The 442,005-nt window shown below is 38.2% G+C and overlaps 2 protein-coding genes and 1 pseudogene across 3 annotated transcripts; 2 read left to right on the plus strand and 1 right to left on the minus strand.

Annotated features, from left to right (window-relative positions):
- Nucleotides 1-11,780: 11,780 nt before the first annotated feature.
- On the minus strand, nt 11,781-22,507 carry YIPF5 (Yip1 domain family member 5). The gene is made up of 6 exons (XM_080919869.1): nt 22,383-22,507; nt 21,887-22,006; nt 18,015-18,187; nt 16,710-16,855; nt 13,491-13,672; nt 11,781-12,719 (listed from the first exon to the last, which is right to left on the minus strand). Exons 2-6 carry the CDS (start codon nt 21,994-21,996, stop codon nt 12,557-12,559), a joined length of 774 nt encoding a protein of 257 aa, XP_080775995.1. The 5' UTR covers nt 21,997-22,006; nt 22,383-22,507; the 3' UTR covers nt 11,781-12,556.
- A 34,746-nt stretch (nt 22,508-57,253) lies between these two features.
- On the plus strand, nt 57,254-315,206 carry KCTD16 (potassium channel tetramerization domain containing 16; the record flags this gene model as incomplete). The annotated part of the gene is made up of 2 exons (XM_080919988.1): nt 57,254-58,085; nt 314,755-315,206. 2 exons carry the CDS (start codon nt 57,254-57,256, stop codon nt 315,204-315,206), a joined length of 1,284 nt encoding a protein of 427 aa, XP_080776114.1.
- Nucleotides 137,838-139,059, plus strand: LOC308423280 (SWI/SNF-related matrix-associated actin-dependent regulator of chromatin subfamily E member 1-like; annotated as a pseudogene). The gene has a single exon. The product of its transcript is annotated as an SWI/SNF-related matrix-associated actin-dependent regulator of chromatin subfamily E member 1-like (transcript).
- Nucleotides 315,207-442,005: the final 126,799 nt, after the last annotated feature.

The following is a 442,005-nucleotide window of genomic DNA, read 5'->3' on the forward strand; positions in this document are numbered from 1 at the left end:
CTTTGAGCATAACTACTAACAACCTACAACAACCATTCTGAATGAGACCAACAACTACCAACCGCACCTATCGACACTTCTAGCAATTATTTATGCTCTGAAAAGTTCCCAAAATTCCAAAGTGCCCCAACTGTAGAAACTATCTGCAGCTGACAAAACCATGTCTCTGCTTGACATGAGACAAATAATAATCAGTTGCTACAAAGAAGCCTCATGTCTCCACACCTAGGATTAAAGTGAAAACATATTTTAAACTATTTCCATGTTTTTGTTAAGAAATAAAAATTCCAGAATTCCCATACATATCTCCCTTACTGTTCTAAGCTATTAAGTATGCTGTGTGTAGCAGGAAATTATAAACAGAGATATTTTCTTTTTTCACTAATTTTTATTTATTTAGTTTACAACTGAATATCAGCCCCCTTTCCTTCCAGTTCCCCATCACACAGATCCTTACCCTCCTGTTCCTTCCTCCCCTTCTCCACTGAGAATGGAGAACTCCTTCCTAGGCATCACTCCCTTCACCCTTCATCCCAACCTCCAGCACACCAAGTCACTGTAGGATTAGGCTTTTACAGTGACAAGGTGGTCCAGTTAGGGGAATAGGATCAACAGGCAGGGAACAGATTCGGGGATAGCCCCTGCTCCAGTTGTCGAGGGAACCCCATGAAGACCGAGCTGCAAGGGGCCTAGATCCAGCCTGTGTATGTTCTTTGGTTGGTGATTCACTCTCTGGGAGCCCCCAAGCATCCAGGTTAGTTGTCTCAAACAGAGGCATTTTTCAATAAACTAAGCACTTTTCATGTCAGTGGCCAAGCTTTACAGATCTTGCTTGCTCTATTTTAATCTTTATAAGTTTTGATGGCATCAACACCTTTTAATCTCCTGTGGAAATATATACAAATCCAATGGCTTCTATTCTGATGTCAATACATCCTTATAGTATATAGGTTGATTTAATTCCACAGTTGTTTTATACAATCCGGTGTCTCCTTTTTGCTGTGGGGCCCAAATCAGGCCACAAGGTCTTTTCCTGACTAATGGACTACCTTGAATACCTCTTTTAGACATACATTCAGTGATAACCCTTGCCACATTGCCTGTACACCCCTGGAAGCCTAGATCTTCTTTCTGGTTTATATTTAGAAAAACTATTCACAATTGTTGCAAATGACAATATTCTCCACAATTAAAGCGTCCGACATTTTGAGATCTGAAGCCCTTAGCAGCTTGGTCAGTTTCTTTCTAAATGATGTATTTCCTGCAATCGAAGCACCAGGCATTTTGAGATGAAAGAGCTCTGGCTATATTGTCATTGTTCATATCAGAACCAATATCAGCAAAGTCCCTTATCCACCATGTCTATAGGTGTTGCTCACACCTTTAATAGTCTAATAACATTTTTATATTCAGCATTTGTATTTTCACAATCGAGGTCTCTTTCAACACCTGTGTTGAGCCATGCTCTAATATGTCTTTGTTCACAGCTTAAGACTAATCTTTGTAAAACCATCAGTGAAGTCTACTCCAGAGCCTTATATAATCTTTGTAAATGAGGTAGACCTTTTTTGAGTACACCTGAACCTCATCCTAAGCTCTTAAAGCTACCAAGTGAAGTGATCTTGTTTTATAGAAGTGCCGTGCAATTGAATCCATTCTTGCATGTAGAGAGTAGGGTAGGGACAAAGTATTTTTAGGATGGGAGAGAGGAGAAAGGAAAGAAGAATCAAGATGGAGATGGTAGAGAAAAATGGTTCAGATCAAGGTGAACTAGATCGATTTTATCTTGTCTAGGCTGGCGGTTTATATAGGTTTATATCTTTATTAACTGGCAGTGAATTTATTGTTTGGGTGTGTTGTGGATTGAGAATTCAACATATAAATCTGTTTGATAAATTATTGATTGTTGAGTCATGATTTTACCAGACTGTGGAGGTCAGTGCGTGAAAGCAATGGCTGAGAGGCAGCTGGAACATGCGGATCTGGGTCTTTTGCCCTCTCAGAGTAAGATGTATGTGTGCCAGGCATGGTAACTACACGCCTGGGGGACCTCATGGAGAAGGCAGATAAAAGAAAGACGACCTGGGCGACCAGTTCCAGCTCAATGTCCTGTGGCTCCCCACTGGAGCAGCTCCTGAGGATCCTCATGAAGTGAGAACTAGCAGGACCAGTAGCCTCCTGATCATTTTTAATTATCGAAACATGAGTAGCTTTACTTGCAAATGTTCATTGCGATGAGTCACTGGTCTGTTAGAAGCCTCTGTGGCAGCATAGGGAGGGCATCACCACATCACCGCAGGTGGGAGTGCAGTCTACTCACATCAGACTGATTCTACCTTTGGGTCTCTAGTCCTCCCTCTCTTCATAGTGCACAAACCGATGTGTTTCTCTTTTTCATCTCTCCACCACATACTTTCACATTGTAGCAGTGCCTGCCCACCTATACCATGTGGTGGCAGGCTTCCTTATACCAGGAATCAAGGTTTTGTATAAAACATTGTGTGTGTGTGTGTGTGTGTGTGTGTGTGTGTGTGTGTGTGTGATATGTGAGTTTCCTAAGAGGCTAGAAGAGGGCCTCAGATTCCTTGGAGCTGAAATTGGGAGTGATTACAAGGTGCACCATGTGGATACTAGAAACTGAACCTGGGTCCTCTGGAAAAATAAGTACTCTTAACCACGGATCCATTTCTCCAACCCCCTATGCTTTGCTTTCATATAACAAAATTTTTATGGGATTATGTAGCTTAGTCTAAATGCTAAGATAAGCTCCCTAGCACAGTTTGGCATTGTTTCTCCCAACTTTCCTTGTCTCCCAAAAGGCTCTATTGAGATGGCCATTGCCTTCATTTCAGGCTTAACTTTTTCACCCTTAACTTAGCTCCTATTCTGCTTGTAGATGGCTTCTGGTTAGGACAGTTTGCATTGCTACTCACAAAACATTTAACTTGTGGATCATGTAAAACATTAAATTCTAATGTTGGTTTAAAATAAATGATCAAATATGAACTCATCAAAACACCTGCACATCAGTGGAGATGCAGTTCAACCTTTGATTTGGAGCAAGAGAAATGCTTGAACCTTTTATAGGCAAAACCAAAACTGACTTATCCTTCCAGTATTGTGATCTCCAGTAGAGTTAGAATAGAATATTATTTAATGACATGGTAAAAACTGAGCATGGCTTAGGTAATCCCTTGTGACAGAGCCAGATATGGGGCTTAATTTACCGAGAGGCATAGTTAAGTGTAACACACAACACATAAGTAAACTGTCATGTGGGTGTTTAGGCTTACATAGAAGCTGGCTGTGGAAGTGGGAAGACTCCCCATTTCATTTCACATCCAAGGCTCCTTATCCATGGACAGCCCAGCCCTCCTAAACCTGTGATAGGGACAAAGAAAAATAGCAAAATATCCCAGGAGTGAAAAACATTGTTTTCTTGAGAGCACCTAGGAGGAGAACGTGGTTTCAGCAGACATGATTATGGATGACCCCATGATGTGAAAATGGCTGGAGTGGAAAGGAGAAGCTGGGAAGCTCAGTGATGAGACTCTAGCACAACTATGTCTTTTCAAGGGATTTCTGTGTGTGTTTCATGGGTGTGAGTTGAGGTGACTCTTGTTTATTCTTTCAGTCAGGTTACTCCAGTTGTTTCTGTTGTGTGTTGTGTCTGAGTTAATGCTTTGCTATCTATCTGTGTGTTTTAATTATCTGCTTTGTGCAATTAACTTTTTGGTTTGGCTTGCTACATTCTTAATAAATTTACTTTTTCGAAATTAAAAGTTTAGCTATTCTCTGGACCCCAGAAAGGAATGCTGTTCAAAGAATTGCATTTTAATTTAAAAAATAAGTTTTTCCTCAAAATATATTAAGTAATAAATTTATTTAGATACCACAACACAACAGAACAGTAAGCACCTTCCAAACATTCTCACTAAAATGAAAAACAAAAAAAGCAGGAGAAATGCACTTGACAGTATTCTATTAAGAAACTCAATTATTTTTAGAACTCAATACAATAATGAAATAAATGAATTAGTATAGATATCTGAGGAGTTCTTACTAGGTATATTTTAATCCTTGGAAATTTAGGAACTAATTGACTAATGAAGTCAAGTTTGAGTAAGGTCACTGCCATATCATGCTATACTTTTATTTCAAACACTGATTGTTAATACAGTTCAGTTTGACACTACTAAATTCAATTGTGTGTAGATCCTATAAGGGTAAAATGTAAAATTAGCATGGGCCAAAACTTCTACAAATGCTAGGGGGAGACAGTGACTTAAAAGTGACTGTCATGATATCTCTAACAAATATTCAAGGAGCTCTCTTTGAAGCCTTCCCTTCTGATGTGGCAGTAGCTGCAGGTGTGGAGGAGACCTTGTACCTTTGTCAGAATTTCATTGATTAAGATCAGAATAACAAGGGTGAGACCATTGAGACCCACAGCAGTGCTTTGTTTAGTCACAGCTGAGGCGTGCATGCTTCAACAGATAAAAGCCTCACAGTAAACCACTGAGAAGTGAAATTCTTAACATTTTTTAAAATTTAAATTCTTAGTTTACAGTAATGACTCATTTGAGCATTATTATGAATAAATGTTGTATTCTGGAAACAAAAAATGTTAGGGCTAACACACCACCATTTTGTCTTGTTAAGAAAAAGCAAAGATCCCAACTTTGGCCATGTAAAGACTAACATAATGAAGTGGCATGTCATTTTAAAAGGTTAAGTAAATGTACCACACTTTCTATATCCATTCCTTTGTTGAAGAACATCTGGGTTCTTTCCAGCTTCTGGTTATTATAAATAAGGCTGCTATGAACATGGTAGAGCATGTGTCCTTGTTATATGTTATATGTTGAAGCATTTTGGGGGCATATGCCCAGGAGTGGAATAACTGGGTCTTCAGGTAGGACTATGTACAATTTTCTGAGGAACTGCCAAACTGATTTCCAGAGTGATTGTACCAGCTTACAACTCCACCATCAGTGGAGGGGTGTTCCTCTTTCTCTACATCCTCACCATCATCTGCTGTCACCTGAGAGTTAGGTCTTAGCAATTTTGTGCCTGTGTGTTCTAAGTTCTTCCCCACTTTCTCTTCTAATAGTTTCAGTGTACCTGGTTTTATGTGGAGGTCTTTGATTCACTTGCACTTGAGCTTTGTACAAGGAGATACAAAAGTATCAATTTGCATTCTTCTGCATTCGGACTGCCAGTTGAACCAATACCATTTGTTGAAGAGTCTGTCCTTTTTCCATTGAATGTGTTTAGCTCCTTTGTCAAAGATCAAGTGACCATAGGTGTGTGGGTTAATTTCTGGGTCTTCAATTCTGTTCCATTGATTTACCTGCCTATCTCTGTACCAATACCATGTTTTTTTTTTTAATCATAATTGCTTTGTAATATAGCTTGAGGTCAGTGATGGTGATTCCCCTGGAAATTCTTTTATTGTTGAGAAAAGATTTCACCATTCTATTTTTTTTTTTGTTATTCCAGATGAATTTGCACATTGCTCTTTCCAACTCTATGAATAATTGAGTTAAATTTTTGATGGGGATTGCATTGAATCTGTAGATTACTTTTGGCAAGATGGCCATTTTTACAATGTTGATTCTTCCAATCCATGAGCATGGGAGATCTTTCCATCTTCTGAAATCTTCTTCAATTTTCTTCTTCAGAGATTTGAAGTTCTTATCATACAGATCCTTCACTTGCTTGGTTAGGGTCACCCCCAAGGTATTTTATATTCTTTGTGACTATTGTCCCAAAGGGTGTTGATTCTCTAATTTCTTTCTGAGCCTGTTTATCGGAGTACTACTCAGCTATTAGAAACTATGGCTACATGAAATTCCTAGGCAAATGGATGGACCTAGAAAATATCATCCTGGGTGAGGTAACCCAGTCACAAAAGAATACACATGGTATGCACTCACTGATAAGCAGATACCAGCCCCAAAATCTCTGAGTACCCAAAAAACAATTCACAGAATTTATGAAGCTCAACAAGAAGGTCAAAATGTGGATGTCTCAGTCCTTCTTAGAAGGGAGAACAACACACCCACAGGAGGAAATACAAGGTCAAATAGAGGAGCAGGGATTGAAGAAAAGATCATTCAGAGTCTGCTTCACCCAAGGAACCACCACAAATGCAGCCACCAAAACCAAGTAGTATTGCTGATGTCAAGAAGTACTTACTGTCAGCAATCAGATAGAGATGCCTCCTCAGGGGCTCTACCAGAGTCATACAGATACAGCTGAGCAACTGTATCTGCTTGCAACTAACCATTAGACCGAACATGGAGACCCCAATGAAGGTGCTAAAGAAAGGACTGAAGGAGCTGAAAGGGGTTGCAACTTCATGGGAAGAACAACATTATCAACCAACCAAACCCACCAAAACTCCCATGGACTAAAACACTAACCACTGAGAACACATTGAGAGACCTATTGATCTAGGTGCATATGTAGCTGAAGATACCAATGTCTGGCATCAATGTGAGAAGAGGCCTTTGATCCAGGGAGGGCACATTTTCCCAATGTAGGGGAATGCCAAGGCACTGGGGTAGAAAGGGTGATTAGGAGGGAGTGCACCTTCATGAAAGTAAGTGGAGGGAGAGGGGGATGGGAGCAGGGCGGTGGGGTTATAACATCTCAAATGTAAATACAGAATATCTAATAATAATAAAAAAAGGTTAAGTAAAATGAAGTTTTGAAACCATTATGTTAAACAAAAACAGTCAGAATACCAGGTCAGATGTATAATTTCTAACAATATGAAATATTCAATATGAGTAGTATGGTACTGTTGGGAGGGACAGGGTTTCTTTTGATGCTTGTCCTAGTCTACTTTCTACTGCTGTGATAAACACTATGACCAAAAGTAACTTGAGGAGAAAAGGATTTATTTCATGTTACAGTTTACAGTCCAGCAGGAAAAAAAGCCAAGGCAGAAAATCATGGCAGGAATCTGGAAACGGGAACTGAATCAGACCACGGAGAACACTGTTCTCCTGGCTCAGACTGCTTTTTTATACAGTGTAGGGTGGCATTACTACAGTGGGCAGGTCAATCCAAGACCCTCCCACATCAACCACCAATCAAGAAAATGGTCCAGGCTTGCCTCTAGAAAATCTGATGAAAGCATTTTCTCAATTCTGGTCCTCTCTTCTCAGGAAGACTCCTGCTTGTGTCGTTGACAAAAAAAAAAAAAAAAAAAAAAAGAGGAAAAAGCGCAAAGGGGTGATGGAGATCCTCTGGGGATGGATGTGTAACAGGTGAAATGATTAAATACCATCCTGGCTCCCTCCGCTGCCTACCTGTACCTGCCACCCCATGACATCCACTGATACGGCTTTGAAGACCGCCCCTTCCAAAAGTGCACATTAGTGAAATATATCTATATCTGGATTTTGTTAGTAAATTTTCAGGCTTTTATATATGCCCAAATAGTTGATAGTGAGTCTTTACAAATGCTGTATTTACATGCTATTTGTTTACATGATGGCTGAACTGAAAAGTGAAATAAAGGTGTGCCAATTTTAAAATTTTAGAACAGTAAAATAAAATTTTGATCACTAATGGTCTAAAATAAAGACCATCAAGTCTTAAATACTATCAAGGACCAGAAAAACAAAACTACAAACATCGTTTTAGTTTATCCCAGGATTTTAACTCAGAAAATGCATTGATGCCATTTTCTCTACTTTTAGGAGAAACAGAAAAATTCAAGTAGATAAAAAGAAAAACATCTAGGCAACTTAAATATTTCAGCAAATACTTCAAGTTTCTTTGTTCTGTATGCAACAAGTTTGAAAAAAAGACTTTGATAGATATTTTTTCATTCCGAAAGCTTTCTGCAGATCCAGTTTAAATTTCAGAAATAGATCAAATTTATTTACCAAAGGTAAGCCTAATTAGTTAAGCTCACAAAAATGCAATACATGATTTTGAGAACCTAATGTGCTTAAGAAAGTGCACTTTTAAATTAGAACAGCTCTGTGTTTAATGAGTTCTCATTTGAGTAAATAATCATTTAAATGTATTTGCACAAACATAGGACATTGTGCTCCATCAGCAGATGATGTTCTCATTAATTACAGGGAGACTTGATGCACAGGGCCAGGAGAATTATCTCTACCTGAGATGCAAATGCCACCCTTCTGCCAGCAGAGATCAGCAGAAAAACTTCTCAGCCCTCTGAGACATTTGTTAATTATACTTTTGGCTACGGACTGTGTCAACCCTTAGAAATCAATAATTTAATAATTAAAATTTCAAGTTCCCCACTGCTAGTTCTATTGATTATTTCTGGTATCATTAATGAGTAAAACAGCCTAAAATCCAAGTAATAGAAAGCAGTTCACTTCCAACTCCTGTATGTGGTTTGATGCTGAAGAGTAAAAACAATCCTTTATGATAGTAGAAAGGAGGTACATGCCTTGATGTGAGATTTAGCTCTATTTAGGCTCCTTGAAAATAAACAGTACATGTTGAGGGAAAACACTAGTGACAGACCATTCTCAGGTGCCCCTGGCAAGCACTCCCAAGCCAACATATGTTTACAGCACAGCTAACAATATCTTGCTATTCTTACTCCATCACAAGCACAATTATAAACTAAATATACTTTAGAAAAAAATGTTAAACTTGCCTAACAGATACTTATGAGAATTTACTTTTGGTTTTTTCTTGATATTAAATAGTCTGTTTCTAAAGATTAGGTTTCAAAACAAACATGCACTGAGATAAATTGTGTAATGACTTATATTTGCTCGGCCCAGGGAGTGGCACTATTAGAAAGTGTGGCCCTGTTGGAATAGGTGTGTCACTGTGGATGTGGGCTTTAAGACCCTCATCCTAGCTCTGGAAGTCAGTATTCTGCTAGCAGCCTTCATATGAAGGTGAGAACTCTCCGCTCCTCTTGTACCATGCCTGCCTGGATGCTGCCATGTTCCTGCCTTGATGATACTGGACTAAACCTCTGAACCTGAGCCAGCCCCAATTAAATGTTGGCCTTTATAAGACTTCCCATGGTCATGGTGTCTGTTCACAGCAGTAAAACCCTGAGACAAACTGTTTGAGAAATTAAGCTTTTATTTCAAAACACAAATAAAAGATCCTAACAAAAAGCCCTTGATGTTTAAAAAATGGAGACAATGTTGTAGTTCACAGCTGGGATTTGAAAGGAAATCTAGTGAACACCAGGCAAGAGAAGGCAGAATAGGGCACTGCTATGGTCTGCCTGCTGTATTTGACATGGCAGGAGAAACCTCCAAACATGTTCTCAATCCTTGTCACTTTGTTGTTGAGTCATTATCTTTGAGAATACATAACTTCTGTAATTCCTTTTGCTCAAAGGTCGAATTGTTTTATGAGTAAAACTGCCCTTCTGAGTAGGCACTACACTGAAAACATAACTGAATATTGTTAATGGTAATAGATGGGGCGATATAACTAGCAATGGCGACTATAAGCTCTTATATTGAATGCTTGGTCCCAGCGGTGGAACTGTTTAGGAAGGATTAGCAAATGTAGATGTGTTTAGCATGTGCCACTAGGGTTATGCTTTGAGGTTCCAAAAGCCCAACAATTCCTAGTTTTGCTCATGACTCTCCCAGTCCTGAATAAGGACTCAGTTACAGTTAAGTGTCATGTGTATCTGCTTGGTGCCATGTTCCTGCTGTAATGGTGATGGACTCTAACACTCTGGAACTTTAAGGCCCCAATAAACTTTTCTATAACTTGCTTTGGTCATGGTACTTTGTCGCAATAGAACTGTAAGACACTTACTTAGCTTTGGAGCATATTTCAGTAGAACCCTAAGATTAAGAATACATACATGAAATTTCAATTATGTATTATTAAGTCTGTGCAAACTCTCATCATTATAAAGGTTTTCCAAAAAATCTTCCACCACACACACACACACACACACACACACACACACATCAGTATTCAATTCAAGATTTATGAATTTTTCATCAGGAGTGGTGGTGTAGGCCTGTAATCAGTTATAAGATCTAACCAAAAAGGAAAAGAAAAAAGAAATAAACTTTAAAGGTTCCCCCCCATCCACTGACATCACACCTAGCCATTCACCCTTTCCCACTGGTCTCTCTGTTCCCTAACAACATTCTACCTGAAACATGATAGTTTTCTTTCTGAATATCGGTATTTTCACCTAACATAATGATTTCTAGTACTACCATTTATCCACAAATGACATGATTTCATTCATATTAAAATTTCTTATATTAATGTATAAAAATGTCATTATGAAACCCATCATTTTGTAGATTTTTCTGATTTTAAATGATGAACAGAACTCTATGTCTGCATATAAAGAATGTCTAGAAATCCAGTACAGCTCTGGAAAACAGTAGGCAACAGAATTATAGCAAAGATATAAAGTATGCATTTAGGCTGTAGGCCCAATTAACCAACTATATGTAAAATAAACACATAGGTATACACAAATCACTCACTAGTAAGCAGACTTATTACTTCATTTACTGAATCCAAGACCAAGAGTGAGCTGTGAAATGTGCTTATGTGTTGCCTTCACAGTGGCTTTCAATTACTCAATAGGTAAACTTTAAGCTATGCTGAGCACTCAAAAAAGACTGTCCAAAAATACTTTTGAGATATACTGTATCAGACTTGACTGTCTACATAAACATGATTATGCTGATATTTATCTAAAGAGAATTATAAAAGAAAATGCTATACATGGTTCAGGTAGTCAAGCAAATTCTTAAACTATATATTAGATGCAATTCCACTATGTAGCCATTTTTATAGAAAAATCATTAGTTAAATTGCTTCATATCTTAATATGCTAGTAACTTTTGTTGAGCATGGGGATAATAAATTATAGGCCAGTACCATATAAGTACATTTAAATAAAACATAGCCAACATCACCACTACAAAACCATACAACAATAAATCAAATAAAAAAGATGTTGTAAGGGGAAGCAAAAAATAATAAGAAAATAGGATGTATCTGGGGAACTGGGTAGCAATGGGTTAAATATAACTAAATATGAAATAGCTTCTCAAGTATGTCTTCCCTATTCACTATGAACAATAGTATATTAAAAGACGGCACTTGCATACTTGCCTCAGTAAGTACATAAAATGACTTGAAAATGACTGTTAGGAGTTCAGGGCCAGCCTGGCACTGACAGCATGAGATCCAGTATCCGAAACCAGAGAAGGGGGAAGGTACTAGCAAAAAGTAGAGATATGCTTCAAATGCAATCTGTTAGTTGTCAAAGTATAGTCTGAACTCTCCATTAGTATAAAACCCAGAATACAAGAATAAAGAAATAGCGTGTGACACTCCTTTTCTATGTAAAAATTTACTCTAAAAATTAGTCTGCATTATTAATTTAGCATTTTTCTTTTGGTTTCTGGTCTTCTCTCATAAAAAGGTCAGACTTTATTTTTCATCCCATCCTTGCCTTTACTATTACTAAGAATTGTCCAAAATCTGAGGTTTAAAAGCCAGGAGTTCACACACAAGATATATAACACTTTCCTAAAGATTCTGTCACCAGATGGCATGACACAAACCAAGTGAATTTAAAGTCAGGAAGAAACACTGTCATTCATAATAATTGCGTTCTAACTTCGTATCTGCCTGACTGGACACTAGATTACTTCTACTTTCAAAGCTGGCTTTATATCAGGAGTGAAAATCAAACCTAATGAAAAGACAGAGAACAGAAGTTTAGAGAAAGTACACTCCACAGCAAAATTAATTGGGAAAAATTTAATAAGCATCAAATTCACTATACATTGATAATGCAATACTGAAATTGTGAAATTTTAAATATTGTTTTCTCAAAAAAATTTAGTAATTTCTTTTTTCTGGGACATGTGGAGACAGAACTAAGCGGTCATGTGGCCAGTCCAGATTAGGTTGACACTAGTGTCCAAACAGTTGTTCACACTTCTCTAGTCAGGTAGATTGTGAACGATTACCTCTGAATCTCAGCACAGATTTCATGAGACGATTTATGGAAATGTCAAATATTTGATGTGCAAACTCAAAAAGCTCTCCACTGGGATTTTGTTTTGCTCAGCTTTATTTCAGTGCACTTATCTTGAGGATACAGCAAGTATTTTCTTTCCTAATTCCTTTGAAAAATATTTCTGCAGTAAATTTTGTTTCTTTAACTCTAACTGGGTTGTTTCTGAGAAAGATTATCAGCTTTGTAGTTCGTTTTCCACTTGGTAAAAATCTATCAAAAACATCCTATTATAATTTATAAGGAAAAAGAGTTGTTTGTTAAAGGCTGTAGGGTCAGGAAAGAAATCGTACTACTCAGCTGTTTAAGCACAAACACTCAGATAGCCGACTCAGTTGATGCCACTGTGTTCAACTGTCCTGTACAAATGAACAAGACTTGTCTACTTCTGTTGCTTCCAGGCTACTGGGAAGCGGAATGAGCTGCACTGCAGTAGTTTGCTGGTCCAATTTTAAGAGTCCAAGGTCCTTTATGTGAATTCGGCCCACTGATATCCATGTCCCAGACAAAATCAGTTCAAAAGACGGAAATCAGCGCAAAGACTCCATACAATAAAGCGCAGGGATATGCCACTAAAAGTTGTTGTCCATCCATAGCTAATGCAGAAATAAAAATTTTGGAAGCAGAAAAACTACACCATCCAATAATTGTGGCAGTGAGAAGAATTCCTACCATTCCTCTGCAACGGGGGGGGGAAAAAAAGGAAAATTAGAAAGATTAGATATTAAAAACCAAACCTATACACTATTCTAAGGCAACAACTTTTTAATGCATGGTTTTGCAGATGAGAGCAGATTGCAGGGCTTAAGACATTTTTAATCCATATACAGACATACATAAAAACAAGACTATTTTATCAAATGCCTAATGACTTGAAGAGTGCTCAATGATTTAATGTAAGTAGTATAATTATTTTGCTCCTTTAAGCTGTTTCCCAGCTTTGGCATTACTGGCTCTTGGCCTGGCTACCTTTGCTTTGACTGTTAGGATACTCAACAGTTTTCAGGACCTCTCTCCAGTTATACACACCAGCACTCCCATTCCCCATAACCACTTACTATTTACTAGTCATGTTTTCAGCAAGCCTGACTGCTTCGAGATTGATATAGCCAGACTATCAAAGAGGTTAAGCATACATCTCCTGGCTGCAGTTGGTTCATGATGTAGAACTCTCAGCTCCTTCTCAAAACCATGTCTACAGGGATGCACCCATGGTTCCTGCCATGAAAATGAACTGAACCTCTGAACCTGGAAGCCAGCCCCAAATTAAATGTTGTCCTATAAGAGTTGCCTTGGTCATGGTGTCTCTTCATAATAATGGAAATCCTAACTAAGACAATGAGATACAACAAATGTTTGCTAAATCAGGGCTTTATCTCAACGTGAAGGTGAAGTCCATCCTATTACACAGAACTCGTCAACTAAATCTGAGTTTAAGATTAGTACTTACTGTAAAGAAAATACCACTGCAAAGCTGGACAGCAGGATCATGGGAAGAAGACAGTATCCCAGGACACTTGCCACACAACCAAATGAGACACCTGTCATACTCATTAAGTTTAACAAACAAAACATTCCTAAACACCCAATTGCACTGATCCCGTATACATAGCCAAATTGGATTTTGCCAGCCTGTAGGAAAAGAGAAGAAAATAGGTTAAAGACAGGAAAGTGTCATCTGGGCCTTATTTCACACAAAATACCACATGCATAAAATACTCAATTCATAAGCATCAAAATCAACAGAGGTGCAGTGGAAGAAGACAAAGCACTCAGTTTATACCCTTCTGTTTTAGTTAAAATTCTGGTCACACTTTTTCTCTCCCTTAATTAAAATCTATTCTGATTACACGTTTTCTCTGTTCCAATCCTTGAACATCCTCCCCATCTTCCTATCCACAAGACTCCATTTCCTTTTTTTGTAAATTTCTTTAAAACAAAAACACACAAACACATAAAACAACAATAAAAACCCCAAGCAAAGCTGTATAAGATAACAAGTCTCCAAATATCTACAAATTACCACTGCGTTCCTTTTGTGTTAGCCATCTACTCTTGGGTGTGGGCAAGCCCTGAAGCGTGGTTAATATCCACAGTGAGGCTCTATTGGAAAAGACTAAATTGTCCCTTTGCATCAATTGCAGACAGCTCTTGGTCAGGAGTGGCATCTGTGTCCACTTTCCCCCTCAGCACTGGGAGTCTGCTATGCTTGAACCTGTGCAGACCCTGATTTCAAACTCTTCTTAACTTTGACACATCACTTCCCAAAACAGATATCTACTGTAATTCTTGTTAGCATCTGAGCTTGCTATACATCTGAATAGGGAGAGAAAAAAAAAATCCAGAAAAAAAAAGGGAAGCCAGAACCCAAGAAGGACGGTGAAAAAGCCAGGTAAATGTGATGGAAAGAAACTCTTTTCTCATTGTTTTTTCAAATCCTATGATGGATGCTACAGTCCTACCTATGATTAAAAACAAAAGCATGAACATTGAAAGTTCTGTTCTTATAAAAATACTTAGCTAGGTGTGGTGGCAAAAAACAAAACAAAACAAAAAACAAACAAACAAAAAAACTTTAATCCAAAGATTCTAGGCATATCTCTGAGTTCAAGGTCAATCTGACCTACATAACTGAGTTCCAGACCAGGCAAGGCTACACAAGTGAGACCTGTCCTTAAAAACAAAACACTCATGAAAACAAGTCTACAGAAAAATCCCAAAAAGGAACTGCAAAAGACGAGACCTTTATTACACAAGACTAAACCTTGAAAATGCCTCTATAAATTGTGGTAGAATTGAGGCATTTGCTGGACTTAACGTTTACTTGTAAATACCTGATATGGGCTGTGGCCATTTGAAGAAGCTAAACTCACTGAGAAGTGAATTAACTGGGCAATAAATGATGAATTCTACTTTGCACAGTGCTCTTAGTTTTACAACTCTCAGAGTATGTCCTAGTTTTTCTTTTGTTTTTAGACAAAGGTCTCATTCTAACCCAGACTGGTTTTAAAGTCAGGGTAATCCTCCGGATTCATCTTCACAAATGCTGAGATTATAGGTCTAAGACTCCAAGCCCAGTCTTTTGTCTAGGTGTGGTAGCACAAAACAATTCTGCTTGGCTAGTTGGGCAGCCCAGGCTATTATCCTGCAGAGGGAACTGAAGGGCTGACTGAAGTGTCAGGTCAAGGCCAAGTGGGAGTGTGTGTGGAAGCTCAGGTCTACTGGCTACAGACAGCATTTTCTATCAAGTACATTATCTTTTGTAATTCAGACTAAGGGACGTGACAACAAATAGCAACTTTTTCTTTCAATATCTTCTTGAGGAACTGAGAGGTAGAGACAAAAACTTGTCATTCTTTAATATTTGAATTCATTAGAAGTTGAACTGTACAGGAAAGCTATACAATGAAAGGGTTAACCATTTGAAATAGTTCATTTTAAATCTGACACAACCTGGACTCACCTGGGAAGAGTCTCAATGAGCTAATTCTAGATTAGGAATTTGAACACATTTGTGAGTACATTTGTGAGGGAAGGTCTAGATCAGGCTAACCTGTGGACACTTTTGTGGAGAAATATCTAAATAATGCTAGCCTGTGGACTTGTTTGTGGGGAACTGTCTAGATGAAGCTAGCCTATAGACTTGTTTGTGAGGGACTATCTAGATCAGGCTAACCCATGGACATACTTATGTGGCCTGTCTATCAACCTGTTTGTAGGGGACTGTCTAGATGAGGCTAGCCTATTGACTTGTTTGTGGGGGACTGTCTAGATGAAGCTAGCCTATAGACTTGTTTGTGGGGGACTATCTAGATGAAGTTAGCATGTGGACTTGTTTGTGGGGGACTGTCTAGATGAAGCTAGCCTGTAAACTTGTTTGTGGGGAACTGTCTAGATGAGGCTAGCCCATGGACTTGCTTATGGGGGATTGTTCTTGAATACACTGATGTGGAAGAAGACTATTTAAAGGAGGTTCTGGGTTTATGTCCTGAACATGACTGCATTCATTTCTGTCTGCTCTTGACTGTGGATGTAATAGAGTATTTAAAGTTCCTGACGTCTTTACATCTAGGCAGTGATGGGTGGTTTATAATTGGGAATTGTGCTAAAATAACCATTTCTTCTTGAGGGCTTCTCAACCCTATTTCCTCTGGGTATTTTATCACAGCAACATAAACAAAAATAGGACAAGACTAAATAAATAAGAGCAAAATCTCTAATTTTTAAGCGTATAAGACAATAACAAAATATTGTCAATTTTCTAAAATTAAGAAATTCTGATGTTCATTTTTTTCGTATTTTTCACTATTACACACACACACACACACACACACACACACACACACACACACACACACACACACACAAACACACGAGCACAGCATCTCAATATACAGTCCAGACTGGCCTGGCACTCACTCTTCCTGCTTCAGTCTCAGGCTCTGATTACAGCTGTGATTTGTGGTTGTTACTTACCATTGTTTTGTCTCCTACACCTGGTTCAAGAAATTAGTTTTTACATATGTTGCCCAATACTTACTACTAATGGAGAAATGAGGAATACATACACATTTAAGAAACCAATACACCCTAAAATCTATCAAAGAGATGAGGTTCCAAATGTCTTCTGATTTAAAATCCTGCTCTTATTTTACAGCTGATACCTTACCAGTAACAGTGTGGCCCCAAAAGCAAGGCAGAACACCACTGGCCCTGCCAAGTCCGTCTCATTCATGATGCTGCCATCCGCTGCCCTCAGGGGGTGTAGCACCGTTAGTGTTTTTTGCCAAATGTGGTCAAAATTGATCCCCAACTCTAAAACAGTAAAAAATAAGGAAGTTATATTTTGTGACATGCCTTTAGCAGTTTATGTAAATTTACTTAAAATTTTTACATTACTCCACAGAATAAGAGACCAATTCCTTCTATTTCAAAATAGTTTTCAGCAATGGACACTCTTGTTACAACTTTTCGGATCTGTGGTGATTTCCAGAATTAATGCCTAAACAGACACAAAGCTAAACACAAAGGAAGAATCAGGTTCAGTAACAGTCAGTGATGCTTTACTGGGTGCTCATGACCATTTTATAGGCTGGGCTTCTGCTGATGCCTAACCTCTGGGTTAGAAGGGATATGGAGATGAACAAGACCCACCTCTAGCTCACAGTCAAGTAAAACAACACCTGGGCATGGCTAACAAAAGCATGACTCTACCAGGGGCTTTAGGAACACCCTGTACCCATAAAACTACATGTGATTATTGCATGCATCTGGGCTCAGATTTCTGGAATATTCTTTAAGAGCCATCTTGTTTTTTTATATAATCAATGGAGTTTATTTTCACACAGATCTATATATACCATGCTATTTGCTTTCACATCTCCCATAGGCAGAATTTAATTAGTAATCTGGAATAAAAGTAGATGTTCTCACTGTCATGTTTGAACATTATGTGCACAAATAAATGGTCTCTTCTGCCCCAGAATTAACTCTCTTTTAAATTAGTTACTGACCAAACGCTACCTACTCATATTTTAAGATCAGTAAGAAAAGACAACATCTCTTAGGATTTGTTTTTGCTAAGCAACTGGAGACCAGAGCATATGCTGGGCACCTCCAGTATCAAAAGACAATTTTGATATTGTCTGAAATTCAATGCTTTTAACACCAATTTAATATTCAAAACATTTTAAGCTAAGCATAACGTCTCGCACCTACAATCTTAGCATTTGTAAGGCTATGGCAAAAGGAAACGAATGCTCCAAGTTTGAGGCCGCCTTGGGTTTCAAAGCAAGATGCTATCTCAGGGGAAAAACAAAGGGGGTGGGTTGCATTTCAGACTTTCCAACTAAAGATGCCAAATTAGCGAAGTCTATAAGATATTGGAAAATTCAAACTACTTTAAAATTGAAAATATTTCTCGCCTTATGCTTTTCAGACATGGTCTTCGTCAACCAATACCCTTCCATCCTACCTTCTAACAAAGGAGGCTCCTCCTCAAAGCTGTCTCCATAGAATGTCTGAGGTGTAGTTGGAGGATAGGCCTGAGTTGGCTGGTAAATTTGCCCAGTATATGTCTGCTGTGGCTGCATCATGTCTGGAGGGACATATCGGCCTTGCTGAGAGTAGTCACAGCCAGCATACTGCCTGTAAATCAAAGACATTTTAAGTTGTATTTTCCTGATTTCAACCAATTAACAAGTAGTTATTCCTGGATGCCTTTTTTTCCCTCTCTCAGCAGCCACAGAGTACTTAATCCCTTCCAAACCTCTTTATAGAGTATCCACAAAGAAAAGGTCCTAATGCCCTGCTGACAGGCCAACAGTCTACAGTGAGATGGATGTTCTGTAGCGCTACCCATGGAATCATCATTCTTTCACACATCAGAGTTTAGTAGTTTGCAAATGACAAGACCTTGGTAAGAAACATCAATCTGGGGGGGTGAGGGTGGGGGAAGGGTACAGTCGAGTTTGTCCTTTGTGACAGCTTTCTGAATATACAATGTGCTTAGACCATCTTGTGTCTGAATTGTGCTGTAAAGTGGTCTAAGGGACTGTATACTTATTGCCTCATTGGGTTTATCCCAAATCCTGTCTTCAGGAAGAACACTTTACTGTGAGCTGTCCAAGTGACTGAGAGGGAATAGACTGCGCTGAAGTACTGGGCATAAGTGCTGGTCTCCCCATATATCTAGTACTTCAGTGGGCTACTTTTATTACACAGTGAGCAATATGAAATTAAAACAATTATTTTAAAGATATTTTAAAATGACAGCCTATGTATTTTTGATTACTTCTGGTTTCTGTTTGAAAAATGCAAAAATGTAGTGAGAGCCATTAATGCTGAGAATTTAAAAATAAAACTAATTCTAAATTAATTACACAATTAAAAGATGAAGCAATGCTAAATGTTCAGCTATCTAAAGTCCTTCCTGTGATTTTAATAGTACAACTAGTACTATTAACTAGCCAAATAACACTACATCAATCTCCCATGATTTGAGGCTCAAAGACTTTCACAGAAGTGGGGACAGGAAGAATGTAAAGGAGGGAATGGGGTTGAGCTGCACAATGCTGACTTCTGGATGTGACCTGGCTGCTGCACACATACACTGACAGTATCTGTGCTTACCTTAACAAGCCTGCACAAGATCAAGACAGTCAAAATTATACCACGGCTTGAGAATGGGCCAAGGGCCCATCCTCATAGGAAAGCTACTGGAGATGACAGTGCTGAGGGAAGTTTCTTCTTTCAGGACACAGCGAGCAGGTAAACTGTTCGTGACCCAGTACATGGCCACAGACTCATGTACATAAGGCAGTACTAATTAGACTCAGGACGTTATTAATAACCATAAAAAAGAGGACATGAAGTTGGGAGGAAGATAGCCAGAAGGCACAAGAAGGTGGAAAGAGGTACTGAATAGATATAAGTAATACATGTATAAATGTAACAAAACTTTCAAAGAACAAAAATATTAAAATTTAAAAATCAATTGGCTAACTCTAAAATGAGTTATTGCAATATGTATGGAGGTATATCTTAACTACTTCAAATGTCTCAAACACTCCCTTTGAATGTCATTATGTGCAAAGCACTGTTTTGTAAGAGTTTAATGTGAACTGTCTATTACTAACTACAACCCCATGAAATGAGTTTACTATTGCCCTCATTGTAAGGATACATAAACTTAAATTTGACTTAAAATAATTTGCCACTGTGGTACCAGTATTCAAAACTAAGCTATTTAACTCCAGTGATCATCAACTTTTAATAATTAATAAGCATTGTTTCAAAACCCTTCTTTACACAGATGGCTTCAAAATTATATTCTGTATCTGCAGGGTCCTAGTTTCTCTGGAATACAGACATACTAATTTCGTGTGTGAATACCCACTTACACAAGAACAACCGTCATCAGCATTAGCTAGCTGAGCAAGGATAATTAAACTATATGAATCTAGGTTTCCTCTAACAACTAAAGTTATCACTCATTTTTGATAACAAGTTAACAAAGCCAATCAAACACAAGCTGGCCAGTTGAGATAATATTTAAAATATAATTAGATAGCAGATCTACTTGCAGGCACATATAGAAGCAAATGAATCTAATTTTTTTATAAATAAAACTTGGGAATCTCATAAGTATTATAGTTACTGCATGGCTTTTGCTTTCTCAAGAATAATTCACAAGCCTGCACGAATGCCAGCTGATAACTATGAATATGTAAAATGTCTCCACCAGTATGAAGCAATGCTTACTGACATAGGGCTGGGTAAAATAGAAGCGGGTGAATACCAAGCACCAGGGTTTGTGCCTAACAGCTACATGGGAAAAACATAGTCACTTAATTGTTGGGTATAAGGAGGGGAAAAGTCACACATTTAAATCACAAAAATATGGTCAGGATACAAAACTAGAAAGAGTAGCCTGGGAAATTGCATTCTAAATAGAACAGTTCTATTGAGAGTAAAGAGAAGAGATCATTTGATCAAAAGAAGTCATACTGTGTCAGACTCTTCAAAAATTCTGTTGTTTAGGGATTTTCCAGATGGAATCAGATCACAGGATTATTTGCTTCCAAGTACACAAAACTCTCACTAAAATATTTATTTTGATAAGTGAAAGGGACACTCTATGTATGGTTTGAAATCCTGCCAAACTGACTAATTAGAGTCAACTGTCACTGCTTTGTAGTTGAGAACAGAAAAAGAAAATCTAATTCATAGAAGATATTTCTATATACTCCATTCATCAACAGGTTAAATTAGAAGATTTATCTGTCTATGCCTCAAATTAAATAGATTTAAATAATCTATGGGTTATAAAAATTAGCCTGAGTTTTCTTTATGCTTAGAAAAGCTCTGGCACGGTCATTTCCAATGCTAACGTAAGAACGCATATTCTAGTGGTGCCTGTGCCTCACTGAATAACTGGACTCACAGCATCCCCCCCCCCCACTCTCATCCCGGAAGAGCCTCTGTGAAACCCAAATTCAAGATCTATAGATGTACACACATATCTAAACTGTATCAAGTTACGTGTCTGTTAATGTAGGTACGTATGAGTGTTTCCGTGTATTTCTGGAAAATAGGCCCATCGTTTCTGTAAGAGTCTCAGAAAGATTAAAGACCACCAGGAAAGGGATATGCACGCGAAACTCCTTCATTCACGGGAGCAACCACTATGATTTATACCTTTATTCTAAGAGGCTAAAGACATGACGTCCAAAACAGACTGACTGAAAACTTTCAAAGTATCCCAAACACCAGATATTACAGATGACCTTATTACTTTAAACAGTTCAGACCCTAAGGATTTTGAATTCTCTTCTTCAACCAGAAAATGATCTTCTCTAGTACTCACCATAGTGTTTCAGTATGTGAGTAAGAAAAATTACCAATGGCCATACCAGTCACCAGATGACGCATAATGGGGAGCATCCACTGCTCACCCTTGTCACTAAGCTCTTTAAATATGCTGTTGAAGTTTGAAGGTCAGACTTACTTATCAAATAATTTTTCATTTTTAGTGAATAAATAGCCTTATACTCTAGGTAGCTGAACCACCCATCCAGACTATTTGTAAATATTATTTCAACAAGGTACTCGTCCTTTCTTGGCACACTAGAAGATTTTTTTACTTTTCAGGAAATCAATCATCAACAGGGTAACCCTTTCAAACTCAAACCAAATGTCTCTAGACCAAGAAAAAAAAAATGACACTAAATCACATTTCTGAATAGGAATAGGTTCACATTTTTTTTTAACGCAGAAAAGGGCATCCTGAAAACATTCTTTCATGAATTATATAGACTAAGTAGGTGGTCAAAGTTGCAAAGTTACTTGCTGTAGGGTCCTCCACTTCCTCCATAGTCGTAGGACTGCTGAGATTGTTCGTCGATGCTGTAACTTGTCTGGTAGAAACCGCTGTTTAAGTTATCAAAGCCTGACATTGCAAACGATCTGCAACAGGAGAGAGATGGCAAACACTGTTTACTCTCAAGGTCCTACTTGATTCGTTTGATTAAGCAAACACCCTCAGAGGGAACGCATTTCTGTAACCGCAGTCCGCATCTGGAGGTGGTCTTGAGGTGGGGGTGAGGAACTGAGGTCTGAGAAGACCTTTGGACATTGGGGAGCTGACAGGCCCGAGGTAGAGGCGAGGTCGTGAGTAGACGCCGCTGCACTTAGATATAAACTAGAGGACAGGCAGTGCAGGGTCTTGAGAGGGAGTGGGGGGTTTGAGGGAAAGACCACAGCCCGCGCAGACAGACCAGACAGCCGACCCGTACAACTGCTGCCACAAGCTGAAAGGGCAACATGGGACTCGGACACTCACCAAACGCTTCGGCGGCGGTGGCGGCTGCAGCTCCAGCGGCCCTTAGTAACCCCCCAAACTCAGTTCCAGACCCGGCAGTAGCCCTGTTGCTACGTGTCACAGACCGAGAAACTGCTTCCGGGGCCCCCGCGCCCGCGCAGGCGTGTTAGCTGGTTTTCTTGCGCAGTCGGGTTTGGTTGAACTTCCTAGGGGTGTGCGTGTGTGACGGGCGGGGGCGGGACTTACAGGTGGGCAGTCTTGACTGACTCGTCCTATGACGAGCCAATAGGGAACAGAAAAACTGCTTCCGGCCACCGGGTCGCGGAGGAGGCGAGGGCGCCTAAGCGCTTCAGTGGCCGGTTGCTAGTTAGGAGTGGACTTTTCTTATAGGTATTGGGCAAAAGGAAGGACAGAAATACTGGGCGACTTGGGAGGCGCCTCCGCCTTTTCTGGACTCGTTGATTCAGGCGCCACAGGATTTTATATTTATTAGCTAGTCGTTATAGCCTAATGACTTTGTTTTTGTAAATGAGTCTGAGTTCATTCTCTGTTAGCAGCAGAAAACCTAATATTGTCTGTCTCCAGAAAATACTAAGTGATACTTGTTAGCAACTATTACTGTGAATATTTTAATGAGACAAATGTAGGAGAATGGCCGTATACCAAGTTTTCATACTGTGGGAACTGTATAAAGCTTGTTACATTATCTCATTCAATGTCTTTACCATTTATTTGCGTACAGAGGGCATTATACAAAATTGCCAATAGTTAATCTAAAAACCGGGTCAGTCTTATTTATTTGGCCTAAGAAGTAATATTTATTATTTGATCGATGAGTGAGCTGATTTACAATATTTAATTAGCTAAGGTATTGTAGCAGTCGTATTAATATTTCTATATATGTGTTAAAGTTCACCTCAGATGTCCTATCTCTTATACAAAACTGACCCCAAGTCCTCAAAGATATGTTTAAAACAATTAAAAAGGCCATCTGAAGATGTGTTTTTAAAGTATGCCGACACATGAGCTAAGGAAACTGTGATACCAGCATAGCCAGCTTTTGTTGTAATGTGTATAGAAAAGATGAGTAAACAGAAATACTTAATGCAAATTTTTATTTCCTGGGTGTTGGGATTCTGTAAACCCTGTCCCTCAGTTACTTAGCAACAGCCAGGTATACCCCACCCTTAAGTTACCTGGCAGTAGCCAGGTATGCTCTGCCCCAGTGACCTGACACTATAAAAGGGGCTGCTTGTCCCCTCCTCTCTCTCTTGATCTCTTGGTCTCTCTCTTGCTCTCCCGCCCTTACCCCTCCTCTCCTCCCCCACATACTCATGGCAGGCCTCTACTCCTCTATTCCCCCCCACTCCCTCTATCTCCCTCCCCCACTACCCTCTTAAGTCTCAGATGAATAGCATCCTGTGGCTAGTTCCTTAGGGGGAAGGGATTGCCAACACAGATCCCCCAGAGACATCTCCCCCACCTTCAGGCCTCACCGCCCCTCCATGGGCCATATTAACCCCCTCCCCATCCTTTTCCTAACATTGGTGCTGAAACCTGGGACGTCATCTTTTAACAACACTGGTGTTTGATGAAATAAGAATACACTGATAGTTTGAAGTAAATGTATTTTGTCTGTACTAATTTTCTAGTCTGCTCTAAAGTCCTTACATTCAAAATCAAGGTTTACAGGCTTGGTTCCCTTTGAGGGCTATAGGGGAGAATCTGTACTTACCTGTCTTCCAGGTTCTGGTGGATACTGCAGACTTCAGCATCACTTGCTTTACAAAGAGATCTCTCATCATCTTCACATAGGATCTTCCCTGTTGGTTCTCACCGATCTCACTCACTGCAGTTCTATTTGTCTCTGTCTCAATTTGCCTTTCTTAAGGCCAACTGTTTCTATTAGGTGAAGGCATAAATAACATCACTTTAACTAGATTGCCTCTGCAAAGGCTCTTCCTGGAGTTACCTTCTCATCACAAGGGTATAGACTTTAATATGTCACTTCTTAGCCCACACATAGACCAAGCCTCTTCCTTTACACATTCTTAGATGAACAATGACTTGTCTTGTTTTTGTTTTTTTGTTTTTGTTTTTCATTTTGACTGTACATCCATGCCCCTGTCTGTTGTCAGGATTGCCAAGAGTTTTATCCTGTTGAGGAAATACCATAGAAGTGTAGTCCCCACGCTGCATGTTGACAGTCTCATCTGTTACAGAGCAAATTCCACAACTGGGTTCAAAGAAGGTCTAACGCACACCGAAGGCAAATGTTGAAATAAGATTTTTTTCAGATTCTGAAATAAAAATAAGACAATTGAACTATGAACGAGCATAGGAAATGAAATGAAATGCGGATGGCTGAGAATACACATTTTTAAGTAGAGATAGTTTGTGTATTTTTTCCCATTTATGCTCATTTCACCTTTAATTTTCTCTCTTGGTTAAGGTCATTTAACCCATAATGCTTTTCATGTATGTGGATTGTTCGATTATTAAGACCACCTATTATAAAGCCAGTTAAACTCTTTCTTAAATGAAAATTTATTAAAGCAATTGGAGGCATGTGAAATTAAAATTGGGATTTTCGTTAAAGTGCGCATTTGGTTCTGGAAGTGACAGGCAAATGTGTTGTGTGTGTGTGTGTGTGTGTGTGTGTTTACATTAAGTAGCAATGGTGCTTTTTCTTCTTCTGTATTCCTAATTTTTAACAATGTAATGAAGATCATAAATCTCTTACCTATATGATAGTAAATTTTTCCCATTCAAAAGGAATATAAATAGTTCTTCAACCTTACTGAGATTTGATTTTAGAAAATTTATTTAATTTGAAAGAGTATTTTCTTTAAGGTTTATAAAATAGCATTTCTTAGCTCCTGAGATGGCTCAGTGGTGTAAGTTGCTGCCAAGTCAGATTAGCCTTCCTTGCCTCTGCTTCTTTCTAAATATCCTTTCTTTTAATTTCCAATTTGCTTCTGCACTAAATGTAACCACTGTTCTTGTGACTGCCTAAAATTAAATGTCTCGATATCATGCTCAAATTTTGAGAAAGTCCTCAGAGATTAGCCTGAATTCACTGAGCTATCTCTACCACCAACAACAAACGAGAAAAAAAAAAAAAAAAGAAAGAAAGAAAGGACCTCTCTTTAGAGAAAATCGGGACAGCAAGTGTCTCTGAAAATGACCAAGCACTCCAATTTTGTCAGGCTTCACAAACGGGAATTAAAATGGTCAGGAGAGCATCCATGTCTACTCTGATTTTACAGGTGAGTATCTAAAGAAGCAAAGGGATGTATTGTAAAGAACCAAGAGGTCAAGTATAATCTTGCCATTTTTGATCCTCTCCGAACCTCAAGGTTTTAGCTATCAGTTCCCATGTTCTTGCTAAATGCACCCACCATTCAGAGGAAAAGCTCCCCTCTGGGTAGCTTCCTCTGCTTCTGTGACAAACAGTTGCACCTACCCTAGTCTCCAGCCTATGGGGTTTTCTCTCCATATGAGGTAAAAATAGGCCATTCCATCCACTTATAGGGACTGGATATCACCTCCTCCTCTAGATTTTAAAAGTGTCAGCCCATATTAGTGTATTCTACTCCTGAGAGCCACCACAGTGTGGCCCACCTGGCAAACAAGGCCCTCAATAAGCTGTGTGTGGATAAGATTCATAAACTGTTGCCAGTCTCATATCCAGTGTCAGGTTTAGTGTGTGTTCTGTCACCTGGTTTATTTAGGGAGTAGTTAGGCTTTTATTTCACCAAGAGAACGAGCAGAAGATGATTTTATATTCTAAGCCTGAAGAAGGTCTATGCTTACATCACCCTGTAGGCTGTCTGCAATCCAGTTATTTTCTGTCATTTGCCTGGAAATAACTTCCTCAAGAAATGTAACTGGGTAAGATCACTACATACTTTTCCTAAAGCCAGACTCACCATTTTGTGTTTGTGAACTAGAATGTCCAGGACATAAAAGGCTCACGTCTGCAGGCTTGCTGTCGAGGAGAATGTTTATAGATATCTGCCAATGGATTTCCTTTCTGTCAGTGGTAATAGCACCAGTAGATAAGAAGCCTTCATCTGCTTCCAAGACATGGTCTTAACCACTGGCGTTCATGGTCCATGGGTTTAGGGACTGGGACATACTATAGCTTGAAAATCCTTTGATCTGTGTTAGAATGGGGTTAGTGGATCCATGACTAAAAGAATCTACAGAAGCATTAATTCAATTTATCTCTAAGTCCCTATACTGTATCCTGAATACCATTATCCCATATTTGAGTTATCTAGTGTTTACAAAACATAAAAACGTAAAAAAAAAAAACATCAAAATATTATGGCTTAAAATATCATCACATTTATCTCTCACAAACCCGAGGTCTGGCAGGGGCTTGCCAGGAATATCTGGCATATGTCCCACAGAGCTTGAAGGAATGGTGTTAGCATCTGAAAGTTCACTTCTATGAGACTGATGGGAAGGGATTATCTAGAGCTCTTGATCAGAAAATCCATATGTGGCTTCTTCGAGTGACTTGATTCATGTCCAAATGCATTGTCAAGATGTCAGGGGCATCTTGTGAGTCAGTCAAATGCTGCACTTCCATTTCTACACCAACCTTTAATGTGACACTCCATATGCACTCATTGAGAGGAACATGTCTCTAATACCGGCCCTGATTCAAGGAAGGTCAAATTAGCCTCTAACCGTTAATAGGAAGATTGTCAGATTTTTTTTTTACATGTTTTAAAACTACCACCTTCCAACAGGATGAAAGTGGGAAAGAACAGCATATATTTTATAACCAGGGAGGCTGTTATACATTAGTAGAATGTCTACCCAGAAGTCTGTCTTCTGACAGTGTTTCTAAAGGATATGAAAGTAACCCCTTGCAAAGACAGTAATACTGTTTATTGAAGTTATATTCTCAAGAACCTAGAAATAGAAACATCTATATCAGGTCACTGAATAAAGAAATTGTACACATGCATACAGACAGACAGACACATGAGTACATATATTGATCAGCCAGAGGGACATATTATTCAAGTTATTTGAGCTTTATTTGTAACAATGTGGATGAAACTGAAGGCCAGTAGAGAAAAACCCTGCATAATATTCCTTACATGTAAAATATAAAAGCCCAAGCAACTTGAATATACAGAAAATAGGTGGGTAGATATCAGAGGCAGGAGAAGAGGAATATTGCAATATGTAAATCATCAAATAAGCACAAATAATAGGTACATTGTTTTTGATAATTTTATATATGATTACAATATTTTCACCATCCATTTCCCACCATCTCTTTTCAATACTTCCCATGTCTATCCTCTATTCCCTTTCAAATTCATGACCTCTTCCCAACTAGTACTGCATATTTGGCCACTGGGTTCATCCCTGGAGAATACTGATTGCCCCTCTTTGCAACCCTTAATTGCACATACTGTGCGATCCCTCATTCACATGGGCATACCAACTGGTGGTGTTACTTTTCACTTGAGTACTTTATAAGGTACTGTCACTGCAAAAGAATGGTGTCTGGCATAATAGACATTTTTCATTGCTTAACTGTCTTGCCATTACATATATGATATAAAGCTTCACATGATATGACTTAAAGAAGCAGAAGAAAGCCTAAGAACAAGCAGAAGAGCTGTACAGGGCCCAGCCCATCTTTAAAGGAGAGCATTATAATTTGTATAGGTCCCTGACCTATGAGTGACGGATGACTTTAGTGTTAACAATATTGACAGTTCTCTTTCCCTTCTGGAATCAGAGCCCTACAATAGGTATGTACAAGTAGGTAACATTCCATTGTTGCTGAATTATTCTAATTTTTTCACAGTGATTCCTCATAAACCCATTACCTCTACATCAGACACTGTCATAGAACCAAGCACTAAGGATAGCTAGTCTGTTGCATGTGCCTCTGCATCAGGTTACTCTGAGCATTTGCTGTTTACTTAGGTTTCCATAATACAAATTAATACTATGCCATTTTCTAAAATTGCACGTCAGCACAGTATTTATCCTATTCAACTTCTGCCCCCTACTGGTCCTATGTCGTCTTTCCATCCTATTTGTATATCAATTTAAAACCTTTTGAAATATAAGAAGGAACATTATTTTGTTCCTTCAGCACATGTGCTTCATTATACAAATGAAAAGAAGACTCAGGAAATGTGAGGCTTTTCCCATGTCACACATCCAGCGAGAACTATAAACTATGTGCTGCTGCTCCCTCACATGGCTTTAAAATATGGCCCAGAAACATGAGACAATGTTATTTAATAGTGACCAGGAACCATTTCTAGAAAGCGGAGAATGCTCAAAAAATATTTGCTAAATTATATATACAAGTGTATGTTTTATTTTGTTGATATAATCATCTGCTGATGGACACTCGGATCACTTCCTCTGTAACTCTTGTGAGTAATTCTGTTATGAACATGGGTGTACAAATATCTGACACACTGATTTCAATTCTGTTCTATATGTAATCGGATGAGCTCAGGTACATGCAAGAGTGGCACAGCTGGAGACAATCAGAAGTGCAGGAACAGGACGTAATTCTGTTTAAGCTGATGAGCAGCTACTATATTATCTTCCAAAGTGACAGTAGTATTTCACACTCTGAACAACAGTGTACATAGATTTCAGTTTCTCAGTAAGCTGATCCACCCTTGTTCATCTTCTCTCCATAGCAGCTACCTTCGATGGGATGACATGATTTGAGATTGTAGTTTGATTTGTATTTCCCTAAATAATGATGACATTAAGCATATTATACATCTTTGGAGAAATGTGTGACCAAACCATCCGATAAAAGGAGACATTTAAGTGTATCAATTTTCTTCAAATACCAAAAAATTGCTAACAAAAGATAAAATTTGTTCTTGAGATTTGATGCACTATGTTACTGTTTACCTTGGATTTAAGTATAGTGATAAAGTACATCTCAGTGAGGTAGATACTGTCTTTAGTCACCGGTGACACAAGAGTACAGATAAATAAGTGACTTCTTCAGAGTCATACGGCTTTTAAACAGAATCACAGTTGGAAGGTAGACATGCCTTAGAATCTATATACTTACCTGAAGCATGGTGCTGCCTTTCTTACACCACTCAATATTTCCCAAGTATCCTCCATGTCTTTCTTTGCTGTTGTCCTTGGGGTCTCTTCTGCGTGAGATTATATTACAGATTACTGAGTATCAAATGCAAATTACTCACGTTATAACAAGGAGCTCATTTCCTGAGTTGATCTCCATTAATTATGTCAATATCTGAGGTTCCACTTTTAGGAAAGACCTTCAGAAACATAAACAGTAAATTATTCCCACTAGCAGTCAGAACTATTCATCATCCTGAACATCTGTTCTTTGCTGTGTTAAACTTCTGAGTGATACTATAGTTCTAAGAAATAGTTATAAGGTCTTGTTTGTATTTCTTTCACCTGCTAAACAAAGTAGGAGGTCTGAGCCAGTTTGCTTAAAGCAAACACTATAGTCTCCTTGTTCTGCCTTTAGCATACTCTGAATTATCAGGCAGAGCATCAAAGGCATCTCACAAGTGTGTTGTAGAGTTGCCATGAATTGTAAAAACAATCTAAACAGGAACTTTTTATTTGCATTTTTCATTTAGAGGTGTCATACTTTATCTTAGTGACGGAAGCTGTACTAATAGTTCTGATAGAGAATAGGAAGAAAAACTAGAGGAGAAAAGCTGTGTTCTAACCACTTATATTAAATATCACCCAGTTTCCTCACCATAAAAATGGTGTATACACACACACACACACACACACACACACACACACACACACAGAGAGAGAGAGAGAGAGGAGGGGGCAGAGAGAGACAGAGATACAGTGACACAGAGTGAGTTTGAGAGAAAGGTTAGAGATTAGAATGTATAATTCACCTATCCATTTATTGACTTGTCATTTTCTCATTGAATAGCTATTGTTGAATAGCTATTGTGATAGGCACTGTGCCAGAAGTTAGTGACCAAATGTGAAGATAAGAGTAAAAATGATTTTTTCCCTTGCAGAGGTGTTTTGTGACTTTTCCTGAGAGGATGGGAACAAACACCTAGTCATCCTAGAAAGGGCACAGACAACAGACCCAAGAAACAATTGTATCCAAAAGTAGCTTAGTGTAATAAGTTAGTGTATAAGAACCTGGAGGACTGAAAAGCAGCTACATTGTGGAAGAGCCCACTCCAGCATAGGACATACCTCTGCAAAGTAGCCTTCCTGGGGCTCCCAACAGATAGCTTGGCTAGCAGGAGAGTTCCCTGTCCCCAGAAATTGCAGGCTTAAAACCTTGTTGGTTGGGGTTTGAGAAAATTACAAATCACTGAACTGATGACAAGGAACCCAGCAAGTTGCACAAGCTTCTCTCCCCAGAAAAGCTTTAACTCGGGGTAAATACACATGAATGGAGAGACTAAACTACCACTGGTGGGGACAGATATGATAAATATAAACATTCTTTCAGTATTCATAACACTCATTAAGATGCTTCCTAAATTCCATATAAACAGAAACTTAATGCTGCCAAGGACAAGCCTGGGCTTGGAGAGAGGTTCTGACGGAAGGGCTGTTTGAGAACAGCAAAACAAATGACTCACGGTCCATGCTGACAACCTGTGTTCTGCTCGAGACAGCTTTCCAGATTGCTCTATGTTCTGCTTTCTCTGAAGATCACAAGACTATCTATTTTCTCTGAGCAGTTCTCTCTTGCTATTCTGAAAAAAAAATCTTTTATTTTATGTATTTATCCAGCCATTTAATCTCAGTTCCCTTTTGATTATTCTATAAATCATCATTCTAGTGACCCCAGCCCCTTAGGAGACAACAAGAACACTTCTTTCCCCCCTTAACATTGTAAAAGAACTCAGAGATCCCTCTACCCCTGTTAAGTATAGACCATAAACTAGCTGGGGACCTAATCCTGACATTACCATTTCTACCATATCTGGGCCTGTACCTGGTCTCTATCTATACCCAGACTGATCTTGAACTCGGGAATCTGCTTGCCTTTATAAGGATAAACAAACAAACAAACAAACAACAAAAAACAAAAAAAAACCCACAGCTGGGTGTGATCTCCTGTGATCACCACTCCCTAAAGCTCTTTATCTCCTTCCTTAGAATGTTTCTGACACATTGGCTCACAGTGCAGCTGGCTCGGTTCTTTTAGATTCCTTAAGCACCTCACATAATTCATATTGAATTGTTTGGATAGTTGAGAAATTATATGTTTTTTGGATTTTTTTCCCACAGCCTTCAGGGCTGTCCTGAAGGTCCTGGCGTTTACTAATTTTGCTGAGACACTAGCCCCACCTTTACCTCCTGGATGTGTGCTGTCTCTGATAATCATGGAGTCATTAACAAGGCCATGATAGATCTGGTTTTGGAAAGGGTGGAATGACAGGTTTGCTGCTCTGGACAGGGCCAGTAGGCATGAGCCTCTATTAGTGTTGATGGCTGCTGTGGGCATAAGGTTTGTTTGTATAATAATGTATGCAATTTGTTTTAGAATTATACACACACACACACATCAAAAGAGGGCATCAGATCCCATTACACACTGTTGTAAGTCACCATGTGGTTGCTGAGAATTGAACTCAGGACCAATGAAAGAGAAGTCAGTGCTCTTAACCACTAAGCCATGTCCCCAGCCCTCATAATGTACATATTCTTACATTCCTCCTTCAAGAAATGTCCTCCCAGTTAATGTAAATGACTGCTCTCAGTTGCAGATCATTTATATAAATTCACTGTCAGTGACATAATTCTTGTTCTTTCATTGTTCTAATAATTACCAGCTTATTGAGTACATATATTCATGTAGTATTTTAATTTTCAATTGTCTTTTATTCTTTGACCTTTCATTGTTTTTACTTAAACATGGCGCGGGGGGGGGGGTGGTGGTGGTGAAAAGTAATAGGGCTTAATAGGGCTTTATCCTAAACTCTAAAATATCCATTATGATATTTGTACCCTCTTTAAACTTATGGAATGATGATAAGAGAGAGAAACAACTTCTTTTCATAGCTTCAGGTTGAAATCTCATTGACTGATCATATATGAGGATGTTGGGGAAAGACACAAACGGCTCAAGGTTATCAAGAAGTGGACTTTTAATTGCTTCTTTATTAAATAATCTCAGGCATGCCTAAGCTGTGTTTAAGAGGAGGCTGATTAGTGAGAGTCAGCTTGGAGCTCGATAGACTATGGCCACCATTAGTAGCGTTCTCTCTAAGGCTGAGAGTGTGTGGGAAGATATTGGTCCACATCATTGCTTCCACAGCCACCTCTTCTCACCCACAACCTCCTAGAAGAGAATATGGCTGGTTTAGGATGCAGAACTTTTCTGAGTGTAGATCTTACACTGTGTTAAACTTGAGCATTACATATCTGATTTTGTTATCTACTTTATCGATTCTTGGGACAATTGAAGGGTTTCTTTGGCATAAAAGTGACTGAGCAAATATTTTGATTTGTAACAAACCTGTCCAAGTCTTAGATTTCATTGTTTTATGACTGATTTTATTTGTTTATTTTATGTTTATGTTTTATTATGGATATATAATCCTCCTTTTCCTAAATATTCTTTGCTAGCACTTATGCAAAACCAGTATTTACCATGTATCTCTCTCTGGAAGTTCATTTGGGTGCAGGATGCAATCATCAAGGTCAAAATATGTTATAGCTTTTCCTTTATCTCTTTGTAGAGAGAAATCGTTTCAGCAGTTGTTGCCCAGTGGAGTTTAGAGTTATATATCTGGATGTGGGCCTTTTAATTTTAAATCCTTTCTTTGAACCTCTTAAGAATATTTAAGCAAATGTGGTCAACCTGGTGAGTAGGAGACAGGGTATTTCAATCTCTGGCAAATGCAGAGATTTATTAGGAGGCTTAATAAAGAATAAGAAGGTATTTTACTGTCTCCCATATCTCATTGTCTACAGGACAAATTTAGAAAGGCACTGACTAACCAAATTGTCATTGTGCCTAAGAGGACACAAAGATACACACAAGGAGAAAATGCCAATTAATGAAGGAATAAATTGTGACTGATAAGGGCTAGGAAGTGGGGGCTGGGCAGAAGTTGAAATGCCATCAGAATGATATAATGTCACCTTTCCCAAAGAAGTGCCTAGTGGCGGCAGCATCACAGCTTACAAGAGTTGAGAACCAACACCAACACGATCTTTCCTTAAACAGTACAGAAGTGTCAAGGAGAAGAGAGAAGGCTGCCTACGTACAGTTAGAGGTCCTCACACCATGCTGTGTTCATATATGGTGACGCAGTATGTGCATCACCGATTTGCATATGTTTTGATACCAATTATGAATAAATACTGAATTATATTAAAGTACTCATCTAGAATTTTGAGACCTTCATAAAGATCCCAGATACCTTACCAAAAGTACTGAAGAATAAATGGTCTATAATCTATTTTCAGAACATGGCACTATTTTGAAATTTGGATGAACTTATAATCTCTTTGGGGGGGAATGCAAAAGGTACAAAGGACCTTTTAGTACAATTCCAGGGAATCTGTGACGTTTATAATGTTCCCACATGGGCCAGAGTTAGGAACTGAGAAGTTTAAAATGAACTGTGCTAGGTAATGAGGGTGTTTATGGAAGACTGCCTTCCTTTCCAAGTGACTGTGTGGTCAGCAGTCTTACCATGCATATGGCTTTGTGATAATCTGCTGAATTTTAGGGGTGGTCCTGTCATCTTCTTTCTCCTTGTATTGTACAATTATACAGTCATATCATCTTAAGTGACAGGGTTGCCATCTTCCTTACCCATCTTTGAGGGTAAAGACAGCTGCTATCTTGTTCTTCTTCTTTCCTTTTCCTAAGTGACTCCAATGACTTCATGGAGCTCCCACATCAGGACTACCATTTTCAGGCTGGCAGACCACAGCTGCGGAAACCCACCAGAAAGCAACCCTCAGAGACACAGGTTAGATGTAGGAAACCAGAACCAGAGAGAGCAATGAATCACAGAAACACAGGAACATGTCTGCTCTCTGATGAATCCTCACCCCTTAGTCACTGTTTCCTTCCTGTCTCCTTTATTATTACCTGAATTATAGTTCTGAGGACCACACTGAAACTATTTGTTTACTAGTTTCCCTTTTACTAGACTATGAAAAATAGAAAGCAGAGTTCTTGACTTATTTATCTCTGAACCCAGATTCTGTGTCTGGGTTAAGAGTGATGGTTTTGCAGTCTGGTTGTCTACACTCAAACTGATGCACGTGTACTCACTCCAGCAAAAACTTGTCTCATCTCTCCCTCTCCTCTCCTCCCCTCCCCTCCCCTCCCCTCCCCTCCCCTCCCCTCCCCTCCCCTCCCCTCCCCTCCCCTCCCCTCCCCTCCCCTCCCCTCCCCTCCCCTCCCCTCCCCTCTCCTCTCCTCTCCTCTCCTCTCTTCTCCTCTCTGCCTTGTCTTCCTTGGTTTTTTTCTTTTCTAGTGAGGTGTGTGTGTGTGTGTGAGTGTGTGTGTGTGTGTGTGTGTGTGTGTGTGTGTGTGTGTGTGTGTGTGTATGTTCATGCCATGTGTAAACCCCTCTGTGTTGATGCCTCTGTTTTCTTACATTAAAACCTCACTGAGTAAGGTTTATTGTTTATTTGAAGAATGAATGAAATACAGGGTAGTAAAGGATGGTCACCTCACAGTGATTCAGTAGTAGACATATCATACACAGTGGGAACGGTGCTGACAGTATTAATGTGTTCTTGGTACCTGCTTGTATGAAACCTTTCTGAGCAAAACGAGCACATTTCCCCCATCTCCTTCCTTATTTCTCTGTCCCCTTGCTGTTAGTGTTTCTTCCCTTCAGCACGGTAATTGGTGACACCCTCACCTATTTTTTCCCCTATTAATACTTGTCATTTGGCATTTAACATATTTCTTTATTTCTTATCTAGGATGTTAACTCTACAAAGACAATGGGATTTTTTTGAATGTGTATTTATTTCTGTCTTTTCAACATCACAGCAATGTCCAACACATGAGACCTTCTCAACAAACATTTTTTTAAAATAAATGAATAGAAATATTCAGATCAAGAGGTGCATAAATCCTTGCACACGGTCATTTGTATTAAACATTTAATGCATGTAAACCTCACTATTATTACATATTAAATACATATAACTCTAATTAGTGTTATGCATTAAACACATGTGACCTTCACTAGTGCTATGGATTAAATGCATGTGAGACTTGCTAATGGTATTCATTAAGCACATGTGACCCTCACTAGTGTTATGCATTAAATACCTGTGACTCTAAATAATCTTATGCATTAAATGCATATAATCCTCACTAGAGTTAACCATTAAGAGCATGTAACCTTCACTAGTGTTCTACATTAAATGCATACACTCCCCACTAGTGTTATGCATCAAGAGTGAAATAGCCCTCACTAGTGTTATTCATTAAACACTTATAACCCTCAGTTCACCAAAGGGACATAGATGTTCATGTCTGCCAGGTTCTCATGGGGAACCTGTTACAGAGACCTGCCTCCTCAGCACTTCACAACCTCACCCCCACCTCAAGACACACACAGACATGCACCTACCCTAAAGCTTTCCAACCAGTGAGCTTCCTTTTTTCTAGCTTGTTGTTTTCTTATATAACCTCAGCCACTTTGGATGCATGCTTTCTTGTCTCTTGGTTTCTTCTGTTTTCCTCACCTCTTGGTTCTTCTCTCTCTCTCTCTCTCTCTCTCTCTCTCTCTCTCTCTCTCTCTCTCTCTATATATATATATATATATATATATATATATATATATATATATTATATATATATATATATATAATAAAATGCCTCAAGAGTCAGGCATTTTATTAGAGCCTTGGTATCTTCCTGCACATGATTTGACCATGATATAGTTCAATCAATGAGCAAAACTTGACATGCTTCATTTACTGATTTTCTCACTAATAGGGTAGCAATCTCTGCCACCACATACATCTAAACCTCCTCTGTCCTACACTTCCAAAAGTCTCTTATCTGTAAGGTTTTTCTACTTTTCTGCTCTTAAAATCTTTTATCTCTACAATTTCTTTGCTGTCTGCTCTCATAAAATGTCTTAAGTGTATGCTTTCTCAATGTCTTACTTAGGGTTTTACTGCTGTGAACAGACATCATGAATGCAAGCCTTAAAAAGGACATTTAACTGAGGCTGGCCTCAGGTTCAGAGGTTCAGTCCATCATCATCAAGGTGAGAACATGGCAGCATCCAGGCAGGCATGGTGCAGAAGGAGAAGAGAGTTCTACTTCTTCATCTGAAGGCTGCTAGCAGAATACTGACTTCCAAGCAACTAGAATGAGGGTTTTAAAGCCCATGCTCACAGTGACACCCCTACTCCAATGAGGCCACACCTATTTCAACAAGGCCACAACTTCTAATGCCACTTTCTGGGCTGAGCATATACAAAGCATCACAATCAGTATTTGTAAGTTCATTGGATGTAATTAAAAATATGTAACAAAATGTGTCTTAAAGCATTTATCAAAAGGCTTATAACTAAAAACTATATATAGGTGACTTTAATCTGCTAAGCACACTATATATGTGATTCAGCTCTTATTTAGGATATATTTTAAAGGTAACTTGGATTTAATTCTAACTTTAAAAATAGATTACTAGAAAATAGGTAATTTAAATAGTAACTGTGTGGCTAGGAGACATCTTTACTGAGGTTAAAGGTGAGTACCACCAACTTGAATAAAATGACTATGTAATGTAAATCAGTGAATGCAATAATCATGGAACTTCTTAGTCCTGCAGAGCTGTCTGCTTTTTAGTGTGTCTCCTGTTAGACTAAGGAGGTCGTAGCAGGTCTTTAAAATACTTTGGATTAGGATGGCATTTCACATGATAAGATCCTAAGATGAGAAAGACACACTCAGGTTGACAGAAACTGACTTAGAGATGTATAGCTAATTAAATATGTTTTTGCCAACTGTGTTCAAGATCAGGCTTCCAGATATTTTAGATAAGAGACAATATATGTTTGATAAGTATCTAAGTTCTGCTCAGGTTAACAGTAGCTGACTTGAAGATATAAGTCTAGACTCTTTATCTTTGCCAATTTTGTTAAACTTTAGATATTTAGATAAACTGAGTCATACGAGAAACTGTGTTACTCTGTAATGATGTACTATAAAGGGCTCAGAAAAATAGTTTTCAGTCTCTATATGAACTTTATATACGATCTAATAAAGTTCCCAGTTTCTTTGTGAACTTCATTTGTGGCTTAAAGTTTTATTTTGATTCAAAAGGCTCTTAAATCTTCAACTCCAATGTTAAAATCTCAAAGTTAACAGGGATAAAGCTGTAAAATCCTAATCTTATGAAAGCTACTGCATGTTGTAAACTGGTAAAGATAATTAAGACATGAAAATTAATGCTCAGTCACAATATAAATGATCAAATTCTTTTTTTGGATAAATTTCTTTATTAAAGATAATAGTACCAGTTTATATTACAATTGTTATTTTATTTTTTTAACTTTATTTTAAAAAACTAAGATAAATGTACAGATTTATAAGCATTTTTGCATAAAAGTATACAAACACATTATTTATAAGGTTGTAATTAAGTATTTGTTGGTACCTATACATACACATATGTATATATGTAACCATAATATAAGAAAAGAGGCTATTAATTTGAGGAGATAGGAGAGAAACTGGGAGGAGCTTTAGGAAAAAAGGGGGATGTGATACAGTTCTATTTTAATTAAAATATATTCTTTTTTTCTTTTTTTCTTGATCTCCACAGTCTGTGGGTTGTTTCTGGGGTGTTCAGGGCTTTCTGAGGTGAGTATCCCATTATCAGTGACTGCATGTTATGTCTGTTCTTTTGTGACTGTGTTACCTCACTCAGGATGATATTCTCTAGATGCATCCATTTTCTTGAGAATTTTGTTAGGCCATTGTTTCTGATAGCTGAGTAGTACTCCATTGTGTAAATGTACCACAATTTCTGTATCCATTTATCTACTGAAGGACATCTGGGTTCTTTCCAGCTTCTGGCTACTATAAATAGAGCTGCAATGAACATTGTGGTGCATGTATCTTTGTTGTATGTTGGAGTATCTCTGGGGTAAATGCCCAGAAGTGGAATAGCTAGGTCTTCTGGTAGTACTATGTTCATTTTTCTGAGGAACCGCCAGACTGATTTCCAGAGTGGTTGTATCAGTTTACAACCCCACCAGCAGTGGAGAAGTATTCCTCTTTCTTCACATTCTTGCCAGCATCTATTGTCATCTGAGTTTTGGATCTTGGTCAATCTGACTGGTGTAAGGTGGAATCTCAGGGTTGTTTTGATTTGCATTTCCCTCATGGCTAAGGATATTGAGCACTTTCTTAAAGGTTTCTCGGCCATTCGATATTCCTCAATTGAGAATTTTTTGTTTAAGTCTGTAGCCCATTTTTCATAGGGTTGTTTGATTCTCTGGTATCTTGCTTTTTGAGTTCTTTGTATACCTTGGATATTAGGCCTCTATCTGATGTGGGGTTGGTAAAGATCTTTTCCCACTCTGTTGGCTGCCGTTTTGTTTTCATGATAGTGTCTTTAGCCTTACAGAAACTTTTGCAGTCTCATTAAGTACCATTTGTCAATCTTTGACCTTAGAGCTGGAGATATTGGTGTTCTGTTTAGGAAATTTTCTCCTGTGCCTATGAGTTCTAAGGTTTTCCCAACTTTCTCATCTAATAGTTTCCATGTACCTGGTTTAATGTGGAGATATTTGATCCACTTGCACTTGAGCTTTGTACAAGGAGATAAGAAAGGGTCTATTTTCATTCTTTTGCATGCTGAGTGCCAGTTGGACCAACACCATTTATTGAATAGGCTGTCCTTTTTCCAATGAATGTTTACAGATCCTTTGTCAAAAATCAGGTGACCATATATGTGAGGGCTCATTTCTGGATCTTCTATTCTATTCCATTGATCCACGTGCCTATTTCTGTACCAGTACCATGCAGTTTGTAGCACAGTTGCCTTGTAATATAGCTTGAGGTCAGGGATAGTGATTCCCGCAGATGTTTTCTTGTTGAGGATGGATTTCGCTATTCTAGATCTTTTGTTATTCCAAATAAAATTGCACATTGCTCTTTCCAACTCAGTGAAGAACTGGGTTGGAATTTTGATGGGGATTGCATTGAATCTGTAGATTGCTTTTGGTAGGATGGCCATTTTTAAAATGTTGATCCTTCCAATCCATGAGCATGGGAGATCTTTCCATTTTCTGAGATCTTCCTTGATTTCCCTCTTTAGAGGTTTGAAGTTCTTGTCTTACAGGTCCTTCACTTGCTTATTTAGAGTCACACCAAGGTATTTCATAGTTTTTGTGGTGATTGTGAAGGGTACCTTTTCCCTAATTTCTTTCTCCATATGTTTGTCCTTTGAGTATAGGAAGGCTACTGATTTGTATAAGTTAATTTTATATCCAGCCACTTTGCTAAACTTGTTTATCAGCTGTAGGAGTTCTCTGGTGGAATTTGTGGGGTCGCTTAAGTACACTATCATGTCATCTGCAAATAGTGATATTTTTACTTCTTCCTTTCCAATTTGTAGTCCCTTTGATTTTCTTTTGCTGTCTAATTGCTCCAGCCAGGACTTCCAGTACTATGTTGAATAGGTAGGGGGAGAGTGGGCAGCCTTGTCGAGTCCCTGATTTTAGTGGAATTGCTTCAAGTTTCCCACTGTTAAGTTTGATGTTGGCTGCTGGTTTGCTGTATATTGCTTTTATTAAGTTTAGGTATGGGCCTTGGATTCCTGTTCTTTCAAAGACCTTTAACATGAAGGGGTGTTGAATTTTGTCAAATGCTTTCTCAGCATCTAGTGAGATAACCATATGGTTTTTTTCTTTGAGTTTGTTTATATGGTGGAGTACATTGATGGATTTCCTTATGTTAAACCATTCCGGCATGCCAGGGATGAAGACTACTTGATCATGGTGAATGATCGTTTTGATGTGTTCTTGGATTCGGTTTGCAAGGATTTTGTTGAGTATTTTTGCATCAATGTTCATAAGTGATATTGGTATGAGGTTCTCTTTACTTGTAGGGTCTCTGTGTGGTTTAGGAATGAGGGTTATTGTAGCCTCAAAAATGAGTTGGGTAGTTTTCCATCTGATTCTATCTTTTGGAATAGTTTGGAGAGTATTGGTGTTATATCCGCAATAAATGTCTGATAAAATTCTGCACTGAACCCGTCTGGACATGGGCTTTTATTGGTTGGGAGGCTTTTGATGACTTCTTGTATTTCTTTAGGTGTTATAGGGATATTTAGATGGTTTACTTGGTCCTGGTTTAACTTTAGTACCTTGTATCTGTTTAGGAATTCATCCATTTCCTCCAGATTTTCTAGCTTTGTTGAGTATAGGCTTTTGTAGTGTGATCTGATGATTTCTTGAATTTCCTGTTTCGGTTGTTATTTCTCCACTTTCCTTTCTGATTTTGTTAATTTGTATACTCTTTCTTTGCCCTCTAGTTAGTCTGGCTAGGGGTTTATCAATCTTGTTGATTTTCTCAGAGAATCAGCTCTTGGTTTTGTTGATTCTTTCAATGGTTCTTTTTGTTTCTATTTTGTCGATTTCTGCCCTAAGTTTGATTATTTCTTGCTGTCTACTCCTCTTGGGTGTATCTGCTTCCTTTTGTTCTAGAGCTTTCAACTGTGCTGTCAAGTTGCTGATGTATGCTTTCTCCAGTTTCTTTTTGGAAGCACTCAGAGCTATGAGTTTTCCTCTCAGTACTGCTTTCATTTCATCCCATAGGTTTGGGTATTTTGTGTTTTCATTTTCATTGAATTCTACAAAATCCTTTATTTCTTTATTCCTTCCTTGACCCTGCTATTGTTTAACAGAGTATTGTTTAGTTTCCATGGGTATGTGGGATTTTTGTTGTCTTTGTTGTTGTTAAAGACCAGCCTTAGACCATGGTGGTCTGAGAGGATGCATGGGAGTATTTCAATCTTCTTATATCTATTGAGGCTCGTTTTTTGACAAATTATGTGGTCAATTTTTGAGAAGGTGCCATGAGGTGCTGAGAAAAAGGTGTATTCTTTTTTTTTTTTTTGGATGATATGTTCTGTAGATATCTCTTAATACCAGTTGGTTTATAACCTCTGCTAGTTTTACAGTATCCTTGTTCAGTTTTTGTTTCCCTGATCTGTCCATTGGTGAGAGTGGGGTATTGAGGTCTCCCACTATTATTGTGTGGGGCACAATGTATTTTTTTGAGCTTTAGTAGGGTTTCTTTTATGAATATCAGTGCTTTTGTATTTGGAGGATATATGTTTAAGGATTGAGAGTTCCTCCTGACAAATTTCCCCTGTAATGAGTAAAAAGTGTCCTTCCTTATTTTTTTTGATAACTTTTTGTTGAAAATCTACTTTATTCGATATTAGAATGGCGACTCCAGCTTGCTTCTTGTGGCCATTTGCTTGGAAGGTTTTTTCCCACCCTTTTACTCTGAGATAGTGTCTGTCTTTGTCTCTGAGATGAGTATCTTGTATGCAACAAATTGCTGGGCTTTGTTTATATATCCAGTCTGATAGCCTATGTCTTTTTATTGGGGTATTGAGTCCATTTATGTTAACAGATATCAAGGAATAGTAGTTGCTGTTTCCTGCTATTTTTGCTTTTGGAGGTTTAATTGTGCCTGTATGTCTTTCTTCTTTTGGTTTTCTTGCTGAGAAGTTTTCTTGTTTTTATTGGGATGTAGTTCCCCTTGTTGTAATCGGGTTTCCACCTATAATTCGTTGTAGTGTTGGGTTTGTTGTCAGATATTGTGTAAATTTAGTTTTGTCTTGGAATATTTTAGTTTTTCCATCTATGGTGATTGAGAGTTTTGCTGGGTATAGCAGCTTTGGCTGGCACCTGTGCTCTCTTAGGGTCTGCATGATATCTGACCATGTTCTTCTAGCTTTCATAGTCTCTGTTGAGAAATCGGGTGTGATTCTGATTGGTCTGCCTTTATAAGTTACATGGCCTTTTTCCCTTACTGCTTTTAATAGTTTTTCTTTACTTTGGGCACTTGGCGTTTTGACTATTATGTGTTGTGAGGAGTTTCTTTTCTGATCCAATCTATTTGGAGTTCGGTAGGCTTGTTTTATGCTCATGGTCATCTAATTCTTAAGGGTAGGGAAGTATTCTTCTATGATTTTGTTGAAGATATTTACTGTGCCTCTTAGTTGATATTCTTCTTCTTCTTCTATTCCTATTATCCTTAGGTTTGGTCTTCTCATTGTGTCCTGGATCTCCTGGACATTTTGGGTTAGGAGCTTTTTGGTTTTTGCATCTTCTCTGACTATTTTGTCTGTTTTCAATGTTGTCTTCAGCCCCCGAGATTCTCTCTTCCATCTCTTATAGTCTATTGGAAATGCTTGCATCTGTGACTCCTGATTTCTTTTTTAGGTGTTCTACCTCTAGGGCTATCTCTTTTAGTGTTTTCTTTATTGTGTCAATTTCCTTTATTGTGTCAATTTGAAATTCCTTCCTCCATTCCTTCATCTCTTTGGTTCTGTTTTCCTCTAGTTCTTTGAGTTCTTTGAGTGTTTTTCTTGTTTCCTCTTTAAAAGCTTCTGATTCTTTTTGCTTTTGTCCTCCTGTTCTTGTTTAAAGATCTTTATCATTGTCTTGAGGTATGATTTTAGGTCTGCGTCTTCTTTTTTTGGTGTGTTTGGCATTCTGCTGTTTACTGTGATGAGAGTTCTGGGTACTGGTGTTACCAGGTTGTCTTGGTTTCCCTGGGGTACATTCTTTCCCTTTCCTCTTGCCATCTTGTTGTCAGTCTTGTGTCCCTTGATCACTGCTGGATCACCACTGGCTCACAGTTGGCTCTCTGCTGTTTTTCTGGCTCACTGCTGGTGGCGGGTGGTCTGAATACAGTTCCTCACTCCTTGTTGTTCAGCTGGGAATAGCCCGGATGCAGGGTTACTGGTTCCCTGGAGCAAGCTGGGGTGAGGAGGGGGAATGGGGGACTGCAGGCTGGCTCACTCAGTGATCAATGTGAATTTGAAGTCACAACTATGCTCACAGCCATACTAAGTACAAATGCAATTCATTTAGAGACGAACTTTATTTAACCTCCTGTAATTGGTTTTCAAGGTTAAGCATAAAGCAAGCAATGAAAAACAAGTAAATCAGGTATACTTAATAGACAGTGGTCCTTAAAATCTTCAGATATCTGATGAATATGGCATTTAAATATTTAATAAAAAATTTCCCTTGATAAACAAAAATGCCAGACTCTAGCAGTGACCTTATTGCCTCCAAGGAAGACAATGGGGCACAAATGACTCCACCTTGATTGTAGTAACATGTACCACTTGCGAAACGACTCAATGCTTCACCTGCCTGCAGGGGCTTGCACACACAGTGGACACCACTGAGGTGACTGCTTTACTCTGCCTTGCCAAAGTAAGTCAGATTCTTAAAGTTCCTCCTCCACAGAAAAGTCTGAGACCTTCAGCATCTGGTAGCTGATGCCATCCTGTGCAGCCAGTGTAATTCTGTTCTGTGTGACAGCCAAAGACCTCTGCTTCTGAACAAAACCATAGAGACCACAGGGACCTCGGGTATCTGTCCACAAACATTGCCAAGAGCAGAAGGGAAGGAAGATACTCACTGAAAGTGTTGCATAAGCTTATGTTATGGTGTTTATGTGCTCTGCCCAGGGAGTGGCAGAATTAGAAGGTATGTCCTTGTTGGAGTAGGTGTGACACTGTAGGCATGGGCTTAAGACCCTCATTCTAGCTGCCTGGAAGTCAGCCTTACACCAGCAGCCTTCCTATGAAGATGTAGAACTCTCAGCTCCTCCTATACCATGCCTGCCTTGGTGCTGCCATGCTCCTGCCTTGATGATAATGGACTGAACCTCTGAACCCATAACCCATCCCCAAATATATGTTGTCCTTTATAAGACTTGCCTCGGCCATGGTGTCTCTTCACAGCAGTAAAACCCTAACCAAGGCAGCTTAAATGATTGGAACTTCAGTATCTAAACCTCTACCCTCAGCAGGCTATTGATTTACACCTTTGGTGGATGTCTTCTCTGAGCAGGGACGGTAGACTGAGGGAGATGAAGTGTGTATTGAGTTTTGTATTATGTCATGGAAGTGGCTTTACTGAGCAACTTACTTCTGTAATGTGCATAGAACCTTTTCTTCTGTTCTTCAGATTTCTCCTTCCTTACCAGGCACAACTGTACCCCCGCTGGCTGTGCTCTTTCTATACTTCAGCACAATCACTCCTTAAACCTTGAAAACAGCCAGCTTTGGTCCGACTGGGATCCTTAAGGACAATTTACCTGTCATTTGTTGGGATGGGTCTACTTGCCTTCTCCCTCCATAGATGGACCTGTTTCTTGACTTGTGTTTGTAGTGATCCCAAGGACCTGGGCTCATTTTCCTCTGTGCCATTCTGTAGGATCAGGTTGCCAGTTACTGTTCCTTATTGATTCAGAGTAAATGCTTGGATTAGCACTTATGTGTGTGCTTATAAGCTTATTAGCAGAAAGAAAATTTAGGACCTGCTTAGGACAACATGATAAAGTTATTTAGGATTTCTTTTCACACGGTCAGACAAGGGAATGTCCTCCTTTTTCCTTTTGTGAAGGACCGAACAATGAATTAGCACATGTGTGGAGCTGAGGAGGGATGAGTTTCACACAAAGTTTGGAGGGGTACTTCAGGATAACGTGCTGAGGGGCTTTCAGTGCTGGCTCTGTTTGGGGGTGTCTTGGAACTTAGGGAGTATGGAGACACAAACAATTCAAAGCAAGCTTCTCTTCAGGATCTCAGGTGGATGGGCAGTGCCTCTCAGGTCATCGTCCTTGCACCTTGTGCAGGAAACTGTTCTCATACTGTCCCCTTCTGTCACTGTGTGCTGCTAGTGCCAGTGACTCCCCAGGTTGGCGTGGTGGGATTTTCAGTTTGAAGAAATGGTTGTTAGGAGCAGATAGGAAGGACCACATGGTCTCCATGATGCGCATTTTATTCCTTCAGCTTCTCTCCACATAGAACTGGACCATTACATCTCAGAGTGAGGTATTACTTCAATTACATTCTACCCTAACGCTGTACACATGATAAGAGATGACATTAAGAGCTATAGCTAGGCTAATTACAGACATGTATTTGTGTTCAGTGGGGGCTTCTTGACTTCATTTTCTGAGCTTTGAGATTTCTTGCCTTAGATGTTAGAGCACAGACACTGTACACTGCCCTGCGGATCTTTCATTAGTGATAGATATTTTTGGTTTTAAGAGAAGCATAAAAGCAGTGAATGCTGGTCCCTCATATATCAAAAGCAGCACCACTCGTGTGACTATCCCTGAATGTAAAGGTTCCTCTCAGGACTTTTCTTTAGTTCTCCATCTTTTTTCTTTTCCTCGTGAGCTTATTTGAATAAGCTCTCAAAGAAGTAAGGTTAGGTAGCAGAGGGCTTTGGACCTGTACTAAGGACTTTGGACTATAGTCTATGAGCAGTGGCAGCCAACTGAGGTATATGAACAATTGATATCTGCTGAGGCATCGTTATAAAAGTAGCAGTGTCGTCTTGTGTTTTGTGAACAGGGATGATATGGTTTGGAATCAGAGAGAACATCATTAAGTTCATGCTGTGCTATGGCTCCCTGCACCCCTCCAGTACACCTGACATCCCAGCCAGCTTTCCTTTGCCTATTTACCTTCACCCTGCACTGAGCAAGTTCTGCTGCATCACTGGATCCTTGAAAATTCATCTCCTTCATGTCCCTACAGCCAGTGTTGCTATTATGACAACCTACCACCACAGTACCCCAAGTCATCTTTTGAAAAGCAAGCTAATATAAGACATAGATTGCATTTTACTTAATGAGATCTGTACTCCTAGTATGTGGTAGATGAGACCTCATGTAGCTTGACCCCTGTCTTCTTCTCAGACCACCCCTCCACCTTTTCTTTCTCTCTATGGCCAGTGATTCTCTAGCTGTCTCAGTTCCAACAACAAACCCAGCTTAGCCTCACCTTAGACCTCGGCACACCATTCCTTGTTTTTATCTCTTCCCACAAAACAGTTTCCAGAAAAGCACATGGTCATCTCCTTGTCTCACAGAGTACAATACACCCTGAAGTGTTAATCCACTTCCTGGCCTTATCATTTCATGAGCACCATTACTATGTAGGGAACTTACAATAAAATTTTTGGGGATTATTTTGATTATGTTTTCTGACTTGATTAGTATCAATGTTTTTGGTCTATAATGGAAGTTCCATAAAGGCAAAGACCTATCTAGTTTATTCATATCTGGATTTCAAGATTGAACAGATAGTATAGAACTTCACCTGAATCATGGTGAGTTATCAATAATTATTTGTTGAGTGAAGAAAGTTAAAAAACAAAAGACAAGATAAACAAACAAATGAAGAGAACAGATATTAAATTTTTTTTGAAGTGAGAACAAAGTGGCTTGATTCGGTTACTGGGCACTGAGGACCAGTGGAGAGATATTGTGTGGCCCTGTAAAGATCCGTGTGTTAAGTGTTTGTTCCCCTGTTACTGGGAGGCAATGGTCTTCTGAGAAGTGGAGCAATGGGTTTTCAAGCCATTGGTGATCACCTCTTAAGGGGCTTATGAGATCCTGGCCTCTTCCTCCTCCTTTCATTGTTTTGACTTATGGTATAAGGTATTTTGTTTTAAAATATACTCCTACAATTTTGTGCTGGTTTTCTATAGTCCCAAAGCAATGGGGAGGGGGGGCGGTCAATTGACTATGGAGTAGATACTACAAAACTGTGAGCTAAACCAATCATTTGCTGTTTAGTTTGAACCCCTGCACTAGCTGGGAAACCCCATCCCTCCTTTCTCTAACTTTACCTGCTCATAAAGTCTCTAAACAAAGAAAAAGGGCCAAAAATCCCAGTTTCATTTTCCTTGCTGATATTGCCAGTCCCCCAAATTCCTGCCTAAGAGCTCAGCTCTTTACCATACTTGGGCAGAAACTCAGCTTGTGGCTGGCATGTTATTAATTACTATTCACCTACAATCTATAAAACTTCTCACCCAAGTGCATGCATAGGACTTCCCTGGCCTCATTCCTTTGAACTGGTGAACCCACCCAGGAGCAGCACCTAATAAACCTGAATTTATCTGCTTTTATTCTGGTCTGATCTGGCCCATATTTGTACCAACGAAAGAGGAAAAGTCTATTATTTACTATGTAACTCAATTGTCTCAGGTATGCTGCTATAGCAATAGAAAGTTGGATAGGGGGATCAGTAATGCTCACTTAGGTAGTGGAGAGAGGCCAGCAATGACATCAACAGAGTGAAGAACTTAATGGGATAAAATGAATATAATGGTAAGGAGATTGGTCTTTGGTTCTGTAGATCATGTGAAACTGGAAAAAGATTGAGGCTAATTATGTAAACTTTTGAGTAATTTTATAATGATGACACTTATTCTCTCATTAGATATTCTATGTTACTCAACTGCATTGAAGAACTGCTAAGGCTTATTCAAAGTCAACTTCCTTAAATCATGAACTAGTCTTAATTATAGGATCTTCTGAGCAGCTGAAAGGGGAAGAGTATTTGGGATTCTCTTACATCCAATTTCTTGCCTACAAGCATTCTATTGCTAGAAAGCTCACATGGACCATATGGTGCTGTGAGTGTTTTACAGTTCCTTAGGGACATGGTAATGTCAGTCTTTGAAAATTACTCTTCTTTCTCTAAAAGTATCCTGATAAAACATGCCATAGATTTCTTCTATTTATTTTCCTGATCTTTCCATGTGACAGGGAATTTATGTTGCCCCATATGAGTCACAGGGTTTCTCCCAGGCAATAATTATTTGCTGATCTGGATTTTTTGACTGCGTCCTTAGGGAAATTAGGAGACGTTACAGTGAAGCCTGCCTGTTACTATCTAGCATCTTACTTGGCATTTTGTAAAATCACCAGCATTTTGGCTCATACACCTTTAGCTCTCTTGAACTAGAGGCTCCTGGTGTGCAGTAATAATGAGAAGGAGACCTGGTGGGTATGCAGACAGGGTAAGAAGGGCCACTTCAGTGGATCTTAGCCCATAATGGCTAGAAACAAAATATGCATGCTGCAGTAATGGACTAACATTTATATATACATATGAAATATTCCTGAGGTCCTCAGTCCCCTAGGAAATCAGACCAGCTTGGAGCAGTTCTAAATAAAGTCAAGAAGAGTGCTCTCCTGACTTCAAATCCAGGAAATGAATGGGGGAGCAAGATGTCACATTCTTCAATTTGTCAATATCTGCTAATGGACACTTCAAACTAAGCAAGATGCTCTTTATAATTTTAATAAATACCTGTGTCTTCAGTTAGCTATCTATTTTCTGTAGAATTTCTGCTTCTTTGTACATAAACCATTCTTATTATTTCCACGTATCAGACATTCCCCAAATGATTTCCTTTGTTAGTACATCCTGTGTGACCAAAAGCAACTTGGGAAGGAAAGCGTTTGTTTTGCTCACAGTTTATCATCAAAACCAATGAGGGCAGGTACAGTTCAGAACAGCATCCCAGTGATGACTGCCTCCAAAGAGCTTTCTTCGGGCCAGTTCTAGTCCAAAGCATGATGGAACACAAACTTCGATATTTTTGTTTGTATTCTGAGACTAGACTTCAAGGATGTTTTCAGGAAGAATTGCCTCATACTCTGTTACTGTGAGTTCGGATCTGAGGCTGGAGTAGATGGCCTCAGAGGTCCATCTAAACTTTTTAGTATGATGCTCTATACTAACAGTAAATACTGTTGTTTTATTTTTCAATTTTATTGGATATTCTCTGTGTTTATATTTCAAATGTTATAACCACCCCCACTTCCCTCCCTCTTCCTTCTCAACTTGTTTCCATGAAGGTGCTCTCTCTCCCAATCACCCTCCCCACCTCAGTGCCTTGGTTGATGATGATGTTGTTCTTCCCATGAGGTTGCAAACCTATCAGCTATTTCAGTCCTTTCTCTAGCTCTTTCATTGGGGTCCCCGTGTTCAGTCTGATGTTTAGCTGCAAGCATCCTCATCTGTATCTGTAGGACTCGGGGAGAGCCTCTGAGGAGACATCCGTGTCTGGTTTCTGCCAATACTGCTGCTCTTTTTACTGTCATGCTTTGCTTCTGATATAGCAAATCATTTGCTGGGTTGCATTTTAAGGCTTGGCAGCTATGTTTTAGTCTCGTTTTCCCATCAGTCATCAGCTTCCTTTAGGCGAGAAATGGTAGCAAAGAAGGTAAAGGCCATCCGAGGTCAAATTCTTCCTTCCCATCCTACATGAACAGTTTAGAACCAAAGGCTGCATATAGCACTGGGAATGTTCAGGGAAGTAAGAGGCAGCTCTCAGGATCCTAAGACATTTAGTCATTTTTTTCACCTGGCACAATCTTTCTTTGGCTTTGAGAATTCAGTCACATTCAGCTTTGTGTGTCAACTACCGCCTGCTGTACTGAATGCAATGTTGATACTTGAGAGCTACATGTGTAATGTGACCTGTTCTGGTGACGCTAGTGCTTGTTTCGATTTCTGCCACTGAGATTTGGATTATTTTTTCTGTTTCTAGGTCTCTCTCACAAAAACCCAAATTTTCCTGCAAACTGAAAAATTGCTAAAATGAACCTTAGGCATTACCTGGCATTTCATGCTAGCAAGAGTGAAGGTTTGGAACATAGAATTGCACTTGAGGTTTGAGCCCCTTTTCTAATTTCTTTCGGCCCCCACTGGAGTCTGAGAATGAACTCAGCTGAATGAATACTGATGGCAGGTATCAGACATTTACCGAGGGCTGCAGAATGTGCCTGAGGACCCTCTATGCATTGTGATATTTAACTTGCACAACACACCACCGAAGCAGGCTCTCTTATTGCCATTTTACTCTAACTAGGAAACGAAGTCCCTGCTGTAAGACATGATTCCAGTTTAGCAGGGCATAAGGAGAACTAATGATTGTAGAGATGCCTTCATAAAAGACAGCCATAGCAGTGATGCTGATAGTGACAGAGGACTTGGGATGCATAACACCACGAGTACACGGCACCCTAGCATGAGTGGGTTCGAAGGTCAGTGTTTTTCCAGAGAGCAAAGGCCGCATAAAAGCTCTCTCTGCTGGATGGGAGAGCAAACTTAATGTGTGAGAAGTGATTACGTTATCCCCACATAAGAACTGTCCCTTGTCAAATACACCTTCAACAGTTCAGCTACAGGGGGTGCAGAAATGTAGAGAACAGGATACAGACTAAGATGTATTTTTAAGAATTTGCATAATGAGTACTTTGCTGTCCTACCCACTTGAATATCACAAAGAACAGGAAGAAACAGTCTCCACTGCTCTTCTCCTAAGAGAAACTGGTGGCTGTCTGCTGTTTGGCCTTTGGGCTGCACGTCCCATCCCGCAGTGTTTCAGTGGAGATCTGCCAGAGAGAAGAATGACACCAGCAGTGTGGTGCTGACACGAAGGACAGGGATACACTTGCAGCCTATGCTTGGCTTCTTGCCTTTTGTTGAGGCACCAAAGAGCTGGCCTTACTGACAGCAGAAACTCACTTACTTTAGCATTACTTAAATCTGTTCATATTCTGTGCTTCCGTCAAGCCTTTCATCATTTACATCTTAGCTCTCTCTTCTGATGTCCTTAAGACGGAGGGAATAAGACCTACCAAATATGGAGGATTAGCTTTAGGTCTACCAATCTCTACGAGAATAGGTTTTAGGCCAGTCTCAAACCAAACTTCTGGTCACTCCTGTGGCAACAGAGGCTAAGATTATCCCGATTTCTTGAGGTTCAAGGTAGATTAGTGTGGGACTGTGTGGGCCAGAGGCCCCATCCGGAGGTCTCTGGTCAGGGAGGGGGAATGGTTTCTGATGCCTGTTCCAGCTAGGTGTGTGGATTCAGGCAAAGGGGAGAGAGCTCAGGGTAGGGGCAGGGATTTCAGTGGAAGGTTCAGGGTCACTTCAGGAAAGGAGAGCTCTTCCCAAGTGACAGTGTTACAGCTCTTATGATGGAAGCTCTCAGACAATAGAGTAATTCCTATATACCTTTAATTTCAGACAGGCCTCATATATACAGTTTTGAGATGGGTCAGAGTCTGAAAACAGGTGCTTCCTATTGGCTTGCCCTAAAGGCTTGGGAAAACCTCATATACATATTTGGGGATATGGGTACTGCTTCTGTCTAAGCCTGCATGATGTGTGGTCACATCTTTACCTGTGGAGGAAGGTCTTGGGGCATAACTGTTCTATCCTGAGCCTATGTCACATCCTCACCTGCAGAGGAGGCACTTGGGACATGGCTGATCTGGCTCAAACCCTGATACTGGGGACTGTAGGGGGCTGTAGCTGTGTAAGTGGGGCCCGATCTAGGCAGCTCCTCCCATCACCCCTTAGGGTTCCGAGGCTTCTACTTATCTCGACCGAGAATCAGGGTACCCTTCAATGCACCGATTGCCCCACATATTAGAATATAGATTTTACTAAAGAGAGCTAACAAAGCAGCTGACAATTATGAGCCATTTTCTATAGTAATGGAATTCATCCAGCACAGAACTATAATGAAATAGTGTAAACACAGAACGTTGTCATATTCAAAATTGACACTGTTTTTCATGTGGTAGAGACAAATCATAGGTCCAAAGACTAGCTGCACTGGTGAATGTTTTGTCTTTCAGTCCTCAGTACGTGTTTCTGAGGGCTAGAAGTATAATTTTATTTGAAAATGGACAGTAGCAATAAAAACTGTGGCGTGTTAGGTCATGTGAATCACTGCCTCCCATTTCTCATTTTCCCCAACCCTTCCTGAGAGCTCTGTCCAGATGTCAAAAGCAAATTTTTACATTGTGTTAATTTGCTAGGCATTATCAGTCCACTCTCCAACATCTGTTAGGAACTCCTTGTTCCTGCTTAAAGGATGTGAGAAAAATCTCTGATAGCTATTTATCTGGCAGATGACTACTCTGAATAATATAGAAAGAACTTAAAGCCCCTAGCAACAAAAGAACAAGTGATCCAATCAAGAAATGAGCACATTGTCTGAACATACACTTCTCAAGAGAAAAGCACACTTGGCCAACAAATGGCCAAAACTAATGACCCTGATAGTCCTCACGCCAGTCAGATGGTTATGACTGACAGAGAAACAATACATGCTGGCCAGGATGTAGATAGAAAGGAACAGTTACATAGTATTGGTGGGAATGGGAATCAATTTAGTCATTGCAGAAAACATGATGACTTCCCATGGAAGTAAAAATAGAACTGTAATTTGATACAACTATACCAAGCCTGGGTATATAAAACATGGAATCTAATCCACACTCAATAAAGACACCAAAAGATCCATTTCCATTATCCTGCTATTCATAGCAGCTAGGTTATGGAATCAGCCCCGCTGTCTATCAACAAATGAATGGGTTAAACAACTTAACACACACGGGCACATACACACACACCAACACACACGCATGCTCCACTGGAGTTTTGTGTAGCCATAAAGATGAATAATGTGTTATCTGCTAGACAATGTATGGAACTAGAGGTCACTATATTAAGTGAAATAAGCCATACTTAGAAATGTACCATGTTTTCTGTTATATGTGGAATCTTGAGTAAAAAAAAATATTTTTAACAGATGACCTGTAAATAGAAGATCTATTGTTAGAAAGCACATTATTATTATAATACAAAACTATTATAAGCAGACTCAGGGAAGGGGAGGAAGAGGAAGTGTTAGGAAGAGGTTGGGAATGTAGAGACAAGCAAAGTGCAGTCTGCACAAATAGAAACAGCCCTAAAACTGTCAATATGTATAATTAATAATATTTATCACTTTCAAATGAATGATTGGCACCAAAATATCATAACCTATGAAACAAAGATGAATGAGCAGATCTCTCTCCTTCCTCTCCCCTTCTTCTCTCCTCTCCTGACACCCCTCCCTCTCCCTTTCCATTTCCCAGCCTGTCTCCTCTCTCCTCTTTCTCTCTCTCTTCTCTTTGGCTTTCTGAGACAATGTCTCACTATGTTGCTCTGACTATCCTGGAATTCAATGTTTGGATCATTCTAGCCTCAAACTCATAGAGATCCACCTGATTATGTCTCCCAATTGCAGAGATTAAAGGTATGTACCACTACACCAAGCCAGAACTGTCATTTTTAAATTTAGAAGATTTTTTTTCTTTGAAATTGTAGAATCTTTTAGATTTGTAATTTAAGTTAATATTAGAAACCCTGTAAAATGATTTGGTCATTAAAATTTATAACTTTAAAATTCTTATTTTTTTATCAGCTATCCTCTTTTCTCCCAGTCTAGAATACATAATGAACTAAATAGTTTAACAACTGAGCTCTGAAGCAATGGTCATAATACATTGATCCTTTTTTAAAAAAAATTAAAGCACATAGGCTCAGAATGGGGATGTATCTCAAAGGTAGAATTTTTCCTGTCCACATGTGAGGGTCCATCAACACTACCATGTACATGAGCATTTACATAAGCCCCCCCCCAACACACACAAACAGGTTAGGTGTTATGGTGGCTGTAATCTCAGTTTCTGCAAGAAAAGAAAGAAAAATCAGGAAGTCAAAGCCAATTTTGGATACTTAACAAGTTTGGGGTCCTCCTGTCTCAACATGAACAGTAGAAACAAAAGTCAAGCATACATTTACTTTCTTATTCACCCCAATGAATGCTTAATGAAGTCTGCACAAGAGTCAGAGCCACTCTTATCTTTGACCTGGTGGAAATGAAATGTTTACTTTATCATTATGGTGAATAATGAATATATAAAGTACCTTCAATTCACTATAAAAACTCAAAAATAGTTAACTTTCTTTTCTTTAACATTTTCTTTCAGAAAGAAGACTCCACACTTCAACCTAAGGAAAATACTTTGCAGTCTGGGTCCTTAATTTAATTAAATTAATTAACTAATTAATTAATTAATTTCACATTAGACCATGAATTCATATGGAACAGGCTTCAGCAGCTCAGGTTCCTTCCCCTTAGTCCTTATAAAGTGGGCTTCTCTGGGTGGTGCAGGCTGGTTCTTTAGCTCAACCCAGGAGACCTTCTCTGGCTTCCTTTTCTAACTCAGCTAAATTTCCAATAACGAACTGTTCTGATAGTTGTGGACACTAGATGGCGATATAAGCGCATCAAATAATAAATATTTCCTTAATTGGTCCAGCTTTAAAATCAAGGCTGTAGGAGGCTAGAGAGCAGGTTAATGCATTAGTTTAAGCAGCAAATTCAAATGTAATCAGGTGTTCGAGCGTGAGCTAATATTCCAAATCTGTTCAGTAACACAATGGTTGTTGAAAGAAAAGATTGCAACACACACACACACACACACACACACACACACACACACACACACACATACACACACATGCACACAATTCAGTCTGCTAATTCCATGGGGCAAAAGTTGTCAATGAATACAAGAATCTTCTCTATCCCCCCTCCTTTTTGATATTAAGCTTTTAAATTATCAGTTGTTTTGGATGATGTTGTGTGCCTCACCTGTATTATACATTGATGAATAAGTGCGTTCTTACCAGAGATGTGAGCCCAGGACGTTGGCAATTTTTAGGGGAAATGGCAGAGTTACTGTAAGCGGTTGGCTGGGCCATTATTGACTGGCAGGCTCAACTGGAAGCACTTCGTTAGTGTATTAGGTTGCCCTGGAAATGCCTTCTTGAAACTCTAATGATGCACTTAACGGAACCCGCTGGGACAGGAGTAAAACCTCTCTTAGCAGGCGTGTCTTCCACTGGAGTACTCTTGGGATGGGTTGGGATGGGCAGGCACATTCAAGAGAGTCTCAGTAAGGAGGCAGCCTCAGAACAGGTTGCAGGTGGCAGTTTCTTTCAGGTGAGTCAAGATAGGGACTTTCTGCTAAAACTCCTAGTTTTTTATGGATAGTTGAATTTTGAGAGAGCATCCTCAATCCTGTTCTCGTGTGTGTGTGTGTGTGTGTGTGTGTGTGTGTGTGTGTGTGTGTGTGTGTGTGTGTGAATGGATGGAAGGGAAAGAAGGGGAAAGGGCATTTGAGAATGACTGTAATCAAACGATTAAAAAAAAATACAAACACTTGTAAGTTGAACATTCCATAGGATTAAAGGGAAAATGGCTTAAAAGGAGAAGTGCGCCCTTTTGCAGAGTCACGCGTTTGAAGAGTTCCTCCGGAGGTTTTTCAAATGAAAATCACTGCCAGGATGGAGGGTAATTGATGGGGGGAGGGGGGGCCTGCGGTTGAGGTACAACCAAGAAAGACAGAACAGAGAGGCTGCCTGTGCAAACCCCAGACCACAGGCTGGGGACCCCTGTGCAGTGCAGCGCCCTGTTCTGTGTGTCTGCAGCCGGTGCCTCTGCTCTGTGCCCACCGCGAGCGCATGTCCCCGTCAGTGCTGGCAACCTGTCACCGCCGAGGACGTGACTCTGAGCTGCCTCCGCTCTCTCCAAGCCCTATTCCTTTAAGATGATGTAATAGTCATTTCCCTGGATGGTTTCTTGCCTGCACTGCTCACACAACAGCATCCGAACTGCTCCTGGCACCGTGGGACCTCCCAGCTTCCGAGCCCAAGCCCCGCAGGCGTCTCCTAGCTGCCCGGCTGCTTTTCTTTCCCACCTGGAGGGGACATGGGCGTCCCTTTGCCCTTGCCGGCAGGTGGGGTGGCTGCTGCGACCCTGGGGGGCGCATCTGTCTGTCTCCCTGCCTCTGGGCTCTCTGAATGCCTCTAAGTCCAGGTACCTCTTGCAACAATCCCAGGTGCAAAGGGTCTGTTCTATAAGGTTTGGATTTTGGTTTTTCTTTTTCTTTTTTCCCTACGGAAGCTTTGGTTGAATTGCTTTTTTCCTCAGCGCCACTTCTTCGGCTCAGCATCCTTCTCTCGGCTCAACTTTTTTCTCCCCCCCCGATGCGTTTTAACTAGAGATTGGAAGTGAATCCTTACACACATCCATACACATAGAAACGTACACCTACTAGCGCTTAAGTGTGGAATCCTTGTTTTCCGAGAGCACATCTCTCTTGACACTTTTCATCGATACCTCTGTTTGGAATTTGACAAGACGTCCAGGCTCAGTGTGGCTGTGGTTTCTGATTGCTCTGGAAAAGGTTATTTCTTCGCAAGAACTGAGTCTTCAGCACTTGCTAAGGTAAGTGCAGAGACTCATTGCTTTCTCTGTCCTGCTGAAAAACGGGTCTCTTCGAAGTTGAAAATTGTATCTGCCTTTCGCATCCGATTTGCAAACAGGATCGATTTGAACAGCAGTTGCTGGAGACAGAGGCATATGGATAAACTTAAAGACGCAATACACCCCTAGGGAAGAACCCACTCAGTTAAGGAGTGATTAAAGTCAGTAGGTGCAGGCTGCTTATGTAAAAATAATCTCTCTTCCCTGTCATTTTGCACGCCCCCCCCCCCCAGAGGTCTCTCTTTTTCTGACTCATTCTGGGTCTGAGGAAATAATTTTTCTCTTTTTCCTTAGATAGACCTCTGAGTAACTGGGCATTTGGCCTTCTCGCCTCCGAGCCTACTGGAAGATGGAAGGTAGACAAGCTGATTGCGTTCTGTGAAGAGCTCATTCCCTGCTAGCTTTAGACTACCTCCAGCTTCACCTCACCTGTGGACGCTCCTAAAATTTGTTTTGTTGGGAAAATAAAAAAACAAAACAAAACCGGGGCAAGAGGAGGTAACTAATAAAGAAGAAAAAAGAAAAGAAAGAAAAGTTAGCACCTTTTCCTTGCCTTACCAGTGGATGCAAAGTCTAGGGCTGTAACTCTGTTGGATTGCACCTTGAATTCCAGGAAGCTGCAGAAGAAAGGGACAATGGCTCTGAGTGGGAACTGTAGCCGTTATTATCCTCGGGACCAAGGGGCTGCTGTTCCCAACTCGTTCCCTGAAGTCATAGAACTGAATGTTGGGGGCCAGGTTTACTTTACTCGCCATTCCACGTTAATAAGCACCCCCCATTCTCTTCTGTGGAAAATGTTTTCCCCAAAGAGAGACACTGCTAACGATCTGGCCAAGGACTCCAAGGGAAGGTTTTTCATTGACAGAGATGGCTTCCTGTTCCGTTATATTCTGGACTATCTCAGGGACAGGCAGGTAGTCCTGCCTGATCACTTTCCAGAAAGGGGAAGGCTGAAAAGAGAAGCTGAGTATTTCCAGCTCCCTGACCTCGTCAAACTCCTAGCCCCCGAGGAAGTCAAGCAAAGCCCGGATGAGTTCTGCCACAGTGACTTTGAAGATGCCTCCCAAGGAAGCGACACGAGAATCTGCCCTCCCTCTTCACTTCTCCCTCATGACCGCAAGTGGGGTTTCATTACTGTGGGATACAGGGGATCCTGTACCTTGGGCAGAGAGGGGCAAGCAGATGCCAAGTTTCGGAGAGTTCCCCGGATTTTGGTTTGCGGAAGGATTTCCTTAGCAAAGGAAGTCTTTGGAGAAACTTTGAATGAAAGTAGAGACCCCGACCGAGCTCCGGAAAGATACACCTCCAGATTTTATCTCAAGTTCAAACATCTGGAAAGAGCTTTTGATATGTTGTCAGAGTGTGGATTCCACATGGTGGCCTGTAACTCCTCAGTTACAGCATCTTTTGTCAACCAGTATACAGAGGACAAGATCTGGTCGAGCTATACTGAATATGTCTTCTATCGTAAGTAAAAAGGCTTCTGTTTACTTTTGTGTGTACTAGTTCTCTTCATAGATGTGTATGGTCAGTTATGCTAAACTATAGATTGAATACTAGATATTACAATTCAGTTCTTTCAGAGCTTTACTGGGAGATTCTTTTATCCTGGGGGGGGAATCTTCTGTTTGTTTGTTTTCCAGTGAGGTCACAGGATAGTCAGAGATTTTAAAAACCAGAAGGGACCCGTGATGTTGGAATAGTTTATAGAAGCAAGCATATGTGACTTTTTCCTACATAGTGATTTGTGAAAGTGGGGTTGCTGTTGGTTCACAGGAATTGGGGCTTTTGCAGTCAGAAGGGATGAAGGACTACTGCCAATCCTTTCAGCTAAACTCTTGGGGTCTGTTAAGCTGATTGCTGCAGGCTTGCTTTCATTAGTGGCTTTCAGAACACAAATGGACTTTGTACAGAGTGATGTGGTCTTGGCTAGATGGCAGTGCAGACTGCTGAAAAACACCCTGTTTCCTCCAGGTCTGAAATTTACTTTTATGGGCCCTGCAAATCTGTTGTTTGGTTCTTTAACATTTTCTACTGAGACTAGAGTTGCATTGCAGGCTTAATTAAGCTGAACTTTGTTTAAAATCCATCTAAAAGGAACTAGATCCCAGAGAATTGCCAATCACATACAAACACCTCAGATGCTGAGGTGATAGAATTCCTGTGTATATATATTGCATATATATGCATAATCAATGTGTATATGGGAAGGATTACTGGAGCCCTTGAGTAGGTCTCTCCAAGTCTATTCTTTGGCTTAAATGGAGAATTAGGGTGTGGACAGCTTTGTTTTATGGAACGGCATTTTAAAATACAAGCCATTGGGCTAAAGAAGAAGAAGACGATGACAACGACAATGACGACGACGACGACGAAGAAGAAGAAGAAGAAGAAGAAGAAGAAGAAGAAGAAGAAGAAGAAGAAGAAGAAGAAGAAGAAGAAGAAGAAGAAGAAGAAGAAGAAGAAGAAGAAGAGTAAATCGGATTTTGGCCTGGGTATTGAGTTCATATGACAAGGACTGTGTTCTTGGGTTTTCCATTCCATTTCCTTCCAAGGGTGTTAAAGCAACTTTAGAACTTAGGATTAAGATGTCTACGTTTGTTTCAACATAAGGAGACTGGATTTCTTGGGTCAGGATTTTGCCTATAGTTATGTTTCTCCATTTTGAGTTGGTACAGGTAGAGAAGCCAATAGGAGGCAGAGTTTCTCCAAACCGGGTTATTACATATCTACTCAGAGGAGAGGATGTGTATGTGTTGAATAGACAAGATGGAAAAAGTTAAATCTATTTCAAGACCTTACTGATGTGTATATACTAGCGAACATTATTTAGTCTAATTGTGGTCATTGTAATGAATATCTTCCTTTAGGCTTAATCAACAAATACTGCTTATTTCTGCTGACTTCTGCAAAGTCCCCATGCATACAAAGAAAATATACTAGATTTTAAATCCTCTGTGAAGGAGCTGGTGATTTCTGTGATCTGGTAGAACCTATACCTTCTTCAAAGTTTTAGGGGAACTATGCTTTAGTTCAACTGTAGGTTTGTAGACTTTTAATCAATTACCCAACTAATTGAGGCATTTAATGTCTAGGTCAATGGGGATTCTGTGTTCATCAAGGGCTTATCTGTCTGCCACTGTGCCCTCTTTAGAATGCTCTGGAAATGTCCTAATCACCTGGTCCTATAATTGCTGCTTTTTTTGTTGGGCTGCTTTGGAGTAGTTTGCTGTCAATATCTCTATGGATAGACCAGCACAAAATCTACACAGAGGAGCTTCATACTAATCATATACATTGCAAATCATGGACTTCCCTTTTGTACCCAAAATCCAGAGCTACATATGTATTAACTCTTCCTCTGTCGTAGGACCAATAAAACTGACAGCTGGCTTTCTAGGGTGCATAACAGCTTCTGTGCAGCTGCTTAGCCATAATTATTTAATTAGAAGCTGCCAACTGTGCCTATATAAGCATTAATTCATCAAGCTGTTGTGCTTCGTTTAATGGGCCGAAACCATGGGAAGTGCTCTAGAGTAGGGAGTTGACTGCATGCAAAAATGCTATTCTCAGAAGAACTCAATTTCTTCCAGAACTTAGTACTTAGTGGCAGTAAGCTCACACACACACACACACACGAGGAACATCCCTTAGATGCAAAGAATTCACTCTAAGTAACCAAATTTTTAATACGTATGGAATCATGCAAAATCATGTCATCTGGATCTACATCATATTATAAGATGAACATAAAGAACAAAGGCATTGCTCTCTATAGTTGTCAGCCATGGGGTGTGAAGCCTACTTCCTTTCCATTTCCTTTTTTACCTATTTTTTACTCATATCTTATAAGAGGAAAATTCCATCCACCAGCACATTAAATGAGTTACATTCTTGTCTCCTTTAACCTTTCATATGGGTCTGGAATGAACGAATGGTTAGCATCAGTTAATACTGAGTGTTTTATTAGTATACAGTGTCACCTAATATCTGCAAGTGTTTAAGAGGGACAGAAGAAATGAAGGCTGTCTTGCTCATTCAGTAAAGCCCGAGTACAACTGGGACATAAAAAAGAAGTGTCTATGCTAGAATTGACTCACAAAATATTTTAAACATGTTCTTTGCTTTACTGCAAACAATGAAAAGGTGTCTTGTTACCCATCAGCTAAGTCCCACCTCTTTGTTCTCTCAAGCATCCCATAAAACCCAGTGCCATAAACAGCTGGCAGCCCCCTTGGATCACCTTTAAATAAAGTGTCAATTAAGTAATTTGAAAACCAGGAGCCCTAATCTAATAACCTCAGCGATGCACTGGAAGGAAGGAGCACTGGTTATCTAAGCCTTTTCTTTCAAGGGAGGGTGGGAAGACGTCAGACATGTTTTCTCAAAGGTAACTTCAGGTGAATGTCTGAAAGCATGGTGGTTTTTGAAAGCACTTGCTTCTGGTTATGAAACGTAAAGCAGCATGCCCACAAGTACAGAATTTAGTTCATGATAGAGTGTTTTGAGAACATATATTTTGAACTCTTTGAATTGTACACATGGTTACCAATTCATCTCTTGCACAAATGATTGCACATGGGGGTGTGTTTTAACCTTTATTCTTTCCCCTTTATTTCCTTACATTTAAAGGATTACAGCCACAAAACTCAAATTTCTGGAATACATATACATACACACACACATACATACATGCATACATATATACATACATTAAGCTTGTTGCTTTAAAAAAGTTCTTGTCCAAAAGTAGATCATAACACTATTTCCCACTTAGAATTCAATTTGGACCATGGACCATGTACTGAGAAGTGATTGTAGCTGCTGTGGATAGTTTCTGCAATGCTGACTACAAAGCTTTCAATAAAGGGCAGGATTACACAGGCAAACAAGAGGAAGTGTGTCTGTTTCTAAATGATAGCAGCACCTTTATCTTGCTTACTTACCAGGCACCAGCGATAACTTAAGTTTTTATTCACATAGACATAGTGTTGGCACATTCAAATGAACTAGAGCAAAGCAGGCTTCCTCTCTCCATCTCTTCTTTCTGTAACTGTGTTTGTTTTTTCTGCTCTTGCAGCATAGGTGTTTTTTTTGTCTTCTTGTTGAAGCATCTCCAGGTGTTGCTGTTTGTCTCTGCACGATAGAACTAGGATTTCTTGTCTGTCAGGAAAACTTCTGTACTGTCATTGCATAAATACAATGTTCTCAAGGTATGATATACTTTTCCTACAAGTATCTGAACATGACAGAACTTTCAATAGTTATATATTAGACAGCCCTCTACCCTGAAAGTAATGTTCTTAAGACTCCAGGTTACTTAACTTCTCATTAAAAGCAAATCACAATTTATTCACATCCTAGGGTTTGTGATGAAGTCAGTGTAGATCCAATCACTGCCGGGCAGATGTTGGAGGGCAAAGTATATTTTATTTATTCCTTTAAGATGGTGTGTGCTGAGCACTGGGCTCCCTATGACAGTGAAATAATTGTGTTACTAACATGCTTTTATACAGTTTCACCTCTACATCAAATAAGATCTGCTACCCAAATTCACTCCCTTGTGGGAGGTGATTAAAATAGATTATTCCTGGGGCTATGACATTACTGAATGCATTCAGCAGCATGAAAAATGTCAATGTATGAGAAAAAAGGGCAGAGACATGTCTCTAACATTGTTTCCAAGTGTTCTGAAGAGTTAAAAGTACATGTCCCGTTGGAAAGCACACATTACTGATGGTCTGATGAGATTTGGGCCCTATCAAATGAACTAGAAATTCAGAGAGCTGAGAGAGTACAAAAATGCAGAGCACCAAAACAGAAAAGAGGGAGAAGATGGCTCCTCAGTCATTGTACGCCCAGATTTCTGAAAACTTTTCTCTTAAAACTGAGACAAACCTGCTTCATCACTTACAGTTGCTTTACTTCTTTGGTCTTCACTCTAGCTTTTCTTAAATCTCATAGTTTGTGAGTAGCTTTTAAAGCTTTTGGTGTAGAAATAATCCCAGTGCAAACAAATGGGGAAGCCCTGTATAACAAACTTCAGTCCAACCAACACCCTTCTCTTGATGGTTGCAACTATTCTCATGGATAAGCATCCTTCATCTTCGTTCTTGTTTACCTTACCTTCTGTCCGTTCAAGATAGCTTTGGGATAAATGCCAGGTATTAGTCTTGTGATTCACCCATAGGTACTATAGCCAACATTTAGATAACTTAGTGAATATTTTAAGAAATCCACAATAGGATTGTGTGCACAGCATCAGTATTTTTGTTGTCAAATATCTAGCCAGTGTTCAAGTTTTCCTCCCACATTATCTTAGCTTGCTTTGTGTGAATGGGCATCTATATGAGAAATACCCATTATGTTTGGTGAGTGCACTTTTTTATACTCTTTCATAATTTAATAACACTTCATTAGCTTCTGTGCAATCAATTGATTAGGCACTGCTAACTTGGAGTTGTTCAGTTCAGGTTCAGTGCTTCTGGCTAGTCTTCTTCATTATTTATGGCAAGTTCTGTTTTCATTTGTATAGGAGGACTAAAAAGTTACATGTTAATGGAGGCAATGTAAGGGTGCCTTTTTATTGTTAACTTTTGTCTTCATTCTATGAATGAATAGCAATGGAGGCTACTCTCTCCATTTTTCAAGTCAACTGCTACAATGAATTCATCATTCCAAGAGACAACACACTTTTCCTTCCAGTCATTCAGGAGACATCTAGCAGTCCATGGTTTTGGTCATTGTTCGACAGAGATGCCTTTAGAGGTGCACTGTGTTTCCCAAGATGTGCACTGGGTCTTGCTGACAGTGAGTAGGAGTCATCTGAAGTGGGCGATGTCACCTTCTACCCACGCTAAATTTACATTTGAGTGTCCATGAATTCTTCCAGCTGTGCTATAGCTCTACTGAATTCACCATCTTTTCCCAAGATTCTTCTTCCTATGTGTTTCTCAGTCTAAGTAAATGGTATCTTCAGTTCATCTATGTCTTGAGAAGCAATAATCACAGAACACATCCCAACCCTTCATTCTCCCCAGCAAACCATGCTAAACTATTGAAAGTCCTTCTCCTTTTAACAAATTCCCTTCAATTGATGCTGAAAACCATAGATGCTTCTGCTGTTTGGGTCACCAGTGTTGCCTTTCTAGACAACCACCAAGACAGTTCAATGGTCCTCCCTATGATAGTCTCTTTGGATGAAGTGTCAGTGCTGCAGACATGATGAGGTTTTAAAAATGTGAGTCTGACCACTGTTAGGTAAGCTCTTAAAAGAAAAGCAGGAGGTCGGCAGTGGTGTGATTAATGCTTCAGTAACTAGTAAGGGCATTTCCCTATGTTTCCTGAGTACTGTTTTTACATACAGAATGGAAGTATCACAGAAAGAGGCTCTACTCTTAGCGCCTGCCCAAAGAGTTCAGCCCTAGGGAAATTTGAAGAACACTTACCAGCAGCAAAGTCTCCTGTGCTCCTTTTAGTGGCTCCATCCAAGCAGGAGAAAATTGGTACTGGGTGGAGCTGGTGTTTAAGGAAGAGCCCAGAGGGGAATCACAGTTCAGGAAAGTATACATAATTGGTAAAGTATTTGAAATAGGAAAATAAATCAACTGAATACAAAGCATGTTATAAGACCTATCTTCTTTACTTTCTTTCTTCTCAAATGCTCCATTTATTTCTTTTGACTCTTATCAGTGATCATATTCCTTAATGCCAGGGATAGCCGTCCACTGTGCTTAATAGCCTTGCTATTAGGATGCAGGAGAAAAGAGCACCTTTAAAATAGTCATCAAGTATAAATCCCTGTTTGTTCCCTGATGGTGATACAACCACTTGGAGATTACATTCTTTTCAAGCTTTCGTTTCCTCACCTAGAAAGAGGAGTTGAGAACAGTTGTAGTTGAATCATGGGGTTCTGAGGCTCAAACTGTTGAAGAATAAGGATCAGGAGAAGATGCCTGGTACCAGACAGTGCTGAGGACAGGAACTTCCAGTCCTCTGTTAATCCCATGGTAATTCTGGCACGGAATAGTCATAGGGCTTCATCTAAGTACCCTGTCTGCTTAGTTTTGATACTCTATTGTCTAGTTTATTGATCTAAGCTTGTACAAATAAATCTTAAATAGATGTGTACTTGATAGAAGGAAATTCTGGCTTTTGGTTTTATTGAATTAGCATAAACATAAAGGTCAACCCTATAAAATAGTTCATGTTAAATGGCACAGTGTATCCTATGAATATGAAAAGTTAATTAAAATATATGTAAATAAGATTATGTACTTATTGTAAAAGAGACAAAGGAAAAGGGTCTGAAAATATTGCAAAGATCTTTTTTAAATATTCCTCACTAGGAATAGTTAACAGTGTCCTTTCATTTCCACCTTTGGCTTTCAAAGACTATGGGACTGAAAATTAAGAGTACAACTTAAATTTTAGATTTAGTCTCTACAGAATTAAAATTCCCCTTTACCAATCTCAGCCTGGAAAGTATTCTTTGTGGTGACAGAAGAAATGGTTATTGAGTTAGCTACTGACAATGGGGTCATCAAAATTGTTTCAGAAGTGCAAAGAAGACATTTCAGTCCACATATTACATAGCTGGGCGTTCTGACATGACAGGGAAATGAAATTGCTGATCAGGGTGTGCTACCATGTGACCTATTCAGAACCTGCTTTTGTGATGTAATTCATCCTTTTCTATTTTTAATCCAGCCCTATTTGGAGGCAGAAACTTATAATCATTTCCCTGCCCAATGCACAGCAACTTTTTATTCTGAGTGAATGTGATCTAGTGTGATTACAAACTGGCTGCACTCAGGGAAACAGAAGGCAAACCTAAGACCTTAAGGCTTCTGTATGCATATTGTGTTTTAGAGAACCATGAACAACCCAGGCCAGCATGGCGTCTCAACTAAACAAAGCAAAGGGGGAAATAAGTCCAAATAACAGTAATGATTATTTTATAGGGACCCTAGGAGAACATAGAAATTCCAGTGGTCAGTATAGTAGAATAATGGAGTGTTGCAGAGGCAGGGGAAATATTTGTGTAGTTCTGAAAATACACCAAGGATAAAAAGAGCTGATCTTACACACAAAGTACATTGAGCACTAGACAGATCATGGGTCACTTCCTTATAAAGTGGATGTGCAGTGGCTCCTGAACATTAACATGGCAACACAGTTGAAAATAGGACTCAGTTTTCATTGAACTGATTTCCAGTTAACTCGTTGAAATCTTCCTTTTAGACAAGAAGTACCTGTGTAGAGTTCAACTTTATTGGACTGCAATAGAATGGAAAGGTATTAATTTTTACTTTTCCAAGAAAAACATACCCTATAGACTAGAAACTGTTCCTTTCTCGATAGACATTCATGTGGAATAAGGACACAGGGACTGGCTTTCTGAAGTCCTTTCCACGGCCTTAAACACGTTTTTCAAGGGACACCGTCCGGAGCAGGGAGGCGATGACTGCATTCTGTAGTGCTCTCCACAGCTTTAGTCCTGCTTTTATAGTTTAAAGTAATACAACATTTACTGTGCATGTTTGTAAGGCCCTTATTGATTTCTATTTTGTAAGCATCCATCTTGTATAACGTGTCACTTCATAGTGTTGTCTGGTAGAGGATGGGAAATCGGTATGCAGATCGTCTAGACTCTGAGTCATGGACTCTTCATGCTAATGAGTTTCTAGTACTTCACAATCTGCTGAGGAAGTGATTAGCAGTGTCCACAGATTCCATTGATTGGAATCCACAGGCACTTTAAACTCCCTTCATCTTAACTGGAAGCACGCATCAGAAATATGTGGTGAAGTGCTTCCTGAAGTATCTCGACACAGACCTTTCCTTACAATGCCCTTCTTCATTAGGCAGACTCAAGTCTCACCTCAGTTATCTGTGGAGAGTTCTATTCATTTCCTTCTGACCAGGAGTACCTACTGATTATGTTCTGTCCATGGTGGTTCAGATATTTTTGCTTGTCAGCTTGAATGCTGAGAGGTTTCGTGAAGAGAATCACATACAGTTATGATTTGTGGAGAGATTTGATTAGAAAGGAGGAAATTACAGTTTTCTGTGAAAGGGAAAAAACATACAAGAGAATAGAGAAACTCTTAATCTGAATTTAATGGTGTCAAGACTTTAGACTAGCTTTAATATTAATGTTTAGGGAAGAGAAAATGTTTAAGTCTTTAATGCATTTGTTGATATTAAGATATCAACACTCATGAAATCAGAGACATTCCATCCTAACAAGGCTTACAAGAACTTTGACGTCATTTCTCATTTTATTGGGTTTTTCCCAATGATAATAGCTGTGTCATGATTTTACTCATGCCAGGCACAAATATCATTCCTTTTAACTCTTTGTTTCTGTCTTCTGTTGAAAACTATGCTTGTAAAACTATACATACAAAACTTTAGTCCAAATGTTATACTATGGAAGCAGTTATTGGTTTGTAAGTATTGTATTTTTATATCTCTAGTCTCTATTTTATGCAGGCTCTCAAAATGGGGTGTATTATTATTATCAATTTAATTTTTAAGGGCTACTGGTTTGCCTTGTGAATCGGATCCAGAACTCTGTTGTAATGAGTTCCACAGTGGTGAGGACACAGGAAGTGCTCAATTAGCATGTGTTTAATGAATAAATTAGCAATGCTGCATTTTAATGAAAGAAGATGTGAATGGAATTTGCTGCCTGTTTTACTCAGTAGTTTCCTTTAGTCACAGATGTATCCTGCAAGCCATAGCAATGGTATTATAGATAAAAATCCTAACAGCATTCAACCCATGCACAAGAAACCTTAGTCTAATTCAACCCATTGACAAGAAAACCTTAGTCTAACACCTTTTGTTAGGATGGGTCAGAACAATTATCAGCTAAAAGGAGGCAAGAAAACATCCCTCAAGGCAGAGGTGTGAGACTGAAGACACACCCAAGCCATCAGACTAGCTAGAAGCCCCACATTTTCTTTATAGGTTTTGCTGGTTTGTATGATAGATTCACAAAGAGAATGGAAAATGAACCCATTAGAGAGAACCTTGCCCATGATCATCGAATAGAAGCCAAGCTGAAAGCCACTGAGTCTTACTCTGGACTAATTGGCACACACTTCATGCTTCAAAGAAAGAACAAGCTCAATCGCATAGCCCATTCCTCTAGCTCCCTTGGCATGCTTGCCATCCCCATCTCTTCTAAAAGCATTTGGCCATCTGCACTGTTCCCTACTCTGGGGCTTTCCATAGTTCATAGATCTGGCCAGTATCCTTTATTGTACTTGTGCCTCCTCTTCCCTAAACTCTCTCCTACCTCTCATCACTCTGAATCTTACATTTCTTTCAATGTTAGAATTTTGGAATTTCATAGAAAGGCCTTCTGTTCTACCACAGCAGAACTACACAAGCTCTTCATAATTGCTATCTACATAACACACACCCCTACCACATTACCATGATGGTGCTGCTTGTACATTTTCTCATCTCTATGATCTTTTTCTCTCTCTGTCTTTCTCCATCTCTCATTTATAAAAGCTTTAGTAAGACAACAGTTTAATTTGTCCCTCTTTTCTGTATCCTTAGTAACTAATGTAATACTTAATTCACAGCAGGTAGTTTCTCTTCATCCTTCACACTCCACTATGTAAAATTATCATTGATAATTATCTATTTAATAAGTTATCATAGGTAAACTTTTCATATAAAGTCACTGATATAAGCACACAAATGCACACACACACACACACACACACACACACACACACACACACACAAACTCCACAGGCATAGATCTGGTTAGCATCACACAAACAATGAGAAAAAAAAAAGTAAAAGGTAACTTAAACTCAGAGAGTGGGGGGAGGGGGGTTAGGACTTAATATGTATACAGGATGCAGAAGTGGGGATAGTTACATTGAAAGGTTATTTAACCTCTCTAACATTGAGAGACTCTAAATATATGACATGAACAGTGGCCCATTTTAGTTGCTTCATAAATAAAGTGAGCAACAATTTGGCATGTGTTAAATTATTATGTTGCATAATTACATATTTGTCATTAAAGCAGATTTTATTGTAGCTTGACTAAACATATAAACCAGTCTCAAAGGCAGGAAACTACAACCAAGAAGAGACTAAATCTGTTATTTTTGAAAGCAAAGAAGAATTTAAACATCAGTTGTCAGAAATAGGCAAATAGGCTTTTATAGAACCATAATACTAGTGCTTTTATTATTTGAACTTTAGTAACATATACCAAATATGTACAGAGTATCCTTTGTTTCTTTCATTATTTGTGTAATGTTCATAGGTGTATAGAAAGGATATGAGTATGGGCCTTTGTCAACTCCTGTAAGCCATAATATTGGGTGCAAACATGAAGGTATCTGTTATACTCGAGGAATGTGCTGGTTAATTTTTAACACCTGACACAAGAACTTGAGCTGGAAGTAGAAGCCTCAGCTGTGAAAATACTTCTATCTCACTGGTCTTTATGCAAGTCTCTTGGCCGTTTTCTTGATTTATGATTGATGTAGAAGTGCTCATCCCAGTATAGGTGATATTACTCTGAGGCAAATGAACCAGCCATCTGTTCCTTCGTGGCCTGTGTCCCTGCCTCTAAGTTCCTGCTTAGAGTTCCTGCTTTGGTGTCCCTTCATGATGGACAACAACTTGTAAGCCTTCCCTTTTTTTCAAGTTTTGATCAATGTTTTATCAGAGCAACAAAAAGCAAACTAGGACAGTAGGGGACCAACTGGATTTACAGAGTTTCCTGGCTGGGTAGAGAGGGATATCATAATTTTATGACTCAGTTTCCTCTGAGTCATCAGACTTTAAATGAAGTCCTGGGCAAAAGCCAACATGCATAAGCTTTTTAGTGGTGCTATTTTGATTGAAGTGAGAAATGAATGTAAGTGATCACACCCGTTCTTTCCTTGTTCCTTTTTCTGCCCTTGGGAAAATTCCAGGAAACCTACAAACAGCAGTATTTGGCTTGAAGAAACATGATCTGTTACTCCAAACAAATGATGGGATTTCCTCTTTTAAAACATTTTCATATTTTTTATTAGTTTCATCTTATTTCATGTTCATTTGACACACACAGCCTTTGTTGTTAGACAGAATCTATAGTAAATCCTTGAGAAAAGTTGAAGAATTAAGAAAAAGTTAATTTGCTTCTGTCTTTGACACTTGCCAAAGAAAGCTTACTTGTTCACCTTAAATGCATATTTACAGCAACATGGGCAATGGTGATTACTTCTAGTCAAGGGAAGCCATGGAGATAGCTCCTAGGCCTGACTTCATGTGCTACTAATTTGGAATTCTTTTCTGTATGGTAAATGGAAACCAGAATTTATATTGTTCTGTAAGACTAATATACTATGTAGTTCCTGCAAAGAGTTCAAGGAACTATGGTAAAATCTCTGGTTAAAGTGGTACTGCTTTCTGTCTTTATATTCAGAACTGATTATGTCTGTTGGGGAAGGTATTTGAACACAATCCCCCTTACCAGCCAAATTGCAAAAGAACACTTTCTTGCCACCACAAATTTGCCTTGGTAATTTGTTTATTTGTATTGGGAAAAAAGTATTCTTGAAAACAAACAAACAGATGGAGTCTAGTTTACCTTGCTATTGAAGTCTTCGCAAGTTCAGAAAGAAATAAAGTTTACACACTAGCACACATTCACACTCTTGGATGTTAACAATAGTCATAAATACTTTTTATTGAACTCTATGTCATATCTTACATAAAATATTTCTCATTTGATCCTACCAAAAATCTGTGCAATGAGACCCTGAGGCTCAGAGAAGTTCCATTTATCATAGATTGTATTTTTGGTAGGCATTTCCTCCTGCACTGAAGTGTTTCTGCATATACAGATTACATAGCATTTATCTGGCTTTATGTGTGAGCAAAGTTCATTAGTTTATAACATCAATGAGTTAAGGATTGACTAGGAGACTTGGGACAGGGATTGGGCAGCACTACTAATGCAGATCATTGCCATTCCATCTGATAACTGGTATAAACATAATTCAAATTTTAATTACCTTGACTACCACTCTTCTGGTATTTGTAAGTCATCCCATAATCATCACAGAAATACCAGATGGAGTGTTGCATTTTCAGGGCTGACGAACAGCTATTCAAGAGAACCACCTTTCAAAATTTAGTGAGAACACCACATAAAGCCTGCAGCAGGGGGATGTAGATGATAGAAGGTGTTGAAAGCCGATGATTTCCTTTGCTCTTCCCGTTCAAATTTCAAGTATATGAACATGACTTCCCCATGTTCTAGCTTCAGAAAAGTTAAACCAGATTGAGCCCAAGTCTGTGAATCTGTCCTCAGTTACCCACACAGAGCTTCTGGGATGCAGTCCCCTCTTCCAGAGACTCCCACATAGCATTATTTTTATGAATTTGATTTTCTAGGTGCCACAGATGCAAAAAAGGCACAAGATTTCAGAGTCCAAAAAAGAAGTCAGAAAACATCTGAAATGGAGCATGGCAAATTTATGGTATTTTCCCTAACTCCATCAAATATCTAAGTAAAAATATCAGACACAACACACAAGCAAAAATGCAATAGGTCAAAGCCAGTGTAGAGGAATTCTGTCTTAGTATAAACACATACATATACATCAAAATAGCATATTAGTAAGCTTTAGTTGTAGATCTAGTATCAAGAGAGGAAGCAGATGAACCATGATATAGAACATAGCAGCACTGACGACTTCCTGGAGAAAGGGATTACTTAACTATCTTGAAAGTGTATATCACAGACTATACAGCAAAATGAACTTATTTACTAGCTTGCTTAGTTTGTGCTTGGGGAGTTAACAGGGAGCTTGCTTCTCTCTCTGTGACGTTTATATTAGTTGTCACTACTTTAGAGGCCAGTGCATTACTACAACCATGCTGCAATCAAACACTAGAGAGAAAACTTGATTCTTACGTGTGAAATCAGTTGCATATTTTTAACCATTTCATTCCCGAGTCTTGGTGAGCATCCTAAAATCGCAGAGAAAACATCAGTATCACTTTGTTTGTCCTCATTTCATATGGATTTGTGTTTCATATACAACTGTTTACCTTTCCCTAAAATGAGTTATTGATGCCATTGAATGCATGCAAATCAAAAGTGCTTGTGGACAGGACAATGTCCTTTCTCTTTAGTCTACCAGTGTTTATCATGACAACAGCTGGGGGGAATGGTTTTTCTCATTTTACAGACAAGAAAAAACTGAGACCTGGGAGGATTATTTCTTAAGGTCACAGACTGCAAATAAGAAAATCAGAATTCAGACTCTCTGTCAAGTCTGCCTGACTCTAAAGACTACCACTACTTTGGAGCTGCTAACTTACAGTGGGCTGCAGATCTTCCTTACCCATGAGTTAGTATTTTTAAAAGCACATATAGTAATGACTGGAGTGTAAGATTTCATGATAAAATGGGTCTGTTTCTTTGTCCACCATGAGATTGAGTGTGGAATTATTATGAAGTTGATTCTGTGGAAACAATCTGCATTTGTATACTTTCATAATAATAACCAATATATTTTAGGGGTAGTTTGTTTTTACAAGGGTTTATACAAAGGGATCAGCAAAAGCCATTTATCTAACATTTTATTTAAACAGTCCTTCAATATCAAACAGAATTCAGTGTTGGATCAAATGAATGTGATTTCCTGCAAGAACTTATATTTTAGGGTGTGTGCATGCACGTGAGCGTGCACATATTGGTATCTGTCTATCATCTGTCTTTCTATCAGGTATTTAGCAGCATAGATAAGAAAAATGTGATATATAAATATAAAAATGAGAATAAAGTATGGTGTGTTGGTGGTTGCCATAGTTAGCTTTAGCTGTCCAATTGATACAAACCTGTAGTCACCTGGGAAGAGGACACCTAAATTGAGAAATTGCCTTTCTTAGAATGGACTTTAAGTATGTCTATGAGAGAAAATTGATGGAAGAAGGGCCAGACTAATCAGAAAGTTTGGCCCTGCTAAGCAGATAATTCTAGGTTATAAAAAAGGGGTAGCTGATCATGAGCCTCAAGTGAGCCAGCAAGCAGAGTTCCTACATGGTCACTGCCTCATTTCTTGCCTCCAGGTTCATGGATGAGATTCCTTCAGTGACAAATGGATTATGACATGGAAGCATAAGCCACACTGGTTTTTGTTAGTGTTTTATCCCAGCAACAGAAAAGCAAACTAGAGCAGTGGTATACCGTTGATTTCAGAGAGAAGACTGAGAAGTCATCATTGTGTGCTGGTGATGGTTACAAACAATGTACAAGGGATACATCTTTAAGTTGTGGAACATTCAGCAGTCCAAAGAAAAACCATGTACTGAGTTGCAGAGGTGAGAAAGCACTGGGTCTATTAGAGAAAGAGCTCATAGTGGTGGGATAGCTGGAACAGGTAAGGTAGACAGATCCATGAAGAAAACCAAAGCAAAGAGGTACCTGGGGGCTAGACTATGGACCTCTGTTAGAACTTTAGCTCTAACCTCTGAGTCCTACAGGTACCTACTATGGAGCTGTGAGCAAATAGGTGGACCACGTGGCCTACTTTTCAAAGCTGTTTGCTGTGTGATACAGGAAATTTGGCTTACATTTTCTCCACTTGGGTTGCAACTTTCAAAGGATGGCACTACAGAAAGGAAGACTCTCAAAACGATGCCCACAAGAATGGAGAGTAATCCAGTTCTGAGTTGATAGTGGCTTCATGTGGTTAAGAGGGTTGTAGAGATGAGCCTGGACTCTGAATTTATGGCATGGCTGTGCTCTAAGGTCAAAAGATGACACCAAGCATTTTGTGTTAAGCTACTTGACTAACTGGAGTCACTACCAATGGAGAAGAGAAAGACGGAGGAAAAAGCAAGGATTGGAAGTCGTAATAGGAACTCAGACTATAGACTTAATTAGACATTTGTATTGATATATCAAGTTAGATCTATGTGCTTATGACTGGGAAGGGTGAAGCTGAGCTTAGCATAAGAATCTGGTTTCCATCTATACAAATATGAAGATACCGGATGAAAGTAGCAAGAATACAGCAGGAGCCCAGAAAGCATGCCTAGCAAGACAAGAGGAGAGTCAACCACGCAGAGATAAAACACAGGAGGGAATGATTAACTGGGAGAGTTTGATTAATTAAGTCACACACTAATGATGGTGACTTACTTGAGTGATGGCCTTTAGACCTGCCAATACGGAAGTCAGCACTGAGTTTGATTTCAGTCATTCTGGTCAATCGGTGAGAATGAAAGCTTCTTAGGAATGCTTTAACAGGAGAACAAGAATAGTGAAACTTGGAAAAATGAATGCCAATCATACTAGGAGATAAAATAGAGAACTTAGATGGGACAAGAGAAAGTAAGAATAAAAGAGGACATTCTTTCAGATGGAAGATGATGCAGGGCATGCTGAAGGGAATAAGAGCAGAGCTGGGGAAAGCAGTGCAGAGTAGGTGACAATCATACAAGAGAGGAAGCGTAGCTAAAGTGAGGCCTTTGGAGAAGTCGGCAAGGCAATGGAGGGCATTCAGCTTACTATTAGTTTATGATATTTATATTCAGTATATACATACATGTATACACACAGACACACATAGCACACATGTATGCACATGCACACACAAACACACACACACACACACACACACACACACACACACACACACACATCTTTCCATAACCTGAGAGCTCAGTGCAGGTACCAATCCAACCTCTCTACCCTTAATGAGCAGTGTAGATATTTTCTCCAGTAATAGAACTCTGATGTCAATTTAAGAGAGCAACCTTCTGTCCTAGCATCATTGGTCTAGGTTGTTTAGGGATCTTTGTGGGACTCCCCTCAGTCAACAATTCAAATAAATGCAACAAAGTTTCACCACTGGATACCTTGCCTGGCTACAAAAGATGGGCAGTTCAGACTTCATTGTTTCCTAGGACTTCTCCCTAGGGTTGCCTTAATAGATTCCAGGAAGCTTCACTGCATTAGGTTTTCACCACACTCATGCCCAATTCTAGTGCTCTCTCTCTCTCTCTCTCTCTCTCTCTCTCTCTCTCTCTCTCTCCTTGCATTCTCTTCCTCCCTCCCCTACCTGATCCTCTCCAATTCTGTCCCCACCTGTTCTCAGTCTACCCATAAGACTTATTGTATTTCCCTTGCCCAAATAGTTTTAAGTGTTCCCTGCCTTCTACCCCTACACCCCAGAACCTGCCTACCTCTTCACCTAACCTCTCTAGATCTGTGGATTGAAGCTTGATTATTATTTACTTAACGGCTAATATCTCATTATAAGTGAATAATACTATATTTGCTTTTTTGGTGAAGCCATATTTGAAAGTGACCTAGTTCAGTATGATTGTTCGGTTTCTTTGACACTCTCCATGTGAATGCATGCAGCCAATATATGGATTCAGATAAATCTAGGACCACTGTCTAGGATTATCATAGAACTGAGGAGAAGAGTTAATGGTATACATGAGACTTGTTAACATTTTTGACCACTGAGTTTAAGCTGTGAAAGAAAGATAGTATGTGAAAGAAATGAGTCAATGAGAAGGTGTAGGATCAATAGAATAGAAACTTTCACGGGCTCAAAGACTCCTATAGAACTGAGTGCTGGAGAAAATGAGCTGGAAACGGAAGCAGGAGAGGGCACAGTGTTGGCACTTACACTTATGCATAGCCAAGGCATTAATTTAGCACAGGTATGGCTATGAAAGTGCATGACTAAAGGACTGAAGAGAAGAGCTGGCTCACCTATGTGTGCACTGTAAGCACCCAAAATGCTTCCTTCTCATAATGACTCTACTCCTCATTTTAGGGAGTAAAAATAGAAGGCCAGAGTGTGTTTGGAACAAGTTCCCCACACTAGTATTTGGATCTGCCTTTTGGAATGCATCTTTTGTCTACTGCACATGGTGGTGGTAGACTGGTGTGCTTTCTTGTCCCTATGCCATGAACAGTTAAAGGAGTTGGGGGGATTAAAATATTTTGTTTTGTTGTTGTTGTTTACTCAATTTTTCATTTACCAACAGAGTTTTATTTGTGTCTTGTGGATTTATTATTTATTTGTTTAGATCCTAGGTACTGACACCACTCTCTCACACATTCTCGTCACACCCTTCTTTTCTAATTTGCACCACGAGAGCCCAGAAGTTGATTTACTTAAATACCTTCCCAAAAATATTTTATACACTGGTTTGTGCTTCAGAGACAGAAAGATAAACATCTGCGTGGAATTCAGTCTTGGCTATCATTACCTGTGCCAACACTAAAGTGTTTGAAGAACCATTTCAATATTTTATGGCATTTCTCCTTATTATGTTATGGAAATGAGTAGAGAGTTAAGAATGGATGTGCAGATATTGGTGATGCAAACCTTATATCTCATGAATTTAATATAATTGAGACAAAGATGGAAATCTTCATACATGGAGAACAGGGAAAATCCTTAGCTTTAAGTGGATATCATTGAATTTTTACCAGTTGAGTGAACTTTCAATTAGGAAGAATAGAAAACCATAGTTTAAAAATGTACAAATTGTGGGAAGTATATTTCAAAAATGCAATCTAGAAAAGGAAATGTAATTAGGCATGATGTTATTTGTTTCTCATTAGGTAATGCCAGTGATAAACAGTATAAAGCTACAGGTTAGATTTATGCAACTACATCTTTTGTATGATTTTTGGAATTTATTATGAATGACTATATGGAACATATATAAAATGTATCAATGGTGCAGGCATTAAGAAAATGAGTGAACATATTTAGTTACAATGTGGAATGATCAGAGAAGTTGAAGTCTTTTCGAAGGTAGCAACTGTTTAGCAAACTCATATAGAATAGAATGAGCCTGTAAAATCTATAAGAAACATGTGTTGGGGCACAGGGACAATTGAGGACCATAGCAATGGAATCTGGCAGAGCACAGCATGTTTTTTGAACCTCATAAGTTGAATGCAAGGGCAGAGAACAGAAAGAGAGCTGGTGGTGAAGACTCTCCTCAGCATGCTAAGCTGCCAGCCTTTATTCTAGACGGTAGAGGTCCTGGTAGAGACTCGTATCTTCAAAACACTCTTATCTGTGCCTTCTGCTAATTGAGTGTCAACTAGATGACATCAGTATTGTTTGGTGCTTTTATAACATTTTAAAATGTATATGGTTCTGGACACATTTCTTAGACATGTTCTCATAAATTTTCTCGTTTTAGCTGCAAGCCTTACTGAGTCCTTACCTTTGTTCATTTATTTGATGAACATTTACTGAGTGCTCATTCTCTCTCTCAGCAGGAACAAAGTTTCTCTGTCTCATGTAGCTTATATTCGTGAGATATACAGAGCATTGGAGAAGTGAATATAGATATATTATGTTAAGTGGATTTTTTTCATAGTGCTTTTCAATGTTTTTACATATCATTTGAAAATTTTAAGTAATATATTTTATTGTATTTTCTTTTCCTCTAAGTCCTCTCAGATCTTCCCCTAACATTATCATTTCTTGTTTAATGCTCATGTTTTCTACAAGTCTTTGATCTAGTATAGAGTGTATTATGTACATGCACGTGTATACACACACACACACACATACACACACATACACACACACATACACACACATACACACACACATACACACACATACACATACACACACATACACACACATACACACACACATACACACACATACACACACACATACACACACATACACACACATACACACACACACACATACACACACACACACACACACACACACACACACACCAAGTTTAATGAGTTACAAATGTTAGCTTAAATCATTGCCTATGGATGTATCCAACAGCATTTTCATTTGTTTAAACATGGTGATGATAGTTGTTCTGCATTCTCTACTGCCCCTTAAGTCCTGTTTGACATTGAGTTTCTAGATACTGAAGCAGTACATACAGAAACGACCGAGAGTTCTGATCGCACTAGCAGTTCTCCAATTAAAATGAGGAGTTACACTCTGCTGATAACTTGCTGAAAGATAGGATATTCTTTGCACAAGTTTATGAATAGGAGACAAGATATCACAATTTTGCTTAAACAGGTTTTTGTAATTTTTCATATGTTTTCAACAATGTTCAAAGGACGTCTAAAGAGAAGGAAAAGCGACAGCACATGTCTTTGAGCTCTTAGCTGCTGTTTAGCTTAGAGCCTCCACTAGAGCATGAAAAGTTAAGTGTTCAGTGCACTAAAACAAAGTGTCCATGGTCACAGAGCCAGCGAAAGGTGGAGCTAGAATTTATATTCTGACATTCTCAAGCCTGGTCATGGCATTATATACCCTGACCTCCCAATCTCTGTGCATATATATAATTTTATATTTTATAGTAACTACAAGAAAGGAAGGAAAATATATACTAAACTTAATTGTAAGAAAAATATTTAACCCAATACAGCAAAAAACCAAATTAACATAGTTTCAATACTCAATTCCTTCATTTTTTTATTAACCTTGCTGATATTCCTTTTTATTTTTATTTTTAAATTATTTTATTTATTTACATTTCAGCCATTGGCCCTGGCCTTCAGTGCTTCTCCCACAGTTTCTTACCTCATTTCTCCACCCCACCAGTCCTCCCGCTTCCCTGGGGCCTCAAGTCTCTCTTTAGGATTAAGTGTGTCTTCTTCCACTGAAGCCAGACCAGGCTGACCTCTTCTATATATGTGCACTGTCCTTGACCAGTCTCTGGGAGCTCCCTAGGGTCTGGGTTAGTCTAGACTGCTGGTTTTCCTAAGGAGTTGCTCTCCCTTCAGCTTCCTCAATTCTCCCTCAACTCAAACATAGGAGTCCCCAACTTCAGTCCAATGATAGGGTGTAAATAAGTGTCTGTGTCTGTCTTAGTCATCTGCTGGTAGGCCCTCTCAGAGGAGAACTATGCTAGGGTCATCATAGCATCAGTAATAGTGTCAGGCTTTGGTGTCCCACCATGAGATGGATCCCTAGTTGGGCTGGTCATTGTACCACCTTTCATTCAGTCTCTTGTTTATTTTTTGCTCTGCAGTTCTTTTAAATAGAAACATTTCTATGTCAGAAATTTTGACTGTGGGTTAGGAGCCCTGCCCCTCCACTTGAGGTTCTGTCTATCTACTGGAGGTAGTGGCTCTGAGTTCCCTCTCCCCAGTGTTGGGCATTTAGGCTGTGATCACCCCTATTGAGTTCTGAGAGTCTCTTACTCCAGAGTTTCTGGTACTTTCTAGAGTGCTTCCCTACCTCCCACTCCCTGATGCTGCTTAGTTCCATTTATTATCTTGGTCCTCTGGGCTTCTCTCCTGCCCCCTCCCCCATACCTGATCCTGTTTCCCTTTTCTTTCCTTCTCCCCTCTTCCACCCAGATCCCTCCCTCCCATTGCCTCCTATTATTATTTCCTTTCCTTTCCCAAGTAGGATTGAAGCATCCTCACTTGGGTCTTTCTGCTTGTTATGGTTAGTGGGCTGTATCCTAGGTATTCTGTACTTTTCTGATAATATCCTCTTATAAGTGAATTCATATTATGCATATCCTTTAGGGAGTGAGTAAGTTACCTCACTTAGGATAATATTTTCCAGTTGCACCCATTTGCCTGAAAAATTTATAATGTCCTCATTTAAGTAGCTGAATAGTATTCCATTGTGTATATGAACCACATTTTTTTTTTTGTATCCGTTCTTCCATTGTGGGGCATCTGGGTTGTTTCTAGCTTTTGATTATTACAAATAAGGCATCTGTGAACATGGTGGAACACATGTTCTTTTGGGATGATGAGTCATCTTTTAGGAATATGCCCAAGAGTAGTATAGCTGGGTCTTCAGGTAGAACTATTTTTAGTTTTCTGAGAACCCAACAGATTGATTTTGGAAGTGGTTTTACCAGTTTTCAATCCCAACAGCAATGGAGGAGTGTTCCTCTTTTTCTACATCCTCACAGCACCTGATGCCACCTGCATTTTTTAAAATCTTACTTATTCTTATTGGTATGAGGTGGACTTCAAAGGTCATTTTTATTAGAGCTTCTGACAAATCTCGCTTATGAACATAGATGTGAAAATGCTCAATTTTTGCAAACTGAATTCAAGGACACATCAAAACCATCACCATGATCAAGTAGATGTTTTCCCAGGGATGCAGGGATGGTTTAATATACAAAAATCTATCAATATAATACACTATATAAACAAACTCCAAGAAAAACGCCACATAATCATCTCATTAGATGCTGAATAGGCCTTCAACAAAATGCAACACTCCTTCATGTTAAAACACTTGGAGAGATCATGAACTCATGACACATACATAAACATAATAAAAGCAATATATATCAAACCAACAGTCAACATCAAATTCAATGGAGAGAAACTAGAAGCAATCCCACTAAAACCCAGGACAAGGCAAATTTGCCCACTCTCTCTCCTTATCCATTTATTTTTGTTTGTTTGAGACAGAGGTTTTCTGTATAATAGCCCTGGTTGTCTTGGAACTTGCTCTGTAGACCAAGATGTTCTTGAGCTCACAAAGGTTTGCCTGACTCTGCCTTCTGAGTGCTGGGATTAAAGACGTGCACTGCATTGCCTGGCAAGTGCTTCAGTTTTTAAGTTAAAGTCATTGTAATTAAGCAAAGCATAATTACCCCATTCTTGAAACAGCATGCATTATTTCATGTACTTAATAGTTACATGTGGCTAATGGCTGTGGTCTTGGAGAGGATGTGTATGCATGGTCACATTTCAAGGAGTCTCAAGTTGCCCATGTCAGAGTAACCTACAAATCTATCAGCAGACCTGACATTATGGTGGAAAAATAGGGAATTTTTGTTTCAGTAAGGGTAATTGTCTCTTATTGTTTCTCAATCATATACCTGTCTTCTAGAGTTTGGTTAAGTGTTTGGTAGATACCTAACTTGAATGGGTTCTATAAATGGACTTACCTAAAGGACACCTATCAGCTGTTAAGTAATGACCCCAATCTCAAGCTATGCCTTTTGTTGTCCTTGTAGACATAGGGACACAGGCTGAAGTGAAAGTTGTGATTCTTGACTGACTTTTTCCTTTAATCAGAATGGAAATTCTGGTTCTATTGTTTTCAAACCATTGCTTTAATATGGTGAAATCAACACCCTAAACCCTTGATCCCAATGCACTCATTTCTTCCCATTTGAGCTTTGCAGTGTGCAGGAAGTCTTACTTCCAGAGCTTACTCAGTAAGCTTGATTTAAAAAAAAAAAGAAAGAAAGAAAGAAAAAAAGAAAGAAAGAAAGGAAGGAAGGAAGGAAGAAGAAAGAAAAGAGATGTCCGAGGCTTACCTGTCAGCTCTTCTCACAGCACCCTGCCCCCCTCCTTCTCCATTCCTCTCTTCATTTAATCATAAAAGATAAAGAATTTTGTGATAAAGACTACAGGTTCCGTACACCAGAGTTTGGTCCCCAAAGGGCCTTGCTATTACATTATTTGTACCTAAGCGGAATCTATTGTACACCAGGCTTTGCCTTGTTCTAGACCCTTTAGATCTTCTATAAACAGAGATAATGAACATAAAAGACCCCAGCTTACCTAGGAAGATAAGGCAGACTTGTCCAGGGGTTTGAATTGTGCTGTCTGGTTTTATCTGGTTAAGTAAATCCCTTCTTGCCTTAGCAGTCAATTCCAGGGAAGGGGAGGAATAAAAAGGCACAGATTAGCGTTCGCATTTATTTTGTACAATATCTTCTTTGTACCTAGGAAACCATATTATTTACCAGACAAAAGTCTCCCAGGATTAAAACACAATGGCAATATTTTCTGCTTGGGGAAAAAAATGACAGCAGAAATGAAAAATCCACTGTAAAGAATAGAATCGTCAATTATTGAAGTTTGCTTTGGACAAGAATGTTTGTGTCCCAGTCATCTAATGCCAAACGTGCTGTGTCAGCAGCCAAGTCTCAGTGATGGGGACAAAGTGAGATGCTTTACTTTTGATGTGGCTTTGGAGGCTCCAGCTTCAAAGTCAAGATGGGTCGTTCAAACCTCCTTACTTGGAAGAGACTCAGGTCCTCAGTCTCAATCACCTGGTTTTATTCCATAAGGGACAGTTTATATTCCAGTTTTTGTTTGTTCTCTCTTTGTAAGATGTGTGGTGTAGAATAGCTTCATTTTAAAAAACAAACAAGTTGGTTTTGTTAAGTCATACCATCTTTACCACCCATAACAGCCCTATCCCAGCTATTACAAGTTATTTAGGTAGCATCACTAATATTGTGCTAATAAAAGTTATTTATAAGCAGATAGCTTACCTTCTCAATTCTGAAGACAAGTGAGTACAGTAGCATAGGGAGAAGAGTCAGAAGGTTCAATAATTCAGTATAGTTGTGACTTCTACTAGCATTATGAACCTTAGCAAGGTATAGGGCAGTGGTGTGTTAAATCTTGAGGTGGCAGTGAGAGAGAGAGAGAGAGAGAGAGAGAGAGAGAGAGAGAGAGAGAGAGAGAGAGAGAGAGAGAGAGAGAGAGAGAACAGAGACAGAGAACAATTTCAGATACCTACCTTGCTGGGTTGTTATATTACAAAAGATGCTGTTATAGGAAAATATTTGCAACACTATAAAGCACCATGTGGAGGGTTATATGGGTGGGTGTAAGCTTACACACTGCAATCTCCTCATTTTGCATATAAAAGTTAGCATGGTTTGAAAATGAATTGCTTCCATAGAATAGAAACCAATCTATACTCAAAGGGACCTTGGCCTTTTCCTATCTCTCTCTTAGTTGAAAAAGAAATACATCACTAAGTCTGTCTTGTAGATGAAAGCTAAAAGCCTCCCAAAAAGCAATAAATAAATGATTGCCTGGAAATACACTCACTAGAGTCACTAAGGCTGAATTCAATTTCTAGTCTGTGAAAACAGACAAGCATGCCCACTGATGGAATAAAGTGCTCTCTGTGTATGCTTTTAGAAATAACCATTTGCATAAATGATAATCATGTTCCTGTGTGTGAAGTAGGATGAAATGATTTTGTGATTTCTACCTTTCAAATCAATGCATTCCTCAGAACTGGTGCTCTTTAAGGTTTCACACTTCTTGCTTCTTCGGAGGTTCTACTTTCTTCCCCCAAAGGTATGGCTTCCCCATCCATGGTGCAGGGGAAGTTGGTGCCTTCTCTCTTCAGTTAACTTTCCTTCCCTGAGACTGTTTGGACTTTTTACTTTCCCAGTTTAACTTGAGTAGGGCAGGGATTCAGCCAACTGGGTTCAAATCGTCAGTCTCCTACGCATGTGTCTGCTCATGTGTAGGTATGTTGCTTAGACTCCTGGTTCAGTTTCTTCATCTATAGACAGTCATGGCAGTACCCATTTATGGGGATAGTACAAATATTAGGTGAAGTGATGATTGCATAACAGTGAACTAAGCTCACATCACACTTACACTTCATGGGCGCATGGCTCCTGTCGTGTAGACATGTGGAATGTGTACCTATCCATCACTACGATATAACTGAGATTTTCAAATGGCTCTGGAGATAGGAAGTTATATTAAAATGTCCTTTAGAGAGTATCAACCTTCTGATCTTCTTTGAGATTTCTTATTGAAAAATCTATTCCTATCTGAATACGACTCCTTCCCTCTGAAGGCATTTTAAATATCCAATTCCCCTTTAAAAGAGAAAAATCAGTCCACCATAGGAATTTAAATAATGTGAGAACTCTAATGCCCTTCACCCTTCTTTTCTGTTCTCTGTTTCATTGTTTTTTGTTTTAGGGGTATTGGCCCAATACTCACTACAATAATTTTTATACCACAGTTGCCATCAGTGTATGAAATGTGGAAATTAGAAAAAAAAGTGGAGCAGATCTTGGCAATGCTTTTGTTGTGTTTGATGCCATTGGCCAACAAAGCCTTTACCAAGGCCTCCTGCATGTGAGGCACTGTTAGATGCTGAAGACACAGAGAACTGTAAATATCAAAGCCTTGATAGTACTTGTAGACTTCTGATAGAAAAAATCACAAATACATGTAATTTTCAGATATTGATTAGTGTTATATCTGAGAGCAAAATTAAAATGTAGATAATAAAATCCAATTTGTTCAGTGAGCAGACTTAGGGAAATCACTGGAGTAGAGACAGTATGTAGCTGGGCTTCCAAAGGTGAAAAGCAGTTGTCCTGGTGAATGGGTGTTTGGGATTAGGCGGGAGTCATCCTGATTGAAGGACTGGCATGCACAGAGATATAGATAGACCTTGGAGATCACCTCGTAAAATATTGAGGAACTGGTGGATAATCTGGCATGTCTGAAATAGAGTCATGTCATATCATGAAGTGACATGTCATTCTCAGGAGGAGATGGTTATGGCAGATGCATTTAACTTTGGTGTGGAAAGCATGAATGGAGAAACATTCGTCCTGGAGAAAGAAGATTTCTATTAATTGGATAAGTTAATTAGGAAGTATTAACTAGTCATGTGGGCCTCAGTTTCTTTACTTGTAAAGTAAGACCACTAAATTACATAAGATGATGTTGAAAATCTCAAAATTTAAGGATTTATTACATAGGCATAAGGTGTCTGAGCACTAGACTATGGATTTCTGAGCGGGGTGTGTGTAAGTGTGCAGATGTACATATGTGTACAGTTATATTTATGTGTGCAAAGATGTAAGGAATTTATATGCATGTGTATGGTATGTATTGTATGCATATATATATATATATATATATATATGTGAATGAAGGTATGTTTGTGTGTGCTTCTATATAAGAGCAAGTATGTATGTGTGCATAAGCATGTGTGAAGTGTTTGTGTATGTGTATATGGGTACAGAAATGTGCATGCATGCATTTATAGTTTTGTGAGTTAGGAAGTGCAAATGTGTTTGGCCTGTATGTGTTTGTTCATAGATGCATGTGTGCGGACATCTGAGGTCAACTTCAGGCACTGTCTACCTTGTTTTTTTGAGGAAAGGTCTCCCACTGCCCTAGAGCCTATCAATTAGGTTAAGCTGGGATTCTCTTATTTTCACCTCCTCACTGCTGAACTTACAAGTGCATACCACAACACTCAGCTTTTGTACATGGGATCTGAGGATCAAACTTGGATCCTCATCTACTCATAGACAATTTCTTTATTGACTATCTATTTCCCTTTCATCTTGAGCATGTATTTCAATGGCTTATCTGATTTCAAGATGAAAAGTCCTATGGCATACCAGTTAGGTACCAATGATTAGCTCTACACTGAGAACATGCAATCACTTTTGATGTCATATTTTCATTGCTTGTCCCATATATCCAAGGTTTTTTGGCATCCTATTTTTTGACCCTTCTTTTAGTCCAAAAGTCTGGTTGATTATGGATCTGCCAATTACATGGTTCTATTTTGTTTCAATGGAGTGAACATCAACTTCTGAAGTAGTTTCTAATGAAGACAGCTTAACTCAGGTTTCTAAACCCAATAAAGAGTGGTCACTGTTTATATCCTGAGCCATGAGCCTGCTGTCCCTACTACTTTAATTGTGATTTGGCATATTGATACAGTATTAAACTCCAGTTGAGCAGATGGTGCCAGGATTTAAATTTTCACTCATCAGATACAGATGGCCCAAAAACCAAACTTACTGGTTATTTTTATTTAAGCAGGTTAAACATTAACGACTTTGTGTCATTGTTCCTTTGAGATGTTTCCCTCCAGTGATTATGAATGATCTCCTCTAATCCTCCTCCTTTGTAGGCAGTCTCCTATTTTATTTAATGTATATTTCCCCTCTTTCTGACCCAGATTGTCTTTTGTCATCAGGTTGTATTTGATTGCCAGGTATTTCTTTGCTGGTTGGTTGGTTTGCTTGTTTGTTTTTGTTTTGTTTTGTTTTTATTTTTTAATAATACAGAAAAGTCAGTCCATGTTGACGATTATTTAAAAAAAAATTGTGATTATCTAGTATGCCTTTCTCCCCATTCCCACCTCAATGTACATTGCCAAATTTAGAGCAAAAATTTAGAATCTGGAAGGTTTATGCTCACTTTAAAGAAGAGAAAAGACAGCACCAGATAAACCATGTGACTTGTCCAAGGAAGACTGCGGATGAGTCAGGGCTAGTACTCTATTCAAGTTGCAGTTTGGTGCTCTTTCTAGACTAGTAAGTCTCTGATATGACTCTGGTTGCTTAGCATCGGGCATTGTTGCAAAAAGCCTGGCCTTTTTCCCAATGAAGAAATTGATGGTCTCATCATGGAGAACAAACCCTCTGCCAGCTTTCTAAAAAACCATAAATTCTGTGGTTCTGGTTTTAAAGGTGAAATTTATGCATCCAGATGGCCATAGACCTAAAAAAGGAGGTGCTGCTGTACTGAAAGAGTCAGGAACAAACAACAGGATGTTGGTTTTCCACTCATGATAGTAAGATTATATCACAGCTAAAAGCAAAGGGAATATTTCCTGTTGGATTTCTATTGCCTTCTTGAAAATCTCCAGGGTTGTACAAACCAATAGATTTTTATTAAATATGTCGTAATGCTGAGTATCAGTAAGTCCTAAGTAATTTTATTTATAAGCTTTTGCTCTGTTTTATATGGTTACTTCAGGCCAGCATCTATCATTTCTATACTTCTTAGGAGCGTAGAATAGTGTTGAGCTTGAAAGTGGTCCATCAAGAAAGACTGAAGCTTTCTTCGTGTTTCTTTCTTTTCTATTAGTTCGTTTTGTCATCTTGGAGATAGCTTTGCCCCTTCCCATAATTTGTCATAATAATATCAGAGCTATGAAAGGACCAAGCCCAAGAGGCTGAACAGACACACCAAGGAAACCGTTGTGAAAAACTCAATCATTTTGTCTGAAAACTGGGGGAAATAATACTTTGCACATAGCTTCTCTGAGTTTTTATGAGAATCAATTGAAATAATACTCTTAACAACACTTAAGAAACCATATGCTATGTAAGAAAATCATAAGTAGTATATTCTTTCTGGTTTTGTGTGTACCCAACGCTTATTTATTAAAATTTAGAATTTATTATAACCTTTCAGTTTGTTTCCAGGGAGAACGTATTTCAGCCAAATAGGTATGTCTATAGCAGGTCTGGAAAACTTTATTTTAAATTATCTTCCATACAAGACAAAAACATATAACATAGGTCCCAGAGATGGTGGCAAAAATTTAATTTAGTTTGCACTTAAAGCAAAGAGGATTCTGAAAGACTTATTTTTCCTTTAAAGTGCTTTTAATTATATATTTATCTCTTTAATTCCTGTTTTGACAAGTCTTCAAATCCCCACTGACTTAATCTATGTGTTGCAAGATTCCCCCAGAAACACTGAAAATGTCATAATCATAAACAATCAAGACTTTTTGAATGCCTGTGATGAGCACTGCATTGAATAAAATAGACGAAATGAGGCTGTCCCCAACATCAAAATTTTATAGTATGATTAATGAAAATGACTGCTCTTCACAATAATACTTAATGAGACCATATTAAAAACTGGGGGTTAAAGGACTTGTTATTGGTTCATGGGATCAGTGAGAGTCCATTGACACTTAAAGGATGAGTAGTATTTGGATAAGACTGAATGTAATGGGAAACTGTTAATTCGTTCTAGTGAAAGGGAGGCATAATCATTTAAAGCCAGCAGAATGAATGCAGTTTCTGGGATAACATTGTTTCCATGTATTAATACTTTGAAATAGGAAACGTGCTAAGAGCACATGGATTGCTTCGTTTAGTCCTAAGGACCTTAAGAACTCGGTTCTGTTGATATATTCATTTTACACATTTAGAAAGCTCAGGGAAAAAAAGGCATTAGACCCACACAGCTAGTGAACACTAAGACCAGGTTTTGAACTCAGCTGTCTGTGCCTATGGGCCATGTTAGTTAGCACAGTCTGTCACTCTCATATTCTGTCTACCCCACAAACATTTCAATGAGTACTCAGATCGACTGAAGAGTTAGCATTTAGGAAACCTCTTCCTTGTCTCCTGAAATTCAAATCTTCCTTCCTCCTTTCTTTTATCATAATATGCGGAGATCTTTACTTTCTATTAGTAAGTTATGAAGTTTAGATTTAATGTTAGTCTAATGGAAGAGTTGGAACAAAGAGCAGAGATCCTGTACGTTCTTTTGCTAGCCTCTCCTTAGGTTCACATTTGAGATAATCATAGTATAGATGTCAAAACTCAGACGTTAACCCGACTATTAGCTAAAGTAAAGAACGCACACGAAGTTTACCTCATTTAATTTTCTCTAATGTTTTTTCCATGTTAGATGATAGTTCGTTTTCCCACACCACTTAACTGTCAAATATCCATAGTCTTCAATCTGTGTCAGGTTCCTGACATCTGTCAAGTGTATCCTTCAGTTAGTGATTTCCGTTTTCTAATGAGGCTTGTATGGTCCACTGTTATGATTAGGTTGGGGTTAAATATTATTGGAAAAGATGCTAGGGAGGGAATATGCCTCTCCATGTCACACAGTACTTGATGATAACACACAGTCTGAAGAGGCAGTAAACACTCTTAGGTTGTTAAAGGTCTTGAACAAATATAAGAAGAGGCATAATCTTATTTTGAGGAAGAGAGGGGTTGTAAGAACGGAACTGGAGGGGGAGGTAGCAAGACCTCTTCCCTGTGTCTTATCTCTACACCTTGAAACTGCTACAGCACAGAGAAAGACCAAACCTCCCTGCCCAGTTGTGCGTTCTGTCTGAGGTCCCCTTAACCCTGAAATTTACTCCACAGGGTCTTGAGCTTTTGTTCAAATCTGATTTTCTGCTTTGATAGCCTGGGGATTGTGAGGCAGGAAAGGGCACCAAATGAGTAAAAATCATTGCAAATAAATAACAGTTCCTCTCTGCCCTTGCTCCGGCTTTCAACGTGTTTTTCAGAAGCATTGAAAGACAAGGTTGGAGACCTGACACACAGCTTTCATTATGTCTGAGGTAGAAAGTTTATATGGGAGGCAGTCTTCATGTTGGGAAATGACAGGATGTTACACAAGACTTCTTCACAGAAGGGTTTTTGCTTATTTTAGAGACAGGAAATTGCAATCAGCTCAATTAAAGGTACAGTAGTGTCACGTAAATCCCTTAGTAACCACGTTTGGTGAAAATGTTTTATTAAAGAAGCCAAATCAGATGTTTGTGAATAAAAACAATTGTACATTTTATTGCTATCACTCCTCTTTTGAATACAGCAATTTTATGGTTTCATGATTTGAAATGAATCATAAGTCAGTGACAGAAGAGAGCACAGCATAATGGTCCACTGTCCCATGTTGTGCCTATGAAACACAGCTGCTCTAGCATTTTCCTTGCCATTTTTGGGTGAGTGGATTAAGCAGCTATTAAGAATTAACTCCTGCTTTCTCAGGTATGACCTTGCTATTACAATTCAACCCTCTCCCCTCCCCTAGGAAATCTCCACAATTCCTCATGGTCTGTGAAATGTACAAAGGATCTAATTTCAATGTCTTGCTTCATTTAACTGATGTCACATCTGTGATGGGGTATGGTAGCCACGCTGTAGCTGAGAAACAGCACCATTCCATTCTCTAGAAAATCAGTGCACAAGGGGACCTTCTCTACCCTCTCCCTGTGACAATCATTTGTAACTCAAAATTTATAAATTTAGGAGGAAAGCTGACAACCTAAAGAGATTATTTTCAAAAAGAAACCTATCTCAGCAATGGGCTTAGACTGTTGTAAACTTATTCTTTTCACAATGAAGCTGTGCTAAAACAAGGCACATTGCATGCACCTTGCTAAGCCTTGGCAGTCTTTAGTTATCTAGGGACGAAGTATCTATACCTTGGTTTACAGAGAAGGGAAGGGACATGCCACTCTAGTTCATAAAAATATATTAATTATTAGTTGATGGGTTTTTTGTAGTAAAGGATACATATTTTGCCATGTAAATTATTATTATTATTATTATTATTATTATTATTATTATTGGACAATTAAAACACACTACATACTGTTATATAATTGTTCATCTTAATAACATTTGCTAGCTTCCCAATTAATAGTACTGTTGTTAAACTATTTTGTTTGCATATGTCCCACTGACTGTTATAAATAATTTATGTAACTGATATTCATCAATAAAACATTATTGATACATTATTAGCCAAAATCTGAAATCCACACTGAGTTTACCTATTATTTTTATTTCTGTGTAGATTTCTTTACAAAATACCATGTTCCATGTCTCCTGTCCCCTTAGTCTCTTCTTCAGGCACTTACTATTTTTTGTTTTGTTTTGTTTTGTGTTTTGTTTTTTTTCCCAGTGATTAGATGGAGGATGGGACTAGGGAAAAGGCCACATAGGCAGAATGTGATTTTATTGCATCCTGTCAAGGGTATACATTATCAGCATGACTTGATGTTTATCAAACTAGATATAGACCTCAGTCATTCAGCTAAGGTAGCTGTCAGGTTTCTCCAGTATAGACTTATTATTTCTTCCTTTCCCACTTTGTTATTTTTGGTCTCTAGTCACTATGTCTAGGCCACACTTGAGCCACACTTGAATAATGACAAGAATGCCATCTCACTGGCAGATGCCCACATAGATTATTTGAATTTTTTTCTTGTAAGGAATAATTTAACATCTTCTCCACTACTCATATATTTACACAGTAACTAATTTGTTGTGAGCATTTGCCTTGTATTTTGAGGAAATAACGAGATACTATTGAATTTTGTAACTCAGGTTGCTCCAGTTTTGGACATCAGTAGCTCTTTCTGTTGGTGGTTTTGTTCATTTTACATATAATTATCCTTGTCTTCTGTTGTTTGGTATTTCAGAAGAAAACACTTAATTTTGATCTACAAAGTCTTGCTTATATTTTTATAACTATTAATGTGTATGTATTATATAACTATATTAAGGTATATTATAACTATATTAAGGTATAATATAGTTTATTATGCTTTATACCAGCTGTATACTCAACCATTGCCAAGAGTAACCCTGGATACTGGATAACAGTATTATAAATCAAGACCGGATGCTGAATATGACTATTACTGGTATGGTATTGCTACTTTCTAGATCGTTTTAGGTGCTAAATGCTTGGGCAAACTAACTCATGTGTGTATACATGTTTACAAACACTATACAGTTCCTGAATTAATAGAGCACGACAATGGAGTAATTTGTATCTACATTAAGCAAAGTATAAAGTGATACCTCTAACTCATGATTCATTAGCGTGTGAACCCACCCAGCCCCTTGCAGCTGGTTTTCAGTAAATTCATTCTTTAAAAGTAAGAAATTTGCTTCTCCTGGACATTCATGTGTTACCATCTCTAGCATTCCCAAGTGACACAATTTTTGGGACCTGCTCCCACTGGACTAGAATGTGTTTCTGTGCAGTTTATTTAGCTCTTAGTCTTACAACCTCATTCTTCAGAATTTCATTTCTCTACCCTCTTTATTTAGGTTCTTTTATACACTTAATCCATTTAGATTATGTTATACATGTAGTCCACTTAGAATGTTTTTGTCCCACAACAATCTTAGTTGTTTTAGTTTTGATTTTTAAAGCCTTTGACTCCAGCACATGCTATGTTAGGTATTTTCTTATCACTAATATGTTCTGGTCTACTAACTTCTTCGACCAATTTTGATATGTTTTTAAAATCACCCCTTTGATTCTTAATTTTTATTGGCATATTTTATAGAAGTATAATATTAAATTTAGTTGTTTTTTTAAGAGCTTCTAGTTCTCTGTAAATTATTTTTCAACTATGTCTATCCACACTTTTGAATATTTTAAAAATAATCTGTCCAATGACCTTAATATGTGGTCTTTATTTAGGACTTTGTTAATATAGTCTCTAAAAAGTCTTTTTTTAATCTTTTGTCTTTTCTTTTCTTTTGGATTTTTAAAAATTGGATTATACATTAACTAGAAGAAAACATTACCATAAAATGATATCTTATATGGTTTTCCCCTGACTTGGTTTATTTTTGTTCTTAGCACAGAGCCTAGGACACTAAGCTATCCTAAGTAACCTTAACCCAAATTCAAGTGTTATCTTAGCCCAAATTCAAGATTAAGAGGAAGATTGAGGTCTTCCAATCAAAGCACAGAAAGTCTGCAATGATTTTTACTTTGGTGGACTCAGTATTCCAATCCTGGCACATAAAATCTTTCAACTCCTCATTAACTTCTTTTGGGGAGTGAAAGACATCCAGTGCTTTTAGTTAAATAAGAGGATAGAGGACAAGTGATTTGTATAATTCTTAAGTGTGGTTACAGTGTTGGGTTAAAGTATTGCATCGATAGACATGTTTCAGTGGTGAGAAGAGAGGTGTACACTGGACACACTGAGAGCAGGTTTGAGCCTTGCAAGTTGATGCAAAGCTTTAATCCCAGCCCGCAGGAGGGAGGCACAGGTACCTATGAGTTCAAGATCATCCCGACTTACAGGATGTGTCCCGTTGAGCTTGGATAATAGAAGAATAAGTGAAGAACAGGAACATAGAGACTAGTGAAGGTTGTGGAGTCAGTTATATAGAATTGGACTACTTGTCCTTCCAATATTACAGACATAAAAAATTATGTCTGTGTAGTGTAGTATAGTGTAGAGTAGTGTATACATGTGTGCATGTGTGTGTGAATGTTTGTGTGTGTCGCCATACCTGCACATGTAGAGGCTAGATGTTAAAGTCAAGGATCAGCCTGCCTTTACCGTTCTCCTCCTTATTTTTTGAAAGTTTCTCACTGAACTTAAAGCTTGCTCTCTGGTTCTCTAAACTAGATGGCCAGGGATCCAGGAATATGCTCATCTCTGTCCTCTGCCCAGCACCGAGTTATCGATATGATCAACTTGGATGTGTGTGCTCGAGATCTGAGTTCACTGTCTTGCTTGCTTCCTCCAGGGCATCACACCCGTCTATCCCATTTACAATGCTTTGTTAAATACTTTTTAGGTGCATTGATGTGTGGTCATTATCTGTCAGTCCTTTACCTATCACAATTTTAACAAAGCAAAGTCTTTAAATACATCAAATAAAAATGAAATAAATGTGTTTCCTCTTTTTTTATAAATTGAACAACTTTATTTTAAAGAAACAAAGATAAATGTACAGATTTTAAGCATTTTTGCATAAAAGTATATGAATACATTTTTGTCAGTACTTGATTTTTTTAAAGGTTTGATAGTATGCATTAAAATCTTACTAGTTACAATGAGCATAAAGTACATGTAAAACAAGATGTAACACGAAATTAGTCAAGGTTTTCTTGGTGTGTAAAGATTAAGCATAATGGCTTTTCATTTTCTTTTCTTTTTTTTTTTTTTGGCCTTTGTTTTTCTTGAACTTCATATAGTCTGTGAGTTGTTTCTGGGGTGTTCAGAGCTTTTTGGGGTAACTATCCAATTATCAGTGACTGCATATTATGTCTGTTCTTTTGTGACTGGGTTATCTCTCTCAGGATGATATTCTCTAGATGCATCCATTTTCTTAAGAATTTCATAAAGTCATTGTTTCTGATAGCTGAGTAGTATTCCATTGTGTAAATATACCACAATTTTTGTATCCATTCATCTACTGAAGGACATCTGTGTTCTTTCCAACTTCTGGCTATTATAAATAGGGCTGCTAAGAACATTGTGGTGCATGTGTCTTTGTTTTATGTTGGAGCTTCTCTGGGGTATATGCCCAGAAATGGAATAACTGGGTCTTCAGGTAGTACTATGTCCGATTTTCTGAGGAATCGCCAGACTGATTTCCAGAGTAGTTGTTCCAGTTTACAGCCCCACCAACAGTGGAGAAGTGTTCCTCTTTCTCCGCAGCCTCACCAGCATCTGCTGTCATCTGAGTTTTGGATCTTGGCCAATCTGACTGGTGTGAGGTGGAATCTCAGGATTGTTTTGATTTGCATTTCCCTGATGGCTAATGATGTCGAGCACTTCCTTAGGTGCTTCTCAGCCATTTGATATTCTTCAATTGAGAACTTTTTGTTTAGCTCTGTACCCCAGTTTTTAATAGGGTTGTTTGATTCTCTGGTGTCTAATTTCTTGAGTTCTTTGTATACCTTGGATATTAGGCCTCTATCAGATGTGGGGTTTGGTAAAGATAATTTCCCAATCTGTTGGCTGCCATTTTGTTTTCTTGAGACTGGAAAGGAACATTGTTTTTATCTGTCTTTCCCACGTGTCCTCAGCCAATGACCCAGCATCCAGTTGTTCACCTTCCCAGACAGATTTGCCTGAAGCTCTTGGGTGATGAGAAACCTTCCTTTAAGTTTCTATCAGTTTGAGTTTAGGTTCTTTATTAAGAAATATGAAACTAACATCAAATTTCCTTGTAGAGTGGTCTTAAAGATGAAATGAACTCTGGTAGTGACAATAAAGCTTTCTGGAGGCTGAAAATTACATATGTATTTGTTAAATTATTAATATTAATTTTACATGTTATCAGATTAGAAACCTCAATTATAATTAAGATGAGAAAGCCTTGGATGTCTACAGACAATGATAAATATCCTATAACATGCTGATTAAGACACTCATAAACCTGAACCATGGCCTTAAAATTCATTATTATGTTCATGTACTCATTTATTATTTAATATGCAGCTGAATGTGGACTTGTCACTATGATGGGTGCTGAGATTGCAAAGAATGTATGAACAGTCACTGTCCTCAAAAAACTTATCATCCAGCAGAGAGATTAAAGATTCTCAGTACTTACTATAAATGTATATAATAAGGGGATGGAGAAATCTGTGGTTACTATGAGGTTAAAATACAGATTTCAATATGAATTAGCGTTCTGCAAAGAGGAAAGATCCTACATCTGTAAAGGTATTTCGGTAGAAGTATGACATGTTCAATACCAGATGTGGCATACATCTATAATTAGGGCATTTGGGAGGCTGAGGTTGAAGGCTTATGAGGTGAAGACAGATCTGAGCTACATAGTGAGACCTGGGATTCCTGACTTGAAGGCAGAAGTACAAAGGAATGGTCTGCAGGATGGGATTGAGAACCATGTAGAGTGTGAAACCTCTTAGGTCTCTATGGGCCATGGTCAGGATTCTGATCTTCAACTCAAATACAGGCTCATCGCTTGCCATGCAGAGGGTTCCAAGTGATGAGGCTATACAATAGAGCTCACGCAATGCATATTTGTTCTTCATCAAGCTTCATGCCTACTAGTCCATGCCTCCATTTCCTACCAGTTTGTTAGTGGTCTGATATAGTATGAGTTCTTCCAGGCAGGATAGAACTTGTGACTTACGGCCCATGAGTGGATCATTGAAGGGCACTGAATATATTCCCAAGAATTATTTTAAACAAAATGATGCCATTTTATGAATCAATAAATGGTGGCTATTTAGGACAAAAGTAGCAGTAAATATAGTTTGAATTAACAGATAATTCATTTTAAGGAATAAAATCATTGGATTTCTCCTTTTAAATCTTAAAGTAGAATGCACAATAAATAAATAACATTCTGTGTATTTGTATTAATATTTTAAATCTTTGTTTTTTGTTGGCACAAGAGAAATGATGTACAGTATGTTGTCTATCATTTCTGCACCCCTCAGATGACACAAACTGCAGAGGTACACAAACACTGGCAGTAATTTTTATGATGTTGACTTCTGTCATTTATTTTTATTTTTTATCCATTCCTCCCTTTCAGGCCTGTGGTTGCTAGAATATTCTTCCATGTCCACATCATATGGTTTATTAAGCTTGCTTAGTATTTTGTCCTTGGGCCCTGGGGATGATTTATTTTGAAAAGCATGCCCTCTGGAGTCAGTTCCATATTAGTTTGGCCCACAGCAGCAGTAAATGTCAACAGTGTGCACATGAGCAAATCATTTATTTTTTCCTGCAATTTATTATGTTTTTATTCCACGTGTGAGATTATGCCTTCTTATAGGGATATTATGGGAGTTGAACTATGTTATTAATTATTATCCTACTTTCTCTGATATTATAATTTTTAAATGTCTATAAAAATTTGTCCTCCCAATCTCAATGTTCTTAATTTTTTTCTCAACTGAGAGCAGCTACCCTGCTATGAAGAGTAGGGCTTATTTCTCCTTTGTGACTTGTGGCTGCTCTGGCCATGGTGCATGGCAAATGGACACATGGATTTCAACACCAGGTCTCAAAGGCACATTTTCTTCTACATGCTTCTATTTGGAACCCTGGACTTCCATGAACAAGCCTAATCCTTCTGAGAAAACTTAGTCACAGTGAAGTCACATTAGCTGGCTCAGGTGTCAGATTATAGCCAGTATTGGCTGTCAGTCCTATAGGCAGACAGACCTCTGAATGATTTTAGCTCCCAGGAATCAAGTCTTTCCAGCATAGGCTTTGGATATCATGGAACACTGAAAAGTTATTGCATCCTGATACTTGTACATTTAAACATATAGTCCCCCTCTCTTCCTCCTTCTATTCTTCCCTCCCTCTCTCCCTCCCTCCCTCCCTCCTTCTTTTTCTCCCTCCCTCCACCACCTTTCTCTTGAATGCATGTTTAAGTTGGAGGTGAAATGGTTAGAATCAAACAGGCACACTTTCCAATAAACTCTAGATGTTTTTCCTCATTTGCTTTCTGTTAGAAAACAACTTGGGGAGGAAAGGGGTTGATTTATCTTGCAGCTTGTAGTCCACCATGAAAGAAGTCATGCCAGGAAATCAAAGCAGGAATCTAGAGGTGGGAACTGAAGTAGAGGCCATGGAGAAATCCTGCCTACTGCCTTACTTTCTATGGCTGGCTCAGGTCGATTTCTTATAGAACACAAGACCACCTGTTTATGGGGTTACATTGCCCACAGTAGTCTGGGCCTCTCACATCATTCACTAAGCAAGAACATTCCCCATAAACCTGCTTACAGGACAAATAGATGAATTTTTCTTAATAGAGTTTCTCTCTTCCTAGATGATTCTAGCTTATGTTAATTTGGCAAAAAACCAATAATGATCACAGTTGACCCCTTCTCAACTTGACAAATAGACACCTCATTATTCAAGTCTAATCTTTCATTTCTTGTTTATCCCCAAGATATCTATCATAAAGTAAAACATAATATAGCTTTTAAAGTGTTACAGCCATTAAAATTCAATCACTTTCGGTCTTTTTAAAATACTCAATGTCTCTTTGTGAAATCCAAAGTATCTCAACTGTTGGTTCCTGTGAAATAAAAAAGAAGTCACTCCATCATTACAACAATTATTCTAACCTACCCTCTGTGGCAGTGATTCTCAACCTGTGGGTCACAACACCTTGGACAAATTATTTTTAAAAATATTTAAAATTTTAAAAATATTTAATATTTAAAAATATTTTAAAAATATTAATATGTTACAATTTGTAACAGTAGCAGCATCACAGTTATGGAGTAGCAACAAAATAATTTTATGGTTAAGGGTCACTGTAACATAAGGAGCTATATTAAAGAGTCACAATATTAGGAAGGTTGAAAACTGCAGCTCTAAGGTAATTTATATGTATAAGTATACATATATATATATCAGTATTGGAGTCATAAAATGTATAAAATCAAGCCAATTTGACAGTAAACATAAATGAGTTCTTTATTTTCTCCATTTTTCTACCAAGTTACTGTTGCTATCAGTGTGCACCCTAGCATATCTTTTCCTGTAAAACTTCTTTGCAATTCTCACTTTAATTTTCTTGCCATGTTTTCTTCACTATTTCTCCTTCCAATCCAAACTCTATCAGCAGGATTGAACAATTTCTGTGTTCAGGAGCTTGGCTCTTAGGAACTGCCTGGGATCTTCAATGCCTTGTTTACGCCATAAGTAATTCTATGGCCCTTGGAGCACAGCAGTGAATGAGACAGACAGCCTTGCCCTTAGGAAGCTTACATTCTAACCTGGGGAATTTGTAACTTGGGAGACATAAATAAAAAGGGTGGAGAAGCCTTGAGTAGAAACTTCAGAAAGAGACTATTGGGAGCTACTGTCAAGGTATGGAGGGTGACCAAGGTGAACCCTAGTGAGGGAATGAAACATCAGAAATATTTGAAAGAGACATGAAGAGAGAGGGTTATATGACATCTACATAATGCATTTACTATAGAAGAATCTGGAAAAGTGAAGGATGAATATATGAACTAAGACTGTTGAAGGAACACAAGTGAGACAGAAAAAGATAAGTGAGTAGATGTGGACCGAGAGGAACGTGCTAAATAGTGTTTCTCTTGCAGGACACTTTAGATAGAAGAGCAATGGAGGATTTGGGAGCAAAGAGTAACACTGTCTGACTTTCATTCAACAGGCTCCACAGGTGCTGTATCCTATACAGACCGGAGAGGTTAAAAGCAAAGTGAACAGTTAAAAGCCATTACAAATTCATCTGGGAATGAGTCGATAGGGTTAGGTCATCCCAATGACAGAAGAGAGAGATGATGACAAAAGACACTTAGGTTTTGCTGGTGAATCAGACAAGTGCGCCCTCATAGTGTGAATGTCTGTGTGCAAGAGGCAAAGAAAAAAAAAATGGTGGTTGCATTCAAGCACAGGGATCTGTGTTTGGGGCTGCCAGTGTCTTCACTAGGACCAGCTTTGTTTATCTTTTGAAGGATTATTTTCAACTTTATTTATTTTTTACATGTATCTGTGTGTCTCTCTGAGTATATACAGCATGGGTGCATGTACCTGTGGAGGCCAGAAGAGGGCACTGAAGACACTGGAACTGGAGTGACAGCTAGTTGTGATCTGTCTAACATGGGTGCTGGGAACCAAATTCAGATCCTCTGGAAGAATAGTAGGTGCTCTTAAACATCTTTTCAGACCCCAGGAGGAACTTTTCTTAAAGCTGATATTACCCTCCTTTTGTAACAGAAAAACCAACCAATCAACAGGTAAAATCCAGCACTGAAAGCTGTTTTCCTGGGCTTTAATCCAGATCCTCACCTGGACAAGTATGGGTTGAGTCCCTGGTTTGAGAACTACTGAGCTTCTCCTCCCTTACAGCTTAGAGTTCATCTAGATTCCTTACCATAGCCCAAGACTTCCCATCCTACTTTGTCCCTCCCACGTGAAACAGTACCTTTCCTTTATTTTGATACCATCCTGGGTATACTGTCTCTTGCTCTTGGATGTACCAAAATCAGTTTGGTCTGAGAATTTCTTGTTATAGGATTTTTTCTGGAATATTTCTTTTTTATTATTTCTTCTGGACTAAAGACTGCTTATGAATATAATAATCCTACCCCATGCAGTCTATCAGAAATGAATTGTTTCGATGTAGGTTTCATAATGATGTTTCCGTCTCTGTGTGTGTTTGTGTGTGTGTGTTTGTGTGTGTGTGTGTGTGTGTGATTGTTCTTTGCTCAGAAATCTCCTTTATGTTCCTTATGTCAATAGCACTCCTCATCCTGTGACACATTACATTTATAACTTGCATATCGTTTGACTACTTTTGTTTATCCCTCCTCTCACAGGTCTGACTTGTTTGCTGCTAGATTTGTGGCAGTCTTACACAGTTAGATACTCCTGAAATATTTGTCAAATAAATGAAATGGAATTAAGATAAAAGGCAAATAGACAAAGAACTGTTCTGTTTTATAATAATAGTTTTTTTTTTAATCAAATATTGTTGTCAACTTGGTTACAATTTTACTCCGACATAAGCTAATGGTTTCATGGTTCAGATTTGAAAAACACTGTCAGTATTTCAAGTGGGCTTATATCAACAGTTTGAGATAGTAGCCTTGTCTGTCCCTGTTGTGTGTCTGAAAACAAGCCTCATAGGGAACAGTTAACTCCCTCAGGCTCAGCATGACCTTGAACTTAGGTCTTTGACCTTGATCCTCTATTCTTTGTGTTCTTCCTGGATACAGCACTAGGTCTTTATGATGCCATAGGCACAGACACTGTCAGATGCAGCAGCATAAAACCAAATGGGTCAGATAAAATTAGAAGTAGTCTCAAATTTTGCTGACTGCGGTCTTTGGTCATTTTTAGACTCCAAATCAGATTTACTAATGTTTCTGGCTCTCCTGTGTTTGAATACTCTCTTTAATTTAGGTACAAAATTCTCAGTCTGGCTACAAGCAGTGTAACACAGAATCTGAGAAATCTCCCAGGAACATTCTCCTTTCAAACACTGGACCCATTTCACAGTTTCCTGGGGGCTTTCTAGTCTTTGAGGAAACTGCAAATGGCTGGTTTCAGTGTGTTCCACAAACCACAGCCCTTTCCAGTCCTTACTACAAGGTGAGGGAGTCAAGGCAGTGCCACCTTGAGTTATTTTTGGGAGTTGTGCAGGAGATGGCTCATGCCTTTGACAATGTCTAACTCTGTGTTAACCTACCTGCTGGCAAGAATACCTCATGCTTTAGTATACCGGTGCTCGGAGGGGGGTGCAGGAAGGACGCAAAGAGCTCCTGGGGAGCCATCTAGAGCTGTGAGTCCTAAAATTGGCACCGATTTTGGAATCCTTTACCTTTCTTAACACACTTCCATAAATAAATGCTGGCTAGAGTCCGCAGTTCATAGACTGCCCCTTGGAGTCAAGAGTCAGAGTCGAATATAAGGTTGTTTGCTTTGCTTAACCTCCCAATGATTCCTGTATATCGTAATACATAGTTATACTCATGCTATAGTCACATAACAAGAGAAACACAGTTTTTACTACATAATAACTGGTTAATAAATGTTAGCCTTTGCAATTAACACATGCTTATATGTGTGCTTTAAAATGTATCTAACGCTTCTATAAGTAACTTCATTTTATGTCGAGGAAATTCCATTTGTAGGGCTTTAAAAGATCAGAATTTGGGGTAGGGGGATGGCTCAGCAGGCAAACTGCTTTTCATGCAAGCATGGGCTTGAAACCATAGGCTTTGTGTACAGCGCACCTCATCAGAGCATGTCTGAAAATTCTAGTGCTTCTACAGAGAGAAGGAAGGCTGAGGCAGGAGAGTCCCTGGAGACTCTCAGGCAGCTGCTCTGCTTTATCCAGTAGAAAAGCCACCCCACCATACCATCACCATCGCCACACTGCACAAGTACCACCACACCAGCAACACCACTGCCACCCTTAGCATCATCACCACTACCAGCACTGCTACCATTTCCACTACCACCTCCAGTACCACTAAACAGGACCAGCACACCACTACCAGCACCAAAAACAACAAAAGACCCTTTCTCAAGGCAGAAGGAAAAGTCCTATACTTCAGATTGTCCTCAGATTTTTACATGCGTACTATAGCAGCCATTTGCCCATATTCACACACAAATGTGCACATATGTATATACAGATGGAGATAAAATAATGATGATGATGATGATGATGATAATGATGATAATGATAATGATGATGATGATGATAATAATAATGATGATAATAATAATAATAGGATTTTAAGAAGTCATGTGTAGATTGGTCAGAGTTTGGAGTCTTGTAATATAAGTGACAAGAAATCTGGAAGTTCTTAAAGGGAAAGCTTGAAGTGTGTGTTGAACTGAACTATGTGAGCAGATGATGAAGAAATCACTTTATACTTCCATTGTTTATTAACCACACAGCCTTGGGCAAGAATGTAACCCTGCCCCCTTTCTTCAGTCGTAATGTCATAGTCACACTGAGTTTCCTAAGTATTAGAGGGAAGCCTGACCACGCCCCCCATCAGTAACTGGTACCCATTACTATCATCTGAACAGATCTGAGTAATTGGCTTACAAGTGTAGAAAGAGTATATCCATTTCAGTGCTCTTTGATAACTAGAATGGGAGCACTAAGAAAAACTTCGAGAAAGTTAAGCAAAATGTGGCATTTAAACCTCTCTAGCAGTCCTCCAGAACTTGCTGATTCTCTACATCTCCTGGATATTTACAGTCCTCCTCTTTTCCTGTTCCCTTTTCCTCCCTCCCTCTTCTTTTCCTCCTTTCTTGTCTTTCCTCTCCATCCTTCCCTCTTTCTACCTCCTTCCTATCCTCTCTCCCTCTTTCCTTTTTTCCCCACGAGGATATCCCCTTCCCACTTCCCACCGTACTAGGCCTCCCCACTCCCTGGGACTTCCAGGCTCTTGAGAGCTAGATGCACCTTCTCTGACTGAACCCTTTCATTCTTTGTTTTCTCTCTCTTGGAGAGGTTCTCGCTATGCAGTCTACACTTGCTTGCAAAGTGTGCCACTCCTGTCTCAGCCTTATGAATGCAGGAATTACAAACTTGTGCTCCCATGCCTGGCTAAGTGCCTTAAGAAAAGCTACACCAAGTGGCCTGTTCAGATGTAATTTTTTATAACACAGCATGGTAACTATTGTCATGATAACTGTATTGCTTGTGTGACTAATCTGTTTTCAAGATAAATGTACCCTAGTTTTTGTAAACCATTTTTAAGCTCACAGAGGAATTTTTCTTAAGACTGTACCATTACTGATTAATTTGTGAAATGAGAAAGCTATAACTATACAATTTATCATCATTTTTTCTCTCTCTTTATTAAAGTACAGCTAATAAATAAAGTTAGAGATATTCATGGCATACAATGTGATATTTAGTATTAAATATTAATGCTAAATTAATACTAAATATATACTATTGTTATGATTATCACAATCAAGCTAATAAACATGTCCATGTCCCCACATAACTGCACTGTGTGTATTTGTTACATTTACTACCTACCTGCTCTTACTTGGGTTTGGAGAAATGATACAATGTGTCAGTAATCCTAGTACTTGGGAAGCTAAGGCAAAAGGATCTCCAAAAGTTCAAGGCTATCCTGGGTTTTGTGTTGGAAAAAGGATATGGTATTAAATTATTTAATGGAGACAACATGCTGTCTCACTAAGTCTCCAGAATTCATTTGCCCTTCATAACCTTTTATCTTGACCAACAATAACATATAACTACTCATTTATTGAAGTTGGCCCCTGGCTGAATAAATAATATCTACAAAACAGTCCTTGGATAGGGCTCTCTAGTGCTCCGTCAGAGGTCAACTCGGTGTTTCTTCTTCCTTTCTCTTGTTTTAGCAGCTTTATAAATATTCCACATTACCGCCATGATCTTTCCTAACCTCAGTTTTCTTCAGATGCAAATGTCTGACAAATGGCTCTAGCCCTTCCCTAGAACTATCCATAGGAATGCCACTTCTCTAGAAAAACTCAAGGAGTCCAAATGTTCCACCTGAGATTATTAACACAGCTAGGACAGTTGGTTTCCCTTTGAGAAGTTCAGACATTCCTATGATTCGTGCTGATGGAGCCACACCCTACAACATCTCTCCCATTTCCCTGCTGCTTTGCCCTTTGACTTCATGTGCTTTGTTTTGAATCCACAGAGTTCATTAGTGTTACCTCTATGGGCACCAGTGTAGAACCACCCACCAGACATGAGTAGCTTCTCCTGGAAGACATCTCTGAAAAAAAAAAAAAAAAACTGTCTCCCACTCTGCCACCAGCCATCAGCTGCCAATAGTTTCTCAGCTAGGGGCCATTTTCCATGAGTACTTTCTCATTTTATGTTGGGAATTTGGCTGATATGATCCTGTGTAGGTTTGAGCATGCTGTCACAACCCCTATGCCTGTGTGTCCTGTAATGTTCATTTACTGGGTGTGTATTTAACTAGACCACGACTAAGAGACTAGGAGACTACCAGGCAAGTCTCCTAGTGGAAATGGACCAGGGACATTTCATTCTCTCTTACTGCCTGCATCTTGGTTATTAGGGATTTGCTTACTCTCTGTAATCTAATTATGTTATAGCTCAGAGCATATTCTTTTCCCTTAATTTCCATTCCTGTTACCTCTTTCTTTTCCTATTATCAGCTGATGTCTCTAAAATCAGGAACCCATTTGAACATCTATGAACTAATTTTTAAGAGTCAGACCCACTTCTAATTATCTTAAGAATGTAAATGCTATTTAGAGTCCTATAATTTAGATGTGTCTATGTGCAAAAGGAATACTTGGTACTTCTAGGGTATTTCCTTCCTGCCCTAAGTTGATCCCCTTTTCTTCTCAAGCCAGCATGTTATCTTTTCCTACACCACCATGAGTAGATTATGAGAAGATTCTGTATCACACCTACATAATACCTAGTTATATATTTGTGGTTGATAACAGTAACCACTTTTCTTCTTGTCATGAAACATTGAAGTCTGTGTATCACTAATTGTTTTATCTTACAAACTATTTGAAACACATAACAATAGAGGTGTAGAGGTACATACAAACTTCATATACTTATCAGGTACTATGAAGCATGTATGCTCCTGAGTCTTTTTGAGCCAGGATGGTGCAGAGGAAAAAGCAGGTGCACATTTGCTTATCAAGCTGATTGCTTGTTTATTAAATATATTCCCTTTCCAAAACCAGAGATTAATTTCCCATAATTTCACTAACTGAATCTGCCTCTCCCGTTTTTTTGTTCTTGAATAAGCTTGTTGCAAATATATGGCATCAGATTATAATATAATTCTTTTTACAAAAAAAGAAAATGGAAGGGAAGAAATAATGAAATTATATTTTAATTTCAAAATATTTAAAAAATATGTCTTTCTAAATATGTACTTATTTAATGAAAAGAAAGTTACAAAGGTATTTTCTGCTCTAATAAAATACATCTCTCTTTTTTTGTGGTATTGAGGGTCTTAAGTACACTTTGTAAGTGCTCTACCACTGAGCTTTGCCCTCAACTGACTGAGCCATTTATCAGAGACTGACACTGTGGTTATGAAGGCTACTGACCAACTTGTCTGAAGGTGTAGCTCTGTGATAGATAATCTGCCCACCATGAGCTAGACCCTAGGTTCAACCCCAGTGCTACAATCAGTGAATCAAGGAATCAAAGAACAAGCAAATAGATAAATGCCTCTAGGAATAAATACATATTAAATTCTAAATGCTAGTGAAATTTGGGAGCATTTTACATGAGCGTTTTAGAAGACAGTCTCCTTTTCATTGAAAAGCTTTGGAACTTCCTGTTTTTGGTTCATAGGAAGAGAATGTTGTTGTCTGCTCTGTTTTAGCAAATCATCATCACACTGACTCTCAGAGGACCTGAGGAAGGACTTCAGAAGCTGATTCTAGGCCTCTCTAGGGTAACAACTGTTGTCTACTGACCTGTGTATCTATGGCCTGGTAAGCCTCCAGAGGATGGCATTGTCGTTTGGAAATACATGTGCTAACTCTCACTGCCTTACCTGGGAAACACCCTCCCTGCATTTGAGAATTAAGTGACAACCCAGTCAGATGGCCTTCTATACCATTCAAAATTATGTTATATTGTACTGACTTTCTGTAGTGCTTTATGGTCATTAGTCAGCAATTCCTCAACCACTCGTGCCCTGCTCCTGGTAACTACCATTCCATCCTCTCTTCTATGGCTTTGACTATTTAAACTAATTTATATGAGTAGACACATGCAGTATTTGTTCTCTGATTTGCTTCTTTTACTTAGTATGGTGCCTCTAAGTTAATGTGTTAAATGTCACTGGATTTGGAGATGTTCCTTCTTTTGAAAAGATGAATAGTTCCATGCCTGTATATATACCAGGCTTTCCATACTTGTTTATGTGGAATTGAACATTTGTATTAGTCCCATACTTTGGCTATTTTTAATTGTGTGGTGGTGAATCTAAGAGTAGAAATATAAAAAGAGTAGAAATAGTCCTTTGAGATTTTAGGTTTGAACTGATTTTTGATTTTGATGAATGTCCTGGACTAGGCTTGCTGGTTTGTATTTTTATTTCTCAATGAGCCTTCTTGAGCCTGGCACAGCAGTGGTACTGTGTTGCTTCTTGCTAACAGAGTGCCAAGATTCTTGTTGTTGTTGTTATCATTAATTTTTTTCTCCTTTGAATTGTGTGTTTGTGTGAGTATACATGGGTGTGCTGCCTACATGTTGAGTACAGGCCATAGTATACATGTAAAGACTAGTGGACAATTTCTTGTGTTACACTTTGCCTCCCGTTAGAGGCAGGGTGGACTGTCTACTGATGACCCATTGGCCTTCATGATTCCTGATACTGAGCCCAGCATACTTTTGACTGAAAAGGCAGCAATGAGAAATGAATTTGGTTCTAGAATCATTTTGCTTCTACACTATGAGGGTTATGCTATAAAACTATTAGCATTTGGCAAAGAAGGGACTCCAAATCAATCATATCATATAATAAATAGTAAGCTGTAGAGAATGGCAAATTCTTTTTATGACAAATGATTGGCGTTATGAAGAGAACAAATGAATTGGCTGAGGCTAGTCAACCATTTACTGGCAGAAGTAGATGTCGAACTAGCCACTCACTTCTTACTAAAACACACACAGAGAGATAATTAATTCTCTGACTACAGGTCAATGCTGTGTCTATTTTTTGCTTTTCCATTTTATGCCAGGGTGTTTTTGTGTTTTTATATTCTATTGATAATGATTGAATGAAATTGTGGCTGTTATGTTGCTACTATCTAATTTGAATTCAGAAATTTCGGTTCTAAATGCCTCTTAATTAAGCTCAACTCTATTCAGTGGGCATCTCCTATGGCAACAGATATAGAATTATTTAGATGAAACAAAAAAAAAAAAAGCAAAAAAAAAAAAAAAAAAACAAAGAAAAAGAAACAAATGAAAGGTATAGTGATGATTCATTATAAGAACCCAAACACCTCATTCTACTTATTATTTTATTATTATTATTTGGAGCCCAAACCAATGGATAGTTCCATCTATTGTAAACATCATGACTTTAGCCAAAACAACAGACTTCTCTGTGCCTCTTTTTTTTCTTAATGAAATAAAATTGCAATGACTAGTTGTAAGAGAAACACTGTCAGAACACCTGTTTGGCAAGAATCTGTTAGGGGTTCATCAAACCAAGTCACCCATAGTCTAGCACATCCCACACGAATCATTATTTCTTGAAATAGGAAGAAGCGAATGAGGGAAGACTAGCAACAGAGCCTTTTAAATTATCCCTAAGTAGTCTTTTAATAGTGACAATCTGTTTGGCTTTCCCTGGGGCTTGCCTGCAAGGAGTACCTTCTGAACAACATTGTCAAAGCATCAAATCATTGTTTATTGTAAATTCAAGATAAACAGAATGGGAATAAGCTTTGCCTTTTTGAAAGTAGTATCAATGTCTCTTTTACAGATGTCATACATGTGTGGGAGGGTACATCTTCATATGGATAAATGTACATATGGAGGCCTGGGACAGTTTGGTCATCATTTTCAACCTCTCTTTGATTTACTTGCCAAGGCAGTAGCTCTCAATTGAAACTAGAGCTAGTCTAGCTAGTTACTGGACTATTGTGATCTCCTGGTCTCCACCGTCAGAGCTCTGGAATTACAGGAGAACAGCTGTGTCCAACATGCATTTTTGTGGGTATTGGGGATCTAAACTCTATTATTGCTGCTGTCAGATTCTTTCCCTTCTAAACCATTTCTTTAGTCCCTATAGATCCAAACTGCCAATTACAAGTATCTAGCTTATCATTCTATTGCCTAGACAAGATATTTACACATCTGTACTCCGAAGAGATCCCGAGTTTATAAGTAGTACTTCCCTACATATCTTTCTAAACAAATATCTTTGGGCATAGTGGGTGACTGCAGAATAATTTTTTTTCTAAAGCACCACTGTCACCACTATAATAGAGGAGCCCCAACTTGATAGCATTGCAAGAAAATTATATTGTAAATGTGATAAATTGTAATTTCTTTCTGTAGAAGCAGGGCTAAACTGAGACCTCCTGAAGTTAGTGAATCAACAAGAAAGGTTTCACTCATGTTTGCAAATTCTAAAATAACGTCAAACAATAATGCATGTTCTTCCTATCCTGAGGAGCAATGAGAGATTTTAGGTACTATTTATTGTTAGATTCTAAGGCACAAGCCTGCCACATTGAGAAGTGCAGTACTTGCAATTGCCCTGAACAATGAAGCATTACCCATAAACCCCACCACCCTTGAGGAGCTAACAGACTAAGCTTGATGGCTGCTGTTCAGATAACCTTTAACCACAGTTGCCTCTTGACTAGAGCAACTTCATTCATAGAACTGCACCCCAAAAGTCAAATTTGCCAGTATTTATGTTGGTTAATATTTTATATATAGAATTTTATCCCTGTTCAAGACAACTCCCCAAGTTCTTGTCATTCTTAAATGAGTATTAGCAACACTTTAGTGGGGAATGAGGCTGAAGGAACTTTGGGATAGAGCCTGGCCTGCATCCTCTGAGTCTCTAGGGAGTATCTGCATGCTATTGTCTCTTCTCTTAAAGGCTAAAATCAAAAGATGTACAAACTGAATCTTTCAGTGCATAGTGTCATGGTTTGATCATTTACTACTTACGATGTTATTCAAATTAATAATTAAAAAGATATAAACCCAAAATTAAATATACCTTAAAACGTGACTATATAAAGGGCACCAACAAATACTCAAGGCCACAGCTGAGGATCAATGACTATTTTAGCAGGTTTAAATGTATAATTAGTGTGTACTGTGGTGAAAACATTAAATAACACAACTTCATGCATAATTTTATGCTTCATATGTGATTAAATAGACCATAAGGGTAATGTGTAGATGTTCACAGGAAGAGAGAGCAAGAACAATTACTAAAAGTCCTCGCTCCATCACTGACTAACATACACTTTGATTCAAATGAGTGGAATTAGAAAAACACGGTTCCTTTCTTCTTCTTTTCTTCAATGCTTGGGTGTTTCTTCTCAAATGCTTACTATGTTGGAAGACATTGTTTGCTATGCTTTAATAAAAATTTGACCTCACTTCCTTTTCACAGCTATTTTTTAAAAAGTATTATAAACTTTAATATTATAAAACCATGCAAAAAAGCATCATAAGATGAGTTTTGGTGCGTGTCTCCTCCTTTTGTCAACGTGTACAAGCTGGATTCATCTGTGAAGAGGAAACTTTAACTGAGAGATTAACTGATTAGATTTCCTGTAGGCAAGACTGTGGGGGCATTTTATTAATTACTGATTGATGGGTGAAGGCCCAGCCCACTGGGAGTGATACCACCTTTGATTCTGAGTAATAGAAGAAAGCCAACTGAGCAAGCCATGAAGAGAAAGCCAGTAAATTAAGTTCCTCCACGGCTTCTGTTATGGTTCTTGAATTTGTTTCTACTTGGGTTCCTACTGTGACTCCTTTTCCCGATGGACTACAATTTGTACAATGAAATAGAATTCTTATTCCTCAAATTGATCTAGTCATAGTATGTGTCACAGCAATAGAAAGGATAATAGGACAGTGTCCCTCTTTTCCAGTTTCATGCCATCAGAGAATTATATATGTATCAAGGAGGAAAATACTAAGCATACTCTTTTGAGAAAATTCAATGTGTTAGGAGATGAGACATGAGTCCAGATACTTCTCCATTTTGATGTTCTTCTGCACAAGTGATGTGTCCTATTTTTTCCATAGTCCTTGCATTATTTGGGTGCCATTTCTATAGGATTCTGAGATAATTAAAGAGCCAGTACCCGATTTCAAAGCTATGTTATTTGAAGATTTTGTAGATAGCCTTCTTTGTGCCCACTAAACCTGTCAATCTATGTTGAACCAAGATGAGTGGGTTACAAATGAGTATTCAGTTGGATTCATTTGTTGAGGAGTACTTTGACAGACAAAGACATGTTGTCTCGAAGTATCACATACTTCGTGATTAATACTTGTCCAATAAATATTTGATGTTGGGTGAGTAGATTATGTTGATGGTATCCTGAGTTCATTTCCTCAGACTCATGACTATTAAGCTCTTTACCAGTCAAAGATATTAAACATGAGTGACCCATAATTTAATTTTAGGATGAAAATCCTGTAGTCATCAAGAAGCCACTTGTTTTGAACTCTCAAACCTTTACTTATAATTTCTTAGCTTCTGTTCAGGATTGTTTATCTGCAGGAATTTAATGGCTCGACTATCTTCTATTCTGTCATAAAGTTTAGTGCTATGTTGTCAAGGTAATGGACCAGAAAATAGGACGAAAGTTTACAAATCAGCCCCAAGAATTTTGCATTTCATTTTTCCAGCCAATATGAAATGGGAGGCACACTTAGCAACAGCTTGTTCAAAATTGAAGGCTCGTGTGCACAGTGGAAATATGAGTTGTAATATCTAGAGGCCTAGGGGAAGACAATGTCTGCTCTCTTCATGTGTGAGTAGATTAGAAAAAATTCTGAGGGCTATGTCTGTTTGCACAGTCCATGTTCTGTGTTTCATGTGAAGCTCTCCAATGCTCCCATGGCTGAGTTTTCAGGATACAGTAACACACAGTGATGCTAATGGCGATGAGGGTGGACTTGAGTGAGAGAGAACTCATCTGTGAATAACTTCTGAGCAGAAGAAAGGATTTCAGTGGTGATGCTGTTAATACCTCTGAAATCACCAAAACTCTTCTGAAGGAAGAGGGTCCCAACTGTCTTGTTTAGATCTATTAAAAACAAGGTCCCCAGTACGTTGTCATAAGGAAAAGACACAATAAGGTAAAAAACTTACTCTTTGCAACAGTGAGTAATACAATATATACCATTCTTACGCCATAAAAAAAAAAAAAAACAAAATTAAAAGGTCAAGCACAGCATAAAGGACATTTACAAATGTACAATTCCTATAGTGTGTTGAAAAAAAAGGCGTGATTGCTTTTTTTATTTCTTCATGTAAGCTTGGTATTTACTTGAGACCTTGATTCTGCATTTATCTTGTTGGAAGAGATCATTATCCAAGGGGGGAGGGACTGTATTGTATTACTATTATCTCTTAGGTAATTATTAATAGAATTTTAAATAAATGGATATAATTAACTCACAGACAGGCAGCTTTCTTTAGAATTTTTTCTTTTCTGCTTCCCGAGCCTTCTTCATTACCTGACTTCAATGTATAAACATCTGTCAAGAATTGGTGCAGTGACCCCAGTCAGGTCTTAGTTAACTCAGCAATGAAGACTGTCAGGCTGGGCCTGAACCTAGTGACACAAGGTAAAAATTAACTAACCGAGGAAAGGAATGTAGAGAATAAACCACACAGGCGAATCCCCTAATGATCCCCTTTACACAAAGCTAGGATGTTAAGGGAGAAATATGCTAAAGAAAAATTATTACTAGATTAATAACTTATACATGTGATTAAAAATTCTATGTACTGAGAGTAGGGGGTTTTCTTAGAAGATTAATTTGAAAAAATAATGTGCCAGAGGCGTCCCTCAAGTGTCCTCAAATCTGGCTGTTCTCTTTCTATTTCTATAAAGGATGGAATTTGACTCAACACATTACCTTGCCCTGAGTACCTCTCTGCAGCAATTCTTTCATCTATGGATTTCAAAGTGTTTTTAAATATGTAAATTAACAAGCCTCCCCACATTTCTCTATAGAGATGGCTCATGTAAGTAGCACAGAAACTTACCTAAATGGCTTTTTCAGGGTCACGAGAGAAGTCTTTTGTGTGATCTGGATATGGATATTCAAAGTGTAAAAATACCTTGCAGACTCAGTGCAGATCCAGAGATCCAGGCTCTTTGAATCCCTTGGCAAGTGAAACCAAGGGAACAATTAGTTTCCTTCGTTAATCTTTACCAAGAGGCTCCTACCAGCTGCCCCCCCCCCCCCCCCGCCAACCTCAGGCAGCAGCCACATAGTCAGACACATCTGTCCTCTTTGTCTGTCTGTCTGTCTGTTTCTCTCTCTCTCTCTGTGTGTGTGTGTGTGTGTATGTGTGTGTGTGTGTGTGTGTGTGTGTGTGTGTGTGTGTGTGCTGTGTTTCAACACAGGATCTCACTATAGACCTAGACTGACCTACAGTTAATGATTCTCTTACATCCCCAACTGCATCCCTCTGTGCTGCTTGTGGAGGGAAGACCATGACTGAGAGGCCAGGAAGAAAACTTACACAACTCTGGTCCAGAAAGCGTCTCCAAACAGATAACCACAGTCAGCTCTCAGCTCAACAAATCAGAAATGATAACAATATTATCTCATAGAGCTGCCACCCCTCAGACTGAGACTTAGCTGTGGTGCAAGGAAGACCACTCTGGACTGCTCTCATTTGCCTGGTATGAACTGTGTGATAAGAAATTTTATACAGAGAGGTTTATCCCAACCTAATGGCAACTGCTTCAAATGTGAGGCTGCCACAGCCCACCAACATACACAGGCCATTTCTCCATTACTGCTATGCTTGTTTTCATTGCAGCATGGAAAATGAGCTTGTGTTTATAACTGCTCTGCTCTGAAGGAGCACATTCTTCCAGTAATGTGCCAAGTACTCATTCCACTGGGATTGTAGACATGTGTTCACTAACCTGAATAATAGCAATCACTTATTTAAGACTTAATTCATTTATTGTCTCTCAACCCTCCTAGTGACAAACTTTTGCTGAGTACTCATTTTTGTTACCCAACATTGTGCTGGACTACTATGCTGCAGTCTTGCTCCTTCTCTCTCACGAGGAAGACGGACAACACACAGAAATTTTGTGGTCAACAGGGAGAGACAAATCCTGTGAGATGGGTGCAGAATAGATGCATCATCGGAGGATTGTCTTCTGAAAAGATGGTATTGCCACTGAGCCCCGAAATATTGTAATATATCTGATTTAAAAAACACAGAGGGGAGAATATCCTTATGGATGGAACCACAAAAGTATAGACCAAAGATCAAGTAGGAAAGAGTTGGAACATTAGAGCCCAGCCTAAGAGTAATGAGCCAGTGTGAGATTAGTAGAAAGCAAAGCTACAGAAAAAATTAACCAGTACAGGAACCATTAAAATAATACACATCAAAATGTTCAGACTTAAGTTTTCAAACTAGTTAATTATAAGATGATATCCTTGCTTGCAAATACTTCTGGTTTCCTCTACATATTCAGCACAGGAAACAGGTTTTTTTTTTTTTTTTTCATCTTTCAGTCACTGAAGAAACAGGAGTAGAAAATAGTGTTTGTTCTCATTTTAATCCTTTAAATGCTTTATAAATTTTGCACATGTTTATGTAGGTATGCACACATGTGTGTCTTTATAGATGTGTGCATGTATGTGGAAGAATGTGAGTGTGTGTTATTATGCAAGTGTGCATGTGTCTGTATGTGTCCTTGGAGACCAGAAAAGGGCATTGTATCCTCTAGAGCTGCAGTTACAAGCAGCTACAAAACCAAGAGATGGAGATACTGTGCTGGGAAGCTAACCAGGATCCTTTGCTTCCATTGTACAGCCAGTAGTACTCTTAACCACGGAGCCATCTTTTCAGCCCATCATTTTAATCTTTACCATACCCAAAATCAGAGAATGAAATGTTGTTTTGAGGGAAAAAACTTGCTCGGCACCGTCAGTCTCTACATCAGTCATGGCTGGCATTCTTGCCTTCCTAAATCAGGAACCCCATATGTCTTAGGACACTTGTCTTCCTTCTCTGTGTTCCCAGTCACATGCTACATGGATGCCCCATGTTTAGAGTCTTATCTCCCCTCTTTTTGGTCAGTAAGATGTTCATACCATTCTCCACCATATCTTCTGCTGCTGAGATCTGAGGGCTGGAATGCTCCTATTTCTCTCTTTCTGTTTCAAGTTACTATCAAGGAGCTAGTGAGTGCACTGGGTATTCAGAACCAAAGGGCTAAAGACACAGACTGTCCCAAGTCAGAATACATCCGAGTATAGGAAAAGGGCACTGCTAATGAGTTGGACATGTATAAAGTTGTTCTTGGCACACTGGGCTAGGATGTGTGACTTCTGTAGTAATTACTATAATAAATTACCAGTAGAGCTGTGAAGTGTATAGTCTGAAAGTTCTTTAGAGGCAAAGAGTAGTCCTAGTGACTCAGTCAGTTTAGTGCAGTGAGTCCCAAAGCATGGAGGCATCTTGCATAGTCCATGACTACAAGTGACTGGGTCTCAGGATCAAACAAGGCAGATAGCACTCCTGTGATTCTCCCTTTGGTTCTTCATTAATCCTGCTAATAATTATAAAGAGAAATCCTCAGTTTGATGCCTGGTTATCTTTATCCCCTCTAGCCCTTCCTAATCACCTTCCTTTGTTAATGAACCAACAATAGACTTAGAATTTTTAAATAGGAAATGGTATCTGTCTGGGGTTTGATAGTATGGTGTTAATTAGATTCATGACTCGTTTCTTCTTTTCATAATTTATGGTACTTCCTAGGTAAGAATAAGATATAAAGTTCAATTCTTAATGAACGTTTTGAAATATAAAGTGTAAAATTTAAAATGCTTAGGTTTAAGAATTGTGAGATTTGAGGAAAATACCATTTCTATATAAACTTGATGATACACTTGTTGGTGAATCTCAGTTTTTAATTCGAATAAATCCATGAGTAAGGATATTACTAAGAAACATACCTGGGGGTTCTGGGAATGTCTGTGACTGCGTTTCCGGGAAGAATTAGGTGAGAGCAGAATCCTTTCTCCTAGGGCGAGTAGCACTGTTCTGAACTGGTCTAGAAAAGTGGGTGAATATGCCTATCTCAAGATCATTATTGCTCCATCCCCCTAGTTTTCTAGGAATCCCCTTGGCCCTCTATTAGCCCTAACTGGGGCTGTGAGACATCTAGCCTTGTGAATAGAGTAATTGTTCTCAGACACTCCAAGTGCAGATGGCTGTTATTGGATTACCAACCCCTATCATATCAGAAAATCTAACCATACTATCTATATTGACTGATATACCAAAATACCTGGTACCAAAGGCTTCTGGGAGTTGGGAGCTGTTGTGGGTTGTTATTTGTATCCTGATGTTCATTCTACTTCCTCAAGAGGGGCTTCCTGGTCAAGGAGTGGATCACGTACTCAGGTGATTTCATGCGAACTTTCTCCCCATTTTAACTGGTTAAATAAAGGCTAGAGTGTGTGATTGAGCAGTAGAAGGGAAAGGTGGAGCTGGAGGTTTTGAAGAGTAGGGGAGAATGGAGGAAAATGGAGAAGAGGAGGTAGAAGGAAGATGGAACAGAACCACATGGTCCAGAGAAGCCACAAGTAGTATGGAGTCTCATAGCTGAGATATAGAGTAGTGTAACAGTAAATATGCCCAATCTAGGTGTGCAGCTTATAAATACTGTAACTGAGTTTTGTGCTTTTGCATGGGCTTATGGAGGCTAGAGATGTACAATAGTGGTGGTCTGTACAGGAGGGGAAAGACTCAGCTCTGTCCAAGGAGCACAGCACTAAGAGTTTGACCACAATCTAGTAAGTGTATAAATAAGGCAAATTGGACTTCCTTTTACAATATTTTTAATTAACCTTTTACTTAAAAAGAAAAACACAAAGTTTTGCAGCTTGAGTCTCCTATTAGGGCTTTCCTGTTTTATGTACATAACCACCATCTTGCAATCTTCTCACATAGTAGGGAGAGATAATTTAAGTCTCTTCCTGTTCTTGAAAGAATATTGATCTCATCTAGATGTCTGTACTATCACAATCTTTCTAGACTTGGTTGCTTCATAAGAGCCCTCTTCCCCAAAGTAGCACATGCTGGATTTGTGTATTTATGCACTCTTTGCATAAGTTATATTATCTGTTAGTAGGCATGCAGTTTGATTCCAGATCTTACCCACTGTGAATAATGCTGCAGTAAGTAAGGTGTGTGCTCATGTCTATTGCAATCTGACTGAGATTCCTAAAAGTGTACAATCAAGAGAAGTGTAACTGCACCTTATGGTACTTCTGTGTTTTTGAGGAGCCTGGTTAACATACACCATCATCTTCTTTCTCCACAATAGTTATCTGGACAACAGGATGAGATGGAATCTCAGTTGTGGCTTAGTTTGCTGTTTCCTAATGGCTAAAGATTAAACTTTGGTTGTTGTTTGAACAACTACATGGCAAACACATATTTCCCCTCTCATAGCAACTTCACCTTCCTGCTACAGAAAAATAGACGTATAGCACATTCAGTTTTATTCTTGTTCTAACCTAGAAGAAACCTGTTTGGCACATATGAAGCCATGCAGGTGTGGGTACATAAATACATATGCAAAAGAACCAGTACAGGTGTCACACATGTCTATTTACGTTTTGGAAAGCGTAGGATGTTAGCATGCCGTAATGTTATTGCCTTAATCCCCAGCAGGTGAGATGCCAAGAGTAGCAATGACAAACAACGGTAGCAAACAGAACACATCAATAAAACAAAACAAAAAACTCAAAACAACCCACCCCTTAAAACAAAAAAACTCAATCTTTGCTTACAGTTTTTTCTCTTGTCTCTAAGGATTTCTCTGTTCAGAAAGCTCCTTACATCATTTCTTGACTTTAGTACTATATAGTGGTACAGGTGGAAACAGTATGAGCTCTGCGCTCTTTTTTTAAGAAACACGATCAAGCTAAGTGAATGACCAGTAAACAAACTCATGACCATGCTCCCTTGTCATAGTCAGCGTAAATATTAGTAGCTTTAAAGACTAGTACCCAGAGGCCTAGAGACCTGTGATCTTCACTGCATTCTCTATACCGGAGACAGTGCTTGCTTCTTAGAACACTAAATAGACATAGCTTACTCATTAAACAGCCAAGACAAATTTGTACGGTTTTTTTGTACCCAATCTCAATGTTTGCTGTCATATACCAAGTTCACACAGGAATAACAGTAGAATTCAAAGCTAGATATGCCTGACATTTATGCTTTGGTATTTTTCTTACATAGTTGTATGGCTTCAAAAATAGCTGTATATATATATATATATATATATATATATATATATATATATATGAAAACCTCTCCCTGTGTGTGTATTCCAACATCTTCTCTTATTGCACAGCTTTTTGTTTTGTTTTGTTTTTTAACTAGGGTGAGGACACTGAAGGACTCAGAGGGAGACCATGGCAACATTTCTTTACACTCCATCTCTTTTTGGCACCAGAGCTGTTGTTTGAACTGAATAGACAGTCACAACTTGAGAAATTTGTGGCCAGAATGTCTTCTGAAGGGAGCAGAGAGTAACACCAAGTAGCTTTTCAGGAGATGACGGCATCAAACATATTCATTCACTAGAGTTTGCAGATTCCTTTAGCCTTATAAATAATTCACTTTGGTAATGCCTCATCAACTACAGCAGAATCACCTCAAAAGCCAGAGAAGCCATGGTATAAAATCTAAAGAAAAGCATATCAAGACTTTGGCTGGCCCTCTTTCTCCACATATTATCTTATTCATTTTGTTACCCAAGGAGAAGATTGTGTGAATTTTCTATACTTTCCCACCTTGAGTGGGAGGGTCCAGCTTCTGTGTCATGCTCATCAGGGCGACCGGTACTGAGGGCGGGGGTCCAATAAGCTTTCCACTTGCTGGTTTCCTTTAAGGACTCTGGGTTGGAAACTCTGCTTGTCTCTGGGAAGAATCCAGTGAACTGGTTCTTTTTTTATCCTCTTTGCTGACTCACATTCCCAGCTCTATGACAAAACATTTTGTTCATCTGGCTCTTAACTATGAATTTCACCCAACGTATTTAAATCGGATGATTTGTGTTTCTTGGTATACATGACTTAGATACACTGAGTGTAAAACGTGTTTCTCCAATGACATGATGAACTAACTGGGAAACGTGAGTGATATAGGAAACTTTATCAGGATTCCCACAGAGTGTTCTAAGTATGTTCCGCAGAGGTGAAGGCTGGAAGAGGACAGGCAGGGCTAGTTCAATGTAACCAAGAGAGGTAAGCTACACTGTCTGAGCCTAGTAACCTCAGGGATGCCTTTCAGAACTCAAAATCACTCTTTTTGTCTGTTGGTTGTGGGTAGTAATCATTCTGGCCTTAGTGCTTTCTTTTGAGGATTGTTAATCAGTGGAAGGCATTTGGGGGAAAGGTGAAACTCAGGGCAGGACACTTTATAATCTAATGACAATCAGTTCTGCTTTGCCTTGCCTTGGTACCCTAGTTCGGCAAAGTTCTTCCCCTGGGCGTGTGGACCACATGCAGAAGATGTTGACTTAATAAATGAGTGAGTGAGTACTTGAATTTTCACTTCAAAATGTTTCTATGCTTTTCATCTGGTGGATTATATTTAATGTATCACCAGAATACAATCCCAGCTTGCCTACAACTTGGAGCATCAGCCCTCCTGACAGCCTTTGCTCATTTGGCCTTCAGGCATCAAATACCAGGAAAGGCAAAGACAAGTATACGGTGAGCTATGAAATGAAAACCAAGATATCAACAAATACAAATCAAACAAAAGAAATCTAAAACAACAACAACAAAACCCAAAAAACTACAGTTACTCCTTGGGAAGAGAATTAATCTGGTTTCCTGGGTTTACTACATTATACATTCTAATGTTTAGCCCTTGAGAATCAGGAATCTATGGTACATTAAAATTAAAAAAAAAAAAACAGCAGCAATAATGGATGATCTCAGGAAAAGATTTATTAGACATAGGCTTTAAAACTATTTCGTCAGAGATGCTAAAAGATAAAGTTGTTGAGAAAACAAAAAGTGTGAAAAAAATGGAAATACTAATAAAGAGATAGAATACCCCAAAAAGAAAATAAAGAAGATGATTTTAAACTGAAAAGTGCCAATACTAGAAATAGAAAAATTTCACTAGAGGATTCTCAAAGTAGACCTGACTATGCAGGTATGTGAATTAAGGATGGAACATTGAAAACTTAGAACTCTGAGGAAAAGATTGAAAAAGGTGAGCAATCATACTTTATGACATAAACTGGCTAGAGTATTGCAATATAAGGCCTGCCAAGGCCCTTTCAAGAGACTCTGTCCAGAGAGAGATGTAGGGAAAAGGGAGAAAAGGGTGAAAAGGGAGAAGGACAGAGGGAGAGACAGACAAGAACAGGGGAGAATGAAGAGAAGAAAGAAAAAATGAAAAGAATGGGGGCTGGCAATGCGGTGTCTTGTGGAGTATTTGCTTAGCTGGCATGAGGTCTTCTTGGTTCAATCTCTATTCCAAGACATATGGAAGGAAGGTAGGAAGGGAGGGAGGGAGGGAGGGAGGGAGGGAGTCAGGGAGGGAGGAAGAAAGAAAGAAAGAGAGTACTTATAGCATGTCGGACATTATTAAGTAGATCAACATGAAATGCAAAAATCTTTGTAGAAGATAAGAAGGGAGAGATGGCAATTCAAGGTTAAGGTTTCCAAGTTTGATCTAAGATATGCATTTAAACATCCAGTATATCTAGGGATCTTGAAGTAAAATGAGTCAAAAGGACAAGATATATTGTAACCAAACTTCAAACCATTGTTGAAGAAGTTTGTCACTCACAGGTCTTCACTAAAAGAAAACACCTTGAACAGTAACTCAAACTTGCATGAAGAAAGACCTCAAGAGGTAAATACTCAGATAAGAACAAAAAGTCAGTATTTTTCTAATAGTTTATAATTATGCTTTTTGTTTTATATATGGTTTTAGAAACTGTGAAGGAAAACATTAGTCTGAGGTAGTATTATTATTATAAGTTTTGTTTGTCTATTAGGGGAGCTAAAGATTTATGGAAGAGTTGGGGGAAGGATTGAGGTACCTGCAGGGGACAGGGACTCCACAAGAAGACCAAAAGAGAACAATCTGGACCCGTGGGGGCTCCCAGAGATCAAAACCACCAACCGAAGAGCATGCTTTGGCTGACCTAGGCCCCACACACATATGTAGCAATTATGCAGCTTGGTCTTCATGTGAGTCCCCTAACAATTGAATCTGGGGTTGTCTTTGACTTCTTTCCTGTCTTTGGATCCCCTTTTCCTAGCTGAGTTGCCTAGTCTTGTCTCAGTAGGAGAAAATGCAATTAGTCAAGCAATGGCATTATGTGTGTGTGGGTGTGTTGGGGGTGGTGGATTGGTACCCAGAGGGGCCTCCCCCTTCTCAGATAAAAAGGAGATGGGGGTTGGGGGATTTCTGTGTGAGGGGAGACTGGGAGGGGAGGGGGAGCTGTGATTGGGAAGTAAAGTGAATACATAAATAAATTAACGAAATAAAGAGAAGCAAAACAGCAGTGTTTTTGAAAGCTTTTGTAGGTATCTGTCATGTGCTACCCTCTTTGTGCATTTGTTATTAAAAATAAAATGTATATTTCCTAGAAAAAATAAAATTTGTCAACCCTACATTTTGGTTTCTATACAATCTAAGTGATTAATCTATTTTAATGTATTATTAGTTTATGTTTTTGAGATCTAGTGTATAATCATGTAATTTTTTTATACCAACACAAAAAGGAGATGAGCCAGTGTGGTAAAGAAACGGAGTTTTGTGTTACTGAATTTAGACAGGAATAGAATTATGTTAGCATTTCCATGCTTTAGGAAATCAGATTTGATTCCCTTGGTGACCATAAATAAAATAGCCATAGAACATATATAGAATGACTGGTAAAGGAATTCACTACAGATAGTAATAAATTACAAATGTTATTAATAATCTAGAGGATACTGGACATGATTTACAAGGAAAAGAGGGCACAGGTCCCAAAATGGCAGGGGCAACCCTACCTTTTCAGCTATTCTTTTATATAAAAATGGATTATCTACCCCAAAGAAAGATGATTAGAAAGTGACAAAATGTATAGGCCAGCTATAAGATTCCTGCAAAGCCTCCTCTTAGGTTTAATGATGTAAACAAGCCGAGAGTGATGTGTAAAGATGAATGCAAGGCACAAAAGAAGGAGATCAAGAGAGCTATACCAGTATTCAGATAATCTGTGGGAAGACTTAAGTATACACGTAGATGAGAGAAAGAATGCTTTATGCTTGGTGCAGTAAGATTATCTGATAGTGCTACACACCTACTGAGACAGCATGACATGTATGCATCCCAACTTGGCAGAGCAGAGGGAAGCTATAGTCTTCAGCCATAGAAATTTCAGTATGCCACCTTTAACAATGTCCAGGACAAGCCGACCCATGGAAATAGAGGTGTCAGACAACACAAAGGACCAATTAGAGTCCACTATCACATGCAGAATGGTCAACCCAGAAACAACAGCATTCGTAGAATTCTCAAGGACACATGTTGCATTTTCCAGGATTATCATGCACTAGGCCGCTAAGGAAGTCTCAACGGATTCTCTTTAAAAAAACGAATATTCCATGAAGTATCTTTCCTGGCTGAAGCAGGTGGAATTAAAAACCTAGCAGAAGTGAACCAGGAAGTTCATACGTTTGTGGCAGTTTAACTTATGCTTAGACAACAGAACACAGAAGTCATAAGGAGAGAAAAAATGGGTAGAGACGTGTAAACAAAGAGACAAAGGAGACAAGATTAGAAAGGTGGGTGGGGAGGAAAAAGACCTATACCATTAGAAACCAAATGGCAATTATTAGATTATCATTTCTGATTCTTCAGAAATAGAAATATTATAGACAAATACCGATCTAATAAGAAAGATTAAGTGGTTGAATTCCTAAAAATATGAAGCCTACCAAGTCTAAGTGATGAACAACTTTAAAAAAATTGAACAGATCTATACTTAGTATACTAATTTAATCAGTAATTATAAAAGTACCCCATGACAGAGAATACTGGACCTCTACATTGAGTTTACCAATGTATTACATACAAATAACATCAATTATTATTAAATTTTTCCAAAAATTGGAAACTTTTCTAATTTATTTTGTAATGCTAGTAATATTTTGGTTCTTAAATCAGATAAAAACACAAGGACACAGATACATACCCTCATGAAAATGTATGCAAATGTTCTTAATAAAATACCAGAAAAAAATTTTTACAAGCATAGTAAAATGATTATATACTATAGCCTCAGGGGGCTCATTTCAAGAACACAAGGTCACAGCATTTCAAAAATGGGCAGTACATCAATATAGCGATGGAGGGACAAAGAAGTATCTCAATCAGAAAAAATAAAAATTTGTTGAAAGTCAATGTTTGCTCCTGCTAAGAAGAGGCAGGTGGCTGTTGCTAGGGAGACAATGAGGTGGGAAGTTAAACAACGGACATTGGCTTTTAGTTTTACCAATTAAAAAGTTATGGAGATAGAATGGGGTATGTAAAATTATGTTTGCTAAAAATGTCAAGATGTTACACTTTTATGTCATGTATATTTCAGCACTGTACAAACCCTGCAAACCCCACATGAATGTTTTAGATAAAAGATCAAAATATTTTTAAGAATTTTTATAAATTCCTTCTTCCCTCTCTCCTCTTTCTCTTTGCCTATATTTTCTTCAGCCTCATTTTGTTTTTGCTGTTTCTACCTCAGTGTAGTTCAGGATCTGTGGCGTTCATAGCAGGATCTTGGCAGAGGGAGGTTCTGTGGAAGTAATAGTTGGTTACAGTCAAGGCTCCTGTGGAGTTGGGTCATGAATACTGAGACTGTGGGCGGGGCATAGATTTGGGGATGCTTGCACTACCTCACTTAGCTATGAAATTGGTAACCCAGAGTAGTTGACATTGAAGAGACCCGGGGAGTGAAATATATAGCATCTCTTATTAATTTAAATGTGACCCTACCTTTCCAGTCTTTCTTCAGAATTCACAGAAACAGAAATACTCATTAAAGGTTATGTTAACCCTTGGGCAATATTTAAATATGGTACACAGTCCTGCCAATCTACATAAGGACTCTCTGTCTCAGCATCTAGCTTTCCTATTTTAACACACACCAAAAAAATGGAGTATAACCAGAAATAGCAAAATATCTTGGCTTCCTGTGTCCTACAGAAACCTTTATTATCACCCACTGTTCTAAGCCTCTGCTCTGCTGTCATTTCTACCTTCCAGACCTCTTGAATCACACGTTTCCCTTTTTCCTTTAGATTTTCTGCTTTACAAGGCACATCAAACACACTCCAACAGAGTCACGGTGTTTCTCAAAGCTAACTGTTTAAAATTGGGCCCAGGTAATTGTAAGCTCTGTAATGGCGGCCATTCCTCTGGTAACGTGAAGTCACATTAAAAAAAGATATTTTGAAATTCTTTAACAGCATATTAAAATGCAAATCGGTCTTCCTATTAAAGACTTCTGGAAGTTCTCTGACAACACATTTAAATGCAAATTGCTGAAGGGTAGATGCTAAAATTAAAGTGGGGGGAACATAATACACCTTCATTGGGCTGGAAGCTTCTACCAGGCAGAGCAGAAGGCAAGGGGCTAGGCCCCCTGAGCTCTAATCTCCCTGGGTCAGTGACCAGGTCTTGAGCAGAATCCTCCAAACAGCTTTAAACAGTTCCTCCTTCCCTGCAGCAAAGAAGCAGCACAGACCTGAGGAGACTAGACACCAGGATCCTTTTTCCATCTCCCTTATTGTGACACTCGAACAGGGACAGGCAAAGCTCTGCCCACTCGGCACTATTTACTTTTTGGTCTTAGCTGCCCTGTCATATTGCAGCCTGTTGGAAGATTTCTCCCCTCTCCTGCTGTCTCCAAAGTGGATTATCATAGGAGGCAGGTCCCCATGGCAACAGCATAAGCGAATGCCTTCCCACTCCTGGTTTTGTGACTCCACGGGGTCTTTCTAATTATTCCAAAGAGTGTCACAGGATTCTCAAAACAAAGTTTGTTTTAATTCACTCTAAGTTTAAAAATAAATGTGCACTGTTCTCGTTTGGGACTGCTCAGCGGTGGTGCGGGTTGTGGGCAATGAGTTACATAAAGATGTTGGTAGGCGTTAAATAATGAAATGAAGAACTGCTCACCAGACTTGAGAGAGTAGAGATTGTTTCACAACTCAGTGATTAGCTGGAATGGACCCCCATCTCTACCACATGGTTCCAAGATCAATATTCTCTCTTCCCATGAAAAGAACTTTCCTTGGCAAAGCTAGGCATTCCATCCGTGACGCTGGTTGGCTAGCTAGCTTGCTAGCTTATGAGCTTCTGTGTGGCTCCTGGAAAGTTACCTGACAAAATAAATGGCAACTTCACTAAAAATTAATTTTCAAAACTATACTAATAATGTATAACTCTATTTTCACTTTAAAGGGCTTGTAGGTTAAATGTACTCCTCTATTCTTTCTCAGAGACAACCCTAGTTATGGCTTTGTTAGAATCCTTTCATGACTTCCAGGATGCATCTACAGACTATGTAAATAACAATCGCATGTGTTGTTTTAAAAGCATTGTAATTCTATGGTATTTTTAAAGTCTTGATGATATTTTTAGGAAAGGTAGTTTGGTTTGGTAACCTTTATTCATTTTCCCAGCTCTGGTATCATGCAATACTACTATACCATAGGTTATTTTAGTCAGTTCCTTAAAGGAAGACAGATTCTTAATATTGTACAGCATTAAATAGTACTGCAAGAAATGATTCTGCATGGAGCTCATAGCAGGGTAACAGAGTAGGAACATGCTGCTGTTCCTCACCCATCACAGTGGTCCTGACCAACATTACTGAAATGAAAATATGGTAGCAAGCTGAAAATATGCATTCATTCAATCAAAATTTGTGTAACACTAAAGACTTAAGAAATTAGAACTTAGTGATCAAGAAAGTTGTGTGTGTGTATGTGTGTATGTGTGTGTGTGTGTGTGTGTGTGTGAGAGAGAGAGAGAGAGAGAGAGAGAGAGAGAGAGAGAGAGAGAGAGAGAGAGAGAGAGAGAGAGAGAACTGCACATCAGGTGTGATCTAAAGTAACAGATTGATTCTGGAAACTTAGTAAGGCCTATTCACATGTGGGACATGCCCTCACCTCTGGTAGGAGGCAGAATCCATATGCAGTGGAGGATATCTTCCCATGCTGTATGGCTTTTTTGGTATGAGAAGGGTTAGACTCCATGGTGTGTCTTCTATAAGGGGATATATGGTTGCTGTAAGTGGGCGTTCCATGTACTGGTATTATTTGTTCAGTCATCACTACTTTGCATCCTTTCCAGTGGCCTTGGGGAAATTGGAGAAAGAGAGACAAAGAATGGGGCATGGGAGAAAGTCCATAGACCTTGTTCCACAGAGTTTCCTGTCCTCTTTTAACTTCAAAGCATTTAATATGGCGAGTCATTAATTCTTAACCTATTGTATTCTGAGAATACATTGAAATAAAATGACTATGATTTTAATTTTTCCAATGATCTGCCAGGTTCTCCGAGCCTGGTCTTACTGGCATCGACTTAGAAGTACATATGTCTGTTATACCTAGGTCAGTACACTACAACTGACTAGAGTCTGGTTTCCTAGAAAGAGAGATTTGACTCATTATAACTATAGTCTATATCGATGAGATTAAAAACAGGACAGACTGTAAGAAGGGTAATAATATCCTGTGTAATGACAGGGTGTAAAATAGGATTCTGAGGTTTAGTGGATATCATTATTTTTTCTAAAAAGTATATTTAGGTCTGTATGGGTTCTATATTCTCCCATGGGGGTACAAATCGCACTATGAATTTTCTTTGTTTTATTTCCTTTCTTATTTTTTTTTTCAGGAAACAGTTTACATTTGTCGACTTCATTGTCTTATTTGATGGGTTTTGTACTCCAGAAAGCTGAGTATCTGGTAGCTGTAGGCATTGCGAGCAGTTCAGCTTTCATAACAGATGGATGGAGGTACCCCACTGGGCCAATCAGTACCTCATGACCTGCTGAGAAACAGTCAGAGGAGGAGCCCAGGAATGCAGGGAAGAGAAAGAAACCACATGCTTCACTTTCAATTACTTGACTGCAGAACCTGAGATGGACGTTAGACTCATGTCACCTTATGGTGACCGAGAACCCTGACTACCAAGGGATGATGTATCTTGTTCAAAAGCTCTGAGCAAGTCAGCAAACAGGGCCAGGATGATCAACCAGACTCTGAAAACGGAGTTTGAAGAACTTATCTAAAGTTAACTTTTTGGTATCCAGGTGCACGAATTTTGAAGAATTGTACAATACAGGAGGAGCCCACACAAAATGACCTGTAGCTCCTTTGCTTTCAAATCCTACTCCCAGTTCCTCACTCCTTACACCTGTTGACCTCTGACACTGCAGTTTCCAAGGTCTCAAACAAGTGCGTGCAGTAGCATTTAGCATTTGAACCTAGTTGTATTCACTACCATAATGTGTTTAAAGTTAACCCATCTCAGTGACTGCATTAGATATTTGATATAATTTCTGACAGTCCTTTGCATGGCTTCCAGCTTAACTTGTTCATCCATGTATTGAAGGCCATTTAGATTATTCCCACCTTTTGGTAATTATGAATCATGCTGCTGGAAATATTTGTGTATATGTGTTTTGTGGAAGATTATTTTTCTACAGGGTATATAGCAATGTGGAATCTAGTAAATATATATTTAGCATAATAAGAAATTGCCATGTTCTTGAACAGCATGATTGAGTCATTTTGCAATCAACTAGGATAAGAGAGCCAGTCATCTACAATTATATCAGCACTCTGTGTTGTAATTGTTGGAGTTTAATCCATTTATTCCGTTTGTGGTCCTATATTTTTGTGCTCATTTGTCATTTGTGCATCTTTTGAAGAAAAACTATCTGTTAAAGGATTTCATGGAACATTAAATCAGATTGTTACCATTCTGTTGGAATTTGAGATTTGAACACTTGTCTTCAGATGTAAGTCCTTTGTTGGATGTGTGGTTTCTGGCTATTTGTTCAAAGTAGGAGCTGGCTTCTACATTTATCATTTTAGAGGGAAAACATTTCATTTCACCTTTATCAGCATCTTAGTTTTTAGTGTTTAAAAAATGGATAGAGATGAAGGGCGGTTTAGCTGTTGTTGCTTTCATTTGTTTAAGATGATGGTACTGTTTTCTAGCCTGGAATTGCTCTGAACTCATCTTTCTGCATCAGCCTTCTGAGTGGATTATAGGCCTGTGTTTGCATACCTGAGTAAATTAAACCATTTTGCTTGGCTTCTGTTTCCCTTCTAGAATCAAGTAGCTCTCAGAACCAGGGTAGGTTGAGAGAGCTGTGGGACTGTGTGATTTGAAAGCATTTAAGGACAGAAAATTCAAATGAGGTGCAGAAGGCAAAGTGAGGTAGAGAAGTAGGATTGCTGGCATCCCTGTCTTCACTTAAAGCCATCCCGTTTTACTTTAGCAAATAGGCTGTGAACTATAGCACCCCGTTACTTATTCAAGTTTGCCTATTCTCATTGGCTGGGGCCCAGCTCTGTGTTGCTCTAAAGTATGGCTGTCAGTTAATTTAGTACTAAATTAGGTTGCAGTTCATTGCATAACGGCTCATGTATGCAGGCTCCCTCAAGACAAATTTAGCTTGATTTAGAAGTTGTGTGCTTTCCTAGAGTCTAAGAACTCTGCCTAACTAAAGACCTCCAACATCCTGTGGGATGACGTCATCTACAAATGCCACCCTTCTGTGTTTTCCATTCAAGTTGAGTATCCATGTTGAGTTCATTTTATTTACTGAGCAAAGTATACATGTGTTTGAGTAAGTTTTGTCTTGTGTTTCTTTTGCATAAATGTTAACATATGTACCTTTGTTTGTTAAAATGGCCTTTCTATCTCCAGTGATCTGTTTGTGCAAGATTGTCACAGGTTCTAGTTCTTGTGTGTCTATTTCTGCAATGTTTGTTTTTTTTTTTTTTTTTTTTTTTCCACAGTTCCATATAAATACCTAGGCTTTCATGGCATTATATTTAGTTTAGACTTATCTTCTCTAGTTGATTGAATTCAGGGTCTTGCTCACAATAGGCAAATAAATATTCACTGAGCTACATCTCCAGGTAACACTGTAATCTAACTGGAAATTTATTAAAATATTTAGGGAGTTCCAGGGTTTTTGTTTGTTTGTTTGTTTGTTTTCTTTTCTTTTTTTTTTTTTGAGACAGGGTTTCTCTGTGTAGCCCTGTCTGTTCTAGAAATTGCTCTGTAGACCAGCCTCAAACTCAGAGATTCATCTAGCTCTGCCTCCCAAATGCTGAGATTCAAGGCAAGGACTGCCATCATCACCTGTTTTCAAATTCTGTCAAATATTTTATTTCTTTTATTTCCTTTTGCTTTTCACTATACATTAGGGTTTTTGTTTTTGTTTTTGTCTTACCTTCCAAATAATCAGTCTGGAATTTTGACTGGGATAGTATTATGTCTATGTCTCATTTAGATGAAATTTGAAAAAAATTAAATGTTGAATATTCTAAACCTTGATCATATAACATTTACTCAAGTTATATTTTTATATTTTCTTTGACATTCTGTGTATTTTAACAGTGGATCACTAACTCATTTTATTAGGTTTATTCCCAAGTCAGGTGGTTTTTCATCTTCCTTTCCTTCTTTCCTCCTTCCCCCTCTCTCTTCTTCCTTCCTTTCTGTTTTCTTCCTTTTTCCTTTCTTTCTTTTAAGATATCTTGAAAACATAGATTGCATTAAAATTTTGATCCTTAAAACATTGTTTAAAGTAAGGAAATATTACTGTTTTTGTTTATCAGTCTCAGATCCTCTATGTTGAATTATTAATTCCTCAAGTCAAGACATATTTTTTTTTCTAGATAGTTTTAGAGGTTTCTTTGCAGATAAGTATTTGGCCTGTCAGTAGAGTTCTGTTGATTCATTTCCAATGTGAATACATTTTATTTCTTGTCTTATGCCTTTGCAGTAACTAGGGCTTTAATTATTTCCAACAGAAGTGATGGAATGGATGTGTCTCTATCCCATTGATCCATTCACTGTTAATCATGATGTTAGCTGTGTATTTTTATAGTGCTGCTCAATCAAATTAAGGGGTATTTCTTTTATTTCTAATGTCTGTAGACTTGGGATTTTTTCTTTGTTTAAATATTGAATGAATGTTTAATTTTTAAACTTTTTTTTCTGGATGAATCGATACAAATTTCTCCTTTGTTCTTCTAATAGTAACGACTAATTTTCATGTAGGGAAGTAGCCTTGCTTTCCTAAGATAAATGCCCCTTTTTCCCAGGGCATGCTTCATTTTACTTCTGTCCTGAATTGACATATCATGATTACATGGAGGGATTTGGTGTCTACCATGTTCACAAGAGACAGTTGCTCTAGAGTTCTCGTTCCGTGCTCCCTTCATCTCATTTTGGCATCAGGGTAATGTTGTCATTCACAGAGTTAAGGTGAGGAGTGCTCCCTCCTGGAAGGTATCATGAAGACTGAGCATTATTTGGGTTTCAAACTGATTGAAGATCTTAGTTGCGAATCTATCTAGGCCTATATTTGTTTTTATTTTTGTAGGCCTTTTGATATTTCTCAATTATGATTTAAACAGAAATGTTCACATCATTGATCATCTCCTCCTGCCACACCCCAAAGAGCTTTGATGATGTGTCTTTCACTTGCTTTATTTCATCCGATTTGTTGACATGTCCATGCTGTCTGAAGAGGATGTTTTCATATTGACATATATAAAAAATAAACATTTTCATTTTCCATTTTATTCCACTCCTATGTCTGGCTCAGCATTCATTCTTGTTTTTTCAAAAATGTTGCTTTTATTTTCATTAATGGTTTTACGTTCTAGATTTTCACATCTCTATGTTAGTACTACCATTACTACTACTATTATTAAACTTTTGCCTAACTTAAGCTCCCTGTCTATTTCTCTTTTTCTGTTTTTTTTTCTCTTTTGCATTTTTTTAGACTAGAAACTTGAGTTACAGAGTTTTTTCATTTTGAATATAGTATCCAGTACTAGTTTTTCATCAAAACATTGCTTTGGATGCACCCCCTATAGTTTGATATATGTTCAATTTCCTTCCATTCTGAATAATATATACCATATTTTCAAACTTTTCCTTTTACTCGAAGTTTATTTAGGAGTGGTTTTTTTTTTTTTTTTTTTTTTTTTAACTTTCAGCTGCTTTCAGATTTTTTTTTTCAGATGGTTTCTTAACAATTTTTGGTTCCATTTTTTCATAAACAAAGAATAATACCTTGAATTATCTCAACTGATATATTTCTAAGCTTTTTTTTTATGTAGCCTGTGACCTTGTTCACTGTGTGTCACATGTGCACTCAAGAAGAAACAGGTGTGATATTACTGTTGAGTGGAGTGCTTTGTAGATGTTAATTAGGTCAAGTTTGCCGATGGTGCAGTGAAGGGCTCATATATCCTGTTGCCTATCTCTACTCGATCTCTTGATTACTGGAAGATGAGTCTGCATGTATAATTATGAATTTGCCTAGCTCTCCATGTTGTTACATCCACTTTCTTTCTGCATGTATCTTGAAAAGCTGACATTAGGCAAAGAGACATTTAACGGATTGGTGATTTCTTCACAAACTGATCCTTTTTCTCAATTTGTGATGTTCCTCTCTAGCTCTGGTATGATACTGTGAGTTGTATGCTTTCTTTCCCTCTCATTTCCTAGAAAATAGCTCCTAAAACCTCAGAATCTAAGGCATAATGAAGATCTTTTCTATACTGTTAACATCACTGCCATAGAGGTTGCTTTCGGCTTCCTGGTGGGGAGGACTGACATAGTATCATCAGCACCAGCAGGAGAGGATTCAAACTCTAGTCTCAGCCTAAAGTGAGTGGCAGGGGTGGCAAAGACAAGCTGCAGGTTGAACTGGTCACAGATGGCAAGTGGTTTGATCAATCACATCCACACATGTATTCATAAAAACACAGAGGCTAAGTTCAGAGAGTTCCCACATAACTGAGCATGTAAAAGTACGTGGGGGCTAGCTCAGAGAGGGTTGGAGATTCAGTGCTCCTCCCACATGCCTTGCTGTAGCTGTTTGTTATCTGATAGTTTATATTCTTTATGTGATCAATTATTAATAAACCATTATCTATATGAAAGATTTCTATGAGTTATGGGAGTTGCTGTAGTGAGCTGATCAAATTTAAGGAAGGGAGTGTGATTTGTGACCATTTTGTCAGGAGTGTAGGTGCCAGCCTACTATTTGAGACTTTGTACAGAAATGACAGGGAATTTTATGGGGCTTGTGTCATATTTACTGTGTGGGGTACTTTTACTAAAAGGCATTAACTGCCAAATAACTCAAAGCAGGATTAAAGCCTGACATCTCTGCCTTCATTTTGTATCTGTGTCTTTAAGTGTGGGTCAGATACCTTCTTACTTCTTCCTGTAGAAATACAAGGGGTGTCAATCTAAAATATTGATAAAACATGATAGGCTGGCTCTAAATTTACCCAACCCATTTTTTTTTTTTTTTTTTTTTTTTTTTTTTTTTTTTTTTTTTTGTACTTTAAGGCTGAAGGACTAGAGATAAATGTAAGATGTTTTACTTTCAACTTCCAGAATCTGTTGTCATTATTTCAAACCTGCAGTGAACTTAGAATTTAGAAGCAGTGGGGCCTCCAAGGCAGATCTTCTACTAATTAAGAGTAATTACCACACAGTGAAAATGGAGACTGTAGACTAGATTAACTCCTGAGAAGCAGGTGGCCTTCTCAAGTTACCGGTAAGTTCTTCTCTGAAACCAGCTTATAGAACTCAGAATGAGATCACAATCAACTGGGCCACAGTTAGACCAGAGCTGACTCACATGCTTACATACTCTATGCCCCCATTTTCCTTTATTTAAAGTTAGGTTTTATATAACCCACAAAATGTGCTGGGATATTTCATCTGCCTCCCTAATTATAGTCTTACTAATTAATATCATTTTCTGTCTTCTCCATACTTCAGTTTGATTTTTTTCAGATGTATAACTAGCCTGGCCTTTTAGAATTCTCTGAGCTGAACCCTAGGCTAGGAGTCTGGCTAGCAGAAGAAAGACATTTGTTTTTCCATCTTTTATTTAATAAGTTAGTGTGCCCCTTATCTGGACTTTTGTGCCCATTTCCATGACTGAGTATAATCTGGTAGCAAAGGATTCAGAGAGACAGAATCAGATTCCTGAAAACACTGGGGCCTCTTCTCCAGCTTTTTTAGTATTATAGAAATGTATTATCTGAGCTTTTCTAAAAAAACCAGACAAAACAAAAAAACAAAAAAACAAACAAACAAAAAAAAAGCAACTCTATACAGACTCAGCCACATGACTGAGGCATGCTCATAAAGCTAGAGTTTAAGCACTAGTGCTGTTAGGAGTAGAAAGTATAGGGGAAATATAGGAATGTTTTTTTTATCATTTTGCCCATGCTTCTGGTTCTACTACTTATATATTTTTAAAAATTTCTCTTTATTTTTGATTTGTGTGGAAGTATATGTACTTGTGTACTTGCCTTAGTTGATGTGCACCACATACATACAATCAGGAAGTAGAGGTGATTAGAGGCCATTGTAAGCACCTGACATGAATACTGGGAACTGAATTTAGTTTCTCTGCAAGTAAGTGCTGAGCCATATAGCCAGCCTATTATTTATTTTTAATACAATCAAATAGTTACCTCATAAGATCCATCCAGAGGCTGTAGCTGTAACAAATATGAGAAAAATCATGAACTAATTCCACTCTGTATTAGTTTGTAACATTACCTATTAAGCCAGGTTTTATCTTTATTCCACACAATGGAAAAAAATAAACAAAAATAAAAACAAAAACAGAAAAGCAAAACCAAACAAAAAACTAAAACAAACAAACAAACAAATCCCAACCAACCAACCAACCAACCAACCAACCAACCAACCAACCAACTTTTCCTTATTGTCTGTCATTTTGGTTGAAAATTTCTTTTTAAATGAATGCTTAGTCATTAGGGAGTAGCTCTATTTGAGAAGGATTATGGGGTGTGGTCTTGTTGTAGGAAGTGTATCACAGGGAGTGTGATTTCAGGTATCAAAATCCCAAGCCAGACTCTCTCTTCCTATTACCTGTGGATCCCAACATAGAATTCTCAGCTCCTTCAACATTATGGTTGAGCAACTGTGATGCTCCCTGCCAGGATGGTAATGGAGAAAACCTCTGAAACTGTAAACTAGTGCCAATTAAATGTTTTCCTTTTTAACAGTTGCCTCAGTCATGGTGTCTTCTCACTTCAAAAGAGTTATGACCAAGACAGTATTGCTTGCATAGATTCTGGCCCAAAACAAACCCAAATCTTTTTTGGTATGAATGCGAACTGAATCTTAGAAACTTAGTTTCTGAAGACCACATTGTTGGCATAAAGATCATGAAAAAAAAAAGTAGGCAAATAAGAGCTTGACTTACCAAGGTTAGGCAAGTTTACATCAGTGACCCCTTAGTTTGTGTTTGTTAACAGTGATCTACATTTGGTTTAGATAAAAAGGAGACAATATTTAGGACTAGAGGGGAAATATTGCTTCTGAAGTGGTTGGATCCAGTTACAGGAAAGAACCTGAAGTCGGCCTTCTGTTGTATATTTCATGTAGTTGGCATAATACTTAAAAAAATTTTCCTTCACAGGATGGTCAAATTATAATAATCTTCCTTTTAGAGCACCTTCAGCAAATAAAATATCTTTCTTGAATTTGTAACTGAAAGTAGGAGGCTCATATGGACTCACGTGGGTCAGGTTGTTCTCCTTGTCCAGGCCCAGGGACAAAAGCAGAGGTGTGCTCTGTGTGTTGTCTTTGCAAACAGCTCAGATGCCTGTGAGGAAAGAGCAAGTTCTCTGACTGAAATGAGGCTCTGGGATCCATAGGATGGTGCAGAGTGTGAAAGGCAAAATGAGCTCTCTCTACTGCAGAGTCTGTGAGAAAGGAACCTAGTTTTCTGTGAGAACAGAAGCTCGCAGGCTGAGTTTCTAAAACCAACAGAAACAATTCTCTTGCATCTAGGGAGTAAGTAAATATGCTGAGCTTTGTAGTCACTGGTTTTTGGGTTGACATGTATAGTAAATGCCACTCTTAGGTAATGGTGAATGGCCCACACAGAAGACAATCTACGCCCTTTCTTGCAATAATTGCTACCTGCTATATTTTGTTACTTACAGAAAATTATAAGGAACAGATTTCAAATTTAAAAAGATTGCCTTTCAAGTTAAAAAGTCAGATATGCTTTTTGTGTCAAAATGTTCAGAGCTGTGGAAAGCTCACTAAGAATGCAAACAGAATTGGTGGAGAAGACATTTCTAAACGTGTGACTCTCTCATCATGAACAGCTTTGGTCAGGATTCACAGTTCTCTGAGCTACGAGCCAGATCCCTTAATTGGTTATCACAAATACACCTTGGCAAAAGCACCATAGGTCCGCCCCCACTGGTCAGCTGCCAGCAGAGCGGTGGAAAGGAGAAACCTGGAGACAGAGTAGTTTCACCAAATGCCAAGCAGGTTTCTGAGAGAAAGGTATGTATAGTTGTGGTGTGAGGAATACCGTGGCTGCTGTTGAGGCAGCTACATTGCAAAGACTTTCCTAGGAACCAATAAAGAGGCAGGAGATTGAAGGGGATTTCCTGTTTAAATGCCAAGGTGACCATTTAAAATTTAAAGAAAATTTATCCTCTGAACCTTTAAAACAAAACCAAAAAAGGAAGACAATAAAGAAGCACGTGCTTTAACTTCTTTTTTCAAAGAATGTGGAAACAGTTTTACTGTTAAATGCTCCCCAGCCTCAGGTGACTCAACACTGTCTGACTGGCTGCTGGCTGCAGAACCTGTAGAAAGCATGGTTTAACTAGTGGGTGCAGGTCTGTGATGGGTTTTATAACCCACATGTAGCTCTGCTAGCCTCTCACACGACCCCATGGAGATGTGAACCTGAGCTTCAACAAGCTTCTGTGTCTCTGTTCTGGAGCACTCCTCTTGCTACGTACCTTCTTGTCAACAGTGGAGATCACTCCTTTGCCTCTGTATCCTCTCAGAATGAAATGGTGAGCCTTTTGTCTTCTCTAGTATATCAGTTCTATCGGGTACTTTGTCATGGTCATGAGCAGGTGACTCAGAAGATGCAATTTATGTGTTCTCCCTCTCAGGCTCCTGTTCCACTCCTGTGCCCATCTCCGCCATACATGGAGTCCGTGTCTTCTGTTTTATTTGTCGGCTATGGACTTCCAATTTTGAAACCAGTAACTCCGAGATGCCATTTTGTTTTGTTTTGCTTTTCCCCTCAAAGCAGAACCAGCTCACTGTGGACCTTCCCCTGGCTTTTTCTCGTAAACTCTTGAATGATGTCCACATACCACTTCGCCACTCCAGTATAAAATTGATAAGCAATGGCAGAAGCATTCGTGTTTTAATTCCAAGCCTGCACTCTGCATTTCTGCTGGCACTGTTAGGGCCACGGTCTGGAATGGTGATGACTTGTGGTTGTGGTTGGCAATGGAACATTCTGGTGAGCTGTCCCGAGACCACAGATGCAGGAAAACCATTTGTATTCACGTTCCTCTTTAAAACAGAAAACAAAATTGGAGAACTTTGCTTCGGCCATAGGTTCCAGCCTTTGGCGAACACACGATGGTAGTTATGAGAGTCGTTAAGAAAGGGCCGTCAGTAATGTAGGATCTGTTGAGGAGGGGGTTGTTCGTTTGATTCTGTTGTTTCCTTTTTAAACAAAGATCATTCTGGCTAGCTGCCAGGGAGGGTTCATTTGTCATGAAGACTCGAGAGTTGGGCTTGATACATTTTGCATTGCGTGTCTCATGTTTTTCATAGGTGTCATGCTTCTAGACAATTTATTTCGAATAGATATATCCCAAGAGTACAAGAGAATGTATCTTTTCCTTTTTAAAACTGCCTTTGTTTTACATTTTCCTTATATTCCCGAGTTAGAAGTATAGACTTACATATATGTGTGTGTGTGTGTATGTAATATATATATATATATATATATATATATATATATATATCTGCTGTTCTTTTAGCACTAATTAATTAATTAAATACCTGACTGTGTTTATTTAACTAAAAACTCATAATTATTTGTACATTTCCAAAGGGCTCTCAGATTCATGAAAAATAGCTCATTTTAATAAGGAATATACCTTTTACATCTTGTATGGTGCATTTTAGACTAGCTTCATAATTTTACTCCGTTTAAAATGTGGTTATGAATCCCAGCATGATTAGCTACCATCAAAGATGCGGGCTCTGTGCTGATGAATAAGACTTTGTCTTCCTGCATGGGGGTTGGAAGCAGGAAGCAGATGCCCTCGCTTATTGACATTCTGTGCTTCAGAGCTGTCATTTAATTTTCCACTCAGATACAGCTTTATAAGGAAGAATTATATCTCCGTCTTTAGTGCTAATTTTAGGATTATTTGCAAATGTCCTTTCTATATATCCTGCTACCTTGAGCTGCTTTAACGATGTGATAGTGAATTCCTTAGTGTGGCTGGGGAGAAACCATCCATTTTCTATGATAATTGTGGTGAGAGCAGGAGCAAAAGCAATGAGACTGTGTCAAACAATAATTAAGCATTTACTATGTACCGGGTATGCCTATAAATGTATTTTATGATTTATCTCTCCTCATCTTTATGTGTTTCCAGAAATAGGTACAAAGACAGGATTGAATGTGAAAGCATTTTGCTAAGGAAAATGTCTTCAGTGGCAAAATGAGGGGAAACTTCAGGAGGCTGGAGGTCCCTAAGGTCATTGGGATGGCTATTCTTGGTTGTTAGCTTGCCTATACCTGGAATAAACTAAAACCTAAGTTGCTGGGTGGACCTGTGAGGGATTATTTATTTTATTTAAATAAATACTTGCAAGTGGAAAGGTCCACCTGATGCTGTTTTTAAGTTCTTCTCTCATACATTATATCCTGATCACAGTTTCTCTCCTTCCGCTCCTTCTAGCCCCCCCCCATCCCCACCCCAATGTTTCCTCTCCTCAATATCTACTCCTCCTCTATTTTCCTTAAAAGAAGAGCAGGTTGAAGACTCACTTTTACTCCAGAGCTTATAAGATAAGAAGATACACATTCAATCCAGATCTTTTGAGTTGGGAAGACCCATCTTTAATCTGGGTACACCTACTACTGGAAGCCTTTGTAAAGGTCATGGATGAAGGAAGATTGATGTCTTTGCCTGCTTACTCTAGCTCTCTGGCAAGTCTATTCTTTCACTGATCTTAAATGCTACTATTTTGGGATTTTAGTATAGATTGGTGACCTGCTGAGATATTCTGCCTCCTGCACTTAACAAGCACTCGATTCTTGAGCCTCCCATTAGTTAGACAGCTGTTGTTGGACTTGGATCATGGCCTATAAGCCAGTTTTAATAAATTCCTTTAAGTATATAGAGAACCCTGATTAGTACAGTTATGATCCCTGTTTCTCCTGAAGTGAGAGTGGGAAGGGAGGTTAGGCAGAAGCATTTTAGACTGTCATCAGTCAGTGGAACATTTGGTAAGGGGTTTGCAGAGTTTTGAATGAGAAAGGCTCCCATTAGCTTATATATTTCAGTTCTTGGTTCCCAGTTGGTGGAACTGTTTGGAAAGGATTAGCCTTGCTGGAGATGATGTGTCACTGGTATTAGGCTTTGAGCATTCCAAACCCCATACCAAGTCTAGTCTCACTCTCTAACCCCCTTCCTTCTTCTGAATCAGGATTTAAGGTTTTTCTACTACTTTTCATCTCATGCCTGCCTGCATGTTGCCACACTTCCTGCCATGATGATCACGAAACTGTTATCAAGTTCCCAACTCATGGTTTTCCTTCCATTCATTGCCTTGGTCATGGTATCTCTTTATACAATAGAACAGGAAACAAGATTAAGACTATCCAAGGAGTCTTTTAATGGAAATTGGTTGTCAAAGCAGCTTCAGATCTCTCAGAAATAGGCCTATCTGAATACTCTTCCTGTATTCTATCAAAAACAGAAGACTTCTGTGTAAGGGGTGTGTGTGTGCAGAGTTGATTGCAGCACCGGTGTGAATGTTGGAGCAGCCAATGTCTTAGTAAACTCATCATTGGTATAGATCATAGTTGAAAGTCAATAGATGCATTCAAAACTATTCCACTTTGCAGGTGAGAAAATTTAGGCTATACAGAGAGTAGGCAACTGACAGCCAGGGTGTTAGTCAAAGCTGTCTGTTTCTCATTCAGTGCTTTTGACCAGATGATCAATTGTCAAGGTTATATTTGGACAGTTTTATGGAAGATTAGAGTTTTTGATACCAGACAAACTTTTATAAGCACTTACAGTTCCCCATGGGTCTTATTGAAGAGTTAGTTAAATATTTCCTCACCCAATTGGTTCCAGCTCAGTTGGCCAGGGATAGAACATCAAAATTTATTTGTTAAAGGCCATACTTGGTGAGTTTTTACTTTTGAATCAGACTTTTATATATGTGTCTATGAAAAACAAAACTTCAGTTGGATGTTGAAAAGATAGTAGCCGATATTCTGATTGTCCCAATTTTTAGTTTTAAGGTCTTGAATGATTTACCTAAGTTCAATTAACCCAGTTTTTAACTTTGTAAACTGGGGTGGTAATAATATTGCCAAATGAAAAGGGAAAGGAAGCAGGAGCTAAGGGCGACTTCTCGGCCCGTGGTGTGTCAGATTCATTCTTAAGGAACTGAGAACTTAATCTTCCAAAATGTCAGAAAGTCCATTTTATGCCCCACCTCCCACCTCAGCTCCTGCAACACAAAAGCCCAGCACCCCAGGGTTTGTGGGATACAATCCATACAGTCATCTTGTCTACAGCAACTACAGTCTGGTGGTGGTGGGGGGAACCTGGGCACCAACAGCCGGGTCACAGCATTCTCTAGTATTACATTTTCAAAGCCTCCAAAGCCACCAGATAAGCCGTGGATGCCCTACATGAGGTACAGCAGAAAGGTCTGGGACCAAGTAAAGGCTTCCAACCCTGAGCTAAAGTTGTTGGAGACTGGCAAGATTATTGGTGACATGTGGTGAGATCTCACTGATGAAGAGAAACAAGAACATTTAAATGAACACAAAGCAGAAAAGATTGAGTACAAGTGAGTCTATGAAGGCCTATCACAATTCCCCTGCCTACCTTGCATACATTAATGCAAAGTGCAGAAGCTGCATTAGAGGATGAAAGTCGACAGAGACAGTCTCGCAAGGAGAAAGGAGAACCTTACGTAAACATTCAGCTGAGAATCCAGATGATTATAATAACAGCTTTTCAATGAAGCATATAGCCACCGCCTGTTTCCAGAGAAACCACCGCCTCATCAGTGAGATCCTCAGTGAGAGTGTGGTACCTGATGTGTGGTCGGTTGTTACAACAGCTAGAATGCAGGTCCTCCAGTGACAGGTGCAGTCTTTAATGGTTCATCAGTGGAAATTAGAAGCCAAGCTTTTTCATATAGAGGAATGGCACCAGGAAAAAGAAGAAGAAATTTCTGGAAAGCACAGACTCCTTTAACAATGAACTTTAAAGGCTGTGTGGTCTGAGGGTGGAAATAGACACGGAGAAGATTGCAGCTGAGATCCCAAAGGCGGAGGAACAGGCTCGCAAAAGGCAGGAGGAGGAGGAGAAGAAGGAAGCTGAGCAAGCTGAGTGCAGTCAAGGCAGCATTGCCACCCAGGAAGAGCAAGTCATGAACAAAGCTGAGGAGAAGGATGAGGAGACAGAGGAGACACACCTTAAAAACACGGCAGAGAGCAAGCAGATGGTGAAGGGGACACATCTATCTACTCCTGAGGACAAGGAGAGTGGGCAGGAGGGGGTTCACAACTCAGAGGTGCAAGGGACCAGTGACAGTAACATCGGGTCAGAGAGCAACAGCGCCTCAGTGGAGGAGCCACCCACAGACCCACGGCCAGAGGATGAGAAGAAGGAGTAAACGTTGCCTTGTTTGATGCGACCTAAAACTTTTTTAAATGAAAAAAAAAAAAAGTGCTTCTTTGTTTGTTTTAATGGTGAAAAAAAATCACATTGCCAGTTAATTACAAAGAACTCACATCGGGTTGATGTGAGTCCCCACAGCAAAAGATACTTCTTTGAATATATCTGCCACCAGTAATTAGTAGAAGCTGATTATTTGTCAAGTGTCATGTATTTCAAATTCGTCTGTCTATCTCTATGAGGCAAAGAGGGCTGTCATTTTCTAAGACAATAAATCAAAGAAGGAATTTACCTCTATGTCTGCGGTAAGACACATTAGGTCTTCAGGGCACATCCTGGTCTTGTGATAGGCTTGGAGGGAGGGATGGAATCATTTCAGTGGCTTTTTACTGGCGCCCTTGGATTCTGTCTTCTCCACAAGGCTGTTGATATCTTTAACAAATCATCAATAAGAGTAAGTCAAGTTGCTGCAGCATGATGGGAAATGTATTGGTTTCATGTATTGGTTGTTCTTTTTCTCTAGCTTATTGTAGGGACCAGAATGTACCAAGTGCCTGCAGCCTAATACATTTTACCCTTGGGTGCCTAATGTACCAGATGCTCATGGGAAATAGCCATGGCCTTGTCTTCCAAGGACTTAAGAGAGTAGAGGTTTAAAATAGTGATGTACCTGCCATTTATTCTGTATCTACCTATAGATATATGCCTCCTAGCATGGGTCATGCAGTACTTTGCTTCTTTGGTCTGCCTAGGACACCGTATGGTTGTAGAGGGATATTGAGAGGGGACTTGCTGCCTGGCCAGACTCTTTTGTGTTGAAGAGCCAATATTTTGAGCAAACCAGAAGTTACCTAACCTTCCCTAGTTTTACTTCTACCATGAGAGGCAATCTACATTGTAGCGAGAATGATCCATAGGTAGACAAATTCTTTTCCTTGGCAAATTTCTTCCCTAAGATCTAGCTGGCCTTTAGACTGTTGTTATATATTAACTTGTCTTCTATATTAAATAATGTTTCTAATGAATAAAATAGTACAAATTAAACTTTCATTTCTGGAAATTCATTTGATAGAATGTCATTAAGAAATTGAGAGCTTTCAAAATAAATAAAATGGCCATTCAACTGGTAACTTTTGAAAATCAATTTTACTGGATATTTTATGTTTTTACATTTCAAATGTTATCCCTTACCCCTTCCCTTTCCCCTCCCCCTGCTTCCATGAAAGTGCTCCCACTCCCAACCAACCACTCCTACCTTGTTGCCTTGGCATTCCCCTACACTGGGAAAACGAACCTTCACTGGACCAAAGACCTCTCTTTCTATTGATGCCAGATCCTCTGCTACAGATGCAACTGGAGCCATGAGTTTCTTCATCTGAACTCGCTGGTTAGTGTTTTAGGCTCTGGGAGCTCTGGGGGATTTGGTTGGTTGATATTGTAGTTCTTCCCATGGGGTTGCAAACCCTTTGAGTTCCTTCATTCCTTTCTCTAGCTCCTCCACTGGGGTCCCCATGCTCAGGCCCAAGGTTAGCTGCAAGCATCCTCATCTGTATCAATATAACTCTGGCAGAGGCTCTGAGGAGGCTCTTGCCAGTAAGCACTTCTTGGCATCAGTAATAGTGACTGAGTTTTGTGGCTGCATATGGGATAGATCCCCAGGTGAAGGAGTCTTCATATCTTTTTTGATAACTTTTGGTTGAAGTTTAATTTTATTTGATTTTAGAATGGCTACTTCACTTTGTTTCTTGGGACTATTTGCTTGGAAAAATTTTCCCATCCTTTTACTCTGAGGTAGTGTCTGTCTTTGTCTCTGAGATGAGTTTCCTGTATGCAGCAAAACTCTGGGTACTTTTTATGTAATCAGTCTGTTAGTTTATGTCTTTTTATTAGGTAATTGAATCCACTGATGTTAGAAAATATTAAGAAATAGTAATTGTTGTTTCCCAGTTATTTTTGTTTTTATAGGTAGAATTATGTTTGTGTGGCTGTCTTCTTTTGGGTTTGTTGCAAGATTATTTTCTTGCTTTTCCTAGGGCTTAGTTTCTCTCCTTGTATTGGAGTTTTTCATATATTATCTTTGGATTTATGGGAAGGCATTGTGTAAATTTGTTTTTGTAATGAAATATCTTGGTTTCTCCATCTATGGTAATTGAGAGTTTTGCTGGATATAGTAACATTTGCTGGCATTTGTGTCTCTTTGGGTCTGTATATGACATCTGTCAGACACCTTCTAGCTTTCCTAGTCTTTGTTTAGATGTCTTGTATGATTCTGATATGTCTGCCTTTAAGTGTTACTTGACCTTTTTCCTTTACTGTTTTTAATATTCATTCTTTATTTTGTGTATTTGGTGTTTTGAATACTATGTGATGGGAAAATTTTCTTTTCTGGTTCAATCTATTTAGAGTACTGTGGGCTTCTTATATGTTATTGAACATCTCTTTCTTTAGGTTAGGGATTTTTAAAATAATTTTGTTGAAGATACTTACTGGTCCTTTAACTTGGAAATCTGTGCTCTTTTCTACTCCTATGATCCTTAGGTTTGGTCTTCTCATTTTGTCCTGTATTTCCTGGATGTTTTGGGTTAACATCTTTTTCTATTTTGCATTTTCTTTGACTATGGTATCTTCTGCACCTAAGATTCTTTCTTTTATCTTGTGTCCTGTTGGTGATGCTTGCATCTATGACTCCTGATTTTTTTCCTAGGTTTTCTACCTCCAGGTTTGTCTTTTTGTGATGTCTTTATTGTTTCTATTTTTAGATCATGGATGGTTTTGTTCAATTCCTTTACCTGTTTGGTTGTGTTTTCCTGTAGTTCTTTAAGGGATTTTTTTTTTTTTTTGTGCTTCCTCTTTAAGCACTTCTACTTGTTTACCTGTGTTCTCCTGTATTTCTTTAACGGCATTATTTATGTCCTTCTGAACGTCCTCTATTATAATCATGATGTTTGATTTTAAATCCAAATATTTCTTTTCCGGTATGTTGGGACATCCACTATTTGCTGTACTAGTAGAACTAGGTTTTGATGTTTACAGGTTTTCTTGATTTCTTTGACTTAGGTTTTTGCACTTGCCTCTTGCCGTCTTGTTATCTGTGATGCTAGTTGATCTTGATGTCTCTGACTGGAGCTTGTCCCTCCTGTGAGCCTGTGAGCCTGTGGGCTTAGGGGGTAAGAGTGCTTCTGGATGATCAGCTCTCTGCAGGCAGGTTTTAGGTCCTGATGGCAGTGGGACAGTCCTAGCTCCATGTTCAGATGGAGACTGGAAGTGTCTAGTCTCAGGCACACCTGTCCCCCAACTCCAATATCTGTGTGCTGTGAGCTCCTGGCGGTTTCACCATTGGACAGTCAGTGGAGAGAAAGTGGGGTCTCAGCTGTGGGCTTAGGAATGAGAGCACTCCTGGGAGATCAGTTCTCTGTGGGCAGGTTTTGTGTCCCCCTGGCAGTGGGATGGCCCTGGTGCTAACTGGTACCTTCTTAAAAACAGTCTCATTCTGTAGTCTAGTGTAATGGTTTGAATGTGAATGGCTATCATAAGCACATATGTTTAGATACTTGGGTCACAATTTGTGGAACTATAAGGAAAGTATTAGGAGGAGAGGCCTTGTTGGAGGAGGTATAATACTAGGGCTAGGCTTTGAGCTTTCGAAAAATTTATGCCATCATCCCTAGTCAGCTCTCTCTGCCTTACATGTGGATCAAGATTAAAGCTCAACTACTGCTCCGGTGCTATGGTCGCCTCCCTGTTACCAAGCTCCCTGCCATGGTGGTCATGAGCTTACCTGTAGCTGGACTTTTGTCTATTTTGTTGGTTGTTCATTCTTTCCAAACTCTCTTCTTCTACTGTTTTAACTCCCATCATTAGATAGGAGAGAAAAAAGAAGGATAGAGGAGAAAAAGGGTGACAATATGGTTAGCCTACTTCTGTTGATTAGGGACAAGTTCTTTGAAGGCAAGTTTGAGCTTTGCCATCAGGCAGGACATCTAACTTCTTGTTTCTTTATTGTGCATGACTACTCAACAAAACACAATCAACAGCAACGAGCAACCCCACATCTAAGGTGCTAGCAGTAATATACCTTCTGAAGAGTTTTTAGAATTCCAAACATCACACACTCAGGAAAACTATCTGCAGCTGGAAAATCTCACCTCTGCTAGGGCATGAGGCAAATCAGCCACTGTAGACATTCTGAAGCAGCGCCATATCCTGGAAATAAAATTAAAATCCATTTCTATAATTTTTCTGTGTTTTTAAAGAAGACAATATACTCACTACCTTTACCCACTGAAGTTGTAAGGCCCAGATAATCTCATTCTCTTATAAGCTGCAATAGAAAACTGAGGCACCCAGTCTTTCCTAGAACTTAGGTTATACTTCTATAGTCCAGATGATCCTTCAGCTTGTAATCTGCCACCTCAGCCTCCCAGTGGTATGTTAATCACACACCTGGTCCCAAGGGGAAGCTTTTAATAAATATTTATTAAATGTATAAAACATAAAACAATGGTCTATATCTTAGGTAATTTTCAAAAGCATAATTATGAATGGACTAGATTGTAATAAATAAAAGTATTTTGTGACAGAGATCTTCCTTTCCTGTGGTTTATTCATTTTAAAGATGCTAATGACTGAGTCCCTGCACTTCCCGGTTATTGAAATAGTGAATGTGCAGGAAGAGGAAGTTTTCATTATGACTTCCTTTTTAATGATTCTGTGTCATCTGTCAATGCACTTAAACTTGTTCATACTGAGTATCTGTCATCCACATGCCATATAGACAGATGTCATCATTTCTCATTTGGCAATATGGCATTCCCAAGGCATTTATTTCCAAAAAAAGCACTGTTTTATTTTTCTTGAATGCTTGTCAAGAAATATACTTTTTGTGTTTAGAAAGCTCAGGTAATATCTTTGGAAGTTATCTTTGAATGTTTGAACCATTCTTTCAGTTTTCTATGAACTCTATCCTCCTGGTAGGCAATTACCTTACTATTCAGAAAGCCACATGGGTTTTCAAAGGAATTGTGTGCTACAAAGAAGGAGGAGAGGAAGAGAGGGAGAGGGAGAGAGAGAGAGAGAGAGAGAGAGAGAGAGAGAGAGAGAGAGAGAGAGAGAGAGAGAGAGAGAGAGAGAGAGCCTACAAAGGTAGCCAGTGAAGAGTTCCAGACCAGAGAGATATTGGGTCTAAATGAAGAAAGAACTCATCTGTGTTTAAGCGACAGAGATTGGGGGTCTAAGCTGATGGAACAAAAACAAAGACATGGAATTTGCCATAGTGTGCCTTTGTGTTATAAATTCTGGGCTAAAGTCTTATTTACCCAAGGAAGCCCAGATCCCCTCTCCTCCCCTGTCATTCCTTTTGGTGTTAAACCTCTGCCTGCCTAGAGCAGTAACTTCCAGCATTCCACTCTCCTACACATCCTGATCTTTCATTTTGATCTGATCATATGTTTCTTGTCATATTTGCTTTGCTCCTTTCAGGCAAATTTTATAATTAATTTCTCTGTGTTAGAACACAGCATATACTATTAACTTGATGTAGCATATTGGCTGACTTAGTCATCTGTTACCCTCAGTTAAACTGTGTACTTTAAAGACTGACATTGAGAAGTAGTTGTTTATTTATTTATTTTTTTTCATTTGATTTGTGCTGGGTACATCCTGCTTGAAATTTTAGAAAGAAATGTTCTGTCGAAAACTTTAGTGAGGCATAATCCCCAAATCATAAAACCAAGAATTATTAATCTGAGATTATAGCAAACCTGAATACAAGGTAAGAAAAAGATTTATCTTCATTTATGTTCACCAGCATCTTGAATTTCACATCGTTTTAGCTACACAGAGTAACTACCAGTTCAGTATTTGTGTCTCTGACTTTTTCATCAATAGACATGAGACCTTTTCTTCCTTCCTGCCTTCCTTCCTTCCTTCCTGCCTTCCTTCCTTCCTTCCTTCCTTCCTTGTCTTCTTCCTCCTCTTCCTCCTTCTTCTTTTCCCCCATCAGTTTGTGTTAGTTCCTCTGTCTGGTGCTGTGACATTATGTTTAGCTAACCTCCTGCTGATAAGAGGCATTAAGTTCCTTGGGGCAAGTTTGATTTTTGCCATTAGGCAGGGTATTTAATTTCTACTTGATTCTTCTTTGTGCAAAACTATTTAACAAACCACAATCAACAGCAACCAACAATCCCAACTCTCTGTAAGGCCATAGCATTTACATACCTCCTGATGTGTTACCACAATTACCAAACCTCACACACTCCCAGAAACTATCTGCAGCTGGAAAAATCACACTCCTGCTAGAACGTGAGGTCAATCATAGTTAGTCAGTTGCTGTGGATATTCTGAAGCAGCCCCATATCCTAAAAATAAAATGAAAACGTATTGCCTCACCTGGATAAAAAAAAAAAAAATAACCAGAAAAAAGCAACTGAGGGGAGGAGTTCAGGGCACAATCAAGTCAGGCGATGAGGACTCAGGGCTGGTCATGTAAGTCACAGTCAGGAAGCAAAGGGTGAGGGATACTTGTGCTCAGCCAGCTCTATCCTTTCTACAGGACTCTTCCCTGAAATCATGCCACTTCCTTTTCTGGAGGGAGGTTCTTCCCACCTAAATGAAAGTAGTAAGCATAATCCCACCCAGGTGTGCCCAGAGGCTAAATAATCTCTCACAGTATTTCTGGAGTCTTGTCTCCTGGGCGATGCCGGAATTTGCTGAGTTGTAATTTATACTGAGTATCACACCTTCACACATTTATTTTAGATTCAAAGAAAATTGTTTAAGAAAATGTTTCCAAAGTCAAAATAATTGTTATACTTTGGATAGATCTTGCCTTTGGCTAATTAATGAAGTAACTCATAATTCTATGTGGATTTTATAGTATTTTAACGATGTTTCAACAAACTGTTTGCACTTAAAACCATTTTTATGGGGAAGGGTCAGAGGCCCTTTTTGAGATTTCTGCAAGCTTTAGATGTGTGGCACATGCCCTGTGTCTGTAAGCACCGTTACTCCACTCCCCATTCCAGGAAAGCTACTTTGGCCTGTCATTCTTGTCACTACCTCCTTCACTGTTCTTCCCTCCCTCTCCTGTGTTCTCTCTTCCATGAATGAAGGGTCCTTTCCACTTTTATACTACGGACCTAAATGTGTCAAACTTTACAACGCTGTCATCTGAAATAATGAGACTGCTGCAAACCTACCAAACCTAGGTGAACCCTAGGAAACCCTAGAGACGTGTACCATTTAGCATATACTATTTACAAAGCAATGTTCTTTGTTAATATGATATTTAAAACATGTGTGCCTGTTTCAGAAACATTAATGCTTATTTACAAAGGGTTTTGTTTACAAAGATGTTCTGCAAGTCAGGTACTGGTGTGTACACACAATGGTACTGGTGTTTGCCTATGGTCCTCACTGAGAGAGAGAGGATGAGCTAGAAAGGTTGCTTGAGCAATGGAGTTTGAAGTCAGCATGGCAAGGTTCTATATGAAAAAGAACAGTGATGAACTGAGTATATTTTAATTATATTCCTTCATTTAGTTAGCGGGTGGGTCCAAGCTGTATGTTGTGTAATGGATTGGGAAGTCATAGGATAATTTTGTGTTATGTGTTCTAGGGACCATATGTGAGATTCAGGCTTGGTGATAAGCCTTTCGGTGGCTCTGGAATTTTATTTTTATCCACTACCACTGTCTATGACCCTATTCACTGCTGAGCTTTTATTTAGAAGTATCTTTTAATTTTAACTGAACCTTTATCCATCTACAGAGACATCTCAGAATACTCATATTAAGCAGGAAGGATGGTAACCCATTTAGAAGCTTGCATCTGGAATTCCAAAACCCTGTAGGTCCATGCCAATTACAGCAATGAATTAACCATAAAAGCATAGCTTAATAAAACACAGTATCCATTTCACTTCATTAGTTAGTCTTTTTATGTAATTAAACAAGCAGCCAATTTCATTTTACATATAATGTTGGATGTTTTAGGAGATTATCAAGTGCTTTAACTAGATTATAAACCCCGCATCTTGCTAAATGAAAACTGCAGTTTATTTTTGAATGAATGCCGATGAGTCATATCTTATTTTGCTTTTGCTGACTCTAAATGAAAATAATGACAGAATAATCAAAATGGAATGTAATGAATTTTTAAACAGCTATTGACTTACTTTCACTTGGTTCTCATAAAAAATATGCTGATAACCATATTCAGTGCAGCTTACTTTGTAACTAGATGTCTATGATGTGTGTTTTCTAAGATGCAGGAGATGTTTCATCGTGTCCTTGATACCAAACTCTCTGGGTACTTGTGGACATGTTTACATATAGACTTTATTTTGTAAGAGTTATTTCTTTGATTTATGAGCCCATTGCTATTTCACTCATATTTTGTGTATACATAGCAATTCACTTTTACATGGCTGTGATTTTTCTGTCTGAGTCTTAGGGACAGTGAGTTATAGGACCTATGGGGGGATGCTTTTCTGAGCACTTTCATTTCATAGAAGGGATTTGGGAGGCGAGGATGAAGCTTCCTTCTTTCAAGCCAGAATCTTTATTGCAATGTCCTATCTGAATTGACCAACCACATTTTGACTGTGAAATGACACAAATTGTGTATTTGGAATTGACGGTACTGTTTCAATATTGAAAGCATGCATATAGCAACTTACCCTTTTCCAAACACCAGTAGTTCTATCTGTTAGTCATTTCTTCATTCCCCTACCATGTACTAAAAGTTTACTAGTTGAAAGGCAATATGTTAAAGATCAAAATTAACTCACAAAACTTACCCATTTCTCTCTCTCTCTCTCTCTCTCTCTCTCTCTCTCTCTCTCTCTCTCTCTCTGTGTGTGTGTGTGTGTGTGTGTGTGTGTGTGTGCTTGTGTGCATGTGTCTATATTTATTTGTCTGTGTGATTGCATGGGGGTGTGTCCATTTGCATATACATATGTTGAGGTCAGAAGTTGAATTCAGATTTATTACATTATAGTCTCTACTTATTTTTTGAGTCAGAGTCTCTCACTCTTCATTTCTGATGGACTGCTTGGCCAGCAAGCCCTCAGGGTCCACCTGTCTCTGGCCTCTTTATTGCTGGGCACTTAAGCATGTCTCATTATGTCCAAACTATTTGGATGCTTAGGATGGAACCCATTTCCCCTTGCTCTTATGCCACTTTACCCACTAAACCACATATCATGTACAGGAATAACTCCCTCATTGATGGAAGATAATAACTGTAAATTCATGTAAATTAACCACTGTTAGTTAAGCATAGTAAATTAGCAAATTGCTAGATCTTTACAAAGGGCCCAGTAGAACATACATTATTATTATTATTATTATTGCTATTGTTATTATTATCTATATCTATAGTTGGCTATTCTTGGTTAGCTCCAATACCTCAATACTGTCTCATACTCATCAGACTCTTGGGTAATCTTGGGTAGCAAAGACTTTCATTAATCATTTCAGAAGTTCTCCCAGTAGAGACTAGTAAGGAGCACAGAGAGAGAGCAGTACCAGACACCAGGTGATGGAGGGACTGATACATGCCAGTGGGGGCAACCTGATTCTTCAGGACACCCTGGATGGCAAAATGCCCCTCAGAGCAGTCTTGAGGATACAAAGACATTTGTTCATACCTTGGTCCGTGTCAGCCAGGGACTAAGGCTACTATGGGTGACTACGGTAGGCAGAGTAGTGCTCTCCCAGATATTCATGCCTTAGTCTTAAAACCTGTGTATATCTTACATGGCAACGGAAACTGTGCAGATGTTGCTAGGAGTATGGATCATTAGGCCAGGAAATACCTTGGCTGATCTAGATTGTCTAACAGCCATAGAAGTAATTGGAGGTGGAAGAATTTTTCCTGAGCTCAGAAGGATGCTATTCCTTAAAGGGGAGGGAGAACTATTTCCAATGGCTCCAATAGGCAAGAAGAGACCAAAAGGCCATGGAGAATCTGAGAAAAGGCAAGGGAGTGGCACATTTCTTATCACTTCCAAAAGTGAAAATTGTCTAGAAACAACTCGTGAGATTTGTGCCAAGTTTCTGATCTAAACAATGTTTAATTAAAACATTTTCATTATTTCCAGCTATTAACTCAAGCCATTGTGATAATGTTATGTTAACAGCTGAAAACAAACACATAACTCATAAACTTCTAGAAATTCATAGTCTTCCAGACTCTGCCCCTTCATTTTTACAGCTCTTAGACATGTCTCCAAGGAGTAGTGGTGGGGTGGATTTCAGAGCTGGAGGGAAAATACACCAAAGTAAAAAAGAAATTGTTTTCAGAAAACTTCAGAAGAGGTCAAGGATCCATCAGTGGCATCCATCACAGAGGGCAGAGTTGTTCAGCTGAGCAAATGAGCAAATGAACTTGGGATCTGTGAGTGTAGAGAGGCTGTGTCAGAATCCATCCAGCATTATGGCATTTCCCCCCACTGTTTAACAACATTTTCTTCTTCATATTCAGTTGTTCACTGCTTATCTTAAGGTTCTTGAAAGGTCAATGGATTAAAAACATAGGGATGTTCTTTAGAACTAATAAAAAAAAAAAAAGCCAACTTTAAAAATCTGCCTGCACTGTAGAAGTCTTTCAGAAAGGCAATGATTCTTTGGAGAATTTCATTCTGCTCTATGTACCTGACTTGTAAACTGCTGAAACTAACCAGCTGGAGAATTCTTTGTCCTCTGGAGCATTTGGCTTGCTTGGAAGCAAAACAAAACACAAGTACTCGGGAATGGAAAAGGAGCATTCTTTAGAATGTTTTGAGAAGTAACTTAAGGTTGAGACAGAATAAGCTAAAGGAATGCTTCTCACCTTTTGATATTTACTTTTCTCCAGACTTTCTCATCTCTCACCATTTGTTTCTGTACAAGAATCCCAGTGAGTTTCTTTCTTCTGAATAATGTAGAATAAAGTGTGTGTATATTGTGTGAGTGTATGTGTATGTGTGTATATGTATGTTTATTTGTGTGTGTCTTTGTGTGTGTATGTGTGTGAGAGAGTGTATATATATATATGTATGTGTGTATGTGTGTATATGTGTGTGTGTTTGTGTATGTATGTGTGTGTATATGTGTGTGTGTATGTGTGTTTGTGTGTGTGTGTGTGTGTGTGTGTGTGTGTGTGTGTGATGCTCTCCACATTCTTTCATTCAAGTGTCAGTGAAAGACAGACAAACTGGACAGCAATATAACTGACATGAATTGGTGCATGCTTATTGACATATAATTTCTGTAACTTAAGTGGTTTCGTGTTGCCCATCCACAGAAGATGCTTTAAATCCATTAAAATAGAAATAAGCTCATAGACAGCAGCCTGGGCTGTGATGTTATCATCAAGTTCAATATTCCTACTGACTCTTGTTCTGTCATTTACTAACTTATTTCTCTTCCATAAAAACTGTTGGTAGTATTCTATTGCTGCACAAAGAACAACATCATATATTTTATATTTAAATATCACAACAGTGAGAGTGTCTCCATCACAAGGATGAGAAGTCCTGATCCAAATATGTTTAAACAATAGGTATTTGTTAGTTCTACGAAGCTGAGAGACAGTCCCAACCCATGTTTTCTATCTTTTTAGATTCCTGGCTCAAAGTTGTCTGCAGAAGTTTGGACATTATATCCAGGCATACAGAGCATAAAATGGAGACGCTTTCCTCAGTGACATTCATTTTTCTTTGGACAGAGCTCTATGAAAGGCTTGTATATAGATTACTTCCTCTGGTGTCATGCAGCAGGTCCAGAAGGCAGACAGATGCAGATGGCACTCAGACAGGGACTGAGTGACTGTAAAAGGCATTTCCTGTCTTTAAGTTGAGAGATGGCCTCTACCTGCAATGAGCAAGAAATTCGCTATGAGACACAGCCCTAGAAACAGAGTTCCCCACTGTCAGGACAGTACAATGTGATAGTGTTAGTAAGTGCTTTGCACAGTGCACGAAAGCTTGGGTAGAATTTTAAACAGGAGGGTACTAACAGAGACCCTGACCCTTTCCCAGTGATGTTGAGAAGGGAAATAAGGCTAATTTTCTGTTCATAAGGACCTAGTCTGCTTTTCGAACAGCATTGTTCACCAGAACAACACCTAAGCTAACAATCTAGGTAAAAATGTTTGTGAAACTTTCAGGAAAAAAAAAGGTCACACCAATTTTTAACACATTCCATTGTTTTTTGCCTTTTTTCCAAAGAAGTTTAACTTCTCCCTGCCCATGGGAAATTATGACCACATGGCTCTAAATCTCCATTTGTACTTTGTGTTAATGCTATGAATATGAGTGCTTGCCCCACTTGGATTCCAGTTTTCTTTCTACAGATTCCTAATTGAAAGATGTCCTCCAGCTTTGAAAGGATAACTAGCTCTATCCACCATTAATTTTTATCACTTCAGGTCTTTGTGTATCGTCTGAAGAAAAGTACTCAAATATTTAATTGCAGAAACAAGTCAGTCAGTGCTCTCTACTTAGGGAACGATATTTCTGATTGTGCCTTTGTGGGCTATTTCTACTCCCTCTATATCACTGACATGACTATCATTACTATAATTCTCAGGTTATTGCTAAGGTAAGGCTTTTAAAAGGTTATATAATTTGATTGAAGTCATAGAGTGGATGGTAACCATTATACCACTGGGTCTTCCTAGGTTGATTTTAGAGTATGTCAACATCCTTATGGCTAGTGGTATTGGAAAAATTGTTATTAAACAGGAATGTATGTCAGTATGACCCTTGTCCAGGAGCAAAGCATTTATATATTATCAGGTTTTTTGAATTAATAGATTTTTGTACTGAAAGTTAGAACGTGTCCTACTTTGCCTCAACTTTACAAATATTGGAAAACAGGTGCTCTTGTTTCATTTTTTTTTAGAGTCCAACTCAATGATCTACTATTTTAGGTAATACACAGATGAGGCAGATTAAAATATTCTAAAGTAATTAAAGCATGTAGAAAGAGAAAACTAAGCAAGAAGAGAACATGTTTATAATGAAACATACAAAATTAAAATGGCATCATGTAAAATGTTTATTAATATGTGTTACAAGAAAAATGTAAGGGTATATAATAATATTATAGGAACAAAATTAAGTTTTGTTTGCTATACAATAAGAAATGAAGGCACTCTAGCCCAGAAATTTCATCAGTAATCATTTATGGTTGGCTAACTTAGAAATCAATGCAGATTGTTTCATGATCAATGCAGCTTTTAAACCAGTCGAATGTGCTGACTAAGGTTGTCTGTAATGGAGTCATTTTGCCTCACTCAGATGACTCAATCAGAAGCTATGGTAGTTCTCCATATCTCAATGGGAAAGGGATCAAATCATAAAACATATAGACATCTTCAGGAAAGCACCACAAGTCAGTCTCTTGGGTTTCTGATCTAGCTAGTTAAATTTTTGCAAATGCAGATACAAATGTTTAGTATTTGGTACCAAAAATATGTTTTCTTATCACCTTTCAAGTCTTCATTATCTTTCCCTCCATCCATTAATATTTTTATTTATTTAGTTTACAACCTGATCACCCCCCCAGCACTCCTCTCCTCCCATTTCTACCCTTATAAATTCCTCTCCCATTACCCCTTCCCTTTTCCTCAGAGAAGTAGGAGGTCACCTTGGATACCACACTACTCTGGGATATACAGTCACAGTAGACCCAACTAGGCATTTCAGTCATGGAGGGAAAGAGGATCCAATGGCAGGCAACTGAGTCAGAGTCAGCCTCTGCTCCAACTGTTAGGGAACCCACATAAAGACAAAGCTGCCCATCTGACACAAATCTGTAGGGGGCCTAAGTCCAGCCCCTGTGTGCTCTTTAACTAGTAGTTCAGTTTTTCTGAGCCCCCATGAGCCCTGGTTAGTTTTCTGCCCCATTTTTATAACCTGCCCTGAATGTTAGTGATAATTAGAGCACCCAGGTTTTAGAGTGTGTCACTTGTAATATTAAATGAGCATGATTTACTTTCTCCTATTTCACTGAGATAAATGTATCAGGAAGCACTCTGTAATCCACAGGACATTTTGCAATGTAATATATAAGCTATAATTGACTTTGTACATTAAAGTCTGCAATAAATACTTACTGATCATCTAACTCACCACTGATGATAGGATGGTAATTTCAGAGGATGTAAGGTAAAGGAGAGACATCCTGTTAGTGAAGACCTGACACTGGGGGTTGATGCAGCCATAAAACACCAAGACTCAGTGAAACAGAAGAAACAAGCCTAAGGACTTTACAATAGGAAGTGCCTATCCTAGGCGCTAAGCAGAGGTGAGTCAGAATAATGAGAGAAGACCACACTCTCACAAGGGGTGACTAGCATAAAATCAAGGCAGATTCAGGAAATGATAAACAGTTTATAAGTGCATTATAGGAGGATTTGAGAAGAAGATCCGGGAAGATAGAACCTGTAAGACTATAGAAGCCTTGAATTAAATTCTATAGACATTGGACATCTATTTTCTCTGAAGACAGTAAGAAAGATTATAAGTAGGAAAATAATTTATTAGATGCCCCATGGAGTTGGACTCCAAAGTGACTAAACATAAAAAAGTTAAAAAGAAACAAACACACCTCAGATGTCATTTTCGATAGGCACAGTGGTTAGGAAATTAGTTACAGGTACATGGTGAAGGTGTTCTTAAGATAAAGGAGATAGAACGCAGTAATACAAATTCAGGGGACAATAATAAAACAGGAGGGCTTAAACTGGAATTGGAGGTACAGAAGAAAATACAAAAGAAAAAGAATAAATACTTTTTAAAAACTCATATAAAACCTATTTTTGATGTTTTCATCTATCACCTATCTGTCTATTATCTGTTGTAAGGGGCCGCAGCCAGCGCCCCACTAAGATGGTGCCGGTTTCCGGGCCGTGAGTCAGCTCTAAGCTGACAAACAACTCATGAGCACATGCACGAGAGATGATTCAGCCTAAAGCCACGGCCCATCCCGGGGCGTAGTTGTCAGACCACCGGCGAACAGCCAATCAGGCAGAGACATGCTTCCCCTGGGGGTATAAAGTTGGGTGCCTTGCTTCCTTCGGGGTCTTCCTCCATCACTTGCAATAAAGCTTTGCTGCAGAAGGATCCTTGTGTACCGCGTCTGTTCTTGCTGGAGAGACGGTGGCGCGGGACAATCTGTCATCTATCTGTCTATTTATTTACCATCTATGGAGTCTATCTATCCACATGTATATATTGCAAAATGTTAAAATGAAGTTAGCCAATAATGGGAAAAACAATGCCCCTTTTAGATATTACATGCCAATACATTTTTTAAAATCTCAGTGCCATGAACTGGTAACTTTGAAACATTGTTAATGGTATGGGTTACCATTCAGAACTTAAAGATAGAAGCCCACTGCTGAATACACAACATAATTGATTCAGAGATTATTTGGAAATCAAGCTGGTATTCCCCTGGACGCTTCATCCCTATTGGCTAGCTTAAGTATACTAGAAGGTGCTAGGAATGAGGAGCATGGTCGTCATCAATCATAATCATCTGTAGACCTTCCCAGGACAATAACATCTGGCCTGGAAAGCCACACCTACTGATACAATAGTGGCAAGAATGTCATGGGACCACCCGACCATTTTATTATTGAATTTAAGCTCCACTCTTCAAATGAAAACTATTTTTGGCTCTGTTATCTGATGAGGAATCTATGGCTAGACAAGTGAGAAGCACTGGAGGGAATATACCACTATTATTCCACTAAATGGATATTTCAGCTGACTGCTAATGGGTTACTGTTATATCCATAAATTAATGCATCTTTCAACTCTTATTAGAGACGTTTCTGTATTCAGTAGACGGTGATTGGCAAAGAATTCCACAGCATACCAAGGTTCAGAGAATGAAGCTGTAGAGTTCAGCCCTAAAGTGGGTATCACACCCAGTCTTCCCTGGCCTCGGGGATCACTGTAGATTACAAAAGAACAGACATAATATGCAGTCACTGATAATTGGAAATCCAGAAAGCTCTGAACACCCCAGAAACAACTCACAGACTATATGAAGTTCAAAAAAAAAAAAAAACAAAAAAAAAAAAACAAAGCCCCCCAAAAGAAACTGAAAAACCATTATGCTTAACCTTTACACACCAAGAAAACTTTGACTATTTCCAGGTTACATCTTGTTTTACATGTACTTTATGCTCATTGTAACTAGTAAGATTTTAAGGCATACTATCAAACCTTTAAAAAAAACCAAGTACTGACAAAAATGTATTCACATACTTTTATACAAAAATGCTTAAAATCTGTACATTTATTTTTGTTTTTTAAAATAAGGTTGTTCAATTTAAAAAAAATAAAAAAATGAGTAGAGGGCATAGGGACTGTAAAACTCAGAGGCAGTGAATGATTGAAAGGAAATGGTATCTTCAATGTACAGAGTGACAGTGACACATATGAACTAATAGACATTGTAACCACATGCAGAAGACCTATGTAAGCTCAAGCTGGACAAAAAAAATCCCAACAAAGAAAGGGGAAGTGAGCATGGAGTTCAATATCAATCTAAGAAGTTATAGGTAATATAGTGGTGATAAATTTTGTGCAAGTAGAGTTGGCTTTTAAGAGTGTAGCCCCTGCAAAGTCAACCACACTCCACTGGAAGGCTATAGATTCAAGAATTAGAACAGCACAAAATTAGACTAGATGGGTTTGTAAAAGAAGAACAGAAAGCTGGGTGGTGAGGAAAGGCGGGAATATAGATGACCAGGACACACTGTGTTAGGGGCCTGGAGGGCGAAGAGATGGCTCAGCAGTTAAAACCACTTATTGTTCTTGCAGGAGACATGGTCAGCTGCCTAGTATCCATCTGCGTGGTAGCTCCATTCCCAGGGAATCTAATGTTGTCTTATGTCTTTGGGCAGCAGGTATTTGCATAGTGAACGTATACATTATGGGCATACTCGTGCATATAAAACTAAATAAACTTACCTTCCACCATACAAAATCCTCAAACAAATTTCAATAAAAGCATTTTATAAAATATATTTTAAGCAGTATATGCAGATAAGAAGAGTAATGCTGATTTCAATACTAAGGATTAAACTTAGAGCTTCATCCACGCTAAGACAGTAACCTATATATGTCAGCCTGCTTTTTATTTGTTTAATTTTGATACACAGCTGGCTTGAAGTAGTGATCCCCCCCATTTCAGCCTCCAAAATGCTAGGATTAAGGCATGTACTATACCCGGTAAGATGGTAAATTTTTAAAGGCATATATTCTGGGTCCTCAAAAAATTGTTAAGCTATGTGTGGAGTGTTAAACATCATTTAGGTTTTGCTTGTAACTTTTTCTTTGCTTTTTGAAGAAGTATACATGCATAATAGATGCTCAGAAATTTTTGTGCAATGTGGTCTTGACACTGTGAACAGGGAATCGTTGATAAACTACTGTCATTTTTAACACACTTTGGAAATCACCACTTTGAGTATCACTCTATGAAGAAATCTAACTTGATGCTTCTTTTAGCAGTTAACACACCAGAAAGCTTATTTTGTTGTGGAATCTTCAATATACTAGTTGGAGCTTTAGATATTTTTAGGGTTCATGTGGTTGGGAATGAGAAATCTCAAAAGCACCATTAAATGTGATTTTCTGTTTTGTTTAATTCTATATTGTTTCTGTTGGTCATATTTCACTTATTCAATTATTCTGTGACAGTGTGTTTTCAGTTAGCTTTTACACTAATGCCCAGAGCAGGTTTCATCAGTATCCAATCATATAGATAGTACAGCTCGGGCAATAGTAGTCTGTTTAAGTGTAAAGGATGTGAATCAGGGAAACTTCAGTCCTTATATTTTGCTCCCAAAGATCACTGGTAAGTGGTCAGTTTAAAAAGTGCAGAGACACATAGGAATGATACGGTACAGCATGGTTTGAAACTGGCTATGGTAGCATGTTCTGAAGGACCCTGGAGAGTTTCAGAGAAAATAAATAAGCCAAAGGAAGAAAGGCAGTAAAAGAGAAAAACAGAGTGCAGAGTTGAAAAGAACAGTGTGAACAATTATAAATGTATCCGAATAAAATGGAATGTGAATGACAGAATTACAGGAATTTTATGGTTGGATGCAAAAGAGACCTTTGTCCATGTGCTCTGTTGTATGCTTGGTGTAGAAGAACTTTGTGTGCACTTCCTGCACGGCTGTGTTTGTGGGTTGCAGCCTCACTTATCCCCAGGCTATTTCTAGACTTGTTAACAAATTCACAATCTTCACCCACTGATTTTTTTTTTTCTGGATAAAAACAGCTTAACTGACTTCTAGCTTTCTGAATATTTATTACTGAATTTTAAATACAGTATCAAAGAAAAGATAACTATTCAAAAGCCCATGTTTTTATGTCTTGGTTTGTAATTCATATCTCAGTAATATCAATTGCTCTGATCTATGAGATATTTTTTAAAGTAATGTAAAGGTCAGCTCCATGGTTGTATATGAAGGATATAAAGCTTTGTATAAATTTATACAGACATATTATTAAAAGGCCAACCATTAATTATGTTTTCATTCTTTTGTCCTTCTCTCTCTCTCTCTCTCTCCCTCTCTCTCTCTCTCTTTTTCTTTCTTCCTTTCTTCCTTTATTATTATTGATTTGGCTGTCTTTGGGTTAGCTATTCAAGGGAGGGAAATGCAGTCTGTAGAATGGGTATCAGGATGCTGTGGAATATGGAAATTGTTTTTATACTGTAGGAGAAATATGATAACCTATATTAATCATTCATTCAGTTTTTCCTCTCTTATGTCATGAATCTTATTTGGTTATTTAATTGGTATCAATAGAACCCTAGAGACTACCTTCAGAAGACATGTGGTATGGTCACTGACAAATTTATAAAGGTCAAGATCAACAGAGCTCAGCACACACTCCATCTATCTGAGTAGCTGGCCTTCTACGGTTAACTTAGTTTTCCCCCACAAATGTCATTGGATTTATACTAATTCCCATGCAAGTTCTATGAGTGTAAAATTACTGTCAGTAAACTAATCCTTGGAAGTCATTTTTTTTTTCTCTTGTATGATAGAAAGGATGAGAAGCTTTGTAGGCCAATTGTATAGGCTGTGCTAAATCTCCTAAGGTTGAAAAAGGAAGAAGGAAGGAAGGAAAGAGAGAGAAAGAACAAAAGAAAGAAAGAAAGAGGAGAAGAGAAGAGAAAAGAAAAGAAATCAGTTCTGCCACTTTTAAATTTTCTGAGACTACCAGATAGTGAGAAATCATTCAGGGGTAGAAATGGAAGTCTGGGCTCTCATGTTGAAAGAGAAGTTGCAATTCTAACAACTTTCTAAAGGTTTCAAACACAAGCAAGTTCATGACCATGTAGTATCTTATGCTTTATTCTGTGGTCATCAAAAATATCACTTATAATATATACAAGCATCTTTATCCACCCTATAGACAGAATGATATAAACCCCACTAGGGCATATGATGAGGCTCAGGTTGGGTATTGGTTCTTTGACTTTGAAGAAACCATGTCTCTCAAGGTAATATCCTTTATTTTATATGAGTTGGTTAAATACAGGAGTTTAAACTTAAATGCCCTTAGTAGCCTAGAAGAAGAATGCAAGGAGCAGTCTGGAGTTAAGTCTGTGGCAAATGGAGAATGTATGACAACTCAGACCAGCATACACGGCCATTGAAGCTCACTTAAAAATACTGTCTCACAGTAAATAGAAGGGTTTCTTAGGGCGTACTAGAAGCAGAAACTTTGAAGACACTGAACATATCAAATTCTTTTTTTTTTCTTTCTCTGATCTTTATTGCCCTGGCTCATTGCCCTCATTTTTGTCTATTGCTTTGATCTGTCTGAGTTATCAGACATGTAGAAAACTTCCATTTAGACTTTCTTAGAACAAAAGATTAAAATTTTGGGCTATCTCTTTTGATTCTATCCCAATTTTTCAGGAAAGATTCTGTGATGTCTGAATTGGGTCAAGGCTTCAAGCACATCTAGCCAACCATTCATTGAATAAGTGTGAAGTACTTGGGGTGAGGATGGTTGGAAGATCTACAAAACAATGTGGCCATGTGAGCTGGATGTGTTCCTAAAGGGTTTGTACACTGGGGCTCTATCACTCACTGACACAGAATATGACTTTATTTGCAGATGACCTTTGATGAAATGATGTAAAATGTGGTATCAGAATGGGCTCTAATTAAAGTGGACTGGTGTCTTCCTAAGAAGACATTTGAACACAAAGAAATCAGAGATCCATAACTACTGCATAGATAAAAACAAACAAACAAACAAACAAAACAAAAAACAAAATACAAGTTTCTGTAGGCCAGGTAGAAATCTCAGAAGAAACTAACCTTTAAAATTGAATTTGTGCAAAAATATGTTTGTTTAAGGCATATGGTATATGGTGTTGGCCTATTGTAGGCTAAGAGATGAATAAGGACAGTCAGGGTAGCTCTGAGAACAATAGGATTTACTATAAACTTATCATTTATGCAAAGATGCTACCGTCACCACCACCGTCACCATCATCACAATCGTTTACAGCAATCATAGGTGATAATTGTACAGACTACTGTAGCTCTTGTCTTTTCTTTTAGGAGTTTGTCATTGGATGTGTTATGATTTACATTGCAGCAGCTTAGCAGTGTTTAGAAACTTAGAGTAGAAACTTCAGGCAAGACACACGGTGATTATGACATTCTGCCTGTTGATAGAAGAATCTAGCAAAAACCATCAACATTTCTTCCTTTTCCACTCCCCACCAACCATAGGCACTGTGAATCTTTTCCTCATTCTATTGCAAGAGCTGTGTTCTAACTCAGCCTTCTTTATGCCATGAAAGCCAGTGGAAATGGTATTTCTGTTGGCTTTGCAGTACTTAAACAGATATAAACCTGTAAGGGCCCTTTGCCCTCAGTAGTGCACATTGCCTCTTCAATTTTCTGATTGACCTGGGTTTGGACAGCTTATGCTGGGATTGCCGGTGATTAAAAAGCCAGCTGTTAACATCAAGGGTCTCACCTAACCCCACTAACACACGGGACTGTGGCCATTGCTATGGCCTGGAAACAACACTTCACCATTCCATCTGAGATTGGTGTCTTCTTTTGGGAATGTCTTTGATGTGTTGCAAGTAAACCAATTCATTTCAACACTATTTCTACCATACCAGAACCAAAGAAAGCTTTTCTCCTTCTTGATCTTTTTCGGATAAATAATTCTAGTATCCTGAAATGATTGACAATTTTTACTAAGCATAGCATACTTTATCTGAAACTCCCAGGTTCAGGCATATACTTGGCCTTTGTATTTGGTGTGAGAGTGAGAGATACAATATTTGAATGTACATAATGAGATAATTCACTTATATTTCATATACACATGTTACTATGGCCTGGAGACATTCCATCCTGTATTTTAAATAATCTTATACAAAGTAAGTTTTTATACCAAGGAACTTTTTACTTGTGATATTCTGTCAGCATTATAAAAAGTCCTGTAAATTTTAACATTTTGGATTTCAGATTTTTAGGTGGAGGATCTTCAATCTGCATGTTGAAACAAAACCTTGGAATTTTCTTTATTCTTCCTCCCTTATAATCATTCTTGCCATCCTACTCTGTGCACATGTGCGTGGTGCACTTGTGTGTGTCCTGGATATTGAATCTAGGCCCTTATGCATCCTAGAGAAGTATATCACTAAGCTACCCCTTCAGGGCACATCATTTCTGTTAATAGTCCAGTGAATATTTTTTAAGTGAAGTATGTAAAACTTTAAGTTTAAATTTCCCTCCATATTTACAGTTTGTGAATAGTACAAGCTGACTCTAACTCAAAGGCTGCCAGTTTAGATTGTCATTTCTAGCACCACAATAAAGCAATGCTGAATTGACTGGCTTAAGTAGCCCTTCTACTATAGAGACTTAACACACTCTGAGGCTATTCATGCAATAGACCTTGTCATAAATGTTGCTACTACTGCAGCTGCTACCAGATTCTCCCAATTCCTTGCCAAGATGGTTACAGAACAGAGCTTCAGGGAGGTTCAAAGCCCACAAGTGTCATTAAGGATTAAGGTCTATAACTGATCTTGGCCCAGCCATGCAGTAGCTTTAAAAGATGATGTGTTGGATGCCTTTGCCATACTAAGGAAAGAACAGCTGAATGTTAACCAGAATATAAATCATGTTGAGAGATGGTCTGGCTGGCTTGGTCTCCTAAACAGTGTCATCCTATCTTACCAGCTCATTGTTATATATCTGTTAGTTTAAAGAGGATACTAAGAGATAGTGTGGTCTTAGGTGGGAATCAGGGCAAGCCATCTAATATCTAGAAGGGAAGGTTAGGCTCCACAATTACAATTGCCTTTGCTCTGTCTGCCCTTCTATCAAAGCAGCCCACCCCATCAGGACACTTAAAATATATGCTCAAATGCTGCCTGGCAACCAGGACACCTCACAGTCACAGCCTCACACAAAGCGCTGGAAATGGTTACCACCAACCAGCCAGGTACGTGTTGACTCTGAGGGTAGCTGCTTTCTCTTGACTTTACTTTTCTTGGCTCAGTGGGGTGATTCTATTTTGGACTATGCAAAATTTAGCTTGTCTGAGGCTGGTGGGCAGGTGTTGATTTCTGTGACTGAGCTTTTTGAATTCTTGGGATATCTAGATTTTCTAGGCTGCCGTCATGTTACCAGGAAACACTCATTTTGTAGCAATGTGCTGTCTTGGCAAATCTCTTCCTGTAATGGTTTGATTGACAATGTCTTTGTGTGTGTGTGTGTGTGTGTGTGTGTGTGTGTAAGTTAATCTCACAAAGATAGGAAAAAGCAGACCTATCATGAAGGTAAGGAAGCAGAAGAAAAGAAACTGATGATAAATTGGGTGAGCAAAAGAGGACAGTGCATTACAATTCTTTCCTTCTTCATGTGCATCTACTGAACACTGAGCTGTCATTACACATCTCACTGAATCCTTAAAACAGAATTTGTGGTTAGTTTCATAGCTGCTGTCTGGAGGTCATGGATGACAAGACAGAGCCCAAGTCAAACTGGCTGTAAATGGGCCTGGGAACTAATGTAGGCTAATCACACCTCAGTGTTCATCTCTGTTTTCTATGATGAACTGTCACATTTTAAAACACATTTTACTTTGCTTTTTCTGAGGTAAAAAAGCAACAAACTAATTAGTAGTGAGAGGAGGTAAAATGCTAGAAGCAATCAATACTTTTTCCTTTACTGCTGGGTTTAATGGACAGTTCTATGCCAAACCGCCCAAAGCACATTATGTACTTTTAGAATATCCAAATACTTAATTGATACATCCTACAGCTCCAAGAAGGAAGTTATCCACTCAGAGTTGCATCCCCTGTCTGGAGACCTAGAGTTCTCTAATTTCACTGGGAAAGAGGTACAATGAGAGGGAGTGGGAAGGAGGGATGTGGGGAGAGGGGGAGAGAGAGAAAGGGAGAGAGTGAATGGATATGTTGGTTCAAGGTCAAGCTAATTGCTTATAGAATGCAAGAGGTGGAATGTGGTAACACATTTTTGGCGTGCTTTGAATGAAGTCTTTATAGACTGTTAATATTTTAGTCTTCCAATCCTTACAAGAAAGGGAAGTGGGCCAAGACAGTTTGTAATTATGATGACAGGAGTCCTGAGACTAGACTAAATTCTGTAACTGTTTTGGGCTCAAATATTAGTACCCAGTCCCCTGAAGGTCCAGATAAAGATGTCAGAATAGACCCAAAGGATATAATCTAGATATTATGCATTTATTTAGCCAATATGTAACACAATAGGTTCTTTAAAAACTCATATGCCAGCTTCATGTTCAAGAGACTCCCCCAAAAGTAACCTGAAAGAGATGAGGCATTTGAAAAAATGGTTATCAAAAGGCTGAGAGATAACTTTGCTTGGGAGAATTTCTATCTCTGTTGTTTAACAGAAAAGTGTGGAAGCAGAAAAAGAGTGGGAGGAGAGTGGAAGGAGGAAAATCTGTACACAGGACAGTTTATTTGGGGTTTTTATGATGTCATTGTGTATGTTTTAAGCATAATTTATGAAATGTTTTTATAGTTAATGAAAACAATTTCATTTTCTAATCTAACTGTGGTTTGTTTAAAGTGAGAAACATTATTTGTCCGAACAGTAAAAGTAGATATCAAAGTTTAGCTCATGATTGGCTTATCTGATACACAAAAGAATCCCTCTTTGAGCCAAGCTCATTGATTTCGCTATATATTTTTCTACTTCTACAAGTAGCTGTAGGAGACCAAGTTAGTTGACGAGAACTAAGTCTCTAAACTGCAGTAGGTTGACAGCCCTAGGGTAGTATTTATTTCTTCCTTATTTTGTTCCTGTCTCTCTGCAGTTCTCACTACCACTGGGCAGCTCCAGCAAGTTGCAAGTACATCCTCCACATTGAAAATGCATGCATCTTCTCACGTTACTGCTATAGCCTGGCTTTTTTTTTTTTTTTTTTTTTTTTTTTTTTTTTTTACAGAGCACTAGAGGGTATATTTTCCAGTGCCATTGCAGGTGGTCTACTCCTGAGGCCTAAAGTGGCAATTCTGTTTCAGCTGCTAGAAAGGTATAGGCAAGGTTAGACTATTTTCTCGTCTTGGGGTTTGTGGGAAACTCTTGAGAAGCTGTTATCTCTCAGAGTTGCCATTTTTTAATACAATAATGGGGTCTAACATTTATTGTTAAGGTCATGTGAGTTATTGTTTGGCAAATAATTGACATCTACAAGAGTCTTGGTAACGGGTCTGATGTTCTTTGAATTATAATCAAGTTTTGATCCAATTCTAATTCTGGGATGTAGTCTGGAAGCACAATTTCACATGTAGGAAGAGATGCTTAGAAAGAGATATAAGTTCATCACAGTATAGCTTCTAATCCAAGGCAAATAAATCCTTTCTTTCCCTAAATTCCTTTTGGGTTAGAATATTTTATTACTGAAGCAGAAACAAAACAAGGAAACAGTTGTATTGTAAGTTAATTATAGTATTTCAGTAATTTAAACAGTTTAGTATTTAAAAAAGAAAGTGGTTTGATATATTTTATGTAATAGAAAATAAGTTGTTGTCCAAAGATAGCATTATCTACAACTACAGAGAATAATTCTAGTGTTTTGAGTCAGGCAGGATATTCAGCCAAAGTCACTGAAATGTATTTATTAAAACACAGACAATTGACAAACTGCACAAGTATTATATATCTTGCTTTATTTTCTAATCCAGAAAATATAGATAGTAGAAAATTATCCCTATTTTGTTGATAGAGCAACTAATGAAAACATTAGAGGAAAAAAAAACACAACATTTTACTTTCTTAAGACAGGGTCTCTAATTCAGGATGGTCTGGAACTTAGATAACCTAGGCTAGCCTAGAATTCATAATCCTCCTGCTTTAGCTTCTTGTGTGTTGGTATTTTCATTGTAGGCTCACCTCAAAGAATATTTGGCGAATCTCATAGACCTGTTTTAATGTAAGGAAGTAGACAATCAAGACTAACAGTCATCCTTCTTACACAACATAGTCCAGGCCAAACCAAACCTAGCGTTTTGTTTTGTAGTGCTGGGGATTGATTCCAGGGCTGTATGTAGCTCAGTAAGCATTCTAATCCTGGTCCCATGAAGCTTACAAATCTTGGAAAGTTGGTTTCTGTTTTTGTTTTTTTTACTAAGCACTTCCCCACGAATGTGTATTGCTTTGAATAACTTATAAAACCCCTAAACGTGCATTATCAAAGTCATTTGCTACAAATCATTCAGCACCAATTTATAAAGAGTTTCCCTGATGCCAGTTGCAAAGTACATTTGGTTGTCTCTCTGGACAGGGATGAGAACTGAGGCTTGTTCCTCCAACATCCCCGTGTCACTGTATCCTGTGAACAGCAGTTGAGCTAAATACTTTAGGACAGATGCTTACTTCCTTTGGGCATGTTCACAAGCCCTTCCTCCTTAGTACCTATCTCTCTGAACAAACACGTACTTGAATTAAAAATAAATTTTCATTTTAATACACCTTTAAGGTAGTCTCCTCACTTCTGCTCCCAATCACATTACTGGTTCTAAACCTTCCCCATGGGGAAATTTTGGAGCTGTCCGTATGTATGGGTGGAATTCGGGTTGTGCTAATTAATTTTAACTGTCAACTAGACACAGCCATGAATCATCTGAGAATGATGTCTTAATAAATAATTATCTAGGTCAGGTATGTGGATGATTGTCTTGATTGCTTATTGAGATAAGAAAACCTAGTCCATGGTGAGTGGCACCATTCCCTAGGCAGGTGGTCGTACACAGTGTGAGAAGAGATAGGTGACAGAAAGCAGTACTCTTCCCATTTCAATGTGAATGGGATGATTTTAGCTCTTGCCATGGCTTTCCCAGTGTAGTAAGCTGAACCTTAATTGTAAGTCAAATAAAACCTTTCATCTTTAAGTTCATTTTGGGCTCGTAATTTAATAAGTATACTAATTAAGTCATTTAAGTAGTTTAGTATTTATTTAGTTTGTTGCACTGGTGTAGTCTAATAACTGAGTAGTTTATTGTCTCATACACAGAAAAAATTCTTGAATTTGTTCACATTAGTACATTTTGTTGTATTTTGTTATTAAGATTGTTTGCTGTATATTTGCCATAACAATATTCTTGAGCAAAATAAATTCAGGGAGGAAAGATTTGTTTTTGATCAGTTTCTGATGTTTTGCTCCATCCCTCTCGGGAAGGTGGCCGAGCAGGCAGGATGGCATACAGGAAGCTGAAACTTCTGACGGGAGGAAACTTTCTGATGGGTTTCTAGTTTTTTTTTTTTAACTTCCTCTATTTTATCCAGGGCTCCAGTCTATTAGATGGTGCTACAGATTATGATATATTCCCTTAAGTAATCCACTCTGGCAATGTCTTCATAGATTCGCACAGAAGAGCACTGGAGAAATCTCACAGGGGGATGCTTCAGTGTAATCAAGTTGACAGTCACAATTTACCATTATACTCTTTTGAAAGAAGGAGCTGTCTACTACAAAGCATAACGGAGGATAATGCATCGTTAGCAAAGCTCTCCGAGGAGGTCCAAAACGCTGAGAGTGGCCCCGTCTTTTCATGTTTTCTAGTGTATCTCACAGCATTTGGAGTGTTCCACAAGTGCACTAGGAAACACAGTGTCAAGAGTATGCAAGGGTTATTGACAAGGCAAGAGAAAGTTGTTTTGTTTCTTAAGAACCGTCAGGTGCATCTTTCTTAAGCAGTTTTTAAATGCAGTTTAAAAAAAACTGTGCTTGTGCTCATGAACTCAGAGAAGGAAGTCCTGATGAGACTGTGGTGGAGGAGCGTGAAATGAGTTAAGGGGAAATACAACAAGCTCTGAGTGCAGTCACAGCCCCTGTTGGGGCCATATTTATGGTGTGGAGATGTACATTGAAAATATGTCGATTTACGTTAAATCAGTGTATGTTAAAAAAAAAGAGAGAACAGAAATGCTGAGTACCCCAACATAACAGGGCACACTAGCTTTAAAAAGTAAGATTCTTGTAGCATTTCTCTGTTGCTGCAAGACAGAACCAGCCACTCACACAAAATATCAACTTTCACCTGCATAAATCTGTCAAATGAAGCCTGTCTGTAGCATCTTAAGCAATAGTTGAGCAGTTTTATGGCAATGGTCTTGGGGCTTTAATTATCACCAATCATAAGAAATGAAACACACATTAAGTTTTTGTTATCATAGAATAGATAAAATATTTTTAAGTGAGAAGTGATAATTCATTAAAACTATAACAGGAACCACTGATTCTTTATGAGTACTTTCACTGTAGCTTAATGATTTCAATAATGTATTTAAATTGTATAAAGAGATCACACACTTTTCTTTGGAAACAAGGGGGTGATGTTCACTTTTTCTTTTATAATTATGACCACCTCATAGTCATGAACTGGAAATCTGTATGTTGAAGTTGATCTACATGGTAGACAATGCAGAATATTCAATCTCCAAAATTATTTTTGCTCTCAGTAGCTATCACAGTACAAGTACTTGCATCACTAATAGAAATAATAGTATTACACATACTTATTTAGCCCACATTATTCCTGGCATTGTTTCAATGAAAAGTCCAAGGACTAATACTATGTATACATTATATTATTTTGTTATCATTCACTGAGGTAGTGCCATGGTCATATCTGTTCTTTCCAGCCCAAAAGCTGATACTTAAACAGGCCATTTAATTTAGGACCACACAGATAGTAATAATGAATATGACTACAAAATCTCATATTAGATTCTAAACTTTCTATTTTGAGACACACATGAAAGAATGAAATTATATGAATAATGTCACACATTTTTATTTTATTTGGGAGCAAAAGAGATTTTATTTTTTTACAACTTTATTTGAAAAAACAGAGATACATGTATAGATTTTTAAAATCATTTTGGCATAAAACTATATAAATATATTTTTGTCAGTACTTGGTTTTTTTAAAGGTTTGATAGTATGCATTGAAATCTTACTAATTACAATGAGCATAAAGCACATGTAAAACAAAACATAAAGTGGAAATAGTCAAAGTTTTCTTGGTGTGTAAAGATTAAACACAATGATTCTTAGCTCTTGCATTATTAATGATTTAAGGTGTAGGTGTAGCCCAATCTGAGAGGGTGTTATACATTTCTTGGTTTTTTTCTAAGAAGGACTGAGGCTTCCACTCTTTGGCCTTTCTCTTTTTTTGAGCTTCATATGGTCTGTGAGTTGTTTCGTGGGTATTCAGAGCTTTCTGGGGCTGGTATCCCACTATCAGTGACTGCATATTATGTCTGTTCTTTTGTGATTGGGTTACCTCACTCAGGATGATATTCTCTAGATACATCCATTGTTAATTATCAGATTCATTACATGATGTTGGGCACTAGTATAGCTACTGGGCAAATCCAACATATTTGTATGGGGTAGAAGTACTTCGCTCTTCATGCAGTTTATATTTGGTGAATCAGAAACTTATCTTTGGAATATCAGGCAGGGTATGTTCAGCTGCAGTGAATTGAGATAAAGCATCCCTGTCTTGGGAGTAATGAAAGCTCCAGAAAGGGCAATTTCTCACAAAATGTGGATTTAGGTTGTCTCACCTGCTGTTCTTGTTGTAGTCTGCATGCTTGGACAAGAAGCTGAAGCCTGAGACTCAGATGTGGAGCATGGCCTGCATCCATGACTCTTTATTGCTAAGCTGACATGATGTTAACTTAGTTACGGAAAGGTGGGGTCGGGTAGAGGGTAGATGATGGACTACATGACAGAGGAATCTGTTTGTTTTCCTCTCTTGGTTATTCAGTTGCCCCACTACATTCATTGGGACTACAATTGCAGTTTCAATCAATAGTGTCTTAAGAATATTTGAAAAATGTATCTTTTTTTTTAAACGACTTTATTTTGCAAAACAAAGATAAATGTAAAGATTTTAAACATTTTTTGCTTAAAATTATACATTTTTGTCAGTACTGTTTTTTCAGACATTAAAATAAATTTTACATAAAACCATGTGAATATGTTTTTTAGTCAGTACTTGATTTTTTTCAAGGGCTTGACAGTATGCATTGAAAACATACTAGTTGCAATAAGCGTAAAGTACATGCAAAACAAAACGCAACATGGAAATAGTCAAAGTCTTCTTGTTTTGTGAATATATGTATAGTTTTTGTTTTCTTTATTTCTTGGACTTCATACAGTCTGTGAGTTGTTTCTGGGGGAGTGCAAGCCTCTGGGGTTAGCATCCCACTATCAGTGACTGCATATTATGTCTGTTCTTTTGTGACTGGGTTATCTCACTCAGGATGATCTTCTCTAGATGCAGCCATTTTCTTAAGAATTTGGCTAAGTCATTGTTTCTGGTGGCTGAGTAGTATTCCATTGTGTATATGTACCACAATTTTTGTATCCATTCGTCTTCTGAAGGACATCTGGGATCCTTTCAGCTTCTGGCTATTATAAATAGAGCCGCTATGAACATTGTGGTGCATATATCTTTGTTGTGTATTAAAGTGTCTCTGGGGTATATGCCCAGAAGTGGAATAGCTGGGTCTTCAGGTAGTACTATATCCAATTTTCTGAGGTATCGCCAGACAGATTTCCAGAGTGGTTGTATTAGCTTGCAACCCCACCAACAGTGGAGAAGTGTTCCTCTTTCTCCGCAGCCTCGCCAGCATCTGCTGTCATCTGAGTTTTGGATCTTGGCCAATCTGACTGGTGTGAGGTGGAATCTTAGGGTTGTTTTGATTTGCATTTCCCTGATGGCTAAGGATGTGGAGCACTTCCTCAGATGTTTCTTGGCCATTCGGTGTTCCTCAACTGAAAATGATTTGTTTAGATCTGTACCCCATTTTTTAATAGGGTTATTTGATTCTCTGGTGTCTAGGTTTTTGAGTTCCTTGTACACCTTGGATATTAGGCCTCTATCTGATGTGGTGTTGGTAAAGATCTTTTCCCATTCTGTTGGTTGCCGTTTTGTTTTCTTGACGATGTCCTTAGCCTTACAGAAACTTTGCAATCTCATTAAGTCCCATTTGTTAATCTTTGACCTTAGAGCTTGAGCCATTGGTGTTTTGTTCAGGAAATTTTCTCCTGTGCCTATGTGTTCTAAGGTTTTCCCTACTTTCTCATCTAATAGTTTCAGTGTATCTGGTTTAATGTGGAGATCTTTAATCCACTTACACTTTAGCTTTGTACAAGGAGATAAGAACGGGTCTATTTTCATTCTTTTGCATGTTGAGTGCCAGTTGGACCAGCACCATTTGTTGAATAGGCTGTCCTTTTTCCATTGAATGTTTACTGCTCCTTTGTCAAAAATCAGGTGACCATATACATGAGGGCTCATTTCTGGATCTTCTATTCTATTCCATTGATCCACATGCCTATTTCTGTACCAGTACCATGCAGTTTTCAGCACAATTGCCTTGTAATATAGCTTGAGGTCAGGGATATGAAAAATGTATCTTTACTGGGCTTGTGCAGACATTTTTTTTATCAGCATTGCCTAACCAACACAGGAGGGCAACTATTCTTAGAGGACCATTAAATTTACAATACACTTGGTATTGCAAGTAGCCTAGAGATGATTCAGAAGACTGTGTCTAGGATATGTGCAAATGCTACTCTATCTTTACAGGACTTGAGCGTTCATGGGTTTTCAAATCTAGAGTGGGGAATGTTGAGGCTGGAACCAACACATGGTAGACACTGTGACTTGTGCTTTACTTAGGAATATTTGTAAATAGGCATTTCCTTATGTTAGTTGATTAACTGCTTTTTTATTCATTTTACATTATTTATTATTATTATTATTATTATTATTATTATTATTATTATTATTATTGTGTGTACTAGCATGCACATGCATGTGCATGGGCATACACATGTATGAATACATGTGCATGTTATATTTATGGAGCATGTGTGCTACGGCCTGTGTATGGTGATCAGAGGAGAATTTTATGGACTTGGCTCTCTCCTTCCACCCATATATGGGTTATAAGGAAGAAATGCAGGTTACCGGGCATGCATGATAAGGACCTTTACCTCCTGAACCATATTGCTAGCTTCATGAACTCTTCTTAATTTACTTGTACAAGCCCAGATGTGCACAGTGAGAACAGGAAGTTCAGTTAAACGTTAAGTATTTCATGCCACAGGCCTGGTGGGTTAATCACATCACAGTTTTGACTACATTCATGTCTTACCTTCTTATCCCTTTTTGACTGCTGGTTTTCCATTCAGCTGAGACTTATAAAAGGGAAAGTTGTTTAATGCCAGATTTGCTCTAGACAACATGGCAGCCTAAAGGGTCATTTAAAAGTTCAACTCTTGGTGTTTATTACTCATTGTTCATTGTTTCGGGTTGTCTTTCTGAGTTTCCGATGGACCATGATATTTTAAAGGCACAAATAATCTCCAGTGTGAGCAGCTGAGAGGGGAAAGTGTGTGCTCTGAAGAGCACAGCTGTCTCTAGCACCAGGTGGTGGGTAGCGAACACTGGCATTTTGAATGTTACTAAAGCATTGTCTTCTCAACCTTTCTTTGGAGAAACCCCACCATTGACAACTATCACTGAGCAGATCTGGGTGTGCATAAAAAGAAAACCTATCCTATCTCCCTAATTCTTCTATCTCTGAAGCTTTTTCCTAAGTTTTTCTGAAAGATTTTTTTTAAATGTATTCAGTTAGCCCAGTATGTTAGCATGTATTTGTAGTCCTAGCACTTGGGAGGCTGTTACACAAGAATTATTGTGAATTTGCTTACTTAGAAAGACTCTATCCTAAGAACACCAAAGAACAATGGGCATTTACACAGGAATTCTTTAGTCATTATTTAATAGTAGTTCCACATAGAAAATAGATTAAATTATATTTTGATAGCAAGACAATCACAAAGGCAGCAGTTTTCTTTATGTTTGATGACTTATTTGTTGGTGAAAGTTGAGAATAAAATTATGACAGGAACAGAGGTGGCTTTTTACCAGTATGGGAGAATAAACCTTTAACCCCAGGAATGGTAAAGGCGAAATTGTCTGGGCTCACTAGCTCTGGACCCTGTGTGTTATTAACCTGTATGAAGTCAAGGTAACTTGTGAGGTCAGTTTCAGAGGAGAACGGTATAACCCTGTTATCTAGGGTGCTTGGAGTCACCTTGAAGAATTTATTTACCATAGGGACCCCAGACCTGTTCTCTCCTTATATAATATCTAAAAATGAATGTTTACCAAAACCAGTTTACCTGATTTTTTTTTTCATTCCATACTGTATATCACTTGTATATAAGTTTATCTTTCTAGTTTCAGCTTTTAAAACATGTAAAGGGGTTAGGGTATACTGCAGTAAGAAAGCCTGAACTTGGGCTCAGTCCTTAGCATTTGCCATTCTCAGCCATAAATAATAGACAGACAGACAGATAGGCAGGCAGGCAGGCAGACAGGCAGAGAGACACAGACAGAGAGACAAATGAAACAAAGCAAGTCTTCAAAGATGAATTAAAGTCATGCAGTGAGTTTTTTCAAAGGATAAATTCTGACCTGGATGGCTGGGGTGGTGGGCAGGTGGGTTGTAGAGTTGTTAGGCTGTGAAGTTGAGCGGCAGATGGGCTGTGGGGACATGGGGCTAGTGGGCTGTGGGTTGGGGGGGCTGCTAGGCTGGTGTGCTGGTGGCTGACAAGGGAAAAGAACTAAGACCCACTTTTCAGAAAAAAGGCTAATTTAGTTTCCATGGCGTCAATGTGGTGTACATGGGACAAAATGTGACATATGTGGACCATGTGTTGTCAGAATCTACCTTAGCTACTTGCAGCTCAGGGTTTGGCACTCTGTAAGCTTTAGGGCTGGGTCCTGGAATCATTAAGCTCGTAGGACCATAGCAAACATTGAGAAAGTGCTGCCATGACTGTCAGATCTTCTATGTTCTAATTCTACTCACTGTTTATCCACATACATGATACAGAGTGCTTTGGACCTGCTTTATGGATTCCAGCTTAAATTCTACTGTCCTTAGTCCTGATTCTCGGAATGTGCACCCTCCCTTTTCCCTGTATCCCTTCTAGCTCTGCTTTCTCAACTCTCCCTTCCCCCCAAATATTGTACTTTAGAATGTGCACTACCCAGGGATTGCAATTACCTTTTCACCTGTGTGCATCTCAGGAACAAAGAGGAAGATTCTGTCCATCTGTATTTCCTCAGCTGCAATGCCCATGCTTTCAATTACCACTCAACAAACATTGGCTGATTGAGTGAACGAATATCCCAGGGAACAGCCTTTCCATCCACTCGCCCACCAAGCTCAGACTGCAGGCAGCAATGCCTTAGCTCTCTCCTGGGTGTTCGATGCTTTCTTTTAGTCTGGGGTAGGGTAGATGGAGAAGAGGCTTCCCTCCCTAGCCACCCTTGCAAACCTTTTCCAGACTTGAAAGAAGGATCAAAGGCAGAGCCCTGAGTTGCCAGCTCTGGCCTTTGTCATTACTTTTCCTTTACAGATGAGGAGTGAGGAGGATTTTATGTGTGTCTCACAAGACTTTGATGTCATTTGGTTGATGTGAATGATACCTTGTCCACTGTACATTGCTCGGGACCATATGAAGCAATAAAGAGACATCTGTGTGACAGCCAAATAGTGCTGAGGACAGGCACTGGCTTTATTTTGTTAGGTGTACTATATTCTCAGCAGGGAGTGGGTGGGTTGCCTGCATAATGGGATTCTTGAAGCTCCCCAGCGGATACTGGGTTACATTAAGGTAATTGCATTATTTTGCCACTTTCAGACTTATTAAAGGGAAGCCTGAGCTCTCCTATTTGATTTGTGAGTCCTGCTCACATTCAGCACATCTCCCTGAGGTCACCTTTATCTGGACATGTATCTCATTGGCTCTGACTAGCAGCCTGACCGAAAATGCTGTGTAACAAGTGCCTGAGCATTTTGTGTAATCTTTATGGTTACAGAGACTGCAGGGAAAAGCAAGGCAAAGCCCTCGAGAACAGAGAATCTGATTTTATATCCCCTGTTGACAGGTTTTCTAAGAAAGCAGGGGACGGGGTATCCACATTGGTGATGGAGCTAGGCAATCAAATATGGATGCTTACGTTATGGTTAAACACTTAGTTTACTAGAAAAAAATTAAAAATGTACAAGAGACAGGATTTGATTGATGCGATGTTCAAAGAGAAGAGCTCCAGTTTAAAGGTGAGATAACTCATTTTCTACCTCTGGAGGTCAACCAAGGACAAGAACAATAGTCTCCATTAGTATTCTCAACATGTGAGCTCTAATCCCACTGGAGGCTTCTTATCAGATATTTACATTATGATGCACCACAGTGGCAAAGTTGCAGTTATGAGGTAGTAATGAAATAATTTCATGGTACTGGTTGGGGTGGGTCACCACAACATTAGAACTGTATTAAAGGGCTGCGCTGCTGCACCAGGAAGATTGAAAACCACTGGCCTATGTGTTCTAGCAGCCTCTTAGACACCGCAAAAAAAATGCTTTTCATTTCTGGTGCTGGGCTTTTGTTAGGTGGTCTTTGGGTCAGTCCAGATGGGAAATTTTCATTTAAACTGTATTTACAGATGGCCTTATATATGTAACAGGTAGTTTTACATACATGGCTTTACTGTTATTTTACCCTCTTCCCTTCTATATTTTTGACATCCCCCCTCCTTCCATAAAGTACCACCCCCTTTTTATTTCCCTGATCAAATCAATATTGATCTACCAGATCACTATTCCCCTTTCTATTGCTTCCTCATTCCTCCATCCCTGACAAGTTGTGAGCTCATATCCGAAAATTTACAGCTAGAAGCCTCATTAAAAGCGAACATCCATTTTTTTTGTCTTTCTGATTCTGAGTTACCTCATTCAATATAAAACTTTTTAGTTCATTCCCACTTTACCTACAAATTTCATTTTTGCTTTGCAGCTGAATAGTATTCTATGGTGTGTATGCACCACATTTTCATTATCTGTTACTCAGTTGAAGAACATTTAGGTTGTTTCCACTTTCTGTGAATAGTGTGAATAGTTAATGTGGGGAAAGCTCAGGAGGCTCCCACCTTACAAAAAAAAAAAAAAAAAAAAAAAAAAAAAAAAAAAAAAAAAAAACAAAGCAGCAGCAACCACAACAACAATCTGCAGGCTGAGAGCAGGAGAAACTGTCTTCCTCAGGGAAAGCACATCAGTTTGTTATCCAATAATGACGGTCAGCCCTGAAAACTGACCTTATATGAAAACATACTACACACATAACATTATTCACATATACGAATTGTGAGGGTTATATACATATTTAAAACAACGGACAAAAGAGGCCATGACACTGAAAAACAGCAGGCCGGGGAGGGGGGATATGAGAAGATTTGGAGGGAGGTAAGGGGAGGAGAAAATGATGTAATTATGAAAGTAGCACTAGAAGTCATATAGGAAAACGGTCATGCTGAACCAGGTGATAGACCAGGAACAAATGTGTGGGGGACAGATCCAGAATTTCCCTTGGTATGCACTTAAGCGATATTTGCTAAGAAATGGGGAAAAGAATCTAAAATGATGATAATAGCTCCAATGTCCCCATTACTATTTTATGTCTAGTTACTCTGTGGGAATTATATATATAGTATGTATTTTGATTCTGAATATTTGTTTTCATCTTATAAATAAAGGAACAAAAGAATCTTCTGCCTGACTGCAGTTACTGGTATTAGACCTAATATCTGCTACCTAAGCCCATTCGTTCAAGTAACTTCTCTGCTTAAATGCTGAAGAGTTGTGGGTTTTTGATTTCCATATGCGTGGGTTCTCAGTGGTATGATAATGCTGTGAGTTTATCTCAGTCGACCCTTCTGATGAGTATACTGCAAATATTGTTCATTGATTAGGTTATGTTGGAGGTTGCAAGGCTAAATTACAGGCATTTGGGGAAGTTTCCCGAATCTCTGAACAAGACTGTGGTCACTTCTGTCACCTTCCTCTGCATTTTTATAAAAATATGTGACAACCTAGGGTAAGACTTCTAGGTCTGGCCATAGGCCTGCTCCCCCCACCCCAACCCCAGTCCCTGATAGCAGCTAATCTCTAACAGGACTAACAGCAATGATGAGATTTCACTGGACAGAAGTTTTGTTTGATTAAAAAATGGTTCTGTTGATTCATCATGAGCGTGCAAGGTGCTTGTGAGATTTCTACCACAGCGATAATGTTTTCCTACTTACTGTATGAATCGGGTCTACACATGAGTGTAGTGAATGTGTGAATACACTAGTGTATATGACTTGTATTTCCCAATGTTATGCCTTTACAATGACCAAAAGCCTCCTTCCTCTCTTTTTAAATGTTTCCTTTATAGACACAGTGTATCTTTTCAGTGCCAGGCATAATGATCTAGTTGCTAGGACAATAGGAATGGACTACATATTGATTAAGTTTCACAACCTGATAAATAAAACCTGGTAATGTCTCAGAAGCCCTTCCTAAGATCTTTGGGGAAATCTCAGAATACCAGGAGCCTCCAGTCTCCCAGCTGTAATCTTTCTAAATTTAACACAGCCAGCATTCTCTGTGAGGAGTCTTGTTCTCTGAAACCTGAGGGCACGAGGGGGAAAGGCATTTGGAAGAATGCATTAGACTCTTCAAAGCTCCAGTCAAGTTTAATGTTTTTCCTTATATTTGTTTTTTGGTGCAGCTTGTGCACTGCTAATGATAGCGTGTGGCTTGGACCAATTTCAGAGCTGAATGACCTTAAATACTGAAAACGATGGCTTTTCTCTTCATTTATTTCTGTTTCACACTACCTTTGGTGAAGAGATAGGTCAGGTCATATAGGTAAGTGGTTAGAAGTATGCACATTTCAAACGTATTTGTTTGTGTGCACATGCATACATGTTAATGTATGTACATATATGTGGGTAGGTATATATGAGGGCAGAAGTGGGTATCAGATCACTGGGATCTGGAGCTACAGGCATTTGTGGGTACCCAGCTTGCTATATTGGGTGCTACCTTCTGCACTCTGGTTGTCATGGTTACACAGCAAGCATTTTTACCACTCAGCCATCTTTTCAGCCCCAATTATGCACATTTCATACATGACACACATTTCAATCCTGAGAAAAATTTCTGTACCATGTCAATAAAAATTAATAGTTTCATTACTGGAGATTAAGATTGAAGAGACATTCAAAAATTCTTTCTGTTAGAAATTCTCAAAAATCAGTCATGAATTACCTGCTTCATAATATCTGGGGTTGTTTTATTTATTTATTTATTTATTTATTTATTTATTTATTTATTTATTTATTTTTTAAGATTCCTGCTCTTCGATGTACTAGACAGTATCTGCAGGGGACCAGAAAATGCAAACTTATAAGCCACTCAGGGAATTGGTACAAATACTAGAGTTGAGCAATAGTGTTAATCTCTACAGGGTTCAAAAGAGTGGGCCAACGTAGACCAAGGAGACTTCCCAGTGGACAGCCAGGCAATAAGTACAAGACTACAGTGCTCAGTCGCTCAGCACCACCTTGATGAACTGAAGCTCTGTCATTCATTGGAAATGCATCTTTCTGCCTCAGCAATGCAGTTATGTACCTTAATTAGTTTGCTTTGACGGCCTTATTCTATTAGATAAGATGTGTTAATTACCTTGACGGCATTTTGTAGCAATAATGGCTCAGTGTTACATTAATAACTTCAAGATCATGAATAATATGCAGCACCTCTGTGTCTGAGCCATTATTAATTTGTTTCCTCCGTGCTGAAGTGTTTAAAATGCAGTTTCAAGCACGTCTTCTGAAAGGAAAAAGCAGAATACATTGTATGGAGGAAACTCTCCTTTGCTCTTAACTCTGTCAGCACTATCACAGTCAGTGATACCTTGTTCCCAATTAGTGAGGTAAAAATCCAATTTTATTTTCTTCCTAAGAATGCAAGTAAATCAAAACAGAGTCTTTGCAGATGAATGAACACAAAAAGAAGAGCAATATAAATTTTGTGAAATTGTTGTTTTAATGAAGCTCAGGGGATATAATTTTATAGCAGGATCTTTTAATGCCCAAGTTTCTTCAGAATACCATATTTTTTTCCCTAAAACTATATTTTGTTCCTTACCCATATGTTAATTGAGCAGTAGGCGTGGCTCTGTCTACCTGTCCAGTATCCATTGCTATCAGTGAGAAGTGCCTTTAGCATGAATTGTTGGACAGCCATTTCTGACTGACAATTCAGCACGTTCTATTATACTGGGATCTGGGGCTGTCTCAAGGATGGAATATGATATAAACCAGTCCATCAGTCTTTATCTGAGGATTTCTAGAGCGACTAGGAAGGATGTGTACTAAGAACAAGCATCATAAATTTTAAGTGACTGACAATAATCTTGTCACAGTGAAAGGGAAGTTTATTACTACAGGTGAGAAAACAGTAGTGCTGAGAGAAGGTATCTGAGATGAATCCATGTTGGTAAAATTTAATTCCCTAAATGCAATCAGGCTTGTGGGCAACTGCTCCTTTCTTTTTATCATTGTACACTCACATATTTTAAGTATGTTTAGTTTAAATCATGTTCATAGAACTTACAGCTGACCAAAATATTAGAACTCCAATTGTCTTAAGAACTCATGCATCTCCGAAGACAGGAGTGAGCTTTCGGTGTCTTTGTGCACCCTCTTCAGCATCTCCACCATAACGGGTGGGACATATTAGTGGCTGCATTAATAGTATGTATTACAGGAAGGGCGACCATATAATCGATTTAAGGTAAAATGAAAAGTAAATGAAAGGGTGTTAGTGTCTCCCAAGAGCCAACCTGCTATGGCATCTATACTCTCCCCAGTTTCCAGCATGGAGCAGTATAGAGAGGCCTCATTGCCAAGACACACAGTGCACTTCAGAGTGCCAAGACCCAGGCCTTGTTCCGTGCTGCTCCCTGTCCTTGAAGGTATTTTCGCGGCACGCACATGTGCTAAGGATTTTTTCAAAGTGTTGTCAGGTTAGCGTTACACAGGAGTTAGAAGCATGGGTTTGCAAATTAGAAAAGCATTATTAAGAGTAACAGCCACTTCGCTGTGTGACTGTGCAAGTCACTTCATTTCAAAGAAGCTCACATGTGACATGAGGATATCAGTAGCATTCACCCCATGGTGGTTGTGAAAATTCAGTGACATAAACTATAAACACTACACAGCAGAGTGCCTGGTCTCTCCTAAGTGCTTAATAATTGTTTCTGGTGGTTGTAATGATGACAGTGACAAAACATGTGAATCCTTTTGAATGTGGTAATTTGTAGGTCTTTAACCATATACCTCTTTGAAGCGGTGTTTGAATAATATATTAGAAATGGCTGATTTTGCATTGTTAGGGAATGCTGAACCAGTCTCCTAGGTTTCTCTCAGCCACTTTCAGAATCTCATGGTCATTCTCTTCTTCCTGTTCTTTCCTGTTCTCTATCTTTTATGAATTAATCTCCAGCTTGTCTTTTCTTCCGTCTGTTCCTTCCTCTCCCTCTGCTTTCAGTTTTAGAATAGTTTAATCAGTCAACACTACCTCATTGCTATGCACTAGAGATTTATTATTACTTATTATTGTTGTTTTGCTATTATTTCCCCCACTCACCACATAAATACGACTATTTGAAAACCACAGTTTCTGCTCATTGAAATACTTACCTCTGTATTTAATGAGCACACAACTTTATATTAATCCCTTAATAATAAGGAAGATTATCAAGTGGTGCTTTATTATTATTTGAAACAAATACTAGACTTCAGTTAAAAGTCATGGCCAGGTTCTCAAAAGCCCACATAGACATCAGGAAGCTCTGAGAGACAGTGACTACAGCGCGGACTGCGCAGCTCAGCATGCACACCATTGCTCGGCACTGTGGCTTATATAGGTCGATACCTCAATACAGGGACAGAACGTGTTGGAAAGTTTCCAATTGCTGCAATTGCAAACACAGAAGGACTAACAGTGCATCTTCTTGCTGGTGTGATTAAAGTTGGCTTTTATAGGGCTAGGGAGCAGAAATGGTGAGAAAGATGATGGAGAAACCATATTGACAAAACATCTTCATATAGGAAGATTAGGTCTGAATGCTCTGCATCATGATGGGCTGACTATACTTCATAGTAATTTGTTCTTTATCTTGTTAGAACTAGAATTCTTAGTGCTCGGCATCACTAAGGAACTATGCCGGTTTGGAGAGAAGCATTAGCTTGCCCATGTTGTACACACTGGAAATACATATCCATTGAATTATTGCACTTCCTCCATTGATATATGAAATGATCATGCCTGGATTTAAAAAGAAAAAGGAAAATGTGCCAATCCCAGCTCTTTGTAACTATGTATGCACAACAAAAGATTTATAATTTGTGGTGTAATTTGCAGCCCATAGACTTTAAATACTAATGCTAGGTTAATTTATCATTATTATTTTAATTATTAGTCTGTAATTATTTCCTATAGTTGATTATTAGTAAGTAATGCTTAGTTATATGAAAAGTAATTTGCTCATCAGCTGAGTGACTAATCGGCAGTGTTGAACTATTGTTGAGTTTCTGTTTTGAGAAGCATTGATCTAAGGAGGTGTTCATCAATGTAGTAAATCTGAGCTACAAGGTGAATTTTTGCCTCCTGTAATCATTACTAGACCAAGACCCTTCCTTCTGTATTGTCTCAGGCTCTGTCCTTGAAAAATTAGTTATTTGGTGGTTTTGTATACTGTCATTTCATCACTTTTTTTTTTTTTTTTTGGCCTACAACTTTTTGGTTTCTTCTTCTTTATATGACTAAACTAATACTTTGCTTCATAGTATATCTCTCTCTTTGTGTGTGTGTCTGTGTGTCTATGTCTCTCTGTCTCTCTATCTCTGTCTCTGTCTCTCTCTTTCTCTCTCTCTCTCTCTCTCTGTCTCTTTCTCTCTCTTTCTTTCCAAGGTATTATGCATCCCAGGAGGTCTGAGTTAGACATATGTCTAAGGATAATCTTGAACTCATGATCTTTCTGCCTCCATATTCCAAGAGCTATTCATAAATGTTCTTCCACACCTGGCTGCCTAATTCTTTTAAAGAACAACTAAACACTTGTATTTAACTTTCCAGGTCCTCTTAATGAGAACTGTGGGCAGAGGTTTAACATGTATTCATCTTGCCTATTTCTTTTTATTCCATTTTAGAATTTCATATGAGTACTGGATTTAAATCATTCTCTCTCTCTCCTCTCCAGTTTCTCTTATATCCCTCCCACTCTTTCTCAAATTTATTAATTCTTATTTCTTAACTGGAATTGTTACATATATATATATATATATATATATATATATATATATATATATATATATATGTTTATAAATACAATCTGCTGAGGTAATTTATTGTTTTATGTATGTATCTAGGGCTGGCCTGTTGAGTTGGGATAACCTATTATCCTACAGAAAAATGGTTCTTGGTATCCCAGCAACCATTAGTTGCCTATAGTTGTTCTTTTTAAAAGAGAAGCCCCATGAGGTTTACCTGGCATGTAATTCTTTAAGTTGTGTTGAGGTAACCATTTGTGTGTGATTTCCTGTATGTAGCTTCCCTTTCTTTTTTTTTTAAATTGAACAACTTTATTTAAAAAAAAACAAAGATAAATGTACAGATTTTAAGCATTTTTGCATAAAAGTATATGAATACATTTTTTTCAGTACTTGATTTTTTAAAGGTTTGATAGTATGCATTAAAATCTTACTAGTTACAATGAGCATAAAGTACATGTAAAACAAGATGTAACCTGAAAATACTCAAGGTTTTCTTAGTGTGTAAAGATTAAGCATAATGGCTTTTCATTTTCTGGTTTTTTTTTTTTTTTTGGCCTTTGTTTTTCTTGAACTTCATATATTCTATGAGTTGTTTCTGGGGTGTTCAGAGCTTTCTGGGGTTAGTATCCCATTATCATTATGGGATATTATGTATATTATGTCTGTATATTATGTCTGTTCTTTTGTGACTGGGTTACCTCACTCAGGATGCTTTTCTCTAGATGCATCCATTTTCTTAATAATTCCATAAAGTCATTGTTTCTGATAGCTGAGTAGTACTCCATTATGTAAATATACCACAATTTTTGTATCCATTCATCATCTGAAGGAAATCTGGGTTCTTTCCAGCTTCTGGCTATTATAAATAGGGCTGCTATGAACATTGTGGTGCATATTTGTTGTATATTTGTTGTATATTGGAGCTTCTCTGAGGTATATGCCCAGAAGTGGAATAACTGGGTCTTCAGGTAGTACTATATCCAGTTTTCTGAGGTATCGCCAGACTGATTTCCAGAGTGGTTGTACCAGTTTACAACCCCACTAATAGTGGAGAAGTGTTCCTCTTTCTCAGCATACTCGCCAGCATCTGCTGTCATCTGAATTTTTGATCTTAGCCATTCTGGTTGGTGTGAGGTGGAATCTCAGGGTTGTTTTGATTTGCATTTCCCTGATGGCTAATGATGTCAGTACCTTCCCTTTCACATATAAAAGAAACCATCATGTAACAGATGTCCCATCTCGATCCTCTGGTTCTTAACACTCTTTCACTGCTCTCTGCTGCATTTTTTCCTGATTGTTGGATGAAGAGGATGGATTGTAGATGTATAGGGTGGGTCTGGGAAGCCCACTGTAGCTGCTTCTCTGTATTTTAATTAGGCATGGCTATCTACACTCTGTTATTAACTGATTCTCTTTTCTTCTCAATTTAGTTCTACTGCTAGCTCCACCCAAAGGTCTTTAATGTCTTATTTTCATCCCCCCTTTCTTCTGCACATTTCTGTTCTTCCCCTCTACTTCCTAGATTCTATACTCACTCACTGAGTTGTATGTCCTATATTCTCCCATCCCTGGACTTTTGAACAAGTGTTTCCCGTCACAGAAACTCTCTTTCCTCCTCTTCCTCCTCCTTCTCCTTCTCTCTCTATCTCTGTCTCTATCTCTCTGGCTCTCTCTGTCTTTCTGTCTCTCCCTGTCTCTCTGTTCTCTATCTATCTCCCCTTTTGTCTTTTTCTCCCCTTTTGTCTTTATTTTTTCATCCCTCTTCTTTTCTTCCCCCCTTTCTTTCTTTCTTTCTTTCTTTCTTTCTTTCTTTCTTTCTTTCTTTCTTTCTTTCTTCTTTATTCCTCCCTCTCTCTCTTACTTCTCCCTCTTTCCCTGCATTCCTTTCCTTCTTTCTTTCTTTCTTTCATCTTAGCTACTTATTGCCTAATTACCAACTTTCAGGTTGAGATGACAGACTTCTGAAAACATCTGCAGCAGTTCACTTTGGAGAAACACTCTGCCCACCAGCTTCCAAATCTCCAAGTACCTTTCTAAATCAAAGTCTCATCACATTTCCCCATATCTGCTCATGGACAAGCCTGTTACCATCTCCCTTTAACTCTGCAAACCATGAACTAAGGAGCTATGCCCTGTTCATTGTCCAATACCCCATATCTAAAAAAAAGTTTGGTGTACAGTCAGCATTTAGTGAATATTTGTTCCCCCAATAAGGTATCTTCTGTAGAAATTCTATTATGTGTGAATGTTGTAATGTATATTTGATTTCATTTTAAGAAAGAAGCTAATCAGGAGAAGACTAGTAATTATAAAAGTGCCCCAATCAAAGTTGTTTCTTATGCATGCTTTTTATGTGATAAAAAGGTCTTGCTCATTCACTGGACTGAGGTTACCCATGGAGGTATAGTATCTTATAAAATGTTTTCACAGTTGTTAAAAGAAGACATGAAATAGTTTTTCCCCATCAGTTGGCTGTGCAGCTCCTTCTTCACAGCAGCCCCTTTTCTAAGATAGCCATTTAAGACACTGACAATAAAGTCAAAAAGTAAATCGACTTTGAAAGAGTGATAGTAAATATGGAATATCCGTGTGATCAGAGATGATAAATGCCATAGGGTATTAGGACCAACTAGAAATCAATTATTTTGGTAGAAGCACAAAGAGACCTATCTATCTATCTATCTATCTATCTATCTATCTATCTATCTATCTATCTATCTATCTATCTATATCCCTTTCCATCAAGTGCAGCAATTTATGGTATGTTGGAATGTTTTCCCATCCACTTGATATATGTAACCCAGGACAGTAAAACTGAGATGGAAACACTTGCAGATGAGTTAGAACTTACAACTAATTCTGCTTTGAGTTTCAGTGCCTACCACTCTTGTCATGCCTGAAGATAGCTGTTCAAAGGTTCTGTGGGGTCTCATGAGACAAATATTAGCATCTTATAAGACCAGTTTATTTTCATTGAGAGAGGGGGTGCAGGTGTGGTTTATGCACATGTAGGAGTAGAAGTCAGTCCACATTCATGCAGACAGAAGCCAGAGGACATGGGTGGCCTATTCCATTAGTCTCCCTCTATTCTCTTAAGACAAGGTCACTTGGTGAATCTGAAGCGAGGATGGAGATCAACAAGCCCCAATGCCCTTTCATCTCTACCTTCCCTACACATGACAGCATTGCAGGGCTATGGTCCCCTCTCTCCACATAGTGGGATTAAAGGGCTGTGGTCCCCTCCCTGAACAGAGTGGGGCTGAAGGGCAGTATTCCGCACCTAGTTTTTTAACATAGGTTTTGGGGATAAGAACTAAAAACTTTATGTTTGCTCAGTGTTTTTACTAACTCAGCTATTTTCCAGTCCCTCTTCTTAAATGCTAATTATCATATATTCATGTTCAAGCTGATGTGTTTCATTATGCCATTTCATGCATGTTGTATGTTTCATTCACGTTAACTCACATTCTCCCATATTTACTGACTCCTTAATTTTTTTCCTGCCCGATAGTCCAATTTCTATCTGTGTGTCTTATGTGAGTGCATTTGCGTGTGTGTGCTTGAGTCTGTGCAGATGGGCGGAGGTGGCCTCGGTGGATGTGGGTGTATGTTCTCCATTCTGCATATGAGAAAAACTGATTCCTTTTGTTTTTTTCTGAATGTGGCTTTTTTTCTTTAACATGTTATAATGTTCTATTTTCCTAAAAGTGACATAATATCTTTATTTAAAGCTAAGTATAATTCTACTGTGTGCATGTGCTTCTGGGTTTGAATTATTTTTCTTTTGTGGAAATAACATAGCCCAAGAAAAACTTTCAGAAAGCAAGCATTTCTTTTTCTTTTTTTTTTTTTTTTTGGAAATGGCCTTAGCTTCATAAAAGCACTCTATAGAACATACACTTTGTGATTACAATTTAAAGGCTTTCTGTTCCTATAGTATGATGGTGTGGTCATCTTCCCACGTGGTTGAAGGTTTGAGGATATAATTCTGGACATATGGAGAATTCTGGAGTCTGTTGAACAATGAGTATTCAAAAGTGACGAGGACTTAGATACTCAATTCCAGCTTGGAGGGGAGAGGAAGACCAGGAAGTGATGGTGGTGACTGAACTTCTTGAGTAAAACACAGCAATTTTTTTTTTTTCAGAAAGAAATTCACACTTCTTTCTCTGGAGGCCTACAGCTCCTAGTAATATAGAATTTGGAAGTTCTTTGTTTCAAAATGAGTGCACTGTCTTCTAATAGTGATGTGTACCTGCTTGATTTGATGGTTTATAATTCCTCATGGAACAGACTGGGTATATATTGCCATTACATATGGGATTAAATATAAGCATGGATTTGAAAGATCAATTTAAATATATTTTTGGTATTGTTTAAAACCCAGAATTGCATTTACTATATGTATATATATGTGCTGGCTAGTCCTTTGTTAACTTAATATACAAACTATCTGAAAGGAGGGAACCTCAACTGAGGACAATGTGTCCATATGATCTGGCTGTAGGGCACTTTATTACTTAGTGATTTATCGGGGGAGGGTCTAACCTAACCTATTGTGGGTGGTGCCATGGTGGGTTTGTGGTCCTACATTCAACTGGGAGAAGTGGACCGGATGGAGAGGAGGGATTGGGGAGCTGCGATCTGGATGTAAACTGGACAGAAAGAAGAGGTCTGGGCAAGCCATGGGGACAATTCAATAATCTTCATGGCATCTGCACCAGACCCTGCCTCCAGGCTCTTGTCTGGTTTGAGTTCCCGTTCTGACTTCTTTTGAGGACAAATAACCACTTGGACATATAAGCCAGGTAAACCCTCTCCTCCCCAATTTGCTTCTGTCCCTGGCTTTTTAGCGTATCAATAGCAACCCTAACAAAGACACTTTATGTTGAATATATTTCTACCTGCTTGTACAGGTCTGCCTCATTCTGCAAAGCAGTACTGTACCTCGGTTACTCATCATGGCTGCTTGGTTATGATAACTTTCTGTTTTTATTAGCACTTTTATTGGCTCACCTTTGCAGGTAATACATCAGGGTCCATGCCAAATTTCAGCATTTCAGTGTTTCAGCGTTGAGGCCACATGCTTATTGAATTTTGGTAGGTAAGCACTACAAAACTTCATATCAATTAGTTTGCAAAGAACATCATAGCACTAAATGCAAAGAATGATTTACTTTTCTCTCTCTGCCACCTAGCAGGTAAGAAAATGGAGTGCACAGCAGTGCTTTTTATCTCTTAGTTCCTGCCGCAGCTAACAGGGGGCTCAATAAATATTTGCAGAAGGAAGAAGTGAAGAATGAAAAAAGTGTGCTCATATTTCAGTCTATGTGATATTATCAGAGTTATGTCAGAAGCAATATTAAAATCACATGTTAATTTGACGCCCATACAAATTTTGATAATTCATGGGAAGGTGCCCATGTGATTGTGAATAAACCTGGCAATTATGTAATCTTCTCATTTATCTTCTACAGAGGCTCAGCAAGAAGAAGAAATATTTTTATACTCAGTCTCTATTTCCTTTCTTTCAGACTGGGTTATCCCGAGGCTACCGGAGTCTGCCTTGTGCTTTTAGTCCATAGGAAGGGGAAGGAAGAAGGCATATTGTCTTCTTTTTCCAAAGCAAGACATGCATACCGCTGACAGATTATTTGGGGGCAATGTTGGCTTTGTCATGCCATTGTTCAAAGGTATCAGCTCATCAATGTGAACTCAGATTATGGTTTCTAGGCTGTCACTCGGTACCCACTGAAAGTCTAGCCTCAGTGTGTATCCTATGACCCTCGGTTACTCCAGGTACTCCTGACAGCTAGAGATCCATCCTTGCTTTTGAATGACAGTTTCTGGGACACATCCCACCCTACTTCACTGCGAAAAGCTTTTAACTTTTCAAGTCTTAAGTCTTCTATCTTATGCTAAGGCTTTTCCAAACTCACCAATATATTAGTTACACTTCTGTCACTATGACAGAGCAAATGTAAATTTATCGAGGAAAGAGTTAATTTTGGCTTTTTCTGCTGAAGAGCCTTAGAGTCCATAATGACAAGAAATGCATAGAGAGCCACATGTGTCATAATCAAGAAGCTTGGTAAATCACATTTTCATACATACATAGGATACAGAGGGGTGGGGGAGAGAATGAGAGAGAGGAAGGAGGAGCAGGAAGAGAGGAAAGACAATGAAATCCTAGTGACATACTTCCTTCAGCAAGGCAACAGCTCTTTAAGATGGCATAACGTTCCTGAAACAAAGGACCATGTATTCAAATCTGTGGTCCTATACAAAACACTTCTGATTTCTTATCTAAGTCATGGACGTCAATTATTTGCAGTTCATGTGGCTACCATGGTGATTTGTTTTAAATCTATCCCTGGATTTTTGGTGAATAAGCTATAAATATGCTGCTTATCTGATTTAATCTCAGAAACACGGTGTAAGGTTTTTGTTTTTGTTTTTTTTAATTAATTAAGACCTCCAGTACTTCCAAAACCATGCTTATTTGAAATTTTATCTACAGCCCACCACACTTGATTCCTCTGAGAGAGTCAAGGTGCATATTAGAGGTATTTACTTCCTCTTGTGTCCTTACTAGTCTGATGCCTGTCTGGTTAATCAGTCCTGACTCTTTCAGTGAGTGTGTAATGACTGTCCTAGATTACGAGGCGACTTTGAACTTTAATTTTTATTAGGCAGGCTCACATAAAGAGCACATTTGTGACCCTGTAATCGTTAGGATGTTCCTTCTCTAGAGGCTTATGAGATTTATAACCTCAGGTTGGAAAAACATAAAGTGTCCCGTGAGAGATCTGTCTCTTCAGGTTAGTGTTAATGTGGAAGCATTATTTACCCACTAGGTCCCAGGACCATAAAAAGGAAATCCACCACAGAGTTCTTCTAGAAGACGGCTCTGGTTCAGAGCCATTAGAGCATCTAAAATTGACACTGCAATCAATGAAAAATTTTTATTGGCCCACTCCGGTTCTACTACAGGCAAGTACAAAGCTCTGTTTTGTACCACAAAGCAACAGATTTTGTTAATGGCCATGAATCAGTCTGTTAAATATATTTGAAGGAATGTGGTTATTATTGAAGTTGGATCGGAATTTTCAGGTAGTACCAAAAAAAATGAGCCTCTACAAACAACCAAGCAAGTGAACAAGCAGGATCAATTGCATAGGTCTCACAAGATGGCAAAAAGACAGGAATGTCATGGGCAAATATAATTTTTATCTTTTCTGTTTTAGGTATGAGTGCATATGTGAGGTTTGGAGGCCTTGAGCAATGAAAGATTGACATTCTCTTGAGTGGCTTTGGTGTCTTGTGTGTGGGTGTGTGTGTGTGACTGCAAATGACCAAGAAAGATGTAGATGCTCCATTTCTAAATACACCAAGTCCTCAGAAATGAACAGTTGAATCATTATTTGTAAAGTTTAATCCCTCTCAGAATTGTATAGGGAATTTACATGGGCAGTTCACTTACTGAACACATTTAGGGCTCAGCCCCATTGTAAAACTCTTCTGACTCTTACTGGGTTACTCATTTATCTTCTTATTGACACAAGTTACCAGATGTTTTCTGTGTTTTTGACACTATACATAAGAAGAATGGCATATGATCTATGCTTCTAAGTTTAACATCCTTAGTCATCAGGAAAATGAAAATCAAAACAACCCTGAGATTCCACCTCACACCAGTGAGAAAGGCTAAGATCAAAAACTCAGGTGACAGCAGATGCTGACAAGGATGTGGAAGAAGAGGAACACTCCTCCACTGTTGGTGGGATTTCAACCTGGTACAACGACACTGGAAATTCCCCAGAATTTATGCTTTTATACTTTATGCTTTTCCAACCTGAGGTTATAAATCTCATAAGCCTCTAGAGAATGAACATCCTAAAGATTACAGGGTCACAAATGTGCTCTTTGAGTAAAACCTAGCTAATAAAAATTAAAGTTCAAATTGCCTCGTAATCTAGGACAGTCATTATACCCTCGGTGAAAGAATCAGGACTGAGGAGCCAGTCTGGCAGTTCCTCAGAAAATTGGAAATAGTACCACAACTACCTGAGGACCTAGGTATACCACTCCTGGGCATATACCGAAAAGACAGTCTAACATATAATAAGGACACATGCTCCATTATGTTCATAGCAGCCTTATTTATAATAGTCAGAAGCTAGAAAGAACACAGATGTCTTTCAAAAGAAGAATGGATACAGAAAATGTAATACATTTACACAATGGAGTACTACTCAGCTATTAGAAACAATGACTTTATGAAATTCCTAGGCAAAAGGATGCAACTAGAAGCTATCATTCTGAGTGAGGTAACCCAGTCACAAAAGAAAACTCACAGCATGTCCTCACTGATAAGTAGATACTAGCCCCCAAAAGCTCTGAATATGCAAGAAACAATTTACAGACCTTAAGAAGCTCAAAACAAAGAAAGGCCAGAATGTGGATGCCTCAGTCCTTCTTAGAAGAAAGAACAAAACACTCATGGGAGGAAATAATGAGACAAATAGTGGAGCAGGAATTGAAGAAAAGATCATTTAGAGACTGAGGTTCTACCCCATATACAGCACCAAACCCAAGCACTATTGCTGATGCCAACAAGTGCTTACTGGCAGGAGCCTAATATGGATGCCTCATTAGAGGCTCTGCCAGAGTCATACAGAAAAAGATGAGGATGCTTGCAGCTAACTATCAGACTGAACATGGGGATACCAATGAAAGAGCTGGCGAAAGGACTGAAGGAGCTGAAAGTGTTTGAAACCCCATGGATAGAAGAACACTATCAACCAACCAAACCCTCCAGTACTCCCAGGGACTAAAACACCAGTGAATTAATACATATGGAGGTACCCAGGGTCCCAGTTGCATGTGTAACAGAGGATAGCATTGTCTGTAATCAATGAGTGAAGAGACCTTTTGTCCAGTGAATGCTTGATTTTCCAGTGGAGGGGAATCCCAAGTGCTGAGGTGGGAGAGGGAGCACCTTCATGGAAACAAGGGGAAGGAGAAGAGGGATGGGAATAGGGGGAAAGGGGATAACATTTAAAATGTTAATACAGAGAATATCCAATAAAAATAAATAAAAAAGAACAGTAGTAGCATATATAATATTATGGTAATTTGTGACATGCAATACACAATTAGTAGGTTATACAATATTCTGATTACTTAAAGCAAATTATAACATTTTTAATCCTTTGTATCTTATTATTTCTCCTTTCTATGGTGGCACGGAAGACATTTATTTATTATTGACTATTATTGAGCCTCATAGTTCATGGTACAGAATCAGTTGCATTCTGGCTGTGGATTGACATGGTACATTCCTTAAATTTGTTTGAAGCAATAAAGGGCTTCACTCACTTTTACAATAATCCAACCTCAAGCAGAGCACCATTGCTGGACTGTGAGATTAGTTTCCCAGGAACTATAAGACTATCCCAAGCTAATGAATTTCATTGTACCGGTCTTCAGGTCTCCATAATAGGATGATTGCTGCTTACATATTCTGAAAGACTTCTCGTTTGCACAGAGACAGAAGCATTGGTTGAAAAGCGGGAGTCTATAATTACCCAGAGCAGGAAAAGGGAGCACTGTCAGCTGTCAAGCAATGCATGCTTTTAGCTGTGGAGCACAGTTATGGTGGGAGACTGTCTGTCCATTTCTCTACAGATTTAAAGGCTTTAAAGTTTTTAAATTAAAGATAGGTTGCCAGTGTCGTTCATCAATATTGGTATCATATCATTAAGAGCCTGAAAAATCAGAAGTTCCTTGGAATGCTCTGTCCTTAAGAAGCAGTAGCAAAGTCCCTGAGCTGTCTGGGGAAATAAGTGGAAAGCACTGGATGTAATTATCCAGAGAATTCTTTGGAGTAGTTGAGTCATACTCTTATTTTCAAGTTGGAATGTTTCTGACTTGAAGTTCTTTGCAGGAAGTTCTTCTACACCCTTAAAATAATTCCTATAATTAGAATTCATGACCTTCTGACTCCTAGGAAGATGCCAAGAACTCATAGATGACTTATTAAAAACAAGGGGGAGGGAAGCTTTCCATAAAATAAAATATATTAAGTATATACATTTTCTTTCTCCTATACTCCTATTCCTATTAAATACCCAGAAAATAATACAAGGGTGGTAAAAAGCAGAAACTATAAGGCCAAATAGAACAGTATGAAGGAGATATCGGAGGAGATACGTCAGTATTTTAGAAGTGAGAAAGTGCATGCACAAGTGACAGCTAGTCTAGGAGAGAGGGAAAGCTGAACTGAAGTAGAGACAAAGAGTGAAAATGAATTGAGTCTTTCACCAGCCCAGAGGGCCTAGGAAGTTCTAGTTACTTACGTGTTAGAAGGGGAAGGAGTAGGAAAAGAAGGGCGCTGCTTAGTTTTGGTCAAGTTAATGCAAACTAGAGTCACCTCAGAAGAATGAACCTCAGTGAAGAATTACCTTCATGAGACTGACCTAGAGGCCCAGTCCACTGTGGGCAGTGCCATGAGTCCCTCCAAGCAGATCGTTCTGGGTTACAGAAGACACCAAGCTGACCAAGCCATGGAATTCAGGCAAGTAAGCAGCTTTCTTCTGTGGTTGTGCTTTAGTTCCTGTCTCCAGGTTTCTTCCTTGAGTTTCTGCTGTGATTGCCCTAATGATGGACTACTACAGTGTGACAAAGGAAAGAAACCCTTTCCCTTCTCAAGTAATTTTTGGCCATGATGTTTATCACAGCAACAGAGAGTGAACAAGGACATCTAGAAAGCTAAGGAGAGGTAGGCAGGGCAAGAATGCATCTATCTTGCACAGCCCTAGCAGGAGCAGGATCAGTTTTCTTCAGAGAACTGAGAGGGGAGGCTTTGTTCATAAGGACAGCAAGCACAGTGGAAGGCAACTTTGAGATGCTGTAACGAAAACTGAAGGTTTGAATTAACCTCTGCATTGACCAACAAGCCCCTCAACTCCCATCCCTTGTATTTCTCACAGAACAGTAAATGGCTCAACATGAAACTGCAAGATTCCTCTTTTGTAACAGTTATCTACCCAGAAGGAGGTAAGGAGGAGATGGTCAGGTTTAGTGTCACCCCAAAGAATCAGTCCCTAAACACATCAGTCATTTATCACGATGCTGTCTGTTTTTGCCCTACTATCCAACATAGTTTTCAAAGCAATTTTATTGTGAGCTTTAGGCCTTCCGGCATGAGATAATAATATAAGAACATTTCTGTTCTCTGCTCTGTACGACTGAAATCACTAAGTAATTGTGCAGGAGCTAAATGGAGTTCTTCAGTTAAAAGCGCTTCTAAGGTAATATTTATTGCTGCAGAATATAGCCTTTCTTCTGCTCTTGTAGCTTGGCCACAACAATGAAGGAGAAAAAACCTACCTCAAATTTCACTGACTTAGAACAATATGCCTTTATTTAGCTAATTTGTTGGGGCCAGCTGGGTAGAAGCTTTGGTGCTGGCTGGCCTCACTTAGCTCAAGTGTAGTTGGGTAGCAGCAGGAGACTTGGCGAAGGTGGTGATTCTTTTTCTGCTCTCCTAGTTAGTCTATTTGAAGGGTGGCAGTGGAGGCAATCAGGTGTTGGCTGCTCTAAAATTGTCCAAGCTAGGGAAGCTGGAAACAACCCCATGCTGCTTCTTGTGTCTCTCCAGCCGTCTACCCTAGGCATGTTCATAGCAGATGGTACCCTACTTCCATTATGGGAACTAAATCCCAGTGGCAAAGCATGCCACAGGACTGAGAATAAAATTATGAACCCAAGGATAATCAGATCCTTCAGTGCTATTGGTCTACCATACCTAGATCTGCCAATTCTCTATATGGACCCCCCACCAGCAAAGTAGAGAAAGTTGTTATTTTGGGGTCAGCTTTACCCAACAATTAGCTCTCAGCTGGGAAGATTCTCCACTGCTTGCTTAAATCACTATACTGAAGTACATGTTTCTATATGAACTCACAGGACATTTGCCTTAGCAATGAAGTAATATAAAAAGGAATCCTGCCAAGGTTGGTGAGAACCAGTTTATACAGAAGATGACCTGTTCTAAGAAGTATGATTGTGGAAGGGTTTACCAACAGGAGGCTAAATTCACAAATCCTCTTCCAGAGTTGAAGTGATACAGTGCTTTTGTGTGTCCTCTGACTCATATTCAAATATTGTACTCATGTTCCACATAGGAGGTAGTGTCTACCTGGTGGAGTTAACATCTTGCTCAGTTTGTTCTTTAGGGCTCAACATGGGTGACCTGGAGAAATCTTTGACTTCCTCTTTTATTCTGAGTAAAAGGCTATTTTTAAAAGAGAGTTTTATAGACTCCATGACACAATGAGAAAGATGGATGATGTTACTAATCTAAGTGTATAAAATTCTAGACAAAATAATAGTTTTATAATATCATAATTGTGGCAGATGGTTGTACTTATCTAACAATAACACTGCTAATAAGAGGTTTAATTGGGTAAATGTATACAGTGTCCTAGGCAATATGTTAAGCAGTTCCATAATTTTATTTAATATTCACAGTGTTGCATGAAGTTAATATTATCACTATTTTTGAAAGGGCAAACAACTTAATTTTGCATGGCATTGCAGGGGTCTATGAAATGATCCAGATGGCTACCAGAACATGTATTATTTGTGACAATCTTTTGCAGTTTGAGCCTTTTGCACTCTTCAGAGTGGTCACCCATAAGGAATCCCCAAATGTAATAGTTTGCATTAAGCCGAAGACTTATTGCTAATTATTAAACACTTACTGTGTATAGAATGCTGCTAAAAGTGAGGCAGGACGACTAAAAGACATGAATGTCTTACAAGTCACGTGAGCCACACCAAAGAAGGCAATGAAGCAAACAGTTTCTAGCCAGGATGGGCTGAGGTCAGGGGTCAGGTAAAGCTGAGATCAGACTGAAAGGCTATTTATGTGTAAATGACTTCTATTTCTTTCTCCAAGAGTCATGCATTTGTTCAATAGTTATATATTATGAGGTGGATGCTATGGGCTGAGGCATGAACAAGGCAGTTCTTGGACCAAAGGAGTTCAAATTCTAATGAAAATCACATACAGAGAAGCTATTTCTCCAGTACCATGGTGACACACAGTGAATGGGTTAATAATAATTTTCATATTAGTTGTATGTTATCATATAACAACAATTACTACTATTAATATTGAGAATAGTTAACAATGCCTTTGCAATGCTGTTGAGGACAGGGACCAGGTATGGTGAACACAGTAGGAATAGGTAACAGGGGAACTGAGACAAAAGACTGGGGAGCAGAAGGAGAAGGAATGAGCAGCACAGAAGTGTGTTCAGTGGAAAATTCAAGCAGCCTTCCGGTGAATGCTGAATGCAAAACACTAAGTGATGAGCCAGAAATTGAAGTCATGGTTAGAAAGGGCAGGAGTCAGGAACGGACCAGGCTGTGAAAGGCCATGCTGACAAAGTGGGAGCTGTGAATTTTCAAATCTTGGGAATCATCAGTAAGAAAATATCAAAATGGTTGTCTCAGGTGTAGGAGTTGTCTTTGTTCTAAAGAACTAGTAATGGCAGATTTGTGAAGTCACATGTCCATGTTGTGGGTCCAGAAGACAGAACCTTCCTATGAGTCCCAAGGCTTCCTTCCGTTGTCAGAATCCATGCAGACAGGTTCACTTGTGCACCGACCCATACAAACTCAGAAGTGCCACATAGTGTCTCTGAGAAGTTGAAGGCTGCTGGAGGAGCCAGGTCCCCAAAAGAACACATTCCCAGCATGTCTACTGACGTCATGTTGGTGTCTGTATCTGCAGAAGGGGCTGGGAACAAGCATGGAGAGAATGTGCAGGCCTCAGTCGTAGGCAACAATTGGGCAGAAGTCTGTTACTCTAAGATAGGAACAGGTTGTGCAAGAAGGAGGCTACTTGGAAGCTGGGGGAAGCATCTGCATTTGCATGTTGTGAGTTAGTAAGTCCCTGTAATGCCTTTTGCCTTGATCAGCCCTAAATTCATTCAGAAACCATGTTGCCCCCTGCCCCTTGCCTAGCACACCTATTGGTGTGCTCTGTGTACACCCAAGGCATTTTAAGACCCCACGTGTCTCTTGCCTTTTTAAATGAAACAAGTTGCCCTGTTTCCGTAGCAGACGCTTTGTGAGCTTGTTTCCATGATTTCTTTTAGTTGAAAATGACAAACTGTTCCAGGAAAGTAGTTCCAGGAAAGCGTTCTTTTCTCATGATACAAACCTGCTTTCGCCCAGATGTCCTCTCCTTCCTTTGCAAGTCACCTCATTTGTTCTGTCATCCACAGAGAAGCCACGCTCACACCCCAACGCAAACTAGCGGCCATGTGCCACATAAACTCAAAACCTGAGATCTGCGGAATTTCAGACGACATAGAATTCAAGGGAAAGGAGGTGTCTGCTTGAGTGGGTGTCAGCAAAGAATAGTATTAGGGAATATTTTTTTTCTTTTCCTTTATTCACAAAATGTTGATTTCACAAGGCTCAGTAGCTTATACAGAACATTGCACTGACTAGAAGTATTATTATGACTTTCTTTGGATTCTAATTCGGGACATGTCAATTTCAAATATTTGTGATGATAACCGAGGCTAAAATGAAATTCTTTGCATATGTTTTTTACTTATGGAATAATTTCAGCATCCTAGTGTGCTTTGAAGGGGGTATAATGGGAAACTTTATAGCTCTCAATTTTCATTTTCATGTTGATTTGGCAAACAAGTGAAAACTGGTGTCAGTGGAGTGTGACTGTGCCAATCTCTGAGTTTTTTGAATAGTAATCTGTGGCATTAAGGTACCATTTTTTATCAGATGGCTAGGTACATTGGGTAGAGCACGCTTGCTTTGGTTTGAAATTTTGTGATAGTAAAAAGAATGAATTTTTCCAAGCACTTACGTACTTTTTCTCACATACATTATGTGCTTGTATCTTTTATGTATTTAATTTATGTGTTTCTTTTATAAAGCTTAATGGGTTTTATAAGTGGTGTAGATATTAACCACACGAATGTAATAGTAGACATTTGTAAACTGTAATAGTGGTATTCTGAGATATTCTTTTGCAATCTATAAGTGAGGTTTGTTCCTTTTTGACAGCACCCTGCTTCACTGAGAGAACAGCCCTGACCTGTCTGTGGAGTTGGGATTGGGAGAACCCGAGACAGACTTAACTGGATCTTAGTTCTACCATCTATTATGAAGCAATAGAGGAAAAGGAGAATGTTTATTAAAATATACGTACTCCACACTATTGTTGTGAATATTAAAAAATTAGTATAAATATCATACAAGCCAAACATTAAATAACAATATGGTACAGTGGGCAGAACAAGAACTCTGGAGACTGGTGGGCCTGAGATGCAAATCCTGCCTCCAGCTCCTGGCTGTGCAAACTTGAGCAAGTTTCTTGACTATTCTGGGTGTCACTTCAGGCTTTAGTGGTTCCTTAGAGAATGAATGGAATGGAAGTGTCTCTGTAACAATGCATCAACATAATAGATAATAACAACACTGGTATTGAAAGTATATATAAGGTTTATTATTAGTTTTTGACAAAGAATTCTGCTAGTGCCTGCTGGGGTCCTATCAGTTCAGAGAACACAAAGGTGAGAGCTGACTTTAGATGATAGATTACAATGTCAGAAAATCCTTCAGCTGGAGTAACATGACACAAGCCAACATGTCTACAGGAATCTGCATAAGAAATGCATCCTTGGTTTCAGACCTAAGAGAACATATGCATTGGACTAGCTAAAGGACCTCGCAGTAAGTGCTTGATAGATAGCAAATGCTTCTGCAGATCAAACACGATGCTAGTCTGGGGGAATGAAGTGGATGATAGGAGTCAAGGAAAATGAGACCAAGTCAGCTCTGGGTTCTGATGGTAGAAGGCCAGAAGGTTTCTCTCTCAGATGCACTGAGATGATTGTGAAACAGAGCGAAGAGACACTTACAAAGTCTAGGACAGTTTGATGGTGCTTAACAAGAGATGCTATCGTATGCTCTGTGAGGCACTGAAGAGAAATCAGCTTCATTTATTCATCTCCCTGGGCTTGAGTCATTTTTTTTTTCCAGATAAATGTGTTGACACATCCATGGAACCATCTGGCTGGGCCATCTAGAGTCGCATCTGATTTGATCTGTAGCCGTGTTTCCCGTTTATCAAGCCTTTAGTCAGCACAGAGATAGCTTAGCTTCGGATGTACACCACAGCATTTAACCCTCCAGTAACCCTGAAGCAAGTGCAACTCTGAATTTCATCTTAAGGCTGAGGAAACTGAAGCTTGAAGAGTTGATACAGTCAGAAGTCACTAAGACGGGATTAGAACATGGACGTGTCTCTTCTATGCTCAGCACTATTCCATAGCTTCATACTGTCTCTGTTCAACTGTCCAGCTACAGTCTTCTCTTCTTTCTTGCCGTCTCCTCAAGCACACTGTAGTGTTGCCTCCTTCCCTGATTTGCTTTCTCCAGATTTACCATATGATCAGTTGTTGGGGTTTTATGGCACCTTGCCATATGCACATCACATGAGAAAGGCACTCAGTGCACGTCTGAGTTTGGTCTAGGGCTGTCCACGAGGTCGATTACATTAAGGCTGTTTTGACTGAAGGTGGCAGAGGTAGGGGCACTCTTGATTGCTTGTTCCTTTCCTTTCTCTGTTCTATGCTCTTTTCTCTTATTTACCATAGACGGTTGCCATGGGAATGCCCTATACTAAACATCATGTCAAGTGCAAGGGGTAAAATGGATTTTCAAGGAGAGATGAATAAGCAGAATGAAGCATGGACTTGATGCAGTGCAGGATGACACCATGTACATCTGAAGGCTGCTGGTCAATCTTAGTCCTCATTTAATAGTAGTGTCATGCTTAGTACTCCTGACCTTTGCATAAACCCCAAACAGAAATAAGCTCGGGCAAGGAGGAAATCACCAATGATTAAAGAGAGAGGGCTACTAGAGTATTTCTTATTTATTTATTTATTTATTTATTTATTTATTTATTTATTTATTCATTCATTCATTCATTCATCCATCCATCCATCCATCCATCCATCCATCCATCCATCCATCCATCCATCCATCTATCTATCTATCTATCTATCTATCTATCTATCTATCTATCTATCTATCTATCTATGGATCTGGGCTTTGAAAAGACTACAGAATTTGAAGCATGAGGTGAACAGGGTTCCATAGTTGTGGTCTCAACTCAAAACTAGAGAGGCAGAGTTGGAGCAGTTGAGCTCTTGAGAACCTGTGAGTTAGGCAGTATAAGTAACTATTTCTGTGAAGTGGTGTCTGGGTGTGTCTAAAAGTCATGGCTGGACTTCTGTGCCCCATGACTAATGAGTTTTTTAAATATTGTGTGCATGAGTGTGTGTGTCTGGAGTGTAAATATGTCATTCCATGTGTGCAGTATATTTCCATGTATGTTGAGTACAGAGGTCAATAATAGGTACCTTATTGACATAGTGTCTCTTATTGGTACTAGAACTCACAAATCTGATTAAGTCTAGCTTCACAGCAGCCCCTACCCCCAGGGGTGTTTTTTCCTTCATTTCCTCTGTGTTATGGTTACAGAATTATTCTACCTAACCTTTTTTTTTTTTAACTTGGCAGTCGAGAATCCAAACTTAAAACTTTGTGCTTCAATAGTAAGCACTTAAGTGAGTGAGCCATCTCCCCATTTCTCCCCATGTCCTACTGTTTAATATGCAGATGTCTTTGCCCCTAAAGCAATCACATTAGGTGGTTAGGCATTAGGTTTAGATGAGGACATGAGACAGGGTCCCTGAAGTAGAAATAATACCTTTTAAGGGGAGAAGAGACACTGGATCTTCTCTTCTTGGGTATCAGGTTAAAGAAAAAGGTAGCAGTCTCTAGTACTAAGAACTGGGCCAGCAGGAAGTTTTATAATGGACGTCTTAGCCCTAGAAACTATGAAAACCATATCTATGTTCTTTAAACCATAAGGTCTAATTGGTCCATTTTATATCTTGAGCCAATCAAAACACCAAGTTTCTCTTACACTAGGATGTAGTTTTTTCATGAACAACTGAAAGGCTCAGACAGCACCTTTGTCTCTCATGGGTGGATGACAGAGAAGCAGCAGGGCACCATTCTTTCTAGTCATTTGCAGAGAAAGTATGTTTCCAAGCAACACATAGGAGGAGAAACAGTTAACACAGAGAGAAGCGAATACATTCTGACAAGCTGGACCTCTTAGGGACTGACCTGAGCCCATCATACAGACACTGATCCATTGTGAATCAGATAGTAGAGTAAAACACCTTCTTTCTCCTCAACAGAGAGCTAAACATCTGCAATCAATAGGGCTCTTAGCTCAACAGGGAAGGGGGTTAATTTCATCATAAGCCAGATCACCTTTGAAAGAATGTTCACAGTGTTGATCTCTTCTTACAAAGAGCTAAGCACCTGCAGATGCTCACCTGCTATCAACTCATACAGTGTAAGAGGGGACAACAGCTACCATGAATTCATAGTTCTTAAATTCAAGGGGACATAATAACATTGGAATTTGGGGACCAGGGTGTTCACAGTTTCTTGTGGTAAATACTCATATATTTATAAAATTAACTTGCTGAGTATACCTAGCCCCACAGGAAATATAAATGTTAATTTTTCATTAATTTCATACACTCCTAGCATGCATTTGTATAGCAGTGGAATCCTGTGAGTTAGTTTCATAAATTTCTTTTTGTGAGTAACCTTGTGGGGAGTTTTTGGTATATTATTGCCTTTGCCTTCGTCTCAGAGATCTCCTGAGAATGTTTGACAAATGGGCCTGGCCACAGAGGTACAAGATGTTAGAAAGTTTAATTACCAGAAAGTGCATATATAACATATAATTTCTTCATTTGTCTAACAGTTATTTCCTGAACATGTACTCATTAATGCTGAGGATTGTGTTAGACTGTGGTGTATAAGAGTAGATAATATGGATAAAGTCTTTGCTCTTACAGAACTCATGGTATCTTCCATCTAGCAGGGCTGATAAACTGATGGAACTGTTACAATATAACTCAGTTTGACCAGAAAATGACTTCCCACCTACTGTGTTATAGCCAACCACTCCAAGAGGCTGCCGAGTACTTATTATATGGCTAATATTTAGGAAGGATAAAAAGATGCCTCCATGTTCTGGTGGTTCCAGACAGTCTTCTGAGTGCCCCATACTCTAGGTTTCTACTGTCAGCACCGAAGTATTTCTTGCTAAGACCACTTTCTGCATATAATTTCATTTCTGATTTCTCTGGAGATAGAATGCAATTTCTTCCTTGGACTCACTTTCCTATCTGCACTGTAACACCTATAACTTTTCTCTCTGCCACCAACTTGAGTTCATCTATTTGTCCTATTCACCAGCTCACTGTTTTTCTGTCTGTCATCTCCAATAAGCCGTTTCCATGGTTCTGATTATTATCCTGCCCTTTCGTGGTTATACAAATCTTTTGCATATACTGGAAAATCTGATATTTAAGGTATGGCTGGTATTATTGTTATCATTATCACAATTAAGCTGTCATACATGTGTTGTTGCCATTGTTAAAGTTTTGGGGCCAAGGGGGAGCTTAGAGAAGGCGCTTAGACACTTGTCCATGGAAAGTTGGGCCTTCATGGTCCTGACTTGCTTCTCCTGCCATTTCTACGGGTTGCTAATAAGCTCCCAGTTTGCTGGAGGACCTTTGCTCTTTCAATAAGGCTAATGCTGTCGCCTCTGCTGGATGCTGTAGACTGCATTGATGATGCTCTGCTCTCTGTCTGCTCCTTCTGTTTATCAGCTAATTGATATTGGTTCTTTTTTTGGTTTGCTGTTGGTTAATAAGCTCATTCGTTAAAAATTTAAAGTAAGACAATCTTAGTTCATTCTCAAAGCTGTACAAAATACTCACACAGACTAGCTGGGCTTCCACGAGATATCCATCCATGCTTTCGCTGACCAACACTCCAGTGAAGCAATCGTTTTGCACTGAGCTTCTCCGACTTATAGTGACACAGTTGCCTACTACCACAAGCCGGGATGCACACATTTAACATATCTTGAAGCACGTTTAGAAACATATCTAAACGACAGCAATGTTGATGTCTATTTTTACCTCTCAAATTACAAAAATTAAATTCTGTTCTAGGCAGTGAATGCAGAGTGCCAGATACGCAGAACTGGTTGTTCCTTTTATATCAGAGAAAGATGAAAATTATTTTGATTGCAGGGTGTCACCCACCGTAAGGAGATTTGAAAAAAGTTGTATTTTATGAGAGAATTTTGATTCTAGATTATAAAACAACTGGACACTTCATGGTTTTTTTTTGAAAAATATTAAATTGATTGAAAAATTCTGTGAGCATGAGTATTTTGCCCCCACATATGTATGTGTACTACATGCATGCCCACAGAATTCAGAGGTCAGAAGAGGACATGTGATCCCCTAGAACTAGAGTTGTAGATGGTTCTAATCTACTGTAGAGAGGATGGAACAAGTGCCCATAACTGCTGAGATGTTTCTCCAGCCACTATATCAGTTTTTAATACGTGTGTCTCAGTTGCATGAAATTAGTGACTTTACATGAATACCTAGGTGGATAGGATGGGATTTTTATTTCAAAATCCCCATTGTGCTGCAGCAAGTCCTCAGAGGGGTGAAGTTCCCATGGATAACAGACACAGCACGGCTGGCTGTTAGAATCCTCATGCTCTGGATGTTTAATGTGCATGTCCAGGCAAGAAAATGGGGCCTACACTACTAGTTAATTAATGAAAGAACAGTTTTTCTCTTTTACAATACATTCGCATGTATTTGTTCTCTTTCTCTTTCCTGGAATTTACATTTTGAGACACACACACACACACACACACACACACACACTTGTGTGTGTGTGATACATATCTGTGTCTATATGTGAATGCAGATAGGTATATACAAATATATAGTTTTGAGACTTATTTTCTGCTAGAGAATTCTCTAATTTTCACATTGAATCATTGAATTTTTCAACTCCCAATTTCAGAAATATAAAAAGATATTTGTAAGAAGCAAGAGAATTGCAATTGTGTGTGTGTGTATGTATGTGTGTGTGTGTGTGTGTGTGTGTGTGTGTGTGTGTGTATGTATGTATGTATGTATGTATGTATGTATGTGTGTGTGTATGTATAGTCAGAGATCAAAGCCACAGCCTTCTATATGTTTATTAAGTACTCTACCACTGAGTTAAATCTCTGACTAGAGTTTATATTTAGTTTAAAATTTCGGGCTCGTGCTCGCTTTGGCAGCACATATATTAAAAATTTAGGGCTCAATACCACCCAAAGTAAAATAATGCTTTAAAATGGGTTTCAAAGTCAAACAGAATCTGTGTACTGGGTGAGCCGTCAGGTAAGCAAACTGTCTCAGAATGCTGACTTGCTTTGCTCAAATTTTCTTATGGAGATTTTCTATAATTTGTTCCTTGTTCTCAGCCTGGGTCCTCAGTTATCTTTCAGTCATTCCATCCTGTATCCTGTTCATATTGTGGTGAAAACAATCCCCATGTGGATGGGATAGAAGCCGTAAAAACAGATAAAATAGCTGATATGATTCATGTCATTTAGACAACTTTCCCTTTGGCACCTTTACTTAAAAAAATAAATCCTACCCCTGAAGAGACTTGAGGCCCCAGGGACTGGGGAGAACTGGCTTGATGGGGATATGGGGGTGGGGACATTCTCTTTAAGGAGGAGAAGGAATGGAATGAGGAACTGTGGGAGGGTGGACCAGGAGGGGAACTGACTGGACTGTACAAAAGAATAAAAGCAATAAAAAACACTCAAAATGTTCTAATTTAATATGCACTTTAAGGGCTTGATCAGACTTAACTTAAAAAATAAAACAAAATAACACTATAGGTCAAGATCTACAGTCCTCTACAGACATTAAGAGAAGAACAAACCATCTAAAGTAAAAAATAAAAAGACTGTACATAGAGAGAGTCTGGACAGCTCAGGTCAGTGCTCTTGACATGAGACTGACTTTGAATAAGTTTCTTGTGGATACTTCTTAAAAGCTGTGGATTTTCCCCCAGAGCTTAGCAAAATGAGTGTTCAAAGAACTATCAATGTTGGGTTCTCTTAGCAGGCTCTGGATAGAGAGCATTTTGGACCTGGTATCATACAGAGCAGACCACTTATTTCTGGTGACATCCAGTCAGATGTTACCATTACAATGATATCAGATCTGAGGAGTTTCACTGTGGGTGCATTTTAGCAGGTTGGCACTGGGGAACTCTCGAGAGTTTAAACCCTTGGATCTTCACATATTGTGACAGATGCTCTATGCCTGGTCCCTATCTAATTGGAAAGTTGACTGATTCAGGAGAGCAAAAATTGTTTTCTCACCTATATCATGATAGTTGTCAGCTCCTGTTGTAGCCTTTGCCCAGCATGCCTAGGGTGGCTTCCCAGCAGGCTTAGCTACTCAGCATACAGCGGTGGTAGATAGCTTTCCATTGAGGAAGACCATCTTGGAAGCAGTGGTCAATGGATTGCAATGTGGAGAAGACCTCTGTAACTCTGTTCAATTCTTTTTTAGAAAGCTTCTTAAGTATTCGACATTGAACCTGGGCTAGAACAATGGGTTTTCATCACAGCAGGAATAACAATAAAAGAGACCTCCAGACATAGAGAGTAACATGGACAATTATAGACTCTGGGAAGGGAGGACAGGACTTTGCGAGGGATTTATTAAGCTGCATTCATGATTTAAATGTGACTCTGCAGGTAATAGAGAAATTTAGGGAAGCAGGATCAGACATCATCATTCATCATCAGAGAAATGCACATTGAGAAAACAATGACCTATAAAGAGAAAGGAAGCAACTACGTGTGAGGGTGTGGTAGAGGGGACACTTACATACTGTAGATGGGAATTTAAACAAGAGCCAACATTGTGGGAAACGAGATAGACATTCCTCATGATATTAAAAGCAACCATCCTATGATCCAGCAATTCTATTATTAGTTATATATCTAAATGTGAAATCAATAAATCAAGAGACAAGTAGAACCTTGTGTTCATCGAACCTTTGTTCAATATATCTGTGATTATGAAATCAGCATAAAAGTTCATCAGCATATATGTGCCTAAAGAAAATGTGGTATACATTTACAGTTGAATACTGTTTAGCCTTAATAAAGAAGCAAATGCTGTCATTTATGATATGGACAAACTGATATAAGCAACACATTGAAAAGACAAATAGTGAATGGTTTTATTGTTGGACAAGTTGACTTTCTAGAATGATTAATTGGTAGTTATCAGAGGCTTTGGCATGGGGAGTTTAGGGAAACTGGCAAAGGTTACTCTGGTAAAGGAATAACTATAGGTATCTGTTATAAAATGTGTTTGCTGTAGCTAGTTATACTGTAATGTGCATATGAAAGTCAATAAGGACTTCAAGTACTTTTTCTGTGAGAAGTAAGTGTGTCAGTTAATACATTTGTTATATTGCTGGATGTAGCCATTGGTCATGGTAAATACATGTAAAACATGCAGCATATGTTATTAACATATTACTATTGCCCAAGAATTAAAATAAAAGCACAAGAAAGAACATGGGGGCAAAATATGATCATATCTAATACTTAGATCCATGGCAAGAAACCTAAGAGGCTGGGAGATTTTATTGTTTGAGACTGAGCAGTGGTACCAAGGATGAGAGAAGGAGCTCAAGGAAAGGACTGTAGGCAGCATAAAACTGACAGAATCCTACTGGGAACCAAGACAAGTGTTGTCTGATAGTTCTCCCCCGGGCACCTGAGATCCCTACTCTCTCCTGCTTCCTTTTCTGAATTTAGGGCATTGTCGCAAATTCTCTGAATGATTTTTCATACTTGTAGTTCAATTGATTTTTTTGATATTGTTGGTGGAAAAATTAAGCAAATTGAGTGCAGCCCCTACAGAGCACTCAATCACGGAAGCTAAAACTCACCCTGTTTCTGAGAGTTTTTCATTTGCTTTAGTGATAGTGCTAGCTATCATTTAAGATCAAAGAGGAATATAAATTTGTTTTTTAGTTATTCTCATATGTAAAACTGTGACTGGTGATTTATGGAGACAACTCATATGACTTGGTGCTAACAGGTTTTTGATTCTCTTTTCCCAGCCATGTGTTTTTAACCTTCAAATACCCACTGCTCACTGGTACCAACACTCACTTCAGAAGCCAGTAATCTGCCTACTTAGAAATTCTGAATCAGCCCGTAATTCACTTTTAATTAGACTTTTCTCACATATTCGGATTCTGAAGGTAACATGCTTTTTAAGTTGCACAAATTTAGGTAACTAAATGGAAACAGTCCAAGTGGAATTTTAATTAGATGTGTGCCAGGTCTAATTTCTAGTATTTGTCTCACCCATAGGAAGCCAAGGACCTGATGTTGTCCATACAAGGCCCATCAGATCTTGGAGCACTATAAAAGGAAATCTGCTGAGCTCAACAGTCTTAGAAGCCACTCTGCCCAATGGCTGATCTGCCCTGAACTGCTGGTTACTAGCCATTTGTCTGCTGGTTCACAAACACAGGGGAACACTGAATGTAATTTCCAACTGCTTTTCTAATAGCTTTGCAGCCAAAGCAGTGGAATTACAACACATAGAGAGGGAAAGGTGCAATGAATAGTGTGGTGGTTTATATATGCTTGGTCCAGGGAAGGGCACTATTAGGAGTTACAGCCTTATAGTAGTAGGTGTAGCCTTTTTGGAGTAGATGTGTCACTGTGTGCATGGGCTTTAAGACCCTTGTCCTGGCTGCCTGGAAGATGGTCTTCTAGTTGCCTTCAGAAGAAGAGATGAAATTCTCAGCTCCTCCAGTCCCACATCTGCCTAGGCTTTGCCTGCTTTTGCCTTGAAGATAATGTACAGAAACCCTGAGCCTGTAAGCCAGCCTCAATTAAATGCTCTCCATATAATAGTTGCTTTGGTCATGGTGTCTGTTCACAGCAGTAAAACCTTTACTAAGATAGGAATGCAGCTAGAGGTGCTGCAGAGATGGCTCAGCTGTTAAGAGTACATAGTACTCCCACAGAGGACCCATGTTTTATTCCTAACACACGTATCAAGCAACTCACAACTAGCTGTATCAGGGCATCAAAAAAATCCTCTGGTTTCCATGGATACCTGCCCAGATATGGTACACATAAAGCGACACATGAACATTAATAAAAGTAATAAACAACATCTTTAAAAAAATAAATAAAGAGATAGTTAGAAAAGACTTGTGTTCCTGTCACTGTTTTTACAGAAGCCTTGGTGCTTAGAATAATTTTCACTCTCTAAACCTGTTTCTTTATTTATAAATTGGCATAATTCGCTGAATTAATTTTACTCCATTATTGTGAAAATGGAGATAATATGTATAAAGTGCTCTCATCACTGGCTCATTTTAATAACTATAATGATGTATGTGCTATGTGTTCACGTGAAAGGTATTCCAAAATGTTCTCAAAGACCTGAATTTTTTGTGGGGCTATTTTATCAAGCTGATGGGACTTCCTAAAGAGTCGCTAGCATTTAATAACACTGGGTGGTACGGAAAATATGCAAATAGCAGAACTATGTAGGCAGATGCTCATTCTTATGACCTATTTTATTAGAATATAACATAAAAGGAATAAGGGATTTAGCATTTACCTATGATGGCAGTTGGCTTATGAAAACCATTAAAATACTTAGAACATAGTTTAAGTAAGTGATATATTAAAATATATAATATAGTTTTTGGCTTGACCTCACCCTCAATTATAAACATATCAATCAGATACTTTTAGGAGGGGAGCAAAAAAAAAAAAAAAAAAAAAACATATCATTGAATACAAACCTTAAATTTAAAGTGATTCAATGAATGTTAAAATGTGGAGATAAAGAAGTCTAACTTGAAAAACATGGTAGCTTAAAAGGACTATCTAGCTGGGACTAATTTGGTACAAGTTTGTAATCAATTCCAGCGAGCTTCTTTAGAAGCTGAGGCAGGAGGATCACACATTTCAAGGCTTGTCTAGCATATAGAATGAAGCAAAAATAACTTATTGAGACCCTGTCTTAAAGCAACAAATAATGGGACATTATATTAGCACGCAGGTAGGATGTCTAAGAAAGAGACAGAGACAGAGAGAGAGAACTTAAGAGAAAGGACAATTGAAGAGGGGTGAACCCAGAGCTCCTGTATCGCAGGAGGGGTTTTCCCAGGTAATAGGCTAGTCTGGGGGCTTGGTAATGGACTGATAACAGAATTGAGATGCAGGGTAGTTGGGTGAGATGATCAGTTCCGGTGTCCAAGTACTTCCTCTTAGTTACAGCTCCACAGTCACGTGGAGCATGTAGGCAGAGTGCATATTTAGGAGACCAAAGACACAGGGAACAGAGCTCTCTTCTGGCATCCTGCCCTCAGCAGAGACGAGCTCAAAAGTGCTGCCGAGGGGTTTCTATTCTCTGGCCAGTTCTCTCTCCTGTTCTCACCGGAAAGAAGAAAATGTGTAACTGTTAACATCAGTGTTACTGTGTATGGCTAATTGTTATTAGCCATTGAAATTTGTTTTCTGGGTTCTTCAAAATAGGTTTCTCGCTCATTTTCTGACACGTATACTTATTTTTATACATGCTTACATTTTATAATGATATGCACCATTCATGCAACAGTACCTACATTTGGCATATATTATAAATATCATCCTGCAACTTACAAAACAGACCTATCCAGTTGTAAGAACTGATACTGAAAAGCTGCTGTCTATGTGTGGCTTGAACTTTCTAACTATTGTTCTTCCACAGATGTCCCCATATCATTTAAGAACCTGACGAAGGCCACAGATACCTCCGCAGGAGCATTTTCAAGATTCCAGTATTTACAAATATTTTCAAAGAAAAACCTGGCACCAAAGAAATTGAGTTCAGACTCCCTAACCCTACCTATAGCCAATTTAAATGTAAAGCTTCCAAAGTTTGCAGTGGTGGCCTTTCATATGTAATCACATCTTAAAAAGTATAATAAATTGTCATATTGGTTTGAATTTAAATTAGCACTTTCAAATATTCTGCTTTCAAAATTCTGAACAATCTCATTTGATGGAATATGGTTTCTGTCACTTGTGGGGGCTTCTTCTTCTAGGCTAAGGCATGTGTGCAGTTTATGGCTGACATCAAAATGATTTACATGTTAATCATAAAAGAGTGAAATTCTAAATTTTAAATAAGATGTAGAACTCATCACAGGCCCTGTTATTCTAAGATGTTACCTTGAAAATTCTTCTAGAGTACAATGTAACTGAAGATTTGTAACAGACAAGGGCTTATGTTTATTTGAAAGTCTAATAACTAATTATAGTTATTGAGAACTGAACAAGATGGGCAGCTCTATTAATTTTTTTACATGTGTTTTCTTACCTAGTCCCCAAAACATCCCAAAGGTAAGTAATTTAGTCAACTTCATTGAACAGTTAGTGAAAATGAATTTTACAGAAATTAAATGATTGCCCAAAGTCACACTTGGAGAACTCTCTATAGTCAGGGATTGTTCTGTTACATTCATATTCCTGTCCTTCCCTGTGCATTCTGTAGTAAGCAGTTCTCTTCCCTCCTTCCTTTCTCCTTTCCTTCCTCCCTCCCACCCTCCTTTCCTTTCTTTCCTTCCTTCCTTCCTTCCTTCCTTCCTTCCTTCCTTCCTTTCTTCCTTCTTTCCTTCCTTCTTTTCTCCCTGCCTTCTAATCTGTTGTCTGGCTAGCTGCTTTTATGTTACCTTAATTTTGCAGAATAAAACAAATGCATAAGCAGCATTATGAGTAATGACAAATAATTCTCTAATTTTCTGTTCTCACCTCAGCCCAAGGCTTGTAGAAAGAGTCAGAAGATAGGCATCTTCATTTTAAAGGCCAGTTTCTCATCAATTGCCAAACTCCTATAGCAGAGGCTGCTGCTGGGGAGTGAGCTAAGGTGTGGCTGTCAGTGGGAGAGACTGTGGTACACACAAGGAGCACAAGCAGGACACTCAGTCAGGGAGTGACTGTCATTCCTGTGGGCCTTAGAATCCTGCAAATAGCAAATAAGGATGCCATCCCAAATCCAACTGCAGTTCCCACATCCTCATGTCTACTCCCCTTCCCTTCCCTTCCCTTCCCTCCCCTCCCTTTCCTTCACTTCCCTTCCCTTCCCTTCCCTTCCCTTCCCTTCCCTTCCCTTCCCTTCCCTTCCCTTCCCTTCCCTTCCCTTCCCTTCCCTTCCCTTCCCTTTCCTTCCCTTCCCTTCCCTTTTCTTCCCTTCCCTTCCCTTCCCTTCCCTTCCCTTCCCTTCCCTTCCCTTTCCTTCCCTTCCCTTCCCTTTTCTTCCCTTCTCTTCCCTTCCCTTCCCTACCCTTCCCTTCCCTTTTCTTCCCTTCCCTTCCCTTCCCTTCCCTTCCCTTCCCTTCCCTTCCCTTCCCTTCCCTTCTCTTCTCTTCTCTTTCCTTCCCTTCTTTTCCCTTCCCTTCCCTTCCCCTCCCTTCCCTTCCCTTCTCTTCCCCTCCTTTTTCTTCCTTTCCCTGCCCTTCATTTCACTTTCCTTTATTTCTTTTCTTTTGTCCTTTCTGCTTTGTTTTTGTTTCATGTGTCCAGTTCTTTCTATAGTCCCTGAGAATCTCTCCTTGTCTTCATTCTTCACTTAGCTTCTCCTTTTCTTTTGTATTTCTTCAGTCCACTCTCAGGTGTGCGATATGAATACCAATCCAGTTTCTGCCTTCTTGCCTCTTTTTCTTTCTTTCTTACATAACCCTGCCCCACCTTCAGCTATTCCCCTTGCCACAGAATGACCTTCTTGTTCTTATTTCTCTATAAAATTCCCAAATTCTAAAATGGCTTCTGGCTAGTGTGGTCAACCTATTTGGGAGAAATGTCTTTATACATTCTGAGGCATTAGGAGGGAAAATTTTATCTCTGTTGACCTCTTTCTTGGGAGCTCATTGAACACAATTAAGCTCTAACTTCCTGACACAATTAGAACCAATACATACAGACTCACTTGATGGATAATTGAATAACAGATTTGACTATTTGCCTTTTACATCGTTCAGTTTTAGTTCTTACCCTTTGCTCACAGAATCCCTCTAAACATGAAGTTCTGAGAGTCTTAAGGAATATGTTTTCCTTTGAGTATGTCAATCGAGAATATATGTAAGTTTGTATAGGGAGAACAAACAGCCATATGAGTACAATTTCTTTTGAATATTTGGGTCTGAACAAATTGTTTCTGTTTCTTTCTTGAGCTGTATCGACTCTCAGTCTATAAGGAGAGATAAGAGAAAAGGAAGTTCTAGGGAAGCAGTGTTCCAAAATTCTTATCTAGAAGGTATTTTTATGCCCCTCTTTTCGAAGGAATCTCTTATATAACATATGGTTCTCTTTAGGAAAAATACAAACCTTAAACTTCCTTAACATAAAAAAAGATGGAAAACCTTAAGAATAATGTTCTTCACAATGAGAAGACTCTTCACAAAGGCAACCAATTTTATTAACTTAAGAAATCATTTACTCAAGCATTCATTAAGCAATATTTACTAATGTTTTACTGTGAGTAGCATCCTTCTGGCCACTTAGAATTTTGAGTTAGAGCAACTAGAGAAATATATGTTTCTATGCATAGCAATGATTTACTCTGCAGAGGCCCACAGTGCCACAGCAGCATAGAGGTGGAGACCAACAAGGGCTATCTGCGAGCTGAGGCATATCTGTAGAAAGTTGGTAAGAGTTCATGTCAAAAGAGTACTATCAAGAATAAACTGTGGGTCCTTCCTTGAAAAGACAACTCTCTGATTTCCACTGGGCAAGGCTCTGTAGCCTGACCTAATGGCTGAAGAACCTACTATCTCCAGGTATCATTTAATGCTATGTTAATAGAAGAGTTAATTCCCTAGAAGAATCTTTGCAGTTATCACTAAGGCAAGTGAATGATCACCTGGACCCATTTGATTGATAGTAGAACAAAAAAAAAAAAAAATCATACTTTCTTTTGAATGACAGAACTTGACCGTTTTCCCTATTGAAATAAGGCTTTTGTTTCCGAATGTCCTAATTTGTCTGTATCTTCTTTTTAATTTATTTACTGAGGAGGCTGATTTCTTTAAAAATGCTGATTCATTTAGCTCAGTCCTATCATCCAGGTACTGGATATCAAGTTAGAATGTAGATTTCCTCTTTTATTCCTTTTCACTTGGGAAAAGGCCTGGGAAACAACATATTTTCTTTCCTACACTTAGGGTATTGAAAGTAATCATGAGGAAAATAAGCTCCTTAACATCCTTTCTTTCATGTTATTCTTTACATTTTCCCCATTCCATTACCCCTCTTTCCCCCTCATTCCCCCTCATTCCCCCTCTGACTTCCCTTTCCCCTGTCAGGTATTTATCTATCTTCCTTCCTTCCTATTTTTTCTTTCTTCTTTTCTCCTTTTCCTCCTCTTCCTCTTACTTATTCACTTCACATCCCACTCACTGGCCCCCCTTCTGATTACTCTCTCCTACATTCCTTCCCCAACCTTGGTACATCAAGTCTCTGTGAGGCTGGGCATATCCTCTCCCACTGACACCAGACAAGGCAGCCCAGCTAGAAGAACATATCCCACAGACAGGCAACACCTTTCAGATAGCCCTGCCCCAAGTTGTTAGGGACCCATGTGAAGGCCAAGCTACATATCTGCCACATATGAGCAGGAATGCCTAGGTCCTGCCCTTGTATGTTCTTTAATTGGTGCTTCAGTCTCTGAGAGCTCCAAGGGTCCAGGTTATTTGACTTTGTTGGTCTTCCTGTGGAATTCCTACCCCCTTTGAGACCTACAATTCTTCCTCCTATTCTTTTATAAGAGTCTCCAAAATATATCCACTATTTGGCTGTGGGGTCTGCATCTGTTTGAGTCAGATGCTCTGTGGAGCCTCTGCTAGCCAATGCTGGACTCCTATTTGTGGGCATAAAAAAGTATCATTAAAGTTGGGCCAGTTATTGATTGGCCATCTCTTCAGTCTTTGCTCCATGCCTGTCCCTGCATTTCTAATAGGCTGGATAAATTTTTGTGGGTGGTTTGGTGGCCTTATGGTTCCACTGGGGTCCCTGGCTAGATATTGGCAGGGTGGCCTCTGCCGGTTCCATTTCCCCAATGCTGTGAGTCACATCTAAGGACACCCTCATTGATTCTTGGGTGCCTCCTTTATCCCAGGTCAGGGTATCCTTCTGGATATCACCCTTACCTCCCCACACCCATCTGTTGCAGATTTCCTTACATTTCCATTCATTCTCAGAATACATAGCACAGGCCAAAGTGTTTGGGTAACAACAGTTAACACCTGATTCAAGCTTGCAATAGCTCTCTCCTTCAAGGAAATGGTAACTTAAAATTTTGCTGCATTTTTAATGGTCCTTTATTCCTTGTACCAAAAGCCTGTGACACTAAGATTAAGGGATGGGTTCCCCTTACATGTGGCCTTTTGCTACTGCTGCCTGACATTAGAATTAGTAAATTTATTTTGTGACATAGCACTCAGCCTTTCCAAGGTTGTACATGAAGTTATCTTAGTTTTCTTTCCAGTCTGTGCCAAAAAAAAAAAAACTACCTGGAAAAAGGGTTCATCATTGTTGTGGTAAATATTTAAAAAGTGACGTGACCGATTTCTGTGCTTACCACTCTGTGCTTTTCCTGGCTCTCTCCGACCTGGGTGGTCACTCTGACACTAATTCCAGCACCATAAGACCATAGGAGCTAGTGCTAATTTATCTCAGCGGCTCCATGCTGGCCCGCAGAGTACTCTGTGACCTGGGTGGTCCTCAAGTCATTCTAGTGTAGCACCTTGCCATGTTGCTTTCACTTACAATTCCCTTGGTGGGTTGTCACCATGCCAGTTCCGCACAGCCCAATTCTGTGGTGGGCTTGCTGCTTCCCACCATTGTACCTTCCCTTGAACTCAATTAATTGGCCACATGAAAGGAAACACCTCACATAGAGCTCAGGGTTTCTTGCCTAAGGAGTAGTGCTGCCCACAGTGGGTGAGTCTTCCTACCACAATTAATATAATCAAGATAATTGCCTGCAGATATTACCAGGGCTCAATGCGATCTAAACAATCTTTCACTGAGGTGATATCCCTCTTCTCAGGTGATTGTATAATGTGTCAACTTGAAAATTAAAACTAACCATCGAAGAAGTCAAAGAAAAAAAATCTGTCTATTCAGACTACAAAGAAAGTACAGACAATTAAATTTCATTGTTATGACTTACATGAACATTATTTTTATGGGAGTCTACTATATAGATGAAACAATCTACGATTAGTTCTTCAGAGTAAGGGTTTTTGTTGTTAACCAGTTGCATCATGGAAATTTCTACTTATTCTGAGTGTGAAGGAACGCTTTGACTTGTGAAAATGACATTTCCATGTGGATGATTAATTAGGTAGATCAAATGAGGCTTTGTCCAGTTGCTAACTCACTCATTTATGACCTTGAAAAAACTATTTAAACATTAAAATTTTCTCATTTATAAAATAGACAAGAAATTAGAAAATTTTAAATCACATCAACCGTCCAAATAACTGAGAGGATTATATGTGATAAGTCATCTAAGGGCTAGATGTAACCACTGACATATATTAAGTACAGTAATTTTCACTTCTTAGAAGTACTGGTATAATTGGTATTATAAAATATCATCTTTACCTCTACCTCAGCAATACCAATAATAGTAACCTATTGCTAGGAGTTTTTAAAAAATGAAGTAGTGAGATTTTTCACCTTTATAATTTGTGAGGTAATAAACTTTGTATCATTTGCATCACTAGATTGTCAAGTTAGAAATGCTGATGCCAGCATATCTGAATAAGAAAAAAGGCATCTCAAGTAGTTGGCCAGTTCTAGGTCTGCAGGATGCTACTTGTTTAATGGAATTCAGGTAGAGGTTAAAAATAAAGGAAACAGCCTAATGTTCTAGCCTACTGTTCTACCTGCAGTTTTCTTCCAGCAGGCAAAGACATGGAGTCACTGGCAGCTAAGGAAGAGGTGGAGTAGTTTCTACCTCCTCAGAGAACTGAAGCATTCCTTCTCTCTGAACTACCCACAGAACATTATCTTAGGAGATGTGGGAACAGAACGTCCTTTGATGGAAAGTTCCAACCTTTAGGGACAAATTTAACAGGGAAGAGAAGTACAATACAAGTCACTTGGTCATCAAAAGTATTGAATATGTCTGGTGCCAGGGACTATTAACAAACTTGGGGCAGACATTTCCCAGATGTGATTAAGCTATGCTATATCTTTCCAAATGCTCACAGGTCAGTGGATGTTAGGACAAGTGACAGAACAGGTTACAGAGGGCCAAGTTTGGAGTTATACCTTTAACAAATAAAGGTTTGCTAGGTGAAGACTGAGGTAAAGAATGTGTTAATGTTAACCTCACAAGTCACTCACAATTCACTGTACTCTCTTTGTCTCAGATGCTGGGAAAGATACACTTTCCCCATCTTCTATGCTTAATTAAAACTCTAGTACTAGAGTTTACTCCCCTCATACTAGCTCAAAATCACCTAGATTCCTGTAAAATTATAGTTTTAGAGGGCTAGAGAGATAGTTCAGCAGTTAAGAGCACTGACTGATCTTCCAGGGGTCCTGAATTCAATTCCCAACAACCACATGTTGACTCATAACCATCTGTAATGAGATCTCATGCCCTCTTCTGGTGTGTCTGAAGACAGCTACAGAGTACACATATGGTAAAACAAACAAACAAAAGTAGTTTTAGGCTCTCCTTACTGAAATAGAATCCACTGATTTTTGGCACAGGTGTTTATTTTCATATTAACTAGGGCCTTGCAAAATGTGAGAGATTTAGCTAATTTTCGTTTTGGTGCTTGTGGGCACAATAAGATTACTTGAAACTATGATGTAGTGTGCTTGCATTTAGTAACTTCATTCTCTCAATACATATACAACATAGAAGTGTATCTCATTTTAATTGGAAGTGTTAACTTTTGAAGGCTTTTGGAAACCATTGCCTTTGGGCCAGATGGCCTGAATATCCCCACTTTGAATCTGTCTTAAAACAAATATCGTGACCTAGGAGGCCCATAAGCCACCAAAAGTTTTTCCTTATTGTTTTGAGCCTCAAAGTTGAAGACCAAAGTGTGTAGCAGATTTGGCACCTATGTGAAGACCTGCTTTCTGATTTATAGATGATATTCTGGTTGTAACCTTAGAGGCTAGAAGTAACTAATGAGCTCCCTTGTGTCCCATTTCTTTTAAAGGTTTTAAAATTCTATTCCTAAGAACTCCACTCCCAAAGGACTCCGATCTTAATCCTATCACCTTGAACACTCAGTGTTCAAGATGAAAATTTGGGGACAGAATAAACGTTCAGCTCCCCGCAACCATCTTCTGTAAATTATCAAGTGCTCATCTGCAGATTCACACTGTAGATTGCTGTCTGCTTGCCCAACACACAGCACACAGACAGCTAAGGCTCAGGTTTAAAGAGTGACCGCTTCCACATTTTAAAAATGAGCAGAGGCTAAGGCAGTCATGCACAGTAAATACTCATTGGATTGAAAACTACGATCCAGGTGTCTAAGATGCCCTAGCTCCGCAGGACTTATTATAAATGGAACACCTTCCTGGAGTGTTTCTCACAGTTTAGGTTACACGCTCCTTTCATTTACAGACACCTCATAGTGTTTTCTTCAGAATCATTTCCTCTCAGCACCTGTCAGGGGGTGGCTCTAGGAGACAGAAGCTCTTCAATAGAAGCAGATTGTCTTAAGTAGGTCTTCATTAACCCACTTCTGTGAAAAGAATAGTCACGTCTGTCAGGAATTAAGAGCACAGATCGAGCGAAAGGGGAACTTTGAAGATATTCTATTCTTCCGCACTTGCTATCCATCAACTTCCAGCTTGCTCTTGTTATATGATAACAGTTATATCTGTTGGTTTTCTCCCGTATATGAGATTTTTATGCCCTTGTCCTCTGAGATAGTGAACTCAAATGGGAGCGATATTTTCAGGGGAGATATATAAATGTACGTGTGCTTTTAACATCTAGTGAGCAAAGACAAGTATGCTGATGGGCTTGGCACAGTGTAGAAGACATTTCTCCATGACAAAACCTCATTTGACCAAAAAGATTAGTAGTGCCCAGGTTGACTCATCCTGCTCTATAGCGGGATTTTAAACAAATACTCTTGTCAAGGAGTAGATAAATGGACCATAAGAAATTTGTGGACCTCTCCAAAATTTGGGATAAAAACTTGCCTGTATGCATATTGTCTAGTAGGAAAGTGTTGTGTTTTTCCTCATATTATGAATTCTTAGATAGAAGATCACAGAATTTTATTCCATGCTTTGCTAAGTAAATTCTCCCCAACCCATTGTTCTACAAGTCATGTTTCTTACCTTTATCAGAAATGTGTTTAATGTGTTCTGTAAATATAGATAGATAAACAGGCTGATGCTTAGAACATGCTATCCCTAATTAGTAAAAACATTCTTGTAAATATCAAATGATCCTGGCCCTGGCTTGAATGAAAAGCTTCCAGATAACTGTTCTGATATATTGAGTCCCTTCCAGTTCTCTCCCTGCGTTCAGGCATTTCTCGTGGCAGAGGCATAAATTGTGTATTTCTCAAAGAAATGCACGAAAAGCCCACAAATGCACACACAGAACCCACCCCCCCCCCCATTGCTGACTACCACCTCAGTCAGGGTACGGAAGGAGGAGGGATGGTATAACAAGAGCCACAATGTATTAAATATTTTGCTCAGGGCGCACTAATCCTTGTGCACTAAACACAGATAGCATTTAGAAAGTCTCATTACAGACACAAAACACTTGGTAAATTAGGGCATATTCTCAAGTCTATGGCCTATATAGCTTAAAAAAAACCTTGCAAAAAAAGTCAACCTCTATAAATTTTGGTCTCAAGAGAGGCATATTTCCTATTTTGCTCTATTGTGAGGCTGGTATTATTAGTGCGGAGAGAGGATGCATTTTTCTTGCCATTGCTTCTAAGTAAATCCTTAAGACTTAAGGAAAGAGTTCTGTAGAGTGAAGACATAAGAATTAACTTTCTTTCAAGTCTTTCACAGTGTGGAAACATGAGTGAGCTCACTCATTCGTTCACTCACATATTTGTTCATGAGTGTCCCCAAAGACACTGAACGTTTCCTCTTAGACACTAGAGTACAAAAAGAATAGCTATTTTAGATCCCAAGAGCCTCAGGCCCTCATAGGCAAAGACAGCAGCCAGAGGACATGCTTAAGTGGGTCTCTCAGTATAGCCACGAGCAAGAGAGGAGAATGATGATGGCGTTTACTCAATGATAATTTCCTTCAAATGAGAAATCACACATTTCTTTGAGCTATCTAATATGATAGGAGAAATGGGCACCAAGGGCAGAAGATCTGCTACTCAGTCTGGTCAGATGGTCAGCTCTGAGGTCTTGTTGGATGTGAGTGTCCCAAAAAGTGCAGAGCTGAAAGAGCAAATCTAAGTACAAACGCAATCCCTGACCACTGACGGTAAGGAATCCACCAATCCCTACCCCATCGTCCTGTGTTAAGCAGAAATAATGATACACACTCCACAGAACTGTCATAGCTCAAGAGCATGTGTCAAACAATTAGTGGATAGACATAGGTATTGAGCAGTCTCTTCTCCTTTCTTAAATCCTTTCAATATTTTAGAAAACATGTATTTTGTGTTAATCTGAACCCAAAACTCAAGGCCAGTTTTCATGCTGAGTAATTGGAGATGTCAATAATAATTGAGCTGAAGTACCTCCCACTTTTCCACAGGAATGCAAAAATTCTCACGTCTTTGCATGAGAATGCTGGCACCAGTGGCTCCCTCCTGCTCTGTCCTTCTTCCTGCTAATTTGTGGCAGCCTGTCTGCTATACTGAGATGCTTAGGAAGTCACCTTGATCTCTGCTCCAGGAACATCAGAGCCAAACAGTGAAGGACCAAACAGAGGTCAACTGTCTCTTGAAAGGGTGTGTGTACTAGGGCAGGGAGCATGTTGCTGAACTGTCTGCTTTCATTGAATTCCCATCTCATCTGTGCATGTCAGAATCTGTTCCCAGTGTGACATCTCTGAGACTGACAGCTGGAGAGCTGCTTTCTTGGCCTTCATCTTCTGACTTCTGTCTCTTTGAAGCCCTTTCTTGCCAAACATTTTTTGCAACTATGCAACTCCATAGACGGTGCCATTTATTGCTTTTCGGTTTACAGAGTAGCCCAGGTATCATGCAATTTTATAGGCTTTACTTGGCAGGGTAATGACATAATTAATTTTGTGTAACTCCGAACTTGTGAAATGTACCTGCAGACTTAAAGAGAGTTTTAAAAGGCTGATAATGGCAAGTTGCTTTGTTAAATCTTTAGTTCTCAGCGATTTGATTCCCTATGGTCATTTTTGGGAACAGCATTATATCCTAAAATCCGAGAGCAGCAAAGTCAGGTTCAAAGCCCGGTTCAGGACCTTCCCTGCCTTTGAATGCAGGCATCTTGTATGCAATGATTGAGTGAAGGTAAGTCCACCAGCTACTGCCAAGCTTCTTTCTGCACCTGCAATTCTTGACTCTGAGCCAAAGCTGGGAGTTTTCAACAAAAGGACATGCTAGAAAGGAGAATTAGCAGAGTGATTTTTACTTTCCACTTTTGGTTTTCTCTCTGCCCTGATGAATGTACCTGGAGGAAATCAAGAGCTGGTGGGCAGTGCTGAACACACATTGGTTGTACTCTGTTGCCTTTCCAGAAAGCCAAAGGGAACAGTAAGCTTGTCTCCACAGGTTAACCACATGGAAGTAATCAAGGGCCTTTTACAGCACTGGCCTCGGAAAAGGAAAGAAGGGCTTATTAATATGTAACTACACAGTCATTACATATTTATGCTCTATAGAATACATAATTAGAGCCACGGTGACTATAATGTATTGTCAGTAGGCACAGTTAAGACTGTTCAGATAACCATGCACTGTAATTATGTAGTAATTGCTATTCTTTGAGTAAAAGTAGTAACCAATAAAGGGGAAACTGGCGAGTAATTGCTTTATAATTATTTTGGGAAAGGAATTGTTCCAAGTTAAAGACTGGAGATAAACAGATGAATATTTCATCTGATAGGTAGTGCTCAGTAGCCGTGGCAAGAGCTCCACAGTTATAGCTACACAATTCTGTGCCTTTTGCCTTTCCTGTGTTTTTTGAAGCAGTTTTGGGCAGTAGCTTAGTGTATACAAATTAAATCCTACTTTAGACCCTTGGAATAGTTATAGCCAGTGAGTGCTTTCAAAGTGGGGCCCAGCTCAATCAGGACAGAACAATGAATGTTTAAAAACATTTAGGTTTTTAAAAAAATTTTCAGTTTTTTTTTTTTTTGAATGATAAAGTTGTTTATTTCCCAAACCTAGTAGCCAGGCGATCAATCCTAGAAGCCATTCTATTTATGGTTTTTAATAATTATTATGACAGCTCTTCTCATGTTCCTTGTGAGATATTCTTTCTAATAAGGATTATAGAGGTTTCCCTAGGAGACACTTTGATTTGCCATAGCTCCTGGTTTATTTGGTACGAGATACAAGGATTAGAGAAAGAGAATTCACACACATACACATAGAGAGAAAAAACAAAGACCCAAAACAAAAACAAAAAACAAAACAACAACAAAAAAAAAAAAACCACCAACAACAATAACAACAAAACAGGCCTACTAAATTGTCTTAAGTTACATATCTGTAAAATTTATTTACTTATGGTTATTCATTTTACCACTAGTTATAATTAGATCAACAGGGAGAAGTTTTGTAATTGTTGTTCTCAGTTTTGTTTAAAAAACAAAAAAAAAAAAAAACCACAGTTGTAAACTAATTTAGCTCATTGTATTTATTTCCCATTCTCATTTGAAAATCAAGTAACATAATTGCTTGGATCTTTCTGAACAAAATCAACTAGAATCGATATTTTTATTAGCTTGAGGATACTGTAGTCTATTACTTTTTGAAAAATCCTTGTGTTGCTGGGAGGTGTGAATAGCAATTACACAGGAAGCCAAAGTTTCTGAGGATACAGATAAATGTGTTTATCTGTACAAGTTATAATTACTGGACAATCCATTGATGGGATGCATGGAGTAAGTGAAGGAATAATATTTATTTATTACTATGAAAATATCTACAGTTAGTTGAAATCTTTTTCAGAATTCTGAATAAGCAAAAAAAAAGGTGTGAATATTATGTTGCCACTGAAAACATTGAGCTATGATCTATCATTTGTATAAATATAGTATTATTACTATAGAGATATGGCAAGACACTGGTTGCAAAATGTATTCTTGGCATGGATTCAGGGAATTGTCATGGAAATGCATACTTTTGAGTGCTTTCTTTCTGTTTATATATATATATATATGTTTTACCTAGAGTCTACATAACAACTTTTATATTTATTTGTATAGGTTGGAATGTTACGACACTAATGAGTGATCTGTGAAAATTAACCACTATTTATTCATTTAAAGCTAATGCACAGCAGAAAGTATTACCTCTGCACTGTCCAGGGGCTTGCCAATAATTTGCATGCCTGAAATCACTTGTGTGTGGAAATCTCAACTCCAGACCCTCAAAAAGTTGCAAATCCAAAACGGATATCGGATAGAGTAAACACTTGTTTTGTGCCAGAAATCCCTGGAGCAAATGTCTAGACAGAGGCAGAACCTGTACCTGTGAGATGTTCCCATACACTTCATTGAATTTTCGGGTGTAGTGAGTGAGAAATTTCAATGCCTGCCATTGAGACCCAGCTTGTCTCATTACTATCTCCAGTTCCTGAGAAATCTATAATATTTCAGCTTGTTCCGGAGCCTGTGTTATCTTTCTAAAATGAATTGTGAAGGCCTTTTGGCTTTAACTGTAGGGTTTGCACTTGGAACAAGAAGGGTTAATCCTATTACTGAAGTGACTGAGGAATGAACACATGAACTGCCTAAGACAGTCCCGGCCACCTCTAAGAATTATCAGCACACATCTTGCATAGTAGGTCACCCTGATGAGTGGTTATGATTAGAACCAGTCAACTCCTTACTAGAAGGACCTATAGCTTCTTACTTGTACACAGAGAGCTTAGGTTCTGAGAGCTCTTGCTATTTTGAGAGGAATTCTGGGAAAACCCATTTGGCAATGGCCATGTAGTTGCAGGCATTTTCACCTTATACATAAAGATTCCTGAGCCCGTGCTTGTGACTGGCCTTTCCCCTCATAGCTTTTTAGGAAAGAAAACACTGAGTAATTTTATTTCTCCCCCTTAGGATTTAGAGCACTGGATTATTAATCACTTGAACTTCACACAGATAACCACTGGCTTCAGGTGAAGGATAAGGCTTGTGGAGGAAGGCTGGTGCTTCAAAAGGGAAGCAGGCATGCAAAGATGTGTGGTTGTAGATGAGAAGCTACATGCGGTCTTGACGGTTACCTAACATGGGAATAGGCTGGGAGATAATTCTTTGTTTTTTTAGCATTAATATTTCTTTTGTTTTCATTTTGTTTGTTTGAAGGGAGTAACTAAGAAAACCCCTGTTTTATACAGTATTTTACTTATTTATTATATATGTATATAGTGTATTTCTCAATGAGTAATTTTATTTGAAAATTTTATGCATGTATATGATGTAGTCTTACTACTCTCTGCTTTACCCCTCTTTCATCTCCTTCCCATCCCTATCAACCCCATAACACCTCTTAGAAGTTTGAAAGCCAGTCCCCAGGGAGGAAGCTTCCAACCTAGTTTTAGCTTGATTTCTCTACATCAGTGGTTCTCATCCTTCCTAATGCTGAAACTCTTTAATAGAATTCCTCATGATTTGGTGACCACCAGCTATAACATCTCTTTTGTTTCTACTTCACAACTAATTTTGCTACTGTTATGAATTGTCATGTGGACATTGGTGTTTGTCAATGGTCTTAGGTGATCCCTGTGGAATCACAGGGTTGTTCTGATTTGCATTTCCCTGAGGCTTAAGATGTTGAATATTTCTTTAGGTGCTTCTCAGCCATTTGATATTCCCCAGTGGAAAATTCTTTGTTTAGGTAGATCCCCCATTTTTAAATAGGATTATTTGATTCTCTGGAGTCTTAACTTTTTAAGTTCTTTGTGCATGTTGGATATTAGCCCTCTATTGAATAAATATAGAATTGTCAAAGATCTTTTCCCATTATGTTGGTTGCTGTTTTGTCCTAATGACTGTGTCCTTTGCTTTCCAGAAGCTTTGCAATTTATGGGGTCCCATTTGTCAATTCTTGATCTTAGAGCATAAGCCACTGATATTCTGTTCAGAAATTTTTCCCAATGCCCATGTGTTCAAGGCTATTCCCCACTTTTTCTTCTATTAGTTTTAGTATATCTGGTCTTATGTGAAGGTCTTTGAACCACTTGGACTTGAGCTTTGTACAGAGAGATAAGAATGGATCAATTTGTATTCTTATACATGCTCACCACCATTTGTTGAAAATGCTGTTCTTTTCTATTGGATGGTTTTAGATCCTTTGTGAAAGATCAAGTGACCACAGTTATGTGAGTTTATTTTTGGGTCGTCAAGTCTATTCCGTTGATCTACCTTCTTGTCTCTGTACCAATACCGTAGAGTTTCTTTCACGATTGCTCTGTGATATAGCTTGTGGTCAGGGATGGTGATTCCCCCTGGAGTTCTTTTATTTTTGAGAATAGGTTTTGCTATCCTGGATTTTTTGTTTTTCCAACTGAATTTGCAAATTGCTATTCCCAACTCTATGAAGAATTGAGTTGGAACTTTGATGGGGATTGTGTTGAATCTATAGATTGCTTTTGGCAAGATGGCCATTTTTACTACATTAATCCTGCCAATCCATGAGCAAAGGAGATCTTTATATCTTCTGAGATCTTCTTCAATTTCTTTCTTTAGAGACTTGAAGTTTTAGTCATACAGGTCACTCACTAGCTTACTTAGAGTCACACATAGGTATTTTATATTATTTGTGACTGTTGTGATGAGTGTCATTTCCCTGATTTCTTTCTTAGCCTGTTTCTTTGAGTAGAGGAAGGCTACTGATATTTTGAGTTAATTTTACATCTAGCTGCTTTGCTGAAGTTGATTACAGTTGTAAAAATTTTCTGGTGGAATTTTTGTGGTCACTTAATTATACTGTCATATTATCTGCAAAAGTGATATTTTGACTTCTTTCATTCCAATTTCTATCTCTTTGGCCTTCTTTGGTTGTCTAATTGCTCTGGCTAGGCCTTCTAGTACTATGTTTAACAGGTAGGGAAAGAGTGTGCATCCTTGTCTAGTCTCTGCTTTTAGTGGGATTACTTTCTCACCATTTAGTTTCTCACCACTTAGTTTGGAGTTTGATACTGACTACTGGTTTGTTGTATATTGCTTTTACTATGTTTAGGTATGGGCATTGAATTCCTGACCTTTCCAAGACTTTTGACATGAAAGGGTATTGATTTTTATCAAATGCTTTCTCAGCATCTAATGAGATGATCATGTGTTTTGTTTTTTTTATTTTAAGTTTGTTTATATAGTAAATTACATTAATGGATTTCTGTGTATTGAATCATCCCTGCATCACTGGGATGAAGTCTACTTGATCATAGTGAATGGTATTTTTGATGTGTTCTTTGATTCAGTTTGCGAGAATTTTATTGAGTATTTTTGCATTGATGGTCATGAGAAAAATTGGTTTGAAGTACTCTTTTTTTTGTAGGGTCTTTGTTTGTTTTAAGTTTGATTGTAATTGTGGCTTTGAAGAATGAGTTGGGTAGTGCTTCTTCTGTTTCTATTATGTGGAATAGTTTGGAGAGTATTGGTATTAGGTCTTCTATGAAAGTCTGATAGAATTCTGCACTGAACCCATCTGTTCCTGGGCTTGTTTTGTTTTGCTTTTTGGTTAGGAGGCTTTTGATGACTGCTTTTATTTCTTTAGAGGCTATGGGACTGTTTAGATAGTTTATGTGATCCTGATTTAACTTTGGTACCTGGTATCTGTCTAGAAAGTTGTCTATTTTCTCTAGATTTCTCAATTTTGTTGAACCCTCTAGAACTTCCATGGACTAAAACATCAACCATTGAGCACAGATGGAGAGACCCATGGCTCCATTTGCATATGAGCAGAGAATAGTATTGTCTGGCATCAATGGGAGATGAGGCCTTTATCCAATGAGGGCTCTTTTTCCCAGTATAGGGGAATGCTAAGGCATTGAGGTAGAGAGAGTGATTGGAAGAAGGAGCACCTTCATGGAAGCACGTGCAGGGGGAGGTAGAATGGGAACATGAAAAATGGGATGACATTTGAAATGTAAATACTAATAATAGCCAATAAAATAATTATACAAACAAGCAAAAAAACCCATTCTTTATATGGTTAAAAACATTATCATGAAACTGCATTGGATTGACATTTTTCTTTAAATATTTTTTAATCTTATTTTTAAAGTGTATGGGAGTTTTGTTGACATTTCTATCTGTGCACTATGTGAAACACTAAATAGCATCTGTATGTTTTATCATTTGCAAAGGTAATGATGTGCCCTATTCTACTCAGGAGCTTAAAGATACTTTAAACTCAGATTGAAAGATACAAGCAAGACATTATTAATGTCTTCATATCCTTATGAATACTGGAGCTTTACAGTAAATAATATGCACTCCTATAGCACTGACCTATGAGTGATAATCAATAGGTTTGCTTTGTTTGTATATAATAGGCAAAATTTTGGTTTTATGTAACCTTCATACCTAGTGCTAATGCTTATAAATCACCTTACATTATATTTATCAATTGCATGACTTTAAAGTGGGAAGAGAACACTGGAATATCCAGATAGATGCAATAATACAATCTATTAAAAGCAGAAGGGAAAGGCACTATGTTAGAGAGTGGGTGAGAGGAGAGACTCATCTTGGTATTGTTGGTTTCAAGATGGTAAGGATTAATAGAAAATAAATTTGTGTCAGCCAAAGGAGCAGAGAGCAGGTGTCCCTAGGAGAAAGCTAAAAAGATAAGAAATTCACCATTTATCTGGATGAGTTTAAAAACATTATATCTCAGAATCTTTAGAGAAGAGCCTAGCCTAGCATATGGCTTCGTTTTGGCCTTGTGAAACCAAGTAGAGAACCCAGCCAAGCTCCTCTGTGCCTGGATTACTGACCCATGCATACTGAGTGATAGGAAATGATTGTCTAAATCACTAAGCCTTATAATTAGTTATAGGATAGATATGGGCCTAACACACATGCGTCCTAGGCATGGTGCCAATTCTTGCATTCACTCCAATAATGATCATCCTGAGAAGCAGCAATGCCTGCTTTTCTGTTAGAAAAGAGGCTCAAAGAGTCTAATTTATGTAGCAAAAATAATGAAGTTTTGTGAATAATAATAAATATAATAAATAAAAATATAAATAAAAATGATAAAGTTCAGTTTGGTGGCTCCATGACTTGAACCCGGCATATTGGCAGAGGCCCTAATAAGATGTCAGACACTTGCTAACTGAAAATTGGGTCGGCCCTGCTTCATTAATAAAGGGAACTTCTTGAAATATTCTTTAGTTAAAGAACTCACCGTATCTCCTTTCTGCTCGCTTTATGCTGGACTGGAAAGGAGCGGGCCCGTAGCTCTGCACCTGCACAGAGTGGTCGTGCTGCCCCACAGGCCAATTTAGCCCCAGTCAGCCCGTGGTGGCGGCTCATCTGGGGTCTGGCTCACTCCCGGTTTGGCAACCTGTGCTCAGCATCATTGTACAGGCTCCGAAGCATGAAATGGGGTTTTACACTGAAGCCTGAGAGACGCAGTGCGTCGAGTTTGGTTTGTCTATCCCACCCCGCCCCCCGCTGTTCATTTATAAAGATGAAATAAGAGCAGGCATGAAAACGGTCTCCCAGGTCCTCTGCGTGAGATGGTAGCTACCATAGCAGACAGGAATATAAATGAGCAGAGACAGGTCAGCTCTCTGAACCGCAATATACAGTCAATGCTTAGTGTGTGGTGGTTATTTTGATTATTACTTCAGCTATTATTATATGGTTATTTCAGGGCCGTGCACAAAGCCTCCAAAATGACTCCTCTGACTCATAATTCAAGGACCTTTCCAATCTCTTAGTTTTAGATTAATGTCCTATAAAATGTGTTTTTGCTTCTTTTTTCTTTTTTTATATTTCCCACTGCTCCCCTGATACCTCTGAAATATGGATTGTTATAAGAAAATATTGAGTACTATGAAGAGTGTTAAGTATTTTATTCAATCTGAATCGAGTTTTGATCGTAAGAAGTATTTGTCATTTAGTTCTAGCACAAAATTTTATGGGTGTCAAATGCATTCCATAAGTAGATTCATATGAGATGATTATAGGTGATTAGCATATAATATAATTGTTCTGTGCTTTTAATATGTATTATAAGGAAGCATGGGAAATATGTTAATAATTTGGGGCTAACATTGGTAAGTTCTAAAATAGTGTCATTGGAGGGAAAATATTAACTGGATAATATAGAAGGAGCTTAAAGTTAGAAAGACAGTTAGGGGACTCCAGGGACTCTTGACTTTAGTATGATTTCAGCTTATTGGATTACTTGCAAAGAGTATAGAAGAATAAGAACAAACTAAATGGCTCCCAATCCTCTGAAGAAACTGTGAAGACCACTGGACATGAATGCCAAGACAGCTGTGAGGTCAGGTAGGTCTAAGTCCTGATGGAGGAGTCTGACATCCCTGTGTCAATTGGGACTGACTTATATCCTTTTTCCTAGCTCTACTCAAACAGAAGTGTAAAAAATGTGATTCCTTTTGGCCTTTAGATGTTGGCTTAAAAATTTATCTCACCTGCAAGCAGATGGGGCACGAAATGATTTATTCATTTATTTTGTGGTGGCAGACTTAGGGTTACCCTAGGAAGAGCAGCAGTCACAGAAGTAGGTACTAGTAGGGAACAAGTTTTGTACTGTACTGACAAGAAATTTGGAATGTAAAGAAGTTATACTACATCTCCAAGGTCTCCAAGAGAGCCAGTGGGAAACTTGCACTGTTGACTAAATTGTGTGACTCTTCACTGGAGGATGTAAGAATTTAATCTAGTCAAGTAATGTGTTGTAACCCATGTTTTATACTGACACAGAGAGGGAAGTCTAGTAAGCACTAGACTTTCTTGTGTCTACTTTATGCTATTTCCTTTGAATGTGAAGTGGGGTGAAGGCATGTGTATACATGTATCTGCTTGTGCCCACAGGTTTATGTACCTTGTGGTATCCTGATCATTTACTGTCTACCTTCTGTTTTGAGACATTCTTATTTAACTGTAACTCACTTATTTAGGTAGACTGACTTGCCAGCCAGCAAGCTCCTGGGATTGTCTCATCTCTGGCTTTTCACCGTGCCTAGATTATTACATGTGTGTGTGGGCTCCGACACATGCTTGCATAGCAAGTAAGGAGCTGTATCTCCAGCCTCATGCTACTGCTTTTATATTGTTTCTTTTTATAACATATGTCAGTCTGGCCTTATGTTTTATTATTATTTGTTAGTAATGAAGATTGAGCAAAGGCTTCCTATGGTAAATATCTGCTGTCCCAGTGATCCAGAACAATGTTCCTGGTCTTAGGAAAACAAAATATTGTATTGTATACTTATATTATACTGTATATTATTAATATATAATACATAGCATATGATGCATAATACATATTGATATGTGATATGTGGTATAAATATATAATATAAAATACATAATGAATACATATTATATGTAATATATAATGTATAGCAAATATATGTATTAATTCTTTGAGATTCATACATGCATATTATATATTGATCATATTCAATCCCACTTCTCCATGTAACTTTTATGAGATAAATATCCCACATCCCCATTCTTTTCCAGCTTGTCCTCTATTGTTTAACAATAATTTTCCCAGGCCACTTCATGCTGCCTGTAGCAGAACACTCCCTGTAGGGCATGTGTTCAGTCTGGCCAGATGACTGTCCTATAATCACCTTAGTTATTAATGATTCTGAGTTTCTGGCTTAGAACAATTTTTAAAGGGTTTTGGCACAATTTTTGATACAGCTACATAAGCCAGTGATCCTGACTTAGTGGTGACCATCCTTCTTATCTGAATAATTTTCTTCTGGCTGCAGCCATAGTTGCTTTTTCCATCAACATGAGACTTGGAATCCTTTAACATATGGAAATATTTAGGACAACAAGGGGCTCTGCTATGAATCTATTCAGAGAACAAGCAGTACACAGTTGATTTATGGGAATGTATGTTACATTATACAGCGATAAAGACGTTGGTGAGTGGCCTAATCTCCTATAACAGCACCTTTGTGTCCCATCATCATTGCTATTATGAACCAGAAGCAAATGTCGATAAGGAATACTATGGCCACATTAAGAGATAAGGAGATTCCATTATTCTGTGAACTCTCCTTCCAGTTGTAATAATAAAAACTAAGATTATTCTATTTCCTCTTAAAGCCATCACTTGTAAAAACAAAGCCATGATTCTATTGGAGTTGAGTGTGTGGTTCTGGCCACCTGTTCCTGTCTCCCCTCTGCTTATCAGGCTAACGAAGGTCTAGGTTCTCCTGTTGTGGTCTACATTGGTGCTTTGCCACATAAAAACAAAAAGTCTTATCTCACATGGCTGTAGCCAAGATGGCCATGCTTCTCTCATGTCTGGTTATTTCAACACCACATTCTTTTTATCTGGTATAATGGTCTTGGGTTGGTGAGGTGCTTCAGGACCAAACCTCATTTTGGTAGAGAACAGTATATGGAAGTTCCTTTCTCTCCATACTCACAAACATCATCTTATAATACTGATTTGTGGTATGGAAAAATGAATATTCTTGTTTGGTTATTTTCATTGTGGCTAACAGACATGTGGTTTGAGACTATTTTGAGATTTGAGAGGCAAACACTAATTTATCATGAGACCTCCCCTCAGTGATATTGGCTCTGGCCTTCTAGCTCTCTGGTAGAACAAATAAACACTTCCCTGCACCCTCACCTGCTAAGGTTCCTGCGTGTTCCTTGCTCCTAGACACCAAGCATAGCAACCAAAACTGCTGATTCTGTGTTACCAAGTGAGTGGAGACAGTTCTTAATTTAGAGCAGAGAAATATTTGATTAAAAACACTTCCTTTCTGCTGCTGTGCTGCATATGGGATAACAGCTAGGCAAAAGATACAACTTGCTCCTCATGAATAATTAACACCCTTTTAAACTGCCCCCTGCTTCTGCTCTGACTAGCTGTCACCTTGAACTCTATTTGGAAACACCTCTTCTCTTCTTTCCTCTCCTCTCCTCTCCTCTCCTCTCCTCTCCTCTCTTCTCCTCTCTTCTCTTCTTTTTTCCTCTCTTTTCTTCTTGGTTTCTTACTGCATTATCAAAGTAAGGAGGAATAAAGAACAGGGGACTGGTCATATCTGTCTCACTTACAACTTAAAGATTATCACATAACTTTGTATGTGGAGCACCAATAGGAAATTCAGTAAATTTCTCATTCATTCATTCATTCAATGGGCAATCCACACTAATATGTAATTTCTAAATGGGTACACTTGGGAAATGTGTTTTATACTTTTAGTTTTTTAATCTATGAAATGTGATTAATAGCATTATCATCTAATTGGGAATTTGAGGAAGGATTAAGAGGTAGAATACACATTATCCATGTTGTAGAATAAGACTTTGGCTGAAGGTAAATGAACATTATTTTCTTAATTAATTTAGTAGTGCTTTATTAGACGTCTGTCTGTGGCAATCACTATATGCTGGAGACACAAAAGTACAAGGCCCAGATAAATTAGTTATGCTCTCTTCTTGTGACAAAGGCAACTCAAAGAAGGAAAGCCAGCTATTTTGGCTCATCGCTTGAAAGTAAGGAAGGTGTGGTTTGAAAGTGAGAAGTTTCTTAGATAATTCTAAATCCAGCCAAAATAAGTTCATATTAACCATCACAATACAGTTTTTCTCTTGAGCACATTGCTTCCCAGGATAGGGCTGTGGATTCTACAAGCAGTTAGTTATAGTCTGGTGCTGAGACTCCACTTTGTTTATGTATGTGTGTATGTATGTATGTATGTATGTATGTATGTATGTATATGTGTGTGTATGTATGTATGTTAGAAGTGATTTGAGGGAAGAATTCTACCTCAGTCCAGTCTGACAGAGAAGCCAACACCGAAATCATGTTATTAAGGTAAAGAGGCACCAGATATACAAAGTAGGCAAGCAAGGCAGGGAAACTAGGTTTTAAAGGTTTGGTATTGGGAGAGCTTCTGAATTATGTCAATTGAGTCTGAGATGTATACCAGTGTGCTGCATGAAAAAGAAATCAGAAAGGCTGGGGGCACCATATTATGAAATACTGAGCCAAACAGTTTACAGACTCTTCGTGGGGTATGAAGAGCCCAAGGAAAGCTATTAGGAGGTGAGAATTCATTTTTACCTTTGAGGTGTCGAACTGGTCAAAATTCTCTACAGAGCCAATTTGGGAAAGTACTAAAATAAACCAGAGAAAAATGATCCAACCTTGTCTAAATTCACCAGTAAGTGTGGCTGAAGACAGAGATGCGAGAGAAATTGAGGACACAGAATGACTTTGGTGAATGACGTAATGTGGTGTGCAAAGAAGTTAAAAACAACCGCAGCATTCTGGCTTAGGCAGCTGGATAGCATCATTAACCAGAATAGGAAAAAAAAAAAAAAAAAAAAAAACAGGAAGCAGAACTGGGCTGTGAACAGAGGCTCAACATTAGATTCTATGGTTTGCGCTGGTGCTCCACTGAATTAGACCAGTGAGGTGTTTGGAGTGATGAGATTTGCAGATGATAGTATAAGACAGGGGAGGCATATCCTGCACATTTTGAAGGTAATGGGCTCATTTAACTCTCCATAGGCAAATGAAACCTTTATTTTCACTGAGATAGGAAAAGAGCCATTGATTTTCAGGTCATTAAATGATGAATGCTCATTATAAAAAGAGAAAAAATATTTCCTGCAGAATTAAAGAAAATATAGGTCATTCTGTATTCTCATCATACAAAGATAATCACCTGGTGAGTTTGGTTGTGTTCCTGTTTGCTCTTCAGTTGCTGTGATAAACAGAAAACCAATGCACAGAAGCAAGAGCTCATTTTTATCTTGCTGATTACAGTCCACAGGAACTCAAGGCAGGATCCTGGAGGCAGGAACAGAAGCAGAGGACATTGAAAAATACTGTTCACTGGCTTGTTCTCTATGAGCTAGGTCCTCCCAGTAAGTCATTAATCAAGAAAATGTTATACAGACTTGTATATAGGCCAAACTGTTAGAGGCATTTCTCAGTTAAGAGTTTCTTAAACATGGCTAAGTATGTGTCAGCCTGACAAAAATTAACCAGCATGGGCAGCTTTGCTCTATACTGTTTGAGATTCAGTATAAATTCCTTCATGGACCATGTCTTTTTAGAAGCATGTAGTTTAATCTTGATAAAGTTGATAGCTTGTAATTACTTAGAATGGGTGATAGAAATTATAGTGTGTAAATATTCTTAGGAAAAGTTTATAGACATGGAGCAAGCTAAGGTATTTAAATGTGACTACTCAAGCCATACTGTTGGTTTCTATTTGATAATTTGATAATTTCAAACCATGTTCTTTCATTGACAACTGAGAGGATATATGTATTTCCCATTGCTAGTCTATCACATTAATTACACATTAATGGTTTAAACAATACAAGTTTTATTTTGAGTGGCAACAAGTCTGAAAGACCTTTAAGGAGCTAAAATCAAATTGTTTCTTGCAGTCTTTAAAAGAGAATAATTTTCTTGCTTCCTCCAGTTTATAGATTCTTCTAGAAACTCTTGGCTTCTAGATGTATCTGTTATCTTCCAGTTTTGGTCCATGTGGTGGTTTGGTTAGGAATGGCTCTCATAGATTCATGTATTTCAATGCTTATTCACCAGGGAATGGAACTATTTGAAAGGATTAGGAGGTGTGTCCTTTCTGAAGGAAGTCTGTCATAGAGGATTGGCTTTAAGATTTCAAAAGCCACACCAAGCCCAGTCTGTCAATCTAACCACTGGCCCTCTCCCACACTACCCCCACACCCTACTCCACTTTTTGCCCTCTGCCTGTGGATTGAGATTCACCTCTCAGCTGCTTTGTCAGTACACCCACCTGATGCCATGGTCACTGTGGTGATGATAATGGATTAACCCTCTGAATGTTTTATTTTCTAAGAATTGATGTGGTCATGGAGCCTCTTCCCAGCAACAGAACATTGACTAAGACAGTCCATGGTTCATAACTTACCAAAATCCCCCTTGTTGACTTTGTTGCTTCTGTGTACAGTTCCTTATGGTTTGATTTAGGGCTTCTGTAGATACATCCCAGTCTATTGCTGTTCCATTTCTGAAAAATCCTTTGGGTTGTGGGTGCTGCATGTATTAGATTATCAGTATCTTCAGGAATTACTTATTCTCTGCCTGATGAGTATTTCAGAAACAAAAGTACTGAAGTTGAGGACATCACTGATGAAAATCTGTATCATTCACTGCTTGAAATGGATGGAAGTGAGCCATGCCTGATATTTCCCTCTATATTCCCAGAGATGTAGGGATGATAAGCTAATTGCCATCTTAGAAGAGCAATTTCTTGCCTTGTCAGGAAGAGGCTGAGGGGGACTGTGAGGTTAGTGTTTGAAATGGTGGGAAGAGTCACAGTAATCAAGCATTCTCTCCTAAAAGTTGTATTGTAGGATAAATGGGAGGAGAAAAGTAAAACACTTTAGATTTCTTTGGAATCTTAACTTCTGTTTTCTTACAGGCAATTTCACAGTAGTCCTTGACTTTTCCATTTCTTCCTAGTGGAGATTAAGTTTGTGGTAGAAGGAACATTAGAACCATACTGAACAAGAGCTCCATAAGTGGGGCTCAGTAAATGTCATTACCATTCCCATAGCCTTTCTTATCTGATTTCCATGATATTTGCTGTGCCAGGCTTCCCACGGGGGTTTAGGGAGCCAGATTTCCTGGGCTTTATATTCTTACTTTCTGCTCAACAACAGAAAACCAACCAGTCTATGAAGCATGAACTACTTTCTCGGTGCCGTTTACTTAAGGGATGTTACTATTTCTCAGTCCAAACTTTTTTACCTATCATCCCACACCAAAAGCACACTCATTATGACATTTTAGGTCAGTTATGAAGCCACATTCAACTGTGTCCTTGTCCTGGATTAGGGATTGACCATATGAAATCAGGCCAAACTTTGTCTTGTGATAGCTTCCACTAAGAGCTTTTTTTATCTAGTAGCTAACAACTCATTTTATCCCTGTTCATGGCTTCATCCTACCTATTTGAAAAGACATAGAAATACATGTCCATAAATCTTTGGCTAGCAGAAATGCGAGAACACTCATAACTCCTGTGATCCCTTACTCTCTGATTCTCTAGAGAGATTGTTAGTCATATACTTCTCCATCTTTTTTAGAGATAATAGAAATTCAACTGAGTCCTTGAAGCTTACTGTCATATATCTGGGAAGTCATGAAGCTTTTTGCACATAAGTGTGAAAAAAAATTTTTAAGTCAGCTACTTAAATAGAAATGATTTGACTTCCCTTCTTTTTCTTTTATGATAAGCCATGATACTGAAGACCAAGAATGTATTGACCCTGTAAAAGGAGCCAGTAACACAGGTGATGATTATAATGTCAGATGGGTGGGATCCTAGTACCTAAAATGCTTTAGCAGTAGAACTTGCTGATGGGTAAGAAAAAGAAAAATCTTTTTTATTTCAACCATTGTATCTGTGTGTTTTCTTTGAGATAGCATGGATATTTGACTCTGTGTTCATTTCTGAAAAGAGAGGTGGAATTCTAAGAGTACTTTCAAGGACTGCCATGGCAAAGTCTTTTTCTGAGCTAACACTTCCTCATTCTGACTCATTGGTTTCATTACATATTCTTTTACCTCTTGCAGTGCTTAGCCTCCCACTGGTTCATAGCGAACTCATTTCAGATACATATTTCCAAGGGCATTTCTCTCACATTATATGTACAGAAGGCACAATCTTTATCAAAAAGAAATACATGCAATATACATATAATGAAGTAGATAAACTGTTGAAATCTTAGTAGTTGGTCTGGTAATATTTTCTAGTGAGTAGTGGTCTTTGCTGTGAAAATAATTTGGTAATATTGCTGTAATTTATGAAAAATTATCTAATATCTCAGAGTTCTGGAGGCTGCAAGGATTCAGCTTCGAAATGTCAGGATTGTCCAACAGTCTCCTTTGCATCCATGTTCTATGGCATAAATTGGATGGATTTGATACATTTAGATTATGGCAATAAAATTATCCCATTCTTTGCTCAAGAATTATGCTCTTGTATTTTAAAGCCCACCATTATAGTAACAGTATTAATTTTTTTATTTAAAAAGTAAAAGATTGCTGTTGTATTTTTCTCTTCACATGTATATGTGAATGTCTGCCATATTGTATATATCTGCCTGTGGTGGCTGGAAGAGGGTATTTGCTCCCCTGGAGCTTATGAGTAGTTGTAAGCTATATGAATTGGGTTCTGGGAACTGAACTCGGGTCCTCTGGAAGAATAGTGTATAATCTGAAAGGCTAAACCATCTCTCTCATATCACTGATTTGTGAAGGCAGAAATTTATGACCCAGGTGGTATTTGAAGATTCTACAAGTCAGCACCATTGTGTTAGGGCCAATTTTAAAAATATGAACATTGGAAAACACCCTTCAACCATAATTCTCCCAGGAATCTGTGACTTTTTTGGATTCTAAGAATGAAACAAAAACCCAAGATCCATGCTGAGGGAACTATTCTATAAATGAAAGAGTTCAATTAGTTTTTCTAACATGGCCACTCTTTATGGAACTGTTTTCTTCTCAAGAGAGACAGCACATTCTGAACTTTAAAAAAATTAAGCTTGAGATATTTTGATTGTCACAACACAAAATTCTCCAGATTATGTGTTTATGGAGTTCATGAGTGCAGCATACCAGAGCAAATACCTGATGTCTACATGTAAGAACCACGAGGAAGAGCAATCTAGTAAATATACATCAAAAGTAGAGCACGTGACTGATATTTAGCCATTCCTCATTTGTTCCAAGCAAGCAAGCTAGCTAGTGTTACCAGATCTGATCTTCCAAAGGACATAGAAATTATAAACAGTGTGTGATATTTCCTATCAGTGTTTACATTGTACAGTAAAGGAAACACAGAGTCAAGTGTCATAATACACACCTGTATTGCCAGAACAAGGAAGACTGGTGGCAGGAAGGCCAAGAGTGAAATGCCATCTTATAGAGGTCAATTCCACACAAGACCCTGAAAATAAAATAGGTAAATAAGTAGGTAAATGAATAAGTAACTTATTTCCGTGAGACCAGAATTATTCTCCCAAAATGATAAGATTATTCTTTGCTTACTCCTTTCTTCTCCAAACTCATTTAACCTTTTCTACACAGTTAAGATTCTGAAGACTATAAAAGGGGGAAGGGAAAGTTCTCCCTAAAATTAGTTCTCTTAGAAGGCTTCTTCAGCATTAGTCAATGTATTCTTACCACAAAGAAGCACATCCTGTGGATGAGTTTTCTGCAGGCTGCTGTGGTATATGTTTTATCACAGATTCACTGTGCTCTTAGAGTCAGGAAAGAATAGGTATCTAGGGTCTGGAACAGTGACAGCAAAGCACCTATACCTTATTCTCTGCTTCCATCCTGCACCATTGTGCACAGCATCCTGTTCTACTATTATCAGAGTAATCATTTCTGTTCCTTTTCATCTCATACAGACCTTTGTTTTTGTAACTTTTTCTGGTCCAGTGAGGGAGAAGTATCCTTGTGTGCATTTTCTTATATGTAGTACAAATGTGACCTCACACTCTTGGAGTGAGGCATTAAGATTGGAAATGAAAGAATTTGGGCTTGTTGTGCAGATTGGTTGTGTGAACACATCCTTAGCGTGTGGGAGGCATTGGCTTCAATCTCCAGGCAAAACCCTAAGTGAAACAAAACCAGCTAAACAAAGCCTAAAGCCTTCAATGTCCACCGTTTCTCCAAGTTTTCATGGGTGGCATGTGGTATTAAAGCTGTTTTTGTGTGTGTCTAAGGGTATGGACTTCCTCTCTGTTTTCTCTTTTTCCAGGTGAAGGAATGAAGGCACACTGCTAGCCATGTGGCTGGGATGGGAGGTATGTGTAGAGGTATAGGGGAGATTTATAGTGCAATTAATGGAAGAAAGAAGAGGTAAGGAATGCCCAACATGGGAGCAAAACAAGATTGACAGTTATATGAATAAACCACTTATTGTTGAGTAAAAAAAATAAAGAAATCTAGCATCTGACTTTTCATTGAAAAGTTGTTTAAAGAATGGAAACCTGTTTTTTTTTTTTTTTTTTTCATTTTTCTAAAAGACAATATACTGGTACCATTGTGTTCTTTACTAGAATCTTGGCACAGTCAAAACAATTTCTTAGTCATGTGTATAGTAGAGATCTTTAGACTTTTTTTGGTCTTACTTTTGATTATTTTTATGGTGATATTATTATCTTGGATAATTTGAATCCAATAATTTGTTTAATTTCATCTAAATCACTGCTTGTGTCCCACCAATGGGAGATTAGTTTTATTAGGTTTTCTTGTCGTCAAGGCAAAAGAATAGACTTAGATTTTGAATTATACAAGTAAGAAGCTAGCTTACCAGGCACAAATTGAGATGGAACAATGTAGGGTTTGGTATGCTTTCTCTGCCTCACCACACACAGAGATATGATTGTTTTGTCTCAAATGGCTTTGTACAGCACATTGATCTTCTACTATTGCTTGTCATAGGAGAAAAGGCAAACATTCTTGAAAAGGAATTTTACTTTATTTATTGTAAGCTTTAGAGCAAATAATAATTCATCTCTATGGAAAGAGGGATAGATACTAGAAAACTCATGTCTGGTATATACAAAGAAAAAAAAAGAAAAAAAGAAACCCTCTTCTCTTTGACATATTTGTGTTCTGAAGTAGATGCTGCTTATCATGACTTGCTTGTGGCAGATAACTGCATTTCACTACCAACCTCTTCTTTTTCTTCTGCTTACTCAAGTTGCCCATTTCTATAGAGGTTTTGTCTACAAAATCTCCAAGTGTCTCTACTGCTGTCAAAACTCATATCAGAAACATGAATATACAGTGTTCACATTGGTTGGGCTTTGAAGATAGGAGGCTTAGTAAATAAAGACCTCTCATGGTATGCAAGCATATAGATTTCTTTGGGATGAGATGTAATTGTGACAAGATGAGGAATCTACTAGGGCTGTGAAAGAACAGTGTGTATTGCTGAGAAAGTGTATTCAAACTGTCTTTGTAGACATCATCATGGTATATTAGGAGTGAGTAGTTTATTAAGAATATTTGTGATAGGCTGCAATCTTAACTGTAGAGGTTATTTTATGCTCAAAGACAATGTTATTGGTATTTCTAGACAGCTTTTATATGACTGTGTTTCAATGTGGATGTATTCACTATTTCCTTTTAACTAAGGTTCCACACAGAATTACCATACAAAAAATTCCATAAAGAAGCTCATTTAAAATGAGCTGCGCTTTATCTTCTTTGGTTGGCTACTGATATTGAGAACTTTAGTCAAGCTTGTTGGCATATACCTGTATTACTAACACTTGGAAGGGAAGGTAGAATCATGAAGATCAGGAGTTCAAGGTTAATCTCAGCTACATAAAAAGTTGAAGGCCAGGCTGTGTCACATGAGTATACAATGAGATAATAAAATAAAATAAAATAAGAGAATTTGATTGAGATGAATTGGTGTATTATCCTTTTAAACCTTTCTCAATGTCTGAAGAAATGTGATAAAGATGTATTAAAAACAAGCAACATGTAAATTACAGGGTCAACCAACTGACCAAACATCTCTATTGCTTAGATTCTTCATTTTTCTCACAGTTAAGTTGTACATTCTTGTAATACATCAATTTGAAACATACACATAGATGCAAATGGAAGGCCATTCACAGTGATGTAGAATTCAATTTCAGAACTCAGGCTGGTTATTAGCAACTTGAAGAAGCTCCTGGATGGATCTCATGCCTTTTTTGTCTGATGTCAGATTTAGTCTCCTTTTTCTCAGCTCATTCTTTTTGTGGCTATATATGTATGTGTGTGTGTGTGTGTGTGTGTGTGTGTGTTAAGTAAATGATCATCCAACAGATTTGTAGCCTTTTTGTCTGAGTCACAAGAAAGTTGGATATTTACTTTAATTATGGCTACATATCCAGAATCCACCCCCATCATATCTAAAAACCCAATAACCTGAAAATCAGTATGGAGGATGTTCTAAAACACCAAAGTTACCAGTTAGAATAGACCTGCAAGAATCTGTCAGTATGCTATGAAGATTCTCACAAATCTATGTATCTTCCAATATATTCCCCATAACTTAGATATGGAGGTAGCCCAACAGGCCATGCATATGAATGTATAAAAAATGTTATATTGATCATAAAGAAAAATAAATTGTTTCTATTTGCATAAAAATAAATTCAGACTGAAATCACTATGGGTAAGTGAAGTAAGTCAGACTCAGGCAAATAGTACAAGTTTTTTCTCATGCAAAGATCAAGATGTAGACTCATATGTCATATGTATATAACATGGAAACAGAAACAGGGTTAAGTAAGTATAGTAAGGTATAGTAGTGTGGTGTGTGTGTGTGTGTGTGTGTGTGTGTGTGTGTTTTCAGGCTGGGTCAAGTAAGTGTGATGGAGAGGTAAATAGTCAAAAGCACAGGATTTGATTTGCATACATCAAGAAGTCACCATGAAGCTTACTCTTGCACACTAGTTGGAACAAAAAGTGAATGTACTAAAGGGGCAGAAAATACATGGCAGTCAGAGTTTCTTTTCTTCCAGTCATTGTATGCACATTGTAGGTTGGAATTAGAGAACACTGGCTGAATGTGTGCATAGGAAGAATTGAAAATAAACAGAAATTAAAAGTCAAGTGGCAAATTTATGAATGGATATTTGCCCTTGAGGGGAAACTATACAAAGCCTCCATGGGTATATTCTGAGCCCACTGGTGATTGGTTTTGTGCTTCAAAATCTGTGTAACTTCTTTCTGGCTACTTATGCAGTTATTCAACATGCATTCTGCTTGCATCAGGAGCATAGAACTGTATCAGTAAGCCTTACTGAATGCTTCCCCTGCTCTGTGCAGCGTGTGTACATCTTCTATGCTATCTTCTGCAAGATTGATTTTCTGCTTGGAACACACAGCGGCCTCTAGTAGAAGGTTCGGGTTGCTTTTATTCTTCTCTGAGAGAGTGACTTTGGTACAGCACATCTCTACCCATCTTTTGTGTATGAGCAGCAACATTCATATTCCTGTGATACAGACTGACAGTCATGTCAGCTTCTCTGGTATCTCAAAAACAAGACAACAACAACAACCAAACAAAAACCAAACCAACCAAATAAACAAAAATACAATCAAGCAAAACAACAACCAAACAAAAGAAAGCTATGGTTGATGAAAATCCAAGGACTCTTTCCACTGATGGATGAAGATTTTAAAACTGCCCCCTAAGCTACTAACTGCCCCCTTAGTTACCAACTGCCAGCTAAGCTACCGACTGGACTTGCAGGTCAAATTGAGCAAGTTAACTGCTGCCTTTTCATTCCTCGGAACTAAGCTTTCCCTCAGACAGACCTGTCACCATCCCTTCCTTTCTCCTTGTGCAGACTTATTCCATCACTGGTTGCTCCCTTAGCTTCTTTGATTTGAAACACTCACATCTACCTTTTCTACAGGGGATGGACTTTCTATTTTCTCCCCAGCACCTTTTTATACCACTGAACTGCACCATGTGTTAATAAGCTTTTTACTGTGTTAAATTACTTTGTTTCTATAGATGATTTGACGGCAAAAAGGCTCTAGAGCGTGAAGGGGGGGAAGGAAACATTCTAAAATAATTTGAATGATTACAGCTGCTATAAACAGTGCTTTTCTGAAACTGTAATATCTCCCCAGCAGACTTTCTTTTATTAGAGTAGCCAGGAGACTCTTGAGTTGGTGTCCACAAAGTAAATGGTGGTAGGCTGTTTCTATTACAAAGAAAAGGGATAACTAGACACTGGAGGTTTCCTTAAAATGGATTGTCCTGATAGCTCATCTTGCCTACCTTGTGCTTAGTTTCAGGCATTTCATCTGTCTTTATGGCCACTTAAGCTTGAGGACCAGAAGAAACTTTAAAATAGTGTATCGTTAACTGATATTATGCATATGTGACAAAGTTATTCATTAAGTATTGAGTTAGATTGCCAAGTAATCATGTAGCCAAACCACCTTCTAAATATTTATGTGCACACTCAAATGCGTGTTGCTCTCAACCTTGGTTGGAGAATCTTTACAAGGGTTAACTACATTTGGAGTCCTATAACTAGACCAAGTTCCGAGAGTATGTAACCTTAAATATTCAGCTAGAAACAAGGCATTTATATCAACAACCTCTACCTAGGCTCAGGCAGCAAAAACAATGTAAGAGCCTAGAGTTGAGGGAGAGAGCTATTCAGTTCTATCTCATAAACACCATGGAGCTACTGCATGCATGAATTTGCAAGGCCTGTGGTCAGCTGTGCAAAATACCAACAAAGAAAAGTTCTGGCTCCTGCTTCTCAGTTTCCAGCTGAGGAGCTTGTGGTAGCTGTTGGCTGCTGTGGGAGGGTCTTTGCTTGTTAGCTGCATACTCATAAACAGGTGAATAGCAGCTATTAGATCGGATAAGTTATTAAAAAAAAAAAAGAAAAGAAAACAACAACCTTGAGGTTATGAAGATGAGCGGGAGACATGCTGGGCAGTCCTGTGGTAGGAATGAGCAACTGGAGGGAAGTGATGGGGTGGATATCAGTAAAATATACTGTACACATACCTGAAAAATTTAAAGAATTAAAAAAATGTAGCAAGTTGTACATGTATGGTCAGGTGAACCAAATCAGGAGATGTGGTAGCTGTGGACAAAGTGAGACCTTCCATCAGTAACATCAGACTTTTTTTTGTGCAATCAAATCAGTTTCAGTTCTTCTTCTCGGGAAAGCTGCATTTGATATCCCTGAGAAGCAGAATCCACTGAAGTGGGTGAGGGTGTGTGATGGAGTTGGGGTGTCTGCATGGGATTGGTAACACACTAGGCTTGCTTTAGAATGCATTCTGATCTTTGCAAATGTGTTCACCCATCATTTCTTTGTAATAGGCAGACTGAGCATCCTTGTGAGGGATGAGAAACTGGTGAGGGGGACAGAATGGAGGCAAAGGAGGAGGGCTGGAAAGGAGATTGCTCATTTCCCACTTGACATCCTCTGGACTGTTTCCACATCCATCTGCTAACAAGTGCTATACCAACCAGACCCCTACAGAAAGGCCTCAGTGATGCTTTCAGGTCAGATGTGCTTCCAGACATGACCCCCTCTAAATTGCTTTACCATATTTGCTACCATGTTAGTTCAAAAGTATATCAGACATGGCTTCAATTTTGTTTCTGACTTGTGATGCGTTTTACACATGTTCAATGATTTTTGTAGACATTGTTAAAGTTTACATGCTATTTATTTAGTGTGAAGATTTTTAAAGACTACCAGTCCAAAAAATTTATAATGATTGTGTTCTACTTTTAGGGTCTAACTTTTACCTCTTGGATGTTATTTTTAATAAAATATAATTATATAACAATTAATATATTAAATATAATAAAATAAAATATAATTATAAGTAGATAACAAAGTATACAAAATGTTACAAGTAGAGTGAGTCAGCAGTGTCATAGCATGTCCCTTTTATGAAGCAAAATGCATATGTCTATGTTACATGTTTTGGCTGCATATAAGTCTATCCTGTTTCCTGCACATTGTTGGAAGTCTGACATTCAGGAGAGTGTTACATAAAATTTTACATTGTGGAGAGTGTCTGGAACTAGGAAGAAATAATCAGCAATCCCATACACTGTGGTTTTCTTTGCACTCCACTGTCAGATTATAATGTACCTGCTTAAAACCATGTGCCTTGATTACATCTGCTACCGAGGGGAAGTCTTGATTGAGGCTGTAGCCTTTTAAATTAAAAAACAAGCTTAAATCTCTTTGTAGACATTGCTGACTTCAGTGATAGCTTTATTATCTTATAATATGATTTTATAAGATTTATTATCTTATAATATAAATATAAGTCGTTGATAATAGAAACACAATCAGGAACTGGGATATGTATAATTAGTTATTTTATACACTCAGTTTTAAATATCCTGTGCAGGGTCAGATCCCAGAGCTTTCGGTGATGTTTCTCTTACATCTGTCACTTTGAGTTCAGCTTTCTGAGCTATTTTGAGTATTGCTCTTCCTTTACTAGCAATGGGTAGAACAGACCAATTAGCATTTTCATGTTAAATTTCTATGTTTTTCCTAGACATCTGCTTTATGCCATTCTCTCAGGACAGAATTTTTTTTCTCAGAATATAAAATGTAAGCCACTAAAAGCCCCAGAGTTCAAGTGTTGTTACCTTTCTCATCACCTTGAGAGAAGGAAATTAGTTCTTGACTAAAAGCTGTATGTGTGGTAGGTAAAGGTAGACACATTCTCTCTAGAAAGTGGCTCCTCAGAAGTCAGTATTGACACTTGCTGTTTTGGCTTTTAGAACACCAGTGTTAACCACCATCTTATGGGTCTCAGGGTTCTTTTGTATAAAACTTTTACATGCTGCCTCTTTTCCTCTTCACATTGGTAGTGGTGGGTATTTAAAAATGTTTTGAAAAAAATGTCTTGAAGAGGGATAAATGTAACCAAAATATATTAGTATTATAGAAATTCCATAATCAAACACATTGCTTTGTATGTTTTAGTTTAGAATAATAAAAATAAGCAGAGTTTTAGAAAGGAAAGCTGAGCTATCTGGCATCACAGTTTGCGAATTTAAATGTTGTTCTCATATGGGGTCCCCATGGCAATCTGCTGCCTGAGCAACCGTGTGCCTGGAAATGTATATATACAGAACCTGATGAAAGGGATACATCTATTGGAGAGATGGGAAAAGTGGCGTAAGAGCAAAGCAAATACTTTTTAATCTCTTCTCTGCTGCAGAGCTGAAAAGCTATTGACTTTTTCTCTCAGTTGATTGGAAAGGGCTCTCCATGGTGAATTGTATATCTAGGGTGGATTCATCTCAAGATTTCGGTTCTGTCATTAGAGTATTCCAGCTGTACAATATTCAATCCCAGTGAATCCCAGATCCCCCAGTGAAGTCAGTGGCAGGAACAATCTATTTTTGGACATTTTTCTGTCATTGTGAAAATACATTGACTGATCTCTTGAGGACATTGCTGTGTGTCTTCTCGCTCTATCAAAGTTATTGACTACTCTGTGGTCAGTGCTATACAGAGTGTTATGGTTCTATTTATGGCTTTCTCTTCTGACATTGACATTTATGCATTCCCTGCTTTAGAATCTGTACCTCTGACTATATGATCCATTGCAGATGCTTAGCATATTCATACTAAATAATCGAATATGTTTCTCCTGTGATGGGAAGCATTTCTTCATCATTTTATATTTCCTGGAATTCTTAGCACTATACTATACTTTTATGCAGTAAGGTATTCAGTTAACACATGCATAGATAGAGGAATTAAAAGGTAACATATAACTACATGCTATTGAAACAGTTTTTGAAAAAAAAATAAACCGTTCCTATTAGCAATAATTGTGCCTAGGGCAAATCTCATTGGCTACGATACTGCCATTGTACAAAGCTAAACAATTCCTAATTGGGAGAACTCATATGACACCAGTTTGAAAGAGACAATGCTCATGAGACTCTGGAAAATTATCAGGGAGCTCAGAAGTGAAATAGGTCTTATCCTTACCACAAAAATAGAACTTCAGAGACACCAGACTGAAAATAATTCAAAAGTGAAGAACCCTTGTCCAAGAGCAAAACGCTTCAAGTATCAGTGGCTTTGTGAGGGAATAATTTTAATGTCTCCACTTTACAGATGGAGAAATAGGTTCGTTGGAAGAAGATAATTGGTCACATATTTGATAATACACTCCAAGTTCAGATTCTTGTTTCCTAGATGTGTCTGCATTCCATCCTCTCCATAGGGAAAGCCATCCTGGGCTGAGAAGAATCTGTTATAAAATATTGAAGACTCTGCTTTATACATACAAATCATAAATAACTCGGCCTTCAGTGGTTATTTGTATAGGCATTCAGCTATGAATTTTGGAGTGCCATATAAGTTCCAATTTAGGCACGAGGTTCTCTAGTGAGAGCACTGCATGTTGCATTGTCTGGCATCAGTGAGAGGAGAGGCCTTTGATCCAGTGAGGGCTCATTTTCCCAGAGTAGTGGAACACCAAGGTGGTGAGGTGGGAGTGGATGCTTGGGAGTGGAAACATTTTCATGGCAAGGGAAGGAGGACTGGGAGAGGTTGGGAGAGGGGATAACATTTGAAATGTAAATACAGAGAATATCCAATAAAAATATTTTGCAAAAAAAAAGAATAGGAGGAGGAGGAACAGGAGGAGGAGGAGGAGAAAAAGGAGAAGAAGAAGAAGAAGAAGAAGAAGAAGAAGAAGAAGAAGAAGAAGAAGAAGAAGAAGAAGAAGAAGAAGAAGAAGAAGAAGAAGAAGAAAGAGAAGAAGAAGGAGGAGGAGGAGAAGAAAAAGAAAGAAGAAGCTGTAGCTCATGGGAGCAGCAATTTCTGTCAATCCCGTAAACAACATTGTAGGTACTGTTTTAGAAATTGATTTCTTTAGGAGTTAAAACAAGGACCAGTAAGAGCTTAGTCATGTGTGAGTCAGCACCATAGTCCAGCTTTTAGACATAAGTAAGATAAGCAAAAAACCCAAAAGCTTAAGATGTATTAGACTCTTACCTACTTTTTTGAACCGGTCAGAAGTTCTGTAAGTGAGTAGTGGGAAGTGTTTGGTATCTACCTGAGGATGTCCACTGGGAAGCAGGAGAGCCAGAGTTGGCGATCTCCCCATGTTTTTGAACTTCAGGTTCAAATAGTATGGGAGCTACTTTGTTTATTATTAACCAGAAGAAACAAACTAAGTTTTAATTTTAGAGCAGCCTTATAAAGAAGTAGACAATGTCTGTATCACTGAGCTTCTTCTTCACTGTTCACTGAGGCTCTGTCTTTAATGGTTTACTTCAAATATAGTCTTAGATTCAATTCCATTTAGGATATTATCCTCTGAATGGGATTATCTAAATATTAGATTTCACAAGGTATCTATCTAATGAATCAATACCGGAGAAAATGTTAACAGTAACCTGGAGTAAGTAATTTATATAGTCTTATCTCTACAAATGAAAAAAATCATTTCAGCTTTTGTGGTTTGAAATAGAAGTGAGATATTTTATATAATATTCTGTGGCCTGGTTAACATTTTTGGTTTCCCTCAAGCCAATTTGAGAGTAAGCAATACGAGGTATCTTTATTTATTAAATAGCAATTATTAAACATAGAGATACAATATTTAAGACAGAGAATTTATTAGTGAAAAATAACATCCTTTCAATAAACAAGGCTTTGTAATAAAAGCAATTAAATATACTTATATTTGAATGTGTGTAAGAAACAGCCCATGGGAGAGAATAAATGTCATAGAGAATACAAGAACAGAGTAGGGAGAGATGGATGGGTTATGAGGGTTTCTACAGAGGGTGTTTACTCAGGGCCTGTCTGAGAGCTAAAGGAAGGTAGTGCTTGAGAGTAACACTATCCCTTCTGTCAGCCAAATCACCTCTAAAGTTGCCTATTATAACCACAGATGAGATGGACTAAGGGCAGAGGAACATCTGCTCTGAGCACATTATTAGAAATAAATGATTGTCAATGATTTAAAAAACAATCTTTGAACGGTTAGAAGAGGCCTAAGGACCATGAATGGGGGTCATTGAGAAGGAGGTAAAGGCATTTGCCGACAAGCTTGGTGACTTGAACTGATCTTTTGAATGTGCATAGTGAAAGGGAAAAACCAACTACTGCAAGTTGTCCTCCAACCTCAAATGTCTGTCATGACATTCACATGTTCACACACAGTTGCTGTGATTTCCATGGATAAAGTATCTCCGAATAATCACGGTGCCCATTGCACTCCCTTGGAGATACTCATTACCCAATCTCTTATTTTAAATATTCTGTTGTCAGGACTAATGAGTCTTATCATTTATCTCTGAAGCTAGTGGATACATGCTTAATATTTTATGCGATTCTCTCAGCAGAAGTGAAGTGAATTCAAGCCACCCTTGCTCTGAGGTATTGCCCTTCTCTCTCTGTGAGGTGGCTGCCTGCCAGGCCAAGGGCAGTTCTTTGTTTTTTAATCCTGTTCCAAGTGACACTGATTTGAAACTACTCTAAGAGAACAACTGGGGGCCTCTTGTGGCAGGAGCTGGAAATAGTGATTTTTTTAAATTGAACAACTTTATTTAAAAAAAAAAAACAGAGATAAATGAACAGATTTTAAGCATTTTTGCATAAAAGTATATGAGTATATTTTTGTCAGTACTTGATTCTTTTAAAGGTTTGATAGTGTGCATTAAAATATTACTAGCTACAATGAGCATAAAGTACATGTAAAACAAGATGTAACCTGGAAATAGTCAAAGTTTTCTTGGTGTATAAAGATTAAACATAATGATTTTTCATTTTTTTTGACCTTTGTTTTTCTTGAACTTCATATAGTCTGTGAGTTGTTTCTGGGGTGTTCAGAGATTTCTGGGATTAGTATCCAATTATCAGTGACTACATATTATGTCTGTTCTTTTGTGACTGGGTTACCTCACTCAGGATGAAATTCTCTAGATGTATCCATTTTCTTAGGAATTTCATAAAATCATTGCTGAGCAGTGCACCATTGCATAAATATACCAAAATTTTGTATCCATTCATCTACTGAAGGACATCTGGGTTCTTTCCAGCTTCTGGCTATTATAAATAGAGCTGCTATGAACATTGTGGTGCATGTGTCTGTGTTGTATATTGGAGCATCTCTGGGGTATATGCCCAGAAGTGGAATAGCTGGGTTTTCAGTATTATGTACTACTTTTCTGAGGAACTGCCAAACGGATTTCTAGAGTGGTTGTACCAGTTTACAAACCCAACAACAGTGGAGGAGTGTTCCTCTTTCTCCGAATCCTCGCCAGCATCTGCTGTCATCTGAATGTTTGATCTTAACCATTCTGACTGGTGTGAGGTGGAATCTCAGGGTTGTTTTGATTTGCATTTTCCTGATGACTAAGGATGTCGAGCACTTCCTTAGATGCTTCTCAGCCATTCGATATTCCTCAGTTAAGAACTTTTTGTTTAGCTCTGTTCCCCATTTTTAATAGGGTTGTTTGATTCTCTACTCTCTAGTTTTTTGAGTTCTTTGTATACCTTGGATATTAGGCCTCTATCAGGTGTGGGGTTGGTAAAGATCCTTTCCCAATCTGTTGGCTGCCTTTTTGTTTTCTTGTCAGTGTCTTCAGCCTTACAGAAAACTTGCAATCCCATTAAGTCCCATTTGTCGATATTTGACCTTAGAGCACAAGCCATTAGTCTTCTGTTCAAGAAATTTTCTCCTGTGCCTATGTGTTCTAAGGTTTTCCCTACTTTCTCTCATAATGATTTCAGTGTACCTGGTTTAATGTGGAGATCTTTGATCCACTTGCACTTGAGCTTTGTACAAGGGAATAAGAAAGGGTCTATCTTCATTCTTCTGCATGCTGAGTGCCAGTTGGACCAACACCATTTATTAAATAGGCTGTCCTTTTTCCATTGAATGTTTATGGCTCCTTTGTCAAAAATCAAGTGACCATATATGTGAGAGCTCATTTCTGGATCTTCTATTCTATTCCATTTATCCACGTGCCGATTTCTGTACCAGTACCATGCAGTTTTTAGCACAATTGCCTTGTAATATATCTTGAGGTCAGGGAAAGTTATTCCCGCAGATGTTTTTTTGTTGTTGAGGATGGATTTCGCTATTCTAGGTCTTTTGTTATTCCAGATGAAATTGCGCATTGCTCTTTCCAACTCTATGAAGAATTGGGTCAGAATTTTGATGGGGATGCATTGGATCTGTAGATTGCTTTTGGTAAGATGAACAATTTTAAAATGTTGATCCTTCCCAATCCATAAGCATGGGAGATCTTTCCATTTTCTAAGATCTTCCTCAATTTCCTTCTTCAGAGATTTGAAGTTCTTGTCATACAGGAACTTGCTCTGTTACAGTCACATGAAGGTATTTCATAGTTTTGGTGACTATTGTGAAGGGTATCTTTTCCCTAATTTCTTTCTTGGAATGTTTGTCCATTGAGTAGAGGAAGGCTACAGATTTGTTTGAGATAATTTTATATCTAGCCACTTTGTTGAACTTGTTTATCAGTTGTAGGAGTTCTCTGGTGGAATTTTTGGGGTCACTTAAGTACACTATCATGTCATCAGCAAAGAGTGATGTTTTTATCTCTTCCTTTCCGATTTGTATCCCCTTGATCTCTTTTTGCTGTCTAATTGCTCCAGCCAGGACTTCCAGTACTATGCTGAATAGGTAGGGGGAGAGTGGGCAGCCTTGTCGAGTCCCTGATTTTAGTGGGATTGCTTCAAGTTTCCCACTGTTAAGTTTGATGTTGTCTGTTGGTTTGCTGTATATTGCTTTTATTATGTTTAGGTATGGGCCTTGGATTCCTGTTCTTTCCAAGACTTTTAACATGAAGGGGTGTTGAATTTTGTCAAATGCTTTCTCAGCATCTATGGGAAAGTAGAAAGGAGTTGGAATTTAGGGGGAGAGGAAGAATGTTGAGGCTCCTACATTGACAGCTAGTGCATATGGGCGAATTTTGATTTTCAGGACATTTGTCATTTATACAGTGGCTAACTTTCAAAAGCTGGACTGTTCAGAACTTAGTCTTAAGAGGTGTGGTAAGGTTGATTTCCTTTTCCATCCTTCCGAGAGCTAACCCAAACTTCCTCTATTCAGCCCCCATACATCACAACTAAATGTTTTATAGCCTTATTTGTTAATATAACCCCAAGTACCATAGGCATTCCCTAGGGCTTTCTGAGAAACATGTGTTTGCACTCAGTGATGCTGGAGAGTTCAAGGCTCTTAAAGATGCCAGGAAGGATATATTTATGAAACCAAGCATTGATGAAGTTTTTCTTTTACCATATCAATTCCTCTGGGCAGAGTTTCTGAAATGAATGTGTGACCTTGGAGACGGAAGGTCACACTCAGCATATCTATGCAGAACCTGTCCAAGGTGTTGTATTAATAATTCTCCTCTCATTAGCACTGCCCCCACATGAATACTCCTAAGGCTGACCTTCTTAAAGTGAGACAGGCGGCGTGAATAAAGCAGAGCACATGACCAGTCAGAAGTCTCTTGTTCACCTTGTGGCATCTCTTCCAGAGAGCAGTAAGATACCAAGTGAGAAACCCAGTTTCTCTCCATTTCCATTTTCTCATTGTAGGATGGTAACATGACTTCCCAATGGCAGATGTGGAGGGCGGGCATTTGTCAATAATAATTATAATTTTTTATAAACTAGAAAAAATGGACATAAAGGTATGTTCAATTCTAATGTTTGAATTTGCCCACTGTAAATCCCAGATTAGTGGCTTTCTGCCTTGCACATTTTCAGTGGTTTGCTGATCTCTACCAGACACTAACAGTAAAACTGTACTAAATTTACTCATCTATGTAGATGTGTGTTGCTAGCCTAAGGATGGTTGCTAAATCCTGTGTGTAGATAGCAAGGAAATCAACACTGTTCCTTCCCATGGTGAAGTTATGAAGGGAGAAAGATATCAAGCAAACTCATGAATAATTATGAGTTATAAAGTATAATTAAAGGAATGCCAGTTTCTAGGAAAGAGTGAAAAGTTGTGCACCAAAGCTGGGAGGGAGGGACAGTGGAGGAGGCAGGGACAGAGGAAGGTACTTGACAGAGAGCTCAAGGAATGAAAGAAATGCCAGCACTGATGTCTTCTGAGGATGCAGAGGGGCAGAAGTGGATAAAGAATCCTATCTCATCGTGGTGGCTAGGGTGTGGGGAGTAGGCTGGCATGAAAGCTATGATCATGAATATGGATAGATGGTACCCACAGGACTACTAGAGAAAAGTGATGTGTCCATGTGTGTGTGTGTGTGTGTGTGTGTGTGTGTTCTCTGTGAGCTTTGTGCAAACAAATATGCAGACATCTGTAGGGACAGGTAACTAATACCTGTCAGTGGCTCTCATCAGTAGATTTTATCCATGTGTCTCCTCCCTCATAATCCCTGCTGTACAATAAGGTCTTATCATTCACTTCATTTTAGGAGTGTCAAGGAGCTTTTCAGTATTCACTTGGGACACTGACACTGTGAAAAGTGACTTGTGTCTTTGCTGCAGAGGAAGTTAAAAATCAAACATTGGTTTTCACTAATTTGTTTATTCACTTTACATTCCAACATCAGCCCCTCCTCTCCCCCCTAGCCCTCACCCCCACAGGTCTTTCCCCCATTTTCTCCTCTCCCAATCCTCTAAGAAGGGGGGCTCTCTTTTTAGTACCCTCCCCCGAGCAATCAAGTCACTGCAGGACTAAGCTCATCCTCTCTCACTGAGGCCAGACAATGCAGCCTAGTTAAGAAAACAGGATCCATAGGCAGGCGACAGATTTGGGGATATCCCTCATTCCAGTTTTTGGGAGACCCACATAAAGACCAAGCTACACATCTGCTACATATGTGTGCATAGAATGGGGGTTTAGGTCCAGTCAATGTTTGCTCTCTTGTTGGTTGTTTAGTCTCTGGGAGGCCCCAGGCATCCAAGTTAGTTGACTCTGTTGGTCTTTGGGTGTAGTCCATATCTTCTTTATGTCCCTCGATCATTTCCCCAACTCTTCCACAGGATTTCTTGAGCTCCATCTAATGTGCTTGCTATGATCCCATCTTCTTTTCTGTGCCCTAGAAATGTCCAACAGAAGCCTCTTTTGGTGTGAGCTATTGAGTAACTATGGTTAACAGAGGACCCTGGTACCCTGGCACAGTGTATACTCTGTGTCACTGACATTGTGAGTTACTTTGTTACTGCAGATAATTACTTTATTCACATGTTAGTATACTAATGAGCTCTCAAGACTTTGTTTCCAAACAAGTGTACTATTGATCTAATGATTCTTTATCTTTTCACCATTTACAGCAATGTTATAGCAGCTGACACACATCATAATTCTATTGGTAGTGTTGTGTTTTATAAAAAGATAAGGAGAGAAGAAATATGTTTGGCGGATGTGCAGTCAAGTGTGGGGGAAGGGGTCCCTCCATGGGCCCATGCTGAGGATCTCTTCCCCCTGAGGGACCAGCCACAGGACCAGGACAGTATAGAATAGAGCTTATTCAGGACATGAGGAGGAGAGTTGAGGGGGTAGTAGAGACAGATAAAAGGAGAGAGAGAGAGTAGAGGAGTAGAGGCCTTCGATGAGCATGTGGAGAGAAAGATAGGAGGGGAATGGGGAGAGAGGGGGGAAAGGGCAAGAGGACTAAGTTAGAGCAAGAAGGCAGAGGGGGCAAGCAGTTCCTTTTATTGTGAGTCAGGCATACCTGTTTGTTGCCAGGTAAAGGTTGGGTGGAGCTTAGACCAAATGCTAACAGGTAGAGTTAAGGATTATTATTATGGCATTTATTTATTCTATACCCTGGTCCAGACCACTGCTCTTCTGGCATCAATTAGTGAGTGAGTGACACACGTGACCAGCCCTTTCATGGGCATAGTTCAGGATTCTGAACTTGCTACTTGTCTATAATTCAGAGCATAGGCAAAGATGAATAAAATAAAAGTATATGGGAAATTTTCAGGCCTGGGTTCTATTTTGTTAACTGATGGCAAATTTGTAGTTTTTATTTAAAAATATTATCAAGACATGAAATATGTTCTTTTTCCCATGTCATTCTTAATTTAAGATAAACCTCAATTATATCCATTCTCAGTATGCATATTTACATATGTGTACTATAAATTACATATAGACTGTTCATGTATCTATATGTATATGTTTATGTACACATATATAAAAATCTATTTTAAGAGAGTCACATTAGTTCTACCCTGCCAGCTGCTTGCCTATGTCTCACCCACTTTCTCTAGTTATGGGAGAGCAGGGTGGGTACTGGAAGTGTCGGCCCATTCCTTGGCAACCTGAGTTCCAGGGTTTAAATGATGTATGAGCTACAGCAAAAATGGGAAGAGTTAATTGCCTGCTTTATTTTGTTGGGAGAGGCAGCTTTCATTTCACATTGATTTTCTGCATTCTCCGTGCCAATTTGTGACAGCTTGTTTCTCAGCTCCACATTTGTTTAAAGCTCTCTAACAGACTGATTCTATTTTTTTCCATGCTGTTTTTTTTTTTCTTCTGTTTTCTGTTTCTTTCTTTCTTTCTTTCTTTCTTTCTTTTTAACTTAGACTAACATGGCATTACACGTGATTAGGAACCCAGATAAGGCTTCCTCTCTAGAGAGCATGATTGGCAGTTCCCCCTGTCATGCAGATGTGAGATGAGGAAAGCTAATTTTCCCATAGACTTTCTAGTTTCTATTAAGATCTGTCATTTTACATCGGTGCTCATTACAGCCCTCTTCTTGCCAGATGGAAATCTGCCTACTTACTGGGTGTCTATTTTCTGCCACTCATGGATCATGACAATGTCAGACAATATGTCAGTAAACTCCCTTCAATATCCCTTTTTGCACTGGATAGATGATGATGCTACATGAAACACTTGTTATTGACAGGTAACTGTCTTCATGTAGTATGTGAGCAAAGGCAAGGCTGGGGAGGCTAGTGTATTCAAGAAAAAAACTGTCCATTTTATGAGAAGGGATACATAAGGTTAGCACCTTAGAACAGTAGTGGTCCACTGAAATTAAACTGTCCATTGCCCACATGGACAAGGCCACAGTGCGGATAGATGCCCAATTAACACAAGACAGTTCTAATCTTTTGGGGATGACTCGTTAGAGCGGGCAGACAGGCTTAGTGTAAAGCGGTGGTGCCTACAATTCTGGATGAGAATCCCAATGTCACATGAGACTACATTAGAAACATACACTCAGACTTCACCCCATTCTTAATGAAGCAGAACTCTTGGGGTTAATTCAGCAACCTGCATTTTATGAAATCCCTCAGATGATCCTGGTAGCTAAAGCTAGAGAACCACTATAGAAAGAAAACAGCGTTCACAGAGTGGGTACCGTTACAGGAGTGTTGTCTGGTGACCAGACATTTATTTGAGAATCGATTTTTTTTTGTTTATGTATGGAATATAGAGGCATCATTTCTAAGACTGATATGATACACAAATAATTTGGGCACTCCATCAAAATTCAAAGTTTCCTGAAATATTTTCTCTTAAATGTATTCATTGAATGAAGTCTTCTTATGTGGTTCCAAGAGTTTTTGGGGGCTCTCCCTGGGTCTTCCTGTGTCGATGATGTCCTGTGGATGTGTTAAGGACAACCAGACCTCACATAGTTAAGACTTCACTTTAGCCTCAACTGAAGAGAGACCCTGTAGCGACCTTTCATATGCCTCTGTCTTCATGAACACTCTAGCTTCTGCCCACATTCCCTACCTATATGACCTTTTGTTGTGTGAATCCCCTCTGTGATAATCTCTCTGTTTGAGTTCCACCCTTTTCCCAGAATAGTCCTCTGGGGCAGAATTCAAGTAGTTCCAACTGACTCTCACATCCCAACATGGCACTAATCTGAACGGTGTGAAGCCATCAAACATTTTTACATAACAGCTGTGGTCAAACATCAATGAAGCAGCCATTGTTAGGGCTTTGCTTTCAAAGGTATCTGGCTGTCATTCCTTCCCTTGGTATATCAAGTGTTGACAAATATTGGTCCATGTCCTGCTGCCTGTTTTGATGAGCTAAGTTTGAATGAAGTACAGTCATGAGCTCATATATTATTTGTGGTGGAATTTAAATGATACTTGGCAGAAAACTACATGAACTGGGATACCTAAAGTATCATACATGACTTCTTGCAAGAGGGACTATGCCAAGTCTCCTTAGATTCAGGAATACAAAGAATGAGCATAGAGGGGTAAGGTGCACAGATAGAGTGAGAAAAAAGAAAAATAAAAAAGTCAGAGCTCAGTTTTCTTTTGCCTCCAAAACTCCAAGTAAATATGTATTTTTCTTGGGTGTTTCTTTTTTTCTTTTGATACCTTAGATACTTATACATTAAGGTAAGGGACTACTAGCCACATGGCTGTTGCTTTGTCCAGGGAATTCCTATATAGCTTCTCTTCTTATGCTTCTGGCTTTCACACCTTAATCATGCTATCTAAGAAAGACATTCAGGAACCAGCCACAGTTTGAAAACACATGATTTTGGTCACTCATTTTGATGTCCAATATTTATTCATTAACATTAGTTAAAACTTATAACCTAAATTCAGGAACATTTGTGTTTAAATAGTTAAATGAACCTCAAATAATTTCCTGGCTCTTGGTTTAGGGCCTGAAGCAACCATTGATGGGCTACATTAAACTCCACTGGCTATTATTTTTATTTTAAGATAACTGAAAGTCATAGGCTTGGTCTAATGAGTTAAACACTAGAGCTTTACAAGATTGTCCAAAGTTTCTGCCACAATAGTAAGATGCCAATCGCTTGTTGAGCCTGCATGACATCTTCTGATCGCACTTAAGGTAGAGTGTGGCAAATCAAATATTCAAACACTGTTTAAGCTAGCCTTCCTGATGATCAATATTCCAATGTCAGCACAGACACATACATTTAAACATGTACCTTTATGCATATATATGCCCGTTAGAAATCATACATGTACACACACACACACACACACACACACACACACACACACACACACACCACTTGAGACATTGAAGTTATCAGAGCAGTGTATTTTGTATATTTAATACACAAAGTTAAGGGAGGAAATGGTAAATTCGTTGTATTACGTGAAATGGAATGCCATAGTGAAATTATCAGTGATGTTTAACTCAGCTTTGATTTCTCATGCCAACTGAACACTCTGCTGATTTATTTTTTAAGATGATGCAGCGGTGTTTTCTTTACCAGCCTTTATGTTAACTGGTGAGATTGGTGAGATACTGGTGACATCTCAGGAACCAATGACAAAAAATGCTTAAAATTGAAATTATTATATACACTTTACTATGTTTTGCTACATCTTGTTTTCTTTAGATTCTTTTGTTTACACGCAGTCTAGTATATCTCAGGTCCACATGATATGAGCACATGCAAATTTACTCAGTTATAACACAAGAAAGAGTTTTAAGAGGAAGTGCAACTTTCCCTTAGTTGCTAATTCCCTACTAAGTCTTCCAGTGTGAACTTGAACAACATTAGTTATCTTAGAGCCTCGAGTTGTTTTTGAAAAAAAAATATTCACAAGCTTTGAAGCTTGGCTAAATGTGAAAATGATGCCTTCTATATAAAGCTTGAAAACAGTTATACAAATAAGTTCTTGTTATAAATACCTTTAATGTATCACACACACTCACATATACACTCACACAGAACTATATTTATTTAAATTCACTCCAGAGGAAGACTAGCACAGATTTCCTTGTATAGGCTATCCATTTGTAATTCTTTTTTACAATACGTTTTTATTTCCCCAAGATTTATGATATTTCCTCATAAGCAAACAACTGTGTTTTTATTGTTTTCTCTCAGTAATGTCTCTCACTTACATAGCATACCTTTTAATACCTTTATTTTAATAGAGTAAAAGTAGGAGTCTTCATTGGCTCTTACATTCACCATCTCCCAGCTTTTCTATACAGGCCAGAGGAAAATGGAAGCATTTTTACTAATTACAGGAGCTGAGTGCTGATAGGTGCTCTCTGGAAACATCTGTGATAGGGTGTGTGTAGATGAAGCAGTATTCTTGATGCTTGGAGGAATCTATAGATAATATGATGTGAGGGTTTTGCACTAAGCCTTTGGGACACTCATGACCTAGATGGATTGTTTTATCCAGGTTACTTAACATGAAAGAAAATAACATAAAATGGTTTGCTCCCATGTTATCTAGGCCATTTCTATCTCCTTAATTCTTCAAAATAAAAAGCACTTTACCCTTAATAATAAGGCTCTTTGGTCTAGATTTTCTTTTTATCAGTCTTAGTGCAGAACCACATTGCTGTTATTTTTTTTAAGGCAGTAATGAGCCTTCTCTAGCTTTGAAAATTTGTTCTTCCCGTTCATTTCCTAATAGCATTTCTTTTCCATGAACAATGTAGTTATGACTTATTTATTTCCAGAAGCGATATCAGTCACAAATGTAGTTTTGAAGTACAACAATTAAATAGACAATGAAAACATGCGACCATCTCCTTCGTTCTTGCAGTCTGATTGCAAGGTTAAAGCATAACTCAACTCATCAATACTAAAACAGTCTACTAAATATATTCATTGTCGACATCATTAGCATGTTTGGTAAATTAGCAGAACAAATATTGTTTCATACATAGATACACGTCTTGTGAACATAGTGAAGCGATGCCCATGGTATCCTCTCTTCCTCCATCCTTTTTCGGGGAGCAAGTTGGAACTTCAGTTCAGTGTTTCCTAAATTTCAACATTCAAAAAATATCTAATATGAATCTACTCAGGTAGAGAAAGAGGTAAGGAACTTATGATGCTATGACCTCTTATGTTGAGAATCCACAAATTAGAATTAAAATCTTCAATTGCTTTAGACTTTCCTCTGAATTTTCCCCAGTATCCCTATGGCATGGTCTTAGTATAATAAAGACACAGCAATGCTCTCAGTATCTTCCTTTAGTGTTTTGTATTCAAAATACATTGTTTTCTATGCACAGTACAAATTAATTAATTACTTGTAACCACACGAGTTTCTCCTCTTGGAAAGGTTGGAATAGTTCAGGTTGACTTAGTCAGGATAGTGTTCTTCTGGGTAAGATATTCACTAGACAGAGGGAAGATTTTGCAGTTAAAGGGAAAACATTTACAAGATTTTCTTCCAAGATGCTCACACACTTACTTGAGTTGAACAGGTGAAATAAAGCCTACAGGTTTGTGACAATAAAAGGATCCAGAGCCTTAGAGAAGCCAAACAGTGTGAACAGATTCCACCCCATACAAGTCAGAATGGCTAAGATAAAAAATATAGATGACAGCAGATGCTGGCAAGGATGCGGAGAAAGAGGAACACTTCTCCACTGTTGGTGGGGTTGTAAACTGGTACAACCACTCTGGAAATCAGCCTGGCGGCTCCTCAGATAATTGGATATAGCACTACTTGAAGACCCAGTTATTCCTCTTCTAGGCATATACCCCAGAGACGCTCCAACATACAACAAAGACACACGCACCACAATGTTCATAGCAGCTCTATTTATAATAGCCAGAAGCTGGAAAGAACCCAGATGTCCTTCAGTAGATGAATGGATACAAAAATTGTGGTATATTTACACAATGGAGTACTACTCAGCTATCAGAAACAATGACTTTATGAATTCAATCGCAGTAACCCCATGGTGGCTCACAACTATCTGTAATAGGATCAGATGCCCTCTTCTGGTGTGTCTGAAGACAGTGACAGTATACTCACACTTAAAATAATTAAAAAGTAAAATCTTTTAAAAAATGAATTTCTGGTAGTTGTAGTGTCGTGATTTTCCTTTAGCATTTTTTTCTAAGACTTCTCTAGTACAGATAAACTTCCTCTGATTTTGATATTCTGAGTCCTGTGCCCACCCCTATCCCTTCCTTTGTGACATAGGATTGCTGAAGATCATTTTCATTGTTAGCAGGTTTTAGATTGGGGGAGAGTGTCATTTGTTTGGGGTTTTGTTGTTGTTGTTGTTCTTTTCTTACAGAATTTAAAATATATTAACTCATTCCTTTCACAACAAATGATTAGTAAGTGAGGTGATGTGGTGAATATATTACTTAGCCTGATTTGACTATTCTGCGTGTATACATCATGTGTTGAAACATCAACATTGTACCTGTAAGTATATAAAGTTGTCCTTTCTCTCCTTAAAATAAATACAGAATTTTTAAAAAGACAGGCCATATACAGAACATTTTTCTAAGAATTAAAAATCTTCAGTGCTTCATATGACAAAATCATTACCAGTCAGATTTTGATTTGAATATCAAAGATGTTGGAAAAATCTTGGGGGAGTGAAATGAATTACTTAACATAATATGGCCATTATGTAACATAAGGTGTTTGTGCCATCATGAAGCTAGGTATCTCTCTGATGGACAACCTTCCAGCAACAAAGAAAAAGCCTACGAAAGAGATGAATTTTTCATTGTTATTATTATTTTTTTTGGAAGAGCAGGTCAAGTTGGCACATTAGCCAGGATCCACTAGCATGTGTGAAATTCAATGTTTTTATTTACTTTATGCCAAGCAAATACTGGCATTGCTAACTACTCATTGGCCTTAGAATATATGTTTATGAACCTATTGATTATCTCACAATAACATCTGCACCAGGAAGATGATTCCATGGCCTCTCTTTCACATCTTCTCATAGACTGTGAGGTGACCTGACTTTCTGCTCTGTGTCCAGAAAGGCCAAATAGATAACAACAAATGAGCAGGAGAGATAATGACTTAATGATAAGACAGATTATAAACCTTGGAGGCAGAACTATACAGGTTCGGCTCTTAAAAGGTTAAGCTATTGCTCTTGGTGGACTAATTCTTTCTGAAAAGTTCCAGGAAACAATCTCTTCCTTAACTTTGCTTGCTTTGAGGACTCTGGTTTCTTTGACTCATTAATTCATCCTTCAAATCTCTGCCAGTCTGGTCAGATGCCAGAGTCTTCTCTTTTTTTCTCCTGTTCCTGGGCTTAGAAAGTCCTTTTGGCACAATGGACACACCTGGATGATGTCGGTTGGAAGCTACTCTAGTTCTTAAATGAATAATGTTTGAGAAGTCCATTATGCAAGTGTTACAGCTTAAACTCTTCCTGCTGTGGGGTGTGGTGTGCTGCCCTGTGATAAATGTGAGTTTATGAGGAGTCATAGACTGTAAAGAGGTGGCCAAATTAAAATGTAGCCTATTCCAGTGACATGTGCCCTATTAAGGTAAGGGAAAATTTCCACAGATATACAAAGAAGGGAATACCATGTAAGGACAAGGGGCAAATGGCACAAAACGGCGCGTGGAAAAAGACTGTAAGGTGACACATCCACAAATCAGTGAAGAACAAGAATTATCTGGAACCACACAGCATACAAGAAGTTAAGAAGAGGTATTTCTCTGAAGTTCTCAAAATGAACCATTTTACAAAGGCCCTAATATTTGAATTTATGACCATGAAAACGATGTATTGTATAAAATAGAATAATTACAGACTCTAGAAATTAGTTGGGACTCCTTTATTCCTTCTACCCTTTACTCCTTTGCTCCTTGGATATGTGGATCTCAAACTTCTTCCCTATACCCCCTCCAGTGCAGGGCCTTCTGGTAAGCAGGGATTATAAACTATCCCAAGAAAAAAAGGCATTCTGAAATTATCCTCATTATAAGTTGATTCAAAAAAGTAAGGGTTTATTTACTACTCTTCTGCATACAATTATGAAAATTAGAATATAGCATATATGCCTCCTTAACCTGGTCCCAAGATAAGAAGTGCCCTTGGAAGAGTAGAAAATAGGATCCAATCTTTAATGTACAACACTCTCAGATATAATGCAAAACTATGAAATAATAATAATAATAATAAAAGCATAAACAAAAAATAAAACTTTTACAAAAACATGGCCTGAGAATATCTTGGGTACTACCTAATTCACTTAATAAAAATATGGCTCTCTAAGAAAACCAGTGCAGGAATTAGTGAAAATATAGTTTGAAAAACTTCTATGAAGTAGCCCCTGCATATTTGGACATGAAAAGAAAATATTCTTTCCTATGGTCTGATAAGAAAGCCTGGGAAAATATAATCTACTCTCCCATGTATACTAATATTTTGCTCTTCTTCATGATTTGGATTCTTTATAGCTACCTACTACTTGGGAAATCGAGATATGACCTCTCTGGTAAATATTCTGGTTATGAGGAACGTTTGTGAATGATAATTTGTCCATGCCATCTTTTTTCAATCTGTGTCATGTGGATACTAAGACTATGATACATTTCTGTTGGCAAATGTCAGCATGCTTTGGAAAGTCAAAAGCAGCAATGTATAATTATAAAGGAAAATTGAGTAGGCAAAGCCAGTGGGTTTTATATTTGTTAGGAAGCCAAAACAAGGAAATTGCCACCATGGCATGTTGAGAACACTCTATTATGAATCTCATTGTGGCACACAGGTGCCAGGTTATTTGGTTGCCATTATGTTATATGGAATTGCACACAAAATTTAGGGGTTCCTTCTTGGTCTCTGCTGCCCATTTACACAGCTGGACACTGCTAAATGACTCCTCAGTTCAGAAGATGCCAAGCTGGCCTGTATATAGAATATTACCAAGGAAACCAGGAAACCAGGTTTGGACTTTCATTCCATCACCAAGGAATTAAGCCAGATCTTTCCCATGTGCTATCCACGGTTAAAAATAAATAGTGGTCATAAATAAATTAATAATAAACAGTGGTAGTAGCAACAACAGCAAGTTAATATTGATAATTGCATGGAGAATAATGCTTTGGAATACTTTACACATTATTATTTCCTTAACAGGACCTTGATGTTGAGTAATTTGCCAATGACCATAGACAACCAGTACCCAAGTCACAATTTGAGGCTCTGATTTAAAACTAACAGTCGATGTTAAGTAAAATGCAGACCCAGTTTTGCCAGACATTGAAATGACTTGAGGCCAATAAGAATGTTGTGAGCTGAAAAGACTTTTCTAGAACCCTGTGATGTTGAGAAAATTGCTTTCCTGGATGTCTTGATCCTTGCCGTCACAGCATGCATCTCACCCGTCTTGCTCTGTCCACAGTAGGAATGGAGACCTGACAGAAATTATTTCTGCCAAATAAACCTTTGTTGTTCTTGAAGCCTCTTCTTTCATGCCCTGTCTAGGTTTCACTACTCTATCACACAATGAGAAGTCTCACCCTGCTAAGATATGAACTTAAATTCTCTCTTTGCTGCAGCTCACCAGGTAATTCTGAACTTGAAGTTTCAGGGCCAAGTACTGTAGCAAGCATCTGCAGGAAGTTACCGAAGACGCTGCAGGCTTGACTGGGTTTTTGTTGCCAAATAATTTTGTTTTGCATATTATTGACTGGGGTGCCAGAGAGAACCAGCAGGAATCTTTCATAGGACAACTCAAAAGTCCAAGGACAAATAGGGCTCTCTGGCTAAGCTTTGAGTCTTATCCCACTGAATGAACTAATAGGAAACCATTAGTCTCCCTAAGCCCTGGTGGAAATCTTAGTTCATTATGAGGTTCCAGTGAAGTGAATATAAAAACAAAGCTAAGGTTAACTATCTTTTATTAGGAAGATTTGATGACAGAAGGAAGAATTATTAATATGTGACTGAATTCTGAAGAAAGCCAATGTTTGTTGTTCTGATATTGCATGTAAATATGGACAACCTGGAATATTACAAAATCATCTTCCACCTGCAATGTGAGGTACTTACACATCTAGGGAGAACCCTAAGAATTGTCAACATAATCAGAGGAAACCTAGGAGTATATGGGCAACATAAAATTTTAGTTGATTGTTTTTTTCTGTTTTTAAGGAATAAAATTTAGAGATTGGGAAATGAAAGTGGACCTGGGAGGAGTTGGGAGAAAGTGAGAATTTATATGATCAAAAAAACATTGTTTCAATATAAATATTTTTATTAATTTGTCTATTCATTTTACATCCAAATCTCAGCCTTCCTCCTCTCCTCCCACACCCATCCTTACAAATCTCTCCCCCTTATTACCTCTTTCTTTTTGGCCCCACCCAGCCCTGAGATATCTAGTTCTGGCAGGACTAAGCACATAGTCCTCTCCCACTGAGGCCCAACCAGGCAGTCCAGTTAGGTAAAGGGAATTCTATGGCAGGCAACAGAGTCAGAGACAGTTTTGCTCCAATTGCTAGCAGACTCACATGAAGACCAAGCTGATTATCTTCTGTAAATGTGTAGGGGGCCTAAGTTCATCCGCTGTGTGCTCTTTGATTGATGGTCCAGTCTCTGTGAGCCCCCATGGGCCCGGGTTACTCCCACCAAGTGCAGAATGTTCTATTTAGAAGGACCGCTCTAACCCTAAGCAATGGCTAAGAGTACTCATGGATGCTTTCTCATCACAAGATAGAGTATGTGAGTTCCCTGATTTTGTCTCAAATTTATGTCACCAGAAGAACTCAGTTTGTTTCAATATGCCACATTCCAGAAAACAAACATCTCTTAAAAGGCCAGCTAGTTCTTTGTGATTTCAGTTGAAAGAGAACTTAAAAATCAACTTTGTGAAAGTGTCGCTTTTGAAGGCTGTATCAATGATCTGTCCTTGAAATCTCCATTTGTAAGTGACCGTTTTTCTCTCCAAAGCATCAAAGGACAAGATTTGTCAGTGCTTTATATCCTGGGGTCCAGATGAACAAATGATGGTTCAAATTAGTTCAGAATAGCTCATACATCATAGTGGGACATGAAGCTTGCCAACTTGTCATTCAGAGGTAGCAAGTGTGGTGGCAGCTGTGGCCTTGTGGACGATGCAGAGGTTAAGCTATTTGAAGTAGAAAAAGGAAGAGGCTTTAGATGAAGCTGATTCCACGCACGCACTAATGTCTCAACTGATAGATATTTCTACAGTATTTATCTTACCTTCCAGAAACCATACCTTATGTAGAAATCATACCCTATTCAAAAAACTTCATTGATTATTTCCAACATTGCTGTGTCTTTAGATTTTGAAAACAAAATTATTTGTTCCTGATTCACTTGTCTATGTATGGCACATTGACTGAATTTTAGCTGGTATTTGAAGACAGAGATAACTTTAATGGCACCAAGATAGGCAGAAAAGTAGAGGAAGAATTTTGGTAACGCAGGTGAGAGCTCTTACCATGGCATTGTAAAGTTTGTAACTTTGACAGGTAGCCGAGGCAATGCAGAGTTAAAAGCCCGAATGGGTGCACATTAGCAGTGTCACAGAATCCTCCAGCCTGTATCTGCCAATTCTTTGTTCAACATTTTCTGTAACCCAAGAACATCTGGTATTGGATTAGATAAGAACCGATAATACCAAGAACAGATAAGACAGATGAAAGCTCACTGCTGGTTTCTTTAGATATCCATCACCTAAGATCATTGGTCTGAGGCTATTATGAAGCAGAAGTATTGCATTTCAGGCAACACCCCTTCACTTTCTCAGCACCACTCTTTTGCATATAATCTCTCTGGGACAAAGTTCAAAGCCAGAAGCAGAGGGTGAATAATTTTTGTAATAAACATGGGCTCTGTAAACCAGTGAAGAATGATCTTCCTTAAAGTATTGCTTTGGAAACTAGATCCTGATGGCTTCATGAGGTCCCAGCAAGCCAGATTCTTCAAGCAATGAATGTTCATAGAAGCATATTTATGTATAAGCATAAAATCTCCTTTTGTTATGAATTATCTGAAATGGATCATTGACTGTTCTGTTCCATTCGTTCTTCAATATTCTTCCCTAGTTAACATATCAGTTCAACAATGGTGGCTTAGTGAAGCAAAGGTTTCTGTGCAGAGAGTGGGCTTAGATGGAGAAATTCCAGTGAAATTTCTTATAGCACCTTGGATACCTGCACACATCTTACTTTGGCTAATTATGTTCTGTCAGCTGCGGCCCTGCCTGTAGCTCCAATTTATCTTCACAATTGCCCTCTTTGCTCCCTATATTTCAGCCATCCACACCTACATGTTTTTTTTTTTCACACCTTCAATTTTTTTTTTTTGCCATTTTATGATTTTCATTGCTTCCTCAGAGGTTCACAAAATTCAAATGTTCTCAAACTTTAGCTCAAATTCTGTCTCCTAAGAGAGACTTTGCTTACCACTGTATGTATAAGTCACTGTCTTATTATTATAATGTTTTAATTTCTAGAACTCTCTAGGCCTTTTATTTTCTTTTTGTAAAAAAGGCAAAGTATTGAATCAATAATTTATTAGTCTTATGTCTTATTTGAATATGTGTATGGATTATAAACCAATGAATCTTGCTGCGCTCATAAAATCTTTGAAAAATGAATTCTAAGTTGGGATTTCTATTTATGTTTTATCAACAACAGTTTCTATGGGCTGAGTCTTTTATATTATCTCTGGGATAACAGTATTGGTTTTTATTCATTCAACAAAAATACACCGAGACCCCAGAATAGTGTTAGCTTTGGCAATGCAACCAAAACTAAGATTGTCTTTGTTCTTAAGATTCCCACACTGTCAAGGATAACAATTAAAACATGCAATTCCCTGGCTTGACAGGAGCTGAAGAAGAACAATAATAATAGATTTGCTGATATGGTTGAAGGAAACCTCAGGGGAATTTCAGGAAACTAAGGAATACTGACAAAGGGAGAAAATGCTCCCCAGTGAAGAGTCACCAATTGGTCAGCAAATACCAAATGTTCACTCATAAAACATACACACAGGAAGCATTATACTGACTGGACACACTGTATATATATATATATATATATATATATATATATACAGTGTGCCCAGTCAGTATAATATATATATATATTATATATAATTAATATATATAATTAATATATATATTAATATGGAAGGGTTTGAAGAAGAAAGGGAAGGGGGAAGTGATGGAATTATATCCTCATTTCAAAAACAAAAATAATTTTCAAAGGTCCTATGAATAGAGTTATAAGTAGAGAAGTGAGACAGTCTTCCCTGGTCAGATAATGCATCTGATGTCACTGTAAGCATCAAGGAGACTTTTGCAGTGCAGTGACAGTTTGGGCAAGCAGAGGTACTGTGGGTCAGGTCATGGTTAGGAGAACAAGTCTATGCAAGGAAAAAGCACCGTGTGCTGAGATTTCTTGGAGAAAACAGTAAAGCTGTGGTTCTCAGCCTTCTTAGTGCTGTGATCCTTTGGTACAGCTCCTCACCTTGTGCTGACCCCCAGCCATAAAATTATTTCATTGCAACCCCGTAACTGCTACTGTTATTCGTTGTAATGTAAACATCTGATACCCAGCATATCCGATTTACAACCGCCATAGTGGTTGCAGCCTATGAGTTTAGAGGCACTGCTCTACAGCATGTTGGTCTCAGCAAAGTGTAGTTGAAAGGACCGAGCCTGAGACTGGAAGGAGATATTTGAGAAACATGGCATCACTCTCCCCATACATGCTTCTTCAAAGGAAAAGGAGTTTGTCTTAAGGAGGCTTGATTAGTCCCTCCTAAGACATAAGGTCCTGTACAGGGCAAGATTTTGATTTATGCAGCTGTTAACTATTTAATTTTCATGGTGTGACCTACTAAATTTATTCATAAAGATTGTGGAGAATAAATTCTGATTTGGTATTTCACTTGACTTTTGCAATATCCTACACACAGCCATGCATCTAACTGAGATAATTCAAGAGGAATGTGTTCAGAGAAATCAAGTTTTAGTGCGTTTATGGAATACACAGTGGCACCATGAGAAACCCTGAGTTTTTATGTTTCCATTAATCACTGCATGTGTGTTCCAATGCTGAACTTATTCTTCTGTTCCCTCTGGGCCTGTTAATCAGTTCTGTGGCATTTGCTCTTTATCCTGCCTGATGTGATGTGTCAATTCCCTAAATTCTCAGCTCATGTTGTCAGGGGATGACAACTAGGCAATAAAATCCTATTGGGGAAATGGCATGGTGGGTTTTTTGTTTTTCCTAAAGCTTAAATCGTAACTATTAGCATAAAAAGTTATATTATGCTAACTTATAATATTAAGATAGCCTGACAGTATATTCTTAAAATGTCTCAAAACAGCCCTGTCATGGTTGGAGTTTGTGAGCTGCATTCTTTCCACATCTCTGTATTGAAGTCCTAATAGCAGGTGCCTCAGTGTTTGGAACCAATGTCTTCACAAAGATTAAATTATATGAGGTTTTTCGTATGAATCCTAATCTAATAGTACTAGTGGCCTTATAACAAGAACAAGAAAATTAAGATACACACACACACACACACACACACACACACACACATTCACACATATATTATACACACAGCACACACACACACATACGTCAATCACATAATACATATATACACTTGTGACACATTACATACACATACTCACACAAATTATGTGCACATATTTACACACATATCGTATACATATATCATATCCCGCACATATATGCACTCTCATACACATACCCCATACACACATACTCATGCATACATTATATATACACACACATCACATACAACACATATGTATACTCTCTTTTGCACAAACACATCATATAGATGCACACACATTCTCACACATTCATCATCATATATATACACACACACATACACACTCACATACAACCATTCACACACATCATATCCCACCACCCACACACAGAGGAAATACTATGTGAAGACAGGGAAGCCATCTATAAGGTCAAAGTAAGAAGTCATTCAAGGAAATAACCCCATGGCAATCACCTTGAAATAAGGTTTTGTTTGTTTGTTTGTTTAAACCACCTAGAACTTTGTTATTTTAGACTTGTAAAATTTTGCAAGCTAATATAAATTCCTTTAATTCATAAAGTTGAGATTATACATAATCCAGCTATTTACAAATTAACTTTATATATCATTGATATAGAATAAATATTTCATATGATTAAAATCATATTTTTAGAAATATAGTGATAGAGTGATGTCAAAAATGTTTTGCATTTCCCATGGCAATTCCACAAAATCTTCTTTGAAGTGATAGGAGATTGAGAATATAAAAATGAATAAAAAATAAAGCATTATCAATAATTGTTGCATATAGTATCAATTCCAGGACATGATAAAAATTAATAATTCCTTCAAGTTATGACATTTTTAGAATGGACATGTAGTTTATAATTTGAGAAGTTTGTCAGTATTCTTCCTGTAATGTTAGGACATTGGTTGTTTAGATGGCTGGTACTGTAGAAAGAGCTTTGTTTTATGCTAGAGCATCTGAGATACAGATGCGGTATGTCCCTATGCCCATTAAACCTTGCACTCTACTTTATCTCCTTGGATCTTACTGTACCTCTGAGCAGGGGTAAGAGAACTGGCTCACATGACATTTCAGATCTATTTAATTTTTGAAATCTAAGTTAAGGATCAACAGTTGATAAACATACTCCAAATCATTTCATATTGGTAGGTCTTAAAGCAATTTATCTAAAGTTCTAGAAGTCAGTATCTAAAAACAAAAACAAAAACAACACTAACTTAGCTCTGACTCTTACTTTAAAAGTGTCAGTGGAAGCATTAGGAAATGCAATTTCTCTAATGTCACTCTTGCTATTTCTTTTATGTATTCCACTCCATGGGGGTTGACATTTTATATTATTATAAAATAAATCTAGCTTCTGAATGATAATATGAAAAATATCAAATACCCTCAGAATCCAAACAGGTTGTCATGGAAACTGGTAGCTTTTTGAACCTGCAGAGTACACCTAAGAGTGCATGGGTGTGTACCCTACAAATAGTTCATGTTATTTTACAGTAGGAAATATGGATTCAGTACTTACAGGAAGGCAGAAAGTCACTGCACCCAAATATTCACCTTACTGGCTTGCCTTGGGCAGGGTCAACACCTTATTAATCATAGAATTTCTAGATTTTGCAATAAAATATTATTACAATATTTCTTGCTATAAACATGAATAAGTATCAAAATATCTTGCTACAACACAATCTCAAGAATAACATACAGAGCCAGTTTACTTTGAGAAAGTATCATTTAACACGGCGCAGTGAAAGCATGTCATGCTTGCTGACTTGATCTACTCACACCTGTATTTTCCCCCGAGACACCTCTTCTCAAACTTGCGGTAAATGAATTTTCCCTAACTACACAAGAGAATGTGTGACTCAAGTCTGGCCCATGAGAGTTTTGTATTTCTATGGCACAATAATTCCTTGGAAGACAGAAATATGAACCGGTTCTAGCAGGATCCTCTACATAATTTTAAACTAGGTTACCAGTTGTTCTTAAGGCTGCTGGGAACTATGTTCCAATAAAAGGATCCTGATGATAATGTCATTCTGGAACAGAGGAGAGCCATGGGATTGGCTTAACTTTATAAAACAATAATTCCTCTTACTGTTCCAGACCTCAGTGAATATTCATCATTACTTATTAGATAAAACATGCCCATAGAAAATGGATTCACAACCAACTTAGAGGTATTCTGAAAAGAATTCTACTCACTAACCACCTCTTGGCTGGCTTGCTTTTGAGAAGCAACTCTTTTTAAAATGGGGTCAATTACCTTGAACCTTTCCACTTCCTGTGGTTATGAAGAGAATTGAAATTGAAAACATAGTTTTGAAGCACTTTGTACACTGGAAAACTTTTGCTGCTAGCTGTGAAAATATTGTCAGTGGGCTATGAAAATCACTCTTAATGAACAATGTTCCCAAGATATTGGTTAATTCTTTAATGTAGGAATATAAACATGTTGCTGTAATGATTAATCCACTCTAATCTCCCTGGCGGCATGGCAGCATGAGTTACTTGCTACCCACCCCAATGCTCTGAATTCTTGAATGAAAAACACACACATGCAGCTTTATATTTAATATGCTTTAATTAGCCCAATGGTTGAATTACTCCTAACCGTCCATGTTACTAATGCCTTCCCTCAATACTCCTGAATTATTACTTATTAAAATCTATATTTCATCTTTGCTACCCTTTACCTGGGGCCTCTTGGTGCTCCTGCTCAGGCTCTTACATGATTGGTAAGCTTTCTCTCCTGCCACTTTCAAGCTCTGATATTATCCCTTCACTGGCCTGGAAATTCTAAACCTTCTTCCCTCCATTCCCTTGCCTGGCAAATCTAAAGTCCAACTTCTGTCTCTGTTCAGCCATTGTCCACTGGCAACTTTATTTTCCAATCAAAGCCAACTGGGGACAGGGACCCCAGCATCTTACATGTAGACATACAAATTCCCATGTAAGTTTGGAAACCCAATTAAATAATACAAGCAATAAACTAAATCCACTGAATTTTCCCCTTTTGTCCTTTTAAAGGGCCTTTTCTCTCAGATATACATTGAAAGTAGTTATAACTGGCTGTTATGTAAACTATAAGGTATAATATACACTAATAATGTTCATTCTATTAATTTTGCCAATTAAGGTACTTGATCATCTATTCTAACTTGAAGAGTTTATAATTCTGTACCGGAATTATGTTCTGATTTTAAGTTGAGTTGCCATCTGAAAACCATCCTTTCATATTTACATCATCTTCTTCAATGCTAAATAACTTCAGTTTGATTATGTGACTATAACTAGTCTTCAGCCCCATCAGAGAGTTGAAAATGAATTAAATATTACCTGAATATATAGGAAACACAAAGATATAGCTTCCAAAACTTAAACAGTTTGCAGAGACAGCTGACTACCTAGATGGTTCCCAATTCCTTAAAATGTTAGAACATCTGTCTTCAGTCTTTTGGTTCAGAACCATCTGATAGACCTAAAGTGAAGCAGGAACTATAAATGGTTAACTTATCTTCCCTTGGCAGAGCTAAGCTGTTGACTATTCTGCTTCATGTGTTCTTTCCTGGACAGTATTTTTGTCTGTAGATGAATTAGGGCAATTCTTGCTCAGTGACTTCTTTACCAGAACTGGAGGAATTATGATGCTCAGTATCTTTTTTGAAGTATGAAAGCGGTACTGTCAGTGAAAGGAAAAGTCACAGGGTACCAATGTTGTAAAAAGATGATGTCCTGGGTTTCAGCACCAATGTTAGGAAAAAGGATGAAGAGAGTGGGGGACATATGGCCCATGGAGGTGTAGCAAGGCCTGGGGTCAAGGGAGATGCCTCTGGGGGCCCATGTTGAGAATCCCTTTCCCCTGAGGGAACCGCCACACAACAGTATAGTACAGAATAGAGTTTATTCAGGTCATGGAAGAGTTAAGAGGGTGGTAGAGGCAGAGAGAGAGAGAGAGAGAGAGAGAGAGAGAGAGAGAGAGAGAGAGAGAGAGAGAGAGAGAGAGAGAGAGAGGTAGAGGAATAGGCCATGAGCATGTGGAGGGAGATGGGGAAAGGGAAGAGGAAGAAGAGGGGTAGGGGTGGGAGAGCAAGGTTGCAAGAGACCAAGAGGCCTAGAGAGGCAAGAGAGAGAGAGGAGGAGGCAAGCAGTCCATTTTATAGTGTCAGGTCACTGAGGCAGAGCATACCTGGCTACTGCCAGGTAATTGAAGGGTGGGGTTTACAGAATCTCAACAGTCAGGAACAGACATGCCTCCTAATCAAATTTTCTGTTCATAATGAAATGACGTTTAATGCCATATTCTGTGGGTTTCTGATGCTTTTGAAGACTGTCAATATAAAGTTTATCTGAACTGTTAAACCTTGACTACTCTTAGCTATTTCTATTTGAATATTATTAAAAGAACATTATTATAATTAATTCAGAATCTAATATAACTGTGAGTTTAGTGTATAGCCCTTAACTTGCATTAGTTAATCATTCCAAACAATTTGTAATAGCAGCTCTTAAAAGGACTGGTTCTAAGCATTGTATTCTTCTTTTATTTATTGATTTTATTATTTTAAGACTTGTATTCTTAATGAGTCGTATATCTAAGAATAACAATATTAATTGCAATTTTTGTAACAATGTAAAAAGCTTATATCTATGAAAATTTCCAGCCTGTATTAATATGTAAATTTTGTACTAATGTAAGAAATTATAACTTAAAATTTGCACCAATTATAATGATTTTTACCATTGTAAGATTATAGTTATACAATGTTTTGTTTAAGAATAAATTAAGTAAACTGTCCCATATATTTTCTCCCAATTCAATATTATGACCATTTACCAACTATCCCTTAAAATGACAACCTATGTATAATGTATAAAATGACAATAACCAGATACCGAAACCAAAGGAACTGGGATTGTTGCTCTTCATGGCTTCTTCCTGCCTAATTGCAACAATGAATTATTATTTTTAAGGGATACAGAGGGGTAGGAAAATGGGGAAAATTGGTTAAACTTAAGAAAGCTAGCTTTAGCATCTGTTATCCAGTCTCTGTGTGCTTAGAAGGCTCAGGGCTTGACTGAAGTTCTGAATGGATCTGTCTGAAAGGCTGGATGAACAAAGTCCATCCGGAATCAGCAGCTATTCCTGAAGCTGTTTTGGAAACAAGTCTCTGGAAACAGCATCAGGAGGCAGGGATCCAATTCCACAAGGCATAAGTACATATGTTCATACCTCAGACCAAAGGAACAGGAGCTGAAACTGCTGTTTTCTAAACTGACTGAGACCCCAATATTCATCTGAGTGTTCTTAGCAAGTGGAATCATTTGTAATTTTCATTTCGGGGTATTTTTGTTTTATGAGCTAGCTAGACACATGAAGATGTACATATGGCACCCAAACCTTTAATTGAAACCCGTTAAGATAAAAAAGGGGAAAAGTTCCTTGTTTCTAGTTGCTGTTCTGTGTTCTGAGAGCTGACATTCTTGGAGACCCCATGGATGTGGAAGAAATGCAACAGTCATGGATGTCTAGCTCTCCAAGATAACCTTTTATGTTATCATCAGATTGCCCTCTGAATGTGAATTTCACACTTGATATAAGTCATCTCAAAACCGTTAAAAGAGATGTGGTCAGAGGGAAACAGATTCCTGTGATCTGCTCTGGGTTCATTCTAATCCAGTATGGGGAGCATCCCTCTGCCTTTTCTTTCTCCACCCCAGGGGTTATAATCTTTGTTGTTTGGATTTCTCAGTACCTTTTCCCCAGTCATTTTAGTGGACCACAGGACAAGCATAGGCATGTCTTAACTGCTTATTTTTAATTGGAAAATTTTGCTCAGAATACACATGGAGTAATATTACCCATAACTTCAGTTTAATGTAGCTCTTTTTTCAAGTTCAAAAAAAAAAAAAATACTCCCTCTATCTCCCCAAGAGAAAAGTATCTAGGATCTTAATCAAATGAGTTTCCAAGCTCATTTCTTCCTGCAAAGGGGTGATTTATGATCTCATGAAGAAGCTGCTCCATGGGCCCAAATCTGTACTGACATTTGTGCTGTGTGCGCGCATTTGCCCATCTGCAAAGGCAGTTCTGCATCTATTTGCATGAACTGACTTACGACACTGATGTGTGTTGCATATAGGTGCAGGGGGAGTTATTTCTTACGTGCTTGAAGCCTGAAACAAAATAGAATGGCACGCTGTCTGTATTTCCCCTGGCTCCGTGGATTGGGTGTGAGTAGCGCGGGATTCCGAAGTGGAGCCTGTGCTGAAGAAATTGTTTTCAGAGGTGTAGGTAAAAGAGTGCAACAGAAAGCAGAGAGAGAAAGGAACCCCACATCCCCAGGACTGCAGTGCTCTGCATAGCTCCAGCCCTCTCTTGGGCATGGCTATGGACACGGGCACTGAGAGACAGTGGTTCCTGCTATTTCTCTGCTGGGGAAATGAGCTCATTCAAACCAGATTAGATTGTACTAAAGGCAGGTTTATGGGGAAATTGCTCTCAGGCGAGTTCATTGGTCCAAAGAATGGAGGCCAGGGGAGTTGCCCTGGGAAGGGGTGGAAGAGAGAAAGAGAATGGGTGTACATTCAGAGAGAGAAGAAGAAAGAGGGGAGAGAAACCAAATTGTCAGGATTATATAGGGAGGACCCTCTGGGTGAAGAGTAGCCTAGGCCCTGGGCCAGAAAGTTCAGGGTGGAGGGCAGGGAATGAATTCCCAAGTAGGGAATGAGGAATGCTGGGAGAACCTGGAGGCTAGGTCTGCTTAGGTAATGCTGAGGTAAAATATTCACCTCCCCTTGTCCCCAGGTGGAAAAATCATACAGTTACCTTTAAAATAAGTAAACATAATTTTTATTCACATTTAAGGCAGGACAGACCTGGAATATTAAGTTAACTAGACAAACCCTTGTACAAATACTTGTCCATGCAGAGTAAAACTTTAATAAAATATCTGGAAGAAGTTGTCAGTAGAATTTCAACCAATTTGCCCCTCATCTACTCAGCATGTCTCTGACTCTTCCATGTTATTTAAATTCTCCTTTTTGGAGTGATAAAGCAGAGTCTCTGAAACTACACCCTGGGCTGCTTAGCATGTAAAGACCTGAGTGTGCCATTAGCTCCGTGGGGCTGACAGTCATCAAGGCTATATGGTCTAGTGTGTGTGAAAGAGAACTTTGATTTGAGTGTCTTTGTCGGCCTCTGTGCTGCCATGAGAGTCAGAGCAGTATGCCGGGTATTCATTTTGCCACTTTCTTAGGCAGCTTGAAGGTTAGAACAGCCAATTCTTTAGTTTCAAACAGAGCCACAAGTGGGAATATGTGTGCTCTTCTGTGGGGGAAAAAATAAGACATGCTGTACTGAACATTTCCAGCAAGTGCTATCTATTCTTATTGCTTGGTACAGATCCATCCCAAGTCTGTCACCTCCTAATACAGCCATGTGAGCTTGATATGACTGGCTGATGAACAACATGGTACCACTGAACAACAGTAGAAGTCCATTTTCTCTACTGAATGAGAGAGAAGGGAATGTATTTGATAGACAGTATTAAATAATCTAATAGTCAACAGTAGAGACGTTCTTACATGGACCATGACATTCTATAAATGAATCTGTTGTCATATGAAATGAAGAAATAAAAATGGTACAGGGACATCTAGTGTGATATGGGAATGATAAACAACTGCTAAGCTAAGCAAAGACAGCAGATTAAAATAATCAGTATAAATGTGTATTCGAGATATGTGGAGGATGAAGCAACCTTACCCAGCATTCCTTCAAGTGTTCAGTGAATGCACACAGAATAAAGACCAACCTGGTTGACTTTTTTTTTTAATTTTTAGTCATTTTGCATGACAGAGAGAGTAAAACACAAGCAAACCACAAAGCAGTCACTCAAACCTGTGAACTGTCACATTCGGTCTCCTGACATGACAAATGAAAGAGGATATATTTTGCAAAAGTCCTGAAGTTGGAACAGACACAGTGTGTTGGAGGAGCAGAAGGAAGGCTAGTTGTTGCTAGAATGTGTTGGTCTGGAAGGGGGTGTGGTGGGCAGGAAAATAAAAGGAATATGTTCACATAAAGCCATGGTTGCTCAAGTTGGGCTTTTACTGTAGTAGTGGAGGAAGCAAGGAGTGTGACTTTTGGCTTCTTTGTGTAGGATGGTCCGTAGTGTGGAAGTGCAGGAGCAGCCAGGTATGGTAGATATGACAATCATGGGAGTAGGAGAGCATGATCCCTCCATGGACATCAGAGGTTCTCACCAGGGTGCTCTTCCTCTCCACTGTCTGCCAAGGAGGGGTAGTTGAAATGTCTGCACATGTTTTAGTTGCTTTCACAGCTGTGGGCAGCTATAGGACTTTAACAATGTCTGGGGCACTATGAATCACCTCATAATGCACAGGCAGCCTCTCCAGCAAGGAGTTGTCTCACAAAATGTTTGTGAGGCCCAGAGTGAGAAACCAGAGACTAACATATCCCCAGGCTGAATCCATTTCAGGAAGTGATAGGATTTACTAAGGAATTTATGCGAAGCTGAGAGCAAGAGAGGAATGACGTATGACACACTGTTTTGGAGCCAGGAGCCCAAGACTGTAGCATACATGGCTTCGGAGCAAGTGGTGAAAGGGCCTAAATAGCTCTCAATGTCAGTGGCTTTAACACCTGCTACTACTCTCAACCCTGCTCTAGAACTTGCTGCTCTGAGAAGCATCACTGTGGCCAATGAAGCATAGTTATTGTGTCCAGAACTATATGTGATCTGCTAGAGTCACAGTGCAGCCAGCCACTGATTGGGGAGATTTATGTGCTAAGATGGGCAGGTGGGTGAGTTGACACCTGTGCTTCAGCATCTTACTAAAACAGTTAGGCGAGACCTTCCACTGGCTTCTCTAATAGAAATAATCAAAAGGTCTTAGTCCTCCAGGCTCAGTTGGACTGGCTACTCCTTATTCTTCTTCCCTAAGCTAGACCATTCTCTCTTGGACAGGGTAGTCTCTAAACACTTTGGCCATGGTATATATGCCAAACTCTTTTCCCCTTATGATAGCTATTCCTTGTCAGCTTGACTACATCTGGAATGTACTACAAACCAGATTGTAATACAATACAATGAAGGTCATATCTGTGACCTAGATCTTGAGGGATAGTGGCCATAAACAGATTAAGGCCAGGCAAGGTGATACATCCCAGAAAACAGAAGCAAGCAGATCTCTGAGTTCAAGGCCAGCCTGGGACAGAGAAAATTCCAAATACCGGTGGGATGGTGCACATCTCTATTCTGTCATACCTTCTGAGGGGCTATATAAGGACAATGGAAAAGGGAAGTGTCTGTGCTTCTTTGTTTTTCTTGCGTTCACTTGCTAGCCCATCTGTTGGAACGTACAGCTTATACAAAAAAACCAGTGAAAACACCTAGCCTTGTGGGACTGAGCAACTACTAGATTCTTGAACTTCCCATTCACAGTTGTCTACTGTTGGGGTAGTTAGACTGCAGAGGATAAATCATTCCCATAATATGCCTTAATATGTAGAGACATTCTACAAGTTCTGTGACTCTAGAGAACCCTGACTAATATACCTCTCTTCCTGGAGTACTTCTGTATAATTTATAATGAGGTTAGTTGTCTTGAAGTGGAATCATGAAGCTGAGTATACTTGGTGGTAGGATGGCTTCACGTTCTAAAAAATGGAATCACAGAAAGTATAAACTGACCAGCTTGAGTATAGAAGGTTTGCACAAAAGAAGGTAGAAGTGACTTCCTGACTACTTATAGGAGAAATTGGTGCTTGAATAAGGACAGCGAATGCCTGGAATGTTTATATTTATATGATATTGTGGCAGCTAGCAAGAGTGCAATTCAATAGACATCTGTATTTTCACTGCTGCTTTCTTACCTTTCTGTACCCTCACTTTTCAGAGATTTTTAGGTAGATGCTATTCCCTTGTGGTCTACAGCCCTTACCATTCTGTATTCTTTGAGAATAACCCAAACCCTAAAAAGACACCTCTTTTCCCTTCCTGACTCAGATGTAATTATATGCCCTCTTGGACCTAACCTAGTCAATGATTACAGAAGCTCAGACAACAGATGCTTCTTAGGTTACTAGCAACACATGTGTCTGTATCTTCAAATCACCACTGTGTGTGTGTGAAGTTTTAAGAATGTTCGTCCCTAGTAACATGTCCATAATTTAATTAATAAGAAGTATACCCTGGGTACTTCCTAGGTGAGACTAATGAGGTGATTTCTGAGAACCCATATCTTAGATTACACTCATCAAGATAAGATACAGCTCAAAGAAAGATGGCACAAGCCTGAGATTTTACAAATCTAATATCTTGTAGAAGGGTGATTTCATAAAGCTCTGTATTTCAGGTATATCTTTCAAAGATAGACTTTGCAATATTGCCTATTCTGACTCAGCATAATTTGCCGAGGGTCAGTCAGTGGCCAGCCATCCTTCAGTGTTACCAATGTGTAACTCAGCATCTTGGAGATACTTCTGGATGTTGAGATCCTGTTTGTCCTCCTTGTGTCAGTACTCATATATGAGCTAATTATAAGATATTTGCCATTATTTTATACCATAACTTAGTAATTTTATTTAGACAGAGGGATTTTTGTTGATAAATCTAGCTAGATTTCCAAATCAGAACACCAATTAGATCCTGCTTGCTCATACATCATAAGAACTTATTTTTGTGCACCTTTGGTAGGTAGGGTATTTCAGGAACCATATTTGCCTGAGCGAATGACTTAAATAAAGCTGTCATTTTATAAGGACAATCTTATCTATAAATATTAAGAACCTTTGTGAACCCTGTAGATATAATGTTCTTTTCGATATTGTATATACTCCGTTTTTGAAATACAGTACAACGTTGGTGATAATGATAATGACCAGAGGCTGAAACCCAAAGGGGTCACTCCTGCTGGGGGCTTGTGGAATTGAAGAAAGAAAAGAGAAAGGAAAAACCAGTAATATGAATGAGGTGGAAAGGTGTGTTAGGAAGAATCAATATCAGGAAGAAAATTTGTGACCAGTGAGCATAGCAAATGCTTTTTCCTAAGTGGTTGCTGAGGTGTATCTTAAAGTTGAATAGAAAGCATTTTCCTCTTCTCCACAAGTTTGATTCTTAGCCAACATGGATTGACAAGGGGAAGGTTTCCTGTTTTCCTAAAGTGTCTTAGGGTTTTGCATTCTAACAGCTCACCACTTGGCACCTATAGGGTGGATAAAAAGATCTCCTGCAGATGGAAGTAAAAATGCTGCTTGCAAGGGAGGAAATGGAGAAGTGTCAGGAGCTAGGCAAGAAGGAAGTTAAAAAATGTAAAAAAGCAAGAGTGACTCAGGAGAAAAAGCCTTCAGTAAATCTTCACTGAACACAAGTGTGGGGCAAGGCCTTAAGAGAGTATTCATCAAGATGTATAATAGCAGAAATCTATTTTGAGTAAGCCTAAGTGAAAGGACAGGTTTTACCGAATGGATACTGGTTTAGTTTATAGAACAGATACAACATCTCAGAGTGTCTGAGAGGTTTTTCATTCTCTCTGGCTGTAGGAGCCGCTAAACTGAGGGGGGGACCAGAAAACCCGTGTGGTTTTATTTAAGTACCCCAAGATAGAAAGTTTTGTTTGATTGCTCAACTTTAAAAATCCTGGGAAGAATTTGACTCAGTTTGAGTCACATATTTTTCTCTATCCCATTGTCATATACCTATTCTTGGCTGGTGGTGCTGTTGGAGATCTTTATTAATTTTTACCAAGGGAATGGCATGTCTTGAGTCAGAAGGAAGCTATTACTTTAAATCTTTAAGTTGGAGATAATAGAGTAGATTAGTTTTTCTTGAGCAACACAAGAAAAAAATGAAAACAAGGAATTCATGTGGGGACTATGGCTCTAACCACATGTGTAGCAGAGGATGGCACTGTCTGGCATCAATAGGAGAAGAAGCCCTTGCTTGGTCCTGTGAAGGCTTATTTTCCCAGTGTAGCAGAATGCCAGGGTGTTTAGGTGGGAGTGGATGTGGGGAGGAGCAAAGTATCTTCATAGAAGATAAGGAGGGAAGGGAGATGTCTGTTGCATATGTGTGTGGTGGGAGGGGACCAGGAAAGGGGAAAGCTTCCTCCCAGGAATTCTTGTTTATAGTCTCATGTAGACATGATTGGCCTCAAACTCACTATGTAGCTGAGGATGTCATTGAACTCCTGATCTGGCTATCTCTACCTCCCAAATTCTAGAATTACTGGAATGTTCTATCATGTCTGGCTATCTGTTCTTCTTGTTATTTCTAATGCTAAAGACTGAACCCAGGGTTTCTTGAGTGCTTTTCCACTGAGCTGGATCCCAGTCAGCATGCACACCCTGACAAGTTTTAAAGATTTGATCTCATTATATTACCCAGATAAACCTTGAACAGTCTACCCTTCACAGTCTCTGGAGTAGCTCAAAGTACCGGACTCTACCTTATGGCCTTACATCATCTGAAGTATCACTGGATCATAAAATGAAAGGAGAATGTTTTTTTTCTTCTGCTACTATGTAGTAGCATTTTCTCATCACATCATGAAGTCTCAGTATAGATCTTTTGGTGATGACAAGGAAGGACATTTAAAAGACTACTTTGAAAACATCATAGCAAAATTTAGTATCTAAAGTTTCTGGTGGCTGGGACCATTAGTGTTCTCGGTGATCTTACAGTAAGTGCCAAGACTGTTGACTCCTGTCCTATTATACATTCACTCCAGACTGACATTCAGAGCTTTATAAAGCTCCATTGAACCATAGCCCTCGGGTGGCCATATTCTCACATGTTATGCTACTTCTCAGGCAGCACACTGAGAAGAAGCCCCTGCTACTTCAGAGCTGACCCCTTGCCCTGTTTCAGGATCCAGGATGACAGTGAAAAACAGGAGACAACTGAAGAGGACCACACAGAAAGAGATGGAGGATGAAGTTTCTCAAGTAATTCTCACAAGCCAGCATGCCACTTAGCTCCTATCCTGCTAACAAGACCTGTTGAGAGCTTTTCTGGAATCATAGGCAGAATGCCACCTAGTCTCAGCTCAACTGATCAACAGTCTAAACACTGTAGCCACAGCTTGGTATCACCCTTCCCTCTTGCCCAGATGTAAGCAATACATACTGGAGAGTGGGCTCTCCCTTAGGAGCAGTGCCAAACACATTTTTCTCAGGACAAGTACCTGCTCTAACATCAGTTTATACACACAAGTGAGAAGTCCTACTTGTGTCCAGATTGTGAGTGATAAGTTTTGCCAGAAGGGTTTATGGGGCTTACCCATGCAAGGCTTCACTTACTTAATATGCTGTCCATCCACCAGCACAAGCATTTAGTGGAGAAGTCCTGTCACTGTCCAGAAAACAGCCTCCATTTTACTTGGACCACCTTGTCCTTCCATGAGTATGTCTTCTGGCAAGAAGTTGTTCCCTGCATAGTCTATGGCCTTCCACCTGCTCATGCCCATTCTTCAGTCAACTTTGGTTATTTTCCTAGCCTGCCCTTCCATTTCTCTAAATGAGGCAAAGACTTCAAGTGTATGCCTGACCTGGAAATGCATCTGTGGGTCCACCTTTCCCACATCTGATGCTGAGGAGGCTGTAGGCTGTGGTAGAGATTTCAAAGAGCCTAGCTTGGTTTTTGGAAGCCAGGATTCCTTTGTTCCCTTTTTATATTTAAAAAGTGTGGGTGACTTGTCACACCAGTGATGAATCTTCTGTGATTAGGGCTCTGTTGTACAACAAAGGCTCCTGTGCTGGCTGGAGAGGCTCAGAACCCAGGAGTGTCACATGCCATTGGTTGTCTCAGAAGTCCTACCCAGGCACCAGAGACCTGGAGGATGACTAGAGAATTGCTGGTCCTTATCCTATGCTTAGAGATCAAAGATTCTGAGTTCTGATAGCTGGAAAGGAAGGTGGTGGCAGCAGGAAGGATGGATTCATTAGAAAGGAGCAAAGGGAGACGAGTCTCAACAACACTTAACACAGCTGTTGAGGCAAAACATGAAGACAAGTACTTGAGAACAAAGCAAATAGTAATGGAAAAGAGAAGGAAGAGGGGTAAGGAGAGAATGGACAGACACTTGGAAGATGTCGATTGCATAAGCTATAAGATGAATGCAATGACTGCCATAGGAGAAGGTCGGCAGACATAACCTAAAATATGGAAGTTCAGCTGATTCTGCCTAGTGTCTCAGGAAATAAGGTTCCTAGGCTCAATCCTGCATGGTCTTAACAATCTCTTTACAAAGGAAATCAGCAACATCCGAGGTCCTATTTTCTGTCGTATCTTTGTAAATATGATTACTGTTCAGGTACTAATTTGTTTCATCCCATAGACATAACCAGTACTGTCTTTTATTTGGAGTGAGAATTAATTATCAAAGTAAGATAGCAGAAAAAAACCCAGGAATGGAATGATAAAGAGAGGGTAGTTTGAGGCCAGGCAGTGTGAGGGAGGGAACACCAGTCTCTCCATGTAAGTTATTTCACCTCTTGGAGCCTTACATGTCGTATTGTTTGGTAGCACTGAGAGATTGAACTGAGTCCAGGATGGAGAGCTTTTTCATCTCATGTACTAGTTCTGACACATTGGCAGTGGGAAGGGTGTGTTTCGGGGGAGAGATAAAGCACCCAGGGCAGGAAATATCTTTAGCCATCACCTGCCATTTATGATTTAATGGGAAATAGTTTGCCAAGAGTTTTTCACATGCCACATGAGAAACCCGTTCCCTGGGAATGTATGAAGAAACTGGTCTAGCTCTCCTCTCTAAATTGGTCTAGCTCTCCTCTCTAACCAAAAGAGGCGCTCGATTTTAAGTACTGGCATCCCTGGAGTAATGGTATTTATCATTCCTCTCCTAGTTTTTCATTTCATAGTGGTATATAACTGAGGCACTGATTTCCTTGCTCATATACTGACAGCTGTACATCTCTACTCTAAAGAGCATGACCATCTCATGTTCTGTAAAACATTTGAGGAATTTCATACTTCTCAGGAAGACCAAATACTTCTTCCAAGAAGAAAGTCCTAGAGGGGAACAGGGATCCCAAATTGAATACCTCTGATATTTAGTTTAATATTATTTTGTTTGGTATGATTGTACACTTCTAGTTATGAATTGAGCAGTTAGAAAATATTATTACATATTAAATAAAAGACTTGTCAAAGCTAAGGAGCATGCTGGAATAAACAAACAACACCCACAAAAAGAAAACCATTAAAGGTTTTTTATTTCTTAAATGACTTATTATTTTACTTAAGATGACAGTGGTGAAGTAATCTGTTGTTTTGTAGAGATGAAGATCCCTGTTTTTATTTATTCATAAATACACTAAGGTGTTTGGATGAACGGTTTGGATAACGTCTATGATGATTATATTTTAGTATACAATTAGTTAGTGAACTCTTCACAATTGGAACTGTATTTAGCTTATTAGCTTGGATGAGTGGACCCAGATTTTGAGGTACACACAAGTTTCCCTGCCTTCTGGAAATGCAGATTGCCAGGTCTGAAACTCCCAGTGTCTGTGAGGTAGGCAAAGAAGTATAAACCTTTAAAAGTGATGATTCTGATTCAGGTGCCCCAGTATTGCATGTTGAAAAGCATTGCATTAGTCAATGTGCTGCTAGGACAAAGATCAGACACAGATTTGTTATTCTAATACAGTTGTGTTCAAAATGGCTTTTTGATATGTGTGCTCAAAAACTCACAATGATCTTCCTTGAATGAATCCAAGAAAAAAATTGGCTGTGCTTTGAAACATCTTGAAGAGCACTGTACATGATTATATGTGGAGTTGTGGAAAATGTTAACACCACACAGTATGTCTTTGGAAATGCAGCTAAACTTTTTATACGATACTTTTTTTTTTCAATATGCTGATCATTTTAAGTTGCCCATTTTCTAATATAGTAAAAGGCACGATGTGTGTTCTGTAATTCAGCAAAAGTGAAAGACATGATTTGATCTTTCATTACTTTTTACTATTCAAATGCACATTTCAAATGCATGCTATTTTGTAATATGTACATTTAGGTCACTTAATGTCATTTTATCAGTACTTGGAATTACTCTGCGTTTCATTTTAAAAGCTATAGAACTGCCATCTCTCTTTATTTTTCTTTTGAGTTTGAGTCAAATGCTTTTCAATTCAGTCGCTAGAAATATAAATGGAATCACCCAGTGTTTGGCTCCTTTCATGTGCTGGGAACGTTGGCAACTGTTCTACAGACACATGCTGAGTAAGACTCCCTGTAGTAACTTTAACATTTTAAAATTATGTATGTATATGTATATACAAATGTCTTTGCCTGCTTGTATATATGTTCACCACTTGTGTGTAATACCTGTGGAAGCTAAAAAGAGGTGATGGATCCCCTTGATCTGGAGTTATAGATTGTTGTGAGGTACTGTATACTGTGTGGATGCTGCGGATATGGGTGCTGGGAATATAATCTAGAAGGGCAACTAGTGGGTATTTTTTTTACAAATTACAGAGGTGTTTTATTTGTCTATTTATTTATTTGTTTATTTATTCATGTATTCTTTTACTTGCTCACTTTATATCTTGCTCACTGCCCTCTCCTGGTCACCCCTCCCACAATCCTTCCTTGAGGCCTCTCCCCTTCTGCTCTGAGATGTTAGGGGACCCCTGGGTGTCCCTCCACCCTGGCACATCAAGTCTCTGTGAGGGTAGACTCTTCCTCTTCCTCTGGCCAGACGAGGCAGCTGAGTTAGAACATTTCCCACATGTAGGCACCAGGTTTTGGGACAGTCCTTGATCCAGTCGTTTGGTACGCATGTGAAGAGCAGGCTGTACATCTGTTATTTTCCAGGTAGCCTAAGTCCAGCCAAAGTATGGTCTTTGCTTGGTGGTTCATTATCTAAGAGCCCACAGGGTCCAGGTTAGTTGACAGTGTTGGTCTTCCTGTGGAGTTCTTATCCAATTAAAGCCCCAAATCCTTCCTCCTGTTCTGCCATAGGAGTACCCAAGTTCTACCCACCGTTTGGTGGTGAGTGTTTGCCTCTGAGTAAGTTGGTAGGTGGGTCCTCTCAGAGGACAGCCATGCTAGACTCCTATCTGCAAGCATAGCAGGTTGTTATTAACACTGTCAGGGACTGGTGCTTGTACATGGGTAAATCTCAGGTTGGGCGGCTTATTGGGTGCAACAAGTGTTCTTAAGCACTGAGCTCTTTCTTCATTCCCTCTCATGCACATTTCATAGGTGACGGTGATGAATCATATCATTCAGAGTTCCAGTCAGTCACCAATAGAACTGGAAACTGACTTACTCAAACTTTAAAAAACAAACAACACCAACAACAAAATCAAAAACAAAAACCAAAACTCTTTGCATAGCAAGTGTAAGATATCAGGACATTTTTTTTTCATGTCAAAGATTTGGCTTTATTTTTTTTTTCATTTTTTCTCTTTTAACTTTATTTTAAAAAACAGAGATGCATGTACAGGTTTTTAAAAGCATTTTGTCATAAAACTATATGATATTAGGACTTCATAAAAGGATACACTTGGGAAAAAACATTTCCAGATATACATTATCATATGATATACTAGCTCAGACTCATATATTGGTTTCAAAGAATAAATTGAGGCCCATATTAGCTAAGCTGCATTAGTTTTATGTCAATTTGACAAAGTTACTGAGAAACAACTTACATTTGGGTTGATGATTTCAGACATTCACATCTATGGCCTATTGGCACTATTGCTTTGAGGTCTGTGGTGAAGGAGAACCATCCTGGAGGAGGGGAGCAGCCAGAAACAAAAGAGACAGACAAAAGTGCTGGAGAAAAACAAGATCCTTAAGGACACACGCAGTGGCCTAATTTCCAGAGATAGCCCTAAAGTTAGTCTCCCAAAATTAGTTTCCAGTACCTCCCAGAATACCATCACCAAGTAGGTGCAAGCCTTTAATTTGTTACATTGTGGGAGTATTACATAGTCAAACCATAATATAAATGCACATCTAAAATATAAGTGTGTGTGCACATGCACGTGCACGCACGCCCGCGCGCGCACACACACACACATACACACACATACACACTCAGAGTGAATATTTTGGAAGAGAAAAATCAGAGCACTGCTAAAAAAAAATCTCCTATTCCATCCATCCCCTTTAGATCTGAGGACTTTTTTTTTTTTAATTTTCAGTCTTTTTCTGTATCACCTTGTGTGTTCCTATTACAGGTCAGCTAATGGTTACTTATGCAAACATAGTTTTAATGGTCATAGTCAGCAAAATAGACACATGCCACTGGCATCCTCTCTATTTCACTTAAGAAACAGTGGGCTTTTAGAGAGAGACAACACCAAGTGGCAATGTGAAAGTTGCCCCAAAGCCGGTTCCACACTGAAGGGAGTTTTCACAATTCCTGGTGCACCTCAGAAAATGTCACATGGTCACTAATGCCAGAAATGGGTTCCCTCTTTTGGAGCTATTAGATGGTGAGGCCCTATATAGAAAAATAGCCTGTAAAAATTATTGGCCATGGCTTCTGCTCTTGGTTAACCTCCAGAATTTGATGGTAAGACCCTAATGCTGAAGGTGCTACATACTCAGGCCACAGAACATGGGGAAACCAAGCTGGTTCTGACCTGAAAGCTTCATTCTTTCCTTCCTGGGTTGCTTTCATAGCACTGGAAGCTGTGACTGAAGAATCAGCCATTATCAGCAATACCTAACACCTAACTTTTAAAAATGGTTTATAATGTATACATTTTTCAATTAAAAATTATTACAATTATTTATTTCATTGTCAGGGTACAAATGTCTATAGAGAGGTTGCAGGACATTAATATAAAGTTGGGAGTTTTGCTTGTTTTGTTTTTGTTTTTTGTTTTGTTTCTCTTCTACCACATGAGGTTTGGCAATAGAACTCAGATCACACACAGCTATGTGAAAACCCCACCTTTACCAGCTGAACTGTCTCACTAGCCCGGAAAGGTTATTTTAAAGAAGAGTTAGCTCATCTTTATTTTAAAATGGTGTCAGCTAAATAAAACACTCCAAGTGAAGTTCTTAGACCACTGGCTGTCTGCCTTCACCAGTAACACTTACTGATGTTTAAAACCGGGTGAGGTGTGGTGACTCATGCCTTGATCCCAGCTACTCCGGATGCTGAGGCAGGGAGATGTAGGTTCCAGGTCAACCGATTTCAAAACAAAATGTTTAAATGGCTGGGAATATAGGTCAGTGATCCTGGGTATACCTCACAGCACTGAAACAAAGAACTGTGAATGTATTTTTAAATTTGTAAGTATAGAAGTTGCCTTCACTCTCCCATTTCCCCAAGCTGCCATACGCTCTTCCTGCATCTGCTGATACTATCTTTTTATTTCTTTTTGAAGGACTCATAGGGCTAACATGTCTGTAAGGATGGTGGTACTTGTAGTCTTCAAGGCTTTGCCTCTCCGTCTGTAAATAATATATCATACCTTTTTGCTCAGGAAAACCACTGTGACATTAGGCACTGCCATCAGGGTTTTCAGATAATGGCTTCTGTCAGTTAAGAGCCTGTCAGCAGGAGCAGCTGCCCTCTGTGTCCCATTATCATTAACTGGCTGTCCAGAGGGAACTAAGAAAGTGGTTCTTGCCACAGAGTAACTTTACCAGAGACAGAATTCACAGCTCTGCTATCTTGCACATGGTTACCCACTTCCCAGTACAGTGACCACTAATTGCATTCACTGATGAAACTAAACTATCCACTGAGCCAGTCTGTTGAGTTGGAGATTACAAACCTGTGTCAGTCAGTTTAGCTCAGGGATTATGAAATGGGTCTTGTTTGCACATAACTAAATGAGTAAGCTTATTGTAGAATATTTGCCTTTCTGGGTGATCTTGACTTTTATTTTAAAATATGAAGTATATTTGCATGTGCTTAGGTTTCATGCAAGAATTAATGGCTGAATTAATTATGTTCCACAGAGGGATATCATAGTATTCACAAGCATCAGAGTATTAAGTCAGACCCTAAATAAGAAGGGGTGTGAAACTCCTGAATAGCGTGACTGTTATGGGTTTGTAATCTTCTTAAAAACTGAGGAGGAAGAGAAATTGAACCTCACTGGCTCCAGGCTTCATCTTACTCACATTCATGTTTTTAATCATTTTTATAAAGCATTTCAGTCTATGATTGTACAATTATGATATGGTAAGAGGGAGGGACTGATGGCTGCCAGGCAAACCTGGTGGTGTTTTTAAACAATTTCCAAAGCCAACTCCTGTGTTCTAGTTGAAATGATTAGACTATTGGTCTTATACCAAATGTGTCATAACACGATGGGATTGTAGCAATGGTTATTTTGTGATGGGTCACAGGAACATTTTGCTCCCTGTTTCTAATGTAGTTTAGACACAGCTATGCCATCATGAGATGCAGTTGAACAAGGGGAACTTTAGTCTGAATATTAGCACACATTAATACTGGTGAAGGCTATTAGGTGGTAGAACACCTCTCAGGGGATGTAAGAGCAACAGAAATTTTTGTTTCAAGTGAGTGCAAACCTGCATAGAAGATGGCTGAGAACTTCCCTGGCCAAGCATTAGCTGGAGAGATGGCCAGAGGTAACTGTAAAGAATTTAAGGGCATTAGTTTTACATATTTAGAAAAAAATTAATCATATTTTTGTTTCATAAAGCATGATGTTTCACTGAAAAAAATATTTGGAACTATCAGAATGAAAAACTTTGTCTCATGTTCTCCATTCTATCCAAAAAATATATACTTGATTGAAGTGTTTTACATCTTTTCTTCATTTTTTTCTCTAGAAACCAAAGATAGTGATAATATTTTTTCATAGATTTGTTGTAATAATTAAATAAATGGATACATGAAAATGCTTATAGTTGTGTCATCCAAGGTCAGTTTCCTGTCTAGATAGCAATTTGCAGGTCATTCTAATGTGCTATATTTTCCTAGTCTTGCTTTGTACAATGCCAAGTTATCATGGACATTACTTCATGACTCTCTATATGAAACTTTTATCGAATACTTTTTAAGTGTGTCTTATGTTTTAATATGAGAAAATATTATAATTGTTAGTTCAGATTCTAATGAGCTAACTCATTGTCTGCCTGTCTATCTATGTATCTGTGTATGTATGTATGTATGTATGTATGTATGTATGTATGTATGTATGTATCTATCTATCTATCTATCTATCTATCTATCTATCTATCTATCCATCCATCCATCCATCCATCCATCTATGTATTTATTTGTGTATCTAATCTATATATAAATATCTATTACCTCTGTATCTACCTGTGTATCTTTCTATGTGTCTATGTATCTATGTATCTATCTATGTATCTATCTCACTATCTATCTATCTATCTATCTATCTATCTATCTATCTATCTATCTATACATTTATTTATGTATCTAATCTATAATATGTAAGTATCTATTATTTCTGTACCTATTTCTGTATCTACCTGTGTATCTATGTATCTATCATCTATATATCTATCTTCCTACCTCTATCTACCTATCTATCATCTATCTATCTATCTATCTATCTATCTATCTATCTATCTATCTATCTATTTTTGAGGCAGGTTCTCACAGTCTAGCCCTGGCTGGTCTGGAAGTTGCTGGTAGATCAGGCCAGTCTTAAACACATCTTGAACACAAGATTCACTTGCCCCTCATTCCTGCATGCTATGACTAAAAAAATGTACTACTATGTGGCCCTTTTGCTATTTTTAAATATTACAAAAATTCTTCAGTAAATAACCTTTTTTCCATACACCCTTATTAGCAGCAAAAAATAAGTATACTAGCACAAACAACCATATGTTAAATTTTTTGTTAAGTATTGCCAATTTTTTGAAAGAAATTGAATTTTTTTATAGTGCTCCTACTGATGAGAATTTGATTTTTCTAACACTTTTGCCATAGCAGTGGAAGTGATTCTATATTTTATTATTATTATTTATTATTTATTATTATTATTATTATTATTATTAATTATTATGTGTTGATAAGTGCTCAGCAATGTGTGAGTGTCCATGTGGCTATGCAGCATTTCATGCTGACTGCCTTCTCTAGGAATGCTATAATATATGTTGTCTCCTCTGTTCTATATTCACTTCTTCAGTCTGTTGCTGCCATCTTATTGGCTGCCGGTCTCTCTCCACCATTCCCTAATATATCATGTTTAGCTATCCACACACCAAAGGGACAAAGTATGTGTGTAATCACAAATTTTATAGGTCTAGCTCCTCATGAACTCTGTCTGAGACTTCACTTAGGTGACTTGTGGTGGACATGTGACCAATGCAAGTACTACCTTTTAACTTTCCATTTGTTTGACTGAAGTTTATATCTTGTGAGCTAGGACAATCTTTGTACTCTGGGCAGGCTGATCTAACATTGCAACGAGTGGATTTAATAGCTGGCTCTGTAGGAGGAGCATCTGGTTTCCGAGCATTCTTGCACATCTTACAGTCTGCCAATGGGTGGGGAACACAGTCCTTGTCTCATTTGGCCTGTGTCACAAGAGGCATGATGCTGCCTTTAACAAAACCAATAGAAGGGCATGGTGCAGTGGTGACTAGTTTGAATTAAGGGTCCAGATGCAGTCAGTTCAAACTCTGGGACATAATACATTTGGGAAATGGATAGTCAAGATTCTTAGCTCAGTAGAGTCATTTTGAGGAGCTGAATAAGTTGATAAGTGACAGATTCTTAGGCCAGTATTTGATGTGTAAGTTCAAAAGTTGTTTCTTCAGTTTTCCCAGAAAGGCAGAGGTTAAGGCTGGATAGGCAAGCATGAAAATGAGCAAGTGTGCCCCACAAATTTCAACACTGAGTCCTGGAAAAAGTTCAGCATCTGGGAGTTTTTCTTATGGTTCTCCTTCAAGGCAATTATGTGCTGTTCTTACTTATAAAATGAGACTATGGACACATGACTCATGGGGTATCTCATGCTACTGTGAGAGGAAAGGCACTGAGGACCAGGTAGAAATGAATGGGAAGGTTTGGAATGTGTGAGGACCAACCAGACTGACTCTGGATTGACTTAAGCTTTATTCCTCAATACAGTAGCTACTAGCCCCACAAACAAGACAAGTCCAAATGGACTACATTTAAAATGCATAGTCTTTTCAAAGAATTCATCTAAAAGGAATGAAATTAAGTATTATAATAATCATATTAATGAATTTATACATGTTGAAATTATTTTATAGATAAAAGGTTAACAAACAGGTTAAACTTCTGATTCTGTCTCCTGCCTTCTCTCTATGGTGTCTGCACACATAAAAGCCAGGGGAAAATGTCTCGTGCTCTGCTCTCCTGCTCTCTATTTTATTCTTTCAAGACAGAGATTCTTACTGAATGGAGCTAGCCTAGTGGCCACTAAGCTGCCATTATCCTCGTGTCCCCTTCCACTATGGTGCTAATACTGTCAGCACATGGAAGCATGTCTTTTTTTTTTTTTTTTCTTTGTTTTTCTGTAGTGCTAGGATCCAATCTCTGGTTCTTTTGTGGGTGCAGCAAACACCCAACTCTACTAAGTTACCTCTTCAACCTCTGTGTGTCTAGGTCTTAATTAAACTCAATTTAAACAATTTATCCCATTTCTTACTTTTCCATAAAGGCTACGGCAGCATTTTCAGTTATGGATTTGGTTCACACTCAATTTCTCTTTGCAGCGCTGAAATAGACTACCTTCTGAAGTCTAGCAGTCTGTAAGCAGTACTACTTCTCTTCATCCCTACATTTACTACTTTCATTCTCAGTTGCCATAAATCAGATTGCCCTAAATTCTTTGCAGCCTTTCCTTTAAAAAGAGGACGTGAATAAGTGTCTCATACACAGCTGGAGAAGCCAAAGAATATCGTCTGTCTTTAGGTTTGGCTTTGTTCAGCAACTAAAACAGTGTTAGTGCAATTTGTGGATTCTCTATGTACATCTTTGCTGTTTTCTGGTGTGTGAACACCAGGTTGAGGCACATTCTCACTTCATGTTAGCAGCAACAGTATATAGCATTGCTCTATTTCATGCATGGAAGTAAGCAGGAGACTTAGCTCCTCTCTCTATGCTATTCTAACTTGAGGCTTGTGTCCATCCCTGCGCTAGTCACTGGCCATTATACAAGGTATCTGGTATATGATTTGAAATGTTGCTGTAACTTGGGAATATGGTAAGAATAAGAGCCCATGCAGAGTTTAACTCTAAATGGAAGTTCTAAAGCATGCCTCTCCCCTTGAAGCTCAGGCTCGTCATTAAGGAGAGAGTAGAAACACTGTAAGAGCCAGAGGTGGTGGATGACCACAGAGAAACAAAGTTCAGAGGGCACAACAGAGTACTTGTGCATATAAAGTCCCAGAAGATTGGATGACATGCACAGGATCTGCACAAGCTCAAACCGTAAAGTTCCAGCATGAAGAGGTAGCCATGAGGCCATATTCCTAGCTAAGGAGCTATAAGTATTGATAGCCTCTATGATAGGAAGAGTCTGTTTTCTGTAATGGCACAACTCCTATAGTTAATGCATGGGGATTGTCATGTAACCAAGATTATTTAGGCAGCTCAAATTTGACAGAGGGAGGAAGAGAGAGAGAGAGAGAGAGAGAGAGAGAGAGAGAGAGAGAGAGAGAGAGAGAGAGAGAGAGAGAGAGGGAGAGAGAGAGAGAGCGCACAAAGTTGGTATGTTAGTATTGGGAATTAATCTGATAGGAGTTATGGGAGTGAGATGTGAGATACCAGATACCTTGGATAAACTTATAGAAACATTAAAAGTATAAACAACCCATTTGTTTTCTTCACAAATAACCACAACCTCAACTCTTATGTTAAATATATCATTAGCCCTTTCAAATAGTTATCTTTTTATCATTTTGTTTTACATTTTATTTGGTGAAAATGGAGGCTGGGTATCAGGGAGATAACTCAGTTTTTGTTGCATAGTCATAAAAAACAGTTTGTCCCCCTCCCCAACCCCATGGCTGCACATGTCAGCACACACCGCCAGTCCCCATGCTGAGAAGTCAGATACCTAGAGCACACTGGCCAGCCAGCCTAGACAAACAAGAAATTCCATGTTGACTGAAAGACTCTGACAAAGGTGGGAACTGGGAAAATGGCTTATTGGTGAAGATTACATACCTCTCGCTCTGTTGTGAACCTGGGTTCAGTTTTCAGCACCCAGGTCAAGTAGCTCACAACCACCTGTAACTCCAGCTCTAGGGGAGCCTTATACCCCCTTCTGCCTTCCACAGTCACCTTCATTTCATGTATGCATATCGCTCTTGCAATACATATATGCAAAATTAAAACAGTAAAATATCTAGAAAACTCTTTGGTAGCTAGCAGTTGAGGAAGACACTAGGCATCAACCTCTGGCTTTCACATATACAAGCACACATGCACATGTCCACAAATATACTTGAAAGAATAGGAACATATTCAACTTCACATGTATGCAAGCATCTCTCTCACACACACACACACACACACACACACACACACACACACACACGTGAAAATGTCAGTTGGGTTGGGCATTCTCAACAGTAGAGTGAATGCATGGAACAATGGAACACAGGGTTCGGTCCGTACCCCAAAGAGAATATAGTAATGGAAATACACGATCTAAACTATTTTCCTCACAGTTGGAATGAGGCTGATTGCAAATGGATGGTACAATTAAAAATGCTTCCATCTCCTTGATATTTTCCTTACAGTGACAGCTGGCCTCAAAGACTGAATCTGACTCAGAGTCAATTCTCGGGATGCTTTGTTAGATGAACATCTGGTTGGTATCTTTTAGCACCTGACAACCATTAATGTTTGATATCCATATTGGCTAGTTCACTATGAAATGGTTACATCATTTCTTGCCATTTTATTTTATTACATTTTTTAATCTTTTTATTGAGATATATTTCACATATCATAGAAGTCATTAATTTGAAGTGTAAAAAGACATTTGAAGTTGTATTTTCATGGTTCTGTAGCCATAGCTGCTAATTTTACTGCATTTTATCTTCCCAGATGAAAAACCCTATATCAACTCTTAAGTTACATCAGGCCCTCCACACCTATGGTTCATGTCTAGGAAATCATTAATTTTATTTATACAGCTTTGCTCATTTTGGACATTTTACATGTCATTTTACATGTCATTTATGGCCTTTAGTAATCAATTTATTTCACTTCTGGGATGTTTAATGTTTATTTATGTTGGAGAATATATTGACATATTCTTAATTTTCAAGCTATAGATTAATTCTCAAGCACCATTCGATTGCGTGATCATGTATTGTTCCTTTGTTTATTATTTGATGGATATTTTAATTGTTTATACCCTTTAGACTATGTGGGACAGTATTATTATGGACATTTGTGTGATACTTAAGTGGACATATATTTTGAAGTTTCTTTGCTATTTAACGAAGGTTTGTTGTGTTGAAAACTCTGTTTTGAGTATCTTCCAGTTTTCTAAGAGAGTGGTCTCGCTTTCCATTTTCATCTTCAGTGTATGAGGCTATTACCCTACCCACATCCTCACCGATACTATCATGAGACTATTTTTGTCTGCATTTTTGAGACAATGTTCATTATAAAACTGGACTAGAATTTAAGGTACTATTACCTCAGTTTCCCCCAAGCCCTATGGCTGCAGTTGTGTGCCGCTACATTTGGTGTCTTTATGTATATATTATATTTATTTTTAAAGCTAGAAAAAATTAGAATGCTTACCTAAGGTGCATAGTTGGCTCTAATGCAGTCACCTCAAATGATAATTTCCAATGTCCATCAGTAATGTTCACTTCCAGCATACTTCTTTTAATATATAAATATTGTTCATTTGTGTATACTATTACTCTCTCTGCTTAGGTAACTCCTTTCTCCCTGAATGACTCTTCACCTGGTAACTATCATGCAGCTTGTAAGAGGTAGTTATGAAGATAATTATACATATCTGCTTCTAACATAGAACAAAAATAATGGCCAATTGCTGGTAAATTTAAATTCTGTTTTTCTACATGGAAGCCCTATTGAGCCCTAACAACCTGTGTGAGGGAGTGCATTCCTAGTTGGAAGTGAGGGTCAGCTTCCTCAGTTTTTTCCTTGGGCTTTTGAACAGAGTATTGAGAAGAATGAATCACTGACCAGGACTCCACGGGTGTTTACTTCTCTAGCTGACGATTTATATTCATAACATTGGGGCTGGAGTTGAAAATTAGACCTGCCACTTTAAAATATGCTTACACTAGCTCAGGTATTGTGGGGAGAGGATTCTTATCACAAGCTGCATTAAAACAGCATCAGAGACAAGAGCAAGCATATTTTTTAAATGACAGGTCTAAGGAGTCTGCTTGTTCTAGATTAAATCATGATTCTAAAGGCTAAGCCCTGGATTAAAGATAAGGATTTGCTTCCATATTCTCTTAATAAAACCTCCTTTTCTTAATGCATCTACTCTTAGGAAAAAATGAGAAACCACTTTTATCTAATGGCTTTTATTACATCACATTAGGTCTAAGCAACTCATCTTAGTCTGAAATAAGATGAACTTAGGTACAATCAGTGAAGCTCTGTGACACTGTTGACATGCAAGTTGGAGACTTATCTTTACAGATATAAAAAGATGCTGTAACTTCTGAAGCACTCATATAAATTCAACAAAAATAGTTACTTCTACAATAGAACTGTAGCTGGCTGTAAGTCTTTTTACAGTTTCATGTACATTTAACAAGTCTTGTTAGAGATTATCCCTTTAAGTCAATAGAAGTTGATCTCATTTCAAGATTTAATAATAAATTTATCAAGAGAATACAAGTCTTCTACACTGAAAACCATAGTATATAAAAATTAAAGGAAAAAGAAAAAGTGTTTGTGCTCAAATCTTTTTATTTAAATTTTTTAGAAGACCATATTTGAATACTGTATTTACATAATTTCTACCCTTCCAACACTCTAAATTCTCTCCCTACTTTCTCAAGTTCATTAATTCTTCAGTTGTCTTTGATACATTCATGCACATACACATACACACACATGCACACATAAGCATGCACAAAAACCTACTGAGTCAGCTTATGGTTGCTTGCTTATACATGTGTTTAGAGCTGACCATTTAAGTTTGGACAATGGATCAGCAAGCTGGCCCTGGACAGAAGTGATTTTCCTTCTCAACAGGAATTGACTGTTTAGTGATAGGGCTTTGTTAAATTTTCTCTAACCCCATAGACATGTTAACTGGTATTAATCAGGTCTTATTTAGGAATCTATATTGTTAATATTGTTGATATAGGTGTAGCTTCTATGTTGTATATAGAAGACATGCTTGTAAAAGGCATCCTGGGCTTCTGGTTCCTACAACTTTTTCCCCATTCTTCTACTATATTCTCTTGAGTCTTGTGGGTAACCGGCTATTTGTGAATTAATTGATTCAGGCTGGACACCCTATAGCCACTTATTTTCTTTAGTTTGACCATTGCGGATCTCTGTAATATTTTTCTTTTGTTACCCAGAGCAACCTCTTTGAAGAGTTGTGATAAGGACAGTTGTGTTGGGGCTGAAGAGGTTGAGAGCACTGACTGCTCTTCCAGAGGTACTGAGTTCAATTCCCAGAAACCACATGGTGGCTCACATCTATCTATAATGAGATCTGGTGCTCTCTTCTGACATGCAGATGTATATGCAGAATAATGCATATGTAGTAAATAAATAGATCTTTTAAAAACATGGTTATGAATTATATCAGTTTAAGAAAATGGCAGTTCTCTTATAAGATGCTTCTATACCCTTAATTGGTAGCTAAGTTTCAATTATTAGGCATGATTTCCTACTTGTCAAGGGGGAAATTACTGCTGGTTACCCCAAGATAAATGTGCTACCATTGTACTCTTGAGTTTATCTTGTTAGACTGGTTTTTGGTGGTGTTTAACAGGTTTTGCAGCTGGGTAGAACTTGGTTGCTTTTCTCCTTTAGCAGGTTGCTTAGTCCTTTCAGACTATGGGACTTAGACATCATGAACAAGGCTTCTAGGTCAGTTCCAGTGTGATTTGTCCTGTCATGTATCCAGAGATTATAAATATACTACACAATAACTGTTGGTCCAGATATAAAAGGACACCGTCTTTATAGTAAAGTGTGGAATTTCCTTAAAGCTAAAATAGAACTGCCATGTGGTCTATTAGTTTCATTTGCAAATATGCTTCCATAGCAACTGAAGCCAGAACCTAAAGATATACCTCTATTACCATATATATAATAGCATTATTCACAATACCACTATATATATATGTGTGTGTGTGTGTGTGTGTACATTGTACATTATCTTAGGGGTAAGCAGCAGTAATTTCCCACTCAACAAGTAGGAAATCATGTCTAGTACTTAAAACTTAATTATCTACTAAGTGCTATAGAAGTATGTATCTTAGAAGAGAACTCTCTCTCTCTCTCTCTCTCTCTCTCTCTCTCTCTCTCTCTCTCTCTCTCTCTCTCTCTCACACACACACACACACACACACACACACACATGCACACACACCCCACATTTAGGAAATCTTATTATTTAAGACATACTCTACAAAACTAGAGGCCACTTTGCTATGTAAGGAACGAGAACAACTACTGTGTAATGCAACTTTGAGATTGACACTCCTAGACACAGGAAATAAAATGACGGTTTGGAGTGTGGGCAGAAGTGAATGAAGACTGATACTCAATAACTTTACGTTTCTATGTAGAAAGATCAAGAAGTTCTAGAAATCTGGTCTATTATGCAATGTGTATGGTTAGTTGTAATTTTCTCTCTGATTTAAGCTGGTTCTTATCACAAAATGTTCTAAACACAACTAACTACACAAGGACACTTTGGAGGTGGTGGGTAAGTTCATTCCCTTGGTCACAGTTATACTATCAGGTCCAAATCCATAAACCCAAACTCATCAAATTGTTATGTGCATCATTTAGGAGTTTGAATTATACTTTAGTAAAGTTATTAAAATAATCCCTTGCGAGAAACTTTGGAATCTTTTTGCCTCCATATTTTCGCATCTGAATTGCAGATATTATACAGAACAACTTAACTTAGTCCCTTCATACTTCAAGTTTAAAGAAATCCGGTTCTTAGTCGTGCTTACAAGAAAGCAACACCATGGAGGTTTTTTCTAAACTGCTTTCATTCTCAGACCTACTCCAGGGACAGATGCAAAGAAATACATGGGAAAGGCCAAATGAATTTTCATTGTTTCTTGTGACTGACATGGTCCAGGTTACCCTACAAAGCTCAGCTTTGACTCTTGTAACCTGCCACGTAATAATTACTGCTGGGAGCAGTAATCACATGTCATAAAGGACAAACCAATAGCAGGGACTGAAATACAAGTCTTACAATTTTTTAGATGATCTATTAAAATAAAACTTTAATCATGAATTGTGAAATAGAACATAGGCAGTTAGGTGCTGCTAAAATATTAGCATTTCTATTGAAACAGAAAGCCGGGCACTTTATTATCCTCATGACCAGCTCTGGGGTTTCATAATTAAGTCTTTCAGTGTGATTTATTGAGACTCTAAGCAAAGTTTCAAAGAGCATTTGAGAGATTTGCACTTAGAACATGAATGTGCTAAAGGTCCCGAGGCAGTTCCGAACTGAGTTTCATCACTTTGACATGGACTCAGAAGCGCGTATTCAGAGAAACTTTTTCTAAATCTCCCAACTCATTAACTGTAAGAAGGACCTCAGACATTACTCTTAGCCACGTGAGTATTCAATGTGTGAGGATGATATACTTAGGAGCAAAAGAGTGTTAGTCGCGATCTAAATTAAAAATGTTTTTGCTGCTGAGCATTTTATTTCACTTTAATTAAAATATAATCACATCACTTTCAACCTTATGTTCCTCCTTCCAGGCCCTCCAACATCCTTTGTCCCACCCCCTTTCATATCTCCTGCACTTCTTCCCATATTGATGGCTTCTTACTATTATTACACATGCACACAAGCATGCATAAATATATGAATATACCTTGATGAGTCAGATAGGTATTGCAAATTGGGTGAACAATTATTGGGTCATCCTTGGGATATATTAACCCCCTCTTTCTTAACAGCCACAGTTACATTTTATACTTTGTCTAGAGGTGGGATTCTGTGTGATACCCACTCTCACATTAGCATATCTCTTAGTATCACCACTGTTCAGATCTTGTTGAGCAGCCTTTGTTTTGTGGTAGTTTGAGTGTAGCCTCCCTGTGTTTTCTAGAAGGCACTATCTCACAGTGGTTTTTCTGCTCATCTGCTTCTTTTGTGGCCCTTCTTGATGTTCCCTGAGCCTTCAGCTCAGGAATCGTATTGTAGATACACCAGTGGGGAATGGGCTCCACAAGATCACAAGATCATTTGCTTTCTGCATTATGACAAGTTGTAGTTTTCTGTAATGCTGCAACTAGAAACCTCTTTGATGGAAGGTAAGAGCTGCACTTCCTCAGCTGTGTGTATGAGAATACGCTTTAGACTATAATTACAAATCATAAAACAATTTTTTCTCCTCTAAGATCCATGACCTCCTGAGAATCAGAAAACTGGCTTGGTTTCTCAAACCAGGTATGGTCTTTGTCTTGGTGAGTGGATCTTAAGTTCAGTGAGACAGGTGTGGGGAACTGCTCAAATTTGAGCCTCATGATGCACTCTTAGGGATATCTTATGAGGGTAGTCCTTGCTACTGTGTACAGGTGTCATAGCTAGAGAAAGATATTGATTGCTTATCATGAAATAGTAAAGATCCTGAGAGGGGAGGAAATGAAAAGTTTCCCAATGAATCATCAGCACAGCCTTTAATAAAAAAGGAAGATCAAGTTTCAACCAAGGCAGTTGAGAACACAAATTAAACTCTACTTTTTGATATGTGATAAATAGATTATTATTTGTATAGTGTGCACTTAGTATTCAGTGTCTCTGTGATCAGTAGATCAACCAACTAGAATATGTTTTATTCATTTGCTCACACAAGAGGCTTGTATGGAGCGGCCCTTAACAAGTCAAATATGTGGCTTTGCTGTGAAAATAAAAGGAATTGAGTGTAACCTCTATGGACAAAGGGCTTTCTGTTTAGTTTAGGGACCAGTTACAATGTAACGCTGATTGTACAGGAAAAAAAGTTTCTTTCAAGTAAAAAACAGGTTGTATAAGAAGAGACTGAAACATAAACTTTGGAGTTTTGAAGTTGGCCATTGTCTGAATCAAGTGAAACCTTACCTGGCCAGAAGGCTCATAGTTCAAGGCCAGCCTGGACTTTTACACTAAGAGTCTTTCTTAGAAAGCCCAGGGCTCAAGACATGGTGCAAGACTAGAGTCCTTGAGTAGAATATGCCAAATGAGGACAGTATTGTAGAAGTAACTAGATGGTGCTTTAGAGCCAAGTGTGCAGGCTGAAGGAAGAGGGGCCATTGCAGACCGAAATAGCAAGCCGAATGAAGCAATGAGCACTGTTGAGTAATGCAGAGGACAGAGGCAATATGATTAAAAGAATGACTTCTTAATCCGAAGCTTCTCTTTGCTGCTTAAGAGAATAATCCAGTGTCAGGGAGACCAGAGCAAAGGCTGACGATGACGGTAATACCACTAACACAAATCCCATCCACAATACACAGGCCCTCACACTATTATTTCTGCAAAGTGTTTTCAATATTACTGTAATTTGACACAAAGTAGGCAAAAATACAGAGATCTTAGGAATTTACATAAAGGTGTGCAGCTTGCTGCTACCAGACTGGGTGGGGCTGGTGTAGTAGGAACTGCTCACTTTGTAACATAAGAACCGTTGTTTGAAGCCCTCACTGTACAGAATTTTAGAGCAGTCTTCCTCATCCATGTGGAGTGGCCAGAAATTACCACTTTACAGATGGTGTTTGCTAAGACAATTCTGAATTCATCTATGTGGCAAGACTGATCACATTGAATCTGCAGTCAGGAAGAGGAGAGATGAATGCTGGAGTTCTGTTTTCTTTCTCTTTTTTCCTACTTTAATTCAGCCCTAGATCTATCCCATAGAATGGTTACATCCACATTAAGAACATTCAGAGTGGATCTTTCCTCCTCAGTCAAAGCTCTCTAGAAACTTCTTCACAGATAAATGCCTTCAAGGGATTTTAAATCCAATCAGGTTGACAGTAAAGATTAACTACCAAAAGCCCATCCCTTTTCAACCTGACAGCCTCATACATCATTTAAATACATTAATATTCTATAGCTTATCCTTATAGACTTATGAACATCTCAGAAAATAAAATGCATTTAGTTCATCTATGAAGGTTTCGAAAATCATAACTGTTTTAACACCTAAAACCCTAAGACTAAAATCCCTTTTGAAACACAGGACAGTGGGTTAAGCCTCAGTCTCAGGGGTGGGGGAGTTACATATCACCAATATACAATGACACAGTGCAAGGCTTTCTATTCTATGAGGTAGCAGCAGAGATGGCAAGGAACTATTGGACCAAGAAAGACTTAGATCATTCAAGACAAACATCCCAGTCTGCAGCATCGTGACATTTCCCTGGGGCTCTCATGGCATCCGGATGCCCACAGGTTTGGATAGCCCCCTCGAGTCACCTTTCTTATGCTCATGATACAATAGCCAGTGAAAGCAATTTAACAGAAGAAAGATTTTGTTTTCTCACACTGTGAGGGGATAAAATGTCCACCATGGTAACGATGGCGTGGCAGCAGGAACAGGCAGAGGCTGCTCTGGGGCATAGATGAGGATGAATTCTGGCACCATGTAAATTTCCTCTTTTTCCTTTTTTATACAGTCTCGGACCCCATCCTATAAAATGATAACCATCAACATTCAGGGTGGCTGTCCCCTTTCTCTTTTGACATCCTTAAAAGTACCCTCACAGATATTTCCAGAAGTGTGTCAAATAGGGGATTGTAACTCCAACCATGTTGATAATTAATCATCAGTTGGGAAGCCTCTATTTTATACAATATCCCATTTACTAGAGTCGGAAAGATAGAATATGCAAAAATGCAGTAGAGTTACAATTATTAATACTAATAAGTACAAATATTTTATTTGCTTACAAAGGTGAGTAAGCTGAAGACTAGGAGCTCATCAGTTAAGCAATCACTAGCAGAAGTATATGCATTTTACCATTGCTTGAACTCAGCATACTGCCTTTCTTGTGTACTGATGCATGAGTTAGACAACACTTGCTGTACACTATGTGGGCAATGATGATGTTTCATAAGCCACATGAAGAGTTTTGCTTGAGGGGCTACTTTTCCATGATTGAAAAGAGCCATGTCATTATGTATCCTAGCTACTCTCATGTGTGTGTGTGTGTGTGTGTGTGTGTGTGCATTATGTGTGCATGTGTGTGTGTCTGTTTGTGTGTGTATGTGTGTGTGTCTGTGTGTGTCTGTGTGTGTTTACGTAAGTGTGCATGCTGATGAGCATGTGTTAGAGCAATAGAAAGAGACAGAAAAAGAATTGTAGAAGAAGAGAAAACAGGAGGAAAGAAGGAAAGGAGAATGAGAGAGAAAACAAATTTCTTAGATTCTAATGGGACTTTTTATTGTTGGCTTGCTAATTCTGTTTCGGGGGCATGGCTGTAGTAGACATCTGTTAGAGATGCCATTCCTTGAATAAAAACTTTATGTTCACACCAAGGAAGTGAAATTAAGCTGAACATACTGAAAGGCTGTATGTTTTCATATTGTTTGCCTCCTGTTCCTAAGATCTCATCAGGGTACAGGCCTGTCTTCCTGCATTTCGATATGCTTGCAACAATTGTTCTCTTGCTCTGTTGTAGGGAACACACAGGCAGGTATTGAGATGTGACAGGATGATGGAAATGAGAAAGAGAAGATGGCTCACGGGAAGGCAGCAATTATCCAGTGTGCATATTTATCATAGTCTACTGTTGTGTACAAACAATATAATGACTCCTAATTGTAGAACTAAACTGCAGGCTCTGGTTTGTGAAGTCAATCAAGTAACCCCAGCAGGTGCTGATCAGCAGCAGGACAAAACAGGCAAGCACTCTGCAAGAAGGAACTGGAGACAGTAGGGGGTCTTCTATTAGAACAGATCCTGGACCCTGGAGTTGGAGCTTAGAGGTTCAGCATTTGCCTAGCATGGGAAGGCACTGGGTTCCATTCCCAGAATCACAAAATAAATATGCAGTCAGAATGGCCAATCCAGAAGCCCGAATTTCCTCATCTATAAGAAGAAGAGAAGAAATCTATTTTAGTGGTTCCTGCTGACAACATTCATTCTTAGAAACCACCCTCTTGTCTGAACTGGACATCTGTGATAGCTTTCTGATTGGCCTTCCAAATTCCATTCTTGCTCACGTGTAATCCACCATCTAGTTATGACCCAGAGGAAGCTTACAATAAGCAGAGCTGAATCACACAATTTTCCTGGCAAGACCATTTCTCTTCTTTCCAGGTTTAAAACTTGTCCAGTGATACAGCTTCTGAGGCCTGTATTTCACTCATGTCACCCACTTTGACCTCAACTTCTAACATTTCTTTTAAATACTGCAAGTCATGCAGGCTGCCCTTCTCTTCCTTGCACAGGCCAAACACCTTCACGAATTTGCATCTGCTATTCCTTTGGGTTTCACATGACCTTCCTAGGTTACTTTCTTTGGACATTGGCACACGTCTCTGATGCTGCTATCTCGGGAGATAAAATCTGAGTACCAAGACAATTAACTACATCACATCATTACCATCACCACAGCTCACTGCAGTACCTTACCTACTTTCTCTACAGCTCTCAATATTACCTGAAATTTTATAATTTACTATTTTTTTCTAGATTAGGAATGTCCCATGGTTAACTGTACCCCCATTGCCAATAGAACATATGAAAGAAATTGACCAATATGAGTTGAGCAAAGGAATGTGAGAATTAAAGGACAATGAAGAGAAAGGTTTCTATAATCTGGTGAATATTATACAAATGATTTTTTCATATTTTGATAAGTAAGAACCCTCTAAAATATCTATTAAAGACAAATGATTATGGTTTGTAGCCTGGCTCCCTTTACATTTTAGTAGCTTAAAATTTATGATTTAATAAAAGACAAAATTATCTTAAGGTAGTATTAAACATGTTTACATAGCCCTCCACCCTCCACACATATATCTTGCATTCAGTTTTCTGAGGTCTTCTGTATTGGACAATTCTGTGTTGTCACAAGGATGGACAGTGCAAACCACAGAAAAGGATCAGTTTGAAGTCATGTTTATAGGGTCCTTTGGCAGTATTTTTATCTTGGAAAGTTTTGCCATTTCCCAAATTTGTATATTGAACTTACTATCTTCTTCTCCCACCACTCCCCAAGCCTTTTCTTCTTCCATGGTTCATGCTTCAGAGAGCAAGAGTAGCAGAAGGAAGGAGCTGCTGGGAACATTCCTTATGCCTCCAGCCTCTCAGCCATGTCTGTAACGTATGCCTTCTTGGTAGCTTGGGAAGCAGGCAACTGTTCTCTATTTTTGGATACCGTAGCTGGTGCTATCATTTTCTCTCACTCTGGTCCTTTTAGAAGCCTTTACACTTGTCAGGGACTTCTATGACCTTTCGTATAGTTATCTGTACTTCTTACATTGGAAACATTTATAATCTGATCACTATTTAATGGCCCCCTAGTCCTCCCTAAGATTGTATGGTTTGTCTTGTAGATCTCCCTGCCTTGTAGATATTCTTTTCCTGACTACTTGTGGGCTTCTCCCAGATATTCAAAAATTGTGTCTCCTCACACCTCCACTACAGAACCATTACTCTTTTATCCTATCTAGATCCAAATGCCATTTCCTTCCAGAAGATTATTGAAACTTTCCCTGCTCTTTAAAGACACATCAAGCACTAAAATTTCATTTTATTTTCATAGAATTCTACTTTGAATGTTATCACACATTTCAGCTTCTTCTTGGAAACAGGCTGCTTCTATTAACTATGTGTAATGGTGCACAGTACCTCCTAGATGGTAGAGTATGAATGTTCAGTTGTCTCTGCCCCCATGTAGGTGACACTCTTCTGGAAATGTAGAGAACCTTTTAGGTTTATAGGTCTATGTTAGTGAAATGTGGTAGTAGGTTGTAAGGAGATAGCCAGAGGATAGGGGACCCTGCCTCCCTGTTCAGTACTGAGATATGTATAAGCTGCCTCCGCCTTCTGCTGCCATAGACAGAAGGCGACTTTGTCATGATGAATATTTCTGTGCTTTCTCTGCCATGAAACCATGAGCTGAAATAAATTCTTTTCTTAAGTTGTTGATACCAGGAGTTTTATCCCAGCTATGAGAAAAAAAAAAAAAAGCAAAAACAACAAATTTCCTTTCTCTGCTTTTCTCTTTTATTGGTACTGCCTTGTTTGTTTGCATTAATGTCTCTGATTGGCTTTCTCCTCCTGCATTCTGACATTAATACTGTACATGCACAAGGGCAGCATAGAGCTCAGTGCCTCATGTACACCAGGAGCTCCACAAATGTACGTCATTGACCTCATCTCGAGTGTTCTCTCTTGCTGGCCTTTTAACACGCACTGATGCTCTTCTATCAGCCTCATGGTGTTGAGCTGGCAAACACATACTGCCATGCCTGACAACGTGTCCTTTAGTCTCTGGATTTTTACTGTTCCTTTTCTTATGCGCACTGTTCTCTTTCTCTTTATATTAGGCTTGGATCCCCATCTCTTTGGGTCATGGATATCAATGTGTCTAAACTACAAATGTTTCAATAACTACAAATTCAGCAGTCTGATCAAAATATTGCCCGACACTGTAGGTCTTAAAAATATTTCTGTTTTAATTATGTCTATGTGTGGCTGTGTGAGTGTATCCCACTTGTCTGAAGCAGAGAAGGGTGTTCCCAGGGGCCAGAGTTACAAGCAGTTCTGAGCAGCCTGATGTGAGTGCTAGAGCCCGATCTTGGGAGAAGCAGAAAGGACATCTTTCTAGCCCCAACTTTGAAGTTCTAAACTTAAACTAAACCTCCATTTTCAATAATTCTTGTTTTGGATTCACCAAGATGTTATGAGAAAAAAAAAACAAAACAAAACAAAACTCTGATTGACTTTAGTGGAGGGGCATAGGATGGAAGGTTCAGCCGCAAGAACAACTCTCTTTTAGAATTCCTGTTTGGATTCTTTTATCAAATATTTCCATTCATTTCTTGGATATTAAATCTCAGAGTCTATTAGTAAGGTTTTAATCACCAATGCAAAGAAAATAAGTATTTAAGAAGTAGGCGTGAGTGTACCTTTGTGAAGACAAGTGGAGGGGGAGGGGAAGGGTGCAGGGTGAGGAAAGGGGATAACATTTCAAATGTAAATACAGAGAGTATCTAATAATAATAATTAAAAATGGAGAAGGAAATCAGATGCCCATCTATCTACTCATTGCAGAACAAAATTATGGATACCAAATAAGGTACAAAGAACTCAACTCTCAGTCTAACACTCCCAATGATTATAACTTGTCAGATTATTTATTTTATGTCAGACTGGAAACTAAAATGCTGATTACTTTGGCCAAGTGTTTTTCCTCTACTTGCTCACTGGTCCCATCTGTCAAACTATTTGAAAGACTGTTTTAAATGAACTAAACAAGGAAATAATGGTAGGCTACATTTCTCAAATCATAGGTAAATGGGAAATTTTATAACTTTGCATTCTCAGCAGTTGTGAGATAAGTTTCACAGTGCAAAAGGCAGCCAAGTATTTTTCTTAGGATTCTTAGTTAGAGTTTCACTGCTGTGAGGAGACAGACACCTTGACCAAGGCAACTCTTATGAAGGAGAAGATTTAATTGGGGCTCATTTATACTGTTAGAGGTTCAGTTCATTATCCTCCTGGCAGTGTGCAGCTAGACATGGAGAAAAAGAAGGAGCTGATAGTTCTACAACTTGATCTTGATCAGCAGGCAACAAAAAATTGTCTTCCAACTGGGAGGAGCTTGAACATAGGAGCTTTCAAACTCTGTTTCCACAATGACACAGCTCCTCTAACAAGACCACACCTACTCCAACCAGGCCATGCCTCCTATTAGCTCTACTCTCCATGGGCCAAGCAATCAAACATATGAGTCTATGGGGCCACACCTATTCAAATCATCACACTACGTCTGCTGCAGATATCAAGTGAGCTTCCATGAGGAAACTACATAAGACAACAAATGGCATGTAGTAAAAATTCCATTTAAAGCTCTCTCTTGTGGCAGGATGTTCTTATAGATTGTGGCTGAATAGAGAAACTGGTGCTTAGCTCTGCTTTTAGCCTGTTTTGAAATGACAAGCAAAAGACTAGCAATTAATTACCATCCAATTAGCAAAGACACAGGTTAAGGCAGAACTGCTAAATTCTATGAGGTTTTCTCTTCTGTTATCATCGGAAGACAGCCTGGTGAAAATGAGGTGTTCTTCCGATTTGGTGTAAAGTTAAAGTACAACTCAGTTTCCCTTGTCTGTAGTCACTGGGTTGCTTTAAATTTGTCCTCAATGGGGAAAGATGCCTGCTGGATAGGTTTCTGTCAGAAAGGCAGCATTTCAGTGGAGCAGCCCAATGGGGTAAAGAAATAGTCAGGGGACTAGAAGCTAAAATAACCAAACCAATCCAGGACTTGTCTCTTAGTGGCTTTGTGAGCCATAGACCAACTTAGTCAAGTTTTCTCAAATTTTATATGTATGTGTATATATATATATATATATATATATATATATATATATATATATATATATATATACACATATATATTCACATTGAGTATATATATATATATATATATATATATATACACACATATATTTACACACACACACACATATATATATATATATACATTGAGTATATATATATATACACACACATATATATACACATTGAGTATATATATTATACATAATTTATGTTATATATAGTATATTATATACATACAAATTTTATATATATATGTGTGTGTGTGTGTGTGTGTGTGTGTGTGTGTGTGTGTGTGCACATTAAGTAGCACCTAGAGAGTCAATTGTCTTGATTGACAAGGAATTTTCCAAGAAAAGTTTGTTTAGAGCCAGCTGCCCCTCAACCTGAAGTGCAATAACCCTTATTTTCCAAGTTACTCCGTCCTGTACACTTATCATTCATGTAAGGAACAATGTTCTCTTCTAGGAAACATCAGTCCCCTTCTTTTCTATTCCAGAGAAAAACTATTTGGATGGAAACTCTTTTCCATTTGGACTTTGTCTACATTTTGTCCTCAGGGCATACAACCCCAGTGGTATCTGTGGTATGGTACAAAGCTGGGTTCTACACAAAACTAGCCTCAGAGCCTGGTCCCCCAGGTGGCTCTCCAGGCTCTGGGCACATTCCTTCGGTGCTCTTTAGGTTTCTGCCCACCTTACTGGGATGCTAACTCTCAACTCTTTCTGTGGCTATCTCTGCTCTGAATCTTCTCCTTGCTGGACTTCTCATGGTGCATCTCCTGATCTCAGGCTTCTCCACTTAATGCCAACTTCCTTCAGTGCGATACATGACTCATGCATGTTTTGTGACAGTTATTATATTTCATCTGAGGTTTAGGTCAGCATTTGACTAAAAAATGATTGTGCTATTGTCTTATGCCCTGCCTTGAGAAGATATCATGTACTGTTTGGCTATTTACTGTTTATTGAGCAGCATTAGCAAATATTATATTTTTATTATGTCACAAAGGGCTTTTTAATGAACTAATTAAGTGCACATTTCAAACACGATTGACTGTGACCAGAGCAACCTCAGTAAGAGAACATATGAAATAAAATATGAGCTACCCCACATATCAGCAAGAGGACCAATATACTTTATGTTTGAGTTGGTCCTGGACCAACATGTTAAATGACCTGGAGGAAAGGAGCTAAAAGTTCTTATGCAAATCTAAGCATGAAAGACCTAAGTCCATGGAACCTTTTCAAGTTATTTTAAGTTAGTTGTGTTTTAGACATGATGTTGAAGGTATGTTTTCTAGGAAGAACATGGGAGGCAAACAATAGTTTAACCCTTTCAGCCTGTTTATATGTTGCACAGTTTATGTTTGTGTGTGTGTGTGTGTGTGTGTGTGTGTGTGTGTGTGAGAGAGAGAGAGAGAGAGAGAGAGAGAGAGAGAGAGAGAGAGAGAGAGAGAGAGAGAGAGAGAGAGAGACCCCATACAGAGAGATTTTTAAAAAAAGTTTTGGTTGAAACACTTGCCATTTCTCAAGCCTATAACTTTAGACTGAGTTAAATTTTACTTTAAGCTGCATTCTTCTTCATGGAAAGCAAAGGGAACTAGCATCATTTAATGGCTTATTATGAAACCTAAATATGGCAACGGTTAAGCTCAAGAAGTGACACCTATGGAGTCCTCAATAAATTATTTTTAGATGATAACAATGATAAATTTCTTTCTTATTTATTGATTTGAAAGGATGTCTGTGACCTTGCTTGTGACTGCAGTTCCTTTGCAAACAGATGGTGATGTGGATTTAGTGTGCTGTTTTGAATATCATTTAGTTTGGTTAGGGATAATGAGATAATCTAGATCCCACCCAGAGAAGGAACAAGTAATTCTCAAGATAGTTTTGCAAGAGTAGTAGTTCTCACCCCTTGAATCACTAGTGAGGGATTGTGTACATGAGTCTGCATATATGCACAGTCAGATAATAAAATAAAGTTAATAGATATTAAGTGTATTAATATGGGATTGATAGAGCATTTAAGAATCTTCTTATAAGCTTCAGAAATTACTATATTAAGCAAAAGGAGAATTTTCAGACCTATAAAATTATAAATCTGTCCCTGGGGCCAAATTGAGATTCTTCTAAGTGTTGGAATGTTTCTCTCTATTTCTCAGTTTTTCCTGTCTCCCTTGGCTCCCCAGTCCCTAAATGTCTTCCCCAGCTGGTGTGGAAGATGGCTATTGGACTCATATTTTCCCAGTTTGGCAACCTCCCACAGAATACAGCATTTATGACCCATATGTTCCAGCAGAACAGTACCAGTGAGGGCTCAGATCCCCCCAGCCTGACTCACATACCAGGCCTGAATCACCCACTGTGCTCATAATGTTATGAATCTCTATTCACATCAGGGCTGTCAATCCTCTCTTTGTGGACAAGGTATTGACTAAGTCATTTGCTGGGTCATAGGAGATACATTCTAGTTCACACACACACACACACACACACACACACACACACACACACACAAATAGTTGAGGAATAGCAGGAGAGGAAATCTCTAGGATAAATGGAGGCTGGTAGGGAAAAGGTTGGTATGGGCCACAGAACTTTGACTGTATGTATAATAATAATTTTGGAGTTAGAGTTATCAAGTATGACCTTAGATAGAAGAAAAAGGCGAAAATCTAAAATGAAATAAAATGAGAGAGAAGGCAATCAAAGAGCAAACATTCCTTGAAAGTAGAATAATTGTGTTATTGCAAGCTGCTTAAAAGAGCAATGCACTGGACCAGGGAGTCAAATTTAGAATTACCAGCTTGACTCAAAGCACTGCATTGCTCTAAAACCCCACGGGATCAAACCCTGAGGTAGACAGGTGTGTCTGAACATTACCATAGGTAGGTAAGTTATGTCAGTACAGACCATAGATGGAATAGTTACCAAAGCTGATTTCTGTAGAAGTTCTATAATATCACGGAGCTTATATCAACAAGTGATTATGCATGATGACTAAATTCAACACACACGAGCATACAGAAAACCAGGCACTTTGAACTTACTGGATAGGCCATGCTAATTGATCTCATCAAGCCAGCCAATTTTTATCATGATTACATCAGATGTCTCCTGATAGTACCTCTTCTAATAACCTTCCCAAGTCAGAGGCCTTGAGTTATTTCTAATGGATTTTTAGTGTCTCTGACACACTCTTTCTTCTCTCCTCTCTCTGTTACACACACACACACACACACACACACACACACACACACACTCACACATGGTGACCATGAGGAAGAGAGAAACAGACAAAATGGCAGGCTTCTACCTATATGATGTTCTGAAAGCCCGGTACTAGAGATTCGAATGAGCTTAAATTGTGCTAGGAGAATTCATGTTGTGAGTCTCTAGTTCAGCAGAGCTTGTGATGGTACGTTATGAGCTACACAGGCAGAATAGAAGAGTGTGTGTTGCTGGCGAGGAGAGTACAAATTGAAAACCCTAAAGTATAAAAAGGGCCAGAGGGCAGGAGCTAAAATGATACAACAGCTTTCCTTCATTGCCATGTCCTAACTCTTCTGTGGAATGGATTGGACCTGGCCAACAGAGGTCTTTCATCCATTATCATCCCTCAGAGCTCCCATGTGCTGGTTATGCAGGCATCCTCTCTGATCTAAATATACCCTGCTGTGCTATGCTTTGTGATGCCAGGCTGGGAATTAGGATTGCCACAGTGACTAACCAATCATCCAATGATGCTCTTCATTCTTCATTTACCCAGCTGTCTTCCTGTTAGTCTTTGTCAGTAGGGGACTCTAAGGGAAGCAGGAGACATGTATCTGGGAAGAACCCCTGGCTTGCTACAAGCTACATCTGCTTTGCTTTGCCCTTGAGTCATTGGCTCTAGCAGTTGTTGCTCTTTCATGATCTTCAGAGGTCCTCTGACAGGCCTCTACAGTAGTGTGTCAGCCTTTCCTTGGGCATCTGGACCCTCCTCCAGCCCATGCCTCTTCTACGTTTTTAGGCCTTACATTTGCATGGTCTTCTATATGTCTTTGCAGATGTAAGGCCAGTAGCTGTGGCCCCTAGTCTTTCTCACCATCTCCTCAGTGTCACTTTATCCTTCAACTCTGTCATGTTTTATTGACTTTTCCCTATTAAGATTACTGGTGGAATGTCTGTCTGCTCTTCTGGCTGATGTGTGGATAGCTTAATTATCTTTTCTTGCTTATATATACCACCTCTTAAATAGATATCCCAGGTTGGCCTGCATAACACCCTTGAGCAGAAAAGTCTACCAGGAGCAAGAGATTGTCAAGTTTAAGGACTCTTTTTGCCTGGAAGCTTGCACAACCTGCTTATTCCTAATCTCTAGTGTTCAGTATATTTTAAAAGGTTAGAGGGATTAGAAAAAAAACATCAACTTGCTCATTATTGACTTTTGCACTGTGAAACCAAGAGTGTCTTTTAGCAGCCTTGATAAATTAAATCTGGCCACCTCTCACCCAGACTGGCAGGCTCCTACATCACTGATGGAGGAGACATGGACGAACGCTCTCTCAGCTGCTTCTATAACGTACTCCGTTGTACTCACAGCCATTAACAGGTGGAGAATTTGAAGTGTGGGTAAATTGCAAAGATGCCTCCGTTAAAAATGCATAAGCACTTTGTGATTTTTCTAAGTCATGCCTCTCTCAGCTGGCCTTGAAATTTTTATGGAGGAGGCATATTTTGTAGTCTTTCCTCTCTTACTTCTTCCCATTAAGAACTGGTTTATTGAGGGCTCTGTGGAAGCAGAAACACCCCAGTCATACCATCTGCCTCATTGATTCTTAAAATTGCCAAGATGTAAAATACTCAAATATTTGGATGTAAACATTTGGAAAACTGATTTTCGTACATTCTCTGTCTTCTTGTCCTGCTTTTAAATAGTCCAAGTACAATTTTATACTAGAGAACTCATCTACTTGCTAACTTTTAAGTCCTACACTGGATCACCCCTTTTTTCGAGAGATATCTCTGGTCACATGATATTTCCCAGATTCTCTCTGTGCTTATGGTTACTCTTCATTCCAATGCCACTGGAACATCACCAGATACTCAATAAAGGGTTCCTACTGTGTTAGCAACATCTGGAATGTTCTTCCTAAAGAAATATTTGAGCCATCAATAAATATTGATTGTACAGTACATTTGTAGTAGAATAATCATCTTATTAGTCAAATTTATAGTTGCAGTGTTTATTCAGATTGGGGTCTGGCTTGCACCATAGCCAAAATACATAAATGAATGGGATATTTGTCCTACTGAGACATTCTTTACATCTCTGATTACATTTAATTTTCTTCATACATCTGTAAAAAAAGAACCATTACTTTATTTATTTTTCAGATGACTCCCAAAGATCTCAAATAAATTATACAGAAACTCATAGCTGTCAAATTGTGGTTCCTGATTCTGGGGCCTAAGATCTTTTTTTGTTATGCTTTCAATTTGAAATATCTGGTTGTAGATTTTTAGCACATTTGTTCATTCATTAGACATTTATCAGAGTTCCATTATGTGCCAAACATCCAAATTGCCACAGAAGTCCTCATGTTTAGAAATAGATTATTCAAAAACAAAGTGGTATTATCAAACATTAGGCCCAGTAATCAATTAATAAACCCCCAAAAGGTAATGAATGTTTTTCCTTTTAATATCATTAAGTTAGACTTCTCTATGAATGACATTATTTTCTCTCTGCATCTGTCCAATCAATTGGAACCTACTTTCATGCTCAATGGAGAGACTCTAACCAGTATTGAAACCTCACAATTTAGAAGTGAACCCATTTAATTTGAAGCACTGGGGTATTTGGGATACTTCTGTTCTTTATAATTGGAAAGGCCCTAGAAATAAATTACCTTACAGAACTGATCTTTGATGGATCTTTTGAGACCTCTTCATGTTTGTGAGCTTGCTTCAGAAGGAGTGCCACGGCAAAGGCCCTGTGCTGACTTCAGACATGTTTTTGGGAAGAAGGTCATTAGAGCGTTTCCAAGAAGAAGACGATGAACTGTGTTCAATAGTCAAATGTCATATTGGCTCTGTCTGAACTTCATCAGTCCCAACTTCCTCCTGGATTTCTGAAATAATATCGAAACATCAGTAGCTATTTTATGACTTATCTTGCCCAAATCCTCAAATGTTCAAATGTTCTTGTGAAATATTAACATAGGTAGTAGGGTGCACTAAAATTAATTGCCCAATTTTCTTTTAAGAATGACAGTGCGCTGAACTAATGGAAGGCAATACTCTCATTTTCCTGGAGACTACGGAATCACAGATGGTACTTAAATGCATGATCTCCCCAGGGGTTTTGGGAGGCAAACTGCAGTGGTGCCAGGTCTCTGGCTTCCTCTGCAGTGCAAGGTTGCACATGAGTACCCTGGGATCCATCAGATATGGGTTTGGGTGATGCTAAAAGGTATTTAAGAAGACTCACTCATGGTTACTTTGGAGGCTGGTGACTGAAGAGACTTCCTTGGGGAAGAGAATTCCTGGACAAGAACATACATTTTTATTGTCTAATCAAGTCCTATGGTATTTTGTCCCCTTGTCTTAATATGTTTCAGAAAAACAGTATGTGTATACCCCCACCATTTCTGTATTTCCCTTCCTTATCTTATCCGTGCCTTTCTTATTTTTATCAGTGCTAAATTTTATTTCCAAACATTCTCCAATTTACCAAGTTAGATGAACTTTGATGCGACTTGGTTCCTTTTATGTAGTCCAGTTCCTTGGGACCATCCTGTTTTGAGTCTTTAGCACAAGAATGACCCTGATTTTAGGTAGCTGAGGCAGATTCTGCTGACTGGAGGTGCCAAATGCTCTACTCAATATCCCCTGGCAGATGGAAAGCCTTTATCCTTGCAGATATTTTCAGGCACTGGCTGGCTCATGTTGAGTCCTTTCCCTTATGCACAGATGACATTTATTTGCAATAACTGAGAATAGCTATAGCATTGCTGCTATTATGATTCCTTTTGGCTAATTGGATTGTTGATTTAATTTAATGGTTATATAGGTACAAAGATTACTCAGCCCTGTGGTAGAAAGTGACTTGAATGAGTGGGTAAGAGATAGGTATTCCGGGGTTGTGATTTAAAGAAAAATAGTTTCAACTCCTCTGGAAAATATCTGACAAGTTTCCATAAGGTTCTGTGTATGAAAATCATTTATACATTTAAAATATATACATCACAGAAGAAGTCAAGGGGTAACTTTTTAAGTAGTTTTATTTCTACTTTATTTATATTATATCTAAAAGGTAACCATATTAGAAATGGTGATGAATATATATAATATATATATATTTATATAAAATATATATATATACTAATGTCTATTTGTTATGAAATAAGACATAATAAAATCAAATGAGGATGTTTTTTTAAAATAATGTGAACTGTTTCATTGTATTTCTATTATTTTAGTATCACATGGGTATTAGTCTCCTTTTATATGTTTAAGGCATCAGGGAAGTGGATGAATTGAAATGCCCAGCTTGTAATGTAGGACCAGGAGGCCTGGGCTGTCCAGAAGCTGAAAGGCTTGGGGCTATGACGTCCTTTTTTTTTTTTTTTTTTTTGCCATGATTGTAGATTTGTCAAAATTTATGGAGCCATCAACTTTGTATCAAAAAAAAAATTGCTCTGCCTGCAAATTGCTGAACTTTTAAAAATAATTTTAAGAGTCAAGAGTTAGGTGAGAGGGGCTTCCCTTGGCTTAAATAAGAAAGCAAATGTAATGGATCATAGACACAAGACTAGTTTCAGGCACGGTTAGATCCAGGTGCTTAGAAGTTATTACTAAGAGGCTGTGTGCTGTTGAGTTTCTTTACTACCCCTTGGGTGAGTAATTAGAACTACAGTAATGAAAAATTCACCATGTCTGTGTTAGGAAGATGGTTTAGTAACTGTTGGGAAAGCTAAGGGAGTTAAGTAAGGCAGTTAAGGTACTTAAACAATGTAGCCATACCTGTCAGGAGACAAACAATTTTGGGAGAGATGAGCAGGGACTTAAGAGAAATTCACACATGAATAGTCTTATGAGAATAAAGAATTTTACAGACAGGCACGCTGTTTTAGGAAGCAGTTAATTGACATCGTTATAGTCCTTGGGACATCTGTATTCAAAGCCCAGCTGTTCCATGAGGAAACTATTCAAACTACGGAACTTAAGTTAAGATCTATGGTTTTAGCGTTCCCATGAGTGCAAGTAGTAAGTGGAGAGGCTGTGCTCCCAGGATGGTGGAAGACCAAGGAGATGTAGGCGCTGTCCAGAGCCCTCTTACTGACCACTGCGTTCTTACACAGTCTCCTCTGAGACACAGACTGCTATGAGACAGGGCTTCAGATGAGGGCTTAGTTTTGCTCATGATAAAATTGGCACGCATTCTTTGAGATAACTGTTGAGCACCCACTCCATTTTGCTTGTCTCATGGAAAGCATCCCTAAGACTCCAGAAAATCATTATGTTGATGTTACTGCTGAAGTAACTGAAGTCATAAGAATTTGGGTCTGACAGGTACCTGGGCTGATAAATGGGCCCACTTGGGGATTTCTGCCTAGGCCAGTGCCAGTGGGGTAGTCTTACTCATGATAGACATTACATTGTCTCCTATTAAGTAAAGGATGTCCCACAGATGACTTAGGGTCTGACAGTTGGTGTTGTGAATCTTGTGTGTTCTCTGGGTACTAGAGTGGTCTTCAGTTGCATCATTTTCTGATGTACCATTTTGGGCTCTGTGTCTTGCAGGTGAGCCTTCCAGGTGGTCCTCCTCTCATTGTGATTGCTGCTGTAAGAATGGCAAAGGAGACAAAGGGGAGAGCGGCACCTCCTGCAATGACCTCTCTACTTCCAGCTGTGACAGCCAGTCAGAGGCCAGCTCTCCCCAGGAGACCGTGATCTGCGGGCCTGTAACGCGCCAGAGCAATATCCAGACTCTGGATCGGCCCATGAAGAAAGGCCCAGTGCAGCTGATCCAACAGTCAGAGATGAGGCGGAAAAGTGACCTGCTCCGGACTCTGACGTCAGGCTCCAGGGAGTCGAACATAAGCAGCAAAAAGAAAGCTGCAAAGGAAAAGCTCTCCATCGAGGAAGAGCTGGAGAAATGTATCCAGGATTTCCTGAAGATAAAAATTCCAGAACGCTTCCCTGAGAGAAAACATCCTTGGCAGTCTGAACTTCTACGGAAGTATCATCTATAGGGGAGGGCTGCAGGTTATCACCGCTTTGAAATAAACCTCCCCAAAGGAATACATATGTTAAAGGAAAAATAATAACTAACGATCCACATGTTAGAACACAATGTCCATTGATGTACTACTGCCTACTTTGCCTAGCTCACCTTAACATGTAAATCCACAGGGTAGATTTCTTTCTAGATGTGGAACCAGAATGGAGCTCTTCTTACATTGTCCTCTGTCTTTATTATTTACTTAGTCCCATGGGCTGAGCATCTTAAGATACACTGAGAATCAGCTGTGTGTGATGAGTAGCTCACAGGCTTTGGAGTCACCGAATCCCAAACCAGTTGTTTGGTTTGTTTCTTTTGTTTTTTTCTCATTTTCTGCCTCCTCCCCTTGACCAAGGATGGACAGTTGAAAGAAGTATAACCCAGTGGTTTATGTTAAGAAATTATTCCTTTTCCTTTCCTTTTGTTTATGGGGTGAGGGGAGAATGGCAGATTTGTATGATTTCCCACTAAACTCCATGTGCCAGGTTCTATTGACTTTGTATGCATGAGCGTTTCTGACACAAGCACAGTATATGTCTGTATATATGCACAAAGAATGCACATGACCCAGGGCTGGGACAGCAGAGGGCTAACACCTTACTGCCCACTACCCCACAAGAACACTTCAGATGAAGCCTCTGCCTATTTATCAAAACCCTCCTGGGCAGATTTGCCAGCCTCCCTAGGCAACACTGTCTAAAGCTGAATAGACCCCTTCCTCAACAAATTTTCTTTCTTCTTTTGAAACAAATACCCTCAGGCCCCGATTTGCTGGGCTCTTTGACTATATCAGGAGCCAGTGAGATGGGCTAGAGTAGCTCTGTTTATGTTTAACAGACAAGTAAAGAGTCACATCCACAAACAGAGCTTCGACACACCAAACTCAGCCTTCTCCATTCTTATTAGGACCATACCATTCTCTAGCTGACTCAGTTTTAATGTGCCCACATGTTATTAACGAGGCCTTTGATATAATCCAGGCAAATTCCCTGCATCCCTATGGGTTGTGAAGCTATGAACAATACTCAATAATTAAAAATGCATCCAGCCTTCTGTTCCCTTGTTTTAGAGGATCTGTGCTCCCCCCACATACATCTTAATTTCTCATACAAACTTTAAACTACACCTGTACACAGTTGCTTGCTTGTAGCAAGGTTTGGATACCTTTGGAATCCTGGGGTTTGGCTGTAGCCCTACTATGGTTTAGTTGTGTCATTTCTCCAGTGTCTGTAATAATCCACATGGGTGGCTAGAACATAAAAGTTTCTAATTTGATTTTTTAAGTTTTTTTAATAGCCCTGACCTGTATAGATAACATCCAAAAGAAATTGTTAACACTGTTTATTCATGTGACTCTGTCTTCTATTAATCTACCAGTAGTTCTTTTATTCACTTGTGTTAAAAAGATGTCCAAAGACAACTTTTAATTTTCAGCATTCCTCATACATCTCAGTGGTAACTGAAAAGATGATTTATTACTAGGGCGTGCCAAGAATTCCTATTTTTTTGTTTCATGTGTGTGTCTGTGTGTGTGTTTGTGTGTGCGAGCGTGTGTGCATGCACGCTCACATGCGTTTTCGTATGCATGTGTATATGGTTAGCACGAGTAATAAAGGCAATCAGACAATGTCTTTATAGAAGAAAAATCTAATGACCAGTTTTTTCTTTCTGAAACTTTCAATGGGGCACATTTATTATTTAAGAATCTCCTCCTTGATTTATTGGTGCCCATTAGTATAAGATTGTCTTTCTGAATTTTTTATAATTCTTGACTATACAGGTGGGTAATAGTATAAGGCACTGGTTTCTCATCCAGATGCTTCAAGTAAAGTTTAAAATTCTATTTAAGTGAAAAATAAAGTTTTCTTGAGGTGCTGAGTTGCCAGGAAAATTATCACTTAAGAAAGTATTCTGTTGTGTATTAATATTTTAGCAGATACTTGATAGATAGCTTTGTGTGTAAATCCTACTAATACACCTTTCTCCTCTCAATGTTTCTTGATGGTACATCAAAAATACTATCATAGTTATTATGGAAGATATTGTGAAGCACCATGTATCTTACTTGGTTGAGAAGACACTGGCTATGAATTGTTGACCATTGACTGACCAGTATGATCATTGACTGAATTACTAAAGGACTGCCAGAGAATATGAGATTTGAATAAATTGGCCAAAGTCCCAAGTTTCTGTAATTTCAGCCCTAATTATAATGGTATCGAGATATTCAAAAATTGGTCTGGCCATTGAACCACAGCTTCTACTAGTCTTCGAGTAGGAAACACAGTGCTGCAATCAAACTATTGTAGCAATGTCTTGCAGGTAGTGTTGTTATGGCTTTTTTTTCCTTCACAGGTATTATTCATAACCATAGTGAACAAGCTTAGCAGTAGAAATCTGTAGAAAACAACAACATATCAATTTTATTTTGGGCTACCTGTAAGGTGGCACCTGCCCCATGGTAAACATTTAAACAGAAAGAGAAAAGATATGGTATTCCTTGATAAGAGTATAGACATGTTTAGGTATATAGCCTGGGTCAGTTGAAGGCTTTGTGACGGCAGGAGGGACATCAAGGCTTAGCTCCCTTTTGGAGTGGAGTTATCTAGTGTGCTCCTAGTAGTCTTCCCCACCCTGGAAATGACCTCTGGCTAAGTGAGCCATGAAAATAAACACTCTACTATCCCTGGCTTCAGAGCCTTAGCCTCAGTCATGGACAGAACAATATTATATTGAGTTCAGTTCTTATTTTGGGTATTGACAGGGGCTGTACATTGCTGATATCAAAAAATGAATAATGCTGAGTAGTACTATTCTTTCTATACTATCAGGGAAATAAAAGCATTAACATAATTATTCTACTGAAACCTGACATGTAAAGAGCCTTAGTTTGGCTGCCTTCTGAGAATCCTATAAGGCTAAATCCACCAAAGTTAGGGTGCTTATTCTGTAAGTGGATATGAGTCTCCTGAAGTCAGGGGCATATTCCTTACATTGACATATTATAAAGTTCTCCAACATACTTTTGAGAATGGAAGTATATGAAAACAGCAGTGGGAAAAGAAAAATAAAAAAAAATTAACACAATTATTCTCTTCCACTGCTCAGACAAACAAAAGAGGCATGGATGGATAGTAGACAGGTACCCAGTGAGATGACTTCCACAGTATACTGTGAGGAACTCCTTTGTATGAAGCATGCCTGTCTTTCTGGGAAATACATGTGTGGTGAGCTTTTAAGATGGAGGAAGAATGAAATAACACACATGATTCCACAGTGGAGTGTCTATTCCAGCTAACTTATTGTAGAGAAACACTGAAAGAGGGCCCATGCATAGATATCCATGTACTAGTTGACTGTGTTTGATTCAGTATCATCCTTCCCATGAATGTCAGGTGTCTGCTCATTGTTCATTTTCTTAGCCATCCCTGCATATGCTCTTGGGTTATGTTTCTCAAGACTCTCTGAGTGTGCTTTTACATTGCTGAGAAGAACGTTCTCCAAGGTGGGAAAGAAATGACAAGGTAGAGTAGTTTGAAAAATTACTCCATTAAAGTTCCTACAATGGAAGTCAAAATTTGATTCTCATAAACTTTTATTTGCTATCACTTCAATCTCTCAATTTGGAATTTGGTGTATGGAGTAGACTAACTCAGACAAGCCAAGTTTTTGGCATTCTTGACCACTAGATACATTATCATGAAATTTGAGTAATGTTGGCCTTATGTTTATCTCTGCTAGAATTAATAAGATATTTTCTGTAAAATTATAGGATAAATTCTTTGTCAATCTCTACTTGGCATAATAATTTTCTGAGGAAAATTGAAGGACATTATTTTCTCCCTGATGACTTTGTGGCAGATAAATGTTTTTGTTTCCAATTTGCATGAAGAGTTATAGGTCTCAGCATGGGTCATTTCTTTAATTTCTTGATATTGTTGGCATCTTGCAGTTGTGATAGCCCACTATTCCAATTTATTTATTTTCTTTTATAGTGTGAAAATAATGCTCTAGAGAAAGAATTGGAGCAAGCAGTATGTATTTGGAACTACAATGAAGTTAGATGTCATTGGTAAGGGAGTGTACAATGATGAATATCAGCAAAGAAAATAGAGAAAATGAAACATGCTGGAATGAGTTTGATTTATAATTGTTCCATCATTCTGGTTTCATATAAAATGGTTACCTTATGCCTTCAGAAAGAAGTATCTTCAACTTTATAACTACAGCCTTGTGATTCAGCCACAAAGTTTGTTTTGAACTGTCTGTTCTCATTTTCGTATGGGCACCAGAAAGGAGATTTTCTCTCTCTCTCCAATAACCACTCCTACAAAAGTTAGGGAAGCTCTATTCATTGTGCACACACTAAATTCATTTGCGGAACTTTCTGAAAAGGAGATTTTCCTTATCCTGACTTTAAAGAGCCAGATTCATATAACTTGAAGTAGGGACAAAGAATCTGCATTTTGAGGTAGTATCTTTAATGGTTTTGATAGACTCTTCTTGAAAATACTACTGTTGAGGCACTAAGGGGAAGTCAACATGTAGTCAGAAGTGCACACCATTCGCTGTCTCAGAAAGGTCCACAGAATCTTGGTCTGGGATTAAGGTACAGCACATTTTCAAACACCCTTCATCATTTCACCTGCCTTCCAACCAAAGTCTCCTTCCCGTAGACTCTGTGTTTGTGCCTTTTTCTGGAGTACGAAAGCCTACATCATTACAGCCTTATCCCTTGGACTTTCATTCCTCAATCAGAAAGCCTATATCATTTAAGCTTTATCCCAGGTGTTGGTGGAACATCTCTGAGTGAGGTCTATTGTAATGATACCCAACAGGAAATAAAAGTAACGTTTTATTTCAGGGCCAAATATTCATTTCACTATTCAGTCTGGGTCAAAGGAGTAAAAAAACAATCCATAAGTTAATGATGATGTTGTCCCAAAGATGGTTTCATTGATGAAACATACAGATGCCACCAAAGCAAATGTAGAATAATGAGTGAATGCTACTGTTGAATCAATACAGACCTGAACATGAATTGCTTGCTTTGCCCAACATTACTTAAGCAGGATGAGACTCATGAGGATCATGGATACTGGAGATTTTGAACCATAACATTAATCAAAAGTGTAAAACAAAAATCCATGTATAAGAATAAGCACAAGAGAAAAGACAGAGGAAATATAAAATGGCGACAAGCCAACTATAAGGACACAAAGAAAGTGATATGTTATAATTTTTACCAGTTTGTCTGAAGAGATGGCCAGAACATAATCTCTTCTCTGTCAGTTTGTCTTTGTCTTTCTATGACTGTCTGTCTCTGTCTCTGTATCTGTTTCTGTTTCTCTCTCTCTATCACTGTCTCTCTCTCTACACACACAGTCACAAAGAGACAGAGACAGAGACAGATAGATAGATAGAGAGAGAGAGAGAGAGAGAGAGAGAGAGAGAGAGAGAGAGAGAGAGAGACTCTGAGCAGGTTACATGACTCCCCCAGTTGACCTAGCATACAACAGAAAAATAATTGTATAGATGAAGAATGACCACATGGTATAAGAAATAGACTAGATAACTTGTCATGAGCATCAATAAATATTGAAATAAATACAAAAAGCAGCAAGGTACACCTAAAAAACTTGAAAAACTTGGTCAGCTACGTAAGATTATTTGGTCAATATAAACACACACACACACACACACACACACACACACACACACACATACACACACACACACACACACACACACACACACACACACACACCATTTTATTTGTTCCAGTCTGTTTCTTTCCTTGCTCTGCTCTGAAAGTAGGAGGATGCCTTTATTACCCCAATGTCCTCACCTTTTTTGTTGTTGTTCGTCTTGTTTGTGAACCAATTGCATTGTTAATTGGGTAATAAATTTGAAGTCCTAGAATGTCAACTATGGCTTAGTTAGGGAAACTATTATTAAAAAGATAAAGAACAAAATGTCACCCAACCCAGTATTATCATGCGGTTTGTCATGGAGGAGGGTAGGGGTAATTTTCCTGTTAATTAGCATTGTAAAAGCAGTTAGAGACCATAGTGAGTCTGAACTTCTGTGATCTGCCTTGTCTTGTTAGGTTAATCTTAGAATGAATATTTAGCTATTTACCTGAAATTGCAAAATAAAAACTAGCAAAACATCAGATTCTCTCTTTTTGCTGATAGTGGCTCCATCCATCACCAATGGAAATGGAACCAGAATTGATGTATTACAAAGTGGTGGCAAGTTGTTTTACAATGGCATCTGTGTGTACAGTCTGGGAACATGCTTATGTACACAGAGGGTCATGCACTGTTTTTATGTCCTTGTTAGGTCATGCAGGCCAGTAGTTATTGTTTGTGTGAGGACACAAAGAAAGTCTCTGCTTAAAATAAAAATTAATAGCTTTTAATTCTGAACAATAGATTGTCAATGACAACATTTACTAATTGATAATGGCCCCATAATATGGTATCAAAATATCACAACATATCTGGGATGAGAGTAGATCTACTCCCTGACATCCTGAGTAGGGTCAAAAATATCATATTACATAAAAACATAAACCCAAATAAATAGGAAAAAAAGAATGTAGTGTCAGGATTGAACATAGAACCCAGGGCATGCTAGGTAAGAGCTCCAGCCCTACAAATGAAATCTGGAAGAATGTATTTTGGAGCAAACTAAGCTAGCATTCATGTTTACCATTAATAGTTTTACTCCATAGGTCAGTGGTTTATCATTTTCTGTAGACAAACTATTTTAGAAATTCATTTCATTTGTATAATCTGCATGCATTTAAGGTAGTTCTTGTCAACTGGGGATGGTTTTGAGGTTCAGCTGTCTTTGACAATACTTACAAACATTTTTGACTGTCCTATCTGAGGGATGCTGCAGGAATTCAATGAGTGGAGAAGACTCCCCCAGTGCACAGAAAAGACTCCCACATCAATAAATTGTCTATTCTGAAAGGTTAATACTGCCTAAGATAAAAAGATGAATTAAGGAATCTTTTTTTCTCTTTATTTTGTTTCTTTTTTGCCACATAATTGATTATTGATTAATTTCTTTTTTGCAACTCTATTGATTACGTGGGAACTCTATACAATGTGCTCCGATCACACTTGCTTCCCATTCATTCCTCTTAAGTCCATCCTCTCTCCCTCGATTCCTACCCAAATCAAAGAAAGTATAAAATAAGAAAGAAAGAAAAAAAGAAAGAAAGAAAGAAAGAAAGAAAGAAAGAAAGAAAGAAAGAAAAAAAGAAAGAAGTACATGGCCAATCTGGGTTGTCCATATCCTCTCTCACTGAAGCATGGCCAAACTCCCTGTGTCCACTCCCTTAAAGATAACTGAGCTCCTCCCTTACCATTGCTAGAAGCCATGGCTTTCTTTCTGCACCATGTCTATAAAACAAAACAGAACAAAACAAAACAAAAACTCCCTGGTCAAGGCACAGCTAGGGCAGAACAACAATCACCAACTTAAGTGCTTGTTGTTGTGGTATGATGTCAGATGCCACCATCACTGTAAGTAGTTGTGAGAGCAGAGGTTTAGAAGAAACACGCCATGTTTTTCCTGGGTTAGGATAGGGAAGTGTCAGTCTGTGACTTAGGCAGCCAGCTTCTTCCTCCCATGCTTAATTGTATTTTGTTGATATTGCCAGTCATGTTAACAGCTAAGTCTACTCATTTTAAAACACACTGAAGACTCTTTGTTTTGCGCAGCCCTGTTAGAATGCTTTCTGAACTGATCAACAGTAAACAACAAAGCCTCAAATATGAACAGATGAAGGGGGAAAGGTCTCACAGTGGACCAAATATTTCATCATTTTAATGTTTCATCATACACATATTTTTTGGTTGAATAACTACTCATTAAAAATGGCGCTTACATATTGAAAGTATGCTTCATAGTTTCATAGATTTGCCCAAGGGTGGCTCTTACTCCCTATTCTTATAGATGTGACAAGCCTCAGCATAAGCCCTGGGTGCTAAGCCTCATCATGTACCTGTTGGCTCTCTGAGAAAATTTTTGTGGCCTTAAATAATTTGGTATATGTTTCAAATTAATCAGACCAGCATTAAAGTTATAAGATAAAGACAGGATTATTAATGCCACATATTAAAAATGGAAACTAAAGACTAGAGAGTTTAAGTAAATCAATCAATAATTTATCAAATATTACATTCATCACATATTGGTGAAATGAATGCTATGAAAATATCACAGTAATAAACAATATAAACCACTTGGAAATTCAATATAAAGATCTTGAATTCATATCACCCACATATATTATGTCTGTATGTTTTTCATATTTCATATATATTATATATATATATGATCAACATAGCAGAATTATCAGTTAAATATCATTTTAAATAGTGTATGTTGAGGATTGTCATTTCATGCCAGAAACTCTATTTTACATATCTTACCTCATTAAATCTTTTAATAATCTAATGATGTATCTCTGTCACTGTTGCTCACTTTGCAGATAAGCTCAATGAAGCTCAGAAAAAAATGCAACGTACATGCCCATAAACACAGTGGCAGAAACAAACTTCTTCCTGAGCTTATTGTATCCCAGAGGGTTGTGAACTTAACCATCTCATCATCTAATTGTTTCTAATTTTACATTCTGAACTTTTTCCTGTTTCTCTTTTTCTTTTACAGTAAAGTAAGGGTAGCCAGAATGATCTTAGCCCTGCATCTTTTCTAAAAGGAATTTAAAATTTTTAAATTATTTTAAACTACAACTACAACCAGACATGATTTTCCAGAGAAGATAAAGAAAAAGAAAATTTTGAAGTTAGTTCTCACCAGCTCTACTTAGCACTTTGAATTCTATGGGAGGGCGCAGTCCTAGTGTACAACTAATGACAACCTGTGTAGTCCTAAGGGACACTCACCCTACGCTGGCTTTGGTGTTAAGAAAGCTGTATCTAAGGCCATTTGCAAGTCTGTGTACTGGGTACCAGGGCAAATTTCCAAAATCATTCACTAGCCAGGTGCCTCTGCACATGTGTTTATACAGATGTATCTATGTATCCTTTGGCTTTCTTATCTTGATTTTTAGGTAAATATTTGGGTTTTTTAAATTCAAGTCAGAAGAACAGTACAAATACATTGGTTTCCTTGGTATCTCATGATTACTCTTCGAAGATGAGGAGAGAGAGGAAGATAAAGCAAAGAAATGGTAATGAAATACAAGAGAGTATGTACAAAGCATGTGTGTGTGTGTGTGTGTGTGTGTGTGTGTGTGTATGTGTGTGTGTGTGCTGTGTTGGTGTATAAATTACATGTATATATGTATATACATGTATACATCTATATAGATGTATATATAAATTGCTAAATATCTATACATATTTATACACAAAAGCACATAACTTGAAACTTTAAAATTTTTAGTTTAGGAAATTGATTATTACATTTTGTATTAGTTTCTTAGATAGTTTATTGTAGTTCTGGTTTCCAGAATTCTCTTCTACTATGAATGTATATATTTACTAATGATACAGAGAGTATGACACAAATATCTATACATAAAACAAAGAAACAAAAAATGTATTTAAAGAAATGCTATACCATTGGTTGGAACTTCAACCTATGTGTTTCAAAATTGTCTACTACAAAAACAAAACAAAAGAAGAAGAAACAAAACACTACCAAATGAATGTGGGGGATTTTTAAGAATCAAAGAGTGAACCAAGAACACAAACTCCTGGCCCAGTGCTATTATATTCACTAGCTGACTACACTACCACCTCCTAGTTCATGGGGTGTGTGGCCTGCATGAATCAGAGTGGAAATGGTTATCTGTTTAATTATTTCAGAGTTCTAGTAATCAGTTTAAAATATGCTTAAGTATGAATAGGTGCCAAAAATCTCCAGGCACAGGGAAGTGATAACCAAACATGTCTGGTCTTCTGCAGACAACTCTTTCAGCCCGTTTACACAAGCAACCAATTTATTGATCAGAGAGGCAAGAGCAGAGTCAAATAAAACAAAGCAGAGCTTGTTTTGATATTCTATATGTAGAAGAGCCAAATGTCTAAAATTGAGGCAAAATGTAGGCTATCTTCACAGTCAGAGTCAAATGCTCTGGTAATTGTGGGAGAATGTTAGCTGCATTGGAAGCCCATCCATTGCTTTCCCAGTGCTTCTTGGGATCAATTTGTAATCACATAAGCACGACCCTTCAAAGACAGTCCTGCTCAGTTCATAGAGAAGACTCTTTCTCTAACCAGTGCTCACAGTGCCGGATACTCCGGCACACTAGAGAGCAGCTGAGCTCCAGAAATCCTCGGCACGTGAGCTCTTGAGGCTTGAGGAAAGACTCTTTCTTTCTCTCTCTCTCTCTCTCTCTCTCTCTCTCTCTCTCTCTCTCTCTCTTTCTTTCTTTCTTTCTTTCTTTCTTTCAATTTTAAGTCAAACATTTTAACACGGCTCAATAATTCTTGCAGTAATAGTTTGTTCCCAGCACCTTGGAGTGAAGGAAACCTGGACATCATGGGCTCTTTCAGTTTCCCTTGAGCAATGTTCTTCATTTTGTCCTTGCCATAATTTCCCACTTCCTATTTTTTTTTTTTAAGGAAAATGAATCAGAAGCATTTTCTCAACATCTTCTACTTGAGTTAGAGCATTCTAAAATATGGAAATGGAGTGGTGGAATGCGTGCAGGCTGGGGAAGTGGTGGAATGCATGCAGGATGGGGAAGTGATGAAATGCATGCAGGATGGGGAAGTGATGGAATGCGTGCAGGCTGGGGAAGTGGTAGAATGCGTGCAGGCTGGGGAAGTGGTGGAATGTGTGCAGGATGGGGAAGTGGTGGAATGTGTGCAGGATGGGGAAGTGGTGGAATGCGTGCAGGCTGGGGAAGTGGAGGGTTCAGCACCGCTCGTTGCTGTCTTTCCAGTATAAGGAACCAGACTCATTCTTTACTGGAATGATATCCTATCTAAATACACTGAGACAAGAGTTTCCTTTCAGAAGTTCCCCCTCAAGTTTATTAATGGGATCAACTTCCGGTGGGACAAGCTTTAGGCTGGCACTAGTATTCAGCTAAGTTCATAAAAGAACGGCTCTTCCTAATGGTCAGAGGAGGTTTAAAAGAAATTAAGTTCTCATTCCCCACATCTTACCTAACCAGCAGAGCACTAGGTAGATCCAATAAACAACATCAACAAAAACTGGGCAAATTAAATATACTGTTTACACAATATTCACGTCCCCCTTGAGCCTTCTCAACTTGGGCTATGTTGAGTAGGCTACCTGATAGCTACGGTTACACTCAGCAGGGCTTATCACGTTTCCCTTGGTATCTGTCTCTGAAGCTTTGATAGTGATGTAATCGCACATGGATGTGGCTAAATGTTGTTGGAACTAACACCGAGTGGTCACTGACAGGGTCCTTGCTCATGTTCCTTTTTTGCTGACCTCATTGAGTCATTTGATGATAGGTCAGTTTGTTGCACATTGATATATACCAAGTGACACTCATTGAAATAACCTCTTTTCTTTCCCAATGCAGTTTGCTTGTACATAAGTGTAACGTCAAATTGTTTACAAGTTCTTTTGTGTATAATTGTGATAGTGGATTTAGCTCAAGCCCTAAAGGGATCTGTTTACTGAATGGTGTTAAAAATGAATGTGCTTATTACAGTATAAACATCATTAATTATGGACTCCCATGAATGCATGTCTACATCTCATCAATTTCTAGCAGATCAGAAGTCTGCAGTCTGTTTATAGCAAAAATACATAAACTGCTGTGACTGATAAATTAGTGACTGTTTTATCTTGCTTTGTAATATTGTAGATCTTAGCCTGCTGTATTTTTTCTTATATATTTAGTTTTTGAGAGAAACATGACAAAAAAGGATGCTACTGAGGTCCCAGTAAAATTGTACAGCATTTGGCAATCATTGGTCAACTCAAAAAGAGATGCTAATTACTACTGTCCATCCTCACTGCCAATGAAAACCAACTATTTTCTTTGGAATAACTGATGGATATGGAAAGAAATAATTTTTTATTGGCTACTTTCATATTTTGTTTAATTTTTACAGTAGGATAGATGATCCAGGTACAGTACGAGTTTTGTAAAAGTGTGTAGCAAAAACTACAAAAGTAATTCTGTGATATATTTTAAAAAGGCAGAACAGAAACTATATTTCAGATTCTTGTGTGAACATAATTCCAAAAATAAGTAACTATTTTTATGTGTTTCCATAACGACTCCATTTCATATACATTGTAACTTAGCACCAATCATAATAAATCATTTGGTAACCTTTAGTTGTTATATATATTTCAGTATATACAAGGAATCAATGATTCAACAGTATTTCATGCTAACTCAACCTTTCCCATGAAAGATAATTACTGTTGCCATTAGTTTATTTCTAGTTTGGTGTGGCAGTTTGCCAAGTAGGGATACTAGAATGAGGGGATTTGATAAGTTGGTTGCTTAATATGGAGATTTAATATATTTAATATTAAATTGCTATCAGGACAGGAAGTGGAAACTCTACCTCTGCCTCTTGCTGATTGGATGGTTTTACAATAATTATTTATTATTTATGGAATAAACTTCATCAGACTCTGGTTTCTCTGTAAAATGTAAAACAACAGATTGGAAGATTCTTGTGAGAATTAAATTGGATAATCTAAGGAGATAATTTATCAAGCATATACAATAATAATTCCTAGAGTCCCACTCAAATCATCCCTGAAATGCTAATTTAATATGGGCTTTGGTTTCAGAAATCTAAATGTCTGAATATATTTACTGATCTCCTATTAGTCATTTATAATTTTTCTATAAATATTCACTATGATTTTTAATAAAAAGGGAAAGTTATAGAGAAAAGGTATTTCCTCAGATAGGAGTTTTGAAAATAATTTGGTTACTTGCTGAGGTGCAATGTTTCCATCAAAACTCCCTGTAACACAAGCTCAGGAATGGAAAGAACTGGATGGTGCACAGTCTATGAAATATGACATCTTTTATGGATCCTACTTTGCAACTCCAAAGTCTTTTCCATAACATTGAATGTGAGCTCTGTGGATTTTTGCAGTAAAGAATCTTTCAAACCTGTTGACCCAGAGACTCCTACACGTTGCAATTTTGAGACCCTCATTTGGAAATTGCTGATTCATCCCTGGTCAAATACAAGCAGAGAAAATCTGAGATTCCAAGAGGGAGAGGCTCTGTTTTAGGTGTGGAAACTTGGTTTTGGAGTCCAGGAGATTCTGACTCCACAGAACCTTCTCCATATGAGATACACAAAACCCTGCAAGCCAAGAATCAGAAAGGAAGGACCCTTAAGGCATAGGCATCCATAGACAGCGTCACCCAAACCACATAGGGCAGGGTTCAGGTTCTGGTTTGTTTCTACAGGCTGATTTTTCGGTTGTCTCTACTAAGACAGAAATATTCCACCATACTGAACCCAACCAAACAGGAGAATCAGAGCTTACCCACACAAAAGTAATAAGGATGTTTGAGCGAGACTTCTCTTATGCAGTAGTAGGTTAAATGCTCCAGGGCTTCTGAAAAACTTACTTCATACTGGGAAGGTAGGAAGTGAGTGATATCCAAAGCACCAGAGGCTGGTTAAGTAACTATATTTCCTTAGACTCAGCCACAGGGAGAGCTCTCACTCCTGCCTCCTGCAAGAGGAAAAGCTGGGTTCAAACATTCTGACTACAGCAGCAAAGCCTGAACAGATGTAAGGTTTCAGTGCACTTGCTCTCAGAATTTAGTTTGATCCCAACCCCAGCCTTTGAGGACCCTGATCTGGGGTTGTAAGAACACTTGACCACTCTCTCATTTTCCCTGGGACATTGGGGTGGGATGGGCTAGTGGCATGCATCAGGGAAAAGACTTCTCACTAGTGTTTTTCAGAGCATGTTGGGTGGAGTGTTCCCTCCTACATGTCAGGGCTACAGCTATAAGGCAGTGTCTCTATACAGCCCCTCTCCAGAAACTCATCCCTCTGCCAAATTGACTCCAACAGCACTTGTTCAGAAGCATCCTAACTGTGGAACAAGGGCAGAGGAAATAACCCAAATCACCACCTTCCCAGAGAATATGTCTCCTCCCCTCTAATTTTAGTCCAAAGGCAGTGCTTCTCTCTGTGTCTATATAATACTCCGAGCTCCCATCAAACCCAGCTCCAATGGCAGCTGCCACTGAAAGAGGTCATGACAGGTGTTTATCCCAGCAGGGGGCTGGCAAAAGTTCCTCTCTGGGCCAGACAACTTCAGTCTTAAATAAGGCATCTTTGTCTTGTGAGTCCACAAAATTATAGTATGTCAGCAAAGGCCAAGCAGGGCATGATGTTGAACTGCTTAGAATACCAGAGCTTGGAGTGTCTTTAGAGCCATTGTGGGTCCTTAGCAACCATGTCAGGTGAGACCACAAACCAAAGTCTGGTGTTACACTCAGCCTTCCCTTTGGTTTTTCTCTTTCCTCCAGCCCACTGAGATGTGTCTTATCTTTAGCTGGCATGAAATGCAGCTACTCTTTAACCTGGTCTGAGTTCACATGTGCTAGTGAGCTCTTACCTGCTACGTATCCATGATTGATAATATGAAACATTTAAGTCTGGTGTCTGGAAGACCTAAAATTACATAGTCACATATATGAAGTAAATAAAGCTTTTGAAAAATACTTTCTTACCTTTCCTCCCCCTTCTTTCATTCTTCCTTCCACTCTTTTTCTTTCTTTTCTTTCTAGTCAAAGTTTGTTTTAGAAAGAGTATGGAGGTATGCAGCAGGGGTGACTAGGATTCCAGGTATGTGCCACCATGTTTGGCTAAGTTATCATCTTTCTCCTCTTCATTCTCCTGGAGTCTCCACTTCCATCTGTGGGTTTTTGCTTCTCTTCATTCAATCAGTCCGATTTTCCAGCATGCAGGGAGACAGACAGACAGACAGAGAAGAGAGAGAAAAACAGAGACAGACAGAGACAGAGAGAAAGAGACAGAGGCACACACAGAGAACTCTAGATTACAGCAAGTGTTATTTTCCACTACTACACACAGGTCGTCTTCGTTTCCAAATCTGCAGTGCAGTGAGCACTCGGAGGGGTTACTCCTGTATATAATTTTTGAACATTTGTTATTCCTCGTCTTTCCAAGCCTCTACCTAAGATATGTTTGATCTCCTATTTGGAAGTAGAGCAGAAGGGAATCTATAATGATTACTTCAGAGTCACCATTTCAGACTGTTCTTTTCTGGGGTCCCTCTAAGTGAAAGGAAAGACAGAGAGGAAGAGGGCCCAGCGGTGGTGTGACTCACACATTTTGGGAGCAAATGGAGTAGTTGCCTTGATTCTTCATGCCCTAAAGTTCAGTCGGTTCTCTGTTAGTATCTACATACATGCAGCTTGGACACCTAATATTCCAAACTACCCTGAGATTTTCCTGGGTTACCTGCTCCATCTTGTGTTATGTGAACCCACATCAAGTTTCTATCTTATCTAATGAGAACAGAAGCTACAGTATTGGCAAAGATCAAGAGACAGACAACTTAGCTAGAAACCAGAAGAAGCTAAACTGGCTCCAAGGTTATTGTGCCAGTACAAATAAAAAACATTTTTAGGAAGTTTTAAGGTAAGGTAAATGTCCTACTCTCTCTATACCTGGCATTAACAAATATGAGTCAGTATGAGGAGGAAAAGAGACATGAATAATAACCAGTTTTTCATACAGGAGGTAAGGTTCTGTTTTGTTTTGTTTTTTGTCTATAGAGCAAATGAATATTGTGGCAATTCCTTAGGTCCATCTCTTAAAGAGCTGGGCACCATGGGTTCTTTTGTCCAGACTTAGGCTCATAGTGGAACAAAGTCCACAATGTTTTTTTACACATTAACCTTTTGTTTTTTTGTTTTTTTTTTTTTGTTTTGTTTTGTTTTTTTTTTAAATGGGAGTGTTTCTTCAACTAATGTTTTTGAAAGCAGAAGCAAAAGTTTGAGTCTTGAAAGTGACCACATCTTATGTTTGGCTAGCTAGCATGTATCCTGAATTTATCATCTACAGTGCTTTGGAGAAATAGTGGAAATATAGCAGATTAAGAATCAGAAAGAGGAAATATAAATTGTATTTTGATGTACTTTTTCATTAATAAATAAATGTGAATCAAGATATTACATATAAGAAGTGTTTTGTTTGAAAGGAGTAAATGATTTGTCCTTCATGACATATGGATGATTCAGATACTGGTATCTTAACCCCAAGATATGAAAATAAAAATAAAGGGGTCCCAGAATTCACAAGGTTTTTATCAGCAGAATCCTGAAAGTGTTTGGTTAGCATAAAGGCCAAGTAGAAGGAGCATTATCAACACATAAAATCTGAGACCACAGAAGTAATAGAACACAGAGCAGAAGGCAAAATGGCAAAAAGACAAATCACTACATCCCCTTAGCATGTGGCTTTAGGACTTTCCCTGGACCCACCTTAAGTGACACAATGCTATGAACTGGCCTTCCGTGGTGCCCTTTCCCCTCCTGGATGCTATTGCAGTTTCTCCTGTAGTTGATATCATTGTGAACATCTCGTAGATGCCCCCCACAAGACACAGAGAAGACAGGAGGGGCTGAGGTAAAGCAGCTTCCTAGCTTGGTATCTCACTGCAAACCTTGTGGATGATTTTTCTAAGATTATAGTCTTTCAATAATTAGTAGGTCCCTTCCTGACTCAAGTGAGTCCTGCTGGATCTGAGTAGGAATTTTAATAGATCCCAGTTGGGTTCTATGCCCTAAACTTGAGGGACATTATTCTGTAACTGTGACGAAGTGAAGTGGGCAGTGTTAACTTCAAAGGCCAAGAGAGGTTGGGGAGGAAAGGGGAGGTGGAACTCTGGTTGTTGTAATTGGTGTTAGGACATGAGACACCCTGGAAGCTTCCTTGAAGTAAAAAATAACAAAAAGCAACAAACAAACAAACAAAAACAAACCAACAAGCAAACACCTTGGGCTAAAGAGAATGCTCAGTGGTTAGGAGCACTTACTGTTCTTGCAGAAGAAAGTCTAGCCCCCAACACCCACATCATGTAGCTCACAGCCACCTAAGTCCAGACGCAGGGGATCTGATGCCCTCTTCTGGTTCCACTAACCTTTACACTCACTTGCACAGACCTCAGTGCAGAATATAAATATCTTTTAAAGGGTCCTTAGCACATTAGAAAAAAAATATGCCATGGATTTAAATACATTGCTTTTCTCAATATAAAGATTTAGCAGATTAAAAAAAACAGAAATGAAATAAGTTAATAATTATAACAATCAGATATCTCCACAGCTGGTGTTTCATCCTCTATTTTTCATTCTCTTTGAATATTTGTTCATATAGTCAATATAAATTTTTTCAGCACATAAATTGGGTACAATAATTGTGAATAAATGTCAAAAAATATGATCTGTTAATATTATAATGTTATATTCATACTCAGTTCTTCATGGGAAATAATATATTGTTCATACATGGATGGTAATGTAAATAATTTTTCTATTCTGACTTTAATTTTTTGATTAGAACATACCTTTTCCCTTGTATAGGCAAAGTAAAGAAATACTATTTTTATCAGTGACATTAGCTTTTAAAATGCTAGCAGTGAAGAGACTTCCTGTACTAAACACTGGCAATGAGGGTGGGACCTTTCATACATATACTTCTGCTGGGGGATAATGAACTTCCGCTACTATGAAAACCTCTTAAGCACCTAGAAAACTCACTAAAATTTTCATTCTGGAAACATGAATAAGAGTCCACACTTCATGCTTCCCTTTTGTGTGATGTTCCAAATATCAAATCTAAGCTACCACGTTAGAAATGGGGATAGGAGCTACCATCTCAGAAGAAAAGCTGGCTAATGAGTGCGGGCACGTGGTGGGGACCTCAGAAGGACTAAAAATGTTTTACTCTCTATGTCTGGTAGTCAAAACTAGAATTCACTATAACAGTTTAATAACATTCCACAGTACAGTCTTGCACTTAGGGCTCAGGGTGTTTTTATCACTATAGAATGGAAAACTATACTAGTAAGTCGGATTTTCACTATGGTCTGTGACAGCTGAGATGTCCCAGCCCAAGCTGTAGCTCCTGCTTTCTCCAGGGATTATGAAGGCAAACAGTGGGCCCTCAACTTCTTGACTGTGGTGCTCGGGCACATAGGCATATTAAATGATCCTCAGCTCTGGAAATTTCCCACCAATAATAGTTCTGTATGGTTACAACTGAGCCACAAATTGATGAAAGTCAGCAGTGCTTTATGTCGTAAAAAATTAGATCCTGGTAGTATCAATCACTATTATCATATATATATATATATATATATATATATATATATATATATATATATATATATATGCATATATAATCTCCTCTGAAAATTTTTCTACCTAGTCAATAACTGCCCACCTCTTAAAATAGAAAAAAAATCCCAGAAAATTGAAAAAAACATTGCTGTTAAACTTTGCTGTTTATTTGGTGTCAATAAACTTTAGTGTTTTTCTCTTTTTATAAGGTAGACTTTTCACATAAATGAGGTCTGGTTGACTCTTATAAAAAATAAACAAACAATTGTGCCCCTCTTCCTTGCTTGGGTTCATAATTTCCTTTCTGTTTTCTTCCCTGATGTTAAATTCTTCTAGACAGTAAAAGTGAAAAGAAACCATTTAGTTCCCTATCCTCACAACGTTGCCTCCAACATTTGGCTACTGGGAATTTATTTCAGAATTAGAAAACACACAGAAGAAAATTTTTGACTTTGACAGGCACCACTTAGATTATTCTCAGAAGGGCCTCTGTTGGGAACTCTATACTCTAACGTCATCTTCTAACATCATCTTCTGACTAGAGACGAAGGCTGACATCATCCCGTAGCTATTTAAACCTCATCTACCTTCCATCCTGAGCTATTTGGAGGTGGAGAGGCAGCCTAAAAAATCAGCACCCGGGGCTCCCTTGAAATTATGTCAATCAGTGCCTCTAACTTGGAATACCTGTGCCCCTTAAAGGACATTCACAATGTCTGCAGTTGTAGTTGTCATGGTTTTGGCAGTGAGGATGCTGTGTGCTGAGGGAATCTAGTGGTACCCACATTTTCTTAAATGTCTACAGTACTTGGGTAGTACTTCTTACACAGCAATGGGTCTTCCATCCTAATATACCACCGGTGCTGATGTTGATATGTCAAGCGTAGGCTAGTAATTGTGTGTAGTGTGATATGTAAACAAGAGTACAGGTTGGACATCTAAATAAGTGTGAAAAAGTGACACATTTTCTTCATCTTCAGAGAATATTCCTCGATGGAAGTAGATAGTGGATTAGTTTATTCCACAATTATTCATGGCACAAAAGTCTACTTCATTAAAATAGATGACTGCCTGTTGCATACTGGGAATCTAAACACACATTGAGTCAAAATTAATCTAAAAAGTTAAGCAAGGCAGGCTTATGGGAAAATAGTAAGTTCATTTCCCAAGCATCCCTTGGTAGTTACCTCTCAAACAAGCTCCCCATGAGGTCAGCTGTATGAACCCAGAAGAGCTAATTAGCTGATGTGTCCTGAAAAGAACATACACAAGGAGAGAAATGGTGGATGGGAATGGTCCTAACTGTCAAGAATCCAGATTCTTGTCCTTACACATGGATCCTCCAGGTGACATTGTGCACATCATACAGGACTCTAAAATTCTTTATTATTTGTAAAATAAAGGGGAAAGTAAGAAAATTAACATTTGTGCTGATACTAACAATTGTTAGGTGCTCCATAACTCTATTTGGTCCTCATCATAATATTGAAGTAGTCATTGGTGACTCTGGGTTACACACAAATTGTTTAAGATAAAGCTACTCAGCCACTGCCACACAGCAAGCAGCAGTTCAGCCGGAACATGAGCCTAACTCTCCTGACAACCTCCAGTGTTTATTTTTCTGTAGATCCTGTTTTCTCAACCTATATGTGAACAACAACAACAACAACAACAACAACAACAACAAATTCATCCTCTCTTTAATTAGCACACACAACTTAGCTGAAATAGTAGACATTCATAAATACTATCATTTTATCTTTTCTTTCATTTTATATTTATGGAAACAATGTATACCTCTTTGGTTTGTGAGAAATGGCTATATAAAAACCCTACATTAGTTAGGATCAGTTGTAAAAGGTTCAAAATTAGAACCAAATGCGCAATCTTCCTTTGGAATAAGAACCTTCCATTTCTTGTGTGTAGCTTGATCAAGAGAAGCTTAGGACTTGACACCCTAAACCTAAGAAATCATACCTGGACTTGGCCAGGTAGAGTTGCCACATTACCATGCAGAAATTGCTTGTCCTTTCTCTGGTAGTCTGATGCTGCTAATATTGTCACTGAGCTGAGAGCCTTGACCAACAACCGTGTCCTTTCTTGGTTTTCAAGGAAAATGTCTGCAGATTTTCCAACATTAGGGTAAGTAATTCTACTCATGTAGGTGAATAAGTTGGTGTTTGCTAGTCGTGAATTTTGGGACATGCGGGAGAGATACGCACACTGCTTATACTTTCAAGCAGTCTGTTGCATGTGTCTTTTTTCTTTCTCGGGGCTCTTCAGCACCTTTTCCAACAGAAAGATCATCGGCAAGCCTCGTGCTTAGCACACGCCTTCTGTGATGCATGCTTGGTTCTTCCAAAAATGCAGTTGCTTTTTGAGAGCAAACAGCTCACAATACATTAAAACACATTGCCTTCTGACCCCTGGAACAACAGTTATACTCTTTTTCTTTTCCTTAAAAGGACCCAAGCATCATTAGTCAGGCTTAACTCAGACCTTCAACTCTAGCACCAAAGCCCACGATTTTTCTTTGAATCCCTTGCCTTACTGATAACAGGCATCAAGCCTCGTCAGGAGATCTTGTCAGGGGATTTAAGCTTAGAAGTCTTTATCTTTGCAGTCAGCCCTTGCCCAGTTATGAGCTGATTTGGGTAACCTGAAGCCAGTTTTTAATCTCAAGGGGTCTGAAGTCAGGCTGTAAACATCAAAGTTGTGATAACATGGGAAGAGAAAAATACATAGAAAATTCTTATCTAAGGAGGCACCAAACCCTTGCTGAGTGATCCTTCCAGCTCAGAAGCCAAGATATGAAGGCAAAACATGTTACATTTCCCCCAGGGATCTACTAATAATCTTATAATTTTACTGCAAGAAAAACACATTAGGTTTGTATTTGTGTTGGTGGGGCACGAGGGTTATGCCAGGCAGTTACTAACTAGACATTGGCCCTGACTTAATATATATAAAGCATTGTCAAGTGCACATGGAACTCAGAATACCATAGTCCAGGGGTTAAAATTGTATCAAGCTTTAAAATACTTAGATAGAATGTGTTCTTATATCCAGGTTTTACTTTCATTAACCCCAAAATGAGAATGTATAAAGTGCTGGTGCTCAGATAACTTACAGTCTGAAAAAAGAAAAAAAAAGGAGGAGGAGGAGAAAAGGAGAAAACAAGAGGGCTGCATTTAGCTATCATTGTCTATCTGCATGTCTATTCTGTTACAAATAGCATAGCAGAAAGGAAATAAGTAATAAAATGGAAAAAAATGTATCCTGACTAACCATTTTAGACTCATTCTTTTATTTTAAGTTGACCAACATCAGCCAAAATGGTAACCATTCTGTTAGAATCACTTTTTTTAAGGCAATTTGATTTTATCCATAGTAACAGTCTTGATATTTTTATCTAGAAAGAAAATTATAATAAGTGTAATAAGTCAAAGACACATTCATATTTTTTCAAAAGGTTACATTTTTCTATTTTCAAAACTGGAGGAACAATTGAGATTATTAACAATGAATCTTGGCCTTTGAAGTGATTACTTAAATAAACACTTTAATTTAAATTACAATTTGAAATTTGAAATACCCTTTACCAAGCCTCTAGCTTTGAGTTATTTAATTAAGACAGCAAGAATCAGCAGGTAAAATGCTATGGGGACCCAGGAGCGGTATGAGTTGCTTCATTTTGCAGATTGATCTTCAGGGACCACATTGCAAACTGCATTGATTCCTAACTACCATGCAACAAGGAACTGGAAGCAAATAGAAGCAAGAGTGACACACTCTAGGGAAAGGATGCTTTGTTAAGCTAAAAACCTATTGCTTTTGTACTATTTGAAAGGGTTTGATGAGTTCCTTCATTTGTCTTTTCTTTGCCTGAGAAGTTCCATAGTTTAACTCCAACACTTCCTCCAAAGATTCCCCTGCCTCTAACACCATCAAGCAGACAAATTCAGCACATGTTTGGGATGTTAAGGAAGGGCCTTTTAAAAAAATACATTAATTAATTAATTTAAACTTTACATTCTAATTGTAACCTCCCTCTCTCCTCTCCTCCTGGTCCCACCCTCACATCATCATCTCATGTTCTCATCTTACCTTCTCCTCAGAGAACACCATCTTAGCACATCAACCCTTGTCAGGACAAAGTGCATCCTCTCCCATTCGTTGAGGCCAGACAAGATAACTCAGCTGGGGGAAAGGAATCAGGTAACAGAGTCAAAGTCTCAGATAGCCGCACTCCAATTGTTCAGAGACCCAGTTATTTGATTAAGGCAGCAAGAATCAGTAGGAAGAATGCTGTGGGGACCTAGGAACTGCATGAGTTGCTTCGTTTTGCAGATTAATCTTCATGGACTACATTGGAAACTACATTGATTCCTAACTACCAAGAAATAAGAAACTGAAAGCAAGCTGTATATCTGGTATATATGTGTAGGGGGCCTAGATCCAGTCCATGCACACCCTTTGGTTGGTGGTTCAGTCTTCGTGAGCTCCCATGATGGGCCCAGATTTGTTGGCTCTGTGGATCTTTTTATGGTATCCTTGACCTCTCCAGCTCCCTCAATCCTTCCTCCTACTCGTTCACAAGACTCTCAGAGTTCTGACTAAGGTTTGGCTATGGCTTTCTCCATCAGTGTTCTTCAGTTGCTGGATGAAGCTTCTTACATGACAATCATGGTAGACTCTTGTGCATAAGCATAGCAGAGTATCATTAACAGTGTCAGGGCTGGGCTCTCTCCTGTGGAATGAGTCTTCAGTTGAGCTAGTTGCTTGTCCTTGCTTCGCTATCCCCTCAACCTCTGTGCCTTCTTTATTCCCGCACATCTTGTAGATAGGGCAAATTTTGTGTTGAAGGTTTTGTGGGTCAGATGGTGATTTCTTCCTTCACTGGAAGCCCTGCCTGGTTACAGGAAGTGGCCACTTACATTTCCATATCCCCTGCTGCTACAAGTCTCTACTAAGGCCACCCTAAACCCACCCTGGAGCCTACCCTGTCTCAGCTCTCTGACTCATCCCAGAGAGTCCCTTTCCCAACTGCTGATTTTTCTCCTCCCCCCCCCCTCAGCTGGTCCCTCCTCCCCATTCCCATACTTGATCCCTACCCCTAATTCCTCATCACCCCCTCTCCCACCTTGCTCCCTCTTTCCATCTACTTATCCGGTTTCTGAAAAGATTCAAGCATTTCCCTTTGGCTGTCCTTACTTAGCGTTCTTGGGTCTGTGGACTGTGAGAGGGTTATCCTGTACTTCGTGGCGAATACCCACTAATAAGTGCATTACCTCACCCAGGATATTTTCTAGTTCCATCCATTTGCCAGAAAACTTCATGATGTCCTCGTGTTAATATTTGAGTAGAATTCCATGTGTAAATGAACCACATTTTCTTAATTCATTCTTCAGTTGAAGGACATCTGGGTTATTTCTAGATTCTGATGATTACAAACAAAGCGGTTATGAACATAGCTGAGAACAACTATGATATTATTTTGCATCTTTTGTGTATATGCCCAGGAGTGGGATAGCTTGGTACATTCCTAATTTTCTGAGACACTACCAGATTAAATTACAAAGTAGTTATACAACTTTTAACTCCCACCAGCAACGGAGGAGTGTTTCCACTGCTCCACATCCTCATCAGAAGTGCTGTCACTTGAGTTGTTTTAATCTTAGCCAATCTGACAGGACTTCTTTTAAAAAAAAATGCAAGACGAGTATGTTGGAGGCCTCTTTCTTTGGCTTAATCAGAATTGTTAGGCGTAGACAGGGAAGATATTTAATATGTAATTTTATGGTTTCAATTTCTTGGATGCATTTTTCTCTGCACGTTTTTTGTAAAGCAAGGGACTAAAATCAGAGTCCCCTCTTGGATAAACACAAGTAGTGCTGGATACATAATCTTTCAAAATTGTTTGCCAATGAATTTATTCTCTCTCTTGATGATGGAAAAAATAACTTTCTTATTTCATTTTTTCTCCTTTGAGACATGAGCTCACTGTCCTGGAACTCCATATAAAATACAGGCTAGCCTTGAACTCAAGGAGATCTGCCTGCCTCTGCCTTCCAATCGCAGGGTTTAAAAGACAGCACTACCATGCCCAACTGAAAAACTTCCTCTAGAACCATCCATCTACAGTGTTCTCAAGAGACTAAGACTGTAATTTGAATTAGCCTTTCTGTAATATGTTGATACTTTTCATAGAAGCTTGGTATTGAAGGACCAGATAGTTGCAAAACTAGATTTTATTGTTTTATTGGTTGACTAGATCATTATCGCTCAATGTTAACTCTTACCCTGGTAGCCATTACTATGAAGATTAACAATAACACACAAGTGTGGAAATGTTTTCCCCTTTTTCTTATTGCTATCCTAAAGAAGAACAAACATTCTAGTTTGTTTTTGGTAGATGAGTACATAAAAATACATTCAATATTAAATATCAAAAATCCATTGTCAATCTCTACAGCCTTTACTCCAAACAGCTGCTCAAACTGTATAGAAGTCCACTGAGTTGGATAGTATTTGGTTCTTGTTAATGTTAGTGGGTGATATTGTTTTATTTGCAGCTTCCCTCAATAGTAAAGTTTTTCACTTTTTATTGGATATCTTATGTATTTACATTTCAAATGTTATTCCCTTTTCCTTTCCACTGTCTCCCATCACCCCTCTCTCTGCTTCTCTGAGGATGCTCCCCTTCCTACCCACTCACTCCTACCTCACCACTCTGGAATTCCCCTACAATGAGAAAACAATCCTTCATAGGACCAATGGCTTCTCCTCTTATTGATGCCAGACAATGACATCCTTTGCTACATATGTGGCTGGAGCCATGTGTCACTCCATGTGTATTCTTTGGTTAGTGGTTTAGTACCTTGAAGCTCTGGCTGGTTTTGTTGGTTGATATTGTTGTTCTTCCTATGGGGATGCAAACCCCTTCAACTCCTTTAGTCCATTCTATAACTCCTCTATTGGAGTCCCCATGCTCAGTCTGATGGCTATAAGCATCCTCATCTCTATAGGTAAGACTGCAAGTTTCTCTCAGCAGAAGTTCATATCAGGCTGTTGTCAGCAAGCAATTCTTGGCATCAGCAATATTGACTGGATTTGGTGGCTGCATATGGGCTGGATCCTTTCAGTTTTTGCATCACTCTTTGCCTCTGTATTTTCTCCCATCAGTATTTTGTTTCCCCTTCTAAGAAGGAAGATTTTTTCTTGTACATATGCATTTGAAATAAAGATGGCATTTACATAGTCTGGTCTAGTTACATAAATGAATGACTGCTTTTTTGCACACCAAGAAACTGTGGTCTATTCTGCCTTACAATGAAACACACCAATCATGAAAGTCTTATTGTATTATCTCTTTAAGGTGTTTATTTTCTTCCCAGTAATACTCAGAAGATTGTGAGGATATACTTAGTACCAGGGTTTGAGCTAAAGTTTTATATATAATACATTATTTAATGCTTGTACTACCTAAGTTTTATTAGTGTGATCTCTGTGTTAAGATAAGGTAGCAGAGCTCAAAATATTCTCAAGATCATATATAGATAGTGTGTGAAGGATTTACAAAAATAAAGAGTGCTCTAAAGTATAACATACATTCTAAATTATCACTGTGTGCTTTTGCCATGCAGGTCTTTAAAGATGTGCACAAAGGTCCTATGGGCAGGCTGACTGGGCACAGTCTTCTCAGTTTGGATTAGGGATGCTGAAAGCTTACAATCAGGAAAACTATATACAATTGGAATCAGGACCACTTTATACAAATGAATTTAGAAGAAAGGAAGAAAAGAAGGAAGAATGGAAGGAGGAAGGAAGGAAGGAAGGAAGGAAGGAAGGAAGGAAGAGGGAAAAAGAGAAAGAAAATCTTTGACCTTGAACTCTAAGTTGGGAACACCTTGGCTTGCTTTGCACTATTCTGGTTGTTGGAGTATAGAGTGCCGATTCTATGAGATCTCGATCAAGAGACTCTGTAGCTTTGATGCAAAGAGAAAGATCAGCGTGTTGTTTGGACCCATCTGTATAACCAAAGCTGTGCAGCCTAGATAGATTTCTGCTAATTGGTTTAACAAAAACATACAGCTGGAATGGGGTACAGTGGAGACATCTGCCATTATGAGGATAGCACAGCCATGGTCATGCTCCAGGCCACCTGCTAAACAAATGCCCTACTTTGTAAAGAGGCACAGAGTAGTGATCCGAGAATAGCTAAGCTGCTTAACATTTGCAGTCATCCACAGTAATGTATCAGCTGTCAACACACCACACACACATTAGTGGGGACTGTGACAGCATTGCTGACACACTTATTGATTCATGGTACAGGCTGTTTATCTGTGACAAGAAAACATCAGCTGATATTGACAAATCATCTGGAGATACTCACCTTCTTGTGCTCTGTCAAGTGGAGTGAAATATACAGCAAACTGACTGCTGAGAGTTAAGACAGATCTATGAGCAGAGAATGTTTATAAGATTGTAGTCATTCACCATAAACACAGAGCCTTGCTACTGATAAAGGGGCAATTTTCTCCTTCTCAGGCCAAAGATTGAAAACCAGTTATGTTAATAGTAGAAAAAAACAATGAGGGAATTTCCAGTCGGGCTTGTTGATATCATCATCTTTCTCACAGCCGGCCATGAGTACTACCTTGGGTGTTTTTGTGTATTAGGTTGATGGGTATATGCTTTCGTGTTAAAAAGCCACAATAAAGTTTTTAATCTAATCAGTGTTTTGTTTTACAAACATATTATGGGACTTCCTCTCTGGTTGTTTGGTTCTGAGACAGGGTCTCATGTAGCCTACGTTGGCCTCAAACTCTGCATCTGTAACTAAGGATGATTTTGAACTTGGGGCACTTTCTACCTCTACCTCTCCCATTGCTGGGATTACCTACCAATGCCACTATGGCTGGATTTTTATGGTACTGGGGAGTAAACTCAGGGCTTTTACCTGCAAGGAAGGAATGCTACCAACTGAGCTTTATAGCCACACTCTCATCAGTTCCCTTAATTAACCCATGGGATAAAATTATAAAATATATTTTGTAGATGGGAAAATGGAAGTATTTGCTAATCAAAGAAACTAATTTGACTTTAATTCCCCATAACTTTACCTCCCAGTAAGTGTTGGAGTTGAGATTTAAATACAGGAATTCTTTGTCTAAAAGTCTCTTCCATTAGATGTGTATCACATGCATGACCTCAATGAACGTTTCCCTCAGCATCGCATGGTTCTTCTTCAGTTGTTAGCAGCCACAGAAACTACGGATCATCTGGTTACTATGAGGATCCTTACCCTGTAGTCCAGAGAGCTACTTGGCTGTCTGTTTGGTAGAATCCCAAGGACCCATGCCCAGTTTTTCCTGAAAGAACATGCTAAAGCCTCAGGGAAATGAAGACGAACCAAATTGATAATTTTAACTGACGGAGATAAATCAAAAGGAAGCTTTGTCACTAAAGAAAAGTCTTGGAAGTGATAAGTTCTATTATAAAGCTTTCTTATAAGTTAGTAATAAAAATCAAGGAACAGATATCTCCTTATGTGATTGAGTCCCCTGTTAAGGATTGATTGAACTCACACATTTGCCAATTTACTGAAAATAACTACAAGTGTCATTACATGACTGTCCACAGAGTCCAATTTCAATCTGCCCCATCTCTGTTTTTATAGCCACTATCTTCTTGGATACTGCAGGGAGTGCTTGTTCTCTTCAATAGGTCTAAAAGAAGCAGGAAGATAATTTGGCTGAATTATTGGAATTCTTTTCTCTAACTTGTCTAGATGTCTCAGTATCCCAGTGGGATCAGTTACCTGCTGTTACTTTGTGTAGATTATTTTTGTCTCTCCTGCAAATCAATTCTTTTTTCCTCTCAGTACTAAGAAGACTATGTCTGTCTATACAGTGGGATCATTTTGTGAATGAGAAAGTGTCACCTTACAAAAAGGTCTTTCTGTGATTACAGAGATAGAATTAGAAAAAAATAAGGGACAAGATAAAGGGCAAGCCAGGTCCATATTACAAAGTAATGTGCTTTAAATGAATCAAGGTGTTAGAAAATGAAGTAACTGAAGTGATCCAAGAGCCATCCCTCAATAGGACTCAAAAAAGATCCTTATTTCCAGTGGCATTGACATCTACCTGATTTTGGTGTGGCAGTCATCAAGTGATGTGTTGCTATTTTTCGATCAAATTTTGATATCTAGAAATAATGAAGTTGTCATACATAGTTGACATTAAGTTCATGTTTTCCCAGACTTACCAGATATGCAGCATAATCCTTGGTAGTTCTTGCAATATGACCTTTTCTTAACACAGAACTTGTGCATGGGTGAACACAACAAAGGGATATTGTTATTCATAGATAATGGATAGTGAATGAATAGGGGTTGGGTACATAGAAAAACTATACAAAACATCAATATTTCTTTAAAGGAGATGCTAAATCAGCAAACATTACTATATCAAATGATGATGTATATATAGACAAAATCCATCTGAATTCAATATTTCAGGAACTCAACCTGAAATGCAAGATTTAACAAAGAAAATGCAAATTAAATCAATAAATAATGCATTAGCCCCTTAAACAAACTCTTCTATAAGTTGATTTTGGTCATGGTACCTGTCACAGCAATAGAAGAGTATCTAATGTAAATGCCATTCACTTTATAGTGGTCAAAAATGTATCATGTATTTGAGAATATAGACATAGGGCAGAGGCTTACAGGCTAGAACCTCATAGTTCACTGAGCTGGATGCAGTAAATTTTATATATCAAAGACTTCTGCATCATTAGCTCTATAGTCACACATAATGTTTTAACAATATCTATCCTGCTTTTATTTCATCATAGATATATCCTTTCTCACATATTTTGTAGATAAGGATTCTTCTGAGTTATTTTTAAAAATCCAACATCAGATATTTACATGTGGGAAAAACATTGCAGTGAAATGATTTTAATTTTCTCCACATTCTATTTTATTATAGTTTCCTCCTAAATCTTTATGAGAATTTTATTATCTGGCCAAGAGAATATTTGCATAATGATTAGCATATAGTGTAGTATAATAGTCTGCATTATTTTGACTGCTGTAGCTAATGTAAACAGAATGGTTAACCGAAGTGGAATGCATTAGAGGATTAATAGAGAGAGTTTTGAAAAGCAGAGAATGCATGATGTTATTTGCACAGATCATCTTCCAATGTGTTTATCACTGTAGAGCTTGTTGTCTGACTATCCTCATTTAGGAGGCTCTCAAGCTAAAGATTATCTCTCCAACATTGAATGTTGGAGTTATAAATAGAGCATATCATATTAGCCAAACTCGTAATAGTTTGTTTTTCAAATAATATAAGCCTAATAGATGGTTAAGTTATTTCACAAACAAAGCAAGTAATTTTTCTAGATACATCCTGAATAATAGAAATGATGTTGCATGATTGTATCTATAGCCTAAGACAGTGGATGTGAGACAACATTTTTGTATTCTCGTAGCTTTTAAACTTTTTTGAGGTGTGTGTGTGCGTGTGTGTGTGTGTGTGTGTGTGTGTGTGTCTTCAACTGTAATGTAGAGAAAATTATAGTAGCAATATCTGGTGGTCAAACCCTGGTTAGGAGGGTGGTATGGAAATATTAGAGCAATGTTTTGAGTCAACTTTGTTTGTAACTCTTTTGATTAGTTTTTTTAATTGAACTGTATAGAAACTGTATAAAATGTATCCTTTCTGTGAGTCATTCCTTTGTGCACCCATAAAGCTTTGCAAAGCCCACAGACTCCAGTAACTCCTAGGATTCTGTGCATTAGCATGAGTTAGACATTAGACATGTAGACATATGATCTTTAGGAAGGCCCCAGAATCAAAAAAGAATTATGTATGCTAATGCTTTTGTTGCCACACAGTTCCAGTTATGCTCTTTCAGCAACATTTCACATGTGGCTTACCAATGATACCTAATCTGTATGTATTTTTCTTTTAGGTCATTATTACCAATATTTTGCTCATACTTGTGGGTTTGTTGAAAAACAAGAAAGCAAATTACCAACAGATAAAAGTGCTGAAATACTTTATACTTTTTTTAAGGCCAAATAAAAGAACTCAAACAAGTCCTAATATTGTCTTAGATACCTGAATGATATGTATAGTGTGTGTGTGTTTGTGTGTATGTGTGTGTGTGTGTGTGTCCACAGAAACATCTTAGCTCTGTTTAATGATATAATTCTATATTCTGTGTATAGCTAGGTGAAATACTGAATCACTGTATACACTAGAGGAGGTATGCTTTATTCAATAGTAGGAAGATACAGAGAGCAGTAAGTCTAAAGAATTAAGAGAGAAAGATAGATGATTCATGGATGAATGGGGTATAGCTATGAGTTGTGCAGTATGAGGTGAGTGGAGTCTTAAGAATTTAGGGTATATGTAGCTTTTAGAGTGGAAATGGGATCAGCACATGTGCATGCCTTTGAAACACTGCTGAATTTTTGCTGGTATAGATTTAATAGAATTTCAGTCAAGTATCTGGATGTAGGGATGGAGCTGTTATTGGACTCAAGTCAGCAGTAATGCTTGGATTCAGATTAAAGGAAGGACAAAGGTGAATTTTTTTTTTGCATCTCTTTCAATGCTGGAAGTAAAAGGGCCGATATTCTTTGTACCCTGAGTTATATCTCATATCCATTGTAATTAACTGTAGCTGGAAACAGGCAGATAAATGAAGTTTCAGAAATGTAGTCCCATGATGGCTGGGTTGAGACAGTATGAGGCCACAGTGTGACCTTAACAAAATTTCTTAAACTTAAAAAATAAAAATAAAAAAAAGTGACAGTAATAGTACTTGCAAAATGGTGATGCTTTAAGGGCCTAGTTATGGGCTTTATGTAAAACATCCTTCATAGTGTTTTGTGCATGCTAAAATTCAGCAGTACTTTATTCGCACATCTATGTTCAGTTGTCAGTGGCTGCATACGCCTCTTGTGACTGTTTTATAAATTTATGTTTATCTTGCCCTTGAGATATTTTTGAGGTTGTGTCAACCTTAATTAAGGAAACATTCAAAGACAATATATTCTGCTTTCTAAGGCTCTTTTAGAGAGGGCTGACCCACATGTTCAGAGGGGGATTGTTCTCATTGAAATGATAAATGTGTGTTCTGCAATCTAGTGGTTTCTAGAGGATGAAACATGTTGGTTAATCTGCAGCTATAGATACCTGGAAATAATCCCGTTCTAATCTCTGTATTCATGTGCCATGGGGTGGGGCGGAACCAGGGACTGTTTGAATGGTGTGATCTTCTTAGTACCTCCTGAAGTCACAGTTTGTCCACACAAGATGACTTCTCTTCTCTCTGAGGTATTTTCATGATGTTAATAGTCCCTTCATAGTCACTTTAAATTAAAAGAGAGAGATTAACCTACCAGAAAAAAAAAGAGTATTTGTAGCTGCTCTTTTAATTTTTATTATTATTTAATCTTTTTTTACAGTTCAGTCTTAATCCCCTTCCATGTCCATCCTCTGACTGTTTCATGTCCCATAACTCCTCCCCCATCTCCAAGAGGATGTCCTCACCCCCATTCCAACCCCACTAGACTTCCCCACTCCCTGAGGCCTCAATCTCTTGAGTTAGGTGCATCTTCTCTCACTGAGTTAAGACCTGTTCATCATCTGCTGTATATGTGTTGGGGGCCTCATATGGTTATGCTGCCTGGTTGGTGGCTCAGAGTCTGAGCAATCTCAGGGGCACAGGCTGTTGAGACTGCTGGTTTTCCTATAGAGTTGTGCTCCTCCTCAGCTTTTTCCATCTTTTTCCTAATTCAACTATGGGGGGGAGGTTCACCAGCTTCTGTCATTGGTTGGGTGTAAATATCTGCATCGGATTCTTTCAGCTGCTTTTTGGGTCTTTTTAAGGACAGCCATGTTAGGCTCCTGTTTGTAAGCATACTGAAGTATCAGTAATACTGTCAGCTCTTTGAGCCTCCCCTTGAGCTGGATCTCAATTTGGGCCTGTCATTGGACTTTCTTTTCCTTAGGGTTGTCTCTATTTTTGACCCTGAAGATCTTTCAGACAGGAATAATTCTGGGTCAGAGATTTTGACTGTGGGATGGCAAACCTTTCCCTTCATTTGATGCCATCTTTCTCCTGGAGGTGGACTCTACAATTTCCCCCACCACACTGTAGGGCACTTCATCTAAGGTGATTCCTGAGAGTCTCTCACCTTCCATGTCTCTGGAACCTTCTAGAGGGCCCCCCCAACCTCTTAGCTTCAGAGGTTGCCCATTTCCATTCTTTCTGCTGGCTCTCGGAGCTACAGTCCTGTTTTCCCCAATACTTGATCATGCTTTCCTCCTCTGCTCCCTGTAGATAAACCAGAAGACTGAGCTCTTTAGGCATGGATTTATCTTAAATTTATCACAGATGCTCCTGCTTTGACAGTAGGACTTTACATTCCCCAAGAATTCAAACCTATTGCTTGCTGTACCTAGTTTTTCCCCAAGTCAGAACTTTGGAGTAGGTGCTGGCTCTCAATTACTTAGATCAGCTAAAGTAATGCTCTCTGTAGTTGACTGATGCACGATGAACCATCTAAGAAACTTTGGTTTGTCAGGAATAGAGAGCAGTGTGTATAGAAGCTAAGAATCAGGGCATCCCTGATTACTAAAGATGCTGAACATTTCTTTAGGTGATTCTCAGTCATTTGATATTCCTCAGTTCCGAATTATTAGTATAGATATGTCCCCCATTTTTGTTAATAAAGGTTATTTGATTTTCTTGGGTCTAACTTCTTGAGTTCTTTGTATATATTGGAAATTAGGCCTCTATCAGGTGTAGAATTGGTAAAGATCTTTTCCCAATCTATTGGTTGCCAATTTATCCTATTTACAAATATCCTTTGCCTTACAGAAATTTGCAATTTTACAAGGTCCCATTTGTCAATTCTTGATCTTAGCTCATAAGCCAATAGTATTATGTTCAAGAAATTTTCCATTATGCCTATATGTTCGAGGTTCTTCCCCCTTTCTCTTCTATTAGATTCAGTGTATATAGTTTTATGTGGAGATTCTTGATCCACTTGGATTTGAGCCTTGTACAAGGTGATAAGAAGGGATCAATTCGTATTCTTCTGTATGCTGACTTCAAGTTGAACCAGCAGCATTTGTTGAAAATGTTGTCTTTTTTTTCACTGTATGGTTTTAGCTTTTTTGTCAAAGATCAAGTGACCATAGGTGTGTGGGTTCATTTCTTGGTCTTTAATTCTGTTCCACTGATCTACCTGCCTGTCTCTGTACCAATACCATACAGTTTTTAATCACAATTGCTCTGTAATACAGCTTGAGGTTGGGGATCGTGATTCCCCAGCAGTTCTTTTATTGTTGAGAATACTTTTTGCTATTCTTGGTTTTTTGTTATACCAAATGTATTTGCAAATTGCTCTTTCCAACTCTATGAATATTTGAGTTGGGATTTTGATGGGGATTGCACTGAATCTGTAGATTTCTTTTGGCAAAATGGCCATTTTTACTATATTAATTCTGTCACTCCATGAGCATGGGAGATAAAATGCAAATTAAAAACAAACCTGAGATTCTACCTCACACCAGTCAGAATGACTGAGATCAATAACTCAGGTGATATCAGATGCTGGCAAAGATGTGAAGAAAGAGAAACACTCCTCCATTGTTGGTGAGATTGCAAACTCATACTACCAATCTGAGAATCAGTCTGGTGGTCCCTCAGAAAATTGGACATAGTACTACCTGAGGACTCAGCTATACCACTTCTGCGCGTATATCCAAATGATGCTCTAACATATAACAGACTTATGCTCCACTATGATCATTGTAGCTTTGTTTATAACAGCCAGAAGCTGGAAAGAACCCAGAGGTCCTTCAACAAAAGAATGGATACAGAAGATGTGGTACATTTACCTGATGGAGTAATACTCAGTTATTAAAAATTTTATGACTTCATGCAATTCCTAGGCAAATGGATGGACCGGGAAAATATCATCCAGAATAAGGTAACTCAATCACAAAAGAACACACATGCTATGCACTCACTGATAAGTGAATATTAGCTCCAAAGCTCAGATTACCAAAGATATAATTTACAGACTACATGAAGCTCAAGGAGTTGGAAGACCAAACAGAGGGTGTGTCAGTCCTTCTTAAAAGGGAACAAAATATCCACAGGAGCAAATACAGAGACAAAGTTTGGAGCAGAGACTGAAGGGAGGGTCATACAGAGATTTTAGGGATCCTTCCCTTATACTGTCATCAAACCCAGACAATATTGTGGATGTCATGGTGTGCATGCCGACAGGTGCATGATATAGCTGTCTCCTGTGAGGCTCTACCAGAGATTTACTGATACAGATATAGATGCTTGCAACCAACCATTTGAGTGAGCACAGTGGAGGAGTTAGAAAAAGAACTGAAGGAGCTAAAAGGGTTTCCAATCCCTTAGGAAGAACAAGCAGAAACCCCAGAGCTGCCAGGGACTAAACCACCAACCCAAGAGTACTTATGGTGTGACTCATGGCTCCAGCCATATATGTAGCCGAGGATAGTCTTATTGGACATCAACTGGAGAATAGGCCCTTGGTTCTATTAATGTTTGATACCCTACTGTAGGGGGATGACTGGGCAGGGAGGCGGGAGTGAGTGTGTGGGTACAGGTGTACCCTCATAGAGGCCGGCGGAGGGGAGATGGAATAGGGGGATTCTAGAAGAAAAACCAGGAAAAAAATGGGATAACATTTGAAATATAATTAAAGAAAATATCCAATTAAAAAAAAGAATCATGGCATCCTCAAACTAATACTTTGTACATTCCTTCTATTCCTAAGTTTTATATATCACAGCCAAAAAACAAAGGTGCAAGGGAATATTCCCTTCTGCCTTTATTAGCTGTTCATCTCTTGGAAATATTTCTATCCATCATACCTTCCAAATTCTAGATATCCCTACTTATTTAATATAAATGTGTATAACTCAAACTTGGTATTTATTACACCCCCTTCACACAAATGGTTATTCTTTTGTACAATTTCTAAATCTTCTTCCTTTAGGATACAAAGCTGTGCTCAAATATATAAAAAACAATGTAAAGGAAGAAAGTTTTATTTTGGGGCAATTTCAAAGAATTCAGTAATTTTTCACTTGAACCCAAATCTTTAGGGAGAGCATCGATGGGGTTAGAGAGCAGAGGGCTCGCTCTTTCTTTCTTCTTTCTTTCTTTCTTTCTTTCTTTCTTTCTTTCTCTTTCTTTTTCTTTCTTTCTTTCTTTCCTTTTCTTTCTTTCCTTTCTTTCTTTCTTTCTTTCTTTCTTTCTTTCTTTCTTTCTTTCTTTCTTTCTTTCTTTCTTTCTTGCTTTTTTCCTTCCTTTCTTCTCTCTCTCTCTCTCTCTCTCTCTCTCTCTCTCTCTCTCTTTTGTCACTTTACATTTTGTTCTAAGACCCCCCTTTCCCATTTGCCCTTCTCACAGCCCCCTCATGTCCATTCCTTTCTCTTCTTAGAGGGGAGATTGTCCCTGTGTACCAACCCACCCTGCCACATTAAATCACAAAAGAACTCTGCACATCCTCTCCCACTGAGACCAGATAAGGCAGTTGGTTTATAGTAACAGGATCCACCTACAGACAGGCTACATAATCAGGGATAGTTTGCATTCCACTTTTTGGAGAGCCTGCAGGAAGATCAAACTGCACATCTGCTATATATGTGTCCTAGGTCCAGCCCATGTATACTCTTTAATTGGTGGTTCAGTCTATTGGAACCTGTAAGAGTGCAGGTTTGTTGACTCTGCTGATCTGCCTAAGGAGTTTCTATCCTCTCCAGGTCTCTCAATCCATCTGCAAATCTCCCTAAGTTCCATCTAATGTTTGTCTGTGAGACTCTACATCTGTTTCTGGCACCTGCTGTGTGGAGCCTCTCTGAGAACAGTTACGCTATCCTCTTTGTCTGCAGGCATAACAGAGTATCATTAATAGTGTCAGGATTGGTTCTTGCCCATTAGATGGCTCTCAAGTTAAACTGGCCATTGATTGGCCATTCTCTAAGTTCCTGCTCTATTTTTGTTCCTGTACTTCATGTAGGTGGAACAAATTTTGGGTCCAAGATTTTGTAGGTGGATTGTTGGCCTTATCCCTCTAGTGGGAGACGTGCTGGACTACAATAGGTGGCCACTTCAGAATCCACATCTCAGTCTATTAGGAATCTCAGCTAGAGTCATCAACAGAGGGCTTTTCAAGTCATTGCAGATAGGAAGCAATAGCAACCATGACTTGAGAACAGCTAGAACCTTTAGAGATATGTCCATATAGGCTACCTGTACTAATGTTCCCAGATACTCTCAGTGTAGTGCAATGAGATGAGTGCTAAACACTCAGTAAGTCTGCAATGAAACAGCAAAGATATTTTATAGTTTAATTGTGACTTCAAACCATTACTACATTTTTTGCTATTGTCAAAAGTATATTGAAAGAATATTAGTTGTGTCTTAACTTAATTTAATTGTAGTATTTATATTTCCATAGGTCAACCCTATGGCATTTGGCTTCAGTATGGGTATTGTGTCTCCATACAGCAACTATATTGCATTGTACAATAATAAAAAACAAAACAAAACAAAACCAAAAATTATATCCTTATAGTTAATGGCATTATACTGCTGTATTGGCTGTAGTTCCACATATCATGGTAGTAGCTTTGTACAAAGCATATATTAGATGTGTGTTAAGAATAAGTAACTAGCAAAATCAAGTCAGCTTAAATTAAGAAACATGGGGATAGTTTAACATACAATAGCTGAGAAATAAAATTTATCACATAAATGGGCTCAGGACAAAAAGCACATAACTATTTCAATAGATAAAAGATGGTTTTTGAAAAGTCTAACTTTGCTTCATGATGAAAAGCAATAAAGGAACTAGGATAGAAGGAATATATTTCAAATGATGAATGCTATAAATCTATAGCCAACATTAACAAATGGTGAAAGTTGGAAGTATTTCCACTAAAGGAACGAACAAGGCAAGGTGTTTCATTTTATCTATTCCTACACTATGTAGACCAGGCTAGCCTTAGATTCAAGAATATCCACCTGACTATACCCATACCTTCTAAGTGTTTGGATTAGAGTTATGTGTACTATGTTTGAGTTTCTATTCTTTATTAATTGTAAGTCTTGTAATGTTACGTAGGGGATGAGACATTGGAGGGGCATAAAAGGGATCCAAACACAAAGAAAAGCAATTGAACATTTGGATGTTTTATTATATTTTTATGTTTTATTATTATATGATTTATTTTTATATTAGAGACCCTAAAGCCTTCACGAGACATCCCTTAGACATGATAAATACTTTCAGCAATGTGAAAATACAAAACCAATGTAAAAACATGTAACCTTTCTATGTACCAATATGCTAAAAAAGTAACCGGAAGAGCAATCTCATTCACAGTTGTGTCAAAATGTTTTCATGAATAAGCCTAAGAAGGAGAAAGATATCTACAAAAAGCATTAAGAGAGAAACTATAAAAAACAAAAACAAAACAAATAAACAAACCAAAAAACTACAGCATTTGAATGATGGCAAAACAGTCCATGTTCATAGACTGGAGGAAGAATTAAGGCTGTGAAAATGGCTGTCCTGGCAAAATAAATTGACAAATTTAACTTAATTCCCATCTAAATACCCACACAACACTTCACAGAAATAAGAAAAGTAATATTAAAATTTATATAGAAGCACAAAAGACTCCAATGTGATCCTGTACAAAAAAAAAAAAAAAAACAAAAAAAAAAAAACAACAAAAAAAACAAGCATTTATCTCTATACTTGATTTAAAATTTGGCCAAATAATCACAGTAACAAAGGCATTGTAGTGCTGGTACAAGACCAGTGGGACAGAATAGAGAACCAGAGGTAAAACCACATAGTTATAAGTACCTGATTTCTTCTTACAAAGGTTCCCAAAATACAGATTGTAGGAAAAAAGAGCACCATTAACAGATTGTGCTGAGGAAACTGGATATTCACATGTAGAACAAAATTAAATCATTATCTCTTACCCTCTATTAAAAATAAAATCCAGATGACTCAAAGACCTCAATGCAAAAGATTATAAAATTAATAGAGGAAAAATATAAGAAAGACTTTAAAATATTGCCATAAGCAATCATTTTCTGAATAGGAGTCCAGTTGCTTTGGAAATAGTACCAGTAACCGAGAAATATAATTTTGTGAAATTAAAAAGCTTCTGTACAATAAAAGAAATAATCAAGTACAGAGACATCCTACATATATAAAAAACTCTATCCTAGCTAGCCTCCTGACAGAGGGTTAGTAGCTAGAATATACATATAACCCCCCCCCCAAAATATTCCTACTATCAAAAAACCTAAATAGAGAGGTGTAGTTCTCAAAAGATGAAATAAAATTGAGCAATAAAATTATGATAAATTCAATAACAGTAGCTATCAGAAAAATGCAAATGCTCACTATACTTAGAGTCTATCTCACCCTTGTCAGAAGGAAGATCTTCAAGAGTGAAACTGTGCCAACTGCAGGAAAATGGTACAGAGATCACCATATATAATGAATTGAGTCTCTTGCAGAAAGACACATGTAACCTGCCTCTTGTGCAGTTTGCAGACTTTAAAAATACGTAAAATCATATAGTATGGATGGCATAAAAGTAGAAGTGAAAATTTGTGGGAAACAAGGGGATGACGAACGGGGAAGTAAGTAATGACCAATAATGTAGAGGAAGACTCATATTATACACTTTAAAGATAACTGTCTTATATAACCCAATATAAGTATTTTAAATGGCATAAAAAGAAGCAATTTACTACTATCTTATGATCATTAAACATTGGACCCTTTTTAATAAGTAGCTTAGAGCCATCTAGCTTATCCCTGGTGCTCTGCCATTATGAATGAATTTCAGATTCAGTTAGCCAAAGCCCCAAAGTGCTACAAAAACTGTTACTATTACCTGTATATTGAAGCAATGAACACATTAAAGTTTCAGATCCTGAATAAAGACATGGATAAATATTTGATAAAGACACAATATGAATGATAATTGGACTCTTTATTTGCTTCCACTAGGAAAGTGCACTTTTTGTGCCAGACATGTTTATGATTAAGAGGATCTGCATTTGCTTACGTCCAGCCCCTCATTGTGTACTGCTCATTTGTTTGATTATATGCACCAAGGAAGTAAAGATGTTAAAGTGAAGGTAGATTTGTTTATCAGATTCCTAACATGGAAAAATAGCAAAAACTCCCTCAATCTATTAGATGTTTCTAGAACCAGATGCACATATAAATGAACATTCAGACAACTGAACATTTGGAAACATCTGGATAATTGACAGGAGTTTTCATTCAAGCATGAGATGTTAATATTGCATTGATTGAATGAACACAGAAGTCCTTTTAAAAATCTGGGTTTGGGAAGCTAAGTTAAAGCTTCTTAAAATATTGACATGTAATGAAACATAACATTGTTATATTAACTAACCATAGGAACTCTATCCATTGTCAGGTTTCTTGTTATTTAAAATACATGTCTTACTAACAGACTGTCATTCAGGTGAAGGGAATGACTATATAACTATTATATTACCATAAATCCTTAGAATACAAAATGTTAACCCCTTTGCTTTCCAACTTTCATTTCACCCTTTCTCCTAGGAGTTAAAGTTGATCCTCACTCAGAAAGGCTCCAAAACATCTTTAATATCTTTGTTTTCCTGGCTCTTGTCAGAGGCCAAATTCTGTTAAGTCTACTTTAGAGACATTTCTTTTGTCTATCATTACCCTCTTGATGAAGATCCATTTCATATTGTACAGCTTCTTTTTGTCAAATAAAGTGCTTATATTTTTCTTAGTTATAAACTAGTATATACTTTTCTTGGAAATAAATTGAAATCAAACAAAACGGCTCAATGTAAGATGGTGTTTATGTTATTTCTGATTATTATTATGGCTATGCAATATAATTTACATATTTTTACCCATTGCTATTTTATACCCATTATCTGTATCAATGGAACAGTTATTTGCTAGTATTTATAGAACAACTATTATGAGCCAGTAGGAGTTTAAGTGTTTTAAATAAAATTTCTCATGCAACTTCTGTATAGATAAACTATTATCACTTTCATTGTGTTATATGCCTAATACATGGTTGAGTTAGAATTTTGATGTCACTTATTTTACCATCATATCTTCAAATTCTCCTATTCTCTGTTAGACCTGGTATTTACTGTTTTTGAAATAAAAACTAAAATAATATTGTATTTTGCAAATTCCTTTCTTAACTGAAAACATCAGAAATGCTTATTGTTACACTCAACTTTCCCACTCTTATAAATCTACAAATGTGAGTAATAACTTACTAAAATAACCTCTGTTAGGAGACATTCAAGTGGCATTTTTATTTTCAAAGAAATAATTCATCAAATATCTTTGGATAAAATTCCTCAGAATTAAAATGAAAAGGCTATTAACTTATTTGTGACCTCTATTTTTCTTCAGTCATTTCTCACTCCTTCCAGATGTGTCCTCCTAGAGCATAGGCTGATGCTGCCAGGCCTCTGGCCTGGGATTCCCTTGACTTACAGAATAAGCACAAATGCTGTCTCTTTTCTAGTTTTCAAAATGTTAACTCCTCTCAGTTTGGATGTATCTCACACTGTTCTCTTTTACTAATTCAGAGCGGTGGTATTAACTGTCTCAATAGTGCCTTAGTCGAAGGCTATCTCCTTACATTTTCAAATATGATTTTTTTCCTGTTTTTAAAATTCAGCTCAATTATTTCTGCTTTCACAAATTCTTTTCAGCCAGCAGGCCTATGCTCCTCAAAGCACAGGGCTCCATATCTCTGTTTGCACAGCTATCAGGTTGCATTTGGCATCTCAGGAGATTGCTAATACATGTTTGACAATCCTTTAAAAATTCTGAAAATGAAAATTAAAAAATAAGACTATGGACAAGCTCTGTGTCTAGTACACCGTGTGTCTTCCCTGGCTTCACCTGTTGGCTTGCTAATTAAGTAGTAGTGTCATGAACAAGTTTATATTTAAAGATGATGCTCACTTTGCTGTTTCTTGGATTGCTTTTCATAATACTTAGGAACCACTCTACACATACACAACATGCCTTGAGCTACTTGCTCTGTGAAGTAACCTACTTTAAGGGTGATTTATGGATACCTTGTTGATGGTATACTCAGTACCCCCAAAGCATGAAATAGTTTGACTGTCTCTTACATGCCTTCAGTGTAGAATTTCACAGCAAGTAGCACACCAACGACTACTGTCTCCTTCACGAAACTAGGCTGGAACAAAGGCTTATTGTATAAACAAGAAATCTAGAAGGTGTTCAGCACAGAATGATATATATTCTGAAATAAAGATGAAGTAAGCCGACCAGATTCTTAACACAAGAAACAAGACTACACCTTAGAAAAAGCAAGAAAGCAATTTTCTTTCAACTAACCCCAAAGAAGCCAACAAACATAATTCCAACACAAACAACAACAAACCCTGCAAAATATCATGAAACAACTATTATTGGTTTCTAATATCTCTCAGCATCTATGGACTTATTTCCCCAATAAAAAGACATAGACTAACTGAGTGAATAAATAAAAAGGACCCAATAAATTTGTGTATACAGGAAACACACCTCAGTGACAAGGACAGATAATACCTCAAAATAAAAGGCTGAACAACAATTTATCAAGCATATGGTCCTAAGAAACAAGCTGGAATAGCCATTCTAATACTAAATAAAATCAACTTTCAACCAAAAGTTACCATAAAAATAAAGAAAACACTTCCTACATATCACAGAAAAATTCCATGAAGATGAACTCTCAATTCTGAATATATATGCTTAAAATGCAAGGACACATACATTCCTAAAAGAAATCTTACTAAAGCTCAAAAAACACATTGAACCTTACACAATAATAGTGGGAGACTTCAACAACCTACTCTCATCAATGGACAGATCATGGGAACAGAAACTAAACAGAGACACATTGAAACTAATAAAAGCTATGAACCAAATGTATTTAACAAATATTTAGAGAACATTTAATCTTCAAATAAAAGAATATACCTTCTTCTCAGTACCTCATGGTACCTTCTCCAAAATTGACCATGTAATTGGTCTCAAAATAGGCCTCAATGGAAACAAGTACATCAAAATAAAACCATGCATCCTATCAGATTACTATGGACAAAAGATAGTTCTTCAGTAACAACAAAGATGACAGAAAGCTCACATGCACTTAAAAGCTTAACAACATTCTACATAATAACAACTTAGTCAAGAAAGAAATAAAGGAAAAATTAAAGACTTTATAGAATTTAATGAAAATAAAGGTAGAACATACTGAGATTTATGGGACCCAATAAAAGCAGTGCTAAGAGGAAAACTCATAGTTCTGAGTGTCTCCAAAAGAAACTGGATAAAGCATACAATATAAGCTTGACAGCACACCTGAAAGCTCTCGGACAAAAAGAAGCAGATACACCCAAGAGAAGTAGATGGCAGGAAATAATCAAACTCAGAGCAGAAATCAACCAAGTAGAAACAGAAAGAACTGTACAAAGGATCAACAAAACCAGGAGCTGGTTCTTTGAGAAAAATCAGCAAGATCAATAAACCCTTAACCAGATTAACAGGAGGGTGCAGACAGAGTATCCAAATTAACAAAATTAGAAATGAAAGGGAAGGCATAACAACAGAAACTAAGAAATTCAAGAAATTATCACATCCTACTACAAAAGCCTATACTCAACAAAACTGGAAAATCTGGAGTAAATGGACAAATTTCTAGAGAGATACCAAATACCAAAGTTAAGTCAGGATCAAATAAAGTATCTAAACAGTCCCATAACACCTAAAGAAATAGAAGCAGTCATCAAAAGCATTCAAAATCCCTCCCCCAAAAAAGCCCAGGAACAGATGGGTTTAGTGCAGAATTCTACCAGACCTTCATAGAAGACCTAATATCAATATTTGTCAAACAATTCCACAAATAGAAACAAAAGGAACACTACCAAATTTCGTCTATGCAGCCACAATAATGCTTATTTCTAAACTACACAAAGACCCAACAAAGAAAGAAAACTTCGGACCAATTTTCCTTATGAATATGGATGAAAAATATTCAATAAAATTCTTGCAAACTGAATCTAAGGATACAACAAAATGATCATTCTCTGTGATCAAGGAGATTCATTCGAAGGTTGCAGAAATGGTTCAATATATGGAAATCCATCAATGCAATCCTCTATATAAACACAGTTAAAGAAAAAAAACACATGATCAAAGCATAAGATCCTGAGAAAGCATAGCAAAATGCATTACCTTTCATGTTAAAAGTCTTGGGAAGATGAGAAATTCAAGTCCCATACCTATAGATAGTAAAAGCAATATACAGCCAACAAGTAGCCAATATCAAACTAAATGGAGAGAAACTTAAAGCAATCCCACTAAAATGAGAGACTAAACAAGGCTGTATACTCTCATCCTCCTATTCAATATAGTACTGGAAGTCCTAGCCAGAGAAATTAGACAACAAAAGGGGGGAAAAGGGATAATAATTGGAAAGAAAGAGTTCAAAATATCACTATTTGAAGATGATATGGTAGTATACTTAAGTGATCACACAAACTCCATAAGAGAACTGATACATCTGATAAACAAGTTCAGCAGATCTGTTGTATATATAGTTGACTCAAACAAATCAGTAGCCTTCTTCTATTCAAAGGATAAATAGGCTAAGAAAGATATTAGGAAAATGACACCCATCACAGTAGTCACAAATAATAAAAAAATATCCTGATGTGACTCTAACTAAGGAAGTGAAAAATCTGTATGACTGAACTTCAAGTCTCTGAAGATAGAAATTGAAGATCTCAGAAGACGGAAAGATCTCCCATGCTAATGAATTGGCAGAATTAATATATTAAAAATGGACCTCTTGCCAAAAGCAAACTACAGACTCAATGCAATTCCCATCAAAAATTTAACTCAAGTTTTCATAGTGCTAGAAATAGCAATTTGCAAGTTCAGTAGAAAAAACAAAAAACTCAGAATAGGGAAAACAATTATGACAATAAAAGAACTTCTGAGGGAATCACAAGCCTTGACCTCAAGCTGTATTATAGATCAATCATGATAAAAACGGTCTGGTATTGTTACAGAGACAGAGAGGTGGATCCATGAAATAGAATTGAAGACTAAGAAATGAACCCATACACCCATGGTCACTTGATCTTTGACAAAGGAGCTAAAAACAGGCTTATGCTCTTAGATCAAGAATCGACAAAGGGGACCTTTGCTAAGTCAAAGTATACTGTCATTAGGACAAAATGGCAATCAACACAATGGGAAAAGATCTTTACCAATCCTACATTTCATGGAGGGACAATATTCAATAAATAGAAAGAACTCAAGTAGTTAGGCTCCAGAGGATGAAATAACCATATTAAAAATGTGGTATAGAGTTAAACAAAGAATTCTAAACTGAGGAATATAACATGGCTGAGAAGCACCTAAAGAAATGTTCAACATCCCTAGTCATCAGGGAAATGCAAATCAAAACAATCCTGAAATTTCACCTCACACCAGTCAGAATGGCTAATATCAAAAACTCAGGTGACAGCAAATTCTAGCAAATATGTGGAGAAAGAGAAACACTCCTCCACTTTTGGTGAGAATGAAATCTCATACTACCACTCTAGAAATCAGTCTGGTGGTCCCTCAGATTAATGGACATAGTACTACCTGAAGACCTGGCTATACCACTCCAGGGCATGTACCCAAAAGTTGCTCCAACATATAACAAGGACAAATGCTTCACTATGTTCATTGTAGCTTTGTTTATAATAGCCAGAAGCTGGAATGAAATCAGATATTCTTCAACAGAGAAATGGATACAGAATATGTGGTACATTTACAAAATGGAGTACTACTCAGCCATTAAACAATGACTTCATGCAATCCCTAGGCAAATGGATGGACCTGGAAAATATCATCCTGAATGAGGTAATCTAATCTCAGAAGAATACACATAGTATGCACTCACTGATAAGTGGATATTAGCTCCAATGCTTGGAACATCTAAGGTATAATTCACAGACAATATGAAAGCCAATAATAAGGAAGAACAAAGTGTATGGGTGAAGCATTTAGAAATGAACATGCAAGAGATAAATTCACACACAATTGGCATCAATGTGGAAACCAGAGAAGGGGAAAAGTAGCAGATTCATGGAGAGAGAAGCAGAACTCCTCTGAGTAAGAAGTTGTGTAATTCTAAAAAAAACCTAGTGAAGCAGGAGCTATACAAACTTGCAAAGATAAGGACCACCCACTCTATTGCTACAGTCCATACCTGCCCTTATATATGGCTCCATGAGTAACTAGAATGGTTGTCCTTCTCATTGCCTGCAAAAAATATCTAGACTATCATTGACATGAGATAGATACTGATTATAGTTTTCTTCCTCTCCAAAAATTACACAAATGGTTTTTCTGTCTTCAAGTAAAATTGGACATTTTCATTTTTTGGACCTACATACTATAACCAAGAACTTAGAACATATATTTAGATGAGGTGATATAGTCTCTCAACTTGTGTGTTGGTGTATACTTGGCATACACAAAGGGTTTTCTGTGCACCCATAGTTACCTGCAAAGGTAATTTAGAATAATTTTAATGTCTTCTGACATAGACTTTTTAAGTTTTTAACTGTGTCTGATTCTTATACCAACAGACCAATTGTGTGTGTGTGTGTGTGTGTGTGTGTGTGTGTGTGTAAAGTAAGTTTATAGATTTCAGTTGTGAGGTAATGATAAATTTTTGTGAAGAAATTCTGCTTGCTCTTTGTACAAAATCTGTATAAGGACCAATCTAAAACTTAATCAGCAAACATTAATGAAGGATTGACATACAAAAATCACTTCGTCCAACGCAGCTCGTTAGATTTTGACTATATAGTTTGGGCAGCAGACCTCAGAAAAACTAGCAGCAAAAGACAGTAGATCTTGACTGCCTTTTGTAACATCTATTGGAAGTAGACAAACGGCCCAGTGATATACTGCCCTGAGTACACAGACCAGCCTTTTCCACCAAGGGGTTTCCACCTTCTACTAGGCTTATGAAAAGGAGAGCATGGAACATAGATGAAGGAATACGTAGTTTAGGTGTGCTTAGCAACACAAAAAAAAAGCATCCGCAAACATTGGGTTTTCTTCTTGTTTGCAATGTGTTGAAATGTCTTGTGATCAGTGTTAAAACTGTTTTTCTTCACTTGTCAGAAACTTTGATTAAAATATGCACGTACGTGTGCCCATGTGCATGTGCAAGCATACACATTTCTACTAAGAACACAAGCTGGCTCATGCTGTTTAATTTTTAAGTAGTTAAAAAAGAAAATAAAAAAGAAGCTTACCCTGAGGTTCTTTTACAATAGACACATGTCAACAACTCTAATAACCTGTTTTGTTGCAACATAATTTTCCTCCATACCAATTATTTCTGTTTCCCATTAATACAGTTGTTTGTCTCTTCTTGTCTAAAATGAGAGACAAACAACTTTGCTCTTCAATGAGTAAACTCACTACTCCGGCTTTGCATTTGCATTCACACAGGTCCCAAAGATAAATCCAAGAAAGAGCTTTTCCTTTGTGAAATCAGAATTTTTAAAAAGTCATTAAAATACGAACAGATTTGAATAATAAATATGAAAGGTATACTTTATGAGGGATACATTAAACATTATATTGAGATAGATAATATTAAAATTAAAAGTTGAAGAAATAGTAGGTGAAAAGAACCTCTGTTTGAAGACAGCAATAGTAAGACTTACAGTGTAACAGTTCTGTGGTGTTTGATTTAAATAGGTTTTGGTGTTAATCTGTTTTTCAGTGGTCTGAACAAACATCTAACACCAAGAACTTGCAAGAAAGAAAAGCTAGTTTTGGCTTCAATTCTCATATATTTCAATGCACTGTCCTTTGATGACATCACTGTGTGTCAGTGACAATCAAACCATCAAGTTGTACAATTGATCAGAGCTGCTCATCTTAAGCCGGGGATCAGAGAGATGAGAGGGCTGAGTGGCCATGCTAAGACTAGAGAGACTTACTTCCCCCAAGTAGGCTCCACACTTTCATAGCCCACTCAACTTCATATTTATTAGTTTATTAATTTATTGAAAAAATAGAGTTCTCATTACCAATATCTCTCTAAGCCCATCATCTGGAAATCTATATTAAATAATTAGTTTTTGGAAGAATTGAACCAAAATAATGAACATATATGTGGAAAGTGGATTGCTGTGATCTAATTATATTATATGGGCTGGGTAGTTAAAAAACAGCCAATTAATTACTGAAGAAGCTGAGTATTTGGTAGCTGCTCAGACCATGACATTGGATGTCACAGTTGTCCAATATGCTATGAAAGTTACAGAGACTTGCTGGTCCTTTATTACATTAAAAGGCTTGAGAAGTTGTACTTTGATATCAGTGAAGGATGTTTTCCTCAGTCACTTTGCAGACACTGTCACCACCAAGAAATGAAGACATTTAGGGCATTAATAATACTTCCCCCCTTTTCCTTGTTAGATTTTAAACTATTTCATACTAGAATGTTCACTCCGTGGAGTCTATGCAAATCTTTCAAAACCTCCAAATTATCCCCAATCTGCTGCCTTTTGGCTCCTAGGCACGTTGCAGTGAAAGGGACATACTCACTATGGTTTATTAATGCTAGAGTTTGAATTTAGCACTAGTAAAAAACTTACAAATCTTGGCTGAAGAGCTGCGCATAAATCTGGGTTTTCAGACTTCCTTTATTAGGTAACCATGTTCTCACTTTTTACAAGTTGTTCATGAATTCCTGCACTATGTTAATGATCTCCACTGGCTGGATGATTTATATAACCTTCCCATTGTTACTTGATCAACACAATCTGTCCATTTCTACACTTTCTAATTAATAAACTAATAGGTGTTAGACAAGGGAGATTTTTATGTCATTTGAATAAGGGTCAAATTCACCTTCACTATAATTTGTTGCAATACTTGCTCAAGGACATGAGGATTCCCCAGGCAAAACATTTAACCTTGCTGTGTCCAAGTCTCTTCAGCAATGGAATGGAAATACTAAAATCTGTCCAGACATCCTTGTAAGGATGTATTAAATAGTGGTTGTGGCCCCTCAAATTAATATAGATATTTCTATATATTTTTAACACTTAAAATCTTTTTAAATTGAACAACTTTATTTTAACAAACAAAAATAAATGTACAGATTTTAAGCATTTTGCATAAAATTATATGAATACATTTTTGTCAGTACTTGATTTTTTAAAGGTTTGATAGTATGCATTAAAATCTTACTAGTTACAATGAGCATAAAGTACATGTAAAACAAGATGTAACCTGGAAATAGTTGAAGTTGTTTTGGTGTGTAAAAATTAAGCATAATGGTTTCTCATTTTCTTTTCTTTTCTCTTTTTTTTTTTTTTGGCCTTTGATTTTCTTGAACTTCATATAGTCTATGAGTTGTTTCTGGGGTGTTCAGAGCTTTCTGGGGTCAGTATCCAATTATCAGTGACTGCATATTATGTCTGTTCTTTTGTGACTGGGTTACCTCAATCAGGATGATATTGTCAAGATGCATCCATTTTCTTAAGAATTTCATAGTCATTGTGTATGATAACTGAGTAGTACTCCATTGTGTAAATATACAACAATTTTTGTATTCATTCATTTACTGAAGAACATCTGGGTTCTTTCCAGCTTCTGGTTATTATAAATAGAGCTGCTATGAACATTGTGGTGCATGTGTCTTTGTTGTATGTTAGAGCTTCTCTGGGGTATATGCCCAGAAGTGGAATAACTGGTTCTTCAGGTAGTACTATGTCCAATTTTCTGAGGAACACTCAGACTGATTTCCAGAATGGTTGTACCAGTTTACAACCCCACCAACCGTGGAGAAGTGTTCCTCTTTCTCCGCATCCTAGCCATCATCTGCTGTCATCTGAATTTTTGATCTTAGCCATCTATATCTTTTTATTTAAATATTTATTACATAAATACCTGTCTTCAGACACACCAGAAGAGGACATCAGATCTCATTACAGATGGTTATAACCTACCATGACCTTGTTGGAAATTGAACCCAGGACTCCTGGAAGAGAAGTCAGTGCTCTTAGCTGCTGAGCCATCTCTCCAGCACTGATATTTATCTTCATGGATGGATGCTGCTGCTTTCACTCTCTGGATATAATCATTTGTTTCTCTTGCACCATTTTTGTGTCTTGTCTTTCTTCTTTTCTACATGAAAAGCATCAATTTTAGGTGATATCAACTTATCTCTCTATTTTCTCATACTCTGCATAAACACATGGCAAACTGTATACATGGAAAACAATCTCTCTCTCTCATTTTTCTGTTTTAATTTTTTACACTTACTAAAGTTTTCAGAGGCAAGCACAGAGCACGAAAGACTGAAGTTAAATGCAACAGAGTAGATTATTGCATAAATTAAATTTTTAAATAAAAAGTTAATTTAAAGTAGTTTTAGGGATCTGGGGAGATGGACCAGTAATTAAAGAACCTTGCACGCATGTTGTAGACTGAAGTTAAGATCTTCAAAACCCCCCAAAATGCTAGAGGGGCAAAACAGCTGGTTGGAATTCCAACCTCAGAGATGGAGACTGTGAATGGAGACAGTAGACTAGCCATTCTGGAAACTCTGGGTTTGACTGTGACAATCTGCTTCAGTGACTAAGGTCGAAGGGCAGCTGGACATGAGCCCTATCATCAACTTTAGACCCCCATGACACATGCCTGAGTATCACTGTGCATATGCCTACACTCAATCATCCACATACTTACAAATGCAAACCACATCATGCATACCCATGAAAATAAAAAGGAGTTTTGTAGTTATAGGCAAGCTGCAAAGATAACATTGAGTTTTCATGTGCACCTCTTTCAATTTCCCCTAATCTTAGCTTCTGATGTTAATGATGAAAATATCTCTGAGACATCAGATTCCACAATTTATCCATATTTCCATGTTTTCCTCACTACTGTCTACTTTATTCTTCTAGGCCCATTTCTAAGAGCCTTGTGTACATTTGATTGCCATATTACTGTCTTCTCTGGTGTGTGACAGATTTAAGAATGCTTATTGTGACTAGTAAGATTTCAATAAATACTATCCAACCTTCAAAAAATTCAAGGACTGACAAAAATATATTCATATAGTTTCATGCCAAAATGCCTTTTAAATTCTGCACATGTATCTCTGTTTTTAAGACATATAGTTGTAAGAAAAAAAAGAATAACCGACAAAATGTGTTACGAAATCGTCTTCAATCTTTATCTGATGTTTCTCATTTACTGGATCAGGGACATCAGGTATGTCACAGAGGCAGTCTGACTTCCTCATTATATCCCGTCAGAGTTCGTAATTGCAGTATGTGAATAGAACTTATTGACAACTATTTTTTAACTGTATTTAGTGTGTGTGTGTGTGTCCCATTTTTATGCTATGTTGTGACTGTGTAGGTCAAAGGACAACTTATGAGAGTCAGTTTTATCCTGCTTTCATGGGAATCCCAGAGATCTTTAGGGTTGATGGTAAGTCCCTTTTACCAGCTGAGTCATCTCACCTACTCCTTATTAACTTCTTATTGGTGATGTCAGCCCTGAGCATGTCTCCTAAATAATATGCACAAGACTTTCTTACACTACTCGGGACTCTTACTGTATTATTTTCTGTAGAATCATATTATTAAGTCCAACCAACACTGTCTAAAAGCAAAAAGAGCCAAGATTCACTTCCTGGAATATTTATAACTTATTTAAAGTTTTCCCATTTGTTTATTTGTAGCAGAAGGGAATCTGTGTTGTGCTTTTATTTGAGGTATACCTTGGTGTCTTCTTTATAGCAATTATTTATTTTGTTACTCAATTATTTCATCTTTAATCATTAGAAATTTTGTACAGATTTTCTTGTGTTCCCTTGACAACTACCCCCTTTTGTTTGTTGAGTGGTCTCTTACTTTTATACATTCCTATTGTTTCAGTTAACTTTTTTCTGTGTTTGATACTCATCTTTTTACATAAGCAGCCAAAGGTTCTTTTCTATGGAGAAGGAAATTAGAAGCCAAGGTTCAGTTACTCTGTACTTTTTGCTCCTCTGTATCACAGTCTGCAACTCTCAGAAGCTTCAGTCCAATATCAGGTTGTGGTGGTCTTGACATTGAAGCCTTATACCTCGTTCTCTAAAACATGCCTGTGAGGTCCACACATTTGCCACCCTGGTTTTTTCAAGATGGTTATTTAAATTGCACTGGGGCCAGGTATGGATGGTTTTCATATATGAAATGATAGTAGTAGCCAAAGTTTTTCCATATTACTTGCATAACCATTTGGACAATGAAACAAAATAGCATGAAGACTAGAGATAGGAATGAAGCTTAGGAATCTATGAACAGAGAGAGTCATAATGAAAAACATAGAATTCAATGGATACCAAAAGCAACCAATAGAATTCTTGAAGATGTTTATCCCATGGTCACACATTCCAAAGACTTTTGAAATCTAGATTCACTGTTATTGTAGCATATACACGTAGAGAACTACATTTTGTCTGATACTTGGGCTTTGGGAGATTCATAGTATGGTTATTACAAGTTGAAACTCCCTGGGCTTAAATCTCTAGAGTTGTATAATATTTTTTTCATGAATAGAGTATGAAAAGTTTGTTAATATTATTCTGCTTGTAGATAGACATGAATGAAAGGTAGACACCAAAATGATAATTTCAAATCACTTTCACAATACTAATTTATTTTTATTTTTAATATTTTCTAAGAGGTGATAATGTGAAAATTTTAAAGGCCTGCATGCATTTCTGAAGGAAAATGATATTTTAAATTTGTAGCAGAGATAGGCCAAAATAGTGCACATGGGAAGAACCAATTATCAACTATCTAAACTCATCACAGTTTCCAGGGACTAAAACACCAACCAAAGACTTCTCATGGAGAGAACCATGGCCCCAGGTGCAAATGCAGCAGAGGATATCATTTTCTGGCATCAATGGGCAGAGAGGCATTTGGTCTAGTGAAGGCTTGTTTTTCCAGTGTAGGGGAAGGTTAATGTGTTGAGGTGGGAGAAGGTGTTTGGGAAAGGAAGCACCTTCATGGAAGCAATAGGAGGGGGAAGGAAAATGGGATTGTGGGAAATGGATAACATCTGAAATGTAGACACAGAGAACATCCAATTAAAAAAATTCTTTAAAATAAAATTTTGATGAACATGGAGGGCATTACTACTTCTGTGTGGAGTTCATGTCTGCTCCTCCAGGACTATTTTTGCTATCCTAAGGGCAGTCTACAGAACATTGGCAACCTCAGTCCCCAGGATCTGACTAAAACGCATAGTGTATAAGGCATAGAACTCTGAAAAAATAATGGCAGTTTACCCTGGAAGTCTGAGACACAGGAATCTAGAATACTTAACTAAGGAAGTGGTTCTATAGAGCTACCATCTGAAGAGCTGTGAAAAATATTGCTTGGGTTCATCATCAGAAATTGCAATTTAATTTACAATGTGATAACAGCAGGGTGTGTGTGTGTGTGTGTGTGTGTGTGTGTGTGTGTGTGTGTGTGTGTACACACACGTGCATGTGGCTCTGTGGGTGTACATGTGTTTTCATGAATATAATCTCAACTTTACTGTGACTGTCTTCCTAGATTGCTCTCTACTTTATTTATTGAGCCAAGTCTCTCACTGAACATGGCACTTGGAGATACCAGGAAGCCTATCATACAGCTTGTCTCAGGGATCCCTAGTCTTTTCCTCCCAAGTGCTGGGACTTCAGTCAGTCACCAGTCCTGCCCAGCCATTTGATGAATCCTGGTCATTAGCAGGGCAGGAATTGAAAAATCTTTACAGCCTACGTATGAGTTTATTAAAGTATCTAATATGGGGCAAATATGAGAATTACTAGTCCAAAGCACTCGTTCTCAACTGCTGCTTGGTCAACAAGATTATTTAAACTCTTCACATCTGTATCTTTTACTTCCACCACTGCCAGAAAAGTTTAGAGGGCAAGAAAGTAGAATGGGGAGGAGTTAAAGGTGATCAAAGTATTTTATAGGTATCCATTTAAATATTACAATAACACTTGTTGTATACAGTTAACACACATTAATAAAATGTTTACAAGAGACTTGCTAATTTGGGGACAGATTTAGCAATCACTTGTCTGTTGGTTTTGTAGTTTCTAATGTAGTAGGAATTTGATGGTAGTATTTGATAATCTTTCCCTACAGGCCCCAGGAATTCATACTTGGAAGCCATTTTTTTTTTCAAAAGTGGAATAGAAGTGCTGAAGACATGAAGGGACCTGCTAGGGTGGTTGTGACTGGAGAAGAGGGTGTGTAGATTGCTGCTTTAACTAACAGCTACTGTTCACTTCCTATTTTCAGGATGAATCACACAACAATGTACAGTGCCAAGTATTATCATTCTTCATAAAAGGCTTTTATTACTTGCTTGACTCCACCATGAAGCCTGAATTCTCTGACATTTGCAAATTTCAAAAACACCAAATTATCAATACTTTTCAGACTGTGCACTGGAAGCCAGGTATTAATCTCTGCATTGTATAACTCTGTCACCCCTACACATACACAGTGTGCGAACCCTACAGGAACCAACCTTCTTCCCTATGTCACAGCCTTGCCAATGCAGCTTTGAGTGCTTGGCTTCTTTGGTCGCCTGAAGTCACCTGGAGACTAAGCAGTCTTTTTATGAGTCTCTGCAATGAGCCTGTATTCTCTGTATAAACACCAGCTTCAACCTTTATTTTTAGAATCTTCTAATCCACTCTGATAAATGTTCTCCTCCTAAGGGCTTGTCAGAGGCAAGGATGATTGATAAACTCTACCGCCGGAAAGAGAAAAATGTTCTTTCTAATATCTGCCATTGTGACAGATTACATAAATAACATCCTAACGCTAATCAGTACTAAATGGGTTTTGTATTTTAAATGCTCTCTGCAGTCACCCAGGTATGAATCACCTTTCTTTATCACAGTCATTATGAGAGCTGCCTTGACTTGTGAAGTCTGGAAAATCAACAGGGAAACTAAATAGTGGTATGTCTGTGTACATGCTTTATCAGTGCATTGTATTTTCGGCTAGCACATAAATCATCACTTCATGTAAAAAGACCTGCCATAGAAAAAGAAAAGGTTCATCCTTGGTCATCAGCACAGCTGCTTGGGGATGCACGGCATTCTCAATGGAAGGCAGTGGAGACCTCATCTCTTCACTTCTTGCTCCTCAGGATTTCAAGACGACGCAATTCCTTAGAATGTTGGTTTCCTTTTTTCAGCATAATAAATTTATTGATTCTTTGGAAATTTCACATTACACACCCTGATCACAATCACTTCCCAGTGCTCCCATGTCTGTTTCCACACCCATGTGGCTGCCCTCTTTCCACAAATAAATACAATGTAAAAGAAAAGTTTATATAAGAATTGAAATAGAACAAAAATATACAGGTCCAATTTGTATCCTCTATATATCTACCGGGGCATAATCAAAGTCTCAGTGGCATGTCTGACTCCTTTCCCTCCCAAATCCTACCAGGAACCATCTCTTGTGGAGAGCTACATTTCAGCATCCTTACCACAATTTTAAAGAGTTCTGTTTAATGGATTTTTTTCTGTTTATGCTGTTACTTAGCTTTTTGGGTGAGGGTGAGATAGGAGGTTGGGGTAATATTCTTGGTCACAGAAGGCTTGCATTGGTGAGATGTGAGGTTGGGGTAATATTGGTAGTCACAGAAGACTTGCATACCACTCTTTCTCATCTTTCTATCGACAGTCATTGACTTCACTGCAAAAGTAGGTTCCTTGCTCTTTAAAGTCAGAGTTAACATGGATCATGGGTTTTCACATAGTTTCTGATGGCAGCAGAGGCCGTGACTGTTTTCCCTGGCTTGAAGAAGGATTGCAGACCCACACAAGGCCCTCCAAGGTACCCTAGACTATGGACATCCATATAGCTTTCAGGGGTAACACAAGCTATGGACATAAACTTAGACCTCTGCCACAGTAGGACTTCATACAACATGCCTTCAGGTGGTGGCACTGAGCATAGATATCCACATAGACTTGGGTGGTTACGTGGGCCACAGACATTAACAAAAGCCTCAGTCATATGAGGAGCTGGCATTTCTGACATTTGTGTAGCTTTGCATGGTTTGGTGCTGTAGCTCACTCTTTAATTTGCTTAAGTTAAGAATATCAACGGAGCAAAAGAGATATAGAGAGAGGGAACAGGAAGGGAGAAGGGATGGAGAGAAGAGGGACCATCTGGTATTCAGGAATGAAAATCCAATCTAGAGCTAAAATGGTGGTATTGGGCTCTGAGGTCCTGCTGCAAGCAGAGTTTATAGATACTATGATTGTGTTACCAACCAATAAGCACATACTTGAAAGCATCTTTTGGTCTTTCTTCTTTTGGGCAAGTGTCAACAATTTTTGGCATAAAGCTCCCCCTGGAAAAGTCTGCTTAGTCCAGGGAACTCTCCCTTCCTAATAGAGAAAACAAACTAATAGATCAATAGATAAACAGACAAAAACAAAGAAAGGCTTAGAGATAGGCAACACTAGACCACATGCTTTTAATAATAATGGCATGACTTTGTGGCCTTTGTATACCAAAGCCATGTGATACAGCAGCAATGGTTATGTTTTGAGGAATCCATACTTAGGGGATGAGTGGACAAAAACAACATCTGCAGGTGTCTCTTTATTGCTCTCTGATCTTAGATGGGTTACTTCACTTTTGAGTCCTACCTTTCTCATCTGTAAAATGTGTTAAATTTTAAAATGGCTTATGGCTTTTTTTTGTCAAGGAAATAGTTAAACATCATTTTTTGTTTATTCTGCACATATTTTTAAAGCTACCTGTAATTATGACAGATGAAATTTGCCCACTGCTTATAATAATGCTATGAGAGTCTTGCTTTATGAATAATTTATTTATGTTCAGATAATTCTATATAATTAAGAAAAGATTCAACAATTTCAGTAGCATGAGTTGATGCTTTGGCTGCTTTGAAGGTACTTACTCCATGCCAGGACCATTGTCTCAGTGTTATAGATATTAATTCAGTTAGTCATTATATATACCATTTTTCTATTAGCTAAACATGGACACTAAAATTCTAAGGGTTAATTATTGTCTTCAAACTAAAAAAAAAAAAAAACAAAGTTAATATGGCAAAATTAGAGAGGATGCCTTTAATTTTACTTCAAATTGTGAAGTTTTTTTTTTTTTTTTTTTAAATTAAAACTTAGTCTGCTATGGAAGATGGCTGCCAGAAACTGACATCATAAATGCCTGTGATGATGAATTAGTGATCTGTCACACCAACATCAGTAGTTTTCCTGATGTTCAGGTTATAACATGCTACTCTTCTGGATACACTGATTTCCCTTTCCAGTCAATGAGTGTTAGATATACGCAATAAAATTCAAGAGTCCCCACATAAATGTAGAACTTTGGGTCAATAACTATTTTGATTTTTTGTCTAAATATGTTTCATGGAATACTAAAAATTTATTTACATTAAAAGTCATTCATTGCATATTTAAAATTTATGTAGAATTAGCTGGTCCTCTTGTATTTTTTAGTAGCTTTCTCAAGTGACTGCAAAATGTATTCCACACTCTGCAGTCATTTCAGAGTTGAAAATGTGCTTACTTCTTAGCCTATTGCTTACTTAGGCTGTGTTAGCATGGTGTCAGTGTTTCTGGATATGTAGCATCTCTGACTTGCTGGTCTTTTCCTGTTCCCCTTTCTTTTCTTCATGCTTTACCTGTATCATTAATTCAGGTGTCACTTCATCCAAATACAGAGTGAAGAACACTCCTGTCTTTTTTCCCCAACTTTATTATTATACTACAGAGACTGTTTACTTGTTCATCTCCTTCTGGTATTGGGCTACACATTAGAATCTAAATCAGTCTTTGTTAAATTAAATGACTTCAAAAATACAGTGATGAAGAAATTTAGGCCCATTCTCAATGTAGTGTTCATTTAGTTAAAAATGAACTGATGAAACATAAATTATAAAGAGGCAGTTGGTGCAAAATAAAGTTTTTACATATTTCCTTATGTCAAATCCATTTTACTTAATTTCTTGATATTATAAAAATCTTTAACATTTTTTTTCAAATAGGATACACTTGATGGAATTTATTCAGAAAGAGCCTGTATGTGGTTTAGCCAATGATGATTAAAACTTTGTTTTATTGGTCCTAAGTCATTGTGATCTTATAGTTTATTTATAAGGTTTTTGCATAATTTCCACATCAAGATATAATTTATTTAGCTAATTCTATGCTTCTTGTCAACCTATCTAGAGTCTGAATATATGGGACAAGAATAATCACCACTAAAGAACTGGGCTGTTCAATTGCCACTGCTGAACACTTCTAGGCAGCTCTTTTTGGTACTTGGATTGGTCACCAGGCAATCCTAAGTATGGCCATTTTTCACCAAATACATTTCAGTAGTAACTTGGAATTGCTCATGTGTCTCTGGCACCTTTATAGCATGGCTCACTGAATACAATCTTGCCAAATGGTTATTCTTTATCAAGGTCAAGTTTCATACAAATCAACATACAGTTTATGCTGAGAAATCCCCAATGCCACCTTGGTGGCAAACACAGCTAGGGATTTTCTGGAGGGTGATGCTACTCACAATAAAATATGGGGTTTTTAATCCAAGAAGGATCTGAAGACTTTCTGGTTTTGTTTCAGAATTTAACTTACCTTCACTTATTTATTTCTGTTTACATGTAATACTTTTATTGGGTATCTTACAGATTTACATTTTAACTGACATCCCCTTTCCCTGTCCACCATCTTCCACTTCCATCCCTCTCCTCCTGCTTGATGCTCTCCTTCCCAGTCACCCACTCCCACCTCACCTCCTTAGCATTCTTCTACACTAGGTAAATGAGTCTTCACAGGACCAAGGGTTTCTCTTCCTATTGATGCCAGACTATGTTATCCACTGCTACATATGCAGCTGGAGCCATGGGTCCACCCATGGCTATTCATTGTGGTTGGTGGTATAGTCCCTGGGAGATCTGGGGGATCAGGTTGGTTGAAATTGTTGTTCTTTCTATGGGGTGGCAAACTCCTTAGCTCCTTCAGTCCTTTTGCTAACTCTACCTTTGGGGTTTCTGTGCTCAGTCAGATGGTTAGCTGCAAGCATCCTCATCTCTGGCAGAGCCTATCAGAAGTCCGTATCAGGTTCCTGTTAGCAAGCACTTCTTGGCATCAGCAATAGTTACTGAGTTTGGTGGTTGCATATTGGATGGATCCCCAAGTGGGGCAGTCTTTGGATGGCCTCTTTCAGTCTCTGCTTCACTCTTGTCCATATACACATACACATACACGTACACGTACACATACACATACATGTACACGTACACATACACATACACATACACGTACACGTACATGTACACATACACATACATATACACATACATACCCGAAACTGGGGTCTTGCATAACCTCTGGATATAGTTTCTACTAGTTTTCCCTCCTCTTTGTTGAGTATTTCAGCTAGTCATCCCTGTTGGGTCCTGATAGTCTCTTGCTTTCCTGGCATCTGGATTTGCTGGTGACTACCTCCAGTTCACAATCCCCCATTGCTACACACCTCTGTTGAAATTCCAGGTCCTCAGTATGTCATCCCTGTTTCCTTTTATACCTGATCCTGCTCCCCCTTTCCCCTCCCCCTCTTTTCTTCTTCTCAAGTCCCTTCCACCCTCTGTCTTCTGTGAGTATTTTAATCTCCCTTCTAAGAAGAACTGAAGTATTCACGTTATGGTCTTACTTCTGTGAAGTATGTGTGTATCTTGGGTATTCTGAGCTTTCAGGCTAATATCCGCTTATAAGTGAATGCATACCATGTGTGTTCTTTTACTTACCTTAATTATAAAACAACTGATTCTCTCTACTTCTGGAGAAATGCAGCCTTGATATCAAAATCATTTTGCAGATTCTGCCACAGCTAACTTTATTAAAACATATTGTTTCTTATATAAAAAATCCTTCCCTCAATATGAATAAAACAAGACTGGAGCAGCAATGGGGAGTTGAAATGAGGCCTGTGGTATACATTGAGTAATTAAAGGCTCAATGCAACCAGAAATTAGCCTAACACTGGGGAACTCAATCTCCACTGGTTTGGTGATTAGAATTACTATACAATGTGTAAATACAGTAAATTTAGTTGGGCAGATCACTTCTGTTCTAATTGTTAGCTTGAACAACATTAAATGAATTTGATAAGGAACTTGAAGAACCAATGATGAGTATGAACACACAGTTTCCCTATATTTTCTTATATCTTAACGTCCAAGGCGTAAATCAAGCAGTACTGTTGACACATTTTTGTGGCCTTAAGAACTTACTGTAAATATGTCTAGGATTTTAGTATCATATCCTATAATTGGCACAATATATGTGACTAACAGGTTTATAATACTTTGCAACCATTCGTAAAAAACTCAAAATAGGATAGATAACTAAATGTAGCAGAAGTGAATGTCTGTGCCTTATAATTTTGTCAGTCAGGAGGACAGTCAGAACCTTGTTCTGATATAGAAGGAAGCCTCTGTCTCCCTCTGACAACCTTAGAAGCTTGTGTAAATAAGTATGTTGGGGTATACTCCAAGCCTGCTCCTGGTACAACAAAAATTCTGAAGTATTTTGTTGTTGTTGTTGGTGGTGGTGGTATTGTCTCTCTCTCTCTCTCTCTGTGTGTGTGTGTATATACAATGGGATATTTTAGTAATAAAAAATGACTATATATCTTTCAATTATTCATATTATCAGTTATCTATAGGAAGTTCTACATTGACAAGGGTTCATTCAACTTGCATATATGTACACACCAAAAGAGTTACATGGAGGAGGATCCATAGGTCCCTTTTCTAAATAAAGTGACATGCATACAAGTCATATTTATTTGTCTTCTTAAAAACATGGCTATTACAGTCATAAATTTCTACATACATAGGTAAAGATACTTATATGCCAATATTGCTCTGGAAATTGACTTTTCAATTCTTTTGCTTTTCACTGGATAATGAGCATTTAAAAGATCTTCTTCAATTCAATGAGAGTAGAAGATAAAGGATCACAATTCAGGAATGGACTATGCATAGGTATTTTTTTTTAATGGCATTGATCTCTATGGCTGGGCTACAGAAACTGAAAAATAGGCATATCTCACTACAGATGGGGATGTAGGACTCCCTCAGGCAGCTGTAGGGCTGGTGCTGGCTCAAAAATAGATTATTGAGGCTTAATAGGAAGTGAAAAGATTGACTATATGAAGTAGAAATTGCAGCTTTCTTTGATAACTCAATGGTGTTACATGATGTTTTGATGGGGCAAACAAGAGTATTTTGCTGAAGCACATAGGTGAAAGACTCTTGCTGAAGCAGACACAGGTGTGAGGATATATGGCTGAAGTAGACATGCGATATTTAGAATGATTATAAATATGACCCCACAGATAATGGAAGGAGGGACAAATGTCTGTTAGCCTTGCTCTGCCTTGCTAGTTCTCACTGAGGACACTCTGGCACTGGTTTGCCTTGCGTGACTTCAAAGAAAATAACTTGGCAGAGAACTTGTGATATTCCCAAAGCTTCCATGGACTTGGGCCTATTGGGGGAGCTTGTGGTTTCTTCTGGATCAAACTGCTGTTGCTGATTTCTGTAGTGATTGTCAAATGACCTGAGCTCCTGATGATTCCTGTTGCTATTTTGCTAGAGGACTGGACTATTGACAAAGAACATTGGGTAGCCCCAAAGAACTATTTTTAAACAGGTCAACAACCCCTGTTTGCTATTAACCTTTCTTTTTTTCTGGTGGGTGGTGAGCTAGAAGGGAGATTGAAGTATTTAGAAACCCTATTTAAGCATGTTTTGAAAAATTTAAGTCTACAACAATAAACTTCCTGTGAAAAGCTGTAAGCTACTAATGGATTCATAATCAAAGGATTTTTTTACACAGGCTTGTCTTACATTAGAAATATCTGATGTTATATTGTTGATAAAATATTTACAGACATTCAAATTTTCTTTTGGAAGGATGAGATGGAAATTGAATGAACAATGTAAGGTCTTCATTAGGCCTTTGTCCTGTTGCAGGTTTCTGTGAATTTGTTTGGGTTGCTTTATGCATGTTTTGCATTTTTCCTTTATAGTAAATGAATGAACTCATTAATTAATAGTTATCCATTCAGTGAAAAAGAGAAACCAAAAATTCTTTGAGAAATAGCATGGCTGTGATTGAACTTCACAGCTGGGAGAACTAGTGCATTTGTCTCCCCCGTAGTTATTTTCCTATTCATCCCAAACCTCCTCTGAACAGATAATAAACCACTTCATGAGCAGATGTGCCACCCATTCATCGAGCACTGTAATGATAATGAGGGGAATGGGATCTGGAGTGTCTTTGGAAGATGAACTAAGCCAGATTGGTATGAATAATGCAGACTGGAAGAGATGGGCCCGACGCTAAAAGCCAATCATACAGTACTTAGCAATGCTGTTTTTAACAGAGTCTGGTGGTACAGAAACACCCGTGCCTGGGTGCTGGACATCCCCACGCAGCTAGTGTTTCTACAGATGTAAACACACTAACTTGTTTAAGGTATAAGGGTTCTATTTCCTGCAGCTGGAAGCAGCATCTGACATTGCAGAATGCCTCAGATATCTTGAAGGAATCTTAAATTCAGAGAATTTAATATAAAGTGAAAAGTAATGTGTGATTCAACGTTTTTAGTTTTTAACAAAATTGAGATAAGTTTCCCCCAAACTTCAGAATCATTTCATGGGTAATTATTCACTTGGAACGTTCTGCTCATATGATCTTCGTTTATGCATTATGTATAACCGTATTTAACATATGGATAGCCATACCTCCATAAATTAAAGGCAAATAATGAGTCATAAACTTAACCAGAACTTTATCAGGTAGGTAGACTGATTAACTTTGTCACTTTGTATCTTATTTTGAATATGATAAGAATAAAAAGACAATATTTCCCCCCAAAATTTTTTTGTCCCACATGTTTCACCTTTAATAATTTTTTTCATGGTGACTTCTCTTTGCTCTTGTGTCTGTTTTGAAAATATAAAGGGCAACAGCTTCTCTTCATGTATCTACTGACTTGGACCACTGATGGTACTCTCTAGGATGCAGTTCATTGGTGTCTCTTAGCTGCTGGAAAAGAAACCTAAGTGTTATTACTCTACCCAGAAGTAGAAAGCCAGCATATTGTGCAGAGCAAATCCAGTTTGCCTCTTGTATATGATACTACTCAATAATTCAATTAATAATAAACCAAACCCATGGAAAACATGTAATCGTTATTTCTTAAGAGTAAACACGATTTTAAATCACCTTGCCTATTAAAGCACAAATAGAAGTTTCCTAGTAATGGGCTTATGCTTTACTCGAACTGGACTTAGTGTGTTTAAGTATTTCCACTAATAGTTCTGAAGAGTATTTAAGGTGGTTTCTCTATTACCAAAACACGATTTTAGCTTTGAAATTGCAGTAAGTGGTTTATGTTCAAGTACTTTTGTTTAAGGATATTGGGCTTCTTGCACATACTATGCTAATATTTGCTCTAGCTCTTGGGTTTTCTGTTTCTGGATGTGTCCATGTCACATACACACATACACACACACACACACACACACACACACACACACACACACACACACACACAGAGAGAGAGAGAGAGAGAGAGAGAGAGAGAGAGAGAGAGAGAGAGAGAGAGAATTTATTCTGTTGGAACAGTCTACTGCAGTTACTGCTTACTGCACGATTCTAGAATCTCTCTAAATATGGCATTTTCATGATGCCATGGTTACCATCCTCCCACCTCCCACATCCCTCCAGTTACCTTTACGCTCAATATGCAAAACACATCTCAGGATTAGTTTACAAGGCTTCAGTCTTTCTGCCCTTTCTCTTGTGTAAATCATCAGTATTCTGATGTCATCTGGTATAGAGACACTCGCCACTTTAAATTACAGTCCAACATCTGCTTGTTTGTCTCCCATGGCTTATACTAGATGTTTGAAAGATGGACCCTGAGCCTTCTTGAACTTTGTATCTGAAATTCCCAGGAGTGTTCATATTGCCTTGGGGATGGATGGGTCTTGAAGTATGCTTTTTATAAAAGATTCAACTTAACATCGGTCAGAGTGGTGGAAGTTTTCTTCATCACCAAGAATGAAGTAAACCTCATGAGAAAGCTAAAGTCTTTGGAATCTCCTGTGACCCTCTTTCTCTCCTTCTGGGGGATTTGACAATTACTTTCCAGCTTAATAAAATGAATGTATAGACATATTCAAAAGCAGCCCCTTCGCTCATTTTTTTAGTCTTGATCATTGTTTTAGGATTTTTTAGTTAATTTCCCTTATCATTGTTGCCTAAGATTTTTATGATCCTGAAGCAGATGTGATTTTTTTTCACATTGAGTAGAAATTAGTTACTTTGTGGTCTTCAAAGGCATGAAATTCACCATCGTTTCATTAGAAATAGAAATGGCAGAAAATGACTAAAACTTGTTTCCATGATTATTAAAAAAAGATATAAAGCTCTGGAAAGATTTATTTCAAAGATACTGTTCTCTTTTATTTCAGTTAATTAATTAATTTTATAAGGCCACTTTCCTTAATGTTTGTGAGTGGGATTTGCTTGGTGAGTGGAATAGATAAAATGCCTCCTTATGTGAAGCGCTAGAAAGAACACTGATAGGGTAGGACATTTCCTAGGCTGTGAAAATGCCCCATCTGTGTCTTCTCTTTTGTGGCTTTGGGTCTTGTGATCTGCAGGGATTTCAATGGATTCAGTTTTAAGCTCTTCAACTTGTTTACTAACACTATATTTTGTTGCTAATGGTTTTCCTCAAGGTGAAAACATCGGATGACTATAAGACACAGAGTTCTGGGAGAGATGAGCAGGAGATGTGACAAAGATTGTGAGTTTCTTGACTTGCTATTGTTTATACACCACGGAGAACCAGAAATCATGTTGACTTGTGTGAGTTTCTACTGAAAGCAGAGCGCACTTCCACTTAGTCATGAGAAATACCGTTTAAGATAAGATGGATCCCTCAACTCTCCTAAGAGAATGTTTCAAATACACTTGAGAATAAATAGGTTCTGATACTATTTGATGGAATAATCTGTATGTGCTGAGAAGATACCGTTAATATAAAGAACAGTAAAGGCCCAATGCTTCTTTATTGATTTCCCTGATGTTTGTTCTGATCTCTCTTGCATCTTTATGATTACCATTTTTATTGGATATTCTCTGTATTTACATTTCAAATATTATATCCTTTCCCCCCACTCCCTTCTTTCCTCTTCCTCCAAAGACAGCTTGGATATGGTTAAGCTGTGGTGATTTAACTCAAAACCTTGTGTTTGTAAACCTGTTTGACCTCATTAATATGACTCAATTTCACTAAAGAAGTGTTTGCAAGCTATTGATTTGTTATATTTTGGATAATAACAGATGTGGTTGTTGTAAAAATAAAGATTATTTTCCCCCTTTCAATTTTACATAATTACTGCATGGTCCTTTCCAGCGATCTTGGTGTAGGTACTGATTGACAAGTAGCAGTGGTGGTGTGGACACTCCGAAAGTTATACCTAAACACTATACAGTTAACCTTGCCATCATGCTAAAACAGAATTTAAACTTTCCTTTGCTCACTTGGCCATCCTGTGTGCGAAGTAATAGTCTTAAATCTGTAGATGATAGATATCTGGATGTTGTAAAACTCTCTAGATACTTGCAAACTTCCTTTTAAAGATTGTTTATTTATAATTTTCAGTCAATTTTTAATTGGTTGATGGCTGTTCTTTTCAATATATTATATTTGGTTATACACATATTTTAGAATTTAACTCTTTACAAAATTCATGGTTTGTATCCTTTTTTTTTTTTTTTTTTTTTTTTTGCTATTGTAAGGTTTGCCTTTTCATTCTACTGGTGTTATATTTGTTGTGTAGAAGCTCTTTAGTCATTTACATTCATGATGATGTCTTTACTTGTTTTAGTTGTATGTAACTTTTGCGTCTTGTCCAGACACTGTTGTTCAGGATAACCAGAAGTTTCCATGACATTTTTATTCAGTCATTTCATGGTTTCAGTTCTTCAGACTATGTTTTTAATGTTTGTTTGTTTGTTTAAGTTTTCTATATTTATAAATTTGGGTTGTGTTTCTATATCTGTTGGTGTGAACATGCTACAGTGTGCATGTGGAAATCACAAGATAACTTTCAGGAATGCATTCCCTATTTTATTCATGTAATTCCCAGGATGAAACTCAGGTCATCATACTTGGAAAGAAACACAGTTGCTCAGTGAGCTAGCTTACTAGTTTTGGAGTATGGTTTTAAGTCAAACTGAATTGGAAGTTTGTAAAGTATCCTGTTCCATTTGTTTGGAGGTGGACTTCTAATTTTTCCAGCATCATGTTTTTTTTTCCCTGAGGCTATTCTTCACTGTGTTCTGGGTGTCCATGGATGCACTAATTTGTTTCTAAGACTTATACTGTGTCATATTTATATGTGTCTTTTTATGCATTATCATGCCATCTTAATCTAGCTTCCTACTATTGTTTCAAATTATTAAATTTAGAGTGTATATGTATATATGTTAAGGGAAAGATGTACAAAGGCAGTCAACAGAGTGAGAGACATCCCCTGTTTCAGTTGTTGTAGGTCTCATATAAAAACCTAGCTGCACATCTGTTACATATGTTTAGGGGGCCTAGGTATGTACCATGTATACTCTTCAGTTGGTGGCTTAGTCTCCCTGAGCCCCTGTGGATCCAGTTTAGTTGATTATAGTGTTCCTGGTCCCTCTGGGTCCTTCAATCTTCCCTCTACTTCTTAAAAAAATTCTGAAAGCTCCACCTAATATTTGATTGAGGGTCTCTGTGTGTTTCCATCAGCAACTTGCTGAAGCTTCTCAGAGTTATGCTATGCTCCTTTCTGTAAGTAAAAGAGAGTCTGTCTCATTGATAGTGTGAGAGGTGGGCTCCCTTTCATGGAATTGTTCTGAAGTTGGGCCAGTCTTTGGTTGATTTCAGGTTCTGTTTCATCTTTATTTCTGCACATCTCGTAGGCAGGACAAATTGTGAATGAAAGTCTTTTTGGATGGATTGGTATCACTATTCCTTCATTGGAAGTCTGGCCTGGTTTCAGGATGTGACCATTTCAGGCTGTAAATCACCTATTTCTAGGAGTCTTACCTAGGTATACCCTCTTAGGTTCCTGGGAGTGTCCTTTATCCTTGGTTTCTACTTTGTCCCAGAGACACTAGTCCTTCACCCCAACCCAATTTTTTCTCACAGTTCTCTCTTCCTCTGTCCTTTTCATACTTTATCCATACTCTTCTCCTGATCCCCTCTCCCATTCAGTTCCTTCCCTCCCTCCATACCTGATAATCTATTTTATTTCCTCTCTTAGTGAGATTCAAGCATACTTTCTTAGATCCTCCTTGTTACTTAACTTCTTTAGGTCTGCAGATTGCACCATGGTTAACCTCTACTTTTTGGTTAACATCGACTTACAAATGAGTACATACTATGTCTTTCTGTGTCTGGGTTTCTTCACTCAGGATGCTATTTTCGATTTCTACCAATTTGCCTACAAATTATGTCCTTGTTTTTAAAAGCTGAGTAACTTAATTACGATTTCCTTGTTTTCTATTAAGAGATATCTAGGTTGTTTTCATTTTCTGGATATTACAAATAAAGCTACTAGGAACACAGATGATCAAGTGTCCTTGTGAGTTTGAGAAACATCTTTTGGGTACATGCTGAGGAGTGGTATAGCTGAGTTCTGAGGTAGAATTATTCCTAATTTTCTGAGATAATGCCATATTAATTTCCGAAGTGACTGTACAAGTTTATACTCCCAACAGCAGTGGAGGAGAGTTCCCTTTTCTCCCATCCTTGCCAACGTGAGCTGTCATTTGAGATTTTTACCTTAACCATGAGGTGGAATCTCACAGATTTGATTTGTATTTCCATGATGACTAATGATGAACATTTCTTTACCTGATTCTCAGACATTAGAGACTCATCTGTTGAGAATTCTCTGTTTAGTTCTGTACCCCATTTTTAATTTTTTTGTTTGTTACTATCTAATTTCTTGAGTTCTTTGTATTTTTGGAATCAGCTGACTGTAGATTGTAGGGTTGGGGATATGATCTCTCATTGTGCAGGTTGTTATTTTCTCCTTTTGTCAGTATCTTTTGTCTTACAGGTTTTCAGCTGTGTGAAGTCCAATTTACTAATCCTTGATCTTAGTGCCAGACTTGTTGCTGTTCTGTTCAGGAAATTTTCTCCACATGTCCAATGTTATTCCCCCCTTTTTCTTCTATCAGATTTAGTTTGTCTAGTTTTATGTTGAAATCTTTAATCTATTTTGACTTGAGTTTTGTATACTTTGTAGTACAGGTCAATATAAAGGATGAAGATACTTCCAGTTTTTTCATTATGCAGGACTATTTTAGTTATCCTGAATTTTTCTGTTTTTCCTTGTGAAGTTGAGTATTGTTCTCTTAAGGTCTGTAAAATCATGATGGAATTTTGATGAGAATTTCATTGAATCTGTAGTGCTTCTAATAAGATGCATCTTTGCATCTTCTGATATCTTCTTCTTTTCTGAAGTCTTGAAGTTCTTGTCATATAGGTTTTTACTTGCTTGTTTAAAGTTATACCAACATATTTTATATTATCTGTGGCTATTGTGAAAGGAGTTGTTTCTCTGACTTCTTTCTCATACCATTCATTGTCTATATACAGAAAAGTTACTGATTTTTAAAAATTTTGTATTTAGCAATTTTGCTGAAGGTGTTTTTCAGCTGTAGATATTCTTCAGTAGTATTCTGGGAGATGCTTATATATGCCCTCATATCATCTGCAAGTAGCAATACTTTGATATCTTCCTTTCCAAGTTGTATCCCCTTGATTTTCTTTAGTCAAGAACTGTATTGAAGAGATAAAGAGAGAGTGGGAACACTTGCCTTGTTCCTGATTTTAGTAGAGTTGATTTAAGATTCTCTCCATTTTATTTGATATTTGCTATGGGCTTGCTGTATATTGCCTTTATTTTGTCTAGGTATGAGCCTTGTATCTGTGTCTCTCCAAGACTATTATCATGAAGGGGTACTATATTTTGTCAAAGGCTTTTCAGCATCTAATGAGATGATCATGTGATTATTTTCTTTCATTTTGTTTATTCAGTGGATTACATTGATAAAATTTCAATTTTTGAACCATCCTGTGTTCCTAGAATGAAACCTACTTGATTATGTTTGATTATGTTGGATGTTTTTGATGTGTTCTATGATTCTGTTTGCAAATTTTACTGAGTATTTTTGCTTTGATGTAAGGAAAATCAGTCTTTGTTGAATCTGTGTTGTTGGAGGTGACAGGGCACAGTTTGCTGCTATAGGGTACACTTAAGGGAAGTTGGTGGACAAGAGACCTGGAGTGGAGTCCTACCTGCTTGTCCCAGATGTTGACAGGCCTTGTTCTTTCTGGTGGCAGTATGTCTCCTGGAATGCAGGCAGAGTTGGATGTCCCTGCTTCTAGTAGGCCTCAAGGAATGCAGAGTTGTTGGCTTGATAAAGGAGTTTAGGGGATGAGAAGCAGGTCTGATGGGAGTGCCCCAGGGGAGCCTGCAGTCAGGGCATTTCAGGGTGGGGAGTGCAGACAGGCCTCAAGGGAATGCAGGCAGACCTCTTTGTTCCTGTTGTCAGCAGGCCTCTGAGAATCTCAATGCACTACTTATAAAAATGTCAGTACTTGCTTCTACAGAAAAAGAAAAAAAAAATGATGTTAAAATCCATATGGAATCACAATGCTTTAATATTGCATGGCTTTCCAGTTTTGACAATTAACATTCCTTTCTCTTTTAATTAAATTTTTTAGCAATAAAATTTTAAGGCAGCAATTTTGACAATGTTTGTAAGTTTTATAAAACTTTGATTCTATTTTTTCAAAATATGTTATTTCTTTTTGCTTGTAAATCTATACTCTTTCTAATGAAATATATTTTTCTGGTGATTTTAGAAGCCTATATTATTGTCTTTATAGTGTACACACTATATACACACTACAAGAAACAATAAAATATATAATTGCATTTTGATAATATAATGGAGTAATGCAATTATTGAAACAACACAAATAGGGAAGAGCTGCATCAGCTCCTAAAATAACCTGTGTCCCTTGGAAGTCAATTCTTTCCTACACCCCAGAGCATACTATAGCAACTGATTAATCAGACTGTCACTAGCATGTGGCTTTTTTCTCTGAATGATATAGACTATGTATTTTATGCCAAGCATCCAGTATCTTCTTATTTCATTGTAGTGTTTTATCCTATCCCCCAACAACCTATTCTTGTAGCATCCGGTGCCATTTCAATAAAGCTCCCCTGAATAGTTGCATCTGGCTTTGTTCATCATATGTTGTCATTCATCTTAGATAATGCTCTATAATGGGACTGCAAGATCTCAGTGATCATATTTTATTTCTATAAGAAACTTCTTTGGTATTTCCCCAAAACACCATATTCTTTTCTTTTACTACAGGAATTTAAAAGCAGCTACTCTTTTCTTTTAGAATGAAATGTTCTATAGATGTCCGTCAAATTCATTTGGTTTATAACCTCTGTTAGTTTCACTGCGTCTCTGTTCAGTTTCTGCTTCTGTGATATGTCCATTGACAAGAGTGGGATGTTGAGGTCTCCCATTATTATTGTGTGTGGTGCAATATATGCTTTTATAAATGTGGGTGCCCTTGTATTTGGAGTATGAGTGTTCAGGATTGAGAGTTCATCTTAATAAAATTTTTTCTTTGATGAATAAAAAGTGTCCTTCATTATTATTATTTTTTTTTTTTGATAACTTTTGGTTGAAAATTTATTTTATTCAATATTTTTTTAAACGACTTTATTTTGCAAAACAAAGATAAATGTAAAGATTTTAAACATTTTTTGCTTAAAATTATACTATTTTATTCAATATTAGAATAGTGGTCCCAGCTTGTTTCATGGGACCATTTGCTTGGAAATTTTTTTTCCTAACGTTTTACTGTGAGGTGCTGTCTGTCTTTGTCGCTGAGATGGGTTTTCAGAATGCAGCAAAAAGCTGAATTCTGTTTACATATCCAGTCTGATAGTCTACATCTTTTTTAATTAAATTTTTATTGGATATTCACTCTGTTTGCATTCCAAATGTTATCCCCTCCCCCACCACTCTGATTCCCCTCCCCTTCCACTTGCTTCCATGAAGGTGCTCCCTCTCACAAACACCCTCTCTACCCTCTCACAAACACCCTCTCAGTGCCTTAGAATTCCCCCACATTGGGAAAATGTGCCTTCACTGGACCAAAGACTTCTCTTCCCACTGATGCCAGACACTGTTATCCTCTGTAAAATATAAAACTGGAGCCATGGATCTCTCCATGTGTGCTCATTGGTTGGTGTTTTAGTCCCTGAGAGGTCTGGAGGGTTTGATTGGTTTATAATGTTGTTCTTCCCATAGGGTTGCAAATCCTTTCAACTCCTTCAGTCTCTTCTCTAGCTGTTTCATTTGGGTCCCCATGTTCAATCCAATGGATAGCTGCAAGCATCCTCAAGTGTATCTGTATGACTCTGGCTGAGCCTCTGAAGAGATATCCATATCAGTAATACCATTATACCCAAGCACTGCTGCTGATGCCAAGAAGTGCTTACTGGCAGGAGGTAGATATGTATGTCGTTGGTTCAGTGAAGGTGAGTTTTCCCAGTATATGGAGTGCCAATGTGCTAAGGTAGAGAGGTTGGTTCTGAGTGGGAGCAACTTCGTGGAAGTAAGGTGAGGGAGAAGGGGGGTCAGAGTGGGGGAAAAGAATATAACATCTGAAAAGTAAATACAGTGAGTATCCAATAAAAAACACCTACTCCATGTACATTTAGACACATGGTACCATTAACATGGTGATGTATGAGCATCTCTGTTACCATCTCAAACATCTGAAATTATGTCTCCTTGACAGCCTGTCATTTTTCTTGGTTAGGTTCAGTGAGACCAAAGCCTTACCAATTTTATTGATCTTTGCTGTCTTAAGGGTTTTAATAAGTAATTTTATTGAGTTAGAGTTCACTTTTTTCTGTTTATTCTATGATTCCTTTTACTAAAAAAAAAAAATAGCTTAGTTAATTTTCCTTCAGTGTTTCAAAGTGGAAACCCCGATGATTGATTTTCATTGTGTGTGTGTGTGTGTGTGTGTGTTTTTGTTGCTGTTTGTTTGCTTTTAAGCATGTAGTTATATGCATTCCCTTTTAAACACTGTTGGCCACATTGAATCAATTTGAGGATGCAATCCTCTTGTTTCATTCTGCTCAACAAATATTGTTACTTATTATGATTATTTCATTGGTCTGTGAGTAATTTAGCAGGAATCTTAATATTTTTCAATATCTATTAATAAGTAAATAAATAAATACCCAAATAATTTCTAACATTTTTCAGCTCTTCTTAAATGAAATGGATGATGATTGATTGGATAGGTTTGTGAAATCTTTCTAAGTCCAGTGTGTGGAATCAAGCATACTTTAATTAAGTTTAAACCACAGTAGTGAATATGCATATTGCTATAATGTTTAAGAGTCTGCCTGTCACAAGTATTGTACAGACATGTTTTAATCTACAACTGTAAGTGTCAGTGTGTCTTGTCCTATTGGAAGATTCTTGTTTCTTGTTTCTATGAAATTTTTGTCTTTAAGAATGTTCGTTCTATCATGCTTGAAAGTCTTTTTTTAAAAAACAAGGGCTAGATCTTCTTAAATTAGTGCTAGAAAACCTGGACAGTTTAGGTCTGGGTTAAGAGCCAACATAGCTCCATGCTGTTTTGGTAAACACTGGGTCTCCAGGCAATGAAGAACTCTCTGCTGAAAGGACAGCATCCTTGGAAACACTATCCTTATTCTGCCCCTCTATTCGACCTTCTCTTTAAAGACAGACACCAGCAATGTATTTATTATAGTTGTACAAAATATAAAAATCCTCAGAAATCACCATTTCCTGAAAATATATTTATATTATGAAAACATTATATACTGGCTATATACCGACACAAGCAGAACACCTTTCCTTGCTGTGGATAAGAACTTCCTTTGTAATTATAATTTTAGGCAGATTCTTCTTCAGAAGTTAAAAAGAAATGCCCTCACCTTGATGTATTAAAATTTAAGTTCCAATATGCTAAAACTGCTAAGGTATATTGAATTATATTAAAGCAGTTCTATAAAACCCAACACTGACATGTTGACCATCTTATTTCTCTACAGCTAGTAACAATGTCAATGCCTCTTTATCTTTATCTTTATTTTTTCTTCATAAGTCTATCCACTTACCACTTTTATTAATATTTTCTAAATTCACTGTTTTATTGATTTTCTGTTGTCTTCTTATTTTATACTTAATCTTTTTCCTCTTTGAAGTTATTCCTCTTTTACAATTGCTACGTGTTTTGTCTTCTTTTTTGTTTTTATACTTTTAAAACTCATTAATGTAGGGTCTTCCTTTTCACTGTTGGCCTGCATTGCAGTGTGTTTTCCCTGAGCATTGTCTTGATTGCATTCTTTAAGCTCTGGGTATGTTATCTTTCCATTGTCATTCATCTCAAATTATTTTCTAATTTCCCCTGTGATTTTTTTTTTTGATCCACCATTATTTAGAAGTGAGTGGATTTATTACTTTATAGTTGTGAAAGCTCCCAATATTCTTCTGTTATTGATGTCTAATTTCATTCTATTGTGGTCAGGGATACACTCTATCTAGTTTTAAATTTATTGACATCTCTTTCCCTATTCTATGGCCTACAATGTTATCTGTCCTGGAACTTGTTCCATGTGCACCCAAAAAGGCTCATTTTGCTTTTGCTTAATGGAGTATTCCCTAGGGGACTGGCTAATAATGTTCAGTTTCTCATTGATTTTGATTTAGGAATTCTCCTCGTTGAAAGTAGAATATCTATATATGTAGCTGTTATTATTGAGTGCTTTGTTTTTCCCAGAGCCTTCTTTTAAAGGGGACCTTTACCTCTGACAAGTACAGCAGCTTATGCTTGTAACACCATGTCATTTAGACAATATTTACTCATGGCTTGCACTAAAGTTTCCTCTACAGCAAACTTAAATGATGAATGTCTTTTATTTGACCAGAAATGGTCAAAGAAAAGGATATTTAAAGAAATAAAACAACCTGATTTGAAGCTGGTAAGACTACGATTTGAATTAAAATTTGTTAGTTAAAATCTTATGTGTTTTTTTACTACAGCAGAGTGTGCTCCTCCCATACTTTATTCCCTAGGTGTCAAATCATAGCTGCTTGTCACCAGCAGAGTTCTGTTCTTCCTCTTTCCCTTTGACCACCAAGTCCTGTTCATTCTCAGCCTACCGACTTTGGCATAGATTCTGCTTGGCTTCTGCCCAGCCGTCTATGTCAATTGCTCACCTCCTGGGCTCACATATTCTGGTATTAAATTCTTCCCAGTCTTCTGGACAAGAGCCAGCAGGCTCTGATGATGACAGCAGACTTCCCACCTGTCTTTTCAGACACTGCCAGCTGGGCACTGTCCCTCACTGCATCCTGCCTAAAACTGGCTGTTTCCAAAACCACTGTCACACTTACCATGGCTTCAGCCCTTCTCTTGACTCATATAAGAAAGACATTGTAAGACAGGATTATAAAGGAAGATAATTTTCTAAATCACCTTATAGTAAATAATTGATGAAATTTAAATGTACCTGCAGGAAAAGAAATGGACAGATGAAAAGGGTAGAGTGACAGACGTTTAATGATTTGTTTCTGATTTACATTCAAAGAAAGAAGAGTAATTCAGCTGAGGATTTGTTTGTTTGTTTGTTTGTTTGTTTGTTGGGTGTGTGAAGTGAGCAGATAAGTCTTTCAAGCAGGTGTACACTAGTTCCAGGAATCAGGAGTATGGATGACTGGGGCAGGGAGATAGACAGACAGGCAGACAGACAGACAGACAGATACATACATGCATGCCTATATACATACATACATACAGACAGACAGACATAGAGAAAGGCAACCTGTCATTTTACAATAAGTCTGAAGTTTGACTTGAAAATTTTGTGATTACTGTTGAAGGCTGTAACACGAGAAGGACTTCCTTTGGCTGAGGGTGTGCAATGATGCTTCGGTGGGCTAAAATGAGAGCTAAGAGCAGATTGAGAGGGGTATAAATATTTCACCAGTGTGATACCCTTTACCTGTTATGGGTACCTTGATCAACAATGTATGTGGCAGGTAAATTAGATCTTAGAATTTTATACCCCAATATATATGGCTGAATTAAAGGAAATATACACCTCATGTATTGATTACTGAGTAAAAAAATATAGCCATTTTCTTTGACTCAAATGATAGTACATGGTAGAGTCAATATGAAAGACAAATGTGTGTTTGTGGGTATTAGTGTCTGTCTCTGTTGAAAAGACCTTTTAGAAAAGATTTTAGTATTGCACAAATCACCTAGGATGCAATAATTTATTGCTTTGATCTTTTCAGAATTGGCTCATGACTCTTTTTACTTTACAACTGAAACAAGTGGAAAGTCATGATTTCTTATGCTACTTGTTGGTTAGACTATGAGAAATTGACTTCAAAGTATAAGGCAAAGGCTGTTCTTTTCTTCTAGGGAAGAATAAACTTATGTTACCATTGGACTGTGGCTTTTTGTAGTGCCATTTTGATATCTGAACTTGAATAGAGAATATGCAAAATGATTTTGCCCCTTCGTCCTGAAAAGAAAAATTCAAGAAGTATTCAGAAGTGATAAATTAAAGACCTTTGAATATTTTTTATCAGGAGAGTATATAAAGAGTACATAAAATCAGAAGACATTTAGGATAAAATTATAGATTGATATGAGAGTAAATGGATATTAGTAAAGCTCAGCTCCTTTCAAATCACAAAACAAATTAGGAGGCATAATATTAGCTATACAAATTGCAAAAAATGACCCAGGGCAGTTCATTTTTGCAGGATATATGCACACATTTTATGAGTGAATAATGTAATAGAGAACTTATAGCAAACTCATAATTAAGGTTGGGGAACTCTTTTTTTTTTTTTTTTTTTTTTTTTTTTTTTTTTTTTTGGTAAGGTAAATGGCTTTTTATATTAGAGCAGGAAAGATAGGCCCATAAAACATAACTGAATTCGTACAGAAAACTTCAGAAAATTTATAGAAACATAATTTGAAAGAGGAAGCAAATTTGTTTTAAGACTTTGCAAGGCTGACTCAGAGTTCATGAGTTAATGCATAAGATTTTCAGAAGGGTTTGTAAAGATTTTAGATTCACATTTTTATACTGGATCTTGAACTCAGTGAATTGGACTTGCACTGCTACAACTTGAGTCTGGCTTGCTAAAAACATGCAAAAGAACTGCTCTTCATATTTGCCCATATTCTTTGCTGGTAAACATATTAGCAAAACCTTAGTTTAAAAGGCACGCACATTTATATGCATATACTTCTAAATGTCTCAATATACAAACTCACATTGTTTTCTTCTTAGCAATGTACTTCCAACAAGTTTATATTCACAAATTTTATCATACTCAACAAAGTTGGGGAACTCTTAATGATTAAATAGTTCTTTAAGAAGACTTACATTTCAGATTGGATAACATTAAACATATAAATAAATAAAATATCCAATTTTTAAAAGTAAATATATAGTAAATAAACATGTGGAAGTTAAAAAAAGATATATTTGTATATCTGCATAAATGTGATATATATGAAGGTGAAGTTTTTAATATGGCTTGGCTTTGGAGGTGATTCATTCAGTTTTCAGTGTACTTTTAAAAAGTGCTTAGGTTGGGATATAGGAGCATTTACACCTCTTCTAGGGAACATGGACATAATTTCTAGAACCCTCATAGAAGCTCACATTCAAATGTAACTTTGGTTCTTGAGAATCTGATGGCCTCTTCTGTCATCCATGAGCACTGTGGGGACCTAGAGCACAACATACATGCAAGCAAACAATCATACACAGAAAGTAAAATTAGATTTCAAAAAGTACTTTAGCTCGAAAAATTCAAAAAAGAAATAATCTGCCATAATGGCACATTTATTTAGTTTTATGTACTTATGAGGTTGGCAATAGCCTAAACAGTGAAGGGAAGGAAGGAAGAAGAGGGAGGGAAGGGGTTAGTCTCTGTAGAAGCTCTCCATAGGCAAGAAGTTTCAGGCTATATTAATGTCAGGGAGAAAGCTGCTATAGTGGATAGTTTTGCATACACTGGTCTATCTTTACACACACTTCTATTGGAATCAGAGAAAGGTTTTTCCTTTCTCACCTTTAATGGGGAGAAAAAACTTTGCCAATTTCCTAAGAATTCGAGGCCTGACATGGGCATGCCCATGTCCACAACACACATTCATTCAGGAATTTATCATCTCTTTATACAATTGCTCAGGAATTCTGCTTTCCATACAAAGAAAGTTTTGTGTGCAGGAACTTCAATGCCTCTTGGGGTAAGGCTTGTCCTTTCTTTAATGGAATCTTCTTAATCAAAAAATTTTATTTTAGTGAGAAAAGTGAGAATGCTAAATATATCTACTCGTGCAGGATTGGGGGCATTTATGGAACACTGTGTGCATGTAACATTAAGCTTTCATATTAATTTCCTGACTAGAATGCACCAAAGTCTGTGATGGTCTCCTAAGGTACCACTCAGCTCCCTCAGAGGCCCAAGAATAACAGAAGAGACAGACAACAAAGCAATTACTGTTAAACATTGTCATAAATTGTGTTATGGAGATTTGAATAGATTTATAGATGTACCTTGTTTTTGTCAATGATGGCACAGTGGTGGGTTTCACTTCCACTATGGAAAACGTGGAGATTAAATAGCTGCCTTCCCTTAAACTGTCTGTAGCCCCATCAGCACAGGGCTGATTCTTGGGATGATGACATAGATGCAGGGGATGCTACAATTAACCTGGAATTCTGCTGGCATTTAACAATATAGATTACTATTCTGAGGTCACACAAGCCCAGAAGAGTCGTCCCACAAAGCTGAAATGAGAAGACATACTTTGAAGGTTAGGGAGGCCGAGCAGCTGGAATCTGTAGAGACAATTACAGAAGAGGATGCTTCAGGGCATAAAGAGCTCCAGACTCTACATTGTGGGCATCTTGATATGTTTGTAGCTAAGGAGCAATACTCATATAGTGTTTGCAGTGATTTGCAAGGAGACTCAGTAAGCTTTAAGATTCCTGGAGTAATTTCCAGGTCTCAGAGGCATTCACATCTCAGTGAAACTGAATGGAGACTTAGTGAAGGACATTTGTCACCACCCAAGGGAAGGGCACAGATTGAGGCTAATTCAACACAGTCAAACTTTAGAAATAAATAAACACAGCATCTGCAATGAAAAGGCAAGGTTGTGTGGTGGGGTAAGGATTGTGAACGAGGAGGACAGAGCCGTTGACTTTCAAAGAAACTGGAATAAAGAAAAGTAGAACATTAGTATGTTAATTTTCTAGAGTCCTAGAAAAAGAATAATAATGTGTAGTAAACCAAAGGAAAGAAGAGGTATTGGGGTACAGAAAATAGATATACAGAAAATCATTGAAATTAAAGGTTTGTTGTTGTTGTTTATTTTTTTCTTTCTTACAACTTTACTTTAAAAAGATAGAGAAACATCCACAGATTTTTAAAGGCATTTTTGTATAACACTCTATGAATATATTTTTGTCAGTACTTAGTTCTTTTAGAAGTTTGATAGCATGCATTGAAATCTACGAGTTACCATAAGCATAGAGTACATGTAGAACAGAACGTAACATGGACACAGTCAGAGTTTCCTTGGTGTGTATAAATTAAACATAATGATTTTTGAATACCATAAATTGCCACAAAGCTCTTGGATTATTAAGGATTTAAGGTCCACGAGTACCACACTCTGAGAGGGTGCTATACACTTTTTTTTTTCCTCAGAAGGACTGAAGCTTTCACTTTTTGGCTTTTGTTTTCTTGAGCTTCATATGACCAGTAAGTTGTTTCTGGGGTGTTCAGAGCTTTCTAGGGTTAATATCCAATTATCAGTGACTGCATATTATGTTTATTCTTTTGTGACCGGGTTTACTTCACTTAGGATGATATTCTCTAGATGCATCCATTTTACTAGGAATTTCATAAAGTCATTGTTTCTAATAGCTGAGTAGTACTCCATTGTGTAAATATACCACATTTTTGTATCCATTCATCTACTCAAAAACACCTGGGATTTTCGAGCTTCTGGCTATTATAAATAGGGCTGCCATGAACATTGTGGTGGATGTGTTTTTGATGTATGTTGGAGCTTCTCTGTGGTATATGCCCAGAAGTTGAATAACTGGGTCTTCAGGTAAAACTATGTCCAATTTTCTGAGGAACCTCCAGGCTGATTTCCAGAGAGGTTGTACCAGTTTACAATCCACCAGAAGTAGAGAAATGTTCCTTTTTATCCCCATCCTCACCAGCATCTGCTGTCATCTGGGTTTTTGATCTTAAACCATTCTGGCTGTTGTGAGGTATAATCTCAGGGTTGTTTTGATGTTACATTTCCCTGATGAGTAGGGAAGTCTACCACTTCCTTAGATGCTTCTCAGCCATTTGATATTCCTCAACTGAGAATTCTTTGTTTAGCTCTGTGCCCCATTTTGTAATAGGATTGTGTGATTCTCTGATATCTAACTTCTTGATTTCTTTGTAGATACTGGATAATAGACCTCTATCAGCTGTGGGGTTGGTAAAGATTTTTTCCTAATCTTTTGGCTGCTGTTTTCTTTTCTTGACATTGTACTCAGTCTTATAGAAACTTTGCAATCTCATTAAGTCCCATTTTTCGATTCCTGCTCTTAGAGCACAAGCCATTGTTGTTCTGTTCAGGAAAATTTCCCCTGTGCATATGTGTTCTAAGATTTTCCCTACTTTCTTTTCTAATAGTTTTAGTGTACCTGGTTTAATGTGGAGATCTTTGATCTGCTTGCACTTGAGCTTTGTATAAGGAGATACAAAAGGGTCTATTTTCATTTTTCTGAATGCTGAGTGCCAGTTGAACCCAAACCATTTGCTGAAGAGGCTGTCCTTTTTCCACTGAATGTTTTCTGCTCCTTTGTCAAAAATCAAGTGACCATATGTGTGAGGGTGTAGAGAGCCGTTTATGCTGCACCCAAACATGGCGCCGGCTTCCCGCCAAGGACTCAGCAAACAGAGCTGTTGCCCAGCCAAGAGACTTAGAGCACATGTGCCACATACGTCATAGCCCGCTCTTGGGGCATACTAATGAGCTACTGGATCGTGCACCAATCAGGGAGTGACACGAGTCTCCTGGGCATATATAAGCAATGCATTTCTCTCCCACGTGGAGAAGTCCCCAGCTCAAAGGGAGATCCCCTGCTCAGAGTATTGTACAATAAAGGTTGTTCACAGAAGAATCCTGTTGTTGCACGCCTATTCCTGCCGGCGGGACGTGGGGCATGCGACATGAGGGTTCATTTCTGGATCTTCTATTCTGTTCCATTGATCCACGTGCCTATCTGTGAACCAGTAAATTGTGGTTTTTAACACAATTGTTTGAGATCAGGGATAGTGATTCCCGCAGATGTTTTCTTGTTGTTGAGGATGGATTTAGATATTGTTGGGTTTTTTTTATTCCAGATGAATTTTCAAATTGCTATTTCTAACACTATGAAAATTTGCATTGGAATTTGGATGGGGATTGCACTGAATCTGTAGATTGCTTTTGATTAGATGGCTATTTTTACAATGTTGATCCTTCCAATCAATCAGCATGGGAGATCTTTCCAGCTTCTGAGATCTTCCTCAATTTCCTTCTTTAGAGGTTTAAAGTTCTTGTCATACAGGTCCTTCACTTGCTTAGTTAGAGTCACACCAAAGTATTTCATATTGTTTATGACTATTGAGAAGTGTATCTTTTCCCTAATTTCTTTCTCCGCATCTTTGTCCTTTGAGTAGAGGCAAACTATTAATTTGCTTGAGTTAATTTTATATCCAGCCACTTTGCTGAACTTGTTTTTCAGCTGTAAAAGTTCTCTGGTGGAAATTTTGGGGTCACTTAAGTATACTATTATGTCATCTGCAAATAGTGATATTTTTACTTCTTCCTTTCCGATTTGTATTCCTTTGATTTCCTTTTGCTGTCTAATTGTTCCACTTAGGACTTCCAGTACTATGTTGAATAGGTAGGGGGAGAGTGGGCAGTTTTGTCTAGTCCCTGATTTGGTGGGATTGCTTCAAGTTTCCCACCTTTAAGTTTGATGTTGGCTGTTGGTTTGCTGTATATTGCTTTATTATGATAATATATGGACCTTGGATTCCTGTTCTTTCCAGGACTTTTAACATGAAAGGGTGTTGAATTTTGTCAAATGCTTTCTCAGCATCTAGTAAGATGACCATGTGATTTTGTTCTTTGAGTTTGTTTATATGGTGGATTATGTTGATGGATTTCCCTATATTAAACCATCCCTGCATCGCAGGGATGAAGCCTACTTGATCATGGTGAATGATCATTTTGATGTGTTCTTGGATTCAGTTTGCAAGGATTTTGTTGAGTATTTTTGCATCAATGTTCATAGGGAAGATTGGTCTGAAGTTCTCTTTCCTTGTAGGGTTTATGTGTGGTTTAGGAATGAGGTCTATTGTGGCTTAGAAATATGAGTTGGTTAATGTTCCATCTGACTCTATTTTGTGGAACAGTTTGGAGAGTATTGTTATTAGGTCTTCAATAAATGTCTGAGAGAATTCTGCACTGAACCAATCTGGACCTGGGTTTTTATTAATTGGGAGGCTTTTGATGACTTCTTCTATTTTTTTAAGTGTTATGGGATTATTTAGAAGGTTTACCTGGTCCTCGTTTAACTTTAGTATCTGGTGTCTGTCTAGGAATTCACCCATTTCCTCCAAATTTTCCAGCTTTGTTGAGTATAGGCCTTTTTAGTATGATCTGATGATTTCTTGAATTTCCTCAGGTTCAGTTTTTATATTTCCACTTTCATTTCTGATTTTATTAATCTCTTTGCCCTCTTGTTAATCTGGCTAAGGGTTTATCAATCTTGTAAATTTTCTCAAAGATCCAGCTCTTGGTTTTGTTGATTCTTTGAATAGTTCTTTTTGTTTCTATTTGATTAATTTCTGCTCTGAGTTTGATTATTTCTTGCCATCTACTCTGCTTGGGTGCATCTCTTTCTTTTTGTTCTGGAGCTTTCAACAGTGCTGTCAAGTTTCTAGTGTATGCTCTCTCCAGTTTCTTTTTGGGGCACTCAAAGATATGAGTTTTTCTCTTAGTACTGCTTTCATTGCATCAAACATACTATGTTTGGGTATGTTGTGCTTTCACTTTCATTAAATTCTAGAAAATCCTTAATTTCTTTCTTTATTTCTTCATTGACCATGCTATTGTTGAGTAGAGCATTGTTCAGCTTCCATGTGTATATGGGCTTTATGTTGTTTTTGTTGTTATTAAGGACCAGCCTTAGTCCATGGTGATCTGATAGGATGCATGGGAGTATTTCAATCTTCTTATATCTAATGAGGCTTGTTTTGTTACTGATTATATGGTCAATTTTGGAGAAGCCATGAGGTGCTTAGAAGAAGGTATATTCTTTTGCTTTAGGGTGAGATGTTCTGGAGTTCTTTATTAATTCTAATTGACTCATCACCTCTGCTAGTTTGATTGTGTTCTTGTTCAATTACTTCTTCTATGATCTCTCTATTGATGAGAGTGGGCTTTTGAAGTCTCCCACTCTTATTGTGTGTGGTACAATGTATGATTTGAGCTTTAGTAGTGTTTATTTTATGAATATGATTGCTTTTGTATTTGGAGCATATATGTTAAGGATTGAGAATTCATCCTAATAAATTTTCCCTGTAATGAGTAAAAAGTGTTTTTCCTTACCTTTTTTGATAACTTTTGGTTGAAAATGTACTTTATTCGATATTAGAATGGCTACTCTAGCTTGTTTCTTGGGGCCATTTGCTTGGAAGTTTTTTTCTCAGTCTTTTACTCGGAGATAGTGTCTGTCTTTGTCTCTGAGATGAGTTTCCTGTATGCAGCAAAATGCTGGATTCTCTTTATGTATCCAGTCTGATAGTCTATGTCTCTTAATTGGGGAATTGAGTCCATTTATGTTAACAGATACTAAATAATAGTGGTTGCTGTTTCCTGATATTTTTGTTTTTATAGGTAGAATTATGTCTGTGTGTCTTTCTTCTTTTGATTTTCTTGCTTAGTTATTTTCTTGCTTTTTCTTGGATGTAGTTTCTCTCCTTCTGTTGGGGTTTCTATCATTTTTTGTAGGGTTAAATTTGAGGTCGGATATTGTGTAAATTTAGTTTTATCCTGGAATACCTTGGTTTCTCCATCTATGGTGATTGAGAAAGTATCCTGGACTGACATTTTTGTTTTCTTAGGGTCTGTATGATGTCTATCCAGGATCCTTTAGCTTTCATAGTCTCTGTTGAGAAGGTAGGTGTAATTCTAATTTGTCTGCCTTTATATGTCACATGATCTTTTTCCCTTACTGCTTTTAGTATTCTTTCTTTGTTTTGAACACGTGGCATTTTGACTATTATGTGTCAGGAAGAATTTCTTTTCTGGTCCAATCTATTTGGAGTTTTGTAGTCTTCTTTTATGCTCATGGTTATCTCATACTTAAGGGTAGCAAAGTTTTCTTCTATGATTTTGTTGAAGATATTTACTGTGCCTCTTAGTTGATATTCTTTGCCCTCGTCTATTCCTATTATCCTTAGCTTTGGTCTTCTCATTGTGTCCTGGATCTCCTGGACATTTTGGGTTAGGAGCTTTTTGGTTTTTGCATCTTCTCTGACTGGTTTTCTATGTTTTCAATGTTGCCTTCGGCCCCTGAGATTCTCTCTTCTGTCTCTTGTGGTCTGTTGGAGATGCCTGCATCAGTGACTCCTGATTTGTTTTTTAGGTTTTCTACCTCCATGGTTGTCTCTTTTAGTGTTTTCTTTATTGTTTCCATTTCCATTTTAAATTCCTTCATCTCTTTGGTTTTGTTTTTCTGTAGTTCTCTGAGTTCTTTGAGTGATTTTCTTGTTTCCTCTTTAAAAGTTTCTATTTGTTTATGGTTGTCCTCCCGTACTTGTTAAGGGAGTTATTCATGCTCTTCTGAAAGATCTCCATCATCATCTTGAGGTATGATTTCAGGTCTGAGTCTTCTTTATCTGTAGTGTTTGGCAATCCACTGCTTGCTGTGGTGGGAGAGCTGGTTTCTGATGTTGCCTGGTTGTTTTGGTTTCCATTGCTTACGTTCTTTCATTTTCCTCTTGCCATCTTGTTGTCTGTGGTTATATGTGGTCTTGTTGTCAGTGACTGGCACCTGTCTCTCCCATGGATCTGAGGGCCCATAGTCTCAGGAAGAATATTGCTTCTGAGTGTTCAACCTTTTGTGGGTGAGCAGTGACTTCTGGTGGCAGGTACCAAGTTGTCTTTCTGGGCTCAGTTGGGGGAGCTCTTGTAAGGCTGCTTTGGGATCTTGGCTTTTTGCCCACTGGTTCTGAATACTAGTGGTTGGGATCTCACTCTTTCTCCAGGCCAAAATGTATCATTTTCCAGGGAGTACAGCACTCTCTGTTCACTGAGAACTGATGGTGTGCCTTCCCTAGGTTTTTGTGTCAGGTTCACCTCTGGTCGAGGTCTAAAAGCACCAGTGGAGATGATATTCCAGAACTGCCTTCCCTAGGCAGATCATGATTCTCTCTGACGCAGGCCAGGGTACTGTCTTCAAGCACTGTGCTCTGGGTACTCACTGCACAACCTCACTAGGTCTGTACCCCAGGTTACCTGTTGGTCTAGGTGGAAGAGCTCCTTGGTGTCAGGTCTGCCAGCAAAGCCTTTCCAGGTGGGTGGATCTGGATACTGCCTTACTGTTGGCCAGAAAGGAGCTTTTGCTGCAAGCATTGCCTTCAAGCACTGTCTGTTTTCTTGGTGCTCACACCACAGCCTTCCCAGGCTTGTGCCCCAGGTTATCTGCTGGTACAAGTGGCAGAGACTTGGCATCTGGTCGGCAAGCACAGCCTTTCTGGGCAGATCTGGATACTTCCGTACCGTGGACAAGAAAGGAACTTTTGCCACAAGCACCACTGTGTTCTGGGTCTCACGCCTCCCCAGGCCTGTGCACCAGATTATCTGCTGTTCCAAATGTCAGAGTGCCTGGGTGTCTGGTCCAGGAGCACAGCCTTTCCCAGTGGATCTGGGTACTCCCTTATTGTGGGACTGATAGGAACCTTTGGGACAAGCACCACCACTAATCCCTCTCTGTTTTCTGGGTATTCACTGCACAATCTCACTAGGTCTGTACCCCAGGTTACCTGCTGGTGTAGGTGGAAGAGCTCCTTGGCATTTCTGGGCCGGTGGATCTGGATACTCCAGTTGTTTGTATTTTTGTAAAGGTTAATAAGATCAATCATCTGCAAGCTATTACAGTTTAAGTATGTAAGAGAAACAACACAAATTGCTGATGTCAGACACTAAAACTAACAGACAGGGAACATGATAAAGATGTGAGATAAAGGGTACCCTCACCCTGGAGTCTGGAATACTCCTCACTGGCTGAGAAGTATAGAAGCAAACACAATAACAATTGCTATAAACATTGCCAACACTGAAACAGTATTCTTTTCATCTATAGATAATTTACGCTAAAATAATAATGATCCTAAGCTTATGTCCTGAGTATATACAACATCCTAAAAAATTAATTCTTTTTTCTAGACATTTTTCCCCCTGGGAAACTCAAACAAAGCCATTAGTGTTCCTCACAAAATACTATCTTACCTTCCTTCATCCCTGTGAACTATATTTTTACTTTCTCAATAGTAATCTGGGTACATACTTTGTGATCTCATATATGTGTCTCAGCTACACGTTGAAGTTAGTAGCTTCATTTACTCTCTGCTCTCTATCACCAGGGCTAGTACATGGTACTGGAAAGATCCATGCAGGAAAAAAAATTGTCAATGTTCTTAACTGGCTGTGAACCCTCGGAGCTAGAGTAATGATAAGTGGCCAGTGTGGCAAGACATAGCCATTGAGACAATAATAGCATCAATGTTATGGAGGCAACTATCCCACTCTATAAGAGAAAACAATTACCTAGTGTGTAAATCTAGCTACGAACCCATGGTTGGAGGTCCCAGGCTCCAAGGAGTTAACCTTATATTACTTTGCTAAATGGGCATGAGGTCAGCTATTCTTTAAATTTGTATCTCTGTACCCATAGATTAGTGCCTCTCTCAGATACCGGAGAAGCTTCTCTGTACAGCGAACGGTAGTTCATACAGAAACTCATAACTGGTAAAATTGTCAGCATGGAAGAGAGAGCCAGAATGGTTGTTTGAGAGACAGGTTGGAGAGGACCAGAGCAAAACAATTGACCATGCTCAGTGGATGACCAATCACTCAGTGTGAAGGCAGCACAAATTGGATTTGATAGACTATAAAAAAATGGCCTTCAAGTTGAGAAGGGGTGGGAGATGGGCAGAGGGTGGTGGATCTTCAGGGAGTTAGGGGAAGGGATGGAGAGTAAATCTACTAAAAATACATTGTATGTATGTATAAATTCTCAAAGATTAATACAATGTTTATTTAAATTAAAATAACAAATAATAGTTTTAAACTCATCCAAGTCCCCTACAACGGAACTATTATAAGAAACCGTGAACTGCAGCTCCTCCCTAAGGACATACCTATGCTCTGTATTTTCTCCCTAAGGGCCCATCTTTTTTTTTAATCCTTGTGCTTTAGCCTATATTAAAATACCCCCAATAAGTCCCAAACCTGTTGACTAGTACTGAAATTCTTTTCTGCCATCCAACTCATAAATCCCTGGTTTACTCAAGGCATCATTACCTAAACATTCAGAAAACTTTTCAGTCTTTGGGGGTGGAAGTGATGCAAAGGTGTCTCTGCCCCCTCACTGCTCTCAATGCGATAGGTACAGCAAGAGAATGATAGGAACAACTTAATATTATGTAATGCAGAATATCAATTAAAATTGTTTGTTTGATTTTTGAAAGAAGGTGTCTTTATGTAGCCCTTGTCTGTGCTGAAACTTACCCTATAGACTAGGCCACAGTTGAACTCAAGGATCCACTTGCCTTTGCCTACTGAGTGCTAGAATTTGTACCACCACCACCTGGCACAAATTTCTTAGAAGATACAATTTACTCAAAGTGGGTTGACCATAAATAAAAAGTATATTTTATCTATTAATAATTCATAATAGTGATGTTAAATTCGTAAATAGAATTTCTACACATTAAAATTTTAATACTAACACTTAAGAGGCAGAAGCAGGTGGATCTCTCTTAAATCTGAGGTCAGCCTAGTTTACATAGGGAGTGCTGAGCACTCAAGGCTGTACAAAACTCTGTCCCACAAAACATAATTTATTACTGTATCTGAACTGAACAAATGTCTATATTCAACACACAATTTTTGTGGAGAACAATGAGGTGATTCTAAAGAATCAGACAGTTTACAAGTGAAGGTACAAGTTAAACAATATCTACTCCTTGCTTTCGGGGCACACAATAAAGCTATAGTAATCAATCAACCAGGTATATGAATAAAACAGATATTTCATAGGTATGTGCACATATTGGATCAATTGATTGTCAACAAATGCAACCAAGAATTTAAATATACAAAATATACCATATAGAGAGGTTTTTTTTTTTTCAAATAACAAGTTTTTGTTACAAAATGTGCAAAAAAAAAAAAAAAAAAAAAAAAAAAAAAACACTGAAGGTTGCATTTGTAATATAGGGACTCTGACAAGTTTTGTTTGATGGCCTACTTTTAACACTAGACAAAATATTTGACAAATATATCATGAAAGAAAATACTTGTGAGGCCAAAGAATGTATTTGAGAAAATGTTTGACATTGTTGGGTGTGGTTGCTAGAAAAGTAGGCCTCCCAATGTCAGATCTTTGAAACTCCCCTGTAGGTTTCTCTGACTTTATCAAAGCCTGGGGAGCAATAGATGCTGACCAGGGAGATGCCAGAGGGTTCATATGAAGACACAAGTTCAGTGGAGTCTGAGAAACCCTACATTGTCTACTAAGGGAACATGCTTCCTTTATGGGTAATGTCAGGTGTTTCTGAAATGCTTGTCATCATCCAATAGCAAGACAGAGCTAACTAGCTAATGATGCCAACACTTACTGCATGTCACTCACAGAACATATTGTACAGTGAGCTTAATGGTAGCATCCTATAAGAAGACAAATGCCCTCAGTTTGGCCACTTCAGTGCCACACCATTGAGAGTATAGACATCTCTTCCACTGGACGAGATGGATTTCCCATCTACATAGTAATCCAGTTGAAATTTTCTGAGAGCAGTAGTGAAGATCTATGGTGCTCCAACTTATAGCTGGCATGCTCTGGGGTAGGTAGGGGACAACAAGTCCTTCCATTTCTACCAAACCTTTTGTCTTCTAGGCAGTAGTTCTGGCTCTTGTAGGACCTTGTCATAGTATCCAATCAATCTTTTTGATATTCCTGATGATAGTCAAGTTCAGTTATTGCCTGCCAGGCTCTGTTTCCTTTGGTTAGTGTTACTAGGTTTGGATGTAATAACTAGTCATTAATAAACACAAATGAAAACCAGCTTAGGTGTTATCTGTGTACCTGATAGGTCAGCCAACCTTTAAAACAATAACAATATCTAGGACTGTTGAGGATGTGGAGCTTGAGGGCTGACACATAGCTCATGGGAATACAGAGTTACACAACCATTTTGAAAAGTTGTTTTAGAGCATCTTAATAATGTAAAATCAATTTATAATAAGACTTAACAATTCCACTCATGTATGTACCCACCCAAGATAAAATTGAGACTTATTTTTACACCTACATTTAGAGATGATGCTCAAAGACACTCTATATCTTACAGACCAAAACTGAATACGAATGTTCATCAAGGGAATGGCAAATACATTTTAGCATATTTCATCAGTGAAATATAGTCAGCAATAAAATGAAGGAAGTATTATTGATCAGCAACAGAGATGGAGGAGAGAGCATACTGTGTGAAGGATAATAAAATGCACTTGCCATATAATTTGTTTTCATTAAATTTAGCAAAGATAATGTACTGTCAAAAAACAATGTATAACATTGGACTCTAATGTTATAGGATGGCTTGCAAAGTCAATTTTGGAGACAATGGAAATGTGTGATACCTTGTCTGAGATACTGGTTACAGCAGAAACAAAAACCCATTAATTTATATCCTCAAAAGAATATTTTAGATGTTAATTATACCTTATAATTCTAATTAAACAAAATGAAACCAAACCTTGTATTCCTAATTAGAAAATGTGAAATTAATTACTTTAACTTAATTAAAAATAATGCTGAATTGGACCATCGACAAACAATAAAACTTTGAAAGCTTCCTGAAGAAATCATAGGCATACACATTTCTAACATTGAATGAGGAAGCTTAAATTTTTTCCCAAGGGGGTCAAAAATGCATTTAGTAAATGCTTATAGAAAAGAATCACATTATTTCTGGAAAATGCAAAAGTGTCCTCAGAAAATGGGCTCTTGATTGAATCCCATAATTTCTGATGTAGCATGATGCTGTGTACATGATACAGAGTACATGATACTGCGGGGGACATTCGGCATCAGAACAAGCATTCAAAAGCAAAAAGATAATGAAAATGGGTGCTTAAAGGTTATTCTAACATGTGTCTTGAACTGCATTTTCTATATTAACCAGGTAGATGGCTTTGAATGCATGGAGTAGTTTAGGAGTTAAAGGACAAGAAAGACTGGATTAAGATAGTCCAGCTAGTGGTTATCTTTGCCTTTGTCTCTAGGTGGCATCCATACTTATTTCAATCTAACTTACGATTTTATGAAAGTGTGAAGTCATCATTGTCAAATTGGATTTTTCAATAAACCCTGAGCATCAAATGTTACATTCAAGATCTCCTGAATATTAAATTTTGTAAAGATGTGAGGGTTAATAGTGTGTAGGTCAGAGCAAAGTCATGCATGCATAAATCTCTAGGCAGGCTGTGGGTTATGTGCCTTTTAGCTTACAGTTTGTGCTCTGAGTGTCAATCTTGAGAGCTTTAACGTCCTTAAATGAGAATGATAAAAGGATATTTAGAAATTTCTGACTGGGACAATTGATTGCAGTAACTGGAGTCAGAAATAAGAAATTACCAACATATGCAGGTGCATGCATCTCTTTGGCTTACATTCAGTTTAGAGTGCCTATGTAATGGAATTTTCCAGAAGGCTTTAGAGTTCCCCAAACTCTAACAGGACTAAAAGACAAGGTGAAAACTGGAAAATTTGAATGACTTTGTAATTCAGAAACTACCCAACTCACTTTCCTTATGTTACCTTTAAAGTTGGAAATCTCAGTGTCTATTTGGTCATTTACTTAAAGGAAAATCCTTAGCTTACTCTTCTCTTCATTGTATGTCCCATATTTTTTTGTGTGTAATGCCATTTTCTTCTCTTGTAAGACAATCTCAAAAGTGACAAAGCCTTCAATTATGTCCTAAAGTCTTATTGACACTCCATGAAACACAGCATTGTATAGATGCCAATAAGAATATTTTAAAGTACTTATCCCCCAGATGTCCAAGCTTCACCCAGTGGAATCAGAAAACATATGGGATCTAATAATGGAGAAGGGCTACTCAGAAGATTCTTGGCATGCGTTTTAGCTGATAAGAGGGAGTTGTTATTTTTTAAGCTTGAAAGACTGGATGTGTGCTCTGAAGAGATTTTTTCGGTAAGAACTTTTCAGATGCGCTGGAGAATGGAAGCATACCATGGATTCTGTTCTGAGATTTTTTTCTACCCCATGATGCGAGAAAATTTATAGTAACTTAATTATTGTAAGGGTAATAGCAAACAAAAGTAGTGAAAACTCACCATTAGACTTATTGCATTTTAGAGATAGTTTTTGACTCTACTTTGGTTTGCCTGTGAGCATGTTCCTGTTCATCACGAATATTTCTACAAACTGGCTTTGATTTAAAATCAACTTTAAAATATTCATTAACTCGTGTGTGACATGCTGCCTTGTGTCACTCCATATAACAAGTAATCCACTGCAAACAAATCCTGCTCCCAAGGAAGCAAAACCATAAATCCCCAAGGTAAGGGGAAATGATCTATGGAAGAGGGACCTCAGCATTCTTTGCACATTCCTGGATCCAGCAAGGTGCTGAGATGACAGGTGGTCTTGTAGTAGGAGCATGAAAGCAGCCAGAACCTCACTAAGCTTCACACAGAAATCATCCATTTGCAGTTACTCTTAGAAGATTAATAGGGATATGGATGTGCAGAGAAAACCTCTAAATGACTATATTTTTACATTTGGAAACTGAAGGCAAAACCAGCCCACACCATCTGTTGGCTTGGCAGCTGTGACAGTTGACAGCCTTGCTCAATGGAGGGGCCAGCATAACTTTAGGGAGAATAAATGCACAATTAAGCATGGCTGAGAGTACTTATGGACAGTGGTTTCTGTGGAAAGCCTAGAATCAACTTCCTTGCTTTTCATGTTTTGCATAGTTCTGAATGCTGAAAGTTTCTTCTCAGGACAATCACCTCATTCCTAGTCACTTCTCATAGAACTCCTTTCTCTTAGCATCCTATAACTGTTTTCTGAGCTGTGGTGATTAGCTGACAGACATACACATGACAGAGCACATTCACATTCTACCATGGGAAAGAGGATTTCAACAGGTTAATACAGCTCTTTGCTTCTACAAGAGTATATGAGGGATTAGCAATCACTTAAGGAAGGGATACTTCTCTGATTATGTAAGAGCTTGTTACCCTCATTCATGCTTCTATAGGTAGCCCAGCTTAAACATATTGGTTCACCAGCCTAGCTCCAGTAGTAATCCTTTAGTTTGCTGCTTAAATAAACAGCCATTCCTGTCTTCCCTGAAAAACTCACACAAGCAACTCATTCACTTCTTCAGAGTCCAGTCTTAGTATTTATTCCTTAATCAAGATCTCAAGCTTCTCTTCCTGCTTTCTGTATACTTGCTTAGCAGGGTTCCCTGTATTTTTTTGCATTTGCCAACCACCAATTCAGAATCAATTCTCCTCTCAATGTTCTTGCAACACCAAGACCTCTTTGTTTCAGTATTCAGTTTTCTGAAGATGGTGATTTGATCTATTCTGACTTTCAATATTTAACTAAGATTATCTACCTGAATTCCTCTTCTGCAAATCTGATGCTAAAAATTCTTTAGGAAGGAATACTACTTTTTAATGTACTTGGTGGCAAAAGTGGTATGAGGTTAGTTAACATTTTATCCTGAACTGATCTTTGACTATTATTTAATTATTTATATTAGTAGACCTATTATTATTTCACTAATGAAGTATATAAATGGCCATTTAAGAGAAGAGATATATATTCTTTGGTGGGAATGTCTGCTTTCTTTGAAGACTTGGTTGTTTCTTTGAAGACTCAGATAACAGTCGTGTGATTTTTTTTTCTGGAAACTGCCTTATGAGACGATATTTTGCTGAGAACAGACACATGGTGTTTTTCTGGAAACAACCTAGAAAAGGAATATGAGATGTTTTGTTAGAGCAGATGCTTGAGAGAACATGTGGTGTTTAGAAAGGGTATATATTATAACCCAAAAGACAGTGGGCAACACTGTGTGGTATTGGTTCACCTTGCCACTTTTTGCTGGTCAATGTTTGTAGAGAGAAACACACCAAAGAACTTCTGGTGATATTTCAACAATTTCTTGCTGCTTCTGCTGACTCAGGCCGATTGGCAGAGCCCTGCAGTTACTTCTGAACCAAACTTCCACTGCTGATTCATGAATGGTGTTTGCAACTAGATCAAGCTATTGTGGCTGATTCATGTGAACTAAACTGATAATGTCCCTATAACACAGATTAGATTCACTCCAGAGAACAATTTCTAAATAGGTCCACATCCTCCTTTGCCCTATTAACATTTTCTTTCCACTACCTCTGGTGGGTGGTGAGTTAGGAGTGGGGGGGGGTAGAACATTTAAATACACTTATTCACATAGGATTTGAAAAATACAAGCCTACAATATTAGCCCTACGTTATTGCACCACTGAAACAAAGATATGAATTCTGAAGCATACTTAGCCCCACTTCTTTGTTGTAATATTTTGGTAAAACTACCAAACTTGCATAATTTTTTTTTATTTATTTCTACTTTTTTTCAACAGTAGTCTTGGAATACAATGAATGCCATATTGCATCTTTTTTCACATGGAAGTGTAGTGCTATAGTTTGAAGGTAGCTGTTCTTTCATTCTCCCCTAGTGCTCTAGCACATGGCTTTGTTCAGCAGCTATTGTTCATTTTATTATTAAACCAAAGGTTTCAGGGAGATAATGAAACTCTGAAAACTAAAAGTGTGAATGAAAGCCACTCAGCCTGCAGATGTCATAGTTTTGAATGCTTGTTTATCTTTTGTTCTGTGTAGTCATTATGTATCTCAGACAAAGTAGACATGACCCATATGTGCTGTTTTGCATAGTGCTTTCATTCACTCAAGTACTCTTATATACTGCTTCGGTGTGCTGACTTGTCCTCCACTTCATGATTTAGGTATTTTCAAAGCCTCTGGTACAGAGAATTCAGAAGCATAGTCTCACAAGCAGAGAGTAGGTCTTGCTTATTCCTGATTTCCATCCTACCCCTTTCTTCACCTCTCCATATAGGCACCACTTCAGGAAGGTTCTCATACAGGACTAGAAAAACAAATATCCATGTGAGATAAATGTTATAAGTAAAGGATTATCTATTTTCTAAGTAATTTGAATCATAACATGCTAAGAACCAATCTTTCATATATATATATATATATATATATATATATATACACACACACACACACACATATATATATCTCGGTAATCTCTTTATCATTTATTTTTTTAAAGGAGGAATGTAAATGTTGCTTTTTTAAAAGATTTATTTATTAGATATAAATACACTGTAGCTGTATTCAGACACACCAGAAGAGGTCATCAGATTCCATTTCAGATGGTTGTGAGCTGCTATGTGGTTGCTGGAATATGAACTCAGGACCTTTGGAAGAGCAGTCAGTGCTCTTAACCACTGAGCCATCTCTCTCCAACCCTCATCTGTTAATTTATCCACAAACTATTTATTACATATAATATAATTCATAGTATAATACATAATATGATTTAAATATATATAAAGTCACCTATCTGTGTCTCCTGTGTTTATCATGTCTCTACCTATCTCCCATCTATTTATCCTAAGTATATGTACCTAGTAACTGGAATCCATGATAGTCAGCCATTTTAAAGAGGTGAACACTGAATAGTACTGTCTGGACAAATAATACAGAATGTACTGTGTGTAGCAGCTCTGACTACATACTTTATGAATCCGAGTAAAAATTTCTAGAGAACAATGGTCCAATCAAATAGAATATGGAAATTGAATTTCTGTAAATAATGCTACATTGTGGTGGGGGTTTGAATAACAATGGCACCCATAACCTCATAAGTTTGAATGCTATTTAACAGGAAGGGATATTATTAGAAGGTATGACTTTGTTGGCATAGGTGTGTCTTTGTTGGAGAAAGTATGTCTTTGGTGGTGGACTTTGGGATTGCAGAATTTCAAGGAAGACCCAGTGTCTTTCTCTTTTCCTGCTGATCCAGATGCAGAACTCTCAGCTATCTCAGTAGCACCACATTTGCCTGTGAAGTTCTATGCTTCCCACCGTAATGATAAAAGAATAAACCTCTGAACTGTAAGTCAGGCCTAATTAAATGTTGTCCTTCATTAGAGTTGATCAGAACTTGGCATCTCATCTCAGCAATGGAACCCCCAACTTAAAGAAAATTTTAACAGCTTTGACAGTTAAATCTTTCACAAGCAATGCATCTGTGTGTTTTTGCATTTCTCCATTTCCACACTAAATCTAGAAATGTATCAACTTTGAAACTTTGAAACCTGAGACATGTGACAGGAGATTTCATTCTAATGTGCATTTTCAATGCTTGTGTGGTTGAAAACATTCTTTATGTTTCGGTTATCCATCAGTAGTTTTCTATCTACAGGTTCAGTTTTCCTAGTATAATTTTCTTTGGATTTCTGTCCTTATTTCTATTCAAAGCTTATGCAGACATAATGGAGAAAAGTTACTTTATCTTCCCAAAGCAGTGTGTACGGGAACTGATGATTCAAAGGAGCTAATTGTTCTTTAATTCACCCTTTATTATTTTAATGTCCTGGTATACTCACAACTGGATTTAATTAGAGAAGCAGCCTTCAGCATTTCCCCATGGTATTTACAATGTTGTTATTGATTTGAGTTTGGTTTTCTCTACTTCAAGTGGTCCCTGTTAATTTTATTTTCCTAGAACTTGTCTTCTTTCATTTAAGTGTTTTGTGTTTTATAGAATCTGCCATATCTAATAACAAGATAAAGATGCTAACACTAAATGCAAACTATAGTTTTTACCTTTTGTTCTTCTATTTCTAACATCTTTTGATGTTATCAGGCTATATCCTCTGTACCTCTCTGAAAAAGTAAACTCAAATATCAATACATGGCCTTTTTTTCCATATAGTTGTGTGATTAATTTTTGACTGATAATTTTAGTTTTGAACTCCTCAAATGTATTATAAACTTTTTAATCTTGAGGTTAAAAGTCAATGTTTCTTTTAAAACATAGGTCTAATTCAAAGGAGTACATATTTTCTTTTGCCTTTAAACTGTTTTGGTGCTATAATAATATTGATACCATTATTTCCCAAATAGTTTATAATTATAGTTTTCATTTTTCTTTTAAGTTTTTTCTTATGTTGGTTTTTGATATATAATTTTTTGTTTAATGTTGGCTTTATTGAATTGTTATTAGAGGAATTGGGATGTAATTCTACCTTGGAGAACTAACATAGGTTTTTATGGTCGCAGAATATAAGCAATTTAGGTAAATGTTCTGTAATCTTTAAAAATGAGATAGATATTTAGTATGCACAAATCCATTATACGTGTAATTGTGCATTGCGTGTGACTCATCGACATATTCTTATGTACAATACTCTCACTGAACATTCAGTCAAAAGCCCAAGGGTTCCATTACATTTTCATATTTTCCTGTGTTTCTTTTAATCTCTCTCACTAATTCTGATGGCTTGTTTCTTCCTTTATTTTAATAGTGTATTATTCTCCACTGGAATGATTATAACTTCCCCTGTAAATGGTCTTATTTTACATTTAATTTTAGTATTATAAATGTTATCATTTTCTCTTGCTTTGCTCTGATTCAAACTATGTCTGATACATTTTACAACTTAACTTTGTTCCATGATATGCTTTTTTATATTCTCTTTCACATACATCCACCACCCCCACACACATACAGGTATACACAGACAGACATGCATCATTGGATTTGTCATGTTATTGTTATACATTTAATAAATATTATTAAATATTTTGGTAGCTGTGCATTTGCAATAGGACCTCATAAAATACACACAGTTGTATTTTGCCTTTTTAAAAGCTCAACAGAAAGACTCATCTCAGATGAGAGTCATACTTAGAAACATACCTAGGTAGATTCATTGAAACTTATGCCCACAGAACTGTCAGTTATCTTGTGTTAGCTTTCAAGAGATTCTGATAGGCTCCTCCCAAGGACCTAGTAAAGTCTTTAGGTCACCACCTGCCTTCATGCAGTATATAAAAGGACTTAACACCCCCCCACCTTGTACCTCTCTCTCTCTCTCCCTCTCTCCCTCTCTCTCTCTCTCTCTCTCTCTCTCTCTCTCTCTCTGTCCCCATGTGTTCTCTGCCCTCATGGCTCTGTTCCCATCTGTCCACCTCTACCCCTTCCCCAGGCTCTCACTCCTTTCCCTTTCATCATATAAACCTCCTTTATACAAGGTCAGTTGCATGGTGTGATCTCTCAGGGAGACACCTTGGCATGGGCTTGCCAGGTACCCTCCTCACCATATCATATTTCATGACACCTTGGAAATGCCAAGTATTTTAGAAGGTTAGAGACACTCTTTTGTTCACAAAAACTAGATGTCACCAGAGTCTTGCATCCAGGTTCCAGGGCCAGTGAGATGGTGGCCAGAGAGCATCCCTTGACAACACTCCCCCAGCAGAGCAGGTGGTTCAAGAGGGCCTCCTTAGGAACTCAGGACTGCTGGGCAACAGATGAATGCATCCCAGAGGCACCTAAGTCCAGTTCTGCCTAGATCAGCCCCCTTCAGGAATTAAATCAGCTAGAGCAGTTTTCTGAATAAGTAATCCTCCCTAGAGGGAGGCAATCCTCTTACCAGACTGTGAGCAACTCCTCAGCAGCAATGCCCTGTGAAAGGAGAGCCAAGGTGCTCTCACTCCAGGGAGTTGTCTAGGCACATCCTTCAGAGGAATGCTCCTGGGAATGGATAAGTCCTTAGGGCTCTTGGTCCCCTGAGTGGAAGGGAGCCATCATGCCTCCTGCCAAAGTGATGTTTACTAGAGAGACAAGTTAACTAGAAAAACAAAAGATTTGGCTGGTTACACCCAAACTTGAGCATGTGGTCACAAAGTTAGATAACATCTTTGTATTCTAATTGTGTTTTGGTTTGACCTTTAAACATGTCTTGAGTTTAATATATCTGTCATAAAGCAAGCAGACTTTATTCAAGTATTTCTCCTTTATTATTTTTTCTTTTCTTTCTTTACACACACACAGACACACAGACACAGACACACACACACACACTCACACACACACACACACACACACACACACACACACACACACACACTGCATGTGTATTTGTGGCCGTCAAAGAATAACTGGTGAGACTCGGTTCTCTCCTTTCTCCATGTGGATCCCTGAGATTGAACTCAGGTCACTGAGCTTATTGGCGAGCTGAGCTCTTTTATGCACTGACTGGCTTTATCACCCTGTTCCCTATTATTTCCTAATTTGCTGTCTTTGCTTTATTTTCGTGTTATCTATTTGAGGATTTGAACTATAATCTATCCTTTTCTCATTATTTCCTATCATGCTAATATTTTTTATATACTCTGATTTTCTTGACCTTTTTTTTCAATTTATGGAAAGTCAATTCTGTAACTTACAGTAGCATTAAAAGAATATATTATATATATATATAATACTCATTGATTTTTGGAAAATCTTTTCTCTCTTTTTTTTTAACATATAAACATTCTCTTGAATTTTGAAAAGCATACATTGAAAATTTTATATGGTGACCTTCCAGTTTGTACAGACAGCCCACAAGAGATGAGGTCCTTTATTTCCTTTACCTCAAGGTGATTCCCTTTTTGACTGTGCTTTAGAGCCAGGAGTCATCCTCTGGTGTTTACACGCCAGGATTACTTCACAGCACCACCATGCTTCCTCCTCATCTGGGTGATGTTCTGGGGCTTAGTGAAGCCCTCCCCTTCTCCCGGAATCTTTGTCTTTCGAAAAGGCTCTCATCAATACTAGTCAGTTTCTACCTGAAGTGCTAGTTCACACAAATGCTATACTTCTCTGGATCATTCTTGTTTCAAACAGTGATGAGAATTTCTCCTTCTGAAATTACACAATAAGTGTTTGTAGAAGAGGGTAAATGAGACGCTGAGTTATCTGTAATAGATCAAATATTCTGTAAAAGATTATGCAACAAATCTATTTATCTTACACACTATTCCATGCCTGCTACATATACACATGGTGTGTCACAAAAATTATAAGCCTTTATCATTGTCTAGCTGAATTCTAATTATGAAACTCAGAATAACCCTTTCAGACCTATCAGGCCCTTACATTGCTTTTGCTGATAAGAACAGGTCAGCTCACTCCCTGTAGGCAGTTTCTTGAATGAGTTGCTTCTCTTTACCATTTCCAGTCCTCCTGGTTCTATATACCTAGTCCTTAATTCGTAGTCCCTTCTTACCACACAACCCAGTTCTTTCCCTTTAGTCGAGGGGGGGGGGAACTTGCTTATGTTTCTATTTTTTTTTAATTTTTTTCTTTAAGCCATTTAATTTTTTGAGAGTATTATATAACTGCATTACTTCCTCTTCGTTTCCTCACTCGAACCCTTCCCTTGTATCTACTCCACATTACTTGTTTTCAAGTTTGTGTGACCTATTGTCCTCAGATAAAGGGCCAGGCACTGTGGGGCAAAGTCATCTCCACTGAGCTTTTTCTATCTTTGATTCACAGTTGGTCAGCAGAGCAAACTGTTGACTTAAGTCCATTAAAGAGTGAGACTGGAGCTAGATTCCAGTAATGAGTATTTATGACAGTAATCTGTTAATCCTTGCCTATACCCAGAACTTGAAAGTATAAGGCAGGAGAATTGTCAGTTTTCAGTCCACCTGAATGATATAGTAAAACCTTGTAACAGATAAGACATCCCAACTTCAACCAGATCCAGAATAATATGATTTAATCATAGTTAAATGAGTATCTCTATATATCAACGTCTCTTTTTCTCTAAATGTACAGAACAATACCCAGGGGTATGTGGGGTTTCAGCAATGAAACATGTCTTATACTGCACATCTTACAGCTGAATGAGTTGTGCATTAAGCTGGTATCGTGTTTTACTTTGGCCAGACAATTCCATCTTTCCAAGATGACTGTAGTCAATCTGGTGGTATAATTTGTTTCTATTTTTCAAAGCTCAGTAGAAGATGCATCTTTCCTGGCTTCTTGCCTAACCAACATTGGTCTCTGTATCACTCAGTCTGCTGATGATTTTGTGACACAATAGTGGCAACCATAGCTTGTCTAAGTATTTATTTTTCTTCTCTTTAGATGTATTGACAATTTTTTTGACTATATCATTCTCTTTCAACCTCACAATCTGTAAATGCTTTTGGTACTGCAGCTCTCACACAGTCTCTGTCAAACATTGCTCCTTAATTTTGTATTTGTTTGTCTTAACAATCCTAAAAAAATAAATAAATAAATAACAAAGAACTTACTTGGGTTCCATTTATTTTTCCTCTGAGCCAGGCCACAATTTTCTTAGTGGTGTTCTTCATGTTATACACTAAGGACATCTGATTTCCCATCAGGTTCTATGAATCACTAAGACCTTAACGGATTGGTAAATGATGGGCACATAAAAGCTAACAAAGGACCCATTACCAATGCATATGGATAATTGCAATGTGATGTGTTCTCTCAGCCAGAACTGCTATTTGAACTATTTATTCATTGAAAAATTATTAATGAAGTCCATATGCAAAGAATTCTTTTAGCAAGATGTTGACTATAGCAAATTAAACAAAGCAGATCAGACCCCACTTCTTACAAAATCTACAAATTAATGAGCAAATGCTTAAAAATCATTTCTCTGTAAAATAGAATTGGAATTACTGTTTCCAACTATGACTGAGGGAACACACACACACACACACACACACACACTATTATAATGTACCCTAGAATCCAAGTAAGATTTTGGTTTTAGAAGGATTGTTGAGACAAATACAAAATAAGGAGGAATGTGTGAGAGACTGTGTGTGAGCTAAATTGTCAAAAATATTTACTATCCGGCCCTTTGTAAAAAATATCTGCTAACTTCATATGATTAAGGGTGACAATTAATGTGCTTGTATTGATTTCTGTCCTGACTTTCTCATAGATATTTATTTATTTAAAGCACCCCTAACTGATTTGGATTCTCCATCTACACAATATATGTTACTACTAACCTACTAGTAATCTAGAAGTTACTACTAATCTAGGGGACTAAAGATTTAACTTATATATGCTTGTACTTACAGGGTATACATGCTTTCTGCTCTAAAACTATTTTTGCAGCCTTTTATTGCATTCTATCCAACTTCCACTGCCAATATCTGCATTTCTCTTGCCTGAGGGTTTTTTCCAAAATAATAAAAGATGGCCCTGCTTCTATTCATAGAAGTTGAGAAATACCAAGGACTTAAAAACAAAACAAAATAAAACAAAAGAGCAGCCTCTGTAGTCAGTGTGTGAACACCTAACGTCCCCTACCCACTGGCTAAGATGATTACAAGTCTTTAGTAAAATCGTTTTCTCTGTGAGGCCAAGGCCTGTTTATGGGGCGCTGGCCTAATGATGCACTGTTGTCTGCCTTCCTCCCGCTTTATGTTTTACTGTCTAACACTTTTCTCCAAAGTAAAAACATTACCTTGTGGAATGTGAAGGGAAAGAAAGAGACATGATGTGACAGGATGGTTTAGGATCTTTACAGGAAGGTGAAACAGGACATTTTAGGGACACATGCAAGACTCTGTCCTAAAGATGAGTTGCATCCATGCAAGGAGAGTATAATTCATTGTGTCCTCAGAAAATTTCTGAAACTGACCCAATTCTTTAGGTGTCCTCCATCCCCTAGAGTGGGTAAGCGGCCAAGATTGCTGAGAGTTCCTCTTAGCTGAGCCAAGTTTCAAGAAAGACTCTCAGACAAGCCGAACTACCTAGAAGAATCAGAGAGCAGACAAGTAGGTGAGAAGCAGCAAAGACCAGCCAAGTCCCAGAACTGTGGTTCACAGGGGTCACCCAAGACCACCATAAAGCACAGCTATTACATTATGATTCATAATGGTAGCAGAATTACAGTTATAAAATAGAAACTAAAATAATTTTATGGCTGGAGTCACCACATCATGAGGAGCTTGTACTAAAGCGTTGCAGCATTAGAGAAGTTAGAGCCACTGAACTCTAAAAACAAAGCTGCTGGAAGAGGCTCAAATGAATGAGCCACTTAGAAAGGATGCCCTCCAACTGTTAAACTGTCTCAGAGGCAATGGAATGTGATCTAGGTTTCCAGACTTTTTTCTAATCTGCCACACATACTGGGGTGGACTTTAGTGGGGCAGCTATTTTTGAGTTTTTCATGGTCTTTTAAAGCAAACCCTCAACCATATTCCTTAACGTAACAGACACAAAACTTAACTGCTCACCATGTTGGGCTTTGGTAATACCTGTATGCTCACCCATTGTTTCTTTCTCATCTCGTTGAGGAAACTTTTATTCATGTCTTCCCAGGAAAAAAGTTGTCATACAGATTCAAAGTGTCTGCTAAAAAAAATACATTAACACAGTCTGTCCTTTACCTAGTGTGTTGATGAAACTCAAGCCAATACTGATTTCAGAACTTTTCCACCAGGAAGTTAGGCTTCTACAAGATACTCTGACTTAAAGGATCACCAGCTTCCATTCTGACTCCTTGAAATTGCTCCCTGCAGTTACTCATTTTGAGCACAGCCCAATTTCCTGTGGTCTAATGTGTCTATTCTTGACTTTGACATTGTGGATGGGTAAAGCAATTAATTTTGTGATTGGATACTGGTACTTTTCAGCCTCCTTCTCTAGACTCCTATTAGTGAAGAGACTTCCTGGGTGCCCTCACAATGGAAAATTCACAACCAATAAACACTTGAATCTTAAGATTTACATTGGCCAGGAAGGTTGCAATACCAAGCACTAATAATAACGCCATTTTTCCTCACACCCTGGCAGAAAATTCAGGCAGCTGTGTCCAATTATGCTGAGCACAGCAAACTCAGACTTATTAAAGGTAGGAAACAGGCTGCTTCGGGATGTGAAAACCTCAGAATAACGTGAGGATAATTTCTCAAGTGTACAGTTTACTTGCTGTTTTTATTTTATTTTATTTCACAAGCCAGCATTAAGTTTCAGGCTTCAAATGTAGGGCAGGAAACAAAGTTCTCATTAATACATAAAAGTCAGAGTCCAAGTTATGAGGTCTGCATTGAGCAGCCAGACCAGATCACTTTTCTATTTACAGTAGAAGCACTGTGCAGTGCTTCCTAGTCAGTGAGCGATTTTGATTAAAGTTTAAACTGAGCTTCTAAGTAAAAATCATGATGTAGAGAAAAGGAGGAGGGCTGGGGCAGGGCATGCTAATGTTTGGTCAAGTTGAGTCCAGTCAGCCTACTGGGGTGTCTTATTCATGATGTGATCTGCAGACAGGGGGAAGTTCACGTTTCATCACAATTTAAATTTCCTTTTTTTTTTTCTGTAGGTCACATGTCTTTATTGCATCACCTCTGAATTCTAAGGAGAAGACTCCATAAACTTTTGTCTCCAAATTTTTCTAACCTCAATCTCCATGCATCTAAGAGATCATCTTGCCACAACACAGATTGACTGTAAATTTTTCCTTTCCTATAATCAAAATAGTTGGCTCCTGTGCTAGTTTTTTTCTAGTAAGAGACAACAGGGAATTAGTCCTTTTTGCCATTTTTTAAAACAGAATATTCTATTCTGCACACTGAACTGTTTTTAACTGTACCTAAGCAAGGGACAAAGTGATTTTTTTTTCATGATCTCATAAGGCACAACCCTATTGTATTTTAAAATTTTCCACCCCTCAACTTAAATTAAGTTCCTTGTTATATTTTAAACATACTTTCATTAATATGGAGAGACAGATGAGTTATTTAAAGCTAATATATATCTAAATATACTTCTATACACTTATTATATCATTTTATTGTTCAACAATACTTTGAGCTAGGAATATTTTGAGCTTTATAGTTCTATAAATATGTGCATGAAATATATTATTATAGTAGATATTCACTTTCTATATACCATATATGCATTATATATGTAATATAGGTGTGCATATATAGCTCTTTAATGGAATAACAAACAAGTCCTTTTTTCCATTCAAGTTCTTCCTTCCTGGATGTTTTCATCAGAGAGAATAAGAAGCTTTGTTAAAGTTTGCTGTCCAAGTTCTTTTTATTTTTAACTTAAAAAAAAAAAAAACAGATTAAGTTTTTGTTTTTATTGTTCAGACTGAGAAAGTACAATGCACTGGCTACATTTATATCAGTTGCCATGGTTTCCAATACTTCAGAAATTGTCCAAGAAAGGAGTGAATTTTTTTCTCACCATGGAGAGATGTTTTTCCTTAACTTTTTGTGCCCACGTAATGTACCAGTTTGAGTCGTCTGCTTCTCCCTCCCCATCTGTGCTGTTTGCAAGGGGTAGAGAGACAAAGAAAGACATTAAAAGGCAGGTGGAAGGAAGATGGACTTGCTTTCCATTCCATCGGCAGCTCAGAGTTCTGCTCTTAGGCTTGCTGCCTGGGGACACTTTGCTTCCTCTGTATAGGCAACATCTCTAGTTTGCTCAGTCCCCTCAGCGCTCTCCTGCCCCAGCAGCAGACTTCATGCAGGAGGCCAGGCAGAGACCAATGGCCAGAGAGGCTCCTTGCAAACCCTGCTGCAGCTATTTTTAGCCTTTTTCTGTCCTGACCATGTGGAGGATCTGACGGGTTTGTTTGGGTTTTGTCTTTATTCTGTCTTTGTTTTCAGGCATAAGCACCTCAGATTCTTATCTAGCTACCCACCTGTATCATCTAGTTTTTCTTAGAAAGTTCTCTTTGTTTCCAACTCTCCAGACTGGTTTCTGGAATTTGAACTAGGGTCCTCCCACTTACGCCACAAGCACTATACCCACTGCTTCCCACTCATCTCCACATACCTTCATTCCAGGTCCCCTTTTTATTTCAGTAACCATTGGTGCATCCTTCCCCTCTAGTTCAGAGCTATCTCTTACTGGGTCACTTTGTGTTAGAAAAATATGTTCAGCATGACAAATTTTAACTCTCAGAATAAACTTCTGAAAAGTTGCAGTTGCTGCACCCATTTTATAGATGGAACAACTGCAGAAGAGCACAGTTTATAAGCCTTAAACTTTAAAACATGTCTGTATAAAATTCGATATTGATTCACCCATTCAAGAAATTCACTGACAAGAGACTATGGCAGGGGTGTTTTTATCTGTGTTGGAAACACATTACTGAACAACATCAGTGCAGCTTCTGTCTTCATGGGACATTTATTCAATTTATCTTTATATAAGGCCCTATTATCTCTAGAGGCAAATTTTATCAAAAAAACAATTGGGCATTTTTGTTCTTCGTAAGCTGTTCTCTCCCATCAGTTATCTGTCTGATCTATTGTCAGAGTGAAGAATTACTGTAGAAAAGCTGTGTCCACTCAACCTTTTCTCTTCTTTACTTCCCTGATACTTACAGACCCACGTTGGGTTTTTACTCTGACACAGGACCCTCTTAACACTTGAGGTCATTGGCTTTTACCATGGCCAAGTCAAATTTAGAATTTGTGATAATTTGTAAATGTAGAATTTGTGATAAGAAATTAAAAAGAAATTACTTGCTATTTGGAAATAAATGATTTGAGTGATTTGTATATGTGTATGTACATGAGTATGTTTTTATATGTATATGCATAAATGTATATATGTGTGTATATGCATCTGTGTATGCATTTGTATGTGTGTGTACATATGTGAGTATGTGTGTTAGAATGAACAAATGTGTGTCTGGTGTCTGTGTGAATGAATATGCATGTACAGAGGGCAGAAGAGAACTTTGGACTTGGTCCTCATCTTCTTGTCTGAGACAGAATTTCTTTGTTCTTCTATGCTGGGCACATCAACTAGCTGCCTTGTGAGCTCCAAGGACTTTCTTCTTTCCTCCTTTCATTTTATGGTAGTAATATTTATTATACCTAAATGCTTCTGTGTTGGACTATGGGTTCTGGGGATTCGAACAAAGGGTCCTCCCTCTTATGTGCAAAGTACTTTACCCATTGTCTCTCCACTTATTTTCACAGCTCGTAGCTGTTTTAGATTACCATTCTAGGCACGTGTGGAGTGGGGAAAGGATAAGGACAAGAGAGAATTGTGTTGGGGACAGTTAAGTAGGTCTATAGAAAGAAGCACTGGTAATAATAATCATGTTGTCCTAGGCATAAGGACACCAAGGGCCCCTGTTTAGCCCTGACTTCCTGTCCTAGTTTCAGATTCTGGGAAATGTACCCGATAGACATGGCACTTGGAGTGGTCCTAGGAAGCAGATGCAAGAACTAGACTCTGGAGGTGGATACTCAGTGGCCAAGAGGGAGGATGCTGTTAGTGATGCAGATAAAGTGTTACTGGTCCGTCAGTGAGGGTGCAGTGATTGAGATAAGCAGGAGCTCCTCAGTGATCCCAGGACAGGGCAGATCAGAAAAACTGCATCCATGAATGCAATGCCAAAGGAATTAGAAAATATCCGAGAGGTCCAATTTAAGAATAATGTGCTGATCTGTACTGACACCTGAAGAGATAAACTGACAGGCTTGGAGAATTGAAAATCAATTTAATGTGATGCGTGAGAGTCAAAGAGCCTCCTGGCAACACTTAAAAAGAACCATTTACCTACACAGCTGGTGGGCAAAACAACTAAAGACAGGAAGAGGGTGTGTTATCAGAAAAAAATCTACACTTTCAACCTGGCAATGTACAATGGCAAAGAAGGGCCTGCCTGGCAGAGGTGATATACCCTGTCCTGGACTGATGTGTTGGTAGATGAATTTAAGAAAGGTTAGTCTTCAGACTCCACTCTTTTCCTGGGCCAGAGAAGGGCCATACCTTCTCAAGGGACCAGCCACTTGCCTTATGCTTGGCATGAAGCTGTAGAGGAAATAACAAAATCAGGTCTTTCTCAAAATCTGCTTTTTCTTCCTCTTCTGCTTTCCAAATCCAAAACAACAGAGAGGTAGCTATGAGTTCTGTGATTGCCTCATAGGCTAAATAAGCCACAGACTCTGGATACCATGGGCTAATGTCATTGGCATAGTAGGACTCAGATGAATTATAAAGGTCCATGTCTGAGTTCGAGTTTCTGTCTCTATGAAGAGACACCAAGACCATGCCAACTCTTATAAAGAAAATCATCCAGTTGGGGCTGACTAACAGTTCAGAGGTTTAGTCCATCTTCATCATCATTGTAAAAAGCAGGGTGGCACACATCCAACTCCTTCTAACGTCTGACTCCAGTTTCCCCCTGCCTCCAGGGTATGCCCAGGCAGAACTGGATTAAATTGGGATGTATCCTGTTGTTACAGAGTCAGTCCGAAGTGCTGACACTGAAAATGTAGCCTGCTACAGGCTGAAAATGGTACAGGCTGAAAGTGTAAAACTGGTACGGAAATAACAAATGTTGTCCTCTGTTTAGTGGATAGTTTGTGTTCATACGGATACATGGTTCTGAGACCTGGCAGTCAGACTGTAAGCAGGGTTCTAAGTTGATCTAAAAATGAGTCTCCACAATAATAATTATAAACTGTCATATTCCCTTGAACTGTAAAAGTAGCATTTTCTCCGTGTGCCTCACTGGGTCAAGGCTTTCTCCTCAAGCTGCAGGAGAATTAAAGCATTAGCTTGTGAATTCTGTGGGGCTTAGTCTTTAGGAAGGAAATACACAGTCTCTTAAGTCTAAAGACACATCCTTTAGGAAGTACAACTAGTCTTAAATCTTGTTAGTTGTTTCTTGTAGATTCATCAAATGTAGCCTTGGGGACATGGGCATGTTCAAATAGGGCCTTTAAGGTGAAGAATAATTGCTTTTTCTACCATACGTTCTATCGACGGGCTTCCATGTCAGAATCTGGCAGTTCTGAGTGGAGGGCAGACCAAGTTCACAGAGCCAGTCACATCAAAATCAGCAAGTCCAGATTTTGCAGAGTTGGCTAAACAATTAAGAGCACTCTGGCTGCTCTTCTAAAGGTTCAATTCCCAGCACCCACATATAGCTTTCCAAGGTCCTAACTGCAATTCTATAAGATCTCTCACCCTCTTCTGGCCTCTGTGGGTCCTGCATGCAAATGGATGACACACATGCAAGCAAAACACTCATACATATAAAATAAAAATTATTAATAATGATTAATACATTATTATTATTATTATTATTATTATTATTGACTTGCATAAGGTAAAATAGATAATGCCAGAGTCCCATAGAGCATACTGTTTTGGTAAAAGGAGCTCTAAGCTTGAAATCAAGTGGAACAGATATTCAAGTGGTACTTATCCCAGAGCTAAGTGAATGTGTCTCTGACTTTTAATATTACATTGATAGAGTGGCTTTCCTATTTGCCTATTACTATAAAAATCAAATGAATATCTACCAAGTCAAGATAGGAATAATGATGTCACCCATGCAGACAAGAATGCCTAAAGTCAAACCTCTCACCTTTCCTGAGCCTCTTCCCATCTGTTACGTTGTCTTAGATTGTACCCTGAACTACCCAAGGCCATTATCCCTCACTTTAAAGAAAAGATCATACTGGTGTCACTAAGTCCTTATAAAGTTATACAAGATAACCTCTCTAAGGAAATATAATACCACTGTGACTACTCAATAAATATTAGCAAGCATTATTACAGCACTAACGAAAACCACAATCTTCTTCTAGCCTATAAATACACTGAACACTGGGATTTTAATATATGAGTTTATTCAATTACAGTAAAAATTATACATTATACATACATAATACTTTAAAGTTATTCCACCAAAGATTTTGTCACATTGTCCATAATATATATGTAATTAATATATATATTAATATGTCCTGATTCATAGTATCATAGTAGCTTACCATTCATTCATAATCCCACCACACATTCATTAATAAAAAGTATTTAATTTAAATACATATGCATGTATGCAGAATTTATGACTATGCTATATATGCTGAAGTCACATTAGCAATTGTTTTGTCATCTGAGCTATTGCTCAGCATGTGGGTCACTGTGATTATGAGGGATGCAGGTGAATTAAATTCACCATCCGAGTACTTTAAGTGCAGGAGTGTGTGGCAGAGAAAAGAGTCGTTTAGTGCTTTGCTAACCTGAAAACTGACCTGAGGCCTTTGTACTTGGAGATCAGTCATTAGGCACATGCCCATGTTTTAAAAATAATTCTATAAACTTCATTATTTTAAAAAAAATATCTTCAGGCAAATCAAAATAACGTGCACCAAAATCAACCACACCCAAAGTCTGCACAATTCAGTGAACTTCCATACAATCTGAAGATGCATTTGGAATGGAAGCTGTGACACTTCATATTAGATTTTAACAATTCTGTATCAAATCTATTTTACATAATCATCAGCAACCTGCACAAAAAAGTTTATGAGAGAATTACAACAACAACAACAAAAACCTAATTAGCTCTCTATACTGTTTCATGACTCATGCCAATCACCTGTATTGAGATCCTCTTCACCCTCATAGTAAGCCTTCTTTTGTCTTCATGATGAACTGAACGTGTACATACATTTGTTTTCAGGTATTTTAGCACATGGAAGAAAACACATGTTCTCCAGTTTAACTATGTATTTCAGTTTCAGCATACACTGTAATGCTGTCTAAGGATTTCTGAAATACCTTCTTGTGAATTTTCTTTTTTTTTTTCCTTCTAGGTATATTGGACAGATTTTTCCAAGAATACATGAGAAAGGAAACACATGTTAATTTTGTTTGCTTGGGGAAGGTGCTGGAACCTGTCTCTTGAGGCACACCTGCTCATTTCTAAGACTGGCTCTGAGCCACACCTTCCACAGACTTCTGGGGAAACATACACTGCATTTTGTTGCTGTTGTTGTTTCGGGTTTATTGTTTATTGGTTGTTTGGTTCCAATAGCAGCTGGACAAATCATTTAGTTTTAGATGCTAGCTTCAGAAGAATCATCTCGTCCTTTCTTTGGAGGCCCTTTAACAAGGCATGGCCTCGATCCAGCAGATTCCCAAAATAGAGTCCTGTTCAGGCCTCTGTAACAAAGACAATCAAGTCATTTATTTTTCTCTATTTTGCCGCTGTGTCCCTCCTTGCTTACAAAAGCCGTGGCAATATTTGTGTGGAATGGATTAGAGCAGAGACATGCTTTTTCCTGGAACGGGCTTTGAAGAGACGAACAACCCCTCCCCCCAGCTCTACATTTCATCTCATTTTCCTTTCCTCCAGTGTCATCTCATCTCTTCTACCATGGGCTTAAAGCAACTCTACCGCGGGACTGAAAGCATTCAAACTACCTTAGCCCGAGTGTCCTGTAAAACAGAGTGTGAGAAATGGTGTTTCTGAATCTCATTTATACATATGCAGCTCTAAGGAGGGCAAACAAAGTCCAAGGTGGGAAGGAAATGTGAACCAAAGACTTAGCATGAGCAAGTGAGTATCTGAGGTACGTTTCTCTTTGTTGTGGCAAAATTCTGGACAGAAGCAACTCACAGTTTCTGAACGTCCAGTGCAAGTGGCAAGAGGGCTCAAGAAGCAAATCCACCACAGCGGGGGCTTGTACAGACATTGCAACACAGGAGCAACGGCTAGTCCTAACCTAATGTTGAACCAGGAATAGGTTTATAGGTTTGGTAGAGGCTCAGTAGGGTGCAGGGGAGGGAGGGAGGAGGTTCCTCTGGGAACCCATGTTGAGGCATTTCTTCCCTCTGAGGTACCAGCCATACTACGGATATGGATATAGTATGAAATTATGAAATTGAGTTAACTTAAAGCATGGGGAGAAGTAGAGACAGAAAAAAAGCAGAGAAAGAGAGAGAGAGAGAAAGAGAGACAGAGACAGAGAGAGAAAGAGAGAGAAGTCGGCAAACAACCTCTTTTATACTATGTCAGCCATACCTGCCTGTTGCCTGGCTCACTGTAGGGTGGAGCCTAGAAGAAATGTTAACACTTGAGGTAACCATTATCTTCATGGGCCCCAACCTAGTAGTCTACATCTGCCAGGAAGGTTCCACTCAGAGATAATTCCACACTTCCCCAAATGGTACCACCAACTGCAGCCAAGTACTTACACCAGGAGCCAGGAGAGATCATCCTAGCTTAAAACAGTGACAGCTGTAATCTATAAAGTTTACATTTTATTTTGCTATCAAATATGAGATCAGATAGCTCCATCATAGAGAGTTATGGGTAGAGAAATGTACAGACTGCTTGCCCAGGGGAGACCACCCAAAGGATAACAGCATTTATCTATTTATCTGCCGGGACCTCTACTCCATCTCTAAGTTATTAATGCTCCCAGTGTCACCATAGGAAGACACTAACTTTCTCTCATCTTTCCTCAGCTCTTATCACTAGAAAACACAGAGACCCAAGAATGCCGGTGAGCTGAACAGAGAGCACACTCACGTTTGAGGTTTGAAGTTTCTGAAGTCTGGAATGTTAAGTCTTGTGGTTCTGGACATTAGAGCTAACATAGGTAGCCACAGAGAGCCGAGGCATGGCAAATCTGGAGACGCACATAAGTAATGCGTGCTGTATATTCTTCTTCTTTCTCAGGAGGCATTTTAAAAGCTAGATATCGTCTTGCTTTTTTTTTTTTTTTTTTTGAAAATTGTTTGGCTTTTAGATAAACAGACTGAGTGTGAGACAGAAAGAACATGAAGTTCGGTGACTAGGATCTGGGGGGAGTGTGGGGAAGGGAACGAATCTCAGCAAAATACAGTGTAAAAATAATCTTTTAAGGTAAAAATTTTAGATATTGTAATTAACACATGGCTGCCACGGCGATGTGCTGGGGTCACAGTGTTCTCACATGTAAAACAAGGCTAAGGTAAAAAACATAGGAACATGATTTGGAAATTTAAATATAAAGTAATGGGAGTTAGACATTTTATTTCATGTTTTCCCTACAACAAACACACAACATGTCATTGCTTTCTTTGCATATTTCTCTCTGAAATGTTTTGTTTACAGTGTCTTTAATAAACTGTAGTCCAGCAAAATTATCAACTATCGAAATCCACCACAGCTCCCAGTGACTAAAGCACCAACCAATGAGTTTGCATGTTGAGACCCATGGCTCCAGTTGCATATGCAGTAGAGGATAGCATTCTCTGGCATCAATGAGAGGAGAGGGCTTTGGTCCAGTGATGGCTCATTTTTCTAGTGTAGGGGAACACCAAGGTGCTGAGGTGGGAGAGGGTGGTTGGGAGAGGAAGTACCTTTATGGAGGCAATGGGAGGGGGAGGGAGCTGGGATTGTGGGAAAGGGGATAACATCTGAAAAGGTACATGTAAAAAATTTCAAAAAAAAAAAAAAACTTTCTTCCAAAGCCTCACAATATGGTGTATCCTTACTGTCTTTTTGTGTAATAGATTAGCTCCTGAGATAGAAAAGGAAGGAGGAGTATAAAGGTGCCTGCCAACCAGGCTTAAGCCATGGGGCACTGAGCAAGGACCAGGCAGTTCTGGAGCTTTACATTTTTCCCATAGGGGCTGTCTTTAAGCTGTACCTGCCTTGAACCCCAAACCTCCACGAACCTATTAGTCAGAGCAACTCTTGTGAGCTTTGGTTGGTATTATTTCTTTATAATCTCTAAGATAAAACTGTAAACACCTGACATGCTCGCACTTTCTTAGTGTTTTTAGGCCTTTATGTTTTATATGGGTATCCACAGAGGATACAGAAGAAACCACCTAAATATCACAGGTTCTGAGCTTAATTAGTCTGGGAACGTATAGAAATACATGCAGCTTCCCCCAGCTTTGATACACATTCTTATGAGCTGCAGTTTGTAGTGTCCTCTGGACACTTAGCTCTCTATTATCCTTTGGGGAGCTCATGTGCCTGCTTTGGGAGTTGGGAGTGCCAGGCTTGTCTGCCCAGTCAGCAGTCAAACCCCATCCCCTCCTGAGGAAAGCATATGTTTACTGAGACCACACTCGCTGGATTTTAATACTGGTCTTAGCAAAACCTATTTATGAGGCAAATCCGGTGCTGTGCGAAATTAAAATCTACCTTGAACACCTTCCAAAAGGAAGTGGAAATGGTTTTTGGATTATCCGTGGCAGTGGATTATTCACACCACTGCTCTCCTATTAACACAGCCTTGTTCCCAGTTCAGCATTCAGTCAGTTTCAATATGTGAATGGGCACTGTTGCGAGTCAGTTGCAAACAACTCAGAACATGTTATCTTGTAAGCTCTGAGGAACTGTGGTTAGACCTCTGGTCAGACATCCTCAAAACCTAATACTTGACTACCATCACTAGCTAGGAACTTGTTAGAAATGCTGAAAGAAGACAAAACCACAAAGCATCTTTTGATAGATCAATATTGATAGGACAGTATTCAGGGTAAATAATGGGTTTGCAACACATGCAGGGAGTCTTGGTGTCCTGGTTACACTTCTATTGCTGTGACAATACACTATGACCTAAAGCAGTTTGGGGACAGGGGTGGTTATTTGTTTTACATCTCCTGAATCACAATATGTTGAAGGAAACCAAGATAAAAACTCAAATTAAACAGGAACCAAGAGACAGGAGCTGATGTCTGGAACATGAAGGAGTGCTGTTTACTGGCTTGGTCCCTGTGGCTTGCGCAGACTCCTTTTGGATAGAACTTAGCCCAGAAATAGCACTACTCATAATAAGCTGGCTCTTCAACCTCAATTGCTGATTAAAAAAAATTTCAACCTCCCAAATCATATGGAGACAATTTCTAATTGATGATTTATAAGAAGATAAGGAGTAAGAGAGTCTGTTTGGTGGGTGTGCAACAGGTGTGGGGGGAAAGGGGTGCCTCTGTGGGCCCATGTTGAGGCATCTTTTCCCCTTGAGGGACCAGCCACACAATGGTAGAGTATAGAATAGAGTTTATTCAAGACAGGGCGAGAGGAATTGAGAGGGTAGTAGAGAAAGAGAAAAGCAGAGCAAGAGAGTAGAGGAGTAGAGGTTGGCCATGAGCACATGGAGGGGGGGAGAGGGAATGGGGCGAGATGGAGAACAGAAAGGAAAGAGCTAGAACAAAGAGGCAAGAAAGTGAGGAAGGGCAAGCAGCCCCTTTTACAGTGAGTCAGGCACACCTAGATGTTGCCAGGTAACTGTGGGGCAGAGCCTAGACTCATTTCTCCAGTGTAGGGGAATGCCAGCGTAGTGAGGTGGAAGTAGGTGGGTGAGAAGGGGGGGCATCCTCATAGAAACAGGTGGAGGGGGAATGGGATAGGAGGAACCTGGAAAGGAGATAACATTTGAAATGTAAATACATAAATTATCCAATAAAATGCAAATAAAAGAAGAAACATAAGACACTGTTAGCAGTATTGGAGAGCTGAGGTCATGTGTAAGAAGATTGTTAGAGAGGTTCAGAAGAGACTTTGAACAAGCTCACTAGAATCACCTCTCTAGCAAACATCCTGCTCTTCCATTAGCAGAAGAGAGGACCAAAGATCCCTTCCTTTGGCTTGAGGGTTGTAGATGCTCATGCAGACAATAAGCACTCATTACTTGTGGGCCATTGTGAACCTTTGCCTGAGTTTTGCTGCACTATGTAAACCAGCTAATTATTTGAGAAGTGGTTGCCCAAAACTGCCCTATCTGAAGCCAGAATTTCTGAGGTCTCCAAAGACTAAAAGCATAATGAAAACCAAATGAGCTTGTGTTCTTGGTTGAGATAAAAACATTTTGGCATCATGATTGAGCTAATCCATAAATATGTTGTTATTTCAGTCACAGGAAGGTAATTACTGTTGCCACGGCGTCAGATGTTAGTAGGCTGTAGCTGTTAATGGAAAAAAATTAAACACATCTTTTGCAGTGCTCTGGGTGGTAGTAGGTATCCCACAACAACACATCAGAGCATTTGCTCCCAGTGGTACAGGATAAACTTGAAGTAGTAGAGTTGATGCTGCAAAGTTCTTACTAATAAACCTGTTTACCAAATATTAAGCAACACAGAGCAAAATGTAACCAAAGGAGCATGAACTTCAGTAGGGCTCAAAGGTAAGGAGTATCTAATAATAAAAGAGCTGTGGGGTTCAAGTCCTGGCTTTTTATGTCTATAGACTTCTCCTGCATTGGTAGCTCTTAATATATATATATATATATATTGCCTAGGAATTCCACATGTCTAAATGATCCTTCCTTAATAGGATTTATACCTATAGACATATATAAATTACAACATTTACATTGCTATGTTAAAACTAATGTTTTGAGAGTGAACAAATGGACGGCAAGGAGAGATATCTCCAAAGTAAACTGCCCACTTTGTAAGCACGAAGGGATGAATTCAGGGTACCAGCATCCATGTAAGAGATTCATGCATAGTGACATGCATCTCTATTTCCACTCTGAAGGCATAGAGACAGATTGATCCCCAGAACTCACTGGCCAGCCATTTCAGTCAACTGGTGAGTACTTGGTTCTGTGAGAGGCTTTGTATAAAGAAACAAGGTTAACAGGACTGAACAGATGGCCCAGCAGGTAAAGTGCTTGCTGCAGAAGCTTGAAGAAACCGAGTTCAAATCCCCAAAGCCCATCTACAAGCTGGGTGCAGTCATGTGAGCATTTCTAATTTCAACACCATCCAAAAAGAGGTGGGTGACTGAGAAATCTTACTCTAGCTTATAAGCCAGCTGGATGTACCTGGCAGTGAACAAGAGATAATTTTATCTCAAATTATCCAGGACTAATAGCTGGGGTTTCCCTGTTTCTTTTGAAATTAGTCTGTTGCAATAATTTGATTTGATTAAATTATTTGAAGAAAATTTTATTTTCCAGAGATACATGAGAGGAAAAAATTGCATATTTAAATAACCACTACAAATAAATTGTTGATATATTTTAATATCGCACTGCAATTCATCAATTGATAATTGATATCCATCCTGGAATATAGGTTCTTATATTGAATCTGCCAATTTTGAACTATCTCAAATTTAAAGGATCATTTTATCAATGGCATGATATTATGACATTATACTCTAATCACATGGAAAAACATTGATTGAGTTATAAAGATCTAATAAATGCATTTATAATTATATATATATATTCATATATAACTAATATAAGTAATGATATGAGTCATATTATTGGAAGTCTTCATGTATACAGAGGATGCCAATTTACAATTGCCATAGCTTGTGACACAGGAAAATCATGAGTTTGAAGCAATCCTCAGATATATCCCAAAATTCTCTCTCTGTCTCTCTCTGTCTCTCTCTGTCTCTTTCTGTCTCTGTCTCTGTCTCTCTCTCTCTCTCTCTCTCTCTCTCTCTCTCTCTCTCTCTCTCTCTCTCACCCTCCCTCCCTCCCTGTCTCTCTCTATCAAAAAATCAATCTAACAAAACATATATTGAAGTTATAACACTAGTATCTGTGAGTAGCAGTTTATTAGAAAGAGTTTTTCCAGATGCAATAATTGTTAATATGCCCCCAATGTAAAAGCAGCAACAAAAAAAAACAAAGTCAAAACTTAAGATCATGATGGATAAGAGTAGCTATAGTGACTGTGTTTTTCAAAGGAGACAGACATTGGAAACACAGAGGCACACAATAAATGCTTATAGAAGAAGCACATGTTAGAAGAAGGCATAGTGACTTCCAACTGCTGCAAGCCCAGGCTGAAGACATCAGGAGGAGCAACATGCAGCAGATTTCCCCGTAGAGCCCGGAAGAAGTCACTTCACACACTACTTGATTGTAGACTGTTGATCTTCAGATATATGAAGGAAGTAATTTCGGCTGTTTTGGGTGCCTTCTTCTTTATGACATTTGTTATAGCAGCCCTAGGTAATTAATGTATGCCCCCTAGCACATTTTGATGATATCTTTGTAGGACCCCCCAAAAAAAAAAATCCCAGAAAGAAATAGGAGAAAAAGGTCTTTTACTGGTCATGTGTCAGATCCTGCAAGTCTTTGTGAATCAACTGAAAATTTAAGCCTTGAGGTTTTAGAAAGTGAGTGTCCCCAGAGAAATATGATTCTAGAGAGCCAGCTTGAGAGAAGCTCGGTGCTGTCTACCCCTGGCCCTCGTGCAGTTGAAGGAGGAACAGTTCATAGGATAATAGAAGGGCTTCAGATGTTTCTAAGCATCAGAAACTGAAACTGTAGCAATGTCAGTGGAGCCCTGCCTGTGCATCCCATGATACTCGGATGGTTTTACCTGAGCCATTCTTTCCGCATCATATTAATATTTTTTGTTTTGTTTTTATTTTTGTTTTGTTTTAAGTGACATTCTAAGATGGTCACGATGTGGATGTTTATTATAAGCCACCAGAAAATACATGCAAACAGGCTGTCTGGAGTGCTCTGAGCGTCACATCTTCTGTCCTCTAGATTGGAGGCAGGGCCATGTTCACCTACTGGATTTACCTTTTAAGATTTTGGAATATTGTTGCAGGCAAGGTTTCCACCATGGAAATGAAGCACTTATTGTCCCTGCCCCAGCTTTTCTGAGGCAGAGTTTGATTCATTGGGCTCTGCTAATGCAGGGGAGCACCCTACAGAGCTGGCAGGGGATCTTACTGTGGATGGATCTTCCCCTGGCTTTGGGTTATTTATGGGTGCTTAGGAGCCCGGATTGCTGCCTGGAAATGGACTCTAATCGAGCAGGCTGAAATCATACCCACACTTATGTCTGAGCCTGCCTCTAGCTACGTGAATTATTTAGAAGCCCCTCCAGCAGACCTGGGTGACAAGCAAGAGAAGGAGAGCTGAGAGGAGAGATAAACCCACCTACACATGATTGTGCAGAGAAGCCAAACTATCCATGCTTTTCCAGCTATTATATTGTAGTAAAATGCATAAAAATTGAGACTACTACCATCCAGTAGTGTTAAATACATTCATAGTGAGCAACAACTATACCCATCCCTGTCTAGAAATACTCACCTTGCAGAACTGAATGTTTACCAATGAAGCAATGGATCACACCTCTTTCCTCCCAGCTTCTGGTAACCATTTTTCTGTTTTGTTTCTTTCTCTCAATAATTTTGGACTGTACTAAATACTCTCTATGAGGACTCACAAAGTTTTTATTTTGGTTACTGTTTATTTAAACCCAGTAAAATTTTAAGCCAGGATTTGTAGAGATTCTTTGTGTTCATATGCTGCATAAAAGGAATAATAAGGATTAGTATATTAAATTCCAGCAACAGGAAGATTAAGCAATCATCTCTACCGTTATCATATAGAGACTGGAGCACTGCATACATTGAGCAAATTTTCTGAGTTATATTTGAATACAAGGTGGTGTTGGTTTGTAGCCCCAGGTCTGTGTGATATCAGGCTTATATCCCAAGAAAAGAGACCTCAAACAGAGCTTGAAACAATCATGTGATGTAGATATGATTCATGGGTTATGATAAAGCCTCGATGTGACAGGATATTAATATTAACATCTGATGTGAAAAAATCACTAGTAAGAAAGGGTGGTCCCCGTGTTCAATACAAGCTCTTAATATCTTGTTAAAGTATGACCACAGATCTTCATGATGCCCAGCACACACTGATACAAGTAAATATCTTTTTAATAAATACACAGACAAAGCAAAAAGGCACATGAATATATTGGGTTTACTTAATTGCATATATCACAGTTTTTCACAGAACATGTGTTTTTTCCTTAACAGAGAAAATACTATTTCAAATGTACAGACTTAAAACTGAATATTTTGTAGTTTTCTCTCTCTACTCTCTCTGTGTAGCTACTTTGTATATTCCTGTTGCTTTCACAGATGAATTAAGAAACTGGACCAGTTACTTCTGATAGTCAATAATCGGCTGGAATTTATATAAAAGTCTGCCTGGGTCTACTTTTTCACATAAACTAAGAGAATACTGAGATCTCTTCATTCTGAGAAGGGCAGCTGCTCTTGTTTAAATGTTCCTCACTGACCTGAGAGTTACCATCAGCACACACCACGTCTAGAACTGATACTGAAGCCAACACTCTAATACAATCTAGCAACTAATTCATTTACACAGATCACCCTTTGTGATGTAAGCACTGTTCTAATTTGCCACAGTCACATGACTCAAGCATATTCAGAAAGTCAATTACTATTACAAAATGTTTGTTTGGCCTTTAAGAAAAGGAATGAAAGATAGAGTGTAAGAATACCAATAAGTACATATATAGACTGACCTAAAAGTTACAAACTGTATAACACCTTTAATCTATAATCCCAGTAGTGCATGATCCTAAGTCCTGATTTTTCTTTGCTTATTTTTTTTTCTTTAGCTACTTCCAGGTGTTCTTACCTTGGCCATATTACTCATAGGCAGCCTAGAAATTTATCACCCTATCCCTAAGTCATGTGTACAGCACATCTTTCATCAATAAGTAAAGGAGAAAATTTGTCTATAATGTAGGAGAAACCAGATCCCAGTCTAATGGGGTTGTTACATTATTTGCCAAGCATGTAACAATTTCAGAAGTTTAAAAGACTTTTGGGGACCAGCGAGACCTCCGGGGTCCTGTTATCACTACTTAGCTTCTGTGTTTATAGATCTGTTCTATATAACACCAATATTTCACAAATTAAAGTCCCATCTTTGAAATGGGAGTACGTAGGTCAACTATAAATTGTGAGCAGTATTGCTTGGAATGAACATGCAAGAGATTCCACCTAGCCACTTTCTTTATGAATCTAGTCATAGTCTTCTCATCTCTGTCATGAAGTTCCAATTTTTCTTAGTAGCAAAATCTATTGGGATCAGAGTTTCTAATTCAGACCTCTTTACTCTTATACTGAAAGTCAATTACTCTCCAGCTAGAGTATCTGTTCAATCACTACTATGATTGACTCAGCGTCATGGCTTTTCTGATTCTTTCCCTTCTGTTCCTATCACAAGTTCACTGTCTAAAAAAACAATCTTACCTAGTGCGTTTATCTTTAGGAATAGCTCCTGAAATTGAAAGCATCTTCTCAAAGTAATCTGAGAAGTCACCATCATTCAGAATCTTTTAGAAAGTGCACCTGCCAAATAAAATGAGAGCCTCCTAAAACTTTACAGCAAGTGAATGCCACACTGTGCTCTAGTTGACTGGGACCTGCCTTATTCCTTTGCTGGAATATAAGAAGTTGGAAAAGCCCTCAACTCAGGACTATACCTAAAGGCTAAGTAGTAGATTGTACCAATAGACATGTGCTAAATGGTCTAAAGGAGTAAGTTAAATATCCTAGAGTCAGATTGGTTAGGTTTTAATCACAGTTGCCTGTACATGTACAGCCCAAGAGAACCTCTTAAACTGATTTAGATCTTGGTTCTTTAATTTAAAAAGAGTAATAACTGCCTTAATGTGCTTATCTTACTATCTAATTTAACCACGATTTCCTGGAACATATTAATATTTCACCATTCAATCAATTTACTGATATGTTTTGCCACAGGTAATCTTTTCAGGTATCCCTGGTTCAAAGGAGACACAGTGAAGAACAAGACAGAGAAATCTTTTTTTGTTTTTTTTATAGTATATACTCTAGGAGGAGGAGACAGTTTGATATTAAGCTGGCACAAAGTAGAAGAATTAAACTGCTATCTTCAGGCTAAATCTCTTTAGTTTGCCCATAGTGGACCGCCTACACAAATGGGTACAGTCCTGGATAAAAATACGAGTATATATAATTTCTAATGATGTGGAAAGGAAACTTTGCATGACATAATATGATAATAAATTTTCAATTCCAGGAAAAGAATAAAGAAATAGAAGCTTTCAAGGAGGAAAAAAAAAATACACAAATAAATCAAAGAACTAGCGGAAAACAGAACCAAAGAGATGAAGAAATTGAAGAGGGAACTTAAAATGAAAATGGAAACAATAAAGAAAATACTAAAAGAGACAATCCTAGATGTAGAAAACATAAATCAGGAGTCACAGATGTAAGCATCTCCAACAGACTACAAGAGATGGAAGAGAGAATCTCTCAGGGGCCGAAAACAACATGGAAAACATAGACAACATGGTCAGAGAAGATGCAAAAGCCAAAAAGCTCCTAACCCAAAATTTCCAGGAGATCCAGGACACATGAGAAGACCAAATCTAAGGATAATAGGAATAGAAGGCAAAGAATATCAACTAAGAGGCACAGTAAATATCTTCAACAAAATCGTAGAAGAAACCTTCCCTACCCTTAAGAATATGACCATGAGCATAAAAGAAGCTTGCAGAACTCCAAATAGAGTGGACCGGAAAAGTAATTTCTACCGACATATAATAGATAAAACGCCAAGTGCCATAAGCAAAGAAAGAATACTAAAAGCAGTAAGTGAAAAAGGTCATGTAACATATAATGGCAGAGCAGTCAGAATCACACCCAACTTCTCAACAGAGACTATGAAAACTAGAAGATCCTGGACAGACTTCATGCAGACCCTGAGAGAATACAAGTGTCAGCCCAAGCTGCAATACCTAGCAAAACTCTCAATCACCATAGATGGAGAGACCAAGATATTCCAAGACAAACCTAAATTTACACAATATCTGATCACAAACTGAGCATTACAACGAATTATAGGTGGAAAACCCAATACAAGGAGGGAAACTACATCCTAGTAAAAACAAAAAATACCTAAGCAAGAAAAACAGAAGAAGAAAGAGACACAGGCACAATTCTACCTCCAAAAGCAAAAATAGCAGGAAACAGCAACCACTATTCCTTGATATCTGTTAACATAAATGGACTCAATTACACAATAAAAAGATATAGGCTATCAGACTGGATACTAAAACAGAATCCATCATTTTGCTGCATTCAGGAAACTCGTCTCAGAGACAAAGACAGACACTATCTCAGAGTAAAAGGTTGGGAAAAAACCTTCCAAGCAAATGGCCTCAAGAAACAAGCTGGAGTGGCCATTCTAATATTGAATAAAGTAGATTTTCAACCAAAAGTTATCAAAAAAAATAAGGAAAGACACTTTTTACTCATTACAGGAAAAATTTGTCAGGAGGACCTCTCAATCCTTAACATATATGCTCCAAATACAAGAGCACACATATTCATTTAAAAAAAAAAAAACCCTACTAAAGCTCAAAAAATACATTTCACCCCACACAATAATAGTGGGAGACCTCAACACCCCACTCTCATTAATGGACAGATCATGGAAACAGAAACTGAACAAGGACACAGTGAAACTAGCAGAGGTTATGAACCAATTGGAATTAATAGACATCTATAGTACATATCATCCTAAAACAAAAGAATACACCTTCTTTTCAGCACCTCACGGCACCTTCTCAAAACCGACCACATAATTGGTCACAAAAACAAGCCTCAATAGATGTAAGAAGATTGAAATACTCCCATGCATCCTATTAGATCACCAAGGTCTAAGGCTGGTCTTTAATAACAACAAAGACAACAAAAATCCCACATACACATGGAAACTAAACAACAACGCTCTGTTAAACAATAGCAGGGTCAAAGAAGAAATAAAGAAATTATGGATTTTCTAGAATTTAATGAAAACAAAAATACAACATACCCAAACATATGGGATGCAAGGAAAGCAGTACTAAGAGGAAAGCTCATAGCTTCGAGTGCTTCCAAAAAGAAACTGGAGAGAGCATACAATATCAACTTGACAGCACTGTTGATAGCTCTAGAACAAAAGGAAGCAGATACACCCAAGAGCAATAGACAGCAAGAAATAATCAAACTCAGAGCAGAAATTGACCAAATAGAAACAAAAAGAACCATTCAAAGAATCAACAAAGAGCTAGTTATTTGAAAAAATTAACAAGATTGATAAAACCTTAGCAAGATGAACCAGAGGGCAAAGAGAGAGTATCCAAATTAACAAAATCAGAAATAAAAATGGAGATATAAAAACTGAAACTAGGAAATTCAAGAAATTATCAGATCCTACTACAAAAGACTATACTCAACAAAGCTGGAAAATCTGTAGGAAATGGATGAATTCCTAGACAAATACCAGATACTAAAGTTAAACCAGGACCAGGTAAGCCACCTAAATAATCACAATACACCTAAAGAAATAGAAGCAGTCATCAAAAGCCTCCCAACAAATAAAAACCCAGGTCCAGACGGGTTCAGTACATAAATTTTCAGACATTTATTGACTACCTAATACCATTACTATCCAAACTATTCCAGAAAATAATATCAGATGGAGCACTACCTAACTCAGCTTTAGAGGCCACAATAACCCTCATCCTAAACCACACACAGACCCTACAAGGAAAGAGAACTTCAGACCAATCTCACTTATGAACATTGATGCAAAAATACTCAACAAAGTCCTTGCAAACCGAATCCAAGAACATCAAAATGATCATTCACCATGATCAAATAGGCTTTATCCCTGGGATGCAGGGATGGTTTAATATACAAAAATCCATCAATGTAACCCACCATATAAACAAGATCAAAGAATAAAACCACATGGTCATCTCACTAGATGCTGGGAATGCATTTGACAAAATTCAACACACCTTCATGTTAAAAGTCTTGGAAAGAACAGGAATCCAAGGCCCATATATTATCATAATAAAAGCAATATACAGCAAACCAATAGCCAACATCAAACTTCAAGGTGGTAAACTTGAAGCAATCCCACCAAATCAGGGACTGGACAAGGCTGCCCACTCTCCCCCTAACTGTATAACATAGTACTGGAAGTACTGCTCTGAGCAATGAGACAGCAAGAGGAAATCAAAGGGATATAAATTGGAAAAGAAGAAGTAAAAATGTAACCTTTTGCAGATAACATGATTGTATATGTAAGTGACCCCAAAGTCCACCAGAGAACTTTTACAGTTGACAAACAAGTTCACCAAAGTACCTGGATATAAAATTATCTCTAACAAACCAGTAGTATTCCTCTACTCTAAGGACAAAAATATGGAGAAAGAAATTAGGGAAAAGATACCCTTCACAGTAGCCACAAATAATATGAAATACCTTGGTGTGACACTAACTAAACAAGTGAAGGACCTGTATGACAAGAATATCAAACCTCTAAAGAAGTAAATAGAGGAAGATTTCAGAAAATTGAAAGATCTCCATGCACATGGATTGGAAGGATCAATATTGTAAAAATGACCATCTTACCAAAAGCAATCTATAGATTCAATGCAATCCCCATCAAAATTCCAACCCAATTCCTCATAGACTTGGAAAGAGCAATGTGCAATTTCATCTGGAATAACAAAAGACTGAGAACAGCGAAATCCATCCTCAACAAAAAGAAAACATCTGCTGGATTCACTATCCATGACCTCAAGGTATATTACAAGATAAATGTGATAAAAAGTGCATGGTGCTGGTACAGAGATAGGCATGTGAATCAATGGAATAGAATAGAAGAACCAGAAATGAGTCCTCACATTTATGGCCACTTCATTTTTGATAAAGGACCTATAAAAATTCAATGGAAGAAGGACAGCCTCTTCAACAAATGGCGTTGTTCCAACTGGCACTCAGCACGCAGAAGAATGAATATAGACCCTTTCTTTTCTCCTTGTACAAAGCTCAAGTTCAAGTGGATCAAAGATCTCTACATTAAACCAGGTACACTGAAATTATTAGAAGACAAAGTAGGGAAAACCTTAGAACACAGAGGCACCGAAGAAAATTTCCTGAACTGAACACCAATGGCTTGTGCTCTAAGGTCAAATATTGACAAATGAGACTTAATGCGATTGCAAAGTTTCTGTAAGGCTAAGGACACTGCCAAGAAAACAAAATTGCAGTCAACAGATTGGAAAAAGATCTTTACCAATCCCACGTCAGATAGAGACCTAATATCCAAGGTATACAAAGAACTCAAGAAGCTAAACACCAGAGAAACAAACAGCCCTATTAAAAAATGGGGTACAGGGCTGAAAAAAATTTCTCAATTGAGGAATATCGAATAACTGAGAATCATGTAAGGAAGTGCTCAACATCATTAGCCATTAGGGAAATGCAAATCAAAACAACCCTGTGATTTTATCTCACACCAACCAGAATGGCTAAGATCAAAAATTCAGATGACAGTAGATCCTGGCAAGGATGGGGCGAAAGAGCAATACTTCTCCACTGTTGATGGTGTTGTAAACTGGTACAACCACTCTGGAAATCAGTCTGGGGATTCCTCAGAAAATTGGACCTAGTCCTACCTAAAGACCCAGTTATTATACTCTGGGCATATACCCCAGAGAAGCTCCAACATACAACAAAGACATATGCACCACAATGTTCATAGCAGCCCTATTTATAATAGCCAGAATCTGGAAAGAAGCCAGATGTCCTTTAGTAGATGAATGGATACAAAAATTGTAGTATATTTACACAATGGAGTACTACTCAGCTATCAGAAACAATGACTTTATGAAATTCGTAAGAAATTGGGTACATCTAGAGAAAATTGCTCTGAGTGAGATAACCCAGTCACAAAAGAACAGACATAATATGCAGTCACTAATAATCAGATACGAACCCCAGAACGCTCTGAATACTCCAGAAACAACTCACAGACTATATGAAGTTCAAGAAAAAACAAAGGCCAAAAGAAAAAAAGAAAATAAAAATGAAAAATCATTAGTTTTAATCTTTACACACCAAGAAAACTTTGACTAACTCCAGTTTATATCTTGTTTTACATGTACTTTATGTTCATTGTATCTAGTAAGATATTAATGCACACTATCAAACCTTTAAAATATATTGTATACTTTTATGCAAAAATGCTTAAAATCTGTACATTTATCTTTGTTTTTTAAAATAAAGTTGTTCAATTAAAAAAAATAAATGTCCAATTCCAAACTAAAATGTAAGGTGTGACAGGAAGAGTTCCAAGGTGGCATGAAAATGCATTTCCATATTTCTTACTGCTGTGACTTCAGTGAGCACAGCTAAGTGTCAGGATCCAAGGAGGAAGGGAGTGAAAATGCAGAGAAATGCTTGAGCATCAGCCTCCTTCATGGAGACAATAGAAGTGAGGGTGTTCTCCTTCCATAGCAATGGAATAGATGTGCTTTAAGGACAAAGTTATAGTCTTTCCCTTTTATTGATGAGCAGGGGGCAGTTGCCTTTGACCTCTCCTTACAAACCTAAATGCTAAAAGAAGATTGGAGAGACATTTTGATAACTACCTGAGTATCAAGTAGCCAATTCTGCTTGAATTTGCAGAGGTGTATAGCATTTGGATATCCTTTATTGGTCAAATGTACATGGGAGTATAAGGAAGGAGAGGGTGTGTGGACTTCTCTCTAAGAGCTCTGCAGAAAAGATCTCAACTGAAGTAACTTGCACATTCCTTTATTTCTCTAAGAGACTAAGTGACCAGTGAAGTAGAGAGTGAGTCAACCTCCTTGGTGAGCAAGATGGACGACGTTAGATACATAATGACAAGACCACTTTTATACATGGGAGGAAATAAGGAAGTTTAGAGAATGGTAAGCGTTATGAACAAATCAACTAGAAATATATAATAAAGATCAAGTAGGGCAAAAAGAACTCCCAAGAAGAAGGCTGAGAATGGGTGCATTCTTAGAGATTGACTCTCAGGACACAAAATAGTAGTTTGACAAGAACATCTCCTGTGCCTAAGAGTTTTGCAGACAAGGCAAATAAGCACATGAATAACTCTCTTAAAGAAATACAGGAGAACACAGATAAACAAGTACAAGCCCTTAGAGAAACACAGGAAAACACAAGCAAACAGATGAAGGAACTGAAAAAAATTATCCAGGATCTAAAAACAGAAATGAAAACACAAAGAGAGACAACCCTGGAGATAAAAAAACCTAGGAAAGAGGTCGAGAGTCATAGACACAAGTATCAACAACAGAGCACAAGAGATGGAAGAGAGAATATCAGGGGAAGAAGATACCATAGAAAGCATTGACAGAACAGTCAGAGAAAATGTAAAAATTAAAAACCCTAACGCAAAACATCCAGGAGGTCCAGTACTCAATGAAGAGACCAAACCTAAGGATAATAGGTGTAGAAGGGAGTGAAGACCCCCCACCAACAAAAGGCCAAGTAAATATCTTCAACAAAATTATAGAAGAAAATTTTCCTAAGCTAAATAAGAGATAACCATGAACATACAAGAAGCCTACAGAACTCCAAATAGATTGGACCAGAAAAGAAATTCCTCCCAACACATAATAGTCAAATGTCCAAACAAATGTCCAAAACAAAGAAGTATACTAAAAGCAGTAAGGAAAAAAGGACAAGTAATATATAAAGGCAGACTGGTCAGAATTATATCAGAGGTCTCAAAAGAAACTATGAAAACTAAAAGATCCTGGAGAGCTGTCATATAAACCCCAAGAGAACACAAATGTCAGCCCAGGTTATTATATCCAGCAAAACTCTTAATTACTCTAGAATAAGAAACCAAGACATTCTAGACAAGACCAAATTTACACATATCTGTTCACACATCTAGCT

Source organism: Micromys minutus, assembly GCF_963924665.1.
Source record: "Micromys minutus genome assembly, chromosome: 8".
In the NCBI taxonomy this organism is placed as follows: Eukaryota; Metazoa; Chordata; class Mammalia; order Rodentia; family Muridae; genus Micromys; species Micromys minutus.

Bases quoted from the DNA above. Each gene is read 5' to 3' on its own strand.
- YIPF5 (XM_080919869.1), bottom strand. From the start codon at position 21,996: ATGTCAGGCTTTGATAACTTAAACAGCGGTTTCTACCAGACAAGTTAC. The intron at 16,856-18,014 runs GTAGGATGGAAG...TTACTGTTTTAG, and splicing joins GGAGCCTCCTTTGTTAGAAG to AGTTGGGGATCAATTTTGAC. The intron at 12,720-13,490 runs GTAAGTACTAAT...CCCCCGTTGCAG, and splicing joins GCAGTGGTATTTTCTTTACA to AGGAATGGTAGGAATTCTTC.